This window comes from Mercenaria mercenaria, chromosome 3, assembly GCF_021730395.1.
Source record: "Mercenaria mercenaria strain notata chromosome 3, MADL_Memer_1, whole genome shotgun sequence".
Classification (NCBI taxonomy): domain Eukaryota; kingdom Metazoa; phylum Mollusca; class Bivalvia; order Venerida; family Veneridae; genus Mercenaria; species Mercenaria mercenaria.
Window position 1 is genome coordinate 6806287 of NC_069363.1, and position 524885 is coordinate 7331171.

Sequence of the window (524885 nt, forward strand, 5' to 3'; positions counted from 1 at the left end):
TAGCGTAGTATTTGTTCTCCAGTTAAACTGAAACCTGATCTTTATCTTGATATGCACTGTCAATCAGGAAGTAAATACCTTACGGTGTACTGTATTGATATTTAAGTCAATTTTATTTTAGCTTGTATCTTTGATAAAGCCTGTGGATTTTAAATTGTCCGGCATTGGTCAGTTCGGACCAAAGACTAAATCTTTTTTTGGTTAAACCAAAGGTTTTCATTCGGTTTAACTAAAGATTTAAAAAATTTTTAGGGTATCAAGGGTACTAAGTTAGTATTTTAAGTTTAGGGCAAGGTTAAAGTCCACTTATAGAATAGGGACAAGGGGTCAGGGGGGGGGGGGGGGGGGGGCCAAAAACGCTATATTTAATACTACTCACGCATGTACAAAAGACAAACACAAAGACAAACACACACATACAACTAACATACACAGATAAACAAACAGACAAGCAAGAAAAACATCACTGTGGGGCACCGCCGATTACTCACGCACGCACACAAGCAGAAAAAACAACAGTCGGGCACGGCCTAAGCACGGCCAGCGGACAAAATATGGTGGACACAATAACTTACTCATGGTAAAATCACTGTGGGGCACCACCCAAGACAAACACGCACACACAGAAGCAGGAAAGAACAGCTGTTGGGCACCGCCTAAGGATGACCGGCGGACAAAATTATGGTGGGCATGATAACTTACTCATGGTGAAAGGAGAGAGGAAGCAAATGCAAAGAAGCGTGGATGCAAGGGAAAGGGATGGGATTGGGCGATGGGGGTAAAAGGGGTAGTGAGAGAAAAGCGGAAAGAAACGCAAACAACAAACAAGACAACCTACACAACACAAAGTACGAGACAGACAGAGAACAAGTTGAAAATAGGGGCACCGACTTGGAACGGTCAGTAACCTATAGAGGAAACTGGGGGTTTAAACGCCTTTAGAGCATGCCAACGTCGCGCTTATTCTACGTTCAACAAGTTAGACAAGACAGTGTAAATAAAATCACTCCCTGCTGAGAAAGGCTCTAACATTAGTGACAAAATACCAGATCATATAAAATAAAACATAAAAATATATGGAAGCCGTGGAGGGCCACTTTTGAGTTTCGACTTATGGATTTTTTTTACTTTTGAGTTATGACTTTCGACTTTTGACTTTTGACTTATGACTTATTATTTTTGACTTATGAGTCGCGTATTTGTTCCACGTGCATGCCTCATGATGGTGGACAAGGAGATATCAGACTAAGTAAGTTCATTTTGTCTTAGTTTTTTCCCTGTATTATTAGCAAAATAATTGAAAGTGAATTTTTGAATGATAGAACAAGTTAAACGTAGAATAGAAAGGAGAAAGAGGGAAGAAATGGGAATGTCTCGGGGTTGCTAATAGAATCTCTTACATTTGGATATGTATGTCTGTACATGAGTGAACATAATCATGTTACTCTGATCAGAAAGGGCCGGGTTTCAAAATAGAACAGTGTCCAAGTCAATTACGAAATTTCGCAAATTATTACGAAGATCGTTTCGACAACGGTTAAAGATTCTGCATTCAAAAAAGAAGTGGAAATTAGTTTCAGCCTGTCCACATTGGTACAATGGTGTGAGATAAATATCTTTTAGGTAAAGATGTTGATTCAGTTCACTGCATTTGGTTCGTAGTCGTGTATGGAGCACCTGGAATTTCCTGTTTCTTTGGTAGCTCCGGAGACAATGTGAGCACATTCATTTTAAATTTTGTCGAGTTGATCCATTACATACTTTGTACAATTGCCCTAACTACGTCGGGCGTATTCGAGTTTGGTCTTATGGGAGAAATATATATGGTTTCAAGGGAACGACGGTCACTTGAGAATTTCAAATTTACGCATTATGTTTACCCTCTTCTTTTCTACAATGAACGTTGATATGAGAATGACTTCAATAAATCATTGACAGGAATACGCCAAGATGTTTATGTTAAAACGACCTCGGGAACATTGGTTTTAAAATTCAAAGTGGAGGAATGAAGTTGAAAATTTTGTTTTTTGAAATTACACGGTTTCTGATTTGGAGGGTTCTAATTTACGGGGGAATAATGTTACGAGGCATTTTTCTGCTCATGATTGATCATTGGTTTGGAGCAGATTGGCCGCAATGTCCGGTTGCTGAACTATGATATTAGTCTTGTTACATCAGGCCCATAAACTGGATGAGGCATGATCTAATTTGTCATTGATAAAGTTTAGGAAAAGAAGAGGTCCGAGAATTGAACCCTGTGGTAAAATCTCAGCTCGTGAGAAATGCAGTTAGATTTGGACTCCTGGCATAACAACGCGTTGTACGTCTATGTAAGAAGAGAATCTTTGAAACCACATGTGAGTGGAACCTTTGATTCCTGCGAATTTAGTATACACATTAAACCTTTGTGCCAGACTTTGATCAAAGGCCTTGCTTATATCGAATAAGACAGCACGAACTTCTAGACCGTTATCGAGCGCTTCTCACAGAGTGTATGTATATGAAAACCATGTTGATTAAGCTGTACTGGAGTAAAAAAGCAAGAATCAGTAGATGGTTTAAAACATGCTGAAATTGAGGTGGTCAAGAACGTTGTCATTAGGTTTAAGAGATATGGGTTGGGACGATATAGTTATTTAGAAAAGAGGCATCATCTTTCCTGAAGTCTGCCTAAATTGGGCTTCCTTCACGTGGCTGGCACAGTTAGTAAAAGTTGGAAAGATGCATTGATAAGGTCACACAAAGAGAAAAATGTTGGTTACATGAAACAAACTCAAGTAGAATTTGGTTGCTTATACTATCATGATGTACCGGCCTGGTGACACTGTTTGGGACTTCAAGACAATCTTCTGGTTCTTACTGGAGAAAGATTAATTTCCATTTAAATATAGTGTTTCATAATTGGTAGACCGAGATTGGGTAAACTCATATTTTCGTCTCAATGTATTCTTTCAAAAATCCCTTGTTAGAAGCTGTGTCCACGTGCTGGAAGACCAGGAAGGACACATTTTTTTAAAGTCGATAGCTATATCTCATTCGGTATTACCGGTATATCGCTTGCTACCGTGAAGGGAAATCCCGGATTTTCGTCGCTTCGGCGAATCGGATTCCTTATATTAAATCAATGGGAAATGCAAACGGAGAAGTTTCTGTAGGAAAACACACTTAAGCAATAAAATTGTAGGTACTTGTAGACCATCAAGTCATACAGCGCCAGACTTAACTCTCTGTTACAAGATTGCGGGCCCAAAATGGCTTCCCCGAATCTCTTCTGCCACACTAAACGGTTCACTATATACACGTACGTTTTCTGTCATTTTGATCTGAGCGGAATTTACTATCTTGGAGTCTCAGCATCTTTTTACATTTATACCAATTTTTTTTTCAAATTACTTCTATATAGTGGTTTAATCATATTATATCACTAGTTGTGAATGGATTTCTAGATGGTCAATTAGAATAAATACCGATTGCAATTACGATTTTAAACTATTAAAATAAACAGTCGGCACCGATGCCTGATTTATTTATGATATTTATAAGTTTAAAAAGCATTTTTATATAAAGGAAATTCCCTTTTGAAGGTCTGGCTATCTTTTAAATGAATCCTTTGAGTTGTTTTTCTTCCATTTTAAGACAAAAATATGTGTTCTTTGTGTCGTGTTAGTGAAATGTTACAATACGGATAAAAGGAAGGCAAAACTCGAAAAAAGTTCGTAGATCCGCATATATTAACTTAAAATTAAAAATTTAATTTCCATATTGAAACCCCTTTTCGTCTGCCACGGAAGATTCAAAAGATGGCAAGTGGCGTCTATGACGTCGAAGCAATTACAAAAACCGACTGTCAGTAATTAATGTTAATTCTGGTTGGCTCCATGAAATGTCTCAAAACACACTAAATGTCGCAAATCCACTGTTAAATGTCGCAACTTCCGTTTGGACACTACGACTTATATAATAAAAACTATTACTTGTGTATATTTTTTATTTGAAACCGTCTTTCCTGGAAAGATACCAGTAATGGCCTCTTAGTTAGGTGGGATACCAATAAGAGATCTCAGAAGTTCCAGTGCCTGGACCGGGATTCCAAATCCCGGGACGTCGGATTGACTGGTCCAAGTGTGTTGCCAAAGACATGGCCTTGAGTAAATTACAGCAAAAAAAAAAAAAGAGAAAAAAAGAATGAAATTACCCTCTCGTACCTAAAAAATTAGGAATTTTCGGTTCTGCACAGCTTCACTGGTAACTAAAATCAGTTACCTCTGTTTAGGTGTTAACCATGGATGCTGTGGATATAATAAGTGCACGCGAGGAGCAGATTCTAGAGTCTCTATTGTACACCCTTTACATAAAATGGCTTAACAAGATCGGTACAGTTCTCTATTTGTTATTTGCACCGAATGCGATTTATTGTCTTTCACTTCCTGGTCGTGTTCGGTTTCTTTGGTTTTACAAGGCTTTTAATGTCGCATATATATCTTACATTTTCCCAATAAACAAATAAATATACTTTGCAGAGCTTTTACTTGATATGAAATAAGATTGGTCTTGTCTGGGCTTGTTTAGCCTATTTATTTGATTAGATGACACACGCTTTTTATACGCCCGAAGGATCGATTTTTTTATGACACCGGGCGGTGGTAGATCTGCGTCGGTCCGTCCATTGCACTTTTGTGTCGCTCTAAATCTTGGTCCCTTGAAGGATTTCGAAGAAAACTTGACACAAAGGTCACAACTCAAGACGACGTGCTAGAGTGCATGTTTTTTGGATGGCTCGCTTCAATGTCAATATACTCTTAGGGGTCAAACGTCATATGACTTTGTTTGCGTATCCACTCTGTAACTCTTGACTGGATTTTAATGATATTATTGCCACTAATGTCCACATACATCAAGACGACGCGCACTGCGCATGTTTTGCGATGGCTCGCTGTAATGTCAAGCGTATAAGTCATACTTAGGCGGAAATTGGTCATATATTTGGGCGTTATTATTGCTCAGCATTTGCGGCGGTGCTCTGGTAATTCTATTGCTATCGTGATGGAAGTTCTCGGTCGGCACTGTCTATAAACAATCTTCTATGTAGTTAAGTACGGTGGTAGGAAAGGACGCACACTTTTGTTGTGTTGTTGTTTTGTTCACTTATCACCAGCAACACATTATGATGTCTTGCGACTGAACCTGAGATTTTCAGTTACTTCGACCGCGTTCTGCGGGGTTTTATTATTGAGGTTTTCTCAAACTAGATAAGAAAGTTTTGCATCATTTATTAGTGCATTTTAACATCCGGTTCTAATGCCGTAATATGTTTCTTCCTCCAAAATATCCGTCTTTAAAGACACGATGATGGTCAATTCATCAAAATTTAGAAATTCCGGTTTTATTGTACAGGTAATATGAATTACCAAATAATAGCGATGGGGCTTTTATGTTAATTGTTGCCTATGCACCTTTACTTTTCATCGATTTTTGTAGTCTATCTCAAATCTTGTGATCTACCTGATTTTTTGATCAAGAAGTGGAGGTTCGCAAACTTTTTCTTCTTATTTGAAGTGCTGCAGTTTATTTATACGCTTGCTGTGAAATCTAGCTAGTTTTCGCTAGCAGTAAAACGTTGGTTGATTCAACGATCAAAATACCTCTTATCCAACGATTTGAACCAATAAATCTCCTGGTGTGGATACGACCTCCGTCTGCAAGAAGTTTACCTATTTTAAACATCTGGGCGATCTCTATGCGTAGGGGATCACGACAACTTAGGTTTACAAGTTATTTCTGATCAAAGAATGTTTGTATGTTTATTTCGGAATCATGGATGTCACTGTAGTTTCGTATATTACAGCACTCGCGACACTAAAATGTTACTGTCCGACGCACATTTTTATTATGCAACTCGCATGTACGATACGATGCATAACATTTTTATGCACCGCGCTTAAAAATAACGCTCGTGGTATTATTTATCTTAACATTTTCAAACCATACAAATTCAGTTTTTATACTGTGCTGTAATTCTTTTCACTTTTTCCGCTAACAGTATGAATTTTCCAAGCAAATTGAGACCTTGAGTTTTCACTAGTTATTATCGTTATCAAGTCACCCTAAAGCCGTGTATCTACACATACATAAATGCTTGTGTGCGAAAAGTTAGTTGACTAAAAAAGATGGTCAAAGAAGTATAAAATACAGTCTTTGGCTGGATGAGACGAATGACAAAACGGTAATTGCCCAGAGATGATGAGCATTGGAGATGACCAAGTCTAACATATAATTAGTTGCACATTTCTTTGGCATGAAACTGCCCATTAAAACTGGCTTATTATCGAAATTAGACCTGGGACTACTTGGGTTTGAGATTGAAGTTTGTGAGCTAGTGTTACCTGATACTGACAGTTTAATACGGATAGTACTTAAAATAGTTCATGAATTATAGAATTTAAATTTTTAACATTGCCAATTGTGATATAAATATGACAAATTATGTGTCATTATCGAACTCATCTGAGTATCAAAATGTTTTTTAAACGGAAGTCTACGTGTTGATTCTGGGCGTGTCCCCCATCGGAAAACGAGCCTGTCTTGATCATTTTCAAACTCTGATAATACGAAAGTCGTGCTAACCTTTTATTTACATACAATAACAAACTGAGGATGATAATTTCGTAATATCTATGGTAATGTATCGGGGTGAAAGATATTGGATGAGTTCTTATGTATGTTTAGAGAAAAGTGGTGTACTAGATCATTCAAAAATGTTTAATGTAATAATGAATCCGACTTGACTCTTTTCGAATGTATCTCCGATTGTCTAAGGTCTCTCAGATATGAATTAGCCTTGAAGCTTTTTCGAATGGCTATCCGAATGACTAATGTCTAGCAGATAGGCATTAGACTTGTGTTTTTCGTATGTCTATCCGGAATGTCTTATGTCTATCAGATAGAATTCTATACTTTTGAATGTCTCTCCGAATGTTCTATTGCCTCTCAGAAAGGCCAGTCAGCCTATTATTTTTCGAATGTCTCTCGAATGTCTTATGCCTCTCAGATAGCCATTCACGTTTTCTTTTCGGATTGTATCTCCGAAAGTTAATGCCTCTCAGATAGGCACTCGACTAATTTTTTTTTCGAATTTCTCTCCCTAATGGTCTAATGCCTCTCAGATAGGATTCAACTAGTTCTTTCGAATGACTCTCCGAATGGCTAATGCCTATCAGAGAGGCATTCGTCGATTTTTTTCGATTGTCTCTCCGAATGTCTAATGTCGCTCAGATGGGCACTCTCCTTTCTTTTCGAATGTCTATTCGTTTGTCTAATGCCTCTCAGATAGGCATTCGTCTATTTTTTTCCGAATGTCTCTCGAATGCTCTAATGGCCTATCAGATAGGGCTTTAACATATTCTTTCGAATGTCTCTCAAATGTCTAATGTCTCTCAGGTAGGCATTCACCTAGTTTTTTCGAATGTCTCTCCGAAGGTCTAATGCCTCTCAGGTAGGCATTGTCTATTCTTTTCGAATGTTCTCTCACGTATGTCTAATGCCTCTCAGTTTGGCATTCGACTATTTCTTTCGATGGTCTCTCCGGATGTCTATAGCTTTTGATAGGCCTTGATACTCGTCTATTGTTTCGAATTGTCTCATCCGAATGTACTATGCATTTCAGATAGGATTCGTCTATTCTTTCCGATGTCTTCTTCGAATGTCTAAAGCCTCCTCCGATTAGGCAATCCCTCTTTCTTGTCGAATGGTATCTCCGAATGTTTATGTCCTCTCAGGTAGGCATCTCACCTATTTTCGAAGGTCTATCCGTATGGTCTAATGTCTATCAGATAGCATTCCTCCTACTTTTTTCGAATGTCTATACGAATGTCTATTGCTCTCAGATAAGGTAATTCACCTATTCTTTTCAAATGCACTCCGGAATGTCCTAAAAGCCTCTCAGATTGGCTTTTCGACCCTTTCTTTTCGAATGTCTCTCCGAATGTCCATGCTTAAGATAGGATTCGTCTATTCTTTTTCGATTGTCTCTCGAATGTCTTTAATGCCTCTCAGATAGGCAGTCGTTTATTTTTTTCGATGTCCCTCCGAATGTTCTAATGCCTCTCTGATAGGCTTTGACCTAGTCTTTCGAATGTCTCTACGAAGGTCTTATGCCTCTCAGATAGCATTCGTCTATATTTTGATTTGTCTCTCCGAATGTCTAATGCCTCTCAGATAGGCATTCGCCCTACTCTTTTCGATTGTTTCTCCTCCGATTGTTAATGCCTCTCTTGGTAAGGCAGGCACCTATTATTTTCGAATGTTCTTCCGAATGTCTAATGCTCTCAGATAGGCATTAGACTATTCAGTTCGAATGGTCTCTACGAATGGTCTTATGCCTCTCAGATTGGCATTGTCTATATTTTCGAATGTCTTCCGAATGTCGAAAGCCTCTCAGATAGGCATTGCCTGATTCCATTTAGAATGTCTCTCCGAATGTCTAATGCCTATCAGTTAGGCATTCGTCTAAATCTTTCGATACGTCTCTCCGTAAGTCTAATGCCTCTCAGGTAGGCATCGCCTATTCTTTTCGAATATCTTCTCGAATGTCTAATGATCTCTTCAGGTTTGGAATTACGCCTTGACTTTTTGATGTCTCGCCGATGTCTTTTGGCCTCTCAGATAGGCCTTCGTCTATTATTCTCGAATGTTTCTTCGATGTCTAATGCCACTCTGAGAGACATTCGTCTATTCTTTTTCGAATGTCTCTCCGATTGTCTAAATTCTCCGAGATAGGCATTCGCCTATTCTTGCGAATGTCTCTCCGAGGTTAATTGCCTCTTAGATAGGCATTCGTCTATTCTTTTCGGAATGTCGCTCCGAATGTCTAATGCTCTCTAGCATAGAATTCGTCTATTCTTTTTCGAATGTCTATCCGAATGTCTAATGTCTCCCAGTTAGGCAAGCGTCTATTCTTTTCGAATGTCTCTCCGTATATCTATGCCTCTCAGATTGACATTCGTCTGTTTCTTGTCGATGTCTTATGAATGTCTAAGGTCTCCCAGATAGGCATTCGCTCTATTCTTTTCGAATGCTCTCCGAATGTCCTATAGCCTCTCAGATAGGCATTTCGACATTCTTTTCGATATGTTCCTCTGACTGTCTTATGCCTCTAGGTAGGCAGTCACTATTATTTTCGAAGTCTATCCGTATGTCTAATGTCTATAAGATAGGCAATCCTCTACTTCTTTCGCATTGTCTCTGCCCCCCCCCGAATGTCTAATGCCTCTCAGAGTGGTATTCACTATTCTTTTCAAAATGTCACTCCGAATGTCTAAATCCTTTCAGATAGGTATTCGCCCTATTCTTTTTAAATGTCTCTCCGAATTTCTTATGCCTCTCAGTTAGGCATAGTTATTCGTTTAGAATGTCTCTCCAAAAGGTCTGTAATGTCTCTCAAGTCTAGGCATTCGCCTTGACTTGTTTTAATGTCTCTCCGAATGTCTAATGCCTCACAGGTAGGTCATTCACCTTTTTTTTCGAATTGTATCTCCGAATGTCTTATAAAGCCTCTCAGATATGGCATTCGTCTATTCTTTGCGAATGTCTCTCCGAATGTCTAATGCCTCTCAGATAGGCATTCGACTATTCTTTTCGAATGTCTCTCCGAATGTCTAATGCCTCTCAGATAGGCATTCGTCTTTGTTTTTCTACGAATTTGTCTTCCGAATTTCTATTGCCTCTCAGACAGGGCATTCACCTATTCTTTTCGTAATGGTCTCTCCGAATGTCTAATGCCTTCTGATAGGCATTCGTCTATTCTTTTCGATGTTTCTCCGAATGCCTATGCCTCTCAGGGGGGGATAGGCTTCGTCTATTTCTTTTTCGAAGGTCTCTCCGAATGTCTATGCCTCTCAGGTGAGGCTTTCACCTATTTTTTTCGTAATGTCTTCGAATGCTTATGTCTCTCAGATAGGCATTCGCCTTGACTTTTTTGAATGTCTCTCGAATTTCTTATGCCTCTCAGATAGGCATTCGTTAATATTCTGTTCGAAGTTCTCGAATGCTAATGTCTCCCAGATTGGCCTTTCGCCTATTTTTTTCGAATGTCTCTCGAATTGTCTAATGCCGCTCGATGGCCATTGTCCATTCCTTTTCGAAATGTTTCTCCGTATTCTAATGCCTCTCAAGATAGGCATTCACCTATTCTTTGCGAACGTCTCTCCGAATTTTACTAATGGTCTCTTAGATAGGCATTCACTATTCTTTCGAATGACTCTACGTAATGTCTAATGCCTCTCAGGTAAGGCATTCGTTATTTTTTTCTAATGTCTCTCAGAATGTCTATGCCTCTCTGTTAGGCTTTTACTATTATTTTCGATGTCTCTCCGAATGTATAATATCTCTCAGATAGGCCATGCGTCTATTCTTTTAGAAGGTCATCTCCGAATGGTCTTAATGCCTCTCGATAGGATTCAACTATTTTTTTTACGAATGTACTACACACCCCCCCCCCTCCGAATGTCCTAATGCATCTCTCATAGGCATTCGTCTGTTTTTTTTTTTTTCGGATTTTCTCTCCGAATGTCTATGCCTTTCAGATGATAGCATGCAACCATTCTTTCACGAATGGACTCTCCGAATGTCTAATGCTTTCAGATAGGCATTTCGTCCTATCTATTTCGAATGTGTCTCCGAATGTCTATTGCTTCTCTGATAGGCATTCGTCTATTGTTTTCGAATGCTCTCTTCCAAATGTCTAATGCCTCTAGATAGGTATTTGCCTTGACATTTTTGAATGTATTTCCGTATGTTTAATGCCTCGCTGGTAGGCATTCGCCTATTTTTTCGATGTCTCTCCGAATGTCTATTGTCTATCATGACAGGCATTCGCCTTGACTTTTTTGTAAGTTCTCTCCGAATGTCTAATGCCTCTCAGGTTTAGGCATTCACCTATTTTTCTCGAATGTCTCTCCGAATGTCTAAAGCCTCTCAGGTGGCATTCGCATATCTTTGCGTATATCTCTCCGCTATGTCTAATGCCTCTCAGATAGGCATTTCACCTTTTTTTTCCGGAATGTAATCTCCGGAATGTCCCTAATGCCCTTCAGATAGGCATCGGTCTATTCGCCCATTTTTGAATGTCTTCAAATGTCTAATGGCTCTCTGATAGGCCTTCACCTATTCTTTTCGATGTCTTCTCCGAATGTATAATGCCTCTCAGTACATGGCATTCGTCCTATTTTTCTAATGTCTCTCGACCCACCGATTGTTTTGTGCCTCTCAGATAGCATTCGACTATTTCTTTTCGAATGTCTCTCCGAATGTCAAATGCCTGTCTGATTAGGCATTCTGATTATTTCTTTTCGAATGTCTCTTCCGAATGTCTAATGCCTCTCAGTTTAGGCATTTGTCTATTTTTTTTTCGAATGGCTCTCCGAATGTCTAATGCCTGTCAGATAAGCATTCGTCTATTCTTTTCGAATATCTCTCCGAATGTCTAATGCCTCTTAGATAGGCATTCACCTTTTATTTTCGAATGTTTTTCCGAATGTCTAATGCCTCTCGGAGAGGCATTCGTTTCGAATGTCTATCTGAATGTCTAATGCCTAACCCACTGCCAACTTCACGGACCTAAAATCGTATCTTTATCGTTATTTAACAAAATTTTATAACCTTGTGAAGTAATCTTCATTTTTTGCCCTTTATTTCAGTATATCTTTTTTAGTGAGGTTGTCCCCTTGATTAAGATCGGTGCTTTATTTTCTTAAAATACTGAACTATGGTTAAAAGTTCCACGTAGTACCCTCTCATATAAATACAGTTATTTGGAGCTTGTCTCCAAATAGATGTCTTTATCTGGAGATGTTATGGGAGCTAACTCCTCCGGTCTTGTTGGTTGGCATGCACGCGGTTTATAACTACGTCATCAAGCCTGCGTCATCAAGAAGAAACGCGCAGAGCTCCTCCTTTTTGTCTGGGAAGCCGAACAAACAGGTCACGTTTTGTAAACTCTCATTAAAATTATGTTGAAAAAATTGTTATTTACATGCTTACAGTATATTAAAATGATTTTAAATGTTTGCAAAATGCGATGGTTCATTTACATGGAATATATAATTTTGAAAATTTTAGTCAAAACAGGTTTTTAGACTAGCTAGTGTCGTTAAACTAGAATGGTAGAGCTATTTCATTTTATATTTTAACAAGCTAAATTGTAAAATTATTTGTGATAGACATAACCTTTGGCAAATTAAATATTTTATTCAAGCATGCCACGACAACGAAGGCAACGTATTACAACTGTGACTGGCAGACCAAGGCGTAATGCACGGCGACAAGAAGTAGCCACAGAGTTACAGAGGTTAGCGTCAGCTACTCCACAGTCCGCTGAGCAGTGCCTTAATTCAGACCCAGCTTCGACGGTGGGAACACCTCCAACTGCGCATACTGTTACAGCTGCCAATTTACAATCAGGGACTTGTAATTCTCGTGAATGCAGCGATCAGCTACAAGGCAGCTCTGATTCTATAGTCAATCCCACGCAACATGGTTACTCAAACATTGGAAACTCTTACACTCCCGAGACTGTCATATCAGTGCCTAGTGACACCTTCCAGTATGCAACGTCGACACAATTGCCTAGTAACCAAATGGCATGTTCTCAGAATTTCAATTGTTATGGAAACGCACCATCTGCCGGATATCTTAATACTATCTCACAACAAATTAATCCGGGCAATTACACTTCCGGTCAATATATATCGTCGGAACATTTGATGAGTACCCAACCAGGAACAGTATCCTATGCGACATCGGCACAGTTGCCTAGTAATCCAATGACAGGTTCTCAAAGTTTCAGTTGCCATGGAAACGCATCATTTGTCGGATATGCTAATACGAACACGCAACAAACTAACTCGGACATTAACACTTTTGGTCAATATGTATCAACGGACCATTTGACAAGTAGATCTATCCAACCAGGGACAGCATCTGGCATGGATCACAATGTAAACACTATTTCAGATGCAAGTGTTACATCAGCTGTGAATGTCCAACAACCAGTGTACCCCTACTTTAGCAACTCTGGGCCCGTTATGCAACCCACTAGCAATGTTCCCGCACATAGTACACAGCAGTACATGGCTCAACCACTGTCGGAGGCTAATTCACATATGTCAGGTAATGAAACTTTTATGACATCTATATGTACAGATCTTGCCTTGCATGTTAGTCAAAATATAAAGGAAAATGGTTGGCGAGGAGAGTTTATCGAACTCTCGTCATTATTAGAAAAAGATGTAGCTAGTAAACAAGTTATTAAATTAGTCAATGGTGAGTTGCAAGTTAGCTCGCCACCTTCAAAAACAAACGAAATTTTGTCAATTGAAAAGTGGACTGATGCATTTTTGGTTTATATGAGCATAATGTTACAAAAAATGCCTTATCTTGCAAGAGATTTATTGCAGTATGTTAATACAATACGTTCAGCTTTTAAACAAAACTCTTTTGGGTGGTGTAAATATGATCGGATGTTCCGGCAGAAACTTTTTAAGTATACAAATATGAAATGGTCATTTATAGATGCCGAAATCTGGCTTATTACTATGACCAGCCACACACCGGTCAGTGACAAATTAAGGCCTTGTTTTGATTTTAATGATAAAGGTTAATGTTCAAAATACGCATGCCAGTACGCTCACAAATGTAAAAAATGCTCAGGGTCACATTCTTCAGTAATTTGCAATAATGTTTTTCAAGTAGAACAAACTAGAGGCATGAATTATTTCAGACCAAGATTCCCAAGGCCCGTTTACAGACAAATTTCTAATGGCTCATCTATGGGACCTAGGCCATACACCGATAGATCCGGTGCGCTTAGACATGTGGCTCCACGACTACGACCATAATGAAAGAAATTATTTATTATCCGGTTTCAGAGAGGGGTTTCGAATCGAATATCATGGTCCGCGTTACGCACTTCATTCAAAAAATTTAAAGTCTGCAGTATTAAACCAAGATTTAGTTCTTTCAAAAATATATAAAGAGGTGTAGCTTGGTAGAATACTTGGGCCATTTAAGACGGAACCATTCTCGAACCTTCGCACCAACCCTGTCGGACTGGTGCCAAAAAGCACTGGCGGTATGCGATTAATAACACACCTATCATACCCATACGGGAATAGCGTTAATGATTTTATAGACCCGGAATTGTCTTCTGTTCAATATTCAAAGTTTGACAATGTTATTGATATTATACAAAGGCTAGGACAGGGTACGTTAATGGGGAAACGGGACGTTAAATCTGCATTTAATTTAATACCTGTTCATCCAGAGGATTTTAATATTCTTGGAATTAAATGCGATAACAAATTTTGGATTCAAAAAATGCTTCCGCAAGGTTGTTCTATTAGTCCGGCTATTTTTGAACGTTTCGCAACTCATTACAATATGTTGTTGCAACGTTCGCTAATTCAAAAAATCTAGATCATTATTTGGATGATTTTTTCTTTGCCGGTAAAGCTAGTACAAATGATATATTTGCAATGATATTCAAGTTCCAATAAATGCCGAAAAATCGGAAGGTCCCGTCGCTACATTAGTTTACCTTGGTTTAGAAATAGATACCATCTGTATGGAAATCCAGGTACCCAGTGATAAAATTTAAAAGGCAGAAATACAAATTTTAGAAGCTATTTCGAAAAAGAAAATAACTTTAAAAGCACTACAGTCCATACTTGGAAGCCTTAATTTTTTCTCGAAAGCCATTCCTACTGGCAGAACTTTCAGCTGTAGATTGTATCAAGCGCAAGTTCAAGCCAAATTACCTCATCACTATGTCCGTCTTAATAAGGACACGAAAGAAGACTTAAACATGTGGTTAACCTTTTTAAACTCATTTAATGGAACCACCATTATGTCAGAACAGGAATGGCTTTCAGATAACCACATTAATCTGTACACCGACGCCGCCGGAAACAAATCGTTAGCATGTGGTGCTTACTTGAACGGAGAATGGTTAGTTTATAAATGGCCTGGTCACTGGAATGAGGCTGTGTTTAGGGACATCACACTTTTAGAATTAGTCCCGATCCTTTTGGCCTTTTTAATGAGGGGTAAACAATTAAAAGGAAAGACGCTAATGCTACATTGTGATAACATGAGTCTCGTTCATATTATTAACAAAAAGACATCCCGTAACCAGACTTGTTAAGAAAACTAGTTTTAGTTCTTTTAGAAAACAATATACAAGTTAAGGTTGTTCACATCACGTCAAGAGCAAACGAACTTTGCGATGCTATAAGCCGTCTACAATTTAACAGAATTAAAACTTTATTACCAGCCTTCGCAAGCGAAACCCCTCTCATGTTTCCTTCTAAATTTCAGGAGTTAATCAGCACGAAATTAGCAGATTGATTAAAGGATCTATCTCAGAAAATACACATAAATGTTACAGAGCTGGAACTGACGCGTTCGAAAACTTTAGGCAACGAATGCATTACAGCAAGCACTGGCCTCCAAGCGTCCAACAATTGGCAGAATATATAGCTTATATGTCGCGGAATGGCTATTCATACAGGTCTGTTGGTTGTCACGTGGCTGCAGTTGCATTCACATGTAAAATCAATAATTTAGTAGATACTACACAGAATTTCTTTACTCGGAAAATGATTGAAGGCATGAAGCGTTTACAAAGTAGACGCGACATAAGACAACCAATCACCATAGATATGTTAACTAACATCACAAAAAATTTGTGTCTTATTTGTAGCTCCGAGTACGAAGCACTTCTCTTCAAGACGGCATTTTTACCGGCATTCTTTGGTTTATTGAGGGTCAGTGAAATAAATTTTCCGAAACAAAATATTATCATATTTCAAAATTATATTCAGGTGCATCTTGCACGTCAAAAACTGATCAGTTAGGCAAAGGCGCTACGATAAAGATTAATTTGCAATCGAGCGATTGTATTTTGCTAAGGGAAAGCGTTACACAATTTTATTTAGCCAGACCAAACGTAGATGGACAATTTCTATGTCATTTAAACGGTGCGCCATTGACTCAGTATTAGTTTAGACAAATGCTTCGTAAGTCTCTAACATTTTTGGGATATCCGCGTAAGTCCTTTCAAACGCACTCATTTCGTATAAGGGGAGCTTCATATTTGTATGTTAAGGGTGTCCCTGAGCAAACAATCAGGACTTACGGACGTTGGAGGTCAGTCGCTTACAAGAGATACATTAGATTATAAGTTTATAACATTTTCAGATATCACTACAGTATGGATAGTTGGGTCTTCGATTATCCGAGATGCCTTCTACCATACGCAAGACAAGAATCTTCAGTTACCCAATGTCAGTATATACTGGGATTATCAGCCGGGCATGAGAATTCATCATTTAGTAGAAAAAATTCAGAATTTGCTCACTAGGTATGTGCCTCTGTGACAGGAATGGCCGTACCGGCGACAGTAACCATCAGAACAAATCAACACCCTTTACAATATTTACAAATTTATTTACAAAAGATGATTTTTAACAATGAATAGATGATATGAAAAGAAAAAAAAACATTTATAAGAAAGAAAAAAAAAAGTTCAGTATCTCTAGATACAAAAGTTCTTATAGTTCCATTCTAATCTGACGTGGCACAGTTCTTTAATTTAATTGCGAACTTAAGTAGCACAAACAATATATGACAACATATCTTCTAATCCAGTCCCTTTAAACCGTGAATACGTTGATTCCGTATTGGCTCCCTATGGTGGTAGGTGATTGCATCCCTGAGCTGACTTCAGAGGATAACAAAAATCAGCGTCTTTGCGGTTTACGGCACAACCATGGGACAAAAGCTCTGCGCTGGGAAAATCACATCCAGGCGAGTGAAGACAAGTGAACCTCGGGCATTGTACTTCCGGGTTATGACATCACCAGGTAAAATCGTCTGGCGGAAGAAGCTAAAATATATAACATATGGTAAGCACCATAGCAAAACAAATAAGTCAGGGCATAAAACTGCTCCTTTGGGTACACCATACCTCCGTAGGCTCCCATAAATAATACGTGCTACTTATACAAAACATATGTGCTACTAAGTTCATACGTCACGTGATTAAAATACGTCACTAATTACTTCCATTATTACAAAAATTACTTACTTAAAAGACTAAAGTTAAAGTATGAAAAAGATATTAAAAGTATATGATGAAACATTATAGATACGGACATGATAAACTGCAGCTATTATTTACAACTACAAATTAACAAAATTCAATTTAAATCAAACGTTATACAATAATTTGTATCAATATGATGTCTAATGTCATACAACAAACGGACACTGTATGTATATGCAATATAGACTGGCACACAATTTCATATTACAATAATATATACATGGTACTAGACTTGCCATATAGATTCATACATAACAATACAATGCAGTAATGGCGTTCCATAATTAACAAAATGTTTGACATAAATTTTTAAAACAGTGCTTTACAATTATCATGATACAAATTTCAGTACAAATTTTACATCTTATATAAATGAAACATTTTAGATTCCTCTTTCGGAATAATTTACAAAAGTCTGAAAAATTTAATAAATTATCCTGACATACCGAAACTAGCCAAAATCACATGCCGAAAAGTAAATGTTACAGAATTCTGTAGAATGCACAAAAATTTACCAAATAAAAATCGTAATGCAAAAATCATACAAAAATCTAACAAATAAATTTCTTACCTCGATCGAGCATAATTTTCTAACAAGAAAAATTAATCAGACATAGGTTCGTCTATAATGTCGGAAGGTGGTGTGCGCAAGGCATATCTAGTCCAGTCTATTTAAAGGGTAATGTCCCGCCAAATGCTAAATTTCATGGGATTCACGGCCTATGCGTAAACTTTTGACTATTTGTATTTCCACGGGATTCACGATATAGCCGGGGAATCTAACTACTTTGGCGGGGATTAAAATTGACAATTTGAGGCCCTTATAGTGGTTTTGGGGTAAAAAAATAAATTTACGAAGTTTATAAAATATAAATTTTTCTTTTTTACTGAACCAAATTTAATAAAATTACATGGAAATTTAAGTATGAAATACAGAAAAATTAGGGTTTTTAGCGTAAAAATCTGCTTTTTCCCCAAAAAAACTCAAAAATTTTACAAAAACAGGGAAATATCATTTTTTGTAGATACAAGTTTTAGTAAAAGCTTTTTTTTATAACTTGTGTATTGGAAATTTGCAAATATTAGTATTGACATGCTGTTTTAATGAGGTCAGTCATACCCAACCCAACCCCAAACTTTACATGATCTTTCAATTATATATATATATATATTATAGCTCGTAAATTAATAGATATTTAAATATTATATAGCCCGTAAATTAATAGATATTTAAATAAATGATATGAAGAGCGGTTTCTTTTTTGTAATTCTCCGATAAGTACAGTTTTTTGGGCTTTCTCCAAAAGATGTTTTTATCTAGGTGTTTGGGGAGCAAATCCCCGGTCTTTTTGGGTTTGGGCATGCAGCGGTTTTAATACGTCATAAAGCCTGGTCATAAAGAAAAAACGCGCGAGCTCCCCCTTTTTTTGTCGGGAAAGCCGAAAAACAGGTCAGTTTTGAAAAACTCTCATTAAAATTTGTTGAAAACCCTCCCTCCCCCCCCAGCTTATTTTTCTTTTTTTATTTAGAAAAAATACTGGCCTTTGTTTAAATTTTATCCAGGTCCGTGTGAAATGTAGATAGACTAGAAAGAACTAACAACATTGGGTTTGGGCATGGCTGCAACCAAGGAATGCCTGACAACGCAGTTTACCAAATTTTTTAAAAACCTTCCAAATTTGAGATAAATGGAAAATTTTTGTGATTCTGCATAAGTTTTATTAAACCGAAAAAGAAACACTTGTTGACATAAAGACAGGCGGGCTGAAATTTTTTTTCATAGTGTTAATATTCAAAGGTAAAAAGGGAATTCTAGGTCGAATAAAGAATGGCTCGCGTGTTATCGGTCAGTGTTGACATTAAAATTTTGTGAAAAGGGAATATTGTGTAGACATAAAGACTGTGCTGCGCTGTTATTATCATAGTGTTGTTATTCAAACTGGTAATAAGGAATACACAGTCCCGACTAAAGACAGTGTCCGCGTTTTTAATACCACACCACAAATCAAAACCTCTTAAAATTTTCCGTAAAAGATTAACATTTTTGACGCGACAAAAAAACCACTGAAAAAGTGGATTGAGTGCGTTGAAAAAATAAATTTGATTATTTTCTTTTAGTTGATGAAATATGGGTTCGGGGTAAATGCAGCACAAAACTGCATAATTACACCCACTAAAAGGCCAAAAAACACATCCCAAAGTGTTTGATCTTTTTTTACGCCGCCTCGGTAAGGCCAAATCTGAGTGACCTAATGTATTTTAAAAAAACACGCAGCCATCAAATTTAAATCTTAATACCCCTCCCAGGTTTTAACCCGGGACGAAAAATGCACTGAAGGTGTAACATTAAATATTAAACCTTCTAAAATGCGCTATTGATTGGTAAAAAGGGGTGCACGCGCGGGTCCGCAAAAAGGATTTGACCCGCAAAAGTATAAAACTTTGTATCATTTTTCTTTGTGTATGAATGTGGAAAGTGAAATGCGTGTATTTGAAGACTAATACAACAATTTTAGATTTAGTTTTGGGTCAATATCATTTTTACGGTCCTTAAAAACACTTTTACAACTCGTTTCTTCCCCTTTAAAGTTACGGTACCAAAAACGTCTTATTTTTCCATTTCTGACCCCCTGAATTTATATGGGGTGCGTGACGTAATTCAGTGTTTTTGTTGCACTTTTTTTTTTCTATTTGTCCATTTGTAAATCCTTTCGGCATTGAATATATTTAGTATTTACATGATATTTATACGTGTAGAGGGTGTATGTAAAAAAAAAAGGTTTTAAAATCTTTGCATGGGGAAAATATGCACTTGTTCTTCAAGAAAAAAATATTGCGCCCCAAAAAGTCGGCAATTTTTCCCGGAAAAATCGTGCATTTTTCCCCGAATATTTTTGACCCAGTTAAAAAAAGCCCCAAAAACTCCTTTTTCAAATTTAAAAAAATTTACCCTTTCTCACTTCAACTTACAATTTGACAAAAGGTCCTTCTTCAACTTTTGGAAATTGATCTGCCAAATTTCAACTTTAAAATTTTTGTCAGAACAGAAACGAACGAAGTTATTTACAGAAAGATTTTAAAATTAAAGGGTTCATGTAGTGTATATTAATATAATATTATATATATATTATATTATATAATTAATTTAATATATTTATTACAAACATGCATGATTAGGGGAAGGTTAAATATATATTTTAAGGAAAATAATAAAACCAAATATAAAATACAAAATTATGAATACTGATTTTTTTTTGTAATTTATTCAAATATGATTTTTTTTAAATTTATTCTATTAATTAAGACGGTTTTTGATAATTTCGTGTAAAGTTCATTCTTAAAAAAATACTTTTTTTAATCGCAAAAAATTTAAGTGGGTTAAAATAAAAAAGGCTGTCTGACGACAGCGCGCTCGATATTCAAAGAATTGATTGGAAGGGTCAAAATTTTTCCCATTTTTTCAGACAAAAGAAAAAATGGATTAAACTAAAAAATGTTCCTTATTTGGGGTTTTCGATTATCTTGCACTAAATGGAAATGTTGACCTGATGGAAAATATTTAAATTTTTTGTTAGGCGAAATATGGAAATGTAAAAATTTTTTTTAATATTTCAAAGCCCAAAAGGGCCATAATTCAAAAAAAATAGTTGACAGAGTTTTGTACTCTTGCTACAGATGGAATCTTTTTTTTAAACTGTTTTTAAAAGTTTAAAAGCCCGGGTTTAAAATAGTTTTAAAAAAAACGCTGACTTGTAAAGAAAATAAAACATTTCAAATCCAAAAAGGGCCATAATTCCCCAAAAATTTTGTTGTCAAGTTATGTATCTTCCTACAGAGGGAAAATCATAATGATAAATGTTTAAAGTTTAAAACCATAATTATGGGCAAATAGTCTTGAAAAAAACATGGACAAACAAAACAAAACCCAAATTTAAAAGTTAAAAAAAGGGTCATAACAGCCGAGAAGATGACGAGTATTTTCTCTTGCCTTTTGATAGAGACTTTTATATGAAAAGTTATAAATTTCAAAAGTATATTCAAACACTTTACAAAAAATATAAACTGGTATAAAAAAATTAAACCAGATTTCTAAGAAAAAAGGGGTCAAATTCAGAAAAAGCTTGATGGAGTTATTACTCTTGCCTACACGGCTGGTGATGGTAAACACGTGTTGAAAGTTTAAAGTTTATTCAAAGACTTTGTAAAAATGTAGACGGGTACGAAAAACTTAACCAAGATTTCTACGTCAAAAAGGGGCCAAAATTTCAACCAAAATGCTTATGGAGTTAGATTTTGCCTAAACTGAGCTGGGATGGTAAACAAGTGTTGAAAGTTTCAAAGTTTTTATCTAAAAAGACTTTGTCAAAATTAACGGGCGAAAAACTTAACCAAGATTTTAAGCAAAGGGGCCAAATTCAGTCAAAATGCTTGACGGTTATGAAATCTGCCTACAACTGGACAGGGTGATGGTAAAAAAGTGTTGGAAATTTTCAAAGCTTTATCAAAAAAAGACTTTGTAAAAAATTGGACGGGTACAAAAAATTTAAACCCGGGGTGTGACCCCAGCGACGCCGTGGTGATAGGATGCTCTCTTATTTTCGTTTTGCAGCTAAAAACTGAGAAGTGAAAATTATTTTTAAAATCCTGTATGATGAATTAGTCCAAAATTGTGACTTTAATTATACTTTCTTTGTCAAGCAATCATGGTGCATAACACATATCACAACAAAATTTTCCATAATCATTATTAAGGTCGATATCTTTCAATTTTGGCTCCCCTTGAAACCGAAATTTATTTGATTAGTTTAGACCTACTTGGTAATTTTTTTAAAGGTAATTTTTAAAGCCGTGCTTTTTGTGAAATTAAAATAGCATAAAGTTGAAATTTTTCAGCATAATTATACTTTAATACGTAATATGAAGAAATTGTGATCAACGCGTCTTTTCAAAATTGAATGTTTCACACCTTTTTTCCCTTAGGGAATGTGAACTTTTTTTTTTTCGTTTAAACGAAATATTTTGTTTAACGAAATAATTTTTTCGTTTTAACGAAATAACTATTTCGTTTAAACGAAAATTTATTAAAACGAAATAACTATTTTTTTTGTTTTTACGAAATGTTATTTTGTTTAAAAAAAATCATTTGTTTTAAAGAAATAAATTTTCCGTTTAAACGAAATCATTGTTTTAACGAAATAACATGTCGTAAAAACAAATCATCCACCGTAAAAATAGCTGTAATCAAAATTTAAAAAGTTCAACAATCAAACCATGTCAACGGGGTGAAGTGCAGAATTGAAATAACCTGCCCCATACAGGTATTAACTAACTACACACAAAAACAAAAATCCGTTTTCAGTGGGGAAAACTTGCTATTTTATTTGGGCGAAAGGGAGGGGCCTATAATATGTACATGTACGGTAACAAATTGCGATAACATAAAGTCTAAATAGTTTGAAATAAACTGAAAAGCGTTCTGTTTTAAAGTATACTATCAACATAAATTCAACTGCACAAAATAAGCTTAGATCAAAAGTTTCGATTCGGACTCGCGTTATTTAGATCAAGACGGATTGCATCCAACACCACAATGTAAAGCTATTTTAATGCGAAAAACAGATATAAAATGATAAAAGGGGGGCTTTCAGAATGATAAAAAAGTTGATGGATTTTATGTTTTAAGTCTTTTAGAGAAAAGGTATAAAACTTATAAAAAACAAGAATATTTTTTGCAAAAAATAACTTTTGAAGGCTTGTGATACATCAACTTTTCAAAATTGATTAATGGAGCAGACAAATCAAACAGGTTTTTAAAGGGCCCCTTGTACACGTCCCCGATACGCTGTTGTGCTATCCGTGGTTTGCGGAAAATCCCGAGCAAAAAAGGGCCCGGTGCTAGAAAGTGCTGCACTGCTTGTTGTTTTCGGGTTAGAGACATTGAAGTGCAAACAGGGGTATATAGTGGTCAACCCTTCAGTTTTTCGAATGACATCTTTTCCGAGAAAAGTGTTAACAGAAAAAAAGCAATAAACAACTTATAAAATTTTAAGTTTTGATGAAAAAATCGCAGCGTTAGCGCATTGCCAAAGTTAAACGTTTTATCCATCTTGCGGAACATTTTTTTTTTCGTAGCGAATAACAACACAAAAGCATGCATAATGGACGATTTTAAATTTTCACCCGCCAAAGCTCGAAAAGTTGCTGTCGACTGCGTATGCCCAAAAAAAAAAAAATTTTGCAGACCTATGAGAAGGTCGCATGTAAATTACTAATAAACTACTGATATAAAAAAGGGGAATAAGAAAGCAAAAATCATTTTTAAATGTCAAAATGTCGATGCACTGTGTAAAAAAATGTCTTACTTGGTACGAAAAAACATCAATTTTGACTTAAAATTGTTCCATAAGGCACTTGAATTGGAACATTAACAATATTAAATTAAAAATCATATTAGTGGTTTTGAAAATAAAACGTTTAGAACTAAAGCTGGGACAATTTGTGTGGACATTAGGGTTTTCAAGGACTGAACAGGTTGCAAGAAGTAAGGTTACATTTTAGCTACCCTGCTTTTTACATTGGGGCTTTCGAGGGGAAAATTTGACATGAGCGATTCTGTCAATTCGGGTTTTAATAAATTAAAAACCCAACGCTCACGGGTCAAACAAAAATATCTGGAATTTTTTTTTGATTCTGTCAAAATGTTTTTAAGGCCTATAAAAGTCCATTTCCCGCAAAAAATTTGTCAAGTCTTAGGTTTTCAAATGAGGAAAAAGGTTGAAGAATAAAGGTTTCATATATTATGCTCATGCTTTATTCATTGGACTTTGAGGTGGAAAATTTGACAGAACCTACTGTCAGATCCGTAGAATAAAAAAATACCAAAGTCACGGATCAAACAAAATACCTGGAATTTCTTACCCGATTCTGTCAAAAAATGTTCATAGGCTATAAACCATTTTCCCGCTAAAACTTTTGTCAAGTCCTTAAAGAACTTTCAAAATATCTGTGTTGATAGAAGCAACAAAAATTTTTGTAAAAAATTTGAAGTTTTGGGGATGTTCCCCTTTTTTTGTTTTTTTCCGTCGTGTTTCAATGAAAATATACAATTTTGAGCTTTTAAAAGATCTTCTAATTTGAAAACAAACCTACTACCCACCACACAAGATATTTATTACATGATTTCAATAAATACGGTCTATAGTTTTAATATTGACCATCAATAGCCACATGGTGGCGTGTTAATGTCAAAATTTTAAGACATGAAAACCGCGAAAATGTATTTATGATGTCAGTAATAAAAAACAAAATGTTGGCTTTTCGATAAAAATTTTCAAAACACACTAAACACTGACTGAAATTAGTGTATCAGCAGTGAACCCTAATTTGGGGAAGGGGACAAAGCCCCTCCGTGATGTAGTCAGGGGGCAGATAAAAAAATATAACCCCGTTTGGATCAGGGCGTCCCAGGCATAAAAAGAAAGAAAAAATTGAAAATCTCAAAATCTGGGATTTTTATTATATGTGGTGATGAGAATCGTAGCAATTTTTTTTTCGTCAGGCGTAAAAGGGAAAAAGTCGCACGTATATTGAAAGGGGCTGCATGCTTTAAAAAACCGTATTACGTTATTAAAGCGTTATGTATCTACGAAAAGTCGCAAAAGGGGGGGTTTTAAATTTTTAAGTCTTTCGAAACGAGCGTGCAATTTTTTTTTCACAAATCGTCTTTAAAAGGTTTTCTCCCCCTGTTTTCTAACTGCATATAAAACATAAAGTTTAAAAGAATGGCGAATGATGTAAGCGCATGTGTCCGATGCGCTCCCAAAAAAAATTTTCTTTTAAATTTTTGAACCTTAGCACGGGCCCGTGGATATGGACCATGGGGTGTTTATCCCGGAGTTAAAATTTGTTTGAAAAAATCACTTGGTAAATGAGGAAGGCATAAATTGTAACACAGCACACGGTGCGGTGCAAAGACCCGGGAAACCTGAGAACTCGTACAAAATGTTTTTACAAGTTTACACAATTCCTTCACCCTTTTATAAATCAATCAACACGTTTTTCCCGAGGCTTTCCTATGTTCGTTCACAGGCACGTGATTTTTATGGAAATATTGTTATTTTTGGGGCAGCGCGGATATTTTAAAGTGTTTTTAAGAAGGTATGTAATTTTTTTTTCCTCATTTTTTTTCTTATTTTCTTTCGTTTCGTCGTTCTTCTTTTTTTTTTTTATTCCTACATATTTTACTTATTTATTTTGTGTTTACCACATGTTTTTCCTGGAAAAAAATCGTGAAAATTCGTGTAGGAAACCAGTTGAAAATTCCCCTTTTGGCGTCTTTCTAAATCTAGGCACATATTCTGATAACCCACCAGACAGCGAACTGTAAACCCCTTTTCCAAAACTTACATTGTTTATATGGAAAAAAGATCATTACCATAGAAAATGTCAAAATAAAATTTTTCTATTTTTTCTATTATCCCCCCTGATATTTCCTTAAAAATAAATTTCATACCTTTACGATGTATATTTTTCTTCAAAAAAGTAAATTTTTTTGGGTTGTTCTAAATTCTTTTGAAAAAAGCTCTCAATTCAAATACTCCCTATATATATTTGGCAATTACACGATAACCCCTTTTTTTTACTGATTTTTTTTGGGGAAAAATTTTTAAAAGTTTCAATTTCTTACCCCTGAATATTTAAAAAATTTCCCCCCATGCACTTTCTGAAAATATTTTTTTTTAAAAAAAATAAGTTATTTCTTTCTTCTTCTAAATTTTTAAAAAACAGAGTTGCAAGCTTTTTTATTTTGACAAAAACGGCTAATTTTTACGAAAAGATAGACCCGGGCCCGGAATAGGAATACGTTTGTTAAAATTTTTTTAACGAGTTTAGCTTTTTTTTTAGGTGCGTTCCGCAAAAAATTTTCTTTTAAAAGTTTTTTTTCTTTTAAAGTTTTTCGGGGCTTTTTCCCTTTTTGAAAATCTGGATATGTTTTTAAAAATTCAAAAATAAAAGTGAAAGCATCTGTATTGTTTACTTTTAAAACCAATAAAATAAAATTATTTATTTACTTATTTTGACAAAATGATGGGTGTTTCAGAAATTTAGTTTATTTAAATTTTTTAAAAATTAATTTATTTTTAAATTTTTAAAGTGTCTTTTTGGTCGGTTTAGCACCCTTTTTCTTGTATACATGTTTTTCATCGTGCAGGGGACAGCGTATTGTATTGACAAAATATTAGCATTATAAATTTTATGGCAAATCCTTAAATCGTGTACGCAGAAATTAAATTTTTTAATTAATTCAAAAGGGACAGTATGTTGCCATCCGAATACGGCATTATAATAAAAGGTTTAAAACATCGTGACACGTCCCCGATTACGACATAATATTTGTTTTAAAATGCGTGATTTATGTCAAAGTAGGGGTTTGTATTGATAGAATTAGAATTAAAAGAAATTTGAAAAGATTTTGGCTAATTTGTAGGGTTTTTATAGCACCTTTGAAAAATTTTCCAAAAATTAAAGGGAATAACCAATTGTAAAAAAATCCGCAAAGAAAGAGTTGAAATTTTCCCTCATTTTCGAATTAAATGGTTTAAATTTTTGAAAATTTTAGAAAAAATTTAAAATCCCTTTCAAAGAAAAATGTAGATTACAAAATTGTTTAGCATTTTCTATGCGTGCCCTTTTACGCCAAAAAAGTGTTTATTCTTAAAATTTGTGTATTAACAGTGGCAGATGCACATGTGTTTCATTTGAAAGGAGAAAAAAGACAACTAATAATTACCACCTGTGTTTTATTTGGGGCCCAAAATTTTAGGGGTTTTTTTTTTTTTTCATGTTTTCCCTTTTTAAAAAATAAGTAAAAAGGAAAGAAAATAATTCTCAAAACAAATATATAATATAATTACGTATTGTCGTAAGTATGCCTGGGACTCATGAATATTTCCCTATGTTTTCGTAAAAAAATTTTCGTGTCAACCCAAACAAGATATAAAAATTTTAAAAGCTAATTTTAAACCATTGTTCATGCGGACAAAGCGTTTTGCCCCTAACCGCAGGGGAAAAGTGGGTTCGAGTCATCTGTCTGAAATTGTTTTTATTTTTTTTATTTTCTGGTTTAAAGACGGAAAAAAACGTTTTTCACATTATCCTGATTTATCAACAAAAAAAACTCTATTTTGACCATTCTTTTTCGTACTTAAAAAACCCTTCTACAAAATGTCGTTTAAAAACTTCAGGACCGGGCAAAAATTTTAAAAAAAATATAAATATAGATACAAATACAAGCACAAGGGGAAAAATATTTTATATTTCATCGTAAAAAAGCATTTAAAAAAAGCAATTTAATGTGTGTCCATAACAAAAAATTGTCTTTAAATTTAAATTTTAAAAACAATTTGAAAAAAAAAAATGAAAAAAAACCCCAGTGAAAGGCCCCAGAAGAACTTAAAAAAAGACTGAAAAACACTAGAATCACACAAAGTTATCCCCCAAACTACTGATGCTTATTGATAAGTGTTGTTAATATATGCAAAGTAGGGGTCGGAAATAAGGGGAATGGGTTGGAGATGTATATTATAAAAGTGTGAGATTTGTATATAATGTACCTAATTTAAAATTATCAAATTTCATAAGAACTCTATGTTTTATCATAGTGATGGTACATTTAAAACAGGGTATTAACCATACATCATACATGTTACTTTGAAATTGTTTGAAACCAAACATGTTTTTAAAAGAATAATTTCAATGAAAAAAATTTCTAAGGTGCGAAAAAGTACCATTTTTTCGGCAAAGCACAAAAAAAAAATTGCTAAAATATTTTGTTTTTAAAAAAAAACACATCACAACATTCACATTCCCAATAAAATGTATTATTTAAAATTTAAAGTAATAAAAAATCAAACGTAAGAGATGTGTCTTGTTACTTTATCACTGTTTTAGATAAGATTTTCAAAGCGTAAGGGGGAAAACGCTAACACAAAAATGACTTAATCGGTTTTGCCACCCTTCCCCCCGAAAGTGAGGAAAATTTTCAGAATGACAAAGGAAACTATTTTAAAGAACAGTTATGGTACTTCCGCAAATTGAAATTAGAAATTCATGTGAAAAATCAGAATCCTCGAAACAGCTTTCGAAATGCAAGGACATAAAATATATATGATAAAAGTTGGAAAGATATATCTGTAGGTAAACTTGCGAGCATGAAAGCTACGCTGAACCCTATCTCCACAGTGCTTTGTAAGAAAATGAGTGAACATTTTTGGTGCAAAATTTTGGTATCGTATGCAACCTAAATTGCTATAAAATATTTATTTTCAAATCAAAGAAATGTCAAAATAGTGCACACGAGCGTTACTTTTTCAAGAAAATGTCGTTAAACATTCTAATGCGCAAAACACGTGCAGTTTTTCTAAAATATTTCGCCGCCATGTTTATTTCAAGGAATGAAATATATGATTGTTCTTTTACCTCAGATTTCCTTACTAAAATATGTATGTCTACTTATTCATGGTTAGAGATATCCATTTAGTATAGTTTTTCACTGTCCGATCTCCTTAATCTTTTACCGATCCTTCACATTTAAAGAATAAACGCAATGTGTAATGATAGTTTTTCGCTTTACACACCTCTCTTGGACAAGAAAGCTGTTTCACTTAAAATTTGTAAGCATCCGCTGGCAAAATATTAATGAAAGATCGGAACTTTTTCTAAAATAAAGTTGAATTTCAATCATTTTCAAAAAACTGGAAATATTGCACATTGTGTTTGAATTTATAAATAAAACAAAAATCCCAAAAATAAACCATTTTAGAACTTTTCCGGGAACTATACGTTTCAGCCGAACAACGCATTTCAAGATGACAAAAACTGATTTCTCTTCGTAAACAATGTCAAAGTTCACATGAGGAACATTGCTGAAAAAGTAAAAGTGCTTACATGTTTCAGTTTTACGTCCTGTAGAAAACAATCAACTTTCAACTTCAAATGCATATATGTTCTATAATTATTCCAATATAAAAAAAAACGTCCGATCTTTTCCGTGAGAAATAAAACGAAGCATATTTAACTATTTGTTTACACTTCAACCATGTGAAATTAAAGGCATGTATTATCACGAGACTCCCGTGTATTTTGAACCTCGTGGTGAATAAACTGAATTTACTTTAAAGTATGGTGTCTCAGTTATTTGTTAATTTCACAGAACATACATTAAAGAAGTGTTTATGAGATTATATGTACGAATATTTACTAGTCTACTTTATATTAACGACGATAGAAAACAAGTGTGCACTCGGCAAATAGCAAGTCTATTTTTTTCAGGTGTATACTGAACTCTGATCCCAATGTTCGTAATTTTCAGATAAAGAACTCGTTATCCTTGGTTTCGTAGACAGTCTTAGTACTGGACCGCTGCTTCCGCTGTCAACACCGCAGTAATCACTAATGTAAAGTCAGTGTCCATTTCTATGCCGGAATTTCAATACACATTTATTATCAGTTTAAATCTATGAAAATGTGAAAAAATATCAATATTTGACGAAGAACCAAGATACAGAAAAGTTACTTTTGAGATATTGCTGATTTTAATCATCAGGTTTTCGCGTGAGAAGTTCAACTGATTGCATTTTGTAAAATGTTTCGTAGTATTCTACAATTGTATACAAATTGTATTACCTCCTAACATATTTTGGCTGTACATTTTTTCTGCGATTTATTCTCACTGTGTTTTTAAAAACATGCTGCATAAATTCTCATATTATATAAAAAGTCGATAGATCAAAATTGGTTAGTTTACGACGCATGAAACATCTAATAAGGAATCACTATACACATCGAACTTGTCCCGGACCAGTATGCGGAAATACCGTGGCCAAATGTTTCAAGATTGTCTAAAAATATTTGCATATATCGTGATAAAACAAATATTTCGATTGTTTTTATAATTTATAAATATACAGTCACGTATGGGTGAGAAACTTACGTTAAGTAATTTGGGTAGTTACTGCAGGAAGCGCCGACAATTCCATTTCCACCAAATTTTCCGTGAGATAAGCAACGCGTCAGTACATAATTCCACTATAATAAATTAAACCTTTCTTATACTTGCACAATCCTTGAAAAGAATTTTGGATCGTTGCCAAATCTTGTTCACATTAAGTCTTGGACTTGTCTTACAATTTTAGGCAGTTTGGTACACCATACGTAGAAAAATCATTGTCCGCACATTGCACTACTTTTATGTATGCTGAAAATAGCAATGTGTGCAGATTTATTTTCGTTTAATACATGAGGTGGTCAGATTTGAAAACAGATTTTGTACTAAGTTTAGTTCTGTTCAGTAAGACAATTCACCTATGCACTAATTGAAACTTTGAACTATCTTTTGCCATTCATGAATTTTTAATAAAGTATTTTGAAAGGATTTATAAATCTAACCAAGAAATTGGAATAATACAGGTAAAATATCTTCTTTGTTTATTTCCAAATTTTAGTTTTACTTTTTATACAGCTACTTTTAGTTCAGGTCTTGCAAACTGAGCTGATTTTGTACTCTGGAACAGCTGCATTTGAAAGCCTTTGTTCACCATATTTTCACACCTCAAATGAAGGTCACCCTAATACAAGATGGCGGAAGTACCTTATGCAGCTGCTTTCTCAGTTCTGCGGATTGATAAAAAAGAATAATACATCAGAATTTTCATAGTTTTAATTGATAAACACGGAGTGAAAAGCATCGGGAGAGAAACCATGATTATGCTCAAACTGACGTAGATATGATGGAATTTCCGCGTGTACATGTTCCTATTTTCTGAAATGAACTATAACTATGGAAATAGCCAAATTATGTTTTGTGCAAATGTATTTTTAATGGGAACATTGTTGATCGCGCAAACAACCTCGCACCCATGAAAAAAGTGTTTTTGGGGACGCATGGTATAGCTTCCTGCCCCAGGCCCAACACCTATCTATCATCAAAATGTATTGTACAAAATTCGAAGAAAATGTTTATTTGAAACTTCCTTATTACTGAATGAAACTATTACAGCGTCTTTTGACAAATATCAAAAATATTTTGGTCAAATTTCGAGGGTTTTCTTATCCTAGAAGTGAAAACAGTCAGTCTAGAATCTTTTTTTGTAAGTTTGGTCTTGGGTTTTTCTACCGATTGCCAAGCCTTTTGTATAAGTGTTGTTCCAATGAAAACAAGTGTTTTAAAATAACTTTGATAGTTTTAATTGCAAGTGAGACATTTATGTTTAACAAAGTCTTATTTCTTTTTTAGGTTGTGTCTTTTGGGGCAGAGATAAAGTGTGATATAAATCATAGATGGGCCCCGCGGGTTTTTTCAGATTTCTACGTAGGGAAAAAGGGGCGTATGTTTCTTATTTTCTTGTTTTGAAATTTCAAAAGGGAAACACTACAAAAATATTTTTTTCTTTTTTTACACCCCCCCTTTCTGATTTCGTATCCTATGCTGCTTTTCCCTTTACCCACGAGTCCACGGCCCACGATTTAAAAAAAAGCTGGGAGCCCCCCACGATTTTTTGGCACGTTTTTTTTTTATTTTACCTTTTGTTACCCCCCTGCACGTTTTTTTTTCGAAACTATCACGATTCTGTTAGATCTACCACGTTTTTTATTTATTTCAAACCTTTTGTTACTAACCTCACTTTTTATTACGAAACCCACGATTCTGATTGAGATCTCCCACGATTTTTTTTTTTCACGCTTTTTACTACCTCAGCGTTTTATTACGAAACCATCACGTTTCCCATTGGATCTACCACGAATTTGTTTTATTTCAAACGCTTTGTTACTACCTAACCCTTTTATTACGAAACCATCACGATTTCTGATTGAGATCGCCACGATATTTTTTTTTCTACCTTTGTTACCCTGCAGCTTTTTAAATTACGAAACCATCACGATTCTGAGAATCTCCACGAATTTTTATTTCTACGCTTTGTTACTCCCTGCACGTTTTATTAAGAAACCAACACGATTCGATTAGATCTGCCCGTTTTCACACGTTTCCCCAAAGTTCTCTTACGATTAACAAAGGATCACGTTTTTTCATTTCTGTTTAGATCCCTCACTTATCAATTTTTTTTAAGCTCTCCTACGATTTTGGCCACTATTTGACCAAGATTGAACTTTGAGCACGATTGGGTATTAATAGAAGTCATGGTTCATCTCACATTCTTTTCAGAGATTCCAAAAAGGAACGAATATCATCAAAAGAGATGAGCAAGATTTAAAATTTGCAATTTTCATCAGGGTAGCCTATAATATTTATCGTCGCAGCAGCAAAAGGGAGGGAATGTAAACGTACATAGTAAGGTAAACGAAAATCTAGATAATGATAAAAAAAGAATGACCGAGTTAAACTAAATAATATTTGCCCAAAATTTTTGATTTTTAGCTCACCTGAATTTGGGAAAAAATGATGTTTTTATATCACTTGATCGGCGTGGGAATATCGATTTTTTTGGGTTAATTTTTATGTTTGGGTCAATTTTTCTCCTAAACCACCAAAGCTATTGTTTTAAAATTTTGTAACATTTGTGCACCCACATAAGCGACCCTTTCATTAATAAACATAGCTCGGCCCTGCTTTTTGCAAAAATTTTAAACCCTTTTGACTAGAAAATCATGGGTAGGACTTTTTTCTATTATACAAAAAAATCAGCAAAACGGGGTTGTCGGGCGTTGCCAGGGAAAGTAAATACTTTAGAATAGTTTTAAACCCCTGCTCCCGTCCTCCTTTTACCTTGAATTGTCACAAAAACATGAAATCCTGACTAGGGGGGGGAAACAGTGTGCCTTCAAAATAGAGTCTATTTTATAAAAAATTTCTATATAAAATACCTTGGTTATCGTGCTAAACTGTGCACGTGACGGTTTAACTGTTTCCTATTGTAATCTGGGGTTCATACACACAAAGGAATTTTAATACACGTAGCAGGGGTTTAAATAAAAAGAATCACCGGGCCTTAGCTCGATAGGGGGAGCGTAGGTTTACGGGCGTCGATCGAACGGGGGGGTTTCTCCTGCGATTTTAAATTTTTTTTGAAAGACATTGTGTCTAAAATCATTCGTCCTCCACAATTGTTCATGTGGCAAGTTGGGAGTTATTTGCGAAGAACGGTTTGCACTGACATAAACCCGGAAAATGTTAGGTTTAAATGAAAAACTGTTTAAAAAAAGGCATTAAACCATAACAAAAAAAAAAAAAAAAAAAAAAAGAAGAAGATTTTAAGCAGAGCAACATTTTTTTTCTGTTTTCTTTCTTGTGGTTTTGTTCAATGACAAAAAAGTTCAAAATCAAAAAACAGATCATGGGTGGATGCTTTTTCAAATTGGAATATTAAAATGTTGTATTTTTAAAAACTTTTTATCTGGGTTTTTAAGGCAAAAACTGATTTATTTTATATTTGCTTCATTCTTACACAGGGGTTTCGTATTTTATACAATCAACAGGTTACTATGGAAAAGTACATCTCTTCTGATATATGCTAAAATGAATACTGATTCTGTAAAATTGTTTTTGGGTTGCCTTTTATTTATTTTTTCCTTTTCGTCCGTCCCGGGCCATATCTAGGAAATAGTTGGGAAATTTATAAAACTCCATAACATTTTCACCACATAGTTTTTTTCGGGCCCCCCAAGTGTCAGTCAGACTTTATATTGAAATTTAAACAACTTTTGATCATAAAGTGGTTGTGTACAAAACGATTTCGTTCAGATTTTTTGTAAACTAAAGGTTTTTTGCCCTTTTAAAAGTAAAAATCCCCTATTTGTACAAACAAACTTCCATTTGGTAAATTTTTGGGCCCCCTTACCTTGTCACACCCCCTTTGCCCCCCCCCCCCCACCCCCGCCACAAAACAAAAAAAAAACCTTATTTTAGATTTTTATAAAAAACGTCATATACATTTTCACCCCTATCAAATTATTGTGCCCAAAGTTTCAGTCAGTTGCCCAAATAAAACCCCGGTTTTGGGCCCCTTTAAATTTGGGGGCTAACGTATAGGGTACTTGCAAATTTTTGCATCATAACTTTTGATATATTTTTACCGATCTGTGAAACTTAAAAAAAATTTAAGCACAAAAATTATTGTGCATACACAATTTCATACGGCTTTATTTTTTTTAAACAAAAAATTTGGCCCTTTTTAATTTTTCTAAAAAACAAAAATATTTTTTACATAAACCAAACCAAATATTTGGGAGAATTCATAAATTACTTTCTTTTTTTTTCCCCCGAACATTTTTTATTTAAAGTTGAAGTTTCACCCAACCTGGTCACCCCTTGCCTTGGCACACCCCATCCCGCCCCCCACCCCTTCTCCCCCACACCCCCAAAAAAATTTTAGCTCCACACTATTCGGGGAATAGGGGGGGTAACTACTCACCCCGGGGTCGGTCGGGTGACCCTTTTTTTTTAGTCTTTTGGCAACCTTTGTTTTTTTTGTCATATCTTTTTTACTATTGCTATATCTTACTGTAACTTACAAAACATTGTCCATATCAAACAATGTATATAGGGACTGAGCCCATTATATCCAAGGCAAGGTCACCAAGGCTATACGAGGTTATTTTTTAAGGTTTAAAAATTTTTGGCAAACCTTTTTTTTCCTTTTTTTTTTCTGTCATAACTTTTTACTTTTGCTTATATTTTTTTTACTGAGTTCTCAAAAAACATTATCCGGGTACGAACATATTTTTATGCTGTGGCTGGTCCCCCATTATACCCAAAAATCAAGCACAAAGAAGTTATACTTGGGAAATTTTTTTCCCCGTTAATTTTTTTTTTTTTTTTTTTTTTTTTTTTTTTTTTTTTTTAAAAGTTTTTAAAAAAAGAAACCCTCTTTTGGGACTCTAAAAGATAAGACTTGAAATTAAAAAAATTTGTTTAAAAAAAAATCACATCTGCATTGTGGTTTTTAAAACCCCTAACTCCGATTGTATTTTTTTATAGAATTAGCCCCCAAAAATTTTTATATATTTTTTTTTTAATTTTTTTTTTCTTGATGAACTTTAAAAGCATTAAGATAAAACTTAAATGTATCAATTCACCATCATCCATGTTGATAAAAATCCCCCTAACTCTGATTAGTATTTTAACCAAATTTTGCCCCTTTTAACTTAAATTCTTTTAACAAACTTCGATTTCTGGACATATCTTTGGTACTACATAAAAATGACATGAAACTCAAAATTATCTTTTTCACATCATCTCTATGTTTAACAATCCTAAGACTCTAATTTTTGTTTTGTGGGAAATTTTCCCCTTGGGATACTTCCTTTTTTTTAAAAAGGGTCTCCCAAAAATTTATTTTTTTCTCCCTTACCCTTTTCGAAGCCTTTTTTTTCATTTTTTAAAATTTTTTTTTCAAAAGGGCCTTAAATTTCATCATACCCCTATAATTAAATTCTTTTTGCTATTTGTAGCAATTAAATAGCTTGAGGGAATCTTGTTACATTTTTTTTGCATCTGCAATTTAACAAAATGTTCATGCTATTGAGTACAGAAATCTTGAAAAGTACTCTACTCTGTAACAAAAATGTGTTTATAATTGAATGTATCATTTTATCAAATAACTGTGTAACGATTCCCTAAAGCTATCTTTATGCAATATTTTGTAAAATATTTTTTTAAATATGGAATAAGATGGACTTGCAAGCTATAAAGGAAGACCTGTCAACTGATATTTTGCAAATAGTTATTGCTCAATATTAATTTACCACTGCCTTAAAATAACTATATAAGCATGTCAAATGATAGAACTTTCAAAGACCTTTCCAACTATTTATACTTCGTATACTTGTTTAAAATACTTTTAAAGATTAGAACAATTTTCTGATTTCCAGTTGCCACTTTTCAAAACTTATCTGTATTACCCTTTTCAGTAGTTTTATTACCAAAGTACGCACATGAAGTATACATTAGTACAAAGACAGTTTTTGGTCTATTTATGTTTAATCAATTCTCGAAATTAAATTGTTCAACTCAGTATATGTGTAGTCGTAGTGCTGATTCATCGTCCAATGGCATCTGTAGGTCTGGCTTCAAAAGATGTGCTAATTCTTTGAATTCCTCACAGTGCCTATTTCATGCCGTGAATTCCCAGTCCAAATTACCACTTTGTATTTTCGCAGTTGCGAACAGTGGCAAGTCTATATCTACATGCAGTTCTCGTGTGGCTATCGGTGTGTAACATTATCGTGTTCGCATTAACCGTTAATTATAGGCTATAGCATTTATTTTTATCCATCGGTATTCAAGAAATTAAAAGTGTTAAAGACCAACCAATACCTAGTGGTCCACTTTGTCCTCTCATGTGAACTTAGTGCAAATAATCGTGCATACTACTACATTAACTGAATGCTGTATTGAGACATTAAATACATTGTCTTAGCACTATATCTGTAACTGTCAAATTGTAACTAAATACTTGTTATTTCTCATTTATTCATTAAAAATGTATAATTACCATCATGGAAATACAAAAGATTACAGTTACTTGTGGCGTGTCTTAACGGTAACTTAACAATAGCCACTACCGACATTTTATAGGGAAAATATAAGTATATATAGACTTTGACCTTCAAAAATGACCTTTGGGCGAGTTCATCAACTAAGGTATTCGGATCATCTCGGCTGATGATTTATGTAAAAAATAGGTATGTAATGTTAGAAATTAAACAAGATGCGATCAAAGACTGCTCAGTGTATTGGTAAGTGTGATTGCTGCTGAAACATTGCATACACACAACATGTGGGTTCGAAACCCAACAGATTTTTTATTGTATTATGAATTATTATTCAAAAAGTACGTATCATACTTTAATATTTACTGTTTTGAATTATTTTTTCTTTTCTTTATTTTTTCCCAGTTCTTTTCTTATATATTTTTTCTCGCAAAATTTATTTCATATCAGACAAAAATATTTCAATTCACAAACAAAGTTAATCCTCCGATTCGCTGGCAGTGTCAGTTTCCGAATCGTCCGTTGAATCATGAACGTTGATAACGACTGGTTCAGGAATCTCATCACGCGCAACTTGAACGTTCGCCAACGTTGGAAGAGCTTTCTTCTGTGCGTACATCCCTGCAAAAGTTCCGCGCACCACACTCTGGTTGAAGTTATCGAAGATAATGTTATTCTTTGTCTTCTCATTCTGTTGCTTGGCATCTTTCTCAGTAACAATCTTCTGTGCCGTAGATCTGCTGACGACGGTGAGTGCAGAGATTCTCTCCCAGGCACGAGCAAGTGAAATTTTCAAACCAAATTCCTTCTCTTCTATGCAAAATTGTACACGTTTCTATTAACTTCTCTAGCGTCATCACTATATATATACACCGGTTTCAACATTGTTACTGTGACATATTTTACATAAAGCATATTCACAAACTTGCTTTCACAAAAAATGCACATTTATTTCTTGAAAAAAAAAGCTGGACATAATACAATGTAGTTATCAAAAATTAAAAAAAAAAGTCTTACCATTTCGGGATTCGAACCCACACCTACACCTCATACATTGTATGTGACGTTCACTCTAACCTACTGCGCCAACGAGACAAAATGGTTGGTGTGTTTTATGTATAATATATGTATTCAGTAAACTATAGCACCCCTTTACTTGGATTAGTTCAATATTAAAAGTACATTTCCGCCCAATCTGACAAAAATACTTGATCTTCTAAACGAAGGTCTGAGAACGACCCATTCACATTCGTCTTCTGTATATTTCGGATTTCCAATATTGCTATTTTTAGTTTCGCAAATCTATTTTTATTTGAACCAATCAGACAACTTGTTTGAATGTCAAAGAGTAAGAAAATTTGCAGTCAATCCAGGACTCGAACCAGGGACCTCTCGCTTACAGAGCAAATAGCCCTTACCCTAACCCTAACCCTACCGACTGAGCTGAACGGCTATCTAATATCTTTTGACATAAAAATTGTAGATATCGAAAACCAAGCTTGCAGAATGTTGTAAGTTAGCTTTTGATTGGCTAGCGGAAGGGTCGTCAGAACGAGGTTATCAATAGCTCGTTGTCAGATCCTAAGCGTAGCGTAATAGGATATGTACTTTAGTCAGATTGATTTCTGCCCGAATGCACAACGTATATCTATACAACTCTCAAAATGTACTAAGTATCTAAAATTAGAGCTCAAGTAAGAGCTGGCACTATTAGTGACTAACGCCCCCGAAGTCAAGAAATGTGACCAAAAATGCTACAGTTGTCTTTGCAAAATATGCCAGCATAGTTTAGGTATGACTCATTTTGCAACCAGATTAAACAAGTTCTCCGAAGGTAATCCTGACCTTGGAGCTAGGGTCTGGGTTTTGAGCATGACACACCAGCTCATCATAGGGAAGAATTGTGACAAGTAATTTCTGATGAATGGCAGAATTATTTACCGCACAAGAAAGATACAATGTTAAGTCTAAGTGTGACTTTGACCTTGAAGCTAGGGGTCTTGGGCTTGTGTCTGACACATCATTGTAATATAGGGAACGTTTATGCCAGGTAAATTTAAAATCTCTTAATCGATGGAAATGTTATGGTATGGACAAGAAAAACACCATGTAATCTGTCAACCTCTGAATGTGACCTTGACCTTAGAGCTAGTGGTATGTTTGTTATGCATGACACGTTTTCTCGTTACAGGGAATATTTATGCCAATTCTTTGATGAATGACATAGTAACGAACCGGACATGAAACAAACCCTATTAAACTTTGACTTGACTTCTAAGTGTTAACTTGATCTTGGAGCTAGAGGTCTGATTCAAGGGATAACAGAGTTATATACCGGACACGAAAAAGATCCTATTAACCTATGATGTCTAAGTATGACCTTGACCTTGACCTTGGACAAGGGATCTGGATCTTGCGCATGGCGCTGATTATGGTTACCATTTATGCTATGGAATTTTAAAATCTCTTCATCGATGGCAGAAATATGGACCGGACACAAAAACCTTGATGCTAGGGGTCTGAGTATAACACACGAAACGTCGTCTCATTAAGGTTAATATTTATGCCAAACTATTTCAAAATTCTTTCATGGATGGCAGAGTTCCAGCCCGGACAATAATTTACAAAATTCACAGTCGGACAGACAAGGCGAATTTAGTATACCCACTTTCGAGGAATAAAAATCAAAGAACATACTATAGTGTAAATAAGAAGTTATTTGCTGAAACATCGTTAAAAGATGTAAGGGTGTTTTTGATAAATAAAACCTAAAATTATCAACTGCTTTTGTAAAATTCTTGAAACAGATATATACTAATGACAAGGCTAATAGTGAATATTGCAGACTCAATTTGATTGAGACCGCATTAACTGTAGTTGGTTTATTTTGTACACTAGTCAGCAGTGTGTACATGTACTATGCCCCAACGATAACTTGATATTTACAAACATGACTATAAATAGATTAAAATGGAACATAGGGAATTCAGCATTTTTCAAACATGTTACAATCTAAATATTTCTAGATTTTGCACCAATTACAAATTAGCTCAGTGGTAAAGCATACTGTCCATGTTCAGCAGATCTTTTGCCGTGTGGGTTCGAAACTCAGTATGGACATTTCATTTTTATTTCACTCTTGCATAGCAATTAATATTCCTTCATGAGCTCTGTGACAACATGACCAAAGGTATCTAAAGGCGATATGGCGGATCAGAATAGTTTATTAAATATCTAAGATTACCGGTATATTGATTAAATGAATGCACTTAAGCCATGCAAATAATGAACATACTATTATGTTATATAAAGACATATATACAAATACTAACCATCAAAGAAAGAAACAAAAATACGGAAGCAAAAATGTAAACGAATAGGAAAAACAAAAAAAAAAAATCTGGAAAAAAAATCCTCCTGAGGATTCGAACCCACAAAACGATTTCCTTATATCAAATTGGTGTCTGCATTTTACCCAACTGAGCTTTGCTGCCATATACTTAGTAGATATTCAAAATGAAAGAAATACTAATATTTGCTTGTCAAGTAATGTGCAAGCATTATGAATTGTTATTTCATCAGTTATCATGAATTAGACTCGTCCTCGCGTTTCGGCGGGAATCACGTTATCATTGGGGATTAGTACCTAGATAATTTGCAATCATGCTTTGCAAGGAATGTTACGGATCAGAGGGATAGACTGGCTAAATTCATCACTACAACCCGGCAAACTGTATGAAATCTAAAGTGGTAGTATATTCATGGCATGTGGATATGAATACAAACTTTGCAACCTTTAACGTCACTCAAGTCTTTTGCAGTGCCGATGTCGTTAATTTCAAACAGATCTGGTATAAAGAACAGTGTATCAGGTTTTCCACCAATAACCTGAGAACTAGTTTGTTCCCTTATGATTTATCTCGTGAACGTTCCATTACTGTGCAATCCTGTTGTATTGCGTCCAGTTCATTGAATGTCCCTGTATCGCGTAAGTCTTTCCAGATTTTATTTGAAAAGGTTAATCCACCAATGGACTCCATTTTGTCATAATGTACCCCACCACTTCACAATGCGCTGGTTAGATGTGCTTTTTCCAACTACAACGCAAACGGATCAGCAGCATCATATCGGACGTATTGCTGCAAAAGTAAAGCAATGGAGTTTTCGGTGCCACCATCCGAACTTGGTATTCGAGAGACTTTTTATGCTCATTCAATGCATCTAAAAGTATATTGCAAACAAGTGTGGGTCATTATTTAAGTCCAAAATCTCTAATCATATTATTTTTCTACTAAACCCATCCACCGCACCATGAATACAAAATCCATATGGTTTAGTTAGTCGTAACCGTCTATATGCCATATAAAATTGGGTCCTTTGGCACAGTTGACGCACCGGTGGAGACGATGTGCTTTCTGCAGCTCAACACCAACTGGATCCAGCGCTGTCATTATTTCCATGACGTCAGGGTTCGGACCCCCACATACCCTATTCACCTCCGCTCCCGGTTAAATTTAGCCAATATTTTTTAGCATTTTACCATGTATTGAGCATAGGTGACGATCATAAAACGCATTTTGTAACATTTCAGCGTGTATTTTTAAAAAAAAAAAAAATATTTTTACCATCAATGCTCTCAATATGACAATATTTGAAACATCGCACGAACAATGGGAACACTTGCGTGCGCTGGACCCTTGCTTTGTGTAGCGCATGTCATAAACCGGATACCAAAATTGATTCTCGTACGGCTGTGTTAAACCAGATCATCACTTTTTATGTAAACAAACCTCGTGTAACACGTGCTGAAGCGATAATCCGGTATAATGTACACATGTAGTCGAAACGGTATCAATTTAAGTATCCGGCAACCATATGCGCAGTTCAAAAATGGGATCGATTCGCAAGGAAGTGTTCCATAGAATTTAGATTGATTAATTTATATTATTTATTGATTTCTTGTCGGAATACAAATGACAGTTGTCGGGACCGGTGTCATTTGACAGAATGGTAACAGACCAGACGATTGATACCAGTGATTCATTCAGCTGGCATTGGTAGGGGTTCATTTAAATGTTTTAATAGCTATTGTTGCCCTAGTGTCTGTGCATTGTTTCAAATCTTGTTTCAAATATTAAGAGCATTGATGGTAAAATACATTTTTTTTTAAAAAACACGCTAAAATGTTACAAAATGCGTTTTATGATCGTCACCTGTACATGGTAAAATGATAAAAAATATTGGCTATATTTAACCAGGGGCGGAGGAGAATAGGGTTTATGGCGAATATCTAAAGCCAATCCACTGGATTGTAAGGCTTTAGCTTGGGATAATGATCGTGGAAAACCTGAAATATATGTACACACTTTATACATGTTTTAGGATTTTTGGTCAACATTGTCATTCAAGTCAAATTACATTGACAAAAATTCCTTCCCACATCCTCTCCTCCGTCACAAACCACTTGAATATGCGCGATATTGAGTATTTGAGCAAGAATAATGGAAATCGTTTTAATTCACAGCGTATGTGTTTGAAGAAAAAGTTTAAAATATGGATTACATACCTGAAATCAACGTAGTTGCCTTTATCTTCTAGAACACGTGTATTATGCTTAGCCTAAGCCAAAAGTCTTAAGTCAAAAGTCATAGGTCAAAAGTCGAAAGTCATAACTCAAAAGTAAAAAACACCCGTAAGTCAAAACTCAAAATTGGCTCTCCACGGCTTCCATAAAAATACGGTCAATCTAAGATATAAATACACCAATGTACTCAACAACTTGTCTGAAGTCAGAGCACCAAGAGTTTAACTTTTAAGGGCACGACTATGCAAGCTGCAAGACAAAATTCCACTCCCTCCGTCCGTATTTATAGGATTTAGGAGAAGAGCATCAAGGAGTCTTACACTTAATTAGTCAATTTAGTGAAAGCCATATCGGTAACCATGTTGTAATTATTGTTTGGTGATATGTAGATTTCTACCATTAAAATCCTCTAACTTTGAGCAAGCTCTAGCATAACAAATAAGTTGCGAAATATAGACACCGTATGATGTCTCGCTCGAGGGACATCTCCATCAAGGTGGGGGAAAGGTGACAATTTCAAAATTGAAATACATGCATTCTCTTTTATCATACATTTTAGTTTCTAGATTACCATTCACAATTGTTAAATTTAAGTCCAAAAATAACGCTTCTAAGTCTGAGGTATAAAACCTTTATATACATTTTATATGTTCCGTAGTACAGAAAAAGGTGGATAATTTTTTTTATTAAAGTGAAGATATTCTTTCATGTAAAAAAGAACTAGCATCAGTTAACTATGGATATTGACGTACATTTTTTGTACATTATCTATTGTGCTAGAACAATCAAGCTTGGTTTTGTCTTATTACCAACCCACGCAGTGGCATTTGTTTTATAAGATTAATATACAATAAAACTGTCTACAGATAAATTTATAAGAAATCTATGCAGACTAAAAATGCAAAATTTGAATAAGATATTAATGATTTTGTCTGTCTTTCAGCAATTTACTTATAAAATAAAGTTTTATCATAATAGGCTTAGATTTATTTGAAAAAAAAAACCCAACAAATATTAATGATCTATGACAATCTGAAAACTGATTAAAAATATAAGTCCTAAAATCTCAGAAATGATAACTACAAGTAAATGTCTTTGTACACCGATCATTGTAACAGGAAAGTTATGATGGTAATATATCCGATACATTTTTTCTGCATATAGTGAAATTATAGAAACACTTCAACTGTTATTGTTTGGACATGAACGTTCAGAATAAATCATTAACTAAAATATAGGAAAAGTCATATCTTACATAACAGTAATTAATGAACTATGCAATCTCAACAGATAATGGCTTTATCGCTGTCAAATAATAGGTTCATTATTAACACCCTATTGCAAATGAAATTGTACACAGTATTTTGCCCCTAAATATAAATTATATCATATTTGGAACCAATTCTAAAACACTGGCTTTGAAAAATCGTCATATTTATGTAATACGTTTGCTGCCAGAGAAAGACAGTGTTCGAAATAAAATGTTGAATTTCAGTGGTTAATTTTTAATCAGTAAATGTTCTGAATTATGTGCATTTTCAAGAGATAATTCGTTTTCCATAAATTGTGCATGTATAATTTCTTGCGGACACATTGACGCTTTAACCGTATGTACCATTGTTGATGTATTTGACATAATATTATTTATGCACCTAGTAACAATATAATGATACCGGGCTGGTCAATTCTAGAACAATCCTCTTAATGCTGAGCGCTAAAGGAGGAAGCAGTTAGTACCATTTTTCCAATATTTGGTATGACGCGGTCAGGGAGCGAACTCACGACTTTTCGCACTCAAAGCGGACGCTCTGCCTCTAAGCTATGTCTGCAGTCTACCGCCGGGCTATGTCTGCATTCTACCACTAGGCTATTACTGCATTAAACATGCTGCAAGCAACTTATAATATAAAATAACAAATTCCCTTCCAAAATCAGTCAACGTAGAAAGTGCATTTTCTTCTTCCATTAGCTACACAATCTGTGCGTAAAATTACAATTTAGTCAGAATGAATGAGTTCTCAAAGTGAATTGAATGAGTTACAAGAAAATTTTCTCATCTTTAATTATTGAGTTGTGATTTTTCCTATTTGTTAGCTTGTGTTATTTTGTTAGCACGCAAACTTTTCATTTGTAGCCAAGCAAAACTGATATTCCTGCAGAATTTAAAGCCAGGCAACATTGAAAGGTCATCCTTCAATACATCTAATTGTTCAATAATAATTTCAGAAGTTATGTTCAATGTAACACGGTTTAATTCATCAAGCATATAACAAAAAGGTATATAGCATGAGTGTTTCCAAGTGGTTTAGACTTAGCCCTAATTGTCGGGGTCTCCATTATTCGCATGGCGCGTACATGTTTTTTTTTTCATATAAGGAATTACAAACTATCTTGTTTGATTTCATAAGGTCAACTGTTCCAACATGTCTCTTCCCGTATTGCTAATATTCAGTTGCTTGTTCAATAAGCTTGATTAACGTTAAGTTATTTTGAAAGTCAATTTGCAATTGTCTATCTGTTTCTGGTTTTCCCGACAATACATAAAATATATAAAACACAGTGTTTCTGAATCCAGCAATCGATTCATCAATTTATAAATCATCAACAAAATTGCTGTTTCTGGATGGTCTCCCGAATAATGGTAAATCGAGTATTTTTGACTTCATTGCCAGAAACTATGAATATGCAGTTTGCTATTTATGACATTTGTGCTGACAGCGACGGCGAAGTTCCAGCTTTTGCTGGTGGAAGAAATACCCATGTGCCCCTTTGTGCATTATTTCAACACGGGAGGGCATCCATGTAATATCACCAGTATTCCGTTATTCAGCTGGATGGCTTCCTCACACGAAGAATTCAACGTCCCGAGCGAGGCTCGAATCTGCAAGTGATTCAAAGTCAGCGACCTTAACCACACGACTAAGGAGGCCCCTGTTGTTCTCTTGACCATGGGTTAGGGTTAGAAATGAATTTTGAAGAAAGTTTTTCTCATATTCAAAGAACCTTAGCGAAAAATGCTTGAGAATGATGTCATTTTGTTTGAATAACAAATTAAAAATATTTTTCAAAACTATTTGTCTTCATTATTTTGTAGCATTCAAACTATGACATTATTTTATCGATTCGCTTTGTGTACAGAGCAATAATTAAAACATACCTTCAGTAAATCTTCAGTTTGAACTTGCAACAGCTTAAATCTAAAACAACATGATTCTATTACTTTGTATTTTAAATGAACTGTGTACATAGAAGACATAGTTATTCGTTCAGTCTGATATTTTTGTAAACACTTAAATGCAGCTATGAGGTTAAAGTCCATGACTTTTCGCCGTTCGAAAGCCCACTTGTGAGGTAGAATTCTTTCATGTGAGGATTCTCCGTTTTATCATTCCTGTCAGTTATCCAATTCGCATCGACTTATGACGAAATTCGAAATTTAAAACAATATCTAAAACATAATAAAACAGATTATGCCATTTTGCATACTTTTATACAGTCAGGTCTGAAATGTCATAGTCACAATGAACGCTGTTGAGAGATCAGTAGGAAAGCGGGGATCGTGGGGTAGTGATTTCGATCCCTGGGCGAGGCATACGTTCTCTTTGACAATTTGGTTAAAAACATTGTGACTGAAACCATTTGCTCTCAACTTCTGATTCTTGTAGAAAAGTCGGCAGTTTCTTGCGTAGAAATGGTTAGCACAGTTACAGTTTCCTGGCAATGCTCGCCGTTACATAACGGAAATAACACTTTTATGCAGAAAAGCATCAAGTTTTACCAAACATGTAGCTATGTAATTAAACTTCTAGTTCAACTTTGTTAACATATACCAAATTGGTTTCTTAATATCTATTTTCAGTTATACTTTGGTTATGGACAGAACACGCTACGCTTATTTCTTACTGCGATTCTCTTCTGATTTTGGAACGCTTTTATCATTTTAAAATCATTCTGTTAGATTCAGTATCGTTGCCATATGTTCTCCTAAAACCCGCATATTCCCTCCATTATTTAAAATTGCTCATGCATTGACCTGATAACTCAGTTGCATTTTGCTACAGAAATTCCAAATTTAAGCAATTCAATGTATTAGTATGGTTTTGTATTTCGCTTTTTCTTCTGTACATTTAAAACATTCAAAATAAAAGATAATACGACATTTCTGAATTTCAGAACATCGAAAACAATGCCTAGCCTTTCGGTATGAAAACACAAATATGTTCAATTCCCATTTAATGACTCTGATATTTCTAGAACGAGCCAATTTATAATCATAAATTGCGATAACAGGGTACATATATAACCATTATTGTGGAATTACGTAATATTTTAACTATATAACTATATATTACAACTGATAATATTTCTGTGACAGAATAGCACAAAATGTCATCAAATGTTCACATTAACAAAACTGTAGTTTATGAATATGATATAAAATCTCTCATATTTCCTTTTCGGAATAAAGAACGAGGAACCTCAGGAATATACGTATCTTTAAAAATATTTAATACAGCTGATACTCAAAATCATTGACAAAGCTTCTCTCACAGTGCATGTAATTATCAGAGCTTTTACGACTGAACAAGTTCTAGTTTCCCCCCGCTTACAAATCATGGGCATTATTGTCAACGAAACAAGCAAAATCAATTACTTTTTCTGCAATTTGCATTTGCTTCAAGCATTAAGATATTTCTTGGGCCACATTCGAACAAAATGAGCACATCTTGTCTATGACTCAATATAATTCTACAGCGACGATATATAGACTTCGCAGCTTTTGGATACTTTAAAAAAAATTGGTATATTATAAGACATTTACCAAAGGATTCCACTCAAGTTGGTGCTAGCAAGGGCGTCAGTGCTGTTTCACGTTTCATTATCAGACTTTATCAAATCGAGTATGCCAGTATGTTGCTTGGTTGCCTTTCATTATTCTAAGCAGTTTTACACCTGCAATACAACATCATGAGAAATAGAACTCTCAGTGATAAGAGCTTCATTGAATGACAAGAAAATCCCATGTTTTAAATATGTCATTCATCTTTATATTTCATCACTTAGTTTAAAAATAAGCGTCTATCATTTAATATGATTGTGACATTCCACTAAGATGCATTTTCACAGACAAATATATATTTAACTGTTTATTGTACATGTTTTATTAAAGCCGAAACCGTATTATGGGATATTTCTAAGGTTAAAATATAATTTTAAACATGATATATATATATATATATATATATATATATATATATATATATATATATATATATATAAATATATATATATATATATATATATATATATATATATATATATATATATATATATATATATAAACAATATTCAAATACGTTAAAAATAAGATTTTACAGTGCAATATTGGTGGTATGGTATAGATAACTGACGGTTATTTAATTTGCTGTCTGACTTCCTGTATAAGAAATTCTTAATATGTCAATATAATTTTCCAGAGTGGATATGAAACCTTGTATTATGAAAGGTGCATTTAGAGACTAATTGAGAACGGTGAATTACCTCGTGCACTCATGCTTGTGTTTGCACAAGTTAGGAATGTCCAGACATTGTACAATATTTCTCCAATTTATCATTTTAGTCACTAATTTAATCAGTATCTGCAGCGCAGAAAACACATAAAAGTTCATACACAAAAAAACTTTTTATTGGGCTATATATTATTCTTGCATTTCTGTCATTTTACAACTTATAATTCAATAGTAAATGAAATGTTTATCTAATATTGCCGTACAAAATAACCAGATTTCACATTTTGCAGCGTATGTTACGTCGAAGACAACATTCCAAATTAAGTTTATCAAAAAATAACAGTTCTGAATGAATTCTTTTGCCATGCATTTCAATCCAGTATCAGCAACACATAATCTAAAACAAACCTGACTTAAATAATCTTATTAATCTGCAATAAATGATCTTCCAATCTGACTAAAGTACATATCCTATTACGCTACGCATAGGATCTGAAAACGACCTATTCATTGCCTCGTTCTGACGGCTCTTTCGCTAGCCAATCAGAGCCTAGCTTACAACATCTTGCAAATCTACATGTAGCATTGACTTTTGATATTTACAATTCTTATGTCGCAATGTATCAGATAGCCGGTTAGCTCAGTCGGTAGGCCACTTGCTTTGTAAGCGAGGGGTCCCGGGTTCGAGTCCTGGAATAACCGCATATTTTTCTTATCCTTTGACAATCGAACAAGTCGTCTGATTGGATAACATAAAAATAGCAATAATGGAAATCCAAAATATACAGAAGACGAATGTAAATAGGCCGTTCTCAGATCTTCGTTTAGAAGATCAAGTACTTTAGTCAGATTGATGATCTTCATAAGCTTGTTCATTTTCTTGAATAGTATAAGTGGAAACTCTAAAGGGTTCCGAACAAGACAAAATGAAAATTTTGCTAGCTCGGGTTGAGTGAGCTTGTTCGTGGACGGTAGTGGAAATTCATGCTATCGCCCACCCCTTGAGCTCCTGATTGAGCGGAACTAAAATAGTTGTCTCTTAATTGTATGTTCGCACTTGTTACACATGTAACAAGTGCGAACATACACTTAAGAGACAACTATTTATATAAAACAATCGTAGCAACACTATGTTCATTCAGCTTTATCATGATATCCGTGGGAATGAAGTCAAAGACATGCATGCCCCGTTGAATTTTATCGTATCTTAACTTGTTTACGCACCAGTATAATATCCTTCTGTCCATTAAAATCTTTTAGAACTACTGAAGCATATGCATCTTGCTGGGAAAGAGTAAAGGTGATTCTCAATGCGAAATATGAACTTGTTGACATAGCATCAATGACCTTGCCCTCGTTTTCCTTTCCTTGTAAATCGTTGCTATTAATGTGGATAAAACAAGTAAAATCAATCACGTTTTCCGCATTCCGCTTATCTTTTCAAAGATTTGTGATCGTCTTTTCCGCTCATTTGAACAATATCAGCTGAGCTTTAGTTAGTTCTCAACTCCCTGGTGATGTTACGAATGTCCTACGTCACTCTAATGCGTTTGCTAATTTAACATGAAGAAATTTAGGTAAAACTTGAAATAATACTGAGGGAGTGCAATTCATGGGAACAATAGCTTAAACATATATTTTTTAATTTCATGCGTCACGTCTATCTGTTCGTCTGTTAAAAGCTCATGTCCGGAGCTTTCCTCTAAAGGTACTGAACTAAAGGTTAATGAAAATTGACATATGGATAAATACCATTAAGAGAATTGGAGGATTTTCAGAATATCTTCCTTGTGTACTTAGGAATTCATTGTCTGGAGCAAAACACCATGAAAACGACGAATATTTCAATAAAACTTCAGACATATGTAGATACTCGAAATATATATAGATTCAAATGATAGAAAGTGCATAACTGAACGATAACGCTAAAGTAGCGTTTAAAATGTATTTATTTGTATTCTTTAGTTTATAAATGTTGTATTTTAGCTACTAAAGGGAACTGAGAGAAGTTCACATAACGATAGATGACATTAACTGCAGAATAGAAGAACACAGTATTGCATTATTAATAATCATGTTCATAAGTCTAATAACACAATGCTTTTGTTCACTCAGGAAAGTCCTGTCGGGAAGAATTTACTGGTTCCATCGTAAGCTCTGTTCACTGTAATTCTAAAAATGATTAAGATTATCAAGTAAAACTAAACGCATTACTATCTTGGTGTAATCAAATATAAAAACGTTTCTATATTTATTTAAGATGTTTTTTTTTCGATTTTGCACTATCTTAAAACACTTTTCAGCATCTAAATATCAATATAATTTGAACATCTATACTTATCCAAATAATTTAAGCATATCTAACTAGCTTTCTTTCTTGTCATGGAAAATAAGAAATAGAACATTTCTAAATTACAGAAGACAGGGAAAATGATTTAATTATTCGGGTTTTATTCAGAGAAACCAAGAATCATAATACTTATCCATATATTTAGTGTGATTTTATAATATACAAACGCTTCTACTCCAAATCAGGATATATAACAAATCGAAACTATAATATTATAGAGTTACCTGTGGTGGTGGGGGGGGGGGGGGGGGGGGAGCCCAATTTACACTCCACCACCGCAGAGTATTGGCTTATTCATTGCGATCAGTCAAAGTCAGATTTAAAGTTCATTTTCAAAAGACAATTATGTTACTAAAGTCGGCAATGATTGGAAGTCTTCTGGCTTACCTGATGGACACGGTAGCTGCTGATCCAATTGGTAGTTTTATCATGTATATGGCATTATGAAGTGTTTCAATGTTTTCATTGTGTATAAATATTGCATAAAGTAACGTATCAAATAAACCTCTAGTCTAAAGGTTACCGCCAGTCATTGTCTAGGATGTCACCATTGTACAAAACGGTTCTCTCTTGTCGATATGTACAGGTTTACTGTGTATATATATGGTAATTAACAGTGACACTGAAAAAAAGAGAGAAGAACCCCTCGAAGAGATTCTGGCATTAGCACAAATTAGGAATTTCCACATAACGTACAATGTTTTCCTGATATATTTAGGCCAGTCATTAATCCTATTAGCATCGACGGCAAATACACAAGTACATTTATTGCATATTTCATTACCGCCTATTATTTTGTTGTTGTGCTGCGTTCTATGTTTTTCACAGCTTAAAATGTATTTTTGTTTTTTATTTCTTTTCTTTATATATATTTTTCAAAATGATTCAGTTTTTTTTCGCCAGAAATCAATATCCTTTTCATGAGTACAGAATCACTGTGGTGTAACTTTTTATTTTTGGCAAAGGAATAAATAGCTGTGCTTTCTAAATGTAAGAAAAAGAAGACACATAAAACACGAAGCGTTTCTTTTTAAGATTTAATTTACATCAGCATTATATTGATTATTAGCAAGATCATAACTATAGTTACTTGTTCCTCCGAAATTGGTATATAATACTATAGTACGTATATACACTTCGCAAAATTTCCAATTGAACACAAAAGGTTTTGAATATACTTTACCTAGTTTTCTACACATCAAACAAACTTTAGTTTACTTTTCAATAATCAACACATAGTAGGGACATCTCTGCAAAAGTTTATTGCATACTATATTAAATTAAGATAGTTAAACATAAATTTCACAGTTAGTACACATCTGTTATTTCTATACAATCATTCTAACAGAACATCTAGAAATCAAGAAGGCTTTCCGGAATCGAAATATATTAATTATAACCTTCAACTACTCCAGTTAATTACACCGTAGTAGATGTCAGTAACTTTCAGATGATAATGCATCATTTTTCCGTTGGAAATATCAAACGATTCAACCGTGAAACATATTTTTCTAACTACTTCGTAAATTACTTTCAGCATAGATTTAGTTGCCACAGAAAGATGCGGTACATTTACTGCAATTTCAATTTTATTGTATATAAAATGAATGTTATTTCACCATTTAGAATTTCAAAATGCTCCAGTAAACTGTCTTATTGGATAACTGAATTTCGTTATATTACAATGGAAACATGCATTATTATCCATCAATTATGTAATTTTACAGCTTTTATTTGCAGTTTGGATTCAGTGTTGTTATATTGTTTTTGTTCTTTGGCATCACCAGTCCTATCTAATAGAATTGCGCTTGGATGATGATAGGGGCTCTGATGAACAGACACAGTCAAACCGAGTCTGCTACTGTTTTGCTTGGTTGCATTCTATGCCTCCAAGTGAGCTTCTTAAAGATTGTATCAATACAAACCACAAACACTAACACAGCATATAAATATGTGGACAAAATTATCGTATAAAATATATATTTGAAACTCGAAAGTGAGCATTTCGGTTATTCTAAGTGTAACACTCCGCTAATCTTTTTGGAATGTGATATTATTTGTGGATATTTTGACTTTTCTTATTCTTGGTCTCAATAGGTCCCTTCCTTTTTAAAACAAATAATGTTCAGTTTTGATTAAATGGCCAAGATATATTTCTGAAATAACCAGTTTTCCTAGACTTTAATTCATTTAGTCATAAAATGAAATTATCATTAATATTATTTTCCTTTTGTGACATTGTGCGCCATCTCCTCAATTATTTTGGAATTTTGCAGTACTATATACTATACAATATTCCTGCAAAAAGCAACGTCTTCCTTCATTAGTCATTGTGCAAGTTTCAGTGAAAGAGTATGCTAGCGATGGCTCAAAGGAAAAGAGAATGTGAAGCTTTGTAAAAACACATATCTTAGTAAATTATTCAATGATATTGAGCTTTTCCCAACATGCAAATATGAAAAGAGAAGCTTTGACTGGCTAAGTTGTCGTTTTCCTTCGCTTATAAATTATAACTGTCTGGAAAACAATCAAAACTAACAATTTTCCTTGTTCTTCCGTCAAATCAATAAATAAAAGTTAAAATATTTAACTTTTTCCTTCCTCATGGTGACGTTTATTGTGCTTTAAATAGCAACGATGTTCCTTAATACGTTAGATGCGGATATTTTAATGCAATAAGTATAAGACTAAAATGAGACACTTCTCAGTTTATACTGTTACACTGTTGATAAAGCCAACCGCTACATAGACTACATCTATAAATATCCTGCTTTAATGAAAAAACAAAGAACATGATACATTTTGTATTTGAAAAATAGTTCATTTTACGATCTTTTTTAACACGTTTACACAAAGTTTCTTGTTAAACGTGGGTAGTCGACGAAAGCCACCACCTGGAATGATGGATGGAACAGCTCATTTCCAGCCGAGCTCACGGCAGTCGTCATATTTACCACCCCAGCATCCAGTCTAGGTCAATACTGCTGGAAACGGTACCAATACTATTTAAATCACCCAGCACTGAATACTAGTCGGGATATCAGCCGCGACCGGGAATCGAACCCGGACAGCTGGCGTTTTAGTCCAACCTGCTAACCATTGTGCCACTGACTCCCCTAAACGCACTTTAAGAGTTAAACACAGTAGCTTTCTTACAGCCATGTATATTATGATATTCAGGTAAATGTCAAATTAGTTCTTTCATTTCTTAATGCAGTGAAGTGGTTGATATGTGTTTGTTTTGTCTTAGCCTCGCCTATTAAAGATTCGTCACATTCCATTCTATGTTCTGCGTTGGGTTTGAACTAAACTATGATATCAAATGTAATTCTCTTTTTTATGTCATTGCATTAACTAGTAAACTGGTCTGCAAATCTTTTAAGGAGGAAACTTGATATCAGTTCGTCAAATGTTTTCGAAGAATGTTTTTCCTTAACTTTTTGTACTCGATTAAATTTCTATTCATTTCGCTTTCAAAAAAAGTTGAGGACCTGTGTTTCAAAAACCTATAGGTTTCGTTCAATATGTACCCTGTAGGTTTCATACAATATCTACGCATAGCTTTTGTTTTGTAAATTGTAACGAATATATATTACGGTACAATTAGCCCAGTAGTTTAACATATTTGATGACGAGATGTTTTTATTTTGTGTTCACTTGACCGACTTAAATATTTCATATATTTGGTTTTGTGTAGTGTCACAGCCGTTAAACGTTTCATAAAGCTTGTAGTGCTATCAATCCGTGCATGTGTAATCGGTATGCAGTAATAAAGATGACGTTTTTCAGCTTTTCGATGTCGATTTGAGAATGACTCCAGCTGTAATCTTTTAAAATTTAATAATATATGAAACTGTAATTCAATTAATTAACTTGATTCAAAAAGAAAACATACTCAAGACAAAATTTAAACACAAATACACAAATAAAAGTATTTTTTACTTAATGACGTCTATTACAAAAATGTATATGATGTTGCATAGAAGGGCGAATGCCTTTTTTCCCCAGTTTTTGTTTTTTTTTGTGTAATTCATCATTTTATTAATGTAAGCTATACGTTTCTTAACCGTTTCCTAAGTTAGTATCCTGTTCACAGGGAGGTAATAGGATATTGCGTTCTGCATATATAATATGGTTAAAAATGATCATATTCATGACTTAGCTATCCTATGTTTTCACACTACCCAAACTATAGCTTCATTGAATGATCAATGAAATTGAAAGCTCTGTCTGATATCTCATTAAACAAATGGAAATCGTGCGACATCTATCTTTAAATAAGATTATGACACTGAACAAGACGTAATGAATAAAGTCACTACATGCGATTGTCAAATACAAACGTATGCTTAGAGAAGATGTAATTGAAACTTTGAGTAGAGACTTGCTAAATGTTATGTCTAATAGCTTATTTTCAGAGATAAATACCAACTCAGAGAGGATGCACAGAAATATAATGTTTAGAGACTCAGACGTGTTTATTCCCGCAGAAAAATATATGTTTATAGACTTTGTTTAGAGAGTCACTAAAGTCTATATCTAATTGTTTATTTTTACAGACAGATATATGCAGAGAAAAGATTGTCTAAAAACGCATTGTAGGCGATATCCTATATATGTTTAGAGAAGACGCAGTAAAAAATTATACAGATCACTACAATCATAATACTATGAAGGCTATTGCGTATAAATTATGACCACTACTAAAAACATCAAACACACAAAACTAATGCGCAGTATGTCCATCGAGTTAGCCTACAATAAAGGTGTCATTTTTCGAACGTTTGGTTAGTATTTACGCGATATTTAGTTATATATCCGAGTTGCTAAAAAAAAATATGACAATTTGCATTTTAATTATATGAGCCGTGCCATTAGAAAACCAACATAGTGGGTGTGCGACCAGCATGGATCCAGACCAGCCTGCGCATCAGCGCAGTCTGGTCAGGATCCATGCTGTCCACTTTTAAAGCCTAATGCAGTTAGAGAAACCATTAGCGAACAGCATAGATCCAGCGCAGTCTGGTCAGGATCCATGCTGTTCGCTTTTAAAGCCTAATGCAGTTAGAGAAACCATTAGCGAACAGCATAGATCCTGCCAAGACTGCGCGGATGCGTAGGCTGGTCTGGACCCATGTTGGTTGCAAACCCACTATGTTGATTTTCTCATGGCACGGCTCATATATTGATTGTCTTTCTCGTATATTCCTGGTCACAATAATGGCTTTAAAGTTTATTTAGACTGTCCTTTGTCCTTTCAATATTTAAATATTTACCTTTGTGTGTGACATTCATGCGAAAAACTTTTTTTCAGAATTTACTCGATGAGAACATATGAATAAGTATTAGAAACCAAAAACAATTTGACTTCAAGAATGAAAAAAAATCAAGAGGTATGCAGTTTCTGATGGAACTTTTATATGCGTATCGGAGTAATAACCGAATGCCCACTAATATGTAATGAATTGAGAGAAATCATATTCAGATAATGGACATTCCCTACTTGTATTTATATATCCTCACTTAATGACCCACTGTACCTTTGCTTAATATAAAATATTTTGTTTAGGCGTAAAGACTTTTCTCCGGATTCAAAAAAAAAAGGAATATACGCAATGTATACTTTCCGTAGACAGACTATGTTTAATAAACTTTGAAAGATCTATCATTTATCTATTTTAAGGTATTCTCTGATATATCCAGATGATTTCAACAATTGTATCAATGAGTAAATACAGTAAATCATTTAAAAATAATGCTTGTCCAATTTATGAATCTACGATAAAACCACGTATTTCAATCTTCATTCATCAAGCTAATTCTAAATATCTTAATGTATTCTTTTGGTTGTTTCATTTTGGACGTATTGATAGGACTTTTAAGATGTTAGCGTGTTTCCGTTTCGTTTCCTAAATTGGAGTCATTGCAATTACATTTTTTTCTGCAACAGGCGTATCATTAAAATCATCATGATCTTCCCAGTACAGTGTTCCGTCGAGAGATTCTTGCCGGTATAGCAGAAGAAAAAAACGTCGTATATCAATGGAATCGGTGGCCGATATGCAGTACGTGATTTTTCGCATTTTAAGAGATTTTTAATGTGACTTCAGTTAAATGGCATTCAACATGGGTACAAAAATATAACACGCAGTGTTCATGAGCGACTTCGTGCCAATTAGCTTTTTGTAATTGAATTTTAACTCTTAAAATGCCAGAGTCTTGTCAACAGATTGATTATGATTGTTATGCTTTGTTATAATAGCCAATGGAACAAAATGGTGTACATGTTTAAAATATATATTGAGTAATTGTATAAAAAGACATGTAAAGAAATTGAATGTAATGAAAAGTACAAGAATATTTAATCTTGAAAAATGTCAAAGGTACTTGGCATAAATGAATCATAACTCATATTGGAAACTGAAATAGATATCTTTAAAATTAACAATAAATGGTTAATGTTAAAAAATAAAAATAGTAATAAGTTCATATGCAAAGATTACATCAAATTCCAGAATTTGGTGAAGACCTAAAATGTTTCAAGAGAGCGTATATATGCCCGCTTTGTACATTTATAACACCCTCCATCTCACTTTCATTTCCTTGTGGAACATTTAACTTTTGAAACAATTGAATGATTCTTTTACTGTCGAGACATGGAAAATAGAAATACAAAATGCATTCAACTTAACTTTGCCTTGGTGTAATTTTCTTCATCTCCCCTTTTGTACTTATTCTGGTAAAGTTGTCAGTATAATGAACTTGTAACTTGTAATTAAATAAATCTTGATATATAAATGGATTACGAGTACTTAAAGCGCATGTGACCGTCTGTTGCGATCAAAAATCAACAATGTTTGTTTTCTATCAATCGCACAGACGGTCACATATGTTATAACTTGTACACAAGATTTATATACAATAAAACTGTCTCAAGATGAAGTAATAAGAAACTTTTCCTGACTACAAATGTGGTTTTTTGAATTGGAAATTAATGCTTATTGTTTATCTTAGCACTTGACATTTAAAATAAAGCGTGGTGATGATAGGATTCAGTATAATATTATTACCTGCGTTTCGTCAAAAACGTTTGATTATTCTGGATTATGTGACAATATAAAAAGCAATTAAACCCCCACTAAAATCAAAGTATAACATATACAAGTTTTATCTATATTCAATGTTAGAGATGCGTAATGTCGGTGATATTCGACACTTTCGCATGCAAGTAGTAAAACATTTGCATTGAAAGTGTGCAAAATGTTCATACTCGAGGTTTGAAAGGTAATTTTGAGTTGAACTGATCTAAGGTCTTCATGTAAAAGCTTTATCGCCAAATCAAGAAATAGTTTTTGCATTCATGATATATTGCATAAGAAAGTGTAGTGTGCTAAGCACTTCTTTCCTAAAGCTATCAGGTATTAAAATATTTTCTTCTTGTGTTTGGACAGGTACAAAATTTTGAATATTTGTATTTGACTTACACCGGAGTCTTTCCCCGTCTTTCAAATCATCAAACTTTAAGTCTTAGATATCATGTTGAACATAGCTGTTAGATGTGTTCCCAAATTACATTCAAAATAGTCCCATATCACTTGGAATATGGAGAACCGATTTCTCATTTATGTATGTATATTCTATTTACTTTAATAACTCATTTCAGTCTGTGCATTGTTTTCTTGAAGCACATATGTATTCAAGCAACTTTATATCATTCATAGTATAAGTGAGTCATGGTTATTGTCTTGAATATAAGAGAATTCGAAAAAGATGCAACCTCTCCAGATCATAAGAGTAGCATGTCTTCTCATTTAATTAGAGAAATGAGCTGTGCCATGGGAAAACCAACATAGTGGGTTTGCGACCAGCATGGATCCAGACCAGCCTGCGCATCCGCGCAGTCTGGTCAGGATCCATTCTGTTCGCTAACGGTTTCTTTAATTGCAAAAGGCTTTGAAAGCGAACAGCATGGATCCTGACCAGACTGCGCGGATGCGCAGGCTGGTCTGGATACATGCTGCTCGCAAAGCCACTGTGTTGGTTTTCCCATGACACGGCTCAAATAAAGATTTTAAGAATATTATCCAGCCTTGTAGTATTTACCAATAAACTCTGACAGATTATCATATCATATGTGAACTATTTTTTTTTCTGTGACAATATTGTCTGTATAAGTGTCTCAAAATGTATCACGATAAACTCATCAGCGTTTAGCATGTGCTTGACTTAGTGGTAGACTTAAAACTTGCTGACTTCGAATCACTCGGACCTGACAGCTTAGTGTTGTACAACTCGATAGAATATAGAATGCAAGGACATATTTTATGTTTAACGACAGGTTAAGACCCAGCATTAAAACATAGTTGTTACCTAATTCTTTGTCCATTACATTGGATATAGAAATGCTGCTGCAAGATTCTCCTTCTGAAAAGTATAATTAACGTAATTAACCTCGTGCAATAACTCGCATGTACTTCAAGACTGGACATTAAGCATACGGTAACAGAGATGTTTCATTACCTGTCACGAAAAGACTCTATCAAGGATCTTCTAATACATTGGATTTATCATAAGGATGATAAATTTTATCAATATTCCTTGAACTGGAAAAATTGTATATTTTTATGAAATACTTTTGTTTGTCTTACTTACTCTGCAACAAGGGTTATTTCGTATAAATTACGAGAGAAACGTGTTGATTTATTATCATTTAGATAAATTGTTCAAAATAATTATATTGATCAATTTTGGAATTATCAACTGTAATTCCATTTTGAGTAGATACATTTCGTTTTGATCATAGCAGATTCTATAGTCCAACTGATTACTACAAACACATTAAAATAAGTATAAAGTTTGTAAATGATTTTGTATTCAAACGTTGCATCAGACAACATATTGTTAAAGAATTTTGTTATAAATGACATCTTTGAGCATAATCAAAATCTAACGTTTAAGGATATCTTCAAAAACTACTACCTGAGAACTTTCGAACGAACTAGAAGTAATAACTATATTGTTACGAAGAAATAGTTTCGAAAACTCTGTCAAAATGATACTCATAAAACAAATAAACAGTAGACTGCAATTCTGCAAAACTGTGAATGGACATTAAAATGAAGTCAAATTAAAGTTGTGTTGTGTCAATAAGCTAAAACTAGTTTTTAGAAAATTACAAATATTACAAAACCATAAGCCTTTATAGAATTTGAAATAAAACATTGATGAAACATTTTAAATAATTTTCCAATTTCATTTAACCCCCATCAGGCATGTGTCTTCTGTCAAGTACAGCCATTGAAAACAATTGATTGTGTTTGTCTTTTTGCAGGGTACAATTCAATAATGCAATGTATCCTTCAAAACGGGAATAATGCTTTAAGGCAGAGAAATTCCAAGCCATAAACTCCCTAGAACTCGGTTTATATTTCATTTCTATAAAATATTAAAGAATAAAACTACTTTCCAAATTTAGAAATAAAATTGGCATACGTATGGAAGTTAACTTTAAAATGACGCTTTAGTGTTATTATTAGCAATATCACCACTATAATTACCTTTTCAATCTTTACGAGAATATACTATTTGTTGTACTTATACTCGTAGTATTTCATTTCAATTCGTTATTGGTTATTGGTTATACTCTCTGCGAGTACTTTGTCTTAATTATTAATCAGTGAGTACTATAAGCACCCTTTCATAATCAGAATCCACAGTAACTTTTGACATGTCTTACATTCCTTTTCTGCTACAGAACTGTCATCATTAGCTGCCATTAATCCTCTATAAACGTACTATGATTAGCCAAAAACCTACCTGTTTCTTTTGCTTTCATGGTGCAGTTATGTACATAAAAGTTCGCACAATTTTTGTTGAAAGAAAATGTAGCATTTTGTTTTTGCATAGAGATTGCTACAGGCGATATTTAATTGTTAAAGGGGTTCATTTGGGAAGAAAACATATTTAGTAAGAACTCTAATGACAACGATTCACTTCCTGCGTCTGCACAGTAACTACATCACCAAATAGATCGTTCTAATATGCCTTTTTTATATGCAGTATGTCCCCGCGTTTAGACGTCATATTAGTAAATGTAGATATGAGCTAATCATTTGATTTCATTTATTGGCAAATCGGCATTATAAATGCCTTTGACCGTTGTATCTAATCTTCAAAAGGAGAATACTTTACCTGTTCACACGCTTGCTACCCGGGGGTTTAGTTACTGACCATATCTGCAACTTAAAATTCAAAATATTTCAAACATGTTAATTCTATTACAAAAAAACAAAACAACCAAAGAGCTTTGCGTATGCTGATTTCTACAAAAAATGTTCTAATACAGGTTTTGTGCAATGAGATACGAGATAAACAATATTAAAATACGTCTGTCTTTACACTGGACAATTATTACTTTGACACTTCGAATGTCAGTTTTGCAACAAAATACTATTTTGCCATCTAACGATATGTTGATTGTCTGTCAAAGGTATATAGGAAGAGAAAACTCTTTTCGCATGAGATTTCATATACTTATTATAATTTTTGAAAAGTAACTGCTAACAAACAGATTGACTCTTAAAACGTTTGTTTGTTTGACAAAATTATTTCGTGTTAAGCTTGAAACGAGCCTTGTTTCTATTCTAAAACGAAATATGCATGATATACAATTATATTCATTGATCGGTGTATGTTTACTTGGTTTTGAAAGGTAAGTTTACTCAGACGTTGCAACAAATTGTAATTTGTCCCTAAATAATGAAAGAATGTGCCGTCTAGAATAGCAAACTAATGATCTATATTGCTTATCCATGTAGTGAAACTAAGTGACAGAATACAAAAACACATGGACAGAAGTACTCCAGGAAAAGCATCATGGAAAGAACACAGTCTCAGTACAGCACTTCACATTGAAAAAATAGTAATCCGTAAATACCTACAAGTACATTCTGCCTAAGTACATCTGTACTTTATATACAAATAAATTCAATGATATATAATATACTGTAGTACCCAACAGACTAAAACATACATGTAGAAAAGGCACACAGCAAGGCACTACATTTCAATCGTTGATAGGCACAACTATCACTGGGGTGTTTTAACTAGTTTAAAGACGCCAAACCGCACCGTCTACCCGCAAACATGTTCTTTATAATTACAAGGGTAAAGTACAATTACTCCGCCTTCAGATGAACGTAACGGTAACCAAACGAACATATAAAACATAAAAATGCAAATGTAACAATATAGAAATCAAAGCCATGTCATTTAAAGAAAATCAATTGTTCAAAATGATATGATTTTTGGTTTGATGTGTGTTTTCTTATTATTTGAACACACTCCAATGTGTAATTCTAAGTTAAGAAAAATCAGATTCAGATTGATGTAATTATATTAAGACCATGTACTTTATACCACAACATCATAAATGATGGTACTATTTGTCTCATGCACATATCAACAATGCCTTCACAGCTGATCAATCTCTCGGTTTTCCTTCCCGCGGTAATCAATGACATTAATGTCGAATGGAACAAATTAATTCAATTTATATTTTGTTCATTAGTTTTATCCTTCAATGCCAATGACCTTGTTTTCGTCTATTTTTTTTTTTTTTGCACAGCTTTACTTAATCCTATGTTCTGGAGGGAATCTTGTCGATCAGTGACATTGCATCATCTTAAACATCGCAGATCTAATTAAAACAGTTTTGGATATGCTGTACACGATACTACCAACTATGTCTGCGTATCAATGACTAAGGTATATGCTGGTGTCAGGATAGTAATTACAACTAAATCTTGTAATCGTTTGAATATACCATCAAATAAAGATCAAGACAGTGCTAGACAAATAAAACTCAGACAAGGTTTCTGGTATCCGGTTTAAATTACCCAGTGGTGTTTGGCCATTGAACGTCAGCAGCGATCCTCTTTTTGATCGATTCATCCTCGTTGTCTAATCTATTACAGTGTGAATTTTTGTATATTTAATTCGTGTACATATCAATATATTCACTGCTTGAGCTTTATGGTTTGATTGTGCTGACATCTTGGATTATGGGTTTTCGTACTGGTATCTCACGTTATTTTATTGTGCATTTTCAAAAGGATTCATTTTCAGTCAGGCGATTACCTTTTCTGTGGTAACAATTTGTTACTTTTTCAAATTATATCTATTTTTCTCTCAAATTCTCTTAACTATCGTAATTAATACATGTACTATATTTTTATAAATTATGTTGAAAGATAATCTAAACCACTCTACGTAGGGCAAAAAGACATGACTGCACAATATAAATTACGTTAGAGGTTATAACACACTAAATAGTAGTTGTTCTTTATTCTATATAAAATTGACCTATTTCCAATGACCGCAGCACACATCAGGACCCATTTTAAATGTTTCTTCGAATTCTAATGTTGTTTTTCTTATTTTACATTATCAAAGGCGTTCGAATGGTAAATGCAGCGGTCAGATTCAATAGAGAGGGGCCGGGTAGCGGGGAGGGGTGTTCTACATTTACACTCTTTATCTGTTCTATTCTTTGCGGAATTCAAGTTTATCATAATTATTCTATCAAATCACGGATAATGACTTCTGCTCACAGCACATTTTCGATATGAAAATGATCCAGCATGTAAACATAAGAAATAAAAAAATAGAGATTTATATCAGGTATTTTCCTTCAGTGTGAAATTGCAGTCCTTGATTTGATCAATATCTTACGAATTTAGATTTTTTTTTGTAACTACTTTTTCATCGTTTTGAAAGGAAATGTCCAATAAAGTTCCAAAGTATATTCTTATAGATTTTGAAATACTAGATATCACGTGAAATGTTATTTTATTTCACAAAACAGCTCCGCCACGTGATATAATTAATCTGAGTGCGTTCTTTTAATGGTATTGATGACCGAAGGCATTAATTATATCACCTCAAAGCCATCTTATTTGCTTCAGTAATTTTTATGGTCCGCTCTAATTAGGGGACACACTCGAATTAACTTACGGTCTTGATTACCCAGGTAACCTAACTTTTATCATGTCAATTGCATAATAGTTACGCAATGATTTCCGGTATATCACTTAAAACAGCAACTTCAGTGGCATGGAGCCGCGACCACAAAGTATGTAGATGTCATTTCAGGCGGAGAAAAATATATATAACAACTATTTGAAGTTGTGGGAAAAATAGATATAATGAAAAATATGATTTTTTTAAATGTAAGGAACAAGTTTTATATGTGTATGATGTGTGGAAGACTGGCTTTTCAGGTAAGATATAATTAATTAACATACATATCTTTAATCAAAGTATACTGTATAATAAATTACTTCTCTGAAATTATCTTTATAATGGCAAAACAATTCGTAATATAATGATAATTTTATGTAGGTTTTCTTATCGTTGAGAGTTCTTTTGCCACACTGAAACAGCGCATGCGCGTTAAAATCAAATTAGCGTAGCAACCAATAACTTGTGTAAAAACATCTATTTTATTAACGTTCAGCTAGGGAATAATTAGAAAGTGCTATGTTTGATTTCTTGCTTTCCATATGCGCTAGGGTAATAAATCATCATTGCTGTGACATTAAGTACCAATGTTTTAGCTATCATTATATTTTCATACTTCCGTAATCGTAGAAAATAAATCCAATACCTCACCGTCATTTATTCCGCTATCGTATTATAACAAGGAAAAATAGCGCAATCATCCAAAACAATGTACATACAGTATTTAAAGTATTTTAAGATACAGTTCTGCAAGATAATATTTGTTAAATTGTGTAAATAGTAATGTAATGATTGAACAGTTTGAAGTTTAAATAGCTGATTTCGAGAGGTCTAATCATGATGCGATCAAGACTAGTAACGAATATTACAATTACATATATGCGATTCTTGTCTTATAACGGCAGCTTTCTGTTGATTCATTCTTTAAGAACAAAATAAGATAGTAATTCCCTGCTATTGAAAATGTCGTCGAATTTAGACCTTATTCATAGGCTCTGTAGGGTTTGTGACCTAAGTAATGACTTCTTTTGTTGAAAGTAACCGATAAACTTGTTGACAGTTTAAAACATGCAAATACCTTAACTCACGAAACGTGAGATAGTTTGTACTATTGTTCAATTGTTTATAGAATGTATGAACAGTAGGAATATATATTAAGTGCTCTTGAATCATAAAATCGAAATGAGCGATATAGAGTTTAACCCTGTCATAATTCTCACGTCTTGTCTTGAAAATAACTAAGATGGTTAAATTGTTTATCGTAAACCATAGGGTTTAACACAAAGGTTGCGTAATTTTACGAACAAGACACTGAAAAAGTTCCAAATGTAAGTGATATTTTGATAAAATATAGAAGTATAATAACTTTCTCTTCAACGATGTTGGGTATTTATAATTTACTGTGTAGACAAATTAATTTTTTCAAAAGAATGAAAGTCCATACTTTTACATATGAAAATGATACTATCAGTATGTTTTTGTTTACGTACAAAATTGTGCATTGTTAAATACAAATTTCCCTAAAACTTCATTAAAGTTTTTACAAGACCGCCCACACGAGTTGATGTATCATTATATAAGATTAATATACAATAAAACTGTCTGCAGATATAGCAATAAGAAATACTTCCTGTCTGAAAATGCAGAATTTTGAATAAGATATTAATGTTTTTGTCAGTACACTTGCTAGTGATATGTAAATTTGAATGTTATCATCTTAGACCATTTGGCTATAGTATACGATCATGCTGTTTTGAATTAGTATCGATATAAAAACAAATGTGAAATTATTGTGCTAAAAGTTGAGAAATGAACTACAATCAAAGGAGAAATGCTTGAGACACAGTTATATCGGTAATGATATCGACTTTCGCATGCATAAATTGAAATTATAGGAGCACCTCTACTCTGTTTTGACATAAGGCACGAACGTCCGGGAAACCTTTACTACCTGTAGATATTCTGTTTTCCGTTATATATTTCGGAAAGGTATTGAACTTATTTCAAGAGATTGTGATAGCTTTATCGCTGCATCGCTTCTATTGTGATAGCTTTATCGCTGCATCAAGGAACAGGTTCTGCCTATACTCTCAATTTCAAAAGAAAGTGTTCATTGTTTCCCTAAAATCTCAATTTTTGATTCTGGACGCTTTAAGAATACGTTGACTTTTACTAAAAACAGATTGCAAATAAAAGTTTAGGTTTTGGTAAGTAACACCATTTAATTATGAGCATTTTTATTCTACAGATCAACAACTCTTGTGTTTATACAAGTAATAGAACCTTGTCCGCTTAACGTTCCACATCTAATAAGGTTTTTGACTTACATGATTATGGGTATTTCTCACAACGTTAAGCCATCTTTCTACAAACTAGATCATTATGTTGAATCAATTCTCATTCATGGTATCCGAGATAGTTCTATCAGGGAATCATGGTGCACTTCTGGTATGCGAAATGGCTGAAGTGTGCTGCAAGCTCAACTCAATATTAGTGTTCAAAAACGGTGCCTGTCTGCAAACGTGATACAACTATCTCAGAACAAAATAACTATTTCTCTTTTCTGTTTAGTTACATCGTTCAAAGTCAGTTCCCATATACATTCTAGCGACTTAATAGTTTATGGAGTGAAGGGATACAATTTCTTAAGATAAAAGCTTTGAGAACATTTGATTTCTATGTTAGAGAAATAATGGATCTCTACTATTTCTTGATCCGGTGATGATTTTACTATTTGATAGCATGCACATTTACATTTTATACCTCTCCAGCACAATTTTAAGACAGGCAGCATCTTATGGTCATAATGTAATAAGCATGATTTTTTTCAGTAACAATTGCCAGTCAATACATGAACTGCTTGAATGATGACCTTCCGAGTAAAGGTGAGGCACCTATTAACGAGATGACAACATTAGGTCAGTTTCTCCCATTTATTTCTCTGCTTTTAATCTGATTAGTGCCGACAGCATACATGGCATACGAGACCGAGAATGAGAGCCTCAGATGTCACACAAAATGCTTTATATGGTTAATCGTTAAAGTTTTCATTATTGGCAAGTATTTTTATTACTAAGATATTTATAACTGTTATCATAGTTTTTCATGATTTCATTCATTTTACAATCATTTATGAATACAGTATACTTCCACTACTTAAAAAGTATTATGATCAGAGTATTATTTTTACTTGATTTCACGTATTATGGATAATAGTAATACGTTTCTCTGAGCGTCGCCCTTCACAAACTAGTTAAGAGCGCTGACTTCGAATCACTTGCCCCTAACCAATCTGGGTTCGAAACTCGTTTGGGGTCTAGACGTCTTCATGTGATAAACCCGCCGAGTCTTCTAATATGTTGCATGGTTGCTATCTATGATTCCATAGGATCTTTTCAAACATTTTATTATGGACGGTTAAAATTTCTACCTAGGTACTCATTCTGAAATAAAGCCCCCCTCCCCTCACCCCGGAGCAACTTGAGTACTCATCCCACATATAAAGCTAGAAAAAGTCTTCATGTGACCTAAATTTTGTTGGTGTGACTCTGACCTGCCACCCTACTCGCCCCCCCGCCCCCCCACCCCCAAAAAATACAAAAACAAAAACAAAAACAAAAAAGACGCACACAAAATAAATAAATAAAAATTGAGTAAGTGAAATCAACTTTTAAAGAATTGTATGCTACTACATTTCAACTACTTTTTCGCGTACTAAAGAAATTGTCCTGATCATGTCCTAAGGTTTGTAAAATGATTGGCATTTATGCCAATGAAACAAGTAAAGTCAAACACAATTTCCTACAGTTTTGTATACTTGCGATCTTTTCTGTATCAAATGAGCAAAATAAACATTGCTTTGTAAAATCGAAATAGATTCATTTTTGAAGCTAAAGCAGTTGGTTGCCTATTTTGAAATTGAGGGTTGAGTGATGATTTAAAGGGGTTGATAAAGAATAAATATTACCTCCTCCATATCACATTTGTTCACCGATGCATTATCATAATAAAATACATATCAAGAAGTGCGTTATTACAAATCTGATGGCACGGGAAAATATTAATTTCTAGAGATGTTTCTTGTTAAATGCATTAATCATCAAAATATACCACCGGCGCAATTTCGCCACACGCTAAAATGATGTTTGTTATGTTAACAGAAATAAAAGCAATCAAATAACAACTAGCACTTAAGGCCATTGATTCGAACGCACTTTCTCATCTGACATCAGCCTTGGTCTTTCTAAAAGCTTTCTGAAGTGTAATTTAAATAATCTTACAGTTTTCATCACAATCGAGTTTAAATGCAGAAATATCACCAAATTGACATTTATTGTCCAGCTGTCCATTGGAAGGTATGTGGTTCTTCTCTAATACCTGCTCTTGCCTGAAAAATGTCGAACATGAGATTCTTTCAACAGTTAAGAAGTAATGTACAATAAGACCTTGACTGAGTCATTGTTAAACTCTACTCCACTTAAACTTGATACCAAACTATTTAGTATAAAGGTTGAAAATAATAATACTGTCACAGATTGATGTTCTATTTTCCTAAGTTGATATTTAAAAGAAAAGGTAGTGCTGTCTTATCTGTCGGATATTTTCAGAAGTTCAAAACAGTTTTCCTGTGGTCGATACCGTAAGATTTGTTTCAAACACAATTCAGTATGAAACGCATGTATTCTAATTTAGAACAGCATACGGGAAAACGGTAAATGTTCAGTGATGTTTATATTAGAACAAGTTTAGTCACGACATTGGATATTTCTTAAATTGATCATTGAAGTTACTGCTCGAATTAGCGTTAAACGATTATAATATGTGGAAGAGTGAACGCATCAAATTTCAGGCATACGGCCTAAGACCACAGCTGTTTTTACTGTGTTCTTATAGACACTGTACAATGTTGTAATTTTGCCTGCATTCTACCCCCCTCCCCCACTCCCCTCACCCTAAAAAAAGAAATACCTACACTAAACAGACCTATTCAAGAGAAAAAAATTCTAGCCACAAGAAACATAGGGTTGACCCACCTTGAGCAAAATCACATGCGTATGAAGAATAGTCTCTAAATGGCGACAAACAAGCAAAATTGTCCCTAACAAAAAGTGATGTACATACTATTTAATTTCCTCTCTATTAACTTATACCATTTATTGCAGATCTTACATTCTAAACTACTTCAATATTCACCACCACCAAACAGAGGAACTAATTTCCGCGTAACCACTTCCTCTTGTGTCATACAAGAATCTCTTTATACCGCTGAATATTATTTTTACAGTTCTTTTGCTTACATTTGTACATGTCCCATCAAATGATAACATGTAGTTTGTTTCAGTAAAATAATAAAGTACACTGTCATTCTGCTTAGAACACTGTTTACAGAGCGATAAAAGGCACCTGATTGATCGATGAAACTACAATTAAACAGTATATATTGTACACAAACAAAAATAATCATAAATGTGACTAGATCTGGAACATCTTCCCTCATAATGCACATGTTGACAAAGCATTGCATTGATGAACGGATAAAAATGCTCATGTTTTGGGTTTTCTCTATTTTTTTATCAGCGAAATTAAGGCCAATAAAAAAGTAAAATCAATAACATTTTCCGCATTTCGCATGTCTTTCAAAGCCCCGTAATCCTTCTAGCTGCTTGTTTGAACAATGACAATACAGCTTGATTTATTTTTTTCGCATCAGCATTAAGTTTCAATTTTCCTATTTCACAAATTGAAGAACTCTAAATTGATCGTTCACTTCGTCCATCGGCTGACTTTTATATGAAATTTTATAGGTAGGGAAACTATTATAAGTAAAATGTTTCAAACAAATATGTTACATGTTTAACGACATGTTTATATCTGGCCTTTAAAACATACGGTAAACTCCACTTGTAACGATATCGCTTGTACCAATATACCGCTTGTAACGATGCTGTGATTGCAGTCCCGACTCGGACCTTCTATACATGTAGTTGTTACTTAATCACTCCTCCACGCTTATGCCATTTTATTGTTTTCGTTATTAGTTAGTACAGATATAAATCGTAATGTGGTTTTGTATGTTAAAAGATGTTTGATCTAGAAGAATACTGTTTCAATCGATAGACTATGTAGAAAAACTCCACTTTGATATCAAAGAGAAGGATTTTAACATCTTTAAATACTACATGTATTCAAAAAATGTATGTTTATCTGAAATTGAAACTTAGATGTTGACAGTTACATGATGACAATAGACATAGTACGTTGAGCGATGTAGAATAAGTTTTATATACATAATAGCTGCAATCAAGATTTAGCATCCGGCTTTATACTTTTTTACTGATTCACCTATTCTTCCAGAATGTTTACGTTTATTTTGTCTCAAATAAGTGATAAAAATGATGATACATCTCTATGAAGATAAATTGTTCAAAATACATTGAGAGGTTTTGGAGTTGTCTCCTCAATTTCTCAAATCAAATTAATGGAATTTATTCCATTGATAATTTTAACATAACTGGGATTTATTCCATTGATAGTTTTAACAAACTCCATTTTCCAACAGGGTTTAAGAATTTTTTATGTGTGAAAGTAACCTGAAAAGTTATCAACTGCTTTTTTTACTCCAAAATTGGCATCAACCAGAATTTTAACCAGGTATTGTCTTACAAATAACAGCTTTGCTTTTAAATTCCTTAGTTGTGGAATGTCCTCAGACTTTAAAAATATCCTATAATAACACCCTGAGACTTTTAGAATGAAGTTTAATTAAGATTTTGCTAAGACGAAATAAAAAAAACAAAAAAGAAAAAACAAAAAAAACAAAAAAAAAAACAATATTACCAAAAACTTGATAGTGATCCCGAGATTCAGATTTTGAAAAAATGTGTCGGAATGTATCAAGAACATTGAGGCAAACAACAAGACTGTACAAGAAGAATACGGAGATTCGCACACCATTACTCTATACATTATATGATGAAATCACCCCCGTACGTAAAAGATACTAGCAATTTCATTACTTAAAGTTCAAAAACAGAGAATCATTATTGGTAATATTAAACGTGTCTTCACTTTACACGAACAATCCTCATAAGGACGGAATTGACCCCGGACGAACATGGTACTAAAGGTAATATACATAGTACTGAAATAACAGACCTTTAAAAAATAGTGCTCGAAAATAACCACCTCAAATTCGATGACAGCTATTACATACAGAAAATGGGCACAGCCACGGGGAGCGCTGAGGCCCCTTCATACGCTTCTCTATTTAAGGGGAAATTAGAACAGGGTTTTCTCAGTACACGTAAGTTACAACCAGCGCTATGGCTCCGTTTCCTTGACGATATATTCATGATATGGGATGGTTCAATGGATGAACTACAGGAGTCTCTACATGATATCAACCATTAAATTTACACACAAAATATCCTCGGAGTCGATGGAATTATTGGATGTGCTCGTATCCAGGAATGAATCTTTACACGCGGAAACCAGTATATTTGTATCATCTATACCTGGACTACACATCGTGTCATCCTAAAATCTGTAAGGACGGTATTCCATTTAGCCAAGCGAATCGATACTGACGAATAACCTCCTATGATTAAACTTTTGACAAATCACTTGAAGAAGTACGGGGTTATTGCTTGGACAGAGATTATCCAAGGTCAATAATAGACAGTGCTTTTCATAAAGGTCACAATAAGCTAAATAGTTTTCCCTATATATTCTATATAAAACTGACCTTTTTTAAAGAGCTACCAAACATAGCTTGACCCATTTCAGAGAACAAATCCTTACCTCATTTTAAAGAGTTGTGATAAAACTGATATAAAATGAAGAGAAAAGTAGGGGTCATGTATCTTCTAAGAGAGATTTCTCTGGTCACATTTGCTTACTGTAAACTGACATCAAAATCACACTGCTGTGACCTGGAAGTACTACTCATACTAAAATTGAGCTTGACTTCACCAAATACAACCTGCTCTCCCATTTTTCCTACCAAAATGTCAACAATACATCCACAATGAAATCTAAACAGAAACTAGCTTCAATTTAGACCTCTGTTGCCATGCCAAGTGAAAAATTAGTGTTCAAATACCTGGCAGCCATTACGCGACTAGACCAGATGGCCCCCACGCTGGTTCCTTTAGTTTAGTTAGGCCTAAAGCGTCCAGAAGCTTTGCTTTCATCTATGTCTAATAACTGTAGAAATGAGGTACCTAACGTTGTTATTTACCTAATATAGGCAATATTATACATAAGTATTGGGATCTACTTAAATTATCCAAAAATACGTCCGTGCAATATGTGTATAGACATTTCAAACCTATTTTATCATTCAAGATACTATTTAATAAGCTCAGACTTATGTAACAAATATGACACATATGAAATTACTTACAGAAGTAGATGCTCGCATTGCAATAGTATAACGGTTGGCTCTACATTTAGTAGTTATGTAAAAGGTGGTATTTTCAGTCTACGTCAAAATACTAACTGCAAAAGTAGTGGTGTTATAATATATTTAATACATGTAAAAAATGCAATATTCAGTATGTTGTACAGACGGTGCAACCTGTGTCAAAACGTATGAATAATCATAGGTTTGACATTTCTAATTTCATTGATAATTATTTTTCGATGCACAGCTCACTAATTGACTCTCGAATGACAGTCGATGCTTTATGTATATCGTTAAATAACGTTTGACAACATATCAAGAAACAATATAAATCAGATCTTGTTTCATTTGACCTTTACAGTAATGATTAACACGCGAGGAGACTGATTGATCTTTAATAAGTGCATGATGAACAAACAATACCAACATTTGTGATGTTAACAATCAATATTATAACGTAAAATACAAGAATTAATTTGTAGTTTCATCGAATTGAATTGCATGTTTGTTTAATTTTGAAATTACAAAATAGAGTGTGTTCATTTATCAGAAAACTACAATGCTGTCTGTAAATAACTTAATGTGAACCACAATTTTTATTTGGCGCATATCTCTGGTATTCCGTCATTGAATTATACTATAAAGAAAGATTACTGTGCTACTCTAACATGCAATATATCCATTATTTAGTGAAAATGTACAGAAATCCTGAAAATATGTATTGACGTATTTTAGCGTCATCACGGACAGAGCAAACATGTCTTTTAAAGGAAACATTATGCATATTTCCTTTCAGAATCGGGATGAAAGGCTGACCAAAGTAAGTTATAAAATAAACAAAATCTGGTCTGTTTTTTTTCTGTCTGTTTTTAGTGTTTACTTTAATTTGTGAAAAATTCATGTGCACGGAATCGAGTAGAATCAAAAGAGGTATGTGGTTTCAGATAACGGTTTATTTGCGTGGTTCATTTTGCTATGAATTTCATGCTTTGTTTATTAATTGGTAAGGTGACAATGTGGTAGTTATCATGTACTTTTTAGTGGAGATTTTAAATTTGTGCAGATGTAACATCAATTATTGCAGCGTTTCACCTGTGTCCGATACATCAGTTAATTGAGAAAATATATTATACATCTCAGACGTCTGTAAGCGGTTAGCAATTCAAATAAAGTGTCCTGTTACAACTGTTATATCAATAGTTTTTATTTAGACTTAATATGTTGCTTAGTTTCTCATGTATTTTAAATTTTGTAAAATTACTTTTGAACATAATAACTATTACACGACGCAGCTTTAATAACGCATCATTTTACGACCATACCCCGTTTGTATTGGACGTGCTGAATTTTTTTTAAAAAAGGGACATTCTATTTTGTCTTAATCTTGGAATGAACAACAACACATAAAATATATATAGTTTATCAACGCGTTTCGGTAATTCGTACCTTCACCAGATTAAAAAAAACATATGTGATGTGTAAAACAGACGTCACAAACGTTTGCGGAAAAATATGACCTTACATTTGTAAAGTGTACCGAAAACCTTTCGGATATGACAATACAATAATTCCCTGTAGTGAATATATAAAAAAGAATAACAGGTAACAACGAAAGCGTGTTTAATATCTAGAAACAAATGATGTTAGTTTAAATTGAAAACAACCTTTATGTTTAAGCCGTATGGATATAAAGTGTTCAACTTGTGGATTCAAAATGTCTCTTTATATAAACAGTCTATATTGCTTTTAAATTTGAAATCATTTAAAGAATGATCATCAGATTAAAAACATTTTTCCATGTCATGATATTTGTAAATGCATGAAGATTGAAAAATAAATTATAAAAATAAAAGAAATAAAAATCACCCAACAGATACAGTGCAAGACATTTTCAAAAACACAGTCGTGCCTTGAATGGGTATAAACTACTGTAAAAAGTTCAAGATAATAAAACGATATTCTGTTGAAGGAGGAATGCAGCTGAGTAAAATATTAAGCAAAACTCACAGCACTCAGATGTGCACACTACTAACTCACACTCTCACAAACAAAGCAAACGCACGAGGACAAAACGAACAAATAAAGGAACACAGACAGTGAAGCACCGCCTTAGGATGGTCAGTGGCAAAAAAACAACAACACCACTTAGGGAGCTTAAACCGGTTAATGGTGAGCACCCAACCTAAAACTCTAACCCCTACTATGGTCCAAAGTCGGGGGACAGTGTAAATAAAAGTAATTCAGGCCACGTGAATCTCTTAACACCCGCAATGGGAACAAAAGTCTGCTATTATTCTTTTGGGTTGCATTCTGTGCTTCCAAAAGATCTTTTTACAGATTTTATTAACTATCTCAACAGCAGTCTTTAAGTGCCGTGTGGCGGCTGTAAAATGTTTCCCCGTACTTGGAATCAGTGTTGTTCTATTTACTGGTCCTTTGGGATCATGGGGCTCATTCAACATGTGTGTAATAGAGTTCCGTTTAAGCCGGTGCTAGGGGGTGTGAGAGGTGTTGCACATTTCATTACCTTTCATGAACAGACTCAGTCAAACCGAGTATGCTATTATTCTTCTAGGTTGCATTCTGTGCTATTAAATGATCTTTTTACAGATTTTGTTACACATCATAACTTCTTCAGTGGACTGCATAGATGTGTTAAGTAGACAAAAACATTTTCTAAAGTTTACGTGTAAGATTTGTAGTTAGAGCATCAATTTTCTTGACTCAAATTAATTAAAAAATGAAATTGTATTGGCTACCATTTTCAATGATTAAACGAGGCATTGAAACATACTTTGAGTCGAAAATGCGAAAAATACAATAAAAGAGAACGTCAATGCAACCGCGTTTCAAGAAGGTTAGCACTTATTATATACAAGTTAAAGTAAAGTTAGGTTGAAAAAAAGATATTTTGATAAAAAGGCAGATAAAAGATATTTCGGAAGTCTCCGCATGCTCTGTCTTCTGAAAAGGCACTGAGTACATGCAAGTTTGGCCTTAAACATTGGCCATTTGAATAAATTTAAAACAGCATTTTTATGTTTTATATACCAAACTTTCTGCTAGATTCACGGAAACTACTATTGTTTATACTGTCCTGTAACTTTGACTTTGGAACACAATAAACCAGTTCAAGCTCTATAATGGTGGTCTTGCCATTGACCGTATCAAAGAGGAGCCCATTGTGTTACTTTTGAATGCATGTCTTGTAGATGTGTACTGTCATGTGAAGAAAACAATAGAAATATGATAAAATTCAGAAAAGTAATTATATAATTTCATAAAAATTATAAAAAACATACATTTTTAACAGGGAGCTAACTTTGAAACGTGTTTTTTGTTCCTTAAGGCCATACCAAATTGATATGTCGTTCGTCGGAACTACCGCATCAATAATTTCATTCCCGAGAAAAAAGAAATAAAAATTACCCGCCCGCACGTACATAAAAATCTCCGAAAAAAATTTTTTTTTTCGATTACGCGGTCCGGAATAATAACGGCAAAACAGGTTTTATCGCTGTTTTAATGCGTCAAAGTGATATTGATCGGATTTCATGCGTCCGTAATACATGTAGCTGATGATCCAAACTCAAAAAGTCAGGAATTATGGTGTTGTTCATCATTTGTTTTAAATCTGGAGTGTCTGTGCTAGTGCCACACATGGCCTTCGATGTGCCGGTAGGTAATGAAATAGGTACATTCTACTTTTGTTCAATACAGTGAAAAGAACGAAGCCCGACTTGTAAGACCTGCACGGGGATGCAGTTAAAAATGTTTGGAAATATTGTTCAGATATAAAGTTTTCAAACCATTTGTTATCAGTTGTTTAATTCAGCATGTTAGATCTAGAGCCCAAAGCTGAGGCCAACTACTATCTTAAAAAAATATTTGTTCACAGATCCTGACCTATCGCATTGTCTCGGCCCAAATCTTTTTGAACGTAACTTCTTTAGTACAGCAGTCGGATATTCTATCAAAACACATTTAGTCAAGTTAAAAATTGTTTAGCTTTTCAAATAAGTAGTGTTGATATGAAAATAATTTCTAACAAATCTGTCCTTTTGTAAACCCAGTTTTGCCTGTTTGTACACATGACGCCACGATATATTTAAAATTGGCTGTAAATTGATTGAACGAAAGAAACTGTAAATTTATAGTTCAGTCAAAGCACAACAAACAACACTTTTAAGGGTGGCCATATTGGGATCATTCTTTGTCCGCCTGTTATTATTTTTGCCTGAAATGAATCTCTACCACAAAAGCTTAAGCTAGCCTGATCATGATCTGTTAAGAAATTATTCCAAAGGGATTCGAGCAATGTCGAAGCATCTGTATGCCCAACTCCGCTTGGTCGCACTAGTCAAGTGGTTTATTACTTCCCCTCACCTCTATGGGTTGGAGTTCCACAAGGGGCACAAATTTGTTCATGTGTCAAAGCCATCTAACTGTGTTTCAGAAGAAATGTTATTCCACACAATCATGTGCCTGTTTTGTCTTTAATATTCGTCATCCTGTGCCATTAAATAGGCACGTCTTCAGATTAATGTAGAAAAATCAAAATTAAAAATAAGACACTCATTCCTTAGTAATTAAGTGATTCAGTGAGTTTTGGCAAGAATTTATTTGCAAAATCGTTCATGTAGTCTAAAACATATAGAAAAGCTATATACTGTGTTACCCACACTGTAAATGTTTGATTTCTGTGTTATTTCTAAAGAAATATTAACTTTATATATAATCATAACCGCCTCCTCAAGGGTTCAAGCTGGGGAAAAAAATTAAAAAAAAGCCCGCTCGCTCCATGTAAAATCTACCCGCCTCTGAAAAAATCAGAATTGAGAAAAAAAAATAAAATAAAAATTTCGCTCGCCCGCTCCTATTTTTTTTGAAAATTTTCCGAAGAACTATTAATCAATTTGGTATGGCCTAAACATTCTCCAGCAGAATACTCTAAAAGTAAAAAAAAAGTTGCTCAAATGTGAGTGACCACCTTTAATGCATCGCCCTTTGAAGAATAAGTTCCGAATACGCTTGTCTTTCAATTCAATCAAAAATACCACTTTGCGTTGTGTTACGTTAGAGGGTAACACTTTCTTCTTACAGTATAGATGAAAGTAACAGAAAGTCAAACCAGCAACTATTTATAATAACAAAATTTGTTTCATGAATTTATGTGACAATTCAAATACAGTGCAACCTCTGTAGAGCAACAAATATTGACTGTTATGTAGAGGTTGTTGTTCTGTTCTGGAGAGGTAAATTTGATAGTATATTTCAGCTTAGGGAAAATTTGATAATGTTGTTATAGAGAGGGTTTTGCTTAAGATAGGGCCACTCTAGTGAGGCTGTACTGTATTTCTAAAAAATGTCAAAGAGCCGTAAAATCCAATTATATGTAAAAATAGTCCAAATCCTGTCCAGGTCAAATTTATATCCAATCAGTATAAATTCCACAGTATTTCACAACAGTTCAAAAGTAACTTTAATATATCCAAATGATAATTCCTCTCTTGAAAGCTAGCCTTTTAAAAATCCACAATTTAAATTAATCCTTAAAATAATCCTTCCTTCAAAATATCAACTATCCAAACTAGTTATATTTTCATTACTATCTATAATCTAAGTTCTGGTCTGTAGACAGACAGTACACTATTTTATCTATCATGGAAGGTTTCAGACTTTTCATGTAACACTAAGAATAAAAAGAACATTCTGGAAAAAATCAAGGACAATCTTTTCTAAAAAATAATTGTTATACACTGTTTATCAGTATTAAGCTAGAATATTCTGGAACACAGTAGAATTTAAAAGAACTTATTTACATGATGTCTCCGAACAAGGTCAGTAAACATTTACTAATCAATAAAATTTAAAGGAATCATATACGTAACAGCTGTATCTTCACGATGACGTAATTTCCTTTTGAATTATCTAGTTTGGGGACGTGATGAGTTTACACCTTGCCACGGAACACGCCCGTATGAAAAGGTGTTTTAACAGCGCGAGAATCTCTCTGTTAACAGATGGGATGGGGGGAGGGGGGACAGTTGTATGCTTGAATACCAGTTTATCTACAAATATTTTATGACTGGTATGGGTTCAGTTTAAGATTAGCTTCGATAATATGAAATTTCAATTCTGTATTCACTGCCATGGACTCTTACTTCTCAAATGTCTTATAAAAAATATGTCATGATATAAAAGCTACATTTTAAAAACCTTAACCGAATCATGAAGTATTTAAATTTCAAATATATTTTCCACTTTAAACAAACGGTTGGACAGATAATTTAAAGTCATCTAAAATTACGTTTACTAAATAAATCAACACTGATGATCTGTTGTCTTAGTGCTAACATATCATATCAAAATAAAACAAACACACTGATTCGCCTTTTTTATGTAATTCATAACGAAAAATGAACAATGCCTTTCATTTAAAATACACTTCTCAGGGTTAATACATCTTATTTTTTAAATAAAAAAATGGCACTCGTCATTAGGGCTTATTTTATTTTGGCTAAATATCAGATTAAATAAATTAATCACTTTTAAAAAGGATTAAGATATTATTGTTCAATGAATAGAATTAATGACTATATTAAGATATAATATCATTTACCTCTTGAACGACATTTTGTTCTAGTCTGCACTTTGTCAAAAATATAGCTCTAGTTTATAAATCTCTATTCTTTGTCCAAAATATAGTTTATAAATTTCTATTCTTTGTCCAAAATATAGTCTATAAATCTCTATTGTCATTTTTCATTCTACGACAGAAACCTTAAGGCTGAGCGAAGTGAATTCAGGATTTATTTCTTTTGTACAGTTATTTCCTCCCTGTTTTGTAGTAAACATTGATTTTACACTGCAATATTTGTAGGGTATAGTGCAAGAAATCCGTGCATAATAAGGGGCGGGCGAATTGTGCACCTTCTGTGAAAAGCATGAGTGCATAAACATTATACGCTTCATTTACTTGTAAGACTGGGAAGCGGTTTGTAGAAATCCAAGATGGCTGCCATAATTCTTTACTAAGAAAATGACAAAACAAGTGTGTATCCAATAAATAAATAATTTGCAATTTATACTGAAAAATCAATATGGAAATCCAAAATAATCTTTTATTTGAAAATGGCGAAATAATTGATTACATCGTGTAAAAGGATGTTACTCGGAACAATCACATATAAAATATATACCCTTATATAACCAAGACAATCGTATTGAGATAAATTATACCCTATTATAACCAAGACAATCGTATTAAGATAAAATATACCCTTATATAACCAAGACAATCGTATTGAGATAAAATACACCCTATTATAACCAAGACAATCGTATTGAGATAAAATATACCCTGATATAACCAAGACAATCATATTGAGATAAAATATACCCTGATATAACCAAGGCAATCGTATTGAGATAAAAACCATTATGGTCATCATATTCCAAGATGGTCAGCAGTATATAAATCTATTGCCTTCCCCCCCCCCCCCCCCCCCCCCCCCCCCCGCTATCACCCCCGTTTAAATGCAGCCATATGTTAAAGGACTAAGTTCAGAAACTTGATTTCAAAACCTTTCGAATTAGCAAATATTATTTTACCAACATATTTTATGTGAAAGTTTTGTTCATATTAATAAATGTATTGTCAACATTAATAAGTGCTTGTGATTACGAAGAATTGTGCAACAATTAGCTCAGACAGGTTTATAGTAGGTAAGGTCAATACTGTATATGTTAGTGTACAGTGCATATAGTAAAAGGGAAAACTGTTTTAGTTTGATATTACTTTGTTTTCAAAGCTGAGAGACAAAGTAAAAAAGAACTTTGCAACACAGACACAGATGTATAGTTGAGATAATTTACTAGCAATAAAAGTGCAAAAATACACTTTCTAGTCCAGATGTGTATAAAAGGTATATAAAAGTTGTGAACTACACATTTAATATCTAAATCAGTTAATTTGCACAATAAAATACAGCGTGTTAATGTATGAATTTGAAAGAACTATCAAGTACTGAATTTGTGCTATTGTCCATTTATTGTTATGTGTAAAAGCAATCTTTAGTTTGTGCTACTCACATACCTATTAAGAATTTGTAAACAATTTACCTAACTGCTGCCATGTATTCTTTTATTACTGAAATTACTTTAACATAGCCTAGAACTGTTTACATTTTCTTTCCGAATGATATGGATAGGTTTTGATCGTGAATTCAGTGTTGTTATATTTTATGTTTTTTTAGGATCATGGAATCCATTCAATATCTATACCATTCCGCCACAGCCAATGTTGTGTGGCATAAGGGGAGTTGCACTATCCATTAACTCCCATGAACAGACTCAGTCAAACCGAGTCTGCTATTATTTTGCTTGGTTGAATTTTATGCGTCCAAAATATCTTATAGGATTTATTACTATGGCATATAGTCTTGCAATATAACATTTACAATTAGAAGAATAACATCTGTATAATGTTTGGCTTCTACTAATCAATAAGCATGCCAGATGTAAGCTCGCCAGATCAGTAGGGTATTAAAACAAGGCTTTGTCTTATATGCCCAGCAACTGCCAAACATCCACTGCAATGTCCTATAAAAATGACTCTTCAGAGAGGACTTGTACCGCTCAATGTTCATTATCAAGGCTGCTGCCCAGTCTCGGCTAAACTTAAGTATATCCAATTAAGCGGAATAGGCCAATGTCATGTATATGCTGAGAATAAGGCTTTTTTTTATCACAGAAACTTTGAGTCAAAAACCTGCGAATATTCTTTTAGCATTTTAACATGTATTGAGCATAGGTGACGAAAAGAATCTTGACACGTTTTGTAAATTTTCGACATCCTTCCCAGTCGACTGGAAAATTAAAAATTAATTCATTTCAAGATATCAGTGGCACTAGACTGTAAAAAGAAGGTTTTATGTTAAATTGGCACCCTCCGACAATCCAAATGTATAAGATGTAGCTTAAAGTGGAACAACCTTAAAGCACACTGAATTGTTGGGTTAAACATTTAATACGATGATACAACAGGATGTACATTAAAATTTAACATTCAGTGCTTGATTGATTTTCTCAAAATGACCAGTTTCAGCAGATCAGTGTAAACACAGACACAAAGGGTGAGCGCAGATTTACGGATCGCGAGGCCGTGAGTTCGATCCCCTGGCAAGGCGTTTGTTCTCCATGACGATTTGATTAGATATTTTTGTTTGAAATCATTCGTCGCCCACCTCTAAATTATGTATGGATATTGACAGAGGACAGGTTTGCACTGGAACAGAATCCAGAAACACTGTTTATGTTAACTGCCATTCGTTACATATCTGAAATACTGTTGTAAAGCGCCGTTTCTACTGCCAGTTTGTGTCAATATGGAGACTGCAAATTAGTGCAATGAATGAAAGGGGAAAGTGTTCACGGGTAATAAACAGTGCCTGCGGTACCGTCTGTGCCTACGAGGAATGAAGGCACTTCGCTTCCGGTACCGCAGGTACTTCGCCAATGATTACAAAACGAGCGAGATCGGTGAGGGATTTTTGTCATTTTTGTCATTTTGTTACTGCATGGAGCATTTTTTTCAAAAATTGGAGAATGTAGCGGGGTGTAGATGTATCTTATGTTCATATCCATCTAAATTTTGTGGCAAATGATCCATTTCCTAGAAACGCAAGGACAAATAAGTTAGGAATGAAACGTGAATTTATTCACATCAGTAACTGTTTAGACTCATTTCTTTTCGCTGACCCAAACCATAATGTCTCTGCCGTCGTAAATTATATTTATAAATGGCATGTGATCTGCAAAAACATAAAAGTGTCTAGATATTCCGAATGTGAACGTTATACCAATTTTGGAAAAGTGTTGCAGGCATTTCGACGATGCCGCAGCCCCTTGGAGGTGCCGCGGGCAACTCTCAAAGTACTGGACATAAATTTGGCCAACAAATAGACAAACAGACAAATGGAAGAACAGAGAAACAGAAGGCCAAAAACTAAATGCCCCCATGATACTGTAATAATTTGACTTTATGGTATTGTAAAATAAAAGGGACCAAATCTTTCTTACTCTTTAAATATCTATCCATTATGGTGGCATAATCCTAGCACCAGATAAGTAGGTAGCTGTCCTTTAAGAAATTATCGTGATAAAGCGAAGTTTTCTAACAAGAGTCTCAACAGTGAAAAGTTTCATGTAAATATTATTAATTTACAGTATAATCTCGATACCATTTTTGTAAGTGCCCGTTGTGGACAGCTGCTATTTACTAGCTAGACAGTTATTTCGATATAAAGTCAGAAACTATCTTGACATTTCGAAATTTTCTGCAGTTATTTTAATAGCCTAATGTTTCCTGGAAACATGAAGAACATTTACAAAATATAACTTATTATGAAAATGTTTTCAGAAGAATGGAGAACTTAGAAAGTATAGCTCATAAACGATCAAATAGGAGAATTTTAATAGTTCGTATATGTACGTAATTAAACTAAACTAAACTACCTATTTTGTTTTCCTTCAAAGAAAACTTTGAAAAAATAACATATCGAGCAGCATAAAACGGACAGAAAATGCAATTTTCAAAAAGCATAATGTTTGAGAAATACAGTTTGCTTCAATTGACCAGAACAATCAATTACTAGGGTTAGTTATGGGCTAGATTTGTGTCCCGATTTTTTTAGAATTGCTTGCGGCACCTCGAAGGGGCTGCGGCATCGTCGAAATGCCTGTGGCACTTGTTCAAAATTGGCATAACGTTCAAATTCGGAATTTTCTGGACACATTTTATGTTTTAGCAGATCACATGTCATTTATAAATACAATTTACGACGGCAGAGACGACATCGTTTGGGTCAGCGAAAAGAAATCGAGTCTAAACAGCCACTGATGTGAAAAAAATTCACGTTTCATTCCCAACTTATTTGTCCTTGCGTTTCTAGAAAATTGATCATTTGCCACAAATTTAGCATGGATATGTACATAAGATACTTCTACACCCCGCTACATTCTCCGATTTTGAAAACTGTTCCACGCAGTAACAAAATGACAAAAATCCCTCACCGATCTCGCTCGTTCTGTAAACATTGGCGAAGTACCTGCGGTACCGGAAGCGAAGTGCCTTCATTCCTCGTCAACACAGGCGGTACCGCAGGCACTGTTTAGTACCCGTGGTGTTGCTGAATGAAAACATAAATTTAATAATTAAACTCTTTAACACATGGCACATATCAGCAATACATGATAACAGTTGAAATAAATGTTAGTGGGAGTATATGTTTTGATTCTCATTCGGAATGAAATTGAAACTGATTCTTCACACGAAAAGTTTCAGAAATGCAGGTTTCCAATCAAACCGCGAATGCAATTTTCACCATGTTTACTGTTTGCTTTGTTCTCGGTGCTTCCCCCTAAGATTTCGAATCATTTAGCTCCCGTTACTGTTACAATTAAAACCTGTTATTATCGACTTATTATGCTAATAGGTATTACAATTCGTATATGAAAATGTTTACTGAGTTTTTAAGTCTCTAAATAGTACATTAAAGTTTCAGTCGGTGATAAAACATGGTCGATCTGGTAAGCAAAAACAGCTTATATCATGCCTTAAATATGAATAACAATCAACCTTCTTAGATACTAGCGACGTTGATTAACTTGCCCATTATCGCTAATAGACGGTGATTCCAGCCTAGTGCCTTCTCCTCTCGCATCCACCTAAATATGCCAATTAGGGGCAACATCGTGGTTGTTGTCAAGCATTAAAGCTTATCTGTATATTTTTAAAACCATACAAGAGAAAGCATAACAACATGTTGATATGAACGGGGCTATACACTAGGATAAGTGATCTGACCTTTTCACTTTAAACGAACAACTGAATAAAGATTTAATTCTACGTAAATCTGCCACAAATCTGATTTAAATTTGGACGTCTGGTCCGGTATTGTTCAGTAGAAGCCGACTTCATATTAGTTCGTTAGGGTGAATAATATTATATGGTTAATCAGGGGTAAGTCAAACACCTTTTTTAAAACTTAAATTAAGGTTTTCTTTTGATTTACTAGTATTTGTCAAGTTATTTTTGCACACTTAAAAGTTGAATTACATAGTAATGGTATGTTTTAGACAATATGTAAAAGTAAATATGTTTAGAGCAGGTCTAATGAAATCATTTTAGTCATAAACATGAAATGACATTTCTCTTTCTATATTTTTTCCCAATTTTAATGACAGGCATAATTGAATGCATTATTCCTTACTTTAGGCGGTGTTTACTAAAAAAAACTATGAAATCATTTTTATGTATACACATCTAAAGATGATCACAGTTTTGACATGACGAATGTACATATAATCCTGTAGCATATTTTGTAGACAAATGATGGTAAACGACCCCTTCAATGCCTTCATGCATTGATGTAAATAAATCATAGATATTCTTGTGTAAAAATCCGAAAACTCCCTCAAAAATACTAATAATCATTATTGTTTATTTCCTGTTTATACATGAGAGACTTATAGCTTGTTGTGAAAGTAAACTCAGACAGACAACTGCAGTAGCTTTTTTTAGACTTTTGGTGCTAGCAAACCCCAGAAGTGAATATTGAAATCATGACATGTTTTAGTGTGATAGGAGGGACGTGTCTACTACAGATGTGTGTTATACATCGATCGGCATTTTTAGTTATCGCCGGAAGTAAATATGAAAATTTTGCATGTTGTACATTTGATTTCCTGTCATGAATAGACTCAGTCAAACCCAATCTGCTATTATTTTGCTCAGTCGCGTTGTTTCAAACCGAAGAAAAAGCTGCACTTGATTTTATAACAAAATACAGTGAAAATATGAAAACAGATATATCATATTTCCTAACTCATTTCCTAATTCACTTCCAGCTTTACAATATATTCGTAAACGAAATCAGTGAAAACAATCTTCTCAGGGTTCACTCACTACATTTTTGTATTTTTTAAAGTCTATTTTGTTTTGTCGGATGTCAAGTCATGTTGGTATTAATGGAATGGAGGATGCTGTATTTATATATCTTAAAATCTTAACTTGAATTACATGTACTTTCATTTGCATACAATGTGTTATTCCGTACCTTTATAAATTCACCAAATTGAAAGCTTTTCTTTCTATCACGTGACGATACAATATTGTATTGGGTGATTAAAAATTTAATGTACAATGTTATAAACTATCAAATCGAAAGGAACTAGCTGAATAGAGAGTGCGCAGGTGTATGTATTGCGGGGTTGTGAGGTCGATCACCGGGCGGGATATAATTATGTTCACCGTGACGACTTGATAAAAGTCAGTGTGTCTGAAAAGCATTCGCGCTCCACCTCTGATTCCTGCGGAGAATAGGTTTGTACTGGTACAGAATCCAGGAACACTGGTTACTGCCCACCGTTTTGTAACTGAAATACTGTATACAAACTGCATTAACCCCTCCTCCCGCAAAAAAAAAAAAATAAAAAAAAATACAGTTCAAAGGGCCATTTTTCCGTATTTTCACATTTGACTAGACTACAAATGATTTTTTTTTCGTATTAGACGTGACAACTTTTCCGATTCCTTAATGCAAATAGTCGTTCGAGATAACATCCCTTGTAAAATGCATCCAGTACAATTAAAACAATTTAATTATTGCACGAGAACATTTCCGATTCGATGATCATGGTTTCGCATAAAAATTGAGTGTAATTTTTTTTTTCATTTTTTTTGTACTATAATTAACATTAACATATTATGACAAAAGAATATGATCACCTTATGTTTCTTGTAAAGTATTTGGAAACGATTCCAGTCGTCATTTCAAAAAATAATATTTTAATTTTCGTTTTTCTATCAGTTATTTTGATTTTGGTATGAAATGAAGAGGCATTCGCCGCGTTCAGAATTCAATACTAGAGTGGTGGAACCTATGCTCGCGGTATTTTGTACATATATTATCTTTTTACGAAGCAAGAAAAAATATTATTTCGATTTGCCTATACAAAAACATAAAGTTATCCTCCTTTTATCGAAACATATTGTTGATGCGCGTCATCACGTGACTTAGTCGTCTCGTGAGCTATCGACATGGCATACGTGAAAAGGTGAAAATTCGCCCTGAAGGGAACCTAAGCTGGTGGTATGTTATATCTATTAAACTAAGGGCGAAAAAAATATCCAGCAGGCTAAAAATGAACAAACAAGCATATGCGAATATAATATTTAGAACACTACTAATTTATTATGTGAAAAACAAAAGAAATGAGGATATAAAAACAGAATGTTCAAGTATTAATGATTCAAACAACGACAGTGATTAACTCACTAATGTTTCCTACACTTCTTTTGTGTATAGGAAAATGACTCCTCCCTACATCTCAGAAATAGCCATTTGGACTTTGTCAAAATACTAAGATCAACATCGATCTTTGCATGGTTCGACAGGCACTCGCAGTGTAGCCAGGCGTCACATTCATCACATCTTGCTCTTAAATGTATCTTTAATGCACCTGTCAATATTTTACCCGCCCGGGGGGTGGGCGGCGGGCATACACGGGACTTAGACAGAAGACCATTTCCGACAGGCGGGAATTTGACAAACAATATTGTCTATGGGTCCCGAGAATTAGACTTTGGCCACCGTTTACATCCAGGGACTCGGGAATTTCGACACCGTATTCAGCGTTTTTTTTTTCCACCAAAATATTCGGCGAAATTCGGCTCCATTCCCCCCTCAAAATAGTATGTTTTTTGCCCCTTCCCGATGCGTAAAATACCCCTACGAAAATACAAAAAATGCCAATCAATTAAAATCATAATTCGCTAGTTTATTTGTTTTTATTTATTTTCATATAGAAAACAATTCACCGCGGAATCTCGCGTTTTATTTAAGAATAAGGTCAGTAATTCGGTTGAAAGAAGTCCATAATAAATAGATCCTAATTTTTCCATTTTTTGCGCAAATTCGTGAAGAACGAGTGCTTTAATCACCGTTTTTCATTACTGGAATACATTCTGCATGAAATGAGACAGTTTTCATGTTCATACACCCCACATGGCAAGTTTTGCAGATCGAAACCGGAAGTAGGTGTTTATTGCGCGGACGAGAGTAAATATGCGCCATTTTTAGGGTAACAGACCACAACTGACTGGCATTTCACTAGGAACTACATAACCCCCTATTTTCTTATCATTTTTTTCGTTAATTTATGATAGAACTTTCATGAAAAATAGGTGTAGGAAAAAGTGATGTTCTCTAAAGATACGCAAAGACGACCTGAAGTTGTCGTTTTTTATATGAAACAAAGAAGGATTTGAATTACTGACCTTTAACCTATAAGAGCTGAAATAAGACTTTTCTCGAAACACATCGCAATTAGTCTTAATAGTCATAAATCGGTTGTATATGATATAAAAACGTGTTTCCAATGCAAAATAATAATGAAATTAGACATTTTTTGAATTTTGACCATATTTTGAGTAGATGCACCTATTTCAGCAGCGATTTCTGGGATCAAAGAGCCAATATTTTGTCTCCAGAATGTCAGAAAATGCACAAAATGCATCCTTCTGGGTCTCATTCATGACGGAATGAATGATATTTCAGAATCTCAGTGAAAAATAATGCAAACAAGTGAAACTTTTACCAAAATATACAATAAAAGGACCATAGGGCCAAAATTTAGCCCAGTAAATGGGTATGGTGTGGCTTCTATTAAATGTCTATATTTCTCTAAAATCTCGAAATTTCACAACGAAACTTGGCAATATTATTTGGTATTACATCTTTCTTGAAAATAGAGATGAAAATGGTGTGAAATTCGATAAGAAACATTTCTTATATATAAGGAATAAGGTCAGTAATTCGGTCGAAAATGTGCTTCCGTGGTGTAGTCGAAAGAAGTCCATAATAAATAGATCCTATTTTCCCATTTTTATGCGCAAATTAGTGTAGAACGAGTGCTTTAATCACCGTTTTTCACTACTTGAATACATTCTGCATGAAATGAGACAGTTTTCATGTTCATACACCCCACATGGCAAGTTTTGCAGATCGAGACCGGAAGTAGGTGTTTATCGCGCGGACGAGAGTAAATATGCGCCATTTTTAGGGTAGCAGACCACAAATGACTGGCATTTCACTAGGAACTACATAACCCCCTATTTTCTTATTATTTTTTCGTTAATTTATGATAGAACTTTCATGAAAAATAGGTGTAGGAAAAAGTGATGTTCTCTAAAGATACGCAAAGACGACCTGAAGTTGTCGTTTTTTATATGAAACAAAGAAGGATTTGAATTACTGACCTTTAACCTTTTACCTCGACACCGGTTGGAGTAACTTCCCTTGATAAATCAGTATCATCGAAGCGCTTTGTTATTTTGCACAACAACGCTGCTGTAAATGATTTGCTTTCTATTTGTTTGACCGGGTAGTGTTGAGTTTTCCATCTTCTAGTCGGTCACGGATTGATTTTATGCTTTAGCCTTAGGAAGGGACTAGTCAAACGCATACACTTTGTTTGGTTTGTTTTATATTGTGACAAGCCAAATGTAACGGTGACTGCAAATGTCAGAATCTGACAGAAATAAAAAAGCAGCCACTCAGCGACAGCTTGTTTATGAAAGGACCTAATGTCAGTTGTAAATTTTGGTAGTTCAGTTTTTCTATGGATTGAATACTCAACATTTTCTAGTCAAAAAAGGATGTCTCATCCTTCTCATTTGAAAAATTTATTTGGTTACCTGGTACAGTGCTTTAGGGTATAGCGGATTTCAGGGTATAGAGGATAGCTTGGTAAATTTTATATTTAGACTTGAATAATTGTACAAATTTTCATATCATTCTTTTACTGGCATGCAAACATACACTCTGACATACATTTTAAATGTTTGCTTTTTGCGTTATTTTTCATATGTCATTAAATGAAAATTGAAGCTATCCTCTATTGACTAAATCAGTGTGTATGTAAAAACACCAGTGAATGAAAAGTATCTGATAGAAATTTAAAAAGCTGAATGTTTTTGAAAAGGTAATACATTATTTTTCTGATTTATAGTGAAAAAATATTGGGAAGTTTGTTTAAATGTGGATTTTAAACAAATAATGGAAAAAATGACCAAAGCTATCCTGTACACCCTAAATGACAGCGCATATGTAAACAACGGCATGAAGAGAAAAAAACACATGAATTTCTATTAAAAACTGAACGTTTTGAAAAATATAGCTGTTTTCTGTCTGATATACAGAAAAAAACTACTAAATTTCATTTCTATGAGTTGTAGAACTGGAAAAATTAGTTAGCTATCCGCTATACCATAAATCACTGTATTAATATGCTACATTGTGTTACAATATTTATATGTCATGTAACATGCTCTTATGGGCCCTGAATTTATCAATAAACTTGAAACTAGTTTATTTCAACACAAATAAAAATTCCCCTTTTCTTAGTTTAACGTCGTATTTTCCCCCTTCAAAGGGGACCGACCCCCTTCCCCTATAAGTGAAAAAAATCACTGGGTCACTATTATCAAAAGGGGAGTTACCTCGTCTGAAGACAGAAAGACGACGGCGATATTTCTATTCGTGTTGTATTTTTAAAATGCAGACGATGGAGGATTTTTCGAAACTTTCTTTGGAAAACCCGTGAGATGGGGCGAAGCCATTGCCCCTGAATTACGGAAAATATTCAAAGGTATACAGTGATCGTATTCTCCATTTTTGGATTGGAGCTACGGCTCCAAGCCTATGTATTGTTTTTGTTTTTTTTGGTACCCAAGTGTGTGTTAGTATGATACGAAAAGCCGGGAGGCTGCCGCAAACCGAGATCAATATGTTACGAATTCAGTGATTGGTTGCAGCAACAAGTGACCTGTGACGTAAGCTGCGCAATGCGGAAATATTGGAAGTTTTCCGATTGCAGTTGCTCTTTCGTTTGTCTATTATTAAAATGGGAGTGTACAGCAATATTATAACTACAAAACGTAAGTCTGTACGATAAACTGACAACTACTCGATTTTGACGTTTACATTATTCATGACGGAGTTTACATTTATCCATTGTAGTAATTGTTAAAAGATTTAACGGGCAGTTGTGAAATTTGTTAGAGAACACCCCCCCCCCCCCCCCCCCCCCCCCCCCCCCCCCCCCCCCTGAAAGGATGTAACCTGCCAAAAGGTGTCTCAAAAGACATTTTGCCGCCAATTTTTGACAGGACTATTATATATATATGGTTGGTTAGTTTAAACATATTTTATTTCAAACAAATTGATATGATTACAACAGAGATATTAACATTAACAACGATACAATTAATTTGAAAAGGGATACGACCGAAAGCCTAGCTTATAGAGGTCTTCTCCCGATTGAAGTGTAATTACTTATACATCTGACGGTCAAGTATATAATGTTTGAAATATGATTTTAACAATAACAAAGACATTTTCATAAGAAGTATGAAAGGAATGACGATGAGAATTGATTTGGATTAACGAATGCTGGAAGCAGATCCTATATGTTGTGTCATGGAAAGCGTCTACTGTCCCTTATGAAATCTTGAACAGCGATGAATATTTCAGTGCAAAGAGCTATAAAAATAAATAGATTGGCAACTTGAAAGGCATATAGAGCAAATCTCGCCAACCTCTCGTGACAAAAAAACGAGATCTCGTTTACCGGAAGTGGCGCTTTCTCCACGCGCCATTGTGTATGCGAAAGCAATTATTCATCGATAAAATAATTATCACCGTATGACCACGCTTCTTTCGATGGCAAAAAAACCCGTGTACTTCGTGTCTTAAGACCATTTCAAATTAAACTAAATTTGTTTTAGAAGCTAACATGTATTTTAAATGTAGTTTTAAAGGTACAAATTGTAACTCCATGCTCGCCGATGTTTGTTTTTTGTAAGATAACGCCGAATCACGCTCTGACACGAGCTCACGCGAGATTACAGCCAGTTGCCATTCTGTGTATTTTATACTTCTTTGTTCAGTGTTAGTGTTTTCACTAAGATTTGGATCACCGTGCAACAACGTATAGAGCGTGACTGTACATAGGTTGGTGATTTTTTGGAACAACAAAGCTCTGATATTTGTATAAAGTGGACATTCAAAAAAGAAATGATGGTTACTTTCTATAAGGCCACAATGACAGAGAGGGTGAGGGAGAAATATTTTTGCTATGTAAGTGTTGGTTTAGGGAACTGCACTCGTTGCGTAACCGAGCATGATGAACTTGCCATTTCCTCGTTCCTATATAGAAATGTGCAGGTGTTTTGCGAATGTTATTTACGGATTCTGTGTTTGAACGAAGATAAAGAAGGGGTTGGTTCATATGGTTGGTTCGATTATTGTTGTAGGGGTGTTATTAAAACAAGTTAAGGAAGCAGCTCTGCAAGGTATATTAAACCATTTGTTTACAATTCCACCGTATTTTGTATATCAGTGTTTATATTTCTGTGTTCGTATTGTAATTACTGGTGAATGCCACGGCAAATCTGGGTTTCCATGGGAACAGCAGTAGAAAATCGCAACCATCTTTTGCATAAAATCTTATGTAATGACCCCTACCCCCACTTGTCCAGTTATGTAGACTATGCCAAAATCAGTCAAGGCTTTCCTTTTTAAAAGGAAACTTTATATTTCACATATATCCAGACTGTACAGACTGTATGCGTATTGAGAGTCTAGCGGTTTTCAGGTTTGTCATCTGTTTTCGCGATTAAAACCCCTATTTTTAGTTTTGGTAGTCGTCGCACAACCAAGTCCTTCCATAAGAAAACCTTGTATGGCCCAATCGTCATTTAAAAAAACAGATTCGACTGAAATGTTGTTTTGAGCTTCTAAAAGCAAATTCATTCGGAACCCAGTTGAGTACCATATAGGTAGAGCCTAAGGGTCAAAATGGATCAAATACCCAAAAACAGATGATTTGTTTGTTTGTTTGTAACGCCGTTTTTCAACAGTATTTCTGTCATGTAACGGCGGGCAGTTAACCTAACCAGTGTTCCTGGATTCTGTACCAGTTTAAACCTGTTCTCCGCAAGTAACTGCAAACTTCCCCACATGAATCAGAGGTGGAGGACTAATGATTTCAGACACAATGTCGTTTATCAAGGAGAACATACGCCCCACCCGAGGATCGAACTCACGACCCCGCGATCCGTAGACCAACGCTCTTACCTACTGAGCTAAGCGGGCGGGCTTAGAAACAGATGAAGGTAACAGGTAACATATATAATTTGTTGGAGACCATGTTGATTCATTTTTTTCTTCTACTTCTATCGGATACTCGAAGACTGCATGTATAATAATAATAATAATAATAATAATACTGTAATAATAATAATATTCTATTATCTATTTATATTATATACTGGTACTGATGATAAATCCAGACAGGTGATAAAGTCAGTCACCTTCAATTTATTATATTTCAATTGAATATAAACAATCATTGAAATTAGGATTTCTAATCACGAGCCGACCTGGCTCGTAATCTTGCAAAATGCTTGAGCCGAACATAACTTTTATAAGGAATTTCAGCTCGTGATCTTGGTTAACTTACGAGCCAAATGAAATTTTTACGAGCCATTATAGAGACGGCTCGCGCTAATTTCAATCACTGGTAAAATGCCGTAAAACAGATTTTTCACATTTTTTGACGGTATGTTATCATTTTGCCGAGTAGAAAACTATTTATACACCGTCTTTTACATGATCAAACTTTTCATTTGACATTTGGAAGTTGGAATATTGTGGGAAGTTAGACAACAAGGACATGGAAATTTACAATGACTATGTTTCTTTTGTTCTTTATACAGGTTCCACAGTCACCTAAAATTTCAGCTTTTACACACTTTTATATTATACTACTAACTGGAACGTTTACTTTAAAGTAGAAAATTAATACCGGTCGTAGAGCATTAGCCTTACCTGTGCGATTCTTTTATAGTTCCATTGTCGCGTTGGTTCGAATCCCACCGTGATTTATACTTTTTTTAAATCATTGCTTTTTATTCAAAGACAACTGAAAATATTCAAAATGCAGCAAAACAGCACTATGGTATACAATAAAGAACTGAAATATGGAAAAATGATGATGCTTGAAATAACCTTCAGAATAGTTTGTAGCATGCATTAAGCATCATTCTTATACTGAACAGTGTTTTTCTTTGCAAAAAAGACGTGGACGCCTAGGACATGTTGACTACACTAATACTGGCAATATACCAGAGAGGAATTTAACCTTCACGAAATTTCCGAGTGTTTTCGTGACTATGCATTCATAATACGATGTATTTACACAGAGCTGATGCCTGGTCCCCTTTAAACAGAAATTAATTCAGTAATATTTCTATTTAAATTTATTCCAGGAAAAATGAATGATTATGGTGGTTACCCAAAAAGAGAAACAAACAAACAAACAAAAATCACTTTCCTCGATTCCAACATACGGCCCGCAAAATTCAATATTTCAAACACCAATGCTTAACCACTGAGCTATCGGGACTGACAGACGTGTTGCAATAAAAAATACCCAATATTATTGTTTATGTAAGCTGCTTTACCTATTTTGTTAGTTTTATAAGTCCAGAAAACATAAACAAACGTGACGTCACTCCGAAGTTATCATACACGGACTGTATCAAACTTTATTTTATTTTGCTACGTGTAGAGACAGCAGTGTACACTGTTTGTACAGCAATAACATAGAATTAATTCTAATTGCCTCTTTAATTTTATGCGTACTTTTTAAGACCAATTATCCAATTAAAGATGTGACTTAAAGTTTGCCAATTCCAAAAAGTTTTACCTTTAATTATAATATCAAACAAAATATATAATTTGCACTATAGGTACTAATAAGCTTTGATAATGTGGCAGTTGTCCAGTAAGTCCAGGGGTGTTCAATGATAATCCGTCATAGATCCATTGTAAAACAAATATTGGATTTACCTGTATCAGAAAATAAACAGTGTCGATTGTATTTAGGTCAACTGCCACATTATCGAAGTTTGTTAGTATTTTTAATATCGCACAGTAATAAGGCGCTTTGAAATGTAAACAAACAAAACAATAGCATAAATTTAAGTCAATACACAACGTTTACGCTGCAAATAGCAATTCCTCGTTGGCCGAGCGGTATTGGTATCCGCCTTATACTTTTTCGTCGGTAGTTCGATTCCCGGACCCGTAAGAAAGTATTTTGAAAAGTGTATTTAATTTCTTTTTTTCCGATGCGATTCAACGAAAACAACACAAGTAGTACTAACTTGTTCACTTATTTATATTTGTCACTGTTAACACGTAATCATGTTTAAATACGCTTCATCTTGAATATTATCTAATGTTTTTGAGGCCTTCGTGAATAAATTAGAAACCAGAGGAAAAAAAACTTACACAAAGTATATAAATTAAATGCAAAATAAAAAAATGACGGATGCAAGGTTCGAACCATCAAAACTATCACTACAAAATCGATTACATGTCTATCCACTCAACCTACTGCGCCATCAAGCCAACTGTTGATCTTACTGCCAATATCTTCTGTTTTAAAAGGGATTGCCAAGTACTGATTGTTTATTTACATGTTGCTAAAAATAAAAACGCCATAATACTGTGCGGTATAGTGCATATTTTCTGACCTGGCGGAGATATTTATAGAAAGGTCATAAATGGGCCATTCTATCATTGAGTTTAGGGTAATCGGTTATATCATTAGATTTCGTTTTATTACGTCGGATAAATCCGATAAGCACCAAGTTACCTATTGATTTTAATGGTAAAGCCTGTACTAAAAATATCTTCGCCAGGTCAGAAAATACGCACTATACTTATAGTGACAGATAAATAAATAAAACGCTTGAAGGGATGCAACACAGTGAGACACATTGCCGTGTACCGTCAACTAAATGTATGTGAAAAGCGTGCTCAAGATTGCGATTACTTCATTTTCAAATAAAAATGGAAGCAATTTGCCATTATTCAATTTTAAAATAAGAAATACCCAGACAACGTTCAGACAATGGAGAATACTTCACGAGGTTATAAAATAATGTCATTTTGATAGAAAGTATTTTTATAGCCTTTGAAAACCTGACATAACCGATCTTTTCCATATTTCTATATAGAAATATATAGAAACGATAGTCATCAACTTCAAACAAAAATGGAAGCAATAAGTTTTTGTACCACATCGATAAAAAATACATTGAAATAAAGGGCAAAAAATGAAAATTACTTCACGAGGTTATAAAATTTCGTTAAATAACGATAAAAATACGTTTTTAATGTTTAAAATACACTTTCCTATACAAATCTATAGTAAAACTGTTTATCGATAAACGTTATCGGGTCGGCGGATAGTGTATATTCAAGGGAGACTACTTTTGCCGATACTACTGGTCAATGTATTGGAATGTTGACCATGACCACTGATCGGTGTTGAACAAAGCATGATGAAATGTTTTTATCTGTGCCTCTGTAGAGAACGTATTTATCGAAATACCGCGAGCATAGGAATACCGCGAGCATAGGTTCCACATAGAATTCAGTATTGTAGTCAACACAATTAAATAACCTCAAAATATCATTGCTTTCAACTTATTATTTTAATACTGTATTTTTATAGTAGTATTTTCAGAATGGATTTTACATGTACATTTCCAATATGACTTCCCGGCGAATTTCTTGTGTCGATTTGCCGTACAATCCAAGTTACTCCGATACATTTTGCTAGCAGCAGTCTCCAAGTATCATGTACCGGTTGTTAAAACCCTCCTATACTTGGACTTAATGTTGTTAAAATATCTTGTCCTTTGGGATCATGGTTACTGTTAAAGAAATCCGGTGCTAGGGGACGTGAGAGATGTTGCCCATTTCATTACTTCTGGTGAGAAATCTGCTATTTGTTTGCGTTCAATGCTTCCAAATATCTTTGTTTTATTTTCCACAGCGTTAGCGTTTTCTTTACCTGGAGCATACAAATATGGAATGGTGTATAGCGCTGGTTATGGCTTTGCTGCTTAATTGTCCTGCAATACGAGCGGAGGACTACAATGACACAAAGACACTTATGACGACACTGTTCGATACCAATGGATACAACAACAAGATTCGGCCTATAGAAAACCAGGACGATGTACTCAACATATCCATTGCATTCTACTTGAGTTGTACGTGGTCTCAATTATCATAACAGCTATCTGCAAGTAGAAATGTTTTATAGAAAACATTAACATTTTGAAGTGGTAATGTTTGCAAATTTAATTACGCTTGAGATATTGAATAAAACCAATTTATCACATACTTTTCAGTAAATTATCAAATTATTAGATTGAAATATATCTGGTATTTTCACAATTAAAAATATCAAATATATATTTCACTGGTAAGAAACTAAAGCATGGGTAAATTTAGACAAAAACAATAAATAAAAAGAAAACTGGTTTGTTTTACATGTAAGATCAAAATATATTTCACTCATGAAAACCAGTATTAGCATTTTCGCTTGTGAAAGTAGTGCATATGGTATTATTTTATCACTGGACCGTATATAACAGGGAATGACAGCAGCCATTAGCAAGACGCAAAATCATCAGCCATTTTAAAAGAAAACCAGATTGAATTTATTAATGACTGATATTATCACATTTCGTTGGCAGATGAGTTAGCGTCCGACCATATACGTCTGTCACACCCACTACAACTAAAATATCAGTATAAATGAAAACTACAACACAGTTTAGTGGGAAAAGGCCGCGACTTTATTTTAAAGATTTCTCATGGCAACTGGCAAGGTGACATAATGTTTAAAATGCACATACTATACAAACAGCTAAATTAAAGATGTATATTGAAAATAACCTAATTTCATTTGCCCCAGCGACACTGCAAAGGTACAAACAGAATACATTAAATAAATAAGATAAAATTTGAATCAATCGAAAGAACAATCATCCCCAGCGATGGCTGCAAAAAAGGGGAAATACTAACTGTACATAGAAGTTATTAGTGTACAAAAGTATCTTTCTTCTAACAGAAAACAGTAATCAACAATTTTACATTCCGATAATAGAAAAGCAAACATACGGCATCAAAATGTAAATGTTAATCAGATATGTACAAATGCTATACGAAATGCCGTCATATCAATTGATATGCATGCCACAATCGAATCTGTATATTAAATAATACAGTTAAAGCCGCTACATTTTTTCACGTTGAACAAATTCGATTGTATATTTCTCAAACGGAATACGAGCCGCCCACGAAAAAACCACTCCCCGGTTTTTAACTAGGACAGGAGGAAACGTGTTTCCGTAGCCAATGTATAACACATTGAAATGCTCAGACTATTCCTCGAAATATTGAAAAAACGGAACGAATTCAAGCATGCTGAAATATATATCAATACTCTACGACTATCATTTTTCTGTAACAATTTCGTATAATTGCCATGCCTAACTTCGCAAACCTGTGGGAGTAGAAGAACACGAAAGTACATGTAAGCGCATTATATATACGCTTTATATAAAAGTGTTATGAATTAATTTGAAATAACGGTATTCATCATAATTAAATGTACCGTATGAAGAACAAGAGCTGTCGGAGGACAGCAACGCTCGACTATTTAACAGCCTTGTCGCTTGAATGAATAAGAAAGTCGAAAAAGGGGCATAATTTAGTAAAAAAGTAAAATAGGGTTATGGAACCTGCATAGTGCTTATCAGCTCATGACAGTGAACTAGTGTGTGAAGTTTCAATCATTTCCCATTAGTGGATACTGAAATACCAGCTTACATACAAAAACTTAACCAAAAATTTCTATGTTGAAAAAGGGGCATAATTTTGTAAAAAAACAAAATAAAGTTATGGGACCTGCTTTGGGCATGTCAGATCATGACAGTGAACAAGTGTGTGAAGTTTCAATCCATTCCCATTAGTGAGTACTGAGATACCAGCTTACATACAAAACCTTAACCAAAAAATTCTAAGTCAAAAAAGGGGCATAATTTTGTAAAAAAGCAAAATAGAGTTATGGAACCTGTGCAATGTAAGTCAGTTTATCACAGTAAATAAGTGTGTGAAGTTTCAATCCATTCCCACAAGTGGTTACTGAGATACCAGCTTACATACAAAACCTTAACCAAAAATTTCTAAGTCAAAAAAGGGGCATAATTTTGCAAAAAAGCAAAACAGAGTTATAAAACCTGTGCAATGTAAGTCAGTTTATCACAGTGAATAAGTGTGTGAAGTTTCAATCCATTCCCACAAGTGGTTGCTGAGATACCAGCTTACATACAAAAACTTAACCAAATCGGGACGCGGACGCGGACGCCGACGCGGACGCCGACGCGGACGCCGACGCATGGGCGAGTCCAATAGCTCTACTATTCTATGAATAGTCGAGCAAAAAACACATGTCATGACCATTTATGCACTAAGTCCCGAAGATAGGTCTGCACTGTTGAAACGAAGGCATGTACAGTCTAAATGAAAAATTCATGTAATCGTAGGCGAGCAAAACATGCAACTCAGATGTCTATAGTAGACCAGCCATTGAGCAAGTAACTGAAAACTGATTACGTCGAGTCTCTAGACCACCGAATCCCATTGCCTTCAACCTATGACGTCATCTAATAACACATATTGAGGTCCATCTTCGACGTCAGGTAATGACACAGTGACTTAGACAGTAGACCCGACTATGCTGAATGCCATTTTGATTTAATTAGTTATCATGAACTTTATTAAACATATTCTACAAATGCCTTGTCCCACATCTTCGACCGAATTATTTAGTGGCTTTAGCCATTTTCAGCCGTGAGATTGTACATACGCTTCATTTAAACGCAGTGCAGACCCACAATTGAGACTTATACGCCGACAAACTATGACAAGGCTTCTGCTAACACTGGTTAATCATGACATTTTCCACGAACAAATATAAACCATGGTCGGTGGTCGACAGCTTTTCAAGTGCGTACATTAACCAAGGGTAATAAGCTATTTCTTCACACACAGAACACTAACAAAACTGACTATTCAAGTTACTTAATACATCTGAATTAAACTATACTCCGAGTATACTATACTTAAAATATGCATAGACTTGTACTCTTCTACTCCCACAGCATTCAAATTAAATCATACTCATGAAACGTTATAAAGCCGCGACAATATAATGTTAACATAAATTTAATATCATCATTTGATTATGTGTTCAACAGAACATTTACGAACAGCATACTAACAAACTAACCTAAAGTGTCTGATGTATGGTATCCATTCATTTAAGTAGTTCTCATAGCAATAATCTCACAAATCCATGCATTATTTGATACATCCTCTCAAAGAATGATCGTTAACTTATTGATACATCCTCTCAAAGAAAGTCGTAACTTTATACATACCAATATTCATCATCACTCATAGCTTGTGTGTTGTTTGTGGAATATCACTTTTGCTATTGTACTGTTCCCTGATGACGTATTCTATGATCTGAACGATCTATATGCAGGAACCTGAAAAACAGATGAACAGAAGCAGCAAAGATTTCTGATTCACAATAAAGTTATAAACAATATCAACAAATATGGGCATGGGCGGGTGGGATAAATTCAGTGAAAGTCTATGTCGTTCCATTGCTGACGAGGATTGAAATGGCCATGCAAACGTGGCAAATCCAAAAACGAAATTCACGCTTTTTCATTACATACTGCGTCCAAAATATAAAGGGAAACAACTAGCGTACGACTAATTACTAAAATACTGTTCTCGTCGCGACCTCCTTACTGGAACAGAGGTCCATGAAAAATAAACAGGTTTATTATGCAAAAAGGGGCAACATAAAACCCAATCACTTGGTGAAATTTACTTTGATCTTACACTTAAACAAAAAACTATCCTCTATATAATGCCATTTGAAAGAAATAATTCTTAAATCAAGTCAGGGTATATAAATTCTATTTCTTCCTAATAACGTTTTGAATGAAAAATCCAGAATTGCTTTTCTTTTTTCATGAATCTAACTTCCGAAAACTTGCATTATTAATTGTGCGTCTTCAAGAAAAAAAAAAAACATGCAAAAAGGCATAAACTAAATTGTTATGCACGAGAGATTCAGCGGTGGTAATGCACGAGTTTAACTGAAGCAATTTATATGGTGATATGCATTATTTTGTTATATGAATTTTTGTATGTTATGCCATGACAAGCGATATATTCATTTATTAATGTTACTTCATGTCTTTACTTTCATGTAAAGATGTGGAACAACTTTATAAAAAGTATTTCTTTCGAAGGGATAATTCAGACGTACGTATAGCCTCATCATTTCACAAGAAAAAAAAACCTGTTAACACTCTAAAGGTCACATTTATGACCGTTAATGTTTGTCTTGATGATCCCTAGGCCAATATTGAATCTGGGTCATGTTGGGGTTTATATATTGATAAAATTTAGATCCATTTTGCATAATGGTTGTCTGGGGTCAAAATCAAGATCACTTAGCCGAGTCGGTGAAACATCATTTTTCCCTGAATATTCGTGGAATGTGATTAGAATTTTTGTCTTGATATAATCTAGGTCAAGTTCGAATATTGGTCATCTTTGGTTAAAAACTATGTCATCCGGTCAAATCAAGGAAACACTGGCGTGTGCAATAGCGGCTGCACTTTTCAATGGATATTTGTGAAATTTGATCAGAATGATCTTCTTCATGAACTCTAGGTCAAGTTCGAAAAGGGTCATCTAGGGTAAAAATAGACGACATGGTCAAATCAAAGAAAAACATTTAGTATGCAAAAGGGGCTACATATTTCACTAGATATTCGTGGTATTTGAGCAGAATGTGTCTTTGTCAAATCGAGGTCAAATATGAATATAGTTCATCTTGGGTCAAAACCAAGGCCACAGTTAAATCAAAGAAAAACTTTGTGGGTGCATTTCATCTGAAACGTGGTCAGATTGTTTATCTTTATGAAATCTCGGATGACTTTTTATTTGGGTCGCGTTGCGTCAAAAATAAGGTCACCTGGTCAAATTAAAGAGTTTGTTTCCACGCTGTCGACCACATTTTTTATGCAATCGTTATAAAACTTCATTAGAATGTTTATTAGTATTAAGTCTTATGTTATTTTGAATCTGGGTTACTTGAAGTCAAAATATAAGTCACTAGGTCAAATCAAAACAAGTGAATGAAGTATTGCCATGCAATACAAAGTCCCCTACAGGAAGGCACCTGATTTTCTCTACTGCACTATAACATAATGGACTGATGTCTGTCAATGATGTATAAACAATATTGTACTATATATACAGTATGTTATAACAACACACTTGGATTAAAATGTGCATTTATAAAAAACCACAGTTGCTTTCATATTGATTGTTTTGGCCGATTATAAAAAAGTTATCATATAAGTTATTTATAGTAATAACAAAGGGAAATTAATCATAAAAAAATAAAAAGGAATGATAAAAAATCAAAAAAAAAATCTATATAATATATGTCCACAATAAACTCTTTACCAGGTAGAGATAGGTCAAAATACACTTAAAATTAGATGTAATATGCATAGTGTACCACAGAAAACTGGTCTCGATTTTACTTTACGGCCAGTAATAAAAAAGTTACAATATAATCTATTTATAGTAAAACAAAGGACGTTACCCTAAAAACAAGGGTGCCTCATGGTGGTGAACATTCGGTCCAAGTTACATCAAAATTCCTCCATGCATGAAGAAGAAATGCTCCAGACAAAGTCATTCTTGAATTTGACCTTTGACTTCTAAATATGACCTTGACCTTAGACCTTGGGACCTGGTTCTTACGCAAGACAATCCGTCTTATGTTGGTGAACATTTGTGCCAAGTTACATCAAAATCCCTCCATGCATGAAGAATAAATGTTCCAGAAAAAGTCATTCTTGTGTCTGACATTTGGTCTCTAAGTATGATCTTGACATTAGACCTTAGGCCCGGGTTTTGCGCAGTATTAAAATCCCTTCATGGATGTTATGGACCGGACTGGAAACAAGCACTGTTAATATTTGACCTCCAATCGTGACCTTGGCTTTTGTGCTAGGGGTCCGGGTTTCTGCGCTTGACACGTCGTCTCATCATGGGGAACATTTTGTGCCAAGTAATATTAAAATTCCTTCATGGATGACAGAGTTATGGACCGGACACGAAATTGTGGACGGACGGACGAACAGACGGAAGTTCCTACAGATGGGTATTTATGTGGCTACTCTTTTGTTCTCTCTATTGTTCTTTTAGCCACGTGAAAGAAAAATAGCCACATAAAAGCCTTACAGAATGAATGACATCAAAGACGAAGTACAGTTATTTATTGTTCCTATCACAACTTAAGTACGCACATGTGGGCTCGGACAGACGGACGGACGGAATGACGGAAGTAGAGAATTAATAATAGTTTGTTTACATTCTATAGAGTCCAAATGTTTGCTCCAATCTTCACGAAATATTGTCAGAATGTTTGTCTCCTTAAAGCCCTAGACATGTTTTAGTCAGGGTCATGTGGAGTAAAAAACTGGATCACTAGGTCAAATCAAAGAAAATGCAGAAAATGCTTGTTTACATGTAAGAAATTACATTTTTGTCCAATATTAATGAAAGTTAGTCAGAATTTATGTCTCTATGAAATCTCAGACGGATTAACATTGGGTCAGTTTGGGTAACAAAATGTCACTATCTCATTAAATACTCGGAAGATTTAGAAACTGGGTCATGTGGTGTCAAAAACTTATGGTATGTTACTCAGGCGAGCGACCAAGTGCCATTTTGGTCCTCTTGTTTTGTATTGGGATTGTTGATTGTATGCAAATAAAGGCATTTATATAGTACATTTTTATTTACATCTCAGGATATGATAACAACGAACCATTTCAAGTCATTTCTTTTGATACAAGTATAACTTCTTTTGATGGTATTCATATTGTGTGTACTGCTAGGATAAAGCAAATAATCATTTGTGTTAGTTTTAATTAAAAAATACACAGCCATTTTCTTCTACATTTCATTGTTGTTCTTAATGTCCAAAGTCTAGTAGTACAAATCTAATAACATTATTATTATTATACCAGATTTGTTGAGCGCCCTTTTCATATGTAATATACGTTCAAAGGCGCTTTACAATTAAACATGTGACATATCGCAGATATGTAGGAAAAAAACAAAACATGACATATGCAATCACAAAACTGAAACTGAACAATTTGATTAAACGCCTTTTTTATAAATGATATTTTCAATGGCGTTGTACATAATAATAAAAAATAATAGTTATTACAACAATATCATAAATGAACAATGATAATATTTACAGCCTTATTGTAACAAACAGCCATGACCGCACCCCCCACCCCTGAGGTCGTTTTACCCCTATTGCCAATACCAGTGCTTTAAACATCTGTTACGCCCAGACGGGCTGCATATAGTGATTCAACCTCCCGGTAAATGGTGCCATCATGTACTGTTTTAGATAGAAATACCACACCTTTCAAGTGAAACTCAAGTCTTGCGAAAAACAAACACATAGAACGTCATAACCCTTAAAATGTGACATCATGAAATAAAAGATGGATTGTCAATTTAGTTAATTACATGATGAATTGTACAGTTAAGAGACCTTCGTCAGCGACGAATGACTTGCCGTAGTTCTGTATTACAAAAATAACAATGGCATATTTATTATGAGTAGAAACAGTCACAGTTTGTATCTATGTGTTGTAGAAAATTTTGAAAAGGTGTGTTTTGAGAGCTCTTTTGAATGAATTAAGTGATGAATCTTTTCTGAGATTGTCGGGGAGAGAGTTCCATATTTTTGCGGCGGCAACCCTGAAACTTCTATCCCCGTAGGTAACCAGTCGACTTTTTTTGTGGCACAAGGGTTGTTGTTGCATTTGTTGACCTCAGATTTCTAGTTGGCACGTACACCTTCAGTAAGTCGCTCATATACACCGGCGACTGTCCATGCAAGGCCTTGAATGTTTGAATGAGAATTGTGTTTTGGACATTTTGCAGTTTGCTCCTTGTTGATTTTGGCACGCCGTACAAAAGAGCATTGCAGTAATCTAATCGTGAGGTCACAAGCGAGTTTATCAGAGTTTTTGTGGTTGCAGTTGTCAAATATGGTCGAATATGTCCAACGTGTCGTATTTGGCCGTAGCATGTTCGAGTCACAGAATTAATATGATGGTCCATGTGCATGTTCGAATCAAGCGTAGCACCAAGGTTTCGAACAGTTTTTAATGGTCTTATGCTCGATTCGCCAACTTTCAGTTCTAGATTTTCAACATGTTTGGAGTGTTTTGACTCGAAAAAAGAATTACTTCAGTTTTGTCTGCATTCAATTTTAACATGTTTGAATTCATCCATGAGATGATTTCTTTTAGGCATTGTTCAACTCGTGTGATTGTGGCTGTCTTTGATGCTTGGTCAACTGGTTTAAACGATAGATAGAGTTGGGAGTCATCTGCATAAAAGTGGTGGTTTAGACCGTGGTTTCTACAGATGGACCCAACTGGCTTTGTGTACATCGTGTAGAATTTTGGGCCTAGAACAGATCCTTGAGGAACACTGAATTTCATAAGGACTGGTTCAGAGAGTTTGCCATCGATGCATACTGTTTGGTAGCGGTCTGTTAGATATGATGCCACCCATTGAAGGGGTTTATCGGCAAATCCAAAATTAAATTCGAGTCTGTGAAGAAGGGTGTTATGGTCAATGGTGTCGAATGCAGCCGACAGGTCCAACATCACAAGTACTGTGACGTCACCTTTGTCAAGGGATTCGAGAATGTCGTTCTGAACTTTTAACAATGCGGTTTCAGTTGAATGAAATTTTCTGTATGCTGACTGGTTTAATTCATGTAATTGATTGTCCGTCAAATGTTCCTCAATTCTTCTGTTTACCACTTTTTCAAGGATTTTTGAGAGGAATGGCAGATTGGAAACAGGCCTGTAATTCTTGAGTGTGTTTTGGTCAAGACTTGGCATTTTTAACAATGGTCTTATTCGTGATGTTTTAAATGATTCTGGCACGACTGCACTTTCTAGAGAGATGTTAACAATTTTCGTCAATATTGGGAGAAGTTCGTTTATACAAGATTTCAAGAGCCATGTATGAAGAGGGTCTAATTTACATGACTTATTAGCTGACTTTTGAACAAGTTTTTTCACCTCCTTCTCTTGCTGGACTGAAACTAGTCAAACGCGCGGTATCACATAGTGATATGCGTCCGTCTTCTGGAGTAAATGATTCATTCTGATCCTGGGATGCAATATTAGTTCTGATTTTTTCTATTTTATCTATGAAGAAATCGCTGAACTCCTGTGCTAGTAGTTCTGGGTTCTTGCCTGATGGAAGTGTCGCTTCACTTGGACCGTTCAATAAATGTTTCGTTATTTTGAACAAGTTTTTTTGGTCTCGTTCACTTGATTCTATTTTCTCTGAGTAATAATCAGTTCTTGCCTTTTTTAACATTTTGTTAACGATTGCGCATTGGTTCCTATACATTAAGTGGTAAACGGCGAGTCCTGAAGTCTGCCATTTACGTTCTAGTTTACGTTTCAAATGTTTGGCGTCGTGGAGCTCCTCCGAGAACCAGGGACAAGATGGTCTTAATGTGATGGTTTTTGAACACAAAGGCGCATGATTGTCAATTAAAGCTGAAAGTTCACTGTTGTGTAATGAGACGAGAGTTTCTGCATCGGATGTACTCTGTGACAAATTCAAAAGATCGGATGATAGAATATCAGCTTTGAAAGTATCAACGTCAATCGAACGGAGTTTCCTCTATGTCACAGTTCTCTTTACCGGAGGGGGTTTCGCGGCAAGTGCATTAAACATTACCGCGAAATGGTCCTTGGCTATTTTTCCAAAGCTATCTGATAACCCAAGATCAGTCACTACTACTGCCGATACTGTTTTATCTATGTCTCTGGCAATGTTGCAAGGACTAAATTTATTATGCAGCGCTTTTAAAATAATGCAGACATTTTGCATTCTTCTTACATTTTTTACCAATAATTTACTTTAATTTTCATCTTTTGTATCATTTTCAGTGTCATATGTACATTAAATGGCACGATTTGCAGAAATAAACATGTTAAAAATTTCAGCAAACTTTGGGCGGGAAACTTTAAAGCATCATGCCTCCAGATTTGGCTAAAAATAAGCTTTCTTTCAAATTGAAGTTTTGGTCATATTATGAACATTAGAAAGAGATGGTACCTACCCAAATAAATCAAAGGGGGACAACTCTGAATTGACCGATAAACTGAAGCCAACATTAAACATTGATCAAAAGTGAAAGAAAAATCAGACAGGTCCTTTTTCAAACAACACAACTTATCAGGCAGACAAAATATGACCTACATTTGTTTAAATCCCTTTGTATTCAATATACAATATGCACGCTTTTCTCATGACTTACACTGACAATTATTTTGTAAGTTGTAGTGAGGCCCTGATAGAAAGTTTAGTAATGCATGATTATATAGAATAATGCATACATTCCTTTGAAGAAAATTAACGACATTAAGAAACGTTAATAAGTTTTGATCTTTTAGCCAAAATTATTTATTTATTGTTCGCAATGGTGATACATTGGTTTACACAACATTTATATATCAAAATGTAAAATGTATATATCCAACAATGAGAAATAACAAAAAAAAGAGTTAAATTGGTAACACAAAAATTCATTGTCGTCAAATATAATTATAATGTTTTAAGGTAGTGGTTGTAATTACTACATGTTAAGGTAGCTGACAGGTAATGACTCTAAGCAATTCTCAATTTAAACATTCTCTGGAGGGAACTAGCACGATCATTTGCTTTCCTTGAAAAACGAATAAATGCTGAAAAAGCATATGGAGATTACTCTATTTGATGATTTTCGTTACAGGTCAATTACCCTAAACAAACTAAAAGGTGTTTTATTTATTGCTGAAGACAAAGTACTAATAAACTTTGATAATGTGGCAGTTGACCCCAATACAATCGACACTGTTTATTTTCCAATACAGGTAAATCAAACGATTGCTTTACAATAGATCTGTGACGGATTATCTTTGAACACCCCTGCACTTATTGGACTCAACTGCCACATTATCAAAGCTTATTAGTAATCGGATAATTTCAGATATCAACATTAATTTAAAACTTATACTGTTTACACAACTTGAGAAAAGGTTTTTGTTGGGGCCTCTCATTTACAAATATATCAACAATTATCACCTGAATTGAGTGCATTCATGAGTGGAAAATATTGATGGTATTGTCCGTAAGTATTGACCTGGCACTCATGAATATTCCGTATGTTTCAATAAATTAATTTTCGGTGTCCGAACATAAGCAAAGATATAACTATTGAAAAGCCAATTATATACCATCATGTAACATGTGTAGATATAGCTGTGCGGACAAAGCGTTTTGCTACTGATCTCAGGGTTTCGTGTTCGAGACCTTTGTCTCACCAATTTTTTTTATCTGTAAAATTAACAGATGAAAAACTTGTAATACTAGTCATGTTTTATCAACTAAATACTCTACTATAACATTATTCTACATACATAAAACCGCTCTTAAAATCTCGGGACCGGACAAGCTTTCATTCATTCCACGGGGAATTCAAAGAACTGTTTTTAACGACACGAAATATGCCATAAAATTATATAATATAGATACTAATAAGCTTTGATAATGTGGCAGTTGAGTCCAATAAGTGCAGGGGTGTTCAAAGATAATCCGTCACAGATCTATTGTAAAGCAATCGTTGGATTTACCTGTATTGGAAAATAAACAGTGTCGATTGTATTGGGGTCAACTGCCACATTATCAAAGTTTATTAGTACAAATACAAATACAAACACAAACAAGGAATTATATTTCTTTTTAAATGGTAAGAAAATAATTCGAACCCACGGTAACCCTCTTTCCAAGTCGTAGAGCTTACCACTACACCACGGTGCCGTTGGTTACCTCAGTTGATTATTTTGATAAATCTAGAAATTTTCAGGGCATAAATATCGCATAAAATAACGAAAACGCCCGAAAATATTGGCGAAGATTAATGAGTGCCAGGTCAATACTTACGGACAATAAAGTGGTGAAGGGGATTGTTTACAATATAAAATCTTTAATAACTTCTTTAAGGTACATTTTTGGTATGGTTTTGGTAAGCTTATAATAAAGAGCATGTCATTTTCTTTCACTCAGCGTTTTAGGCTCTTGGCTAGTCTTGGAATTTGACTTTATTAAAAGACAAAAAAGTTCAGTACTCTATTGAATTTATTTAGCTGTGGGAGCTTTTGATATAGACTATAATTGGGGAAGTCCTAAAATCTTTGAAAAACGGTCAGTACAAGAGTTGTCCATTTTGCTTCAGATATTTTGAGAAAGTAAGTTTTAAGATATCAAATATTTCTATTTTTTACATGGAGAAGAGGAAAACCATAAATACATTTAGAAAATTGGTGCACTTAGCTATCATTTTACTCTGAAAAAAACCCAGTGAAGATGAATTTGATTTTTTTAGGTACCATCTCTACATTAGAATATGAATTTTTGTTTCTAAAATATCTTAAAAATTCCAAATCAAGATATAAAGATGACCGCGTCGGGAATCGAACCCCGGACCGCCGCGGCAATACAGACACTGCCCCCGTCGTCGTAACCAATAGCGCTATAGCTGAAGTAGTGAATAATGACTTCAAAACATAGATATTTATAATCGAGACAGTTTACCTGGAGTAAAAGCGTGACAAACGCTTTTCGATTTTCATCGTAAAAAGTAGTAAAAACAGTAAATTCTCATGTGTTTCCGTAACATAAAGTTTGTCAGTAATTAAGTTTTAAAGCCTTCTTAAGAAATATAGCATTTATTTCAAGAGATATCTAAAAAAATATTTTTTTTGTTGTCGAACGATCTGGACTTGCCGCTATAATAATTAACACACTACTTACGACTCACTAATACCCCATTGTGTTCACTTTGTTACTATATCTTTTATATATCTTGATGACTAATTGTTTACTGTAAAACCTGTCTTAGTTTTGAGATATCATGTCATGTCTGTAAATAAGTTTTTTATGTTTATTGATTTTCCAAAATGTTGCATCACAAATACTGTTAAACATGGTGTTCGCTTTATTTTAAAGTCTAGATTGTTCTGGGTTTTTTTTATTCATGTTGATACATAAAAGTGCTGGAATCCCTCTTTAAAGAGAGGATTAATGTTCTTTCTACTAAATACGGTCTGAATTCTTTTAGGAATTTGAAATTACTGATTGGATTTAAAATTGACCATGACAGGATTTAGATATTCGTGATAACGGCTAGTTAACATTTTTAAGATAATTGAAACGTTACTTTTCATAATAAAGTTTGTTAAATGTTGCTGGCTTGTTTTTCTGTTCCTAAAGTAACAAACAATTTTTATCTTTAGACGCAACAGTAAGGTAAAACCCTATGAATATGATTTGGTAAATTTTATTGTTAATTACATGTAAAAGGAGAGCGATATACAAAAAAAAAAAAAGAGATTGCAAGTTGGTAATTAATCAAGATGTCATCACACTGGTCAAATCAGAACTGTATTCATATTCATAGCCTTCTGCAAGGCTGGTATTTTAAATCGGTATGTTTGTTAACATCTCCAAAACATTCTTAACTGGTTGATTAGTTAAAATTCTATGTTTATTTTTTGGTTTCTGGCCATTCTGTCGTTATGATTTTTATTTCATCTAGTTTTGGATGGTACTTTTTCAGATATCGTTCCTTAGCAATTGATCTTTTATCCGATATTTGCTCTCTGGAGCCATTTGCAGCTAGATTGGTTGAAATGTCATCTCTTTTGGTATCTGTGAATATAGTTAAGTTCCAATTCTTCATAACTTTGGAATTCTATGTTTAGAACACTCAAAATGGCCGCCATTTTAAAAAAAAACGCTATTTCAGTAACAGTTAATTTTTAACTTATTCTTGATAATATTTATGAATAAATTAATTTATACCTAGCTATTGCTAGGGTCAGGTGATGCATTTGCATGAAGTGATGTCAATTTTCACTTTTACAAGTCTGTATGCACGTCAAAAATGTTTTCTATATATTCATGTGAAGCTGTGATATTAAGTGACTGTTCCTGAAATACCCTTTTAATAATGCAACAATATTTGTATAAAACGATAATTTTTAACTTCTTAAAGGCCATAATGACTTTGTTTATAATGAGGCTGACGCATTTGTTGTTGAACTTAAATCATATCAATTTCCTGTTACATCTTATTTTCGATAATTTTCGATTTTTCGATAATCTATTAATAACATATTTTTATGGTTTAAATATTTGATTCGCAAAATAGAAAGTATAATTGAAATAATTTTTGAGTAACTTCCTTTACGGTTCTGATAGTATAAATTCATGTGCAGTGTTGAAAGGAGTGCCTTCCAAATATAAACAAAATCATCCTTAACATCTATTCAAAATCATGTGTGAAACCAATTTTTTAATGTCTTGAAAAGTGCCATTTGCATTTACTGCTTAACTTTGTTATCTAAAAAATACATCACTTAGCGGCAAAACTTTTAACAGTATGATTGTTTTTCGAGTCTTTTATCTACGTCAACGGTTGTGTTGCGAAACAAAGTCAGAGATTTAGGTAAAGGGTATCGTATGTTTTAAAATTCAATCAAATAGGTACGGAAAACATATACTTAGCTCGGGGATCAAACTCACGACCCTGCGGTTTGTAGAACTGAGCTAAGCAGGCGGGCTCTCGAACTGACTGTGTCCGTATTATTTCATTTGTATCGATCCACATTGATTTCAATGAAACTATGAGAATGTGAATTAAAAAATTCTGCATTCCTTTTGGTTAGTTATTGGTTAAATTCAGTAGAAAAAACGATAATGTCATATCCTCCATCAAATATTGCAGTTTTCAGTTTAATATCGGCAGATGGCATATCTGTGCTAAATGATGAGTAAAAATTTCACTAGGAGATATTTTGTTAATTCTTTTGCTACTGTAGCAAGGGACAGGACGTGAAGTGGCAGCACGCTTATTTCAAGCGAGCGAAATGGTTGCAAACTTGCAAAATAGCAGATATTTGCGAAAATTACCACACGTTCGCTTGCTTTGCTTTTTCATCAGGTAAGTGGGTTTCTATGGTATTTCAAACTCTACGGATATGTGCATGAATCACTTCTATCTTTTGTCACTCTCGGTTTTGTGTGTTCAGCGTCGCAGCTTTCGAATTGTAGAAGGATAATATTCTAACGGGCTCGTTTCTTCCCAGTGTTTTAATAATTATGATCAAAGTAACCTTGTTACAAAACAGCTGATTGTGAAGAATTTCATAAAAGTTTGGTTCTGCATGTTTCGTTAATGATTTTATACTCAAATACATCTTGTTCAAGCTCTTTTGTTTTGCAAATGTGTACTTCAAGCAATTTTAGCCGCAAACTTTTACTTGGAAAGTAGTGTCAAACTCTAAGAATATGTTAATTGTGTTACTCGTACAAAATATGGCCCGATCAGTGTTAAACATTTTGTGCAGCATCACGCGGCACTTTGAGCTTTAAAATAAAAAAATGTTTGATAAAACCCATGTCATATTTTCATGAAACTTGGTAGGGAGTAATGCGCGACTTACAATTTAATGCACTGACATTATTATTATTAACCTATAAAACGTTCTCGTTAAATAATTGTTTGAAAGCAATTTTAATGTATTTCTATATTTTAGTTTGAATACGCGATTTTATCATGCCTAGTTGTAAAAAGGTCTTAAAATCCTTAACAAACGAAATGTAAAAATTTACAGTAAATTGCAAATGAAGAGGTGCCGGACCTGTATATTTTAAGAAAAGATGTGCACTATATCCACTCCAAGATCCGTAAAGTGCAGATTTTCGTCTAAGAGGCACATGCATTTTTCGCTATTAAAAACTCCCAAACGAAAATGTTTTACAAATTGTGTAGGATGGACTGTCTAAACATTAAGTGGTATTTATAAAGAATTAACAGTTGAAAATAAGATGAGATGGAAAATATTCTACATCAAATATTTTATGTATGTTCAAATATACGTTACAATGATACGATTTCAAAACGATGTCTGAAACGTGGTACTCTGAAAAAACCTGACGAATTCTTTTGAACAGGCCAGAGATTATTGTGAGGACTTGCATTTGGTAGTGATCAATTAGAACCAGGGATTCTAACAGAAAAAGTAGAATGTTATGGGAAAGCAATGATAGATACGTCGACCACAATTATGTTTGATGGGAAAACAAATTATCTTTGAACAACTTTTAAATGAAATATTTGATATGGAAATTCCCAATCCCGTGCCAAACGTGTCAAAAATGAAATCGCCTCATTAAATTTCACCTACAGTTTGTTAATAATCTTCACTTTTATCATCGTCGGTATATGTATGATTGCTTGCTTAAGGTGCACTATCAATTGTTACAATTTCTTCTTCTTCGATCATATTTGAATAATTTTCGCTCCGACGATTTAGCATTCTCTGGTAGTTTCCACTGATTTATTAATACTACTTAAGTTTAACACAATTGACGTGTTCCGACAGTTGGACACTATTTTCCAAGTAAAGTTTGCGTCCGAAATTGCTTGAAGCACATGTTTGCAATAAAAAAAGGTTGAACAAGATGTATTTGAGTATAGAATCATCCATGAAACATACAGAAGCAAACTTTTATGAAAATCTGCACTATGATTTATTTTTTTATCGTTAAAGGGCCAATAATTAAATGAATTCGGCAAGGAACGAGCCCGTTCAAATATGAAAACATGCACATGACCATTTTATACCTTCAATAACTTCGACAATTCGAAATCTACGACGATAAACATAAAACCGAGTGTGACGTAGACATAGAACTGATGCATGCACACGTCCACAGAGTTCAAAACACCATAGAAACCCACTTTATTGATGATAGAATAAACGAGCATGCGATATATTTAGCAAATATCCGCCGTTTTGCAAATTTGCAAACATTTCTCTCGCTTGAAGTGTGCAACCACTTCACGTTCTGCCCGTTTTGTAGTGCACCTGTGCTTAACGTTACAGAGATACAGTAATATGAAATGTTTGTCTGTAATATTGTAGCAATAGCCGACTTTGATGAGCAGGAAGAGAGTCTCACAACATCTGGATTTCTCAGTTTGTTTTGGGAAGACAGATCTTTGACCTGGGATCCTAATCATTACAATGGTCTTACTCGGTTGTTTATTGTAAGTGTATATAGACATTTAACCATTTTGTTTTTCAAATTAATGAACAATTCAAAAGTGTGTCTATGTAAGATGTTCCGAGAAATTTTGTACACATTTTATGGTACTCGCATTACCATTCTGTCATATCTAACTGCATACGGCTGTACTCTGATTCGTATAAATGTAATAAAACATGGTTGACACACTTTTTCTCCCATATTGGTAACACTGGTATTATACACATATACTGCATAATTGAACGTTAATGTGAACATCAATATATTAATTTATTAATGGACATTTTTTACTTAATATCGGTTTATCTATACAAATATAATAATATATTATTATATAATAACTTAACTATATAGCGCAATTTTCATGATAAACACGACCAAAGGCCCTTTACATGTAGCAAACGCAGTTACACAGGTCGTGAAATGCATACTCTTCTAGTATAGACACAGAGCACTCCGACCAGAGGGACAGAGTGAGAAAACCCCCCAGTACAGATACAGATAAATTCTTTTTAAATACAGACCACCTGCCTAACTCTTTACGAATAAGACAGTCTGGTTCTTTAACGGGTCCTGTGTATACAACGATACAAACGAAGCGATCTTTCCTGGAAAGAACCAGTACAAGCATGGCATCTAATGTTAAAGATTTTATCATATTTATTTAGCAGAATGCATATTACTTGATGTATAGAAATGAGGTTAGACCACGCTTTAATTCCACACTTTAAGTTACTTATTCATATTCATAAAACTATACTGAAAAGTAACTGATTGCATAAATTTGCAGAGACACTTTTATGCAGGAAGGACCTGGATTTTCCACCTGTCACTTGTTCAATAGCTGCAATAATAATAGTAATAATAGAACCAGTACAAGCATGGCATCTAATGTTAAAGATTTTATCATATTTATTTAGCAGAATGCATATTACTTGATGTATAGAAATGAGGTTAGACCACGCTTTAATTCCACACTTTAAGTTACTTATTCATAAAACTATACTGAAAAGTAACTGATTGCATAAATTTGCAGAGACACTTTTATGCAGGAAGGACCTGGATTTTCCACCTGTCACTTGTTCTATAGCTGCAATAATAATCGTATAATCAGAATAATTTTCAAGTTCATGCCGGAGGAAAAGTAGGTCACTAGGTTGTGGTTACTAGGTCTTTAAAGACGCGTCACAAATTAACTGTATTCTGTTGTATTTCCATGATGGTATTTAATCATTATTTGCATGAAAAACAGAGAAATACAATTGTCTAGTTACAAATTGTCACGTATATGGCAAGCCAATTGTCCAGTAATTAGGTGAACCCCGGTTCATGGTCAAAAGCTAGGATTAACGATCGATAAACTAGGCTTTACGAACGTAAAACTAGGTTTTTCAAATGCTAACCTACATTTTCGAGCGAAAACATAAGATACCGGGCGTAAACCATAGTTTACGCTCATGAACCAAGGTTTACGTTCGAAAAACTAGGTTTCTCGACTGAACTATGAATTTCGGTCGTTATCCTAAGCTTAGGAGCGTGAAGCTATATTTACGAGCGTAAACCTGGGATCACGTGCGTGAACCATGATTTACAAACGTGAACCTGTGTTAACAACCGTAAACTAGGGTTTATGTAAATAGAGGTTCACGCTCGTGAACATAGGATAACGACCGAAATTCATAGTTCAATCGAAAAACCTAGTTTATCGAAAGTTAACCTAGGTTCACGTTCGTAAACTATGGTTCACGCTCGTAAACCCAAGTTCACAGTCGTAAACATAGGTTCTCGCTCGTAAACATAGGTTCACGTCCGTAAACTATGGTTCACGGCAAGCCAATTATCCAATAATTGCATTCTTGGTTGAAAAACTAGGATTATCGAATACTAACCTATATTTTCAAGCGAAAACATAGGATAACGGGGTAAATTTTTGTTTACGCTCTTGAACCCATGTTTACGTTCGATAAACTAGGTTTTTCTATTGAGCAAGAACCTATGTTTACGGGCGTGAACCTGGGTTCACGAGCGTGAACCATAGTTTACGAACGTGAACTATGTTTACGACCGAAAAGCATAGTTCTGTTCGAAAATTCTAGTTTATCGAACGTAAACCTAGGTTCACGCTCGTATACCCAGGTTCACCTTCGTAAACATAGGTTCACGTTCATAAACATAGGTTCACGTTCGTAAAATAGGTTCACGGCCGTAAACACACCCATGTTCACACCCGAAATTCATAGTTGATTTTATAATCCTAATATATCGACCGTAAACCATGGTTTACATTTGATAAACTAGGTTTCTCGATTGAACTACGAATTTCGGCTGTCATCCTATGTTTACGGTCGTTGTCCTATGTTTACGCTCTTGAACCCCGGTTCACGGTCATAAACCATAGTTTACGAAAGTGAACCTATGTTTATGACCGTGAACTTTGGTTAAATAGCGTGAACCTACGTTTACGAGCGTGAATTATGGTTTACGGCGTTATCCTATGTTTTCGCTCGAAAATATAGGTTAGTATTCGAAAGTATTCAGTTTTTCGACCGTAAACTTGGGTTTACGTAGTTATTGAACAATTGGCGTGCCATAGTCGTATATAAGGCCAAGACGACCTGTTTAATGTCTGAATACATCATTGAATAAATATAGCAGTAAGCACAGTACTTGGGGTATTAAGGAAAGTTTGAACCACACTTTGTTTCTACAATGTCAGTTATTATTTTATGCATTTAAAATTACGCTGAAAAGACAATGACTGAATAAATCTGCATGTGCAATTGTAAATAAAATCTGTAAAAAGATCCTTTGGAAGCAGAATACAACCAAGAAAAATAATATCAGGTTATGTTTGTTTGAGTCTGTGCATGAGAGGTAATGAAAGGTGTAACACCTCTCACGCCCCCTAGCACCGGCTTAAGCGGAAATCTGTTACACATAAGTTGAATTGACTCCATGATCCCAAAGGACCAGAAAATATAACAACACTGAAACACATTAATTCAGCATTGTCCACCTTCCATCATGGAGAATAACTTATTTTACCAGTATATTTAGAGTTATTTGCATGAAGTTCATGTGGGATTTGATCACTGTGTTGCAGTGTATCTATAAAAGAAGTCAAAATTTAAAGCATTATAAATGTAAACAAAACGCGATACAGTTCGTTTTTGTAAACATCATGTTTGTAAACATTAAGATTACGCTTTGTAACCTTAACTCCGTCTTCCATAATTTAAAGTTTCTAGTATAAGAAAAACGTGAACTCAACCTAAAACAAAAATTAATCAGAAAGTAGAAAGATCATTTTGTAAGTATAGAAAGTTTAGTTTGAAAAGTGTTAACACGCATGACCTAGTAATCGAACTGTAACTGTGGCCTTTTTACTAATACCAGAGAAATAGGGACTCAGGTGGACACATTACATAACAAATATTTTAGATCACAAAACCGATGTAAGTAATGGCGTGGTCTAGTGGTTAACATGTATGATTTGTAAGCATACGGTGCTGGTTCGAATATAGGACAAGCTACTTTTTTAAAATTTTCTAACATGTTTTATCACTGGCGCCAGACCAGAAAGAAATGCCTCTGTACATGCTATACCCTACCCCTAGGTATTCTATAAGAACCATGTCATGAACGGGAAAATATACTAACCCGTTTCAATCACGCATTTCATACCTAAAAACGCAGTTCGGTAAATGTGTACTAAGGATATCAAACAAGTGGTAATTTATCTTCAATTGTGAACCGGACATATTTCTTCAATACTTCTTATCTTAGAAAAACAACGCGTAGTTTATAGTTTTTTCAACGTTACACAAAAAACTTGCTTGAACTTCCCTGGTGAAGTTCCGTTCTAGATTACAAAACCATTGTAATTGGCTGATGTGAAAATGTATGTCAGTCGTCATTTTACTACACGTGTTCCCTAAAATGTGTATATGCAGCATAAATGTACAAAATGAATAAAATAAACAGAACAGATGTAGACCAATGTATGATTTCAAATTAAAAATCATATCCAAGATTAATTTCATTCATCATTTCGAATTTTAGTGTAAAATTAAAATTGTGAATATTTTGCATTCTGTTTTTGTTTGTTTACATTTCGCCTAACATGTGCACACTGTCGTGACCTCTAGACCGGATATCCATTAGGGAAGTTCATCAATTTGTTTTCTGTAACGTTGACGAAAGCATAAAATATGTTGATAATCTCTGCAATACGGAATATTGAGACAATATGACTGGTGCATGATGGAAGATAAATTATCGCTTGTTCAATATACTGGGTACCCATTCATCGAACTGCGCGTTGAAGTTGAGAAATATACGATTGAAATCATGGAAATGGGTTAGTATGTTTTCCCGTTCATGACCATGGTTCTTATAGAATACCTAGGGATAAGGTATAAAATGTACAGAGGCATTTTCGTTCTGTTCTGGTGCCAGTGTGTTTTACCTGGAGAAGAATACAGGTAAAACTATTTGTATCATGATTTTCTCGTGCATTTATACTAAGTATCGATATTTCTTAGAGGATATCATATAAGAATCTATATTAAATCTATTAACATTGCAAAATAAGTAGAGAAAACTCTTGCAAGAATGAAAGAAAAATAAATTTAAAAGACGATATAAAAAGACATGCAAAAAAAAAAGAATTGGTAAAATCATTTAAAAAAAGAAAGAGTCGAACCTACACCATACAAACATACAAAGAATAAAGGTCCGACACACTATCCACTAGACTACAAATCTGTTATGAAATAACGCATCGTATTTAGAGTTAAGAATACTAAAATATACACCTGTTTTTGGATTTTACCAAATACTGTTAAAATAAAATTATCGCGATCCATTAATACATGATCTCTATTCAGCAAGAAGATGCAAAAGGGTACATATTTATGTAATAAAGCTCTAATCAATTACTTTATGTGGATAAATAATAAGTTACATGACATTGTAAAAACAAGGAAGAATATCCAACAGGAAAAGCCACGTTCCAAAAACGCAGCCTCTCCAAAGGCACACACGAACAACACTCGCACACACACACACACACGCACGCACGCACAAAACAATCAAATACAGGAACACAGTGGGCACCTTACTACGGAGGAAGCTTCGTTCGAGTAAATGATATATTTTTTACGCATCTAAACACACATAACCCACCATTTCCATGCGTTGCCCGGGGAGGACACCAAAATATTACTCGCATGTATACACCGAAATAAAAATCTAAGTCTATCGACGAAAAATTTAGTTCTTGAAAAATTATTTGAGTAAGCACACGCCCACATGTTGCCATTACTTTACGTTGTGTTTCAAAGATATTTGCGGCAGACTCTGTTTAGTCGGAAATATTTATCTAAGACCTCTAAAACACGCACAGAATTATGTGGAATGTTTTAAAAAATATCTAGGTTGAGGACCCACGTGCCATTTTCACATTTATACTTCATTTTACAGAATTCAACATTTTCGTGCTTTAAAAAATCTCGGTGGACTATTCCTCCAACAACACTATATTACATTTAAACAACAAAACAAAACAATGTTATTGCATTGGAAGCGTAGTTTGAGGCCCCTTTCACACTCTCATGAATCTACATTTGGTTGTTTTTACACGAAAACTAAAACTTATGAGGGCAACTCCTAACCCACTGCCCAACCATTTTTATAGGAGACACCCCCTTCTTTTATCTCTCTCTTTTTTGCTTAATGTAAAACTGAGCACAGACCCTGATGTAGAACAAACTACCAAAATACGTTCCATTCCATGATCCTTAACACATCATATGTACCATTGCATCGCATTTTGTCGCTATCAAAAACTCGGCCGAATTTTGGTAATAACTACCAAAATCGTATAATAATACTTGTTATATAATTATAATAATGGCGCTTTTTAATTCTCTGTTTAGCCACAGGACGATATTTGGAAGCCGGATGTTTCCCTAAGAAATTCATACACTACGTTCAAGGGACTTGGTTCGTCTTACTTTAACGCATGGGTTGGAAATGACGGCAAGGTGTACTGGGAACCATTTCAGGTAAAATATTTAAACAATTGTTTAGTATATATTTTCGCCTTTATCACGGGTCTTTTTCTTAAATAAGCCGCTCCATGAGAAAACCAACATAGTGCGTTTGCGACCAGCATGGATCCAGACCAGACTGGGCATCCGCGCAGTCTTGTCAGGATCTATGCTGTTCGCTTTCAAAGCATATTGCAATTAGAGAAACTGTTAGCGAACAGCATGGATCCTGATCAGACTGCGTGGATGCGCAGGCTGGTCTGGATCTATGCTGGTCGCAAATACACTATGTTGGTTTTCTCATGGTGCGGCTCAAATAATTTCACACGAGTGTTTAATGTGAGCTTTTCACATCCCTAAAATGTCCGACGTCGGTCTGTCCATTGTCTGTGAACGATTGCTTCTAACAACAAAATTTCATAGAATATTCCTTTGGAGGCCAAAATTGGTCAAAGTATTCTTTTCTATGCAGATGTCTATTCAGTGCAGAACTCAGTTGCTATGGTAACAGTCATAAACCACTTAAATTATAAACTGCTTGTTCATTTTCAAAATAATTTCACACTAATTATAAGAAAACAACAACAACAACCAAAAAAAAAAAAAAAACTGATTCGTCAAACAACATAGTCGCCGGATTTATATGTACTGAGAAAATGTTTAGATACTGCCATTCTCTATTTATCACGAGTATTCTTTTTATTTTAATTCATAAAAGAACATGGCGCAAAAGACTATTTGGTAATAGTGTTTTACAAGAGGTATTTCCTTCCCGTTTATACAGCACCCAGACTTATGCAAAGAGTAGATCTGTGAAAACAAGCGTTGTAGAAGACCCTTAAAGGAACATCAAACCTCACATTGTTTTTACAGGAAATATGATATTATGAAATTAATATGCATTTAAAGGCAGTTTAATGTTATACAATATCATAGAAAAGTGGAAACTCCACAGGTCGCTAAACACGACAAAAACAAAAATGTTGCAGGCTCAGTTTGATTGAGCCTGTTCATGGGCGGTAGTGGAAATGCATGCTACCGTCCACGCCCTCTAGCCCCGGGTTGAGCAGAACCCAACATTAAAACTTTGCTACAAGTACAAAAAACAATTTAAGAGACTTCCGCAGATGTGGTCATACATGTTTTAGCTATTTGCCGTCTATGTCGTTTTTCTATTGGCGACATGGAGAATATTGTTTTCTCATTCAGTTGAAGATCAAAACGTCCAAATTTGATCTCACCAGCAAAACAAGCAAATTTCTTGTTTATTTCAAGCCTTTTAACAACATGCTATAATTTCATTTGCTTTATAATGTACCACATCATGAGGTCTATGAAATATTCTGTGGTAATGCAGGTTCTATGATATGGCGGTAATTATAAATCATATATCACTTCATGGAATCTCGTATAACTGGTTACTATCCATGAAGTGATATATGATTTATAATTACCGCCATATCATATAACCTGCAATAACATTAGAATATGATCTTTTTATAACATATTTTAAAAGTTCCAAAACAAGAAAAAAAGATGACCGCGTCGGGAATCGAACCCCGGACCGCCACGGCAATAAAGACATTTTCCCGTCGTCGTAACCAATAGCGCTATAGCTGAAGTAGTGAATAATAACTCTAAAATGTAGATATTTATAATCGAGACAGTTTACCTGGAGTAAAAGCGTGACAAACGCTTTTCGATTTTCATCGAAAAAAAGTAGTAAAAACAGCAAATTCTCAAGTGTTTCCGTAACATAAAGTTTGTCAGTAATTAAGTTTCAAAGCCTTCTTAAGAACTATAGCATTTATTTCAAGATATCTAAAAAATTCTTTTTATTGTTGTCTGGAGGCATGCTGCTTTAATATTTGTCGTAAAATGTAGCATTTAAGTTGAGAAAAAAACCCCACTAAAAATACCTGTTTTGCTTTCTAGGTCCTAAAATCAACATGTTCCGTGGACATAACATATTTTCCGTACGATACACAGACTTGCACATTGAAGTTTATCGCATGGAGTTATACAAAATCTGAAATAAACTTCCAGTCATATCAGGGAATCGAGAAAATCGACTACGCAGAAAGCTCCACCTGGGAACTTGTCAGATCGACGAGTGAATCTAACAATGCTTATGAGGCATCCATAACATATACGCTTACTTTACAACGGAAACCACTTTTTTATGTTTTTAACATGATTTTACCTGTAGTATTGCTTTCTGTATTGAACGTGTTTACATTCGTCTTGCCAATTTCATCTGGAGAAAGAGCGGGATACTCTGTGACCGTATTTTTGTCTCTCACAGTTTTTCTGACAATTGTAGCATCTGAGTTTCCAAAGAACTCGGACACTTCATCCCTCCTTGCTGTGTATCTCATATTGATGGTATGTATAAGTACCACCTATGTTTTACTATCTGTTATACAACTGCGGCTAGCCAGTAGAAACGACGAAAAACAGCCTATTGGCAAGTATTACAAAAAGTTTTACAATATGATCCAAGTCCTTCAATGTAAACGGTGCAATCCCAAGAAAGGTCAGGTCGCTGATTCAGAGAGTAGTAAAACTATCCAAGAACAAACCCATGATATAACGTGGTCGGATGTTACTGATGCGATGGACGTGGCATTTTTCTGGATTGGACTCCTATTAACTTTTCTTGTCACACTGATATTGATGTTGATGTTGAGTTTTAATCCTGACAAGGTAACCAGTATGTACCAATGAGTGATTTTGTGTTTGATATTTTCTATGGTTTATTGTAATAAAACGTAGTTTTGAGCCGTATAATGTCACTGTTCACTAATCTATTGCGTTCGTAGCAAATGCAATGTTTTGTTTACGTTCCCTGTCATTGATCACACATATGGTTTGATAAAACTTAATAAAGATAAAGTTATTCAGGTACATGCTATTATGCACTTTTGTAGTAAAATTCAAATTAAAAACTATATATTTCAGAAGCTGGTTTCATTACTCAATTTTAAAAATTCTAAAATCGTGATGTCATACCGTTGCAATTAATGAAAATTTCATCAGGCGCCTCGTTCATGAAAAAGATTATCATACAGGTTTCTGACATATATCAGTTGTCTTTCAGTTTGCACGCATTTTCCTGCACAGTCTCCTTATATTTATGGTTTTGTTATGTGTTTTAAGCAATGCATGCTTGTATTTTCCTACCGTAATCAATTCCTGTTTACAGTATATTCAACTATGTGATTTTTTAAGATGATTGTGTCATAATTATTTTCATTTATTTTGTTACACACTTTCTGTTTCGTAAAGGTATTGTTATTTGGAAATGTATTTTTAAATAAAATTACAACACTTCCTGTTCAATTAGTTTTTTAACTGTTATCTAGTTACAAACATTACAGTTCCTATGGTTTAGCTATAAACATGTTTCAACATTTTATGGTTCAACATTTTATGTAATGCCAATGTCGTGACGTTTAACCCAACAACCAATTCAGTGAACTACTATCCATCGCCGAACGGATTAAAGGTGTCGGCCATGAAGAAGAATTATCTGCCTATTAAAATCTTTTAAACGCAATTGAATTTGGTCTTTTTGAAAGCTACACATTTCTTACTAGATTATTGACCGAAAATGACCTTGACCCAACCTACACAAAGTGAAACAATGAAAGCTACCAGGTTTGGTCAGCTTAACTCATTCGTAACAGAAGTTATAGAGAAAACCATTTTCTATATTTAGTTACAATGGTCCTGGCCCTGACAAAGTACCCAAAATACATCTGAAACCATTGGCTATATACAAGCTTTCTAAGTTCCAAGTTTGACTGCAGTCTTTGACTGCAAGTTTTTCCTTACTTTAGTTATTGAGCATAACATTATATTTTTAAGAACAACGACCTTGACCTCAAATCCAGTGACCATTCTTTCGACTCAAGAGCGTAACAGAAATAAAAGAGGATAGATAGAATTTTATAATGAAAAATCCAATGTACCGGAGGCGGGATTCGATAACGATTACAATTATGTTTGATGGGAAAACAATAACACCAAACTCATCGACATTTCTCTGTTTTCTTTAAGAATCCATAGTTCTAATTTATCACTACCAAATGCAATTGACTTGTCTGAAATCGATTAATACTCTGTCGGACAGAACAGGAAACTGATGTCAGTTGACTATGGATTGTAGTAATCTGCTATCGCTTTTCCTCCTTGAACAAGCTCCGGATGGGCAAAGCCACGCATGAATCTGACAAATTGTCCTCCCTATAGTCTCTGGCCTGTCCAAAAGAATTCTTTAGTTTCTTCAGGATACCTCAGTTCATGAATCGTTTTGCAATCGTACCATTGTAAAGTGAAAAGACCTCATTAATTTCACCTACAGTTTGTTAATATTCTTCACTTTCCTCTTCTTCTTCAACCTTATTTGAATGATTTTCGCTCCCAAAATTTAACATCCTTTTGTAGTTTCCACTGATTTATTAATACCACTAAAGTTTAACACAATCGACATGTTCTGAGAGTTGGACACTATTTTTCAAGTAAAAGTTTGCGTACGAAATTGCTTGAAGTACAAGTTTGCAACAAAAAAGAGAACTTTTATGAAAGTCTGCGCAATTAGTTATTGTTTTTCTCATTTAAGTGCCAGAGAACAGGCTAGTTGATCATAATAAGTAAATAAATTCGGCAAGAAACGAGCCCGTTAAAATATGAAAACATGCACATGACCATTTTATACCTTCAATAACTTCGACAATTCGAAATCTATGACGATGAAAAAAAAAGGCAGTGTGACGTTGACACAGAACTGTAGAGTTCAAAACACCATAGAAACCCACTTTATTGATGATAAAATAAACGAGCATGCGATATATTTAGCAAATATCCGCCGTTTTGCAAATTTGCAAACATTTCGCTCGCTTGAAGTGTGCAACCACTTCACGTCCTGCCCCTTTTGTAGTGCACATGTGCTTAACGTTACAGAGATACAGTAATATGAAATATTTTCTGTAATATTGTAGCAATAGCCGACTTTGATGAGCAGGAAGAGAGTCTCACAACATCTGGATATCTCAGTTTGTTTTGGGAAAACAGATCTTTGACCTGGGATCCTAATCATTACAATGGTCTTACTCAGTTGTTTATTGTAAGTGTATATAGACATTTAACCATTTTGTTTTTCAAATTAATGAACAATTCAAAAGTGTGTCTATGTAAGATGTTCCGAGAAATTTTGTACACATTTTATGGTACTTGCCTTACCATTCTGCCATATCTAACTGCATACGGTTGTCATCATACGGTTGTACTCTGATTTCCGCTCATTACTACAATGTTAAGTGGCGCATCTAGTGTCATTCATTTAAAATTTGTGCAAAACCCGTGAGATTTCAACAGTAATAATGACTTAGCTGGGTAACTCCTGGTGGAGCACTGCTATCAGTTCCGTGACGTTGGTAGGCTGTGGTTGACGTTGATGTAACCGTCGTCCAAAGTAATCCCAGGGGTGATCAATCGGATTGCAGTCCGTTGAGCATGCCGACCAAGGGAAAACGTCAATGTTACTCGTAAGTTAAACTCGCCTGGTGACACGTGCAACGTGAGGTCGCGCATTGTCATGCTGAAAGACCAAACCTTGACGTTTTCGGAATATAGTGACAACCACATGTCATAATATCTGGTCGATGTAACACCTGACTATGAGATTATCTTGGCACACGACGAGTTTGGACTTAAACCTATGGTTGATGGCTGCCCAGACCAAAACTTCACCCCCACCCCCATAGACTGGGAGCGGTAATCGACAATTTCAACTGTAATAGCTGTATCGACCCAGATATTAATATATATGCTTCCAATCAAATCACATTCATTTCAAAACATAATATTCCTAATAAAAATGTCAGAATTAGACCCTCAGACGTCCCTTTGATGAAGAATAATGTAAGGAAGAACATACGAAAGTGTAAGCGTACTTACAGAATAGCCAAGAGAACAAACTCATCTTATCACTTGCAAAAATTTCGACAAGTCCAAAATGAAACTGTTTTCTTCATTCGTGAAGCCAAATCACAATACTTCATCAAACTTTCAGACAAACTTAAAAACGGGTCATTCTCTTCCAAAGACTGGTGGAATACTTTATATTTCTTTATCTCTAAAACGAACAGCAATGCTATTCCTCCATTATATAATTCCAACACTCGCCAAACAACGTCTTCTGATTTTGAAAAAAGCTAACCTTTTAAATGATTACTTCCAAAAGCAGACATACATTGATGACGAAAATATATGAATATCCTATCTCGTTCCTACGAATTTTACCACTATATTTAATGAATTCCATCTTTTTCCAGTAGAAACTGAAGATATCTTGAAGTCTCAGGGCCGCAGGTCCTGATGGTTTAAGCAAAAGAATTCTGTTTGAGGCTTCTCATGAACTATCTTTTCCTCTTTGTGACCTTTTCAACGATTCACGTCAGCTTTCTACTGTGTCAGCCACCTATTGACCTAAAGATCATCAAGATTAACATTCTGACCAAGTTTCGTTAAGATATGGTCATAAATGTGGCCTCTAAAGTGTTAACTAGCTTTTCCTTTGATTTGACCCAGAGACGTAGTTTTTGACCCCATATGACCCAGATTCGAACATAGCCTAAAGATCTTCAAGATTAACATTCTGACTAAGTTTCATGAAAATACAGTCATAAATGTGGCCTCTAGAGTGTTAACAAGCTTTTCCTTTGATTTGACCTAGTGACCTAGTTTTTGACCACCCCACCTTATCCAGATTTGAACTTGACCTATAGATCATCAAGATTAACATTCCGACCAAGTTTCATTAAGATAAGGTCATAAATGTAGCCTCTAGAGTGTTAACTAGCTTTTCCTTTGATTTGACCTGGTGACCTAGTTTTTGACCCTTTATAACCCAGATTCAAACTGGACCTTCAGATCATCAAGATTAATATTCTGACCAAGTTTCATGAAGATACAATCATAAATGTGGCCTATACAGTATTAACAAGCTTTTCCTTTGATTTGACCTGGTGACCTAGTTTTTGACCCCAGATGACCCAATATCAAACTCATCCAAGATTTTATTAAGGGTAACATTCTGACCAAGTTTCATTAAGATTGGGCCAAATTTGTGACCTCCATAGTGTTAACAAGTATTTCCTTTGACATGACCTGGTGACCTAGTTTTTGATCCCAGATGAACCAATATCGAACTCTTCCAAGATTTTATTGTTTTATTGAGGGTAACATTCTGACCAAGTTTCATTAAGATTAGGCCAAAATTGTGACCTCTAGAGTGTAACAGTCAAATTGTTGACGACGGACGACGGACGCACGGACGCACGGACGACTGACGACGGACGACGGACACAGGGCGATCACAAAAGCTCAAGGTGAGCTAAAAAACCGCAAGAATTACAGGTCTCTCTTGTCATGTGGTTTCAAGATTATCTCTTAAATAGACGTCAACGCGTTGTACTACCAGGAGTCAAATCTAACTGGGCATTTCTTAAAGCTGGAGTTCCTCAGGGTTCAATTTTCGGGCTTCTTCTTTTCCTTATTTTTATCAATGACATCGTTGATGAAATCAGATCACGCATCAGCCTGTTTACTGATGATACAAGACTATATATAATAGTTCAGCAACCGGACATTGCGGCAAATGTTCTCCAATCTGATAATGAAACAATTCCAACTGGGGCAGAAAAATGGCTTTCAATCAGGGCTGTTATATTTCGATCTTCTCAGATCGTTCAGCTCGACTTTTATGTCGTGTTATTGGTACTGTTTAGTTTCTCAAAATGACCATTTCGGCCTGGATGGTTCCAATATTCCCGCTTTCATAGCCTTAGGTATTGTTTAATCACCCCTTGGATATGGTGCCTGCTTTTTAATTTTGTCTTTTGACAGTTCCTGTGATACGCAGGCTCCATAACCTCAGATCCCCTTCCTAAATTCCAGTTTGTTAAGTTCTGCCCATTGTTTTCTCGTTTGGGGAAAACCCTTTACTTTATCTGGGACAAAACGCCGCTCTTCATGGAATTACATGCCTCAACAAGTGTATCATTGAAGGTTCCATGTTCATCGCCGTTTGAATACATCTGCGGATGTATCTGATTTCCTTTTTGTACTTTTAGCATGTGTAAATGTTGAGTTCTGCTCAACCCGGGGCTAGAGGGCGTGGACGGTAGCATGCATTTCCACTACCGTCTATGAACAGGCTCAATCAAACCGAGCCTGCAACATTTTCATTTTTGTCGTGTTGAACGACCTGTGAAGTTTCTACTTTTCTCTATTTTGTTAGATTTAAATCCTCCAAATCAGAAGCTCTCTTAATTTCAAGAAAAAGAACCTTTCAACTACACCCTCCTCTTCGAATGTTTAACCAGAGTATACCTGAGGTATTCGAACATAAACATCTTGGTGTATTCCTGTCAAATGATTGTTGCTGGCATTCTCATATCAACTGCATTGTAGAAAGGGCATGGATAAGGGTAAACGTAATGCGTAAATTGAAATTCTCACTCGATCGTCGCTCCCTTGAAACCATATATATCTCTTTCATAAGGCCAATACTCGAATACACAGACGTAGTGTGGGGTAATTGTACCAAGTATGAAATGGATCAACTCGATAAAATTCAAAACGAATGTGCTCGCATTGTCTCCAAACGTGTTTCTTTGGAAAACCTAAAGAGAGAAAGACCATGGAAAACACTTTCCGACAGACGTTACAAACATCGACTTCTCTTGTTCTTCAAAATGAAATCTAATCTGACTTCAGCATATCTATCCTCTCTAGTTCCTGACTCAGGTGATATTCGCTACAACCTAAGAAACTTTGAAAGTATCCATGGTGTAAGTGCAAGAACAGCGTTATATTTCAATTTGTTTTTGCCTTCCGTTGTACGTGATTCGAATTTTTTGAGACCAGACATTCGTATTTTTGAAACACTTAATAATCTAAACAAAAACAAGCATCGTACCCCAGCCTATTATTACACCCAGGCCTCTTTGATCAGGTTACATGATTATATTCACTCATGTACAGGCGTATATATCCGAAAGTAAGAGATTATTTTAGCAACCCTGAGACATTACCATTTCTTCCCCCTTTCTCTCTTCTATTCTACCTTTGACCTGTTCTATATTTCAAAAAATCTGCTTCTACATTTATGTAAATACTTCTGTATCTGAGTGACATGCAGCACATGTTCAGCCTTTGCAGTAAGGTATGTATATTTTGATTATTGCTTATGTCGAGAAAAGACGGAATGCTGGCATTATCACTGTACTCGTTTTATACGAAATGAGACTTGCAACCATTTTCCAAGTGGTTGCAATGTGTTAGGTACTATTTTTGATCACAGCAAGTATATATGAGTTTCTTCTTAACGCACCGCTCCAAATCATGTTGAAAGATAGCCAGTCAAATCCTTTAAGTTCATTCTATTGACCTATCTAATCTTGTAGAATTATACCTAACTATCTATTTGTATAAAAAGCTGACGGAATGAATGACGATGAAATATGGAAATTCATTTTTCATTCAATGAAGCTATGATTGGAATACGGAAGCATAAAAATATTAAGAGATTGCTAAATCCCATATTCCTCGTGATTAATCGCCATACTATATATGCAAAGCAAGAAACGAAAAAGCACTATCCGATTATTCCCTAGTAAATGGTGAACTAAATAATGAAAAAGGAACCTACTGTAAAGAACAGATAAAATTCACATGTACGAAGTATCAATATTTCAAGAAATTGTAATTTTCAGTTATGATTCGCTATTTTATCAGTCTTTAAATTGCCATGACTCTTTTCAAAGCACGGTGTATTTTGTTGCAGTTTACTTTATAGTGTGATATTTATAAAAACAGGACTGTCACTATTAATGACAGCCCAAAAACTGCTACAGTTGTCTGTAAAATTGTGACATTGACCTTGACCCAAGAGATCCGGGTCATTGATACTACACATCGTTTGGATTAGATAAACATTTGTGCAAACGTATTTCAAAATCCCTTCATGTGCCAAAAAGATATGGACCGGACATGAAATAGGTCACACATGATTTTGTGACCTTGACCTTTGCCTGTGAGACCCGGGTCATAAGCGCGACAAACCTCAATACAGTTAACATTTGTGTCAAACAATTTTTAAATCCCCCTATGACCGGATAAGAATTGACACACACGCACACATGGACGGACGGACAGTGCGCACCTTGGGGGCATAGAATTATGTTATCTTCTTCTAACTGCATATTTAATGCAGGACCCTCACTCATCAGGTTCATGTTATGCTGTGTTTAAAACTGCCCCTCAATTTTGAAATGTTTACTTCATTTCATGGGTTTTTCAAACACATTTAATAAAGAGGTTATAACTTGACCGTTTTGAGGCACGCTGCATGTTTGGTTTTAAACCCTTTTACACTCTTTCATTCAGTAAATGTCAATGAAACAAGAAAAAGCAATTACATGCTTCATTTTGTTCCAAAGCCTGACTTTCTGTCTCCAAGCAGAACAAAATTAGCATGTCTACATGTAGTTTACAGTCCTGTGGCGACGTTGAAATTAAACTTGAACTGTTCAATTTATATTTGTTGTTTTGAACAAACTACAAATGTATAACCGTTATTCATTGCAGTTAATGTTCCATTTCAGGCATGTTACGCCATTTTGTATAAGTAGTTTACAGATCCAGTTTCTTTAAGAATGTTGGATCGTTTTTTCTAACGTTAAGATTTTTTTCATACTCTTTGAGCTTGAAGAAAATTAGTTTCTAAGACAAACAAGAGAAAGAAAAGTACATGTCACCGAACTCGTTTTAATTTTATAGGGCATTAGCTTTTTTAAAATGCGGTAAAATTTTTAAAAATGGTGGTACTTTATAAAACATAATATCCCACTTAATGTTATTGGGATTTCAGGTCTTCCAGGTTACTATGAACACAGTGCGATATCAGTATTATATAAGCATAAATGTCACTAACAAATCTCTTTCATTTTTACATGCTGACATAATTACCACACCGACTTTATTTTCAATGGAAAAAACGTATTTAAATCTACAAAAAAAAAAAAATCTGCCCTTAAGATATTAAGATATTTTGCAGCTTTAATGACACACAAATATGCTTCAAAATGGAAAGAAAAAGTTGGGGTCACCTCGCATCTAAAAGATTTATTTAAAAAACAACTTACCGACCTCTACCCCATTGTAAATCTTACATCAATTTTAGGCAAATGCCAGTCAAAAATAAGTGTGATTTTTTTTCGCAACAAGTAGAATCTGTTCGGTTAAATGGTACATAATTAGTTATATCTTAATAATTTAGCATTAATTTTTGGTAAAAAATTTGTAAAAAAGAAATATTCGAAGAAACATTTTTCAAAATGGCGGAAGTCCTGAAAAAAAAACCGCTCGTATATCCTTAAGTCATTTTAGAGATTTTATAATGCATTTTTGCAGTCGTATCGTTAGGGTTTCCGATAAAACATAGACCATTTGGGGTGCCAAGATGATTCTATAATATTTTATTAGTTTAAAGATTGTCCAATGTGTGTTTACTAAGCTGGATTGAACATTAATTGTTGATTAAATTCGTATTCGAACAGACAAGACATATTTTTATCAAGAAATTGTCCTAAAGAAGATAAAATGTTATTAAAACCTTCCCTATATAGAATTTGGAGTTAGCATTTGTTCATTTTATGACACTTCGAACCGGAGTATTGCCTTAAAACGAGATTTCATCAACCCATGCAATACATCCTGTAGCAAAATAATCACGTTAAATGGTCTTAACTTTTTCTCACAATAGTTTTGAACTTTTCAAATTATAACACAACCGCCTTTACATATACGTTCCGCATAATTAGATCATAGAATCATAAAAAATCCCTTTCTCATACAACCTCTAGGAACATAGCTTTTGTTTATTGATTTTTGCAATGTTGACAGGCTTAACCTTCCAGTGTTCCCAAATTTTGAACAAAAAGTTACCATACGTAAAACGTTAGTTTTATTAATCAAAGTACATGTACTGTAAGAAATTGTAATGAAGAAAAAAGCAGTTTAATGCACTAATTTCGTAGTTCTCGTGCATGCCTCCCAGAAAGTTAAATTTTATAGTTTTTACTAGTACTATGAACACCTCAATGTTCGATGATAACTGAGTTTAGCCCTTACTGTTGTTATTTTAGAATGGACATCTTATATGAGCCGCGCCATGAGAAAACCAACATAGTGGCTTTGCGACCAGCATGGATCTAGACCAACCTGCGCATCCGCGCAGTCTGGTCAGGATCCATGCTGTTCGCTTTCAAAGCATATTGCAATTAGAGAAACTATTATTGAACAGCATGGATCCTGACCAGACTGCTAGTCTGGATCCATGCTGGTCAAAAAGCCACTATGTTGGTTTTCTCATGGCGCGGCTTATATATTATTGAAACATGTTTCAGCAGCAGGACTTTGATTTCTTTATATGTAAACGAACGGCATTATTTGAAGATTCATTATCGCGTTAGTGAAGGTGTACGTGTAATATGTCTAAAATGAACAATTCCGTCGCTATCAGCTAAACCATTTGTTTACCGTGTATTGGTTATTACTGTTTTGATTGTCCATGCAATTTTCTAGGTTAAAGGCACTGACTTCCTTAATATTCTTTATTCTTTGAGGTTTGGTCATATTGTTCACATAAGAACATAAGTTTTTGTTTCTAAACTATCTTTTAAAGGCCAAATTAAGAAGAAAAAACAAAACATGCCCGAGCTGGGAATCGACCCCGGGCCGCCGCGGCAATAGAACTTTTTCTGCGTTCTTGACCAATACTCCACGGAGGTATACCTTTATAATTAAGGCGGTTTACCTCCGGTACCGCGTTATAAACGCTTTTCAATTTTGAATGGAAAAAAATAGTTAAATTAACTAATTCTTATGTTTTCCCATAATATTGGTGCAGGAAAGGCCGTCCCGGGCGACAGAAACCTCAGAAAAAAATAACCCCCTTTAAAATATTTAAAAATTTATTTTACAAAAGAGATTATTTACAATGAATAGATGTAGGGAGAAAAAAAAAAAAAAAAAAAAAAAACTGATTAAAGAAAAAAAAGAAAGTTCGAATTCTTCAAAAGTTCTTTATAGCCTTCTAATCTGACGTGCCCCGTTCTTTTTGTAATGTGCCCAAAGTGACAAAAAAAAAGTAGCTTTCTAATTCAGCCCCTTAAAAAAACCGTGAATACGTTTTTCCGCGTTGGCCCCATGGTGGGTAGGTGATTGCATCCCTGAGCTGATTTTAAAGGGGAAAAACAAAAATCTCGTCTTTGGGGTTTAACGGCAACCATGGGAGTAAGCTCTGCGTGGGAATATCACATCCAGGCGAGTGAAGAAAAGTAACCCCGGGGCATTGATTTGGGGGTTTAGACATCCCCAGGAAAATCGTTGGGGAAGAAGCTAAAAAAAAAACATTGGAACCCCTAGCAAAAAAAATAATCGGGATAAAAGCTCCTTTGGGTCCCCATCCCCGGGCCCCCAAAATAAATGCCTTATAAAAAAACATATGTGTACTAGTTCAAACGTCACATGATTAAAATCGTCATTTATTACTTCCATTTTTACAAAGTTTACTTATTTAAAAAGACAAAAGTTAAAGTATAAAAAAAGTTTGAAAGATATTAAAACATTATAGAACGGACTGAAAACTGCAGTTACTATTTACAACTAAAATTAAAAAAATTAAAAATTAAATCAAACGTTATTATATTGGCAGCATATAATATCTAAGCCGTACACTACAACGGACTTTAAATTAGTGGCTATAAACTGGCACAAAATTTAAAAATTTACAATAATATTTTACATACACAGTATTTAACTTGCCATTAGATTTAAATAACAATAAAATGCAGTAAGGGGTTTCCAAAATTAACAAAATTTTTGACTAATTTTTTAAAACAAAGTATTTTTTAAAAATATCATGTTAAAAATTTTCAGTAAAAAATTAAAACATCTTAAAAAATTGAAACATTTTAGACCCTTTTTCAATTTTTAAAAATTAATTTTTTACCAAAAAATGGAAAAATTAAAAAATTTAAAATTTCTGAATAACCAAAAAAACCAAAAAAAACTCCAAAAAATCAAAATGGCCGAAAAGTAAATGTTACAAAAATTTTGTAAAAAGAAAAAAAAATTTACCAATAAAAACGTAAGCAAAAACATAAAAAAATTAAAACAAAAAAAATTTCTTCCCTCGATCGAGCAAAAATTTTTCTAGCAAGAAAATAATTCAACATAATTCGCTATAAAGTGGGAAAGGGGTGGTGGCGCAAGGCATATCAGCGTCATTTAAAGAAAAGTCCCCCCAAAATACAAAATTTTCATGGGTTTCCCGGGGTAAGCCGTGGACTATGACAATTGTCATTTTCAGGGGATTAATTCCCGGTTAATATTTCGCGAATTGAAATGAAAATTTTGAGGCCCTTATATTTTTTTGGGGGATAAAACTAAATTACTGAAGTTTATAAAAACAACTTTCTTTTTATGAACAAATTTAATGAAATTTCTGGAAAAATTTAAAGTTATGAAATACGAAAACTGAGAGGTTTTTTATGGTGAAATCTGACATTTACCCAAAAACCAAAAATTTACAAAAAGATGATGCAAAAACCTGCTTTTACAATACATATAAAATAAGGCCCATGCAATTTGTGACCCGCCCCCCCTTAAAAAAAATTTAAATTTTTCTTAATTAAAAGCAAAATGACAAACTAAAAAATAGCAAACCCAAAAAAGAAAACCCCCAACTGTCACTATCGTACACCTAAAATATAGCCCCTGCACACTCTACTAAAAAATCGCACCTACATTTTCTCTACCAGGAATTGCTCTAAACGACCTTAGGGCGAAAATTGCCAATGCCATTCATCAGCCTGGAGTTGCTAAGTTCGTTTTTTCAAATAAGGACGGCGATGATCGCCCCAAACCCAAGTCTTTCCCGAAAAAATCCCGGGGAAACTTAGCTCTGCCCATATCCCTAACACTCCTTCTGTATCACGGTATTTTTGCCCCCAAGGTAAAATTTTTTACTGCTACGCACGGGTAATTTTTCTCCACACTTCCTAAAGTAATACTGAGCCTAAACCTACCTGAAGCATTACTTCAATATAAAAGCTGATAAAAATCGGGGAAACTTCAAAATAGGCGGACCCTTAAGCTAGCCTTCAAAGTCTGGAAAGCCTTTTTCTTGCTTTCACCCACTCACAAGATTTGGCGCCCCTTTTTTCGTAAATCTGTGAGGGGGAACGCAATGGCGCCGACTTTTGGGGATAAATTTAAAAAAAGTATCACTAGAAGTACGCATACAAAATATAATCTGTAATACCTTTGAGAAATTGTTAACAATTACTACTTCCTGTTTACTTCTACGGAAACCTATTTTTAATTTTACACTTTGTACTCACTGTACCCCTGTTTAAGGACACAAAACTAATCCTTTTCACTCTATCGAAAACTCATCACTACTTTCATTGGATCTTTCTGTCAAAATCTCTCGATCCTCCTCGAAAATAGCTGCCCAACCTTATTTAAAAAATACCCTTATTGGTAAGACTTACTCTACCTTTCCTTTCCATACTTTTTTCAGCATGTTTGCATGAAACTTTTCAACTTTCCGTCTACATTTTTCCTGTAATCTAGTCTTTTTTCTACCTCTACTACTAAAAGGCCCCTTCCCAATGTAACAAAAACTTATTATGTTTCGTAGTAAAAAATACAAGTACCTTCTCCCTCCTTTTAAACCCCCTATCCTGCCTTCCTATTGTATACTTTTGATCAGCACTACTTTTTGCTAATGTTGTGAGCATTTTACCGTCCCCCAATTTTCTTGCAAATCCAAAACTACTGGAAGGGTTTTAACCCTCAATTCCCGTTTCCCAGCCCATAACTTCTTAGCACAGTTATGGGTCCACGGTTTGTTCTGCCGAAAAGTAACTAAAAGGGAGAAAATCCCAAACTTTTGCGGAACTTCAGGGTAAGCAAAAAACAAGCTTCAAATACCTTTCCCAATTCGGGTCTCTCACTACACTACCTTCAAACATTTGCTTCAAACACCTTTAAACTTCCACTAAACCCGTTAAAATAGGGGTCGGGTTGTAGAAACTGCCTTATGACAAAAACCCCTACAAACTTTCCCAAAGGTCTGACGTAAAACTGCGCCCAAAATCGGTAACATTTCCTCGGGCACTCCTAATCACTGTACAATTACTAATGCCTTGCACCTCTCAGTTTCAATACTAGGTATGCTATGGCTTCCGGTACAGTACATAATCTACCATAGTCAAAATGTACCGTTTTTCCTATCAGTTTAGGGGTTCGATCGGACAACGTATGCAGCAACTCTTTTAAAAACGGAGTATCAATAAAAGGCTTTTTTCCTAAGGGAAATTTACTTACTCTACCCTTTGCTATAGTACGTTGCAAATACTACATGATGACAAAACCTTTTAACCTTGCCATTACCCTGGCCGAAAAATTTCGCCTAATACCCCACTATTTTTCCTTATCCTAAATGGCCTGCGTAAGAATCATGGCAATTTTCACACAGTTTCTCAAGACATTTAGGTCAATCGCTGTTACTTTGTCAAAATTCTGGGGGAAACTCCATATAAAATCTATTCCTTTCCCCAACCAAATAACCTTTCCTCAACTGTTTAATCGTACCTTCCTCAGCCTCTTTTACACAAATCAATGCTTCTTTCTGTTGTTATCAAAGAATTCCTCCTAGATACATCAAAATTGAGAGGGAATTTTAAAGCTTTACTTGCTTCTTAATTTTGGTTGCCCCCTAGTCTCTACTGCTGAAGTAAACTACTAAACGGGGTTTCACACTCCCTCTACATTTCCCAAATTATAACATCTTTGGAGGTTTTTCTACAACCAACGCTCACTGTACCCTTGAAATAGGACAATCAATCCCTATTCTAGCTATCTAGCTATGTTCCCCCTCAAGTACTTACTCTACTGTTTTTTTAAAAAACTGACTTGCTTCTATTTAATTCCCGTTTCACTTACCTGTACAACCTGTATCCCGCTGCGCACCCTACCATACAAGTCCCGGGTTTTGTAGGACATGTACTTACACTAAGCTACCTAATCCTCTACACACTTAGTTCTATAATGCTTTTCCACTCTCTGCCTACTTCTTACCCCTATCTCTACCTTTTTCTTCCTTTACCTCTACCCAAAAAGACGGCAGGGCCCTTACCTCATTTCTATTTTCCTTACTATTTCTATTCCCCCTTTTATACTTCCCTTTTTTTTCTTCTACCTCTAACTCGTGCTGCATTAGCACTATTACCGACTTTCCACCCTCGAAATTTTAGCTAGTCCTATACGACCACATTATTCATTTCAAAACCAAAGGGTTAAAAACCCTCTCCCTCTATTAGCAACATTGTACTACCTCTATTATAGTGCCTACATTACGACTATGGACTGTCTCTAGGACAAGGTTTTAAGCCCGGTCCTTATTGGTTCGATTCACGACTTTTTGGGGGACCTCCTGGTTTTTGCAAACAAATCTGCCTTCCCCCAAACCTTAGTTTTAAAACAAACCTCACACTAAAATTTGGATAGGTCCTATTACATACAAAAAAAATTGGTCCCAAAGTAAAAAATCTAAACCCCTTGTACTTTTTCTCCTCCTTACTCAATCAAGCCAACCACAAATATTTCAAATTCTGGCTAAAAAACATAAAAGGTTCTTATCCCGAGGCCTCAGTTCTAAATTTTTCTTATAGCCCGCAGTGAGTTCGAACTGACGTAGCAAAGCGGCTTTCATTTTTTTCAAAATCCTTCCAGCCCCAAAGGAAAGTCTATCAAAAACCTCTCTCCCGCCCTTTTTAGAAGGAAGGGAAATTAAGTGACCTACTCTTTACCCCAATCTGCCAACAGCGTACTTTCGTCACATTAAAGTACGATCCGGGGATCAATTTTCTCATCAAAGGGAGACTCAAAACCTTTATTTTTTCTTACTCATCTTTCTAAGTCTGTTTTTAAACTTATGCTTTTTTTTTCAAATTTCCTACTTTCTGCTTTCCTTCTCTGTTTCAACTTCAGCAACATTAACTTCCCCTTTTTTCCATTTCAATTTTCTAGTTTAATACTTTCTAACCTAACTTTTCCTTTCCAGCCCTGCTATACGTCGTTCATATTCTATCTTTTTCCCTTCTGCAACCTAACTTCAATTTAATTTTTCCCCTTCGCTTCTAATCTTTTTTCTGTTCTACTCTTAATCTCTCTGCTTCTAAACTCTTTCTTTTTCATATTCATCTTTTCTTTCTGCAACTGTTCAAAACCTAACCTTCCCCTTCCTGCTTCTACTCTTCTTTTTCTCTGCCTCAAAATTACTCTGTCTTTCCCCGTTCCCTGGCCTGCTCTTCCTTAACAAAGTTACGTAACTCCTCTCCTTCAAACCAAAATCCTTTCCTACCTTCGTTAACTCTACTACACTAGTCTGATTCAACGTTAACACTAAAAACCCTACAGTAAAAAACAGCTACAAAACAACCTGAGCACTAAATAAACAATGTGAGGAATACTAGACTACACTGTTTACACTAAGGCCTCAGTTCCCACTGAAGCCAAAAAAAATACTATACTCATTTTTAAATACACAAAAAAGCCCACTAAAAAAAAATACACAAAGTTCGCACATACTTGGTCAATAAAGGTTGCATAGGCAACAATCAAAAGTACAGTGACAGTAGGCTGTAACAAACCTTTCCCTTTTATCAAAATCTTTCAAATGTAACGGTGTTAACACTTTAGGTAAAAATAAAAAAAAAATAAACCAAAGGCTTTATCCAAGAAAAGTATAAGTATACACAACGTGTCACTAAAAAATTAAAAATAGGTAAAAGTAAATGCAAGAAACAAGCTTGCTAACACACAAAAAAAAAAAAAATAAATTATCTGGGTTTTTAAAATTACCAATCCCCATGGGTCACTGGGGAGAAGTGGGGGGGGCGCCCAAAAAAGGGGAGTATTAACTCTCCTTGTCAAGGGCGGCACCTCAGCAGAGATATATGGTTGTTAAATAGAGTGACACAAAAATAAATAAAAGAAAAAAAAAAGGAACGAACTACCCCAGAAATCCAAGTGTCGATACAAATGTTTATTAGTCTGTGCCACTAAAATGGTAGTGAAGTTCAGGACTGTCTTGTTTTTCGAGGTTTAAACCGCCCCTGAAAAATGAATAAAAAAATTAAAATGTGTAAAACAATAGAACAAAACAGAGGTCTTACAAAATTTATTGCTTTTCGTTTAATTTGGGGGTTTAATAAAGTTCGATTCCACTGTGTCTGGTCGGGCCAATCCCATTCTGACACCATTGGAAAAGGAAAGGCCCTACCGGCGAAGAAAAAACAGACAAACAACCCCCCTTTAAAAATTTCAAATTTATTTACAAAAAAATATTATTTACAATGAATAGATGTATGGGGAAAAAAAAAAAAAAAAAAAAAACTATTATTAGAAAAAAAAAAAAGTTCAGTATCTCTAGATACAAAAGTTCTTATAGTCCATTTTAAACTGACGTGAAAGGTCTTTAAGTAAATTTGAACTTTTTGAGCCAAACAAAAAATGATTTCTTTCCCCTTAAAAACCCGGGAAAAATTGATTCCCGTTTGGTCCCTTGGGGTAGGGATTGCATCCCCGATGACCAGAGGATAACAAAAACTCGTCTTTGCGGTTTACGGCACAAACCCTGGGAGGCCTGGTGGGGGTATCACACCGGCGGGAAAACAAAGGAACCTCGGGCATTGTACTTCCGGGGTTTTGCATCACCGGAAAAATCGTCTGGCGGGAAAAAGCAAAAAATAAAACATATGGTAAACACCTGCAAAACAAAAAGTCCCGGGCATAAAAATCTCCTTTTGGGGACACCATACCCCGAGGTCCCCTAAATAATACTGCTACTTATACAAAAACAAAGTGTACTAATTTAACTCACTGATTAAAAACCATTATTATTCCAATACAAAGATTACTTACTTAAAAGGGCTAAATTAAAGTTTAAAAAGATTTAAAAGTAAATGAAACTTATAAACGGACTTAAAACTGCAGTATTTTTTACCCAAAAAACAAAAAACAATATAAATCAAACTTAAAAAGTAGTTGGCATCAAAATATCTAAAGCCGACCATCAACGGGCTTAATAAGGCTTGACGGCCCCACAATTTCAAAAATTTTCAATAAAATATTACAACACAGACTAGACTTGCCATATAGTTTATACATAAAAAACAATGCAGTAATGGGTTCCTAATAACAAAAATGTTTGACATAAGTTTTTGAAAAAAAGAAATTTAAAAATACTGTTACAAACCCCCCCCAATTTTTCATCTATAAAAGAAACATTTTAAAATTCCCCTTTCTAAAAAATTTACAAAAAACTGAAAAATTTAATAAATTACCTTTACCCGAAAAGGCCAAAAAAAAATGCCGAAACTTTGGACAGAAAATTTTGTAGAAAGAACAAAAATTTACCAAATAAAAAAACGTAACAAAAATCGTACAAAAATTAAAAAAAAAATTCTTACCCGATCGGGATAAATTTCAGCAAGAAAAAAAATTCAGACATAGTTCGTCAAAAAAGCGGAAAATGGTGTGCCAAAAGGGAAACAGTCCAGTTTTTAAAAGGTAAGGCCCGCCAAATACAAAAATTTTATGGATTCAGGTAAAGGGCCCCTGGGCTATGACAATGTTTTTTTTCCGGGGTTCACGAAAGCCGGAAATTAACTACTTTGGCGGGAATTGAAATGCAAATTTTAGGCCCATTTTAGTGGTTTGGGGAAAAAAACATAAAATTCTGAAATTTATAAAATACAATTTCTTATTAGAACGAATTTAATGAAAATTTCATGGAAAAAATTTAAATTATGAAATACGAAAAAATGGGGAAAAAGGATTTTTGGGAAATCTGCATTTACCTCAATAACTCAAAAATTACAAAAAGATGATGCAAAACCTGATTTACAATACAAAAAAAATAAGGCCCGTTGCAATTTTTGACAAAATGTCAGTATCTAATTTCAATGCCTGAAAAATTAGCAATATTTTTCCCATATTAAAGACATTGTTTTAGGTTCGACGATACGGGGTCGTTCCTTTAAAGGGGAGATTTTTGTCCTCTTATCAAAAAGAACTGGTAGTCAAAAAAAAATTTCCTTTACTGTTCAAAAAGGGGTTAAAAGCAAAGCGAACCTTCATGCGAATATTTTGCCCGAAAATAAAAAGTTTTCAGAATGGTCCCAGATGTTAAAAAATTTAACGATGAAAGATTTGACCCAGAGTCTTTTGCGGAAAAACCGTCCGGCGCAGTAAACATCAAAACAATTCAAAACCCCCCTTTTTCAATTTTACAAATTTATTTACATAAGAGATATTAACAATGAATAGTGAAAAGAAAAAAAAAATGATTTAAGAAAAAAAAAAAAATCAAAATTCGATTCCGGAACAAAAATCTTACAGTTCATTTTAAAGTGACGTGTCCCTTCTTTAATTTAAAAGCGAACTTTAACTAGCACAAACAAATATAAACAACTTAATCATGTCCCCTTTTTTTAAACCCGGGAAAACGTTTTATTCCGATTTGGGTCCCATGGTGGAGGTGTTTCATCCCTGAGTGATTCAGAGGATAACAAAACAGGGCTTGCGGTTTCGGCACAACCAGGGGACGAAAGCTCGCCGGGAAATCCCTCCAGGCAGGAAGACAAGTGAACCCGGGGGGATTGTACTTCCGGGTTTTGGGCGTCACCCGGTAAAAAAGTCGGCGGAGGAAACTAAAATAATAACATTGGAAGCACCCTAGCCAAGTCAGGGGAAAAATGCTCCCTTTTGGGGCACCAAAACCCCGTAGGCCCCAAAAAATACTGCTACTTTTTACAAAATAAAAGGCTACTAGTTCAACTCCGTGATTTAAAAAAAGTCACAAAAATTTCTCCATTTTTACAAAATTACTTTCTTAAAAGACTTAAGTTAAAGTATGAAATGATAGAAAATATCATAAACATTATAGTAAAGGAATGTTAACTGCACCCTTATTTCAAAATACAAATTAAAAAAAAATTTAAGTAAACAAACGTTAATCATAGTTGGATCCCATATAAATCAATCCATACCCACAACGGGCATTAAATTTAAAGTGCTATAGCTGGCACAAATTACAAAATTTCAATAATATATAACAATATGGTACTAGACTTGCCTATAGATTTTACATAAATACAACATAATGGGGTTTCCCTAATTAACAAAATGTTTGACATAATTTTTGAACAGTGCTTTTCAAATTTTCCCCAACAAAAATTTCAGTAAAACTAACTTTATAAAAACGAAACATTTAAAATTCTCTTTCGAAAAAATTTCAAAATCTAAAATTTAAAAAAAATCCCCCGTATACCGAAACAGCAAAATTTCCGGAAATTTTACGAATTCTGTAGAAGCACAAAATTTTCCAAAAAAAATCGTAAAGCAAAAATCATCAAAAATCAAAAAAAAAATTTTTACCTCGATGGCTAAATTTTAGCAAGAAAAAATTCAACAGATTCGCATAATGTCGGAAGGTGGTGTGGAAGGGAAATTTGTCCTCTATTTTTAAAGGGGAATGTCCCGCCATTAAAATAAATTTCATGGGATTTACGGCCCCGCGTAAAAATCTTGACTATTTGTATTTCCACGAGATTCCGATATGCCCCGGGAACTAAACTTTTGGGGCGGATTGAAATTGACAATTTGAGGCCCATTATGTGGTTTTGGGGTTAAAAATGAAAAATGAGTTTTATAAAATTCAACTTTCTTTTTCTGCCGTTCCCTGAAATTTACATGGAAATTTAAAGTTTGAAATCAAAAACAAGAGGTTTTTTAGGGGTGAAATTGACATTTTCTCAATAAAATCAAAAATTTTTCAAAAAAATGATCAAACCCGCATTTACATAAGATAAAAAAGGGGCCCGTAGCAGTTTGGACAGTCACTATCTTTTACGATAATATTTCTCAAATTTTCAGCTAGATTTTCGATTTTATATAACCACACTCATATAATATATGGTTCCTTTAAAAAAAAACCCCTGTTTGATGCCTTATTTAATGTAGACGGATTAATTAGCTGATCATTAACTTACGAAACATTTCGTTTTATCAAAATTGATTTCTAAAATTATTTGATTTTTAATTTGTTATTTATTTTTGACTTTGTTACTGAAGCATCGCATTTCCCCCTTTGTCTATAACAGAAATTTTTTTTCTAAAACATTTCCCAAAATTTTAGCGGGCTATGTAACAAAAAATTTTTGTAGTTACTTTTTAAAAACAAATATTTTTTTTTTACCGAAATTAACCCCCAATATGTCAAGTTCACGAAAAAGAAAAAGTAACAACTAGCGTTTTTTAGGATTTTGTGATGATTTTTTTCATGTTACTTACGGTTCTAGCCAAGTATTACTTATTTGATATCATTTGGTCTGCACATACAGTGAATACATATTCAATAGTTTTACTGTGATGATTACCAAATTTGTTTAACGTCCATTTTGAAGAGATATGTCACCAAATTTTGGAAGCAAAGAGAACTTTAATTTAATATTCCAATTTCCTGATTTAGATTAGAAAATGAGCCAATATATTTTTTTCTAAACCTTTTGTTTTTCTTCATTTCTGTAAAACGCAACTTTTGAAGTTAATTTGTTTTTAAACTCCTACTACATTTGTTTCGTATAATGAGCTACAATAAAATGGTACAACTCTAAGTCTTTCCTTTCATTTTCAGCAAGTCTGCATTTCAATTTTGTTTTATTTTCTGGTCCTTTGGGATCAGGTTCCCTTCAAATTTTTCTTAAGGGGCGGGAGGTTTGGGTATTGTACCAAATAAAGCAAAGAAATAGTTAAAAATTGCTTAAAATGTTTTCAGAGTCTGCTAAAATGATTTTGTGCTTAGTGGGGAAAATACATTATATAAATTCTTTCAAAAAAGGGGTTTTTGACAAGTTTTTATTTTAAGGCATTTTTAAAAATAAAAATTTAGTGCTACTAACCCTATATTATTGTCTGTCCCGGGGTTTCCTACAATAAAGATTTAAACCTTTTCGTATACGTATTGTAAATATCTAAAGTTCGTTATTTAGAATATCAGTAAAGAAAAAAATTTAAAACGAGAAAAGTTGGGTTCAATACAGTGGTTGGGAAAATTTCCCAAAAAAAAATGAAAAAGGGGTCCAAGAAAAACCCCGTTTGTCAGACAGCGAAAGAACATCCCCCGATAACTCACGGGAAAAAACTCTCATTAAAAAAAACAAAACCCCCCTTAAGACTTATGATTTGTTTGTTTAAATTCTCGCATTAATATATATTTGATTTCGATATTTGTACAAAAATTTGAATCGAGTTCATATACTTTTTGATACTTTTAGAAAATAAATACTGAAATGACTAAAGACAGTCGAAAGGAAAAATATGTTTTAAGGTAAAAAGGGCCCGAAAAGACACCGGCAAATTTTCCCGGGGTTTACGAAACTCTTAAGCAATTCGGCATTCTTCGGACTTAAAATATGTAAACGCACAAAAAACGTACCTATAAAACGTAACAGCTGAAATCGCATACGGAGAAAATGTATAGATCTACATGACTCGCATAATTTCTATAAAGAACAGAAAACAGCCTATAAATGAATTTCGAAAAATATGTTGATTGATACTTTTGCCCCCTACGATTGTAACATAAGAGATTTTTTCTGTTCCTAAATACGAATTATTTCGGCCCAAAGGTTTAAAACAACATTCAGCCAGAAATTTTGATTAAAACAACTGACTTATTGAGGGCCGAAAAAAATGTTATGTCTCTACGGCTCAAAAGTTATTTAGCGGTGCCCTCATAAGGTATAAAAAAGTTGACGTCATAATTATGGCGCCTACAAAAGTTAACCGTAAACTCGACGAAAGACCCGTTTGGGGACATTTCAACTTCTTATTTCCCGATTTTGCTTCATATTCAGTTTCCCGATTTACTTTTTGAATTTTTCCCTTTCTGCTTCCTGTTCCCCCATTTCCCCTTTTCGAAACGATTTCACGAAAAAAACTTTACGATTTCACATTTTTTGATTACACGATTTCCCTTTACGAATTCACGATTTTCCACTTCCGAAATTTTCACGTTTCACCATTAAAATTCACGATTTCGTGATTTCTTTTTTTTCACTTTTTCCGTTTTTCCAAAACCATTCCCCTTTCTCTCCCTTAAGAAGTTTAGTAATGAATGGTTTTGGGTTGGATGGTTTTATTTTTGCATACGCGGGGAGGTTGGGGGGGGATATGGCGCCTGTACCAACACAGTATTGGGTACTTTCAACACTAAAACATGTATGAACAAAATAAGATTCCCAAGTAGCTTTACTGTTTTAAACAATTCCAAAATATATAAGTATGTTTATTATGCCCCCGTCATTTATGGCGACGGAGCATTAAGCCCTGCAGTTGTCCGTCCGTCATTCCGATATTTTGGAATCCGTCTTTCTGTCCATAGACACATTGATTTCCGTTCATTTAAAAGAGAATGCTTGCATGGATTGAATTTATATTTTGTATGTATATCCGTTCCACGCGTGTAATGTAGTAAAACGTGTAAGCCGCTTTTTTACGTTTTAAACGGCCCTCGTGGTAAGGCCATTCTCTTCATCAACTTAGTTTGCGTACCATTTTCACAGCAGGTGGCAATAGCTTACATATGAATAAGATGCATCGCTTTTCATTTAATAGAAGAAAGATGGGAAGCTTACTAAAACCGAAAAAAGGGACTGGAACAATTTCACATTTAAACCAATAATGCGTTCTAAAATTATTGTTTGCAAGTCTATTTCCTCATCAGTTGAGGCATTTTCGGCCAGTTTCCATTACTTAAGTACCTAAACCTGGTTGTACAAATATATATCACGCTATCTTACATGTAGCGAATATCACCCGCGATTTTCTACGTCATGCAATAGTCATGTGACTAATAAAGTCGCAAAAGGTTGAAATTGTACTATAATCATGAAATCGTGAAATCGAGAAATCGTGAATTCTTGAAGTGAAAATCGTGAATTCGTGAAATCATGAAGTTTAATGGTGAAATCGTGAATTCGTGAAGTGGAAATTGTGAAATTGTGAAATCGTTAATTCGTGAAATCGCGAAATCGTGAAGTTTTTTTTTTCATGAAATTATGAATTCGTGAATTCATGATGTGGAAATCGTGAAATCAGGAAGCAGAAGTCGTGAATTAGTGAATTCATGAAGTTGAAATCATGAAATCATAAGCAGAAAGCGTGAAATAATGAAGTTGAAATGTCACCACGGGTCTTTCGTAACTAACCTAATTGGATGATTCTGTTCATAAATAGTTTGCGAGAAATAGTTTGCGAGATGTTAGATTACTAGTTTATAAATACTTCTCAAAATTCTGATAAAAAAGAAACAAGTACCTCTACGTCCATTGGGTATGCAACACTTACTAACCATGGGTGTAAACACATTCCAGAATTATACAAACATGCGATTCAGTCTGATGAAACTACAATCAGAACACGAATTTTATGTCAAAGTTTTTTTCTTCTCAATATCATTTATGTTATTATTTGTCAAAGACAGATAGAGCTATTTGTATTTAATCAGTCTCTCGGTTTGCCTTCGCGTGCTGATCATTAACATTAATGTCAAATGAAACATTCAGTTACATTCTCTGTAACAGGCATATCCTCCAAAGCCCCGTGATCGTAATTACTTCTTATTTGCGCATAGTGTTACTTAATGTTGTGCACACGCAAGAATGACGATGCAGCAGATAAAAGCATCATCTTAAATATATTCCGTGGCAGACATGCCATATGTGATATTGCTTCTGTCTGTCTGCATATCAGTATCAAGAGCAGACATTAAATTACAAATATATCTTGGAAACCTGTGAATATATTATCAACTAACGATTCGATGTGTTTTTAACAAACAAAGTCCAGAGACGGCTCTCGACATTTTCTAAAAGATTTAAATTTAATTAGTTGGTGTCATTTTCATTTCTGAAATCCGATCCTTTTGAAATATATTTTTTTCTTTCTATAATGTACGTGTATAGATGGCTAATTCCTGTGTTTACTAACTTCGTTTTTGTATCATGATAGATTCTAATTATGTTTTGAAAAATGTCTTTCACGTCCTTAGTAATTTACACTGTTACAAACATAAAGATATATGTGTTTTCATATTTCTTCTAAATTAAACAGCCAACACGTTTACTCATAAATAGGTTAACTTTATTTATCCTAATATTTCATTAATCTTGTGCCACCATTCAAATTTAAAAAATAATGACATTCTCGGAACTATTCAAAAATTAAAATTGACTCGAAGATGAGACTTGACTGGCCTGACTCTAAGTAAGGCAACACTATTTTGCAATTAAAAAAACTGCTAAATTACAATGTCATGTATCATATCATTCGTTATACTGAGAGGTATGTTTGAGAAAAAGAGTGGTAGTGTAAGTAAAAAGTTCCTAAAACACATGGAGTAGCTTTAAAGTTTCTTTCTATTGCAACTACAAACTAAATAAAGATTTTTTCTTTGATATAAATCTGGAGGCGGGCAGCTTTAAAGTGATAGTGGGAGTTTTGTTCTCTTGTCGTGTTCATATTGACTTTGTATATATTTACGACTGTTCTCGCCGATTATAAATCACTGTTATTAAAACATTGAAACAATTTTACTACAATTCTTCCTCATAACAAGAATAATTTTGTTTCATCACAGTTTTATACAGTTTCATTCTGCATTAGTATATCATACTGTATTACAGTTATGTGTCATGTATGTGGTTTCCACCATTCAAGTGAGTTTTCATTTAGGACTTTACTACGTCTCAAAGCGTTTATACAATTCAAACAAGGTACAAGCTTTTTCTTAACCCGCTGCCTATATACTACGTTAGTATGTTAGAAAAGTATTTTTTCCAAACAGAACTTTTATGTACAGAACTATATTTGAAAATATACCTTTTAATTTCATCTGGGATAATTCATTATTTATCCTAATTCATGATACGTAATTGGGAAGTAATTGGGTAGCATGATACTTCTCATATTTGAAGCTTAAAAGCTAATATTTAACCGATAAATTATATTATTTATCTTACCTGATGATACATGTATAGATTTTTCTATTATCAGCTCATTAATTGTCTCGCACACTGTTTCTATTTGCTATATTGGTTTTAAGGTAGAATATATCATTGTATGAAATTTTATTTCCTTAAATCGTCAATTAGATGAAAGTGTAATCTATGTACCGGAAGCAAGTGTAATTGACTCCCTTATTGTCTATATATGTTACAGTATAGTGCCGTGAATAAGACCATTGCTCTGTCGGATTAATGAAAAGTGAAGTCAGGCAAGTTATTACATTGTTTGGCTTGAATAGAAGTGTCCATCAGCATGAAATATGAACATTTAACAGGTCGAACCACAGTGTTGGCAGATATTTATCTGTTCGATTCTTACGCTCTGGATAATAAATGGATCTAGGCCAGATATTCCGCTATAATGTTACATTCGTGCATGGGTTGAAATACGGACACTACATGGTCAATTTGCAATGAATTGCATCAAAAGTCGATTTACTCAAAACTGCTGCTAATCTTAATATTAAATTGCTGTAATATGACAACGATATTATATTTTATTAGGGAAATATTAACTGCGGGTTTCTTAAACTCAATGTAGAAATTTATGCTGAGTTGCATATTCAGAAGCTACACCTGAGGGAACTATTTTCGTTCGACAAAGACAAAGACTTGAACACTTCTACAAAACAATAAATTGTATGGATTTTCATTGTGCAAGGTGCAACATATGTTCGTCTTCTCTACTAGATAGGATTTATGACTTATGTAATTCAGTTAATCAATTTAAGCTGCGGACTATCTCATAGGGATGCGACACATTTCTTGCCCGAAACTAGACACATCAGCTGTTCCTCCGAAACTCATAATGAATGTGAAATCTATGTATTCTCAACGTGTTATACAATCAATCTGAAATCTTTATATTCTCAATGTGTTTTATGCAAAGGAAGTAACAATTTGGAGAAAATTTGTGCATTTCATGTGATTGTATTGAGAAATAAACTAATGCCATCCACTTAGCAATTTGAAAATTTTTCGCAACAATCAGTATGGTATATCATTAATTCTACGTATCGCGGGCGAAAGCGAAGAAGTCTACGCATCAATTAATATACGCTTAGACTTCGGTCGCGCTCACCAATTAGTATGACGTAAAATACAATAATGAAACCTTAACATTTACTTGCAGTTAGCAGACAACTGTTGACGACACAGCAAATATTGCAAAGAACGCACGAGCGCGAACTCTTTTGTTTAGGATTGCCAAATTATCACAACGTACCAAAGTATCATTTGATAAGAAATGGAGCTGTTATTGATTCTTCTCTTTTTGTCCAAATGCTGCACTCGAGAACAAATCATCGTTCACTCGCAGATTGAATTATGAAAAACTTAATGCGGAACTACTTCTCCGATGGCAAGCGTCTATTGACAAACTTGTCCAGTTACGCCTAACGCCTGCGCTGGTAAAATAATCCCATTCTCGGTAGGAATTCGAGATATTATTCATGGCAGATTGCATTTTGGAGTCAGTAGGCAATGGAAATAAGCTTTATTCAGAGAAAAACGTTGAGGAATATCTGAAAAAAGACAAGACCTATTAGGATTCATGTGAAATAAATAGAAAATATAAGAATGTGTACTAGTTAGGAATAGAATTCAATTTTTGTGTTAGCTTTATGAAGATTTTGTGATATATTAACGCGGTTAATATTGAAACGTGAAAAAAATATTGAAAAATAAAAGTATCATTTTTTGAAAAGTGCAAAGTATTGAGTATATGAAAATTATTCATTCAGGCCAGAATGTAATAAGTACTTTTGACTAGTATTACACTGCTGTGGAAGGAGGTGGATATCACGTGAATAAGGACCACCAGTAACGCGTATGAAACATTGGAATACTTTGAAAAGGGGATTATATTTTTCTATAAATAATTAATTAAACGGAATGAAAACAGCATTTAATTTAAAATCGTTGGCATTTTAGCTGAATTAATTAATATATTATTAAATGCTAAATGGTAAACCTTGTATAAGCTCTTTCATGTCAGTTTTCAACAAACGAAAATGCGTATATCACAAGAAATAAAGTTATATTACCCGTTTGAAAAATAACGGCAGAAACTAATTTGAATTTATTAAAAAAGATAATTTTATTAAACATCTTGTGCACAGTGTAAAAAAACGCCTGGATAACATATATTTGTTTAAATCATGTGCAAGCCTGAAGAAAACGAATGAACTATTTCAACATGCGCATTATCGCATCTAGGTCATCCGGTGGCAATGAATATAAATCGTATTGCCGAAACATAAACACTTGTTATTGCTATTATTCCTGCCTCCAGAAATCATTATGAAAATATAAAGGTAATAGCTTTTGTTATTATATTTTTATAATTATGTTTGCGAAACAAATAGATGCTGTAATTAAATCTGACAATCTGACGCAGCCGTCCAGTATGTCGCCATCTACCCGTATAGTTTGAGATAATAACTAAGCCTATCACCGGGGAAACATGCCACGGTCGTAGTCGAGATATATCACAGATCAGCAAAAATAGGAAATAGTTTGGATGTGATAATGGGAATTATAGTACATGGATTGTCGGTTTGTAGAAAAGGCAATTATATATGATGTTATTTATTATCTAAAGAGAATTTAATGAGATAAAATCGTGTTACTAAATGAGCTTTGGTAGTATTCCTATTGGTTTGATCGCAGAGGCGGAGAACGGTTTCGGGAAATGTTTTAGATATTAAATTTAGATTTTACTAGGATATTCCTTACCAAGGCGGGGATTATATATTTTTTAACGTCATCGAGTCATTTAAAGTTAAGGCCGCGAAACAATGTGATAACGGCAATTGATTCTCTTGCAGTCAGCAGTTTATAAAATCTTACCATAAGTCAGGCTTTGTTTTCGTAGATTTGTATCTTACATAAAATTGGAATTGTTCTGTTTCAGAGGTTTGTATTAATGTGTTAATGGAAATGTTTGCGCCAGATTTCATCCCATATACGTGTTGTTTATTCTACCACTGTGTTGAAATTACTGGATAAACATTATGAAGCTAGATCCCTGGTCAGATACATAATGTATTGCTGGTGTTTTAGCTGGATGCTTACGGCTTTATCACTATTTGTGTATGGCAACACCCTGAAACCACAAATTGGAATTGGCGCAATTTTTGATGCTGCAGATTATACGCACTATAACGGCGTCTTCTATCGTGGATTTCAAGAAAACCAGCTTCTTTTGAAGCATAACCTTAGTATTAGTGTAAGAGCTGCCCCTCTTGGTGGAGATATTTATTCTTCCCTGAAAAATTTGTGTTCTTTTTTTGACGGACGAGATGTAAGAGTTGTACTTGTGGTTGGAAAAGAGGCCACAATACAGGCAGTTGGGCAGGTAGCAGAGCCCCTTGGCATACCAATACTTGGATATACGACAGATGCACATGCAGACAGATATGTACAGGTAAGACTTGTACTGTCTTTTAAATGTTACCTTTTGTGGCATAAGTCTGCCATGAGATAGCTATGTAGCTATCTCGATATTTTCAAAAAGATATTCCGAACTTTTCTGAAAGGTTTATCTCAAAAGTTTAAAATTTGCAGAATATATAATCTGTTTCGATAAAGTTTTCGAAAAAAATGCACAACTTTGCTGGAATATTTATAATACTATTTTAATAGCTACTTATTATCTCGGAGAAATTTAAAGCATTGACGCGAAATTTTGCGTTAAACATTTTAAGGAATTTCAAGAAATATATAGAAAATATTCTTGAATGCTGTAATGTCAAATAATACATACAAGTCCTGGAAAGTATTGAATATTATCATGCTAGCTGCCTAGCTATATAGTGACTGAAATATGCCATCATATGAATCAAAGAGTATTTTTATATACCTGTCATTAAAAGCTATACCACCTAAAATTTGTGTAGTACATGGTTCATTATATCTTCCTTTGTTAATTAGATACTGACCTTGACCCCTTTAACATGTTAAGAATGCTGACCTTGAGGTAATAGTATGTACTGAAATATAGTGTTCTGATTTTTGGCAGAATTTGGACATAATGTACATGTATATGTTTTTAATGTGTTAGTGATGGTGCCTTTGGATATTAACATTTTATATCATGTAGGAAAAGACAGTTACTATATATCACAGTGTATGCTACTTGTGACGTGGCAGATTATGGCGATAACTGCATTGATATCTTCCCGGCTATTGATATACATTTGCAATTTCCGTCGCTAAACATTTATATTCTGAAGAATAAACTGAAAAATGAGTGTGTTAACAGTTGCTAAGTTGATAACCAGTTGTGTTAATTGAGTCGGGGGGGAGAACGTAGGTTCAGTCGGCATTCCCCCTCAAGCTTGTTGAGAAAATTGCTTCTACCTTTCAAAGGTAAACCAATGAAAAAATCTCAAACATATGATCCCTTATAAGTAAAGATATGTGTGACATATAAAACACATTTGCTTGTTGGACAAAGAAGGGGACACACACACCCTTCCAACTAAAGCTGTCGTTTGAAAGGAACAATGCTTTATCTAAAATTTTCAATATTTTGAGAAAATCGATCCTTAACGTTAATATGCTGAAATTTCCCTCATTCTTTTATGGGCGAAAATGGTGAAAATATATACGTTTGTTTCTGTCGTTAAACAGGTACCATTTAAAATATTGACAACCTTTTATTTTAATTTTACTGCAAATTCACGTTATGAACTTTGAACATAAATAAAAACATTTACAAAGTTAATCAGAGTGTACCATGCTACCGTAAGATGTAATGTCAAAGCTGCCTTTATTTATATGGATTAAAGGCAATTCTTGATTAAAGAGGCCATAACAATCATTTGACATAAGTTACGGCACGGAAATGACTGGGGTAAACACTACATAAAAATCTCCCTTGAAATTAGAGACACTTGGCGTTAGGACTACCCCAACCCACCCAACGCATTTGCAATATTCAAGCCTGTTTTAAAAATACATTTTTACCATTAATTCTCTCAAAATAAGATGATTTGAAACAGTGAAACTGACAGTAGAAAACAATAGTTGATTTAGCTTAACTAGCACCTACATATAAATCCCTGGTATCAATCGACGATTCTGTAACCATTCAGTTAAATGTCCTGACAACTGACGTTCGGGTTCCGGCGAGAAATCAATAATTAACAAAAATCAATAAACCTTACTTGTATGGAAAACCTTCCCTGCGAATAGATCCCTGCTTTACACTGCACATAGTGTACGCCGTTACAAACTTGGATTTTTATCATAGGAAGTGATGATCCGGTATAATATAGACGTAAGCGTATCATCTTTTGTATCCGGTTTATGATACGCACAGTACAAAACGGGGGTGCAAGCGTCAGACTAGTGTTCCCAGTGTCAGTTTTACTGTTGCAAATCTTCTTATTTTAAGAGAATTGATGTTTAAAATGCATCTTTTAAAATACGCTGAAATGTTGCAAAATGCGTTTTATGATCGTCACCTATGCTCAATACATGATGAAATGTTGAAAAATATTCGCTAAACTTAGGCAGAGGCGGATGAGAGTGGGGAAGATGGAGGTGGTTCTGACCCCCCAAGTATCTGTGCTTGAAATAATAGCGATAGTGCACGGTAGGTTTTGGACGACGATGGAAGTATTACACCAAAACTATGTTTTCAACCTCTAACATAGCGGTGTTCGAGGATATTTACTACGTATAGTGGTTGCACTAGTTTCTTTTATTCTAGCTGTTACTATGTTCCTAACCCAAACTGATTGCTGCTGTCTAGTATTCCTTACACGCGTATGAATATATCAACATATAACACCTTGTGAAAATTAATTTGTATACGTTAATTATTTGATATTCTCTTTTCCCACAGTGCTCATTTGTATTATTTATTAATCTTAAGTTGAAATTAAAAGTCAAGCAAATAATGTACCGTCCTTTTGTACATACGATCGTAGTGGCTATTCAATTTCCCAAGTTGTTCTAACGAATATTTAATGTAAACTGATATTGTTATCTCTGTTTCCTCTGGAAATAATTGAATATAAACATCAGTCACATCTTCTTTTCTTAGTTACCGAATGCCTTATGGTATTAGTGCTGAATGACCTTGTGTATCAAATAAGAAATTGTTAGGTTACGTACGTCGAGACATTTTGCAGTTGCACGATTTTTATTTTTTTGTTGAATTTACGGCACACCGACACAGTTACAGTGGAGTGCGACCCAAAGTGGCCTTCCGCGGCGCCGCCCTGGGTAGAATCACTGACCTTTCGTAAGCCAGGTGGATGGCTTCCTCACATGAAGAATCCCCAAGTGAGGCGCGAACCCATATCGGTGTGGGGGAAGTGATTTGAAGTCAGTCGGCTAAGTAGGCCCCGGACTTTTAGTATCAAAATGTTAGGGTATATTTGTATCTCAGTGTTCTGATTATACAATCCAAGAAGACCGATATCATTTGAATAGATCTTCCTGTTTACCTCAATAAAATCTTTGGCTGTTACATCACATCAATTTTAAGATGTTGAAGATAACAGTATTCGTTTTCCTTGGAATCAAAATTTTGGCATATCAAATGTCACACCTGAATGTTTTGGGAATTACTATATTTACGGATCTTCGGATCTTATGTGATGAATCTAGACATTTACGTCAAATTTCCATACAAATACTTCTACTGACCGAGTTCAAAGTTGGCGAAAGACACATTTCAGCCGTTCATTCTTACTTTGAGAACTACGATCTGTGGCGTACAGATAGGTGAGGGTGTTGTGTGAAAACACATTGATATCAACAGTCAAGTAATGAAATAGTATAGTCTAAATATGTTCTGCGAAGAATATTTTAACTAGCTTTATGTTAAAAGATACTAAGTTTTGTGAAACTATTTTAGTACAGTCAGCAATCCTAGAGCAACTCTGTATGCATTTCAACAATGTATGAAACACACTTCAGTGTTTATATATACGCAGAATATGCGTTTTTAATATTACAAATAATAATAAATAAATAGAAGAGGAAAAACATGCTGTATCATTTACGGTTTTATATGAGATAAGAAATATTTCTAGCAGACCAGCGGACCTGTGTATGTAATTACGTTTTCTCCTGGAGGGATTGATCCTGTGCAACTGTCTGTGTTGCTTTGAATCCTATCTCACGAATGCATACTTAATGCAAAGCAATGTTGACACAGGACTTACTCAATAAGATATAATTATTCGATTCCAAACGTTTAATTTCCCTTGTGTGTTTCATCCTTTGAAAAGTTTGCGGTATTGAGATGAGTGATGTTTAGTTTAACGCATATGCTTTACTTGTTATTATATTACAGGCACTTTATCAATTCAAAACGTTCGTATGACATGTATTTAATTTCAATTCTGTCAGTCTTACCTGTATCAATTTAGGACTGTATAAAACTTTGTAGTTGTTGTTTCTTGCATAACAAAAATTCTTTTCATTTATCATTTCCTGTGTTTTTGTTTTCTTGCCTTGCTAGTGATATAAACATCTTTTTTATATGTACGAGGGACCTAAATAAGTATTTATATTCCATAACTAAAGATTGTTACTCAAAAAAGACAACAAAAGACCAATTTCGGAAACAATACTTGTTGATTGGTGAATCTGATATTTACTGATTTTCTCATATCCTTTACGAACTGTACAACAATTTTATTACTACCTCTCCATGTCAGAATTCTGGACACGTTGTCTAGGAGAATAAATCTGTAATTACGAATATTCCCAACAAATATAAATTCTTCAATTACAAAAAGACCAAGAGTTTAATAATGTTGTATCGATTGTTTTTGAATACACTGTTTCTCCTTTCTTTTACTACAGAAAGTATCATTTATCAGCTGCTTCGAAACCAAGTGGTACGGAGGACACTGAATGAATAATGCAACTGGCTGAATATGACATTTATTTCAGACACTATTAATATTGACATGTATGCTGACGATTCCACTATGCATAAATCCGACACTGACATTTAAGTTATAGAGCAAAAGCTCCAAAGTAATCTTAGTCTCATTAACACATGGTGCAACATTAATAATATGTCATTACATCCGGAAAAAACAAAATGTATACTTCTAAGTACAAATTATAAAACGAAACAAGCAAGGAATCTTGAACTGTTTATCAATGGAACGATAATTGAAAATGTAACAAGTCAAAATATTCTTGGAATCTGTATAGATAATAATATAACGGGGCATGCACAAGTTTGCAATGTTGTGAATAAACTTAACTCAAAGGTTGCACTTTTAAAAAGAATTTCATACTTTTTGACCGATAAGATGAAGATGTTATATTATAATGCATATATTATTTCAACCATGGACTATTGCAGTACTGTATGGGGGCTTGCCCGTAAATTAGATACTGATAAAATATATAATATACAAAAGAGGGCAATTTGTGTAATAACAAAAAATCGTACCGCAGGTAGCTTGTTTAAAAATCTGAATCTGCTCACTTTTGAAAACAGATGCAATTACCACATGGCTGTACTGGTTTTTAAATGTGACCATAACCTTGTACCAAAATATATGTCTGAATTATTATCTTTTGCTCATAACGATAGATATAATCTTCGTTCCTCGACTCGTAAAGATCTTTCTTTGTTAAAGCCCCGAACAAACTACTTGAAACAAACATTCTCATACAAAGCCACACATTTATGGAATTCCATTCCATCAAACATCAAACTTCAAGATAATCTGTTAACGTTTAAACGAAAAATTAAGGATTATTTATTACAAGAACAACGTTACTAATACTGAGATTTTTTTTATTTATTTATTTATTCATTTTTTTTTCTCATATCTTCATCAATTATCATGCATTTCATGTCGTATAGGGTAGCTTTTAGACTTTATATGATGGATGAATGTACATGTATGCAAAATGAATTACACTGATTTATTCTCCTGGTAAAATCATTTCAAATTGAGTTTGTTTTTAAAGTGTGTTTGTCGTTAAAATTGTGCTACTGATACCCTTATTGTTGTAGATACTGTGTTTTAACATTTATGTAGAAGGCCATATTGGAAATAAGTTGTATGTATACTATGCACTCTTAATATGTCACCTTCTTAAAACAAAGTTATTATTATTATTATTATTATTATTAAACATTTAGAAGTAGTATATTGTACAAGGGAAAGTACAGTGTACAAGAACTATAACTCTACTTTGCTTACTTTTAATTAACCTCCCTTTATCTAATTTATACACTACACTCTTGTGAGTAGTAGAACTCTTAAAATATGAAAGAGATACCAACATCACTTCGCACAATAAAGGAAATGAGTATTAAAACCATAACTCTATTTACCTTTATTATCTCCCTTTCATAAACTCGCTTGATATGAGCATAACTATTCAATTGCATACACATACTTAATATATTGTGAAGACGTTCACTGTACATGAACCTAATCTTTGCCATACTTATTGATTGAATTATCTCCCATGAATTTACTCCTAAATCTTCGTCTGTAGCATTACTCAAAATCAATTGAAGGGATTTTCCAAAATATTTTTTCAATTCATTTAAATCTTTATGAGTGTGGAAAAGAACAGTTAAGAAATTGCAGTGTTTATCAATCATAACAGTAGTGTGTTTGTGAGAGATCCGCCACGACGGGAGCAGGAGCGGGGAGCAGGAGCAGGAGCGGAGCAGATTGCGTAATCAATTAATTAATTAATTAATTAGTTAATTAGATGCTTGGGGGAGATTGCATCATGCGGGTGTTGATTGCGCGATTTAATCTCATTTGCTGAGGGCAGAAAAAGTGTATTGAAAGGGATCAGGTGTTTTTGGCCACTGCTTATCTTGATCAATTAATTAATTATATATAATTAATAACGATTTTGTTATAAGGAGAAGTGTACACTTCGTCGGCTGTAGGGAGCGTAGACAAAGTAAAAAAAAAATGGATGCCGGAAAGAATTTCGAGATCAGACAACGCAGGAGAGTGCGCATGCTAGAGTTTTCATTAAAGGTTCACTATGCACAAGCTGTGGTAGATAACATAGAATACGCCGCAAGGTCGGCTTGCTGCGGGTGCGAAATGCACGAGCAAGCGAACTTCAACTTTATCATATTTTTATTTTATTGGCTTACTTTGTGAGTGATGAATTCCAGAGACAATGGCTTTTTTGTGCGATATGTCTTGATATCATTAACAAATCTGACAGAATGTAAACAATTAAAATGTGAATTTGGATTTCAGAAAAGAAAATGCACATGTTGTTTAAAAGATGTTTTTTAAACGAACTAATTATTCACAATGAAGTTAGATATGCATAATGAAGATTTTGTTAAACATTACGGGTTGTTAATAAATGCAACTTCAGCTACGGGCCGTGCGGATTTGTGCACCTATATCACTACCTCTCATAAACAGATTTCAAGGCACGGTCTATAATTATTTTGCTTGGTTGCGTTCTATGTTTCTAACTGGCCTTCTTATAGATTTTAATAATGGCTGATGGAATTGTTCACCATCATTATATGCCTCTTCCGATCGGGATTTTTGTTCCATCTTTAAATGTTGCCCTATTGCGGTGAAGTACAGATAATATCAACATACAAAATCATTAAACTTGCGCAGATGCAGCTGCTGTTTCGCCATCTCGTCGTGCGTTGCAATGTTTTTCATTGCTGCTCGTATGTTCTATTGATGCTTTGTCAATAATACTTTTAAAAGTATAAAACACATTTAGCACAGCCTAACTAAAACAAGACGTCCAAAAACCGCATGAAATGCTTCATTTCTGTGAACTGATATTTGAACCTGTTACGTACAGTTTCTCCGCCTTCCTATGAATATGTTAACAATATATTTTTATTCATTTTATGTTGCGATTACATCAACCCGAGTCCATACCTTTGAATAAGCGTTGTATTCTAAGCTGCATTAAATTCGGATAACGAATTAAAATTTCATCTATACTGCAAAAGACAAGAACAAATTTTAAAAGTGTTGTTAAAGTAACAGCATAGTTTCTCTATGTTGCAAAAGATTTACACTGTTGCAATGATTTACAATAGGTAAAGTTTGTGAAACTCAAAACCGTTGAGGTATTGTTTTAAAAAGTAGAAATTGATGGTCCTTTTGCTTACACCTTTTATATGGAAGTACTGATGGCAAATATTGACATTTATCATGCTGTACAGTTACGTGAACCTTAGGGGAAAGCAAACATAGTCATGGCAGTTCATGCTTTTATCTTCTTGCGCCCGAAAACTGTATCCAAATACAAATAATCATATACTAAGAATAAAACAATAATATTATACCCTCTCAACTTTCACAGCGTTAAGCTCGTCATGGAATCGAATATCTTTGCGTTTAAAGTTATTGTAATACTTTCAAGATACCTGACAGAATACATAGATATAAGCTACATAATTATTATTGAAGAAACGCGCGCATTGCTAAGGCGATTTCTTTGTGTACGTAAGGCATATTTGTACGTGAAAAATTCGTTGCGCACCTAAGTTTAAAGATCTCTAAATGTATCTCAGCACTTTGTTTATTCATCGCCGCTTATCATCGTTAAACGAATTCGTCCCGCCTGGGCCAAGAATGAAAAACATCTCGTATTAGTTCAGACCGTTTCTTTGTATACCCTCTAAACTTTCACAGCGTTAAGCTCGTTATGGAATCGAGTATCTTTGCGTTTAGTTATTATAATAATACTTTCAAGATACCTGGCAGAATACATAGATTTAAGCAACATATAATTGAAGAAACGCGCGCATTGCTAAGGCGATTTCTCTGTGTACGTAAGGCATATTTGTACGTGGAAAATTCGCTGTGCACATAAGTTTAAAGATATGTAAATGTATCTCAGCACTTTCTTTATTCATCGCCGCTTATCATCAATAAACGAATTCATCCCGCCTGGGCCAAGAATGGAAAACATATCTCGGATCAGTTCAGACCGTTGATTATTTATATTTACCAACTGTGAATGGGACGCCGCAGGAGTGTGTATTCAGTTTACCGCAAGTATATGTAAATAGCGATAACAATCAGTCATGTCGCTTAAACAGTGCCAGCGACACCGATTGAGGATTCCCTTAGAGCAAATAGTGGCGGCAGATAACAATGTGAAGTTTTATCACATATATCAGATAAAAATGTGCAGGTATGAAGTGCATTTCGTTAACCGCAAGTATATGAAAATAGTGTTAGTTTGGCGCTATACGATAGACATCTTCCCGATAGGATCTCTCTCTCTCTCTCTCGTCTACTGATGTGTGCGTAAGGCATATGAATTTGTACGTGTAATATTGATTTTATGTTTGAACGCGTGCAACTAAATTTAAAGATATGCGTTTATCTATCACCGGTAAACGAATCGATCCCGCTAAGAATACGAGGCCTGGGTCACGAAAGAAAAACATCTCGTGGTACTTTTGGACGGCGTATATCATTTGCTGATCAATTCTTGTCACGTTTTTAATTTGTTTGTTCTTTTGTGTCACCATCTGACATACACATTGGCGATCAGTTTTCACAACATATCCATGAAGCTTTTAGTATAAAGTTATGCAAAAGTTTTAAGCGCTAAACGATTACAATCAATCGGTTCAAGTCATCGTATATCGGGTAACTCTGTGCGAGCGCATAGTCGCGGAGAGGATGATGTTAAGTTTTGTTAGATATTTTGTTAGATAAAATATATTCTGTGACGCAAGCATTGTATGAACGAAGTGCGTTCCGTTAATCGCAAGTATGTGTATATAGTGTTGGCGGTCTCCAGATAAAGAAAGCAGTAACAGCGCTGTATTTCAAGACAACAAATAAATGAAATATCAAAGATCGGCCTTAATCTGTTGCAAGGAATTATCGAAATTTCCGGCAGACACTTTGCGGCAAAACACTTAAGAAAAATAGCCAAGAAGTCAGTCTAACAAATCACAAAACGAAACGTTGGTTTAAGAAAATTGATTCTGCTGATTATCTGGACTGCTTGATATAAGATATCAAATACCAAACATTCATCCAAGAAAAGTGATTGAGAATTATGATGGAAGTCCAGATAAAGAAAGCAGTAGTTACTAGATCTGTCCATGTCTACCCGGTATTTGTTTTGCCTTTACCACTTTGTAAATATCCTAATGAAAGAAGTATGTAAAACATTTGCTGATGTTGAACTATACATGTTTAATCGTTCAACTAATTTAGCTATTTTCATTATTAAATATTACACCTCAAACACATAATCGAGTTTCTTGAGTTTATATATGATATCTTTAGAATCGTTATTTCGACTTTAAAATGCCATTGTTAATGAAAAGGACATTTGAAAATGAAAATAAATAAGAAGAAATTATCATCAAAGTCACCGCAAACATCTTCTCCTTCACAATTTACTGAAAACATTCACTAAGACTTGAGTACAATTATAATAATAATAATAAAGGGCTATTGAAAATGAAAATAAAATAGAAGAAATTATTATCAAAGTCACCGTAAACATCTCCCCCCTTTACAATTTAGTGAAAAAGTCATTAAAACTAGAGAACAATTCATAGCTACACAATAAAACTGTCATGCTAACATTAATTATGCGGGAAGTCCCTTTTTAATGTCGTTTTATTAAAGAAACAAAAACCGATACTCAATGGCTGCACTTGGTTATTTAAGAAATATAACATAGTCATATTTTATTAGTTTGGTTTACTTGGTCCAGATCTTTCTAAAGCATATCCTGCTCGTTCCGACCATTTATTAAATGCGAAGTGTTATTTTCAATAAGACAGAGTTAGCATCGTGCTTAAATTTAGCAGTGTGCTTATCATACATGTTATTGCTGTTCGAAACCTATGATAATTCTACGGAGTAATTTTCTCATGCTCTCAATAGCAATAATGTGCGATTATTACGATAATGACTGCTCATCTAACATAATTTTTAAAAAAGAAAACACAAATAATGATAAAAATAAGAAGAAAAAGAAGAAGAAGAAATAACCCATTTCAAAAATAAATTCTTTCATGTCATATTGTACATATCCTTTAATGCCAGAGCTGATACAACAAGTAGATATAAATAAGCTATTGAATTATAAACTTGTCAGAAGTGGAATATCTATACTCTTTCGATGTCTTACGGAAACTGCATACGTGTTTATCTTTGGGTATTATTTCCTGATGATAACAATTATAACAATTAATTAAAAAGGCACGTTTTATAAAATTTGAAGTTGGCAGCCGAAATGGGAGTTGTTTATATGATATACTATGAAATACTGTAATAGCCATTTTTTAAAACATTTTAGTTTTTCTTTTGACATTTCATATTCGCACAGTTTCACATGTACATCTAGTAGCGTGTAGCACTTCAAAGACGAACAGATAGACAGACAGACAGACATTCAAAACAATATAACAATGCTACGCACATCCTGAACCATTCTCTATGTACCCTTTGCTAACATTTAATCATGATTTTCGGGTACTAACAAGGCTATGGTAATATAAATTACTTAGAGTCTGACATCAATAGGTACATGTGCATTAGATTAATAGACAGCAATCTTGTCCCGCTGATCATTTATTGATATCTGTAAGATATACATGATTGTGCATTTTCGGTCGAGAACGGTAGGGCAAGAGCCTAATATTAGTGTTATATAAAGGCGGTTTAAAATCTAACACCGTTCGATTTATCCCGTACTACGCTTAGCGATGGAAGGTAAAAAAATTACGTTCGCTGACATTTATAGGGCTTATCCGCCCCCGTCTAAACGTCCCGTGCAACGGGTAGGACACTTACCGCTCTCTGACCAGATGTTGAATAATTACATATTTAACGTGTTTCTGCAACCCGTGGGATACTCCAAAGAACTTGTACACCCTAACATCCCATTTGTGTACAGACGAGAAGGTTACTGGGACGAAGAGAAAAACAAGGAAGACGTGACACTAGCGATGGAAGGTACAAAAGTAAAGTTCGCTGACATTTATAGGGCTTATCCGCCCCCGTCTAAACGTTCCGTGCAAAGGGTAGGACACTTACCGCTATCGCGTGAATGGTAGTAAAACTGGTGTAGAGTCTAAAAAAGAAAAAGGGTTGGATTCCATACTTAAAGGCCTACCTTCCGTACCCGGGGGAAATGGTTATCACCTTAGCATGATCCATAATATTTTCTAATTGTCACCTAATTATGAAGTTATTAATTGTAGCTTATGGCATACATTATCAAGAGCAAAAACATATGACCTTTGCCTACAAACCACCACTATCAGATATCTCAGCACAACAGGAGGTTCATCATGACCAAGTGATTATATATTTTTCTACATAATATAGGTGAGTTATGTGAATAATGAGATATAAAACATTGTCAACGAAATAGTAAAAGTTAGAATATTTATTTCAAAATAAAGTGATACATATGAGTTCTAACACATAATGAAGTTTAAAAATAAATACATTATGTAGGCATACAAAGTGTTCAGGAGAATTGTACTGTTTGCATACTCGTTCTTCGAAACACAAATATGCATGGCCACATAAATGAAAACTAATGTGATAACTTCTTCATCTGATTTGTTCGATGACTTTTTTCCAAGAAAGGAGTTTCCAGCTTTTAACAGTGTCATTGTGAAACTTGAAATTATGTATGGATACTATTGACATTTATATCACTAACAGATAATAAATACGTTCCTATATTTTATCAGTAAATAAAATATAGACAGGAGTTCGGATGGGTAGTAATAAAATCCCGAGTACGTAGCACGAGTGATTTGATAAATCGCACCGGGAGGCACCGTGGTGTAGGGGTAGAGCGTCGGACTCCTAACCCATAGGTCGCAGGTTCGAATGCCGTCTGCAGAATTTGACCGCGACCTTCACAATCCATTCTTTTTGCACGTGTACTGGTCAGAACTCCAGAAAAAATAATAAATTGCATCCAAACGATTTGCCATATTTTATTTACCGATAAAATATAGGAACGTATTTATTATTTCGATTCTAAAATGACATTTTTAAAGTCAGTATCTCTTTAAAATTTCTGGAAATATTGTTGAAAGCTAATTGAAAATTTTGTCGCATGGGCCCTGTTCTCAGCCGGTGATAGTTGAATATAACTTTGAACCACATTACATGCACATGTGTATTCAACACTAAACAATTTTCTAAAATAAAACAACATTACAAAAAATACATCTTTGTAAAAACATCAGCATTTGCCTAATGTCCAGAATTCGTTAATGTGGTTACCCTAGCTCTCACTTTTGATCTAGCATTCAGAAAAAAATGTTTTGTCAATGTTCTAACACGACCTGCAACATTGTGATTTCTATACAAACATATAGGGAAACCACCCAAATTTTATTCTACGATAAAATATACTTAGCTTCTCCACGGGTAATGCGATCGGTAAATATGACTTACGACAAACCAAACTTATGTAAACAAGCGCGTCCAATCACTTCTGTATTTTGAAATTAGAATGAAATGATGCGTTCAACATAATTCATGATATTTCTAAAAGAATGTTTTAGAATCGAAATAATAAATATGTTCATTTATTTTATCAGAGAATAAAATATAGGCAATCGTTTGGATGAGATTTATTAAATCACTCGTGCTACATACTATTTAATTACTATTCGTCCGAACTCCTGCCTATGTTTTATTCACTGATAAAATATAGCAACATATTTATTATCTGATATAAATGTCAATACATGTACTAAGAAATGCACTGCTAAAGTATAGTATGCATCTATAATTTCATTTGACAATGTTAAATGCTGGAAACTCTTGCAAGTGGTTCTTTTTTCTTGGAAAAATAAGTTATCGAACAATTCGGATAAAGAAAATTAGTGTGGTTTCTTTCATTAATGCGGCCACACATATTTGGGTTTGGAAGAACTGAAGAAGACACACAGGACAGTTCTCCTGAACATTGTATACGAGTGCCTACATAATGTACTTACTTTTAAATTTCATTCTGTAAGAACTCATATGTCATTTTGTGTCACAACTGTTACAAGTACATTCCTTTAAATTAAAGTTTAATTTTGAAATTATTTACTCTAACCCTTACTGTTTCAATGACAATATTTTATGATTTTATGATTATTCACCTTACTCACCCATGTGTTGTACAAAATAGTTAATAAAATCATTTGGCCATAATGGACCTCCTGTTGCTAATATATATCTGATAGTGGTGGTTTGTAGGCAAAGGCCATATGTTTTTGCTTTTGATAATGTATACTAGAGTTCTGCTTATCATAAGCTACAATTAATAACTTGATAATTAGGTGATAATTAGAAAGTATTATGGATCATGCTAAGGTGATAACCATTTCCCCCGGGTACAGAAGGTAGGCCTTTAACACTGAGTTATTCACTATCTGCTCCATGGCATTCGTGTTAATGTGCACAGTGGATTTTCAGCTATTTAAATTTTACTCACACGCACACACCCGAATGGCCATTTACTTGTGTTTTATTATGTATATATCATGTTTTATATTGTTTAACAGAAGCATAGTAATATAAAACAATGAGCTGTCGAGAAACATTCGACACTAAAAGAAATATTTGAAAGCCTTAACTGCAGTCAAAACTATATTTTCTTTCCCTATGTTTGCATACATTTTTTTTGATATTAGCATCGTTATAGTTGAAAACCCGAAACATCTTTATAGTCTACCATTTTCGTTTTAACTTGAATAGATTATTATTGGCACTTTAATCTTGGTTTCGTTTCGAGAGATATACGGGACTTCTGCCTGTGCATACCTCCAGTTGCAAATTCTACTATAAATGTATTGACACTCGAAACGATGGTTTATTTATGTAATAAAGCCTTTATTGAAAACTAATATTGTCTCAGATGTTGAAAAGGAAACTTATAAGTATATCTATCAAATGGAATGCGGAATGAACTTTAACAAAGTCGAACTTCTACTGACAATTAGTTTTATACAGTGGTATATGCGTGTAATGTTTCTTTCTGTCCACATTCTTATTAAACCTGTTGGCAATTCCATGATCCGTGAACGACATGGGTTGAACGTGTTGAAAAATATTCAATCACCTTTATCACTGCTTGCCGGGAAACATTTTTTGTATCATATTTTGTAATTTGACATGTGCTTGAGGAACAGATGGTGAATATGTTTTATTGTATTCGCCGTCACTCGAAGACGTCGCACAGTTTTTCTTCTAAGTAACTCTGGTGACATTCATTGAGTATCAGTGACTTATCCATCTCATCATACACCATTGTACATGGTATATCAGCATGTCGAAAGTCTGAGATCTCTCTCTCTCTCTCTCTCTCTCTCTCTCTCTTTCTCAGTGTGTCAATGCTGATACAGACCGATACGCAACATAAACAGTGACTAAAATCATCCATTTTCGCCAATTAAATCAGGATTTAATGGTACCGAGAAGATTATGCTTATATCAATTAATAAGGTCCATGCATTAATTTATACCAAATTGACGAATACAATAGCCTTATATCTCCCTGATAAATTTCATTTCTTATCTATACAATACATGTCGATGGATTGTTTGATACTGAGGAAACACTGGTGTCATGGATTTTTGGTATGTCAGAAGATTATTTGCATTATGACAAGTAAAAGTCTTTTTTAAGGAAAAAGTAAAAGAAACAAGTGAATATTCATATTGTAATGAAGAAAGAAAAAAACATAATAATTATTAATATTTTGGCAACCTCTAACCCATCGCTTGAAATAACTATTCCTTTCTTTTCGATATCCCGCACGTCCCTATTCCAGTTTCAGTTTGAAAGAAAATACTATAATGTGGTAAATCTAGGATCTTTTGCAGCATAGAATCCTCTAAAGAATGTTAATTAAAATTATTTCTTGATCAGAGTATACACTTATTGAACGGCTTGGCAGTCAATAGACAAAACTATTGTACAGAAGGCCTATAGTTTTGACATTTTACTAGCAAGTCATTGAATAAGACTAAATGACATATAACATGAAATCAGATACGAATTTTCACAGTGTTATTTTTGAAAATTATGACTTATTAGCCCAGTAAACATTTGTTGAATATATACTGGTCATACAGCACAAACTATATATGGACCGGCAAAAGAGTGCTATGATATTTGATCTACATTTTATACAAAATATGTGCTCCAAAAATAATTGGTTATGCCCTCGTGAAATTATTCCAAGTGCGTGGAATGTTTCCGATATGTTTAAATACTTATTATATATCAAAACATATATCTGCTATATACAGTCAAACCTGTCCATAAAGACCGCCCTGGGAGAGCCAAAATGTTGTCTTATTGGGAGGTGGTCTTTATTCACGGTATAAAATACACTGTAAATATTAAAATGGAAACAAAACATGTGGTCTTTAGAGCCAGGTGGTCTCTATTCAGAGGTGGTCTTTAACACAAGTTTAACTGTATGTGTATTATTTCTAAGTTAAAATTTATATAGACACTTGATATTTGGATGAAACATTAGCAATTGTGTCTATAAATTGTGATAATGTGAACAGCAAATGTTCAATACATGTACTACATTTTAATTATTTCTTGTCCTTTTTCTGACGTATAATTTGTGAAACACGCATAATATAGAGGATTCATTTTTGTTTCTGTGCAGGAAAAATACAGTCACTGCTTAATAAAGAGTATCTTAAAAAACTGTTCTGCTCAACACCAGAGGCAATACGAGCGAATCGATTTTGAGGTTGCACTTTTAAAAGAATTTCATACTTTTTGACCGATAAGATGAAGATGTTATATTATAATGCATATATTATTTCAACCATGGACTATTGCAGTACTGTATGGGGGCTTGCCCGTAAATTAGATACTGATAAAATATATAATATACAAAAGAGGGCAATTTGTGTAATAACAAAAAATCGTACCGCAGGTAGCTTGTTTAAAAATCTGAATCTGCTCACTTTTGAAAACAGATGCAATTACCACATGGCTGTACTGGTTTTTAAATGTGACCATAACCTTGTACCAAAATATATGTCTGAATTATTATCTTTTGCTCATAACGATAGATATAATCTTCGTTCCTCGACTCGTAAAGATCTTTCTTTGTTAAAGCCCCGAACAAACTACTTGAAACAAACATTCTCATACAAAGCCACACATTTATGGAATTCCATTCCATCAAACATCAAACTTCAAGATAATCTGTTAACGTTTAAACGAAAAATTAAGGATTATTTTTTATTTATTTATTTATTCATTTTTTTTCTCATATCTTCATCAATTATCATGCATTTTATGTCGTATAGGGTAGCTTTTAGACTTTATATGATGGATGAATGTACATGTATGCAAAATGAATTACACTGATTTATTCTCCTGGTAAAATCATTTCAAATCGAGTTTGTTTTTAAAGTGTGTTTGTCGTTAAAATTGTGCTACTGATACCCTTATTGTTGTAGATACTACCGTTAGTTTTTCTCTTTCCTGTAATACTACATCGCGTTCTGGCGACGAAAGCACACATGTTTTATATAACTGGAATAATGATTATGTAAATACATTTCGAGCTAATCTGATTGCAAAATTGCCGGAATTTAATCGGCTTACGGATAGAATTGATAACAGTAATCGCGCCTCTGTAAATGATGCGTTGAATACATTTACAAATATGATACGGAGTGTAGCAGATCCCCTGTTTTCAAAAACATTAAAGAGTAAAAATAATGTGTCATTTATTGACACATCTCATGTTAAAGATGCAGACTGGTTCGATAATGAATGTAAAATTTCAAAAGCTAAATACTTGGATTCTTTAAGCGCTTTTAATAACTGTAAAACTAAAGCAAGTAAGGAGTATTTTTGTAAATGCAAAAAAAGCGTATAAAGACTTGATAAGTAAAAAGAAGAAAATATATTTGCAAAATAAATACTCTGAAATAGAAAAGCTGAGATTTTGTAAACCTAAGCAATTTTGGAAATATTTCAAAAATAAGAAAAAAATCAGTTGGAAGTAATGACATTTCTGTGGACGAATTCTGTACCTATTTCTCAAATTTATGTAACAATGTTTTTGAATGTAACAATAATGAAGCCAATACTTTTAGTCAAGAAAATGATTTTGATAATTGTGACTGTGCATTTGAAGAATTGAATGTACCTATATCGCCTGAAGAAATTCTATGTGCGGTAAAATCACTTAAGAAGGGAAAAGCAGCAGGCCCAGATTTCCTTCTTAATGAATATTTTATAGAATGTATAGATATTTTGATTTCTCATTTATGTGATTTATTTAATGCAGTTTTAGAGTCTGGTTTTTTCCCAGATAAATGGACAGAAGGAATTATTATACCTGTTCATAAGAAAGGTGATTCAAAAAATGTTCAGAATTATAGAGGAATAACACTTGTAAGTTGTTTCTCGAAATTGTTCACGACAGTTTTAAATAAAAGAATAGAAAAATTTTGTGAAAATAACAATGTCATTTCTGATGCGCAATTCGGCTTCAGAAAAGGCAAATCTACTGTAGATGCTATATTTATTTTGCATTCCGTTATACAACATTATTTGAATAACAACCAACGTTTATATGTTGGATTTATTGATTTGAAATCCTGTTTTGATAGCATAAATAGAAACTGTTTATGGCTTAAATTATATAGAAATGGTATCCAAGGTAAAATTTTACGCGTTATTAAAGACATGTATGAAAAGGTGAAATCGTGTGTACGATGTTGTAACACATTTTCAGATTTCTTCAACTATGCAGTCGGATTGCGTCAAGGGGAGGTAATTTCGCCTCTGCTCTTTTCTTTATTTGTTGAAGACTTAGAACTACATTTACAAAGTAATATTGATTCTGGTTTGCCTTTTGATGATATTGTTTTAATATTATTGCTATTTGCTGATGATATGGCAATTCTGGGAAAATCACCTGAAGACCTACAAAACAGCCTAGATAGTTTGTCTGATTATTGTTCTCTCTGGGGTTTAGAAGTTAATACCCATAAAACTAAAGTAATGGTATTTAGAAAAAGAGGCGCTATATTTGCAAATGAACAGTGGTTATATAAGGGGAGTCTTTAGAAACTGTAGATAATTTTAACTATCTCGGTACCATTTTCAACTATACTGGTAATTTTTCAATGAATCTAGAACATCTAACAGGCAAATCACTAAAAGCGTTGAAAGTACTGATGCTCAATTGTAAAAAATATGATGTAAAACCTAAACTCCAATGCCAATTATTTGATTCTTTTGTCTGCTCTATCTTAAATTATTCTTCTGAGGTTTGGGGTTGTACTAAATCTAAAGAAATGGAGCGTATTCACCTCAAATTTTGTAAAAGTATTCTTAAGGTCAGATTAAGCACATGTAATGCTGGAGTTTATGGTGAATTAGGGAGATATCCTCTGTATATTTCTCGATATGTTAGGGTAATTAGATATTGGTGTAAGTTGTTAAGTACAGACAATATTATATTGAAAAGGATTTATGAGCAAAATGTTTCTGATTGCTCTAAAGGTTGTAAAAATTGGATATCAAATGTTAAAAGATTGTTAGATACGCATGGATTTTCTGACTGTTTTATATATAGTGATAAGATAGATTGTAAAACATTCCCTAATATATTTAAACAAAGATTGATTGATAATTACATGCAAGACTGGCATAACTCCATTCAAAACAGCAAGGTGTTAGAACTTTACTTACAATGTAAAACAAGTTTGTCATATGAAAATTATCTTGATATTTTACCGGGTAACTTAAGATTTTACATTTCTAGATTAAGACTATCCGCTCATTCTCTCAGAATACAAACCTGTCGTTTTAATAGAAATAGACTGCCACGAAATGAGAGACATTGCCAATGTTGTAATACTTATGATATCGAAGATGAGTACCACTTTATTTTAATTTGTCCTTGTTACAGGAATTTACGTAAGAAATATATAAAGAAATACTTTTATGTAAGACCATCGATGTTCAAATTTATTCAGTTGTTGCAAACTACTAACAAATCTCTATTATACAAATTTGCAAAATATGTTAAAGAAAGTTTAGAAATTAGAAATACTATCATAAATGTCTAGTAAACTATGATCTATGATCATCCTCTATGTAAACTGTTTTTATTATACTTTATCATACAGTTACACGTGATGTATATGTAATGTAAATGTTAAATTTATATTGATGATGTACTATGTACAAATCTAATAAAATATATGTTCTGTTCTGTTCTGTTCTGTTCTGTTCTGTTTTAACATTTATGTAGAAGGCCATATTGGAAATAAGTTGTATGTATACTATGTACTCTTAATATGTCACCTTCTTAAAACAAAGTTATTATTATTATTATTATTATTAAACATTTAGAAGTAGTATATTGTACAAGGGAAAGTACAGTGTACAAGAACTATAACTCTACTTTGCTTACTTTTAATTAACCTCCCTTTATCTAATTTATACACTACACTCTTGTGAGTAGTAGAACTCTTAAAATATGAAAGAGATACCAACATCACTTCGCACAATAAAGGAAATGAGTATTAAAACCATAACTCTATTTACCTTTATTATCTCCCTTTCATAAACTCGCTTGATATGAGCATAACTATTCAATTGCATACACATACTTAATATATTGTGAAGACGTTCACTGTACATGAACCTAATCTTTGCCATACTTATTGATTGAATTATCTCCCATGAATTTACTCCTAAATCTTCGTCTGTAGCATTACTCAAAATCAATTGAAGGGATTTTCCAAAATATTTTTTCAATTCATTTAAATCTTTATGAGTGTGGAAAAGAACAGTTAAGAAATTGCAGTGTTTATCAATCATAACTATTGCATATATATTGAACATAGAATGCCCGATAACTCCCTTTTCTTCTTTAATATGCAAAATATTTCCACTTATTGGCGACCGTTTACACTAAGCACTCCTCTTTGGCGGGGCATGGTATTCCCAATGCGGGTCTTGTTACAAACCAGAAACAAACCAAACCCCAAAGACCATATTTTATTTTTGAATTGTTTGGTTTATTGTTATTATTATTTTACTTGTTAGTCCTTTTCCAACATCGTCAGCATAATTGATTCTCCCATAATCTTCTGATTTAAATCATAAGAATGTATAGTTTTTGGTGCCGCCCAAACAAAACATAACGTTAATTTATCAGGTAATTTATTTTTCCGTCAGAGTAAAATTAGATCAATAAAAAGAATGATTGAGAAACAATTATGTTAAAGCAATTTCAAATTCAAGCACAATTGTTCTCGGAAATTCCATTACTTCAAGGCTTTCGAAGCAGCTGCATTTTAGAATTAAAGTCAGTTTAAAGTACGAATACTTAAGAAATGAATTATTTTTTCGGTGTTCATGCGAAAAGAACGACAGAATAGGAACGGAAAATCCATAAATCTTGCTGGCGATTTCATGATTAATTTGCCGATCCTATTCTGTCGTTCATTTCGCATGAACTCTAAAAAAATAATTCATTTCTTGTATCTACATTATATTTCCTTTCCATTTGTAAACAATATTATATTTTATATTGCATTTTTTTTGCATTCAACATTCAAATCAGCTTCCCGGCCATTCTGTTCACCAGACGTCATCTAAGGAACGTTCTTCCTCACTATACGTTAAAAGCAGCGTTGTCGTAACTTTTGCGCCTTCCCTTTTTTAAACCACTCAACATGCAAACATTTACACTATGTGTAAATGTATATACATGCATAATGGCTTCTCGGCACTGCCACAGGCTAGGCGGCAAATCATGTGTTTTTGCGATACATATGTATCCAAGGTTGGTAAAACAAATTGGCCCAGTGAAAGAAAAAACATGAGAATTCCTTACACACGTAACAGTAACTAAGTAAAAACACATTATTGAACACATCTGTGTTTTTGTAAAGATATGATTATAAAATCATTAACATGTGTTCTCAATGCCTGCACAGAGAGAAACACTACTAAGGACATAAGTAGAACAAAACAGTCCGGCCTTTAAAGGGGAATTTAAGAGCAAAGTGACATCGAGTTCTGTCGCACAACCCAAGCGGGAAGCGTGGTGACCAATTATACACAATGGCTGAACATTAAACGTGCAGTATGTCTCAGAACAATAACGCCAATCTCTCTTCCAATAAAAGGTCAAAAACGGATGTTCAAAAGAAAGTTCCGTAAAATATAGGTTGTGACAAATCTTGTCGCAGAAAAGTCTTCAGACTGCTTCTTAAATTTAATAATTAGTTTCGACTTTGCGAAGATTATGATTACGGTAGCCCAGCCGAAGAAGCGTTTTGGTAACAAAAAGACAGTAAACCTAAAAAGGTTAAATAGTCATGTCTCGTCTGATATATATTCGTTCGTATAATACCATTCACATAACTTTATATACTCGTTCGTATAATACCATTCACATAACTTTATATACTCGTTCGTATAATACCATTCACATAACTTTAAACTTGCTAACACAAAATAATATCTTTGTAATTGTTTTAACAACACTGGGTTTTTTTTTCATTGCCCTTCGTGCTTACTTGTTTGGGTCAATTCATTTGATAAATCTAAACGATACCTTTTTGCCTTTCGTAGTTAGTTTGCAACATAGACTTTCTATAGATAGAACTTTTTGGATAGTTCTATACTAACTGATGAAATACTTTAAATTACTAGAGAGTGATATAATCACGATGTTGTCATATAATCTTTTAATGTAAAGTGTGTCCTGTTTACACGACAAAATATTTACAGTCCCGTGTTTGAAATTTGCACCCGCGCAATGATTGCATTTGTGCAAATATAGACCAAGTTAGGTACAAATGAACCACTGACATAGCGAGTTCCTTTGTGATGGGAATTTTCATTAATTGACCATTGTATTGATTCTATTGTTTTCAGAAATATTTTCTTATATATGATTATCGCCGTATTTTTAGTTATTTAAGAAAGGTGAAACAATAGCTTCATTTGACTGTACATTAAAATGTTTCAGTTTCACATTTTGTTCTTATGAAACCGTTTTAAAAATCTAATAATTATATATATAAAAAATCAATCCGATTACAATTTACCAACCAATTTACGAGAAGTGTATTTTTATTGAGACATCAACCACTCGACGCCGTGAAGGCCTCCAGGATATTTTATTCTAATCAAAAGAGTAAATGTTTAAATATTTGTGGTTTCTTCTAAACGTATTTATGGTGGGCTAGTTTCTGAAACTTGTCACACAGGCGTTGTTGGTCTTGTTATAGAAATCAGATCGATTCAAAACCAAAAACAGAGCAGAATTTGGGTCATGTTGTCCAATAGTTTATTTAAAAATAACGAGGGATTATATCTGAAACTGTCACTGTTTCAAATAATTGGATTTTCAATTTATATTTTCACTTTGACGGAACTAGACATTCACAAAGAATATGAGTAATAGTTAAAAGTAAGTTCTATTTAAAACATACAGCAATAAAGATATGATGAAAAAACAAAAACAATTAACTACAACAAGAAATATATTAAAAAAGACGAACGACGTAGAGGTAATAATGTTTAGCGCATGGAAAATTCAGGATTAAACATAAATCGCTTAGTACATTTTAAGTAAACACCCCGTAGAATAATATGTGGTACTGCCCAAACTGAATGACGGACCAGTCAATTTTAGAAATTTTTCAGACTAACGGTTAAGACTTCATCTTTTCAGCGCGCACCTGTTCCTTGCTCCGGTTACTATAGAATATAGGTCAAAATCCATGTTATACAGCTGACGCCGAAAAAACAGAAAGATATCCGTTCTCGCATACACAGAAGTCTACGTAGGTTCGTCTCGGGATTTTGTAGAATCTGGACGGATGGGAATGTATAATATGAAGTTATGAAAGAAACCTAGTAAAAATCTCAACGGATCATTCAATATTTTACTAATACTAACATTTTGACGTCAAGATTTACTTGAAAACAAACCTTGAATAACTTTGTAAAACTATATAAACACGTGCAATAAAAAGAAAATTTGTTTGTTATACCTCTTGTATGAATATGTTATATGGATAGGGCAATTTTACTGAAACACAAAAGTTGTCTGAATACTTAAAGTTTGTTGCTGTAAAATTGTTCTGAGGGCATGTGTGCTGGATAGGGATGCTGGGTAGAGATTATCTTTTTTGGTTAATATATTGGACATTATCTTTTAAAGTTCTAAGTTTAATCATTATTATTGCTGCAAAGTATTGCTCGATGTTGGTTAGTGAATCTGTTATGAAAGTTATTTGATCATATTGATACTTTCTGGCAGGAGAACAGACCGTAACATTTAACTGGAAAAGGTAACTTTGTAGGGTAGAGAACCTTTCGAAAATAATATTACAGATATAGAGAATCTGTCATTGGTCTTCGGTTAAGATCAGAAAATCCCAACCCTCGGGCGCACCGCTCAAGTCTTAAACGAGGCTGTGCCGAGTTTAAGACTTGAGCGGTGCGCCCGAGGGTTGGGGTTTTCGATCTTCACCGAACACCAATGATGGATTCTATTTCTCACTTACCACAACAAAAACAATGAAAACAAGTATGAAAATATGGAACTATTTAAAACGCGGGAAATTGACGTCCGTAAGCAGAAGTGACGTCATGACATTTCAGTGACGCATAATAACAAAGTTCCGATTTAGTTTTATCGTTTGTAGCGTAACGGTACGTTCTTATCATAAAGTAACGAATTTTGAATCGAGAAATACACTATAAGGAACGGAGAGAAAAGATAAAGGTACCTGATTTTTAATTATTTTACATAAATAATATGTATATTCAGTGCATGAAATAGTCCGTCACAGGAGTGTGGGATAACCCATGTGAGATAAGATTTTCCAGCATTTCTAAAAATAGAGATTTTTCTGTCCGTTAAATGAGAAAACTTTGTCCTAATCTGACTCTTAGGAAGAACATAATTATTAAACTTTTGGGTATCAAGAAGTAGTTGTGTCGATCGTTAACGGAATCCTGTTAGTGCCATGTGAAATTTCGTCCGTCGCCCCTTAAGGCGACGCACGACATTGCGATACGACATCGCGACAATGCGATACGACGCGCGACAATGCGATACGACATACGACAATGCGATACGACGCACGACAATGCGATATGACATTCGTCAAAATGTCGCAATGTCGCTTCGCAATGTCGTGCGTTGAGTTGGCAATTTTGGCACGATATGTCGCGATGTCGCGTCGCATTGTCGTCCGTCGTATCGCATTGTCGCGCGTCGTATCGCATTGTCGCTATGTCATATCGCAATGTCGTGCGTCGCCTTTGAGAGGCGACGGACGACATTTCACATAGCAGTAACAGGATTCCGTAATCGTTCATGTGGTAATGACTTTGCGTCTTCTTATGCAGAAATAGTTTTCATTTGATACGATTTAAAATTTGTTGAACAGTTATTAAATGAAATATAGCTCGATTAGGTTGTTGTAAACTATTTGGCTGTATATCACTTCTTCTACGTCAAACTGATTTTTGCAAGTAAACTGTTGTTACCTTTAAGAAAATCCTGTCTAAGTACGTAAAGGTCTTAAATGAAAAAGTCGTCTGCACGATATGCTCACGGGAATTATTTTCTCATGGTTGCTCTTTAAGGATTTAACGTATTAAGAAATGTATTTCATAACTCAAGGTTACTGTTTTAAATTGAGGGCATATATTATTCCTAGAACAGCCGTCGTTTTTAATTTCAAAGCTTATGAAATTTCATGTCGCATGGTTAAAGAATCTCCTGTAAGGGTGTTTTATTAAAAACCCAAGCTGACTCAATATTGATAAAATCTTGGCGACTTTAAAAACTGTATAGCAATAGCGAGGATGATATGAAACCAATAATTGCATATAGTCGCCCGTAAAAAATACCGGATTTCCTTCTTCTGTCAGAGTATTGTAAAGAATATATCACAAATGCTTCATACCTTCGTTTTCTTCTTTTATGAAATAGCGGCATTCTTGTCAAGTGATATGCCAAGAAAATATAGTGAAAACTAACCCGGAAAGGCACTGCGTATACTTGATTTTTTTTTACTTGTATACACAATAATAGTGATGGTGGTCTTTTCCCAAGATATATCACATTAAAATGAAACAAAGGATACATAAAAAGTGAGTTTTTCAGTACAAGAACTTTTGTATTTCCAGACAGCCAGGTTTTATGTTTTAATGGAAACAAACACTTATTATAAAACAATATTTACAGTTTGATGATTTGGGTTTATTATTTGATATTTGACCGTGATTGTGACGCAGTTTGAATAATTCATTTTGAATGTAATATCAGTATTTATTGCCATGCCCTCTGGGAGTATAGATCAAATAACAAATAAATGCGTAGACATTATGAAATTGAACATTTAGCAAATTAATGCAATACATCAAACTTTCGAAATTTACCGATAAAGTTAATATAAAAAAATAACATGGAATTCGATATACTGATTTATGATTGAAGTTCACAATAACACTACTCTGTCAGAACTTTTTATCATCACTGTCAGTGTTCTGCTGTCTTCCGAGGCATTGGTCCTGGTGCTTGGTAATATTGGCTCCCGAAATATGTTCAAATCGTTTTAGGAAGGTCATAAGGCTTTGAGCAGAGGGGCAGTCGAACTAAATCCTTTAATTTGCAGTGGATATTGAGACCAGGGAGGCAACATCTGTTAGAGATGCCACTGACATTACCGATCTGTCGCTATAAGTTCTTAGAAGATAAACCACCTAAACTCCGATATAAAAACATGATTGACATCATAAAAGGTAGAAAAAGTATTATTAAGGTGAGATAAATTGTAAATCTTGTGAGAAGTTAGAAAGTGTTTCTGCTCTTCGCAGGTACCTTAAAAACTGACAAAATTTTTTTTGGATATATATATTAATCAGTTAAACATCTGAATCGAACTTCTAGCTTTTATGTACATCATGTGTTTCGCTGTTATTGTTGGATTGCGTGTTGACGAGGGTGTCGAGCACGCGTTTTAATATTAATTTTACAACGTCTTGCACCTCTTTGCCTTAAACTTGTGAAAATTAATTTGTATACCATAGCAAACTTCATATTTAATTTTCCCACTGTGCTCATACATATTATTTATTTATTTTAAGTTCAGATTAATAGTCAAACAAATAATTGAATGTTCTTCGTATACACACGCTCGTATTGAATATTTGTCAACGAATTCTCCAAATGTTCTACGAATATTTTGATATAACCTAATATTTTATATTTCAGTAACGTCTCATCTTCCTTTTAAAGTTTGTAAATGATGTTGAAAGTCCTTGTATATCCAATAAGAAATCAAAGAAATGTGCGGTGAGAGCAGTTGCATGGTTTGAAATTTTTCTCTATGGCTGTGTTTGGGGTGCTCTGTACTTCCAAGAAATCTACCCTACCTTTTATCTTTTAAAAGATTTGTGATGAAAAGCAGAGGTCAGCATGATATAGTAGTTCGTATTTATTTCATTGTATCATAGCTCGGTGTTTTTTCTTAACAAATTTGGTGCAGGTAAATCGTATACACTGAGTGCAGGGTGCAGTAACTAAATGTATGCAGGTATTAAATACCCGCACGCTAGTTACCGCACTGTTGGATAGGAAAGTATGCCAGCGTGTATGGGCGTGTCTCTAACAGCAGACAGCGAAGTGTATTATATTGATTTTCTGCGCTCCCACTGGTTTATTTTACCTGAGCTTTACACATTAATTTTTGTAAAAGCAAGGATTTTAAGTACTCACTGAACTGCTGTATATAGCAATGTGGAACGCCTACTGAACTACCATATATGGATGGCTATGATACAAAACAGAAAGAACATTAAAACTCTCGGGTAAACGATTTATACTCGGGAGCTACACCCCTCGTACAAATCGTTTATCTTCGAGTTCCAATGCTCTTTCTATTACGTAATTATCTTTGATTGCTATCTCGTGTAAGTAATCAGTATTATTTTGAAGCCATAGGTAGTAGGGTTAGTTGGCAACATCAAAGGACATATCAATATCACACACGTATTGTACGGGTCTTTCTTTTCTAAGGACCCTGCACCTCATGTATTTAGCCAGTCGCAGACTGAATATGATGATAACCTGGCACTATCTACGGAGATGTCGAAATATTAACTGTAAACTCTACCTTACTTGTATATACCTCTGCATTGAGCAGGTAACTCTTTCTTTCTACAATTATTAATGATAGTTCACTAAAATACTATTCGACTGAAAACTTTGAAAATGGCTAGGTTTGTATGAAAAATTGAAGACCTCTACCAAATTTACCTGTGAAAGTACACGCTACAAAAACATTTCAAAGAACACTTACGTTCAAATTACAAACTTATGCGAAACATGATACGCTGATCAGTGGTTTTAAAGCTGAATCAGTATATTTTCCAACAGCCTGTTTAAAACCAGTATTTGTTTAATGAATCTAAAAGATAAGAAATATTTAGACATTAAAATATATAATACATATTGATTGTTAAAGATGTTCGCTTTTTTAAATGTTTTATATATGGCCATCAATTAGGTTCATTTGTGTATTGATTTATTGTGTAACCAAATGTTGTTGAAATATGATGTGTATTTCACAAGTAAATACGAACAGGCAGAAAACAAATTCCATATTGTACTTTAATGAAGTACGGTCTATCCAGTTCTATAAGTAAAATGCAAACACGGAAAAGGAGCCTAACAGATTTTCCTTCACCATTCTTCTAACACCAGGCCCCGTGTTCACAAAACCTTTTTCGGTCTCAGCTGAGTTTGAGCTTGAAATTTTAATTTTAATTTTACTAAATCTTCAAGACTTAATTCCAACTGAAATTGACCATCAATACTGAAAAGTCATTTGAAAATAGTTATTAGCTTAAAATTTAGTTTTAAACATACTATTTATATATAAATGACAAATAAAGTTTCATTATCAAACTCATCCGAGACTGAAAATGTTTTGTGAACACGGGGCCAGGTTGCAAACTGCTGATTTTAGATATTACGCTTTTCTACCAAAACTTTATATGTAAACGAGGCATGGGAATCCAGCATGCGTAAACAAAACAAGACGTCCTTATACGCTCCAAGAGCGTAGTAAATAAATGAGTTCCAGTTTAAAATGTCACCCGTAACTTTACGTTTTTTTTTATATAAAATACTTTTTAGTACTTGGAGGTATATGATAAAGGTGTCGTTACAACAGTAGCTTGATCTAGAAATATATATTTGACCCTCGGGTGACCCATGTTTAGCAAAATCCATTGTGCACCGACATAATAGTAAAGGTAATATAGCAACCGTCAAGCTTTTAACGGTGCCATTCCAGGTATTTTTTCAGGAATGGACGGTTACCTGGGTACAGCAACCTAAATTCTGAAAGCCAGCTGGATGGTTTCTTTACTTGAAAGAATTTTACATTACAGACGAGATTTCGAATCCATATCTGTGAGGGGCTAATAAATCGAAACTGGCGATTTTAACCGCTTAGCCACTGTGACCCTTTTACAAACTGATATATATTAGAATGTCTGTTACTCATGTTTGATCTTATAAGTACAGATACATCTTTGTACAAATGCAATATTAATAAATGTAATCCAAACATATATATATGTAATGATTGGATATATTAATTTTAAGAGAATAAGCATTATATTAAGACAATAAGCAAATAGTTGACCCAACTGGTGTCATCAGCTGTAAAAGAAAGACACATGCGCATCAACAATATGTTTTTAAAATTTGCCATCGTCAACAGCCTATTTTAGTTTTCTTTTGAAGGAAAATGAACTCAGAAGACCATAACACTTTTGTTTACTTTTGGTTTAGCGTTTTGAACGTTCAGTATAATCGCTTTTGAGTAATATATCGTCTGGAAAACTGTCAGTTGGCTTAAATTTCCCCTGCGAAACTTCCGACTGATAGAGTATTTCTTTTACAAAATCTCCTTAATTTCCTTTATAAACGAGAATACAAAAGAAGCTGCTGATAGAACACACCAGGGATGTAAGTGATAATTACCAAGTTTTATAAGAACCGTTTGAATAATGCATTGACATACATTATATATGTCGGATATTCTCAAAAACGGTTGACATTGCTTTACAAACTAAACCTTGGTTAAAAAAAAACACACTTGGAAATTTTCATTGAGCAATTCATTGTTAAGCAAAATCAATTAATGTCCGCAATTAAACACAATTTCTTTCTTCGGTCAAAAGAGGAGTTACAGGAAAACTGAATAATTAAATAACGCTATTTACTAGAAATATATATCATTACAAATTTTGTTTTTGATTCAAGTAAAATTTTGATGTAACAGTTGTTCCAATACATCAGGTATTGATCTTAATGGTTCTTTTGTGATATTTTGCGTTTATCTTACTGCAAAAGGTACTGAAACGATAGAAGAACTGGCCACATATTTTTAAAAAGTATCTGAAATAATTAGATCATTGTCAAATATTTTTTTTTTATAAAATGAATTTCAAATTCCACTTCTGCGAAATATAAAAAAAATATTTTTGCAAGGAAAGTCTAGTCTGAGTAAATTCACGATGATCTGAAGAGCGAAAAAGTCTGCAAGCTATGCGTGTGGGAATTATTGTTTCATCGTCTGTATTGTATGTGATGTGACACGTTGAGTGTATTCAAGGTAACACTTAAGGAATAAAGGCATAATCGTTTTGAATATCTACCATATATATACCACAAGCAAACAAATGATATAGTCTTTCATTTTATGTTGGATAGGCAGACGAAATGGATTCAGCAAGAGGCTACAGTAGATGGTATTGTTCTCCGATCTGCACAACATCACCTTCACCAATTTTTTGTTGTTGTAAAACATTTTGTCCTCACAGAAAATTGCTGTTCCTCAAAAGTACGTAACAATATAATAAGTGCACGCCTTAAAGTTATCTTGAGATGCTATTCAGCGGTCATATCATGTAACATAAATTTAGCCAAGTAAAATACATTTGTATGTCACCACTCATTATGCCATCATTAACTATTTTTCTGATGTCTTTTTTTTCGTAATGTGTTTCATTAATGATATAATGTAACCTTGTGGTATGTAGAAGATAACTGATTTGATATCAAGTATGTGCCATGTTTTTGCTTTCACTGTTATGAAGTTATTCTAAAGTAAGATGCTAGGAAAATAATTTGTAAGAATTAAAAAGACATTGCATACGTTGAAAATATATCCCTGGTATGAAAAGAAATTAATAAGTAAGTGAAATGGTGGTGTTTTCAGCTAAATCATATGATCAAGATGATAAACAGGACTTTCGAATCGTCCCTTACTTTTTATTAGTTTAATCGAAAGCCCGCAATTCTCTACTGCAATTTCTGTAGCATATAATTAGAGCAGAAACACTGATTCAATTTTTTGTACTTTATTTTAAAACAATTCGTTTAGATACAATTTCAGTAATTACATTGCCAAACCCTCTTGGGTAAACATCTAATATTAAACATGTTCAAATGTGTCACTTCCTCCCCCTGAAATTGAGTATTCATTAAACATATCTAATCATTTATATATAAATGATGTACATAAAATGCGGTATTCTGATTGACTATAGAATGTCATAAAGACAAGCCGTAAGGTTATAAAGATATAAAGATATTTAACCATTTCTTTTTTAAGTCAGCTTAAAGGAACATTTTGTTAATAGTTTTTCTATATTTTTATGTGCAATGTAACATCATTTCTTCTGTACACAATTCTTTTGTCTGTTAGTATTTTCCAAACTTGAGGTAGATACGTGTTAATGTGAATTTTGCAATCTTTCGCACCTTTTGATGAACTTGTGAAAGTTAATATATATACAACAATTGTTTGATATATAGTTTTCCCACTTAACTGTGCTTATGAATATAATTATTTATTTAATAGTGAGACTAATGGATACTTGTATTGACTATTATTATATTTCCGCGTCTGTATCAGCGGCTGATGACCCTTTTCCGCATCCATATAATCAACATTTATTACACAAAATATGGCTGATATGTCTCTGCGTCTCACAGACACAGAAAAATCTGACACATGTGTCATAAACTGACACTTTAAGACAACATCAGAAAGGGCTTTAAGATTGATTTGACGAAGTTTGAAAAATCTCCATGTACCCTTGTTCTGTTAAGGACCCCAGTGGGATTTATGTTTTTTCAGCATGTAAATTCTTTTTCATGGATAAAATTCTTAAGAAAGGGTTAAAAGTTGACTCTCTTATTAGTAACAAAAATAAAAGTAAAAAATAAGAAATAAATAAAAGAAAATAATTAAAAATAGATTTAAAAAATGCGATTTTAGTTTTCAAGTCTAGCCTGAGGACTTTCGGGAAAATCTGAAGTTCATCCGACGTTATTTTCTGTGTTATGTTGTCAAACATGTGCACGTATACCTTGCAAGAGTGTATAAAAATATATCTGGTGCTCCAAGGATATGAGCTGATGTTATTTTGTAGTACGTAAATACAATCAAAAACGCATTTTTAACTTTTAGTTGTTGAATCAAAGTCCACATTTTGGAAATGAACAGCCAGAGATTCAGCACTTGTGTGGTTTGAAGTACTTGAAACAAAGCTGGTTATATTCAAATCTGAATATCCTTATCTCTGTTGATCGATTCCAACAATTACCTGACCAAAATAAATATAAAACAAACAAGAACGAAGAGATAATAGCAATCCAAGAACGCTGTTTCTCCAAAACGAAAGTCTACAGCAGTGTTTGTATGCTTATGTAACATATTGACATTTACATAAAATATACAAAACAAGACAAAAAAAATTAAGAAAAAGATAAGAAAAAGAGTGGCATCGTCTTCGAATCAACAGTGACAAATCATACATTGGTAGTTAAGACTGTATATTAGTGAACCCCAAATACCTCACTTAAAGGTTCATAATGCCTTTGTTCAAAATATGGCTGCCACATTTTTTGTTATGAACAAAATATATTAATTTCTTGTTAAATCCTATGTCCGATAATTGTTTTCTCTAATATTTGTCAAAGGTTTGAATATTGATGAATATAGTAAACACTTGTATTGAATCTAATATTTCTGATTAACTCCCTTTATGGCTTTAACTGTAAAAGTTCATGTTCAGTATTAAAAGTAGCACTTTTCTAACTATATAACCATGCATAACATCTATTTGGATAGCTGTTTAATCTGTTTTTAACATAAAATTTAAAGCATTACGGAACTTTAATCTCTGCCACTTCAAAAATTACATAAATTCTTCAAATTTTAATGTCAAATTTTCTCAAAGACAAACACATCTTACATTGTTATACCTATGTGCTGTATTAAAAATCAGATAATTTCGATGTGTACAAACACGCCTTTTAGCTCACTTGGACGTTTTCAAAGTAAAAAAATGGCTCTTAAGTGTTCTTACGTAAATTCAGTATAAGTATGTACTTTGACAAAGTTTAGAAGTAAGAGGTTTTAAAATCAGTGTTTTACAAACTTTCTAATACATGCATATCAAAACCTGCAAATTGAAAATGAAAGTACTTCGTCATAATTGATATTTTCATACAAAGCAACATAATCTTGTTCTAACGGTGTGATTAACCTGTGTATGTAACTTAGTTATTGATCCTGTGCAACTGTCTTTGCTATTATTGTATCACGTCTTCCTAATGCATATTTAATGCCAACCAGTGGTTGACATAGGACTTGCACAATAAAAATATAATTACACAAAGTGGAAGTTCTCTCTCCAAACGTTAGACTTCCCTTGAGTATTTCAAACTTTGAGAGCATGCATTATTTAAATGAATAATGTTTAGTTAAACGCATAAGGTTTGTTTGAATCTATTCTTGCAAATATTTTTCTTGTCGTTGAATTTCAAACACGTATTGATTTCGATTCTGTACATTTCTCATGAATTAATTCAGACAGAGTTACAAAATTAATATATATATATATATATACGTTTTATACTTCAGAAACCTTTTCCATAAAATGATAAAATGTTATTTTCATATTTTTGGTTCAGCTTTGCGTTCTTGAACAACGCCATTGTCTCATGAACAGTGTCCGTTGTTACAGAAGTGATATGTGCTGCTTTGCACGTACCGTTTATTCAACATTATACAATTATTGACTCTTGAGCCATTGGATATGATGTGATATTCAACGGAAGAGGTCAATATTGCTCTCTTCCGGTGAATATCACACCATATCTAATGGCTCAAGAGTCAGTAACTGTTTTATTATATGGGTTCAGGTTTATGAATAAGTAACAAATATTTGTTGCAACATATTTAATGTTTGAAAGTAACAATAAATAAGTTACATTCTATTTTCAGAAAGTCATGTTTTATGGGGAAAACCACATGAAATATATTTTGAAAGATGATGAGCGGTTTCGGCCAATGAAATTTAGGTTATTTTTAGAACATTTGTTAAATACATATACATTATATAATGTTACGTTATGATACCGTGTTGCTAAGGTTTCAAATGCCAAAAGGTGAATTTGATTATCTGTATATTTTGTATGTGTAATTATGAGGTGTTCATTGTTTAACTTACAGCCTTGTTTAGGCGTAAAAAGAATTATCATGTTCTAGTTGAAGCAATTCAATGAGTAATAGTATTAATATATACCTCCCTAGTTTATCATCGTATTTCGTATAAAACGCCATGCCTCATTTGTTATAGTTATGTATAGCAATAAAGAAAATAAACTCAAAACTTTAATTTGGCATGACTTAGAATATCGGATTAAAGTTAAATTTCTTATCCAACAATAACACATATGGCGAAGTGTGTTACAGTAATAGATTTGCCAGCAAACTGTTTAAACGAGGTATTTAAATGTTTTGGTATGCAGCATGTGAGTATGATATGTACTCACTTCCCATATTCTTAACAACCGTTATTGCAAGTTTAATTGCCGGTTGTTGTTCAACTCAACTTATTCTCGATTGTCAAACTGTATCATAAATCCTCCTGGTCACGGGGTCTGGGAAAATAAGTTTGTAAACACGATTATTCAAGACAATACAAGCTTAGCAATTTTAAAAACGGGGCAGGAGTGCTATCGACTGACTTTTGAATATGCAATTTTCTTCCTTTTCTAACTAGTGAATCAATCATTCTAACTGCCTAAATATTTTAAGATATATTGAGTAAATCTAAATATCTGCATCACGATGCAGGCTGAGCAAGATTTTCTATAAACGAATTTCAAAGATATTCATAAGGACTATTTCACGTAATACATATAAAATGTTTTGCCAGATGGTACTTTTATGACTAACTTATGAAATTGTACAGAAATATATCAGCGTCGTAAAAAAATGACCAAATATACAATAACTGAACTTATTTTATCCGGCAAATCAAAATACGGACCCATTTAATGTAAGTCAATTAGCTATTTTCAGATATTTTCATTTAATTTTAAGACCTGAGATAAAAGCCGAAACAGCAATACCTATTGACCAATAGACACGTGATTATCCTTGTTCAACCTTCCCCTTCACCCCCTCCCCACCCCCTTTCTACCCCTACCCCTTCCTCCTCCTTTTTCTATATTTTGCATAAAATTAACATGTACTTGTTAGATTTTTGAAGCAACCCGTCTATAATATTTTCCGCTACAGCTTCTTTTTGTTGTGGTTTGCAAATGCGTGGCTCTGATCGAGGCTGTGTTTGTGGTGCTCTGTGCTTCCGAGAAATCTACCCTTACTTATTATATTTTCTATCACCAAAGTAAAGAGTGGAACTCAAATTGCTTTTAGCGGTTTATCAAAGTAAAGTCACCTAAGATCTGTTTGAAGGTAAATTTATACAAGTTGGTTGGAGTAATGGGTTCTTACCGGATCTAAATATGTTAAGTCAATAAAGGAGTCAAAGTTCAGCGTCAACTACTGAAAGATTAATAGATTTTAGATCAAATAAAAATACGGAAATACTATTGCCTGGGCGTTATGTAAATACAGGGAAGTATTCAAAATTCTTTCATTAAGAAAATAAAACAAAGTATAATGCGAACGTAAGCATGAGCGATAGCAGTGACATACTTAAAAGAATTGTTCAAGCTTGAAAGTAGTTTGCACTTTAAAAAATTGAAAAAAATACATATTTAATAATTTCGTGTACTTAACATTTTTGTCGGACTTCTCTGATACTTCTCAGTTACGGATGTCCCATCTGTGGTGAATGGTAAGCAGACACACGACTTGGAGTTTCCTGATTCATCACAAAGCATGAAACCATAAACGGCGGGCATGAGTCAAAGTCAGACACATATATCGTTTATGATATCAACTCACACAGGTTTTGCCAAGACATGCTAGTATTTGAAAAGTGACTCTTCAGTAATATATACGGTCCTTTCCTTTGCAAGTGAAAGTTGTTAAGAAACTGCAAAGACAATCGCAGTTATAGAAGGGCCATTTTAAATAAATAATTTTATCACCCGATCATTGTTACATAATGATACTGAAGTGCTCATCAGACCCTTTGCAAATAATGCTTCGGTAAGAAAAATGTTTATAAATATATATATTCTTTTATTCCACTTTTCAGAGATTGACGTAACAACTATTTAAATGTATGCACAGAAAATATCTTACAAATTATATGATCAATGACATTATAACATATACTAGTACATTTACAATAAAATGATAATAACATATACAAAGTATAATGCAAAATATTGATATCAAACTGTTTACGTCTGAATTTGTTCAGCTCAATAGAATTCATTTACGCAGCGTTTCTCTGTATTCGCCATTACATAACTTATCGAAAGACGAAATATAAGTATCATGTCAGGGAATGTATAATCAGGGTATACATGATAAAGCTTCATGTAATTTTAGACATTTAAGAAGAAAACTCCCAAGGAGGATGTAATTAGATGAATTATTTTTATATTGCATTGATTTGTCGTGCATGTATTTACAGCATAAAGTGGCATTGATTTGTCGTGCATGTATTTACAGCATAAAGTGGTGAAGCTCTTTTGGAATTCTTGGTTAACGCCAGAAACGGCGAGTAGATCCTCTTATAAATGCTTCTGAACTTATTCTAAGAATTAAATTGCAAATATCAGAACTAATTTCTGCATGGATGGACTGAGTAAATCTTGTCCTTTTATTTCTATATGCATCACACTCAGCTAATGCATGTCAGTTTATATCCTCAGTTTCTATTCGACACTTGTTACATGAATAGTTTCTTACTAAGTGCCGATACTAGTATATCATTTTTTCACAGCTCATATAGCAGAGATAATTTCGCTGTTAGTATTCGAAAATAGCATAAATGTAATGGTGTGACCGATTCATGTACTGCTATAAATCTGTCAATGTCTTTATCACTTTTAGTATTATCTTATATTGTAATTTCATTACTAGTATTAAAACATTTATCATCATCTCTATCATCATCATCATCATCATCATCATGAGTTATTTACGTCATGTTCTGAAAGTGTTGAAAGTCTTTCTGAATCTACACTCGCCAACAGAATGCTATTATTTTAATAATACGCAAAGCAATATGCACTCATTTTATTAAGTTACTGCTTTTTTCCAATACAATTCATTCCGGTTAAATGTTAGGAATATAATATGACCCCCCCCCAATCCTAATATAAACCGGCAATAATATAAATCGACAATTCCTAGTTTGTGCTAATTACCGGTATACAGTTCAGCACTAAATTGTACTGGTCTAAAATTAATTTATGATGTCATGTTTTAAGCACTTTGAATTGCTTGCCGATCAATAGTCAAAACCGTAAGTGTGTATCAATGAAAAACGAAATACCTACACACATTTTGTTATGGAAAACCTCATAGCGTTACGGTTTTCAAAAAGCTACATTTAAGAACTTAGGTCCGTAATGGTATACCAAAGTATAATTTTTAAATAATAATTTGTAGTTCGTATAAGTTTCGCAACAATATCTAATATTTCTTAGTAGTCAAATTGAATTTAAGCAAGATAACACGATTTCTTGTCGAAAGATGATTTGTCATATTTTATACTTAGTAGGAATTGTTAAATCCTGTTTATGTAACAGATGTCTTTCGTTCTCGTTCAGTCATCAGCTTTTGACGTGTATGAATTAGTAGAAACGAACTTAAAGGTTTTCGTTGTTCATCAGATGCATTATATATAAGGTAAATATAAACTATACCTAAAACTCATAAGTCACGCAGCAAATATTTGATGGAGTTTAATAAGTCAGTTGTACATTATCTTATAATTATAAGATATTAATTTTAATGAGATTAACTTGGAGATTTTATACTCCAAATAACTATTCACATCTTTATAAAGATGATGGTGATGGAGACTAGTCAATTTTAAACGTCCTCAAAGGTGGCTTTGTGACTGAGCGTCGATAAAATAAAGTACACTATACGTGCATCAAATCTATTTTGACACGTGTTTGTTTCCAGAGTAACAGTGGCGTCGATATTCAAAATTCCCAAGACAAGTTGATAGGAAGTGCGCCTCTATCACAACGTTCCTGAGATAGATCCATAACACTGTTTTAATTGCGTTAGTGCAGATTGCAAGGTCTTACTTCTGAAATTGAATTTCACAATAGCATGCTGAAGAAATAGATTCCTGAAACACAACTTCATTTAATACCATTCACACAGAGTATTTTTGGCGTCTTAAAAATGGCAAAGGTATTACTATGTCGAGTAAACTTTTTTTTCATTTATTTTTTCTTGAGTAACAGTCCCTTTGCTTAACAATAACATGTTGTTTCAAATACAATGTCCAAGTCGTTTTGTCACAAAAAAAAAAAAAAAGAAACAAAATTATGGTAGTTGTTGGTATTATTTGGAATTCTAAGGAAAGAAACAAGCTAACGTTTATATTTGAACCGTTTGAAGATGCGGGTAAATGATTTTATATCTAACAATGATTGCCTATATTTACTGATTCGAATTTATCCTTGTTTATTTAAGAGTAATTCATCTGAGATATGATTTCAGTATTATTCCCAAAAGCTCCCGGGGTATATATCTAATGGCAAAAAATTCATAGGCAGAAGTAGCAATCCCCTGAAAGTAAATATTATATAAAGTCTTACAAAACATCAAATGTTTGAACTTTATCTATAAATTCAAGAATAATGCCTTATATAAAATACGATATTCTGATTTACGATTGAGTGTCATGATTCCGACTCATGAAGAACCACACTCGTCAACTTTTGAATCTGAGCGCCATATTTCTTCGGTACTTAATATATAAATAACATTATTCCAGATGCTAGGTCTTCTAAGCTCCCGGAATGAGTTCAAATCCTTCTCTGGGAAAGTACAATAATTCTTATGGAGCATTTAATTTCTGATTTTAATATCTGCATAATTGCATCGAGATCTTTTAGCAATGACAAATGCCGACTAATCCACCGGTTTCACTTGCAAGAAAAGTTACCATTAACACACTACTATGAATGCCTGTGCTAGAGGCCTGTACTGGTTCTTCCCAGGAAAGACGGCTTCGCGTGTATCGGTGCTATAAACCGGGCACGTTAAAGAACCAGACTGTCTATTCGAAAAGAGCTAGGCTAAGTTAGCCGGACACGTCTGTATCTGAAAAGTTCTCTCTGTCTGTTCTGGGGGCTTTATCTCCCTCTGTCCCTCTGTTCAGATCGCTCTGTGTCTGTACAAGTAGAGGATGATTTCGCGCCCTGTGTGGCTGCAGTTGCTGTACAGCGCCTTTGAACGTGTTTATCAATGAAAGAGCGCTATATAAATCTGGTATAATAATGTGAAAATCAAAATCACAAAAGGCACAAGGATCGTATTCCGGTTACTTCTATATTATGTATGCATTCGAAATTAAATGAATCGGTTTTTTTTTTCTATATCTCGCATCTTATATACTAGTATCTCTATATTACCTAGGCATTTACCGTAAATAGACCGACATTAAATGTATGTCCATATAAATTTTCTTGTCAGTTATGCTGTTAAATTGATGTACTATAAGGTGACCGAAGAACAGTTGTTTTTACTATATGTTCTATATAGACACTGTAAAATAATACAGTTTTGCCTTTATTCCAAACTAAAAAAAGTACCTGCACTAAATAACACTATTCAAGGGAAAACTTGAAGCTACATTAAACATAGGGTTGACCGGCTCCTTTCCTCACTAAATGGACACAAACAGCCATTACTGGCCCTATCAAGAAGTCATATTATCCATATTATGATTTTTTCATGCCATCGAATCGTATATGTTTCTGCTTTTTCATTCCTCTTCTTTTAAATAATGCCATTTATTGCACATCCATCAAAAGAGGAACTAATTTCCGCATAAACACTACTTTATTGTGGTCAGCCAAGGGCAAATAACTGTGGTCTTGTGCCATGCATCATAACATATTGCTTTGGCTATTATAATGCGCCTAGCCTAGACATATTGTGTGGTGTCCAGAATGTCGATTGAATTTACACTACTTCTTGCGCCTCTTTTCCTTAAACTAGAGGAAATTAATTTGTATGTAATAATGATTTGATGTTTTATTTTCCCACAGTGCTCATGCATATTATATTTTTATCATATGTTGAGCCTAAAAATAAGATCTTCCGATAGAATGCAACTAATGTTGAATCTTATTTTCTAAGGTATCAAATGTATTGTTGTATTCAGGTCTTCTGGATTTAACATTTTGTGTATCAAGTAAGAAATTAAGGAAGGGCACTGCGAAATATTCGACAGTTACGTGATATAAGTGCATACAGGAAGACCAAGCGGTCAATAATTAAGTAATTCGATTGTTTTGAAATCTACAGTTTTCGTCTTGCTTTACTAGTGAATTTATCATTTACGAGCTTTTTTGAATACATTGGCATAAAGGCTTTTCAATAATAATTCAACTGCCTAAATATCATTTAAGGTATATTTAATAAATCTTAATCCAGTGAATGACTTTGTGGGTCGTACATAAGGAAATGTAAGGAACATATTCTAGCAGTGCGTGGACAATTGTTTGTAGTGCTAGAAAGGTTTTTGCCAATCAACAGATTAACAATGAAATTTTGATTGACATATTTGTAGAATGTCTTTTAGTTCAAAGACATTTCGTTGTAACCTTTAACGTTATGGTAACATTGTAACATTAACCTTAATTCTAAAACGATATTGTTTTTGTCAGTGACCTTATATTCACTCGTAAAATGTTTTGCCGTATAAATTTGAAAAGAATTTATTCATCATTCCTCTGGGATGCTTTGAATGGCATTATGTATAACCGTATTAAGAGGCATTCTTTCGTTGCTAGGCAACAGAAACCCGTTTATGAAATTTAAGAAGACGTCATACAGTCTGTAAAGAATATTAGGAAATGATTTCTTTGCATATTGAATGGCCTTCGTATAGAAATATTGATTGTTATTGTAAATATCCTCCCTGGTAATGTCGTTAAAATTCGTCCGTAGTTAATTTACATCGTAAAACTAGAAATTCCTATTTGAAAACGTATACTAATTAAACCTGTCATTGACGCACATAATACCTTTAATTAGAGCCTGCGTTAAACGTGCCATCAGTTTAAGCAGGGACAGTTAACTCTTATTACACATCGAAATTGAAATGTTTGTTGCGGATGACATCGTTTTATTCACAACAAATGCTGATAGTTTACAAGCACAGCTAGTTTGTATTTATCAATATTCTATTTAATTGGACCTTAAACTAATTTGTAACTGTAACTGGCGATGAACATGTATATGTTTTTGCCGAATAAACTTTGACTTTGACTTGACTTTGACTAATGTTAAAAAGACCAAAGTCTGCATTTTTGAAAAACGAAAACAAAATCATGCATTTGAATGGTATGTTAAGAGAAATTAGAAATTGTCAAAAATTTTTGCTATCTAGGTGTAAACTTTACATACACTTGTAATATAAAAAACGCTGTAAAGACTCCCTCCGGCCAAGCCTTAAGGGCATATAGTAATTTGCTGTCTCTGTTTAGTAGGATTAATCTAGATGTCACTTTTTGATACAATGGTTGCACCTATTCTGCTGTATGCATCTGATATTTGGGGAATATACGACTTTAAAGAAATCGATAAAATACATTTAAGATTTCGTAAATATGTCTTGGGTGTAATCAATTACCATTGTCTGTTATCATGAAAGAGAGAGCCTTAAAATATTGGATAAAAATAATGGAAAACCAAGATATGCATATGTATAGATTGTTTGTTGAACAATACAATAGACAAAATGTAAATTCATGGTCTCATAGAATTATCTTTGTTAGATAATTTAGGCTTTAGTGATGTCTTGTTGAATTATGATTCAAATTGTAACTATTATGATATGTTTAAACAACGGTTATGCGATCAGTATATACAAAAGTGGAAAGCGTCGATTCAAAATATATCAAAATTGGAATATTATAGAAAATTTAAAGTAGGTTCTGTTATGAGAAAGCAATTTACTGAGAAGACAATACACCAGTTTTAGAACTGCATCGCATAGCCTGGAAATTGACGTTGGACGCTATACTGGTATTGATAGACAACATCGTGTCTGTAAAATGTGCTTAAGTCAGTTAGTTGAGTCCGAATATCATTTTCTACTTTGTTGTAACAAGTATTCAAACACTAGACAGAAATATTTTGTAAATACAGCCTTGCCGTCGGTACAGTAATTATTATTATTATTATTAATATTATGTTCTCTACTAATAAGAAAAGAGTGAATAAAAATGCTAAATATGAAATAATAAAAGTGAAGCTTTTAAATTACGGAAACAAACCCTTGAAGTTCTAACCGCCACTTAGTTTAGGGTACTATAATTTTGTGCCCCCCATGAGTGGTGGGGGCATATAGATTTGCTCTTGTCCGTCCTTCCTTCCGTCCCTCCGTCCTTCCGAAAATGTTGTGTCGCGTCTAGCTCCAAAAGTATTTGACCTAGAGTCACAAAACTTTACAGGAATGTTGGTCAGCATATGTAGTTGTGCACCTGGGGTTTCGCGTCCGGATTCATTCAGTATTGGGTGGACGGATAGCTCAGTGGTTTGCACACCGGCCTTCCAATCCTGTGGTTGGGGGTTCGATCCCCGGCAGCTACTCGGGAATTTTCAGAAACGCTTTTCAGTGTTTCCCACTCAACTAGAGGTGTACTGGTCAGGAACCCAGGCAATCCTTACGTGTATCAGTGCTATACACTGGGCACGTTAAAGAACCAGGCTGTCTATTCGCAACGAGCTAGGCTAAGTTAGCCGGACAAGCCTGTATCTGATTTCTGATCTCTCTGTCGTGGGGGCTTTGTCTCACTCTGTCCCTCTGGTCAGATCGCTCTGTGTCTGTACTAGTAGAGGATGAATTATGCGCCCTGTGTGGCTGCATTTGAACTATGTAAAGCGCCTTTGAACGTGAAATTGATCACGAAAAGGGCGCTATATAAATCTGGTATAATAATAATTGTAGGAGTTATGGCCTCTGACTTAGTTCAAAATTGGTCATTTTAATGTTGTGTCGCGCGTAGCTCAAAAAGTATTTGACCTAGAGTCAAAAGTTTACAGGAATGTTGGTCAGCATGTGCAGTTGTGCACCTGGGGTTTCGCGTCCGGATTCATTCAGTATTGTAGGAGTTACGACCCCTGACTTACTTTGTTTTTTAAGTTTTTTCATTACACAAGACCAGAGTTCTTGTTCAGACTTACTCAAAAAAAGTTTGTGAAACATGTATGTTAAAATGTACTTGACCTAGAATCATAAAACATTATAGGATTGTTTTATAGCCTGTGAAGTGTTCTCTTTAGGATTTTACTCAGCTAGGCCAGAGTTAGGGCTAACTAAGTGAAAAATACACATAAGGTTCTTAAAAGTTTGTGTTGCAAACATCTTAAAAATTATTTAACCTGAGTCATAAAACTATGTTACAGTGGCAGGAGGGGGGCACCTGTGTCCTATGGACACACATCTAGTTATGGATGATATGTTCCGCTTTATTGTATGTATAATTGTTTCTTTCTTTCATGTTAGTATGCCTTGACCATATTTGTAATAGATATTGTAAATGGTCAAAGGCATTTGTAATGCCGATTTGCCAATAAATGAAATGAAATGAAATGTTAAATTTAGAAACAATAACAGTAAGTACAGTAGTTTTCCACGCAAAAACATATACATTCATACTGTTGTGATTAGTGTTTTCAAAGTACTCTTGTGAGTTCTTTTCACGTCATAGGCAGTTACTTGGTTTCAGCAGAAGCAACTATTTCATTGGGGCATGAAAACTTGTATTTTTAATTAAGGAAATCAAATAAATGGAAAATTTGCTTTTTTTGTTAGGATTTAGTTTTGTGGATTCACGAACCACGGTATCCACACAAAAATGTTTACCACGAATATTAATGATTACACAGTGTTTGTTAATAAATGTAAATGCAATCATTCTTGAGCAATATATCGTCTGGAAAACTGTCAGTTGGGTTAAATATCTTCTTCAAAACTTCCGATGTATAAAGAATTTTTGTCTTTCAAATTCTCCTGAACTTCCTTTGTAAATGAGAATAGACAGGATTCTACATAGACAAGCACAGTAGGCACGTTATCGATATTTTCCAAGTTTGGAGTTTTGTGAGAATCGTTTTAAAATATAAATTTGTCACCTGAGCGTTGTTACATCAGATGTAAATAATACATTGAAATGCTATTCAATCTTATATAATACAATTTCGTGGAAGCAATACCATCTACATGTACTTACACTAGTGTAAACATAAAGAAACGAACACAATCGATATCAAGTTCAGATGATAGTATTATTATATTGCTGTTTTTAATATCATCACTATTACAACCTTTTACGAATATATTTTATCATTTTTATTTTTAGTAACTGCTGTTATTATAAGTAATAAATTCATAAATAGTAATTATTATATTCTTAATGTTCTTTTTCTTCAAGTGAACATGATTATCACTATCAGTAGTAATAGTAGTAGCAGTGTTAGTAGTAGTAGGGACCTCCGTGGCCGAGTGGTTGAGGTCGCTGACTTCAAATCGCTTGCCCCTCATCGATGTGGGTTCGAGCCTCACTCGGGGCGTTGAATTCTTCATGTGAGGAAGCCATCCAGCAGGCTAACGGAAGGTCGGTGGTTCTATCCAGTGCCCACTCATGATGCAATAATGCACGGAGAGGCACCTGGGGTCTTCCTTCACCATTAAAGCCGGAAAGTCGCCATATGACCTATCATTGTGTCGGTGCGACGTTAACCCCAGCAAAAAATAAAATTAGTAGCAGTAGTAGAAGAAGTAGAGTTTCCTTTATCAGAATCATCAACATTAGTCATCATTTTGTAACTTTAAAGAGAGACGAATTCCTATTTAACTTTGTCCATTAAAAGAAAGAAACTTTTGTTCCGCACCCCCTAAAGGTACGAGTGATTTAATCAGTTAAATTTGTTTTCAATCAGAGTAAATACAATTACAAAAGTAATTAATGTCAAACAATCATGTAACAGCAATCTAAAATTTCTGCACGCTATTTCAATTTTGGTTAAGTTAAAGATAAAGTATTGATTTAACGCCTTCAAAGCAGTTGCATTCATGTATTACAATCGGTAAATAGTATGAACAGAAAAACGTTGCACGAGTTGTAGTGATAAACCTTTAGGCAAAAAAGAAAACCCCACAAAAAACCTACAAAACACACACACGCGCACGCACGCACGCACACACAAAATTTTGAAATGTACATGTACATTGTCAGTAAGCTTTACTGAATGTAAGCTCAGTTACTCAGTTTGTTCTTATTTTATAATTGCATTTACATAGTTATTGGATTTGTCAGTCTGTTCGATAAATTAAAAGGATCATCTTTAAAATTGAAACATACATATTGAGATAACACATGCGGTATAATTTAGAAATGAATTCGTAAATTCATACGGTACTATAACAAAATAGTGCTTTAAAGAAAAACATTTGTTTTATCTTAGTTTTTAGAATTCGACATTATTTGCTTTTCTTGTATTTGTCTCAGTCTTTATTAACTTTTATCAGTCCTTGTTACATCACCACGACAAAAAATCTCTTGGCATTTCAAGCGAGGTGTTGGATAAAAGTCTGTCTGTTCTTGACTTTAGTGCTGTTACTGTTTCCAGTTGTTCTGAATCATGTAGTCAATTCCATGTTCATTAATATAAGAATTTCACTTAAGCCTGCGCTAGGGAGCATAAGGTGTGGTACACAAATTATTAACTGTCATGAATAGGCTCAGTCTTACATAGTCTCGTATTATTTTGCTTTGCGGCGTGAATGATCGATGTAACATCCACCTTACCTGTTATCTTCCCCGATTTTGCATCTAAAATTATTTCTGTTCGATATTGAAACAGTAACAGTTTCAGACATTTTTATTCAACAGCATTGCATTGTTACACAGAATCAATACATTCGTCACATTGCATGAACTGCTAACAGGGGATACTAAATAACGTAATAAAGCTCCATTTTTATACGCCCGTTTGAAAAACGGGACGTATTATGAGAACGCCCCTGGTGGGCGGTTGGGTGGGCGGATGGGCGGGCGGGCGGCGTTCACAGACATTTTCCGGAGCATATCTTCTTCATGCATGGAGGGATTTTGATGAAATTTGGCACAATTGTTCACCATAATGAGACGGAGTGCATTGCGCAAGAACCAGGTCCCTAGATCTAAGGTCAAGTCACACTTAAAGGTCAAAGGTTAAATTCAAGAATGACTTTGTCCGGAGCATATCTTCTTCATGCATGAGGGATTTTGATGTAACTTTGCACAATTGTTCACCATCATAAGACGGAGTGTCATGTGCAAGAACCAGGTCCCTAGGTCTAAGGTCAAGGTCACACTTAGAGGTCAAAGGATACAAGAATGAAAACTTTGTTCGGAGCATTTCTTCTTCATGCATGGAGGGATTTTGATATAACTTGGCACAAATGTTCACCACCACGAGACGGAGTGTCATGTGCAAGAACCAGGTGCCTAGATCTAAGGTCAAGGTCACACTTAGAGGCCAAAGGTCAGATACAAAAATGACTTTGTCCAGAGCATTTCTTCTTCATGCATTGAGGGATTTTGATGTAACTTCGCACAATTGTACACCATCATGAGACGGAGTGTCTACTATAAGTGCTGTAACTAGACCATTGTGTCCCACAGCTCTATACTGTGAAGTAAACTGTCAAGAGTAATTTGGATAAAATTGTATTAATGACTGTATTTCTAAACGTGAGGCTCTGTGCCACTGTTTGCATGTATTTTTGTCTTCTGTGCATATTTGATATAAACTAATATTGACACGTGACTTTCTCAATAAAACACAATACAGTGCGAAAGCTCTGTTGCAAAACGTTATGATTCCCATATGTATTCTATCATATGAGCCGAGTGCAATTTGATATTACAAATTTTTAGATAAATGATTTAGGGAGTTGGCTTGTTTGACGCGAAATGTAATTATTAAACGCTTTAAGAATCTTCTCAGATTTTAACTTAATTAAAATATCTGTGTGTTTCCATTCATTACTCTGCGTACACTCATATTACAGAATGGTTTCTGTTTACTCTAATCGCTTTAAAAACAACAATAATATACTACAATTAGGGTTTTCTCTTTATTCTTTCTGAATGCTTTAAAAGAGAATCAGGAGTTAATAAGAAATATAAAAAAATGAAGATTTACAATATTAATAGATTTCTATTATTGACCTTCTTTGACCTTAAAGAGGATATTATAGAAATTCCTTCCTAGCGACCAGTAACTATTGTGTAAAGTTATATTCATGTATTTGTACGATTTCAGAGAGAATCATAAATTCTGGACACGATGTGTTGGAAAATAAATCTGTTATTACGAAAAGTTCCAACAACTGTAAGTTCTTCAATTACAAGAAGGCCAAGAGTTTAATAATGTTTTATCGATTATATTTGTAATCTACTCTATCCATGGCTCTTTTACTGGAGACTATATCATTTATTACATGTATAGCTATCTATACACGAGATACTGATACACACATTTGGAACTGAATTAAATGTAACAGTAAATAATGACGAAAGACAAATGAAATATTTCGTAATCAATCTCTTGTCGTGTTAATAGGAGTGACCTGATAGTGGTACACAGAGACACTGAAATATTGACTGACTATCCATACAGTTTTAAAAGAAATTGCTTTAAACTGTTGTTTCACCTGATATATTGCAAGGGAGTTTTTTGGCATTGTCGACAAACTTAAAACAAGTATACGATGGTTACAAAATGACTTTTTAGACAGATGCAGAAAAACAAAACACGAAATGCAGGAAAGATTTGGAATTATTCATAAATTTCTTTGATCTTAAGTTCCGGAAAAATATTTCTGCTATCCGGTTAATATTTGATTTTGGAAAAACTTCTGAACTAAAATGTCAAGGTATATATTTTTATTAGAAGAGGTTTTAGAACTTGCGATTCATACAGTCTCTCATCACCGTACTTTACGAGTGTTAATCATAATGGCCAGATATTTTTATGTCCTTTTGTATTTCATTAGATACGTAATCTTTATACCATTTACGATCATGCCGATAGTCCAACACATTTGTAAAACAGCAGTACTGAGTATAGCTCAGTTGACATAATTACATAATTAAACTCTCAACGTAAACTTTTTGAAGGTTTTATTCTCTCGTTTCTTTTTTACAGATTATACTTGTTTATTAGATCGATAATATTAAATCAACAGTTCTCAGCACTTCAGGTTATGAAACGGTGATCAGTTACGTAACACTTGTCTCTGTAGTCAGAAGCAGTACAATAAACTCTATACATGCTATATGGATCATAGGTTGGGAACGATTGATTACAGCACAATGCACATAATGTTTCGACCAATGACCGTAATATTTTTATTGGTAATGTTGTTTATACAGAGGTAGGGTGCCGGGGTGCTAACACTTATATGTATGAAATATTATTTCCGTTCCTGAAAAAAAGATAAGATTTAACAAACAACTCAAATATTCATAGACATTATTTCAGTAAAAGATACTGTAATGTAATTTAAATTAACGATTAAATACGAATAATAAGTGGAAAAAAGAAGAAAGAAAAAAAATGAAAGGAAAGGAAGTCATTCTCATTCTCATAATCATATGATATCATGTGTTGCAACAAAACCATACAGAAGTGAAAATTTGCTGTTTGGAAACATTTGTCTATGCGCCATCAAATCATCATCGTGTTAACAGTCATGTCTGAAAGACTAAAGTACCTATATAACGCCAAGTTCTAAAAGCCGTTCTTTGCGACGCAGTTGACTGACAGTTAGGGCATTAGGGTTGGTAACTGACTCAATGATCGGGACTAGTAACATTATTTCTCCTTGTTAATGTAGTTTTCTATTCTGCTGAAAGGAAATTATATATGATGAACCCTTATGGTTTAACTGGTTTCCGGTCATTGCAAGTTGGATAAGAATTCTTACTTTTTTTTAAGGGATGTAGGCGAACTTCCAACAAATACTTTTTCTCCCTAATTGAATTCAAAATACGATAAACTATTGATACAATTATACACACAATTTCAGAAAACGATTTATTTCTGAGTTATTACTTGAATTAAGTCTTTATGGATATTTTGAATAAAAAGATTGAATTTCATTTAGATTGTTCAAATTTTTCAGGGACATTATTGCAACCATTATAGCAAACACAATCAATCTGAATAAAATCGGTTGATCTCCTGTAATTACTAAATCAATTTTAAGCAGATATACTCTGGTGTACTCAAGACAACTTAGACGAAATACATAAATTCTCAGAGAAAAAGCTCTTAATCTATTATTGCATATCTGTCCTAGAGAACTGATGTTTTCCTTATTAATCGAAGTTAATGCAACTATTTGATTTCTTAAAAAAAAGCGAGAAAGTGTTTTATTATATTATCTGAACTACTGCAGTTGGTGTGAATTTTTCTACAAATATGCTCTTTTATGAACATTAATAGCTTCAAATCGCTGATAACAAAGTAAATATAGGACATTACAGGGACAATTAACATTTCTATAGCTTTATAACGATCGTTTTTTTTCAAACGTCAAAAGATGAAAAAAAAAAACAAAAAAAAAAAAAAAAAAAAAAAAAAAACACCAAGTGCAAAAGTCACCTTTATATTGGTAAGGTTGATGTGAATATCTTTGAGAAATTGTCATTTGCCTTGTCATTTGTTTACTTCTGATTTTTGATAAGAATCATTCCAAAGTATAGTAATCTCCAAAAGCTACTGACCATTTCGCTAAACCGAGATATTAAATTTGGTTTATTTACAGTGCATCAGGCACTCTCAATTTCCCGTCAACTTTAATTTCTATTAAACAAATTAAATAAATGAAAGCTTATCATATGAATTAAATCCTGCACAAGTGATCTTCCATAGTTTAATGTGTTTGAAAGCTGCTGTATCTCGAAAATACTGTAAAAAAAACAAGGATAAATATCAAACAGGGAAAGCCATGTTCCAAAAACGCAGCCAAAACGAAACTCACAGCACGCAGATGTGCACACTACACACACTCGCATACAAAGCAAACACACGAGGACAAAACAAACAAATAAAGGAACACAGTGGGGTACCACCTTGGAACGGTCAGTGGCAAAAACACCACTGGGGAGCTTAAACCGGTTTATGGTGCGCACCCAACCTCACTCTTACCCCCACCATGTTCCAAAGACACGGGACAGTGTAAATAAAAGTAATCCCCACCTAATGTGGATAATGGCACGATATGATCTTCACAAGTTATTGAGTACAATACAAAAGTTTAAGAGGTAAATGTAGATTTCTCGGAAGCACAACAAAACCAGCCAGAGATATGGCATACGGGTTGTATCAAAAATCTAACAACAAGTACATTTTACTTATATGCAAGATATAGCAATTGGGATGGGATAGAAAAGGGGGCGTGGCGCTTGGTGAAGGGAAAAGGCAATGATGAATATTCAATAGGTTCACCTCGTTAAACACGGAGCTTACCAAGACCACAAACCTTAGCAGTGTAAGCACAGACGGACACAAGACACGTACGCATGCACAAGGACAAAGAAAAACAAACAAAAAGTAGGACAAAACGAACAAACAAAGGAACACGTTGGGGCACTGCTCAAGGACAAGTCAGAGTACAACACATAATGCTAATCAGAGAAGGAAGTCTGATGTAAGTAAGGAACTAGATTTAACGACTGATTAAGTGAGCTATTATTGAGTAACAATATATATTCCAGAAGCAATAGTTTTTATACAAATAATAGGAAGAAAAAAAAATACAGGAAACCAAATCACGCTGTCCCTTAAGAAGTCCTAAAATATTTTCCTATGCATTTCGGCATTTTCAAATACAATGCATTAATGAATGTTTATAGTGGTTCGCATTCCCCACAAAATCAGCTCATTTATATGTATTTTCTAGAAGTTTTAAACATTTATTATTCCCAGACCTTTACCGTCATCGTTATGTAAGAGAATATGATAAAAGGCATGCCTTGTATGGTGTTTAAGTAAAGCATATTACCAAAGTCTAGACGGAGCCGTAATCATGTGTTAGAGACTGTAATGAGAAATGCAAGGTCTTAAATCTGCAAATTGAATTTCACCAAAGCATACTAATTAGTCCTTTTTCGGAAATAGATTAACTATGAGCAAATGCAATTATTTGCTTCGTAAAACGCAGTTTCTTAGTTCTTAAACACATTTAAAAACATACTAGATTCATCAAGGACAAAGGCAGCGGGGATAGTTTGTGATTAGATTAAATTTAGCTGGTATTGCTGCACCTTTGCTTTGATATGACATTATCAATATCAAATTATAAAAGCAAAATTTGTATACAGATTTTAAATAGTAGCTGTAAATGCACATAATTTAGAATCAGGTTCATTAAAATTAGATATTGAATATAGCATTAGCGTAATGTTATGCATTAGAGTTTTTGTACATGTATTGGTTGCCGTCTTCAACGCGATATTTGGTATCAAAACTTGATAAAAAAATGGACGATCATTATGTCTCCCCAGCTTGTCCGGCTTTCACAGGTCAAGCTGCTGACCAGATTTCGATGAAACTTTACAGGAGTGATCAGTGCCAAGCCTAGTTGTGCATATCGCCGACAAGTTCCGTTTCGCTGCACAAATTGGCCGCCAGAGCTAAAGAAAATCTTGTTCGGCTTTCACAGGTCAAACTGCTGGCTGGATTTCGACGAAACGTCACAGGAGTGATCAGTACCATACCTTGTTGTGCATGTCATTGGCACGTTCCGCTTCGCTGCACAAAATAGCCACCAGAGGTAAAAATATAAAAATCTTGTCCGGTTTTCACAGGTCAAACCGCTGGACAGATTTCGACGAAATTTCACAGGAGTGATCAATCCCAAGCCTAGCTGTGAATATCGCAGACACGTTCCGCTTCGCTGCACAAAATGGTCGCCAGAGCTAAGGTAAGAAAAATCTTGTCCGGCTTTCACAGGTCGAACTGCTGGCTGGATTTCGACGAAACTTCACAGGAGTGATCAGTGCCAAGCTCAGTTGTGCATATCGCTGGTACGTTCCGCTTCGCTGCACAAAATAGCCACCAGAACTAAAAATAGAAAAATCTTATCTGGCTATCGCAGGTCAAACTGCTGGACAGATTTCCTCTTCCATCCTTAGAATACATAGGGGGGAGACATGTTTTTGTGACAAAAACACCTTCTTGTTGCAAATGTAATTTGCTGAATGTCGTTACAATTCTTATTACACAATTTAAATTTAAGGTATTTGGCAACAGTTACTTTGACTAGATTTGTGAAACGTTTATTTTTATAGTGCAATTTGCGTTATTAAAAATATACTATAGCCTACTATTATATACATGTATGACGGGAGTTTTTATTTTTTTAAAGCTTACACGTGGGCAAGTGAACAACAGCTCATTACAGAACTACTTACATTAAAAGCCCACCTAATGGAAGGCAAAAAAGGGTGTCACAAATGGTCTCTAAATAAATATAATTTGTTCAATGAACTAAAATGTTGTCTCTTATTACAAGTGGTCTCTTAATAGAAGTGGTCTCTCGAACAAGTCTGTCTTTACATATTTATTTCAAGAGATCTCAAGATTTATTCCATTGGTCTTTTTTATTTGTCAAATAAGCACAGTGTTTTAGTGTACAAAATATAATGAATATTTATTTTTTAACCATTAGACTCTTTAGCTGCCAATTAACGTATAGAGAGTATGTTATACGTTGAGTCCTTCGTGGCTGGCCAACGGAAACCAGCAATAATACAATCTGCAAAAAGATCGTTTGGAAGCATAGAACGCAACTAAGCAATTTAACAACATACTTGGACTGAATGAGAGAATGAAATGTGCAACACCCCCATGCCCACCACCACCGACTTAAGCGGAATTATATTATAGTCATAATTGAACTTCAAAAGTAGCCAGTAACGACGTATAGTTTGTATTATAAGATTCTTTCACTGGTTATAGGTGCAGATGGGAATTTCCGGCCTCGAGGGTAACTGTTTAGGCGGTAACGAGGTTCCTACCGAGTTACCGCCTAAACAGTTACCCGAGGGCCGGATATTCCCAGCTGCACCTATAACCAGTGACAGAATCTTTTTCTTGCATACCGATATCAAGATATAATAATAAAAATAAAATCAGTCGAACGGCTTTCTTTTTAGAACTATTTCTTATAGCAGCGCATGTGAACAAAGCGCGAGAAAGCAACGTACGTAAACAGGAAAGACGTCATGACGTTTCAAAGACAAATAACAATGTTTAGTTCCGGTTTTGTTTAATCAGTTGCAGCGTAACGTTATGAATTTTTGATAAAATAACGTATTTTGAAGCGAGAAATATTCTATCAGGAACAAAGAGGAACTGTCAAGGTACTGGATTTTTAATCCGTTTTTCGAAATGAAATATAAATAACTACATAAATCTTCTACATATATTTAGTTCGTAATACGTCATTTAAAGCACGAGAGTCATCTTACACCCCGGGGTGTAAGATGGATTTTTCCAGCACCGGTAAAATTACCGGAAATCCCCGTCTGGTATGCAAGAACATTTTATGTGTCTCTTCTACGTCTGTACTAATCTTAAAATATTACCATGTAAATTATATCATATTTACATTATACCAGATTTATATAGCGCCCTTTTCATGATAAACACGTTCAGAGGCGCTTTACATAGCGCAAAGACGACAGCCACTCAGGGCACCAAATTCATCTTCTACTCTTACAGACACAGAGCGATCTGACCAGAGCGTTTCTGTTGTTGTTTCTGCAAGTTCTCGTACTTGAACGTTTTAGTCTTTTACCTAGATGTTTTAGATGTTTTGGTGACGTCATTTTATGTGAGGGTAATGACGACTGCCCTGGCAGAAAATTTACTTTATATTTCTTAGAGACATTACCTTAATATTATAAATATATACCGGTATTCCCTATGTTGATGTGATCATTTTGCAAACAGTTTAGTAATTTTATTTGCAGTTACTGATGTTTTTTTTGCATTCAACACGTCGAAATCTCGACTCGGCCGTTAGCGTTGCTATTCCTCTAGATTTGTACTGTATAACTTTTTTTTACGTTTTAATAATAACAGTTGCGAGTGGATCCGTTACTGGTTAAATGAGTACCAGTTATACTAAATTGCACATAAAGGGGCCAGAGTTGTAGAGACAGTCTTCGTATTCATTGAACAACCCTGGTATTTTTATCAGAGAAGAAATCATTTCTAAATGATTCTTTTGGTTCAGTGTTATAAAGTAAAAGTAATTTCTCCATTCTTCAAAGCGACAGAAGCAATGGGGTTTTTATAAAGAATTCAGTAAATCAACGTTTGGGTAATATATTATCCGGCATATTGTCAGTTGGTGTAAATTAATTCTATAAAACCGCACTTTTATGAACTTTTATTATTTCAAATTCTCCTATAAATCCCTGGCAAATGTAAAAATACACGATCTTACAGAGACTGTGACAATAAGCGAATGACCAATGTATGAACAGATTACAAAATGAAAATAAAGAAGTTAAAACAAAACATAATCAAAAGCAGAAGGAAATATACATTAGTGTATGTGTATTGGCAGACTTGATGGTACCAAAATGTTTATTTCTTTCAGTCAATTTTCAAAACAAAATCCTTCAAACGTCAGAGCAACACTGACACAAAATACAAAACATGTTTCTATATTGTATTGTGTTTTGCGTAATGTAATATAATAATTGAGCCGCGCCATGAGAAAACCAACATAGTGCGTTTGCGACCAGCATGGATCCAGACCAGCCTGCGCATTCGCGCAGTCTGGTCAGGATCCATGCTGTTCGCTAACAGTTTCTCTGATTGCAATAGGCTTTGAAAGCGAACAGCATAGATCCATGCTGATGGCAAATGCACTATGTTGTTTTTCTCATGGCGCGGCTCATATTATCAGTATCCTCACGCATACTGTTTTATCAATATAATATCTGTAAAACAATTTATAATATAATTACTAATAATAACAATGATTATACTTATCAATTATTTTCATCAGCAACAACATTATTATCATTATTATCCCCTGCATATTAAGATTTCGTGTTATATAAATTACTGATTTTAGATGAGAAATATTTTATAGCACTATTCTGAAGACACTTACTTCTTTTTTTTTTGTCTACAGCAAAATAGATGTTGTGTCGAATTATCAGGCAATATCAGTTTTCGTTCAATTTTATTTTCGATTCAATACTGAAATCATTGTAAACTAACTATTTGATTTATATCTTAATCTGATATTCTTACACACAACGTTCTTCCTAGAAATGCCATAGTTTAAAGTGTAATAAAGCTGCAGTATCCGAGAATCAAAAACAGCGTTATTGTGGAACAATGGCAACAATTTAATATTTATTTGATCACAGCACAACATTTTATTTACATGTAATATACAATGCATATGCGAAAAGTAGAAGTAATAACTAGGTAACTAAAGATTATTCTGTGAGTTCCAATGGTTTTATAATCCACTTATGTTGCTACATTTTTCCTGTTGTATGACGATATTCATAAGGTCATGACATAATAACGACGTGACGTCACACATAAGTTAAATGTCATATCAGTGGAACAATTAATGAATATTTTTTTATTATCTTATAATTCTATGCAAGTTGATTGATACTAGTTTATAAATAATCTTCTATATTTCGTTTTGCTTCGCTATCCAGTCAGAACGTGAATTGTAACAACCAATGGACAGAATGCTAAAATGTAGTTAAACAATAAGGCCTATGTTCTTTTTATTTTATTACTACGCAATTATGATTCCTGTCCATGTCTTAATAATACTATATTTTATATTTTTGCAACAGTGTGACAGTATTTCATTAAATTCGCACTGATATTTAAAGGGGCCTCTGTAGCGGAGTGGTTAAGGTCACTGACTTTGAATCACTTGCCCCTCATCGTTGTAGATTCGAGCCATGCTTTTTCATGTGTAGAGGCCATCTAGCTAGCTTACAGAAAGTTTGTGGTTCTATCCATGATACAATAGGGGACACCTGGGGTCTTCCTCCACCATCAAAAGCTGGAAAATCGCCAAATGACCTATAATTGTGTCGGTGTGACATCAGCGTGACACACACAAAAAGTACTGACATTTAAACCGAGTAAATTAAAAGAGAATGTTAGAACAAACGTTTGTATAAAAAACTCTGAAACAAGTACACTCTCTTTTTATTTCTGTATACATTTGGCCAGCTGTTTTCTATACATTAATTGTTTCTAAGGCATAACAGTCTTAGACGATGTGATGAACGACATGACTAATACAATGAATATTGTATGTGCACCATAAAAGAAACAAGTTCTAATAGAGCCGTAATCTTATTTTAAATTTTTTTAAAGGCACTTATGCAAAATGCAAGGTCTTGCATCTGCTAATTGAATTTCACCAAATGCAAGGTCTTGCAAGTGCAAATTGAATTTTACCAAAGCATAGACACCACCATTCCTAGTACGGAAATAGAATGTTGATGCGCAGAAGTAAATTAACATAGAAATAAAACACAGTTTGTTTGCTGAAAACGATCAGTTAATTCAAAACATATTTTTTATTTTGCATAACGGGCTTACAAATACAGAAAAAAACATTGTTATTGAAAGATACATAATCGTTTTTATATCAGCCATACCAGACTCGTCAATGGCCAAAATGTTCTCAACAGTGGCTTTAGTGTTTGTAATAATATAACCAGTTCATACTGTTATTTCTGTCTTATTAGTGATAACGAGCCCGAGTATTGTTTCAATTGAGATCATTCGCCAGAAGCTAATAAGGCGGACCTGGCGGCGAGCATTTCGTCTATTTGCTTTGAAGACAGAACGTCATTCGAATGTGCAAAATTGTTTATCACTTTAAACTCATACAAGAGAGGCTTCTAGTTAGTTGAAAAAAAAAAAAACGATTGTATTGTTTTGACAGATAAACATTGTAAAGAAATTGGAAAATCTTGTCATTAATATTCCTAAAGCAAGTAAGAAAACACGGCGAATTGGAAGACATCAGCTCTCCGGAAATTTACAAAGTATGGTATTCACTGTAAAAAAAGATGATGACAATAGAAGTGGAGTTTTTAAAGTAAAAGTTTCTTGAGAATATTTTGCTTATATAGAATTCCGTCCAAGCCTAAGTGATGTGAGATGTGTTGCACATGTCATTACTTCCCATAACAGATTCAGTCTTTAGTCTGTTGTTATAAGGATCTTCCTACAGATCTAAATAGATGTCACAAAGTCTTAAAGTGCCCTGTAGCGACTTTAAAATGTCTACCCGTACTTGGGTTAAGAGATGCAATATCTTCTGGTCCTTTGGGATTATTGAGTACGTTCAGTTTTACCAGAACAGAATTTCGATTAAACCAATGCTAGGGACGTGAAGGATGTTGCACATTTAATAAATTCACGTTGCGTTCTATTCTGTGATTCTAAATATTGCTTATCAAATTAAGAAATGGCATGTTTCATACATGAGAACTTCGTACTGTAAATATCATTGTTTGAATGAGGCTGTTATATACATTCTTTTCAAAATTTACTTTTTACACTTCTATTAGTCGTACGCGAAAATATCATTTGCTTGCCATTAATCAACCATTCATATTTGGTCTGAGCACACTCGATTAGAGTTGATTGAAAGTTTAGATCTGTTTAGATGTGATTATAGTTCATTATCATACTAAAAAGATGTTTGACCTAGAAATAGACAATTGATCAAGATAAACCAAGCAGTGTCAATTTTGTACATACTTTTTACTTTTTTGAGACTCATTAAAACATTTGTGGAAACAGAATTATCCGATATATCCCTGAGTTCTCATGATGCATTAGAAATAATGAAAACGTAAGTTGGATGGCTGCATTTTAACTACCGTCCATGAACAGGCTCAATCAAACCGAGCCTGCAACATTTTCGTTTTTGTTGTATTGAGCGACCTTTGGAGTTTCCACTTTTTCTATTTTGTCATACCAATGAAATAGTTTAAAACAGACATGACAAAAGGGAAACAATAATACAGTCGTATGATTTTAACAATTGTTTTCATTTTGTAAACAAATTGATATGACTGAGGCCACTCACATAAATGCGGTCAGTTGTTAACAAATTAACCAGTGCTACAGTTTTATCACTTATTTTCTGTGATTGACATAATCAACGGACGAATTGACTTAGACACATAGGCTCCACTTGTGACATTTGTGTTTCGATCACAGAGACCTAAAATGTTATTTCCACGTAAGAATTTTCAAAGCTGAAATCGATGTACATGAGTCGTAATACTAGTATACAGAACTTTTGAAAAAAAACTATTGTCTCAGCAAAATAAAGTAATAACAGAGCATATTTGAAGATAATGAAAATGAAAGTATAAGAAAGGGAATCAAATTATGCTTTAGATTTGCAACAAAGGATATATTTTCGTAATAAAATATTTTGCTATTCATTGATAATTCAGAACACTTGGTGAATATGACCATTTCATGCAGCTATGCAAGGAAAATGACAAACTTTCGTTCATGTACTTACCTGTAGCTCATCCTTTGCAGTACTGAACCAGCACTGCGGCTCATCTGTATTCTTTTGGCAAATAGCATTGATTCGTCTTTATACGAATATGTAATTGTTTATTTAATGGGAACCAATTCTTACTCGGTAAGCTAAACTCTTACAATAGTGATAGAATATGCAAGTGTATAAACTAAAACTAAAACATACAAAAGTACTAAAATAGAGTCAATTACTGATGTAAGATAGTCAGGACAGAAGCAAGCATAACTTTGCATTGCCAAGTTATTGGACAAAAATCAGCTCTATCCGTCCATTACGTAAAGGATTCAGAAGTAAAACATTATAGTAGAGTGCTTATCGAATCACGTATTTATTACCTGTAAACCATCGAACAAGTACTACTATGTTTATACCGCAGTAGCACTTTGAAGTAATGCTTTTAGACTGATCTAATGAATTGTTTCATTTCATGTGATAATGTTAAAATGATTTCTTCAGTTCTTCAAAGCGACAAAAACTTAATCTTTGTCAAGGGAGTTTTCAGTTGGACTCAGTATAACGACTATGAAGCAGAATATACCCCAGATTACCATCAGCTGGTGTTTAATTCATTAACAAAACTGCACCATTGTGAACATAAATTGTTTAAAATTCTCCTGAAATTCCGCGATAAATTTGAAAAGACAAGGATGCTACTGGGAAAAGTACAGCAAACGCGTTACCAGCATTTACCTAGCCTTAAAAGGATCGCATTAAATTTAAAATGTGTATAAAAAACGAAAAGAACATGTCTTAAACAAATGAAAATGTAGCAAAAATATTCTTATATCCTGTTTATAGCTCTTTTCTTGAACAAAACTGACACGAAATTCAAAGTAAGTTCTGCACTTTTGTTTTTCGAAAAGTGTAATATACTGTCATTATGTTTTTCATTGTTATAGTTTTAATCAAAATGAAATTAATAATATAAAATAAGACAATAGAAATAATAATTGGAGTGATACCATAACCATTATCAGCAGCGGCAACAACAGTTGAAACAGAAGCAAAACAACATAACCGTGAGTAGCAGACCCAAACAGCAAGTAACAAGAGAAATCAGTGAAAATTGATCTTGTCCGAAGAAGTTATATTATCTAAAAGATAAAATGATCTTAAATGGAAAGTGTATAAGTAACAATCAGGCAACTAAAAGTTTTTCTATTAATGCATTTAGATTTTCCCAATGATTCTCATTCTTGAGTTTCATGATTCCGACCTTGGACTTTCTGTTTTTCTTGTTGTTTTTTTTTTTTTGTTAACAAAAATTTTAGAGTTCTACAATAAGCGTCATTTACAGCGCTTCGGTTATGTCAGTATGTCAGAACGTTTCTCTGTTAATCATTCTCAGGCGTTTTTACAAAGGATTATTCATGCAGTTTTCTTTAAGACATCACCCGTCAGGCATACAAAATTTGATTAATGTTTGATAATCATTCACAAACGCTTTTTTCGGCGTGTCGTATTAAGCACGATTTTATGACCTCGTATGACCCTATGCCGCCTGAATAATGTACCAATCGGATTGCTTGGTAAGGTATTCTCGGTATTTTCAGCCATAATGAGAGATTTTGTAAGAGTGGCGCTGATTGGAGGAAAGGCTGAAAATGCTTCATTCCGAGTCATGTGTGACACTTAGTGAAATGACAACGCGTTCGTCATCTATAACCTCTATAAGTACAGCATCATCGGGTTGTATGCGTACCTCTTGAACAGGTGTGCGTAACCAAATATTTCATCTGCTCATCCGGACATATTTCTGTTTTGTTAAGTTTTCTTGTTAAGTTATATCTGTTTTGTTAAGTTTCCTTTCCTTAAGTTTTGTTTTTACAAATAGGTTATTTGTTTTATACAGTCATTAACTCTTACCCTGCATTACAGCAACAATATCTAACCAGTGTAAATCATTACTAACCTGCAACAACATGTCCGATATTGTTAAATTTTAGACTCTAAATTTTAAATTAATCTTTTCGGTGAAAACAGTACTGTACATATTCTGAATGATAGACAAATTTGATAATAAGCTGAAGTAGGGTAAGGGTTCATGTTGCTTCCGACAATTCCAGAAATAAAGTATAGAACGTATTTCAATATTGTTTGCTTCCTGTTACCATCTTTTAAGCACCAAAGGCTCAAAGTGAGCTTTTGTGATTGTTTGGTGTCCGTCGTGTGTCCCTCCACAATTTCTAAACACAGTCTTCTTCAGAACTACTGTCCTCATTTATACAAAACTTCACAGAGGCCCCTTTCAACATTGCCAAAATATTTAAAAATACAGGTTTCTGCCCATATATAACTTGTGCTTCAGTTACATCACGCCGACCATCTTTTTATGCCCCCGAAGGGAGGCATATAGTTTTTGAACCGTATGTCAGTCTGTCGGTCTGTCCGCAATTTCCGTGTCCGGTCCATATTTTTGTCATCAATGCATGGATTTTCAAATAACTTGGCAAGAGTGTGTACCACAGTAAGACGACGTGTCGCGCGCAAGACCCAGGTCCGTAGCTCAAAGGTCAAGGTCACACTTAGACGTTAAAGGTCATTTTTCATGATAGTGCATTGATGGGCGTGTCCGGTCCATATCTTTGTCATCAATGGATGGATTTTCAAATAACTTAGCATGAATGTGTACCACAGAAAGACGACGTGTCGCGTGCAAGACCCAGGTCCGTAGCTTAAAGGTCAAGGTTACATTTAGTCGTTAAAAGTCTTTTTTCATGAAAGTGCATTGATGGGCGTGTCTGGTCCATATCTTTGTCATTCATGCATGGATTTTAAAATTATTGGGCATGAATGTGTACCACAGTAAGACGACGTGTCGCGCGCAAGACCCAGGTCCGTAGCTCAAAGGTCAAGGTCACACTTAGACGTTAAAGGTCATATTTCATGATAGTGCATTGATGGGCATGTCCGGTCCATATCTTTGTCATTCATGCATGGATTTTAAAATAACTACGCATGAATGTGTGGCACAGTAAGACGACGTGTCACGCGCAAGACCCAGGTCCGTAGGTCAAAGGTCCTAAACTCTAACATCGGCCATAACTATTCATTCAAAGTGCCATCGGGGTCATGTGTCATCCTATGGAAACAGCTCTTGTTTAAAAATATTTCTTGTTCACAGGTTTATTCATTTTACTTGAAGGTGTCACTCGCCAGGCATACATAATTTGATTCATGCTACATTCTTATTCAGAATCAATACATTTTACTAACCTCTAAAGTAACAGCCTTGCTAAATGAACACTTAACAATGAGGTTGTGACGAAATAAGCGTCATCGTGGCGTTTTTAGTTTGTTGTTCATTTTTGTTAACACACGAATTGTTACTTTGCAGCTACATTCATGAAAAAACAATTCTCATAAATGTTGTAGAAAACATATTTACATCACATCTGGTCGTAAGAAAACACAAGTTAGCACAAAACCTGGTTGTTAGTGAAAATAAATATTTGAAAAGGCAGAGCTACATAGGTGTCTGTTATTATACCAAGATATCATTTGTTTTAATTTGCGATAATATTGCTCGATATGCATAACGCAGTTTGCCAGTAACTGATAATATAAATTTGTCAAAAGAGGTAGGCAGTTCTAGTAGAATCAGTACATTTTACCGGCCAAGGTGAGACATTGGAATCAGTTCTTCATACATAAATTATTTCGTCATATTGGACATTTGCACAATGGCTATGGAACTTTCGCACCTAATTAACGAGTATTGCATTTTACTACTGGATATGCATTTACTATGTTCGAGGATATTCATAAATGCATGATTAGCGTAGTGTATAACTTTTGAGCACCGTAACATCAAGACGGAGCCGTAACCATGCTGCAAAGAAACTAATTGCAAATGCAAGGTCTTGCATCTGCAAATTAAATTTCGCTAAAACATGCACATCATATCTATTTCGGATGCTGCTGCACCAATTCCATTAACATTGTGGTAACACATTCTGAATTGTAAACATACAAACGTTAAAAAAGGGTTGCAATAGTATTACTGCGTGCAATATTCTGTATAAGCCATTGACTTTTTACGTAACAGGTGTATGTAATTTACAAAGAAAGCACATACTCCTATTTATATCAGGCATTCCTGAGTCACCAAGGACAAATTGTTAACAAAAGCGGGGATAGAGTTGCTAGTGATACTAAAAATGACTCGTCCTATGATATAACTTGTTTACTATCAAATGATGAAATACCATTTTCTTTGCGAGAAAATTTGTTTACTAAAAGCAACATTGTTTTCAAGGATTTTTAAAAGTATGTTTAGATTAAGGTGAATTATCATCAAAAATGGATGAAATTATGATTTTCAATATCACCCTCTACTGGTATATTAATGAAGTTACCCTTGCTGGGGAGAACACGCCGATCAAGATGCCACATTAAGGGACCGTTTGTGTTGTCAAAGAAATAATATGTTGTATAAAGAGACCACTTATGTAAGGATACCAGGTTTTGCCGGGTTGCCCCAAATATAAATTGTTTACAAATTGTTCTGTAGATTTCTTGACGATAAATAGTTATAATGATAAGATCATGATTTCGATACTGAATTGGATGCCGTCTCCAGCTCGAATTATCAATTATCGACTGTGAAGTTTAAATTACTAACATTTGCAGCAAAACATGTACCAATAATTAATAATGTAGTGTCAATTCATTTTAGAATCCACTCTTTTCTACCTCAACTACAAGCTGATGTATCATTTACTTGACTTACAGGAACTAGTAATTTGGTAATAACATACTAACAAATGGTGTAAAGAAAGTTCGTTCCTGTTAAGCAAACAGCTATATTATTTTACTGAGAAATAAAATACATTAAGAATGACCCGTGCTATTTATTGAAAAACTACCTATAATCATATTTTGGGTTTTACTGCTAAATGCGTTAAAAAGAATTCGGTGCAAAATTACCGTTATTCAATTATTTTTGGAGGAATTGTTATTTTTCACAAAAGTTTATAGGGGTAGGCAACTTGTAGACTTAAAAGCACACATATATTGCGATATTTTTAGAACTTATTTGTTTGTAGTATTGTACAAATAATAATACAAGATCGGACATAAAATGTTGGAGTTGAGATCAATTAAAGAAGATATGTTTATTTTCAAAAGTTGAAAAATTTTGAACTTAGTATATAGAATAAATTGTATTTCTCCGATAGGAAAATAGGAAATTAACAAAATTTCTGTAACAGCATGAAGATAACATATCAAAATTTAATATTACTGAAAAACTTTACTTGTGTCACATTCCATTTTTTTGCTATGCGGATTTACTTTTCCGTCAGTGGAAATATACAATTTGATACGACCGATATCTTCATTTTATTCAACTTTACAAACTGATGTATTAGTATGGTTTATTAGTTTATTCGAGTCTCTTCCATTTACATTTACATAAATATACATATAAAAACCAGTAAAACTACATGTAAATGGCCGTTCATATAAATGAATTATAAGAGACTATACAAATATCATATCACATTTTAACTATACAACAATAGCACTGGCAGAGTATCTTAATACGTTGCAACGTCAAGCAACCCCCAATGACACCCGACCACACAGTACAGCGACTATCGATGAAAGCGCACAGCAACTGTTTTTGCTATGCCCTTCCATCAACAGAAGCATAACCCCATGGCAACACACCTCAAAACCCCGTCCCACGTTGCAACACTATAAGATCAGTGATCTTACATTATTAAAAGTCAGGCAAGCTGTGTTAATCCTACCATTGGTTTCATGGTTAAAAACTGCCATAAAAAGGTACAGTACATTAAAACACTGAGTTGAAAAAAAAAAAAAAAAAAAAAAAAAAAAAAAAAAAAAGACGAAGACTATTGCCATATTAAGAAACGTCTTAAGACTTTTATCATTTTAGACCAGGCCTAAAATGAACTGATTAGCACAGCCTGCATGCACTCTTATAAAACAAATTATTAAGTAAGACAGTATTGCATTACTAATATCTACTAAATTATGTAAAATCTATACCATTATTTTAAAAGAAAAACTATGTTATTTACACACGTTTGAGATTTATGGGGAGCAGAATATCCTTTTTGCAGTTCATCTTGTATAATGTGTGATTATTTTTTTTTTGTACTAAATATGTTTGTTATTATACATGAACTTCTACTGTTTATACATATAAACACTTAAAACACAATATCTAAATTGTGGCTCATTTACACATAAAAAAATTTCGTCTCTGTAAAATTGAAAAGCAGGTTTTGGCACTAATTCTTATCAAAGATTTATTTGTAAAAAGTGCAACAAGTTTTTCTTCATAATGTAGGGCTTGAAAACCTGGAACTACTTCATTCGCTTTTTCAAACATAATCAATCTTAAGTCTTCATATAGTGAACATTCTAGAATAACATGTCTCTCATCTTCTAAAATCTGACAAAATGGGCACAAGCGCTGATCTACAGATAAACCTTCATATCTTCCGGTCTCAAGTCTGATTGGTGCCACACCACATCTAAATTTACAAAAGGCTGAACGATGTTTTAAAGGCAAAAGAATAGTACAATATTTCTCCACCCCATACACTTGTTTAAAGGTACAATATGTTCTAAGCTTATTACCTCCCCTTCGCGAGGGGCCAGTGACAGAATTGATTTTCAACAACCACTCATTTTTAAACTGGTCTAACAAACACTGCTCAACTGACTTAACAAGTAACCCTTTAGGTAAAGGCCTGCCAATATCAGTATACGTTTCAAGACCAATATCTATCAATTGCTTTCTAACAATAAAGTACCAATTTTTAATTCTATCAGTTCTGGAGCTCGCCCAGAGTGCTATCCGTTTATTCAGTCTAGAACTATTTGTACAAGATATTCGAGCCCAATAATTAGCAATTACTTTCCATTGTCGTACATATGGAGGTGACCAACAGTATGTCAAGAGACATTTAAGAGATATCAAGATATTAATTACCGCGACAAATAATAGACAGTTATTTTTTGAACATCTTTCCGTCTTCTATTTCGTTTATTGAAGTAAGCTATAAATTGTCTGTTTGGTGGCCGGCCAACGGAAATTAGCGGTGTAATAAACATTGTGCATCATCCTCTCAGGAAAGTAATATAATAGTTTGACTGACGTAAGCGCACATTCAACCTATTTTTGGGTGACTTTAAATCTTATATTTTAATTAGTACCAGTATTTATTCATATAATACAGGATAGAGAGAAACATTGTCGTCTTTTTTAATGTTGTTAAGCAAAGACTTGTTCTAGATATCTGAATTCCATACTTTTTAAGGGTTTCTTTATAGTAGTTTAACATTCATTTCCGTTTTAAAAAGTAAAATATATATTTTGTACTCTTGTATGTTCAAAATACCGGTAATAGTGCAGATATATATGAAAGGGTATTATTATGTACTTTTCTTTCAATTTTAAAATCACCTTTAAAGTAGAAAAAAGATATAATTCTACATTTATATTTATTTATTTTGTTGGGTTTAACGTCGCAGCGACACAATTTTAGGTCATATGGCGACTTTCCAGCTTTTAATGGTGGAGGAAGACCCCAGGTGCCCCTACGTGCATAATTTCATCACGAGCGGGCACCTGAGTAGAACCACCGACCTTCTACATTTATAGATGCTATGTGACATATATCTAATTTTGCTACATATTATATGATGCGATACATGTCGGTTGAACCATTAGTCCAATCAAACTTTTCACTTCCATGGAACTGACAACAATCTACCGTTTTAATCATCCACATGCAAATGAGATATACTGTATTTCACAGATGTTATTTACCAAATAAATAGGATGTCAGTATTACTTTATGTCCCATAGAAGTAAAAGGTGGATTACTTTTCTGTGAATTATAAGTGCATTGTTACTGTGATGGCTCGTCCCCAGCCATACGATCTGACAAGTTTATGTTATGTCTAAATTATTGTTTGTTTGCTGCTGCATGATACTTCTGACATTTACCTCTTTTGTCTGAACGAAATTCAATTCAGTTGAATTGACAATACCCTCAGATAACTAACTAGTTTTCTATTAAATCGTCATAGAGATTATGGCCGCACGACAGGATCGAATTCCAAGTCTCTGTCTCTTAAATTTAAAAGAAATTTGATTTCGCATCTGCAATGAATAGTTTAACCGCTTGTGTATACCAAAATTCATATACATATATATAGCTAATCACAGCTAATCACAGCCATAATACACCAGCAGTTACGGCAAAGCGCCTAGCAGTACAGACGAGCGTGCACATTCCACAGTAAGTCCACTAACCCAGTAATTTCCCAGTTATTTATATACACACCTCAATTGTACTACATATTCGTACTGGTTCAACATTTGCATATATACTCAAATCTGTGTTATCATGTCTGACAAATCAGCAGGGATATTTTAGTCGTTTTAACAGACTGGGACCAGAGAAGCTATATTTTCTCTCTCTGAAAGTTTAATAACTGGATCTCAAAGATACACTGAAATGATAGAGATAGTTGAACGGATGTCACAGGGTGAGAAAAATGTGCAGCCAGACCGGGACTCGAACCCGGGGCCTCGGAATACTGTTCCGATGCTCTACTGACTGAGCTACCCGGCTGCCTACACACTTTCTCCCCGTTTTTATATTCAAGTTCTATACCGTGACATATTTCCCCACCATTTTGAAATTCGTCCTCGAATTTCAGCGGGTACTTTATATATAAGCAATTACAGGCGTCGGAGACTAACCAGTGTAATGTCGTCACGGTCCCATGTTGGGCGCCAAATGACACAGGGTGAGAAAAATGTACAGCCAGACCGGGACTCGAACCCGGGGCCTCGGAATACCGTTCCGATGCTCTATCGACTGAGCTACCCGGCTGCCTACACACTTTCTCCCCGTTTTTATACTCAAGTTCTATACCGTGACAGGGATATAATTAAATTCAGAACAGTTGACTTTCCTATACGTGAGATCCGCGAGGATACATGTTCGCTTTATAAATTATTATGTAAGTAGAGAGAATTTATGCGAACTAATCACTACCACAATACACCAGATGAGTGACAGCAAAGCGCCTAGCAGTACAAACGAGCAAGTCCACTAACCCAACAAGGTTAGTTTCCATGCTGCCTTATATACACCCGAATTGTACTATACATTCGTTCTGATTTAATATTTGCATTTAAACTCAAATCTCCGTTATTATGTCTCACAAATCAGCAGTGACATTTTAGTCTTTTTATCTGATTGGGACCAGAAAAGCTATATTTTCTCTCTTTGAAAATTTTGAAATGAAAACGTTAGCCTTGGCTGGTATAACATTTTAAAACTTGTAATTTAATGCTCGACGATTTGTTGTAGTTTCTGAATACCGTGATAATGTAGACAGACATAGTGCTGCATGGACAGAAACATTCAAACAGTAACTATTAGCATACTCACTTCTCATTCTGATCCATGCTGTACATAACGCTTTAAAAGAACCAAAAACGCGTATTACAATAAAGGCTTTATTTAGTAAGAAGCATGTATAACAGTATTATTACCAATATTACCTATATTAGTATAATTATTTAAATATTACTATCTGCGTTGATATTATTTGATATAGAGTATTGAACAGCTTATCGGTTATTGTTTAAAAATATTTGCCCGTAATCCGAATGAATAATGGCAAATGGCTCCGACTATTGATCGACCGAAAAACCAAAAGTGTCGAATTGATAATATGATATTAGAAAAAAATAAAGTTTTTTTTTTCTCAAGTTTTGACTGAAGCCTAGCAAACATGTGTCAATATCACGAACTCTTGTCATTTAGTTAGATATGTTTGTAGTCTATAAGCACCATCACTGTTAACAATATGTATCTTGTTTAGTCATCCCTTACGAATGTGTGCATAAATTTTGACTACGAGATATTACAAGTAATCGAAACAAGACGTCATTTCTTGCGATTTAAGTTACTGCCAGTGTTGATTTCGTTTAATCAAATGGAACTATTGAAGACTGTTGTTCAAAATCAATATGATATTCTTAGTCAAGCCTCATATCTGATAATGGTTTTGTGCACTGCTGAATCTTAGCATTTCAAGTTAAAATAAAAACAATAGAAAATTGTTGAAATACAGACCCGACAGTCTAGAACGCAAAATTCTTGCTTTTTTAAAACTCATTTCTGTCTTACTAAAAGGTCAGACTTTCTATAAAATTACCATTTAATCCTCCAAATTGTCTAACTGCAGTTAGTGTCATGTTACACTCGATTTTCCTCTGTAATAGTTTTAGCTGTTAAACGAATCATCCGTCCTTGTCTATCAAACAGCGTCAGTTTTATTCCATCAGTTCATTTGTCTCATTAAAAAACCAAGGACATCAGTACAACAGGGACTGCCACATTCACAGAACGCAGCCGCCCATACAACACTCCAAATGGAAATATGTAAGTGCAATTGTCAATCTGACTAAAGTACTTGATCTTCTAAACGAAGATCTGAGAACGACCCATTCACATTCGTCTTCTGCATATTTTGGATTTCCAGTATTGCTATTTTTATTTTATCCAATCAGACGACTTGTTCGAATGTCAAAGAGTAAGAAAAATGTGCAGTCATTCTAGGGCTCGAACCCGGGACCCCTCGCTTACAAAGCTAAAGCAAGTGGCCTACCGACTGAGCTAGCCGGCTATCAGATACATTACGACATAAGAATTGTAAATATCAAAAGTCAAGGCTACAGGTAGATTTGCAAGATGTTGTAAGTTAGGCTCTGATTGGCTAGCGAAAGGGTCGTCAGAACGAGGCTATGAATAGGTCGTTCTCAGAACCTATGCGTAGCGTAATAGGAGATGTACGTCAGTCAGATTGGTGCAATTGTATACACGCACACAGTTACTGAGCACACTTATATAGCAACACAAACGAACTTATTAATAACAAAGAAGTGACAAACTTACACAAAACATACAGGAACACAGTAGGGCACCGCCTTGGACCAGTCAGGGGCAAAACAGCTTTTACCGCTCGTCAATAGCAATGTGATATCAGCTAAAAATCACAAAAAAGCAAAGAAAGAAAAATGAAAACATAATACAAAACGAATATAATAATACATGTATGACGTTACCCATAATTATGTCTCGTCCTGAATTATAATCTTGTTGCTTTATGTGTTACGGCAATAGCTTCAAAGACAACCGGATCAGTTTTTTAAGGTTATAATGATAATGTCCACATGATAAAAATGATACGTTAATACGTAAAGTCTCAGCTGATTTACTAGTAAACGTTTATTTCTACGTCATTTCGAAAAGTTAATAAGTGTAAAACATTACATAGCAAGTGCATCATTACAGCAGCAATGCTGGATGGAGCCGTTCGTAATCCGTCTTAAAATACAAGCTATTATTTTTGCAAATTGAATTTCACACAAGCGTGTAGAAAACTTCCTGTTTGAGAAATAAATGTTGTGATGCACAAAATTATTTCAATAATTTCTGACTTGCAATAGATTGGAATTGGATTATTACCACTACGTCATTTAATGCCATGTTGAAGTAGAAATCAATTTTAGTTTGATACAGAAAGAAACCATGTTTATACTTTCGTTTATGCATTTATATTAAATAAATAACCTATTTGCTTTAAAAATGATTTAAAAAGTAATATATGTTTTCTAAACACGGCTTTTTACACTAATTAGCATGTATGAGTCACACACTTTACAGTTGAAATGGATAATGACAAGTACTAAGAATAAAGCTTATATGTCGGCAGATTTAAAGAAATCTATACGAATTAAAACGTCACAAGAACAGAACATGTTTAAAAGGACATATCAGTTATAATACAGATAAAAATTTAAAAGTTGAATTCATGGAAGCACTGGTCGAACCAAACGTTGTCAGATCTATACACCTCAATGCATTGTAATGATCATGTTAATAACTATTTTATTGTAAACAACTTGAATTGATAGATATTAAAATAGTTTATATTACCATGATATTAGAGCTATATAGACTTCTTATGAGGTAAAAAGCTAATAAAAAGCCATTATGAGTTCTGTTTACTACTAACATTATATTGTGTCTGTCTCAAAACAAGAAATATGAAACTGAAGTCAAAGGCGAGAGCTTTCAAGCACATATTGTATATAATCAAAATTGATTCACATACCAAAATATAGCCGATACCTGTAATATAACAGAGTAGAATTTATTTCGAGAGGGTATTCAGAAAGCATTGTATTAAACAGTTATCAACATATATTAGATAATAGATACATTGAGAAATACAACAGATATATAACTTGTGGTAAGTACTATAAGTGTGAACGAATTCTAGGCGAACGGTTTCATAATCTCTGTCATATATATATAGTTGATGCCTGAAAACCTGTCTCTGTGAAACAACCACTGTAAAACACACAGTTTAGGCAACAAGACAGACGCCATCCGTCGCTGTAAAGAAATGTGGGTAAATAATGTTATTGCCTTTTTGTTTATGATAATTAAAAAGTATTTGACCATTTTATGGTAGTACAGGAAGGCAAGTAACAATAGTTTGACCATAATGATAATACAGTGAATGTTGATACATAAAATTGGTAGGTAAACGGATGCAGATTAAATGTACAAGAAGTAAACACAACCAAGCAAAGTAAATAATAAACTGACTCTGTTTGATGGAGATGTAAAAAATGCATCACACCCTAACCCAGTCCTGGATGGAACTTTATCATACAGAAATATTTAATCATTATCATTCTTGAACACATGTCAATTGATTAATTGCCAATTTCTTCACAACACCCATCCACCGATACACACAATTATTTAAAAGTTATCGTGTTCTCAATGCTTTTGACCTATCAGTTATCGTTAGGAATATTTAAAACTTACATTGGAATCACGTTTATATCAGTGTTCTCAATGCCTTGGCCTATCAGTTATCGTTAGGAACATTTAAAACTTACATTGGAATCACGATATTGTTCATGTGATTATTTATATCACTTGGCCTATCAGTTATCGTTAGGAACAGTTAAAACTTACATTGAAATCACGATATTATTCTTGTGATTATTTGCACGTCCTACGGGGTATGCAATTCTGTAACATTGTCTGGGAAAAAAATGTATGTTATCTTTTACGAGTATCGTTCATTGATGTAAATTGAACTCTTGTCCCATTGCCTTTTTCCACAAGCGCGCAGAAAGTACTTGTCGCTAGTTAAGACGGCTTGACATTGATTAAGTAAAAATATGAGATATCTTCGAACATTTGATGATAAAAAAAACATAATAGGTTATTCGCAATTAACAGTATTTGATATTTATTCAAATAAATAATGTTTATTTTTAAAAAGTTTTGGTTATTAATCTGGTACGAGTAATATGTAGATTTAGAAACCACTACATTTTACGTCGTGATTAAATGTACTGGTCTCCAGATCGTACGACAATAAAAATGAGATATTTTAGATATCAGAAAAGTATTACTATATTTCTTAAGAAGGCTTTGAAACTTAGTTACTGACAGATTATATGTTATGGAAACACGTAAGAATTAGTTGTTTTTACTGATTTTACCATTTACAATTGAAAAGCGTTTTAACGGGGTACTGGAGGTAAACTGCCTTAATTATAAAGCTTCGTATTTAACGACCGAAAAGTGCCGTACTTTTGTGTTCGACTCCCGACCTGGACATGTTTTTTTTCTTGATTTGGCATTTTAAGATAGTTTAAAAACAAGCATTCATTTTCTTATATTCATAACATGACCAAAATTCAGTTTTAAAGAAAGATTGTTGTAGCCAAATCAGGAGGTCAGTGCCTTTAAATCCTAGTTTCTGCATTTTACTTAAATATGATATTCCTTTAATTTCATGCGTAAAAAATGATAATATAGTCAAGATAGGGCGATACCACGTGATGCATCTTGCATTTATCGCTGATTTGCGACAAGAATCGTGGCATCTTGACGCCAAATATGCGCCATTCGTATGCTTACTAATAAGAACTGAATTTTCTTCAAACACTGCGCAACCAGCATTGGTTCACAACTATCTAATCATAATTCTTACCTGTTTTAAATGCAGAGCGCTGTAAAAAAACTAATAGGTTAGTACTTGCACTTGTAAGGAGTAACAGGTAGAAAACAAATGGCGTCAAGATGACGATAACTTGGTAAGCTTTGTAAAACCTTGACTCTATACACGAACTAAATTAATTTTGAACAAATTGTCCAAGTTAAAACATACATGCAATGTGCAGTACATGTAGAACCGACATGCATTTTGAACGTATGAAATTTCTGCAATCCGTTGGAAAGAGATTTAAGTTTAAAGAAAAATTTAGTAATATCCCTATAATTCATTATATTTTGTGTTTTTGTCTAATTTCTCCCAGAAATTAGTTTAAAGTTCTCTGGGTTTTGTTTATTTTCAAATTATTTCATGGTCTATATATTTATTTATTGATTTGTGTCTGCATTCGTTTATATATTTGTCTATTTCTTGTGCTTTCTTATCGCAATTTTATCGATAGTGCAAAATATTGAGAGACAAATTTCCTATCGCTACTCACAACTTCTTTGATTCTAAACGCACGTTAGATAAGAAATTTTACTCAAAACAATTATACTCTTCTCCCTAATAATGTTTGATATTGAAAACTGCAATTTCGACTGAAACAAAGCAATGCACCCATACAAACATGCATGATCTTGTAACAGTTTGTAAAAGCTCGTACAATTTCCACATTAATGTTTCTTTCTTCAGATGTCCTGAAAGGCATCAACTCATTTTTCCTGCTACATACATGTATTCTATAACTCATCTCAACAATCTTCATGTAAATCAAACCATCGTTAAATGAACTGCTTAGTACAAGACATTTCATTTAAGTTGAAGCATTTTCAACGTGATGTCTCAAATAAAGAAATTCCCTCTTTCCCTGTTTCGCTGCAAGGTTGGACCTTCGCATCATCCTGTTTCTCTAGCATGTTAAATCTCAAAAGCTCCGTATTTCCATGCCACGCATGACTTCAAATCGCCCTGTTTTTTCATATCAAAAGCTCCCTATTTCCTTGACATGTCGGACAACAGAAGCTCTCTGCTTCTCTGCAATGCTGGATCTCGGGCGCCCCGAAGTTCCATCCGCGTCAAACTTCAGGAATTTCCTATTTCCCTGCCATGTCGGACCAAAGAATTTTACTATTTCACAGTCGTGTGAAACATAAGAAGCTCAGCGGTAACGTTTTAACAAAATATTTCTAGCTGTTGAAATATTTTTATTCTTATCTTACCTGAAACCGATTTTTTTGTCAAATTCTCGAGCACCTTGTTGTACTGCAATGTTCGTTTATATTGGATGTGTTTGACAGCTAAAGTCAAAATGCAGTCGGTATGTAGACATAATCAGTCCGTTAACAATAGTTACTATGTCTTGAAACTTGCGAAATGAAATTCCCAAAAGAATTTATATCCTCTCTGAAGAATTCATACAGAAAGTCTCACTTCTGTAGACGAAAAATTATATGAAGTGTCATTCAGAAGTCCCTTACGCGACGATGAAATAAAATCAGCCACTTGCATATGAAATAAGGAGTAACATGGATCAAGGATAAAGTAATCATTTATTTGTTAACTGTCAAATGAGTTTTGTTAAAATGTGATTATTTATGAGAAATACCTGATTATTTTCGAAATCAGAAATATCAAATTACTTTTGAAAGAACAGAATTAACTCGTAAATCTACAGCAGAAGTGTCTGCTATGTTTCTAAAATGGACTTCCCTATCATTCAATTCGGGCAGTACCATTTATAATTCGAATGGGTGTTCTTTGAAATTTTACTGACTGAATAGCGAACAGTGCATGTCAAGATCAGCCTCCACTGGTCGCAAATGCGGAATCATTTGCCGTCAGTAGGCTTAAGGTAAAGATAATGGACTGGCAATTTCTGTTTGATTACGTATTGGCTGCTGCGATTTTCAGTTTTCTCCTGCTACTAGTATAAAAAGCCACACGCTCGTATGAGCTACAAATACAGTCAAGAGATTTCAAAATAACAAACAAGAAAAAGTGATGACGTGGAATAGGCAGACTGTATTTAAGGGTCTACTACCAAACATGTTGTTATTATTACGGTGTGTGTACAAAAATAACACAAGATTAGTAACGATATATTCAATCCTATATTATTATGTGATTTAAGTTTGAGAAAACAGTTTCATTATGTGTGTTCACCTTGTTTTCTCCAAAGGAATGACAAAATACTAAGAATCAAGAGGTCATGGGTTCGATCCCAAGACAGAAGACTGATGTCAAACGTGTTTCACCTCTGATTCATGTAGAGAAGATGCAGAAACAAGGTTGGACTGGTGAAACATCAGGAATCAATATTAGATGTCAAACTGACTGTTATACTATACTTATAACTACAATATGCTATTAAGGCTAACGATTATAATTTGCAATATTGACAATATAAATATCATGTTATTTGAGAATATAAATATACAATTATACAAGCATTACGCTGTAACATAGAGGTTGTTTCCCTTAATCAAGATTTTGCACAGCAAATGAATTGGTTCCCTAAACAACTGTTCCATGATTAATAACTGGCTACACAATCGAGTCATAGAAAATGTCATTAAAGTTTATGTTATTTGGTGTGAAATCCTGACTTGTACATAAATAAAACAGACTTGATCTGTGTCAAATCCTCCTTTTCAGCAGTATGTCATTCAAATGAGAAAATGTGTCCGAATTGATTTTCAACAGTCTTTTTGTTATAGGAAAACACGAATATATGATTAGGGTTCAAATACAAACTATGTTACGTTTGACATAAATACCTTTTTCCAAATTTAAGATACAATACATTTACAAGTTAAAAGAATACAAAGTTTCTAAACGAATTCAGTACCTAACAGTGCATAAAATATTTCTTTGACAAACAAACTGACATGCGCAGACTTAACTGTAAGCATATTATTTGTATAAAGGCTTTGTCTCAAAGATTGTTAAATGCTGAAATACAGTGAGCAATTGATGCGTTTACAGTGGAAAAATGTGGATTTATCTGGTCTTATAACTTTTTTTTCAATCTAGACTTTGTAGGTTTAAAGTAGACTAGCAAGTACTTAGACCAAGATTGTACAGACACATTGAAACCTGTGGTGTTTGCATTGTGTTGTAATTGTACAATAAAATCCCAATGACAATAAGAATGTAGGAAAAACGGATAATGCTTTTTCCTTATTAATGCAGGCCTTACAAATTCCCGCCGAATGTTCCAAATATAAAGATACTGAAAGTTGATTGAATATCTACATCTGAATACAGCTCATCTAAATACAGGGCTCTCCGCCGGTAATCAATAAGCGTTAATAGAATGGTCACATCTGGAAATGACTGAACTTGTCTAATTATACCGGACATGACCATCGTTTGCACAGACTTCAATCAGTGAAGAACAGTTGAATTCAAAGCGTCTAGATTTACATTCAACAAACTAGACTCTGTTAGGTCAAGACAATTTCGTGTTTAATTATGTCTCGATAGGAAAATAATATATAAACTCTTAATACTTTTCTGTTGAAAGCATACGAATACACTTTTCTTTCTACGACAACAACAACATTGATTTTTGACGGCACGTCTAACAAAGAACGAAAAAAAAAAACACAAAAAAACAACAAGAGGATTTGTCGAAAAAGTGATATTATCTACTTACTGTTTTAGAATGAAATTATCTACATAACACAAAGCAGTTTTTCATTTGATAATTATACTGTTATGAATAAACTATTGATATAGTGTATGGTAAGTGTAGGTGTTCTTTGATACATTCGGAAACTGTTGATACTGTTCCGGTTTTATTTCTTTATACCAATATAGATATAACGTCCATTTTCTACTTCATCGATAAAAGATATAACATTCTTTTTCTCAACATCAATATAAATATTATATTAGTTCATCGATATAAATATTACGTACATCGATAGAAAAATAACGTCGGCAAAACTGTACATCGACATTTACTATTACGTCCATTTTAGACTAGAGCGATATAAACATTACGTCCATGTTTCACGAATTTTGAAAATGTCGATTTCCTGTCATTGTTGATTTCTATTAAACGCGCGAAATTGTGGAAAAGTAATTGCGCAAATTCAATTATAAGTTTATTTCACTAACACTCTTCTAGGAAGTTTCGAAGTTCGTAGCCTTTGAAATACATTAGAGGCAAGACAAGGTTTTGCATGAAGAAAGAAAAAGCAAACAACTGATGTTACTGGCACCAAGACAATGCGTATTATAAACTACAACAGAAAGTATTTGGTTCGATTAAATATATCAATCATGCATAATGGTGTACTTGGACAAAATGTCAATTAACAGAAGCATAGAACTTAACTAAACAGATAGATAGATTTTTTCATGGAAGATTTTGAAATGGAAGCACTTCCCATGTCCATAGCTTCAGTTTAAGCGGATGTCTTCCATTTGGATACACTAAATCGACTCCAAAATCAAAACGGACACTGAGCGCAGGTAGAGTTTCCTAAAGAAAACCATTTGCCATGATTACTATTTTTTTGCCAGTCTACCTGATAATGTTTTGTCAGTTTTAATAGCTTTATAGTCAGTATCAGATTCGGTGTTAAACTTTCATCCGATTTTTTGTCTGAAATGTTCAAACCACCGATAATTTTCGCTATTTACATTCGGAATAATTATTTAGTTCTACTGAACAGTTTAGAATCGTTCTCATTTATAATCAATAATTCGTGCCATTAAATAAATGTTATCTCTCGCTGACACCATTGCTATAGTGGGCACTAAATAAAGTAATCGAGTCATTTTCTGAAATAAATGTCAAGACGGGTTCTAAAATATGAGCTTTTGATTCCGAAAGCTTGTGTTGATCATCTGAGATGTTGATGTAAATCTTTACTTTGGACAGATACAAACAAGAGACATGTCAAACGAGATAGAGAGTATGAGAATGTAGGGATAATACACGTTTTTTGTTTTTTCTTCGGGTCTCGGGTCACAAACATATCCCAAGGGCTTCTGCAAACGTTAATACACAAAACAAACGTGTAGTGTTGCTATTCTTGCATAAAAATATATTTCACGACGATTTATGTATTGTTTTCATATGTGATGACTTGACGATTCCGGTACATTTTTTATTTACCATTCCAGTTGTTCTTGGAAACGGTAAACATGTTTTAAATATCCGTATCCAGGGCCCGGAAATAAACAACACTATCAAAAGCACATCCTGAAGGTTTTTAAGCGATTTTTTATCTCTCATTATTACAAACATAAAATTACCAATAACTGTTCATATCATTTCACAATTTGGTGGACTCGATCACAATTTCAAGAATAATAACTTTACATTCGAGTTATATTGAGTACGGACACGCAGTTGGAGTACGGATGAGTACGAACGTAGTGTCAAGTTTCCAAGCTGTTTATATAAATTCTTCGAGAAATTAGATAAAAACAGACTGACTGATACTTACCAAAATCATAAATATGATACCTAAAAACAAAGAATCGCACAGATAAACACGCGATTCTTTAACTTTCACGGTTGTCTACAAAATCTGAATTGACGCAGAGTTCTAAAAGGGGAGTAAACAAGGGAAGAAACGAGCACGCACAATGTTGGGGGCAGCGCATTTGGCATTAGTTACTGATACAGTAAAACATTCTATGGTTTAGATTGCATCTTTAATGCTTCAAGAAGAGGTTTTTATGAAAGAAAAAGGACGCAGATACCAGATGTCAATCTGCGCAGAATTACATATACGTCCCTGGGAAAGCATTTCAAAAATAAAAATCGGGTATTAACAGCACGTGAACTGCCTTGTTTGCACACGATTTTTCTCCCGTTAATACAAGGGCGGATCCAGTGAAAAAAGTAGTTTTTATGCAAGAATATCACCAAATATACTTTGTTGTCAAAATTATTTATCTGACCTACAATGTCCACTCTCACTGTATCTTGTATCAGCAACTAAATCTGTGAAAAGATCCTTTGGAAGCATAGAACGCATCAAAGTAACATAATAGCGAACTGGGTTTGATTTAGTCTGTTCATGAGGTGTGAAGAAACGTAAAAAGATAGCCGCTTATGTCTTTTTTTTTTAAATTTTCAATGCTTCCTTAGAAGCCGTATGCTCATTTACGCAGACTATACAGATCTTTTTCTACAATCCATACCAAGTACTTTCGTTTGAAATTTATAAGTTTGACAGTGTACAACAAAAACGACATATTGCTGGATAGACACATACATTCTTACAAAGAGATAACCATGTATACGTGCAATTTCATACTTTGAAACTAATAAACACATTTGAACGTATAAATCTTCTGATATTGTACCTTTCTGTTTAACAATGTCTTACATAAAACCGTGACAACATATCAATTGTCGTTCAGTCCATTTAAAACTTGACAATGAAAGCACGATCAGTTTGCGTGAATATTTTTTTACATATTTCCGTCCTACCGGGAATAAGATTCTGCTATATTGGCAGAAAAACGTATCTAATCTTTAGAGAATATCATTCATTGATATGAATTGAACGCTTGTCTCACGGACTTATTTCCCATGGGTCCGCCGCTAGCTAGAGACAGTTTGACATTTATGTAGTCAAAAATATAAAAAACAAAGACAGATATCAAACAGGGAATGCCAAAATCGCAGCCTCCCCAAAACGAAACCTACAGCACGCAGACATACACGCGCACACACACAAAGTCAACACAAGGGGACAAAAAGAACAAACAAAGGAACACAGTGGGGCACCGCCTTGGAACAGTCAGTGGCAAAAACACCACTGGGGAGCTTAAACCGGTTTATGGTGCGCACCCAACCTCACTCTTACCCCCATCATGTTCCAAAGACACGGGACAGTGTAAATAAAAGTAATCCCCTCCAGGTGAATCTCTAACACACGTAATGGAAACAAAAAGGCATGGCATAAAGTTTCTTTGGGAAGGAAAATTGTAAGGTTTTTCCCGGTTACATCTATATCATCTTTGTTATCATAAAGCCAGGTACCTTATACTTTTATGTGTTGGTGATTCCCTATTCAGGTGAATACAGTTCTGATTGATTCTAGAATTATGTGAAGAGGGTTGATGAGGCATCAGACATTTCAAAGTTCATGGCGACAGATTGGTGACTCACGAAACAGTTGTTAATAAATCAGAAAAATCATAAGGTAATTTGTAACATTTATCTTAGAATTGAACTAAACGCGTGTCTCATATAAATTTAAAATGTCCCTAATGCAATCAGATCACAATTTTCTTCATAAAACAAGCTCTCCATTCATTCGGAAAAACGTAGCATCATATCATTCTTCATATGATAGGTAGTTTTTAAATCCCACCGGGACTGAGCTATTTTTATTTCTGTTTTCTGGCCCTTAAGGGTGTTTCACTTGTTGCTCTGTCTTCTGCGAAGGCATTGAATACATGCGTTTTAAGCTCTTAAGGATAGCATTTATATAAATATACAACAGAATTTTTGTGTTTTACATTACATGCCTTCTGTTGCCGGTTTCACCTGGCGGGGATAACTTTTATTTACACTGTTCCGTGACTTGGGAACATGGTGGGGGTAAGAGTGATGTTAGGTGCACCATAAAGCGGTTTATGCTCCCCAGTGGTGGTTTTGCCACTGACCGTTCCAAGGCGGTGCCCCTCCGTGTTCCTTTATTTGATAGTTTTGTCCTTGTGTGTTTGCTTTGTGTGTGTGTGTTGGTCGTGTGCCCGTCCGTTTGCTGGGTTTACGTGTGGGGAGGCTGCGTTTTTAGAATGCGGCTTTCCGTGGTGGATATTCATCAAGTTGTCTATTCCCAGACCATTTCATTCCATTCTTAAATAGTGTTTTCTTAAAACATGATTTACGATGCCAGCCGTCAAGAATGTATTTTATTTCGCATATTGCAGTTTGCATCATTCTTCTTTGATATACTTAAACTCAGACGTCAATAATCTCTATAATTCCTTCTCTATTTGAACATTTTCTCAGTAAGTATGCTTATTTTTAGAACGAAACACGACAGCTAGAGTATTGATAGGTAAATGTGATTCGTAACGCGTGGCAGAAATTAACGTAAATGTGCTAGAAAACTTGCATGTGCACGTTTCTTGCACCTTCATACTAGAATCGCAATAAACGTAGTCAGTCCATTGCATTTTACAATAATAGATATGTCGTAAAACTTGTGAAGTGGATTTCCCTGAAGCGTTCCAATTCTTTCTTAATATTTTCTGTTTAAAGCTAACACATCCATAGACATATAATTATTTAAGGTGTCATGCAATCCTCTCTCATGCGGGAGCATAATAGCAGCTATTAGTTATGTAAAATATCAAGGGAAATGCAAGTCACTGAGAAGACATTTAATACTATGGTATCATGTAAATTAGTTATGGACAATATAAGTTTTGATGACACGCCATCCGAAGGTACCAACATTTTGCGGCAATTCAAAATGATCGTCATGATCTTAATGGAACGAATAGAGGGAAAATATTAGCGTGTGCTTTTTCTAATTACTTAGAACCTAATATACATCTTTTCTAAATGGTAGAATGTAAACTGTTAAAATTTCATGAAACGGTTTTATTACTTTTGCAAATACGTATTTTTTTCAATAAATTCAAAATTATATTCCATTGAATTAAGGAAATAAATTGATATTTATCGAGTACATTTTTTTGTGATTCATGTTCGTTTAAAACTTGTATAAGCATTATAACTGCCAGATTACGTGTTCTCGTCGTAATTCTCCATTTTATAAGCTATGTGCAAACAATGCCAACTTGCCGCATGAGAACGCATACTAGTAATTACACGGCAATTGCCGACTGCCATTACGAAACCACTACCTTAAAGCAAAGTTCATTGTTGCGTTAATATGCCGTATTAAAAAAAAAGAAATGTTATAAATCTGTCATAATAAATTTACTGTAGTAAGTCGAATTTTTATGAAACTCTGTCGTTACTAGTAAGAAGAAGGACAAAATACCTCAATGTCACTGAATGGACGTGTACATCCAGTTCGTATACAAATAAGGTTCACTTTGTAATAAATTACGACCCCGAACAGTGAAGAAGAGAAAAAAACTTCAAAACATATACAATACAATGAACCGTTTCAAAAATGCAATACTTGTATAGCTGTAAATGATACTATTGTAGGCATTGATTATGATTAAATTTTCTTAAAAAGATGCTTAATATAAAACTCATCCTTTTAAAAATATCACGATGAAGTGCTGCTTATTCTCCTCAAAACTCACTACAAAAATGAAAGTCGCACTAAATTTCGTCAAGATAGCGCGTACTTACGGTCAAATTAGCAAATACTTACATTTAAATGACTTTTAGCGTTCAATGCCTGTTGATTTGTTTAAATAAAAAAAACACCTATACCCATGCTTATCTACAGTTTGTTGCAGGTTTGAAACAAAGAGTTCTGCTTAAGGCTGTTTCATTATAAGCTAAGATTACGAATATTTGGAAATATTTTACCAGAATGACATGTTGTTCCGTGTTACACTTCAACAATATATTCCAATCTCACCGTAGGAACGTGATACTTCGATATTAAACATAACAAATAATAAAAAAATTGAATACATTTTCATTACTTCTTTTTAAAACTAGATTTTATCATTATATATCGTTGATAAGAATAGAAAAGTACATCAGCATAGGTACAAAAAGTGCATTTTCTCTCAAACGAGTGCAATAAATGAGCCCATTATCATGTACTATATTAATCAAGACAGTGACACATCAGTAAGGTCTTTTATTAGACGTCTTGTGTTTCGATTTGTTTTACTACTGAAGTATCATAACTAAGTAAATATTAAGAAGTCGCGTCAGAAGTTGAGAGTAACTCCAATTTCAGGGTAATGCTGGGAATAAAGGACCGTTAAAATTGTCGAATAGTTGGGAGGAATACACTGTTTTATACCAAATTTAAGATAATTTCTTTTTCTCTGTGACTGTAATAATTTCATTTACCATCGGGTAACATGCACCTCGGGGAAAACTGTGACAATTTTGCGTCAGTAGAAAACGCGGTGAGAGATGTCACAGAAAATATCAAGTGGGACAAGTTCATTAGCGATTATAGGATGACAACGGCATAAAAAAAATTTGAAAACATGTATGGCTTTGACACGTGCATTACTTCTGACGCGACGTCTAAAGCTTTTTGGAGATCACGTTTATGTAATAATTCTTAATATATTAATTTTATTGAAATTGTATTACAAGTCCCTAACACTTTCGGAGAAATTAAAGGCTAATGTTATGTCCCATCATGTACCATTTAAGTCCCCAGCTCGACAGTTTCAAACGAAATTACGAGACATGTAGTTCCTTTGGGAACCCTGTCAGAGATGCTCGAGGAAAATCAATAAACGTAAAAGAATGGTCGTGTCTTGAAATTGTTAAACTTGTCAAATTACAGGAACATGGTATTCGTTTGTGGAGCCTTGTTCATTCAAACAAGATGCCTTCAGACTGACCTGACATATTACAAATTCATATTTTTAAATATTCAATTAGATAAAAAGACAAATACAGTACGTGTTAAATTTTGTTTCGACTTGGACAAGTTGTATAGTTTTTTAACATATGTTAGCACAGGTGTCAATCAAAAATACAAACTATCATTCTTTATGTCTGACATAACAGTATCAGCATAATTTTTGTACAGAAAGTATTATATATTTAATTCAATATGTGAAAGAGGTCTACAAAGCGGACAAAACGGAGAGTATTGTGGAAAGGGTCAGCATCACAAGGTATAACAGTCTTATAATTGATATATGTTTACACGGTAAATATTTGTTTAGAATGATAATGCTACTTGCAATATGTCTGTGTTCTTTGGTATTTTTTGGCAAAAGTTTGCACTTACTTAACATAGTTTGAGAGTTTCCAAAGAAGCTCAGTGAGAAAAACAGAGGTTCCTTAAAGCTAAGATTCAGTAACTATCAGTGAGTTCAGAAAGGAACAGTTAAAGGATTATTGAAATGACTCTACGAATTAAATTCCATTGTAAACAAAACAAAGTCATAATCAATACCAGCTACAGAAGAGCTGGATTTAATAAGCAGTCCGATAATATAAGAACTAGTTTCATCGTTAACAAAATTGCAACTATTACCAGTCTAAACGACGATTTACACAGGAACTCATTTCGATTTGTGTATCCGACACTCGAAACACGCAAAAAAAAAAGATTCAGAACCTGTCACTGTTGATTATCTTTTCCGGTCATATATTGACTATGACAGTGAATTGAGGGATATGAACATGAGTTTGACTGCATGTCAATGGCATTTTTTCAAATATTGATTACGATATTTTTCTTTTCGATTGTCTAAGGCCTCATAATTGATAAGTTTGTTCAAGAGGAAATATTTCATTTGTAACAAATAGAAAGTAGCAACATAGTGATGAAGCGGGTTTAAAAGCAGTGACAGTATTTATTTATGAAAACACTCGTTAGCCAGAAAAATATGTAGAGAAACTTTCAAAAGCGTAAATCGATTCAACAGTACATTTTATGGTACTCATTAGAATTTTAAGTTATATAGTGTTTGATTATCATTTTCGATTTTTGATATACAATGATATTTTTAGAAGAAAATGGGACAAAACCTTTTCATGTTTCTAAAATTCTTTTTCGTATCCTTTGTATTCGGGAAGTTGCTTTTAAGTAGAAAGAATCTATTTCTAATTTTATAATTACTCTTTTACAGAACATGTTTCGCAACCAAAGATGTAGTCGCCCATAGCATTAAAGTTTCTTTAACATTTTTATTTGAATGAGAAAAAGAACAAGCTCAGTAAGGAAGAGTCTTAACATTTAGTCTTTGCACCGATTAATCGATAGTTTTATATTACAATTCCGATAAAGAAAACAATAATGTAGGGTTTACAATTCGGTTCTCCTCTGATTTTGCCGCTTTTGAGCCTACAGCGTCTTTTATGAGATGTTCTTTCTGTAAAAAGGCTAATTTATTGTTGTGATTGGCATTATTATGCCAGAATGCCTCATATATCCATTACGGTGATGCATTTGCACCCAAACTTTTTCTCAACAGTCGATATTCTTCATTATTTCAACTGTTGTTTAAATAAACCATTCGTCAATGTTAGGCAAACAGTTTAATATTTCATTCTTGCCAAGAATCAATAATTTATGTCATTAAGCATATTTTCTCTTGCTGAAACCGTTGCTTTATGAGCACTAAATAAAGAGATAGCGCCATTCATGGAAATGAATGTCACCACTACGTCTGAAAAATGAGCTTTCGCTAAGTGCGCGTAGATTTTATATAGTGTTCACCTGAGACAACATTTTTAGCATTATTTTGCACCAGTACAACAACAATAATTATATCTTTTGCGATGTAATCACTTACGAATATATCACTAAATATGTATAAGTACATGATAATAATATAACCATACCAGGGGTAAATCTTTGTCCTAACGACGTAACGATTGTTGTTAAAACTTTGTAGTCCAGACATTCATTATTTTATCGGTAGCTTGAAACTTTAGTTATACTTAAAAGTAGTTATCAGAATCTTATTAAGTAATGGATATGGTCAACAGTTTAATAAATTATCATTTACACTTATGTGTGTTCACAGCTGACTATTTAATACATGTTAAAATTTCACTGCATTTGATTTTTCTATCCTAGTTGCCCAACCAAGAGTTATTTCAGCATGTATATAAATTTAATTAACATACGTTTCCTAAGAAATCACATAAATATAAGAACTGTTGTATTATATTTGTCAAATATGTACTTAAACAAATATATATTGAACCGAAATTCATTAGAAATGCAAATTTGTAAAATTCTTATTACCTCCCTATCATGGTTGCGTAAGCAGGGTATATTTGAAAAAAATAAACTGAATTCCGAAGCTACACACTATTTCTAAGACTTGTCTGTAGGTATTGTTTAAATATTCCAATATCTAAACAGCTCGGGGTCTTCTCTGCATGCCGTCTGTCGAGTCGTCGAAGTTGTGGCAGGTCCACTGTCTGGTCTACACAACTGTGCCACTCAGAAGTGTCCCACGAAGATCTACCGCAGCTTCCAGTTGTTCATTGCCGTCTGTCGCCATGCAGGAGTTCCATCATTTTCACACGAGTTTAATGAAGCCGGGTGGCCAAAGCTTTTTGTGTGTAAACAACCGAAGTTGAGTTGATAGCTACCCCGTGTAGAGTTGTTGGAAGTCTGCATGACCCATCCTCGTCGTCCCATCTTTTGCAGGGCCACTCCCTCCGGATTAATCAGGACACCGTCAGTTGTCTTGGCTCCACATCTGGCGATTCCCTGTGCCTTCTCCGCGACGTCAATGCTCCTTAGGGAAGGAGAAGAACTTTTGGGGATCGACGTGCGTCCTGTTTTATATGCTACCGAGTAAGCACCGGTAGGCGCCGGTGTGTCACCGGATCACAGCCGGGCTATGACGGAATGCTACCTGCGGTCATTGGAGCACTACCGGCTACGACCCGGGTCACTCGGGAATACACCGGGATCAATCGGGTTTACGCCGGATAATCACCGTGGATATCCGGTGTCAGACCGGGACTAAATCGGGGTCAAAGTTAAGATTATGCTTCGTTATCGGGGATATACCGGGACACGGTCGAGAATATCAGACCCAACTTACATTTTTGCAAAAAAATGTCACGATTCGTCCAGGTATACCGGTTAATGTTTACCGGGAGGAACCGGGGCCTCCACCGGGAATGTGAGATCGGGGCTTAAGAAAGATAACAAAATATTTAAATATACAGTGATGTTGGTTATACTGTGCAGAATGTATATTATTCTAACACTTTTACAACAACAATATAAACGATGTAAATACTAACGAGTATGACTTTATGTGAATGCGTTAATAGATATCAAATTACATAATGTGACCTATATGGTCTTCGAATTATGCTTCTTTGTCTGTATTCTTCAACGTTTGTATGTTCGGCGTTTTGTATTTTCGGGTAAGATTTTTCCTAGGAGATTATTTACCGAAAACTGAAAGAAGATGAAAATGGTTTTATGGTTTGCAGACTTAATAAATTCATTTACAAAGCTGGATGTTGACTAATATTGGGACTTATTAATGAAATGTTTAGATATATAGATTAAATGTGTTAACTTGTACGCACAAGTTTCCAGTGTGACAGCGGAGCATGCATGCGTACCGGTACGAATAATTGCATGTCTAGTTTAAAGTAATTCACTATTTGTAGCAACAATGCGAGACGGAATTATAACATTGCTTTAAATGCATTGGCAAATATCATAAGACCTTCGCTTTACAAATTGAATTCTATCAAAGCTGCACGAAATAAATTGGTGATGCACAAGATCAATAAACAGCGTCTGACTTGCCACTTTTTCCGCAACAAGGCTTTTGTGTGAATAAAAACAATGCCGTTCATTTTATATGGTAATAGATTTATTTTTCTGATTTGAAAACACCTCGATTACTTTTGAATTTTATCGTTACGTCGTTTTTATATCTTATAGTAAACTTATTTTAAATCCAACGCATTTATCTATCTACACCCTAATACTTTTTGGAGTACTCTAAATATGTGTTAATTCATTCGACAGATGTCCATAACATTATTTATTGAACGGAAAGATTATAGTAAAATACCCTTTTGCACCTCTGTATATTAGAAAGGGCATGCATTTTGATATGACAATAAATACAGAAAGTTCAGAATAAGCAAAATAATGGAAAAACATTTTCACAATTATTTGAATTTGTAATACAAATAAGGAAATGATTTTAGTGTAATATTCAAAATGTTTTGTTATCAGTAATCAAAAGCATAGACCATATATCTCCTTTTTGAAAATAATCTCGATAGGATATCAGTCTGGAGATTCTTAGTCAATAACTATGTCGTGTAAACAGTCGACAGGAACATTAAACATTGTTAATGAAAATATGATTTGTTTCACGTGATTATTTACATAGCCTAGTCCTACTGGGAATCATGTTCTACGACACTGGCAGAGAAACATAGTTCGTCTATACAGAAATACATTAATCGCTGTAAACGGAAAGCTTGTTGTACCAACTTATTTCCCAGGAGTCCGCGGAAAATATATGTCACTAGCTGGAAGTACTTCATTTCCATATTGTCCTACAACACGAGGTTTGTTTGACGAGAAAAATGAGTAAATCTTTGCGTTTACATCTTTATTATCTCGAAGCCAGTGAAAATCTCTAAATGTGACCAAACGGTCGATCTCCCTCGAGGAGAATATAACATATGAAACCAAGTGAAGTCAAGGTGAGGCCGTAAAAAGTCTCCCCGTACTTGGTTTCGTTGTTGTTATATTTTCTGGTTCTTTGGGATCACGCATGGAGTCTGTTCAATATAATTATATGTATCAGAATTCCGCTTAAGCCGGTGCTAGAGGGCGTGAATGTTGTCGCACTTTCCATTACCTCTCAAGAACCGAGTCTGCTATTATTTTGCTTGGTTGCAATCTATGCTTCCAAAGGATCTTTCTACAGATTTTAGTAACTATCACAACAGCAATCTTTAAGTGCTTTGTGGCAGCCGTAAAACATCTCCCCGTACTTGGATTCAGTGTCGTTATATTTTCTGATCCTGTACGTTCAATATATTTATATGTGTGTAATAGAATTCCGCTTAAGCCGGTGATAGGGGAACATACTCAATCAAACCGAGCCTGCTGTTATTTTGCTTGGTTGAATTCTGTGCGCCCAAAGGATCGTTTTACAGATTTTATTTGATAAGTACTATGTCACACATTTTGTCGTTGACGATAACCGATCTGTAGTTTTCGTCACATATTTTTGCTATTTAATTACAGCAGATAATATCAATAAGTGTTTTTAAATAATTTCGTTCTAATAAGTCCCTTCATATCACAAACCTACCCGGTCTGTCTAGAAGACACCTTTATGGTTTCTGTTCTCAAAATAAAATTCCAAAACAGTGTTCAAAGAGTTTATTTTTGGCAGCAAAATTTCTTTACACTTGGAGGCAGCTTTATTTGCATAATCACGTGCGTGTTCAAATTTATTGTATTTGATGACTTAATGACTTGAGGATAATGCAAAGAAAAGTATCAAAGTTTCAAGTATTTCAACTATATATTTCTTAAGTCTTGGTGACCTAACTTTCCACAAAAGTTTCTGTACAAATCTTACACATCCCAAGGCATATAATTATGTAAGGTGTCATTTAGTCGTCTCTCCCTCTATCCTATATATAGTTTCATGGGTTACACTTTCAATACTGTATTACCATCATTTGAAAATAACATATAAAATACATGGCCTCAAGCATGTTCAAATAATTAAGTCGGATTACACATTGTTTACACATTGTTGAATTAATTTTGAATCTACATTAAATTAATACCTATCTATTGCAATTCCAAGCCCCACTTAAACCTTCATATCATTCGATTTGTTTAGGTTTTTTTAATATCTGTTAACGATAACCTTCTAAGAAAAATACCACTATTTTCTTTTCCATGAGAAACTAATAATTGAACCCAATTTCCGACCGGGCTATGCCAGACCAGATCATAGTTTTCAATGTATCAAAGGTTTTAAAGAAACCGACATAAAGACTACAATTGTCAGAATATTCTTTCATGAACTGGTATATTTATGCAGGTTTATCATGTGGAAAATGTGATTACAGAAAACATAAAAGTTTTGGAACTTTTCAACAGTATTTCATTTAACTGGAATCACTGAAATTAGATAAACAAGCAAATTCGATGAATTGGAATCCCCCGCCGAAAGGGTCAGAGTTGAGGAACGGCAAAAAAATATATCCTGCAAAAAGTTAAGAATGTTACCAAGAAGCAAATAATTTCATTAGTCAAATCAAATTAAAAGAAAATGAATGGTTTGTTTGGGTGGGGGGGGGGGGCGGGGGGTGAGGATACAACAGTTTACATGTTGATTATAAATATTGGTAGAAAACGAAAAATGAAAAAAAAAAAATGGGGGGGGGGGGTTGAGAGGGAGGGGGGTGACCAATGTAAGGTGGTGACCAGGTGTAGGTACACAACATCACATGTTTATAATAAATGTGCATGGAAAAGAATGGAAGAAGTTTAATGAAATTCTTCCAATTGGTTGGTTTGTTATGTACAGATCTGTGGATTTTTAAACAATTAAAGGGCAATAACTAAATGGAAAATTGACCAATCGAAAAAAAACTTGAAGGGCATCGTCGCAGTATCTTGGTTCATGTCTATTTCAAGTTTGATGAAATTCTACCTGCTAGTTACTGAGAAATGGCTGCAGACGGACATTTTTCATTAAATCAAGGGCAATAACTCTGAGGGAAATTGACCTATAAAAAAAAACTTGACGGGCATCAGCGCAGTATCTTGGTTCATGTCTATTTCAAATTTGATGAAATTCTACCTGTTAGTTACTGAGAAATGGCTGCAGACAGACATTTTTTATTAAATCAAGGGCAATAACTCTGAGGGAAATTGACCAATCAAAAAAAAAAAAAAAACTTGACGGGCATCATCGCAGTATGTTGGTTCATGTTTATTTCAAGTTTCATGAAATTCTACCAAGTAGTTACTGAGAAATGGCTGCGGACGGACGGACGGACTGACGGACGGACAACGCCATTTCAATACCCCCCTCCCGATTTCATCGGCGGGGGATAATAATGATATAATTATTGGTTATGCCTCCCACATTTATGTGTGGAGTAAATAGCTTTGCTGCTGTCCGTACGTCCCGAAATCAAGTGTGTCCAACTCCTCCAACACTATTCGCCTGATCATCTTTAAAATGTCTTGATGTGCAGGTGATCATAAAGGAAGAAAGTTTTCTGTGACTATTTTTACCGCAGTTATGGCCCTTTGATAGTTTTTTTCTATATGGAATATAGAGAAAAATCTTGTGTGTCCAGCTTCTCCAACACTATCAACCTGATTTGTTTCAAACTTTCACAGATGAACAAGCTTGATTAGCAGATGTCCATAAAGGAAGGAATTGTTTCAGTGAAAATTTTACTGCAGTAATGGTCCTTTGATAGTTTTTGCTTAATAGAGGATGATACAGTATGTGGGAGCATCCATGTCCTGTGGACACAATTCTTCTAGTTTTTGAGAGACAACTGTGAACAGGAATTGCTGTTTGCACTGTTTATTTGACCTGACTTAAATGCAAACAAAAATGCATTTTTATCCTGTAATGTCTTGAGTTTAAGCAGTTTACAGTCATTTTATTTAAGAGCAAAGCTTTTGGCCAAGCCCGACCTTGTCAAAAATGTGAGTCATCCGGCCAAAGATTAGAACATGCCCTGTACCGTAGGCTAAGAGAACTATGTACGTTTACACTTCGTCCAGACGGAATAAAAGTGCACACAATTTTGTTAATTTGATCCGGTCAAAAGTGAATGCTTAATGTTGATTACTTTGTCTAAAGATCATCTTCATTTTGCCTCAGAAAGCAAACTAAGTCTGATGGGAATAACAATAGAGACTCAACTTGACCTTTTGATAGATTATTTATGCTTTTGAATTGAGGGCTCGACTGATTCTTCAGACAGAAGCACATTGTTTTCTTATTTGCTCAATCTTCAAAACATGAAATATGAAATAGATCATTACTGCTTTATTTACTGGCCGACATTTTTTTTTTACAATTTCTCAGACTCGGATACAATATTCTTAAATATTCTAATGTTCTGCTAAATAAGTTATTTTTTAAAGTTTAAATTAGTTAGATCAATTATTTTCGCAAATACATATTTTATTTTCATAATAATGTATAACATTTTGTTGCACTTTAGATATCTGTAAAACCTTATGTTGCAAAGAATACTGTTGTGTACAATGCACAATCCACTATCCATATATCTATATTACCTATATTCATAATAATCCTGCGCAAATATTTTCAACCAAAAAGATTTCTTAAAGAAAATACAGAAAAAATAAATGGAATATTTAGTTTATTTGATTACCGTGCAAACACATCCCTGATTGGAGTGTCCGGTGAAAATCAATACAAGCTAATAGAGCGGTCACATCTTTAAATTGCTTAACTTGTCTAATTATACCGGACATGATCTTCGTTTGTAGAGACCTTATTTGGTGGCGCAAAATACATTTAGGCGAACTTGATTGACGTCCGTAGCATTCCACTCAGATAAACAAATACAGTTTGCTGTTTAATTTTGTTTCGACTATGACATGCTAGATAAATCTTTCATACATTTGCACAAAAATCTTCCTCTTTCAAAATAATAGTGTCGCCAGTTTTAAAAGTATTACACATTAACTTAATATCTTTGTGAAACAGACGAAAAGGAAAAAGATCCTTACGAAAAGGTTTCTAGAGAAATTCTAAAAAAAAAAAAAAAAAAAAAAAACAGCAGAAATTAACAACAAAGGTTAAAATTTTAGCATAGGATTTCAGGTATTGTAGTCAGTAAAAGTCTGGACAGGTAAAGAATCTTTTATATCTTAACACTACCTGTTTACGTACGAGGTCAGTTTCCTTTACACTATTTCGTACTATTGTTAAAAAGAAATAATGAAATCTTAAGCAAGATCTTATGGAAATGCATAATGCAACTCAATTGACCAAAATGATGTAATAATGTTAGTGATGCTTGACCTATCAGCTGCTTTCGATACCATCGACCACAAGACACTTTTGCACCGCCTCCACGACCACTTTTGTATCGCAGGAAAACCACTCGAATGGATAACTTCATATCTGAGCGACCGCTACTAAACTGTGACCATAGATAGTGAATTGTCAAAACCATTGCAAATGAAATAAAGTGTTCCACAGGGGTCCGTTCTCGGACCTAACTTTTTTACAATGTACACTAAACCAGTTGGTACAATATGCAAGAAACATGGACTAAATCACCATTTTTATGCCGACGATGGGCAACTTTATTTGTCTTTTAAACCAACAAATCCAGTCTCTCAGATTGATGCTTTACGTTGTGTTGAAAACTGTCTCGTCGAGATTGTATCATGGATGAACAGCAACATGTTGAAAATCAATGCCGATAAAACTGAAGTCATTGTATTTACCTCTCAAAGAAACGAAAAACATACTGAATCGGTTTCTGTGAAAATTGGAGAAGAGAACATTAAACCATCTATATATGTAAGGAATCTTGGTGCTTTTCTAGACTCCAAAATAAGCAGGGAAAAACATATTAACTTAGTTTGTAGATCAGGATACGGACAGCTATGTCAAATAGGCCACATCAGGAAATATCTAAATACAGATGCCACAAAATCGCTAGTACATTCATTCGTCACTTCACGCCTTGATTATTGCAATGCGCTCTTTTATGATGTTCCGAAGTCCTTGCTGAATAGACTTCAGAATCTTCAGAACACTGCAGCTCGAATCATAGCGAGAATATCACGTTATGAGCACATTATATCGGTATTAAAAGAATTGCATTGGATACCAGTTTCTCACAGGAGTGGACTTTAAAATTCTAGTTCACACATACAAAGCATTGCATGACCATTCACCGGCTTGCTAGAACTCTATCAGCCAGCAAGAAATTTGAGATCCAAGAACAACTCAAATCAACTAGTTGTTACAAAAAGCAAAACTGTGAGGTACGGTGATCGTAGTTTTTCATCAGCTGCACCGAAGTTATGGAATACACATCCGGCTACCATAAGGGAAGCTGAAAATTTGGATGCTTTCAAAGGATCATTAAAAACAGGTTTATTGATACTAACTTTGCACTAGAAAACAAGCTGTTGCATGACTGTGCAATAGAAGTTATTTACTGTTGTTTATTGTTCTTTAAAATATCTAGTATTATTAATGTGTAGAGTCAACCCTGATTCTAGCTAACTACATTTTAATGTTGAACTATTTTTAAATATATTTTTGTGTTGTATTGTGTGTCCATATCATTCTGTTATATGTACTTTGTACAGCGCTTTTGAACGTTTATTTTATAGATGAAAAGAGCGCTATAAAAATCTGGTAAATAATAATAATAATTATAATATAACGCAACAAAGGAAATCAGTGGAAGACGGGGTTTGACTGAGTCTCTTCAGCATATGTATCGAAATGTGCAGCACCCCTCCAACTGCTAGCACCACTTTTTAATGAGCGGTATTCAGCTATACTAATATAATGGACTTCTTGGTAAAAAAGGACGCTGAATCATATGTAGGACCACTTTTGATACTGAACAACATAGGAGTTTATTTCGATTTGAATGAGTTTTCATTGTAAACAAAACAAAGTCACAGATATACCAGATCAGACGTTTTACTACATATGAGCTCACGTGCTTTTTAGACAGCTGAAACTGTCAATTCCAATTATTATTCCGGAGCTTCTAGACAGGCCGGATATTGACAATGTCAGTGAAGTTTGCGCTATATGGACACAATAGAAACATATAGTCGGATATATGTATCCAGACTCAAGTTCTTATTTTTTTTCAGTTAACTGCTCTCGAAACTTTTTTCCATGAAGTACATTTATACGTTTTATGTATGCCTTTACGGAATTTGAAAGGAAACTTAGTCTATCAGGTCCAGTTATTGCTAAAATGCAAAGTATGTAGTTTTTTCCTGGATAGTTTCTGCAACATTTACCGACTTCAAAATTTCAATATACGAGTATAGTATTGGTAAAACATATGTTATATTACATCATCATGTGAAATATTGTGCACATGTATTGAAGCGATATCATTTATAGGTCTACGTGTGGAAATAAGTGTTCCACATTACCACTATTTGTTGTTGTATTTAAACCAAAGAGTTAATATAAAATGTGTACATGAAAGGACCTAAATTACATTTACATTTTTCTTTCCTAGTCATAATAACTACAATGAAAAGTTTACATAAAACAATCAAATTCACTCAAACAAAACAAGTCATTCCAAAGAAAACAAAACAAAAAACAACATTTTATTGATTTATTTAGAAAGAAAGTATATATTAATTATGGTATTTTTTTGTAATTATTACTTTTGACGGATTGCTATAAAAGATAAAAGAAAAAACACATTGCTTAAAGGTCCAATACTAAGGAAAGTGAACATTTTAATTTCTTTTAAAAAGCACAGAAACTATTTCATTTTATTGGAAAATGAAAGTTGGTATGTAGAAATTCGAAATAAATCGCAGTATATGTACAATTATTTTTCTATGAAGTATGAAGAAAGTTAAAAAGACCTGGGGGTCATTCTGTCGATTCATTGAAATTTCAACATAAAACACATACATTTCTTTGAGTTCCAAAGACCTTCTGTAAATTTTGACCTGCCAATCTTCATTATTTAGTGTCTTGCAGAAGTCTATGCACTGGCTATGAAAAAAATTGCCAACTCACTTTCCCTTAGTAATGGACCTTTAAATTGATAATCATTTCTATACTTACACCAAAAAGTATTGTTAAACCTACCATAAACCATTTTTTAAGTCGGTGCATTTTTCTATTTACGAAATGAAATCATCGAAAGCTTAATAAAATAACAATAACTCTATAGCGTGAGCATAAATGTAATACAGTTTGACTTGTTCCTTTCAGCTATTATTCAAGCTTGGAATATGATTAAGGCAACAATAAAGTTTAGTAATATGTATAAATGATGTATAAGTTGAAACGATATAGACCAATGATATGAATCTCTTGTTCTGTGAGTGTTTAAAGACTTATTGTGAGGAACTACAGTGCCGTCTTTTATGAGGCAATCTACTTCTTATTGTTAAAAGTGACCTTTTTCTGTGTGACTTCCTCTACACTTACATATATTTTCTCAACAGCAAACATCATCTTCGCAATCCGCTTGTGTTAAAATAAAACCGTTTGTCAGTGCTCTGCAAACAATTTAATCTTTCATTCTTGTCCAGAATCAATAATTTATCTCATAACGCAGAGTTAATCTCTTGCTGAAACCACTGTTTTACAAGATTAAATAAAGAGATATCGCCATTAAATGTTACCACGATCTCTCGCAGATAAACGTTTGTATATATCATCTAAGGTATTTCTTTTCAGCTTTGTTTGCTTGTGAATGATTAAGAATTTAAGAATATCAAGAAGTGTATATACGTAAGGGATAAAAATGGCAACGCTGACCTACAAGTCTCAAACATCAAGGTATAAACTCTGTGTCTGTGACAGGAAAGGCCGTACCGGCGACGGTAACCATCAAAACAAACCAACACCCTTTACAATATTTACAAATTTATTTACATAAGATGATATTAACAATGAATAGATGATATGAAAAAAAAAAAAAAAAACTGATTATAAAAAAGAAAGAAAAAAAATCAAAGTTCAGTATCACCAGATACAAAGTTCGTATAGTTCCATTCTAATGTGACGTGGTACAGTTCTTTAATTTAATTGCGAACTTTAAGTAGCACAAACAATATCAAAACGTATCTTGAAATAAAGTCCCTTTAAACCGTGAATACGTCGATTCCGTATTGGCTCTTTATGGTGGTAGGTGATTGCATCCCTGAGCTGACTTCAGAGGATAACAAAAATCATCGTCTTTGCGGTTTACGGCACAACCATGGGACAAAAGCTCTGCGCTGGGAATATCACATCCAGGCGAGTGAAGACAAGTGAACCTCGGGCATTGTACTTCCGGGTTATGACATCACTAGGAAAATCGTCTGGCGGAAGAAGCTAAAATATATAACATATGGTAAGCACCATAGCAAAACAAATAAGTCAGGGCATAAAACTGCTCCTTTGGATACACCATACCTCCGTAGGCTCCCATAAATAATACGTGCTACTTATACAAAATATATGTGCTACTAAGTTCAGACGTCACGTGATTAAAATACGTCACTAATTACTTCCATTATTACAAAAATTACTTACTTAAAAGACTAAAATAGAAGTACGAAAAAGATATGAAAAGTATATGATGAAACATTATAGATACGGACATGATAAACTGCAGCTATTATTTACAACTACAAATTAACAAAATTCAATATAAATCAAACGTTATATCATAGTTGGTATCGATATAATATCTCATGCCATACACTACAACGGACATTAATTAGATGTGCTATAGACTGGCACACAATTACAAATTACAATAATATATTACATACATGGTACTAGACTTACCATATAGATTTATACATAACAATACAATGCAGTAATGGCGTTCCATAATTAACAAAATGTTTGACATAAGTTTTTGAAACAGTGCTTTACAATTATCACGATACAAATTTCAGTATAAATCTAACATCTTATATAAACGAAACGTTTTAGATTCCTCTTTCTAATTTACAAAAGTCTGAAAAATTTAATAAATCATCCTGACATACCGAAACTAGCCAAAAGCATATGCCGAAAAGTAAATGTTACAGAATTCTGTAGAATGAACAAAAATTTACCAAGTGAAAATCGTAATGCAAAAATCATACAAAAATCTAACAAATAAATTTCTTACCTCGATCGAGCATAAATTTCTAACAAGAAAATTAATCAGACATAGATTCGTCTATAATGTCGGAAGGTGGCGTGCGCAAGGCATATCTAGTAAAGTCTATTTAAAGGGTAATGTCCCGCCAAATACTAAATTTCATGGGATTGTCACGGGTTTCCTCGTGCGTAAACTCTTGAATCTATTTGATTTATGGTTTCACGGGATTACACTTCTATACGCCGGTGAAATTTTATACAGAAAAACATTAGAGGTATTTTATGCGTGAAATCTGACATTTACCTCAATAACTCAAAAATTTACAAACTGTGACAGTGTCTTTACTCATCATCGGTCAATGTCAGGAATATCATTTTATTCTACCTTCATGCTAAATAAAGAGTAACTACTTATTTGATTTAATTTCTGCAGCTGACATGATTTAAGTAATGTATAGAAAACGTTATAGTCACCTGTAGAAATGTGTTTTGATTTTTTTGTATATAATAAGTCATAAAATAGGCATTTCATACAACGTAACGCTTTGTTTACAGTGTCAACGACACCCAATGTCATATTGTATATTTACGAGAGAAGACTTCTGATGCATTTTTTGTTGTAATTTACGTTACGATTTGATAGTTTAGTAAATTCACCAGTTAATGATTCACAGCTTCCTCAAGAGAAAGAGTTCTTAACTAGAGGAAGGAACAGTCGTCAAAAGAAAACGATATTCAACACTCGAACCTTCTCCGCAGAGCAACTTTAGATTTACATTTCCCGTCATGAAAAGCTGATAAATGTATCATTTCCTTTAAACCAAGCACATATTATAGACAAGCACAGGGAATGGTAACCAACGAAAGGATTATGTAAAACTGTAACATGTCGTGCGTCCACCACATATAAATATTACATTTGGAAATACAAAGACCAACAACATAATAAAATACAGGATACAGAGAATATATGCTGTTACGTGACAGCTTAACAAATGTGTCAGAATAAGTTTAAAATCATCAGTGAAAAACCACATTATCATATAATATCTTAAGGAACAAAACAAAAGTATATCCGATAAAGGTGTGAGTAGAAGGCACAATCTAGGAACGGTCAGTGGCGAAATTACAACTTGGAAAGTTAAAGTCAGTAAATGATGCACCAAATCTCAGTCTTAATTTTATTCATGTTTAAAAGTAACAGGACAGTGTAAATAAAAGTTATCCCCGCTAGTTGATTCCCTTACATAAGCAAAGGGTAATAGATATCATGGTTTGTTAACAATCTCGTAAATTTATGTAAAAGCAACTCTTAAAGACCCATGAACGCACGACCTTAAACAAAAGCCATGTACATCTGTAATCTAAGTTCGACGTTCCATTTTCGCAACTATTAATGGCTAAGTCGGAAAATCTAATTGAGGGGAGGGAATATGCACAATTACGTTAAAGGCGTACAAATTAAAATCTCCTGAAATCATTTTTATGCACCATTGCAGATATTTGCCATAGATCGAGAAATAATATCAAACACCACATTTTGTGAAAGAATAGTCGTGCAGTGGATGTTTTCAATCTTTTACGTATTTGGAGCAAGTTTGTAACGAAGGATTAAAAGTCGTAAGAATAGATATAAAACATATTAAGCTCAAATGTTATGTGAATTTAGGAATACTGCTCATACGAATTGTAACGTATAACATAGGACGTTGCTTTGTGTTCATGAACTTCAACGTATAATGCGTTTGTTTTTATTTGAAATCGTCATGTTAAATTAACATCCAATAACAATAAGCATCCTTATACTAATTAAGTCCACTATTTTCTTTCAAGAATTTTCGAACTGGATTTGTTTTGAAATGTTAGTGATAAAAGCATGTAAACAGTGCTAAAATAACATACAGCCATTATTTATATCGGAAATATCCTAGCCTACCGGAAGTTCGTGACTATAAACAACCAATGCAGCATAAATAAATAACAATGGAATAAATTTTTACAAATTTGCACTTATTTGTTAATAAAATCTATTTTCTTCCACCAGTTCCGTTGATCCAAATCAGAATGCCAGAAAATTTACACAAAATTAATTCAAAGTAGATCACCATGTTTCGAACTGTCATAAGAATTACCTCCATAAGTTCGTGACATTGGGAGTAGTCTCCCTTGTTAGGCCACAGTATACAAATTAAAAGTTTTGTCAGTGTTGTTTTGTTTAAGATATAACAGTGCAAATAATTAACAATTAAACAGTAACTGTCAAAAATATGAAACTATATTTCTTTACAAAAATATCATAGTCAATTACTCTTCATTGGAAGAGGAGCAGTGAGGACAAAATAATTTTTCATTTTTGTCAACACTTTTCTTGCTGGTACAGAAGCCCAGGTGAATCCAGTGTTTATACCATCACATTGTGCCCATTGAACAAATGTAATAGATTTATTTTTGGCCAGTCCAGTTGGCTCTAATCTCAAACAAACACAACACAGCTCACTTTCATTTACTTGATCTGTATCAGAATCTGAAGATCAATTCTAATGGGGGAGGGACCAGGCTGGGGCTGAACATTCAAATTTACATTTTTTGCACATTTTTTACCTTTTACTGAACTGCATTTCGTTGACTGAAACCTTTTATGACCTTTCTGATTTACCTCATGTTGTTTCATAGATTCAAATATAGACGGAATTGTTACCTCTTTCCTAGACACAGTCCTACTCATAGTATTTCTTGGCTTCTGCTTTACCTTTTAACTTTTTTTCAGAATCAACTCTCTTTCCAACAGAAAATCCCCTGCCATCCCCACCCCAACTAAAATACCCCCTTCCACTGTAGCCTGGCTGTCTGTATCAGCATTCTCATTATCCATACTGTCACACTGAAACACTACTGCAGGAATAAGACTTTCTCTTGCAATTGCAGCTTTGTCTAAGGGAAATATTCCAGTCTTTCTGAAGGCTGACTGAAAGTTTTCACTGGACAATGCTTTTACGTAAGCTTTACATGCAAGCTGGCAAACGTTGTATCTGGTGATGGTAGCAGAAGTAACACGCATAAACTTGTGACACTCATTGTTGTATATTTTCTTGACCGAGTCAAACACTGCTACATCAAGGGGCTGGAGTATGTGTGAAGTGTGGGCAGGAAGAACAAAAACTATAATGTTATGACTCTTTGTCCACTCTACCAAGTCTACTGAAACATGGGACTTGTGTCCATCCAAAAGAAGCAGAACAGGTTCACCATTACCACCAGGTAAGTACTTAAGGAAATGCTCCTCAAGGTATTCCTAAATATTGCACTATTAGACCATCCAGACTCGCTAACTGTGCCAACTGTACCCGGAGAAGATCCTGCTAGAAGTTCAGGAAGCATACGTTTCCCAGGGAACACATAATAAGGAGGTATAGCCATGCCACCAGCATTTCCACAGCCTAGTATGGTTATGGTTTTGCTTTTACCTGTAGTAACTGCAGGTGGGCCACTAGAACATGAAACAATATGGGGTGGTTTATGATTAAGAGATATTCCCTTCCTATCCACATGAAATATTCTGTGTGGCTTATCAAGTAAGTCATATTTAGTGAGAGTGTCAAGTAAGTTACTGAAGTATGCATTCACTGTTGTTTCACTAGTCATTTTAGCTCTGACATGTTCAACACTTCTAGGATTAGAAACTTTTACTTCAGGCCAACGCTTGCAAAACAATCCATCCACCTTAATGTCAAAGGATTATCATGGTTGTTTTCCCAAGACTAACTGCGAACTCAGTGGCAATGTCTGTACATTCTTGCATGGTATAACCATAACCATAGTCTGCCATAGTTTTGATATACTGTACTATTTTTGCCTTTACAAACATACTCAATACTGATTCTCTCCCAGTGGTTACACACTCTAGGTTTATTTTGCCTAATACCCTGTCTCTAAAGAGTCTGCTGGGGCACCCCATACATCCTACTTGCTCTAAAATGTGAAAATGCGATGGTAAGATGGTGATAACGCGATGGTACGATCGTGATAACGCGATGGTACGATGATGAAAACGCGATGACACGATGGTGAAAACGCAATGGTACGATGATGAAAACGCGATGGTACGATGATACGATGGTGAAAACGCGATGGTACGATGAAGAAAACGCGATATTACATCGACATTTCACCATCGTGTCATCGTACCATCGCGATTTCATCATCGTGTCATCACGTTTTCACCATCTTACCATCGTTGTTTCATCATCGTGCCATCGCGCCATTGCGTTTTCGTCATCGTTCCATCGTGCATCGAGGTTTAGTATTAAATAAAAAGTCACGATTGTCCAAACGGAACACCGTACATGGGTGACGCACATACAAATTGCTAAAACAATTTCATTCAATGCAGAAATGTGGTTGCCATAGTAAACGAAAGGAAAAACATGTTTAAAAATCTTCATGTGTAAAACAGAAAGGAATAGACATTAGATATATGGTGTGTGACATTACCTAGCGGTCTTCTAGTATTAAAGGTATTCAAATTATGCCACTGGATTCAAAATAATCCCATGCGAGGGATAGTACTTTTAAACGGACTTATAAAGGAAAACCTTTTTAATATCTTCTTCTCTTACAGTATACTATACTCTACGATATTCATTCAAATTACGCCTCTGGAGTCAGAAGTAACTCAGCCTTAATCATTATTCTACTTCACTATGCCCAATCTCGGTAATTCCAGGTTATTTTAAAAATAGAAAAAAAACGCCCGGAAAAGACTTCACACTTCAAACTTCAGACTTCACACTTCAAACTTCACATTTCAAACTTCAGACTTCACACTTCAAAATTCAGACTTCACACGTCAAACTTCACACTTCACACTTCAAACTTCAGACTTCACACTTCAGTCTTCACACTTCAAACTTCAGACTTCACACTTCAAACTTCAGACTTTCTACTTCAGACTTCACACTTCAAACTTCAGACTTTCTACTTCACACTTCAAACTTCATACTTCAAACTTCACACTTCAAACTTCAGACTTCAAATTTCAGACTTCAAATTTCACACTTCAGACGTTTCTATTATTTGTATGTGTATTATATATAAAGGAAGTGTGAAGTTTGAACTATGAAGTATGAAGTGTGAAGTCACCACCGGTCTTTCGTAGTTTTCCAATGCCGTTAACAGGAAGTTAACTTTTCTATATTCACTACTTCCTTTGTACAGAGAGTTATCTACATTGTTCAATATTTCAGGTTTATGATAGCAGTAACATTTATCACACTGGATAACCGGCTATCCTGAGGCCCGCTGGAAATGTAACCCAGCTGGAAATATAACCCAGCTGTAAATCGGTAGGTAAAGTTTTTCATTTATTTCTATTAAAACGAAGCCAATTCTTGCAAATCAACTTGATAGTTTGGTCAAGGAATGACCATGGATTACATTTACAATTTCTAGGCCTAAAACGATCGTTACGTTTTGAGATATTCGCTAACAATTTCTTCAGTTTGAAAAATCGAGCAAAAAATCCAAAGTTTTGCGCAAATTGTTTTGTTTATGAACAACCTATGAAAACTCTTATCATCTGGTTTAACAGATGTGTCCTTTCGGAACACATGTGTAAAGTTTCCGGGTTTACGTTATTCCTGAAAAATTATATTAGCCGTTAAATAGGCATGGTCGAGAAAAAAAGACTGTCGAAAACGGCCGCTGTATTTGAAATAGGCAGTCGTTGAAGTCAGCTATCGGCTATCGAGAATACAGCTGTATAAAAGTAAAAAAAAACGACCTGTCTGTGTTTTGCAATTTTTTCGTCTTTCATTTGTGTAAATTGTGTATACTTGCAGTCAGTAAACAGTTTGTACATACTTATGTATGGCCCTTATTGCCATGTCAAGTAATTCTGGTTGATTTCATGAACATTGTCCTTTTGGTTTAGGGTCTAAAAGTTGCTTTGTTCCTTTCGTCCGTCCGCCCGCCCGCTGTGTCTTGTCCGGGCTCTGATTCTACATGCATAGACTGATTTTTAAGTATTGATTTTTAAACTTCAAACATGTGTTACCGATGATACAAGTATTAGTGAGGCCTATCCATTAATGACCATCTCCAATGACAGTATAAGAAAAAAATCTTTAACACAGAGCTATAAATAAAAAATTTGTGTCAGACTGGCAATACCTACATGCATAGACAAAATTTCAAATATATTGTGTCGTATAGTAGAACTTTTATTTTCATGCGGTTTTGTTTGATAGCTTACTGTGTAAGATCGTAAACAAGCAAAGAAGAGTTCCGATCTACCTTATTATATGTTGATTAAAGCTACATGTGGCTGCCATGTTAAGAAATAACTGATTAACAGTCATGTGAGATTTTGCAAAGTTCTGCTTATTTAGATCTGAAACAATCGTTTTCAATCGTTTGCCTCTATACATCAACAACTTGCAGTTTTAGACGATGAATAAACTAGTATTTGTTGAAAAGGTATTTATGAATAAAACAAAATGGCAGATTTACATTAGGAGCAATTAAATAATTATGTATGAGCAAATAAGATTATACACCTATCAAGCACCGCACTAAGAACACTTTTCAAAACAAGAACGGGCATTTGAGATTCATTAAAGATACTGAATTCTTCAAACGAAATTCAAAGGACTGAGAACCAGAAGCAAACATTTGCACTTGCAAATCCCGGGGTGGAATTACTTTCTGTGGTAGCCCGGAGGCACCTATAGTGGTTTTCCTCCACCATCAAAAGCTGGAAAAATGGCAAAATGTACTATATTGCTTCGGTGTAACTGCAGAAAAACATATGGTTGGCTTTCGCATGGCGGAAAAATGGCAAGAACGCGTGAACTAGGTTAAAATTCAGCCCGAGTCTGAAGGAATATAGTCCTAAAACCTCTTGAAATGAAAGTGCTATTTTTAACAATAATTACGTTTCCGTCAGATCACTGCCAGTAATACTTTTTACATACGAAAGTATTCAAAATCATCGGAGTTAATGGATAGTCTATAAATGTTAACATCCGAGTTCAACGACAGCACTCGCGGCCGATTTCGACAGTCTTTTTTTTCGACCATGCCTATTGAACGGCTAATATAATTTTTCAGGAATAACGTAGAACCCGGAAACTTTACGCATGTGTTCCGAAAGGACACATCTGTTAAACCAGATGATAAAAATTTTCACAGGTTGTTCATAAACGAAACAATTTGCGCAAAACTTTGGATTTTTGTTCGATTTTTTTCAAACTGAAGAAATTGTTAGCGAATATCGCAAAACGTAACGATCGTATTTGGCCCAAAAATTGTAAATGTAATCCATGGTCATTCCTTGACAAAATTGTCAAGTTGATTTGCAAGAATTGGCTTCGTTTTAATAGAAATAAATGAAAAACTTTACCTACCGATTTACAGCTGGGTTACATTTCCAGCGGGCGTCAGGATAGCCGGTTATCCATTGTGTTTATGTACGTCTGCAAGTTCGTTGACTGTCGTATTACCGTCTATGCATGCAGGCAATTTACTTTGCTAATAATATTTAATACTGAAGTACCTTAACCAATAAATAAATTTCGGGATGAATACAATTTGTTGTAAACATTTTATTTGAACTTTTTGAAAAGTATTTCAGCTGTATATTCTCCAATATATCACCTTTGTGAACACTGGAAACTCGTAGTCAATAAGTATATCGTGTTAACAAATGATGGCACATTAAACATCGATTTGTTTCTGCATTCTGGGGATTATATTCTGCGACACTGGTAGAAAAATGTATTTATACTTTTGAGAATACTATTCATCAATATGAATTGAACGCTCGTCTCCCCGATTTATTTCCCATGGGACAGTAGAAAATACTTGTCACTAGACAGAGACGGCTTCCCATTGATGAAATCACTAAAGTGGAGGTATCATAGTGTTCTTGATGGGGGGAAAATAAATAGGTTGTTCGCATTTAACCGTTTTTTATCTCTTTGGAATTTCATTAACCAGACAGGAAAGTAGCGCTGTTCTGATAGATTGTCAAGTCCTTGGTAACGATATTGAACATTTCAGCCTTTTTGTACCTTGATTTCCGTTTTGTCTTGGAGTATTTGGGCCATTTTGTCACTACGTAAATGAACCTACGTTTAGTTATACTATCATAAAGTTTAGGTTTAAAATTTTGTGTCATTTGAATAACAAAATTCAAATAAACAAAAAAAATCTTGAATTTTGGCTCTCTATATACTATGAAATCAAAAATTAATTTCGAAGTAATAATCATATGACGTTCTTATATTTGAAACATTTTATATCCTTTAGATGATTTTATTGATGTAAGTCATGACATCTATATTCATGGATCATACTCGTTAATGTATTTATTTTATCAAATTTTGTGGTTGAATTATTCATCTATACATATAGTATAAAGAAACATTAATCATATTACACCAAATGTAGCAAACGAGAATTACGGATATAAAACTTTAACGTTACAGCTGCGGATAGCAGGTTGCTATACAATTGTTTATCCTGGAAATGAACCAACTCCAAGTTCTAATTAACTACTTCTTACATTTTGCTATCCGGTTAATGGTAAATAACAATTTCTACAAACCAAGACTGAATCTTTTTTCCCCGTACAAATCTAATGAACGTGACTGATTATATAATGCCTTACTATCAAATATTTGTTTAAAGCAGGCAAAATAAAAACTATATAAGAAGTTTGATCGGAATCTCCTTCAAACTTTCGATTTTTTTACGATTCCTGAGAGCCCAGGCACAAAATATAAATTTGTATTAGGTGTATCGCATGTGTCTATGAGAGTTCGACATTATTCAGACGTTTTTTTTTCGGGCCAGTTTTTTTTCAAGGTACCTATCTATTCATCAAGTAATTGATTACATGCATATTAATCTATCATGACAGTTTTTTTTTCCTTTTGCAGCCCCAATCCCCATGTCTTTCACTATATGTGCCAATTATTATATCAATAAAATCTATAAGAGAATCTTTTGGAAGCATAGAAAGAAAGCAAGCAAAATGATAGGAGACTCAATTTTACTGAGTCTGTTCGAGAGAAGTACTGTAATGTGTAACACTCATATCGCCCTCGTAACATCGGCTTTAGTGGACTTTTTTCCTATAAAAACAAAACTTTGTATCCTTGAACTCAAAGAACCTAAAATGTAACAATACTATTTCCAAGACATTCTGCCATCTAGAAACACTTTATACAATCCAGACAGGCATGTCTGGAGGGGCTTAACCTAACCTAAAAACGATTATTTATCAGAAATTAAATCACTTTTGTATGCAATTGACTAATGCAGGCAGATGATGACTCAGTGGAAAAAATGCAACAAATTTTTGTTAGATTTTATCTTAAAAAGATAAAATCTTATCTTAAAGAAGAGACCCTTTGGGAATATATTTTCTATCTCGGAATTACTTGCACATCTATAGATATATAATTGAATAAGGTGTCACTGAGGCATTCTCAAGTGACGCTGAAATAAAATCAATGGTGACATTACCAAATACGTAGAAATGCACCGTCCTGCTTGTCATAGACTGTACAATTATGTCATACTACATCAGCGTATCCGGTAACTATATAGGTGTATTTAATATCTAGAGCTAGGCGGTCTAATTTAAGTTTTAGGTTCTTGTTTCCGTATGATACCTTTTCTTTCATGTAGTTAATATGTGAATGATAAGATCCGTAATCAGCAAGACAACTAAAAAGTGTTTATGTTCAGAGGCTGTTAGTTAAACACAGAAAAAAGAAAAGGGATAATGGTTAGGCTAATTTACTTTTCTGGAAATGATAATTATTCTGCATTTTTTTCTGATATTTCACCACTTTGTAGTTGTGGTCTTGCTGAGGACGGTCATCATTCTCTTTCTCTCTCCGTTTTGCCCTCAACAAGGAACGCATATGTTCAACATAGTGTCCCCACTAATCATGTGATACTTAATGCAGATGCAGATGTTAGTTTATTGATCGTAGTGAAAGTTTCCGTTAGGTATATACTTCCAAAAGTGGACTACAACTGAACCTTTTATTTTGGGTTCTCAAAAGTACTCTCTTTCTTGATGAATTATATCTGATGAGTGGAATCCAAAATTCTTAAGTATTTTTAACCATTCGAATGCGAATGGTACCTGACTTCATATCAAATCTGAGACAACAATCAAATACCATTCATTTGGTCGTATTTCTACCTTTTTCTTTTCGTTAAAATCTTATTTAAAAAAAACAACCTTTTACTGTTTAACTGGGTGAAATGATTATCATACATATAAATGTATTGTTGTTATTCAGGAAGAGGAACTAGATAAGTTTTCTTTCATTCCAATCATTTTCGTACTTAACAAAATGCTTATGTACGATCTAAAGTTAAGAATAAATATGTTTTATACTAAAAGATACCAAATAACTTAGTAGGAAAATTGAGTCTGTTTTAAATAATCCTATGTATTTTTGCTTGTATGAAATAAACAGGTATACGGTACTAATTATTTCGTCTTTGTTTTTTTTAATAAAAGGGTATGCAATTTATTTACATTTTTTTTTTTGGTCTTGGCGTTCCAAAATCATTTTTACGTGTAAATTAATTTCAGCTTTTCAAAAGATATCGTTTCCACGCAAGTGCATTTTATGCAGTTTAAGCTGTTGGTGTAAAAAAGACAAATTTCAATTAACTCATTGATGTGTACAATTGGACGTACAAGGCAACTAAATTAATATCTACAGTTTGACCAGATCGTTTTATCAATTTGTAAATACTGAATGTACGAAATGTTTCATCCAGCGAAAAATTAATCTTATTTGTAATAATTTTGTCAAACAGCATTCATGATTCGTCTAAAAAATAAAACACACGCTGATAGAAATAGTAGTTTGTCGAACAAATTAAACTGAATTGAATGTCACTTAATTCTTATTTATACGTAAAGCTGCAGTTTGAATGACTTTCCCTATAGTAGCAGCCATTTCTTATTGAAGGAAGGGCACTACTGGCTGTTTAAATACTAAGTTGACATGCTATAAGACAAAGTTTACATAGTGAATTAAAAGAATACAAATAATTTTCTTTTAAAATGTTGCTATCTTGAAAATATGACAACAAATAAATTGTTAAGTATCTTATAAAGTCAGTGGTCTTTTACCCTGTTGATATTCAAAGAAAATAATGATGTCTGATAAGAATGTTGCAGTCGAACGCATTTCGTGTGATTCAAGCTACGCCATGAAAGTAAGAAAATCACAATACAAACTTTCCCAAAGATGAATGAATAATGGGTTGAAACAACAATAAGGCATCACAGATTGTCATTGAAATTTTATGAAGTGAAAGTTAAATGTTATACCATTGCAATACAGTTCAAACATATCCCTATCCGGGAGGCAATAGTGATAATCAATAAACGTTAATAGAGTGGTCACATCTGGAAATGGCGTAACTTGTCTAATTATACTGGGCATGATCATCGTTTGCGGAGACCTCAATCAGTGAAGAAACACGTTCTATCAGACTTGATTGACATTCGGCAAACTCCAGTCTGTTAATTCAGGACAATTTCGTGTTTAATTTTGTTTCGATTGAGAGATGATAGATACATCTTATCACATTTGCTTAGAAGTCTCAAGAAAATACAGGATGTCGTGCTTTTGTGCAACAACAAAAATTCACCGCGAAACTTAACTTTCGCCGGGTTAAGTTAAATCAAATATATTCAAGCGGCCATTTTAACTTATATCACTGACAAAATTAATTTGTAGAAGAAATATAAGAAGGTTCTAAAATATGTTATTTCTCGTTATAATAATGGTATTTTTGGCACCTGCTTGCGTATAATTACAGTGTTTTTGAGGTCAGACGCGGTTATGAAGAACGGACATACATCATTATAGTTCAGTGTATGAAGTATGGAATCATCTGGAAAAGCAAGGCACTGGTATTAGTATTACGGTCTTTGGCAAGTTATGTATTAATTGTTACGTCTACAAGTTTTATTATTTCAAATATTGAATTCACGATCAAGTACCTACGGGACACACACATGGAACAGACAATGGAGAAAGTGGTAAAAATGTTAAGAAATTTCCAGTTATTTTGCATTTCATAATCCTTTCAATAAGGTGCAAATGGGAGCTTTTTTTTAGATCGCAAAGTTGTCCAATCTAGTTTGGGCAAGGGTAGGATATAACTTGACAAAGCTTTAGGTATAGCTAAAAAACGATTTCAGAATCACAAAGGATTTTCTGATTACACATTTCCATAAAATTTTAAATGTTTCTACAGTTTTATTTTCGGATTGAATCTAACAGATATATGTCACAGGCATCGAGTCTGTTTCTGTTCAGTATAGTGCTAAATTAATAGTAGTAGATTTGCAAGGTACAGATTAAATGGTGCTACTATATTTACTATAATTTGTTAGGCACAGAAAACTAGTACCTACATTATACTAGAATGTGACAATTCAGATTTAGATGTAGAAAAATATACCAAAAACACAGTAGCGTCCCTTGCAGTACATGTCCAAACTAGGAGTTGGCAAGGGTGTTTGAATTTTACGATAGTTAAACGAAACTGTTTGTGGCCTATTTGCTGACTTGTCAAGAATTTGATATATTTATCCTCGAGTCAAGTAAATATTTATCTACACAAAATCGCTATGGAAATGCAAATAAAGTTTTAGATATTTATATCAATATAACTGCCATAACATATTGTAAGAGCCAATTTTTCCTCAAGAAGTGACAGTTTTTTTCCAATTCTTATTCTAAAATACCAACTTATACGTCACTCACATATAAAATCTACTTTTTATCTCTATAACGCATCGCTGATATTTTTTGCACTTTTAGGGCTTTTTCCTTTTTAACCACGACACATTTAATAAGAATTAATGGATCAAATATGAAATTTGCAACATACTGCCCCCTCCCCTACCCCCCCCCCCCCCCCCCACCCCGCACTAAAAAAAAAAACAAACTACGACGACCGGTTTTACATGAAATCCTTGAACGTAAAGTTCTGCATTACTTTTATTCATATATACGGATTTTATTGTACCCCCCGACAACAAAGTTGTAAGGGGGGGGGGGGGGGGGGGTTGGGGTATACTGGTTTCAGGTTGTCTGTCTGTCTGTCTGTCCGTCTGGTCGTCTGTCCGTAGACGCAATCTTGTGCGCACCATCTCTCCTTATCCCCATGACAGAATTTAATGAAACTTCACACAAATGATCAGTACCAACAGTAGTTGTGCATGGGGCATGTTAGGTTCTTTTAGAAAAAGAATTTGCAGAGTTATGGGACTTTGTTTTTTTGTTACTATACTATATACATAGACACAATCTTGTGCGCACCATCTTTCCTCATTCCCTGGACACAATTTAATGAAACTTCACACAACTGATCAGTACCAACAGTAGTTGTGCATGGGGCATGTTAGGTTCTTTTAGAAAAAAAAATTGTAGAGTTATGGGACTTTGTTGTTTTTTTACTATAATATATACATAGACACAATCTTGTGCGCACCATCTCTCCTCATCCCCTCGACACAATTTAATGAAACTTCACACAAGTGATCAGTAACAACAGTAGTTGTGCATGGGGCATGTTAGGTTCTTTCAGAAAAAAAAATTCCAGAGTTATGGGACTTTGTTTTTTTGTTACTATACTATATACATAGACACAATCTTGTGCGCACCATCTCTCCTCATCCCCTTGACACAATTTAATGAAACTTCACACAACTGATCAGTAACAACAGTAGTTGTGCATGGGGCATGTTAGGTTCTTTCAGCGACAAAAATTGCAGAGTTATGGGACTTTGTTTCTTGTTAACATACTATGTACATACAGTCTTCATATGCAATCTTGTGCGTGCCTAATCTACCAAACCCTTGCACACAATTTAATGAAACTTCACACTAGTGATCAGTACCAACCCTAGTTGTGCATGGGGCATGTTACATTCTTTTAGATAAATATTCTGCATAGTTATGGGACTTTGTTTTTTGTTACTATACTGTATACATACAGTCTATATACATACAGTCCACATAATTATGCAGTCTTGTGTGTGTCAGATTGCAATGTACTGTGTCAGTGCATGCCGGGGGGCGGGGGGTGGGGGGGGGGTACATTCATCACCTTTAGTGATAGCTCTAGTTCATTTTATATTTTCCAAATGACGTTGACATTTATGATGTCGTATATCGATGTCGTAAATTATATATGTGGGGTGAAGCTAAGAAGTGGAATATGCTTTTTGTCTATGAGACGGGACCTGCTGGCTTTACTTAATACACCGATAAAACACGAGGATAAGGGCTGGTATTAGCACATGTATTGTTTTCTCTGTATAATAAAGTCAAATATTTCATTGTTTTCTTTTTCATCTACTTCAGTACTTCATAATGAACTATTTCTTTCCTCTAAATTGAAGGATTATCTGCTTCTAGCTTTTATTTTTCGTGAATGAGAAGCCTCTCATTTATATGACCGTTTTATATACTTTCAAGGCTACGTTTTCTAGATAGATTTACGTTTAAGGGGATTTTCATTGTATTCCTATATTGTCTGGCTACATATCTGATTTTCTCCTTTAACATATAAGTTTACGACGACTACATTTGGTTTTACTTCACAATAACATCTTTTTCAAAACCAAAGTCTGTTAGAATTGATGCAACAGGATTACAACTATAAAACCTATAGAGGGCTTCCATTACATTTTACAACAGACTGTCCAATCATTACAGTATAAACAATTTAGCTCTTTGTAAAGCCCTTATACTTTAGAGATATTCTTAAAAATATACAGAAGATAAAACATTGTATTCATTTCAATAAAATAGTCATAAAATTTGTTGGAAATGCTATTAAGAGGATTCAAAGCAAAAATCATAGAGCACAGCTCATGTTTGGTGATTGACTTCTCTACAGTAAGCCGCTACGCTTTCCTATTTGATGGCGCGATGACTACTGAAGTGTTAGACTCAGAAATGATTTTCTTCTAAATCCTACATATAACAGACAAAAAGACACATAACACTGGTTCGAGCCCAACTTGGATCACGACCACAGCTTCTCATATGACACCATTGCCGGTTTGTCCAGGAAGCGGACTTGATGGTGATACAATAAAGCTTCACACTTTCGGCAAATCGAGCTTAAATAAGTATAAACTAAAAGACAGATGGGGTGATTTTTGGTTTGCTACTGCTAGTTGTTGTCTTAAAAGTAATGTGATTTTTTTTCTGTTCTGACTTTAGACAAACTATTGAGTAAGTTGGTGTACTGATATATTGGACTGACCCTATGTATATCGTGTTTAGGTAACAGTCGGGTATTTTGTTTCTTACCTAAGGCCTTATCTCAGCGGATAATTATTTTATTTACATCATCTCGGTTAGCAAACTAAAAATAGGGTTAAATGAGGTTGGCATACCCTCACCCCCCCTCACCCCCAGTTTACTTTTCATAGGTTACTGGCCGTTCGAAAGCAGTGACCCGAGTTTTCTACTTTTGTATTTCCCTTATTTGAACGTTTTTTCCTGTTGTGAACTTCTGGAGGCGTATTCCTGCGTGGTCAGTTAACGTTCAGTTACAGGTCATTCATCTCCCCATTTTCATTAATTGATTTGTAAGTTCCAAAATATCATTCACCTAGACAGTTAAGTACTTCAGGATACTGTTCACTCGAAAGCGTTGGTGTTTCCTTAATTATCAACTGTTTTGATATCTTACTTCTGAACAGAAGCAGTGAATGCCTTCCGATTGAAAATTTGTTATTACACAGCATTTGTTGTGTGTGATTTATCATTGCAACGTTTTTAGCTCACCTGAGAACAAAGTGCTCAGAGTGAGCTATTGTGATTGCTCACCGTCCTACGTCTGTTCGTCGTCCGTCAGCCGTCGGTACACACTTTCCTTTAAACAACAGAACATCTCCTTCCAAACCACCAGGTCAGTTTTAAAGAAACTTCACAGGAATGGTCCTTGGATGATCTTTAATAATTGTTCAAAGAATTGAATTCCATACAGACCTCTGTTTGCCATGGTAACCGGAAGAAAAAAACTTTAAAAATCTTCTTGTCCAAAATCACAGGTCCTAGGGCTTTGATATTATGGAGTGGTCCTCAGCTAAGAATGTTCAAAGTATCCCCATAATGTCATGTCAAATATGACCCGGCCCCGACGGTCACATGGTTTTTAAAGACTGATATAGGGAAAAACTTTGAAAAGCTTCTTGTCCAAAACCACAGGGCCTAGGGCTTTGATATTTTCATCTAGTGGTCCTCTACCAAGGTTGTTCAAATTATCCCCCTAGGGTCAAATATGGTCCGGCCTTTAGGATCACATGGTTTATATTGACTTATTAACTAACAGAGTGACGTTTAGATGGATCCTTTTCCATAAGTATCCATCCGTTTATGTCAGTTTTAATTTTCACCGCGATGTAAAACCTTTACATTCAGGAGATTGTGCGAGCTATATATGGCTTTAGAGCAGAACGTGAATATATTGAAGAATCGATTCGTGTTTTGAACATATCTAAGATGTATAGAATAATAGGCAGATCTAGTAGTCTTAGATGTCAATCAAAGCGTTATTCGTACTTTAAAAGGACACGATATAACATTTATGTCGAAAGTACTTTATTTGCTAGTAAAACAAAAGTATATAAAATGAATAGTTTGCTTCTTTACAGAATAATGATTATGCTTAAGCCTGTTTCACGATATCTAGAGGGTAGTGACTGATTTTAAAGTTAGTCTCCGTATTCAAAAAAGTTATGACCACCCCATCAATGTCTCCAAGACTTCAAATCGAGAACAAATATTGTATTATAAAAACGCTCCTTATACAGGTGTAAACGTGTTTAGAATGTAGCTCAATCCGTTACCAGTATTTAACTACTGATTATGATATTATATACATATGTATGGTAGCATATCTCTGCCACCACATAGCTAGGTAGCTATCGCGAAACCTAAGATAATTATCATGTTAAGGCGAAGTTTTCTGAAAGGATGTTCTCTATAGTTGAAATTTTCCTGGAAATATTATTGCGATAATTTACATTATTATCTCGATACGTTTTGCTTAAGTGCCCACAACTTCCCTCTAATAACTAGACAGCTATTTCGGTATTTTCAGATCTTGATATTTCGAACTTTTTTGAAAAGTTTATCTTAATAGCTTAAAGTTTCCTGGAAATAGAAAGCATATGTAGAAAAAATTATTGCGATAATGTTTTCATAATCAATGCACAACTTTGTTGGTAAGCTTACAATATTACCGGGATAGCTGCCAAGCTTATCTTGGCAGTTTCAAGCATTAAAAATGAAATGTTGCCCTATAAAATTTTCAGGAAATAAATAGAATATCTTGAAAATATGATTTATTGCTGATATGTTTTCAGAAAAATGCACACATGTCCTGGAATGTTTACATTATCCTTGCTATCTCGTGGCAGAAATATGCCACCATACATATGTAGCTTGTTCCGTTTTATATCTTAAATAATTCCTTTCAAACCATAAGACTTCTTCTGATGAAAAGACATTCTACCAAAGTAGAAGAGCAAAATCATGAGAGAGAAGCGCTCTGCATTACCGAATTAATCCACTGACAACTATTAACTGACCAGTCAAACAATTCAGACTTAAGAGAAAGCACCTATAATTTTATTGGCAATTTGAAAGTTATTTGAAGTCACGTCATGTTATGCATCGTCTTTGAAGAGAGAATTGAATTAGAACAAGCAAATATGTCATACATCCAGCCCTTTCTAATAATTATAAGTACTTTTAGTTTATACTAATTTGTTTTAGCTCGATTTTGATGAAAGCTTCATGCTTATTTGAACCACTCGCGAGTCTACGTCCTGGAAAAACCAGTACTGGTGTCATATGAGAAGTCATGGTCGTGACCACAGTGGGGATCGAACCCACAACCCCTGGATTTAGCGGCCGACACCTAGCTTACCACCGCTCCCCTATGTACCTTTATTTGTCCTTATTCCCAGAGAAGAGGCAAACTAAGCACGTTACTGTGCGTTTAATTCTTTTCATGACCTTTAGATGTCCTTATTGGTTTAAACAATATTTTATTCATATATATTTACAACATGAAACGTTACATAGTTACAGCATGAAGGATTGAGTAGAAAGCCAAGCTTATTTGAAACTCTCTCCTTAAGATGTCCTTATTCCCAGTATAGGTAGATAAAACAAGATAAATACTTTCTTCATGGTTGCGATCAATTCAACTATCAACAAATATTTAAATTTCCATGAGCGATCGGCAAATGCAAATACAGATTTAGTTAGTTATCTGTGTAGTAAGCTAAAATTGACTCTTTGTCAACATTTTTCTCAGCTAGCAATATTTCAAAAGTGACAGTTGGTCTCATTACATATTCCAACAACATCAAATGATACGCAATCAACACACATGATCAGAATCTCATTTGTGTACTCAATTGCGTCTTGAGACCATTTACTTGTCAGTCATAATTCAAATGGTATGTTTGTAAATAAAACTGAAAGGCATAGTGTACCTTTCCCCAATAAAGTTTAGAGAAAAAATTGGTAGCACATTTAGTACAGTGATTTGATTTGTTTTGACACCATTTGGGTACTGCTTTTGTACCTGGCACTCACTAAAATCTTTTACTGCCTTACTAAATGACTGCTCTTGAATTTTACCCTGAAACAAGAAATATCTTTAAAAATGATGGTCGGCGAATTGTAATAAGGAAAGAAGTTTATAAATTTTTCATCTAACATTCATTTCTCATCTAAAAATTTTCAAATTGCAAAACTAAACACCGCACTTTAACAATTTAAATGGTTATCTTTTAATTTCTCGCAAAGGTTTCGTAGGGTTGCAATTTTGTTTCGTTTATCCTTAGACGAATAATTACAGCAATAGTTTGATGAAGATTCATGAAGCGGTTCATGAGAAGAGGTCGTTAAACGTGTTTATATTTTTAGCTAAATTGGTCCCTATCCCCATTTGTAACAAAATAGCAGGAGACCTTACGATATTGTTACACATCGAGTTTGATAAAAATCCATTACATTTTAGTGGTTAATGCGAAGAAAGGCATATCTACTTTTAGCTATAGTGGTCCCTAATAGGGCCCAAGTTCCTATATAAATAAATTTGGAAGAGGACCTTATAATGATGCTCCAGACGAAGTATGACAAAGATCCACCAAGCTGTTCATGAGACGCTGTATAAAGGCATTTCTAGTTTTAGCTCTAGCAGCCCCTAAAAGGGGTCAAATGTCCCAGTTGAACAAAGTTGGCTGCGGGCCTAATAAAGATGCTACAAATCAAGTTTGATTAGAATACATGAGAAAAAATCAATTAAAGGATTTTTTTATTTATTATTTTTATTCATTTCTAAAATAGGCCAACTGATCCCGCTTTAACAAATGCATATTCGCTATTCATGAATCTTTGAACAATGACGTCACACCTATAAAAAAAGTGAAGGTCAAGCAAAACATACAAGTGTAATTATTTCAATATTTCTGTTTCATAAGCAAAGTTTGACCGTAGTCATATCACATAGATAAACTGTATGCAGCGTACCTTCAATTCAGTGTAATGAGATTCAGTCATTATATAGCATATACATAATAAAACAGATTTCAACTGAGTTCAATATTTGCATATCATACTAAAGAAAAATATTCATATATAATAAATCAGTTGAATAATTTATAACAAATATATCAAAGCAAAGAAGTATTCATTTAATATGCAATCTGAATAAGTAACAAAAGCAAGAAACCTTTTCATATACAGACGACAATTGTAACAAGGAAAATCTTTTAAAAAGCACTTCTCTACATAAAAGACTTTTATCACACCCTTATTCATGTGATACGCAGACCGTATTCAGCTCTTTCTTTAATTTGATATATGTTGGTGTTTGAACAGGTTTTTATCATATTTATTAAACTTACTTATCATTTTGAGATATATCAATATTCTTGCTAAATATACTGAGCCAAAATTAGCTTTAAAACTGTGAACAGCGTTGTTTAGGATAAACGCTTTGTCTACATTTCACTCAGCGTAGCACAATTAACAGAGTGAAAGAAATTGACACTCTCGTCTAATCAGGCAGAGTGTTGTATAAATCTTCCATTTTGATAAATTATCTATAATGCCTTATCAAGTAGTTTGATTTGCAAACTGAAGTCACGCGGCATAGGTAACGAATTCGTTCTTAGACGGCGTTCGCCGAAAAAATAATATAATAAAGTATAATAAACAATAAATGATAAGGAAATAATTCAAAAGCAGATGTCTTGGCCTTGCGTAAACGATACATACATATATAAAACATAGAAAAGTAAAATAGATAGAAACAAGGACAACACAAATACAAACTTGCATAGAATGTTTATCTTGATGGTCTCTAGGACAGTTTAGAAATTGGGTTATGTGGGGTCAAAAATTAGGTCAGAATATTTATCTTGATGATTCAAAGGCCAAGTTTAACAGGTGAGCGATATAGGGTCATCAGGACCCTCTTGTTTATCCTACTAATTTTTTGGCATGATTTTAAATAAATATACTTCAGTTTAAAATTATATTTCCTTTTCGTTGAAGGATTTTAAGATTACATTACATCTGTTCGTTCCTGCAGATTGATCCTTTTCTGTTGTTATCGAGGCTGCACGTTAATTTCGTGTCTATATACATGTATTACAACATATATATGTAGTCGGAGATAATTGCTTACAGCATCCATTTGTAGTGAGGAATGTCTTTTGTTTTATATTTCTGAAGGTTTTAAAACAGATTGACTGTTAGATCCTCGACATTTAACATATTTATATGGTTATTGAAGTAACTTTTAGCCTGTAAGCGAACAGTGCCAGTGAATTTAAATTTGCTTAGATATGAAGTTTTAGTCTTTGGCTGAGATTTATTCTATGTTTCCTCATTAAATCATCTTTTACAGTTATATTTCAAAATAAATTAGAGTCATCTGTTTAATAATTCCCCATTAAATGTTTATGCAGACTTCTTTATTTCTTAAACATGCCATTAACGTTTTAAAACAGGGAGTTTGAATCCTTACTTTTGTTCAGCAGTCGAGCTATTTACATATACCTTGCGTATGCCATAACGTAATAAATTGTAAGCTCATTGGCTGTCAATTATCGTCTACAAAGGCAATTTACGACTGCAGATTTCAATTGCTAATAACCTTAATAATTTCCTTTACCATAAGTTATCGGATCCGGTTATTAGATATTATCATAACAAATATCATTATAGTCTGAGCAAACAAAATGATGCTTTTTGATTTATAACCTCCAGAGGTTTTATTCAGACAGCAGAATATCGAGGGCTCAACGCGAAACTAGTCTGTCGCTTACTTGTTTATATACACATAGTTTCGCATTTAGACCTCTATATACATTCACATTATCCATTTAATATTCTAATGCACAGTTTCAACAATTGTTTTGGTAGTCATACAAATTCTGCAAAACGCGTGACTCATTACATGTACTAAAGTGTACGTCAAATTTTTTGTCGCACGTTCATGTGTTTAATAAAAAAAATAAGATCTAAACCTCAAAAGTCAAGAAATACATGTTTATATCACTAGATTACTAGACCTATGGGTCGCTCAAAAGCTCTACAGTGTTTATGTTCATTGTTTCACAAAGCGACGGTAAATAAATTTTACCTTTACCTATTACCTTTATTCTTTTCACAGTTGCAAATGTACGAAAGGCGTCACATGGCATGTAATATAGAAACAAAGCAAACATGCAACATTTTAAACTTATTATTCCTGTCATTTGCTACCTGTGCTTTCACGTTTTGTATAAACTACGTACACTATATAATATAAGCTAATATTATTTTCTCTCTGTATATTAAATGAGACAGTTACATTCTCAAGTCTTAGTTTGGTATTAGATTGGATAAATATTAAAAAATTGATAGGTGAAAAACCTACGTTTAGATAATTGTATCACCATTTTCATGTTTGTCAGAACCTCATTAGCAAGTTGGCCTACAGGGAAACTTGAAATGAATTTATCAGGAATTTTATTTTCATTATTTTCAGTCTCTAAATTATTAAAAAGCAATCTTTCTGTGAAATGACAGGTTATATATCGCAGTTATGTTAAAACACGAAATTGATTGACGACGTATTCATTTGCACATCTTAATCTTCTCGTATGAATGCATATCTGTGTTGCTTTTTTTCAAAATTTCTCCGTGGACCTATAAATGTTAAGTGTCATTACACCAACTGCATTTCAGTATGCAACAGACTCAGATATCATATCTAAGTTTATCTTTTGTATAATATTTATTGTGATAACCACAGACTAACACTGGTCACGTTACATAATTTCTCCAATTATATTTAACTTCGAAGACATCACTTTTGCAAGAGCACTGTAAAGTTTTGCAAGATTGCTTCCAGAGTTAATAATCTGAGTGCAAACTCGGCCTACTTGATACATTTCACATGCATGTACTTAGTTGGCAAGTAATTGCATAGCTTTTAAAGGAGAAATACCATAACTTTCTTTCTAAATTTGCCATTTTCATGTTTTAAAAATAATGTGGTTAATGCGTTTTAGAAATATTTATTTACGAAGCTTTAGTCAAGTGTGAAATATTTAGAAAGTTATTAAATCCGTTATTCGCAGCTTTAAGTAGAATGATTTAGCTACCAAACGTCAACTATGGACTTAATATAGTAATATAATATGATAATATTAAGTTGTGTTGTAGTTTGTTTTGTGCCGATGACCAGTTGTTGGCATGGGTAACAATATTGTCCTGCACACATGTGATACTATTTGTAGCAAGTTATATGATAACATTTATGACCTGTTCCGTTTCTTACTTTTGTCATTGCCAAAGATTTAATCCAAAAGTCTGTAATCTAGTATATGTTTAGGTCATTTCTACATCACAACCAATGTAATCTTATTTGAAGAATTCTATCAAAATAATGTTGAATCTTTTGGCAGAAATGGTATTCAAATGGGATATTTTCTTGTCTTCCAATTTGATTCTCTTTTATGCATAATTTCGTTCGTATTTTATTAATGAATCAGTATGTGTTGCCTGATCATGAAAGAAGAATTGGCATTTACCATATATAGCAAACGCCTGAATAACACATGTAAATTTATAGTTAAAGCCGATACCAGATACACAAGTATATAACTACACATTCTCAAAAGAAATTTGTGTTACAACTAAGTAGAAAACATCGTTCATAAAGTATATATGTGTGACTAAACAAAACTAATACAAAACATGAGCACAAATCTAGTTTAGTTTTTACAAGTATTTTGATTCATTTACTGCACCATTTCCATATTTGTTTCCAAAAATAACTGATACTTCTTATAATATTACATTTACAACATGTCCAGAAGACAGTCAAAACATATGACATTTCAAAAGAAGTCTATGGTTATAGCTTTCAACAGGAAAGTTTTTAAACTATATATATCTAAATTCCCCCAAAAGCTCTTTTGCTTTAAATGGATAGCAGCATTCCAGCATAAATAAACACGAAATATTCGTGTTTAACTAGACAAAATATTAATTATAGAAAGTCTGTTGGGAAATTGATAGATCATCTAGAAAATAACTGTCAGATCAACATTTATGACTTATGACAGATATTGACATATACGCTTCCTTTAATCAAATATATATAGATATTTATGTATCTAAGGTCGTTTTAGGATAGTCTTGGATCAAACGCAATTGAATATAGAAATGTTTGGATTATTCAGGTAAAGTATAAATTGCGTAATATACACTTTTAATAGGGATCTAACTATATGTAATTGGTTCTATATTCCTTACAGAGTATACGAAAAATGAAAACTGTCATCAAATGTTACTTAATCCATGACTTTTAAATGTGGTCATATTATTACTAGCATATCCTAAATGAACACAGTTGTTTGGCTTTCAAATGTGATAGCATTTGTTTACATTGTGAAAACTGGAAGCATTGATATGTTGTTGTTTTTGTTTTGTTGTATCAATGTACCTGCTAGTAATATTAGAAATTATCAATATAAAGACGGTGCGTTTGAGATAGCTCACCCACAGCGCATGATGAATAAATTCACACCCCCGATATGCTATTACCTTGATTGAGCATCTGAAAATTGTGATGTCAATTTACAAAGGAAAGAAGACAGATTGGAATCCCGGCTAACTCTTTCTTGTACTACATATCAAACGTATCATCAATAAACACTCCTCCGTGTTTCCTTTCTTATTTAAGATTACTTTACGCGAATTTTACGAGAAATGGTTCAATATACGCATAGCTTCAAGATTACTATATTCTGTGTGTTAGGTGTATTCTTTAAAAGTCAGTTAGGCAGATTTCCTATCGTGTTAACTTTGTCAATAATATATATATATATATATATATATATATATATATATATATATATATATATATATATATATATATATATATATATATATATATATATAATGTGTAGTTGCTACGCAACGTCACATGTGTACACATGTGTACGCAACGTTATTTTATGACGTCATCAATATTTGTTTAGTTTTGGCTGAAATACATCAAAGAAGTAACGTTCCTTAGACAACCTGAATTATTATGAAATTTAAAAAAAGGAAAAATTAAATACTGTGGGTCAGTTTTAGAGCATAGATCTAAATATTCACTAACAGGCAATTGTCTTGTTGATGGGTCTCTTATTTGCTGATCCATGAAACCGGTAGGTGGACAGAAATACAGATAGAGGAAACCCATTGGATGTTTTTCTTTATATATATCAACTGTTCTGAATATAATTATATCCCTTAACACAAATTATCTATATATATTCAATGTATCCTCGAGATCCAGTTAACTTTCAGAGAGAGAAAATATAGCTTCTCTGGTCCCAATCAGTTATAAAGACTAAAAAGTCACTACTGATTTGTGAGACATGAAAACAGAGATTTGAGTATATATAGCAAATGTTGAACCAGTACGAATGTGTAGTACAATTCGGGCTCGTATAAAAGCAGTATCGAATATAATTTAATTAGGGTAGTGGCATGTGTGGCATGTCGTGTTCGTTTGTATGTAGGCGTTTGCGTAATTGACTGGATATTTGTGGTGATTTAGTTCCTTAATAATTCTTCTCTTTAAATAATTAAATGCGAACTTGTATCCTAACGGATCTCACGTTTAATATGCAAATTTGAAAGAAGTCGTTGGTAATACATTGGGTCTAATAAAGCATATCGAAATAATCTTATTGGTTACATGACCTTGCTAGTGTTTTGTTGTCGTTTGTACTGCTAGGCGCTTTGCCGTAATTTGTTGTATATGTGGTGGTGATTAGTTCGTATTAATTATTCTTCTATATAATAATTTATAATGGAACTTGTATCCTAGCGGATGTCACTATGGGAAATCAACTGTTCTGAATAATATATCACTAACATCAAATTTACTTAATATTAATGTATCTCAAATCAGTTATACTTTCAGAGAACAAATATAAGTTTTGGTTCAGTTATAAAGATTAAAAAGTCAACTGATTTGTGAGACATGAAAACAGAGTTTTTGTTTATATCAAGTACCTGTTAGTAAATTGAATAATTAAATTCGGGCTCGTAATAATAAGCGATATGAATAAATCTATGGGTTAGTGACTTACTGTTGGCTTTGAATGGTGTTATTTAAGCTAGGCGCTTGCGTAATTGTGTAATTGTGGTGGTGTTTAATTACGTATTAATTAAATCTCTCTTCCTTATATAATAATATTTATAAATTTGAAATGGTTCATCCTAGCGCTCACGATATGGATAAGTCATGTTCTGAATATAATTATTTAAACATAATTATTATATATATTCAATGTATCTCGGATCATTAATTAGAGAAGAAATAATATATATTCTATGTCCCATAATCATTATAAAGTACTAAAAGCACTCAATTGAATGTGTGAAGAATGACTGAAAACATGAGTTTTGGAGATACATAAGAATATCCTAACACCTGTTGATACCAGTAAAAAATGTGTAAAATTGTCGGTATATAAAGCATATCGAAATAATCTTATGTAGTGGACTTGTGTGGCATGTCGTTTCGTTTGTCTGCTAGGCGCTTTGGCGTAATTTCGGTATATGGGCTTGATTTTTTCTATTAATTAATTCTTATATATTATATATATTTATATTATATTATATAAAAAATAAATAATTTTATATATAGCCATTGATTAAATCAGAAACTTGTCTTGAACATACTCAGTCAAACAGAGTCTACAATTAGTTTTCTTAGATGTACTCTCTGCTTCCAAATGATCTTGTCATATCTTTCTGTCTGTATTTTTCGTAGTATTGTGATGAAACACAGTAGTCTATTTATCTTATTAAGGGCAATTTAAGAAAACATATATCCATAATGGATAAAAATTTGAGTTTACTACTTTAGATGAGTGGGTTTTTTTCTGTTCTCATTAATTGTGTCTTACTAGAATAAAACCTGTTTTATATATGATTTGCGACTTTGTAATATTGGTTAATATTAGGTTATTAGAAGACGTAAGAAATGCTTTGTGTAAGTGTTAAGTTTGGCAAAATGGAAGAAATATGTGCGTCAATTTGATTGAATATGAGTGCATTAAACATGTATATAGCATAAAAAAGGATTGTGCAGCAAAATGACAGTCATTGCATCGCAGATATTAAGTTACCTACCTTCGTACATTTGATAAATATTCATACCGTTTATCTTTTTATTTTTTTACAAGCCAATTTCAAATATGGATATCATATATTTGCCATTTGTCAGATGCTTTAGCCTCAATAAGCTCTTTTGTTTGATTGACATTCTCCAGATGTCTCGACAGACCAGCTGAAGTAATTGACTTAGATATATTAACTTATTTTGTTGAAATATACTATAAAAACGGATCTAATTAAATATAATATCATAATGTAAAGAAATGTTTAGTTTTGCAATTCCTTGGGAATAATTTGTTCAAATAAATCAGAGTGATCGCTTCTAAATGTTAGAAAAAGCTAGAATTTCTGCAATTCAAATAAAAAATGTCTGTTCAAATCGGTCACGAGACAATCAAAAGAATGAGACATTATAGACGATAAACAATCTTTTTTCTTGAATATTTATTTGATCAGTGACAGAAAACGCATGAGGTCATAATACATCAAGCGCCTATTTAAGATGTTAGCGCCTAATGTGATTGAAATTTCCTTCCAGTTTCTTTCCATTAGAAGAGTCACTTAAGTGTGTCTAGAACAATAATAGAGGAATCTGTATGGGTTAAGAATGACATCAAGGATTTATGAATGAGTAATGTTTTGAGATGTAACAATGCACGTTTTTTTTTAATGTGGGATTTGTATGCGTTAACTAAATTTAGCACTATTTGGAGTTGACATCGTATTTACAATGTATTTATCAGTCACTCACCAAGTGACCACAAATTCTATAACTTTTATGTGACCTTTTCATCACGGCTTGCATTGAAAATGTGTACAGATAGTTTATAGATAGACTGTTTGAAATCAGACACCAATGACCAGACAAAAGAGTGCAATATAAAAAGACAAAGCGTAAAAACCTGCATCTTGTCTATACCTAGGTCTGTCTATTTAAGTTAGACTTATGCCGTTGCTCGTGTACGACTTACTGCAAAAATACGTAATATAAAAGGGTTTCTATGCGGGTGAAATAACATACTGTGATTATACAATATGGTTAATCATAATAGTAGTTTGATTCTGGATACCGTGTTGCGCCGAGGCCAAATTACACGGAAGCAAAATACAAAATGTAGCTTCTATTATAATGAACTTATATTATATATCTCCATATTTTTGTTTGTTGTTTCGTATATGATCAATGAACATATAGAACAAAATAGTTTTTCTGGTGTGTACCTTTTTCAGGTCATGAATATTTATTAATTAAGGTAGTCCTGAGACATGCACAATACATTATTTACAGTACAATAAGGAAACATTTTGAAGAAAGAAGTACAGAAAGTATTACTACCAGCAAAGCAACGCATTAAACACAACATACCGTACTGTGTAGGTAAACAATATTACTTCATGTAGCAGCGTATTAACATTTAACTTTGTAAACAATATCTACACTTTAGCAAATACACGATTTCGTTTTCAAAGTCATAAAAGCCTAGGTTTTAACTGAAATTTTCATTCACAGATTGTAATAATAGCTTAATCATTTGTCAAAAGCTATCAGCTTTAATAAGGTCTCTTGCTGACATGACTTTCCCCAGAAGTCTCTACGGAACAGTTAGAAAGACAATTGATAGAAACACATTTAGAATATTTGATTACATAAATAGGGTATCTGTTTGGTTTAGTGTAAGACTGAAATATCATTGGCTGAGAGAATGCCGGGTGTAATATTAACAAGTGTGGCGTAGCGTAGTGTTCATGATTGAAAGATATTTGATCTTACACTTGCAATGGCCAAGTTTTTATATTCATTTCTTTTACTGTGAAACGTCTTGATGTATATATTTCACTTTAATATTTCAATCATTCACTGGGAAAATGTAATAAATTCACATATCAGCTATGTTCTTTGAATTACAGGAGTTTTGTGTTTCAGATTATTTTATAACAAACTCAGGCATACAAAAGTTCTTTGTTTACCAATATTCAGTGTATGATTCTTACCTTGGATTTATAACTGTGTTTAGAAAAAATCACGCCACTTTTACTTTGAGGCTTTTTTTATAAAAATTAGTCACGATTTTTAGAATTTGCAAGTAAATTCATTTAAGTTTGTCGTTTAGGTTAAACATTTACCTATTTTTCTTATACTATACTACATAATTTGTCGTTACTGAATTGACAAAGGTCAAATATTTATCAATGTCATAACAATTTTCTGACATTATCTAACTGATGTATTTAGATAAAGTTTTAAAAGGTGAATCATCACATAGAAACATTCAAAAATTGAAGATTCATCTTCGATTTTTTGTGTGTGTTCGGGATCTACATAGAACGAAAAGAAAACAAACAAAAATGAAACTTCCACGAATGTATCCAATGACACATTGAAACTCCTGTAACAAACAATCACAGGACCAGAATTATGGTTTGGTTTGCAGGTGTTTTCGGAATAGAGGGAAGTTATAAGTGTACAATATTCTTCATAGCATAAAGGAGTTGTATAATTACATGGAGACTCGTTTAAAATCTTGGACTAGTCTATTTATTTCATCAGATAAAATATTAGGTTTTAAAGTCATTATAAAACGCAAGTGTTAAGGGGTCAGGTGACCTTTTAGGACTGTTCTGTTTTCAGAATAAATTTTGTCTTTAGATAAAATATCGGTCGATTTTCGAAATTGAAACGTTCCGGTTTACAGGGGTACACATTTTTCTGACTCACTAAATAGGAAAAGTATTGGAACCACAAAAATATTCAATTTGGAGGGTTTTCTTGGTCGTATTTGGAAGGACTTAGTGTTTAGTCTGAATGACTGTTGAATTTTTCTATTACGTACATGTCTTGCAGTGTGTATGAATTTTATGTTAGTATTGCAGAAAACACAATCACATAAAACATGTGCTTTGGTGGATTTTGTTTTCACCTACAGTTTTAGCGTAGTTTTACTTTCTCAAAACTTATATGTTTACAATAAGGTGCTTCTGAAAGAATTAGTTTACTATCTTTTTGTCCGGTCATGTATATTTCTAGATAAGTGTAGTATTATGTGTTTTGATTGTTTTATTAGTTTACATTAATGTTTTCAACAACCGTCATGGTCAAAATACATTTTTAGTATAAAAGATACAAGCAATTTTTGCCATATACCAACACCCAAATAAATGCATATGACATCATAGGAAATATGATAATAATTATTTAAAAATGCAAATCATTAAGACACAAAGGATTACGCAATATTTTATGTATTCAGTGAAATGTAATGTACATATAATTTTATGCATAGACATTAGATTGATGGTTTTCCTAAGAAAAATGGAAATGTGGAACCAGATGACATCCTTAAATATGCAATATATTAAATTCAGTCAAACTAGAATAGATTGATATGATATATTTTCCATTTTACGTGTCCATTATCATTTGCTGTTCTTTGAATTGAAGAACTTATGAATTTAAATATTAACTCGCGTGCACAATCGATCAATAAGTGCACTTTGCCTAATGTAGCCATTATAATATATCTCTGAAGAATTCACAATTAACAGTGACAAATAATTCATGAGATTTGTAAACACCAATCATTTTATATAATATATTAAATGTTATAATAATATCCTTCTTGTTTCCTCCTGTTTGAATGGTAGCTTAAGTGTTTCGAAGCCATATACTGAAGTCTCCTTAGAACCACAACTGACGCTATATTTCTTAACGGCATACACAATAATTCATTTAAAATTCTTAACGCCAATGTCATACTTTGGACGCCGTGAAAACCAGTAGGATCATCCTTTTTTAGTATTACCTCCTCGTTCTAAATATTTGTCATTGTGTCTTCATGTAATCTTACCTTCAATGAAATACTTATTTTGGTTTTCCATATTACGTCAAAAACAAAAGGTAAATGTACAACAACAAGCACTGCAATGAATCAACGTAAAGTTACATCCACGCCTTAGCCGAAATCTTTTTCCAGTATACATCAATCAAAGTAACGTCCACATTTTTATATTCTTAGAGATTTTGTAGATATACTATTTGAATTATCAGTCAGCGTCGAATATGTTATTTCTGTTTTGGGTTTAACGCCGTTTTACAACACTATTTCGGATATGTAACGGTGGGCAGTTACCCTAACCAGTGTTCCTGGATTCTGTACCAGTACAAAGCTATTCTCTGCTAGTAACAGCCAATTTCCCCGCACTGATCAGAGGTGGAGGGCAGATCAATTAAGACACAATGTCTTTTATCAAATGCCCAAAAATCGAACAAGGAAATATAACGTTGAAAGTCTCTCGACTCTGTTTTGTGTTAAAACATAAGCTTTCTGTTAATTAAAGTGTTCAGCTCGCATTTTACAGCCACCCTAATTGTCAAATATAATAGTTTGTTTCACAATACTGAGATGTTCGAATATTGTCGTGGAAGTTAATTTAATGAGCGGAGTGGCAGTCCTTAGAAACAGGAAATATGGCAAACTGGTGTGGTCACAATGTTTTAAACAGTACGTTTTTTCTTACACATAAATCAGAAAGAGAAAGCAAGTGGAATAGATTTATATGATATATTTTCCATTGTACACATTTTTCAAACCACATTTTCTGTACTTCTGATATAAGAAAAATGACCAATTAACTATGAATGTACTTTGTAGACTGCCGAAACAGTTTCCAGGAATATTTATGGCATCGGTGGTAGAAAACAAGCGAGGTCAAAATTCTACAGACTATAGCCCTTAATGTAATTGAAATTTCTTTTCAGTTTCCTCACATTTGAGAAGTATCGTAAGTGTCAGTAAGTGATTTACAGATGTTTTATTTATAGAATAAGACAATGATAGACAGGACTTTGACTTTAGTATATTTCATAATGTAATCAAACAGAGTGCAAGGAAAAACATATTGCGTAAGTCCAAAACAACAATCCAAACAAAATATCAAATTTTCTATTGGCCCTTTTACTGTATTCAGCAGATAAACGTCTGCAGGTAAATGTGCCTGCTACTTTGAAACAAATCCGAATAAGTAAAAGTGCACCTTGTATAAAGGTTATACAGTAATGCTTCTTATGTTATTCAAAAGGGCGTCATAACGTACGTTTTACAATAACACTTCCAGATGAACATTATACAGTTACGCTTCGAGACATACATGATGCACTGATATTTAATGACATTTGTTATGCGAGACATTCGTTAAACAATAAGGCGTCGAAGCAAGCGTTTTACAATAATGCTTCATGATAAACGTTAGACAGTTATGATTCGAATAGTGGCATTTGAAGTCATACGTTATGCAGTAGGATTTCGAGACATACATTATACAATAAGGCATCGAAACATATGTTTTTCAATAATGGTTTGGAATAAACGTCATACAGTAACGTTTCGAGAAAAACATGATGCGGCAATGGTTCAAGAAATACGTTAAGCACAAAAGCTTTGAAAAATACATTATACAGTAAGGCGTCGAAACATAACTTTTACAATAACGATTCCAGATAAACGTTAAACAGTTACGCCTCAAGATGTACAAGATGCAGTGACATTTGAAGACAAATATTATGTAGAAAATCTTTGAGACATACGTTTTACAGTAAGGCGCTTGAACATACGTTTTACAATAATGCTTGCAGATAAACGTTATACAGAAACGCCCCGGGACAACGATATGATATAAAATTTCTAATTACGGTATATCCTACATGAAATCTCTTTGCTGATTTAATATTAAAAATCCTTACCTTATGTAAACTAATATAACTGATGAAGTCTTCTAAGAAGGCTTGTTTAATTTCACAAGTACAGAATTAAGTCAAATTGAAAATTGCATTGAACTGGTACTATTATCTTGAAGAAATTTAGTTTATCTTCTATCTTATATCTACTACCCTACCAAACTATTACAAATACATACACAAAGCATTTTAAATAAAAACTCGATTTTAGCATAGCTTTATGTCTATTGTTAGCTATCCATCATTTCACGACTAGTTCCTTCGCACAGTTACACCAATATATACGTCTGTTTGCATAAAAGATGGCCAAAAGAAAAGGAATGCATCCTGTAGACTATAAACACAATTTCCCTTGAAAATTTATTTTACGCGCGAAACAAACAAGATCTTGTAGTCATAATACATCAAGCATTTTCTCGAGATATTTACCGTTGATTTCATTTAAATTACCTCCCATTTATGAAGTGTCCTAAGGGTCCTTAAATAATGAATTGAAGTCTGTATATGAATTAAGACAAATATTCAAGGAGCCAATAAATTTTCTTGTCAGCTTTATGGTGTAAACTCTTGAACATTTTCAAAAACGTAATAATTACTATCATAAAATATTTCATCGTTATGTTTTGTTAATTCGAAAGATTTTTAAGTCGTTTCCCAATGTCGGAGACCGTCGTTGACACAAGTTCCCTTCATACAGTGATTCAAAATACGTGTCGGAATAATAAAATACGTGTTCATCTTTCGTGCGTTCTTTTTTCTTATGTAATTTTGTCTGGGTTTTTACTTCTGTGATTTCATGTTTTCAGTACAGTTACAAATGAAGTATTCCTGCAATGATTTACGTTAAGTGTTATTTATGCCTGTTTCAGACAATTATATTGTTTGATCGCTTTGCATTGGGCACTTAAATGATTGTCATGTAAAGATTATGCCTATGGAACAGTGTTGACATATGGCGTTTAATTGCACATTTTCACGTGATTTATTCGCATATCATGATTTAAAGAACAAGAAAAATTGGAGAGCCTAACATATGTTGCATACACAATTCTTAGCAGCTGTTTTAACGAATACTTAGAGTGGCAGTCATGCAAGCAAGCAATATATCTGCCGAAAAGCAATATATTTGCCAAGGAGTTTTTGACTCGCAAAACATTTAATGATCACCATAAAGAGGACATATCTGAGTCAGTATTTTCTGTTAAAACGTCAGTTTATCGGAATCGTTACATATCGGACACCAATATGAGATACTGATTCCTTTCTCATAGTGTTTCCTAGCGCCAAGCTGAAAAACACATACAAATACATGACATAGTAAATTTGTGGAAGGTCTGTGGTACTATCAGCCTTAAAGTTTTCTACAACAAAACGTATATCAAACCTTTCGGCAACTGGGTTTTTGCGCTTATCAATGGGTAATCTGCCAAAGGCCATACATAAGAGTATAGTGACAATAAAAAATAACATTGTATTTTAGTGGTATTTAATCATAACATGTTTTCCTGGCGCTTTCATGGGTATCTCCTGTCTTCTAAAGGCCATACACAAGAAATATAGCAAATAAAATAACCATTGGCGTGCCACATTTAGATGCAGACATGACGGAAAATAGTTTCATTTACTTTTTAGGTGAATATTTTTCCAAAGAAATACGAATATATGCTACAGAAGACCAGGATATTGAGAGTACATTTAAGGACAATAATGTTCGATATTTCGTATAAATATTCACTTTTGTTTTCAGAAAACCTATTTCCATTATATTTGCATTTTCATTAAAACGCAGACACAGGAATGAACTGCTGTTTGCTACGTAATGTTTCTGTGCTGGAAATCACTTTTGAATACTTTTAAAAATCTTTCACAGATGTTCACATGACAAGACATTGCAATATCACATGATAAACATATGCTAATAAGCGGCTGAAGGCAAGCACGATCAACAGTCAATCGAATAATTTGTCTGGTACACTAAGTACTTAAGGCAAGCGATGTAGAGATTGACTTTTGTCTGTGACATTTTAAACGACTTGTCGTTCCCGTTTCCACACTGTCTGAGGCTTCAATGCTATCACAAGAGCCTTGTCTGGTTGATTTCGATGAAAGGAGATAAAATGGCTATGTTAGGAATAAAGTACTTCAAAATGTGTTTCAGTGTTTCATGAAAATTTCACTAGAAACCTCTTCAGTGAAGTAAGAGAACAATGTTTATAATCACTCGACATCACAACTATTTCAGTCCATCTATTTTAGCAATATAATCCAGCATTTAAGTTATCCTGGTTACTTCAACAAATTTACACAGTATTCTGAATTTTGGGGTAGAAAGATCAGTCAACGGTTGTGGCGAATGTTCTACGTGACGACTGGACAGAAAACAATACGTCAGTCCCCATCCACGTTTAATTGTGCGGGAGAAATTGTAAATTAGATGCGCAGAGATAAGGCCACCACTGATACAGAATTCAGCAACACTGGCAACAGTTACATATAACTTAAATACTGATGAGACGCGGCGCTTATAAGTCCATGTAATGTTTCAAAGAGAAAATCTGGTGTTTCATATTGTATTATCGAAAGTTCAACAGATGGTTCAAACGAGGTTCTAATAAACATGATATTTAACGCATTCAAATTATGTAAATTCATTTTGGTTATAACTACTGGCTTTATTTCAACTTTTTTATTTAATTGATTTATTATTGTACATGAATAAAGAGTCAAGGTACAAACGGTTAACTATAGTTTTCTGTACAAACAAGGAAAAGCTATTCACTGAATTCTGATTTCCACAAAAGTACAGTAAGATAAAGCATAGTTTTCACTTCGGTATTGAAAAACTGTCCATAAAATTATGACATTCTACAATTCCTAAAATAGCCACTAAAGTTCCTGAAAACTATGCATGAAGTACGATATTTTTAAGAAAGGTGATATGACATGCACAAGAATATATTAGAATATACTGTGCTCGAGAGAGAGAGAGAGAGAGAGAGAGAGAGAGAGAGAGAGATACGTCAAGAATAATATATATATATATATATTATTCTTGACGTATCTCTTTAGTTTATTTTTTGTGTATATGTAGCTCTTATTTTAAATATATGACACAGGGTTTCGTATTTTGACTTTCTGTATTTCAAAACAGGTTTCGAATTGTTTTAATTTAACAACTTTGTATATAAATTATCTATTCTGTCTCAACGATTTTCAAAATAATTGGTCGTTTGTCATTTTGATATTTAAAAATTATATACACGTTCCATGTCAGTAGCATTTGCTTAGAGGACATGATATGTATGGCTGTTTGAACAAGGTGCCCCTTACCTTTCGTCCGCAAAGCACTAGCTTACATGTATGAAAAGTTTTACTTATTGTTGGCTTTGATTCCACAGTTGAGAGGAACGAGTGATTGGAAGTCAGATACCTAAACATGTCGGAAGTGGAGTCAACGTTTAATGTTTAAATATGCACTACGTAGACTGGCGGATTTTATGCCATTATAATATAAAATGACAAATATGATGGTTAATATCAGAGGACATATACAGAAGTTTGTGTAGTGGACCCTCTTTCTACTCGAATTTTGAAGGCATAACTGATAGATTAGACAGCGTAGAGCTGAACAAAGACAGATTGGTACGACAAAGCGGCCTTTTTTCATGTCTTACAATGTTATCGATCGTACTGGGGCACAAAAATGCCAAAAGCAGATGTTCCATATTTCTCTTAACGCTCGTAATATACTGAGAAAACCAACTAGGAAATAATGTGTCATTACCACAGGATACAAAATTTATTAGATTTCTTTTTTTTTATGTTATTTAGAAGTATGTCATATTTATTTAGGCAGGACAATGTTTTCCAGAATATGCGGATTTGATATCTGGTTTAGATGTAAACAAACGTATTATGCAAAAGTTCAAACTTCTATCGGTATTTATGTGAGGAAAAATGAATGAATAAATATCCTCTTACATCCTAAATGTTGCAACGAATATGAATTGAACGGGAAATTAAGTTTCAGCCTCAGTCAAAACTAACCTGTTTTTTTTCAATACTATCTCTCTTACTTTACTTTTGTCCAGACAGTAACTTTGTAATCACTGTTGTAAATTAAGGTATCAGATCACTAATAGTAATGTTTTCAAAATGGCCTTTGCTTGGTATATTCTGAAAGGTAACCGTGTTTTGCACTATTTTGCAATTTTTAAACAACTTTTACCGAGCCGTTTTTTATAAATTTTGTATAACTTATGGTATCTCCTCAAGCTCAAGTAGAGACAAATTTTAAAGTGGTGGCCACTATCCAAAACGTTTGCAGAGAACTGATTTTACCATTAATTTTAATAAAAGAAACATCAAACTATTGGTAAACAATTATAAAACACAAAATAAAAATGTAAATATCATTTTTTCTATGGTGCCTCAAGTAAACGGATTTAATGAGACAGAATTCATACTTCAACATTGAAAGAAATAAGGTCGAATGTTGTGTTTTTGTTTTGAATTTTGCTTACTGCATTAAAAATAACCTTAGGGTAGAAGTAAAACCTACCTAAACTTCTTCCACAATATATAATCTAAGAGTGAAAGCAAAATAGAGAACTTTCACCGCATGTAACTCAATATTTTTAAAGATGTGTAACTCTACCCCTTCTGTTTAAGTAGTAAATTCATTTTTGACACCAAGAAATCGGTTATAAGATTCATCTTTTTAACATTTTTGTACAAGAAATCAGTAATAAGTCTTGAAAGAAGTAAAAACTTACTAGAAAAAAAGGAAAATAAGAAAAAAATATTGGTCCCAGTAGGGCTTGAACCTACGCACCCCTAAGAATTGCAGTAAAAGTAGGTTTATGGTAGGAATTGAATACTCTTCAAAAAGGAGGTTCTCTATTAGTGATCTAATACTTTAATAGAAGATCTTCGTAAGGATTTTTTTATTTTGTCCATTTTTGTCTTTGTTTTTCAAAAATAATTTTCAGTGGGCATCCCTTGTGAACATAACCCCTCTATTTCTGTCTGAACAATGAATTTACAAATACTGAATAAAATTTCATGATACTGATAAATATAAATATGACAATGAACGGAAGTGAAGGATTGCAACTTTAGCTTCTACAAGTATAATGATTTATCCCTAGTTTTACCTGGGAATATAGCTGTCTGGCATACTGCAAGTTCAGCAAGTTTCTTTATTGGATGTATATATCAGAAGTATTGAACACAGAAAAGAAGATTATGTCATAAGTATTTCTGGAAAAGTTCAAATACAAATGCACATCAACAAAATATATTTTGTTATGATAAAAACAATATAAAACTATCTATTTAAGGATTACAACAGCAACATACAAGACCACAGACATGTCATATTAAACGGTACGGACAAAACTCTTGTTGAAAATAGGCATACCGCTTTGGAACAATCAGTTACTAGTACCTTTATACAGTAAACTGATGAGGGTAAAAGTACTTTCTATAAATTCAACATGTTATACAAGAAAGTCTAAATAAAATAATTCTCTGTTGAGCTATTAACACTAGTAACCAATTGTAATGTGCTCAATCACTTATTGGAAGTAAGAGCACCCAGACCTTTACTTTTAAGGGCACGTCTAGAGGCAAGGTGCAAGGCTGAAATCAATTTATTCCGTCTTATTGTAGACATGTGAGTCAACGGTAGTACTTCGTTTTAGAGATTACTGTAAGTAATATCGGTAAAATGTCCTAGTCTCATTCATCTTGCTCTCTAGACAATATATGTATTTTATCGTCTGCTCGGGAATTTAATGAGGTGATGGAAGAAAAAAGATAGAAGTAGCTAAACACATAAAATGTTTTCCTACTTTATTTTTGTTTTATATTAAACCACAAGGTCTAAATATCTTAGTTTTAAGTGATGTCTTATTGTTTACACTTCAACATGCATACATCATGCATCATGCCCAATGTCCTTACGATTTACATGTTTTAATTGGGTTTGATTCAACCGACATAGTTAAGGCATACAGACACTAAACAGAAAAATGGCGCGAAAAAAAATGGTAGTCGCATAATGACGGATACAGATAGTTCTCAGTTTTTTTGCTCTGTAGAGCTATTTTCCTTATTATCTTTGCAAATTTTTGCTAAAATCACATGACAGATCTATGCTTGACATGTAGGTAGTATTTTCATAATGAAATAACAACATGACAAAAATTTTCATGGAAACGTAGATCATACACCACCAGAGTTATTTTGGGTCTCATGTTTTAGCTGATTTTGCAGTTTGTGTGTTTGACTGAAATTATTTTTCTTGCATCAAACATGACCCCCACTTTTCTTTTGAGTTTTATTTAGCATTGCCAAAACTTCAAGAAAATGTAGGTTACATACATTTTAAATGGTCCTGGTGTGTGCTGCGGTCATTGGAAATAGGTCAATTTTATATAGAATAAAGAACAATAACTATTTAGTGTGTTATAACCTATAAGATGACATTGGTAAAAATTGAAATCTGGCCAGATGATGGTGGAAATGGGCTACTTTGATTAGAATTTGATAGAAAATGACAAAATTATTGCAATTTTGTTGAAAAGGAGGATAAAACCAAAAAATATCACATTTTCACTGTTTTGACTGTATTTTTTGTCACAAACTGCCTATTTTTAGCCTACTGATTGCTAATTTCTGGCCATCAGAGGTAAAGTGAACATATTTAACAGTTTCAAATGTGTAGTTTGTATGCAGATCAGAGTAGAAAATGTCAAAACAGGGCAAAACAAGGCTGCATTTAGGGTAACTGCTTCAAAATTATGTCGCTACAGCTATTTTTGACAAAATCTGTCAATTTGTCCTATGGTACTGAAAATGCCATAAAACCTTAGAAACTGTTGATATCAAGCTAAAACCTTGTATTTTTTCATGTGTTTAGGTTTCTTGTACATTTCAAATGAAACTGGCACAGTGTCAGAGAAATAAAAATTCTAATAGGCATACAGACACTAAATAGAAAAATGGCGCGAAAAAACAATGGTAGTCGCATAATGGCGGATACAGATAGTTCTCAGTTTATTTTGCTCTGTAGAGCTATTTTCCTTATTTTCTTTGCATTTTTTTGTGCTAAAATCACATAACAGATCTATGCTTGACATGTAAGTAGCATTTTCATATTGAAATATCAACATGACAAAATTTTTCATGGAAACTTAAATCATACACCACCAGAGTTATTTGGGGTCTCATTATTTAGCTGATTTTGCAGTTTGTGTGTTTGACTGAGATTATTTTTCAAACATGACCCCCACTTTTCTTTTGAATTTTATTTAGCATTGCCAAAACTCTTCAAGAAAATGTAGGGTCCTGATGTGTGCTGTGGCCATTCATTCTCATCCATCAGATGTTCGTCAAAATCCCGGGGAACCACGGTAGACCTCTGGTATGCGAGAATGCGGCCATTGGAAATAGGTCAATTTTATATAGAATAAAGAACAATAACTATTCAGTGTGTTATAACCTTAAGGACATGTTGACACTTTCCTGTTTTTCAATGCATACGTCATTTCTGTGTTATATCAAACTGCGTGCAATAGTTTGTAATTTATTCATTATTGCAGAAAATATTTAACGTAATCCAGAACACTTTTTAACATTAATGGGTTTGTGAAACGTCATGTTTCGATCGGCATTTAGATGATTCTGAAATTTTAAATATGGGCATAGCAGTCACCAACAGCAAACAGTTATCATAACTTACGTAAAAGAAGCTAGGTCAATAGTCAAAATTTTGTTGTTGACTCGGAACGTTACCATATGGCAAAAACTTCAGTAATTTCAGCAATATACGGTGGCATTGTTTAAACATTTCAAAAAAGCTAAATTCAGTGACAGCACACAAGACACAAAAGTTTGCGTTTTCACCATTTTGAACATTTTCAAAAGTGTGTAAGCCATGTAAGGCTTAAATGAACATTTTCCTTATGTTAGTCGTATTGAACTATGTGTAAGAGTGGTTGTCCTTAATTCTATCAACTGACATTAATACAGAAGTGTACATACGGGATGAAAATCATATTGGCGTTTTAGTTTAGATTTTGACTTTAGTGCCGTGTGACGACTGTAACAAATCTCCTCGTACTTGGACTAAACGTTGTTACTTTTTGTGGTCCTTAGAATCATAAAGTCCATTCAATTTTACTCTTATAGAGTTCTGTTTAAGCCGATGTTTAGTGGTCGTGAGGGGTGTTGCACATTTCATCACAGAGTCTGTAATGAGTTTGCTTGGTTGTGGTGTTCTTCTTGTAGACTTTTGTTAACATGAAAGACAATGGTTAATTTCACCTTTTATATGCATTTTTCGTCTTTAAATAATAACAAATCACTTCCACAGATTATGAAATTACACCCAGAAAATTAGTCCAGTAAACATACGTAAAATGAAATTACATGATATTTTATCAATTTTTTCAGAAAGTGAAAACTAAATATTCACAGTTTTTCGAGATAAAACATATAACGAATCTTTAAAATTGATATAAAAAATCAAGATAATATGCTATACAGGGAATCAGTGGCTGAAGTGGCACAATAGGCAAGAATCTGATGATTTTTAAACGATTTCTGTACTGTGATAATTAATCAAAGCACTTAGCAGATTGATGGTATCATGTTACGTTTATATCATTTTTAATATGATGGTTAATAACAGAAAAATCTTTGCAGGAATGATAATGGTCTATCTAACGGAGTGTGATCAGATTTGAAATAACACGTCTTTATGAAACGATTAGTAACTAATGCTCAGAAAAGTCGCATTGGTACGACAAAGCGGTCTCTCTTCAGTATTGAAAACATTATCGACCGCGCCGCGAGGCGACAATCGTATCACATAGTGTCGACAGCTAAAGTTCCTATTCCTGTAACGCTCGTAATATACCATCCTAATTACAGACAATCAACCAGGAAATAACGTGTCATTTACATTGGATAGGAGTTCTAATACATTTTACATTTTTGTGGTTTTGCAATTAGCAATATGTCAAATTTGTTGATGATGGACGATGCCGTCTAGCAGCTACAGTTTGATTCTAAAAAATTATGAGACAGTGAAATTCAAATCTGAATGTAGATATTTGCTTTCAATGTGCTTTGAGAGATGTGTATTGAAGGAATAAAACGTTTCACTCTCAAGTCTTAATATAAAGAGCAAGCTGTCCATACCCCGCTCCCATATACTATTACTGAACATTGTTAAATAATTAAATCATCATACATGTTTGTTGAAAATTTAGATAAAAAATATTAATAAGAAATGGTGGCTTTCGTAGATAAAATATATAATCAAACTATGTTAACTGTACATGCATTATAAAAAGATACGAAAGTTTTATAAATATAAAACTAAATTTAGTTCTGTAATTAAATGAACAGCAACATTTAAGTCAAACATATTTATACACCACCAGAGTGAAGTGTTTGTCCCTATCCGTCCTACAACAAAAAAAAAACACTTTTATTCCACCACGTTAATATATAATTGATTACAATCAGAAGGAATGAAGAGGACAGAATTGTAACTTTTTGAATGTTCTTTTCTTTACTGACTTTGTGTAAATTTTCGTGGAAACATAATCTTTTTCGTTACAGTCTTGTATGATCATGTCTTCGATGAGTCCCATTTTAACATTGTTTTCTGCATTTATGTAAATTACATGTAGATTATTTCCGTCCACTTCAGTGAAAAACTGTGGGTGACTCTGATTGCGTGTGTTGTGCTCGATGATTAGTTATAAAGGAGTAAAGGCCTGTATTACGTAAGATACGTAAAATCCGATAACCAGACGATGACTCAGATGTTGAAATTTAATACAAAATGGTAAGAGAAATGACAATAAGAAGCTACTAGGGTAATAGATAGAATAGATGTACAAAAAGATTGACATGGTCGGCGTCTTTGGAAATATAAACGCTTTGTGACATATAGTTACACAACGTCAGTTAACATAGATACAAGCGGACCATTTGAAAGCCAAACTCAAAACTGTAGTATCTGATTGACAGTTCTGGGCAGATGGTACAGTAGAGGAGAAGAGTTTATATCTCTCTTGATGACGCTGGGGACATGCTTTAAACGAATTATTAATGATTTAAGATGTCTTATTATTTGTTAGTGGTATTTTCGTGGACAGACATGTCTTTACTACAAGCGCTATATCTTTCCCCAAACAAAACAGTGTGGGTTTTACAGAGTTTTACATGGATTTTGAATGATATGATTAAAATCCTTTATAATTCATTAAACAAATTATAACAATATTTATTAATGTGTTTGAAAATTTCACGGTATAGAACTTGCATATTAAAATGGGGAGAAAATGTGTAGAAGGCCGGGTAACTCAGCCGGTAGAGCGTCGGAACAGTATTCCGAGGCCCCGGGTTCGAGTCTCTGTCTGACTACACATTTTTCTAACCTTGTGACATTTGGCACCCAACGTTGGACCGTGACTCAATATACTCCGAGATCATGTTCACCTTGATCTCTATCCCATCAGAAATTCGAGGACGAATTTCATATAGTGTAGGAGTATGTCACGGTATAGGAGAAAATGTGTTGGCGACCGGGTAGCTCAGTCGGTAGAGCATCGGAACAGTATTCCGAGGCCCCGGGTTCGAGTCCCTGTCTGGCTACACATTTTTCTCACCCTGCGACAAAAACACGGTGCAAATAAAATAAAGCTGTAATATCATTGACCAGATACGCTGCACTCAGTCAAGTGTTTGAAATATATGACAAAAGGCATGTTGCGAGACAGAAATCTACTGTGGAAACATGACCCTTATTTAGTTTGAAGTACAAAGCAGTAAATTTTCAGATTCTCAGTCACCTAGACAATATATGTGTTTTGTTTTCTCTTCGGGAATTTAATGAGGGGACTTAAGAGATAAGATCGAAGCCAAACACAAAGATGTTTTCCTACTTTATTTTCGTTTGATATTAAACAGTAAGATCTAAATAAATTGTGTATGATTTCTTAAAGTTTATACATCAACATGCAGACATCATCTGTCATTTGCGTACGATGTATTTGTTTTCGTTATGTTTTTAATTTACACTGTAACAATGCAGATTATACGGAAACTTTTCATCTTTGGTAGAGGACGACCACATGTGCCTCTTCGGGTATTATTGCGCGCATGAGCAAGCATCTGATCCGGTCTATAAATTACTGAATTTTTTAAGAAACAAAGAACAAATTACTTCAGTGGTAGTTTAGGGGCATAAAATAATTTCATAAGAATAGCCTTGTTGATATTTTAAATATCGAGTATTAAATCAGCATGGTAAGAAATAACGTAATGTGTGTGCAAATTTGTATTTAAAACTGCCCTGTGCTCCCTTCCTTAGAGAGGCGACCCTCTTTTCCTAAGCTAAATGCACTACACGAGAACACATACCGGATAAGAAATAACCATTGGCGATTTTGATATTTTAGATGGAAGAAAAAGTTTATTTCACCTTTCAGGCTATGTTTTGCCTTCAGATGATACCGTAAAAACTTTAAAGATTACGAAAATAATGCCAGAAAACTGGCCAAGTTAAAACTAAAAAAAATAAATATAATAGATCTACTTCAACAATACGATATTTCATTGGAAAATATATAAAACATTAATCTATTTATTTAAAGGCGGAGTTAATTCCATTAAATTTCAGTTAGATTTCAGAGAATTTTCTTTAAAAAAAACGAAGACGACAGAATGATTTTATTAAGCTTTGCAAAGGTTCTACCTTGTCATTTACCTGTTGGCTTTAATTGCTGTTATTTGCTGATTTTCAATATTAAATGCTATCCTTATCTTAATCACGGGCTGCAAGCACGTTTAATACTCAATCAAACTTTTTCTCTGCTACGTTTAATTCTTCATAGAAGCAGTTTATCTTTTTGTCGACGATAGCTTTCTTTAAAATATCCTTAGCTTCGTTGATGTCAGAAGAAACTTATCCGGTTTTTTTCAATAAAAGTTTTGTAAAAATGCCTATGTAATACTCGAAGTAAAATACTTCAAAATATGTTTGAATACAGAACAATATTCCTATACTGGGGAAATCCGAAAAAGATTTTGATAATCTCTCATTCTTGCATAATAGCGGATCCTGGCATTTTATATCGGGTAAAACATCTTGTATAAACGAGGTAATTCACGTGCTGTGCCAGGGCCGAATTTTATACTTGCGCAAATGAACGTCTTGTATATACGTCTAGATATTTTCCATAAAAAATCTCTAGTTGTAGCATAAAAGTTATAATCCAATACATAGTATGTTTATACAATATTTACCAACGCGATCACCCCTATTGCTTTCTCCCCAATTTCGATTTCGGTGTTAGACAACTAATTTTTCGTCGAAAACCGTAAAAACGTAACTTTTGCGATTTTGAATTTTTAGAATGCTGGGAAGTCTTAACCAGTATGTTTCTATTTAGTTTCTCACATCAATGCGTATACATTTTAGGAGCAGGTCAGTTCGATACTGTATTCCAAATACTTTGCACAAAAATATTGTATGTGAAATCGTGCCCTTGTTTACCGATTTTTAATCGATAAGCAAAAATATCGTTGATGTCATGTTTGTAATAAAGAAAATGAAAATTATTAATTAAGACATTATGTTCTTTTGGTAGTGTCTGGTTTGTGTTATCGAAATCAAAAGTTTGTTAACTGCAACAAACAGCACTTTTAACAAGGCTGGTCACATTAGTAGTATTGCGGACTTGATACTTATCAAAGTAACAATGAAAATATTCGAATTATCCAACTTATAACTGCATTGACCGGCCTACAATTTTTTGAATGTTGAATCATTAGGGCAAATGTTCTAATTGTTATTTTGATATCTAAGATAAAATATAAGGTACTGAACAAACGTTTATATACGGTCCTTTGACTATAAACATTGAAAAGCCATTCATTGATTCAAATGAATTGCAAAGTTAAAATTAGATTATTATTAATGAATTGCATGTCTATAATAATAATATAAGTCTTCCATATTCTCTTGTGACTATGCAAAATCAAGGACTATATTTAGCAGAGGAAAATGCTATCATAAAACTATTTTGTTCGTATACAATTCGGAAACGCTATGTACAAAATTAGCATGAATCAATTACCCTTACAACGAACTTTGAAGTAATTGAATAACGCAAATGCAATTAATTAAGAACAATATTGCGCAGAGACAAGGCGGAGAAATCGATACTTAGTAAGCACCATATAATGTTGCACTTGTGCAAGAATGTAAGAGTTTCACTATTGGGTAAATATCGAAAACAGACATGACATTGTGTTGATTTTCTTATATAAGATATACCCTTTTCCTTAGTGATTTATGAAATTTATCAAACGGTTTATGCGCATATAAATCTACTTCGTTTAAATATAAAACAGCATAGCGCAAAATAATTCAGTTTGCAGTATCTTGAAAAGTGCAACCGATCTCAAAAGTTTTAAGTTGAAGAATTTCTGACTCAAATATGCCAGTTGCATCATCAATGTATCCGTGCTTTCTAAAAGTGTATTTTGGCATATATTCTTGCTATGAATAAACCTCCAGCTGAACGGAGATATATTAGTAAAATTATAAATGAGACAGCTGTCAGCAATATGAATGTTCTTTAAAGTTCCACGTCATGGTATTACTTCAAACTGTAAATACGTTTTAACGAGCATCTTGAATAAGTTGATATATATCTCAAAAGAACCTAAGAACCGTAACTCCACCTTTTTATCTTTTCGTGTACAACATTTTAAACTGACATTATTACATAAACTTGAAAAATGAATTCTTACAGGCCAGAATGACCCTTTATTACACAAAATACATTTTCTTCGTAAACTTTTACCTTATTGCAAAGTTCCCAAGAATAAACAATAAAAACTAGCCAATTAAAATTCAAATATGACGTTAAAAACTAGCCAATTAAAATTCAAATATGACGTTAAGTTAAAATATTGACGAGCATAATTTATACATTTAAACTTTATACAAAGAAAACAGTAATGAACATTTTGCGCTGTGTAATATACATCAGAAAATACGTGTGAATCTAGTGCACAGCTGAAAAGTACATGATTGTATAATGTTTCATAAAAGTTTATTCTAAGTAAAATGATTTTGCAATTAATGTAATTTATATTTGCTAACAAATACGTTCTTGCGTTGGTGTGACGGATTACTTGCAAATAAATGTAATTTGAATGATCATTGAGCTTTGATCAAACATCGTGATATAATGTGCTGTAAAACTTGGATATATAGAAACATATATATCTCTCTGCCTGTTGTTAATCTAATATTCTTGACATATCTATTTAGTTTATTTTCTATATAACTCATTATCGAAATTTATGCTTACATTATTTCCCATTGTGGTTGTCGGTATACCTGTAAACATGCCGAATACAGATTTTAAATCAATTCTCTTCCCTGAGATATCCTAATGATCAAATCAAGACATGTTATATTCCGTCTTAAATGTTATATGTAAACAACCAAAGTTATTTTTTCAGTTGCTTTTCATAATTAAATTTTAGGTACTATCTCTGTTAGATGGCTTGATTAATTGATTTCTAACGATAAGCTTATTAAAGACACATTTAAAACGGCAGAGCGAACTCTCTTCAGGCTTGAAAACATGAAATATTGCCAATAGCTAGTGCTCCACATATCTCTTAACCTCATAATATTCCATACTAGCTACAAACCACCGGGACATGATTTGTCATTCCTATAAGTTACAAAATAAGCCTTCAGCGTTTTGTGACTTTACGATTATACTTGGTCATATTTGTTCATGTCGGACAAATAGTTTATTAGGTTTTAACATTTTGTTATAAAGCGATATGTCAAATTTGTTAATGCTGGTCGGTGCAACTTATAATACAGACTTTTAACTGTTACCGTTGTTATGTGAGGAAATCTGACTGTAGATACTTTCAGTCCTGGCTTCTGTTTTATGGCGAATTTGCATTGAACCGGATATCAATTTCTATACGAAGAACAAGCTGTTTCCCAGCTGTTTATTGACCTATTTTTTCAAGCCTTGTTATAGTAAACAAAGAAACCTTATACATCATTTGTTTAAGGTAGTTCCGCACGTTTGGATCGAACTTTTTTCTACAATGTAGAATCTGATTAAACTCTGATTTTTCAAAACTTCAGAATATACCTAGAAAATTCAGCAAATAAAAAGGATAGTGTCGTGTGCTTGATTTTTTTGCTAGACTGATTTGAAAAATTTGGACCTCGTGCAATTTTTCATAATGGGAGTCTATGGGAAATAGCAACTTTCATAACATTTTCGCGAATAGAAAATTTTCCACAATGTAGGTTTTCATGAAACTTCTCACAGTCGTAAATAAACATATGGACTATAATATAGTGAAATAAAATGTATAGGTCCGTGAGCTTATTTCTGAGATATGTGGCCATGATTAAAGTGAACCGCCTATTTGTAGCTAATTTTAAGACATTATTTTGAATTATTTAACGTGTCAGATGTTTTAATATCATATTTTAACTTTAAATAGATAGCAACTGTTACAATATAACAAATTTATTCAAAGGTTGCCATTAATTCATAAACTGATTTTTATTTCCGCACGCCGAATACAGGCTTTATTCTACGTTTTCCGGATAAATGACGTTATGCTGTCACTTCCGGTTTATTAAACGTGCAGAACTACCTTAAGTCTTGACTCCTTAAACATGACAAAAAACGATTTAATTGCCGCCATGAACGGGGACCTTAGCGGCTTCATAATATATCTGACTCACCAGCAGTATTATTTCGTTTTCGTATTCAGGTAGATGGATGTGCCTATCAAAATCAGGTTGTCTCGTCCGTTTGTCTTTAGATACGTTCTCTTTAAAACATTAAGAAAAACAAACGTTGATTTTACTGAATGGGAAATCATGTATATCGATATGGTGATTGGTGCAAACGAAATATGTGACCTACTTGACAAAAGTAATCATATTTGGACTGCATAAAAGCCTACATATTTGTAGATGTATGTGATATTATTATATCACTGCATAACTGCTCAACATAACATTTGATATGTGCTTCCAATTTTGTTAAACGTTAAGAAGTTTTATCTTATCACACAATATAGCTGATTATGCTGAAGAGCCTGTTCCAGTTTGTATTTTACAGTCTTGATTAGAGAAAACACAATGGTGCGATATGTCAGTCTGCCTTTAGGCATAGAAATACTTGCAAATGATATCGATTAAACAAGAAAAAAACATTCTTAGGTGCAAAGAGGAGTCTTAAAACATGTGATGCTTCTATAAAAGCATAATCAGAGATTCATCTGCAGTATTTATTTCATGGAGTCAGTTTTGATATTAGTTTCCAGACCGTGTGCATGTTAAATTGCTTAAACTATTGCAGTTGTTGAAGTGCAATTGATAACATCAACCAAACGAGCACAATAGCGACGAGAAGAACCGTACATTTTCAAAGACAGATACAAAAAAAAAACCCCAAGAGCTTTATTTTAAAGTCCTTTAGATAAGACAAGATATTTCACAAATGTGCATATCGTAAAACGTTTGTTTAAATCTCTTGTGATATTTTTCATATACTTGTGTTTGCAAAGAAAACTAGCCATTGCCTCAGGTAGATATTCCTCAGGGACTTAACAAGCACCGGTATCTATTAGCGTACTTCCCTAGCACTGCCACATGTGAGTGGAAAATGAAAACAATTGTAGGCACAATTTAATGTTTTTGTTTTTAAATGTCACTAGACAAGTATGATATATTCTTCTATTTACAAATTACCTTTGCTTCAGTCCTTCGGGTGTTTTCGTCAGCTTAATTACTTGAATAGCTTTTAACAAGTCGATAATAAAGAATATATAAAACAAGAGCTGTAACCGATCTCTCAATGTGTACCGTAATAAGTTGGCCTGCTTCTTAACAGAATAGTGCATTGACGGCCATACCAGTGAACGTCATTTTGCCTTTATATTACACACAAGTTTTACCCAAAATGGTAAATAGTTTTTATATGTACAATTAACATGCAGTAAGTGCTATTGGAATAGGTATAATGGTGTAACGTTTTAGTGCCACACAAATCCCGTCGGTGAAAAGCTAGCTCATCACCAAAGGTGATTTAATGTGCATATATACTGTCATTTTACTCCAATGACAATTGACAGGTTTACAAATTTGCATATTAATGCAATTACTTCCCTTTATGCATTCAGTAATCGTTACAATGGAATAATTTATTATGTTTTGTTATAAGGTATTTTACTTGAGAATACCTAGCTTACAATTACAACTTTAGAGATGTGTTTATGCTGTTACGGATCTCTGAGCTGAAATAAACACTGTATCGAAACATGAAGTAACGGTGAATTCACATGTACTATACTACTACACATTAGAATGTTAAGCATGTTTTAATTAATTCAATTCGTTATGAAAAGCCACACTTAATTATGAACTCGGGCTGCTCTCATTTGAAAGTATTCCGCGAAAGTTATAACTTCAGATTAGTCAAAATTCGCTTCTGCTACATATTATTGCGACATTAATATGTCTTATTATGTAAATATGTGCTCAAATGATACCATTTTACGATAAAAGTGCTACTGTAGTATTTAATAAAAACTCGGATAAACCTTAAGAAAAATACTAAAGTATCACGGAAGGACATAACTCAATGCTCTTGAGAGATTGTGACCGCGTTTTTTTATCGACTTTCTCCATTAATGTTTTACGCATCACGTAAAATGTCATGACTGACGCTCATAAACTTGAAAGCTGAATGATTTTGTACAGATTTAGAGACATCGTGTGAAATACGTCACTTTTCTCGTAGAAACTACCAACTACAAATTGCGAAATCAAAAATGCATTTGTAAATCTATTAAAATGCTTTACAGTATTACAATACAATATTCACATTTTCCTACCTACAACACGCTATAAAAGCATGAAAATAATGTTTACATAGGCTTATATTTCCATCAATTTTATTGCCACATCTTTTGACACAGTTACATTGAAAGGTTGTTCTGTTCCATTTAATGCTCTTCTTCACTTAAGGTTTATTTTTAAAATTATAGTACTGCAATAAATAACAATTTAGATTTGCTCTAGAATATATTTCCTTATATGTGTCTGGCAAAAGATACTTTTGCCCAGTGTGTTCTTGTATATTTAAATTACATTGCCATCTCGGGTCTTGGCCCTCAGAAAGTAATACAAAATAGTTCTGCAGATATCGTACATTGTATGTTCTGAAAGCATCTGTTCGTTTTACGTGGTAAGATTTGTATGATTTAACGTAATTTGGCTCTGCTGACTAAAACGTTCAAAACATGTTTTTGCAAAATGTCTATGTTTCGTAAAATGTCTATATTTCGCAAAATGTTTCTCTGAAATTAAAATTGAGTATACAGTATATAGCTTTTGGGCAGTTCGCCCCATTAATGCATAAATGTACCATGTGAAGGTTAGGGTATCTTTTTGCGAATTGTCGCTGGGATGAACTAAATAATAAAAGTATTTGTTTTTAATAGAAATAAAACAAATATTCCTGTCTTTTATCATCGTCTAGTTCCTGTACAACATTTTCTTTTTAAGGAGGTAGTATACCTAAACATTTGTCCAACCGGAAGCTAACGTGAGGATTTACGACAACGTTTATCAGTTCAACTTACTCGAATTTACCCTGGCAACAAGGTATCCTACCTCCTTACGCAGTTAGTGGATAATAAGTATGCCACTAGCTGTAAATAAATTAATGCAGGATACACGATTGATCGTGCAAGCGAAATTTGAACTGTTTGTGTGGAAATAAGATGTGCTAAAGAGGACGACATATGTTGAATGTTCAAACATTGTACGTTGTACTGTCTAATTATTTAACGGCCAATAAGACATCGGACTGATTAATTACAAGTAACAGATGGCCTGACAATTTTGGCTTCAATAACAACTTATCTGCTAATAGGTTTTAATCATGTTACACTTAGATAAAAATAATGCTGTAGCGTGAGCGTATCAGAAAGAAGAAAAAAAAACAAAGATTAAGAGAAAATTAATGTAGAGCGTAGACCCAAAAGTTCTGTTAAATTTAAAGTTAGGTATAGCGCACTTTGAACGTCAATGATCTAACATTTTGGTAAGCTTGTCGGTAAGCTCGATTGTCATTTGTTTGAATATTTCATTACTGTAGTAGAAAGTATTATCGGATCCGTTATTACGTATTACCTCCTGTTATTGCTTCGGTGGTTCAAGTATAACATTGATAATAGTGCTTTTTCTTACTGTCCAATATCATGTATATTCTTTGTTTAGACAATTCCAATTTTGTACTCATTTTTTGCATTGTCCGGAATATAATCTACGAAAATATTTTAATTAAACCTAACTTTCAGACAGCTACCATTGAGAGATTGCAGCGCACAAGAACCATAACTCCATGTTGAATAGTTGTGAATTTTTCTCCCTTTCTGCAATGCCTGTTTCTTTTTCTTGAGCATAAATCCAAAAGAAATGAAGACATTTCATTGAAACTTGAAATATAGATAGGTAGAAACTAGAAGGGGTGCAAAGCACAATACCGTTACCCAGTTTAGATATTGTCAAATTATTTTCGTTTTGTACAATAAGGTTTCAGGAACATAACACAAATAACCACTGAAGACGTTTCAATGAACCCTGAAATATAGATAGGTGTGCCATGCACAAAAGTAATTTTTGGCGTTTTACAAATATCCCCATTTTTGAACTTAAGTTTTCCTTGTTAATAACTTTGCACCAACTGAAAGGAATTTTTAAAGAAATTGTCAAAATGATACATTGCATTGACAGAAAGTGCATAATTCAAGGCATCTAATCTTTTCCCAAGTGAATGGTGTATTAATCATCGTTTGGAAGTAGTCATGACACACAATGCGTAAATCACTTGGGGGAACAACCATTAGTTTGTTTACGCACTGTTAAGTATGATAAGCTATAAGATAAAAATGTTTTGATTCGGCGGGGTCCTCCGAGTACTAACGTTCTGATTTTGAACAATAAAGTAGAACATAAAAATCAATTACAAATGTAATGCAGCTTCAGAATGAGGTTGATTATAGATGTAAACTAACACCTCTTAAATGTTCTCCTTTGACACCCCATGCCATTTCCAAGATCTAGTTTATTCTTTCCTGTGTATTTTTGGTGCAATATAGTTATTATTTATGTGTTTTGGAAATGCTTATGTATTAAACATACCGTACTTTCTTAAATGAATTTAGAGCAGAACCTTTTGTTAATGTTGTAAACGTCATCATTTGGCTTATTTGTTAATTCATATGTCTAATTTTCGGTTTAAACAGAATCGTAAAACAAATAGGTACCATCTGGGTCTTCCTCCATTTTACAAATACTTAATTATTTGCCAAATGTATCTTGCTTGTTTTCTTTGAGCAACCGAAAAGGTAGGGCTGTTCAAAGTTTTCAATGGCTACAAATAATTTATGTAGCTTATCTGAGTCAATCATGAGTATGTTTCCTGCTAAAAAGCTGTATTGGAGTCCTGATTAGAATTTGTGACCTCAGGATTAAATGACCATTAGGTAATGAAATGTTTTGTCCACATCTCTGCCAGTGTTGAGTTTGGTGTTGAAGCCGATCTATTACTGTATAAGAATATCTTCTATCTAATAATATTAATAAAAACATGAGATATTCTGGTTATGACCAACCAGTCTTTGTGTTTGTGGTTTGGATTGTCGTTTGTACAAGAAATTGTTTTGTTTTACCTCCTTAGGACAATATTCCGCAAGCACACGTGTTGACCTTGTGGCATGTTTATTAATAGTAATGTAGAATATTATCTGAGAGAAAATAACCTTCGAATGCAAAAGATAGCTTGCACGGAATACAACATGGTCTTAAGTAATGTCCGCTTCGAGTGCGGGAGGTCGTGGGTTCGATCCCCGGCCGCGTCATACCAAAGACGTGAAAAATGGTACCAGTAGCTCCCTTGCTTGGCGCTCAGCATTAAAAGGGAAAACTGGCCTCTTCTCTCATACCCTCGTGGCGATGGATTCCATCAGGAATGAGGTGTCGAGAGTGATTAATGTAAGTTGTAGAACTTCCTTCACAATCGACCTAAAATAAATTATGTATAAACTAAGTAATGCACTACTTTATATAATGCAAACGCAGTCGTAACATAAAATTCATTGAGAAGATAAAAAACATTTCTGTAAGTGCAACAATTGCCCTTGTATCGGAAGAACGTATAAAATGATAGATTATTACCTCAACAAGATATTTGGTATTATTATCTTTTATAGCCATGTATTTCATATAGTCTTGCGTGCTTCGATCAACTAAAACAATATACTTCTGTACTATTAGTTAAATATATCACAACAACAAGTTAAACATATTACTACAACAAACATACTGGGAAAAGCACACTTGTTCTAATAAAGTTCTGTCAGAGTTTATTGCAAAATTATACGCTAATAATTCCTTGTTCGTGATACTGAATTGAATCGATTGACCGGGAGATATGTTTCTTTTCGCGGTTTTTTCCACGATTTTAATTGCCAGTGACTATAGTCGCATTGTTGAGAATCAAGGACTTGTTCTATTTTCGGAGATAGTTCTGGATATAATTTTCATATAATGTTCATGCTTGTTTTGAATTCTTGAGTCTTGCTGTTCGGAATATTAATAAAATAAAAAAGTCTCGCGAATGTTACTCAACGTAAAGTAGTACAAACAAATTCGCTCAATTCATTTGCATGTTTTTCGTATGTGTTAATCGTACTTAAAACATGTTAGATTTGCTAACTATGAAATACAAAATAAATATATGATTTCATAATGTTCCTGTAAAAGAACCGACATATATTGTAATGGCAAAAGTTATGTTCATGTGACATTTCAAACGTGCTCTCTTTTAAGGTCCGATAGCCGCGGATTTGACTCACACGCTACAATGATACCGCATCCTCATTTCGGGGAATACACGATCTGACTCCACACTGACAAAGTGCAGCAACATTCCGCAGTTTAAAAGTGAACGACTTTTCAGAGCGTTTAGTTTATGAATATAAGGAAAATTCACTTATCAGATATAATTATATAACAGTATTCTAATCAATGGTATACGTGCTAACCAGTGTACATTGATAAAATGTCAGCAAGACATATGTCAATAAATATGACATCAAATGGGCCATACTAAAATGTGTATGATTCTTATTCTTCTATAGAGGATTTACACTTCGTTGCGTATTAAAAATAACTGAACATAGACTCCGGCACGATAACTTTATCAAGCGTAAAACATTATCCTTTTGATTTCACTTTAACTCCACAGGGAAATAAATTTGAACACGTACTGCATCTATAGATAATCCATATACTTTATTGCTTTAAATATGGGCCTTTGTCTAGTAAAAATCGTCGCAGATTTCTTATGCTTGATTTTATGAACGTTATATGGTATGGAATCGCATTAGAATTGTCACGGCCTTTTTATCTGAATTTATTTACTATTTAGGCGCAGTTTTAGGTCCTACTTTTTCTATTTTCCATAACGACCGATTGTACATTGGCTTCGCTGGTGTGAAACATAAATTTACATAACCCTAGTATATCCCGCATCGTGTTTAACATGCGAAATGAAGAAACATTCACTGCTTGAAAAACTAGATATAAGCTGAAGGGCACTGCTAAAAATGTGAATGACATTCAGTAGTGTTTTGTTATTGCTCATCAACTTCTTACTGATTCTCGAAGAAAACTGATACTAAACTTTTAAAAAGTATTGAAGTGCTTTGTTTAAATTTAGATGTTAGCATTTGTATTTAAAAATTTGTCTTTTCAAGAAAATAAAATTAAAAGTAAGGAATTTCAAGTAAATTTTAAGGCCTGGATATAGCTACAAATTACACATAAAAATAATCCATTTTTTGAAATAGCGTTGGTTTAAATCATGAAGGAAAGTCAAAAGAGAGCAGATGATAAAAGATGCTGTATATTTTTAGGCATGTAAGTGTTGAAATCGTGGCAAGAATAGTTCCTGTATAGTTCGTATATTATATAATACAAGAAATATGAATGCCTTTCCAAATGCGGGATTCATACCATGGCCTATTAAACATTTTAACGCTTGAGTATCAAAAGACTTTTCTAGATATCGGTGCTAAATGCTACGCGGGTGCATCATTGTCTAGAGGAACATACACCATATAAATGTTAACAGTTTGACAAAGTTTGAGAAAATGTGAAAGTGAAAAGATTTGGGAAATACAAAATATTGAAGCATGTGTCTTGTTCTGCTAATATCTAATAAGATTAGATAAAACCAGACATATCATTTTTGGAACTGCTTAGACGACAGCCCGTTTATTGACAATTATTACATGTAGACATGCATTTTTTAACAATATACATCAAAACACAAAAAGCATTACAAATTACAGCTCATACTTTTCTAACAAAAAGGTATAATCATATTTTTCTACTTAAGTTATTTCTTTTCATGTCAGCAGTGTCTAACAGTACATGTATTTTAGAAAGTCTTTAAGAACTTGTGTACATACATTTTTGTTTTCGGGTAAGTATTAAAATATCGGTATACAAGATGTTCCAAATGTTCAGATGTTTTATTCTTCTTTCACTCGAAAAATATGATTTATATATACAGTATGAAATTGTGTTTAATAGTAAGTTAATATCATTACACTCCTTAAGTTCTATTTTATAACGAACTATTATGCTTTTTAAATTTTTAAAAGATTTATTAATTCCACACTTTCTAAAAGTTTTGTCAATTTTAGACCAGAATGAATCTAAGTATTTGCAATTGAGGAAAAATGGTCATAGTCTTCGAACTTTCAATGTTCCATTTAAACAAGTTTGAATTAGTTGCGAGTATTCTGTGTACGGCTTTATATTTGAATTATTAGCTCACCTGTCACAAATTGACAAGGTGAGCTTTTTGTGATCGCGCAGCGTCCGTCGTCCGTGCGTCCGTCCGTACGTGCGTGCGTAAACTTTTCTTTGTGACATCTCTAGAGGTCACATTTTTCATAGGATCTTTATGAAAATGGGTCAGAATGTTCATCCTGGTAAATTTTAGGTCAAGTTTGAAACTGGGTCACATGTCATCAAAAACTAGGTCAGTAGGTCTAAAAATAGAAAAACCTTGTGACCTCTCTAGAGGCCATAATTTTCAATGGATCTTCATGAAAATTGGTCAGAATGTTCACCTTGATGATATCTAGATCCAGTTTGAAACTGGGTTACATGCCTTCAAAAACTAGGTCAGTAGGTCTAAAAATAGAAAAACCTTATGACCTCTCTAGAGGCCATATATTTCATAAGATCTTCATGAAAATTGGTCAGAACGTTTATCTTGATGATATCTAGGTCAAGTTTGAAACTGGGATACGTGCCGTCAAAAACTAGGTCAGAAGGTCAAATAATAGAAAAACCTTGTGACCTCTCTAAAGGCCATATTTTTCAAGGGATCTGTATGAAAGTTGGTCTGAATGTTCATCTTGATGATATCTAGGTCAAGTTTGAAACTGGATCACGTGCGGTCAAAAACTAGGTCAGTAGGTCTTAAAATAGGAAAACCTTGTGACCTCTCTAAAGGCCATATTTTTTCATGGGATCTGTATGAAAGTTGGTCTGAATGTTCATCTTGATGATATCTAGGTCAAGTTCGAAACTGGGTCACGTGCGGTCAAAAACTAGGTCAGTAGGTCTAAAAATAGAAAAACCTTGTGACCTCTCTAGAGGCAATATATTTCATGAAATTTTCATGTAAACTGGTCAGAATGTTCACCTTGATGATATCTAGAGGCCATACCCTTGAATGGATCTTCATGAAAATTGGTCAGAATGTTCACCTTGATGATATCTAGGTCAAGTTTGAAACTGGGTCACGTGCCTTAAAAACTAGGTCAATAGGTCAAATAATAGAAAAACCTTGTGACCTCTCTAGAGACCATATTTTTCAATGGATCTTTATGAAAATTGGTCAGAATTTTTATCTTGATAATATCTAGATCAAGTTCAAAACTGGGTCACATGAGCTCAAAAACTAGGTCACTATGTCAAATAATAGAAAAAACGACGTCATACTCAAAACTGGATCATGTGGGAAGAGGTGAGCGATTCAGGACCATCATGGTCCTCTTGTTTTATTTTGTTGTCAACATTACATTTATTCAAAATATAGTAGAATGAAATCCAGTTAATTTCACAGGACAGAATATCTTCCCAGTATTTATGTATATATGGTTTTGTAAATTTTGAAGAAACAAAGATATTATATATATCCTTGTTCATGGTTTCTTCCAGAAGTTTGCCTTTGATACGAATATCGTAACTTTAGTATGCACAAGACGTTTCGGATTTCATATTATGTTTCCATGCATTAGGCAAAGAATGTTTAATGATATTAATTTCTGCGATCCAGTTTTGCTTTCTGGCTAATTTTTGGTAATAAAATTGGGATCTATTTCGCCATTGTTTTAAATAATGTCATTTACAAAAATCAAATCAGAGTCGATCCACGCTTTGAAAAACAGGTACTTCCCTTTGTGTTTAATAAATCTATTTCCCCAGATAAATTGCTTGCGAATGTCATAAAAGGTGTGTACTTTCTCTGTTATCATATTAATTAAGATGCCATTGAATGTAAACTTGACTGTGTCGCCAATATAACTATTCTAACTACGTCTTCTGCAAACTTCCCCCAGCCCAATCGATGCCCAATCGATGCTCAATTTAATTCAGCACAATCTCAACACAAGTTATAGATATTTTTTTTTCTTCCAATTTTATTGAGCTAATTACAAATCGTTGGCGTTACCCTTTGGTGACTGGTTGGTTGCAGCGGTATTGATTAATATTATATTAATATTGATTAAAATTACATAAAATGAAAGTAGTTCATACTGAAAGCTGTTCTTATTTAATTACCGCGGGCAGGTAGAACAATCATCATTCTCAAAGGTCAGCAATTCTAACAATGAAGTTTGAATGTTTTACCCTTACCCTGCTAAGTTTCTATATTGAACTTGTCCATCTTTCAATTTGGACAGTACCATTAGCTGTTAAAAGTGGTGCTTACCAAAATGATACTGATTGAATGGCGAACAGTGCAGACCATGATCAGACTGCACGGTTGTGCAGGCTGATCTTGGTCTGCACTAGTCGCAAAGGCAGAATCACTTGCCGCGAGCAGGCTAAGGGTTACACCGTTGCTTTATCAAATAGCTCAAAAGTACAACCGTATATGCCTTTTACCATATTATAACGTTTTGTTTATGGTTTATTCAGTTTATGGTGCTATTTTGATCAATATAAATTGATGTTTGTATATTTGCAGGCACATAACCCTCTTCTACTGATGTTAAAACCGTCCAGAAAGGACCAAGCCAACGCCTTCCTACAGTTCTTTCAGGCCAACTTCTGGTTCAATATTCTTATTTTAGTTCAGGATTTGTTTGTTGCCGACGGCTTTTATGAAGAAATAATGAGTAAAGTATCGGCTCCCAAATGGTCGTTACAAGAAAGAATTCTACCCGAGAGGATTACTAATTTGGAGTTATATGATCTAGTTATTTCTTTATTAGGCAATGAGCCAAAACTTATTGTTATTCATTCGGAATTATCACTTGCACAGCGGATATTTAAAGCAACAAGGGAGGCAAATCTTACGTCATTAAATCATGCGTGGTTCGTCACGGAAACTAGTTTCACGCACGATCACGATAATCTTCACGGTTTGCCTGCTGGTTCCCTATCTATAATACCTAATTATGCGGTTAATTTAGAAGATGTGATATTAGATGGAACCAATTTTATGATAAAGTCTGTGATAAAATTTTCAAACAAAAAAGCTATTATTAGAAGCTGCTGGAATGACTCAACCAAATTATATAAATCTATCGGTAAAGAAACATATAGGTAAGAAGAGTTTGTTAATTAATTCTTGAATAGAAAAAAAATATAGTTGAAAATCAGGCTTGGGGTAAATGCATTGCCCAAAGTAAAGACATAATTATTTTGAAAATAAAAATTTTGTGTAAACTTGTCTTTAAAAGCAGATTAATCATTTTCAAACAGGTAATAGAGTAATATGATTTATTTTTGGCATAAATATGGAAAAATTAAAAATTCTGTGATATTTTTTGACACAGTCTACAAAACCAACATGTTTTTTTTAAATACTGCATACCAGTTGCATCTGATCTGATTTCAAAATTTTCGTTTATATTTATTTTTAGAGTCTAATGTATGGTAAACATACTAAAGGTGTATTTATTGTCATCAATTGATTCATTTTATTACAGAAAATTAGTAGGAACAAAATTGTCAGGTGTCTCTGGGGATATAGTTTTTGACAATCAGGGAAATCTTAAAGCAAACAGCTTTGTGGTTCAAAACCTTGTGTTTGAAGAAGGTCAGATATTTTGGAGGAAAATTGGTCATATTCATGGAGAGGATGTGACCCCATTTGGAATAATATGGCCAGGTGAATCTCTCAGTAGTAACATTGCGTATGGTAGAAAACGATACCGAATCGTGACAAATCCAGTTAAACCCTTTGTCATGGATGAAGCACCCCATCCGGATATTGGAGAGTGTGCAAAGGACACAACGTGTATATATATCAACAATACGGGTAAAAATGAAATCATTCAGGCATTACAAGACTATGAAAATGGTATACACAATGAGAGCCATCCATACACGATAAACTGTTGTCGTGGTTTATCATTAGATTTGCTCAATCGTCTCGCCAGTGATTTAGATTTTGACTATACTTTGTACGTAGTGTCTGACTACACTTATGGCAAAGAAATCAACGGTACATGGAACGGTATGGTCCGTGAACTCATGGCAGGCACAGCTCACATGGCTGTTGCTGCCTTTAGTATAACCAGATCAAGGGTGAAGGTCATAGACTTCACAAGTACTTATTTTTTCTCAGGGTTTTCCGTGCTGTATTCGGAGAAACAAAGAGCATCAAATATGCAAGCCTTTCTCGAGCCTTTTGACACACCTGTTTGGTTCGCCATATTGATAAGTGCTACGGTAGCTGCTATTGCAATGGGTTTGTTCGAATGGAACAGTCCGTTTGGATTAAATCCATGGGGAAAGAAACGAAAACAAAATTATACTCTTGCCTCTGGAATGACAATGGTTTATTCGGTGCTTTTTGGACATACAGTAAAAACAAAGTCGCCAAAGGCTTGGCCTAGTAAAGTGCTTCAAAATTTCTGGGCTTTCTCCTGTATCTTCATCATAGCAAGCTATACCGCCAATTTGGCGGCTTTTATTGCCGGGAAGCACGCTGGTCTTTTCTACAACAACATACACGACTCGAGGGTAAGTAAACAGTCTATATATTATATGTTTAAGGATTCTTCGGAACAATCTGTCTGTTCTTTGTTCTAAACCTTAGATCTATGGTGTCATTATTTTGTGGATTACACATGAAATAGGGACAAGATGCTGAAAAGTCTGATGTATTTTAATGAAAAAAAAAACGATAAATAAAATATGTATATTGGGTTTGATAGCATTTCAATGTAAATAATAGCTAAAACTTAACAACAGTCCCAAGTGGTATAATGTTATATGTTACGGACACTTGTATAAAGTAAAAGTAAATTGAGCCGTGCCATGAGAAAACCAACATAGTGGCTTTGCGACCAGCATGGATCCAGACCAGCCTGCGCATCCGCACAGTCTGGTCGGGATCCATGCTGTTCGCTAACAGTTTCACTAATTCCAATAGGCTTTGAAAGCGAATAGCATGTATGTATGTGCGGATGCGCAGGCTGGTCTAGATCCATGCTGGTCGCAAAGCCACTATGTTGGTTTTCTCATGGCACGGCTCATTATTGTATTATGAAGTTCAAAACCGTGTACTTTTACGTGTATCAAGTATACTAATTCATCGCATACATCTTAAGCAGATTATCTTAAACAATTGTAATTAATACATTCAAAACAGTCAATATATCATAACATATTCCTTTTACCAGATTCTAGGTTCTTTATATTGGTGTATCAAGTAATATAAATATTGTTAAGTTAAAATGCCTGTAAAATGATACAATCTCACTATTTTAAGACGAGACAAACTACTGACAAATGTATGGGGAATAGAAATATTAGTCAGAGCATTTCTTATCTGCTTGTGGGATTGACCACATATGCTTTAATCATTTTCTTGTTTTCAAGTTGATTTGTCTATAGTTCTTTAGTTATACCCATCCACCTGGATGAAAAGGACAAAATTGAAAATGAAAAGCCATTTTCAAAGAACGCATACATTCATACAGCACTCCACATTGACTTAGGGTATCAGTTTTTGTATATATTTTCAGAGCAGCTGAAAACATGTACCCATTACCATAGACTAAAGCAATAATAATCATTTGAAAATACACCATTAGGGTGTTTAAACTAGTTTTATGTTGCCAAACAAATGTCCTTGTTATGTATCAATTATGTGTAAAGATGGATAATAACTAGAAATTAAGAACGTTGAATTTATTAAGCCGCTCAGCCCGGGGGTCGTGGGTTCGAGCCTCACTGGGGTCACGACCACACCTTCTGATATGACACCAGTACTGGGTTTTTCAGGAAGCGGACTTGAGAATGGTTACAATTAGCTTGAATCTTTCATCGTAATCGAGATAAAATAAATTTCTAGAAACTAAACGAAAATAAGCGAAAACAAGTTGATAACCAGGGCCCAGTTGTTCGAAACTTTAACAGTTGATTAAGCTAACAGTCGGTTAACTTTTAAAATAATATTTCAATATTTTAGAAAACTTAGAAAAACAAATGTATGACTTAAGGATAATGAACACTAAAACGTCTTTACAGTAAAATTAAAACATCATGCTAGTGTTTCCCACTAAGACTAGTATTTTGAATCAAAATTTAACAGGCAATTAGTTTAACAGTCTGTTAAACTTTCGAATAACTGGACCCAGAGCGTAATACTTACATCATGTCATTATTTGTCATTTGAATGTATATATGTCAGGCAAAGTCAGCAGTGCAGGTCTAATATGGCAAACCTTACAATCAAAGGTCAAAAGTCAAAGGCTTTTATTGTGCAATAATAATTTGCCATTATTAGTGTTGTTGATTTAAGTGTATATAAAGATAAATAAAGATCTTACACTAATATTGAAAATGATGCTCTATTGAAAATATTGTTTTGAACAGTGTTTTAACAAAACGAAAACAGGCGGATGACGTTTATTCTTTAAATAACAGGTTTGAAATTGTCACAAAATTCTTTTGTTCAATGTAAATGCTTAGGCTTTAGTAATACTGATTTAAATATTTGGTACAGAGAAATAAGTGCACTCGTTTTTATTTTGGAGTGGGTAGGGGAGGGGGCATTTAGTGATACGGTTTGCATTTGCTTACTTTGTCTTACATGTAAACATTGAATAATTAAAGATCAGTAAGTTGTGATAACACACTGTTTTTGTCCAATAAATATAAATTTACAAATCGACATTTGACCTGTCAGGATGGACGTATACTCTTTATTGCTGACTTATGTTTGATATTATACCTTTAATCAAATAGTAACTGTCAAAACTGGCAGATGTGAACTTTACCCTCCCACCTTGTATTTTCAGTAGTGCGTATTACTACATTTATGACAAACATGTTTGAACAAAATGTAGATACGCACAGCTTTGACACTTAAAATATGAATTTTCATGTAGGATATAAAAATATTTACAAAATTATATAACCCTCTTGGCCTCACTTGTTGCAAAGTGCAAAGGCAGTAGTAAACTGTTTTTTAAAACTGGCGTTGACCTGCTGCTTGTAATTTATTCGTGAAAGAGGTGATATGAGTTCATATTTATGAGCGGCGTAAACTTCTGTACAAACAGCATGAGGTAGACATGAATGACTATAACATAAATACTGTGATCGTTTGGTTTGATGTACAGGTCATATGGCGACTTTAAAGGGAAGAGAACAGGTATCCATCCAGGTATTCTTACGGGCAAGAGATGGTACCTTGGTAAAATAGAAAAAGTGGAAACCCCACAGGTCGCTCAACACAACAAAAACGAAAATGTTGCAGGCTCGGTTTGATTGAGCCTGTTCATGGACGGTTGTTAAAAATGCATGCTACCGTCCACGCCCTCTAGCCCTGGGTTGAGCAGAACTCAACATTTACACATGCTAAAAGTACAAAAAACAATTTAGAGACATCCGCAGATGTATTCACACGGCGGTGCACATGGAACCTTCAATGCTACACTAGCGTGTAATTCCATGAAATGCGGCGTATGGTCCCCAGTTAAAATAATGGGTTTGCCCTAAACGAGAAAACAATGAGCAGAACTAAACAAACTGGAATTTAGAAAGGGGATCTGAGGTTATGGAGCCTGCATATCACAGGAACTGCCAAAAGACAATATTAAAAAGCAGGCACCATATTCAAGGGGTGATTAAACAATACCCAAAGCTATGAAAGCGGGAGTATTGGAACCACCCAGGCCGAAATGTTCATGCTGAGAAACTAAACAGTACCAGTAACACGGCATAAAAGTCGTGCTGAACGATCTGAGAAGATCGAAATATAACAGCCCTGACTGAATGTACGGGGAGACTTTTTACGGCCGCCACACGGCACAAACAACGCTGCTGTGATAATAATATAGAAAAAGTGGAAACCCCACAGGTCGCTCAACACAACAAAAACGAAAATGTTGCAGGCTCGGTTTGATTGAGCCTGTTCATGGACGGTATTTAAAATGCATGCTACCGTCCACTCCCTCTAGCCCAGGGTTGAGCAGAACTCAACATTTACGCATGCTAAAAGTATGAAAAACAATTTAGAGACATCCGCAGATGTATTCATAGGGCGGTGCACATGGAACCTTCAATGCTACACTAGCGTGTATGGTACCCAGTTAAAATAATGGGTTTGCCCTAAACGAGAAAACAATGAGCAGAACTAAACAAACTGGAATTTAGAAAGGGGAACTGAGGTTATGGAGCCTGCATATCACAGGAACTGCCAAAAGACAAAATTAAAAAGCAGGCACCATATCCAAGGGGTGATTAAACAATACCCAAAGCTATGAAAGCGGGAGTATTGGAACCACCCAGGCCGAAATGTTCATGCTGAGAAACTAAACAGTACCAGTAACACGACATAAAAGTCGTGCTGAACGATCTGAGAAGATCGAAATATAACAGCCCTGACTGAATGTACGGGGAGACTTTTTACGGCCGCCACACGGCACAAACAACGCTGCTGTGATAATAAAATAGAAAAAGTGGAAACCCCACAGGTCGCTCAACACAACAAAAATGAAAATGTTGCAGGCTCGGTTTGGTTGAGCCTGTTCGTGGACGGTAGTTAAAATGCATGCTACCGTCCACGCCCTCTAGCCCCGGGTTGAGCAGAACTCAACATTTACACATGCTAAAAGTATAAAAAACAATTTAGAGACATCCGCAGATGTATTCATAGGGCGGTGCACATGGAACCTTCAATGCTACACTAGCGTGTAATTCCCATCTTTATATGCAAGCCATACAGATGCTTTTTCAGTTTCAGTAAACTAGTAGGAAGCGTAAAATCAATCAAGATACATGTAAAAAACAGATCAGTAAGACAGAGTATTGCTAGGCTGTGAGCAGAAACTTAAATTACTTTATTGTAATCAACGTGATCAGCCATGAAGTCATTCAAGTTTCAAGTTTATTCAGAAGAACATGACCACTAACCGGGGTGTGTGCATACATGTTACACAATTATATTACCCAAGATTGAGCAATACATATAACTACGATTATTTATGGCTATATGTATCTGGACTTACATTAGTATAAAAATATTTGGAAGTACAACTCCAGCAGTCTGCACCATCCACAAGTCCCATAAAGGGGAGAAATAAGAAATATTAAATGGAATGACTAGATGATAATTGCACCAAAGTCCTGTGGATCATCACAGAACACTAGAGTCGCAATCCAAAAACCTTAAAATATAGAGACATCTATACAGTACCATATTCAGAGAGACCAAAAACAAAGACAACAAAAAAATCAAGTGACTTAGCATTTACAAACAAAAGTGTAATAAGAAAGACACTAATGCAATTTAGATAGTATAACTTTACAGAATTTTGCTAACCTGAGTAAAATACTAACATTTCTTGAATTAAACAGTAGTTTCACTTTAGTAATGTTATGTTTTTAATAAGAATCAATCACTTAACATTTACAGACAAGTGTGTAATTAAAAGGAAGACACTGAAATTTAGATAGCAAAGTTTTACAAAATTTTGTTAACCTGAATAATATACTAACATTTCCTGAGTTAAACAGTGTTTCCACTTTAGTAGTGTTAAGGTTTTTAATGAAAATCTATCACTTAACAATTTACTACAGATAAATGTGTAAAGGAAGACACTATCGAAATTTAGATAGTATAATTTTACAGAATTTTGCAAACTTGAATAATATACTAACATTTTCAGTATTAAACAGTGCATTCATTTTAGTAGTGTTATGGTTTTTAATAAAATCCGTAGGAATGTATTTCTTTCTTTCTTTTCTAAAATAATGACATTCAAAAAATTAGTGATACTCATCCCCAAATTTGTTAATACTACATAACTCACAGATGCGATCATCTCTTATGATACCAAGAAAACGACCTTTTTCTACTGGTAATTTATGATTAACACATCTCGACTTACTCAAACCTGACGAACACCAATACATTATTATTTATGCAAAAATCAGACAGTTTAGCATTTTGTTTGATACAAGATTTGGCATTTTGGTATAAGCTGTGGATAATCTAAAACATTTTACCATCAACGTTTTGTTGTAAGAGTTTCATCCGCAATGATGCTGTATTGACAGAGTCGAATGCTTTACGGTAATCGATAAATGCACAGTACAAAGGCGTTTTAAAATGAAGATAAATATCCACTAAGCATTTCAGATTAAAAATGTGATCAATTGTGCTATAATCCTTTCTAAACCCGGCTTTCCCTCAGAAAGCACATTCATGGAATCTAAATACTGATTCAAACGATTATTCAAAACAGCTGTAAAAAGTTTACCAAAACAACCTAATATGGTAATACCTCTGTAATTATCTGGATCCGTAGGATCACCTTTATTTTTATATATTGGACATATTATACCTTCGGTCCAAGCATCAGGTGGTACAACACCAGTATTAAATACAATGTTAAACAGTTTATGAAATACTGGAATAATGGCACTACTTAAATTCTTTGAAAACTCATTTAAAACATCATTTTAAAATGGTTGTAAAAGTCTTCTAGAGGCACCTTTGTAGCAACCTGCTTACTACCAGAAGTAGCTGAATTTAACAATGACCAATATGACTTTGGGTCTTTAGAACGCAGATTTCTGAGTTTATTGATAAAACCTTTTCGTTACATATTGAATTGCTTATTCAACTCCCTCTTATATTCCTTGGTACTTCTAATTAAATCATTTCTATTATTCTGAGATCGAAGCCTACGGTACTTATTCTTAAATGAGTGATAACTTTTACGCTTGATACTACAATCCTTGTTAAACCATGGTTTATTGTATTCATGTCTAGACTTCCTAAAAGCTGTATTTTCCGATACCATGCCACAACTTGATGCAGATTCTAACAGTATTTTGGTACAATCTGTAATTAATGAATTAATTAGATCTTGGTTTACAAGATTTTCGTCAGTAGAGCTTAGACGTTGGTCAGGATCAGCAATATTAGACATATTTAAAGAATTGACAAAACTATCTTTTTTGTCATTTAACCATGATTTAGACTTAATAAAAGGTTCACTGCTGTCAGACACATTATTTTTTACATTGTTAGCCGGTTTACATAAAAATTCAATAAACAGTGCATTATGTACATCACTTAGTAACGGATCAAAAGGCAAGACTTCAAAGTCTGAAACATAGGTAAAACAATTCAGGGGACAATATACAGTAATCTACTAATGATGCGTTTTTACAAGTTAAAGCACCTATTGCCCTATCCTTGCCTAGTCTGCCATTCCCAATGTGAATATCAAGACTTTTACAGAGACTAAGAAGCCGCTTACCTTAGTTATCAACTTTACATTTATCTAAAGAATACCTTTGGGTTTCAATACCAAAATAACAGTGACTTATTCAAGTTTTGCTTTGAGTTCAAAAGCATTACAAATCTGACTATCAACACAAACAAAGTCGTCACATACAGACGTATGCGAATTAAAATCTCCAAGTAGGCAGACTTTGTGATCTTTTTGTGCCGTTAGATTAACAATATCATTTTCAATGTCATCAAAAAATTGTATAGAACTGTAAGAACTATGAACTATTTCAGGTGGGGTATAAACAATTCCCACTAATAACAACTCATGAAACAAAGAACTATTAACTGTGAACCAGAATGCACACTCTGATGTGCCCTCAACAATTTTTAGTTTTGTTGGTACAAGAACATAAAACCTCTATAATAGCTTCTTTACAACAATTTGAAGCCTTCTTGTTACAAGTACATGTATTTTCTATAACAGTTTCATTACAGCAACTTTTAGATTTTCTGATACAATAACAAGCGGTTGATAAAATACTATCATTACAACAATCGTTATTAGGACAAGACTCAAATAAAGAGCCACCTGTATTGAAACAAACATGAGTAGACATATCATTATTTCTTTTTAAACAAGTTTCACCAAGATTATTTGAACCATTTTGTGGAGTACTGTTATTGGTATAATAGCTACACTTTAAAAGAACTGTTTTTATCATCATAATTACACAGCTCACTAAAAGTTGTAGCATCATGCTTCTTGTACGAAATGTTTTTATCATCGAAATTACACTGATCACAAGTAAATGTGACATCGCACTTCTTGTTATTTAGTTTCTGTTTACTTGACGCTGGGACATCTAAATGACACGGTTCACTAGAGCTTGTAGCATCGCATTTCTTAAAAGAAATGTTTTATCATCAAAATTACATGGTTCACAACACTTTTCAGTATCACACTTCCTGTTATATGGTTCAAGCTTACCAATATATGCTAAATTACACGATTCACTAGAGCTTGTATCATGACACTTCTTAGATGAAATGTTTTAATCATCGAAACTACATCATTCCTTAATTTTTACAGAAAGTTTACCACGTTGAAATTTATTAAGTTTACCATGTTGAAAGTAATTACAAACAAAAACACCTGTTTCCCATCCCGGCACTTGCTGCATTAGCATAGGGATTATGCCAGTCAATCAATTGTGTAAACAAAGCAATAACAACGGGCCACACCAACCTGATCAGGTGTTGTTCTGGAACTGCCAAAATACGAAGTTCTCCTTCATTAACACACATCTTTTGTAGAAACTTTTGAGGCTCCCTGTACTTTCAACTAGGTCAGTCCTGACAGTACAACTTCCTTTTATATGGTCAAGTCCATTACTGAATACAATCACGCTTGGTATCATCCTTAGTGAATGTTTTTATCATCTATTATTCTTAATTTAGCGAAAGTGTTACACGTTGAAATATTAAGTTTACCTGTTGGATCACCTGGTTTGCCTAGTCGGTGCACTTGCTGATAGCAGAGGGAGTTAAAGTAACACCCATTTCCTTAGCAAGATCAATAACAACGTCAACTAATACTTCTCCAGGTGTTTCTGGAATGCCAGAAATACGCAAGTTCTCCCTACGAGTGTATTGACTGACAGAATCTGTGTTGTAAGCAATTATTCTGGTGCTCGCCTGTAACTTTTCAATAGCACTGTCCTGGACAGACATACGATGTTCCATTTTACGATTGGCCAGCCCAGTTACTGGGATCAAGAGCTGGGCCACATTTATAGCTATGTGATCACTATTACTTAAAGCGTCATTGTCAATACTTGACTTAAGCACATCCTGTAGTCTCATAATAGGCTCTTCCTCCTCAGGGTTTGCACACAACTCGTCTACAAAATCACAAACGCCATCGAACCCACGTGGTTTGGATTTAGGTGTCATCCCTTTCTTTGAATTACTACTAGTTCCGCGTCCTCCAGCCATAATCTGCACTGTATAGTCCAAACATACACTTTAAGCAACACTTTTGCTGAATACAAAGTCCAAACGAAAGGATTAAGCAGTAGATATTGCATAAAATTTAACGACCTTAAAAAATATCGGGTTCTGTCGAACAACGCTCGATTTCTGAAAATGTCCTAATTACCCTAAATATAAATTCCAAAATTTGTTGGAAAACGAACCTCTGGGATTGTGAAGCTGGAGGTTAATTTGCAGAATAAATGACAACAATGGCAATTTACTGGTCGGAAATCAAATGTGTTCTGATAATAAAAAAACTAGTATATTGACTAATCGCAAATAAGGCAAAGAAGCACTACGTGTTAAAATTCTGGCATTTGCTGTAATTAACAACTATTTCATACCAAGATTTATGGAAATAATGTGTGAAGTTTTATGTAAATAGTGTATTTGCAATATTTAATTAATTCTATCCCTTTTCAGAAACTGACAAGAGTGGTTTCACAAAAATTGTTTACGATGATTATCTAAAGCTTTCGCATATTCAAAGATAAGGTCATATTACACAAAATGACAGCTTTTACAGTTTTAGGTAAACAGTGTAATCTATATTGTACCCTATTAAATATACAATGCGTAGGTGAAATAATTTTCATAGATGCAAACTTTAAGTTGCAATAAAACTGTTATCGGGTAATAAATAGTTCTAGTCAAAACGAAAAACTTAGATAAATTGAAGTTATATACACCGATGTTATTTATATTTATCTTTACGGTAATGCGTGATTTTTTTCCTGATATTTTGGCCTAGATAAATAATAATTATAGTGTCAGATCCGTTCGCATTGTCTATAAATCATAACCAGTTTATGACCAGGCGACTTTAGCAAATGCTCTGGAGAGTGAATGGTTTCTATGCTATTACTGTCATTCATTATATACAAAAAACATCTATGAACGATATTTTCGTCATCTTGAAGTGTTGCAGACTAATTTTCAGCGAACATTATTCTTGAAAAAAATATCTTTTCATCACACAGTGTGAGATTTTAATGACGAAAACGAGAATTTCATGTTTCAGTAAATATCTTGGTATTATTAGATAAAATAGGATTATGTAAAGCTGTCAAAATTCCTTTAGGACAAACGGTAATGCCACACTCATTTAACTTCCTTTGATCTTTTTGAGTTAATGTTCGATTCTTATTAAAAACACTTGAAAACATATGTTTTCACCTTGACTTTATATAATATGTTATAAATTAACGTGTGCACATTTTTCACTTTGATAACATAATTTATTTGCAAAAGAAAGTGTGAACTGTAGTTCTCCTTTTAAAATCAATTAATATCGTGTTTGGTACCGAATTTTGATTGTCAGGTGAATTTATTTGTTTTACAATTAAGCCTGGTTTATGTAATCGTTTTGCAACCAAAAGAACACAGGGATAGAAACGAATAGTTGCAGATCATTGGTTAACTTGGTGCCTTTGTACATGGTACACAATTTCAGCGTGTCCAAACGGCATTTTTCGTATCAGCGTAAAACGTGTTTACACATCCTATTGGTGAAAAAAAAAAACAACAATCTGCGGATAACATCGAATAAAATTAAATTCATTTAATAACTTAAATATAACCATATATTTGGTATGGCATCAGAAATGTAGCCATTAAATATATCTTAAACACGAATATGATGCATGATATATGTAATTGCTAAATGCCTTTTTTTACAAAAAAAAGCAGAATGCAACTGATTGAGTTTGCTTAAGAAATAACAAGTTTCACAACAACCAGATGTTTCCTATTATGTTTTTTTAGATAACCTACTGTCACGCGTTGAAAATTATATCCTTTTTTAACTGAGGCAGTTGGACAGGACATTATGCATTAAATAACATTCTCAGAATGTAACAATGGGCAATAAATAATACAAATTCAAGGAGTAAGTGCATTTGCTTTGGAAGCAATAAAACAGATTAAGACTATGTGTGTGAAAACTGTCATTTTAACATTCTTAAAATGACATGTGTTTATATGAGATCAAGAAAAACTGTTATGAAATTGCTCATGGTTAATTGTTAAAAAAGACATAGTACGCATATGTTATGTTCATTTGTCTGTTTATATGTTTTAAAATGAAAAGGAATAAGCAGACAAAAACATAGATAAGCAACATTTATTTCGATCCCTGTATTCTTAGGCAGGCAAAACTATACATAAACATGATCAAAACGTTAAAGCCAACACACTGTTAATGAACATGATGTATTTGGAGACTTTTTGGTAAAATTTACAATGCACAATCAATTTTGCAACAGACTGTTGATGTCATGCGTTCGTGCTGTATGTTTTTTTGACTTGCATATGCCGGATTAAAATTGTCGAAGAATGACAAAGACGTGTCCTTTTCAATTTTTCATTGTTTTTATTAATAGTACATCGTTGTATCATACTATTTGATAACAGCTTATTATGCATCATCATAAATTTATCCTACCTTCATGCAAAATAAAGGCAAAAATCAAGGGGTCAGATAAATTTTGCTTTATCCGGTCAGTGACTAAATAAAGCTTGGCGGACTACTTTTTGGATTTTTTTTTTAAAACGACGCCATCTTGTTTTTGAGAATAACTGCTAAAAGACATATTTATGCAATTATTTTCATAAACGCGCTTTTATTAGGTATGTGAGACCATCACAAATGTATAGTGTATGCATACCGTACTTGCAATTACTACAAAAAGTTTTTATAACGGAAACGCTCGGAGAAACGGAAAGTGATTCATGTATAGCGTTTGTTCAGAATTTTAGCTTTCTACTCGTCAATCTAGGAATATATTGCATCTGTAATGGAGTGTTATTGAATAAAATCATCGAGGAAACGGTTTGCCTATTCGTTTTGTCAAGCGGCGATATGGCGTGTATATAAGTCTCGTCAATCGTTTGCTTGGTGAGGATGGGCAATCCGACATTCAACTGAACTTCGGACAAAACTTCACTTGGCAACAAATTAAAATTATTCTTTAATGTTCAGCAGAACAGAGAAGTCAGACACAAAGCAGAACAAGGTTAGCCTTTGTTTTTCGGCTCTAATTTTATAATATTTTTATTTTAAAGACCTGTTTGTATAATGGTGGGGCGTATTAATTTCTGTGCAAGACAGACTCAGATCTAGTTGGTGGTAATTTTTGAATTTTAATTAAAGAATGATTTTAGATCAGAAGGTAGGATAAATAGAACATTAGGTTACTGTCTTATAAATTTATTAAGTTCGTCTACGAAAAAATAAAAGTCTCGGCAGAGCCTCGACTTTTATATTTTCTCCGACTCACTTAATAAATTTAAATTTATAAGACAGTAACCTAATATTCTCTATTTATTAGTGACTAAAAAGAACAAATATTCCATGGACATATGATATATTTCATTGGAAAACACTTTATCGCGCTTTTAAGTTAGAATCATCTTAACAAACGTCATAAGAGGAATGAACTCTTTAGAAATATTCTGTTATAAATCTAATTAGGTAGATGTCCGCATCGGTTCTTTTATTAAAATAGACAAAGTATATAAATATAAAATGTTTTTTTTCAACTCTCTGTTTACATTCAATTTTTCAGTTTTTGCGTTAGTGAAATAACAGCTGGTTATATAATACCATCACATTGATAACATTCAGGTACTTTAATTGACAATAAGTTCTGCGCTCTCAGTCTAAGACCCTGTCAGTCCATATCATCTGTAAAATCAGGTAACTTACCGAACAAAAAAGAGACAAATTACATTAAACATAGATTTTAATCCCGTCATTGCCAACCATATATCTGTTAATGAGTTATCGGTTTGACAGACCATTGCTTATCAGTCTGGTCTGCTTGTGCAGGCTTAACTTTATTCTTGTAATCAATGTGACATGACGTGAATACTTCAATCATTTACATTAAATCAACGTAAAAAGCAGTGAAAATGTCTTCTTAGTTATGTTGAGTTATGGAGTGGAACAAATGACGAAGAAGGAATTAACAGATAGAAATGTGAACTGTCTGGATGCGTTCATATAAATAGATAAATAAATAAATATGTTGGCAATTTTCTTTTGGCACAGCGTTTGGAATCTTGGTTTTCATTACTTTGTTGTAATAGAATTCCGTCTGACAGGCAATCGCAACATATACATAGTTGTTACAGCAATTCTTATTTTATAAGTTATTTCAGGATTACACGCAAAACGTACTCTATACTGTAGAATTCGTATCCTAGTTTAATTGATGTAAAGTAATTACAAAGAATTTCGTTTACTTTTAACATGATCTTGTAACAAAACGCCCCCAAATCCTTAGTGTATCACCCATTGCTTGAAATAGGTAAGTAAATCTTTAAGCTATTGATTTTGCGCAGTTACTGAGACGTAAGGTCATGATGTTTGTGACGTCATTTAACGCAGTAACGTTTTGTGGTGTTCTGTGGAATTTTTTTCTCTCATAATTTAAGCGTAATTTGACCATTAAGCATCAAAGCGGATGCAGCTTAATATAATCATCATATAAATAGATATACTAGTATTAAAAGACATTTAGTTTGTTGTTCATGTTCTCGTGAATTCTCAACATCTGCTTCCGGTTGGACGTGCGCATGCTCAGATTTAATGGTATACTCCTTAAGGTCTGAACAAGCGTGGTTAAGTATACAAATAGTTTAGAACTATTTGCAAGCCACATTAATTTATGCATATAAATAAAAAAAAAACTTTCAACTCGAGTCATTATAAAATCACATTAAATATGCAGGTATGATGTGCGGGAAAAGAAAGCATTCTGGCGATTAAACAATACGTGCATCCCTCTAAACTGACAAATGTTATATCAAAGCATTTATCATGTATTATGTAAACGCATTCGTGGTATGGCTTATATTCAAGTATGACCATGTAAAACGTATAACCCAAACTGCTACGAAAAGTACAGTTTTATATTTTCAAAAATTCCCGCTTTGTTTTCAGACAGTATTCGATACCTCAAGTCATCATTTTGCAATAGAAAAAGAATATTTTCGTATTAAATATTTGCACTTTTTCAATTTCTGGCAGTATTTTAGATGAAGAATATCATAACTTAGATTATACGGTTTATAAATCGAACAACGGTTTTAAACCTTCCAGCAGCGTATAGATCCAAATGCTGTTTTGTTCTGTATATGATCGCTTTGTATCTTCGCTAACCATGACTTTTTGTTTAAATAGGAATTATTGTTCTAGTGTGTCCTGTCTACATATGTTTTTTTTTTTTCTAAAAGGTTATAACATGCTCAGATTCACATCTTAAAGACTGCACATCAACTCAACAACCCGTATAAAAGCCTATTAGATTATATGGTTATATATTATATTTTAGACCTTGTCAGTGTATACAATTAGAATTTGTACTGCAAATTAGTAAAACGACTAAACAAATCCATCTAGCATTTGCTTGAGATCAAAATAGTATCACAATTGTTATGGCATTCTGTGACATACTGTGAAACCTTTTTATAAGCTTAACATTTTGTTCAAACCGACAATATCCTATTCGCATTATTAAATACAAATCGATATTTCACTTTATCATCAAATTTTAAAATGTGTTTCCAGGAAAAATCAGCGTGAGAGATACTTCAAGAAGAAAGTATCCTATGTGCTGCTGTAAAAATAAACAAGATTTATATTAAAGGCAGTTTTGTTTAGTTCTCTTAATCATGACCTCCCCTTATTTTAGACAACAGATACGTAAGTGATACCTGAATATTATCTACCAGTGACAAGAGCTGTTGTAATTTGCAATCAAAAGTATAACAGTTATCTGAAGAAATGCATTTGTCTATGTAAAAACTTATTAACAATATGTGTTTGATAAATAAGTTTTTGGAGGCATCAAATTAACTTTTCATCTTTTTTAATTTTTGCAAATTTGAATTACTATCTCTTCATTCCTAGTTCTTTCACGTACACTGATAGTACATATAGTAGTCGTTATTATAGGTATACCTGAATGATAGGTCGACAGAATTTACTTCTTATAGACTTTCATACATGTAGATGAATGTTCATCATATACTGATTGCATACACAATTGTTCATATGATAAATACAAAAGCTAGTGGTCTCAGAACTACTTAATATGCACGTTCCTATAATATTTGGCAAGATTTTCTTTAATTTGATAGCATTTGGCAGGCAATACTGTGGAATAGGAAAAGATAAGTCATTATTTACTTTATGATAGGCAGACTGCAATGAAAAATTCAGATCTAATGCTATAGATGTAAAAAGCTCTAGTGCAATGCACTTTTCTTCTCATAATACATTAAGTAACTGACATTACTGCACGTATTTTAAACTAGATAGTGAGTTTGTACGGCTTTTTTCCAAATACATTTGTAAGTTGTTTAATTGCTAAGCTCGGTCAAGAGGTTCCGAAAAAAAAAACAACTGCTTCTGTAAACACTCTATCTGAACCAAATTCTAGGTAATTAGCAAGGATTCACTCGATTGTTTGACCGCATGACAATACTTTTAGAAATCAGCAAAAGAACAGGCGGTTAAGGCAATGATCTAGAAAAATAATTATTCCCAGGGCATTTCTCTCATAACATATCCACACAATATAAGGAAACTGTATCATTTCAGTTTGATTACTGTCGTTTACATGGAACATCAATCAAATGCATTATACTCTGAATGACGAATGATTCGATTGTCCCATTAGTCTTAAAATTGGGTTAGTTCAGTCGTTAAATCAATACAGTTCTGTACAGTATAACGTATTTAATAGCGATATCTGCTTTCTCTTACTCAGCTGAAACCTCTGACATTAAGATCAAATAAGATCATACTAAGATCATGCTGATCTCATACTAAAATTCGTTAACGACAATATAAAATGTTGACAATGGTATGGACATAATCACAACAATGTTATTGACCAGCTTGTTCTACATAACAGATACCATTCTGGGGAAAAGCCGCAAAATAGCAATACTTAGTCTAGGAGTAACGACAAATGTTTACGTATACGTAGATGAAACCAACGGACTTTGTATAACAAATACATTGCTGTCTCTTTCCATAAATGCTTTCACATCTGTATAACAAATACATTGCTGTCTCTTTCCATCAATACTTTCATTGTATATATACATGACAAGCTAAACTTGAGAAAGTTGAAATAGTTTTCAACACAATATATTTATGCTCTTTTTACTGAATTTCGTGGCTAGTTATAAATACTGCAGTCTGACTTTTATACATGTATGCTTCATAGGAAAACATTTCATTTTTCATTCAAATATTCTGATCAGAATATTACTACATCTAGAACTTCCGAGATACGATGGAAACGTTTTTATGTGACGTTTGGCCAAAAGAAGGATTTGTTAAGTGTCTACCCATTGGGATTGAACCACCGTGTTCTATTATTATTTTTTTGATTCGATTATCTAGTCATAAATTACAGTTTCACTTATGTGTTTGCAAATACCAAACACTTTAATTTTAGATTCCAATTCTGGTAAGAACATATAAATGAATGAATTGTTATAGTCATTTTATAATCAAATTATATCCAGCCTGGTAGAATACATAGGTTCAGTCATGAATGAACAATAAGATCAATTCCTCTGCTTAGGATCAACACAAACTTCCAGTTTATAACGACGAAAGGTACCAAAGTTATATACCGATAGGACTCAAAATGGTCAAAGTGTGACACCAGTTGTCTTCTGGAGCCAGTGCAAACATTATTTGTATCTTCGTTTAAAATTGCAGATGCCAACGCTTTCATTATTGCAGGAGTCTGTGCGTTGTTTACTTTGAATATTTGCAGAAATTTGTACATAAACTTCCTGTTTTTTATTATATATCTAACAAGGCAGACAGTTAAGGACAGGAAAAAATGTCCCTGAATAGAAACATTTAGATTATACCCACACATACTATGTCAGTGTATCACTACACAAATTGTGCAAATGGCCTACAACACAGAAATCTGTAACAATGAAATAAATCAAGGAAACATACAAATGTTGGGTTTCTAGTCAAGCCCATTGGTTTTGAAGATATAATGAAACACAGACGATCTGACATGTCAGTAAAAGATCAATTTCTCAAAAGCTGTGACTGAAAATGCCACACATGTGACTTAGTTTTACTTCTTTATGAAATATAAATATTTAGTTTCTCTTCCATGGTTTGTTGTTTGTAATTACGTGTTCTCTTTACTTATCAATGATAAAACGAAGCCGCTCGAAACCATTTGAAAATATTCTTCTGATCGTATTTTGTTACAATTCAGTTTCAGTTTATTGGCAAATCGGCAAATACTTTTGCCTTTGGCCATCTAACAAATATCAAAGTGAATATGGCCAAGACATATATAACACAATCATAAATCACAAATGCGACAACTCAAAATATATACAAATGCATATTAAGAAACAGTCAAATCTCTTAGAGTTATCAGAACGCTTAACAGAAGCTTCTTTCAGATATTTAGAAACTCTCAACAAAAGACCTTTCTTATGTGTAGACATTAAATTAACAAACTTTTGCATATTTGGCCAGGATACTGGCCCAAGATACATACGACGCAAGTCGGAATACAATGTACAGCACATGAGAAAATGATACTCTGATTCGATATTATTTTGATTGCAACATTTACATAATCGATTTTCTCTACTGATATTATTATATCTACCAGATTCAATTTCAAGTGTATGAGAACTTAACCTAAAGCATGTAAATTGTTTACGTAATGTATCATTTTTTAATCTAGATATCTAGATAAGTTTCGTAACAAAATTCAGTTTTGTATTTCACATAATAGTCAAGTTTTGGCTTACTACTTACAGATACATGCCAGTTTTGTATGTACTGATCTCGTAGACGTCTTTTTAGACTATTAAAGTAATTAATATTTTCATCAAAATCAGTTAAAAGGTATGAGTATCCTAAATTTTCTAACAAAGAGTTCATGCAATATCCCCAACTTTTTCTATCTGTGTTGTTACATTGTTCAGTGTACATAGTGTTGATAGTTGTACCAGCATTCTTTTTTACTTTTAACCAGAATTTAATTGCTCTTTCCTTAGCTAAAACCGACTGTGGAAATCTACCAAGTTCACCGTAAACTGCTTCGTTTGGTGTTTGTTTTCGTTCTCCTAATGTTTGCTTACAGAATCTAATATGTAATTTATCTACTTCCTTATAATTGTATGCCCCCCCCCCCCCCCCCCAAACTTCTGCTCCGTATAATATAATTGGTACAACCATACAGTCAAATAGATACAATTTTGTTTTAATATCTAAAGGAACTCTATCGAACAACGCCAAAAGATTATGTTACGCTTTTAAAGCTTGGTCTGACAATGCTGTTACGGTACTAGCCATGTTACCAGTATATATAAATTTTACTTCCAAATATGTAAAGCTATCAACTTGTTCAATTTTTTCACCGTTTATACATATATCAATATTGTTTACCTGCTTTCGTTTCTCGAATACACGAAGTTTAGTCTTACTGATATTTATTTTAAGTCCCCATTTAACAGAATATTGATACAAATTATCTAACTGTTCTTGTAAACTAGAAGGATCCGTAGTAAATAGAACAATATCATCAGCATAAAGGATTACATACATAGAAAGTAGCCGGAGGTCATTCTCATTTAATGTGTCAAAATTAATGTGTTTTACAATATCATTGATGAAAAGGATAAATAACAAGGGAGATAACGGTTCTCCCTGTTTTACACCAAGAGTTACGTCAAAACATTGTGACATAGCCATATCTGTACCTATTTTTACACAAGATTTAACATTACTATAAATCGCTTTAATCATAGTTATCATTTTACAGCTAATTCCCGATCTTACTAATTTCACCCATAATGCGTCTCTAATCACAGTATCAAAAGCCTTTTCGTAGTCAATAAATATACACCATAATTTAGACTTATTAGCTAATACTTTTTGAATAGTAGAATGTAGTAAGAAGATGGCATCAGATGTAGAACAACCATCCCGGAAACCAAACTGAGCGTCGCTAAATACATTTTCTGATTCACACCATTTATTTATCCTATTTCTTAACATTAATGAAAATATTTTCGACATAACATTAACTAGAGTAATTCCTCTATAATTAGCAGGATTATGCGTATCTCCTTTTTTGTAAATTGGAAAAATGGCATCTTTAGTCCATGCCTCCGGATATATACCTGTATCGTATATTTTATTAAAAATTGTACATAAGTAAGGACTTATAAATTGCTTTGCATCAATAAAAAAATCTGCCACATTTTTATCTAAATCACAACTATTGTGTTTCTTTAAAGAAGAAATAGTTTTACAAATTTCATCAACTGTAAAAGGCAGATCCAACTGGTCGATATTTAATGTTTCATCCCGAGACTCAGTGAACGTATCTGCAACAAACTGATTATCTGCAGATGTAGACATGTTAGCAAAATGATTCTTAAAATCTTCAATGTCGACATCAGTATTTACATTCTTTCTTTTACTTTTGAATTTTTTAATATAACTCCAAAATTTTCTTGGCGAATGTCGACCCATATTAGATAATTTACATTTTTCTTTATCAAAATAAGCATTTCTAGCTTTACGCTTTGTTTTGGCAAAAACATTCCGGCTAGATAAAAAGGACAGTTTATTATTTTCAGATGGATTTAATTTGAAATTAGTCTTGTTTCGTAGGAATAATTCCATTACCTAGTCTGACCTCATTTAGTCATTACCGAGTCTGCTATTTTTAGCTTGGTTTCTACGTCTCGAAAGGATCTTCTTACTTATTTGATCCTTAACATTTTTTATGCTTGGAAGGAATGAATAAAACAATGTTTCGATAAGTTCAATATTTATTCAGTAGCCATAATGACAAATAGTTTATTTCCTTCTACAGCTTGAAGCAGACTTTTTGTCAGCTGGACCACTGGTATATGATTCTCGATCACTATTTGATTGTTCGTTTACACTCTTACCTGCAACTGTTGTCATAAAACTTTCCTCTAAGACTACGCAGACTAAACTAAAGATGACACTCGTGTAGATGTTGTCTTCATTTTCTTTGAGTGGAGAAAAATCCAATTTAACTCTATTAGTGCTAATACAGATGAAAGTTGACATTTTCTTTGATTTGTTTAAAATGGAATTCATTCATCTTCTTCATCAGTTGTAATCAATAAACAAACTTGTCATTCATGGAAAAGAATGTGTTAGATGTGCATTTCATTTCTATTACAAGACTGCAATGTTGTTCCAGAATGGTTTTATAGTGCTCTAGTTTCAGAAGGTTATTTAAGTGTTGTGAAACCACAGCGTAAACATTTTTGTTTAGGGTAATCGTGTTACATGTGACAATCAAAGATAACAGATGTTTTAAATACTTTGCAATTAGACTATCTTTAAATGTAGCTGCATCCAAATATTACACACACCTGCACTACTAGTCTATTATGTATGCGACGATATGTGCTGCAATATTTGCAATTAATGATTTAGTACTGGATGTAGTCGGAGAGGTATATACATCCTCCTGGCCTAGTTAAATTCAATGTGTACCCTAAAACATGAATTCATAGAAAACCGATTTCAATACTTCCCAAAGTTTGAGGTCATACCTTAAATGATTCAAGGCAAAAATATTCATACTGCTGGTCATTTTTTAACATGCGTTTCTTGTTTTCAATATATACGCTCTTCTTCAATCATCATTAAAAGGAGACGTACATTTTGACCCCGTCTTGGACCATCTTACACAATTTTTTTTATTTGATCAATTTCAAATAGTAAGATCACCGAAAGAGGTTAAAAGTATTCTATGTTGAATTACGGCATAGCTTTAGAATCCCTCTGCTTGGCAATCGTCTTATTCATCCACAAAATATATTAGAAAAATATTAAATAACCATACAAATTTTATGACAGCATGTCTAACATACCATATACTTATAGATATGTATCCTAATACGTTCTGTCAATTGCGTAAAAATGGCAGGATATGTTTTACTATTGATATGATCGTGTAGTAAAATGCCATAACCTTCTTATGATATCACTATAACTACGTAACCTTCTCCGGACATTTACCATTGTAAAGCATGTGTTAGTTTTAGAAAGATGCAAACGTCTTATAGTAACATGTATTGATAAACAATTAAAAGAGTTGAATGACATATTATAAAATTTTCTAAATCGGTTTCTCTCCACTTCACACACCAATCAAATTATTTTAATTGGGTAAATCTTTTAATGAGTTCTTCAACTGACCAGTCTTGAACTCATAAACGGCATATTCAATGATTCTGCTCCACTGCAGATAGAGACAGAAAGTGCTGAAAACTAGAGAATTCTTATCAACCGTTTTTATAATTCTGGTATAATAATAATAATAATAATTAAGAAACGGTGATTTGATAATCGTCTAAAGTGGTCTTTTGCACCCACAGTATCATTGTATAGCAGAAGTAAACATAATTGTCACCACCATGTAATCTTGTAATTCGAAAATCAATTAATAAAATTAACAGTCAATATGACAAAAAGATTATATAAATAGTAAGTAGAATACATAACACACAATTTTGTCCTGAATGAGGAACATGTTTACGTTCAAAATATGCATCCCAAAACCATTTGAAGATCTTTAAATTACAAAAAAAAAACATTTGCTAAGCTGATATTGTGATTTAAAAATGAGATCGTGGAATGTTCTAGCTGGTAGTGGCACACACTAAGCATACTTTTTATGTAAACATGACCTTAGGGTGTCAAACGGAATAGATATGTATTCAAATAACATTACATTGCATACAGACAACATTAATTCAAACATAACATCAAGTACATCTGCAGTTTAAAGAATCATTGTAAAATCACACAAGGAAATGCCGGTACGGGAAAATTATTCGGTAGACGTGAATGTACATAGAAAGCAATTAATTATAGGAATGTTTTTATGTCTAGACTGAAGAATATTCTGCCAAAACGCATTAATCATGGAATATCAGCGCATCCAATCAGTATCAATGCTAATATTAACTAAATATGTATGGACATGCTAAACATTTAATCTCAAGTGATACGACAAGAATAATAGTTCCTACATAATAATCTCAGTAAATCAGTTACTGATACTTCAAAATTTCGGTTGGAGTGAAAAAAGAGTTGAATCATTTCATTGCTTTTTAAAAGATTGCAAAATTTCCAGTTCATGCAGTATTTAACAACAATAAGCTTATATGGTTCATAAATTCATGGACTGTTGTAAGCATTTTCAAAGCTACAAAATACAAATGAATTGTTTTGTATATGAACAGCTTCATCTATTTCAAACATGTCTCTTTCCTTCTTACGATCTTTGACCGTTTAACTATTAATAGTGGTAGAGTATATGAGTTGTTTGTATACATGTTTAAAATCAATATTATAAAACAAATAGTAGTTGAAGGGCAAATATTTAAAAAAAATCATTCTTAAGGTACGATTCTTAAAGTCCCATAAGGCTTTAAATTTTATGTTAACACAAGTTAAAGCAACTCTCCGCATAGAGAGTAGGCATAATTAAATGATTGGAAAAACACTTCTATTAATACTGCATCTATTAATACTGCACATGAAGTTATTCGATCAGAAATATACAGGGAGGTAATCAAAAAGAACAGATTCAGTAATAATTTCTACATTGGGAATCAAATATTTTAACCATTGAATATTTCTGTTCTGTAATAGACAGACTGCAATAAAATCCGTTCTATGTACTTTTTCATTTTTTATATAGAATCTTTACAGTAATGAGAAACACCCTCTTTCGGTTATTACAAATATAAAATGTACTGCTTAAATTTCTTTGAGCCATATAGGTTATCGTCGCGAATGTTGGGCGAAAAAAACATATATCCTTTTAAAAAGCTTCTGATTTATGTTTCTGGCAATTCCTTCTTCACTTAAAATAACTAATACACTACATGTAGGTGCAGGATTTGTTATATTGCTAAATTTAATTATTCAAATGACCAATTGATATAAAAGTATAATCTTTGTTGCGGCATGATTGTATTTTATCATTACCACTAAGAGAAAAGATTTTTCTATTCCTATTGGAACACTGGCGGATGTTTTTTGTTCATTATATGATTTTCGTATCAAGGATTGGAAACCGTCGCCATTATAGCATTATAGTTAGGACAATCAGACTACAGTACTCATATTTGGTACACTAGAGGCATCTGGCTGAGGGAAACATTGCAATAATTATCATAATTGATAGACAATTGCTTTAGTGTTTCCATTTTTGCCATTCTGTCGATATCGCTAAAATGAAGCTATTAGTTTTTCATGTTGTTCACAGCCTTAATCAATATTAACTACCTCGTATAAAAATATTCTTTTTTTATGAATGTGATATTTTTATCCTAGAATATTTTTGTATATACCATTTGTAGAAATAATAAAATAATTCTGGTTAAAACTTTAATTGTGTGAATTACATATACTAAACTGTTGAAAAACAAATTGTTTGGATTTCTTTTCAATTTAAGAGCAAAATAAACTGCCATACCTTTCGCTACGTCTCATCATAACATTACTTATCAGCTGAATATTGTAGAGTTATATCTCGTGTGATTCTTTGTTAACTTTATTCTTTTGCAAAGCTAAATATCAATAAAAAGAAGGACAAGTCCGTGACTTCAACATAATTCTATCGTTCAAACAACGTCAAGGTATTTGATCGATTCTGGTCCAAATATTCTACGGATAAAGTTAAGTATGTTCAGAACATTTTGAAAATGACACGTCAACATGTTTTCTTTCAACCACGTGTTCAAATAACGGTGTAAATGAGAAAACAATGGAATTGAAGCCAACATCAACATTTGCTTTGGATTTAATTACATTGTGGATATATATTTTGAAACCTTGGTAGAAAAAAAAAAGGAATGAAGATGTTGTTTTGGCGAAGCAGAATTAATTTCAGTAGAGCTAATGTAGTTGCATAATGTCACATCATTTTAGTTTTGACATAATTCTGTGGAAAACAAACAGGACAATTCTCTCTTCCAAGTTACATGACAGCTATTATTCGCGTCTTCAATTAACGTCTGTTTTAAAATGAGGTTTAGTTGTAATCTGAAATTGGTTTAGCTATAAGTGACAGCACTTTAGATATTGCACATTATAAAAAGACTGATTATGTAATTCTGTTTTTAAGATGGCATGTAGTCAATAATCTTAATAAGAAAATTATCCAGCAAGGTGATGGCAGACACGGTTTGATTTCATCTGTTTATGAATGGTAGCGGAATGTGCAGCACCCTCAACTTCCAACACCGACGTAAGCGAAACAATTTATCCGGAAATTTGAACGGATTACGTGATCCAAAAGGACCAGAAAATAGAACAACCCTGAGTGCATGTATTGTTCGGGGAATCATTTTACGACTGCCAAATGACACTTTATGATTACTGCAGTAAATGCAATTTTGTAACAAGATAGGACTCAGTCAATCAAAGTTAGAGCAGACTTGGTTCGATTGCGCCAGATTGTGATGGAGTCCCCCAATGAGTGAAATAATATAGCATCACTGAGTCTAGATCCGGGCAGCGTTATGTTGAATAATATATGTTCAAGCACGTTAAAATATATTGCTATTTAATAATATATATAACATGCTCTACAGCTTGTTACCTTTACACGCTCGAATGATAACAGTTTTCGCTGTGATACATGATGTGAACACGCTGCAACTGTTCAATTATTATTCAAACAAAGAGTGTTTAAGACCAATTTTTTCAGCAACAGCAAACACGTGGTAAAATCCTGTCTTACATGCAAAAATGTATGTTTCTTATCATTTGTTCAGTGTTATGCTTATATGATTGAATAACTCTTATTGTTTAAATGGTTTTGTTATGCTTCCTATGTTGTTGTTGTTGATGGTAAAATGAAATTACCCAAAAATATTTGAATAATCTACTTCTATATATTATGTGGTCCTTAGTTATAAATTTATTGAAGTGCCTGTCATAAACAGACTGCTATCATTTTTTCTGGACTGCATTCTAAGCTGCAAAAGGATCTTCTTACATATAAGGAATTTTTTTTAATGTTTTCGAAATGCTCAATATCTAGTTTCCGAATGTTACGATTTGTTTCTACTCGGATCAGTGGTGTATAACTTCTGATCATCATTTTTTTATATCTGCAATTACCTGCTGCTGATGTCGCTGCACATCGGGTGACTCTAAATGCAACAGTTAAACAATCACTAAAATGTGAGCCGTGCCATAAGAAAACCAACATAGTGGCTTTGCGACCAGCATGGATCCAGACCAGCCTGCGCATCCGCGCAGTCTGGTCAGGATCCATGCTGTTCGCTTTCAAAGCCTATTGCAATTAGAGAGACCGTTAGCGAACAGCATGGATCCTGACCAGACTGCGCGGATGCGCAGGCTGGTCTGGATCCACGCTGGTCGCAAAGCCATTATGTTGGTTTTCTCATGGCGTGGTTCATTTTATCTGTATTTTCTTTAAGTTGAAATAATTTCAATTTAACACACTTAGTCTTTAAACAGGTGCGAAAAGCAGTTTAATTTGAGTATGTTTTGCCGGAATTTCTACTTCTCCGCGGTTGATTCATAAAAAACTACTATCTATGAAGTTATTTTTGTACGCAATTCATTTAGACTGAAATTTAAATCCCGAAATTGCTTCAATTGTTTTAAATTCCGAGCTTTACTTCGCTCTTTTGAGACTACACTGTAAAAGTAATGTTTATATATTGAACAAATACTCTGAAACTCTTACATAATGTGACTTTTGTTTCTGTTCTGAAAAATCGTCGTCTTTATCTCACTGGTTAACGAACATAATTGGAAGATCGTTAATTAAGATCACAAAAGGGGGCTACGGTCTCCTTATAAAATACTAATAACATTACGTATGTGGCTTTAAATCTAGGTCCGGTGCAGAGTGCTTTACAACTTGCACGTTAAAAAAGATGGATCCTCTGGAATCGGAGTTTTGATATATATCTTGCAGTATCCTACATTCTGTATTAAACTTTTCTGGTCCTTTTGGATCATAGAATGCATTCAATCTTTATATAACAGAGTTCCGCTTAAGCCGCTGCTAGGGACGTGTGAATGTTAACCATTTCATTATCTCTCACGAACGCCTTAAGTCAAATCTACTATTATTTGTTTGTTTGAAATGGTAACTATAAATAATCTTAAATACAAACAAACATGGTTTTGCCATTAGAATGATTTAAAGTTCAGTTGCATGTAAACATGTTTGCAGTTATTAGGTCTGTAAGTACAATATATTAATTTATTGTTACTGCAATAACAGCTGCAATATTTAGAACTGATAATGTCGTTTTGAAGGGTGACGTACAGGTTATTTTTTGTATATATTATCTTTATCCCATATGGTTAATGTTTCATATAAGTCATCTTTAAATTACATACTATTAGGATTGATATGAAATCCTTTCTGTGAGTTACTCAGGTTTTTTGTATGGGGATTCCATTTCAGTGAAAATATATGCGCTTTATTTTTTCCGGTAAATGAAGAATCCATTATAGAACATTTTGTCCTGAAAAGTATTATTTTTGTGTTTACTAGAAATGCAAGCCGTGATATGGACAATGCAGTGTCAGAAATTCATTTTCCTATACGACAAAAAAAGTAGAACAATCTGGCAGAAATTATATATCAGTTACGCAAGTCTGTCTATATGTTAATTGTCCCTGATTATGACATTGATGCTTGATTAAGAATTAACATTTTGATTTTCAATGGTTCATTATTTTCATGAGATGTTAGTTTTTAGTAGCTTAATTCATCATGTATATACTAGTACATTTCACTTTTATCGGGCCAGAGTCGATCTTTATTCTGCTACTCTCATTGTATTTTGAGCTGCTAATATTTGTAAATGAAAATTATGTATAGCATGTTAATTGAAGGTTTCTACAGCTCGGCAGTTCTTACAGGGTTTTCCCTTTTAACCGTGTAAATATGTATGTTCGTAAAACATTTTTTCTTTGCATCAGTTTGTTTGAATATCTATAAGAATTTTTAAACTAAACTTAAACCTTGTAAAAAATGCCACAAACTATGTGGTCGGATCGTTAACAACGAAATAAATCAAGCAGACTTACACAGTGCAAATCTATAAACCTAATTTTGCTCTTTTAACCAATCTTATTGTCATCTGGCTCTGTTGCGCACTAGACGAAATCTATAGAGTTAATGAAATACTGGCGGTTTGATAGATTATATAAGAATTGTCTATAAAAGAAGTTCATTCAACACAATGACATAGAATATTGGTATATAGAAAAGACAGATATTGAGGATGCTGATGAACTCTACAAATGAATACCCAAAGTATACCTGAACTGTTACCAATGTTATAGAGCAGTCGTTTTCAAATATTGAAAAAAAAGACTTAAATTCAACAGAAAAGCCACATTCAAAGAACACAGCCGTCCGTTCAAGACTTCGCATGGAAATAGAGATATATGTTTAATATATACATTTGCGCACTGGCTGCGATCTTGAGCGCATATATTAAATCACACACACAAATGGATGCAATAGTAAATACATACCTGTCACAGACAAACTCAAACAAATATTGACCATATCAACAACTGGGAACGGTTGTCGTCATTAACTTTTATTTACGACAGACAGACGGCTCTTATGTAAATTAGACTAAAGCCACATAAATGAAGGAAACCGTAATTGACTGACAATTATATCAAATATTTCGTATAGTAGCATTCAGTCGGTATGAACAACATCAAGCTCCTATTTTAAAACGATTTTTAATTGGCAGTATTACTCTAAAAATACAACATTTTAAAATATCAATTGCTAATAGATAAATCTTTCAAGTGTCGTATTAACAGATTTTTTAAACAGTCGACACAATAATCTGTTAAAGAAAGCAGAAATGTAGATATTTTCACACATTTCCTTCTCTGCGTTCCTATGGATATCAGTGTATCAGTCTGACTAAAGTACATCTCCTCTCCTATTACGCTACTCATAGGATCTGAGAACGACCTATTCATAGCCTCGTTCTGACGACCCATTCGCTAGCCAATCAGAGCTTAACTTACAACATTTTGCAAATCTACCTGTAGCCTTGACTTTTGATATTTACAGTTCTTATGTCGTAATGTGTCAGATAGCCGGTTAGCTCAATCGGTAGGTCACTGGAGTGACTGCACATTTTCATACTCTTTGACATTCGAACAAGTTGTCTGATTGGTTAAAATAAAAATAGCAATACTGGAAATCCAAAATATACAGAAGACGTATGTGAATGGGTCGTTCTCAGATCTTCGTTTAGAAGATCAAGTACTTGAGTCAGATTGTCAGTGTATTTAAGTGCCCTGTCGAACATTATGACTTTGATCGAGGGACATGCCGGAACGTGACGAATTCTATATAATTATTATGAAGAGTCGCCACTTTGACTGATTAATTTTGTGGTTAAAATGAGGTACATGGATATACAGAACAGACGATCTTCATGATTAATTTGTATGTTCTATTTATGATACGCTGAAGTGTTTAAAACTACAATTTCATACAACGACACAAACTATTTCGCTACGCCTTATTAAAAACCTTTCTGTCATCGGCAGAGTATTGAAGATTTATTTCTTGTTTGCTTTTAGTCTGAAGTGTCTGCATTTACCAGGCTAGATAACATCCAAATAGGCAGACAAAGCTGACGTGTTGAACATTCTATGGTTCTCATTAACTCAAAGCACTGAATAAACTCTTTTTTAATGGGACATAATAGGGGTGACATTTCAACCAAGCAGACAAGACAAATCTTTACTTTGAAAAGACAAGTACAAGAATGTTTACAAGATCAAAAGAATCACTCTACAAAGTTTAAATTACAACGTCAAAATTGTATTAGATTTTCCACCAAATATCTTCCATTTGTCCTAATCAATTTTAACTCGTTTTAGGGAATTTATAATGCGCTTCTGCTATCGACTTTCTAGGATTTGCTATATACATTCAGCAATAGGGTTAGAATCCGTTACTCGGGGGTTTAGAACCTGACCATCATAGTGAAAATAGTACATGTCTGTATAAATGTATGACTGCATGCGCTATATTGACGGTAAACCAAGAACTATAGCGGTATCTATTGGAAACAAACTCTTTGCACGTTTTTGTCCAGTTTGCCAAAAGCAAATATCATTAATTTAAACTTCAATTGAATATCATAATAAAAGAAAGGCTCCAACTAAAGCAGTCAACCCTCATTATGCCCGAACGTTCCACATATTGATTAAGTGAAACATAATCTCATAAGAATAATGCTGATTGCACAAATGTTTATACAGTCCCCGGATCTTGTCTTTGTTTCGATAATTTGTCAAGTGTTGAACGAATGAGCCTTGCACCTTTTCGTAACTTGCCTCCCTAATATTGAAAACAATATGGACGTAGACGCTCCGAAACAGCAGTCGTGTTTATATCGGTAGACTCACTTTGGAAATCATGTATGCGATATTAATCGTAGTTTTTCTAATGGAAGTTGTATTAGGGAATATACACGAGCTCCTTTATCACTTTATATACTCTCTTACTTTCGAAACAGTGTGTATGCATCAATAGGACATTGTAATGGAGAAAATAGTGCAATGCATAAACTTCGAAATTCTCGTGCATAACTTATAAACATCCAAATTTTATAGTGTTCAGTGATATCCTGAACACTTCTCGTATAAAAAATTTGGTTAAAACTGTTAAGCAACGTGAATTAAAAAGAAACAATGTTTGTTTTGCATACAGGGTCAGGTATCTTTCGCTTGTAATACAATCTTACATGTAGCTTCACGTGTTCATTTGCTGATATATCCTCGATTTTAACTGAATAAATCAAATATTGTTGTGTAGCCGAAATGTAATCTTATTTATAGAACATAAACAATGCTGTTGCAAGTCTATCTTTACTGATTTCACATTGAACGTTTGAATATCTAAAGTGAGGTAAATAAATAAGATAATAAGTAATAAAACTAGTAACCACGAAAAATTTTAATATGTACTTTTGTATAAGATTTTGGCAAAGCTTTTTTTAGATCTTGGTTTTCATTATTATGCTATATTGTGTAAAAGCTCTGTGCAAGCACTCACATAATCTACTCTGCAATCATTTTTGACAGGCATACTATTATTAATATTATCAGTTCTGGTGCATTTTTGTTGATGTAAAATCCTGAGTGCAATGCACTGTTCTTTCTAGAGTTCAGACGATAAAGTACTATACAGTTGCTTCACAGTTTTTCTATAAGAGGCTATTCGGTGTAACATGGTAGAAAAAAGCAGACAAAATAGTGAATGTAATTGAATGGCTTTTCACTTATTATCTTTTATAAATGCATGATCAGTTTTCGTTACATATGATATTTCTATAGTTATCCAAAATGGCATGGCATTTGGTTTAAGGTAAACATGTCAACCATGTCGAAAACCCCTTATCATCATTTTCATAACAAAGGTCATCTTAATCTTGATCTACTTGTGTGCGGAGAGATTGTTATTTTTACTCCCACTGTCATTATTTCATTATCATACCTTATTGTAGTTAAAAACAAATAACCAGGTGATTTAGTCAATGCTCTAGAACGAAAAACGATTTTTGGAACATCCTTAGCACAACGTTTTCACCTGCAGTCTGCACCACTGCAACTCATAAAAAATGTAATACATTCATCAATTGAAATATTCTAATAACAGCTGATGGTTTTATCAGAATTAATTTTGAAAATTAATTTGTCTATCAAGTTCAGTGATGTGATATATTATTACTCTACAGCAGTGAAATGTGGAAATCAAACTATTGCCCCATACAATTTAATGGTACAAAAACTTTTCTTTCCCTTAATTCAGTGAAAACCGTGGCATTACGATGATTTGAATTCATGTAAAGCTCATTCTAAAATCCGCGATAATGACGCTAGAATTTTGTCAATAGTAATGACACACTCAAGCAAATGCTATATTCCTTCCTGTACTGTATCCTGAAATAGTTATGGGACGAAATGCTTAAGATAATGTCCTTGGTTCTAGACATAACTATCTATGTTAAAAAATAACTTTGAAATATTTGTAGACGACATTTCGTAAAATAAAAGTTATAAGAAGATTCGCAAATGAGCAAACTTATAGCAGACTCGGTTTGAAGAAGTATGTTCTTATGGGGTAGTAAAACCTGATAGACGCTTCAAGCGTCTTCGCTCCGGAGACGGAGCTAAAAGAATCAGTAATATTACAACACTTAGTCAGAGTACAGGGAGGTATTTACGGCAACAGTATGTTAAAAACATTCATTCGTACATATATCTACACTGTTTCTATTTAACCACAGTTGGGTTAGTGAAGGAGACCGCATGCCAGATGTAATTTGTTTTAAAGAGTATTCAGTGATTCCAATCGATTACCAAGGCTTACGATCTAATGATTCTTAAATCGAAATTTATAGACATTTTATAATTAAATTCTTTCAAGTTATAAGAATATTAGAAGACGTTCAGTCGCGCTTCTAGCCAATCTCATTGTAGATAACTAAATAAAACTAGCCCGTTAATGATACACTGACAATCTGACAGATTAGATAAGAATTGCCAGTAACAGAACAGTTTCCAAACATCTAGAAATGGAATAGTCGACAGATAAATGGAAAAATGGAAATGCGAAAGTACTGAAGTGTCTCATGAAACATACACGAAGAGGACCTGTAATGGGTTGTTTATAAAAGAACGCATATTTTTAAATGACATATCAAAGCTGAACCAGAGGAAAACACATATTTTGTTCAAATATATGCTTGAATTATTTTATTACTCCTGCATGTTTGGTGGTTTCTTTTACGTTTACTAGGCTTTTGGTAGTGATAATATGAAACTGCTCCAAATTGTCTAAACTATCTACCTCTGAAGTGGATATTTTTAAAAATTTGAAACATTTGGTGTTCCTTGATTGTAAACATCTTTTATTATCTCTCATGCAAAGAATAAATCACACCTGTCTGCTATTGCTTTGTTTGTTTGTGTTGATTGCTTGTAAAAGATGTTCTTACATATTTGATTATTTACCTAATTATGCATACTTTTGTATATTTTTAATTATCCTGCAAAAAATGACTACAACAACAGTAACTGTTTAAAACTCTAATTTATTAATTAATGGTTTGGCATATATTTGTCATGGCTGGATTACTGTAATACAAGATAATGAAAATTTTTGCAAATCAACTTCCCCGTCTACGGCAGAAAGTGTTTTATGATAGTTAAATCGCCGACAATTCAAAAAGCCCCGGTTACGGTGGCTTATATTTATGTCATGCGTCCTGTGTTCAATCTTGAAAACGGCATACTGATTCCAGCCACGACGATGATGTTCAAGAGATAAGACCTGAAATCAGAAAACAAAAGCACAAGAAACGGGCAGGGTGGGAGGGTATTTAAAGAAATTCTTTGTAAATGTTTGAATTAAAGTAAGAAACTGCTTTGTACCTCTCTCTCTGAGAATCAATGTGGAAAAGAACGAAGGTGCGAGAATCACCGCTTATATAGGAGCTATACTTAGCAGGTCACGTGACCATAAATGATGTCATTTTTGCCGGATAAAGCGTTTAACCTTTAGACGGTTAAGCGGAATATTATCCTGCAAAAAATGACTACAACAACAGTAACTGTTTAAAACTCTAATTTATTAATTAATGGTTTGGCATATATTTGTCATGGCTGGATTACTGTAATACAAGATAATGAAAATTTTTGCAAATCAACTTCCCCGTCTACGGCAGAAAGTGTTTTATGATAGTTAAATCGCCAAAAGGTGAGATGAAATCGAGCCTTCCGCCAAAGCGGACTATCATGAAACAATTAATCAGTAATCCAGCTATGACAAGTAAGGGAAAACAGCCTGACCTGCGAACAAAAACGAATAGACAGCACCAGATAGGGTGCTTACCATAACATTATATCCTAAATTTGACAGATGGCAATCGTCTGCTGAGAAGTATATAGATTCACAAGTTATATCTGGGTATTTAATATATGCACCTCCACACTTTATGAAATATTTTCCTAAACAACTGTTAATTCTGGTACACATTCTTTTAGCAATTAAATTGTCGTCTATATATCTCCAAGTTCGACGTGGAAGTATTTGTGACCAAACAATCTTTGTGTTTGGTAATGCGTTTTTAATATAATCTTGTAAAAAATGTTTGAGGCTCCAAGTCAATTCTAAAGTAGAAATTAATCCTAAATCATTCCCACCACAGTGGATAATCAACATTACCGGTGGAGCATGAAAATTGAGAAGGTATTCTATTGTCTCTCTTAATTCGGAAATCTTCATACCGCTAATGTATTCCCAAATTATTCTGTATCCTAAACTATCGAGTCCTAAATTTGGACCCTCAGGCCGAAATAGGGATTGCTGGTGTGCCCCTCTGACGAGCGAGTCACCCACTATCCAGATCTCGGGATATCTCACTGAAAAGTAACTTTTATGTTAAAAATAGTGCACATGTATAAAATGGTATCCATAAATTATATTCATTAGGATGCAGCGCCAAAACACATAGTACTTATAACAAGAATGGACGAGATATCGTTTGTAATCAATGTACTGAAGATATTGTTTCGGGGTATTTTAATCTGTCAACAGTATTAAAATAGTGCCTTTAATCTAATGGACATAAGAAACTGAAAGCCAAATATTTGTTGCCGGCATTCACATTACAGCATATGGCAACTAAATCATACATTATAATTTGAAAGACAATATTGAAACTATAAAGGAAAATTCCTGTCTCACTGAATGCTCTATAGGTCTAGAAATTTAATTTTGTAGAGAGAGCTTGAGAGCCAAAAGTTGTTGCCGGCCTTCACATTACAGCATACGACAACTTAAAAAAATTAGTTTTGAAAAAGAATTACAACAAAAAACAAACTTTGTTTTGCATATATCATAAACTGTCTTTCGCCTCCTTAATTCTTAACTCAGCAGTTCAAATATAACTTTCAAAAGCTTGGACATTCACAAGCAGTTAAACTAAAATAAGGCATATCTTATAACTGATGTCCAGTATAATCTTTATTCAAATTACAAATCAACTAACTCAAACTCTGTTTATCGGATATACGATTTATACGCGTTTGAATGCCATCTTCCACGATATTTTATTTCCGAAATTGGCACACCGGACATAAACATTGACGATGCACTCCCTATCCTAAATGAATGTGCTTTGAAGTTAGTTTTTTCTAGACCAATGTGTCTAAGAGCTTTTCTTAGCACAGCATTAAATTGAAATGTTGTCAAAGGAGCCCCATCGAAATGACAGAAAAGGGGTTCAGAGCTGTTATTTCTATGTGATAAAAATGCAGATATATATTCGTAGTATGTACTGGTTTTAGAATCAATCGCAATGTCTAAAACTGTACCCGAACATCTTTGATCAGTTTTCGATGCCCTTAGATATAGCCTTATCATCTCATTGCCCATGACGATATCTTGGCGTCTGAGGACTATTTTTTTAGAGTTTTTATTTGGTAGAGCAAATTCACTTAAGCGAAGGAGTGCTATAAATGCCAATGAAAAGCAGGCGGAAAATAGCATTGCTTCATACTGAGATCGACACACGAATTTTAGGGCACTAATAAGCTTTTCTAGGACTGAATGAGTGATGGGTTGTCTACAATCCCACCTCTTCCTTTTCCTATGTAGACCTTCAAGCATGGCCTTGATCATGAAGTTCTTTGTGTTATCAGTATATCCATTAATTTTGTTAACATAGCTTATTGCCGCTATGTGACCACTAACTGTTGAATAAGAGTATTGATGCAGAGATAGGTAAGCGATATATTCTGATAAGATTTCGGCTGATGGCGGAAATGAAATTTCTGACCCAAATTCAGCAGCAAATGCAGAGAAGAAATTTAAGTAGTGATTGTAGTTCTTTTTGGTGTTTTCAGACAGAGATGCTGATAGAAGATCTTCTATTTCGGATTGAAGATCTCCAGGCATATAGATGGAATCGGACATGGCTCTTGAGCCGCGTCTTGCGGAAGTGCGGCCTTTAGCTTTTCCCACTGAAATCGACTAATAGAATCAGCAATTGTATTGCGTTTTACCGGCAATATGTTTACATTTAACTTGAATGTTGTTTTGCAAGAGCATCAGCATCAGTTTTCGTACTAAATGCATAACATTCTTGTTTTTTGAAGATTTCCTATTAATAATCTCAACAAGGGCAAGGTTGTCCGATCTCAAAAGAATTTTTTTGTTTTGCATAACTTCGCCCCAAATGAAGAAAGATATCAAAATTGGAACTAATTCGAGATAAGTTATATCCTTAAATGTGTGACTTTCCCAATGACAAGGCCATTTGAAAACGGCCCATGAACCTTTGAAATAGCAACCACAGCCGAGGTTTCTATTGCCCGAAGCATCAGTAAATAGTTCAAGTGTATCGTCATCTTGCCAGTCTAAATCGCTAAATATGCGGGTGCCATTGAATTTTTGAAGAAAAATTAGCCAAGTCAAAGCATCATCTCTCATATTTTGCGTTATTCTTACAAAATGGTACGGTTTTTTTGCATATGACATGGCGTCATAAAAACGACGTAAAAATGCACGACCTGTAGGTATGGCCTTGCAAATAAAATTCAGTAGTCCGACAACTGATTGTAGCTGTTTCAATGTTATTTTATTTTTATTTCTTATTAATGGCTGTAGTTGATCAATTGCCTTTTTTTATCTTATCTGCGGTACCCTAATAACCTGATTTTTAGAATCTATTTCGAGACCCAAATAAGTCAAAGACTGTACAGGACCGACCCATTTTTTCTTCGCAAAGCGGCACGCCAATATCATCACATAGATATTGAAAACTTGACATTAAATGCACGCATTTTGAGTCGGACGAGTCTGCAAAAAAGAAATCATCTAACAAATGATCTATATTTGTGGATCCCGACTGTTGTTGTACAGACCACTGAATGAAATTTGCAAACTTTTCAAATATAAAACAGGAACAGGAAGCGCCTTGAGGCAATGTCTTCTGGATCCAGTAACCATCATCTGATTTAATACCTAAAAGTTCAAAATCACCTGGCCAGATGGGGCATAGGTTGAAAGCAGACTTTATATCTGCCTTACCCATAAAGGCGCCGACACCTAGCCTGTGTACCATATTTACAGCATTATCGAACTGTGAATATTGTACTTTACAAAAATCATTGTGTATAAATTCATTGACGCTTAGACCTTCCGGATGGGAAAGATTTGTAATCAATCTCCAGCCGCCTGATTTTTTGGGAACCAATCCTACAGGATTGACGCGCAAGTTAGATAGGGGAAGAATAGGAAACGGGCCTATGATTCTACCAGCGTCTTTTTCTTCGAACAATTTACATGATAATATAGATTTGTGTTGTACAGCAGACGACAAATTCTCTGAACGAACGGGAATTCTTGGACCAGCGTAATTAAGTTTAAAACCTAAACAAAAACCTCCAATAAAAATGCTGCATCTTTAGTAAGTGGATAACTTGTCAATTTTCTTCTAATACAGTTGTTTTAATTGGGGTTCTGGCTAGGTCCCATAAATCTTGGGCCTTGATGACGTGGGAACGAATGTCGTGAGTCGGGCCTGAAATGAAGACCATTCATTGGTGAATTTCGGGCTTGTGCAAATCTAAATGGGACTACTTGCCTGGAGAACGGACATTCCCAAAATTGTGACGATATCTGATGTACTGAGTTTGCTGACAGTATAGCGCAGGATGGTCACCAAAACATTTGAGACATTTATGAGTGTACAAGCATGGCTTGTCTGAACAAAAACCATTATTATTGAAATTAAAGCACTTCCTCTGACTGAACTGTGCTTGTACATTCTGTATAGGCTGCACGTGTAACATCCATAGAACTGGATCAATAGTCTCCCATCTTAAATTTATATCAATTGACATTTTCAACCTAAATTTTGAATCATAAGTTGACCAACCTATGTGCTTTGATGCTGCATACCTGATGTTTACTAAGTATTGGAAAAGATTTTGAACCTGATGTGGATATTTTTGAATATAAATTGACATGAAAACAATAAATGCGTCTGACCAATTCTCTATTTTCTCTAAATTTGTAAGAGACTTATTTTCGACAGTCGTCAAAAACACCTCCCCGTTTAATACTTGTACTTTTTGCTTACTTCCAGAATTGCCTGGGTCTTTTTTAATTAAAACTTGTAAATCAATATATTGATTATCCCAAATTTTTTGTTTAATTGTTATTGGCACATGAGCTGATAATAGGCCATCTGAATTACAAAATAAGTCACCTTGATGATTCTGTAAAGGTAGCGGGATTGCCGCTTGGACACCTGATAATCCACTCGTCCCTGCACCTTCCTGGTTGACGGGCTGAACAAATCCCCCAGTTACACCCCTCGTCCCTGCATCTTCCAGGTTGACGGGCTGAACATCTCCTCCACCTTGATTGTTTCCTTTCCGTTTTTGAGCGACTTGGTGTGACAAAGATGTATTCTTTCTTTTGCAGGCATCGTTCCTCATAAAACAGAAATGGAAATAATTGTTTAGTATATTAAATGAATCAATTATGTTTATTTTAATTTTACAATAAAATAAAAACCATTAATCGCGCTAAAACAAAGAAATATAGCGATTTATAATCAACCTGTGCTAAAAACCACCTCCGAATAAAGACACAGCTATAAACTTGTTTCGAAATGTCACCATTTAACAATAATAGGACAGACTTTACTGTAATATGGACATTTGAAATTACCCTTAAAAACAGTAGCGGCATACGAAATCCGCAACTCCGGGTTAGGAGTCCACAGCTCTACTTGTACACACAGTGCCTTCTTTGATTAAATTACAAATGAAAATATATCTAGTTGTATAGAAGCTATAAAGATACTATATTGACTTATATGCAATGGTCATCCGAATTGCGCACTGTCCGAATACAGAAGTAACGGACGGGATCAATCATCTGCTATTAATTAGTGGCCTCTAAAATATTCGTGGCTGGCTGTTTAAGACAGATATGACATCCTAGAAAGCCATGTTTATGCGATATGCAGATATCACAAAGATCAACATACAATAAACTTATTTCAAAACATGTAGCATCACTAAAGGTTCGAAATGATTCACATTATTTGCGGCTAGTTTATATAGCATTTCATCTTGTCAAAATAACATTGAAATGTACTTACTTGCACTATGATATCCACGTGTTGGTGACGTAATAAAATGAAAAACGTCATTACAAATTTATTTGAATTAAAAATTAAAGATTAAAATCAGCAAATTTGTTATGATTTTCTTTATGCTAAATCAAATAGATGTAAAGTATACAGTGTATTCATAAATTCTTTCAGGTGCTGGTCACGTGGACGTAACATATTTTTAGACAATTCAAAGTATTTCTATTTAAACCTGCAAAATTTATACATTATTAATAAACTAATTTTGTCGTCTAAATTTGTGAGGATATCTTGAAGTTATTAGAAATTGTTTAAAGAAATATTTAAAGAAATTCTTTGTAAATGTTTGAATTAAAGTAAGAAACTGCTTTGTACCTCTCTCTCTGAGAATCAATGTGGAAAAGAACGAAGGTGCGAGAATCACCCGCTTATATAGGAGCTATACTTAGCAGGTCACGTGACCATAAATGATGTCATTTTTGCCGGATAAAGCGTTTAACCTTTAGACGGTTAAGCGGAATATTATCCTTGCATAAAAATATAGATCGGTGCCCAGAAAAAGCGCCACATTTATTTACATTTGTTATAACCATTGTAACGATCTCGTATCATTTCTTTCCATTACGGGAAACTAATGTCTTCACGACCATTAATATATAATTTCTGATCATTATTTGATTGTTTCTAACCGCACGCACCTGCTGTCATCATAGAATTTGCGTCACTTAGCTCAATTAGTAGACACTAGTTTCAAATTCTTCTTCGTTTCATTTAAATTGAAATAGATACAAGTTCTTAAACAGAAGCAATTTGCATGGTTTTTGTTATTATATTACACCGGAAACCTTAGATGTAATAATAAACTAACATCCATTTATGGGATAAATTTGATGCGAAATTTATTTATTTTAGACTGAGACTGATATTTTTGTTCAATAACGGGTTTGAAATGTTTTCAATTAAGGTTCTTATATGGCTGTTTCGAGACCAAATTTTATGTAGTCGTCTTTTATGTGACTATATCATAAAGAACTAATATAAAGACTGTTTGTTCCCTGTCATTTTTATTGAAATACTCCTCTATTGCCAAATGGTTTATGAACTTTTTCATATTCGGAAGACCGTTGGAGGCTTGATTTTCCATAAAGATACATGTCTGGTAGTATTATAGATGGGACTTTAAATCGAGGGTTCTTTATAACTTACACGCTAAGGGACCAGGGGAAATCATGTGGAACTGAAGCGCCGTCCGTATGTACGTCATTATGTTAAAGTTTCCAATAATTGAAAAGCAGGGCGTGATATCTGCATTGGTGAGTCAGAACATGTCGCGTCTGCTTTCTAAACAAAACGCAGATAAACCTAGCAGAATATAAGGACAAAATAGAGACTCCATGGAAGCACTGAGCATAACAATCAAAGCCAGAGACGCACATCGCAATGTAGGACTACTACACATAGAAACTGTAAGGAAAAGATATAGTAGACCGGTTGCTTCAAATATTCATCAGCAAGTACAGTGTAAATGTATGTAAGATGTAAAAATGGGGATGTGTAAGATGGGAAGGGGAAATGGAAGGATAGAAGGAGAAATGTTTAAAATGTTGGAGCGGCATAAAATGTGGAACGAAGGGCAGGAATACATCAACTAACATGTTAATATATTGATATATAACATAATAACAAAACGGAAGTTGAATACAGAGGCATCACTTTGAATTATGTATAATCCATATGAAGGAAATCAGGGAAATATAATATTCGTAATAATAATATTTTTCATTCAAAAGTTTGTTTGAAATTTCACACAGATGTTAGAATCATGCAGAACTGTCACAAACTGCCCGGCGCTTTTATCAATTGCGATAGAATAAAGTGAAAACTAATGATCCAAATTTGGGGCTTTTTGCAAATCACTTTATCATTTGGCTTTGTTAAAGAAGTTCCTTCTAACACAGTGCATAAAAGTATTAACACAAAGAAGAAAACAATACCATATTTTTACAAAAGTAGAAAAACTCTGTTGTGTGTAACATATTTTGGCATGATAATGAACAAGAATAAACAAGACATGAACGAAATAGCTTTGTGAACATATTACCCAAATCGGTGTTTTTAGCATTTCCTTTTATTTATTTATTTGGGTTTTACGGCGCACCAACACAGTATAGGTTTTATGGCGCCAAACAGGACTACAAATTTTGGTTCCACATCTCATTTACATCGAAATAAAAACATGAGGTATGGAATCAAAATTTGCATACCTGCTGGAATCACAGAGTTACTGCAAAACCAAGTGTTAAGACCCTATTAGTCGCCTCTTACGATCATGCAAGGGTAAGGCAGTGGTTCCAATTCTTTTCATACACAGATCGTCCCAGAACCACATGGGGCATTTCCCCTTTCTAATAAGTTATGATTGTCAAAAATAATAGTTCGGCTTATCTGCTTCTAATCATTTTAGCGTGAAGATATAGAAGGTATTATCATATTACAAAATTTACCGTCTGGCATATTTTTGGCAAAAAAACTTAATCAAGACAAATTCACATGAAAGAATCAAATAAACTGCGTCCCTCCTCTGTTTTTAACAGACCAAATTACAATACTATCACCAATTACGGTGACATTTATTTATACTAATTTGTAATTGATAAACGAGATGAGTTTGCTAGGCGGCATGTTTGCGTTTTATCATTCCCACTGAGAGAAGCTGTGTCCATTTCTGCTGGAGCACTGATGTATAATTCTTGTTCGTTCTGTAAGTTTGCGTATATATAGTGGGGCAAACGCTGTCGTTCTATGAATTTATTTACGACATTCAGACGACGGCTATATTTGGATAGAGGAAACATTGCAATGAGTATCTAAACTGGTAAACAAATATCTTTTAATATTTTATTGGCATAGTTTGTTAAGTATTACTTCAAGACTTAGTTCCACATATTAGAACGTCCCAAACATTCAAATGAACGGGACTGGCAATTCATCTAACGGCACTGTAAAACACACATTTCAAAATGGGAATATAATGCACCTGCCTCTCAGAGACTGTCTGTCTGTAGATGGAATCCTCATGATGATGAAATGATCGACGTCTCAAAACGTAACACTGCTTCTGTGGCGCCTATATTAGGCAAACATACCCATTTTGTACGGTACAGAGTATTTGACAGTATAAAATATAATTTTCTAGTACAAAATGGGTTACAAACATGGGTTGTTAAATCAGTCTTAACTATTTGGAAATAAACACTTTTAATTTTACGATTAATTATGTAATAATAAAGTATATGGATAAGATAAGTATTTTTGTTATGTATTACAGCTTTGCTAAGACGTAAAGTTGAATCTTGATTTTTATTTGTAGAATTATTCATTTAAGCATTTGTTACATATCGTTTTGATGGTATTATCGCCTTTAGAAAATGGCAGTGGTGTGCAAGTGATTTCAAAATATTATGAAGATGTAATAGTAAGTTAACGCTGATGCATAAACAATCACAAAATATATATACCATTTCTTTCGCTGACTATTGATAAACGTCAGATATGTTTGTATTCAATGTTGTTCTTGCAACTTGAGTATGAAATTTATTGAAATTTAACCACTGTCCTACCCTTGCATGATCGTTAGTGGCGACTAATACACTTTTTAATGTATCTCTGTGACTCCAGCAGATATAAAAGTTTCTTGATTGAATAGCTCATATTTTATTACGATGTAAATGAAATGTGAAACCAAAATGTTAAGTTCCATTTGGCGCCATATAACAAGTACTGTGTTGGTACTAAATCAGATAAATTCAGATCAAATGTATCAAGGTAGCTGTTAACCACAATGGAATGTAGACAAGTTTAGACAAAATGTTCTGAATATTTTATTATCTGCGTTCATATCAATATCAATGAGATTCGTTTTTACTTCCTTTCTCGTTCAACGTTTTGCCCTTAATCAGTAGAATTTCGTGATGCTTTTTACGTTAGAGTTTTCGCGGATAAAACGATTACTCTTTGATTGATGAAACTTGTGCTATATAGGAGAGGGGTTTTAATGTTTTACGAGAAAAGTCGATACATTGGAAACTTGGCTGGTGGTTAATGTAACAAAACGGGTATAAACTTGTAAAATTTGCTCTAAATAAATCAAAGAAAATTAAACAAACTAGTAAGAAAGATATCGATGAAAATCTTCTTTATAAAATGCAAACGAGATTATTGTACCATTTGTTAAAGTTAAATATCATTGTATAGCGTCTTTTCAACATTTTTATGAATGCATTTGTAGTCTCACAATGTTATGAATTTTGTTCACAACATACCATTTGATGAAAATACAATTTTAGCAGCATTTTATACATGTTATTTCCTGTGATTGTCTGTGTTGAAACAGTCTGGTGAATATCTATCTGTTAAACAAGATAAAACTGATCAACGCCTTCAACATTATGTTATTCAAATATATTTTGAACAATATGTCATATTCATGTTAAGCTCACCTGAGACTGTTGTTCGGAATGAGTTATTAGTATAAACGAATGATCAGGTGTATGTCGTATTTCGTTCATTGCCAACAATTACTTTGTTAACACTCTTGCATTCACATAAATCATACATAGACATTATACACATGATCATAAAATTTAGGACAAAATTGATTATGAGCCAAATCTGACCACTGTATCAACAGTTCAAAATATTAATTCATCAAAATGCACCGTATTAAATGTTAACACTATAGCACCATCAGTTCAGTCATATTTAGATATAATGTATTTAACCACATAGTTGATTCAATTTCAATTATGGGCAAGCTAAGAGTTATGTAACTTTTATGTAACTTTGATTTACCAACAATGCTATATTTCACTATGTTTACACTGTAGCACAAATTTTCTTTACTTGGAATGTGTATATATATAATACATATAATATATTTTATTCATATTTGATTACGATCATCATAAAACCTATGTCTTAGATTAATAAAAAAATCCATATCTTTTTTAACACTTCCATTCCTTAACAAATCCTTATCATATTGACACTAAAGTGAATACTTATAAGTTCTCATTCGTTTTTGTATCGGTTGAATAAAAACCTAGGATTGGTGTTATCTGCCCTTCATTCATCAAAATACCATGTTCACATTATCTAACATCCTAATGGTATTTAAATTTAGATATGAGCATTCAAACCCGGCCATAACACTTCAATTAAATGATTATTTTCCGGAGGGATTTAGTTAGCCTAGAGTGACCTTCAACTAGATTATTTAAATATAACAACAGTTTCTAAAGTGAGAAATCAAAATTTAATATTGTAATCACAGAGAATTATAGTTGAACATAGGTTATATAAAATTTGTTATTCTTATTGAAAACATGTTCCGATAGAGACTATTTTACTTTTTCAAACATCAACATGAGAGCGTTTTTTGAAATCTAATATACAGTCGAACTTCGATGGCTCGAACTCGAGGGTCCCGTGGAAATTAGTTCGAGTTTTCCGTTGTTCGAGCCATCCAAATGGCGGCCATTTTGAATTTGGGAATTCGAGGGCATGGTTTGTTACAAACCTTACATTGTAATATATTGTCATATTGTACCTAAATGTGTGTATGATATGATCATAAATAAAAAATGAACGCTGAAATATGCTTTATTATTTATTTTCAAACTTGATATAGATACGAAAATAAAACACAGATAAAACACTAATATAATTATAAGAATTTCGGTGAAGACAGCATCAAATAGAAAGACATGAATAACAAACCTTTATGAATCATAGTTCAGTACAAATATTATCAAATATATTGCTTTCCAGTAGCCGACTTAGCTATCCCCCCGTTTCCGGGTCCTTTAAAATTATTAAGTTGTTCAGCCATGCCAAAGTAGTATGAAAATTAACATCGGATCTCCAGATTTTATGCAGAAAAAAAAAAAATAAAGACAGACACTGCTCAATTATTTTAAATAATTTTATTCCTATAAATCAAAGCCCATTAAAGCATTGCAGTGAACGAAAGTCACTTTGTTTAATTTGTTTGTCGTATACCGATGCTAATTACATAAGCGCGTGAAAATTTCGCACGCGCCGGTTAAAGGGGAAGCTTGGAGAATGTCAGGCAGAGGTGTGAAAAACTTTATAAACACAAGCCATTCCTGCGACAAATTGTCTGTTCGACTGAATAGGTGTAATTATCACTGTAATTAAGCCAAGGGGACCACCAAATGAGTTCGAGAGTTCGAATTTTCGAAGTTGGAGCGATCCGAGGTAGAACTATTTAGAATAAAAAAGGAATAAATTCGGGACCAGACGAAGTGTTCGAGTTGTCTGAACAAGCGATCCCAGGTGTTCGAAAGATCCGAGTTCGAGCCATTGAAGTTCAACTGTATGTGAATCGTTAATGTGATCGTTTACCTTCAGCAAAAGATGAAGTTTCGTTCGTTTTACAAAAGCACAGCTTCCCGTAAAATCATTACCTGCCTGGAGGCCGCAGGTATTATTAGTTATACTGCTTCGCTCTCGCCTGATATGGATTTCCTCGACAGCGTATATCCCGTATCCTGTCACCAACAAGCAGTGTAACGATTTTATCTTGCCGACTACCTTTTACATCCCTGCTATAATTGACATAATTTTTATATTAATAAAGCTACTTACAGTTACAGTGCAGACTGGAATCCTGCAATCTTCTCTGGTCAGCATGCTTCGATTATAGTTGAATGAGTTGATTAATACCAGCCATAAAATGTAAAATGAACTGTACTTTGACTGAATCACAAAACACAGAAGCTCATTTATACAGGTAATGAACTGGTTTTAAAAAACTTTTATGTTCCATCCTTTCGAAAAATCATCAGATTACACGATGTCAGAAATGTCTTAAAACTTCGGCTTTTGTCCCGCTTCCTGTTAATTCTTTTATCTTGCTGATAGATTAAATGATCCTACAGCAAACTACTGTCTTACAAATGTGTTAATTCCTTTAACTAAAACAACATTTCAACATGACAATCGCGGCCGTCCCATACAGAGTTACTGTTCTTTATTGCCCTTCACGAACCTAATTTAGATAGGAAAAAAATAGAACGGCAAAAAAAACCCACTAAAGTTTTTATCTCGGAAACAATATCTATAGCTGGAGCTTATAATCTGACTTGATTCAATTACGCTAGCGATGCGGCAGCCATTTTGTTTTTAATCAAGATTCATATCTGAAATGTACTAGCAGGATATGGAATATATCTTGTCTCCACGTGACGTCTATTGACCAATAGAAATGCAAGAATCTTGTAGGAGGCAATAAATTGGAATAAAACAAGTAGTGTAGCACATGGGGACTGGGTGATTTCACGTGACTTTTTACCGATATGCGATTGACTTATCGCATTTATGGAACGCCGTTTTTGCAATAAAGCTGGCACTCTATATGATATATAGAGAACTGTTTGTGACCTGAATTCCTCATTCATTATTTCAACGATCAATATTGATACCTAGTTGTGCATAAGGGTTTTTGTGTTAATTGTTGGTCTGTATAACTTCTGGCCGCAGGAAATATTTCGACTTGTTAATATCATGAATATGGTGCAGAATCTCAAACACTTTCCACGTATCAGTCATTTAATCTACTTAAACATATCGTTAGGCGATGCTACCTCCGTCTATGCTACTTAAGATTAACATTTACACATCTCACAAAAACTATTTTGGTACAGGGAATGCTCCTGCCAATTGTATAAAATGTTTATTGTCCCCCACCTTTTTCGAAGGAAAAAAAGGGGGCAATAGGCTGCCAGTCCGTCCATGAAGGTATTTTAAAATAACTTGGCTTAAATGTTCCCCATAATGAGACAACGTACCATGTGCAAGACCCAGACCCCTAGCTCAAAGGTCAATGTCACACTTAGAGGTAAAATGTTACCATGGTCTGTTTCATGTCCGGTCAATAACTCTGCCATTCATCAAGGGATTTTGAAATTACTAGGCACAAATGTTCCCTATAAAAAGACAACGTGTCATGTGCAAGACCCAGACATTAGGTCCAAGGTCATGGTCACACTTAGAGGTCAAAGGTTAACAGGGTGTGTTTCTTGTCTGGTCAGTAACCTTGTCATTCATCAAGAGATTTTGGAATTACTTGGCACAAATGTTCTGACATATGTCATGCACAAGACCCAGAGCCATAGCTTCAAGGTCAAGGTCACTTTTGGTGATTTTTTTGTTTGGTCTATCTTTTTTATGCATTTGTGTATATTCAAATAACTTGTCATAAATATTCACCATTACAAGACACTGTGCCATGTGCAAAGAACAAGGTCACAGGCACCCAAGTTAAATTTGCTTTTTGTACATGAGATTACCTCCCTTTTATATGAAAACGTACAATACACGTGCTTTAATATCCGTTTTTCCACTATTTTAATAATGAAATAATGTTTTAAGTAAGATGGGTGGTATTGAAAGATATAAAAAGCTGTTAACAATTGTAGACCTGTAGAATGCAAACCAAGGCACACGTTATAAGTAAGTGGTCTATATAGGTAAATGCAGCATTACTATGGTTACAACACATTAGGTTGATATGTAGTGCAGCTCTGCATCAACAATAGATTAATTTTTTCCGGTGTGTAATTGAAAACAAGTTGTTTTAGTACCATACAAGTGTCGTACATTTCATTTGTTTATTAATTACCTCCTTTTAATATCATAAAATATTTCATGATATTTTTATTTATATTCCCTTACCAATTTAAAAACAAAATCACGTTAAATCTTTAGAATACAGATAATAGCATTTGGAAGGATTTTCAAACTTCATAATGTCTTCATGAATTATGAGATATATACAGTTATGATTTATATTCATTGTATGTTGCCCTATTACTTAGCATATGTTGTATTGGCATGCAATATGTTTTGTGAAAAATGTCCCTAGGCGTGGGACGTTGGTAACTCTGTTACAAATTTTTATAACATTCTAAATAGGATTTCTTCATTGCGGTCGAATCTTTATGAACTTGGGCATTCACCGTTTTAAGTGACAGTGTTAGATCTATAATTATGAAAGTTTTAAAATGCTCTTTGAAGTCAAACTTTTTTCCCATAATATGAATGACATCAACGTAATTTTGCAGGAACAATAAATAATCTGAAGATATTCTTATCGTATTCCTGATGGTTTAAAGTAGGGGACCTGTAATAACAATAGGTAGATGACTAACTCTACTTTAAGTTCGAAAAACGCCGGAGTGCTTAATGGGAATATGTAATCAGAAAGGAATTAGCTTTTGTTATTACGGATCAATAGACAAAAGTAGTAATAATTATATTGTACTAACTACGGATGTTATTCTCATCCGCCACAGGCTCTGGTTAGCGAGAATTGACGGATGCATGCAAGACCTTTGCAGTTTTGAAACAAATCCTTCGAACAGTAAATGAGGTGTTAAACTCAAAGTTTGTACCATGCGAAACCTACCAAAGGCTCATATAATGTTTTTGGACAATGTTTTCTCTTACAATAACATGTCTGAGAGAGGTTTTTATCATCAAGAAGAGACTTGCAAATATTAACACTTCTCTAGATATAAGCTGTATGTGATAACTTCAACAATGCGTCAAATATTTATGATATTCTGATAATATTTGTTAACCGATCTCGTTTAGAAACCAGAGTAAAAGGTTATAAAACAGACTAGTTTGGAAACCAGAGCATTCGTCAATTTTCAATTTGTCCTCGGATGCTAGAGTTGTCTGAACAAGTTTGGAATATAGTTTTGGTCCGTATCCATCAACTTTCAAAAAGTCTGAAACTTAAATTTAAAATTGTTAAATTTCTATTTTTTTCTGGCGTTGTCAAATATGCATAGATTAAATGAAAAACATTGGAGGTATATTCATTCTGCAATGACGTCTCAGCAATTGTTCAGTAGTGTATGTAAGCTGTTAACAACGTAATTGCAACTTAATATATGCCGTTCTTAAACGCTGATAAATACGAGAGTCTTAATCGAGTTCTGACTGCATCACAACACTGTCTACGCAACACTAAAACGTGTTTTGTTGGAATCGGTACATCATATAACGTTTTAAGTCATAAGGCTGTTGGTTTAAATATACGATTTTATGATTGATGCTGTCACATTTTAACTAAAATCTTCTATAGTCAAAGATAAAAACATCACACGATGGGTAGTCAAATACTTGAAATAAATAAAGAAGCCGAAATCATATAAAAATGGAATGCAATTTGCAGACATGTATTCAGACATGTTCCCTTTATAGAAGTGGTTTATAAAGATATATGTGTGGGTTTTACTGTGATATTATTAATGTATGTCTAGATAATTGTGAGGAGCGTCCCCAGCTTACCGTTCAGAATTTTCTAAATACTCTTCATACCGTTAATTTCTCATTTAAAGAAATCAGATATTTTAATAGTCTCAGTAAATGACCTGACATTTTGAAACAACGCAAAAATACGTGGCTGGTTCATTATAAAAAAGTTCAAGTTACTTTAGTCGTTTTTCCTATTGTTTTTTATTTGTAGACATTAAGAAAATATATCTGTCGTTTTATTCCATTCTATACATATTGACGATAACTAGCTGTTATGAATGCTGTGTATTATATATCTCCTTTCTTGCTTAGAAAGTACATGAAGGGATTACTGTTCAAATGTAGTATGTTTTCTTTCCGGCCGCAGGTCGGTATTGATTTCACCTTTACTTCCTGTAATTATCTGGGGTGAAGGTCATTTAACAGCGGATTAAAACTGTACATTTTGATTGGTGGATGAAAAATTCCACAGGTTTTCGAATGTAATAGATAATATTTTCTTAAGGGGTGAGCAGATGCTCTGAGCTGTATTTACTTATGGGGTGAGCAAGTGCTCTGAGCTGTATCGTTAGGCAGTATAATCCGTTGCAAAACTCCTGTGGAAATAGCTTACGTCATAAATCTGAATCCCCTCGGTAGTGAAACTTCAGCAGAAGTCGACTCTGATACAGAGTGATATCCCGTAAACGATCTACAATCAACTCGTCCTCCAGTCAACCTCCCCCCTCCCACCCCCAACACACACACATTTCGGCCCCTCCCTTTAGTCTTTTTTTTTGTCAAAGTTTCCTAGATTATGATTAATATAATTATAATGTAAAATATGTGTTCTGTAAAATACGTTCTACATAAAAACATGAGCATTTTGTTTTGCTTTATAAATACCCGATCGTATGTAAAAGTGCAGAGTGCATGCACGTTTCATAGCTTAAAGTGTACATTGACTAATGCGGCCGTGTATCTTTTTTAAACATACTTCTTGTTTATTTAGTGTTTACATTTAATTTGCATATGTGTCTGCTTGATTTATTTATAGATTATATCATGGTCACATGTCCTTTGTGGGCTCTGATTGAATCTTGAAATCTTGATATAATCAGTGTCACTAACGCTCGTTTAAATCAGTGTTATAAAACCAAAAAAAAAATCGCAATTTATATATTTAGAATAATTTTCATGTTTCCTTATTTGTTGTTTGCTTTTTGGTAGCATTTATTCGGTCTGTGAATAAAATCCATGCTATGTATTTTTAATAACGAAGAACGGAGCAATTCATTCAAAGATTAACAATGACTTAACTTATTTACATGTAACGTCTGTTTTTAGCAAGAATACAAATAATATAAATTTCAATGTTTATACTGTAGTTACAAACTTAATTCATTTGTTGCGAATTACTTTTTGTTTATTACAATTCGCAACTGTTACATATTAAATTCATCTTTCGTGGATTACTTCTTCTTTATCACAGTGGAAAATTTTACACATTAAATTCATCTTGTGCGGATAATTTCTTAATCATAACAGTTCGCATCTGTTAAACATTTAATTCATCTTGTGCGGTCTACTTCTTAATTATAACAGTCCACATCTGTTGCACATTTGATTCATCTTGTGCGGATTAATTCTTAATTATAACAGTCCGTATTTGTTACACATTTAATTCATCTTGTGCGGTTTACTTCTTAATTATAACAGTCCGCATCTGTTGCACATTTAATTCACCTTGTGCGGATTACTTATTTTTTACACATTTCATTGATCTTGTGCGGTTTACTTCTTAATTATAACAGTCCGCATCTGTTACACATTTAATTCATCTTGTGCGGATTACTACTTAACTATAACAGTCCGCATCTGTTGCACATTTGATTCATCTTGTGTGGATTACTTCTTAATTATAACAGTCCGCATCTGTCAAACATTTAATTCATCTTGTGCGGATATCTTCTCGTTTTTTTCAATCCGCAACTGCCATCTTACTTATTGTTATATTGATTATTCGGTCATAGACAGTTCTTAGATAAAAGATTTCGTGGCGCGTCCCTCAGGCCATGTTATACGTAAGTGATGAGCTGTGGAGATTTTTTTACATAAAAGCAAATCAATAAGTTGTCTCGTCCATCTTTTGTTATATCAAGAAGAAATAATGAATCTTAAACAACCAGATACGTTTTGCTCATTCTTTTGTTATATAGATAATAAACCTTTTCTTGTCCTTTCCTTTTGGGTGCTACTTGTTTCCGTTTTAAGTGTTCCCCTCAAGCCTAAACAGGTAGGGGTATGAGGGTATGGCACATTTCATTATCTCTCATGAACCGAATCTGATATCAATCTGATTGCTTCCAAAGGATCGTCTTATAAATTTCATTAACAAATCTTCAAAAGTAACATTTGATGTTATGCCAATAAATTTTCATAAGGTTGGTTTTGTATCTAATGTTTTGCAAAACTTTGTCAAAGCTTCAGTCAATAAACCACTATATAAAATAAAGTGCATTGTCAAAAATGCAACAATCATGGCAAACGAAAAGAGGCCTAGTACAGAATACTAAAACTGACAAACATTTTATCACATCGGGTTAAGATATGCTGGTGGTAACTAACCTATTCTGCGTAGGTGGGTACATCAGACCTAATGAAATATAACATTTGTATGTACATAAAAAAGTAGCGACAACAAATTGAATTAATGTTACAATAACTATTGACAAGGAAGTTTGTCTGCATAGACTGGGTAGCATCGATTAAACTGTCTCTGTGATATTTTAGATTTAATTTGCAATTCTCGTAACTGTCATTTCTGAAAGAAGCCAGTTACTTTCTAGGTACCGTCAACGTATAAGTCTCCACTTTAATTAAATTTCTGTATCAACAGCTGTCCCCTTTGGTCAGTAACAAAACATTTATTATGACAGAATAAAAAAGTGAATGAAGTATTGGCACGCAATACAAATTCTCTACTGGGAAGGTGACTAATTTTCTCTATTGCAGTATAATAATGATCTAATATTTTTCAATGATTGTACTACATATACAATATTTGCATATATAAAAATCTACAGTTGTTAATTGTTTAAAATGTATATAACTATAAATAGTACTTAATTTTAATTTTGATTTTCGTTTGAAATAGGTTCAAAAAAAATGTTAGAAATCGTCATATTGAAGTGAAATAATTCTGAACAAATGTTATAAATTGGTCCATATAATGCATGAGCTTATACTTAGATATTTTACAGACTGGATAAGGAAAAGATCAACGTTGATTTTTGATCTTCAGTTGTGAACATTACCTCAGCTAGGGATCTGGGTATTGCGAATGCCACATTGTCTCATTATTGGGAACATTTGTGTCAAGTAACATTAAATTTCCTTGATGGATGACTGAGTTATGGACCAGACAGGGAAAAAAAACGATTGACCTTCGACCTCCGACAGTGACCTTGACCTTTGAGTTAGGGATATGGGTGTTGCACACGACACGTTTTCTCATTATAGGAAATATTTGTGCTAAGTAATATTGAAATACCCTCATAGAAGACAAAGTTATGGACCGGACACGAAACAGACACTGTTCATAATAACTTATCCATAATAACCTTTGACCGCCAAGCGTAACCTTAACCTTTAGGCTATGGGTCTGATAGGTATGCATGCGATATATTCTTATTATGGGTTATACACTTAGGACAGGACACGAAACTTTGGAGGGACGGACTGAAGGACGGAATGACAAAGCGCAATCCTTTTTCAACCAGTAGGGGACTAATAACGTTAGTCGAAAATGCAGTAGTCCTCGTAGGTGCATCATTCCTGTATCATTCGACCGTTTATCTTTTTGAGACGTCCATTACGAAAATATTGAACTTCTTATTCATTAGCAAAATATTTGCAACATTTAAAAAGCATATAAGATATTACACAATTCCGTGATAGATTTAAAGCAGCAGGTACAGTTTTATTATGAACGTTGAAACTAAATGAATATGTAAAGAAATTGTAAGAAGAATACAGTTTGAATATTGCTAGGGAATTTTCATTATTTCTTGCGAAGGAACTACAACTATGTAATGTCTTTAGACACTTGCACTTAAATTAACAGCTTTGATCTGTAAAATTACATTGGAACGTGTATATATTAAGTACCAATGTTTTCCAGTTGTAATCGATAAAAGCATCACACTTTGATTGATCAAACTCTTAAAGTAACAAAGTTAAGATCGTTATTTGAAGATTATTTTGGCCCAGGACGATGTAAATATCTGATTTTCAAATAATTTTCTAGTTGATTTACCGTACACAAACAGTTCGTCCCTAAAACATATATCAAAGTACAGAAGCTGAAAACGAAATCCAGAAGGAAGATGTGTTAAATGCATGTAAAATACATTAAAATAATATATATAATAGTAATAATTATATTATTACCATTCAAAAAAGTATGTGAAACAGAAACACCGATACCATATATGACTGAAATTATACAAAAAGTAATTGTTTCGAGAATATTTTAGGCGTTTCCTATGGCTTTCGTCAGTTATATTCTACTAGCAAAGTATAGAACTATTTACGTCAATATTTTTCAATCAGTTTCCATTTCGCAGTCCATACTTTATTATTACGAACCTTCAGAAAATTCTACAATTTTCGGTGTTAGCTGAATAACATGGATTTTGACCTAGATTCTGTAGTAATCGGGACACGGAACAGGTGCGCGCTGAGAAGATAAACCATTTATTAAGTCTTAAATGACATTGATTATCAGAAGGCACATATTAAATGGAACATATTTAGTAGTTTTGTTACCCTAAACTAAAATGATATATTCTAATTTAAAGTTTTTAGTAATTTATCACCGCTAGAGAAATCGAAAGTAAATTTCTTCCCCCGTTGAGTACCTCGCTTATGGATGAATGTGTGGTGGCTGGTTGTAACTGTAGAGTCAGTGTAATAATTATGTCTCCCCCAGGAGACATATTGTTTTTGCCCTGTCCGTCCGTCCGTCCGTCCGTCCGTCTGTCCGTCCGTCCGTCCTTCCGTCCGTCCGTCCGTACGTCACACTTCATTTCCGAGCAATAACTGGAGAACCATTTGACCTAGTAAACCTTAACCTTTTTTCAACATCAACTAATTATTTTAAAACACGGGTTGTAGGATGATGCATGGAGTAGATGACCCCTATTGTTTTGGGGTTCCTCTGTCAAAGGTCAAGGTCACAGGGGCCTGAATATTGAAAACCATTTCCGATCAATAACTAGAGAACCACTTGACCCAGAATGTTGAAACTTCATAGGATGATTGGTCATGAAGAGTAGATGACCCCTATTGCTTTTGGGGTCACTCCGTCAAAGGTCAAGGTCACAGGGGCCTGAACATTGAAAACCATTTCCGATCAATAACTAGAGAACCACTTGACCCAGAATGTTGAAACTTCATAGGATGATTGGTCATGAAGAGTAGATGACCCCTATTGATTTTGGGGTCACTCCGTCAAAGGACAAGGTCACAGGGGCTTGAACATTGAAAACAATTTCCGATCAATAACTAGAGAACCACTAGACCCAGAATGTTGAAACTTCATAGGATGATTGGTCATGAAGAGTAGATGACCCCTATTGATTTTGGGGTCACTCCGTCAAAGGTCAAGGTCACAGGGGCCTGAACATTGAAAACATTTCCGATCAATAACTAGAGAACCACTTGACCCAGAATGTTGAAACTTCATAGGATGATTGGTCATGAAGAGTAGATGACCCCTATTGCTTTTGGGGTCACTCCGTCAAAGGTCAAGGTCACAGGGGCCTGAACATTGAAAACCATTTCTGATCAATAACTAGAGAACCACTTGACCCAGAATGTTGAAACTTTATAGGATGATTGGTCATGAAGAGTAGATGACCCCTATTGATTTTGGGGTCACTCCATCAAAGGTCAAGGTCACAGGGGCCTGAACATTGAAAACCATTTCCGATCAATAACTAGAGAACCACTTGACCCAGAATGTTGAAACTTCATAGGATGATTGGTCATGAAGAGTAGATGACCCCTTACGATTTTGGGGTCACTCTGTTAAAGGTCAAGGCCACAGGGGCATGAACATGGAAAACCATTTTCAGTCAATAACTTGACAACCTCTCGACCCAGAATGTTGAAACTTCATAGGATGATTGGTCATACAGAGTAAATGACCCCTATTGTTTTTGGGGTCACTCCATTAAAGGTCAAGGTCACAGGGGCCTGAACATTGATAACCAGTTCCGATCAATAACTTGAGAACCACTTGACCCAGAATGTTGAAACTTCATAGAATGATTGAACATGCAGAGTAGATGACCCCTATTGATTTTGGATTCAGTCAATTAAAGGTCAAGGTCACAGTGGCCTGTTCATGTAAAATCATTTTTTGGAAATAACTTGAGAACCACTTGACCTACAATGTTGAAACTTAATAGGATGATTGGACATGCAGAGTAGATGATCCCTATTTATTTTGAGGTCACTTGATCAAAGGTCAAGGTCACAGGAGGCTGAACAGTGACTTGAGAACCACTAGGTCAAGAGTGATGAAATTTAGCGGGATGACTGGACATGCCAAGTAGATGATCCCTATTGCAGCCAACCATCAGTGTCTCTTTCACTTTCGCTCCTGACCCCTATTGACTTCTTGCCTATAGGACTTTGCATTTGGGGAGACATGCGCTTTTTTACAAAGGCATTTTCTAGTTCTTTGTTATTATTCCACGAAACTGAGTTATTCCCTACATAATTCGACACCAGGGGTCTTTCCCCACTGGAGCTTCGCTCTGGCAAGTGCAGACAAAAACAATAACGAACACCAATGGAGGCCAGTAGGGCAGCTGAAAATGTTTAAATTTCATGAAAATAATGACTATGCAAACAACAACAATGTGCAAATTAAATTTAAAAATCACTATTCCATCATATATTATGTAAGTATTTACTTATTACTTTACCCAAATAAAAACGATTTCAACATTTATTGAAGGTATCCCAATCTGCAAATGTTTGATAGTTTGCTTTAAGTTTTTTTTTAAACTGAGAACTTAATCAAGCATTAGAGTTATGGAGGTCACTAGTGATTTAAAAGCTAGGGTTTTATTCTCATGTCAACTGCTTTAGCCTTTTCCAGTCCAACTAATTGTACGCTGGTCGACATATTGTGCTAGTGGGTTACTTATGGGGGATTCTGACCCAACACGAAATTATTTCAGAATCAGCCCAGGACGTCAAATCATTTTGACCTTCTGTCACTGAAAGGATACCTCTTGATCATTTAAATTTGTTGCATATTTGGAATATTTGCAAATGAATAATGTGTTCGTATACGTGCATATCCAAATATTTTCTGTCTGTACATTCTGTTTAATTCTGAATTTTTCATGCGCCAAACATTATTACCTCTACGCCGTTTGTCTTTTTAAAGACATTTCTTGTTATTTATTAATGTTCGCCTTTCCTTATGGATGTTAAATGTTCATCATGTCATTGTTTGGGTACTACGAGAAGGGGTAACAGCATCTTCCAGCTGTATTGTAAGCTAAATGGTGGTCAGGTTGCCTGACTTTGCTTCTCATCTCCTTAAGGTTATCAACCTTGTTCTTCGCAAGAACAACATCTCAATGTGAATCATGGTAGGGGACTAAAAACCTTTGACGTTATATCTTCACTCAGTCATCGCATAATACATATGCCTTTGCTTGCAACTCGAACATTTTGCCACTTGATAAGGGATACTTTACACCTCGCTTATGGATGAATGAGTGGTGGCTGGTTGTAACTGTAGAGTCAGTGTAATAATTCTTTGTTATTATTCCACGAAACTGAGTTATTCCCTACATAATTCGACACCAGGGGTCTTTCCCCACTGGAGCTTCGCTCTGGCAAGTGCAGACAAAAACAATAACGAACACCAATGGAGGCCAGTAGGGCAGCTGAAAATGTTTAAATTTCATGAAAATAATGACTATGCAAACAACAACAATGTGCAAATTAAATTTAAAAATCACTATTCCATCATATATTATGTACGTATTTACCTATTACTTTACCCAAATAAAAACGATTTCAACATTTATTGAAGGTATCCCAATTTGCAAATATTTGATAGTTTGCTTTAAGTTTTTTTTTAACTGAGAACTTAATCAAGTCATTAGAGTTATGGAGGTCACTAGTGATTTAAAAGCTAGGGTTTTATTCTCATGTCAACTGCTTTAGCCTTTTCCAGTCCAACCAATTGTACGCTGGTCGACATATTGTACTAGTGGGTTACTTATGGGGGATTCTGACCCAACACGAAATTATTTCAGAATCAGCCCAGGACGTCAAATCATTTTGACCTTCTATCACTGAAAGGATACCTCTTGATCATTTAAATTTGCTGCTTATTTGGAATATTTGCAAATGAATAATGTGTTCGTATACGTGCATATCCAAATATTTTCTGTCTGTACATTCTGTTTAATTCTGAATTTTTCATGCGCCAAACATTATTACCTCTACGCCGTTTGTCTTTTTAAAGACATTTCTTGTTATTTATTAATGTTCGCCTTTCCTTATGGATGTTAAATGTTCATCATGTCATTGTTTGGGTCCTACGAGAAGGGGTAACAACATCTTCCAGCTGTATTGTAAGCTAAATGGTGGTCAGGTTGCCTTACTTTGCTTCTCATCTCCTTAAGGTTATCAACCTTGTTCTTCGCAAGAACAACATCTCAATGTGAATCATGGTAGTGGACTAAAAACCTTTGACGTTATATCTTCACTCAGTCATCGCATAATACATATGCCTTTGCTTGCAACTCGAACATTTTGCCACTTGATAAGGGATACTTTACACCGGCTATTCATCTATGCTGGATAGACATTCGAACTGTTTTTATCAAAATTTTCATCGACATCAGTACGTATGTGTAATGCAAAATTCAGAGTGGTCATAACCTCATAAGTCCCATGATTTTGTATTGAAAACACATACCTGCTATAAGAAAATGTAGCCGAATGAATAGTTACAGGTATGGCAAATAAAGCACATTACAGTAGATAACAATTAAGTACAAAAGGCGAAAATATTTTAAGAGAGTAAATTTCTTTTTATTACGAATACTGGAGTGCCCATTTTTCAGAGACTTCAGAATCAATTTAGTCTATAAACGTTATGACATAAATGTCACACGATATGTTAATGAGTATTTGAGCGTAATATATATGAATGCCAAACACACTTGTCGGCACTAAGATTGTAGATAATCAAGGGTTTACACAGAGATGATTCATCTTAAAACAAAACAAAACTAACATATAAGCCTTATTTGCTACATTCACGTTGTGCTGTAAAATGGAAGACATATATTTTCCATCTCTAACTTTACAGTCATAAACAGAAGATTTCGAAGCGCGACCTTCAGGCCTTGATATACGGAAGTGATGGGTTGAGAAGAGATTTGTTTACAAAAAAGGCAAATCAATAAGTTTCTTTTCCATCTGCTTTTATATTATGGAGAAATAATGAAACTAAAACAAGGAGACATCTGAGCTCATTCATATGTAATATTGATAAGAGCTCTCTGTTTTTTATTTTTGCCTACTCGGAGAATTCATTTTATACAAAGTGTGTATAGATCATTTGTTAGATATACTGGTAATCTGAAGAAGGTTAAGTGATGTAAATACGCTATGACAAATTAAATACCGACACGGTGTTACTTTTACAAGTGACATAAAAACAGTTTGTTACTTAGTAATTATAACTGACACTTGAGCATGTATACATTCAAATGCCATCTATTTTAAAAGTAAAGAGACGGTTTCTATAAGGGCATTATTAACTTAAGCTTTAAATGGAACCAAATGGAGAAGTTGTTCTGATGCATATCATTGATGAAATCAGAAACAGAACAGAACAGAAGTTTATTTCTGCTCTCAGGCCACATATTTACTAAACAGCAAAATATAAAGCATATGCACATTCATATAAAAAGTAAAAGAAACTGACATATATCATATATAAATAATGTATTAAAGTTTTAGCAACTAAACATTCGACTTTGGTTTATCAAAAGCATAATATAAGAAAGTAGCAATCGATCTTATCAAAGTTTCATTTTTTGTTGACATCAGGATATTAATACTTTTTAGGTAAATACATCATTCTTAATTCCAAGTAAAATTCACAACAAAGTAAAAAGTAAAAAAAAAAAACATCTTCTATAATATTCTTATTTCAATTTCTACAAAATCTATTTTCTCTTCCTATTTTCCTATGCCGGCGAGTTTCAATCTCAAGATAGTGAGAAACTATTTTGAAAATTGTGTACACAAACCTACATTTTAGAACGTCTAAAAAAATCTAAATACTTTTCATATGAGTATATAAAACGACAATTTTGTGTATGAACTAAATGATACACACCATTCTTGTTGGTAAATATCTTTTAATCTATTAATCTATTTAATCTTTTTAAAATGCTAATAAAAATATTTCTTTGAATCAACTGATTGGTTTTCCCAAACATATCCAAAACCATGTCTTTGAAGATTATCTCTTACAGAAGATACCCCATTATTGTGGCCTCTTATATCATCATTATACATAATCTGATAACACAACTAATTTACTGGTAGGCGTTTTTAAAAAAAAATTACCTAAATTTTATACATCGTTTACATGATTCGATATACAAAGGATATTTGCATCAGTCACCAAGTACAGTAGTCAAATCAAATGGCTTAATTTTCGAATAATAGTGTTTGGTTCTTTAATTGTAAGAGATTACACATATCACTTAAATGTGATATTTCCGTCAATGCATTGTGTTTCATTATGAAAGTTGAACCAGCTGTCATATTTGTCTTGATACGCCAAGCACACTAGACTGTTTCTTTCGTTTCAGCTGTTGGATATAGATGTCGGTGTGTTACCTGGGAGTGCTGTAGAGGGCACAGTTAAACAGCTCAACCCGAGATTATATACCAAATGCCAAGGTCATCTTGTCGATACAACAGACAATGCTATCGACAAAGTCATGTAAGTATGTTGCAACAGGCATGCTATCGGAAATCTCATGTAAGTATCGTACAACAGTAATAGTCTGTCTGTAATGTGACTTCCGATGGCATTTTTTGTTAATGCTCGGATATTAGTATAAAAGTGTTCCTTAGGATCAAACATGAAATTTAAAAGGGGCTGCCGCCTTCTAGGGTTCATCATTACAGTATAATGGGGTCAAAGGTCAAATGAGTGCATTTACAAATAAACTGTGCCACTGTGCACTCGTTTTATTCTCATATAACCATCTAAATTGGTTTAAATATTGTGTCACAACACCCTTTAGTATTTTGTAAATAAAACTGATGATAATATAAAAAATATATATAATACATATTATATTATATAGAATAATATATATCTGGGAAAAGTGGCATACGATGGCAAAGTGTGTTATACTTGACATGTTTGCTAATCTTTATATGTGGATCAACTGCAGAAATGTTTTTGGTACTGTCGTATTCACGGGTTATTTTAATGTAATTTCAAGGTCACAGACATGTCAAGGTCAAAACTGAACTTTTAAAAATGACGTCTAAGGTATTAAAGATAGCAAAATGGTGCGTATATAAATAATATACTCAACAACTTTTCTAACTCTTCCTTTTATCGCCAAATTTTTACAGATTTGAATGAATGTTTTACACAATATTTAATGATTATTTTATTATAATAAAACATAAAAACGACCATAGCTTGATTTAAATTCATTTAACCGTAAGGGTAACAATAAGGTAACCATTATATTTAAAGTCACATAATTAGTAAATTCCAAATCACACGTATACACTTTGATCCTATGAATTTAATGAACTTCAAATTATTATATTCTGAATGTTCAACTATATTTAGTTGAAATGGAACATTCGTCAATATTTTCAATACGAACATGTTAATTCTATATCAGGTATGTGACGTCATTAATTACACCACATTGTTAAAGTTGTGACAAAATTGTTTAACCCCACAGATGACAGTACCTTCCGCATAGAGACCAGCAGCAAGTTGCATTCATTCTGTGACTTTTTATTTTTGAGTTACCTTGTTTGAACTGTAATGGCTCAACGATTGTACGCACAGTTGATATCGCTGTTATGTTTAATTAATTGAATTGAACTGGTCATTAAACAATGTGTCCAGTTTTCATTCAAAATTTGGCAGGGATTAAAACAAAAGTCAGGTGTGGAGTTAGACAAATTGTTGAGTAAATGATTATAAAATGACACTGCAAATGCATTTCTTGCACTTCAGGCAGCAATAAAATTTGAATTTAAGCTTTGAACTGACTATAAAAAAATATTTACATATTGTACACCTTTTGAGAAATGTGTGTGAAAGAGAAAATATGGTAGGTTTTGAGGAAGAAGACTACAACGGAAAATGAATTACATATAAATATATAAAAATTCTCACATAAACAGTTAAAATCACTTTACTGTCATGTATACAACCAAGTACTTTTAGCCCAATAAGGAGAGCGCAGACCTAAGGATCGCGGGGTCGTGAGTTCGGTTCCCGGGAAAGGTGTATGTTCTCCATGACGATTAGATAATAGACATGGTCAGGAGTAATTTCGTCTTAATCATATGGAGAAGTTGGCAGTTACTTGCGGGGAAAAGGCTAGTACTTGTAGAGACTCTGGAAACACTGATTAGGTTAACTGACCGCCGTAACATGACTGAAATACTGTTGAAAGTAACATTTACAGCTCCTAAAGAAATGATTTCAATACTGGTGGTGATTCATTATATGATATATATTTATGTTAATTTGTCCACGCGGTGATGGTTAAATAGGACTACATTGTATTTTAGAGGAATAACTGAAATATTGGTCACATTATAGGTGTACATGGTACATGTACGGTAATAAACAAAACAGAACAGACCTGTAGGATTTCAACTAGTTTATCTATACACTATTTCATTGATTTGCTGTAATTTCTTTATTTATTTTTTTACTATCGGTCAGACATTTATCATCACATTTTATGTATTTGTAATTAAGTACCATATTTCAAGAACCATCACCGAAGCTCTTAATGCGATATTTGCATTATTTTATTCTGAAAATTCATCACGCTATTTCTGTTTCGATCCTTATTAATTCTGGCTTTGCTTTTACACTCTCATTTCCTGTTCAAAACAAAAGTTGAAAACGAATCAGATCGTAACAATTTACACATCTGACACTTGGTTTCAGACCGGATGTCCTTGATAACATTGTGAAAACAAAGCTAGTATCTTGACACTGAAACATTAGTCATTCAGATGTTTTACAAATAACAAAAGGGTTACGATGACCCTGAATTGCTCACCTGAGTAATATGAGCCACATGTTTAAAATGGCACACTGATGCTAAAATATTAGAAAGTAGGTCAAATTCATGGTTACTGAAAGTCAGTTTTAAGATCGATGTGCTAAACTGTACTTGTCATCCAAATTTCAAGGCTGTATCTTAAAATCGAGAAAGTAGGTCAGTAGGTCAAGGTTACAGTCAAGTGACCCCTAATTGCTTGTGGTCATCAGGTAGTTATAATTAAACAGTCTAGGAAATATAATCTGATAATTTTTAAGTATTTATTCCTATATAACAAGTGAACCCCGGGGCGGGGCCTCTTTTCACCCAAGGGGCATAATTTGAACAATCTTGTTAGAAATCCACTAGGCAATGCTACATATCAAATATCAAAGGCCTAGGCCTTGAACTTTCAGACAAGAAAAATTTTTTCTCCCTATATAAGTTTATGTTAAATTTGGGACCCCAACGGCTGGGCCTCTTTTTCCCTCAAGGGCATTACTTGAACAATTTTGGTAGAGGACCACAAGGCAATGAAACACACCAAATATCAAAAGCCTATTAAGGCAAGGAGATTTTTAAAGTTTTTTTCTTTTATAAGTCTATGTAAAACTTGAGACCCCCGGGGTGGGCCTCTTTTCACCCCAGGGTTATAATTTGAATAATTTTGGTAGATGACTACAAGGCAATGTTACATACTAAATATCAAAGGTTATGTCTTGTGGTTTTAGACAAGAATATTTTTTAAAGATTTTTCCTATATAAGTCTATGTAAAACTTGTGACCTCCGGGGAAGGGCCTCTTTTTACCCCAGGGGCGCAATTTGAATCATCTTTATAGAGGACCATAAGATGATACCACATGCCAAATATCAAGGCTCTACGCCTTGCGGTTTTGGACAAGAAGATTTTTAAAGTTTTTCCTGTCGAATGCCATGGCAACCAGAGTTCTGCATGGAATTCAATTCTTTGAAAGTTTGAAAGGGGGCTACCCAAGGATCATTCCTGTGAAGTTTGGTGTAATTCTGCCCAGTGGTTTTCAAGAAGAAGATTTTTATTAGAAATTGTTGACGGACGCACGACGCACACCGCACGACGCACGACCCACGACGGACTACGGACGACGGACATTGAGCGGTCACAAAAGCTCACCATGAGCCTTTGGCTCAGGTGAGCTACAAATGTAAAAATAAAGATATAAAAAACATCAGAAAGGTTCCTTTAGATTTTTTTATATAATAGTATTATTAAGGCACATTCAGTGAAATATTGAAGTTATACCTTCCGATATTTTCATGATTACTGACAGATGATGGTTTAGCTAATCAAAATGGTGAAATATGGTGGTTCAATAGTAACTAAGAGATATACAATGCGTAAAAATAACTTCCAGCCGGATGAGAAGAGCATGAAGAAGAGATTTGAAATTCAAAACGATGGATTTATAATAAACAAATACTGCCGATTGAATATGTCAGGCTAAGATGTCTATAGCTTGTGAAATGGAACTATTATGGGGTTTATTTTTTTTTATAAAAGGGTATATACGTGAGAAGTTATTTTATATAAGGTTAGTTCATTCTAGCATTCCGCACTGAATTTGATTGACACTATATTTATTTTTACACGTTTAAGGCTACAGTAGCGTTAGCTCATATTTGTTTCATTTAATAACATCAGTAGATTCCTTCATTGGTATGTTTGTTGTACCCGGTTCTATCACCAACCAGTTACTCGGAAATCTAAAGGTGTTGTAACAGGAAAACAAACAAGCTTTACCCCTATATTCACAGTCATAAATATCATACTAGACCTTTATCACGGACACGGACATGGACATGGAAATGTAAACTTACTCTGTACAGCGGTCAAATTTGAGGAGTTTTCTCAAACATATTATTGGAATCATGGTAACCTATTGTACTTTGTGTGTATCGAGAATATGTATAATTATAATTACAGCGCATCGTCTTTTAAATTGTGTAGAGGTAAAGTTTAATCCTGTAAAATTGCATGCTGTACATACTTACAAAAACAGTGATCTTTGACGTATTTGTAACTGTTTGGGAAAGGATGGGGTGCTCTAAAACAACTAAAAGATACACAAGGAATTAAAAAAAGAAAGGAATATGAATAGAAATTACAAAGATAACTCACGGTCGGTGTAGGAGTGTAATTAGGTGGTTTAACGATATGGGTGTTTGGGACAATACTTAAAAAAATAGAACAACATAAAACTTACTTGTTTGTTGTCTCATGTTTTGGTAGTCAGGGTGTAAGAGTCAGGGGGATGGAGGAAAATAGATATTTAGAAACAATATCAGCTATAACACGGCCTGTAAAACGGAAGTTAAGTTTTGCAATATATTCCACTCCGGTTGGTAAAACATTGGTATTTCACAGAAACAGTACCTTTTTTATTTCAGAAGCTTACTTTATTATAAAATAAATAATGTGGTTTAATGTTTGTTCTTACTTGCCTATTTGCACTTTTGAGATACGGGATGAAGCCATTGCCAGTTGTACAGGCGTAAAGAGTTGGAGCATATGAGAAATTTATCCTTTAACAAGACCAGTCCTTAAGAAATGATGCTTTTTTATTATAGTGATTGTAGTAAGAAGGCATTGAGAAGGTTAACTTAAACATTGAACCAACACTTTTACAAAATATGAGGTTTAATGATTATAGGGGCAGTTACTAGAAAAATTTAGAAGATGGCCAACTTTGACCCGAGAGCAAAGAGCAAAACCGACACAGACGTCGGTGTGAATACATATTATAGAAATCCTTATCCGCTTAAATTGTTTGAGCTTAATTACAGTAAATGACAACGAGATGTTATGGAAAAAAACTTTGTTTATACGCAGCTTTCTAATATAGAAAGGCTTGGATATATATGGGGTAGCTGCTTGTTTGTTACTGAAAATAGAAAAATGGTTTTCGGTCAAGAGTTTAGAATGACATATTATCACCAAACATGAGAAATAACATAGTTAAGAAAAACACCAGCTTGCAATTACATTAGAGCTGTTTGGATCAAAATTCTAAGTTGCTGTATCTAAATTAATAGATTAATACATTTGTCATATTGTATCCTCATTCTGTCATATGTTCATATGAAATGAGAAAATAAGTGGATATTGTATTCGTTGTATTGTGATGTACTGAAAAGGGTTTACAGGTACCGGTTTAAAGGTTTTAGGAATAAGATCAAGTGACCATGTGGGTAGTTTTAACTAACCAACATTTTTATATTGCCAAACATTATTGGTACAAACATTAGGCGTCATATGTATTCAAAAAGCCACTGTTGATGACAATGTCAGCACACAATGGGCGATCACAATTTAGGTCTCCTTCAATACTTTGTGCTCAGGTGCATGCACTTAAACAGCTAAGAGCAAATGTTTGAGGGATTGCGTCACAAGTAGCTCCCCCCCCCCCCCCCCCCAATCAAGCGTACCACACTCTTTGATTCATTGAAACGAAGAAGCCATTGGTCTGCCCATGCCCCAAGTGAATTTAAATCAGACTGTAAATCTTCACAATCATGTGTACTGGTCACTTCTCTATAAACCTTAGTTTTTACTCGAGGATTCGAAAATTTGAAAATCTAAACTGGTCTGAACACAACTTATAATGTACATTCCTTACCCCACCCACTTTCGTATACAAATGCTGATTATTTGGACAGAGAAAACAGAACAGTGGCATGCATTAATACGTATTTATCCTTACCAAAATAATGTAGATTGATGTTATCAAATAAATTCGTATGTTTTCATCCGACTTTCATTGAAATAAATCCGATTTTTTGTAGGAACACAATTTGGCAAATATTTGAAGAAAATGGCGTAACTGCATCAAGGGGAAATAACTTTAATGCAACTAAATATAACATCATGATATATTATAGATGATGTGTGCGTAGTATGTATTTATTGTGATAAAAATCCATTTTAGAACAATATGGGACTGGAATTATAAGCATTCAATGAGGCGAGCGTAAACCCAAAACAAAAAAAATAATATTTTTTTGTGCTTTTGAAAATATACGAATCACATTTTACAGAATGTAGGATTTAATGGGCATCACATTGCTGTTAAGGGCCATTAATTTTACTCTTAAATGAAATCGTACAGAACCTAAACATTTAATGGGCATTAAATCAAAATTAAGGGCCATGAATTATCCTGTTAAATTCAAAATATACAGAATTTCATTATTTTTTCAAAGCCATTAACTTTTTAAGCTACCAAACCAAATGTTTAACGGCATGATTCATGGTCAAAAATGGGTGTTTAAATGGTATTTTAACATGTAACCCATTAATATTGTGAAACCTGTTAAAATAAGTGATGCAAGGATTGATAAGGTTAATTAACGTTTTTTTCCTATTTTAATGGATATTTTACAGGGTTTTAAACCATGTTTAATGGTATGTGCATCCAGTAGTGTGTGTTTGATCTGCTAATTGGTCAAAAATGTCTGCGTGGGTATAATTTTTTTATTTTACTAAAAAACATATCAGAGAACACATTAAACATGGTGAAAAACTTTTTGCTTTTAATAATTTGTTGAAATGATGAATTTCAAATAATAGTGACAGTCCTGGGAGTTCCACAGATGACACAGAACAGACATTGATCTCATTTAACTACCAAAACGTTATAGAAAGCTATGGATTCTATATAAAAGGTTTGAATAATTTGTGTGTAACTATGTTTGTTCTGCAAAATGAAGCGCATTGCTACACTGCGTAAGTGTGAGGATGGCCACAGTGACACAAGACTTTAAACAGTAAATCTACATTAATTTTATTCTAGGTATGTAACCTAAATCATAGCACTTTATTCAATAAAACAACTTCTTGTATAAATCTTGAAAAAAACCGAGTATCTCTTTAAATAAGCTTCTTTAGGTATCCGGCGCATAATGCATAATTAGTTCTTTTTTTTTTCTTTTTATTACACAGCTTATCTCTAGTCTTTAAACGGACTGGACTCAGGATTGAAGTTTAGCCGTATTATGAACTTTAGAGTGAGTGAGTGAGTGAGTTGGGTTTTACGGCGAATCGACACAAAATGGTCATATATCGCCGAGATGAAACTTAAGAACATGAACTTTAGAACATGAGTTTTTGTTTCTTAACTATTTTAAATGCTAAAAATGTCTTGGTTGGGAATCGAACCTGCTTGTCTGGCCAATAAAAACATTCCTACCATCTTGGCATCTTGGCCAATACTGATTGGAAAAACCAATAGTAAAACAACTAATTTTGATGCATATTCTTGCATAAAAACTACTTTTTTCACTGGATCCGCCCATGTAATAACGGGAGAAAAATCGTGTGCAAACAAGGCAGTTCACATGCTGTTAATACCCGAATTTTATTTTTAAAATGCTTTCCCGGGGACATATATGTAATTCTGCGCAGATTGATATCTGGTATCTGCGTCTTGTTTCTTTCATAAAAACCTCTTCTTGAAGCATTAAAGATGCAATCTAAACCATAGAATGTTTTACTGTATCAGTAACTAACGCAAAATGCGCTGCCCTCAACATTGTTCGTCCTCGTTTCTTCCCTTGTTTACTCCCCTTTTAGAACTCGGCGTCAATTCAGATTTTGTAGACAACAGTGAATGTTAAAGAATCGCGTGTTTACCTGTGCGATTCTTTGTTTTTAGGAATCATATTTATGATTTTGGTAAGTATCAGTCGGTATGTTTTATCTAATTTCTCGAAGAATTTATATAAACAGCTTGGAAACTTGACACTACATTCGTACTTATCCGTACTCCAACTGCGTGTCCGTACTCAATATAACTCGAATGTAAAGTTATTATTCTTGAAATTGTGATCGAGTCCACCAAATTGTGAAATGATGTGAACAGTTATTGGTAATTTTATGTTTGTAATAATGAGAGATAAAAATAAATTGCTTAAAAACCTTCAGGATGTGCTTTTGATAGTGTTGTTCATTTCTGGGCCTGGATACGGATATTTAAAACATGTTTACCGTTTCCAAGAACAACAGGAATGGTAAATAAAAAATGTACCGGAATCTTCAAGTCATCACATATGAAAACAATTATAAATCGTCGTGAAATATTTTTTTATGCAAGAATAGCGACAATACACGTTTGTATTGTGTATTAACGTCTGCAGAAGCCCTTGGGATTGTTTGTGACCGAGACCTGACCTTCGGTCTCGGTCACAAACAACGTATAATTTGTTAGTAACTTTTAAAGCATTCTTAAGAAAGATAGCAATAATTTCCTTATATCTTAAAATTTTCATTTTTCTTTGTTGTCAAACGACGTAGAGGTAAGTCCCTTTAAGAGTTTTCTAGCGCTAAACATCATTTCAAAGCAACCAGGAGTATTCTTAAAAATACAAGTTTCTTTGCCTTTTTTATTATACAGCAATTTAAATAATAAAAACCCTAGAGATATTTAAGACGTCATAAATTCCAAGAAAATGAAATAAATGCAAATGTGTGTGTGAATGATCTGTTTCAGAAAGCTCGGATTATTGTTAAGATAATTAGTATTTTCCCACTTCATGAAAAAAATGAAAAGAAAGGAATGCGGTCATTTTTATTTTCATCATACAAATGAAAGGTTAGGTTATTAGGTTTTCGGTAGTTCAAACATAAACATAAAGAGCTTCAGACAGGTTTATATGAGTTTTTCTGTTTTGTTAAAGTATGTAATCTCGTTTAAACTTGGCCAGTATACTTATAATTGGAACTATTTTAAAGATTAAGGTATACATTTCCTGAAAGACTTGACAACTACTGCCCGAGTTCCCAAGATCAATAGTTAAATCGTTTCGACTGTTGTCCGGCAAGCCACTGCCTTCTACGTGATATATCACTTTTTACGTGTTGAATCTAAACAACCAAGTAGACATGTGTTGATCTATAGATCGGTCTGTAGCGGTACGTCATGTAATAATAAAAAATACATTATCAGTAATTACAGTACCAAGTATATAATACTAAAGAATGTATCTATATATCTATCTATATTTGTATCACTTGACACAACGCTGTGTTATAAAATCTGAGTTAATTAAGATTTATAAAGCATTTTTCTGTCAATTTGCCTTAGACTGTAACGAATGCAAAAACATTTTGAAAATGCTATAATCTTTTTATCGTAAAGTGATGTTAGTATATAACTAATGTAACTATCCTAAGTATGATATCAGATAAGGCTGTTTCAAATCTGGCTCTTACACTTCCAAAAATACAAAACCTTATCTACAACTGAAGGAGTTTTTATTTCATTTATGTATTTGATGTATTACCTTTAATATTACATGGCAATGATAAATTTTATTCAAAGCGATAAAAATGAATAAATTGATTTGTATTGTATTTTAACTACGAGCAGCATTATTTAGACTGAATGTATTTCAAAGTATTTTCTTGAAAGAAACCCGCATGAGCATATTTTCTGTTATTCTCAGACAAAGACACTAGACAGTTTCGTATCAGTTTCGATCAAAATACATTATATTTTAAACAATACTTGGTTTCGGTTGCATCTAAATGAAAAAATGATTTATTTGGATGGTGTAAAAAAATACTTAATTACACTTTTGTGTCCGGTCAGTATCCGGATCCGTTTTAATACACTATCACATATTTTGCATTTTCTCTTAAGCTGTCTGTTACCTAGCAACGGAAATTTTATCATTTTGAGGCCTACAATCGGTGATTATATTTCTGAAATCTGTGTAAAATCAACATTTGCATTCTTTAATCCACTAAGATTTTAATGACATCTGATATTAACATATTAAAGTGGCGCTTATTTGTAAAGTAGCAACATCTTTTATACGAATTCCCATGAAAATAGGCTTTATGTTTAGACGCAATTAGAAAATGTTACTTAAATAACTTTAGGATTAAAAACCATTCCTTATTAAAATCATAAGGTTCTGTCGGAGCAAATCTCCAATGAAAAAGAGTTAACAATTTTCATCCTTGATCAAAATACATATGTAACACGAAGAAATCTTACTGTGAGATATTACCATCTTACGAACATGTGACACGAAACGTATATAATTCACATGTGAAAGAAGTGTGATGTTGAATTCATTAAATCGTACGTTCTATTGAAACTACAAGTTAGAAACTTTAAGTTTATGTTTTAGTTAATATATTGAAGTTCTTGATAAATTAAGTTCAAACGGGATGACCTTAATTTAAATGATTACAATATGATTATGAGCTATAACTGACTGTAATGTAACCGTTAGCAACCTCAATAATAATACTGATATTGTGTGACTTGCTATAATATATACTATATAGGTAAAAGTCTAAATATGAACATCTAGATGTTGATTGAATGTATCACAGAACACGTATCATCTTTTCCATAGAATATGCGAAGAGAAAAATAGAAACGAGACAAACATAATAACCCAACTAGAAATTTAAATGACATATCATCTGTTATGGTTAAGGCTGAGCTAGACTAGCCACTAGTTTGATAATAAATATATTTCTTCATTTTTCCACTTTTTAAGCTCACCTGAGCACTGCTCAGGTGAGTTTTCTGATCACTCGGCTTCCGGCGTCTGTCGTCTGTCTGTAGTTTGTCCGTCAACATTTAGCTTGTGTATGCGATACAGGCCGTATTTTTCAACTGATCTTCATGAAATTTGGTCAGGATAATTACCTTGATGAAATCTAGGCCGAGTTCGAAAATGGGTTATCTGGGATCTAAAACTAGGTCACTAGGTCAAATCAAAGAAAAACCTTGTGTATGCGGTAGAGGCTGTATTTTTCAATTAATCTTCATGAATTTTGGTCAGAATGATTATCTTGATGAAATCTAGAGGGAGTTTGAAAATGGGTTATCTGGGGTCAAAAACTAGATCACTAGGTCAAATAAAAAAAAACTTGTGCATGCGATAGAGGCTGTACTTTTCAATTAATCTTCATGAATTTTGGTCAGAATGATTGCCTTGATAAAATCTAGGTCAAGTTTAAATATATATCATCTGGAGTCAAAAAGTAGGTCATTAGGTCAAATCAAAGACAAACTTTGTGTATGCGATAGAGGCTATATTTTGCAATTGATCTTCAGGAAGTTAAGTCAGAATGATTGTCTTGATAAAATCTAGGTCAAGTTTGAATATGGGTTATCTTGGGTCAAAAATAGATCACTAGGTCAAATCAAAGAAAAACCTCGTGTATGCGATAGAAGCTGTATTTTTCAATTGATCTTTATGAAATTTTGTCAGAATGATTGCCTTGATAAAATCTAGGTTGAATTAGATTATTGGTTATCTGGGGTCAAAAACTAGGTCACTAGGTCAAATCAAAGGAAAACCTTGTGTATGCGATAGAGGCTGTTTGTTTTTCAGTTGATCTTCCTGAAGGTAAGTCAGAATGATTGCCTTGATGAAATCTAGGTAGAATTTGAATATGGGTCATCTGTAGTCAAAAAGTAGGTCACTAGGTTAAATCAAAGAAAAACCTCTTGTATGTGATAAAGTCTGTATTTTTCAACTGATGTTCATGAAATTTTGTCAGAATGATAGCCTTGATAAAATCTAGGTCAAGTTCGAATAAGGGTTATCTGGGTTTAAAAACTAGGTCACTAGGTCAAATCAAAGAAAAACCTTGTGTATGCGATAGAGGCTGTATTTTTCAATTGATCTTCCTGAAATTTGGTCAGAATGATTACTTGCTGAAACCTAGGTTAAGTTCGAATATGGGTCATCTGGGATCAAAAACTAGGTCACTAGGTCAAATAAAAATACAACTTGTTTTTGCTGCAATTTTAATGATAATTGGTCAGACTATTTTTTTCCATGAAATCACTAGGTCAAACATGTTTACTGTTACGGTGTATTAACCTAGGGCCATCTTGGCTCTCTTGTTGTTGAACTCAATTTCATAGAGACAAAAGCCAGTGTATTTTAGAGATTTTCACAGAGAAATGATGTTTAAATTGTGATATTGGACATAGGATGTAGACTGGCTCAATTCACTACATTCAATCATAAAAATGTAAAAAGATAATTATATGATAGTCTAGGAGCTAGTCTAATGCTGAGCATATTTGTTCCAGTTTATAACTGTGTTATTAAAATTACATTTATTAAATATATTTTCAGTCCAAATAATTCAAACATATACCTGCAGGATTAACGTTTTATTACTCTATATCTACTAGAATGACAATTACATTTTATCGTATTCTATTCATGTCCCAATATTCAGCAGGATTATCACGGCTAAATAAGATATAATACATTTAGTGTAATATATGCATATTAATATTCTGTATAAACAAATACGAATCGACATAAACAAACAGGTTTTGCACTAAACGTATGTTGTTTTGTTTGGAATACTTTCATTTCATGAATATGAGACTGAATAGTTTCTGCTTCAGCGGATCTTATAGTCAGTAAACAAGGATGACGGTAAATGATATAAGGATCATTCTTATATGCTTGTTTCTGTTAAAACACATTTACGCTAAAATGACATCACGTTAACGTGCGATGACGTCAATGTTTTTGTTGCGACCAAGAAAAAGCGCTACTATATTGTATATACTGTTTTAGATTAAGAGCATATTAGAATCGAAATAATGTATAGCAAAATAGTGTTTTACCTAAATTAATACACTCAAAATCGGTTATACGTCGCCAGAATAATTCACTCGGGCTACGCCCTCGTGAAATTATTCCACGAACGTATAACCTCTTTCGTGTATTAATAACGTTAAAACACGGTTTTTCTATACATTATTTCTCAATTATAACTGCAGACTAACCTAGGATGCATGCGGCAGAATTATACTCGGTATCTGTGTAACACCAGGCCGGCACAATCAGCTCGAGCCGAATAGAATATTCTAGATCAAGCTACTTTTAATTTCTTTACAATGGAGCCCACCACTATAATAACACTACTTGGAATTTCATTGCAATCAAAGAGGTTTAGACGCATACCTTTTCTTGACTATGCAGTGACTAAACCCACAGTGTTGAAATTGTAAACCCACTGTAATATCGCATTTCTATTTCAGCCACAGAAATTTAGACGCATACCTAGGCGATTATCCTATTCTTGACTATGCAAGGGCCAAACTGGACCCAGATTGTAAACTGAGATTGCTCACACAGACTTTCGGTGAAGACGGTTATGGCATTGGCTTACCAAAAGGTTCACCACTCAAGGTTGCTTTCAAATTTCTTCTTATACATGAACATACTGTTATGCCTTAAAATGTGTGTAATATATTACTATCAAATATATAATCGTAAATGAGCATATTCATATTATTTCATCTACTTAATTCGTTCTTCATGTTAATAAATATACCTAATATAAAATATACCTAATATAAACAATCAACGTTATGTTTCCTACTGACTTAGCTTTTATCAGTTGTAAACCAAAGCTGATCTTTCTTTTATAATATTGCAAAAAAACAACAACATATATACTCTTAGTTTGAATATGCGATGCATATATATGATACAGCAAAGAAATGATTGTTGGTGCTATGTTACAATTAAACAGACGCTCGTCTTCATTATAGATCTACGTCAATATGTTTGCCACACAAACAAATGCAATTTTCATTAAACATTAAACTCTTAATTGTAAAGAAACGGGCATAAGGGAGAAATATGGTGAAGAACTAGAAAAATTGATGACAATTTTATCTCTAATTGATAAGAAACCTTTTGCCGCACGAACCATCCTCAAGCTTAGTACTATAAAGGGTGATTTAACGTTATGTTCCCGTATTGTAAAAGAGCCGGGAGGCATATAGAAATTTCCGTCCGTCAGTCAAGTTTCTTTTATACACAACTCAGACTCCTCCTACAGTTTTGAAATGACACTTGGTATACCGTCCAATTATAATGGTGTAAACTATCATGTTACTATATGAAGTGGACACGCGCAGAGTGACGAGATTTTCATGTCCTCGTACAGCTTCCATAACTTAGTATTTTATCATCAACATGATGTGGACATGCGCATGTTATTGGAACTTTCATGTCTGATTATATGTTGGAGTTATAGCCCAGTTTTGGATTATGAAATATCAAAAATTGTGTACTCAAACTCCTCTTGAAATATCCATTCATTTAAAATGAAACTTGATATACTTCATCAGCACGAAGTAAACATGTGCATATTGTGTAGAAACCTTTATGTCCGATTATTTTTCATTGAGTTATTGGCCTGTTTTTGACTTCAGAACACCGTGTATACTTCTCCCACAGTTTCAATCAAACCGAAATGAAAGTCGATTTATATCAACAACACGATGCTGACTTTGGACTTTCATGTCTGATCATTTTTTCTAGAGTTACGGCCCTGTTATGATGTTTTTCTTTATTCTATCATGCGCTTTGCCTTCATTTTTTTTATTGTCGAGCCCGTAAGGGTGCGAAGACATCGTTGTCCAAATGGCTGTTCGGTGTATGTGCATGCGTGCGTCCGGATTTCTTTGTCAGGACCATAAGTTTGTCATTGATTGTGGGATTTTAAATTAACTTGGCACAATTGTTCACCACCATGAGACGGCGTGGTGTGCGCAACAACCATGTCAATATCTTAAAGGCCAAGGTCACACATATAGTTTAAAGGTCAAATATGGCTATAATTGACCTTGTCCGGACATTAACTTCGTCATTGAATATGGGATTATAAAATAACTTAGCACAATTGTTAACCACCATAAGATGGTGTGTCGCCTGCAACACCGGCGTCAATATCTTAAAGTTCAAGGTCACACTTGGAGTTTAAAGGTCAAATATGGCTATAATTGACTTTGTCCGGACAATAACTTTGTCATTGATGTGGGATTTTAAAATAACTTGGCATAATTGTTCACCACCGTGAGACGGCGTGTCGCACGCAACACCCGTGTCAATATCTTAAAGGTTAAGGTCACACTTGGAGTTTAAAGGTCAGATGTGGGTATATTTGACCTTGTCCGGACAATAACTTCGTCATTGAATGTGGTATTATAAAATAAATTGGCACAATTGTTTTATTTGACACAAATGTTTGTCTCAGTGAGACAGAGTTCCGTGTGCAACTCCCAGTCCTTTTGACAGCTGGCGGGCTCGACATGTTGCCCTTGGGCATCTAGTTCTACTATAAAAGTCTTAAAATTGACGCTGAATATTAACAAGAGCACCGCCTACGGGCGTCATCGCTCGTCAGCAAGTGCTGGACAATATGTAAGAAAAGAGTTACAGTTCAGATTTTCTAAGTACAAAAAAGGCTATAATTCTGACGCCGACGCTGACGACAATACCTCGTAGATTTTTTTTAAAAAAATCAGATGAGCTAAAAAGAATTGGAACGCCACAGGAATTTTCTTTCTTAAGATTCTTGGTGTGGAATATAATCAGAACGTTTCATATGTAAATGCACTTGTGAAGATAAATATTTGAGAGTAATTCAATTACAAGAATTTTTAAAGGCGCTTTAAACAACTGGGTGATTTTTTCCATTCGTTCAAGCCTAGTACTGTTGGACATCTTTTCGGAAAGGATAATGTTTTTCAGAATCAAACCCTTGTTATTTTTCAGTCCTGAAGTTCTCAAAAATAGTTTCACTTAACAAATCTTCAAACGGGACATTTCTTCTTTTTCTGTAAAATATGTATCTTTAAATATTTTCTTACTAAATTTCAACCCATGTATGTATTTCTTTATTTTAAACACGATTCTGGTTATCGTTATAGACCCATAAAGTTATGTTAACTCAGTCTATGCGTGTTTGCTGCCAAGACCCTTTTTGTCGTGGCTAAAGACGGACTAGATACAGCATATTCGCAACAAATGTGCTCAGTTACCACGACATATTATATTCTTTCGTTGGGCAGAATAACGATACTCTGTCTGTTTCTATTAGGATTCTATTTTCTTACTATGAAATTTACTACTATAAACATTTTTGATGTGATAAACGAATGCCTACATTTGTGACTCTTCGTCATATGAACATTTTATGATTCAGCGTTTTGATTTTTAAAACAGCTTTACCTGTTAGTAACAACGTTTGACGACTCGTTATAAAGATAATCGCAGTGTATCAAGGCTTAAAACATTTGTAACATGAATATATGATTTTTTCATTCCAAGTCCAATATTTTTAAAAACACTTAAAAGCAACTGGATCTCAGAATGGTCGAAAATAAAAAAAAAGTATCAAAAACGTATATTACAACGCTTAAGAAAGGAACGGACGAAAGAAAAGATAGACAATACTTAAACTTTATCGGGTCTTCAGAAAAAAACCGTAAAGTAATATTCCCAACGAGTTAAACTCAAAGCACATTTTACAAAAACTTTACAGTAAAGAAACAAGCAAGAAATAAATTAAATTCGGAAATAAAATGGGAAAGTCTAAACAACCGATGAGTAGAATGATATTTGATCATATGTTTTAAAATCATTCTCTTTGAACGGTGCAAAAAAAAACTTCAATGGCAATTTCGGCATATTGTTATATTTAGAGAACAAAAATTAAATCTAATGTAGGTTTCAAACTGTCTGTGCAACATTTGTAGCACATAAAGAGAGACCGTCTATCTCAACCGTGTTCAATAGCAAAATAAACTTTGAAAACAAAGCTAGAAATATAATCATCCCCATCTTTTTTATGTAATGATAACGTTATATGTATGCGTGGATAATTTGTAATTCAAACAATCAAGACATAGATTTTGGTATTGAAAAACAAGAAGATGCGTGCTTTTTTAACAAACCGATTTTTGAATGCTAATTGCAGATACTGAATTCTAGCAATAAGTTATAGTCTGGAGCAAGTTTGCTTTCTCTGAATTCAATTCAATGTGAACAAAGATGTCCGTATTCAGTTCACAATAGTAAACTTTTTAAGTGATTCGTAACAAGCAATTTTTGTTACGGTATTATAAATAATTCATTATAATATCATAAAACGATTAAGAATTGCCACTTCACCCAGCGGTATTACTTTTATCTTCACTGTCCTGTAATTTTGGAACATTTTGGGAATAAAGTCTGAGGGTTCGTGCACGTTAGACTGGTTTAAACACTCCCTTGATGTTTTTGCCATTGACCGTTCCCAGCTGTGTTGCTTTACCTATTTGTACCTGTTAATATGTTAAATTAAATATATCCAAAAGGGGTTGGACTTCGGGTGATTGCGTTCTTGGAACGTGGCTTTCCCTGATGGATAATTATCAATGAATTATTTTTGGTTTTGGTTTTGTTTACTGGAACTTTATTAATAACATCCACCAATAAGACAATACCTTGCCAGTTACTATTGTTACAAGGCCGCCACTCTTTTGCTTTGAGCTTTTACTGACACCGTACCAACTGACCAATCAATAGACAAAATAAATAACAATTATGTTATTGGTGTTCACTATGTAATTGTAGGCCTATGTTTTTCTATAGCCTACGCAAATATTACTTAATAATCGCTGTGTAGTTCCCTTCGCTTTTGCGGTAAACTTAAAAAAATTACAGTAATTCTACATGTAAAATATTGCATGGGATGATCTTTTTATTGCTTCGCTGATCAGAAACATTTCTGTTCATTCCAGTCAGTCTTTAGAAGCAGTCAATGCATTCTACTTTAATGATTTTAGAAAACGTATTTCAAAGTTTTAACAGAATCAACGAGTTTTCGTGCGAATTTTTCATCTTCTCTCGCTTACAATTTGCAAACTGACAACAGGTTTTAGAAGGAATATTTTATGAATCTTCCGGGATCGGCTGGTTTCTTTCTCTCGCAACATCTTGGCTAGAAAATGTAATTACACAATGTATTAATTTCGCTGGTGAAGGAAACATGATTTATACCAGAATTATAAAATTTGTCACTTTCTAGAGAAACGTAATTACACTCTGTGCGTGGATTGTTTTGTTTGTAATAATCAAATCATGTCAGGAAAACCTCGAAGTATCTTGTTTTATTGTCCATCTGGTGTCTTCTGTCTGTTTTGTTTCTAAGAAAGCTCTGTCTGTATATATATATTCTCCTTTTCAAGTATTCAATAAGTGTAAATTAATATAAAAGTATATTTTCATTTGAAAATATCCCATTAGTTTAAATTGTATCCGTGTGAATTCACGTCAGTTTTACGATTTCTTGTCCATGTCATCAAATTAAAATGTACCTAGACTTAAATTATGGAATTTCAATTTGACATTTTTTCATATATACAATTCAGCATATTTCTGATTAATGTTTTTGATAGTTCTGCAAACTTTTAAACAAACCTGTTGATTTCATTTAGTCGTAAATCGTTCTATTAAGTAAAAAAATATGAAGTTGAATATTACATGTCATATTTTCATGTACAAAATTTTTTAAAATTATATAAAATTTTGGGAGATGATTTCAATCTATAAGTTGGTGGTTACGTTGAAGTGACGTAAGCGTGATTAAGTTAAGTTTCTATTTATTTAGAGAATCAACCCAAACGAAGTATCTGGCATGTTTTTTTATTGAAAACAAACAAAATGCAACAAACTCAATGTACATGCACTCCACTAGCAGGATTCAAATAGTGTGCTTCAAAGTTCGAATTTTTTAATTCTCGTGTCGCTCTGTTTGTATTTTCCCTCTGTTCTAAAATGTTAGCGAAAGAAAGATTGCGATTATTATCAAATCTACTCATGGCCATTTGTATCACTTGTACATATTATCAGCTATTTGTTTTACTATTATCAAGCATAATTTTCATTTTAGTGTGCGACTTGAATACATCTGCGGATGTCTCTAAAAAAAATTTGTACTTGAAGCATGTGTAAATAATGAGTTCTGCTCAACCCGGGGATAGAGGGCGTGGACGGTAGCATGCATTTCCACTACCCGTCCATGAACGGTCTCAATCAAACCGAGCCTGCAATATTTTCGTTTTTGTCGTGTTGAGCGACCTGTGGAGTTTCCACTTTTTCTATTTACAGACTCAGTCAACCGAGTCGGCATTTCTACGATTTTTTTTTTTTCGTTTTTATTCTTTACATTAGACTATACAATTCATACTTTTTAGCGATTATGACGCTCTGTATTAGACAACTAATTATTACTTTTTTATTTTTGATATCGGTCTCCATATATTTTATTTATTATTCTATGTATAATACACTCCTCAACAATCCAAGAACCACGCTTACAGTACTGAATATATTCAAAGTCATGTACAGTATAATAAAAAGATTATTCTGTAATTCATAGCGACTGCGAAATGCAATGCCAGTGGAAGAATTTGTCTGAAGCGAACAGTTGAAATTTTCAATATTCAATTTTCTATAACTTTGTTTATGACAAATTCATACTAATGAAATATTGCTAAGCCGTCTTCAGCTGTTGACTTGGGTTTAGCGCCGTTTTGAACAGTATTTTAGCTGCAGACTGAACGCTCATGCAACGTTTCATAGTTTACAATTACAGAGCGAAATCAAAATTAAACATTTGGATGTATTTAGTAATAATAGCCGTGATTAATAAAATTATGCTGATGTGTATATATCTTTATACCTTATTGAAAGCAATAGTCCGTATTGTTTTCAATATATTCAAAAAATGAAAAACAACCTTTTTAACGCGTTATTCTCAATGTGCGACGCGATATGACTTTTTATCGTTTCCGTCATCAATATTCGACGTCATCATAATATTATACAATTATTGCCCTTTGGTGAGGTCGATATGTGGATTTATCGACCTGATAAAAGCGATGTCAACCTCGGGCTGCCGACCGAACCTAAAAAGGCAACAATTGTTTTATTATTAAATCCAGTCTACTTATAAGTATAAACATTAAATACAAATATCTGCAGCCTTTGGTCATTTTTCGTGGTAAATTGTGTACGACGTCGCATTGTTTTGACGTCAAACCGTGATGACGTCACAGCTGGAGGTCAATATGTGTTTTTGGCCCCGCCTTCGAGCCAATACGACTTTTTATCATTGATCATGTGACTACATCTAGACCGTTGGAAAGGATTTTAAATATAAATTTAATGATAATTTAAATTATTTTAATATGAACTTAGGTGCTACCTAGAAGGCAGAGCTCCCTTGAAAAATCACCAGTGCCCCTTGAAAATTAAAGGAGTGCTGCTGGAATCATCTGGAATTATGGACCCGTTTTAGGAAGTTTATGTTCTTTAAGATCTATTAAAATTTTAAGAATTAATGATAATTCATGATTTCTGAATGAATGTCTTAAGAAAGTGTTAAGATTAAATCTTGACTTGCGAAAACTCTACAAATATGCTATATACGAACTAAAGAAAGTTACAGTTCTTTTTAGAAGGAAGAATGTGTCCAACCTTAAGGCCAAAATACTGCTATATGATAGGCCTCTGGTATGGGAGAATGAAAATCATTTACATGTACAAAGCTTGTTTAAAAACCAAAAGACTAGCCATCTTTAAAAGTTAATGATGAGAATTTTACCCAGAGAAAATCACTTTTTTGCCGAAATTCTCGAAAACTCCTGTTTTATTTTCTGAACTGCTAAGTTCACAGTCTATGACATTTTTATGGTTAATCTTTTAGCACTACTGGTATAGAATAGGAATGGTAGTAGGAGCCTTTTTGATGTTTATTGATAATTCATAGCCAATAGTTTTTTTCTAGTAATAAACTCTGGTCAGTGATTTTTAAGTTTGTGGATGAAATATAGGTGAACGGGGAGAAGATCATTTTGTGCTTTTCACAGTTCAATGCCTATAAATTTTGATCCAAAAACCTCTTTTTTAAAAAAAGTTTTATCTACTGACTTGCTACTGTACAGACAGGTCTACAATGGAACCTGACATCACCAACAAAACATATGAATGACTATTTTTTACAATACTTTCAAAACCCATAACAAATAAAAAAAAAAAAAAAGAAAGAAAAAAATGAAATAAAAAAGAAATTAAAAAAAGACGCTTTTGGTGAGGATTGAACTCCCGACCTTTACTTCAACTTTCCTGTACTTCAACGGAACCTCGCTAACCACTGCACCAATGTGGAAGTATGACGTCATCAACACAAATATAAGTATATATAATAAATTTCAGTTATGGCAGCGTGACGAAAATCGTTTCGCATTGAAAATATTTTATTTTACCTTTCTTTCTTTGTAAAAAATGTATCTAGCAATAAATTCTTATTATCAGGCGCTCATTTACATTTTTATTCAACGTTCAAAAGTAGTAAGCGAAACGCTTTTGTCAACCGTAAACAGCAAGCGTCTAGTGACGTCTTACTGATTAATTACTATGAGCATTGCGTACTGGAAGAAACCCGAACAACACCGATTCCAAAAAACTTACCACGAATTTTCAACTCGATAGTAACACAGTTTTATTCATTTTGTTTTTCACACGTCTAACCGTAATGCGACGCTGTCGGCGCCGCTTCGCGGCGCCGGTAGCTCTGCTATTAATATTAGTCACCGTTGTCAATATTCGACGTCTTATAATACTTTTACTTTAACACTGTTATCCGCCGTTTTTTAATACTTTACGTCAAATTATCGATATGATATATACACGTTTTATCTTTTTTTTTCTATAAATATTAGACATCATTGTCAAAGACGATTTAGATGATTCAAACTTTTTCTATTACTAGACACCGCTGTCAAAGATGATTCAAAACTACCACGAGAGTGGCTACATTGAAGACCTAATTGACGTCCATTTCGCGGACTCTGAGTGTTATAAACAAAGGATCAAACAAGAAGACTCAAGATTGGAAGTGCAACACCATGCCGGCAGTTTTGTTATGTTATGTGTCGGAATAATTGTTGGAGTTGGTGTGCTATTTTTAGAACATGGTATATTCAAATGGCTGGTACCCGCACTCAGAAAAATGCCAGGGTTAAGTGTTTGGAAAAGTGTGCACGTGATGTTTTTCAGCCAGGTAAGTACAGTTTCGTATCATAATACTTAATTTTTAAAAAATACAGCAGTATTACGTCAGTTCATAAAATATGGATGTTTCAGTCATTGTACAAGTCTTCAAACAAAATGACTATATAAGGCTTCTTTCAAAAAAGGCCCGAATGATCATTTTTCATTAGACACTCTATCTGCTGAATAATGGGAAAAGCAATTTTTGTGAAACAATCGATCCAATGTTAACAATGTAAAAATTCCTTACGGCGGACCGAACAAAGGTAGTATCGTATACAAACAAGTAGTTCCATGCCATACATTTAGTCAACCATCAAAATATAATTATTTTGCCACGACAGTATTTTCAGCTGCCGAACGTCAAAAAATACAAAATTTTAACGTATTTTTTAGTCAGTATAATATACTTTTCTGTTGTTTTTATCCGACCGCAGTAACATATTAATGCGCGAAAACTAGGTCACCGGACAAACGCCGAAGATATAAATAGATTGATTGGCTAATATATTTATGACTATTTTGGATTCTGGCTAATATATTTACGATTATAGTAGCATAGCATCACGAGACACGGGAAAATTGTAAATACATACTTTTGAGTTGTAAATATTTTTGAATGAGTAATATATGTTCGATTTTATAGCAGTTTTGTTTTGCTTTTTCTCTTTCGACGTGAAAGTACTTTTATAACTGAATAAACATAAGAAATTTTAAACTACATGGATTCGCTGCACTGAAGTATAGAGGCATTGAATATCACTGATTTGCGAGAATGCTGACATGCTTTCCTAACAATTTGGGTTAGCCAGTTTTTAAAAACATCGAAATCTAAAGAATTAAAATGACATACGCCATGTTTAATATTTGTTTTAGAAAACTGGACAAAGATTTCATAAAAGCAGAAATAGAAAATATGTGTAAAGAATCTATATTTGGAATAATCTGTTTAAAAAAATGTATTTCTCCCATTTTGTCGCATATCTTATTTAAAATGACAGGATATGTGTTAATTATTCATTCCTTCAGTAGCGTTTAAATACATGTATTCCATCAAAATGTTGATACAGTAATGAAATGACGGCGCAAGGAACATTACACGTTATTTTTAAACCAAAGGTTCACTTTGAACAGCATGCTACACTTTACTATTAATTATTCTCCGCGCCTAATTCATAGATGTGTCACTCAGTTAGCAGCGGTCGGAATATTAGCAGGTAGGCGCTCTGTCTGCCCGATATAAAAATATGACCCACACCATTTTTTCCTTACGGTTAGTGTTATGTGTGTTAGATATGATTAAGATGCCCTCAGTCAGTACCTAACCATTTATATGTGTTAAACACATCAAAAACAACAAAGGTCAAGTATTGGCCAGATGTTGTAATAAATGTAAACTGTTTGGAATGAATGCCTCCGATTTCAACGTTTGGTCAATAACAGTGAACTGCGTAAAAGACGGAGTATCCCCAGTGATGGATAGACGGTTAAAGTGAAACCTGATCGATATCGGACCTAGACATGATATCGGTCCGACTTAAAACCAGTAAGCAAAACTATAATGGTCTGACATCATTTTACGATATATATCCTAAATAAAAGAGATATTGGTCCAATGATGATTAGATATGGATTGGTCGACTGGATTAGATAACACTTTTATAAAGTGCTGAAACGTTTTCAAAACGGAACAAAAATTATTTCAGGGACTACATCTTCCGCTGGATTACAGACCTTCATTTTGGAAATCTGTATAGAAATGTTGTTTTATTTTTGAAAAATATATGGTACTAGTAAGTCAAACAATAATTTGCTTCTAAATACTTAAAAGCATCAAGTTCAATTAAACGGTCAAAATTATTCATGACTGCAATTACGGGCTAATACTGATGGCGGGTTATGGTTTTACCGGTCACGCAAAATATTGCAAAGGGCTCTGTCTTAACTTACTTGCAGTATTTTGATTTATATGTACACGGAGTATAGCTTACGGATAATTGATTAGAGGCTAATAAATTATATGTTTCGAGAAATCATTGACGAGGAGTATGTATTAAACAGTTTTATTTTTACATGCGGAGGAAGCCATATCTATAGGGAATCTATGGAAGGCCGGTGAACAATGCTAATTGTTAAATGCCAAATGCCGAATAATTAATGTTAAATGCCAATAACTTAATGCAAAACGGCATTTACTTATTGCTACTTAATGCTTAATGCTTCATACTAAATGCTTCATGCTATATAATAAATGCTGAATTCCTAATTCTAAATGTCAAATAGCTAATGTTAATTGATAAATCATAAATGCTAATCGTCAAAATCTTGTACATTATGTGTTGTTCAGAGACAGTCGATCCTCCAGTACTTTCAGTCCTTTGATTACATACAGGAATCAAAAAGCATTCCTTTACATCACCGTAGTTAGTAAGGTAATAAAAAGAAATAGCATTTGCTGACAAAAAACATTTTATTTGGATAAGCATTTCAGTTGTAAACTAAAACACGAAATAAATAGAATTCAATTACTCGGCTAAAAGTAATGCCATTAAATAAATGTTACGTATGGAAATCAGTAATTACCAGGATTTAGTCACTGACATTAATGTGGTTTAGTGTAAAAAAAAGTAATAACTACGCTTAAATTAATGTCATCAATATTATATATGATTCACAGTAAAATCTATGCTTGCATTAAAGTCATAAAAATGCCGTGATTTTCTTTTCTCATTGCATATGGTAAAATACTTTCCCTTCTACAATTTTACTGCACGTATTAGTCAACACGTTACACATTAATTTTAAAGTTTTTAAAGATATTTTACTTAACAGTTGCTCATATATTTTTTCGCAATGTTTACATAATGTGAATAGATCTATTAAGTGTAAGTATTATTCAATAGGTTCAATATTATGTAAAGTCAACCCGTATCTATTAGTGAATTTTTAATAATGTTTTTTATAGCATACGACTGTGTATTCATTTTTTTGTTATATACGATGTTCCTCCTTCGTGGTCTGCATCAACAAATATACAATCCAAAGATGACGAAGATATGATATATATACCGCTAAGTATTCAAATTCCTGATAACCGGGTCTTAGAAAGACATGAAAATCAATGGATAGCCTTGTGAACAAATTGAGCCAATGTCCGCTGCAAAATGATTCATGGGATGCAGTAAAAGTGTAAATGATTTACAGCAAACAAAAATCCTTTGTTCCTTAGGAAGATATATTCAGTCGCCATATGACCCAAAATTGTGTCGGTGCGACGTTAAACCCAACAAAATAAAATAAATAGGAAGATATATTCATCGCCAATCTTGAAGGAACATAGTTACATTGATGATTTGTTGCCATGAGATTTTTAAACGAAAATGCTATTCTTACACAGCTACTTAATTAACTTATCAAACTGCATTTTAATTTTTGAAGGATTATGCATTTAAGACACTTTACTGTAAAAAGAAAATTCTTCCTTCATCCGTCTGGCCCTACATTGTGTTTCCCTTGTATCTTTGCCTTCAATCAATTGAGCACAGTGTGTTTCCCTTGTAGTTCTGCCTTCAACAAATACAGCCAGTACATAGTGTTTCTCTTGTAGCTCTGCCTTCAATAAAAAAATGAGTACATGTTGTTTCCCTTGTAGCTTTGCCTCCAACAAATACAGCGAGTACATGGTGTTCCTCTTGTAGCTCTACCTTCAGTTAAAACATTGAGTGTATGGTGTTTCTCTTGTAGCTCAGCCTTCAATCAATAGATTGAGTATATGGTGTTTCCTTTGTAGCTCTGCCTTCAACAAATACAGCGAGTACATGGTGTTTCTCTTGTAGCTCAGCCTTCAATCAATAAATTGAGTACATGATGTTTCCTTTGTAGCCCTGCTTTCAGGCTGAACACCACTAAATCCGGCTGTTCTTTATTTCATATAAAACCTACTTACTTTATAAAATAACGGTTTTTCGACATTTTTTAGCATATCAGATTTTAAGAGACTTATATTCCCATAAAGAACTATATCACTACTTTAGAAAAAACAAAATGAAAAAGGGGTGTTAACTTTTATATAGGAAAACTACAGTTCGTAAATACAACCCGCTGAATTTACTCGTTTTCACTTCTTTCAATTTCGAATTTCAAGACTTTAAATTCTTACGCCGCCATTTTTACCTAGCACGTGATAGGAACATGCCGATTTCGACAGAATGCTAAGTGATACATACTGTAACGCTGTAGAGTAAAAGAAAACACGATGCTGTTGAGAAGGGCACGAGGAAAGAGAAAAAGATTAGCACTATTTATATTTGGATTGCTTGTAACTAGACCTGCGGAGGCTTACATTTGATTTGGTAGTGATCTGCCTATTCAGCAAATGCATTGAATACGTGCATGTATTATTATGATTTTTTTTTTTTTTTTAATATATATTTACATGAGCATTTCTGTAGTTTAAACACCATACTTGTTGTAATCTTGATGTGTGGTAATACAAATGATTACAGACAAATACGGTAACCCATGTTAAAACGACTATAAAACAAAATCTCGCGACTTACTTTAACTCGGTCCATTGAATGATCCTAAAACTCCCGACCAGGACTATGTGCCCCTTTGTGAAAGATTATGGAGACCTGAAACAAATTCCACTGTCCGCGGGATTCTAACCCGCGACCTCCTTTTCAGTGAACCGACACTCTGCTCCAGTACCACTATGCCTCAGAAAAAAATATAAAACATATTGGGAACATTATTTACACTTCTGTTCCTTTCAACCATCTTCTACGATACTTCCGAAAAGCCGTAGATATACTTTTGGTCTGTTTTTTATGAGAAATAATATAATTATATATTTGAGATTTAACGTACACTGTTTTGGCCAATTGTTAAAATAGTTTTAAATTAATACAAAATAGTTTAATTAAGAATGGCCGGAAGTAATACAAACCTTACGTTTTATTTAAAACATGTTTATGTATTGAATTACATAGCATTTTAAACCATATGTATCTTCTTACAATAGCCATGGTGCTGTAATGCCTTTTGGTCAGTTGAAAGTCAGGAACGAAGTTTGAATATTCATTTCAAACATGCAATTTTCAAAATTGAAAATATTATTTACCAATACAGAATTCAATCTATGTAATACATTATTTAATGGTTCTAGAAATTTGCATTTCTATAATATTATATTACAAAACAGCTAATAAATGTGTAGGGACCCAAGCAGTATGTTTTCTTACAGAAGATTTTAATAAATGTGATAAGAGCCAGCTTGTCTAGATAATTCACACGGAGATATATAACAGGGTAGCAGTAGACACATACTTGTTGATTTTAATAGAGAAAACTTAAGTATACATTTCTTTAAAATTCGGTCTGACGCTTTTAAATTACATTTGCTGTATGATTCTTGTTTACAATTATTTTTGTTGACTCAGAATGCTCCTAAATGTTGTAAGTTAGTTTGTGTTGCTAGTAATTTGTTGTTTTTTTTTTAAAGCTTTCAAACATTCCTTTCGCACCTCTGATGTAAATAACGATAAGGCAGATCTTTGAAATTTAGTAATAGTTTTAATTGAATTGTAAAGTGCATTATTTCTATAGTAGTCATTTATGTCAGTCAGAAAAGTTCTCATTTAAAAATAATGTGTCAAATATACTAGATAAGATATGGATGAAGTTATACGCGAGGTAATTATACGTGGAAAATACTGCAGGAACATCAAAGCATCTTACTGCATCTAATGTTTATTATACAAAAGCTTCTATATAATAAATACGATTATTATCATGATTCAAAATTGTTTTATTGTTTCCTTTCTAAAGTTGTTTCACTACCTAAGACAACTTATGATGGAAAGGCGATTCTTGATAGTGGAAGTGTATTTTTCATTTTTTGCAAACAATTCAATGTATGGATAATGAGTACATAAAATTAAATGTTGAAAGTTGTTAAAATGAGTGAATGGTTCATTGTTTAACCTTAGTGTTTATGACCTAGATTAAAAACGATTTAATCTTGTTGAAATAGAATAAAGGGGTACGTATGATTGGCATTAAAAATTGGCCATACAATTTTCAGAAATTGACAGCATGCAAAATAACTCGATTTTATTTCATAGATGTATAATCGTATTAAAATTATCCCATAAGGTATGAAAATCTTACAGTTACATACATTGGTACTGAAGTACCACCCTTTACAGATATTTCAGCAGTTTTGTAGTGAAACAAAAACTTCCGAAAATCAGATTTTGCTTTTTTAAACTCGTTTTAAAGAAACCTCGTAAAAAACATGTTGTAACTCCTGAACCAGTTTTCCTTTTTAAAGTAATAAGATGATGAAAGTCCGATTTATGGTGTTTTTGTATAAACAATTGAAATATGTCTATACCTGATGTAACTCAGAAACGATTCATATAACTCTTACAAAGATGTACATGCTTTCTTTAAGATTGTCTTATAGATATATCATCAGTGTAGTGTTTCATTATTTAAATTAGTTTGCATGTTTTCATTTAGTTTTGAAATTTACGATATTTGTTAGACCAATGTTTTATGTCAATCCTAATCTCTTTTTAGCTATGTTTCATTTTTTTTACTCACAGAATATTAAGTTCAATAGCATCAATTTATAAGTTTTGCCATTCCACATGTTTTACAATTTTGATATTGTGGTGTATACATGAGAAAGTATATCTCCTTAAAATACTCAAAAAAAATACAATGGCCAAGATTATTGTTTTTTATTTCTTAACTGGATTTCATTTCTTAGGCAATTCCTTTGTGATCTAGTCTTTTGATTTATATTTATTTATTATCAGAGATCATTACCATCTCACGAGTATAGCCTAGACAAGCCGACGCAGACAATCTTACACAATATGAAGTTCTCGTTCCATCTTTATTGAGATATATCCAATCTAAAGAATGGTGATAAACGTTGGCAGTCACTTTATACTTGAAACAGATGACATTCCTTATAAAAACACTGCAAGAAATTAAACACTATTGCCAAATAATCTACGTTTGACGGAAGATTTACAAAATCAGTGTATTGTTAACTGTCTGTACATGTAGCTTTGATTTTACGAGGCAGACAAAAATGCACTTTACTGATGGAACTTGCATTTGAGCACATGTTAAGCAATAGTGTCTTATTGTTATGATTTCGGCTCAAGGCGTCATGTTGTTAAAGATATTTTAGTTTAACAGTTCTGCATTAAGAAAACATGGCATATGGAATTAATAGATATAATACTCCTTTCCTTTTTTATGCCCCCGAAGGGAGGCATATAGTTTTTGAACCGTCTGTCCGTCTGTCGGTCTGTCGGTCTGTCAGTCTGTCCGCAATTTTCGTGTCCGGTCCATATCTTTGTCATCGATGGATGGATTTTCAAATAACTTGGCATGAATGTGAACCACTGTGAGACGACGTGTCGCGCGCAAGACCCAGGTCCGTAGCTCAAAGGTCAAGGTCACACTTAAGACATTAAGTGCATTGATGGGCGTGTCCGGTCCATATCTTTGTCATCGATGGATGGATTTTCAAATAACTTGGCATGAATGTGTACCACAGTAAGACGACGTGTCGCGCACAAGACCCAGGTCCGTAGCTCAAAGGTCAAGGTCACACTTAGACATTAATGGATAGTGCATTGATGGGCGTGTCCGGTCCATATCTTTGTCATCGATGGATGGATTTTCAAATAACTTGACATTAATGTGTACCACAGTAAGACAACGTGTCGCACGCAAGACCCAGGTCCGTAGCTCAAAGGTCAAGGTCACACTTAAGACGTTAAAGGTCATTTTTCATGATAGTGCATTGATGGGCGTGTCCGGTCCATATCTTTGTCATTCATGCATGGATTTTAAAATAACTACGCATGAATGTGTGACACAGTAAGATGACGTGTCGCGCGCAAGACCCAGCTCCGTAGGTCAAAGGTCCTAAACTCTAACATCGGCCATAACTATTCATTCAAAGTGCCATCGGGGGCATGTGTCATCCTATGGAGACAGCTCTTGTTTTTTAGTTTGGTTGTCGTTTATTGTATTGATCGATATTCTCTTTCTCTCACCCCCCCCCCCCACCACCCGCCCACCCCCGATCTCATGCTGCAATCCCAAATACCCCTCGAAATAACTAGATCTGTTGTTTTACTGGAGACAATTAACTGTATATTTTTATCATCTCAATGTTATAACACAAAAATATCTATTCTGTGTATCAAATGCAGTTTCATCCATACCGAGTATGACTTACACCTTTCTCAATGTGTAAGAGATACTAAAACATATCTCTCTTATGCTTGGTCCTAATGTGCTTTTTTTAAATTTAGCAATATCGGCGCACCTATGAAAACGAATGGTTGATCTTCTAAGTTTTAACAAGGACACATCCACATATTCATTTTTGTCTGAAAGGCTATATCTAATAAAAATTACTGTACATAGTGACTTAATTTTTCGTTTTCTATTTCCGATGTCACTTTTTTGTTAATTGCCGTGAAGTTGTGTTAATATCAAATTAAGTAGTTTTATTTAAAATAGTCTTGTACGACACATAAATTCAGTTCTCATTCCTTCTTATTTAGTGTGTTTTATTAAAAAAAACGATTCTGCTATTACTTTCATTGATTTATGTTTACAAAGAATCTGTAAGATTTCACTAAACTTTACGAACGCATTTTAGAAGTGCCTTGTTTCGATCCGTGGCTACCTCTTGTCTATTCATCAAAAGTTACCACATTATCATTAGAACACAGTTCTGCTTAGGTCGATGATAGAGGAATAAGAGTCATTGCATTTTTCATTACTTATCATGAACAAACTCAAGCAGAACCGAGTGTGCTACAATTTTTCTTGGATGGTTTCTATTTTTCCAAAGGATTTTTTTTATAATTTGCGATTATACCTAACCGTTTACAATTAGTCATTTTCCCTGTTAGCAGAGGGGTCAAAAACAATTGATACGTGTTAATATGTCCGTATCTTTGCAGGTCTGTATCTGTTCTTGTATTTCGAGTCATGATCTCTGTAGGATATGTATAAGTTATATTTCGTACATAAAAAATATTAACGAAGAAGTTGTTTTAGCGAGACTGGAGCTGATAATGCAGAAGTGGCATATACTGCTCTGCTTCAGATAGATTGTTGAAGTCTTAGAAGATACATATTTTAAAACACTACCTGCTGCATAGACCTTGTACCTTTCGACTCATATTTTTGTACATAAAATATCTCTATCTAACGCAGTTACCAATCCAGTCAGGTTATATGCTCAACCATTGATTAGCGCCTTAAGGTGTGCCAAAGTCAGCCTACCGTGTTATAGCAATCCTGCTACCTATGAAATACTACTTAATGGTTAAACATATGCTTTCATTTCCGATAAAAATAGCATGATTCTTCATGAATTCCAATGGATTCGTTTTGTTGTTAGACTAAAAGCAAAAATTATTTAAAACACCTATATTTCAATGCTGATGTCGTAAGTGTATAAAAATATAATGATCAAGGATTAGAAAATAACATTTTTTTCGCATTTGTTGCAAAATGATTAAGTGTATTTACTGGTCTTTACAAACGCACCTATCCAATAGCCACTTACCGATATAGTAGTATTCACTCGTTACTTGTCTTATCAGAAAATAATTAGATCTAATTCAGAAATAGTAAGTTCCCAAGTTTGGTTTATTGTAAAATAACCCGTGTTTTGAGTTCCTATGCGTAAGAATATATTACGAAGGCCGCATAAGAACGAAAAACTCTGGTTATTCTACGATAAATCACACTTAGGAACTTGTTATTTCGATTCTAACACGACATACTTTAAACAACAGTGTTAGAAAAAATGGTAACTACTTTTTACGACATGAACTACACTTCGTGCTACGCACCTTGATTTGGCTATTGAAATTTCCTCCCATGAAAACTACGATTTTTACACTAGTATTTACAAATGTCACGTGAGTTTTATTCATAAAAGGAATTGCAAGCGGGGGATTGGAGGTATACAGAACATCCAAAACAACCCTTTGCACGCGCATGGGTTGTTGCAAAATAACCGTAGATTTATTTTCTTCTATATGTTTGTAGGTTATTTGCTGGTCGTGTTAGAATCTGATTTACTGTTTGAATTTATTGTAATGGGGGCAGTTTTACTGTTAAGACTTACAAACTTTCGTTTCAGTATATCTAGAGATAATATTTTCTCTCTAACTCTGTAATTAAGAAGAAACAATAAAATATATTGATTTATCTATATCTATTTTATTTAGCCAATCGTGAACGTTCATTTGCAACATGTGACCGTACAATATATTACCTTATTGGACGCACGTGCGTACAAAAAAAACCTGTATTTCTCCGTATTTTGACGGTTTAAAAAGTCCCATGTTAAACATACGATAAAACCCGAAACGCGTGAAAATGTTCTGAAGGTAAATCGGGTAAAGTAGGCGCTCTAGGTACAAAGTTTGATTATGCGTCTTGAAATCAGGAAGGCAGAAATACAATATGCAGTGAATCATCTTAATTTAAACTTAAATAAAATAGCTTTAGAATAAAAAGGTTATTTTACACTGAACTGTACAATATCAGATGTATCTGGACTCGTACCCAGCAGGGAAAACCATATTGGACTCGCCTAGCAGCTCGTCCAATATGGTTTTCTCAGCTGAGTATTCGTCCAAATATATCTCCGGATTGTACATAACAATGTTAAATAACCTAATAATGATAGCTTCATATTAATTCTAAAAACAATATTATATTGATATAATAGCTTCATATTAATTCTAAAAACTTTATTTATTTATAATGTAACATTGTACTTTTATGTAAGGAATTCTGTAGAATGCAAAATGATGGGACTTGAAACTGAATAAACAAGTAAAAAGTTCGAGAAAACCCTGAAACTTCTACGTTTTATAGTTCTCGAAAAGGAGACCGTCAATGAAAATCACTATTTTATTTCGTGACCAAATTGCATTAATTACTTTCCTATATATATTTCATATATACAATTAATAAGTAATTAATGCACTTTAGGCAAAGCCACGAAATAAAGTTGTGATTTTCATTGACAGCCATAATCATTTTAGCTATAATCTAATAAATAAAGCGAGGCTATTGCACTTATACATTCAGTCTAACTGGTATCATCTATTTAATCTTTACTGATTCAAATTTAGACATTGTGATAATCTTGATTGATAACATGCATTAATGCAAAACCTTGATAAAAAACTTTTCTCATTTTCGAAACTTCCATGGAAAATCAATGAAGCCTTGACAGTTCTAATTTAGTTATTTGAGGAATGAAACGTTACTTTTTAACTAAATGTGTCTCATTCCAGAGATGCTGCAGTCATAAATGTCAAAGAATGCTTTAAAATGTAAAACACTTCATCGCTTTATTGAATACTTAAAGGGAAGCCAACAATAAGTGTTTACTTCGGTTTAAATTACTATCAGGGTTTTAGTATCATCTTCATAGTACTGAAGTTAGTTACATTCTATAATTCATTATTTTAGTTTTTAAACATACAAATACAAATACATGGCATTTATATAGCGCAAAAATTATAAAATATTCTATTGCGCTTTACAATTACATAACACACATTTAAAACATATACATTCAAAATATGAACAGGATCCTAGAACTTAGATTTAGACATATATAAATACTATTTTATACCACTACTGATATTTTGTATTTTAACAAGAGTACACTCATTGTTCATGAAACTGACTAAACAAATGTGTTTTCAGTTTTGATCTAAAGCTGGCTTCAGACTAAATGTCTTACAGATAGTTGGGTAGATCGTTCCACTATTTCAGACCAACGACGGTCATACATCTGTCTGCTAATTTTGTTCGCCGTCTAGGGATGTTAAAGTTAGTGTCACTTTGTGAGCGAGGTCTGTACGGTTGTCGAGTAGGTACAAATATTCCCTCAGATATACTGGAGCTGTACCATTGATGACACGGAAGACTATTACTAGGACTTTGAACATGACTCTAGCCTTAACTGGAAGCCAGTGTAATTCTTTCAGGTGTTCGCACTTGGTTGTTCATATGAAGCATTCATGACTACTGTAGACGGCATGATTTTGGACTCGCTGTAGTTTGTTGATTTGGTAGGCAGGAATTTCGGTAAATAAACTGTTGCAGAAGTCAATGTGGGAATGAACCAATCCAGATTCAGTTGACTTTTGTGTGAGATGCACATGTATTGCGAAAATATCGGCTAGGGCACGCAGCCATTGTCTTGATGTCAGTCGGATTGTTCGGATTTTATCCCAAATGCAAGGTGTACATTACGCCATAGATACCCAAGCATCTTTTATCGCCGCTGATACGAGCAAATTGATTCAAATGGATGGGGAAATTTTTTTCGTAATCATTGTCAAATTTGAACCTGAAATTAAGAACATACAAACACTTATATCAATTAACAGAGAGTAACGAAAATGTATTTCCATAAACATTCTTAGCAGCGAATACAAGAGTTGTCAAAAATTCTTTGAGTACGAAATAAATGAATACAAAATCGGTATTTATCTTAATTAAGACCAACTGTTAAGTACATTGTAAGGGGTTCCCGTTATACTTAAATATTACTATATTTTGTCGTCTAGGTAATAAAATTGTGCACTTTAAATATGGAGAAAATTCAGCAGAAAACGGGCTTGACGAGGGGTATGTGCCGAGGCAAATGTGTCAGATCTTCCGATTACCTTAATATAGTAACTGTATATATCGAAACAACACTCATGAGGCCGATGCGACTGCGAGCTTTGGACAAGGATTGTCTTGATTAGCGGACACCTTATTGATTCAATATACTGGAACAAACAAACCGCGAATAAAACTTGACAATACCAAACATTAGTCGGACGTACCAAACACGATTATGAGGAAAATTAAATAAAACAGCCAAACAATTTATCCCTAGTTGCAATCAATAAAATGGTTTTATTCCATACCATATTTGCGGTGTGTAAGCCGTAGGTAGAAAATACTTGGGCTCGGTGTTGTTTTCATTTCTCTGATCTTTCTGAGTCAAGTTCAAAGTCTTTTGATAACTGATTTCATTTTAAGCTGGTTCTAGGGAACTTGTAATAAGTCACTTTCAAGACCTCCCCTGACCGAATAGAATTAAGCTTTTACTTGATTTCATTGTGTTCAACTATACTTAAGCTTTATGAAAAGGTGCTTTTAAACTTTATAGAATCTGATAACCCTGTTAAATAAAATCCCCTACAAGGTGGCTTTCAAAAAAAATGTAATCTGCTTGATGACATCGTTCTTAGTTAGAGAATGTATTAACTATGCACGAGAAAATTGCTCAAAACTTTATGCATGTTATTTAGACGTTAAGCAAGCCTTTGATCACGTGAATTATAATATCTTGATGTTAAAACTTTCAAGTGTTGGACTTGATTTTGGAATTTTAAAGATATTCAGTAATTTAAAGAAGAATGCCTTCAGCTGTGTCAGATCACACGGTATTACATCCGACTGGTTCCAAGTTTTACAAGGCGCCAGACAGGGACAGGTTACAAGTGCACTGATGTATCTAATTTTCATAAATGACTTAATGAATGCCATCGAGAACAATAAACATAGCCTTAAGATAGAAAACACAAGTTTTTGATGCCTGATGATATGGTTTTACTATCACTTTCAAAAGATGGCTTACAAGAACTCTTAATTATCTGCTACGATAACTCCTTGAAAAACAGGTTCTTCTACAATGTTACAAAAACAAAAGTCATGATTTATAACAATAATATTAACAACAATACTAAACTTACGTGGCATCTTGGACCAGACAATATATATCACATTAGTATTCACATCTAGGAGTGTTATGTACAGATAGTATGGACTTGAATAAGTTAGTGAATGAGAGCTGTTCGAAACTGAGCAGAACTTTTTTCAGTTTGGCTGCTTGTGGTGTTCATGGTGACGGTTTACATCCCTTAACTTCAAAACACTTGTATGAAACTGTTGTTCTGTCAAAAGCTTTGTACGGCAGCGAACTCTGGCGATATATGACCATTTTGTGTCGATTCGCCGTAAAACCCAACTCACTCACTCACTCACTGGAACAGCTTGGCATATTCTCATCTTCAGTCCCTGGAGAGGGCTCATCGCCAGTGCGTCAAGTTCATCCAACGTATGCCAAAATATACTAGAACTGATGTTACGTTGAGCTTACTCGGAATGTATCCCATAGAGTCTTTCATCGACAAGCGAAATTTACAGATATTTTGTCAGCTATGTGCACTTGACAATTCAAAAAGCATTAAAATTATTTTTGTTCAAAGACTATTAACTTTCAAGGCGAACCCCGATAAAGTATTAGGCTTTATGTCGGATATATATAGGATTTTTGAAAAGTATGGTTTAACCCATGTGCTGAACACGTATATAAAAGATGCTTCTTTTCCCACAAAAAAGCAGTGGAAGACAATGATAACAACCTCCATACATGAATATATTGATTTTGAGTACAAGAATAAGCAAATATGTGATGAAAGCATAAGGAATCTGAACAGAATCCACAATAAATTTGTACCATGTGCAATATGGAAATTCTGTCAACAATATAGAGAGTAAATTTCTGTATAACAGCCATTTCAATAAAAAGCAGAATTTTCTCGTACCAGTTTATATGTGTGTGTAAAAAGTGTAATATAGAAACTGATTCAATCGCAACTCACATAGCGATGTTTTGCATTGAAAATGATGATGTATTTCATAAACTGTGGTGTTCGCTACATGATATATTAGGAGAAGAATCTGAGGGTTTTTTGTAGCTTAAGTCCAGATAAACAACTGTTTGAATTGCTAGCTGGTTTACCATCGTTTTACATGCAAGACAGTAAAAGGATTTCTTCTTTTAAAATGATTCTGAGACAATTACATTTTATGTGCAATATTTTAAATATTTAGATTTAAAAAATAAATATCTAATTTCACCTTGCATAAAATGAACATTATCCGCAATGTATTTGCTATATGGCTTTCCTCGGCAATATGCTTTCTTTTCGTTTCGGTAAGCATACTGATTAATGAGAGATATCCATATAATTTATATTCCATCAAAAGATGTACATTTGTATTTTCATGTATTTTCAATACAATATATAATAATATTTTTGTACAAATGTAAATAACGTTTTCTATAATATGCTTAGATATGCTTTCTTCAAGTCTTATCAATGCAATAGTGATTTGCTAAGTAATCGTGTTTCATAATCATATCTGTATATTTACCATATTTGCATTCATATTTATATTTTCTCATTTCTGCCTTGATTCATTGTATTCATTTTGTACATTGTATGTGACTCTTCAAATCTGGAGGAAATAAAGAAATCTTATCTTATTTTGTTTAGATTCAGGAAACGTAGAGATATTTTAGTGTGTTTTAAGAAATAAAAAGTACGTTCTTCCAATTGGCTTCCTGATCTAACACTAGATAATATAATCCATATTGACAACAAAATGAAATGTTAAGTAAATCTAATAAAGAACAGTTCAAATACTATCTCACTTCAGTTTTACCTTAAGTCATGTGTTGTTTAGTGTCATTAAGTCACCTACAAATCCACATAAATTTGCAATAAGCGTTAGGTTTGAAGCATATTCATATCTATCATGTTATACCAAACTGAAAGTAGGACATACATGTGCTTAGATTAAACGTAAATTGACATTGCATGCCTTTAAAAACAGCTTCGCGCATTTGCTCGAAATATTACAATCACAGCTAAGTTTTCGTTCGAATTTAGGTCGACAAGATTTACATTAAGATGTTAAAGTCATCGTAGAATAAATTTAGTCCAGTTCACAAGATGGATAACGGCAAATGTTTTTTTTAAGGAAGCATGGAATTCCAAAAAATGTCATTAGTCTTAGATATGATGTTGTTATACATTTTAAAACTCTCATTTTATTGGAATGGATATGATTTTTATCTCAAGAACTGTAATAAATTAATGAACATGAACAAACAACATGTCTATACCTTCTGCTACACTTGTATGTGAGATATTAATTTTGGTCAAGGTACTTTGAAAACATGAGTGAACATGAGTGAACAAAATGTTATAACTTTGGCTATGTGAGATATTCATTTTATTCATGTTACTTTGAAAACATCAGTTGTCATAAGGAAAACACATAATTTAACCCCCGACTCTTATTACTTGTATTACTATTTTCAATGTTAAGTGTTCTAGCGAGATGTTGAGTGAATGTCCATGTAAGGCACATTTAATGATCATTTAATGATCTGTAGTGCTGGATTTTCTGTAACGCTACTCGGAATTTAGTACTACACACTCAACAACTGTTTAGCAATGGTGGATTTAAGAAATGACCTTTATGTTTCAGTAAAGACAGACGGAATTCAATAACACATTTATTATGACAGGCACTGTGGTTCCATTTTAAATTCAAAAATGACATCTACGTAGTTGAGAGGAATACATAATAACCTGTAAAGAAGTATTGATAGCTTCAGACCGTGCTATAATTTGGTTAAGTCAGACTGTTTGTGCCTAAAGTAACGAAGGAGTTTGATGTAATTGTTACGTATCTAAAATTCTATACATACGGCTTCTTCCTATTTATTACTTTCCTTAGTAAGTTAGAAAAGTAAAGACAGTTTACCTTTTGAGAAAAGCATGACCATTTGGAGTTTGTTACAGATAATCTTGAAACGTGCTTTGAATATAAGATTCAGTCTTCAATGAAATGAAACTCTTCGGTGTCTCCCTCCCAGCAAAGAGACCAGTACTGGTTCTCCTCAGAAAAGACGGCTTCGCCTGTCTATGCTACACACTTGGCACGTTAAAGACCCAGACTGTCCACTTCCAAAGAAATTGGCTAAGTTTGCCGGACATGCCTTATCTAAAAGGATTCCCCTATCTCTGTTCTGTAAAGGGCGCTATATAAATATCGTATAATATATATAATATAATGTATAACCAAAAGTATTTACTAATTTTAAGATTATTGCAAGTCACCACTGGAAATGAAACGGCACAAATACTCGGCATGAATTAACAATTCAAATGCTTTTGATACGTGCGCATTTGTTTATTATATTCAGTTCTGAGGTGTCAAATCTCAGAAGCAGCTTAAAAAACTGCATTTACGCATAGTGAGCCACTGGATTACCGAACGTTAATGCTATTTCTCTTAATAAGTACCTCAGGCTGTCTTGTTTAATGTCGCCCTACTGAGGTCAACAAACGGTAGGAATTGTAGAGGAAGGTCTTGTCAAATAATGTATGCTCCGACATCATTAGAGTATCAACCTTTTAATTGTTTACAGACGACATCTGCCATGCAGACTTTATTTATATTGTCTGCCGTTTAATCTAAAATGGTTCTTTCCTTGACAATCTTCCAAAAATTATTGAAATTGAGATGTTGAAATTTCATTCTTTTAAAAGTATCGATAGAACAATGTTGCAACAATACAGCAATCGTTGAAAATTAAGTTAAAAAAACTTTTCGATAACGACAATTATGGAAGAAGCAATTAGTAAAGTAAGTAAAATGTACACTATTTAAAATTTAATAAGTCAGCAGTTTTGCAGTTTGTAAGATAAAAGTTGATAATGGAGTCGGTTGGATTTTCATTTCACCTTAGATGAAAAGACGCTCGAAATTCCGTTCTCTCCGACTAAAAGAGGAGAAAACTAGAAAATGTAACTTCAAAAGTCAGGAAATCAAATATGCACCTAATGAGAATGAAAAATTATGAAGGCGACATAAATGCTTAAAATCTATACATTTATTGTGGCATAATTCCTGGTATTTATAAACTTATTGCACTACTGGTCTTGAACTTTATACACTTGTTGCACTTTAATGCTTGAACTCAATACATTTACTGCAATAAATTACTTGAATTTTAGACACTTTTGCACTATAATCCTTAAAGATAATCCATTTACTGCGCTATATTTCTTCAGCTATATACACTTATTGCACTATAATGTCTGCCCTCAATACATTTACTGCATTATATTACTTATACTGAATACACTTATTGCACTAATATAATGTTTGAACTTAATACACATGTAGCACTAAAATGCTTGAACTCTATACATTTATTGCACTATAATGCCTGAATTCACTACATTTACTGCACTATATTTCTTGAACTCTATACACTTATTGCACTTTAATGCCTGAATTCACTACATTTACACACTGGCCATAGCTTTATCAGATCAAGTGGTTCCAACGTTGTTTGAGCGGTGAATTTTACGCCGATCAGATGGAGAAATATGGCCGAAACTACAAATTTCCGGTATTGTAAGTATGATTTAAAGGAATTTCTGCCGTTAAATAAGCAATCAAATGAAAACGATGGGTGCACCTGGAGCGCAAATGTATCTATGTTTTAGCACATGTGTCTATTTAGCTGAGATTTGTGCCGTTTATTCAAACACTTCTGTACAGTCCGACGGGGGAAGGAGATTTTTGACAGTTTTTGAAAATATCGCCTCAAATAAAGTGTTTATTGGGAGCAAGTAACTGTTAAAACACTTTTTATGTAAAGGGCTATCTCTTAAAACAAAGCGTGTGTATTTTCATAGAATTATTCAGGGTTGTTTCTGAACAATCGGCCGAAAACCTAATGCAACGCCGTTTCGAAAGGGTCGCCATGCAACGCAATCAAGTGGATACCGTTCTGTGTCTTACTTGATAAGTCTCATCCGTCTTAAAAACAGTCATTAAAGCCTAACAATGAATAAATTTAGAGAGTTTTATATCATTATAATGATCCCGCCATTCACTACATTTACTGCACCATATTTCTTAAACTCTATACACTTATTGCACTATAATGCCTGAATTCACTATACATTTACTGCATCATATTTCTTGAACTCTATACACTTATTGCACTATAATGCCTGAACTCACTGCATTTACTGCACTATATTTCTTGAACTTTATACACTTATTGCACTGTAATGCCTGAACTCACTACATTTACTGCACTTTATTGCTTGAACTCTATACACTTATTTAATAATTTTGCTTGAAACTGCTATTCTTATTTTACAGAGAATATTTAAACGAATATATAATTTCTAACAATTCTTACTTTAGTTCTGACTGACCGTTTCAGTGACGTTGTAATTAAGGTATAAAAATGATTTTAATTTACGACTTCATAATTTGTCTTCATAAAGCTATGATACGAATGGAATTGGCACCTTCGTATAAACCGGTACATTATGCAAACAAAATGAATTTAACTGTACCAAATACATAAACTGTTTGTAGAGGTACTTTCACCATTAAATGTGGTGTGAATAACTTCTAGTTTTTCTCGTGGTAGAACACATTTATACTATGCTTAGCTGTACATGTATTTAATAGGTGTGTACTGTTTTAAACCAAGCACACAGTACTGTTAATACACAAAGATAATTTTATAATTTCGTAGATACTGTGAAGTAATTGTTCATAGTTTAAAATATGGATTTGGGTCTAATATAGTGAGTGTAGTGCAGCGTTGACATAACTTTATTTTAGGCGTTACCTCCAGCTTCTGTACATGGCAATTAACAGAAAATTTCTGCAAACGTGTAATTTAGCTTCTTTTCATGATTATTTGCTTTCTATTCCTTACAACGTATGAACATGCGACAGCAACTTACTCTAAAACTGGTGAAACGGAGGCATAGACAATATGTGGTTACTCAACATCATAGAACAAAACAAATCGCAAATAAAACTCAACAATAAGAAATGTTAGTTTCTTACGGTTTGACATACAAAATCTGATTCAATTTAGTAAAACATACAATTCTGTCAAATAAATAGACATTGTATCCTAGGTTTTGATCAATAGAATTTGCATTTTAAAGACTATTATTACTTGTCTTATACTTAGAGATAGAATGGAGAATATTTATCTCATTGCTGGCATGGATCCAGAGTAAAGTATATATTTTAAAAAATGGGACCAATATAATTTGGCATAGTTCTAAAAAGACAGTTTACATCTATAGGGAAATAATAATACGTAAGGGCACATGTTATGTCAGGGCTTTGTAAGTTTGTTTTCTGTGAACACTAGATATGTGCTGAAAACCTTTTATTAATGAGTTATAAAGTAATATTTTTGTTTTGATTTAAAAACATACAGACGTTGAAAATATCAGCGGTCTAGTAATATGTACAATCTGAAAATTATTGACAATGTCTCTTGGAGCAGCTGCTCTTTTTGTATTTACTCGAGATGTTTAAGGTGGAAATGATTTGGGAATGTCAGTTTTCATTCACATTACTAGTCTATTTCTGAGATTACATAAGAGTCCTAAATTATAAAAATAAATTCACATACGTGTATCATAATATTTCTCGGTTTTGTGTGTGTTTAGGGATGGCTCACAACAGAATTCTGTATGTTTGCAATATCCCATATTATGATATCAAGTACTCCCCCTTTGTATTTAATCCCTATTTGTATCTACAAAGTTCAGTGTGCGTGCTTTCTCTGGTATATTGACACTCTTTTGAAATATTAGAAATTTTGCACTGGATATTCATAATGCTGAATCAGCTTTCTGTTGTATGACCTTTATGTTTATCATATCATGTATGCTGCTATCCAAAGAGACATATCCATCATAATTGAATAAAACCCAGTCAAAATTCTGCAATTACATTTCATTTCTATCAGGTCCAGACATCACCAGTTTTCCTTCACAGTTAACTCGTAATCGAGATACTTTAAATGCGATGAGAGCCAAGTTGTCTAGGCACTTGTACGCATATATGATAGCACACGGGTTGCTATATGATATAAAATTGATTTGATATAACAGTAACTGGGTGTGGATGTCCCGGCTTGTTAAAATCCCAGAGTTCCTAGTACATTAAAGATAGAGTTTTAATAACCCTTTTGTTATATATCCCACCTCTTTTTTTAGCTCGATGCACTCTTATGATGCCGAAAATGCGATTGACGACCGTAAAATGACATTGGATACCTACTGTAGTTAACTGTTATTCCTGTTTTGTTAAAATCAAGTGTTTCTATATTTCTGGCCCATTGTTATCAACGTTAATTATCTTTCTAGCATAAAACTGCTGTTCTTGTCACTTTTCGGGTGTGTTTTAACAGGAGAAAAAACGCGTGTTAACAGAGATTCTCGCGCTCACGTGCTGTTATAACACCTTTTTATATATGCGCGTTCCGTGGCAAAGCGTAAACGTATTACGGCCCGAAAACGGATAATTTAAAAGGAAATGACGTCAACGAGAAAAACAACGTAGACTTTACCGCGCATTTCATGGAAATTTAATGACGTTGAGGGACAATATATTCGTTTACTTGGTTTTTACGCGTTTTATGCTAGAATAGCGTTAGCGCATGTTCTTTTCGTATTATAACATCTTCAGAATCCCTCGGGAATCGTTGGTACCCTACCGGGCTCGGGTACCAACCAATCCCTCGGGATTCTGCAGATGTTATAACACGAAAAAACATGCGTTATTCCTACATTCTAGATTATTGCCCAGACAGGTTGACAAAGACAACATCTTAAGCTGCCATTCTATTTGAAAAGAGGTGATTGTTATCTTAGTATTAGGGAAACAAGATTTAAAACCATGTGTTTTAAATGGTAGATTCTGTATATTCAGTATAATATTTCCAAGCCTGATATCCAGGTAATCCACGCGCTACAAATTGCTCAGCTCTTGTCTTTCAAGACTTGGCTTGATCTAATCATGAATTTAGCTACACAGTAGTTTGGTTTTAGCATTTGCACATATGAAACATATATTTTTATTATTTACATCACGATTCTCGGACGAAATTTTATTGAAAATCAGACAATATGGTAGATGTAAACACAATACAGCTTGTACAATGATTGTTAATTGCTATTTAGTCAATACAAGACTGACTTTATCTGACAAATGATAAAATATGTTTCTAGGTATGGAAGTTGAATGCAATGCACAAGTCTTGTCTGTTCACTTTGCAGCAGTTCTGGTATGAAATATCTGAAAGTAATAAGTTTAAACTTGTAACCTAGATTTTCACCTAGGTAACCGAGTTTTGAATTTGACTTAGATCTTATAAAACAAACACTCTGAAGAAAATGTAATGTTCAAGTAGAGAATGTGGCCTCTAGTGTGTAAACTGTGTTTATTTTTCTAATTTGACCTGGTGGCCTAGTTTCTGTATTCAGATAACCAAGTTGTGACCTTGACCAAGATTGCATGCAACAACATTTTATGAAGAAAATATGCCAGTTGCACTCTTAACAACGGGTTAATGTTGTTCGACCTAGTGACCTAATTTTTGATTCTTGATTACCAGTTTCTAACTCTACCCAAATATTACTAAGGGACATGTTGTGACCAAGTTTCATTAAGAATGGGAAAAAATTGTAAGCGGCGCCAGAGTATTCAGTTTTAAAGTAAAAGTATTTAAACCAAAGTAAAAGTGCTAACAATGGACATCTGATGACGGACACTGGCATATCAGAATATTTCATCTTCAGCAATTTGTCTTCTAGTGAGCAAAAATAAGATGTCTTATTAGGCCTAAACCATGCAAATATCGAAATTAGATTTGCAAGTTAGCTATTTTGATCTGCATTGTATAATAATGCCATGCTATTGATCAAATCCTTGCATGAATTGCTTATTTGTTTGATTAAATTTTGGCGTAATCGTGTTTGGTACGTCCGGTCAGTATTTGCTATTATTGAGTTTGATTTGCGGTTTATTTGCTCCAAGATATTGAATCAATAAGGAACACGCTAATCAGCATATCCTCTGACGAAACTTCTCTGAGGTCTCTCTTATATCAACTTTCTGGTCAGAACTGGTTGCTTTAAACATGTTGTTATGCATATTTTAGCAGAAGGAAATCAAATTGCAAGTTAGCATCATTTATATGTTACAATGATTAATCAGCATGTTAAAGTAAAGTGTTCTGCATGAGTAGTGCGGTAAGCTACTCTTTTACACAATCATATATATGTATAGCTTCTGGTGTTGACGATAACCGACCTGAACGTCTGCCACAAATAAACTTTAATCTATGTGATCAACAATTCTATTCATTCTCTGTCCACGGAAAATCATTATATATCTATTCATTGACTCGTCCAAGTATTATATTTCCTTCTTCGTGTATGCTCATGACCTTGGGTTTCTTATACATCGAAGGTCAAAGGCACCACATAACTGACACCACAGAATAACATGACTTAAAGTCAGCATAGAGTCATTTATCAAATAGATAAGAATATAATATACGTGTGTTGTATTTGCAATTTAGATAATGCATGTTATTACATGCTTTTGAAATATTTCTTTATAATGCAAAAGGCTCCTGTCACATTTTCTCAAAATAATTAACTTGCATTAAAATATTTTACGAGAGCAACTAGCTGATAGCACGAAGTTTATCAAAAACTGCAAGCACGAAGACGTTGCGCAAAAAGCATATAGCGTCCATGGCTTAGTTGTTAAGGTCGGTGACTTTAAATCACTAGCCTCTGAGTCTCACTGCTGTGGGTCCTTTAGGCTGTAGAGTCATTTCGTTGACGTAAACATCCAGCTTGATTGCGGAAGGAATGCCGCCATAAGAAATATTATTGTGTAGGTGAAATGGTTAAACCCAACAAAAACAAAAGCAAGAAAAAGCAATTATGCGCTTTCACAATGCACAAAGGCGTTGTTCGAAAGCAAGTAGCCGCTTATTAAAGCAGTAAAATTGCAAACAAACGTTGTAAGAAAGCAACTAGCTTCCTCCACAAAGTTTATTATATTGTTATATTTTGTCTCGAAATATTTCATAAATATTTCAAACTGGAACATTTAACAAAATTCGCTTTCGCTCGATGTAAATGTAATACACGAATAAAAGACTTCATTTCAAAGCTGTCAAGTCTCATCAGCTTTTATTTCAGGAGATGGTAATAGAATTATCTGAATTTCGCGTACATCCGAGGGGAATTCCTAAAGGTACAGTAACTCGACGTTTAAATGTATAAGCTTTGCCAATATATTTGATGTTTTACAAACATACATATTGTTTAAGAGGTAAAATAACTTTTGCTGAAGTGTAATTTACCAAGCTTGTGAATCTGTTATCATCATCCAAAGAATATGTATTATTACAAAGTCTTGAAAATAGAAATATTGTTCAATAATCAAACTTTAGCACGACATTTGTGTGTAAGTGGTACTGTTTAGATTTTCAGCTTAGACATTTCGGTTTGGGTTGTTCCAATACTCCCTCTTTCATAGCTGTGGGTATTATTTACCTGTTGGATATGATGCCTGCTTTTTAATAATTTTTGGGGGCAGTTTCTTTGACATGCTCCATAACTTTAGATCCTTTCTCTAATTTCCATTTTGTTAAGTTCTGTCTATTGTTTTAACACATCTGCGGATGTCCCTCAATTGTTTTAGTACTTGTTACATGTACAGATGTTGAGTTCTGCTCAACCCAGGGCTAAATGGCGTGAACGGTAGCATGCATTTCCACTACTGTCCATTAACAGGATAAATCAAACAAGCCTGCAATATTTATGTCGTGTTTGGCGGTCTGTGGAGTTTCCACTTCTTCTTTTTTAGCATTGAGTAGAATTTTCATTTGTTCCGGGCAGTGTCAACAAATTATTTATCTCTTGAGAATATCCTAGGCAAATAGACTCAGACATTGTTACATGATATTAAGCTTTCCATCAGAATGGAGAAGTTTTTAATCGTAGATATCGTAATAAACAATAACAGTCAGTCTCACTCGCTAAATTTGAAACAGATGAAAATTGTTACATATATACCAAAATATATCAAGGCTTATCTTGCTGATATCCAAGTTCAATCCATTTGTTTAGGAGAGTCTACGAAACTGAAGGGGCATTAATTAGAATGAACACTTATGAAATTTGAATGTCACTTTAACCTTGTTTCTTTGTTGATAACTTTAAAATATATAACAAATCAAATTTCTTTCTTTAGACCATCGGTTTGTAAACATTTCCGTTTCGTTCATATTTAGTCAAAGCATTTGATGTGCTGATACTTTTAACATATCTATTCCATACGATTTTAAAATTAATTCATAGATATTAGTTTTGTATTTCATATAATGTTGGCTATCTCTATATTACCCATGGTAAAATTCAATGAAGTGTGTTTTTCAAGATAAAAGGATTATTCTTTAAAGTTTTAAGCTTATATTTAACTATGTTAGCGTGATATACGCTTGTCCATTTTGTCTGTTATCTGTGTCAGCTGCCTGCAAATGCAGTGGCTTTTGTTATGATACTATTATATAATATTTATTGTAAAATCGAAATATGGAATATAGATCTTTTTTAGATACATATTATTTCATAGGATTTAATCAATAACTTTCTTATTCAAACTGTAATCGGCCACCCAGTATGTGAATGTCTACTTTCTTGTATTAATAATATAAGCAGTCATAAAGTTTTGATATCAAGATAGGTAGTGTTAGGCCAAAAGTTTAATCTAGATAATAGTGATTTCGCTTCAGATCAGTAAAAATAGTTATATATGAAAAACAAAACAAGTTCTTTTTTAATTTTTAATTCTTTAAATGTGGATGGCCAATACGACTTTTCATCAAGGTTAAGAAATTTATAAGTTGTGTAAAATGACAGCGAACTCTGAACTGCGATGAATATCCGGCCACTCTTTTAAATAGTTTTTGCATTGAATTTCAATATGCGTAAGGGTCGTATATTTGTTGATGTGTTCAAAGTTGTAACTATACATAATAATGTGTCCAGTAATTTCATATCGGGTTTGGCTGTCATTAGAAATAAAACAAATTAATATGAAAACTAGAGATAGTTACTTCAGGGTCAAACTGCTTAATGGTCTGTCAAACAATGTTTGTCAAAAAGCACAATCAAGTAATATGCAAAGCTTATTCTTCCCGGTCACCTTTGTCATAATAGTTTTAAGAGCTGAATCGTTGGTATACGTGACTTTTGTATTGCCAAATATATATTATACCGTGTTTCTGTCGTTTACCTACCGGTGCTAGTAACATATTTAATTCCGCATTTCTTGAAGCATATACGTTTTACTTCAACCTGAGACTGTAAAATTATGTACTATGCTGACTGGATAACTTCGAGTCAGAAATAATCTGCCATTTCAAGTCGAAACGGTTGTAGAAAAGAATAATTACGACAATACCTTTTTCAAAGTATTTTTCTATCTTTATATTTAATCAGCCCACAAGATGAATTAGTATAGTTCCGAAAATCATACAGATTGTTTCTTGTCATGTAAAACTAGGACTTTATAACTAATTTACATAACTAACAGTCCTTGGTGATTGACACTGCACATTGTTTGTCAAAAACACAATCAAGTTACTTTAAAATCATCACTTAGACTCTGTTTACTAAGATTTTTAACATGGCCAACACTTCAGTACGAATATTTCTGACAGTTATTGTCTAGTAGAAACTATGAGCTATGACTTCCACGAAGCTTTTGTGCTACCAAGTAAGTATCTGTTACTGGATACCTAGTTGGTCACAAAAAAGCTTTACAGCTTCTATTGCCTGTTGTTTGCGACGTTACATAAAGCTTTCTTTTAACCATAAAACGTAACACATGTGCGACAAGAATTGTAGGGATCATGTGTCTGCATATCGCACATTTTTGTTTTGATCCCGTATGGTCTACAATTTAACATTAGTTGTGTTGATTTTTCTACTATATTATTTACTGCTGTACATAGACGAAAGTCTAACCAAGATGTGAAGGAGTTGTAATATGATAGAATTCTTCATAAACGTGCTACTTTTGATTCAACACCTAGAAGCAAACTGCAAATAACACTCCACATAACAACAGCAAGTTGTAACTGATGAGATTCTAATTTTGTAATTCATCACATATAGATAATGAAAGTATCTTTTATGGTTTTAAGTCACAAACTCTTCAGGCAGTATTATTGCTTTTGACTAAACACCTACTCGTTCTCAGTTTCATTATCGATTTGCACGATGTTTTGTAATTATTTTCTTTTTTTCAAATTTATATTTTTCATGCCAATATTGACATGGTCACTGTAACTAGTTGAAATATTTGGTTTGAAGTTCATTTTAGAATTTCGACGAATTAAAAATCGTAATTAAATTATATATTTAGTTAACCATGTAAGATGAGACGATGCATTTATACAGTTCCCGTTTGCCTTAATTCTAGTCATTGGAAAATATATAAACACTTAATAACTGTAGGATACAAACTCATAAGAACATTTGTTTGTTTTGGGTTTAACGCCGTTTTTCAACAGTATTTCAGTCATGTAACGGCGGGCAGTTAACCTAACCTGGAGTCTGTACCAGTACAAACCTGTTCTCCGCAAGTAACTGCCAACTTCCCCACATGAATCAGAGGTGGAGGACTAATGGTTTCAGACACAATGTCGTTTATCAAATAGTCACGGAGAACATACGCCGCGCCCGAGGATCGAACTCACGACCCCGTGATCCGTAGACAAACGCTCTACCTACTGAGCTAAAACTCATAAGAACAGTCAGAGATATAAACTCACAACAACAGTAAGATATAAACTCATTATAACAATAAGATATCAATTCACAATAACGGTAAGACATAATCTCCCAATAACAGTAAGATATCAACTCACAATAACGGTAAGATATAAACTCCCAGTAACAGTAAGATATCAACTCAATAACAGTAAGATATAAAGTCACAGTCACAATAGTAGTAAGATATTAAGTTACAATAACAGTAAGTTATAAACTCACAGTAGCAGTAAGATATAAACTCCTAATAGAATATATCAGTAAGATATAAACTCATAATAAAAGCAAGATATAAATTGATAATAACAGTAAATAACGAATCAGTAAATAAATGACGTACACTTTATTTTTCAATATATTCTAGAACAGTGATGCGGGTCTATTTGTCTGGGAAATTCATGCTTAGATGTAACAAAGCAATTCAAGTCAGCAGACGTTCTCTAGATTTAATTGAAAAAACAAAGCAAAGAATAAGTTTTGCAGTTCCTGTCTAATGCATCTTATTTAATCACGTAGTTTTAAGACAATGCCCGTTACGTTCATATGGGCGCTTGACATTCATATTTGTAATTTCTTACGCAAAAAAAAATCATCCATTTTGAGATAATGTTGAATGTGTGGTGTAGTTTAAATGTATGAAAATATATTAAAGTTATTAGAAACGCTGGCCCTTTTATAATTATGGATATAGAAATTGTAAAATTTACTTCGGCATTGTATATTTCCGTTTCCGAGTTTCAAAGGTACCATATTTTGTCATTAAGATGTCTTTAAAATAACTCAAAAGCCAACATGTAATGTAATGTTTCTTGTTCTAATCTGTTTCCTTTTGACATTGTGCGTTCACTAGTTATACTTGGTATCACCGATCATTTCCCTCTCTTGAGCATTAAATAGACAAATAGATTCAGACATTGTTAGATAGTATAAGAATAGCATTCAATCACAATGCTGATCATTTTAATCTTAATTAACACTGGTAGTCATTATATACTTCATACAGAAGAAATTATTTACACATACATATGTATACCACTATGTGTGCAAGCCAGCAATTGTAATGTACACATTTTAACTAGTTCATACACAAGTAGACATATGACATATGCAATATGATATATGCACACTGAGCAAAATTTCGAATCGGCCACTTTACATTTGTTAATGTATTTAAGCAGAACTTCCAGATATTAAAAAGACTTTCAGTGCATGTTTCAATATACAGATAGTTGTATTATATTGCAAAGTACTAAATATTAACAGAGTGGCATCCTATAAATGTAAGTCACTGTCAAAACAAATAATTACAATATAATTTCATTTGTATGCTCTGGTATTCGTACGAGTCCAGATAGTGTAAAAGAGCATTTAGGACCTCAGTAGAAACTATACCAAATCCAACCTTCCTTAAAGTAATGAACCAGATTGTTTTACTTTTAAGAAATCGTTAGCGTTTATCTGAACTTCTATTTTTATTTCCGAGAGACCATTCAGATTTGCGTCTAAATGACAAAATTAAAGTTTAGATATTCCCCTGGCTTGAAAATGATCCTCCTTATTTGAAGACTTTCGAAAATTTTCGAGTAAGGTCCCCGGACCACCATTTCCTTACATACCAACATTTGTATCCCAACCTGCCTTGTTTCTCATTCCGGTTTGAGATAAGTTCAAGTATGTTGTTCATTTAAATTTTCTTTAAACCTCTTTTGGCAACTCCTCCCCAATCCCTGCAATCCCATCCCACTTCTTCCCTTATGTGCGCAGGAATTTTCTTTCTTGTGATGATTACATCGGTGAAAAACACAAATTTTGTTTCGGTTTAGTATACAAGAAATAAAGCGAGTAGTGTGTATTATGCAACCTGACGTTTTACTTTAAAATGCAGCGATTTACGTTGTAATATTTCAAGCTTCCCATCTGTTAGAATAACATGATCCGCTCGTTCCCGAGCCTGTTCCCATCATTTTCTATCCCACTCCACACCTACCGTACCCCAGTCCCCATTTGTTCATCCCTCCTGCAACCGCCATACTTCTGAACTTGTTCTGACATATTAACTTTGTCAGACTAAAACATGCGAAAACGTGGTCTATAGAATTACTAAAACGATCAATTTCTTTAATGCATGTTTATTGCATCGTAATATCATTTGCCTAAGTATCATTTCTGTCTTAATACATCCTAACTGTCTATGTTGATAAAGCATATTGTCTACTTATCTGCTTAAAGACATAGACTTTATTTATCACAAATATATAGTTTACAGGTACTATATACAATTATATGAATAATGATACAATTGAGTATATTGCAAATGGGGCCAAGCTACAAGTTTAATTGGCATTAGTAACATTTGTTCAACTCCATGTATAATAGATGCTCAATAATTTGATTTTGTTGACAAATAATAGCCGCCAATACATTAATAATCAAAAACTTCAAGTAAGTGCAAGCGTCCTTAGTTACCTTTATGTTTATGTACAATATTTATCAAAAATATAGACTGATTTGATCATTATGGTGTGACCACAGTTATAAGAAATATAGCATAATGGGATAGAATCAGAAAATTGCGTTTTAGTTATGAATATAATGCTGGTATGTACTATATATCTTAAGACAAAATATTTGTATTTATTTCCTTTGCAAAGGAGATTTCATTTAGTGGAAAAAAAAAACAGATATAAACATAATATCAAGAAAATCTAAATCTGAAAAGATCCCGAAAGTAATAAATCTAACCTGACACGCCCCTTTGCACCTGAACAGTCCAAACCCCCGTGATGACTATAGCCTTTAATGCCGATTATTGTGGAATGGGTAATATTCGCGAAGATTTCATTCCCGATTCAAAACACTGGTGAATATTAAGAAGCATTACCTACCGAAGTATTAAAAACTAAGGAGAGCGAATTCTTTCAGTAGCGAGAAACACATATTGCTATAAACATGAAGGATTATAACATATCTTGATATTTACAGTACAGTCGTTGGTCCTAAGTAGAACGACAGGTTTTCAACTGATATTTGAACAGAACAAAACATAAAGATCTACATTTCATTACAGTGAACGCAAGTTGAGATCCGTTACTGTAATTAATCATTCTTCGCTAACGACGACGTTATTATTATAGAACGTTGGTCGAGTTTCCTCCTGTTGTCCTTATTTCATTATAGGATTTTAACAGTGAACGTTTACAGTCATTTCTTCAGACCCTCCACTATACCTAAGTCCGTTTTGTCTATGGACTCGGAAGGCATGGGTTTTAAGATGTATACGTTTAGAGGAGTAACCATGTGAATTGTCTTAATTTTACGCCATCTCTCATAAAAATATTCTAAAAAAGTCTGCTTTTTATCCGACAAAGATTACTTCGCTAATTATTTGAAATTCATTGTTGCCTCTATACCAGACAACAGCCCAAGTCATGGAACCAACAATTACGCTCATAGGTTCTACCTAAATAGTTCGTTTTCGAAACGTTAACATTATTTTGTACTGCACTGTATTCCAATGTGTTGATGCATATTTCATTATGAGCCCAAGTAAATATTATATCAAGGCAAATTACGACTTTTTTTGATACTCGAATGTAACTGGGTTAATCTTTAAAAATCGGTGCACTATACCCTATAGTATATCATTTTTTCGAGCTTATTATTTTAATTTGAATAGTTTTAAATCTCAGTGTTACCAACGTACATGTATAAATAAGATATATTGTATATTTTTTTAGTGCACCCCTCTAACTTATAAGCCGAACACGAACATCTGTCGTTCATAATATTTTCTTACAATAACACACTTAATATCAATTTTACTTTATGTGTAAAATATATAATTATTAACATGTTATGTAGTAAGTAAGGCCGTATTATTTATCCAATCTGTATAACCGTACAATCGTTAAAAGCCAGCTTTTTGATCAGCAAGTTGAAGTGGTTGACATTAGGGAAGATTGTTTTGACATAGGATGTCTTGATCAGCGTTCTTCTTATTGATTCTTTATATTTGAACAAACAGCTCAAATAATACTCGACAATAGCAAATATTTGACCGGTGGGCCAAACTCGATTATGCAGAAAATTCAATCAAACAGTCAAACAATTTTTCCTAGAAATGGATCAGTAGATGGCCTTGTTTTGATTGCGTGTTACATATCAACGAGAGTACATATATTTTTTCGAATGTAGCGCACTTGCACTAACAATTGCAGAACGAACAGAAACTATTGTTGGAATGCTTGATATAATTGAGAATTAATCTATAAAAAATATAAAGACTGATTGTATGACTTTGTTCACAACAAGAATGTACTCATTTTGTACGAAATATTAGATATGTCTCAAGGGACCGGTCTAGAGACATTTATATTCTACATAATTCTAGGATTAAGTGTATCATTTTGACTAAATATACAAGAAAGAATATTACACAAGGTTCTATTGAGGGAAAAAAATCATTTAGTTCACATGGAAATAAAAACGACTTTAAGTCGTTTTACATTTTAATCGAAAAGCTTATCGACAGGTAAAAGATTTCAGTCACCTAGGAAATATCTTTGATTTCTTTGCTTTGGAACTGACAAAGGCATGTATATTCGTATGTTTTTAACATAATGTAGTAATACAGTTAATGACAGTTCTGGTACATTTTGATTCATTAAGATTTGATGATGTTCATGCTTGTGTAATACGTTTGCACCTCATTCCGTACACATTTATAAAAATAATATTTTGGAAAATCAATTGCATAAGTACGAAAAAAGGCATGTCTTGGGCATGTCTTATACATTAATTTGCAGCGTTTACGTACATGTAAACGACGTGTACTTGGAGCTCAGAACACTTACTGAAATTTTGGTTCGGGAACAAGTGTGCTTGTAGAATGAATGTAAACTGATAACTGTTTACAGGGGTAACTTTCAAGTCGAGGTTTCGCGATTTGATAGACACCAGGCTTCTTTGCGTGAAAAAAGAACGATTCGCGCTTCATAGTTGTTTACTATAAATGTAGAGAAGATGTGTATCATTTACGAGATTTTAAAACTAGTCTTGTTTGTCGTTGTCATAACAAATAAAATCAAACATTTAGTGAAAATAAAATACAAACCATCATTATATTTTGAATATTACCCATTCTACAATATACTATATTTTTTCCTGTTTGTAGATGTGTGTTTCATTTGTATTTATTCAGCGTTTGCACAGATCCATAACCAGTGCACATCTAGTACCAGCACATGAGACCTGTAGGGAAATGCTTGGTATAATGAAAAACAGGGATTTCATGAAACTCTTCCAGAAAAATACAATCAAAGTAAGTATAATATCAGTATATTTTACGTCATCCCAAAATCATAGAAAGAAACGACTGTTTTACATGAAAATTGAACAGCGTATAAAATATGTATATTAGTCTAAAACGATTGTTGATTTACTGATGTATGGTTAAACTCCGGCAAAAATTGCATGAAGTGGGGGGGGGGGGGCACTTCCGGATAATTCAGCGCTTCAAAAACTCACCATTTTCAAATAGCTTTATATTACATATCTTCGTTTTGATGCATTTGCAACCCAGTGCTGCAATTTCACATGACAAGGTTAAACATCGTTTTCAGCAATTTTGAAAACTGTTTCTATCTATTTCTTTACAAATGGAATTCAGCTTTAAAGGGGAACACTTTTTGGATAGCATTTTAAGTAATGGACAGTGAAATAAACTTCGATCGCGAACGGACAAAAACAAATAGCGTATCTAAACTTATTGTTTTTGTGCTTAGTAAGTCAAAGGTTAAGGTTACAGGGGCCTTGAACCTTAAAAACGGTCTCCGCTAAATAACATGAGATCCTCTTTACCTAGAACCGTCAAACTTAAGTGCATGATTGGGTTTATAAATTATTTGTTTGGGAGTCAATAGGTCAAAGGTCAAGGTCACAGGTACCTGAACCTTGAAAACTATTTTTTTCTGCACTGTACTTTGAGAACCGCTCAACCTAGAACTTTCAAATTTAATAGCATGTTTAAATTTATGATGAAGATGATTCCTATTGTTTCCTTGGTCAGTAAATCTAAGGTCAAGGTCAAACAGGGTCTGGAAATTGGACAACTCATCATAGAGGCATATCGAGGGTTCAACGCAATAAGGCGTATCTACATATAATAACTATATGTAGATACGCCCTTATTGCGTTGAACCCTCGGTATGTGTTTTACAAACATCTCCCTTATCTTTGAGTGTTTAGATCTCTAATAGTCGTCTTGTTTATGTGGCATAATGGCTAATTCACTGGCGTCCTCAAAAACAAAATATTGTATAGGATTTTGCTTTCCCTAGGCGTACTAAGTTCAAAACACTATTCGCCTTAATTGGATTTGTGATTGAACTTGGTATGGTTCGGTTGCATCATAATATTTATCATGTCTTATTGTCGTGCTAGGTATATCGGAAAATTGGTAAGAACCCTCTCTTTGCCAGACAGAAGGTTTGATATTGTTGATGCTGGTAGTAAGAGAACTGAAATATATCCGCTGTACCCCAACTCTCCTATAAAATGTTACAACACTTTCTTAAAGTAAGATGACCGTTGTATTGAAACAAATGCTCTCTAACACATACACAAAAACAGAATATAAATAACATGTTGGAGGTGGTTTGAGACTGATTTCCAAACCGTCTCTCATAACTTTTAGCCCCAGCCTATGTCTATAAAATACGTGAAAACTAGTTACAGCAGCATAAGTTGAATTTCGAAAATAACACATTATTATTATTGTTTCTTATGGTTGTTTATTGATATATTTCTGTACTTACTTTATGACAGTTTCATAATGATTCCAATTTCCTGTCTACAAATGAAGTATATAAAAATGCTATTTTGTGTCCAGTCTTACAGACAGAAGAAAAAGCCTTGGAGCAGAAATGATTATCATTTACGTCATAACTTCTTTTTTGCAGACTAGTAAAATGGCAGACGCAGCCAAAAGGAAACGACTGAATAGAAATTTCTTCGACATAATAGAAAAAGCTAAATGGTACGTACTCAATCAAATTTCTATTCCTCTTCATTATGCCAGGATATTTTTCCTACGGGAATATTTTTACTGATTAGTGATTTATGGAAATACAAAAGAGTAGGTGGCTGTTGCTGTGTATGTATGTTGAACTATTCTTTCTTATCTAAGGGAGATAGTATGTGTGTATTTTTTTTACTCTCTAACACACAATCACATAGAGAGAGAGAGAGAGAGAGAGAGAGAGAGAGAGAGAGGGTTGAGAGCAGGACAAACAGAGAAAGAGAGTGAACGAAGAAGGAGCGTAAGAGAGATAACATGAGAATGTTAAACCTTTTTTTTTTTCATATATAGTTGCTTATGCCGAGATTTGTTTGTCACGATATTTATTCTATTTAGAATGTTTCACGCCATATATCCTGTATATGTTGTTCTTTAATGGCTGAGAGGACTGTATTGCAAACTAGTATCATTGTTGTAACATAATCATTAAATTATCATCAGTATATATTTTGAGAATGATTATACTAATATTCTTATGAATTATATTGTATTATCATTATACGTTAGCTCATATTAGCCGAAATTGGTCCTTCTTTTGGACGTCCATTACTAGAACATCAACAAATTTTGGTTTCATTACTGCGCACAAATAAGCTCTACTTTACCGAAGTATAAACTGATAGATTTGCTAAAAATGAACACTGGAAAGTATGGCGAGTTTTGACTATTTGTATATACGAGAGAAAATATTCTCTCAAGTGGTTAAAAGTTTATATAATTTCAAAGTGCATATATGAGCCTTACACCATGCTATTGCCATACTGCTCAGATGAGCGATAAAGGGCCGTTCGTTATTAAAACCATCATTGTCATCGTCATAATTACTGCTTTTAAGCCAGTTGGCAATTCATCACTTGCAAAGCTACTGTACACAATCACGAAGTGTGACAGTCACTATTGTGAAAATTTTAAAAAAAAACAAATCTTAAAATACAATTTTGAAAATGACCGCAGTTAAAACATAATTGAATACTATATCTTTATATATTCGAAATCAGCGTCCGATGTATCAAATAATTAGCATTTAATATTGATAGCTGCTACTCAGATCGAGAGTGCCGAAATAACAGAAGGCTGTTGACTGCTATATCCCTAAGACTGAATGCTAAACCATGCGGAATACAGTTTGAACTTGCGGCCAGTTTAGCAAATGTCACCATCATCACCATCATCAAAATTAGCATGCTTATAATCGATACTATAATCTATCATATATGTCACTATTCATATCAATAAAATTATCATATTATCATTATTATTATTGTTGTTGTTGTTGTTGTTACTATTATTCATAATTGATATGATCTTTAGCTACAACAACAACATCATCATATGACATAATGTTATTACTACTGATTATATCTGAATATGCAATTTCACTTCCTATTTAAAACAATAGGGTTCATTTGTATATTCTATTCGCAGTCATACTTTATACATGTATGCTTGTATATATAATAGCTGTTATTAAACCGTAGCTCAATGCATTGAATAATGCTCTTTGTGCTTTTGCCAACAGCCCAACATCAATAGCGTAAGTATGCTCAGTTTTCAAGCGAGGTTGGTCACGAAACTCACTCTTACCTTATGACTTTCTTCCGCTTTGCTCCATAATTCTTTTTAGTTTGCAGTCAGTGTTTTTGCCATCTGCCAAAGAAATGTTTTACAAGAATTAAAATCTTAATCGATGTATACCGACTCGTGATATGAAACAAACTCACAAACTGATTATGACGTTATTACCTCCCTTTGATGCATAAATATATTGACAAGAACATTGTAACTTCAAGTGCATTTGACGTTGAAGATGTAAAGTCGACTTTATTCATCATAAATAATATACAGTCAAATTGGCTTGAGATACAACGTTTGTTAAGACCCACTTGTAGCATGAAAACACTTTTTTTAGTTTCGTGAATCGCCTATGCTGTAGTGCCTGGTATTTGACTTATCTAATATCTAACAGTGACCTGTAGATTTGTGAAGGTATTATGAAAAATGATTTTGCTTTCATTTCAATCAGTAAGAATCAAACTAATCAATTTTATTAAAGACTAACTAGAATTTATATGTTTGCGTATAAATGATAAGAACAGAAAATAATTCTGGATACATTTATTACTTATATGAAATACACTAAGAACTAAATCCCCAGCTCTACAATAACGTGTCTGAAAAAAGCTGACGTGAAATACATCACATGAGGTATTTCCCTCACTCATTACATTGTCTGTGTGTTCGAGTTTATACACATCTATAAAGTCAGAATCTTCTCCAAACACATCACATTAAAACGTTCTCCGGTAACACCTTGATCCCCTTGAGATTAAACTTTAATTTCCTTTAGGAATGGATTACAGAATTTTCTCGCTTGCGGCTCCAAACAAATTTCGATTTGAATCATCCTTAATTCAGATGAGGTACTGTTTGAGTAACATTTTCCGTAACATAGCTTTTTCCCAGTTTTTTTCTCCAAATATAAGGTAATGCTATTAACAGCATAAACCACTGTTGAGGTGTAAAATATGAAAGTAGTTTTGAATTCGTCAAAAACCAACTGTGACAGACCTGTAATAAGGATAAAACCAACATAGTATTATGGTTAAAATATTTTTGTTTTCATTTAGCCAAAACTTTATAAGGGGAGTTTCCTATTAAAATGCATTTTCCCATAGAACCGTAATTATTGAAATGTTGGCAAAATTCATAGACCACCATTACTGTTAAAAGGGGTGCTAACCAAAATCCATACTGTCTGAATGGCGACCAGTGCATATCTTGATCAGACTGCACCGATGTGCAGCCTGATCAGGACCTACACTGGGTGCAAAGGCAGAATCAAACGCGTCCAGCATGATAAGGGAGATCAAAGGTTATTATCATTAACATGTAGGACCGGTATTGGAACAATATTGTAAGAATTGAATTTTTCGGTGATTGGAATTAAATCACTAAATTAACACAAAACAGCTCGTATTTTCAATTACATCTCAATTCCTGAACTAGCTTGCTAGAATTCAAAGAAAAAGAAAAACTATTGATGCACATTCTTTGTTTAAAGCCATAAAAATAACCAATATCTTTAAACTGTTAATGCGGTGTTCATTGTAAAAGAATGAGAGTTTGCGCGGGTTGTAAAAGCGAGACAAATCTTACAAGCTAAATTATGAACACGAATATGAGTATATCCCTTTGCAACCGACTGCTAGTTTGACTCTTCTTTTTCGACTGCTTTATGTGATGACAAACAGCTTTAAACAACTGTTTCTATTATTTATTATTTACATACTATTCGTTCTTTCTCTTTGTTAAAATGCATTTGACTTTCCAGCCTCTGAAAAGGCAAGATCAGGGACATACTGTATTCTGCTTTTCTATATTCCTTAAAATAAAATATAATACAAGGATAAGAATGGGCAAATTATATATTTGTCTCAGAAATTTATCCTCTTCTATTTTACCATATCTGTGCAGACCAACCGGCGCTTGAAACATATACTTTTGCATGAATTGTTAATGAATATTAATCATACCACGGGCGTAGCAAAACGTGCATAAAATGACAAAAAATAACTTTATTTTGCATGTCAAAAGTTTAGCAAAATAATTATGATAAAAACTAGTGATTCAAAGAAAGAGTAGTTTAGTTATTTACTTGATCTTCCATCACACGTGATGCGACCATCTGTTGTCCACCCGTCCGTTCATCCGCTGTAGGGAATCAACATTATCTAACTGATAGCTCTAAGCTCTTTTGGAAGCAGGAATTGTGGCCCCTAAAACTATTTTTCTCCTGAACTACCTAATCATTTGATGGAATTCATTCAATTTTGGCTGAGGACATCTAGTCATGAGAAATCAAATTTATATAATTTTAAAGCACATTTACGATTCCTAGAGATCAAGGGCATGTGTCACTAACGTGTTATGTAGATTTTGCTCTCTTCTTTACCAGATGGAATTCGTCAATTTTTAGCTTCAAGTATCTTCTAAGGAAAACAATTCATAGTTTTGATCCCCAAAGTGTTCCATTTCCATATGCCGCCTCACCCACCCCCACTCCAACACACATACGCAGGGATATTTCGCCTGTATCAATGTGTTATGCTTCAATGCATATTCTGTCCTAGAAACAGTGATTCAACATTTGATACCCTTCTTCTTTAACAGATATATAGGGGTACATCACTGGATTGTACGATTTGCAGATTGTGCAGATGGTTGGTGTCTCTGATCACACTAGAGTTATAATAAGACATTTTACTTTATCTCTTTTTGCTGATAAAATAGAATCCGCATTCAACCAAATTTAGCTGAGATCTTTTTTTAAAAACTATCTTTGGTGGTTCTGGCACGTTTGCAGCTTGTGTTTCGTAAATGATGGATTAATCATGTTGGTCATAAATGAATTTCACTTATGAACTTCTAAGTTGTTTTCAATCAAACATGGCGAGAAGCAGTAGCAGGAGCTAGGATTTAAAACTTAAATTAGGTCTCTTAACCCCTTTATTAGTTATAAAATAATTTGTACTTCAAAAAAGTACTTTGAAATGATTAACGAAACCCAAGCAAAGGCGGTACTTTGCCAAGTCTAATGTAAATGTTTCCATATCACTAAGAAAAAAAATTATCAGACATGGTTGAGCGATAAAACCTTTAAAATATGTAAACTATAGCATATGAAAACGTATCATTATGATGATTTGGTGGTTAAGCAAAGTAAAAACCGATTTAAGATTCGTGTAATGCGTTTGGTTATTGCCCTTTTATCATAGATTGTTTTCAAATTATGCCTCATACATTATTAGTCCCCTACTGGTTGAAAACCAGTTTTGGGGACTATAGGAATGCGCTTTTCCGTCCGTCATTCCGTCCGTCCGCAATTTCGTGTCCGGTCCATAACTCTGTCATCCATGAAGGGATTTTAATATAACTTGGTACAAATGTTTCCCATGAAGAGACGACGTATCATGCGTAAAACCCGGACCCCTATCTTAAAGGTCAAGGTCACAGTTGGAGGTCAAAGGTCAACAGGGATTTTTTCCTGTCCGATCCATAACTGCCATCCATGAAGGGATTTTAATATTAATTGGCATAAATGTACCTCATAATAAGAGAATGTGTCATGTACAACTTTCAGACCCCTAGCTTAAAGGTCAAGGTCACACTTGGCAGTCAAGTGTGAACATGGCTTGAACAGGGTCTGTTTCGTGTCCGGTCCATAACTCTGTCATTCATCAAGGGATTTTAATATCACTTGGCACAAATGTTCCCCATGATGAGACGACGTGTCTTGCGGAAATCCCGTACCCCTGGCTTAAAGGTCAAGGTCACAATTGGAGGTCAAAGGTCAACAGGGTTTTTTTCCTGTCCGGTCCATAACTCTGCCATCCATGAAGGGATTTTGATATTACTTGGCACAAATGTTCCCCATGATGAAACGATGTGTCCAGCGCAAAACCCGATCCCTAGCTTAAAGATCAAGGTCACACTTAGAGGTCAAAGGTCAGTGGGACATTTGTCCTGTCCAGTGTATAACTTTGTCATGCAAAACAGGATTTGAATATTACTTGGCACAAATGTTCACCACTATAAGACGGAGTGTCATGCGCAAGAACCTGGTCCCTAGGTCGAAGGTCAAGATCACCCATAGAAGCCAAAAGTCAGATACAAGAATGACTTTGTCTGGAACATTTCTTCTTCATGCATGGAGGGATTTTGATGTAACTTGGCATAAATGTTTACTACCATAAGACGGATTGTTGTGTGCAAGAACCAGGTCCCTAGGTCTAAGGTTAAGGTCACATGCCAAATTCAAGAATGACATTTTCCGGAGCATTTTTCTTCATCCATGGAGGGATTTTGATGTAACTTGGTACAAATGTTCACCACTGAGGCATCCTTGTTTTTAGAATTGTGTCCCCTTGTTGTTACTATAAATAGCTTATATTGTAACTTATTTATTACAGGCCTTAGGGAACATCGAGACCAGTTTTCTGTGGTACACCATCCATGTTACATCTAATTTTTACGTGTATTTTGACCTGTCTCTACGTGGTCAAGAGTTTTATGTGGACTTGTAATACAGAATTTTTTTTTTACTATAAATAACTTACCTTTTTGATAATTGGCCAAAAGATGTTATATGAAAACAATTATAGGTTTTTATATATACAAATTTTAATCCAAGTGTTTTGTTATTACATATTGTATATATAGTACAATATTGTTTATACAGATATCAGTTCATTATGTTGTACTGCAGTAGAGAAAATTAGGTCCTTCCAGTAGGTGACTTTGTATTGCATGGCAATACTTCATTCACTTGTTCTCCCTTACATTGTATGTATATACCAGATTGTTCACATTTAGTCCGAAGTACTTTTATTTGTTTCTGTTTCATTATCTTCATAATTGTTTGGTGTCATACATATGTCTTTGAGTGAAAATGTAATGAAATATAATTAATATTATTTAAAAAAAGTTCAAACTAAAACGAATGTAGAAATGTCAAAATTACAAAATGCTACAAATATCAAATGTTTATTTATGTTTCCTGAAATGACTATATACATTTTGCAGGAATGTTAAGACACAATTATGATCAAGAAAAAAAAACCCTGCCCGACTTGTTTTGAACAAATTTGGTATATACAGATACATATTAAGAACAGTGGTTTATGATGTGTTACACAACTAAAATAGAATTGACAACACAAAACCCTCCATGATCCTTAATAAGGACTTATACGACATTTAATAACGTACCTATAGTTGATTCCTACGAAAGCTACGCTCGAAGGTATAACTGCATTGATATATTTTGATACTATTGATTATAAAGTGGACCCTAAATTCCCTCCTATGTGCACAGATTATATATAGTCGCCTTGTGACTGCATATCTTTATATAGATATATAACCCAATATAATCTATGTACTCCTTGCTTTATTGTAGAGCTCGTGTTCATGTAATGTACTTGGTTACCTCCCCTAATGAGATGTTGCATTTTTAATTATGTCATTAACCGTTGCTCCCCATAAGTAGGATTTGATAATCTCTGGGCTATTGCTCCTGGTAGAATACTCTCTAAACAAGGAAGAAATAAAATTTCGCAGGAAACACTTTGCAAGATTACATCGCGAAGTATACAGTAGTTCTTTTCTATACAAATGATTTATGATTGAACTTAATATATATAAGTAAGTCCTGTATTTAAAGACTACACAGATATAAAACATTCGGTTTCGAGGCTTTGAATTGCTCTTAATCCATCGTTTCATTAACAAGATTTCTTAATTGAGCCACGCCATGAGAAACCCAACATAGTGGGTTTGCGACCAGCATGGATCTAGACCAGCCTGCGCATCCGCGCAGTCTTGTCAGGATCCATGCTGTTCGCTTTCATAGTCTATTGCAATTAAAGAAACTGTTAGCGAACAGCATGGATCCTGACCAGACTGCGCGGATACGCAGGCTGGTCTGGATCCATGCTGGTCGCAAAGCCACTATGTTGGTTTTCTCATGGCACGGCTCATTTCTTAATTTATTCTTCTCTAACTGTCAGACGCAGTCATTCATATAATACATAATGTGTAATACATTTGTAGGCAATAGTTACTTTAAAGGTTATTTTGTTTGTAAAATACAAATTTAGAACTCTAGTACTTACAGTTAAATTGACTTTCGTCTGTTTTGTAGAGAACATAAAACATATTTTTCAAATGTACTTCTTTCGTGGAGAGCTGTAGTATATGGGTCTAATCAAAGTGATGGTCTTGTATCTTATTTGTCGTGTTTCATCACTGTGACATTTTCACATTTCTTCTTTCATTTTCAATTTGAAGCTGTTGAATTGTTTTAAGTGGTATGTTCTATACGTGTTATAAAACACATATTAACATCTGTATGAAGCATTTCTAATTTCTTCGGACTATTCTGCATGTAACGAATAGCAGTGGTCACTGAAGTGTAAAAATCAAATTATTGAAGGGAGATAACCAAAAACTTCACATGAACCGTAATATTCTACTGTCCAACTATATATATATATATGCATATAAATGTGTATTATGTAATCACCTCAAAATGTTTTCTCCACATGTTTCTTTCTTTGCTCGTTATGGAGTTGATTTACATGCAAGCTTATAAAAGCATTTTTTACTAAAAACAAGTGTATAGTATGCATTCAAACCTGCGTAATTTGTTTTATTTTTCGCATTAAAATGAAGCTGCTTTTGAGGTTTGGTTGTTGCTTTTATCTTGCTTTTTATGATAATATCTTAATAACAGTGCTTATATTGTTTTCATTTATTCAGTTTCATTGGGATTGTGTTATTCATGAATTTATTATATCAGTTAGCTTTTGATTTCATGAGGCTTGTCAAAACTCCATAACTAATTACAAAACGAGCCGTTTAAACAGGCATAACCGGACAGGGGTAATAGAAGATAATTCTGTTAAATATTTTTTTCTTTGATATAACAGAGTGCTTACTTGAAATTACTTGCTAGAATTTGATTTTTTTATAATTTGCATGCAGAGACCTGAAGTAGATGTAAATACAACATATATGGTATCCCAACCACCGGCCGGTGCCAACACTAGCCTGATTATAACCACACTTTTGGAAAACATGTTAGACATAGTTATGATTATTGTCTCACTAGCAAAACTGTTTGCAGAAAATATGTGACCTCTTTACTAAGCACAAAGAGGACATAATTTAAAGTATTTCAGAGAGGCTTATTGTTTGTGACTAATGCAGTGTGCAAACTTTCAAAACTTAACAAGAAATGTGCACCAAAACAAAATAATAACCAGACCCTGCCAATTTTCTGAATACAAAAAAAAAATCATATTTCTCACCAAATGAATTTTTGAAAATTTGATTTTCGGCCTACTCACCTATCAAATAATGATTGAAAAGTGTAAAGGCTTAAGATCTATAATTCTAATTGTTTTGTGAGAAAATGGGCCCTAAACAGTCGTCAAGAAATAGTACATTTTTAGGTACTTTATTCTTAGAAACTGCAAGAAAGAGTACAGGTTTATTTACTGGTCAAATGTACAAAGTTGTAAAATTATAGCTCCTTAAATTTTTAAGGAAAGTGGACCTGAACAAAAAGCTTAACCAACCGACGATATCTGTCTAGACTTTTAAACGATACTTCGTGTTTTTTTTATCAGACAAGCTAAACTGTAATGACATCGTTTTCGTTTTGGCTATTAAAAAATCGGACAAGCCCATTACTCTGCCTGTCGTGTACATCATAATTAAGCCCGAAGGAATACTTTGTTTGTGTTAATAAATCCATTTTATAAAGTGATCATAACAGTAGCTTGCTCTTTTATGGTGTATTCCTGGGCTTGTAAAATCTTTGTTAGGTTTATACACACCAGACCAAACTGCCGTTAGAATAATCCATATATTATAACCTTACATTTATTTTGATTGTCATAATACTATTAAAGTATTCCAGGCACAACCATGATACAGAGTCAGATTTCCACCTAGTTCAATACAGATATTGATTTCTGTCAGTTTATGTTTATTTAGATATTAACAGAGTATTTTTAGTCTATAACAAAACAAAATATCAATTAAGTTTATATTACACACCAATAAGATAATTAATCAAATGAATCAGAATGCAAGAAAACTAGCTGCTTGTAATAATACGATGTTATGTATGTTTCCAGGATGAAGGAAATGCAGGATAACAACTTATTTGGTGACGATTCACAACCAAGTACACCTGCTCCAAAAATTACAGAAATATCCCTCAAGGATATTACACAAGTGGTCGATCTTAACGAATTTAGAAAACAAAATTTAGAGTTTAAAGGAAACTGCAGCAACTTGCTGCTTCCTGTAAAAGAAAGCAACGTCGACGATTGTTCGACAAATGAAGGTTTTGATTGGACACCACCACAAGCCAACGCTCATGATAGTTTTACAAAGGACGATTTTGACTGGATACCACCACAAAAGAGTGTACATGATTTGTCCACTGAAATACTTTCGAGCTGCTCATTTCCAGGGTCCTATTCCATAAGTGACACCACTGAGAAAGACAGTGACACAGATAACTTTGATCCGCTTAAAATCAAAGGCGAATCATCTTCATTCACAACACCATTTTTTGAAATTGAGCCAAGTTTGCAAACGATTTCAGAAACAAATCCACTAACAGCTGAAGACAATATGTATGATTCGCCATCTGAACTAGACCCTTGCCTCCCAGTTCAGAATAAGACACCAAATGGGGATATGTTTTCGGATGAGTATAAACCGAAAAGGAAAGAATTGTCATTTTCACCGGATGCTTGTTCTTCTCGTAGAGCGTCTGGCGATGCTGGCAATGAGGTTTGTGCACCTGCTATCAGACGCTTGTCTATACCAGAAACTAAGACAAAAGAGTCTAGAACTTTCCATCCTCGCAAACGACAAACCGTTCATGGGAACAGAAGAGACAAATCTCAGACAAAATTAGATATAGAACATTTTAGTAAAGAAGAACTACTACTTATGTGGAAATCGTCCGAGTTAGAGCTCAGTAACAAACTAGAAGCTGCTGTTAAAGATAAACAAAGACTTGAAACGAAACTGAATGCTCTAAAGTTACATATGAGTACACCAGTCTGACAAAACATGGAAACATAGTCTGACTTTTCAGAATGGTTTTGCAATTCATTGCAAGTCATTGTGCCTGTTTCGGGTAAGAGTCGTCAGGAGCAATTTTAAGGTGGCGAGAGACTGCTGACAGACAAAGGCTTTTATAGCTGTCAGAAAGGCAAGGGAATATAGAAAACGTGAAAATGCTTACTTGATAAAAGGAGGAACGTTGGACTGAATTTGTTCGATTATGGTTTGGAAATGTTGCTTTGATGTGATTTTTGGAGGAACGTACTGTGTGGACATATCAATGGATATATCAAAGGGACATATATATTGTCTTCTTTATGAATCATCGTTCGGATATGTCATATCATGTAAATGATTTAATCCGGTATGCCATATTTCCTTCTAGACATATTAATGTCAACCACAGAACTAAACAAAACAAAACAAATCAAAACAAAAAAAAATGCAACTGTCTATATTTAAAATTTAGTTTTCAAAATATATGAGCGATATCATTAATCTCTGTATTTGCACATTTCAGAAACAGGTTTTAGGGTATTTAGTTTAGACACAGTTGTGTGAGGAAGATGGGGAGGTTACGGTTGTCATTCAGGCAGGGTTAAGAAAGATTTATGACAAAAGATAAAGAATGGATTTTGCAAATTAGTATTTCAGCACAATATTATATGAAACAGAAAGAATTTTGATTGATGTTCATTAAGGCAAGCTTATGTTGGCAGAGAAGAAATGTAGTGTGTGATTATATTCATTTATCCATCCATTTTATACATTTAAGGTCAAGTTTATGTACGCTCATGTTGTTATCTTCATTATCATTATTTTGCCCATCCTGTTATCATCACTGCCATCATCATTGTTCATTTATCTTTGACTTCAATTTTAACACTATCATTATCATATCAATTGAAATCTGATAAGTGTGATTGTGAGTTAAATTTAGGACCACTTTATAATGTTCCGTATTTGTGTTGTTTTCACTCAGGAACCTACGCAATAATTTAATGGCAGTATTTTTATCTCCAATTATAAGACTAACGCCATGTTACTAGATGTTTTTCTTCCCTTGTTTTCCTTTGTAGAAATTTGCTTAAAGAGAAAGCTGTATATGAAGAAACTATAAAATGGCATGAAGAGAGTTGGACAACTTTTTTTCTTTTTCATTACAAGTATGCGGTGGCGCATCTTAGCCCTAAAATCTTATTCACAAATCTTTTAATGCAGCATGAATAAAATCACATCGTTACATTATTCTATTTTGTAAAAATGTTAGATATTGTTATAAACATGGAAGAAATCTCAAAAATGTTGGGGTATTTCTTTTTTTGATGATAAAATGTATTGCCTAAGTAGATTTGTTTAGTGCACCTCATTTATAAACGTATTACACGTGAAGTGTTAGATGAAAGCATCTCGCAAACATTATTCTGTAATTTAAGGATCGGATGTAAATGACTTTAATGATTGCAAACGAAAAGAAGACACAAAAATATAACATGACGTTTTTTTTACACATATAATTTATGTCGAATCCATTAAGTTTAAAAAGGCGTAAACATTGTTTGTTTCCAGTGTCCCGACCTACCCTAAATTTTTGGCCCGACCCTAAATGTTTTTATGGCCTTGGAGACTTTTTTTTCTCAACTTTTTAACAAAATGTTGCAAAACTGCACTTTCTATGCTTTAAACATGGTCAGTGATGTTAGAAATCAACTTACTGATGCTCTAAAGGCATAACCCCCTTATTTATATTCATTTTTGACACAAAAATAATTTCCCAAAAGTCTCACTTAATAAAAAACCTCAAAGAAAAAATAAATAAATAATTCCGACCTACCTACCCTAAATTATTTGAGCATGTTACCGGAAACAAAGATTATTTTAGGCCTAATGATATAGACAAAAAGAGTAATCTATTAGCATTACATAAAAGTAATAAACATTGACAGTCAGGATCTAAATCACAACATGCTTATGTTTACAGCTAAAAGTCAATATTACAAGTTTAATTTTAGATGACATGTTAGTCTAAAACCTCAACGTTTCATTTGCAGGGTTAGTTTTTAGATAGCATTTAATGACCAACCTGTTCTGTATGGAGGGTATTATCCGCGCTATAGTACAAATTGCTATGCTACTTATCTCAAATTGGATATGTCTGATTTCATAACAGTTTCTGACTTCCATTGTGTGTAAACCGATTTTTGCAAAGATCAATTTATTTTGCCCTTGTATTTTCATTACATGTTGCAGGTGAATAATTACAAATAATATTCACTCAAATGCGTGTTCTATGTATATGCTTTTGATTTGCATGTGAATAAATTGCAGATTGAAACTTTAAGATTTAGCTATTCAACCTCGAAACTTATCTTAATCAGTGATGCTTAGGTCGTTATAATGCATATCAAACATATAGAATAGTTAGTAGAAAGAACGATTTAAAACAGCAAAATGACAAAGATAGACTTGAGAAGTATCGGTAATAACAACGCAGACGGAACCCGAAATTCTGTGACGAAATCGGAAGGTACAATGGCGAATGGTGAAATATTACATCGTATGATCACCATCGTGCATTCATCCTTCGCTATTGTACTCTCGCACTTCGCTATTGTACATGCCCTTTTCACTGTCGCACTGTCGACCTCCTGTAAAGCATGCGCATAATACAAAATAAAAAGAAGGAAACCATTGACTATTTAGGGCAGGTTCCAATATTTTGCTATTTTGACAATGTCTTAAATAGTTTGACCTCGGTTCGAGCTCCGATGACTTGTAATAAACATGGTCGTGTATATATATAGGCGTTGGCTTGCGAATGAAATCGTGTTATCTTCGCCGTTTGAGATGATGTTTTAAGTAAGTAAGCCCTAGTAATCAACCCGTGTCATTGTTTACCAGGTAATGTTCAAACGTAGAAATTATGGCTATTTTGACAATGTCTGAAATGTTTTCAATCTGGTTCAAGCCCCAGTGACTACGACCTATATCTGTAGCATATTAAACATGGTTCTATAAGTATTGGTCATGGCTATCGTTTGGAAGTATGATCGAGTATATTTCGTAGCCCTAGCAGCCGGATGAAATCAAAGATGCAAGTGAAATCTAACAATTTAAAGTGATTTTTGTTATTACAATGTATAAATGCTGCTATATTTTGATGAATAAAGAAATACGACAGAGAGAAATTTAAATTTGGAAATTTCAGTGAATGCAAGTTGTAATCGTCCAGTTTACACACATGGAAGTTAGGAGTTGTCATTTTGGAGAATAAAATTTGTAATATGTAATAAAGCAATTTAAACTATAGTGAATTTCACCATCCATAGTTCTAAAGTGGTATAGTTTGATATCGTATCAAATAGATACATTAAGTGCATTGCTTACATACAGTATATGTACTGAATAATCAACATAAGATAACATTAAAGGATATAGGATATATTAGAATAAGGACAAGTATAATAAAGAGGACCATTTCTTAGCTCCTTTTTTCTCTCAGAAAGTATGCTTGACGCAAAAAGACGCCGCTAAACCGCCGCTAAACCATCCATGTATAAAACAAAAAAGACCACGGATTGTGTTATTAGCAAAGCTAAAATGAATTTTATTCTTTATCTTAATTTGTTGAGGATGTTTTAAATAGTTTTCTCATTATAGATAAACCAAAACTATATGTTGTATAATTCTCAAAATAAACTCACAATAACTCATAATTCCGGTAATGTCATACCTATTTCTAATTGTTCTACATTGAATGCACACTGCTATAACAGTGTGGTACAAGAGCAGATATACTAGTGCATACACATGACGGGAAACCCCTTTATACAGCAATAAACATCTAGTGAATCTTTATATTTTAAACATCAACATTAGATTGATGAAGGATTTTTAATATGTACGCCTAAATTATTGGACATTTTCATTATTCAATAAATTCTAAAGCAACTGGGTTTTCCTACACCTTCAGAAGCTGGAAAAGTCGCCTTGGAAATCACCTAAATTGTATTGGGGTAACTCTAAACTGAAAAACAAGGAACACTTTTTATTTGATCTCGTCATGAAGTATGATATTCAAGTCAGTTGGATAGTCTAAATATTTCATTTAATTCTATATGCATATAGTCCCCGTTTCTCGAACTACTCGTTTTCAGTAAGAAATGTCTGATTGAAATGGGCTAGTTGGTGACCATTATTGTCATAGTTTACCTAGGGGTAGAGTACAATGGCATTTTTCAGTCTGGTTCCAGTGATCCTACATGTTGCTTAAGATAGTTCTGCACGTTTGGTTAACCGGGCGTGACAGCGTAACGTTATTTATCCGGGCAACCTAAAATATACTGACTAGCGGCCGTAATACGGGTAACATAATTTTTGCGGGTAATCTATTATATCCCGTGTATAAAGTACGTAACTGTCGGCGCTTATGTCTTTCTTAATGTTTATTTTGACAATTAACAGGTTTTGATATGAAATAATTCCGGTGAAATCATAAAATAAGCAGCAATCTTAGTTCTCCAATTGCTACTTTGCGAATTGTGAAATAAATAAGTGAACGGACCTATACATTTTATCTGTCCATATGATTGTAAATATGTAAATCTATAGCTATAAAAGGTTTCACAAAATTTGTGATATTTTACATTTCTTCATGTGGATGCGATTTTTCCCGTAGAGGCTCATTGCGAACCAATATTTTCAAATTGGTCTCAACCTGTCATGCTATATGTTCCTCTACAGTTTCTATTTGTGGCGGGCACTAGCAGTGTTTGCTGTGCTCTGTGCTATCAGCTATCAGAAAACCTACCATAACCTTTGAATTTTACTTGGATTCAGTGTTTGTATGTTTTCTGGTTTTTGGGGATCATAGAGAACATTTGATTTTTTTCTAATATAATTCCGATTAAACCATTGCTAAGGGCGTCATTTCATTTCGAGTCTGCCGTTATGTTCCTTGGTTGCGTTATTTGCTTCCAAAGGATCCTTTTTACAGATTTTTAAGAAAAAAAGTCAAGCACACGACCGTATCTTTTTTTATTGACTAAAATTTCTTCGGATACAATAATTCTTTGCATAAAATATTGTTTAATAAAACTGTACATTGCACAAATATATTTGATTCAAACGTGCAGAACTACTTCAACCTGTTCTTATACCATTGTTTATTTTCTGTTGAGAATACCCATGCATTGGCTAACATTTTTGTTTGTACCAGTAAACAAAGACTATGTAAAAACGTATTTAGCGTGGCTGAAGAGGAATGATCTTTATTGTATGATTTGTTTCTGTTGCCAAAATTATAAACTGGATACTGTATGACTCTCATTTTGTTATCTTTTAAACCTTCAAAATGACCATATAACAAACGTCTATTTCATAAACTCTATTTACACTTGCTGACTTTAAGCCTTGAAGACCCGCCCTAAAAGCCAATACAAAAGTCGATTTTGCTAACGATTTGCAAGGTAAATCGGCTGCTGAATCTCGGCTTACTCTCTTTCTTGAGGCCGCTGTCATACTGGCCATTTCATTCTTCGCAAGTTCACCATTGTATCAATGTTTTAGACATCCTAAGTTTATATACAATGACTGCACAGGTAAGTGAGAACGTTGTTAAGAAAAATAAATTAGTAAGCCATCGGAACCTAAATGTTACTTGGTGAACTAACCAGAGTACTTTCATCATGGTATATTTTCAAAACATATTAAAGGCTAGGTCCATCAAATTATTGAAAGAAAGTTGTTTTGTCTGTAAATTGAACTGTATATAAAACACCAATATTACTCTACAAAACGATTGTCAATTTATTGATATATGCATTGCATTCAAGAGAAAAAAGTGCTGTATAAAATGGCCACACTTTGGACAGTTAAACGTCTTTAAAATTCACCATTTTCAAAGAACTGTTACATGCATCTGGGCATCTTCAATAATGTCCGACTGTTGTAATTTCACAGTTTTCAGCAATTGTTTACTTTTATTCCTTTACAAAATGACATTCATTTTTTAAGGGATAAACTTTTTCAGAATATTTTAAGTATTCAGTCGTACTGGACAGTACAGCCAAACATATATTGGACGGGTAGATTGTTGGTAAAGATGTTTTTCTTTTACCAAATAGTTCTCTGGTTTGGTGAAATACTGCTAAACCTTTATATGACAATGGAATAACCACTAAGCAAAAATAATCTCTCTCTCTCTCTCTCTCTCTCTCTCTCTCTCTCTCTCTCTCTCTCTGCAGTCAAATAACAGAGGTTGCACATTTACTATTAAATTGTTAGCCGTGACACTGTCATCAAGGATCGAAAATCATTTTATAACTAGCTTTGAATCTTATTCCAGCTCGAAGGTCGACATACACCTTCTTACCATGTCGAATTTCGATCAAAGCTACCCAAAAGTTTAAAATTCTGATCTGCAAAAAGCTTGATTTCATAATAGTTTTTAATTTCGAGACAGCTCAATGATCCAAATTCATACCATTTTAAAACCAAATTTCGACATGGTATTGAATTAACACCCTGTTCAGAGATTGAAATTCAAACATCGAGCTGGCACTGAATGTCAACCCAGCTCGAAAATCGAAACTGAATTTCGATATATAATCATACTCAAGATCATAATTCTGAGTTCGAAAATATCGCCTTTTTCAAGAAGCTAAATACTTTCTCCTGGTATTATTATTCGAAAATGTTGGAATTTTGAGAACAATCGAATATAAACCTGTCGCACTGCGTTTAATTTTTGAGCCTGCTAATTTAGTACTGCATTTTGAAGCAGACCGAATATCAAAATTCAAATTTTCCAATAAATGAATATCGAGCCGGTATTAAATTTAGAGCCCAGCTTGACGATCGAAATCTAATATAAAAATCACAAAAACGACAACAACAAAAATTAAAATAAACAAAGAAATTTTGACCTGGCATTGAAACTTGAAAAAAAAAAGAAAACTGAAAAGCTAAATATCGATCTAGCATTGAAAATTCAGATTTTGGAAATACTAAATTTTGATATAATATCAAATTTCAACTTGGCTGGAATATAGAAAAGTTGAATTTCCAGCTCAAATTGAATTCCAAGCCAGCTCACAAATCGGAATTCTAAGTGATACAGATGAATTACATTCTTCCCAGCTCAAATGATTTATTTCAAATTTTCATGAAATTGCTTTTAGAGATGACACTGAATTTTAAAATTTTAAAATGCCGATCAACGAGCTGACAATGACTAGAAATATTTGAATTTCGATCTTCAAGCTGGCTTTAATTTCAATTCCAGTTCGAAATTCGGTGTTTTCTTTTAATTTCAATTTCGATCTTTTAACTTGGCCAAAATTAAATACCGCCTTGAAATTCATTTTTATTTATTTTGAGCCCATCCTCCACGGGAGGGCTAAACACTTTTTGTTTAACATGAGGAAGTCATCCGTCTGATTTATGGAAGGTTCTACACCGATGAAGCCCGCGTCTTAAAAGCTGTTTGGTGTCCTCAGTCCTTAAAAACGATTTTTGGTATCCTCCATCATTAATACATGATAAATCTGCACATAGTCTATATTGTGTCAGTGTGATTAAACGTTCAATAAATCTGATACATGTTTTATACTCTAGAACCATTTCTCATTACTTCTGAACGAGGCCATACTTGTAATGTAATGAATGTATCTTTTGACACATTACAAATTAATTTAAAAAAATATATAAAAAAACCCTAAGATTTTTAATATGCTCATTGACTCATGTGTCAAGGTCACAATTTACTAGGTATTATTTTAAAATGACAGTTAATAATAAAACATCTCCTATCTTTTTTATTCAATATAAGTCACATGAATTAGAAGTTGTCTAGCTGTGTCTGACCGAAAAAGGTCAATAGGGGAAGAATGTATCCTCTCTTTACACAGCTAAGCGTTTATTACACAGTACATTTGCTAATTGTCCTGCGCCGCCGATTGATCTAAGATCAAACAAGTCAAAAAGGAATCATTGACTAAAGTATAACATATGACTGTCGAATTCTCATTAGGTGGACTGAATCACGTACTATTTTCATGTGACATAATCGATGTTTAAGCACAGTTAAAAGAAACGTTAAAGAGGCATGACTTCAGATATGCATTACATAATCAGTGAAACGCTACGCAGTTCGTTTATTACTATGCTATATTATATTTATCAGTATTGTCTGATATATTATATTTGTCAGTATGTCTGATATATTATGTTTGTCAGATATATATTATATTTGTCAGTATATCTGATATATTATGTTTGTCAGTCTTCTGATTTATAATATTTGTCAGTATGTGGTTGAAAAAAGAAGACAACTCAAGTTTGTCAGTATGTCTGATATATTATATTTGTCAGTATGTTTGATTTATTATATTTGATATATTATGTTTGCCAGTATGTCTGATATATTATGCTTGTCAGTATGTCTGATATATTATATTTGTCAGTATGATATATTATTATTATTATTATACCAGATTTAAATAGCGCCCTTTTCATGATCAATTTCACGTTCAAAGGCGCTTTACATAGTTCAAATGCAGCCACACAGGGCGCATAATTCATCCTCTACTAGTACAGACACAGAGCGATCTGACCAGAGGGACAGAGTGAGACAAAGCCCCCGCGACAGAGAGATCAGAAATCAGATACAGGCTTGTCCGGCTAACTTAGCCTAGCACGTTGCGAATAGACAGCCTGGTTCTTTACCGTGCCAAGTGTATAGCACTGATACACGCAAGGATTATGTTCATCATTATGATTTATTACGTTCATCAGTATTTCGTGACACATTCTATAAATTGCCGGTCAAAAGTTTGAGCTATTAATCGATCTATATAGTTTAACACAGATTTGCTGGGCTTATGTAAAACAATAAGAGAAAAAATACCTTGAAATTAATGTTTCGTGTTCTGCAATAAAAAATTATTGAAAGGCTTGTCCGTCAATAGTCAAAATTATTACATAACTCATTACATAAATATCCGATCCATAGTTTGCTGCTAATAACCAGTCAATAGTTCGAACACGGTTAAAAAGTCTTGAAAATTTTATTCATGATTGCATATTTTTGCAGTCCGTCGGATCTCTAGCAAATAGCCTTGACTACTGACCGGCAAATCATTTGATAAATATACAATATTATCCATCAGTATGATTTGTAGGTTCATAGTAATGATATATTATGCATACTAAAAACAATGCTTTCTATATTATACAAAGGTTATATTTCCCGAATAGCACTTTTTTAAACATATGAATGACTGGTTATATAATAGATATAAATAAAACTCACTTTTATCACATTTTTACATGTTTTCTATAAACAATAACAAAAAAAGTGTTGTTTTTTTTTGTATTAGAAAAAAATGTATATTTTTGAAATCATGCCGCTGAGTACTATCATTTAGGGAAAATATACATGTTTGAAACGTTGCTAAATAATTCATACTAATGTCAAAGGTTTTTCATGAAAAAAAAAACGGAAAAAAAAAACCACAACAACACACAAATATAAAATATTTCCATGACCGGTTTCAAGTTAAACATAGACTACTATTCATTATCCTATACTTCGACGAGGTCTTAGCTACTGTTAGTATTTAAGTTGAGCTATTGACATTTCCCCTCGCCACTTCATAAGTAGTTGTATTTCAGTCGAGAGATATTCGCTGTTTTTGTGATTATTTGTTTACTTTCTTTTGAGTTTTTGATTCATCGTACCGAAACACCTTGACCGAAAATTAGGTATATAGGTCGCATGCTATTAACTGGGTTTATCCGTTGTTGTCCATTTTAGGTGTACACGAACTCATACCTTGAGTCTTGTTCTTTCAACTCATATATTCGTCCAGCCTTTTTGTGCAAAAATATTTCATGAAAGGTTATTATAAACTTTATTTATTAGCTTCAAATAAGGAGAAAATGTCAAGGAAATTGGACTACTTTTTAGTTTGATATACTTACCTCAAACTTGATAATGAGGTTGTAAATTAAATTAAATTCCTACTGAAATCATTTTTGTTATGTCGGGCAATGCAAAAACGACCTGATTTCAAACACATAAGCTGTAATTTCCAACTATGTCTACAAGACTTGTCAATAGGTTTACCCATAGATAAAAAAGGTCCTTTAGAAGTAGAAATTAAACGGAAAAGGAAAATAAAAACAGACTCAGTTTGAGACTCTTGTTGAAAAGTATCCTACCGAAATATGTTATTTGCTTCCACGTATGAGACAAATAGATGTACATGCAATGCATGTACGAATGAATTAAATTTCACCGATATTTATTTCCACGTATTTTGAAAGGACAGAGTTATCACAGTTATCTGTCCTCAAAATCTCAAAATTGTGATATAAAACGTTCAAAAATGTTGACGTGCCTTTTTATCAGTAGGCTGATCTGTCAATGATGATTAAATGAGATACACAGCTGATTACAAATCGTTCACTTATACCATCGTTCTATATTGTAACTTATTATATGATAAATATTAACATAATTACAAAGTACAATTTAATTCGGTTGTCCGCGCTCACTGGTCATTATATTGATTACCGTACTCATGGTCATAAAAGAAATTCACTTCCAAGTATTTCTTGTATTTGGGACATGACGTCATTTTCAACAGAAATTGCTTTTCATAACGACAAGCGTTTTACTTGATCGCACTTTGGATTGAAAGTCTATACTGTAATAATTTACAATCTTTAAAGAGAATGAGATCGGTAATCCATTAATCGTCTTTTAATAAATTGTCAAGGCAACCAGAGAGATTAAGAGGCTCAAGCATGCGCCTCCTGGATTTCCCGTCCAGCAATTAAAGCACAGAGCATGAAGAGACTATATCACAAACAATTACATTATAAAATGTACACTTCTGTACAATAAGGTATGGAACGGTGCAGGCTATACGAAATGTTTTGTCAAATCTGTATAAACTCTCATATTTCAATAACGATCTCATGCGACCATTTAAGCATTTTATATTTCAATCTAGTGACGAAATTACAAATGTTTTGTAGTCTGTTCTAATTAACACTCAGCTCAAACATAGTACTCCGAGATTTCTAAGTATCAAAAAAGGTAAATCAGATCTCCATCCCCAACCCCCCCCCCCCCCCCCCCCACACACACACACACAAACACACACACATCCCAATACTTTAATGACTGTCTGTTTTAAGTTCTTGTAAACAATCTGACTGATATATAGACAGTTCTGCATGGAAGAGTAATGCACCCCTGGGATCGCCGTTTCGAATGCCGACAGTGACAGAATTTAACAGAGTCTACGCCATTTAAAACAGTCCTTAAAGTATCGTAACACTTCTGTTCCGACTAGGCTGTCGTTACAATAAACTGTAAACTTCTTTTTTGTTTTAAACAAAATTCCCTTTCATCTATTGAGCAGTTACAAAAATTACTCATTATTTAGAGTAAATATGACAGTGATGCTGAATCAGTAAATGTGTGACTTCTTGTACTTTGTACCTGATCTATTTGCGACGTTTGGACCCGGAGAGTGTGTATATAAAGAGATTTGCCGGTCAGTATCAATCAAAGAGAGAAGTGAAATAACCTGCATTGCTCCGAAATGGGGCTCACACTATTTTTTGTTATTGCCCTCGCGGCTAGAACATTTGCAGGTAAGTATTTATTTATATATTTATTTATTTATTTATTTATTTATTTCTTAGTTATCAAATGAGTTTAATTCGGAACTGTTTCGAAAATAATTTATTGTTACGTTTTGGGTTTTTTTAACTTGACTAGTCTAATACACCATATTTCCTAATGATATTTATTTAACATTACAACATGATAATCTAAGTTGTTGATAATGACTAAGTACACTCTACTTTATAACACAGTCCTCAAAAGTGGACTATGGTGTCACTGTACTCAGACTGACGATTACTATCCGACGTGATTTACATTGATCATTATGTTTCACGCCACTAAAGCAATTTTCAAATTTCTTCAAAAATATCATTATATTATAAAATATATTATTCATCAGTTTAAACTATTTCCTATTAGATGATAGCATGTCTAACCACTGCCGATTGAAAGCAGTTCAGTTTCATTTTGTTTTACGCCATATGATTAATTTTCAATTTTCTTCAAAAGTAATCAGTTTCCCCCAGTGCTTGGACCGAGATTCAAACCCGGTCCTTTTGATTGACAGTTAAGCATGTTACGATTAGACCACTGGGTTACATTTTTGTTTTATCAATATACATTATGCATATATTTATTAATAATTTTACAATGTTTCTAGGTCCTATCCAAGAAGTATCCATTAGAGATCAATGTGCTAGACAATGTACAGGTATGTAAACACCATTTGCGTCTACGTTTATAAACAGAATTTAAGGTAATGGACCCGTAATGACACTCGTAAATTTCCGTATGATTACGTATTCCCGGATGTAAAGCAGCATGATTTGGCATTCTTCGGATGTAAAGCAGCAACTGAACGCGCTAATAACTTTCCGTAAAAACAAAACGGAAAATGCCGAAATCACATACAGAGAGTACGGAATTTGCCGACTGGCATTACGGGTCCACTACCTTAATCAACAACAACAACAACAACTTAACAAAATTTCCATCCACAACATATTATATGATAACTATATTGGAGTATATGATAACTATATTGGAGTATGATATATGAAGCTGGTAAAAGAAGTGCAAAAACTAAATGAATGGTAAGTTCATACTTTATTTCTGCATTGAATGGTGCTTATGAAACACACATTCGTTCTGTTAAATAGATTCAATTACCGCTAAATCTAAATAAAACTTCCAAAATGCATGTGTATAATAATAAATTCATCAAAACCTAATATAACTTTGGAAAACTCCTGTCATTTAGTATCGAGCAAATTCAACTATGAAACTGGACAGACCTATGAATTCAACTACGAAACGGAAATTCGAACAGCGATACAAGGTGCATCAGAAGACCAAGCCGGTGTGGATTTATCAGCGAAGGTGTACTTAGACTTACTTTCAAAATGTGAAATGGTCATGCGGGTATGTTGTTCCTTTTTAAATACATATTTACATTTTCAAATTTTATAATTTCGGTATTGTGAATATTGTACTCCTTTGTTATTTCTCCTGTTATATAGGTAGATTAATTTCAACATAAAATGTACAATTATTACATGGCAAATATGATATGCTGCTTTGCTTTCTGCAAAGGTATTGGATGCGTTTAAGGTTCGTTGGGATTTCTTTAATATATGGTTACACGACCTTGTCTTTTATCATGCCATTACGATAACAACTGCCTGATAAAGCCTAACTGAAAAAGCAGCCTTTCTCTGGTCACTGACATGAGAACACTTTACACTGTGTAAACCTATTATAAAGTCAAAGGACATCAGATTATAAGAGCCCCGCCTACTTTATTGCCGGACTACTTTCTGTTCATAGAATAACAGGTATATTCAGTAATTCGCGCTCCTCTATTTAACAAAAAATTAGAAGCTGTTAATAATATCAAGATAAATAGAATAACAGGTTACTGTCTTATGAGAAAGGGATTTCTCAAAAGACAGTAACCTGTTATTCTTTTTTTTGTTGTTAATGTATTCATCAGACTAGTTTTAAACTTGCATGCACTGTCACGTAACTTTGGAACAAGTGGGTTTGTGTGCTGCAAATCGGTCCATGCTTCTCAGTGTAGTTCCCAGCTTTGTTCCTTTATGTGTTTCTTCAGTCCTTGTTTGTCCTAAAATTTAGTAAAAAGAAATTAACATCTTAAAGTGATAGGATTTAATACATAATATATACACTACTGATAAAGACATAATGTACAGTTAAACTTATTTACAGCTGAGTGATGTCAGACTGACAGAACAAGACCCAGAGACGTCTACAATGATAGCAGTGACTTCTGACCTTATTTCTGGTCTGGAACAAAATCCTCTAACAGTCTCTTTCCAAGATGGCAACATTGAGGAACTTTGTCTGTCAAAACCAGAAAGTGACAAAATATTGAACATCAAGAGAGGTATAATGTCCCTCATCCAGAACAACATGGATGATATCAACAAAGACCAGAAAGTCACCGAAGTAAGTTTGAGTCTATAAACATTAAGTAAAAACGCCATATAAGATATAACTATATACTGTTTCATTATTCCTTACCCCTCGAAATTTTGTGTTTTAAATTAAGAGCAGATTGTATCTTAAGTAATTGTAATTCATTCTTGTAGGTTGATGTGTCTGGTAAATGTGAAACCGAATACACATCTAAAGATAAGGGATGGTACAACAAATTGATCACGAAATCCAAGAATCTTCTGGGATGTACTGGTCGTCAAGGCAGCAACACAGCTATCCATGGAATTCCTTACTCCTCTAATTCAGTAAGTATGGAGTAAAAGAGTAAAATCAATTGTTAATGCATTACTGTTACTAGTGTTATTTTTTTAACTGCTAATTTGGATGTACATACGCTGGAATTGAGTTTAAAACAATACACATACCATAATATTGGTTGCTCTGTATTTTGGTATGATCATTTATAGGGTGTGCAGTCAGTCCCGCTTATCAAGAGCACACACGAGGTCCAACAGGAATTTGTAAAGTCAACCGGCCGACTTCAGTCTGCAACATGTCATGAGGAGCACACATTTGTCCCTTTCTCTAGATCAGGCAGTGGAGCTATCACACACAGTACCCAAACTCTGACATTCGTAAAGGAATACAAGTCTCGTTCTAAGCCAGGTACAGTGCAATTCCCTATAAAAATATTTTAAAAATAAACAGATTTGTTCCCTGTTCTTTTATTTCATTAACTGACAACTAATCACGAGAATCCTATAACTATAATAATTACAAAAGAAGTTCATTTATGGTTAATTTGTGTGACGAGTTTGTAACAATGAAATTTCAAAAGTCATCTTTGTTCGTGTCTTTGATTGATAAACCCTTAAGAAACATAAAGTGCGACCAAGTAGAATAGTAGCATACTCAGATTGATTGAGTATGTTCATGAAAAGTTATAGATCGTATATTGTTTGTATGAAGCCGTTTTCTTCATTTATTCTACAGAACAAATTTCGGTAAGAGTACCAATCCAGTTCCAACACTCTAGTGGAATTAGCGCTGAGCAGACAAGAAAAGATATGGAACAAAAACTGATGGACATTTGCCGCAACACAAAAGACGGAATTACACCAGAAACACCAAATCTTTTTACATCGTTGGTTCGCACCATGAAGGCGATGGAGTCGAAAGATCTTGTAGATATTTACCAAAAAATCAAGAACAAGGAGATCTGCTCCGTTAACAACGACAGAGTGAGGTATGAAACAAGAACAATTTTAATCTTTACAGTTAAAACGCAGTAAAGGATATATTCAAATTTATATTTGTTTTAATAATATATTCAATTATTCATTTTTCTAAATTTTACATATTCATAATGTAATGAACTAACAGTGACCAATATTTTACATTTTTGCAGAAAATTCTTCCTCGATGCCATTCCTATGTCTGGAACTATAGACAGCCTCAAACTCATGGTCAAACTCCTAACCAGCGGTCAGGTGACTGGTTTAGATGCCGACATGTGGATGACATCCCTTGCTTTCATTCAGAATCCATCAATTGAAATGTTAGCTGAAGCAAAGGTAATTTTCATGGGTTGTTGAGATATAGATAAAATATTTTATTCATTCTTCATTCTGAAGTATATTTCGTAATTGTAATATTTTTTCAGAGTGAAAACAACATGCAATATTTTCACGAGTTACGTTATTTAGCATACATGTATGATGTTGCTTTTTTTTCAAGTCACTATTGTCCATGAAAACTAACGAGGAAAAAGCTATGCTGTCAGTTAGCTCTTTGGTACACACTGTTTGCAAGAACAACCCAAGCTGTGATAACTTCCTTGAAGTGAAGAAGATCATTTCCCTTCTGGAAAGCAAAATTGCTCCTTCATGCAAGATATCAGACGACACCTTCCGCACAGTAAGTATTTTGATATCTTATTCTGAAAGGCATGTAACCAGAGATCATTCTTCAGTGCTTCGTTTTTCAGCTATGTTACAACTTGATATCATTCTGTAGCACAATGTTGTAAATGATAAGTAATATAAAAGATTATAAGAATATCTCACTATGGTTATACCAGGGCTAAAGTTCTAATTACTTCTTAACTATTTTATATAAAGCGTATTTAACGAAGCGCGGGAAGAAAAATCTTACGATGTTTCGAAAAAAAACAAAGAAAAAAACATAGAGTTCCATTTAAGCTTGTAAATATATAACGTAACTCCATCAAGTTAAACATTTTGTTTTGTCTTGAACAGACTCAGTCAAATAGAGTCTACTGTTTCTTAATTTCCTATGCTTCCAAAGGATCGTCTGACATATTTTATCACAAATAAATGAAATATAATACTAGAATCTATTGTATTACATTGTTTTAATGTCATATACAGAACGGGAGTCGTTTTCCCCGTAGTGCAAAACGGAGTACAAATGTATTTAAATCCAGCAAAACACCGGAAACTCCTATCCGGTTGGCAAGTTTTGTTTTGTAAAAGAAATTTAAGTTAATGTAGTTTTAAATGAAATATATAAATACTTTTATTATTTCTTCAGAGCCTTTTGGCATTAAGAGCTATTGGTAATGCTGGATATGGTACAAGCACCATTCCTACCTTGACAAAATGCTTCAAAAGAACTGAAAATCCTATCGAGATTAGACTTTCCGCCATAGAGACATTCCGACGCATTCCATGCAAAGCTGATGTGAGTACAACATAGTAATCATTACTCCATGTGTAATTTCGAAATTTCTTGACTGATAAATATGTTTCTGTAGTACACTGATGTTAATACACAGTGAAATTACTTTTATTACTTTATATTTCTAGAAGTCGACGGTGTTATCTATTTTCGTCGATACCGAGGAAGATTCTGAAGTCAGAATCGCCGCCTACAAATCATTGATGGAATGTCCTTCTGATTACCTAATCAGCAAAGTAAAGGGTATGCTTGGAAAGGAGGAAGTCAACCAGGTTGGATCCTACGTATGGTCCCATCTAACCAACCTCATGGAAACCTCGAACCCACATAAGCAGGCAATTAAATCAGTCCTAGAAGATGAAATTCTACAAAAGGAATTTAACATGGACAATAGGAAATTCTCTAGGAACTATGAAAAATCCCTATTGTTAGAAAAGATTAATACTGGAGCCGTTGCTGAGGGCGATCTTATTTGGTCTTCAAAGTCTTTTATTCCTAGATCAGCGATGGTGAACCTCACAGTTGACCTTTTTGGAAACGCAATCAACCTCTTTGAGATTGGAGGCCGAATTGAAGGTCTTGAGTACTTCCTTGAATCTTACTTTGGGCCAAATGGTTACTTTAGTGAAAATGACGTTCAGCAAGCAGTGGAAGAAACGGCTGTAGACGTCGTCAAGACGGACAAAGTCAAACGTATTGACAAGAGGGTAAGTGTACAAATAAGATAGTATCTTATTAATTTTATGTGTTTCACCCCTTAGTTGAAATGGTATTATCATGCTCTAGGAGAAAATTATTTTCTAGCATAGACGTCTTATTCTTTTTAGAACAACCGTGTCATGGATGAACTTCGTGGATCCCTTTACATGAGAGTATTCGGCAACGAACTCCGGTACATGAATTTCCAGGGACTTGACTCATTATTTTCCCAGAACAGTTTTAACTTCCTCGATATGATGATGAAATTTAGCAAAGAAAACGACTATCAGTACACACACAGTTCAATGTTTATGGATAGTTCAATAATTGTTCCAACTAGCTCAGGTTTCCCATTGAACCTCACAGTTAACGGAACTGCCACCATGGACTTCAAAGCGTCCGGTAAAATGGATGTCATGAAATTCCCAACAATGGACATTCGTGGAATAATCAAACCAAGGTATTACTACTATGATATAACTATTGCAAGGCATTGAAAGTTCTTGTAGTACTCTAAAAATGTTCAACTAATTCGTTCAGATGTTTCACAACATAAATGCATTCGATATTTTGATAATTTACCTATCAATATCAGCAGTAAATGGATGTAAAATAAGGCGATTCGATTCAAGGTCTTTGCAAAACGTAGTTGCTTGCAGTATTAATAGATTGAGTAAATGTTTTATGTAGATTTTCCCACAATATATAAGCAAGTTATTTTTTGCTAAATCATTTCTTATTATTCTAATTGTATCTTTCGATTTAATTTCATGATGTTAACAAAATGATACATTATCTCTTAGTTTTACATTAGTAATTACATGGATACATTCTAATGTTACATTGTTGTAATTTTCAGTGCTGCTGTAGTTGTGTCAAGTCAAATGGGAGTTGATGCTCTAGACACACAAGTTGGAGTAAAAATGGTATCGACCCTTCATTCAAGTACTTCAGTCCAAGGAAAAGTTTCATTATCAGAAGGAAGCATTGTCAATGTCGAATTTGATCTTCCAGAAGAGAAACAAGAAATTATTAGTGTTAGGTGATAATTTGCTTTCTTTATAAATTCCCGCTAGTTTAGTAATATACAGACATAATTATTGTATGGTGATTGTTTAGTGGTAGAGCGTCCGCTTCGAGTGCGGGAGGTCGTGGGTTCGATCCCCGGCCGTGTCATACCAAAGACATAAAAATATGGTACTAGCAGCTTCCTCGCTTGGCGCTCAGCATTAAGGTGATAGTGCTAGGACTGGTCAGCCCGGTGTTAGTATAATGTGACTGGATGGGTTATCATGCCACGTGTCTACGGCGTGATATTCCAGTGAGGCAGCACTATAAAGTTGGGCATTGTGCTCACTGCTACAAGTAGACACCGTCGTTTATATGACAGAAAAATTGCTGAAAAAGACGTTAAACCCGAACACACACACACACACACACTTCCTTTATAATATCGTATCAATTTTGTGAAAAATGTATAAAATGATTATAGTAAAAACTTGAATTATCTATTCATAGTATCTTTTACAACTTACAGTTCTTCATTTTACACCATACACCGTCATATGGAGAGAGAACAGAAAATGATAACAGTAAATCGCCGGGAACACAATGCCTGCACTGGAAGTAAGCTAGCTAAGATAACTGGCCTAGAACTTTGCGGTGAGCTAAGCTTCCCCAACGCATCACTGGTAGAAAATGCACCGTATTTCCCAATTACAGGACCGGTCAAAGCTGGAATTTCTCTCTACAAGCGTGACACAAGAATGACTGGATACAAACTCGAAGCAAGGTCAACACACGTAAGTTATTCTTTAATAACTAAGTTAAAGTTATTTATGCTGTATACTAGTATGTCGTTATTCCTGTGAAAAAGTCATTCTTTAAATAGATAGACAGATAGATTCTACTTATATTTGTTTATTTCAATTTGAAATATGAATTTCAGAATGCTGATGAAAACATTGTTCGTGTAGCTTTCACAACTCCAAACTCAAGAACCGATAGGAATTTCGCATTGGATCTTAATCTAAATAAAGTCCAAGGAGCTCTTGATGCAAGCTTCAGTTCACCTTGGAAGAAAGCAGACTTTAAAGGTTAGATATCTATTGTATTATATTTAATTTCTCTTTCGTGAAAACCAACATATTTGTCTGCCCACATACTTAACACACGTTTGCTAAATAATGAATATACTTGGTTCGAGCTTCGCATCAGGCGTTGAATTCTTCATGTGTGGAAGGCATGCAGGTGGTTAACGGAAGGTTGGTGGTTCTATCTCGGTGCCTGCTCGTGATGAAATAATGCACGGAGGGGTTCCTGGGGTCTTCCTTTGAAATTTAAAGCTGGAAAATCGTCATGAAATTTCTAAGTGTGTCAGTGTGAAGTTAAACACAAGTATTGTTTATTATTTCCTTTAGGAACATTTATTAACGAGAAAACAAACAAGGGAATCAGCGGGAAAATGAACTGGGATGGATCTGTCCGCTTTGATGTCAAGGCAAACTTACAGTCGGAAAGATCAGGTCCAGGAATGTTGTATTCACCAACCATACAAATTTCTATTCCCGGAATGAACAAAGTTGGTCTCAGTGGAACAGTCAAATACGCAGCATGGAAGAACTTTGAAACAGATCTTTCTCTTACTGGAATCAAGTCAACCCCTATCTCTGTAAAAAGTAAGTAGTAATTATCCCTCATCTACACATACAGATGCTTATACTATCTTTGTAAAAAGCAAGTAGGAATTTTCTCTCATCTGGAAATAGAGACGCTCACTAATACAATCCGTCAATGGTCATTTAATCAAGTCAGATTCAAATGTGTATCAATAACTGAAGGTTGTTCTGTATAATTATGATCATTCTACATAACTTGATATCTTGTTCGTTTTGGTATTCCAAAAGTTATTTTCGCCATAGATAATACAATCAATAAAAGATTTTCTGTATGGTTTAATACAAAAAAATATGCATGAATGATTAGATTTTGAAAGGCAGCTTATACAGGATACTGAGGTTTTTCAAACTCAGGAGATTAAATAATCTGTTTGTTGATATTCATGTTTAGGGACAGTTTGTACTCAAATACTTAATGTACTTGTATTATTAGTTTGATCCTGAGCATAATAAAAACGTTAATATTTATTTCCGCTGTTCTAGGTTCTATTCAAAACAAAGCAAAGATAATGAGTGCAAGTGCCAGCCTGCAAGTGTCACCCAAACAAGTATATTCGGTAGATTCATCGGTACAGACGACTGAATACAAGAAAAAGATCGTATACAAGTCACAAATCTCCATCCGTTCTCCATCCCAAGAACTTTTAGCTTTTGCTGGAACGTATACAAATGTTTATGGAAAGAACATTGAACTAGATATTGTTGTGGACAAACTTGTTGAAAAACCGGTCATGCTTAAGAGTAAGTCATTATATTGTATCATCCTTTTATGACTAAGCTAAATGTTATATTTATCTATGATGTTTTCAAATAAATAAAGGAGAGTGGTTTTCTAGTGATTGAAGCGTTGGCCGCTAAGCCCACGGGTATTGAGTTCGAGCCCTAATGGGGACACGACCGCGCCTTCTCATATGACACCTGTACTGGTTTTCTCCTGGACTATTCATCACAATCGAGTAAAAACAATTAATATTAACTAACAAATAAAATGACACCTTTAAATTGGTTCATAATTTATTCAATTTCATATTTTCCAAAATCTGTTTAAAATTAATTTTCTATGTGTGTTTTAGCAAACCTTATTACCAAATCATTCCGACGGGGACGTTTGCAAAAGATAGTCAGAGTCGATTTCAGATCAAAAGTTATGGATATAAAAATGAAGAACAAATTCGACAATAGAAATGGCAAAACCTTCGCTACAGATACGGATTTGACTTACGTTATCCGTAGATATGCAAGAGATAACATAAAACTGGTCACTAAGGTTATCAATCAGAGCAGCAAATCCCTTATGAAGGCAAGGGCTTCTATGTAAGTTACTTTTCACATTTGTTTCTATCATTTTTGTTGACAGTATTTACAAAAATCCCTTTAAGCAGGTTTCGCACGTTCGATAAACCGGACGTAACTGCGTAACGTCATTTATCCGGAAAGCGTAATATAAAGCCAGGACTCGCCCTACGAAATTGAGAATCATTTTATCAATGAATGGCAAACAGTGAGCAATTTATTGCAACGATAAAGTTATTTTTCCTAAAATTAAAATATGATCACATTGAATAATTACAAAAAATATCATTATTAGCTTGAACTGCGCGGATCACTTAAAGCATGGGCTAATATCTCAAAACCAAGCATACGGACCTACATATTGTATTTCACAATATTATAAGGCAGTGAAAAATAAACTAAATTGTGAGAAAAATATTTTAAATTCTTTGCGAGTTAAAAATTGTTCAAAGAGGTCTAGCAGATAATCGAGCAGACGGCCGTACCTTTTAATTTGCCAAATTTACTAGGCATGTTTTGAAAATTTTGGGTTTAATCAAATTCAACGTATCATTCTGTTTTCTGCAACAAAACTTGACGAAAATTACAAATCGATATAATAATTTTAATCTCGGGTTATATTTATACCGCCAAATAGTTTTCGAATATATTTTGTTTTGTTACGCCTTTCTCTTAAAATAAAATTATCTATTACAAACTTAAAATATTCTTTACAGGAATTTAGCTTCCAAACGTAATCCGGCAGCAAATCTGAAACTAATCGGCAATTTAAATCACAACAAGAGACATTCTGAGATTGAAACTGACATAGCATATGGACCAGATTTTAAAGACGCTAATAAACAAGTCAGCTTTTCCATGTCTATGGACAGAGCAATCAAGAGTTTGTCACAGGCATCCGCTACCCTCAATGGAAAACTTCTTGTCGGATCGGTAATTTATCTTAATGACGTTTAGATTTTTATTTGTTTCTAATGAATTTTGTTGACAGTTACATGAAACATTTCATTTAAGAAGTAACTTGCCGTTTTGTGGAGTTATTTTGTTATGGAATATATGAGCATATTTAAAGACTATGAAGTCTGAACTCTTCCATACTGATTTTAAATACAATTATATTTTATACCCAAATAATTACTCAAACCAGGAAACAAAATATTGCTCATGTATACAATAATAAAATAATACATTTTGAATATTTTGACTTTTAGGGCTTTAGAATCATTACTAAACTGGACCACTCTCATGATCCTAAGTCACTGGACTCAAACGTGATGCTCCGTATTAACAAAGATGCCGTTACATCAAGTTTAAGTCTAAAAGATGCATCCACAGACCTTAAAAGTCTTTCCGGACAATTCGAGCTGGAACTCCCGGGAAAGAGCATTGTTGTTTCTCAAATCGTCAAAGAAAATGCCCCGAACGATTTCACAAGCACAATGAATGCAAAATATGGAAAGTCCAAGAATACCATTGTAACGTCATGGAAGAAGGTTGCACCATCAGCTCTCACCATTTCCTCTGACATTGATCTCAGTTCGGCTGATCCTATCAAAATAAATGCAGAATATACTTTTGGACCAGAACAGTATAAGTTTGGCGGTTCTTTCCAGAAGGCGACATCTAAATACAGTGCCGTTGTCACATCTCAAGTAGAAATAGGAAAGTCCATTCAGATTTCAACTGACCTTGAATGTCCATCTCGACATGTTATTGGAAATTTTGAAGGCTCAAAATCTAATAACAAATACATAAGCCGAGCCGATGTACGATGGAATGCTGACAGAGATGATACTCAGCGTATAACTATCAATGGTAATGGGCAAATGTCAAGTCTTGCTGATGTTGATGGATCCTTTACAGTCCAATATCCAGGCAGAACTGTTGCAGTGAACGTGAGAAATAGTATAGGCAAGAAATATGCAACACACGTAGACTTCCAGTGGGAGCCTAAAAAGATCATTTCATTTGACTCTACCTTTGGAGACTACAGCAAATCAGACAGTCGGGAAATAATAAGTACCATCAAACTTGGTACTCCTTTTATTACACTTAAATCTCTTGATATAACTTTGGACCATCAAATCAATTCTGGCATGTATCAGACAAAATTAGATGCGCAGTGGAATCCAAAACAAACGATATCTGCTACCTTGACTGCAAGAAAACCAATGACACTTAAAAGCATTGATATTGACTTTATTGGTAAAGCTCCTTCCCTGGGATACAGAACAATTCAATCATCACTTAAACATAACATTGGAAATGGTGTGTCAACCATAGGGAAAGTTGTTCTTAACAGGCAATCCGTGCAGGTGGACATGTCCCTCCTTGATAAAGGCGACGAAAGTACGACCGACATCAAGGGTCAGATAGATGTCAAAACATCATTCCGTCAGCTTAAAACCGCAACCGTAACATTTTCTCACAGGAACGATGGAAGACAGATTGATACCAGCGCGCTGTTGAAATACAACAAGAAACAATATGGCATAGAAAGCTCAATGAAGGGCAAACTTCGTGGCTTAGAAGTGAACACTGATGGTGACATTAAAATACAGCTTCCGTCTGATACGATCAGAGCAACTTGGGGACACAAGAATTCTATGTCTGAAATCATAACAACATCTGAAATTACTTGGGACAATAAACGTGTGTTTGTAAGTTTCAAGGGACTACAAGATCTTAGTCTTCCGACTGGAACACTCTCTGCAGCGTTGGAAATCCAAACACCATTCAACGTCATTAAAGATGTTGTTTTCCAACTGAATCATCTTCACAAAACTGGCAAAATTGATTCAACACTCATGGTCACTAATAACGGTAACAGCTTGGCAACAATTGAAGGTAAATATTTAAATGAAAATGGAAAAATAACATCACGATTCTCTACTTCAAATCCAGGTATAGTCTATTAACACCGTTCTGACGCTGATAGAATTAAACCCAATGACAGGCCGTTTGAAATGCCCAAATGACACCCACTAAAAACTCACCACTGACGGATCAATTAATAAATCCAAATGGAGATATAGATACATCACTAACTATTTCACTTCCTAACAGGCCAGCCATTGAACTTTCAGCATCAAGACAAAAGGAAGGTCCATCAGTTAATTCAGTTATATCACTGAAATACGAAGACAGCAAGGCCATTCGCCTTGATAGTCTCCATCGCACTGGTGCAGTGAAACAACTCAAATTAAAGTTTACATCTCCATTTACTTCGGAATATTCTGCTGAAGGTGTGTTCCAGGCATCAAGAAATAGCATCAGAGCAAATGCTAATATTGAGGCAGAACCTTTGCTTAGCAGATGGTCGGTTACGGCAAGTTTAGACAGGACTAACGGAATCTCTGGAAACTTGAAGGTAAACACACCATATCCTGCTGTTTCCTACAGCCAGATTTCCATTCTAAGTGAAATAGTAGACGGCTCCAGACAGTCATCAGTTGTAGCTGAATATGTTCCAGGTCGTATTGTAAAACTGACCAGCATGTACCTTTTCAAATCTAATAAAGACATGCAAGTCTCCTTGGAATTATCAACACCTTTTGAAATCATATCACATGCTTCTACAGCTTTCAGACACCAAGGTGGTTTGTCAGCTTTCTCAAATTACGGTGAAGTTGAATACAAATCAGAAAAGATTTCTGTTGAGTCTAAATTTTCGATGACTAATGGTATTCAGAGTTCAATCCATATAAAATCTCCTTACACACAGGATGTTTCTGGGTCTATTCGACATGACGGTACTATGAATAACTTTGCAAGTCATGGTGAAGTTACATGGGGAAAGACAGTTTCGGCAGATTTAAAACATGAAGGATCATACAAAAGATTTTCCAGTTCTGCAAAGGTATCTTCTGACAGCTCCAGTTATTCTGGAAATATCAACTTTAATCTTGGGCCAAAAATGTCTACTGAAATATCTATTGAAACTCCGATAGAAAAGTTTGAAAATGTGCGTATTTCACATGCATTTGAAGGCCATTTCTCAAAATTTACCAACCATGCTGAAATATCATCCTCTGGCTTTGGAACCATTTCATCTGATGTAAATTCTGTTTTTGAGAATTCTATTTCATTGACAGTTTCAGCACAAACACCATTTACGAATTTCAGGGATATGAAAGCAGTATTTACACATGAAGGCAGCCTTTCTCGCTTTACAACACATGTTGAATTTCAGAACGGATTATCTAAATATTCTGGAGACATGAAACTTAATACAGAACAAGCTGTTAGTTTTGAAACAATATTCAGGACACCATTCAAGAATTTCAAGATGACAAGATTGTCCTTGACTAGCGAAGGATCTCTAAATAACTTCAAACTCCATGTTGAGACACAGCTTAATAAGGATACCTCTGAGGTAGATTTGGTTTGCAACACTCAAAGGAAATACGACATTGATCTGACAATCAGAAGCCCATACACTAACACCATAAAAGCATCTTTGGACCACTGGGGAAATTGGAAAAAGTTCCAAAGTAAACTCAATATACGTTCTGGAAAAGACAAACTACTGTCAAGCATTAAATTTGCAATCAGGCCTACGTTTAATACAATGATCTCCATTAAATCGCCATTTGCATATCTTAAAAATCAACAACTGTCTCTTAAGCATGCCGGAAGTTTGAACAGTTTTAAATGTAATATGCAATATAATTGCAATGGGAAAACATATGTAGGTGATGCTTCCTTCCAGAACCTCAATGCTCTTAAGGCTGAACTCAATTTGAAGGGCCCTACCTTCCGACCAATCAATGTAGCAGTTTCGCATGACGGTACACTCTCTAACTTTAAGTCTGCAGCAGCCATGTCAATGGGAAAGAAATCGATTCAAGCAGATGCCAACCTTAACATGGTGAAAGGTATTAAAGGCAGTATAGGTCTTCTTACTCCATTTGAAGGCTTTGAATCAATGAACGCCGCTATTTCTCATGCAGGAGAACTCAACAATTTCAAGAGTCATGGTGAAATCAAATACAATCTCAAATCTGGACAGGTAGATGTGACTCTCGATGCAACACGTGATGTTTCCGCCACCATCACAATAACAACTCCTTTCGAAGGATACAGAGACGTAACATCCACACTAAAACATACTGGAACCATCGATAATTTCAATACTTTGGCAACGTTTTCACGAGCGGGAAAATCTATTGAAGGACAAGCATCTTTCCAGACAAGTCCGGTCTTATCTGGTAGTGCATCTGTCAAATCAAGTTTTGCATCTGTTGGTAATTACGACATGTCTTTTAATCATGAAGGTACCTTGTCTAAATTCAGTACAAATGGAGAGCTGAATATTGGAAATAAAAGATCAACTGCTGAGGTAGCATTCGATTCTACAAACGGCTATGAAGGAAGAGTAAGCATTGATTCCCCATTAATGAAGAAGACGGAGGTCCAGATTAAACATACGTCCACAGACAATTCCCTTAACACAAATGCTTTCTTAGCACAAAACAATGTGAAACAATATAGCATCCAGTCGGACCTGAGTCGTAAACCAATGAGTGGGATCGTGACAATTACTACTCCGCATGAAGGCTATGAATCAACGGAATTGTCTCTTCATCATGACGGAACTGCAAATGATTTTAGGTCAAGTGTTTCACTCGATATTCTAGGAGGCAGATATGAAAGTGAAATTCTGTTTGCACCATTGCCAGATATGCAAGTTTCACTTGCACTTAGATCGCCACTTTCTAAAGATATTGAGGCTAGTATTTCATACCAGGGTAAACCAACAAACTTTAATTCGAGGTTCAATTACCTATTCGGAAGAGAAAGTAAGATGCTTATAGAAACAAATCTTAATGCTGATGGACCTTATTCTGGAAATATGAAAATCATTTCACCTCTTATGAAAAACATAAAGGCATCATTCAGCCATGACGGTGGATTAAACAACTTCAAATCCAAGGCAGAGGTAACGTATGCTGGAAAGAGTACTGAGGCTCGTATCAGTCTTCAAATAAATCCAGATATTGAAACAACAATGCATTTTACCTCACCTTTAACAGAAGATCTTGATATCAATTTTGCTCATAACGGACCATGGACAAACTGCAAATCTAATGGCGCTATTACCTATGGCGGTCAAAAACATCTTGATATTGATGGCCAGTTCAACTTTGATTCAAATTTGAATGGTGAGCTGAAGATATCTACATCAGCTCCAGGATTTAGTACAATGTCAACAAAGGTTAGTCATGAAGGCGATCTATCCGGGTTCCAGTGCCACGGTGAATTTGCACTTGAAGACAAAGCCGTAATTGGGGATATCAAATACAGACCAACTGAAGGAAGTGTGAAGATCTCTACCCCTTTCCATACAGATTTTGATGGATCATACAAATACAGTCCAAATGAAGGAAGCATTAGCTTATCAACACCATTCATGAAAAATGTACAGGGAAATTACAAGGTAAAGGATTCACTCCATAATTCCTTATCTGATGTTGCATTGTCATATGGACCGACGAAACTCTTAGGAATTCGTGGAAACATGGATTACCCGAAATCTGGTGAAATTTCTTTTGAGACACCTATACAGGGATATGAAAACACTCGCATTGCTCTGACACGTAGAGGTGATATGGGTGGAAACGCTGAATTCGAACTCAATGGAAAGACACACCAAGCTGATCTATCAATCAATTCAAACGAACGAAAAATGTCTGCGTCAGCATCAGTGAATTCACCCGTGCTTCCAAAGATGTCTTCAGATATGAGTTTCAGTGGAACAGTGTCGAACTTCCAGTCGCACATTGACGTTGTTTTCAAAATTGACAAACACGCGATTGACTCACAATTTTCGATGGGAAGAAAGATAGAAGGAAGTATGCTCGTGAAGTCTTCACTAATCCCAGAACTTTCTGTGAATTTCGACACAAACAAAGATCTTTCAAACCTTATATCCTCGGCTGATATCTCATTTGATTCCAAAAAGATTTTCAACATGAGGTCAACACTAGAAAACGCTAATAGAAAGGCAGTAAACATTGATGTAGTGATTCCAGACAACTCTTTCAACTTTGCATCCACCTTAGATGGGATACTTACAGATTTTAATGGACACGTAGAGACAACTGTGAATAGTGTGAAAACCGAGGCAGATGCCAGTTTCAGTTTGAAACCAGTTTCAGTGAGTGTTTCATTGAAATCGCCATGGACAGGACCAGTCAGTTCAGCTTTCAATCTTAATGGAAATATTGCGGATTTCAAAGGACATGGTGAATTTTCCTACAACAATATCAAGAATGAGGGCGACATTTCATTCGGAATGTCCCCACTGAGGTCCGATATTACGATCAAATCGCCGGTAAAAGATGTAACCGTTTCATTTGCTCACGACGGAAACTTTAGAAATTTCAGAACCCAAGCAGACGTTAGCATTGATGATCAGAAACTTGATGCCGAACTCATCTTCAATATTGAAACAGCTATTGAGGGAAGTGCAAGTTTGAATATGCCTAACATGAAACCTATGAAGGCATCATTTGAGCATACTAATACTTTGAACACCTTGAGAAATCTTATGTCTATGGAGTACGGAGAAAACACTCTGGCAAGCTCAGAACTTACTCTTTCATTCAACCCAGTCAAAGCAACTGTTTCGATAAAAACACCTTTTGATGGCTACAAAACTGTGTCTGCTCTCTTCAGTCACACCGGAGGAATGTTGGACTTTGACAATCATGCTGAAATAGTCATTCAAGGCAGAAAATCCCAAGCAGATATGACTTTCAACTTTGGCTCAAAACTTGAAGGAAGAATTTCTGCGAGCAGTCCATTTTTCCCTTCATCTGGATTAGGATTTAATTTGTCTGGCAATTTAGCTAAATTTTCAACTGATGCTGATTTGACATTTGGAGATAACAAATATTCTGTAGATGCCTCAATTGACAGCAGGGTAGGCATTGATGCATCAGTAACAGTAAACACTCCAATAAAGGGCTACAAAACAGTTTCAGCAAAACTAAGTCATACAGGTCAATATCCTAGGATGAATTCTTTTGCACAAGTGAAGACAGGTAGCAGAAACTTGTTAACAGGAAGCGCGCAAATGGACAATACTGATGGAATTAGTGGCAAACTATCACTTCAGTCTATAATGACGCCTACATTTCAAGCTAACATGGAACACACCGGAAGTCTTTCAGATTTTAACACAAATGCTGAGCTTCGAATAAATGGAAAGCCAATTTCGGCAATTGTAGGACTCAAAACAACCCCATCAGTATCAGGCATCTTGTCACTTACTTCTCCCTTCGCTAGGCCAGTGTCTGGATCGTTTGAATTAAAATCTCTAAAGAAAGAGATCTCTCTACATGCAGAAGGAAACCTTGACAGCAAATCAGTAGTTTGCGATGCATCAGTTGATTATGGTAATACTATTGGCGCAAACGTTGCAATCAAAACACCATTCACAGGCTTTGAGAAGATGAAAGGTTCAATTAAATACATTAAAGAATACAAAGGATTTACAAGCAATGCAGATATTGAGTTTTCTGGAAAGAAAATTGAAGCTGAGGCTAAGTCAAGCTGGAGACAAGCAGTAACAGGATCTCTTTCTATAAGGACACCGTATGAAACACTCAGAAGCTCCTCTGCAGAATTCACCATTGATGGAACCTTCCCAAAGATTCAGACTGAAATGAGCGTTTTACATTCTGAACAAAAGTATTACCTCAGTGGTAAAATTGATAATGGTAATGGTCAATTAATGATAAATACACCTTTCACGGGTTTTGAAGCCCTAAAATCTTCTTTCAGTTATGAAGGCACCAAGGAAAACATGCACACTGAAGCAAGGATTAATTATATGACCGGAGAGGATATCTTCGTTTCATTCCAAAACGTTCAGACCAGTGAAAGTCTTCAGACAAAAGCTAGAATTGAAACACCATATATTGAAGATATATCTTTTGATTTGAACTTCAATGGACAACTAACTGACTTTTCGAACACGTTAACTATTACGATGGGCGAGGCCAACGTAGCTACTTCCACAACAACTTTTAAACTTCAAGGCACTTCTCTTGACCTTGATACATCACTCCGTAGCACGTTTTCTGGATATTCTGATGAACAGAAATTAAGTGTTTCATACGAAGGACTTTTGCCAAACATGAAAGCATCTGCAAATGCCAAATTGCTTGGTAGCTACTTCTCTTTTGATACATCCTTGCAAGTTGATGACACCATAAATGGTATGATTGCTCTCAAGACACCTTTTGCTAATCTGAAAGATGTTGCTTTCAATTTTGACCATGCCGGATCGTCTAGACGATTTACGACCAAATCTGAAGTTCAGTACGATACCAACAAAAAGATCGAGGGAACCCTTCAGTATGTTAAATATGGATGGAGGAGACTACAAACTTCATTAGATGTCCGAACACCATTTGCTGGATTTGAAATATCTAAAGCGTCTTACCGCCACACAGCTTCTGTTGATAGTTTTGAAAGTGACGCTGATGTTAGTTTTATGAACAAAGACTTCAGCGGAAATATACGTGCGTCTATGACACCCTTGAGTGCATCTATTTCCGCTACAACACCATTTGATGGATTTGAGCAAATTGGAGCTGACTCAAAGCTGACATACAGCACTGGGACATTTAACGCTGAAGCTAATGTTCAGTACATGCAGGGCAAAACAATATCTCTTTCATCTAGTGCAGATATAATTTCAACGCCAAAATCAGCAAACATCAAGCTTACAACTCCTTTTCAGGGATTTGAAAACTCCGAAATCATACTGAGTACCAGCGGTGATTTAAGTAACTTTCAGTCTACTATGGCGGTCTCATCACCCTTTACTCCTGCCCTGCGCGCACGGGCAAATATGAGATATACTTCATTGAAAAACATGGAAGGATCCGTTACTTTCAGCAGCCAAATCAAAAACTTTGAAAATCTGAGATTTACTTTGAAAAATGAGGCTAACCGTGCAAAATATGACAGCAAAATAGAGATGTCTTGGGCTCCAGCAAAATCAATCACCTTTGATGGATCGTTTACAGACAAAAGATACGAAATGAGTGCCGATATGACATTATCAACTCCATTCCAAGCTATGAGACAGCTGAATTTAAAATCTGAAACAACTAACCAGTGGTTAATCTCTCAGAAACTTTATGGAAAATACAATGGAAAAGTTTTTGCTGATCTGGACCTTAGCGCAAATTATGGGAACAAAAAGTCGGCTTCATTGCTCATGCGTTCACCAAGGACACTACTAGTTGAACTTGAAGGGTCTGTGGAAAGCAAATACGAGGCAGCTTTAACCGTGTCATCTGATATTACCAACGTGAATAATGGTGTTAAAATTAATGGTGTATTTGACCCAAGAACAAATGCCCTTTCAATAAAATACACTTGCCCAATGAACACTATATCTCTCGACGGCACCTTCGACAAATCTAACACCAAATTTGACATGATTATGAATGGCAACCGTTATGGCTATGACATGGCAATCACTGGCACTGATGGACAGATCAAATTTATTTTGCCAAGCAGAAGTTTGAAAGTAAGTGGGTCACAATCCGCTGGTGCAACAGAAGGTTCGTTCATGTGGGATGCTGACAAAGATGAGACGAGAAAAATTGGATTTCGATCAATTCTGAGACCAACCAGTGACTCAGTGAAGGCTGACATCACGCTTATGATGCCAAGCATTGGAAAGGTACGCTTAAAATCTATCCCTAATATTAAATCGTTACCTTTTTAGACATTTTATTACATACCCAAATTTTGATTTGTTAAATTAATATTTTTTACTCGTTTCGGAGCAGATTTACACCTCCTCAATATAAGTTTATTAATAATTGTTACTGTTATTATATGTTTACGGTTATAGAATATTATTTGTAAACAGGAAGTCCAGATCGATTCACAAATGAGTTTGAACAAGGGGCGTATTCTCTTTGACGGAAAAACTGAACTGACATATTCACGAGACAGCCGGAAGAAGTTCACAATAATGTCCCGTCTAGAGGACGTCTCAAACAGCTGGTCAGCTAAAAATTACAGCTTCACCTTCGGCATCAGTCATCCATATACAAGCGTTGATGTCCAGGTGTCATCTCAGTTTGGAAACTCAAACCAGAAAATTACAGGCGGTATCAACATGAATTACCTAACGGTGAAGAGAGACGTCAAAACATTCTCAGTGAATGGTGAAATTGATAAAGCCCGCAATGCGTTCTCCCTAGATGTAAGTAGTTGAAAAGGTCATTTAAAGTATATAAACGAATAAATAATTGTCTTGTTAACTAATAAATTTGATAAATCTCCTAATATGTACTATAATATTTGATGATTTTTAACGGATATTTTTACTTTCTATTATTATATTCTAAAACTCCCTAGTAAAATTGAAATCTAGGAAGCGTAGAACGCAATAATGTAAAACTGCAGCAGACACGATTTGATTGATTCATTTGAGGTAAGACCTCCTTACATTGTAATGCTTTAGTACTTCAATTTATACAACATTTATTTGCCCCTATTTCAAACAGATGGACACACCTATGAAGAAGATAGGAATCAATGGTAACGCCCAAACTGTTTCTCCATACCGCCTCTCGCTAACTAACAAATACGACGCCAAGCGTCCACTGAATACAGTCTTCTCATTTGACCCAAGCAAACGAAGTATTGACTTCCAGATGAACTACGATCTAGGTATGTATGGAAAAAAAAAACATTTAAAAGTGAATTATGTATTTGAAAGTCTTACATTGTTAAGTTTATAAACAAATAATAGTTGTACTCTATTTACTTTAGGATTCTTTTTCTTGTTCATACGGATGAAGATTCTATAATAAACTTTGTCCTTGTGTTTAATGCGTTATTGTTGTAATTATCTTGATATGTGTGCCGTTTATTGTTTAATGTTTTAAGATACTGTTATTAACATGTTTGTTCTAATGTGTTCAGACAATCCAAGCAGTGAGTTGCATCTCAGCGCCAAGTATGTAAACAGTTCTGCTGTTGCTGCCGAGATGTTCCATGTTGTAAACAGACAGAGAGTCACTGATGTTCTTCTTGCTCTCAGACTTAACACTTCAAGTCTGCTTCATAGCCATATTCACTGGAGACCAGACATGATCAATGATCTAAAGGTAATTTTATTGTCCATTCCATAATATATAGCATTTTCAAATATTTATATCATATAATATGCAACATATGTTTGTAAAATAAATGTACCAAATTGCAAATTTACAATAATCCTGCAAAGCATTTATTAAGCATGATGAGTTCTTTTTCAGGCCTTGTCCGACAGAAAAATGAATACATATGAACGTCGTCTTAGAAATTTCGCTGATGTAGCCCTTAACCATATGACTTCTGAACTCGAACAAAAGACTCAACTGATTGGCAACTCTTTTGCTGAGGAAGTAGAGCCAGTTGCCGCCATTGCTGAAGAGAATCTGGAAACGCTATCTAAGATGTACGAGACCAATGAATATTACATCAGAGATATAACTGATGCTGTTGTGTAAGTCTTACATCAATTCGATTGGCTTATATTTATACTTTATAATAAGAAATATAAACCCTAATAGAATAGTTGTACTATAATTCATTTAGAGTTTATATTCGATATACATTTCTAAAATGAGATTCGGTAGAAGTTCCATTTGTTATAGGTGTACGAAATTAAGGATATCTATTTTATATTTAGTCTGAACCTAGCACAAATGGAAGAGCTATCGGAAGAATACATCAATCTCCTCAGAGCGAAAATAGAAGAGAGACTTGCTCACTGTTTGGGAAACTGCAGAGAAACACTTCAGGTATATTTTCATTATATTGATTAAATCAATACATTTCTTTTTAATTTCTACTTAAATAAGCATGTCGCATACAAGTGTTTTTCATAAGACTTGACTGTGTATTTGGCTGGTCGGTCGTAACAACTGTACAACGCATTTTATATTTTAGGATACGCTGACAAAAGTTGAAGAAGCAACTGGATACATAGCGTTGAAGACGGTTTATTTTTACAGGAAATATACAGGTTAACATACATTCATTTCAGATGCATTTCAAAGATGAAATGTATTAAAAAATGGAAGACTAATGTTAGATGATTATAATAAAATTCATATTTAGTTAAAGGTTTGTAGAGTTGGATAGTCTGCTTGATTGATCTAAATTCATGTATACATACAATGATTAGATCATAAAAACATAATAATTTTATAAACATGTAAAATAGCATGTATTAAAATTAAAAATAAAAAAATCAGGGGGAAACGGTAAAAATATTTCTTATAGATTTCTAAACAAACAGCTAACCTTTACGTGATGTTTTTTGTAGATCATGCATACAATATCAGCAAACCAGTGATTGAAACTGTCAATGACAAATACAAATCTTACGTGCAATATATGAACCAGCTCAACACTTCTCCTCTTTCAAACATGGCTGATGCATACACCTCTGCCATTTATGGAACCCGTGACGTCATCAGCACAAGATTGTCACCACTGATGGATCGAAATGATGTCAGATATGTCAAGTCAATTTCCGACAGAGTATATCAAGAGGTAATTGATAAGATCAAAGTTACTAAGTAAATATACCAGAATTCTTAACTAATAATTAAGTAATTAACTGTTAATAGCAACACAATTTCAGGGCATTGCATTAACAATGTGTTATTTATTAACCAAATTAACATTAAAAATATTTTGCACATAGGGCCAAAATGCGTACAAATACTGGGAGATTCGCGAAAATACAGAGATGGTTGGAAAAGCAGTTGCCGACTGGATAAGAGAGGAAATCGAAAAAGAAATCTCAGATATCAGAGCCACTGTCATGAACCTATTGAAATCAAAAGTTACAGTCTACGATCTCAAAAATGGAGAAATTCAAATGGAATTCCACCTCCCAGTTCCTCTTAAATCATTGGACGTTATCCCAAAAGTTGACTTCATGCCATACGTAGTAAAGGCCAAGTCATATATTCCAAATATGCCTTCATTGTCCATGCCATCAACTGACGTCACAACATGGCTGCCACCTTTTGATGGTAAGGGTTCTTTTCTTTGTAAACTGTCTTTCAAAACAATATCTATTATCCATGAAACACGTCAGTATACTTTGTAATTTTCAAACGTGATAGATAACAGTATAACATATTTGATTCCAAAATTACCACTGTGGATAAACATGTATCTAAATTTCTTAGTCGTTGATTTAATATCAGTACATTAAAAAGAAATAGAGCGAAAGAGACGTATTTCCATTTCAGCCATGGCAACAGTCGAAGGTAACAAAATAACAACATTTGATGGTTTGACATATGACATGGACAGTAGCTGTACATTCATGCTTGCACGAGACTATGTCAATTCCAACTTCTCTGTTATCCTAAACAGGGATGGAAACAACAAAACCATGGTTATCGTCAAAGGACAAACTTCCATCAAAATGTTCTCTAATGGAAAGGTAACTAGTTTTAATCCTTCGAAGTAATCAATGCTCCGTGTAGATTTTCGACAATTTGGTCAATATTTAAGACTTTTTCATAGCAAAACTGTTATACAATTGTCTTCCTATCAGATCATGTTTTACCCGTCATTAATATTACCTAAGCATGTTTTATCTTTATTCATGCAGGTCGCTGTAAATAACATGCCAGTTGAACTACCAGCTATTCTCAAGGACGTTACAGTTACATCCCTTGATGGTCACGTGACAGTAAACGTTGCTGGTCACCTGAATATCGACTACTACAAAGATCTCGATACATATATGGTCAAACTGAATGGATATTACTACGGCAAGACCAAAGGTCTCCTTGGTTCCTATGACAACGAGCCATCCAATGATATGATGACGTCGTTTGGAAAGGTCACTAGCTCTACCGAGAGATTTGCTAAGACCTGGGACGTAGGCACTGAACGTTGCCGTTAAACACAGGACATGATAAACTGACTTAATAAACTGACCAAGAAAACAAACAACATGAGATTATAAAACTTTTGATTAAAACTGATTTTATTTTTGATTTATCTTTAAAAAATACTGACATTTACAGACTTTTTTTAACTCCTAAGCCTTAAAACTTTAAAGTTCATAACTTTGATATATTAATCTATGATATTTTCTCATAGTACAAATATTTGTATTCTGAGCACAAAGCATGCAATGCAACTGCATACATCCAAAATTATGTAAACAAAACTGTTTGTCTAATAAATCAATAAAATGAAATGAAAGCATACTACCACTTGTGTTTTTTTATTACTATTACTACTACAACTAGACTTATAGAATACGTGAAAAGCTGGAACGTGGGAAGAAAAGATAACTTCTTAATCAGAATTAAATTGAAGACGATTTCGTCGTGTGTCAACAAAGACATCATAGGTATACCCTAACCTGGTAAACAAAGAAACAGATATAAGAATGAAAATTTCGCAATGATGCCTGTTTAGTAAGACATGTTATATATACATATTCTATATTTCTTTTTAAAAACAATGTTGGAATAAAATGTCAAGTTAAGGGACACATGACTTTCCTTTAGACTGAAGAATTTAAACTTAAAAAAATAGAAATCCTTTGCAAAATTATTTTAATTGGATTTTAATTGAATTTAAAGTAAGGATAATTGTTAATTTTTATTCAGAGGCATCAATGATATCATAATTTAGTTTTACAATTGTAATACATCTTAAAGTGGAAACAGATATCATCGAAATATACTATTTACCTGCAACATCCGAGTAAATAATACAAGTTCAAAAATTGTGGTCTTAATTATATCCGTAATAATACTGAACATTTGCGAATTAAGACGAAGTGGAGTTATTATATTATGTGCGGTAGCCAAAATGCGTGAACTTAAAATACCACCACCACGCGGTAGGGGATATAGATTTGGCTTCGTCTGTCCGTCCGTCCGTCTGTCCGTCAGAGAAAATCTTTAATACACCTCACAAAAAATATTGAACGACCGCCCTAAAAATATTGAACGGCCGTCATGAAATTGTGCTGGAATGTTATTTAACATTAGGAGTTGCGCACCTAAGATGTTAGTATATCTGAGTACAAAGTGCTCAAAATGAGCTATTGTGGTAGCGATCTTAATCCAATCGTAATGAAACTTATTCAGAATGTTGGGTTTTACACTGGGTCATAATGTGACTAGGTCAAATTAAAAATAAAGCTTGTTAACACTCTAGACTCCATTTTTTCTACTGGATCTATATAAGACCTGATCAGAATATTTTTTATAAAATCAGCATAAAGTTTAAGAAGTTTCAAAAATAAATTATCTAGGGTCAAAAATGAATATCATTAGGTGAAGTCGTGGGAAAACATCGTTAACACACTAGAGGCCATGATTTACTTTCTATCATTATAAAACCTGGTTAGAATATTTGACTTTATAAAATCAAGATATAATTTTGTATTGGATTATCTGGGATTAAAAATTGGATCATGAGGCTGTATCATAGAAAATATAACATTGTTAACACTCTAGAGGCAATATTTTCTGCTGGATCTTATGAGCTATGGGTAAGAATATTTGCCTTTATCAAATGTAGGTTAATTTTGAAACGGGATGAACATCTAGGTCATTAAGCGAGATAACAGAAAAGCCTTGGAAACACCCAAGAGACTAAATTATTTACCGGATTAATATGAAACACAGTCGTAATACTTGCCTTTATCAATTCTACGCCAAGTTTGAAACTTGGCCATCTAACGTTAAAAGGTAGGACTTACTCATAGAAAAACATTCTTTACACTCTAGATGCCGCATATTTTCTGTATGAAACTGAGAAAGAACATTTCTCTTTATTAATGTAGAAATATTGTTATCTAGGATATAATATATAAAAGAAAATAAATATACTTAACACGTTTCAACCTGTTATCTATGTCGTCCGTCATTTTGTTAAGACAAAGATTCTGACCACAAACTTTTGGTAATATGTATAAAACAAAATGTTCTCTGACTGACAGACGGAAGGACAGGCAAAACCAAATTTATAACCCTTACGTAAATGATGGCATAACAAGCAAAATCAGTGAATTTATCCCTCGCAAAATAAGTTGTTTTGTGGATGAGGGCAGTATATTTTCAAAGAGTAAGATGATTAAAATTTCTATGGTACATTTCGCTGTCTAACATTTTCTAATAAAGGCTAACTGGTAGCAGCCCTCGGGTGTGGTCTTTAATTTGATTGAACTATTGGCTCGGGTATCGTGTACGTATATAAATTAATATGTATATAAACTAATAGTGTTGGTACTTTAGCTCTAAGCCTTGGACTAGGACCTGTTTAATTAATTAGTGGGATGCTTTAGTTCAAGGCTGGTAGCCGTGACTGTGACCCCATAAACTTGTCAGTTAGAATGGATCCGGTAGACTGCTGAACGTGACTGGAACTTTTTAGACTGCTCAACATGACTAGACCCCTGTTCACTAGCCATTTCACTCCACTGGCCTACAGGAAACTTGAATGTATTTGGACTCCCATAGTTAAAGTTTCTAAAATTACACCTGGGAAACTACACAACCTTTAAACTTCTTAGAATTTCATGGAACTCATTTGCTATAACCTGAACAGTTTCTGGTGTAAATAAAAGAAAACCCTTACATACAGATATTACAAACATTTTGCAAAGACGATTGTTGTAGTCTGGGTCCAAGAAAACATTTACAAAATTCCCTTGTGAAAGTTTCTTATTGTAAAAACTGATCCTAAAACCTTTAAATTGCCAAAGTAAAAGTAATAGCAATGTTTCACACCTTTAGAAATAAAATATAAAGCCAAAATATTGTATAAATCAAACAAGAGCCAAAAGTAAAAGTAATAGCAATGTTTCACACCTTTAGAAATAAGATATAAAGCCAAAATATTGTATAAATCAAACAAGAGGCAAAACGCGTACATCAGTAAAATTTGAAGTTTGAGACTATGAACATATGGTAGCCTTTTTATACTCCCATAGAATCAGACAACAACTCATAGAGTGATACTTTGGAAATGAACGCTCCGCAGAAATGTTGAATAGTAGAAAGAACGCTCCTCAACAAGGTGCGGACCACAGATTTTAAAAAATATAATTATATCAATAATACAGAAATATATGAAATAATAAATGCAGAATCGTCATATCGTAAAATTCCCTTAAAAGAGAATGGCAACACATCATGAATAAAGCAGTTAAAACAGTTAGAAGGCCGTTTCAAAGCTGCACTTTTGCCTAAAGGGTGCTCATCATGAAAATTAATATGATTTTCATGTGTAGCAAGTTCACTCTAATAAATACAGCGAGTTACAACATTTTCTTAAAGTATTGAGGAAATTCTGAGCAGAACTGTTTGATAAATGACGCAGGATCATATGAAATCAGGAATTTAACACCAGGAAAGTAAATTGAACGAGTAAGATTTTGTAGACCTAAGTCGTGGAAGACATGTACCTGTTTGTTTTTCTTATTTAGATATTTATTGACTAGATACAACAATAAAAATCAATTATCGGTTGTGGAATACGTAGAACGAAATCCGGCCTGAGACTCAATTCTTAAAAGCAGTTAAGATACTATATCTATAAGCGAGATTATCGGGGTTATTAACTTGGCATGTTTTTATGTAGCAATACTATAACTGATGCAGGCGAATTAGATAGAAATTCACTAGGCTTATAAAGTCTGTTGAAAAGTTTTCTAATAAAGGATAATAAAATATGCATACTATAAATAAAATGTTCTGAAATTAAAATGCCAGCAGAGAATTTTTTACGGTTGATATTATTTACAGCTTCAAGGATCTCCTCATCGGATATTATGCTAGTAAATAAGTGTCTTCAATGTCGTCTAAAGCATGATGCCCGTCTAAGTTAGCATTATAATCTTTATCATTGAAAGCCTGCCTAAAATATCCATCATACCATGGTTCTGATGTTATGTCATAGCTGGTATTTTCTTTAAGATTTCTCCAGAAAATGTTTGAGTCTCGAGAGGCTTTATACATCTTTTTATGTTTACATATATTTTCATATTCTCTCTTAATGTCAATATAGGAATTTAGATCTTTAATACATGTACTATCAAGAAATTTTCACAACTGATTCCTTTTCATTTTGAGTACTTCGCATTCCTTATCAAACCAACATTGTTTCACAGCCGACCTATTTATAGGCTTCTATCGGCGTCTTTCTAATGGGTCACAACATCCTAAAATAGCATTTTCAAAAGTTTCCAAAATATCATCGATACTAGTATTTAAAATAATATCATCTATTTTTATCAAGTTCATCAAGCGTTCCATTCGTTTCTTTATCTAACAATTAAAATTCAAGCAAAGCATTGTTTTCCTTATTTATACAATAAAATGTGTAAAAGATCCCTTGGAAGCATACAAATTCTATAAAAATATATTTGGCAGAGAATTGATAGAATTTTTTAGAAGTTATGCTATATTCATCATTCAGGCAGATTTGGAGGTAAAAATGGTGACTTTACATATATTACTATGCTTGTGGTAGTCTCATAGATTATTTTAGTGCTATAAATATTTTTGATAAATATTCAATTTTGCAATTGACCTTTAGTCTGAAAGTGATCATTTACCAATAATTTGATTTTGCAAATAAATATAACTGTAACCATATCTCCTAAAAGCTATTAGATCTACTTGTATGAAAAATTATCAAAACATCATAAAAATGTTGTCGAAAAATTCAAACATCATCATCAAATATGTCAACATATTCATACAGTTCAGGTATATATTTGTTCAAAGACTCACTACCTGATAAGTGTCTGTTCATTTAAATCCCAATAAATCAGCCAAAAAAAAGAGCTAATGTATTGATCAGAATATCAACTTAAAACATTGAATTTCGGTTAACAATATTTTGGTTCGCAACAAGTACTCTCGACTGACAAATGTCGGCTAATTTTGCTATTGATGTTTCGTACAGCCTGAAGTTGTGTAATGTATGAAAACCAGCACACTTGTGTATATGTAATAGTTATTGTTCGAGGAATATGTCTACATTGTGTTTATAGACCTGTGAGGGATTGGTGAATCGAGCAAGCGTAGCGAGCGAGGTTTTAAAATCTCTCCACAGGTCTATAAACACCATGTAGACATATTCAGAGAATGATAACTGATTTACATACATGCTTCTTTGTTTTACCTAGTCCAGATTGGTTTCGGATTTGTAAAACATTTGTAACATGTATGTGTTTTTTAAATTTTTTCTCTCTTAGATTTTTTGTTCTCTAATTTTTTTACCTAAAAATATATATATAGAAAAAGTCTTCTTTTGACATCCAATACTACAAATGTTTGTTTAATTAGATGACCATAAAATACATGTTTTGTATCTATTGTTAAAAACATTTGTCCAAGTCATCATATTTTGTAAATGTATGAAGATTGAAAAATAAATTATAAAAAAAAAAACATGTATGTGTACATAAAAATAAATAATTAAAAGAAGGAACAAGACCATGTGTGCTACAATTTATCGGATACTATTAATATAACAAAATCCCCAACTTGCTACGCACCTGTAAATATATTAGTCAGCAATTAGGACATGACAATTGTATTGCATAAAAAATCCGTGCACATTCAGGAAACATTGAGAAGATTATAATAGTCTCTCTAGACAATTGCTCAGAATTTGACGCAAATTGTATTTTATGGTTTGTTGTTTTTTTTTACACATTTAAAGAAACTGTAAATTTTTTTAGTTCTTTAATTTACTACTTAAATATACATTGCCATATAAATGTATTAATATAGATTTATAATTACATTATCATAATTAAGAAATGCGCGTCATCCGTATCACGTTAGCCAATATATGGTGCATTCATTCCGTTACACACAAATAGTGTAATTGGATTATCTTGTATATTTTTGGTAAAATAAGCTAAGCAGGCTGGGCATTTCTCCCAAAGGTATATCATCTTGATCGGGATAAATAATATACACTGATCGGTGTAACGCAATACAAAACACAAAAGTTGTGAACTTTTTATTAAGAAAGTGATACTCCTACCATCATGACAACTTTGTAAGATACATGTATAGAAGTTCAGCTTGAAACAGATGAAATTGCATGCATGCGTGTTTGTATTGTTGATATATAGGTAAACAAAATCAAAGATATAAACTAAATAAGATATAAATGTCAATATATTTTTATTGATACTGAAACTTTTGTGTTCTTTCTGTTGTTCCTGTATTTCGCCGATCCGGTCAAATTAAACCGACCGAGGTAATAGTATTATTATTATTATCATTATTATTATTATTATTTAACTGACTCTTTTACACAAATGAAAGACTATCAGGTAAACGGCATATGACCGACAAAACTGTTTGCTGTGGACTCCTGACTCAAATGCAGTGGAAGCTGCAAGAAGCTCATATAAAAAGCAAAAAATGAAAATCAACCAACACCCAAGGACAAAACGGAAACCTGCACTTATTGCGGCACCAGAGGTCACGGAAGAAGTGCCCCATCTAGTGCTCGGCGAAATGAATGCCCAGCGTATGGACACATATGCAACTTATGCAATCGCAACCATCATCTGGAAAGTGTTTGTCGCAGTAAGGATAACCCTAAAGTTCCAAGAAACAGTAACAAATTCTTGAAGAATTCAGCTGTGTTTGATGCTCTATGTACTGTCAATGATACTTTTGTTAATGCCTTTGATGATTCTTGTATGTTAAGTGATTCTGGTATTGAGTGTGCATTACGCATTGACCACCACGTGTATGATGGTCTCACAGACACATGGGTAAAGAAAAGATCAGCATCTCAACCATTTGTTAATGTTATTGCAAAAGTTTCTCATGAAGATTACTCTGCTCTTGGCTTTGACTTGAACATTAAATGCTCTATTTCAGCTACCATACCTGCCATGGCAGATACAAGATGTCAAAGCTGTCTTGCTGGTTTGAGGGTCATCTACAGATTGGGCCTACGCGAATCAGACCTTATCCCAGTGACCATGCACATGCATACAGCCACCAATGTTGGCATCAAGATCATTGGTGCTACAATACTCCGACTGCGTGCCACCAACGAGCCCATAGAGACCAGGCAGATGACTTACATCACTGATGCTACGGACAGGTTATTCCTGAGCAGAGAAGCCTGTTCAGCACTTGGTATTATCCCGGATGGCTTCCCCACAGTCGGTGCATACACAGCTAATGCTGTCACAGTGAATCCCCACCCACTACCAGTGGACGCACATACCTGTAACTGCCCGAAACGTCAAATGCCCCTTTCCCCTCCCACAAGAATGCCATTTCCGGGAACTGCTGAGAATTTACCTCGTTTAAAATCTTTCCTATTGAACCACTACAGTGCTAGTACTTTCAATACATGCGAGCATCAACCACTGCCTTTGATGGACACACCCCCATTGAAACTCATGGTAGACAACACTGTGGAACCAGTCGCCCACCATACCCAAATCCCGGTCCCTATTCACTGGCGTGAGTCTGTCAAGGCCGGTTTAGACCAGGATGTCCGTTTAGGCGTTATAGAACCAGTCCCAGTCGGTGAACCAGTGACATGGTGTCACAGGATGGTCGTATGCGCAAAGAAAAATGGTGAGCCTCGCAGGACAGTGGACTTCCAAGCCCTCAACGCTCACGCAACACGTGAAACACATCATACCCAATCACCATTTTACCAAGCCCGTTCCGTCCCACACGGCAAAAAGAAAACAGTCTTTGATGCTTGGAACGGTTACCATAGTGTCCCCATACGCGAGGAGGACCGTCACTTGACAACGTTTATCACCCCATGGGGAAGATACAGATATAAGACAGCACCCCAGGGATACATTGCATCTGGTGATGGATATACCCGGAGGTATGATGAGCTTGTCTCTGACTTCACCAACAAGACGAAATGTGTAGATGATGTGTTGTTATGGTCAGATTCCATAGAGGAAAGCTTCTTCCAGGCAGTTCATTGGTTGGACTTATGTGGAAAGAATGGTATCACCCTAAACCCCAAGAAATTTGTCTTTGCTGAGGACACAGTTGAGTTCGCGGGTTTTGAGATTACACAAAATAATGTTCGTCCTTGCAAGAAGTTTCTTCGAGCAATCCTCGATTTTCCAACACCACAGAATATAACTGACATACGTTCATGGTTTGGGCTCGTTAATCAAGTTGCTTATGCATTCAGCATGGCAGACAAGATGATGCCATTTAGACAACTGTTGAAGTCAAATGTTCCATTTCACTGGACAGAAGAACTACACAACTTATTTGAAGAATCTAAACATGTCATTGCAAGTGAAATCGAAAAGGGTGTTCGAATATTCGATCCTAATAAACCAACGTGCTTGGCGACAGATTGGTCGAAAGATGGCATAGGCTTTTTTCTGCTTCAGAAACACTGTTCCTGTCCCACTTCCAAACCCTTTTGCTGCAATGATGGTTGGAAAATTACCCTTGTCGGAAGCCGTTTCACACATAGCGCAGAATCGAGATATGCCCCAATCGAAGGTGAGGCTCTAGCTGTGGCAGACGCCTTAGATAAGGCAAGGTATTTTGTTCTAGGCTGCAGTCAGTTGATCGTTGCTGTTGACCACAAGCCATTACTGAAGGTGTTTGGTGATAGATCTTTCGAGGACATCTCCAACTCGCGTCTACGAAACCTGAAAGAAAAGACACTGCGCTATAAGTTTCGAATGGTCCATATCCCTGGCGTCAAACATAGGGCAACTGACTGTCTATCGCGACACCCAACTGACGAACCGGAAAAGATGGAACTCATGGATGATATAGCTTCAATACAGTCTCTTTTACCTGCCATCACTCACAGCCCTTCACTCATGTATGGACTTCGTACCTCAGACACAGATATGCTGATAGACGATACAGTTGCGATTGCAGCAATTTCTTCTTTGAATGCCATTCAGTCTGTTACTTGGGATCGTGTTCGCCTTGCCACTTCAAGTGACCCAGACATGCACACTCTATTGGGAATTATAGAGTCTGGTATGCCAGACAATCGCCAGGGGATCCCTGAAACACTACGAGAATTCTTTTCTTTTAGAGATCACTTGCACACAGCAGATGGAGTGATTTTATACAAAGATCGAGTGGTCATCCCACCGTCTCTTAGACAGGAGGTTTTAGACTCTTTACATTCTGCACACCAAGGTGTTACATCGATGATGGCTAGAGCAGAATCATCAGTCTTCTGGCCAGGAATTACACCGGCCATCAGCAATCTACGTGCAACCTGTCAGCACTGCAACCGTATAGCCCCGTCCAACCCTAGCGCACCACCAACACCATTGACAGAACCAGATTACCCATTCCAGTGCGTGTGTGCCGATTACTTTCACTACAAGGGTTGTAACTACTTATTAGTGGTCGATCGATACTCGAACTGGCCAATAGTTGAGCGAGCTCAATGCGGAGCCGAGGATTTAACAGAATGTCTCCGTCGTACATTTGTCACATTTGGCATCCCTGATGAATTGGCCTCAGACGGGGGGGGCCGGAATTTACATCCACTGTCACCCGCAAATTTCTAAAGAATTGGGGTGTCCACCACCGACTCTCATCAGTTGCTTTTCCTCATAGTAACTGTCGCGCAGAAGTTGGTGTTAAAACTGTGAAACGCCTCATAATGGACAACACGAAACCAGATGGGGGTCTTGATACAGACTCTTTCCAACGGGCCATACTGCAATACAGGAACACACCAGATAGAGACACTAAATTATCTCCGTCCATGTGTGTTTTCGGTCGCCCTATTCGTGACTTTATCCCCATTCCACCGGGGCGGTATAAACCCCACTCTCCTTGGCACGACACGTTAGGTCTACGGGAAGATGCACTCAGGAAGCGACATATGAAAGAGACAGAGAAATTATCACAACATACGAAACGTCTGCCACCACTAGCAACCGGAGACCATGTCCGTATCCAGAACCAGATAGGCCAACATCCCCTGAAATGGGATAAAACTGGAACAGTCGTTGAGGTCCGTCAGTTCGATCAATATGTGGTCCGCATAGATGGGTCAGGACGGGTAACACTCCGTAACAGAAATTTTCTGCGACGTTTTGTCCCAGTTTACCCTACACAGTCTAAACTAACGATTGATAAAGACCTGCCATTATGTCGAATAGAACCCTCAAGGCCTACACCTGGACCAACAGATCAGCCAACAAATCCCTCATTAAATCTGTACGATGAAAGCATTCAAGAGCGGCAGACAAGTTCAGCATCACCGCCTGCAACACCACAAACATCGCCACAGATACCATCAAATCCCATGGTGACCATCTCTTGTTCCCATGGAATTGGTAATCCTCCACATACGAATCCACACAGACCAACTGCTACCACAGCCGGCGAACCAGTGGAATCAGCTAACGACACATCATTCCCTCTCGTGCCCCCACTCACGACTTATGTACAAGAAAACAAATCACCAAGCCGGTCCGTACAAGCCACACCTCTGCGAAAGTCTAGTCGCTCTACACGAAAACCTGTGTGGCATAATGACTTTGAAATGTAGATGTTTTGTCACGTTCGTTTCAGACTTAGAAATTTATTTCTGTGTATGCATTTATTTAGTTATATGTACTTATGTGTTCTGCCTAGTTAAGGCTCTAGTCATTATAATTTATCACATATGATATAATTCTTTTTAACAACAGCCTTTGTGTCATTACATTACAAAAGACTCGAAGGGGGATACATGATTATGATACTGGTAATTCCGTAGTAACTTCCCTTTATTGTCATAACCTATACTTAGACTTTTCAGAGTTACTTCCCCTTGATAAAAAGTCGCCACTTGTAATCTAAAAAGAAGTCACCTGAAACATTAACACTAGCATGTTTAAAGCTTATTATTATTGTAAGTAACCATTGATACTAGGCTACTATATTACTATATTGATTGCATTTACCTATTCAAGCTATTGTTAATTAATAAACTATGCGACACATCATTTGGTAGATATTTGAATATTTTCAACCTTTGTACTTTCAGACTGTGTTCATTGTTGATCTGAATAAAGAGATACAAAAAGACCACGTTCTTATACATATATTTTAATCACATATTTTGCAATATTATTGTTTGCCACTAATATTTTAACCCTTTACATGTATATAAATTTTTACATAAATGTTTTTAAAGATGCTTTAAAGTTTACGTTTTCAATACAACCTCTTTTCGGTGATATATAATTTATTTGTGTCGATTCGCCGTAAAACTCAACTCACTCACACACTCCGGTTTTTGATAACTACTTCGGCTTTAAATCAGTTGGTTTCTTCTTTGTGCCTTTTAGTAAGGACCAAATGGCGCCAGTGAAAATGTCGTCTCGTACTAAGACTAAATGTTGCTATTATTGCTGATCCTTCTCGATCATGGAGTTCATTTAATGACACTATATAGCCGATAAAAAAGTTCCTCTTAAGCCGGTCCAAGGGTGCGTGACGGATGTTGCACATATCATTAGCTCTCATGAACTTCTTGGTTGATTTCTGTATGTTTGAAGTTTTGAGCTGTTGCCTTAAAATGCTGTGTTATAGCCGTTAAAATGACGCTGGTTACTTAGTCATTCTTGTTATCAATTTGTGTCATGATTTGACATCAGAGATATTGTACATTGCATTAACCCTCATAAACAATCTCAATCAAAACGAGTCCACTGTTTTTTTCTCTTTGGTTGCATTCTTACTTTTCGAAAGATTGTCTTATAAATATTTTCAGTTTTGATCTGATTAAAAACATATTTTACTGATACGAAGAAGACAATAAGAAAGGTCCATACTATTCATTGACAGACAAATCTATCAAGTTCATAAAACATTTACAAAGGAGCAAATTTGACCACTTTAATTAACCATATCAATGACAGCTTTTTTAAAAATTGAAGCCTTGAATATTGCTGCAGCACACTTTTAAATATAAACTACCAGTAGTACTACTGTTTACATAAAATTGTTGATACTTATTGTATCTAAAAATTAATTCATAACACAATAATTGAATAAAACATTGGCTGAATTTTAATAATAGTATTTGTCTTTAATACAGCTCGGTAAATGACATATAATATTTCAATTTTTCCAGCACATACTTTTGCTAATTGCATACATTGAAATCAGTTATTTTTCAGTTCTTCTATTTCATTCTTATCACCTGTCCAAGAACATTCAAAAAGTCATGAAGAGATTGAGCACCACTCACATGTAATTAAAGTGTTTCTCTGTTTCTTCTCTGTTCTGTTCAAATTATCAGAAAAGATCTGAAGCTATTATCAAATTGATCAATTAAGGTGTTTTCACTGACATGATTATAATTAATTTGCTCTAACAAACAATTCTTACCATCATTTATTTGTATATTTTTCAATATCAAACTTTTCTTCAACAAGTTGAAACAGTAATTATATCTTGATTTTATTAAACTATATAAAATCAGAATGATATTACAACTTCTAGAATGAAATTATGCCTCACAATTTCATATCACTGAGGGGATTTTACCTAAGAATTGAGGGGATTTTGTCTACACATCGAGGGTTTTTTGACTACATATCGATGGGTTTTGACTACCCCATCAATTGTGCAAAGGTAATTATAGCTACCCTGTCATTTTTGTTGAGGGGATTATGACCAGCATGTCAGTTTTCATTCAAAGGGGTTTTAACTTAGGGGATTTTCATATATACTCCGGTTTATCAAACGTGCAGTACTTCCTTAATAAAAACACTTTTTTAAAGTATTTTTCACATGGTCTTCCAATAACGGTTTGGAAATATCTTTAAAAATATATGAACTAAATTTTGCAACGAGTCTTATAAGCTCGTTTATATAATTTGGGAATCCAGTACATAGCAGGTAACTTATCCTGTATGTCAACAATGACTCTAAATGTCTTTATGAACAGTCTCTCAACAAAGGAAAATTGGCACGATTTATTGTTAAACGGGAAGACAAAATAGAATTCTAATACGCTTTTCTCTGTTAATTAAAACACTCCTGCGCCAGAATGTCGTCACGTTAACGTGCGGTGACGGCAATGTTTTGGTTGCGACCAAGAAAGAGCGCTACTATATTTTATCTACTGTTTTAGATTAAGGCCTAAGGGCATAATAGAATCTAAATAATTGATACCAAAACTGAGTTTTAACACTATTTATACACCCGGATGGTAATACGCCGTGCAAATATTATTCCCGACGTATAACCGTCCATCGTGCACAAATAGTGTTAAAACACTCTTTTGCTAAACATTATTTCTTAATAATGGCCTTTGTAAACAGCTTTTTGGAAGCGACCTTTTTCTGAAGGTGTTCTTTAGTATCGGTTTAACTGTGTATCTATTAAAAAGACGATTTATATATATATTTTTTCTTGAAAATGTCATCAGATTTGATACATATTTATTAAGGTAAATCTCTAAGACTTGTACTAAGAAGGCAGTTGAAAAAAAGATTTTATCAAATTTTAAAGTTTTAAAATCTCACAATGTTGTTGGGTTTTTTGTTGTTGGGGGTTTTATTGGGGGGTGTGTGAGGGGGGGGGGGGGGGTTCTAGAAAGTTCAATTATTACTAAAGTTTTAATCTAAAGTCATTTTCCAGCAATTATTTCATCTATTTCGAAAGATAGCTATGTACTGGATCTCGGGAAGTATTTGGAATAAAGTCTGTGACAGTACTATTTTAAAAGCGCTTTACGTCTATATATGAAAACTCGCATTGTTCGCCCTATTATGACCTAAAATCACCCCTTCAAATGAAGATAAATAAAATATAGCACTGACTATATAAGTATAAATTATCACTTTTTATCTAAACGCAAACAGTCTCATAAAAGTATATATATACGATTTTTTCATCTTTATCTGTACTATCATAATTATAATATTTACTTTTACTTGCCATAAAACAAAATCATTACACATTGTAACTTCTGTGTTACCCAATGTTAATTTTATAACGCGCTAGTTCGATTGCCTTCGCCATGTAGCAAAATACAGAACACTTAGTATTTGTTCGTTGGTAGGCATTGTATTTCATAACTGAATTGTTATTTGTAATTGGTTAAAGCTATTTAAGTAGACAATTTTTGTCCCAACAAGATTTTGAATGAAATTATAAGCAACAAATGCGTCTCTGCCTTCTACGCAGACAATGAGTATATGGTTCTTTAGATTAGCTTTTACTTTATGTTTACTGTGAAATTACTATGGTTTACATATCGTGTGTTTTCATTTTTAGGTGTTTTAGACATTTACGTTCCTGATATAACTTTCATTTACACTGTCCTGTAAGTTTGGGACACAGCAGGCAGTAAGAGGAATACGGTTTGCCATTCTTCGAACGCCGTGGAGGGGTTTCTTACTTTTTTCTTCCAAGTTCTTATTTCTGTCTTCTAACTTCTTATTTCATTCTATCACGTAATAAAAAAAAATCAGAAAACGTATATTCGTGCATTGATAACGGTAAAAGTTGGTGGTATTAAATCCTATAAAAAGAGGCCCGTCAGCTGCGTGGTAATCTCATATTTAGAGGCCATCCTGAGCTGCGTCTTAACAATCAAGGATTTCATTAGAACGAGGCTTCAAATTAACATAGGTACATTTAAAATCAAAAAGGCTTTTCGAATCGGGAGACGCCAAGTTACTCGTGCACGCTCCAATGTGAAACCTTGACACCGCCCAATTCTGGTGACGTTCGGTGACCCTGCTGACACTGACCGAATTCTTGATAATTCCACCCTGCTAAAGGGCTCTGATTTCGGTGTCTCTCGTGACTATCCGAGGGAGATTCGTGAGGCATGCCAGGAGCTATAGCCTGAATACAAGGCGGCCAAAAATAAGTACGGTGCTAGGAATGTCAAGTTGAAGTTCCCTGCAGGTCTGGAAATTAATGGTGATACCGTGCGCAACTTATTTCCTGGATGGTTTGATGTTCTCCGCGGATCGAGAAACTCGGACGTCAAAAGTCGAATCCAGGAGAAATTTCAGCGTGAAACTGAAACTGAAACTGAATAATTTGATTAAACGCCTATTTCTTTACAATGACATATTCAATGGCGTTGTACATAATAATAATAATAATAATAATAATAACAGTAATTATAAAGACAAAAATAATAATAATAATAATCATAACAGCCTTATTTAAACAAAAAGTCATGACGCACCCCTCCCCTGAGGTTGTTTTACCCCTATTGCGAATACAAGTGCTTAAAGCCTTACATGGTACGCCAAGACTGGCTGTACATAGAGGTTTAAACTCCCTGGTTAATGGTGCCATCGCATACCATTTGAAATAAAAGAAATACTACGCACTACCCTACCCATAGAGCCTGAACCAACGATTACGTTTAATTAAACAAACCTTGAAAATATAAATGTTTAAATGTAAAACCTTTTACAAAAATTTAAAACTCTCACCTGCTGCTATTGTATATAAGACAGTTATCAAAAAATTTAGAACAATGACACGAAGTCTCTGAAATACAGTGTCTTAAGATTATTTTTTAATGTGCCAAGAGATGTACCTTTGCGTAGTTCTAACGGCAGCTCATTCCACAGTTTTAGACCAATAGTACAGGAACTTCTATCATTGAATGTTTTACACTTGTTGTATGGAACAACATAACGACATTCAGAATTTTCTGACGATCTTAAACCTTGTCTACTAGGAGTATACTGTGTAAGCAATTCTGTTAAATACATTGGTGCTCTGCCAATGTGACAGCTATACATGAAAGAAAGTATCTTGAACTCAATCCTTGCTTTCACCGATAACCAATATAGGTCATACAATGCTGGTTTAGAACTGTCAAATTCCTTCTATTAGACATTTGTGAATTAAGACAAAGTGGAGTGTGAACACATATAACGATCAATTTTTCACGGGGAACATCTCAACATTACCATATTATATTATGTGTGGTAGGTAAAATGCGTAAACGGCGATATGCCTGGCTTATTACGCTAACACTATGCGGTGGGGATGTACATTTAGTTTGGTTTCTGTTCGTTCTTCCGTCTGTCCGTCAGAGAAAAATTGTAATATACATATCGCAAAAAGTATTGAACGACCGTCAAGAAATTGTGTGAGAATGATATTCAACATTAAGGGTGCACACCCAAGATGTTACACATCTGAGCATCACATCTGTGTTATCTGGAATTTACTTTACCATAGAAAACATTCTTGACATTCTTCAAACCTATTATCTATGGCGTCCACCATTTTGTTAGGGCAAAAGATTCTGACCGAGTCGCAATACGATGCGCCATAATCATTTCCTCGGATTGTTCCAAGCGAAAACTGTTCACGTCGGACGACGACCACGGACAATACACTGTGCGATCACACTAGCACACCGTAACCACTATGTCTCAGATGCACGACTTGTTATGTTGAAGAACATTTTAATAAAGTGTAATGATGTTAGACCACCCACTTTTGGTGATATGCACAAAACAAATGTTCTCCGGCAGAAAGACGAACGGAAGCACAAATGGTGGCATAACAAGCAAATTCGGTAAATTGATATTCGCGCCAAATAAGGTTGTTTTTCAATGAGGAGTGGGGGTTATTTTGAAAGATATTTTATTTGCAGATACACACAAGTTATCCACAAAACTATTAACTTTAAGAATCAAATGGTAAAACTCTGCTCTGTAGTGATCTATAAGTTTCATGAAGATCCATCAATGGATGTGATGGAAATTGATGAATTTTGAAATAATGAAAGGGCAACAACTCTGGTTAGTGAAGAGATCCTGACAAGATTGCGTGTGCACCACTCTACTTTAGTGATCTATATTTGTGAAAAGGTTCATGAAGATCCTTCAATAGATTACTTACTATATACCGTCAAAATCCCCTTTTCCCCAATTCAAGGGGAAAACAAAAACTTTACAAGGTAAAAGGGATTAATACTACATGTGAGCGAAGATCATGTGGTAATAGATAATTGTGTGAGGTTTGGTGATTCTAGAAATAATACTATTTGAATTATAAGTATTTTCACATTTTTACCAAATTTAGGGGGAAAACGCTGTTTCTACCAGGTAAAAAGTAGATACTATGTGTGAGCAAAGATCATATGCTGGTTGAAAATTATTTGAGGCTTGGTTATTCTAGCTGAAATACTTTTTGAACAATAAGCATTTTCATTCCCCCTCCCCCCAGCCCCCAAACAAATAAAAGGGGAAATATCTTTTTTTAATAGATTAAGGCAGGTAATGTTATGGGTGAGCAAATTTTATATGCTAATTAATGATTATATGAGGTTTCGTTATTCCAGCTGAAATACTTTTTCAATTAGAAGCGTTTTCATTTTTTTCAAACAAATCAAGGGGAAACTCTGTTCTTTCAGGGTTAATGGGGAGAGTTCTACAAAGCTCTAAGATCGCGAGCTTATTTTTAAATATTTTAGGTTTGGTAATTCTAACTTAAACATTTTTTAATCATAAGCATTTTCAATTTTGGACAGAGGCAAGGACGGACGGGCGCATGGACGGGCGAACATTCGGACTGACAACGTTAAAACAATATCTCTTCGGCTTCGAAAGGGTATAATAAGAGAGACCTTTATCGATATTAGAGGCATGTATTATCGTCTGCACATAATGTTATTTAAATGTTGAGAGGCCCCCTTAAAATATCGATCGTCCACTTCGTCTTAATTCGCAAATGTCTATTAAGCACATGTTTTGAATACGTTGCATCTTACGCACCTCACCGTTAGCTACATCATACAGTATGACATTGTAGTAACCCAGATGTGAAATAACTACAGATAAAACTAAACTTTCAGTGTCTGCTTTTGTTAAATATTTACGGATGTTCTTAATCGTAGGTAATTCAACATGGCTGTACGACATTTGCGATTAAAATGATCTTTGAAGTTCAAAGTTTCGTCAAAGAATGCAGCGAGATATCTAATTGTGCTTTCACGTTTTATATCATCACCTGCAATGTTAATCGAATTTGTGAAACATTTGTTCAATTGGGGTCTGCTACCAAACATGATAAATTCAGTTTTTGAAGTGTTCATTTTCAGTTTGTTTCTATTCATCCAGTCATTGCAGGTCAACTGCGCACCGTTCAAAGTCTCAGATCGCTTGTGATTCTACGGAAACAGATGTGGGACGAAAGCTTTTATTTACTATATGATCATCAGCAAAACCGTAACTGATATGGATTTTGGAATGACATCCAAATGAGTTCCGGCATAGGTGTAATACAACCAAGGACCAAGGCAACTCCTTTTGGGCACACTGCATTCAAGATGGCGGTCTGATGAATATACATTGTTGATATTTATTTTACAAGTACGAGGCCTTAAGTAAGAGTCTACCCATTGAAGAGCTGTTTCACAGACTCCATACTGTGCTTTTAGGACATCTATAAGAATGTCTATAGACGTGCTGCTGAGGCCTCTATTAAAGCCTCTGCTAAGATGTCCACCACCGTCGAGGACATCACCGACGATGACCCGGTGCACGGCGGAGACGATACACAACAGGTAGAGGAGCCTGTCATGGTCACAGACCTAAGCGAGTGTAACGACAATGCTCCCTCGCGTAATATTCCTCGCACTTGCACGGGCTACCTGCTAAAGGTGCATCGGTCACTGCAACAACCTGAGTTTGAGCCACATACGCCAGATAGTGCTGATAGCAACACTGGTTACGAAAACACTGGACAGTAGGAACTCACGGGGTATGAGGCATTCTGTGAACAGTATCTGAATTTGCCTTGTTCCTCTAAGCAGATGGTTTGTGTACATTTACAAAGTTCATATGTTGTATCTAGGGATATTCTGATTGAAAAAAAAGATAAACTTGATAAATCTGAATCTGGCGATCATATATGTTCTAAACCTAACATTGTATCAAATTGAAATATGTCATACTTCAGATCTTCCAGATTATATTGAAATGGATGATTTATTATCGAATTTCCTCGATTTTGATGAGGAAACGATATACTCATAAGCTAATGGATTTAAACATTTTACGTGATAGGATATCACAGTGTAGTAAAGTTAACAATACTGGTCGCAAGTAACTTGAAATATGTGAAAATAATAACTTATTCATTTTGAATGGAAGGATTGTAAAGATTTATCCCGTGGCATGTTAACATTTCGAGATCATTCTGTCATAAATTATTCTATATCTTCAGCAAATAGTTTACAGTACATTAGTGATTTTGATGTAGTTGAGCTTGATACTTAATTCTCTGACGGCCTCCGAATTTTTACCAAGGACATGACCATTACCATCCCGCCCATAAAACCGCAAGTGTCTCAGGATCCCCCGTCACAGTCCCATACCCCTTAGAGTCACCCTAAATTGGTTGACAGTAAGCAAAGCGACTTTGTTTATAACCTAAACCCACGTGTCTCCAAGAGTTATGTTGTTTACTTAACTCACCCGAAGAAAATACCAATATTAAACAGCATGTTAACAAGGTCACCGCAAAAATGTATCAAATCTTCGTCCAATCTGACGAATTAACATTTACACGCAGTAAATGCTTCATCCCAACACAAAACAATGAGACAAATAACTTTTCCTCTAAACCCTGGTTTGGGCCTAAATGTCGGCGGGCAAGAAATAATTACAATAAAGCACGCAAAACTTACCAACTGCATAAAAACGACCTCAATAAATCCAGGTTAAAATCCGCCAGTAAGCACTATAAACAGACCATGAATGTTTTTATAAATAAACACAGGTGTAAAAATGTACGAAAATTGCGTGAAATGAGTTCGCATAAACCTAAGGACTAATGGAGATATTTAAATAGCCTGTCACACACTGGCACCAGAACAGAAAGAAAATGCCTCTGTACATGTTATACCTTACCCCTAGGTATTCTATAAGAGCCATGGTCATGAAGGCGAAAATATACTAACCCGTTTCAATCGTACATTTCGCAACTTAAACGCGCAGTTCGGTGAATGGGCACCCAGTATATTGAACAAGCGATAATTTATCTTCCAACGTGCACCAGTCACATTGTCTCAATATTCCATATTGCTGAGATTATCAACATATTTCGTCATGCTTTCGTCAACGTTACAGAAAAAACTTGCGTGACCTTCCCTAATAAACATCCGGTCTAGAGGTCACGGCAGTGTGCACATGTTAAACAGAATTTTAAAAAAATCATCATTTTACACTTAAACTCAAAATGATGAATGTAATTCATCGTGTATATGATTTTTAATTTGAAATCATACATTGGTCTACATCTGTTCTGTTTATTTTATTCATTTTGCACATTTATTCTGCATTTTTCACATATTAGCGAACACGTGTAGTAAAATGACGATTGACATACATTTTTACAACAGCCAATCAGAATGGTTTTGTAATCTAGAACGAACTTCACCAGGGAAGGTCAAGCAAGTTTTTTGTGTAACGTTAAAAAAACTATAAACTACGCGTTGTTTTTGTAAGATAAGAAGTACTGAAGAAATGTGACCGGTACACAATGGAAGATAAATTACCACTTGTTTGATATTCATAGTACACATTTACCGAACTGCGTGCTTTAGGTATGAAATGCGCGATTGAAACGGGTTAATATATTTTCCCCTTCATGACAATGGTTCTTACAGAATACCTAAGGGTAGGGTATAACATGTACAGAGGCATTTTCTTTCTGGTCTGGCGCCAGTGCTGTCACATAGGGGAACTGAAAAATCGCCGAGTGTTTCTGAATTTTATGATTATTTTAAAGATGTTTATTCCTTCAAACCTGATGACAGTTGTAATTTGAATGAGGCACCATCGTTTATTGTAAACGATAATGCCCTAAATAGGAAAATTTCAGACACGGAAATTTTAAAAGTGATTTCAAAGCTAGATAATGGTAAAGCTGCTTCCTAATTTGATAATATAAATAATGAGTACTTTAAACAAGAGGGCCAAGATGACACTACATAACAGTGTAAACATGTTTGACCAAGTGATTTCATGAAAACAAATTTTCATAAGGATTGGACCCAAAATGTGGTTTCTTGAGTTTAAACAAGTATTTTCTTTGATTTGACCTAGTGACCTAGTTTATGACCCCAGATGACCCATATTCAAACAGAGCCTAGATTTTATCAAGGCAATTATTCTGACCAAATTTCATGAAGATCAATTGACAAATACAGCCTCTATCGCATACACAAGTTTTTTATTTGATTTGATCTAGTGACCTACTTCTTAACCCTAGATGACCCATATTCGAACTCGACCTAAATTTCATCAAGGCAATTATTCTGACCCAATTTCATGAAGATCAATTGAAAAATATAGCTTCTATCGTATACACAATGTTTTTCTTTGATTTGACCTAGTGACCTATTTTTTGACCCAAGATGACCCATATTCAGCCGCAACCTAGATTACATCAAGACAATCATTTTGACTTAATTTCATAAAGATCAATTGAAAAATACAGCCTCTATTGCATACACAAGATTTTATTTTGATTTGACCTAATGACATAGTTTTTTATCCTGAATGAACCATATTTGAAATCGACCTAGATTTCATCATATTTTATGAAGATCAATTGAAAAATACAGCCTCTTTTTATTTGATTTGACCTAGTGACCTAGTTTTTGACCCAGGATGACACATTTTTGAACTTAGCCTAGATTTGATCAAGGTTATCATTCTGACAAAATTTCATGAAGATCAGTTGTAAAATACAGCCTCTATCGCATATACAAGGCTTTTCTTTGATTTGACCTAGTGACATAGTTTTTGACCCCAGATGATCCATTTTCGAACTTGGCCTAGATTTTATCAAGGTAATCATTCTGACAAAACTTCATGAAGATCAGTTGAAAAATACAGCCTCTATCGCATACACAAGTTAAATGTTGACGGGCAGACAGACGACAGACGCCGGACATCGAGCAATCACAAAAACTCACTTGAGCATTGCAAAAACACTAACGATCATGGTCCTTTTTATGCTACTCCTTTTAATATGATTCTTGATTCGGGTGTCCTACAAGACTCTTGGTTGATTGGATGTATAAAGACCATTTTTAAAAATAAAAGGTCCCCGCTAAGCCCTGCAAACTATAGGCCAATCACAATACTTAGTTGTCTCGGAAAAGTTTTTACAGCGGTACTTAACAATCGTATAAATGAATTTTCTCATGATAACCATCTTTTTTATATGAAACTCAGGCCGGATTTAGATCCGGGTACTCAACAAGTGACCATATCTTCAACCTTTATTTCCTTTTTGAAAACTTAAGGTCAGAGAAGAAAAAATTGATGTGCTGTTTTATAGGTTTTTCAGTTGCCTTCGATTCATTGTGGCGAGTGGACTTTCGAATAAATTGTATGAAACTGACATATCAGGCAAAATCCTTAACGTCATCCGTAATATGTATTCTGACATTAAGTCATGCGTCAATTATTGTAAATGGTCAAACATCTGCCTTCTTCTCTAGCTTCACCGGGTTGAGACGGGGTGAAAATATATCACCTGTACTCTTCTCCCTATACCTTAATGACCTAGAATCTGTCCTCATTCGAGATGACAACGGCATCATAATTGATTTTCACGAGAATAACGCTCGCATTTTTTGAAAATATTATTACTACTCTATGCAGACGATACATTATAATAGACGAAAATGAGACTAATTTCCAGTCATGTTTAGATACCTTTTACAACTATTAGCATATGTGAAAGTTAAAAATTAATTTCTCCAAAACAAAAGTTGCCGTGTTTGGTACTAAGAAACCCATTTTTTAAATTAATGGTCAATCTATTGAAACTGTTAAAGAATATAAATATTTAGGTGTAATTTTTTCAAGCTCTGGATCTTTTCTATCTTGTAGAAAACATATAGTTTCACAAGGAAATAAAGCCATGCACTTGTTATATATGAAGATCAATAACCTTGACCTTCCTATCGACTTACACCCACACAGTCCTCCCTATTCTAACGTACGGGAGTGATATATTGGGTTTCGAAAATTTGGATATGGTAGAACAAGTCCACACCAATTTCCTACGCAAAATAACTAAGACCAGAAAAAGTACCCCTAGATATATGTTGTATGCTGAACTTGGACGCTACCCTATCGAAATCATTAAATCTCGAATGGTCAACTTCTGGAACAAGTTAATTCAGTCTAAAAACACTAAATATTCCTATAATTGTTATCTTCATATGATACAGTCAACTCATACCTTTAAATGGGCTGCTTTCATTAACCAAATTCTTGACTCAACTGGAAATTCTCACTTACGGTTGAGCCAGCACTCATTAAGTTGCAAGACTATACATAAACAGGTTAAACGTACCTTGATTGATCAATACATACAGGTCTGGTCTTCGAAACTTGAAACTTCAAATGAAGGGAAAATGTATAGTTGTTTTAAAGATAGCATATTATTTGAGGAATATTTTACTTTACTTCCGAATTATGCATTTCCGTACAGGCAACGGTAGATTCCCAATAGAAACAGGGCGGTGGAGCCAGTCATTTATTCCACACGAGGAGCGTAAATGTGATCTGTGCCCTTTAAATGACTTAGGAGACGAATTTCATTACTTACTTGTATGTCCATGCTTTAAAGAAAAGCGAACTAAACTTATCCCTAGAAAATTCTATACAAGACCCATATATATATTAATCGATGTTATCTTCTCATAGTACATATATTTGTATTCTGAGCACAAAGCATGCAATGCAACCGGATACATCCAAAATTATGTAAACAAAAATGTTTGTCTAATAAATCAATAAAATGAAATGAAAGCATACTACCACTTGTGTTTTTTTTATTACTATTACTACTACAACTAGACTTATAGAATACGTGAAAAGCTGGAACATGGGAAGAAAAGATAACTTCTTAATCAGAATTAAATTGAAGACGATTTCGTCGTGTACCAATATTAATATGTCAACAAAAACATCATAGGTATACCCTAACCTGGTAAACAAAGATAAAGATATAAGACTGAAACTTTCGCAATGACGCCTGTTTAGTAAGACATGTTATATTTATGCATATTCTATATTTCTTTTTAGAAACAATGTTGGAATAAAATGTAAAGTTAAGGGGCACAGGACTTTCCATTAGGCTGAAAGAATTTGATTTAAAAAAATAGTAATGTCCTTTGCAAAATTATTTTAATTGAATTTAAAGTAAGGATAATTGTTAATTTTTATTCAGACCCATCGACAATATCATAATCCAGTTTTTCAACTGTAACACATTTTAAAGTGGAAACAGATATCATCAAAATATATTATTCACCTGCAACAAAAGAGTAAATAATGCAGGTTCAAAAGTTGCCTACTTTATCTTACTGTGGTCTTAATTATATTCGTAATAGTATTACCAATTGGAGCTATAACTCACCCATCGAATCCTTGCTTGAAACGGTGTATGCCCAAAACGAACTCTTTAAATGCAATACATTAAGTTCTAGTAATCAACTTTGATTGCAGTAAGTACATTTAATTTCCTTTCAAAGGATTTACAGTTATTTTGAAAATGTTACGTTCCATACTTTGTGACGTTTTCATTATTAGAATTGGTAGGACAATGGTCAGTCGCTGTCTAGCACTTGCTAATAAAGGCTAACTGGCCGCAGCCTTTGGGTGTAGTCTTTAATTTGACTGAACTATTGGCTCGGGTATCGTGTACGTATTTAAACTAATATGTATATAAACTAATAGCTTTGGTACTTTAGCTCTAAGCCTGGGATTAGACCCTGGTTAATTAATTAATGAGATACTTTCGTTCAAGGGTGGTAGCCGTGACTGTGACCCCATAAACTTCTCAATTAGAATGTATCAGATAGACTGCCGAACGTGACCTGAGCACTTTAGACTGCTCAACGTGACTAGACCCCTGTTGACTAGCCAACGTGTGGTTTCACTGCACTGGCCTACAGGAAACTTGAATGTATCTGGACTACCATAGTTAAAGTTTCTAAAATTACACGTGGGAAACTACTTAACCTTTAAAATCACCACATATGACTTCTTAAAGTTTCATGGAATTCATTTGCTAAAACCTGAACAGTTTCTGGTGTAAATAAAATAAAAACCTGGCATACAGATATAACAAACATTTTGCAAAGGTGAATGTTGTAGTCTGGATGCAAAAAAAAAACGACATTTACAAATTCACCTTGTGCAAGTTTCTTATTGAAAAAAAACTGTAAAACTTTTAAATGCCAAAGTAAAATTAATATCAATGTATGCTTCATACCTTTAGAAATAAGATATAAAGCCAAGATATTGTATAATCAAACAAGAGCCAAAACGGTGTACATCAGTAAAATTTGAAGTTTGAGACTATGAAAATATGGTAGCCTTTTTATACTCACATAGAATCAGAGAACAGCTCATAGAGTGATACTGTGGAAATGAACGCTCCACAGAAATGTTGAATAGCGGAAAGAACGCTCCTCAACAAGATGTGGACCACTGATTATGCGGAGCATAAATATCTTAATAATACAGAAATATATGAAAAAATAAATGCAGAATCGTACAATCATATCGTAAAATTCCCTTAAAAGAGAATGGCAAACCATCATGAATAAAGCAGATAAAACAGCTAGAAGGCCGTTCCACAAGCTGCACTGTTGTCTAAAGAGTGCTCATCGTGAAATTATTTTTGTTTGGTTGGGTTTAACGTCGCACCGACATAATTATAGGTCATATGGCAACTTTCCAGCTTTGATGGTGGAGGAAGACCCCAGGTGCCCCTCCGTGCATTATTTCATCACGAGCGGGCACCTGGGTAGAACCACCGACCTTCCGTAAGCCAGCTGGATGGCTTCCTCACATGAAGAATTCAACGCCCCGAGTGAGGCTCGAACCCACATCGATGAGGGGCAAGTGATTTGAGGTCAGCGACCTTAACCACTCGGTCACGGAGGCCCCTGTGAAAATTAATATGATGTTCATGTGTAGCATTCGCTGCAATAAAAGCAACAAATTGCAACATTTACTTTAAATACTGAGGAAATACTTAACAAAAATACTTAAAAAATGTCGCAAGATCATAAGAAATCAGGAACTTAACACCAGGAAAGTAAATTGAACGAGTAAGATTTTGTTGATTTAAGACGTGAAAACGAAATACATTTACAAACTTTGACATAGGTGTGACATTGAGAATGGCTTCAAAAGTATATAAAAAGATGCTCGAATAGCTGGAATAATTTGTAATGCTAGGTTGTTGTCTTGCGATTATAACCTAAGACAAAAGCCAGTAAAAGTTGGAAAAAAAATAAAGAAAACAATCCAAGTGAATGGACGGAGATTGAGAGAAAGGAAAAATTTCTAGAGCATTTCAATGATTGTGAAAAATGTTACAAGTTAGTACTAAAACGGATGTAAACTCTAAAAGTGTTTCAAGACAGAAATAATATACCGGCTTCTCTTGATTTGAGCCGCACCATGAGAAAACCAACATAGTGCGTTTGCGACCAGCATGGATCCAGACCAGCCTGCGCATCCGCGCAGACTGGTCAGGATCCATGCTGTTCGCTAACGGTTTCTCTAATTGCAATAGGCTTTGAAAGCGAACAGTATGGGTCCTGACCAGACTGCACGGATGCGCAGGCTGGTCTGGATCCATGCTGGTCGCAAACGCACTATATTGGTTTTCTCATGGCGCGGCTCATTTGATGACACTTGAAACTTGGTAAGAAAGAGTTTTAGTAGCATTCAGGTCCTGTAATCGCCGTTATTATATTTTCTATTTGCGTTTTAAAGAGTTATCTTTTTCCTTTTGTTTTGCATCAGTTCCACTAAAATAGATCTTCTCCTGATGTTGACATATCCTTTGCCGAATTGCGAATTGCTATGAGTATGTTTGCAATAAATAGAAGGACGTCAAATGAGTAATACTATTGTTTCAATACTGAATGTATTGGACGAGCTAACACTATAGAAATTAGTTATTCTATTTATCACATGTGCGAAAAAAGCATACATCCTATCTTGACTCCGATACTATTAACAAAGAATCAATTATGAGTAATTCGATTGCAAAATCAACGTGATGAAAAATATATATCCTTCACACATATTTTTCCTATGCGTTATAATAGAGGATATAATATGACCATTGTTTCAATACTGAAGTCAGTTATCTTCAACATCCTACTTTGACTCCCAATACTATAAACAAAGAAGTCAATATGTGTAATTCGGACATAATGTCGACGTACTGAAAAATGTATGTTTTAACATACTCACATATATCAAACAGACTGAAAGTACATAAAAGGAACAAGAAATATCTTTAAAAATGATAGTCGGCGAATTGTAATAAGGAAAGAAGTTTATGAATTTTTCATCGAACATCCATCTTTCATCTAACATTTTTCAAAACTAAACACCGCACTTTAAATGGTTCTCTTTTAATTTTTCGCAAAGGTTTCGTAGGGTTGCAATTTTGTTTCGTTTATCCTTATACGAATAATTACAGCAGTAGTTTGATGAAGATTCATGAAGCGGTTCATGAGAAGAGGTCATTAAACGTGTTTATATTTTTAGCTAAATTGGTCCCTATCCCCATTTGTAACAAAATAGCAGGAGACCTTACGATATTGTTACACATCGAGTTTGATAAAAATCCATTACATTTTAGTGGTTAATGCGAAGAAAGGCATATCTACTTTTACCTATAGAGGTCCCTAATAGGGCCCAAGTTCCTATATAAATAAATTTGGAAGAGGACCTTATAATGGTGCTCCAGACCAAGTATGACAAAGATCCACCAAGCTGTTCATGAGACGCTGTATAAATAAAATCTGGAAAGTAGATCCCTCGGAAGCACCGAAAACAAGGCAAACAGTGAAAATTGCAGACTCGGTTTGATTGAGTCTGTTCATGAGCAGTAATGGAAAATGAAACACTGCCCACGCCCCCAAGCACCGGCTTAAGCGGTATTCAATCTTCAAATCTAAATGAATTGAAATCAATGATCCCGAAGAACCAGAAAATATTACAACACTGAGATGAAGTCAAAGGCATTTCTAGTTTTAGCTCTAGCAGCCCCTAAAAGGGGTCAAATGTCCCAGCTGAACTAAGTTGACTGCGGGCCTAATAAAGATGCTACAAATCAAGTTTGATTAGAATACATGAGAAAAAATCAATTAAAGGATTTTTTTATTTATTATTTTTATTTATTTCTAAAATTGGCCAACTGATCCCGCTTTAACAAATGCATATTCGCTATAATAATTCATGAATCTTTGGACAATGACGTCACACCTATAAAAAAGTGAAGGTCAAGCAAAACATACAATTGTAATTATTTCAATATTTCTGTTTCATAAGCAAAGTTTGACCGTAGTCATATCGCATAGATAAACTGTATGTTCATTTCAGTGTAATGAGATTCAGTCATTATATAGCATATATAATTAATGAAACAGATTTCAACCGAGTTCAATATTTGCATACCATACTAAAGAAAAATATTCATATATAATAAATCAGTTAAATAATTTATAACAAATATATCAAAGCAAACAAGTACTCATTTTAATATGCAATCTGAATAAGTCATAAAAGCAAGAAACCTTTTCATATACAGACGACAATTGTAACAAGGAAAATCTTTTAAAAAGCACTTCTCTACATAAAAGACTCTTATCACACCCTTATTTATGTGATACGCAGACCGTATTCAGCTCTTTCTTTAATTTGATATATGTTGGTATTTGAACAGGTTTTTATCATATTTATTAAACTTACTTATCATTTTGAGATATATACTGAGCCAAAGTTAGCTTTAAAACTGTGAACAGCGTCGTTTAGGATAAACGCTTTGTCTACATTTCACTCAGCGTAGCAATATCAACAGAGTGAAAGAAATTGACACTCTCGTCCAATCAGGCAGAGTGTTGCATAAATCTTCCATTTTGATAAATTATCTATAATGCGTTATCAAGCAGTTTGATTTGCAAACTGAAGTCACGTGGCATAGGTAACGAAAACGAATTTAGACGGCGTCGCCGAAAAAAAATGGACTAATCGACATTGACAAAAGTTGCAAAAGTGGCAGGGGACAGTAAGAAAATATTTGGTCCTGTAGATTATGTACGAAATGTTTCAGTCTGTAGATATTACCTAACCTTTTCAAAACAGGTATAAAGTTAAAAAGCTTTAAAATGACTGCAAATGGCACAGTAATTAGCATTTAATGTTTTCATTTAAATGAAAATTGTTTGTCATATAGAGCAGAAATATCAAAGAGACATAATATATTTGGACATTTTCTATTTTACATTCAACGGTGATCTGTGGATTGCTAAACAATGAATCAGTCTACTGTTCGCTAAAGATATAAAGCTCTGACCGGGACTCGAACCCAGGACCTCTCATCTCACAACTAAGGCTAGCACTCTTCCACTACGCTATAACAAAAGAGTCTATAGCTAGATAGTACAAGTGCACCCTTATTCATTACGAGAACTGGGACAATTTTTATGACAATGACGTGTTCTGAGTACTTCGGATTATCGGTGTATTAATTTTATTAGATAACTGCAGTTATCGTATGAAGAAAATATATTCTAATCTAATTTTTCCAACATTTTTGATCGATCAAAACTGCCCAATTTTCTCTGACATGATTTTTAGAGTATGAACTTACTAACTGACAGTACCAGTGAAATATGACTTACACCGAATCTTTTATATTTGCCCTTTTAGCAGCAGGCGAACGGCGAAGACAGCGAGCTTTGTCCAAATTTCAGTAATAATTTTACAAGTTTCGAGACGAATTTTGCAGTTACAAACTAAATACCTCTCTTACTAGACATAACGTTCATTGTTTACATTTTACTTGTTACTGGTGCACATATAAGTCCAATTATATTTACAAAAATGTAAGCTTTATTTAAACCCCCGTTTCCTCCGTCCTTGCCAACTGTTAGGCAGTATCTTTAAGCATTTTAAAACGAACTGAGCATGGATGCAGATCATGCACCATGTTTCATTACAATTTCAGCGTGTTTAAAAATGCACCTTTACCATCCATTCACTTTATATCGCAAGAAAGTGTGCAGTTGCCATTGCATAATCCTCTTTGCTCATGAGACCCGCTCTGTATTGCGCATGGCCCGGGAAACAAAATTAATACATAAAATAAGTTTCATAGTAATCAGCTCTCGTATAGAGCGAAAGCAATGGTCCAATTAAACAATGTCTGACTACAAAAACAGGGGTCGTGAGTTCAAGTCCCTCTCCTCCAACTAAAATCTACTAACATCGGGATAACAGTCAGAGTGTCAAGTTCTTATTGAAATGTGTCGGTGTTTGACAGAGACAACAACAATAACCAAGTTTGTACTTTGAAAATTTGTTATGAATATTGGTAAAGCATCCCACGAAAGTGTAAATTTTTGTGTAAATTATAGGTGTAAATCGAATTTCCTGGCTTCTTAGAGACAGTTTATGTTAATATTCTAACTATAAATTCGGTCAAAAAGCCATTTTTGATGTCCAAGTTTAACGAGCACTCAGTTTAGACAACCAGTATTCCAATTTACACGGGACCAGGCAAGGATTAACCAAATCAAGTATCCTAGATACCTTTAAGTTATCACTTTATACAAACAACCAAATTGAAATAAATTCGTTCGCCTCTAAGAAGTGGTCATTCGTTTTAATAGACACTTATTGAACGGCTTAACAATGCAACACTTACATAATGAGGTAAGGTGCTGAAAGCTGCTATGAAGATGTTGCAAGTAAATTGTAAAAAGTTGAAATCATGCCGATTGTTTGACGCTTTTGTTGGATCATTACTAAATACTGGACGGAAATACGGGGTTATACTAAATTAAACAAACATGTAGAAAGAATACACATTAACTTCCGTGTTATGGACTGTTACCTACAAGAATGATAGACTGGTATTGGTAATAGTACAGTCATCGAAAATTTTAAATATTAAAACACGCGCTTATATATGAACCGTTTTTAGAAGTATTATTATGTGATCTTAGATTACATGTGACTAGAGGTTTTCAGCTGATATTAAAATACATGCTGGACGCTGCGCACGAACTAGAATATACAGAAATGAAAGATTATGTCTATGTTGCAGTTTGTTAGATGTAGAAAATAAGTAGCAATTTAAGACAACATTTTATTAGACCATACTTTTATCGAACGCCTCGTATGTACGACCTCTTCGAAACTGAAATCGCAAAATTTTGTTAAATCTGGCTAATGTGCCACATGTTAAAGCACCTGTATTAATAAGATGTTATCTTTAATGAATATAAAACAATTGTGTGCATGCGTGTGTGCGTGCGTGATATCACAACTCTATGATAAACATTGACTAATTTGTTAAATTGTTAAATATCAGACTCATGTGCCACTATAATTATGTATTATATGTGTTTCATGAATAGTGTTATGTACAAGTCGGTAATAAAATTATAATCTTAAGTTCAGTTCCCTTCTACTTATATATTACATGTGTTTATGACGACATACTGTTTTGTTCTGTTCTCTAACTAAACCATAGCTTCACCATCGGAAATGAGCTGTCAACATTGCCGTGGTGCAGCTTTCATCAACATGTGAGTATATTGTCGGACATACATACTTCACTTGATTCTAAAATAGTTTTCAACCATAAGATAGCATTGCCTGGAAGTACTGTGTTCTCTAAAGTCGCAGAATGAGTTATCAATAAATTTACACCGTAACAAACGGAATGTTTACTGTTTACTTGAGCCTCTTTTACTTTTTTGGGCCTCTTCTCTATCAATGCAAGATGCTCTTAATTCGTGCAGTAGCAAAAATACGGATAAAGTCATTCCTTTTGTATATACCTACAATCCATCTTTGCCCAATATTGGTAAAATAATAAACCAATATTGGAATCTTTTAAAGTATTCTCAACATGAAAGTGTTAGACAATTATATGACTATAAACCTATTGTTGCTTACAAAAGACCCAAGAATATTCAAGATGTTTTAGTTCATTCTAGGCTGAGTAAGAAAGACAAAAATTATAGTGTAAGTAAATGTTATAGACGTCGCTGTACACACTGTTTAAATATTAATGAAGATAATTCATTTTCTAGTTCCACCAATTCATCTTGTTATAATGTTAGACATGATCTGTCATGCAATTCAACTGATGTTATTTACTTAATAACATGTAATAAATGTTTTAAACAGTATGTTGGACAAACGCACCAGCAATGTTCACAAAGAATGAATAGTCATAGATTTGATATCAATCATTATCCAGAAACTACTACTAATGTTTCTGAACATTTTAATTCTCAAGGACATACTATCCAGGATTTCTCTTTTATGCCCATTGATAAAGTAACTAATCCTTGGAAAAGGCTTTTAAAAGAGACTTCCTGGATGTACCGTTTGGGCACTGTGTCTCCACAAGGAATGAATTCAAAAATTCTGTATTAATGCCTTTCTGAAATACTTGTTATATATGTATATTTTATTACTTGTATGTATTCCATAATCAGTTTTTACTGGTGCCATTCCTTAATCATTGCACTTATACTGCATTTTTTCACCAGTTTTTATGTATCATACTATGATCCTGTTTATGATTTTTACGCCAAACTCTTTGTTCAATTTTGACGTTGTCGTCATCGACGTCGTTTGACGTTGACGTCACTTCCTTTGTTATGTTTATTTTGAACCCTGAAGAAGGCTGATGTAGCCGAAACGTTGGTTAAAAATAAAGTGACTTGTTTTTAAAAAGTTTTTGTAGTTTTGACTACTTTTAATACTTATATCCTGTTTACTTGACAAAGATTTAAACCTCCAGTTCAAGGGTCTCTCATAAAAACTCTGGCGTATTCCTACTTTATACGGAGATTTTTTTCATTCCGATGTAAGCCTGTGTTAATATTATTCAAATGTACCACGGAAATCTCGACAGCTCCTTTCTTCTTACCATTTTTGTTGTGGAGCTAGAATTTAGTAGTCGTATAATCACAGAAACGTATGCTTTAAAAGACACAATATTTACACACAAAATTCATTAAAATATAGACTTTTCCAGGAAATATTTCTAATTAATCTTATTTTTTATACTTGTGTCAAAATAAAACACAAGTACCTATATCGCTTTTGACTTGTACAGTCGTTTATAGATACAGGTGATTTAGCGCCGATTATGAATTAGTATCATTTTAATTGATCTAAATGACATTGGCCTTCATAGATATGTAATTTCATTTAATATAACAGTTGTCATTGAATAGAAGTTATTGAATAGTGCATAATTTTGTGTTACATTAAGAACACATATTTCAGTCTATGTATCTTTAGTACATTTCTAAATCTAACTTAGTGGGGTGACGGAACTTAAAGTTTGCATTCCATCAGTCCGTCCGGAAAATTTGAATCTTTCGACAGCAACAAAAATCCTCAAGATATCTGCAAACTTTTGTGTGCAGCTAGAAGGAAATAAGGAAATAAGAAAGTAATTTTATTTAACATGCTTGAAGCTACTATGCTTGTAAATGACATTAGAAGCTACTATGCATGACGTTAACTATTTTCTTGTAAATTACATCTTGAAGCTACTTGAAATTAATGTAGTTTGTATATAACTTCTTGAAGCTGCTTTGCTTTTAGATTACATCTTGATGTTAATATACTTTACTTATAAATCATTTCCTGTAATATTTTACTTGTAAGTCAATCTTTGAAGTAGTGGCAGATATCAAAGTTCGACAAATGACTGGTATATCTTACCTAGATTAGAGTTGAACTGAACTGCGGTTGCAACTTCAGTATTGATACCCTATCGTGCATTGTCCTTTTTCTCATATGCATAGTTTATGGCGATTTTGCTAGTAATTTCTAACAGGGCGACACGTAGACGCACAAGAAAAAAAAACATGCTACTTTGATAAGTTTATAAGTACGATTGGAGTACTAGTAAGTATAATTTCTCATTTTAAAAGATACATGGTCTTTAGACGAAGTAAAAAGAGTCCCCCGCATAAATTTATTTAAACCAATTTAGTAATTGTGATTGCGCTTTTATTAATATATTTTAAGGCTATAACGTCAAAAGAGTAATAACATTTGTTTTCTTTTATAAAGCTTTTACGGTGACCAATCTCTGATCGATAATTTTAGTTAAAATACATTTAACGGACCTTTAACATTTTATCGTAAATAACCTCTAGATAAAACAAAACAAAATACTTCATTAGATTTGAATAGAAAGTTGTAATTTGATGCTCTCTCCGAAAGGTATTTTGTGATTGTTATATTTTATTCATAGCAAATAAGTGAAAACAAGAAGGAAACATTTCTTTACCGTGTCTTAGAGAGAAGTATTGTAAGTAAATATTATATATTGTTATAAAACTTATAACACGATTTTAATAATGTGTTAATGTCTTACTTTTTTCTTCTTCGGTATGATATTGAATTACGATATGTTTCAGCTAAACGAAAACTAGCTTTGTGTTTACTCGCACTATATTATATTTAGGTGAAATTATTTAAATCACAGTACACAGTATTCAAAAACACCTCTATGTTTTATAGATGGTATTTAGGTCTAATGGTAACGTAGGCATTCAGTTAATTAGTTCACCGTTTAGAAAACTAACACGGAGAAATCCAATTTCACAATAAACTCGTTCAAATATTTGCTTAGTTGTTCATTAAAATCAGAATAAAGCAATTTTAAGCTACAAAGTGGTATATTATAATTTAATGTACATTTAATAACATAACATCCCATTTAACACAATCAGCTTGATATTTTGTTACGTTTCGCTGTTTGTTATACTTTGTCTTCATTTTAAAAACATGAACAATTCCTCTAAGAATAGTTTAGTTTTATTTAAATGCTAGCTGTTTCTTTTTTTAAAATAACTTTTTCTGTAAGACACATGTCTGATATTAACTTAATTTTTCGTATTTTCGTAATTTCGAATAAAAATGAAACTTGGACTCATTAATTTATTTAATGTATTTGTTTCAAGTCTGGTATGGTATTTTAAAATGTTAATTTTGTTTGGTAAACAGAAATAGGAAAATTTTACAACTGGTAATGAAACGTAATAGGAATACTTCAGATTTTTATTCGTGTTGTTAAGTGGGTTGCTGAATATAACTTGGTGACAACTTGTGTGTTTGTTCAATTTAATCTATTTCTTCATGAGGCATGCGTTCTCGGAAGGTGTTTATTTCTTCTGGATATGTGTCATTGTTTTTACTAAATCAAATCTGTAAGAAGTCTAATATTACTCTGGGTGAATATGGCCAACTGTTGAAAAGCATTTTTATTCTTTTCAGGGAAAAAAAGATACAGAAATTTTATATAATCTTGAGATATTGCAAGGACTTTTCCGTTCTACGTGTGAATAAATTATATCGGAATCAAATAAAGAATAAAAGGAAAATAAAGTTTGTCGGACATCAGTGATCAATAAGCATACGTACCCGCATTAAAGGACATGATAAAATGATACACATCGATTTGTTGAATAAAGAGACAGTGAAAGCGACATTTTATCGTTGTACAGAAGAGTGGATCAGATATCATTAAAGTTACAACGATTTTATCGGATCAGAGGAAGTGCAGAATTGACAGACACTTTGTAAATATGAGTGTGGCACAGTACCCTGGGCGACGAGCCCCGGGTCTTTCAACTACTTCGCGTATAAATTATACAGTTAATTCGTGTTTTCCTTCGCGAAAACCACGACCTAACAGTTTGAAGGGAAATAAAACATTTAAAAAGGATATTAAAGATACAATGCAACATGCGGCCCTCATAAATATTGTTGCAGCAGTAAATGAGAGTATGCATGAACCTCTTGCTCCAAGACAAAGCTCCGGATCGTCGTTAAGAAGCACTGTCACAGTGATTTCAAATTTCATGTTTCCACATGAAAAAACTGTTTCTATACCTCAGTCAAAACAAAGGATATTTAATATGCCAGACGAGATAGTTCAAAGGAAACCTGTTTATTACAAGCATTCCGGTGACCTAGAAGTCAGGACACAATCTCACATTCGGTTTTATGATGAAGGTGAAGCTTATAATCTAAAATTAAAAAAGAATGAAACCGTTCCCAAAACGAAATCATCACAAAAAGACATCATCAAAAGTCTTCCAAACAAGCCAAGGATACTGGATATAAGTTTCACCGATCCACACAAAAAGAAGCCAGACGTCAAACATAAACTGCCTTCTGAATATGAAGTGCGCATAACGTCAGGTGTGCGACGTCTTGGCAGTGTTAAAAAATCTGAAGTGCGAAAAGTGTATGAACTTCCAAAATGCGACGCCGTAGATATACAGGATACGCATGAGAATAAAACAGACCAGTTAAAGACAGTTTTGGATGACACTAAGAAGATAGTACCGCCAGTCACTCCACCAGGAATGCCTTTTATTCGCAATAAATCCTTACCTGTTATATTTCCAACAAAGACAATTAACAGGGCATCGTCATCTCTGCCATTGAACCAAAGACAACCAACACTTTATAGGGACCGTCCTTTATCACAAAGTTTGCGCAAACAAACTCCAGATTCAATGTATAAAAGAATAAATCATCTGCCTAACGGATTCGCATACGGTAGTATGTCTATAAACAATGGTATCAATCAAGCCCCCGATATCACCGGAAAACTCGTGCATGATTCCGAAAAGCAACTTCTTGTAAGGGCATCGCTAAGCAGTAACTCAAAACAAAGGTTTAACCAGAACATAAGATCTCCACCTTCCCCAACCAATGGATGCGGGGGCGAAAATGTGTTTATAACCCTTCAAAATGAATTTCCAGATTACCAGGCTAGAAGTTCAGGTGCGAAATCATACAAAAGTAAACACTCATTAAACGAAGCTGTTCGCAATACAATGAGTGGCCGTGTGGCAAGAATTAAATCCGAAGAGACAAAGGAAAGCAGTCGGCAAGTTACATCTGCAAGGAGTAGAAAGAGTTGCTTAACTAGCAGATCTGGCTTAAGCGAAACACTAAGTGGTTACCGAACGCCAAAGAAAGTTCAGTTTTTAAGCAGTGATTCATCACTGAGTAGTTGTGAAACAAATAGTGTGAAAGAAGAACCAAAGGAGAACGCGGACGTGCACGGAGGTTCGGGTATTATACAAGCCCAAACTCCAACATCAGTGCTCCGGGCTTATTCACCAGGAATCCAACCAATGTCTGCTCGGGAACTGTTACGTCTAGAACAAAAAATACTCCCTGCAAATACTCCGCCGCCACCACCAGATATTCTTGCGAATTATTACGCGACTAACTCCTTAATAAATGTGCAAACGTTACAAAGAACAAACAGTGATATATCCACTAAGATTTGTGACAGTACTGGGAATGACACGGACAATGAGGAATCTGACAACGTATTTAGAGATAGTGAAAATGATCACAACAACAGACATAACCAAAATGACAATACTGAGGATACAGGATACAAGAGTGAAGTTGAAAGCGAATTTTGCGGATATTCTGATTCAAATGACATCGATGAGGCCAACGAAGTAGATGAAAGTGATAACGCAGGATTTTATAAATTAGTGAAAGCAGTTGATAAACAACCATATGAAGGATTTGAACATAAGAAGATTCGTCGGTCGTCATCAAGTTCGAAATCAAAAGATCATGAAAAAGATAGTCAAAAAGCTCAATATGTCAAGATAAGACTGAGCTAAATGAAACGGTTAAATTATATATAAATACCGGTAATATGAATTGTGTGTGTTTGAAAACAAAACGGCAGTCCAGTCGATAATATATTCAACGGGGAATAAAAACTCGGTTCACGAAAAGAGTGAATACTTTCCTAAGCGAAAACATCTCAGTCGGGAATTAGAGCTACGGTGGCATTTATTTCAGTGATGATTTGTCCAAAACATTGTAGCTGAAGATTTACATTAACTCAAAAAAGCGAGCACGTTCTTTTGAATTATTAATGGGTCGATGACTGAAACTATGTAAAAAATCTCTTAGATCACGTTTATGGTGTTTCTTTTGCCCTAAATGATAAATCAGTTGTTTATTTTAAGGTTGTATTGATGTCTAGTTCAAATTGATAACATATTTGTACTTATCATTTAGGATAACATACCAGTTGTGTAGATCAATATAAACGCATTGAATTGCTGATTTGCTAATACCTGGAATGCTAGTAACTTGATTCATCCATATCAAATTAATGAGTCAGTATTTATCTGCTCAACTGACAGATTATACTGTGAAACCAGTAGATCCTTATATTGTTGTTTGGGGACTCCGTGGCCGAGTGGTTAAGGTCGCTGACTTCAAATCACTTGCCCCTCATCGATGAGGGTTCGAGCCTCACTCTGGGCGTTGAATTCTTCATGTGAGGAAGTCACCAGCTGGCTTACGGAAGGTCGGTGGTTCTACCCAGGTGCCCGCTCGTGATGAAATAATGCACGGAGGGGCACCTGGGGTCTTCCTCCACCACCAATGCTGGAAAGTCACCATATGGCCTACAATTGTGTCGGTGCGACGTTAAATCCAACAAAAATTATATTGTTATTTGGTGACAGTATGAAAGGTGAAAAAGAACGGCTGGATATCCCTCTCCGCAATTTACCAATAATTATTGTATACACAAATGGATAATTCAGCGTTGCTTACTATATTTTTCTCTATACATCTTGAAAACTACCATATAAAGGAGTTATGAAAAGACAATGATAGCAATGTTTTAGTAAATGTGAACAATGCATCTAAGTCCTTTCACTCTTTATTGATAGATATGAGAAAAATTTCTAGGTTTACTCCCCTTATTACACAATACAAACTGCGTTAATGAATTGTGTTGTAATTGTTTAAAGTACATTGGCACTTGCTACGATATGTATGTATCAAATATCATGTTTGTAATGCATTAAACCCAAAAACAATAAAGTAAACATAGTGTCAATAAACCCTTTCATGTGTGCCAGACTTTAAAAAACTTTATGCCAAGCCCCCCTTTTTCTATAGATTTACTTAAATCTTAGCGCCGTCACATATCATGAAATTTCAATACGAACACTACACTGTTGAATAAACAATATTTATAGATAAAAATGGATTTTATTAATGATATTTCTTAACTTAAATCATTTCAATAGATTTAAAATCCGCAAAAATCGAAACTGGTATTGAACTGCGGTGATTTTTTGTCCGTGAAGAGCGTGTCGGTAAGTATGCAGAACGGCATTTATGCATTGCTTATCGTCGCTTTAAAATTTATTTCTCCTAACTGGGATTTTAGCATTTTCTGGATAAGGGTTTTCTGTTTTGTCAAGACACTGTAACTTAATTATTGATGATACTGAGATTAGTTCAACATGTATTTAGTTGATCAACTAAACGTCATTCATACAATTTGCGTCACAAACAGTCAACAGGCACTAATCAAACAAATTTATTAGTTAAACATATCTTTGGAAATAATAATCAATTATCAAAATTAGAATAGTTTAAAGATGTCAAAGAGATGCAATGTTTTGATTTTTTCCCGTAATACGATGTTTTGATGACCACCAGAGTACCAATTTTAACATGTCACTGTAGAATGGTAAAACTATGACATTTTGAGACAACTCGCGATTTGAACATGTAAAGTTCACGCGCTATCCAAAAGCGAATACCAGCGAAATCCGAGTTACGAGGATTAGACTCTGAAGCATCATTTTGAAAAGTCACCTTTACCAGAAAGAATTACTTTCCTTTACAAGCTGTATACCTACACAAAATTTGTAATTACTTTTTTATATAGATCGATATGTAATATGTTGAGTGCGCTATCTATCACATTTTCCAATAATATAGCTTTTAAATGTATACAATTAACATATTATTATTTGTTATTTTTGTATTTAGTCATCGTATTTTTTATTTCTTGAAATATTTCAGCTCAAACATTTGGTCACTATACTTACAAAATAAGTCATTGTATTGTAAAAGGGTTAGATAGTTGATATGATTCATAGTCTTTTGACTGAGGTGAACATAAAAACTAAACATCACTAAAATGTGCCTTCGTTTTATGCGAATTTAGATTAAAAATTAGTTTCATCCAGCACTCAGACATTTTCTTTAAATTTGGCGCATAATTTGCAGTTGTTAAAATTTATTACGCGTATGCGATTTCAGCATTCTCTAGTTTTTTACGGAAAGTCATGTACGAGTTGAGCTATCCAAAAGGTAAATGGAATGATTAATTACAAGTAATTTGCAGAGTTTCTTTATGGACCAATACCTTAAAAGTATATTGTATAAGCATGTACATAAAATCCTCCGGATTCATGTATACATTTATTTTATTAGTAGGACATGCATATAAGAAGCGCCAGACTCACATTTACTATTAAAGACATATTACTTTAACCATGATTAGAAGTGACCTGGATTTCAACCACAATCTCAGGAACTTGAGTCAGAGTGGCCAGGTGCTTCTAACTATTGAAAAAAAGGAATGCTGAATGTTTGTATTTCATACATTAATATAATGTTCCATCCATTATTATAACATTTGTACAACAGACTCGGTTGCAAGGTTTGGATCGGACAACTTGTGCCACGCATTGTTTAACCATCCAAGAAAATGACTTCACTAAGCTTCACACTAACAAAAGAAACAGTAGGATCAAGTCTGTTTCGAAAGACCCAGGTGTTAGAGGTTTGTAGCAAGAGGTTTGTAGCAAAGTGATCCACAATATATGTAGCACATGTACTGACCTACAAGGCCGAAGAGTTGATAAACCCAGTTCTAAATAAGCGACAGTCACTACGAGGACTTCTGTTTAACGGCCGACCATTTATGTCAAGGCCCCCTCTAATGTTTAAGAACGCTCGCCCTTAAAAGTGAACGCCAGTCCACCGCTTAAATTAGAATGTTGATCTATTGACCGACCTAGGGGAGAGCTTTGATTTTTACGCTACAGCCGCTGTATAAAAGGCCGTATGTTAGCCAGTTTTGTAGATCATATTCATTTTGAAGTTCACATGTAACGATTGCTAGAATAATATTGCCAAAATAGAATACGACTACCCCTGTTCTTGTTTATTTGACAATTTGTCTGCTACGGTTATGCAGTAGTATATTAGCCATGATGAGAACAGAATGTCAATTGAAACTTCTCTTAAAAATAATATGTTTACGTTTTTCTCATTTAAGAAGTACGGGATCTTCAGCAAAATAAACAAGTGCACTTACTAGTGCACGCGAAAGAAGTTTGTACTTAATGTATAACTGGACGTTTCAGATGTTCAGTAAATAACAAGTGTCTTTTTAATTGTTCAAATTCCACAGCCTGCATACACCTGGTTGCAAGGTTGGAGATTCTTGGCACCATAGATTGTCTTTGTCCACGAAAGGCGTTGTATACTGGCGTGACAGTATGTGGCATGATCTGGTATGTTGACGCTGACAATAAATAACACGGCAGCCGAAATTCTTTTTAAAAATGTTGGGTTTGAGGAGAGTGGGTATTTTCGTGCACGAAGTGTCGACTTGCCAGCGGAGTTATTAGTGAAGGGAATGAACCGGTTTTAAATACAAAATGGCCACATCAATGAACTGCTGCTGCGAGACTTTGATTGATCGGGTTACGTTATATTATATGAACAAGATTGAAATAATAACATAATAAGCAGAAATGACATTAATTTCTTTCACAAGAGAACATAAATTCCTTTATGATATATGTATACATGTAATTATTTTATCTTCTGAGTTAAATAATTAGAAATATAATTTTAAAAGTCTGTAAGGAGTTGTGTATATTTCCAGATACATGTATTTGTAAATCTAACGTATTACTTGGTTCTCTGACATTACTATTTCTAAACTCGGTCGGTTACATACATGAAAACACGCAGTTTAAATATTTTGTTATTTTTCCAAATACCCGGTATTACATGCATAATAAACATCCATTTGTATAAAATATCAATTGCCCAGTCAGACATCATAGGTTTGGTCAAAACGTGTTTTACATAGATTAGACTGGATGAAAAAGATGTAAATAACGTTTAAATTCAAGGGAATTTATCAAAAACATACATGACTACCGAAGAGTAATGTAATTTTGTAATGTCAGTGATGAAAAAAGCCCACATTGTATTATAATGATTATTACAGGGAACATTTTAGAAAAATCCAACGTGTCTTGACTCGTATTTAAAACCATATCACCAATTTCAATGTCACATGGGTGCTTTTTCGTATCGTGGCTTTAAATAAGTCTTCTTTACAGTTATTTTGTTTTCTCAATTCATCTGAAGATTAATGGGGAAGTGTGTATGTAGAGGAAGAAATTCAACTGAAGATTAATGGGGAAATGTATATAGAGGAAGAAATTCATCTGAAGATTAATGGGAAAATGTGTATGTAGAGGAAGAAATTCATCTGAAGATTAATGGCGAAATGTGAATGTGGAGGAAGAAATTCATCTGAAGATTAATGGGGAAATGTGTATGTAGAGGAAGAAATTCATCTGAAGATTAATGGTGAAATGTGTATAGAGAAAGAAATTCATCTGAAGATTAATGGGGAAATATGTATGTAGAAGAAGAAATTCATCTGAAGATTAATGGGGAAATGTGTATAGAGGAAGAAATTCATCCGAAGATTAATGGGGAAATGTGTATAGAGGAAGAAATTCATCTGAAGATTAATGGGGAAATGTGTACGTAGAAAAAGAAAATCATCTGAAGATTAATGGGAAAATGTGTACGTAGAAGAAGAAATTCATCTGAAGATTAATGGGGAAATGTATATAGAGGAAGAAACTCATCTGAAGATTAATGGGGAAATGTGTATAGAGGAAGAAATTCATCTGAAGATTAATGGGGAAATGTGTATAGAGGAAGAAATTCATCTGAAGACTAATGGGGAAACGTGTATGTAAAGGAAGAAATTCATCTGAAGATTAATGGGGAAGCGTACATGTGGAGGAAGAAATTCATCTGAAGATTAATGGGGAAATGTGTATAGAAGAAGAAATTCATCTAAAGATTAATAGGGAAATGTGTATGTAGAGGAAGAAATTCATCTGAAGATTAATGAGGAAATGTGTATGTAGAGGAAGAAATTCATCTGAAGATTAATGGGGAAACGTATATGTGAAGGAAGAAATTAATCTGAAGATTAATGGGGAAATGTGTATGTAGAGGAAAAAATCCAGATGTATTTCCTAACAGACCATGAAGGTTTAAGGAAATATAGAAAGCAATCACAACGGCAAAAGGAAACCGGTATGAAAATCAAAATTTGCACAGTAAACCTTATTTTATGTTCGAACAAAATCAGGAAGTGTACAGTGAGTAAAAAAGGGCACTGGGTGGTAAATCCCTAATCTTTAACATTCACGTTATCATAAGTGTTCCATGTGTTATAAAATCTAAAAGTCAAACAATTCAAAATATGATATAAATAGGTGTAATGCAGTACAGTATCCTACTTTTTGCGACCTCTAATGGCTCTTTCGGTATATTTATTTTATGATCCATTCAGTCCATTGATTATATTAATTATCGATTTTTTATATTTAATATTTCACGTAATAAATGTAATTTAATTGCATATCGAAACTAATTGTAAAAATATAAACTGAATAATTGAATGCGACTTTTAGCTCGGTAAGTTCGAATATCTACAACGTCTTCACTGACAGATTAAGTATGTAAGATCTGGTTTAAAATTTATCAAAACGGAAGTAAATATCACAATCAATCTTATCGACAATCCTTCAAAACACCAAGGGAATATTTTTCTTACATCATATTAGTGTATCGGAAGAAATAATGCGATTCTTTGTATATTATTGTTGACATTAACGCGACTATAGCATTCATTTATAAGATTTTGCCTTAATCTATTTTTGGATAATCGGTAAATATGTACAGGGTGATAGGATAAAGTTATATATTAAATCAAGGTATGTATTAGTTCATTTTTATCTGAATTCAATAAATTTAAAAAGATAAAAATTTGGGAATATATAATGCAACGCCGTATAGGACGTTAATTAAATACTTGAGTGTAATTTAGAAAATGTTTGCTTTATTCTATTTCAGAACAATGGGGAATTGTACATGTTCAAAAGTGGAAGAAAGGAACGAAATTCAATACACAAGCAATGATGAACAATTAGACATCCTAGTCGAGCAAATACTGTCTGATTTATTTCCTAATAGAAGACGTTCTTTTGATCTTGCAACTGATACTGATGATAATGAAATTGAGTATGATGATGATTCTGACACTGAAGGCAATTCAGTAACACCATCTAATATATCGTTTGAGAATGAGTCCATTGTGAGCAGGCTAGAACAAATCTACGTAGAAGATGACACGTGTGCTATATGTGCCTATAACTATGACGAAAATCAGCACGTGCCGCGGATTCTACCATGCGGACATACCATTTGCCAGTATTGTATAAGGAAAATGGCAAGAAAATCTAAATTTCGGTATTTTGAGTGTCCACTGGATAGAAAGTGTCATAGAATCAAACCACAACATACAGGTAAAACAATAGTTTCACTGATAAATTTTGTCTTTATTCTTTAATTAGAAAAGGTAAAGTATGATGCATCTGTCCTAAAAACATCTGTTCACCACGCTTCAGGTTTTTACGTGATTAAACATCATGACAATTTACCTGATTTAAAAGTACGGTTTAATGAAATAGTTTAGTGGTCGGCAAAAAGATAAACGTTTGTCGCATAAAATAGTTGTAAGTAAAAAGAACGTACAAGTTTCAACATCACAGTAAACATTACACCAGATTAGATAAAAATAAAATTGAGGTGATGTGTCTGTACCGTTTTAATAACAGAAATGCAGCTATTGCTAAGTGCAGTGTCTCGACAGTCGCTGGTTTCTCTAAAAAAGATTCAAGATTTTATTGGTGACACTCAATTTGTACACTGATACACATACATGAGCAATATTGTATATTAAATAATCCATACTTACATAGTCATCGATGATACATGGCATACGATAATCAGAGGACACTAGCATGCAGGACCTCCATATTGTTTGTTGTTTAGTCAGTATATCCACTAAAATCGCGAAAAAGGTATTAAATAATTATTGACTAGGCAGGGTGGTTATCTTTGTCATTTGAAAACTATAGCGCTAAAACAACCGAGTTCAGTTTAAATATAATAACCTAATTACAATCCAGATTCTCGAACTCTTTGACTGACCGTTTAAATGATAATCACATGCAAAACAAACGAAAATTTATGAAAAATCTATTTATTAGAAATTGTTCTAAAATGTAAAAGAAAGCCACTCAGGATATTGCTTGATCGTTTGATTTATCCACGAAAGAAGAACATCTTGATATCATGTTTACTATCATGTTTCTATAATATTTTAGCGTAGATTTGCATTTATTTCATTACCAATGTTAATTTTGTTTTGTTTTTATTTTTTCAGTTCGTCCACTGGAAAATCGACAATGGTCTAGCTCACGAATTCTTGCAAGTGAACGTGATAATTCAGACACATATAGTACAGAATTTCTTCAAAGCAATATCAACACTTTAGATAACTTTGAGCAAACACACGTAGATTCAACAAGCGACGAAGTGAGTGAAAGTAGTATTCTTGATATCAGTCCATTACCAGTGCCTTCACACTACCATACATTTAACACCGAAAATCCTAATACTTACTATACTGGGCAGCTGCCAGGGGTAGCCAATGCTAATGTTGAAAGCCGGGTATCTCAGCGGTATTTAGATAATGAGACGGAAGTCCCGACAAACGAAAGTAATCATTCAGATATTGATTCAGTTTGTACGGCAGGTTTAAATGATATGTCACAACACACGAGAATCAGTTCTCAAGCTTGGACTGGAAGGCATCAGGGAAGTGGTAATATGTTTAGTGCTCACAGTGACGTTATTGATGAATTTATGAGACAAAAGCTTGATTATTCGGAATCTGACGCAGGACAAGATTTGGTTCTTGTGAATGAATGGAAGACACGGCATGATATATATGACGATGAACGGTCTGTGAGGTCTTTTGAATGGGTTGAACCAGATTACTCTTCCGAATCGGAATAGATACTACCGACGAAATTGTTTTTCACGTCACTTTAGCAATTACAACAAGCAACCTGAACATGCAGTTCGTTTACAAATAATGATACTCGTTCAAATAAGCAACAAATCTTTATATTAATAACCAGGATGAAAAATTGAGACGGTCACAGACTAAATCATTTTTGCTATCAGTTGCTATTACTAACATTAGAACATGTAAAGTGACTAAATTATCATCGTAACATGTAGCATATAACTCATGTCAAAGGCTTACAAAGCGTTAACAATGTTTTTAGAAAATGAGAAAAATGTTGGACACGAATACCGATATCTGAGGACTGATAATTATTTATAGCTTGTCTTTCGTACTATACAGCTTAAAACGTTCAATCCGTCAACAAAGCAAACGTCTCTCGTAAAAAATGTACAATTTAAAAGCCCAAATAAAGATACCCGTTTATGCTAGACACAAAAGTGAGGCACCCGATTGTTTCCCAGAACGTTAGCTAAATAGTGTTACCAAATATACCGGGATACCAAATCAAGAATTTAATAGCATCAGGTGAATTTAGAAAAGCTGTTTAGAAAGTAGTTTAAAAATGATGAAATTTATATCAAATAACTACAAGTGATCTGTGTATTCTGAATACGTAAACTTCTGTAAAATGTATGTACCATAATTATATTACAGTGATTCAATGACTGTTGCAGTAAAAAACAAATGTATTTCTATTAGTTTAATAGTATTTAATTGTATTTGTTATTAAGGCATATAAACAAATTAATAATATGAACACAAAAAGTAACATACAGAAATGGATTGGGCTACGAGTTGTATCAACATCAGCAAACGGCCCATTCCGCATGAAGTCAAATTAACAGATCTGTAAACAAATTGACCGCTCATCTTTTTAACTATGTACAATGAATGAAAATACATGAAATGATTTAAAACTAGTTAATTTATGATCGGAAAAGGGATAGAAAGAGTTGAGATAATCTGCATTTCTGTGATTAAGATATACTTCAGAACATTGAAATTGCTACCAGATGTGTGAAGTAATGCCATAGTTCATAGGCAGAATCATTGATCTACCGTTAGCAAACTACACTTATCTCATTGGTCGCTAACTGGTCATATGAAGGTCCATAGAAAATGGTATATACCGTCTTCTACTGATATTCTTGTAAAGAACCTCGGCCGATTTGTTTGCCATGTATAAAATTCTTGATTTTGTTAATATTTCAAATTTAATTGCTTTAAATATAATATTACAGTCATAATAAGTACAACATCTAAAGTTTGATCGTCTGAGAAAGTTGCAAGATGATTATATAGGTGGGTTGCCTGGGTACATTTTTTCTTGATGAAAATATTTATTTACCATACAGCTCTTTTTAGTGTAGTTATAAAAATTCTTATTGTATGATGATATAAGCAAATACCAAAGTCAATGGACCGGCCAGTGAATATCACTTTTGTAGGTCCCTCAACTTGGCTATTCGCTTCGTCATCACACAACACCAGATATCTGACCTTTTAGAGGTTACACTCTACCAATTCAATTCCTTATTTATTTCATATTAACAATAAAATATTCAGACCTCATTTTCAGCACTTTAAAGCATTTCAATGACATGAAAACCATATATGGTCATTTAGTATGACACGTCTTCTTATAAAAAAAAATAGAAAAATATTGACATGTTATGTTGTATATAAGAAAAATAATCTGTTCTGAGAAATATCACCCTCTAAAAATGCCCCTATGAAAACAGTCTTTTAGCAATTACGCGTAGGTAGACATTTGTCGCAAAGAATAAAACTTATTCCAGGAAATTCACTATGAAAATGGTCTAGATCTTTTCTCATACAATAAGCAATAAAAATAAGCCAAATATTTAACTGTCACCTCATGTCACTCATTATAACAGATTTCATCCAAAACATGGAACTACATTTTGGACTACTTCACATGTAACACTGAGTAGTCACTTCCGGTTTGGTGTAATCTGTCCTTAAACGGGAAGTTTTGATGCTTGCTTGATTCTAGTTAAATGAAATTTTATCAGTATTTTAGATATACACGATCAGTAAACCTAAGTAATTAGCGTCGCGTATTTGCCAGTTATCCGCACGTGACATTATCCAGACCCGAAAAGACAAATGCTGTCTTTGTAAAAGCAAGGGAAATCTCTTGTTTCTAGGTATCGAACTCACAGCCTAGTAGGTGATGAAACTGATTGAGAATATAAATAGAAAAACTAGCCATTGTTAGGATGAGATCGACACCAAAACAGGAAGCCGATCCGAAGGATTTTATTAACATGTAAGACGAGTAAATATCGCAATGCTTACCAAGACTTATAAAATAAGCTTTCATTGTTAATATTTACATGAATTAACTTTGTCTTAACTTCCTGCTTGTATTTCATAACATTATAAATATTTTACATGTAATTTTTGTCACGTACTTGTTACATACAGATTCCCCTTGATTATTGAAATAAATTATGAAATTTGACGAACCTTTACGCAAGACAGATTTTAAATTACTGTAAATATTTGTCAGCATTCATTTTCCTTTTTGGAATATTTATGGGTTTACTTCATAAGTTATTCATTAGTTGTGTTTTAATACTATATTGAAAATGTATTTCAGTACTTGTCAAATGTCACTTCCGATTCTTGTATTTTGTTACTTTTAAATTCGATTATACTCGACTGACAATATTCATAAATGGCAGATTTTCAACACAGTGTATGTTTATGGAAGACAAAAAAAAACTGAAAATAAATATCTTCAATACATGCATTGTGCTATTTTGAAAGGACATGAATTAATACCTCATTTTTCGCATTTACATAACATAAACTTTTAAGGCCAATTTGGTTAAAAGCTATACGAAACAGGATGTTTATATATATAGTCTATGTTGAAGAATATCGGGTTGGTGACACGAAAATAATGGAGTATGTATATATATCATTTCAAACGTTAAAGCAATTTACGTAATTTCATTCCATTAACTGAAATCGGATCTTAACTTATTTCATGTTGAATATCAATACGACATAATATTATATTAAAGATCCATAATGCTTTACCTGTTTTCTTAAAAACAGATGAAACAGCTTTTCAAATAGATGTTTGGCGTACTTACATGGTAAGAAAGCACTATATTAAATATTGCACATGAACTGTTACAGTTAGAGCCGTAAAGGGAGGTAATAAAAAACAGTAGATTCAATTAAACATTCTAGTATATTCAGCAATATTCAAACCTTTGTGGAATGTTATAGAAAGTAATTATCAGAATATGATTTAATAAGAAATTAATGTATTTTATGTTCATAACGGAAAATGTGGCAGTCACATTTTAAACACAGCCATTATGCAGTATGAGCATGTAGCATCGAAAGTTACTCGAAATGTGTACGGCACGGTTGCTTCTTTCAACAAATAAAGCAAGACATGAAATGGAGTGAATATCTCTCCGCAAAAATATTATAGAAAGTTAGCCATGCATGTTTCTATTATCTGTACATTGAGTACAGATAAATAACGTTCATCAATCGCCGCCACATCGGCGACTATTCCGATGTGTTGTAATTGAGCATGTAACACAAAAGGAAGCAAGGTATTCCACAGAAGCTTGTACAAAAGCGGCTTCTTTGTTGAAAACAGTTACTCGTTTTATTATACTAGTACATACATAAATACAGAAGCCATGCAATAGACTATCAGTATTAACGGTATGTTTCTTTGTCCTTCCATGTCCTTCAAAATTAATACTGTTACTTTTCGGTCCCTTTTGCGACTCAAACAAATGCAAAATGTAGCAAGACATATCGTTTGCATTTCTGTGCAGCAGCAGAAGCTCATCTTAAAAGAGCATTAACTGATATCATACGAATTCACTTGACTGTCAATATTAATTTTTTTATCTCCATTTTTTTTTCAAACTTCAGTAAAATGATGAAAACTCGTTTGAAATGTACTGCCCTGAAAACAATTTCTGTTAGCGTTTTGTGGTAGTCTTGTACTGATAATCTGGATATGAATTCATTATTAAAAAACACACACACATTTAATACCCAAGGGCTCCGAGTTGTTTGTCGTCTAACTTACCACGGTTTAGAGTTCAGATGCGCAGTAATAACGTGGTTATATATCTAAGCATCTGAATGATGGGTTGTGATAAAAAAGACGATAATCCACAAGAAGACCTTGATTGTTTTTATTCTTACATGTTTATTGAAATATTTTGATAAAAAATGTGCTGGACTTATTTTTCGAGAACGTCATGCGGCAATTTAATTTGATATAATAATTGATTATTTTATTATACAAATAGTTGTTCGCTAGAAATATCGAGCTACTTTAAAATAAGCTGTCGTTATTATCAATTGCTGGTTTTACCCTGTCATCATCAGTTCGTTTCATTATATCTCTATTCCCGATACCCCAGTTGACAAGTTGGCAAGGTAGTCAACGTGAGTTCATGACGTACACTGGCACGGTGCGTATGTCTCTTAGTAAGCACACAAACTACCACTTATTAGTACGCTGTAATGTCTAAACAAATTTATGTCGGTCTACGAAAATATTTTAGACATATGTCATTGTTCGAAACATTGTAATCTCAACAGGATGAGATACTTTTGTATTTTGACAGCTGTTCAGATATTTAAATCTCGTAAGAATGCTTGTTACGAAAATTATTTATGTTATATATTATGACTGACCATTTGAAACATATGGTATTGTATAACATATGGTTTTCAAACCTGTGAACAATTTTATTCTCAATCTGAAAAAAAAAATGGTGTCCAATTTTTATTTTAAGACTATTCACCATAGATTTCAATTTCCATTTATAATGATAAGATGATCATTTTCTTACCGAAATCAATGCCTAAATGAGCCGTGCCATGAGAAAACCAACATAGTGGCTTTGCGACCAGCATGGATCCAGACCAGCCTGCGCCCCATGGCCCCGGCGCAGTCTGGTCAGGATCCATGCTGTTCGCTAATGGTTTCTCTAATTGCAATAGGCTTTGAAAGCGAACAGCATGGATCCAGACCAGACTGTACTTAAGGTTTTGAAAACAAATAGACGGTGTTTGATAGCAAGACAATCCAGTTTTCAGCATGGAAAGCGATGCAGTATCAATGTATGGAACAATTTAAAGAACTGTAAAGGGAATTGGCATGGTTGGCATGGATGATCATTATTAATTTTTAACTGTTGGGTTTGTTAGTGACCCTCCACGGAAATATGTGGGGTCAGTAAGATAAATTTGGGTTGGGGTCCAAAAATGTTTTGCTTTGATAAGCTTCTTCAGTTGACAATTATGAAATACACAGTATAACAGTATATGAAATATGGAAATGACGTCGGTGCGCCAATTGGACGTGGACGTTTAGACGCTACAAATGGCTTATAACTGAACATCATGAAATAAAACGTCTTTATATGTCCAATTATATAATTGTTCAATGTAGATAGATGTAGACGTTATTATTTAGATAATACCAGTAAAATCATCATTAATGATCTGGATCAAATGATACCTGAACCTCCACAGAGCCTACGCTAGTACATAATATTCAAAGAAGTGGAAATAACAGTCTATCTTTGGTGATTCAAAAATGTATCAGAGAATCTTGTTAAAAAGAAATAAATAAATTACTTGATCGAAGAGAATTTGAAAAGTAGTGGCAACAGTCCGGTATTTTCACCATTTGCACGCGCACCCACAAGTGTAGAATATCAATGGAAAGTGTATTGGTTTTTCTGTCCAACTGACTGGAAATGACACTAAAATCACGTGAAAAGGCACATTTAATTAGCAGTTGAAATACACGTAGTATATCATACTGGCTGAAAAAATCGCTGAATCTAGCAGAGCGGGGCGAGTATTGTAAGTTACGCGGACTGCTTGGCATCGGCGCATCAGAAATTAAAGCCGACTTGGACACAGTGTACGGGGAAAGTGCGCTGCCATACCGTACTATTGCCCGATGGGTATCTCTTTTCAAAGAGGGGAGAACCAACACCAAATAGGAGGCCCATCCTGGGTGCCTTCTGACTGCTGTGTGTGACAAAGACATTGATGCTGTGAAAGGAATAATCGAGAAAGATGCAAAATGCATAGTGGAGCACATAGGGGAGATGTCGGGCCTTAATTCGTCAGTGGTTTTTCTAAAAAAGAAAGGCTAAACCTGCGTACGGTTTGT

At 34.0% G+C, this 524885-nt stretch overlaps 5 protein-coding genes, 1 long non-coding RNA gene and 1 other non-coding gene across 9 annotated transcripts; 5 read left to right on the forward strand and 2 right to left on the reverse strand.

The window, feature by feature from the left end:
* The first annotated feature begins 11806 nt into the window (after window positions 1–11806).
* On the forward strand, window positions 11807–17966 carry LOC123552865 (uncharacterized). The gene is made up of 2 exons (XM_053537811.1): window positions 11807–13164; window positions 16252–17966. The coding sequence occupies exons 1-2, from the start codon at window positions 12252–12254 to the stop codon at window positions 16428–16430; spliced, it is 1092 nt and encodes a 363-aa protein (XP_053393786.1). The 5' UTR covers window positions 11807–12251; the 3' UTR covers window positions 16431–17966.
* A 129888-nt stretch (window positions 17967–147854) lies between these two features.
* Window positions 147855–441295, forward strand: LOC123525470 (glutamate receptor ionotropic, NMDA 3A-like). Of its 2 annotated transcripts, XM_045304533.2 has the most exons (11): window positions 147855–149498; window positions 150098–150610; window positions 306900–307480; window positions 307867–308905; window positions 368237–368370; window positions 381761–381911; window positions 390334–390624; window positions 423462–423581; window positions 425221–425297; window positions 426859–426873; window positions 435044–441295. In XM_045304533.2, exons 2-11 carry the CDS (start codon window positions 150227–150229, stop codon window positions 435987–435989), a joined length of 3738 nt encoding a protein of 1245 aa, XP_045160468.1. In that variant the 5' UTR covers window positions 147855–149498; window positions 150098–150226; the 3' UTR covers window positions 435990–441295. The 2 variants fall into 2 exon arrangements, with proteins under 2 accessions (XP_045160468.1, XP_045160469.1); XM_045304534.2 differs by having other exon boundaries at window positions 147855–150610.
* Window positions 217935–218006, reverse strand: Trnat-agu (transfer RNA threonine (anticodon AGU)). The gene has a single exon. It is a non-coding gene; the product is annotated as a tRNA-Thr (tRNA).
* Window positions 341412–346287, reverse strand: LOC128555478 (uncharacterized). Its single transcript, XR_008370088.1, has 2 exons — window positions 346080–346287; window positions 341412–342225 (listed from the first exon to the last, which is right to left on the reverse strand). It is a non-coding gene; the product is annotated as an uncharacterized LOC128555478 (long non-coding RNA).
* Window positions 441296–447553: 6258 nt separating the features above from the next.
* LOC123525924 (apolipophorins-like) lies at window positions 447554–460381 on the forward strand. The gene is made up of 20 exons (XM_053537727.1): window positions 447554–447659; window positions 448295–448345; window positions 448895–449055; window positions 449863–450102; window positions 450246–450398; window positions 450561–450759; window positions 451087–451339; window positions 451502–451667; window positions 451831–452010; window positions 452647–452796; window positions 452922–453500; window positions 453621–453952; window positions 454352–454534; window positions 455030–455294; window positions 455441–455588; window positions 455913–456170; window positions 456654–456911; window positions 457244–457484; window positions 458180–458396; window positions 458675–460381. The coding sequence occupies exons 1-20, from the start codon at window positions 447608–447610 to the stop codon at window positions 460379–460381; spliced, it is 5793 nt and encodes a 1930-aa protein (XP_053393702.1). The 5' UTR covers window positions 447554–447607.
* Window positions 460382–460437: 56 nt separating this feature from the next.
* On the forward strand, window positions 460438–472732 carry LOC123525510 (uncharacterized). The gene is made up of 11 exons (XM_053537728.1): window positions 460438–468171; window positions 468364–468702; window positions 469007–469172; window positions 469428–469612; window positions 469763–469992; window positions 470179–470290; window positions 470439–470514; window positions 470818–471047; window positions 471202–471535; window positions 471758–471954; window positions 472126–472732. The coding sequence occupies exons 1-11, from the start codon at window positions 460438–460440 to the stop codon at window positions 472420–472422; spliced, it is 9900 nt and encodes a 3299-aa protein (XP_053393703.1). The 3' UTR covers window positions 472423–472732.
* A 34057-nt stretch (window positions 472733–506789) lies between these two features.
* LOC123525507 (uncharacterized) lies at window positions 506790–521452 on the forward strand. Of its 2 annotated transcripts, XM_053537813.1 has the most exons (5): window positions 506790–506908; window positions 507877–511766; window positions 513115–513250; window positions 516652–517103; window positions 518027–521452. In XM_053537813.1, the coding sequence occupies exon 2, from the start codon at window positions 508188–508190 to the stop codon at window positions 510261–510263; it is 2076 nt and encodes a 691-aa protein (XP_053393788.1). In that variant the 5' UTR covers window positions 506790–506908; window positions 507877–508187; the 3' UTR covers window positions 510264–511766; window positions 513115–513250; window positions 516652–517103; window positions 518027–521452. The 2 variants fall into 2 exon arrangements, with proteins under 2 accessions (XP_053393788.1, XP_053393787.1); XM_053537812.1 differs by lacking the exon at window positions 513115–513250.
* Window positions 521453–524885: the final 3433 nt, after the last annotated feature.

What these genes read in the sequence shown, in the direction of transcription:
- LOC123552865 (XM_053537811.1), top strand. Translation starts at nt 12,252, where the DNA reads ATGCCACGACAACGAAGGCAACGTATTACAACTGTGACTGGCAGACCA. An exon ending in GGCTAATTCACATATGTCAG is followed by an intron (nt 13,165 to 16,251) that starts GTAATGAAACTT and finishes TAACATTTTCAG; the next exon opens with ATATCACTACAGTATGGATA.
- LOC123525470 (XM_045304534.2), top strand. Translation starts at nt 150,227, where the DNA reads ATGTATTGCTGGTGTTTTAGCTGGATGCTTACGGCTTTATCACTATTT. An exon ending in ATGCAGACAGATATGTACAG is followed by an intron (nt 150,611 to 306,899) that starts GTAAGACTTGTA and finishes GTATATTTGCAG; the next exon opens with GCACATAACCCTCTTCTACT. An exon ending in ACAACATACACGACTCGAGG is followed by an intron (nt 308,906 to 368,236) that starts GTAAGTAAACAG and finishes CTTTCGTTTCAG; the next exon opens with CTGTTGGATATAGATGTCGG.
- LOC123525924 (XM_053537727.1), top strand. Translation starts at nt 447,608, where the DNA reads ATGGGGCTCACACTATTTTTTGTTATTGCCCTCGCGGCTAGAACATTT. An exon ending in AAATGTTAGCTGAAGCAAAG is followed by an intron (nt 451,668 to 451,830) that starts GTAATTTTCATG and finishes TTTTTTTTCAAG; the next exon opens with TCACTATTGTCCATGAAAAC. An exon ending in TCAAACGTATTGACAAGAGG is followed by an intron (nt 453,501 to 453,620) that starts GTAAGTGTACAA and finishes TATTCTTTTTAG; the next exon opens with AACAACCGTGTCATGGATGA.
- LOC123525510 (XM_053537728.1), top strand. Translation starts at nt 460,438, where the DNA reads ATGACACCCACTAAAAACTCACCACTGACGGATCAATTAATAAATCCA. An exon ending in ACATGATCAATGATCTAAAG is followed by an intron (nt 469,613 to 469,762) that starts GTAATTTTATTG and finishes GTTCTTTTTCAG; the next exon opens with GCCTTGTCCGACAGAAAAAT. An exon ending in CCGACAGAGTATATCAAGAG is followed by an intron (nt 471,048 to 471,201) that starts GTAATTGATAAG and finishes TTTTGCACATAG; the next exon opens with GGCCAAAATGCGTACAAATA.
- LOC123525507 (XM_053537813.1), top strand. Translation starts at nt 508,188, where the DNA reads ATGAGTGTGGCACAGTACCCTGGGCGACGAGCCCCGGGTCTTTCAACT.